Source organism: Furipterus horrens, unplaced genomic scaffold (assembly GCF_987537825.1).
Source record: "Furipterus horrens unplaced genomic scaffold, mFurHor1.1.pri manual_scaffold_6, whole genome shotgun sequence".
NCBI classification, from domain to species: Eukaryota; Metazoa; Chordata; class Mammalia; order Chiroptera; family Furipteridae; genus Furipterus; species Furipterus horrens.
In genome coordinates this window covers 65,844,874-66,421,589 of record NW_028327176.1, presented here as the reverse complement: position 1 = coordinate 66,421,589, position 576,716 = coordinate 65,844,874, and the positions used below count along the sequence as shown (strand labels likewise).

The 576,716-nt window shown below is 40.5% G+C and overlaps 4 protein-coding genes, 1 long non-coding RNA gene, 1 other non-coding gene and 5 pseudogenes across 9 annotated transcripts in view; 3 read left to right on the top strand and 8 right to left on the bottom strand.

Annotated features, from left to right (window-relative positions):
* KCMF1 (potassium channel modulatory factor 1) overlaps positions 1 to 22,480 on the bottom strand; it is a 32,150-nt gene extending 9,670 nt beyond the window's left edge. Inside the window, exons 1-3 of the mRNA XM_090281618.1 lie at positions 22,255 to 22,480; positions 18,750 to 18,889; positions 1 to 32 (exon numbers count right to left, since the gene is read on the bottom strand). The exon at positions 1 to 32 is cut by the window's left edge and continues 70 nt beyond it. Coding sequence (XP_090137744.1) covers positions 1 to 32; positions 18,750 to 18,889; positions 22,255 to 22,480 — 398 coding nt within the window. The remainder of the gene's footprint in view (positions 33 to 18,749; positions 18,890 to 22,254) is intronic.
* A 77,625-nt stretch (positions 22,481 to 100,105) lies between these two features.
* Positions 100,106 to 100,237, bottom strand: LOC150006349 (small nucleolar RNA SNORA5). Its single transcript, XR_016512134.1, has one exon. It is a non-coding gene; the product is annotated as a small nucleolar RNA SNORA5 (small nucleolar RNA).
* A 10,895-nt stretch (positions 100,238 to 111,132) lies between these two features.
* LOC150006348 (transmembrane emp24 domain-containing protein 2 pseudogene) lies at positions 111,133 to 111,743 on the bottom strand (annotated as a pseudogene).
* A 19,040-nt stretch (positions 111,744 to 130,783) lies between these two features.
* TMSB10 (thymosin beta 10) lies at positions 130,784 to 131,783 on the bottom strand. Of its 2 annotated transcripts, none has more exons than XM_090280315.1 (3): positions 131,726 to 131,783; positions 131,326 to 131,440; positions 130,784 to 131,071 (listed from the first exon to the last, which is right to left on the bottom strand). In XM_090280315.1, the coding sequence occupies exons 2-3, from the start codon at positions 131,423 to 131,425 to the stop codon at positions 131,037 to 131,039; spliced, it is 135 nt and encodes a 44-aa protein (XP_090136441.1). In that variant the 5' UTR covers positions 131,426 to 131,440; positions 131,726 to 131,783; the 3' UTR covers positions 130,784 to 131,036. The 2 variants fall into 2 exon arrangements, with proteins under 2 accessions (XP_090136441.1, XP_090136442.1); XM_090280316.1 differs by having other exon boundaries at positions 131,326 to 131,453; positions 131,726 to 131,771.
* A 10,254-nt stretch (positions 131,784 to 142,037) lies between these two features.
* On the bottom strand, positions 142,038 to 142,659 carry LOC150006346 (ubiquitin-conjugating enzyme E2 E3 pseudogene; annotated as a pseudogene).
* A 15,692-nt stretch (positions 142,660 to 158,351) lies between these two features.
* On the bottom strand, positions 158,352 to 164,762 carry LOC150006345 (uncharacterized). Its single transcript, XR_016511934.1, has 3 exons — positions 164,624 to 164,762; positions 161,453 to 161,493; positions 158,352 to 159,513 (listed from the first exon to the last, which is right to left on the bottom strand). It is a non-coding gene; the product is annotated as an uncharacterized LOC150006345 (long non-coding RNA).
* On the top strand, positions 163,679 to 216,272 carry TRABD2A (TraB domain containing 2A). Of its 3 annotated transcripts, none has more exons than XM_090281617.1 (7): positions 163,679 to 164,122; positions 171,375 to 171,935; positions 200,753 to 200,899; positions 203,405 to 203,543; positions 208,437 to 208,527; positions 213,659 to 213,913; positions 215,816 to 216,072. In XM_090281617.1, the coding sequence occupies exons 1-7, from the start codon at positions 164,015 to 164,017 to the stop codon at positions 215,997 to 215,999; spliced, it is 1,485 nt and encodes a 494-aa protein (XP_090137743.1). In that variant the 5' UTR covers positions 163,679 to 164,014; the 3' UTR covers positions 216,000 to 216,072. The 3 variants fall into 3 exon arrangements, with proteins under 3 accessions (XP_090137743.1, XP_090137741.1, XP_090137742.1); XM_090281615.1 differs by having other exon boundaries at positions 203,369 to 203,543; XM_090281616.1 differs by lacking the exon at positions 208,437 to 208,527 and having other exon boundaries at positions 163,680 to 164,122; positions 203,369 to 203,543; positions 215,816 to 216,272.
* Positions 216,273 to 218,328: 2,056 nt separating this feature from the next.
* On the bottom strand, positions 218,329 to 547,067 carry DNAH6 (dynein axonemal heavy chain 6). Its single transcript, XM_090281614.1, has 77 exons — positions 546,906 to 547,067; positions 545,500 to 545,732; positions 539,349 to 539,486; positions 535,513 to 535,775; positions 497,858 to 498,125; positions 491,241 to 491,375; positions 491,044 to 491,155; positions 489,896 to 490,013; positions 488,453 to 488,618; positions 486,210 to 486,326; positions 475,541 to 475,741; positions 462,868 to 462,988; positions 462,068 to 462,219; positions 460,365 to 460,517; positions 455,871 to 456,122; positions 450,678 to 450,806; positions 446,843 to 446,956; positions 445,947 to 446,090; positions 441,451 to 441,663; positions 440,196 to 440,288; positions 438,677 to 438,796; positions 435,415 to 435,595; positions 433,197 to 433,293; positions 430,085 to 430,304; positions 428,619 to 428,783; positions 428,424 to 428,534; positions 426,999 to 427,124; positions 426,759 to 426,914; positions 426,300 to 426,461; positions 413,285 to 413,422; positions 408,386 to 408,553; positions 407,955 to 408,103; positions 406,538 to 406,645; positions 401,543 to 402,098; positions 400,643 to 400,765; positions 395,831 to 396,013; positions 395,141 to 395,284; positions 392,939 to 393,160; positions 392,021 to 392,168; positions 387,560 to 387,717; positions 385,522 to 385,653; positions 380,899 to 381,070; positions 376,783 to 376,929; positions 376,160 to 376,233; positions 374,400 to 374,554; positions 369,409 to 369,640; positions 363,109 to 363,261; positions 361,344 to 361,484; positions 359,246 to 359,488; positions 357,359 to 357,526; positions 356,711 to 356,946; positions 353,503 to 353,764; positions 352,264 to 352,387; positions 351,657 to 351,853; positions 350,496 to 350,699; positions 349,651 to 349,776; positions 345,813 to 345,977; positions 343,812 to 343,879; positions 341,247 to 341,427; positions 316,565 to 316,744; positions 313,527 to 313,760; positions 303,624 to 303,759; positions 301,493 to 301,662; positions 282,815 to 283,005; positions 273,933 to 274,093; positions 267,214 to 267,302; positions 266,312 to 266,458; positions 264,671 to 264,809; positions 255,518 to 255,637; positions 254,849 to 254,970; positions 247,701 to 247,830; positions 244,340 to 244,467; positions 239,617 to 239,802; positions 239,000 to 239,072; positions 237,961 to 238,112; positions 221,507 to 221,729; positions 218,329 to 218,565 (listed from the first exon to the last, which is right to left on the bottom strand). Exons 2-77 carry the CDS (start codon positions 545,722 to 545,724, stop codon positions 218,462 to 218,464), a joined length of 12,414 nt encoding a protein of 4,137 aa, XP_090137740.1. The 5' UTR covers positions 545,725 to 545,732; positions 546,906 to 547,067; the 3' UTR covers positions 218,329 to 218,461.
* LOC150006343 (dnaJ homolog subfamily A member 3, mitochondrial pseudogene) lies at positions 261,714 to 263,766 on the bottom strand (annotated as a pseudogene).
* On the top strand, positions 293,169 to 293,805 carry LOC150006342 (nascent polypeptide-associated complex subunit alpha pseudogene; annotated as a pseudogene).
* Positions 326,860 to 327,472, top strand: LOC150006341 (RNA-binding protein 7 pseudogene; annotated as a pseudogene).
* Positions 547,068 to 576,716: the final 29,649 nt, after the last annotated feature.

Below are 576,716 nucleotides of genomic sequence, written 5' to 3'. Positions count from 1 at the left end.
CCTCCAGGTAATGCTGCACATATAGGACAAATCTGAAATGAAAAAGAAAGTAGATTTAATAAATGAATATTTCACTGTAAATTTTACTGCCACCAAGTTTTAACCAGGCAAAAACACTGTACATCCTGAACTAGTGAAAGCAGTGGAGTCCTGAACAAGAACTGCAGCACATCGGGAGACAAAGCTAAGATGGTGGTGATACAAGTAAACATGGCTCACCTCCTCACACAACCACATCACAATTACAACTAAACTACAGAACCACCGGTATTCAGCACCACCAGAAATGGAATTGAATGGAAGTCATACAAATACAAAATTAAAGACGAAATCACACTGAGACTGGTAGGATGGGTGGATGCAGAACGGGCTGATCCCACCAACATGTGCGGTCAATCAAAATCGAGACGCATATCTCAGGAGCAAGGCCCCCCAGCCCAGGGTTCCAGTGCCAAGAAGGTAAGTCCCCATAACTCTGGCTGTAAAAACCAGTGGGGAATTGAGGCTGTGGAAGACAGAAACTGCTGGATTCACAGGTAGTTGCTCTTAAAGGGGCCATGCACAGACTACTTAAGACTCACTTCTTCTGAGGTCCAGCACTAGGGCAGCAGCTTGAAAGGCACCAGGGGCATATGGGGAGGAACTGGGGAGGAACTGAAGTGTCTGGCATCAGGGCAAGAGCTGGGGGGCAGCTTTGTCCCAGACAGAAGTGCTAGCAGGGCCACTGTTCCTTTTCTGAACCCTCCCCACAAAGAACCACAGAGCTGACAGGCAGGTGCCATGTCCGAGACTCTGGCAACCTGGCTCATGCTGTTTGCCCCACCTTGGTGATTCCCTCAGGCTCCCCTCCCCTACCTTTCGGGCCCAGCCAAGCTGTTTCCAGTGGCTTTTCCATACAAATGGCTTGTCTTGGCTCATGATTCAGATTTTTCTAAATCCTCTCAAAAAAGCAGCATCTGGCCTCAGCAACCCTTATACTTCTTGCTAAGTGGTCCCAAGGCTGGCACTAGCAACAGCTGGCTTCGGTTCACAGCTTGGGGAACTCCAAGCCCAGGACAAGTAGCAGCCATCTGCAAATCACTTCGTAGCTTATGCTGGGTGGCCCCAGACTGAACATGGCAGGGGGTGTGGGGGGATGATCTTGGCATGCACCACCCAGGAAATCCCAGAGGCAGCACACCTGGTGAACAGCTACAGACCACATTGGAGCACTACCACCCAAATAGCTCCACAAGCGACACAATCAAGGGGCGACTCATTGGCCACCAGAGCCCTGCTGAAGTAAGCCCTATTCTGTGAAGTGGGCCCTGGCACAGCTGATCCTGCATGGTGCTTGGAGGTTGCTGGTCAGTGGTCACAGCCAGTCCTTGCAGCTGATCAGCCTGGGTAAGTCCCTCCCATTGACCTGACAACAGCAATCAAGGCTCAACTATAAGAGGGTGTACTCAGCCCAGAGAGTTGGCACACCTCAAGTACTCAGCTTGGGTGACAGGGAAGGCTGTGCCACTGGACCCTACAGGACACCTACTACACTAGGCCACACTACCAAGACACAGAGTCAAAGCAGTTCTACCCAATACACAGAAACAAATATAGGGGGACTGACAGAATGAGGAGACAAAGAAACACAGCCCAAATGAAATAGCAGATCAAAACTTCAGAGAAAGAACTAAACAAAATGGAGAAAAACTACTAGATGCAGAGCTCAAAACACTGATTATTAAGATGCAGAATGAACTTAGGGGAAGAGCAGATGAACTCAAAGAGAACTTCAACAGCATAAAAAAGGAGATGCATATCATAAAAAAGAACCAGTCAGAAATAAAGGATACATGAATGGAAATGAAGAACAATTTACAGGGAATCAACAGTAGAGTGGATGAAGCTGAGATTTAGAATATAAGGAAGGAAACACCCAATGAGAATAGTAAAAAGAAAAAAGGATAAAAAAAAAAAAGAGAGAGAGAATAGTGTAGGGAGCCTCTGGGACAACTTCAAGCATTCCAACATTTGCATCATGGGACTGCTGGAAGGAGAAGAGACTGAAAACTTATTTGAAAAAATGAGAGAAAATTCCCTTAACTTGGTGAAGGGAATAAGACATGTAAGTCAAGGAAGTATACAGAGTCCTGAACAAGATGAACCCAATGAAACCCACACCAACACACATCATAATTAAAATGGCAAAGGTTAAAGACATAGAGAGAATCTTAAAATCAGCAAAAGAAAAGCAGTTACCTACAAGGAAGATCCCATACGACTATCAACAGGTTTCTCAAAAAAGCTGGAAAGGACTGGCAAGAAATATTCAAAGTGATGGAAAGCAAGGACCTACAACCAGGACTACTCTATCCAGCAAGGCTATCATTTGGAATGGAAGGGCAGATAAAGAGCTTCCCAGACAAGGTAAAGCTAAAGGAGTTCATTATCACCAAACCATTATATGAAACGCTAAAGGGTCTTCTTTGAGAAGATCAAAAATATGAACAATGAAATGACAATATGTATCTATCAATAATTGAATCTAAAAAACAAAATAAATGAACAAGAAGAACAGAAACAGAATCATAGCTACAGATAACATATTGATGGTTGCCAGATAGGAGGGGGCTTTGGTGATGGTCAAAAAAGGTGAAAGGGTTAAGAAGTACAAATTGGTTGTTACAGAATAGTCGTGGGGGTGTAAAGGAAAGCATACGGAATATAGAAGCTAAATAATACATATGCATGACCCATGGATATGGACAACAGTGCGGGGATTATCTGAGAGAGGGGGGTGGTCTAGGTGGAGGGGTACAAAGGGGGGGAAACAGGGATAATTGTAATAGCATAAACAATAAAATGTAATTTTTAAAAAAAGAACATCATGGTGTCACTCATACGAAAACACAATGTCTCAGTCAGACACACCAGTTCCAGACAGTTTAAACTTGACCTCTGGTAAAGCCTGCTAGCAGCTTTCTGATTCATTTACATGGTCCAGCAAAATAGTTTCCATTAAAAAGTTACAATATGCTATTTAGTGCACATCATGCCTAAGTCCAGTCTTGAGTGGTAAAGACTGAGACATAAGCTTTTCCAAAGGAAGCTAGACTTGAGGGCCAATCTCCAAATAAGATAGCAAAGCTCTTACTATGATGCAACTATACAAACTTATATATTTTAAATGTGATATGATTAGACAGACAATGATTACTGATCATATGCAAATGTGCTCTATAACTTCATAAATTGGACTTCCAAGGGAGAATGAGGGTGGGTGGGTGGACGGGACAAAAGCTTGGGATCAGGGCAAGGGATAATGGAAGAAAGTGGGAATAAAATGGTGTTTAGAGGCAGAGGAGGCTTGACAGGTTAGAAATGAGGTTTCTGAAACAGTAGTTTAACAGAAGTGATGAAAGGAGGCAGGAGAGGGTAAGGATAGAAATAATGAGGAACTATTAGAGGAAAGGCCCTTACTCTTCCAGATGTCCAAGTGGACAGATGATAATCTAAGAGTGGTAGCTAAGCCTTGAAGTACGAAGAACTTCAGTCGTAAAGAACATAGGTCTGAAGCAAAGGAGCATGACCAAAGAAAGTCCCAGGGAAATGTACAGTTCAAGTTTTAGGCTTGTGCCTCTCTCTAGGGAAAAAAAGAGTTGAGGATAGAATATGTGATTCACCTTGCCAATACATGGTTCCTGTGCTTAAATGCTTTCACCTGGAGAAAGATTTGGGCAATGGTGATGACCTATTGTCCCTTACAGCAGTGTGGAAGTAAAGAGCAGCAGGAGATGAGGAGGCGGGAAGGTGAGGCTGGGAAGGGCAGCATGGGGGTACAGAGGAAAAAACAAATGGCTTTGGTGTCTAGAAAGCAGAAGTCCCCTGGGAATTTGGCTCTGCTGTGATTTCAGTTCTTCTAATGCCCAAGCAGCCAGTTGTCCTGATTATATGCCACAGGACTGAGAAATAGCCTTAAGAAAACCTAAGTCTTGGCTGGTGTGGCTCAGTGGGTTGGGCACCATCCTGCAACCTGAAAAGTTTCTGGTTCGATTCCCCGTCAGGGCACATGCCTGGGTTGCGGGCCAGGTCCCTTGGTTGGAGGCATGTGAGAGGCAACTGATCAATGTTTCTCTCCCTCTCTTTCTCTTTCCCTTCCTCTCTCTCTAAAAATAAACACAAACAAGTGAAAAAATAAATGAAAGAAAACCTAAGATACTAATGAGAAATAACGTTTAAACGTGACAGTGTGAAAAAACAGTAGGGAGGTCATAATGGGATGTGCCTGTGAGGCAAATAGAGAGTAGACATGTATGTACCTTTCTTGGAAGATACCAGAAAGGTGGTCAGATATTTTTCCTGTCAGAGAAAAGCAACTGTATCTGCTCATAAGTTTACAAAGTACAAAGTATCAACTCTCTCTTTACTAGGAATTTAGGTTTTACTGTCTGTACCATTCCTGCCTGGTGACACTGAGTGATAGTGTCTGACACACTTATTCTATTTTTCACGTATATATGTCTTGCTTAGCTAGATTGTAACCTCTTTGAGAAACGCAAGACAGTGTGATTTGTTTCCTGTTTGGGAACCATGACCAGACTTGTTAAAGCAAGAAGGCCAAGAAGTTTTTGATAAACAACTTCCAGTTGTTTAAAATAAAACAAACAAACCGGCTTAGATATTTTGAGACTGCATTTTGCAACAATTAATAGGTGTTGGGCTATGCAGAGTATTATTATAATATCGTAAGACTGTGTGTGTAAGATTTTTATCCAAAGAGAAAATAACCACCTAAAGGAAAAGGCATCTTCCTTTTAAGTTATTTCCTTTCACATTGGCCTTTGGATAAAATCTATGCACAACTTGAATTGCACACAGATAGCAGCAGAAGTTTCAGAAGTTTCAGTACTTTGAGTATGTGTGTAAACCTTCTTAGATGAGAAAAGTCTCCCAAGGATATGCATTCCTGGAAGGAAGACAGAATGGGAAAGTATAGATACGAAATGCATAATAATACTAAGAATCTGATAAGACTGATAATCTACAAACTAGAAAAGCACCTTTGAGATGGGGACATAAAACAGAAAGACAATCAAGATCTTTAACACTATATATTAATTTCAGTTCTGTAACTCAAGGTCTTTGATTTCATTATAGTAAATGTGCTAAGATGGCAAGATGCAGGTATTCAGAAGTGCTTCATTAAGAGAAAAATAATACAAAAACAAATACTCCAACTTCTGTTAACCAGGGATAAAGAATTAATTACCAACATAAGTAATTACTGGGGCAGGAGAATCACCTGGTTTGGCAGCTTGCATAGAAAAATCACGAGATGAGATTACAACCAAATGGAAGATATTCCCACACTTGGGCCAAATGAAGTTAACAAGATGAGGACTTTTGAAAGGAAAATTAAGCGCCACTGTGGAAGGGACCAGATTCCTAGATCACCTTTTAAGTTTCCTATTATATACTTAGCATGCTAAGTCATGTTTTAGGGTAAGAATTTTGGTAACTTAAGATTGTACTGTTTGAGAGGCAATGGAAGGAGCCAGAATAAAGAAAAATGAGAACAAAACGGGGCAGGAGAAGCAGAGAACGAGGTAGGGGTAGGATGGGAACAGATGGACCACCACCCTGACGTTCAGGAGCACAAACACTGCTTAGTTTTGAGTGTGTCTTTATGTCCCCATGGTTACCTAATCCCTTTTACAGGACAAGAAAATCCCACACAAAGGATAAGCTATTGACCCTAAAATTATGGTTTTGTCAACATTAGTATTTATAATTCTACTGCCACATGATACAGTAATATCTATTACTTGAACAATAAATATCCTTATAACACATAAACTTAAAATTATGACAACTTGTTGACATTAAGGGTTACTGAATTGGCTTAAGTCAGTATTTTCTAAATTTGACTAAAGATTTTAAATATATAGTTCCCCAGGCCTCTACCTGGAAACTGATTCTAAGAATTTAGATTTTGTATTTTTGACAATGGTGCAGTTATCTTGTAACTGAATAAATCAGGCAAGTACAGCTTAAATATACAATGCTACTGAAAAATAACAAGTATTTACCCTGTTGTATAAAACACCAAATGTTACTGTTCCTTACTACTCAATCCCCCTCTCCCATCCTTATTCACCAATGTCCATGTATGCTGTCTTTGCTATTGATAAGTCTTGCCCTTCTGCTTCACCTTGCCACGAAAGGTCAACATCAGTCCTTTTAATCTGCAACCCTTTTGGAATTACCATGCACTGAGATCCCATGCCTAGAACATAATGGAGCTTCCATTTCCCCATGTGGTCCCAGTTAACGATTCATAGCAAGTGACCTGTCAGTGCATATTCTTAACACAGGAGATTACCAATGTCTAGAATAAACCTCTACAGTCCGCATATAAACATTAAGTCACTACTGTATTTACAAAACTTTTCCCCTGTAACAGGCTATGTCCACACACATACACAAATCTAATGTCAGCAGGCTTGGTTTTTGTTTTTAAACAAGAGAACCACACATTTATCTTCATATAATAATTAACCAGTCTAAAGCAAGTTCAGATTTCCCCCAGCCTCTTTCTTGAACTCATATATCCACAGTACTCTGAGTACTGTGTAGAGCTTTAAAAACAACAGAGTTAAGTTCCATGTGATAAGTTCTTTTCCTGTTTTTCTTTTTTTTTTTTTAAATAGGCTTAAAAACAAGTTTCTTGCTCATTTTGTTCACTGCTATAAAATAATGCATTTTAAAAAAGTACCTATCTGCTCTACATAAAACCTGGCTTTAACTGAATTTAAACTGCAGCATTATACAGGGACTGGTTTTTCATCAAAATCATTCAGTAGATGCCGAAAAGCTAGGTTGGTTCTTTATAACGAGGCAGATCCATTTTGATGCATCATCTTTTCAGACCACATGAAAATGCCCTTGAACACTGGTACACCATCCTTCTTTTTTAATAAAAGATTTATTTTTTGAGAGAGGGAAAGAAATATCCATGAGCAAGAGAATCACAAACTTGATAAATTCCTTTCTTTATGTTACCAGTTTGATTTTTTAAAGATTATATTTGTTTTTAGAGAGTGGAGAAAGGAGGGAGAAAGAGAATGAGAGAAATACCAATGTGAGAGAGAAACACCCATCAGTTGCCTCTCACACACCCCCAACTGGGGACCTGGACTGCAACCCAGGCATGTACCCTGACTAGGAATTGAACCAACAGTCTTTCAGCTTGCAGAATGATGCCCAATCAACCGAGCTACACTAGTAAGGGCTACATGATTAGTTTTAGATTCATGAGAAACATCTTCCTTTAGAGATACCTGTTCAAAAGTTGTGATTTCCCTACATCATCTCATATCGTTTTTTTTTAAATTCTTGATTTATCTATTGTTTTTCTATTATAGTTGTCCTTTTCCCTCCATTTCTTCCCCTCATCCAGCCCACCCCTTCTCCCACAGTCAATCCCCACCTCGTTATATATATACATGGGTTATTTATACTAGTTCCTTTAATAAACCCTTCCCCTACCTGCTCCCCTTCTCTCCCTCCTCCACTCTCCCCTGTTCCTTGTTTACAGGCCTCTGGTTCTATTTTGCTCGTTTGTTTGTGTTGTTCATTAGTTTCCTGTATTAGGTGATATCATATGGTATTTTTCTTTCATTGCCTGGCTTATTTCACTAAGCATAATTATCTCTAGTTCCGTCCATGTTATCGCAAATGGCAGGAGTTCCTTCTTTCTCTCTGCTGCATAGTATTCCATTATGTAAATGTACCACTGTTTTTTAATCCACTCATCTACAGATGGGCACTTAGGCTGTTTCTAGCACTTGGCCATTGTAAACAGGGCTGCTATGAACATAGGGGTGCAAAGGTTCTTTTGAATTGGGGTTTCAGGATTCTTTGGGTATAATCCTAGCAGTGGAATTGCTGGTTCAAAAGGCAGTTCCATTTTTAGTTTTTTGAGGAAATTCCATACTATTTTCCATAGTGGCTACACCAGTCTGCATTCCCATCAACAGAGCACTAGGGTTCCCTTTTCTCTGCATCCTCGCCATCATTCTGACTGGTGTAAAGTGGTATCTCATTGTGTTTTTTATTTGCATCTCTCTGATGGCTAGTGATATGGAGCATTCTTCCATATGTTTATGGACCCTCTGAATGACCTCTTTGGAGAAGTGTTTGTTCAGGTCCTTTGCCCATTTTTTAATTGAGTTGTCCATCTTCTTGGTGTTGAGACATATAAGTTCTTTATATATTTTGGAGATCAATTCCTTGTCTTAGGTATCATTGGCAAATATGTTTTCCCATATGGTTGGTCATCATTTTCAAGGGACACTAAAATGTTTGATGCATCATTTCTCTGGCAACCATGATCTTATAAAAGGTAGCACACAGCTTCTTTGTAATGTCTACCCTTTTTGATCCACATAATCATTACAATTAGGTTCATCCTGTTTCAAAAGAACACAGAATCACTCAGAGCCTATTATATCTCCCTTCCCAAATGACAGCTTAGGTGGCATGATGGTGAAGAAAGTAATGTCATTCCTCTGTGCAAGTGCCAAAATGTCTCTTTAATGTCCACCAAACCAAGTGGACAGACATTCTGATTTTGAAGGTTCTCTATTATCTGGCCTTATTCAGCCAGCTCAATTTTATTTCCCACAACAACCAATGCCTTACCATCCCCTCCGCCTACTATGTTCTTTCTCAATACCACATCTTGGTTCATGTTGTCTTTTCCCTCTGAATAATGCCATTCCCTTCAATTCTGTCAACTTTTTGAAATCATACCCATTTTTCAAGGCCTATCAAGTCACAAAGTCCTCTCTGACTCCTTCCTGCATTATTATTCAATCGTGTTCACATTTGAGCTAGTTTGGTCTTTAGATAGGCCATAAAATATGGGGATAGAAGCCATGTTATGTATTTGTTATTCTGAAGGCCATTGTGCCTTACTCCAAGAATTTGATGACTTCAGAAAGCAATACTTCTAAACACTTTACATATTAAATATAATGCTCTTGGTTAATACTTGGAGAGATACATTCAGAAGTTATCAATATTTATCTTATAAAAAGCCAGTGAATGTTTCCCTTTCTAAGACTATTTACTGAGGGAAAAGAAATACAGTAAAGAGAATGCTGTATTCCCCTCACCCTTTTCCTTCTTTACAGCTAATAACTCAGCTAATTTCTGCTGAGACACCCACACTTTTTCTCATATATAACTTCTGTAGCCTCTACATAGTCCTGTGTTTCCTTGCTTTTTGTCCCATCATTATATGAAAGTTTCTTTCTCTATTCCAGCTTGAGTCAAGTTATGAAATCAATCATGGTTGGAAAGAAGAAGAGTGAGAGGACTTCCGGCCAAGATGGAGGCGTAGACAGACACGTGGTGTCTCCCTCCACAACTAAGAAGGAATACAACTACCACAAAACTACAAACAAGCAGAAGTTCCAGAAAATAAAACTGCACGGAAGTCCAGCAAACAAAGGTATAAAGAAATACTCATCCAGGCAGGCAGGAGGGGTGGAGCTGGGGTGGAGAGGATGTGGTGTGGTGGCGGCAGCAGCATCAGGCTGGTGGAGAGAGCAGTCACACATTTTAAAAAGTCAGGAGGGACACCTGGGGAGTGTTCCCAGCTCCTCACCGGACCTCGAAGCTCATGGTCCCAGCACCGCGGAAAATCAAGCCTCATTGCTTCTGACTGTGCAGACCAGTGGGGGTTCGGGCGGAGGAATAAAACTGCCAGTCTCTCAGCAGAGTCCACTTGTTTAAAGGGCCCCCATGGTCCTAGAACGTCCGAATATCCACCCACTTTGGGAACGACAGATAGGGCAGCAGCTAGAGGGGCGCCAGTCTGGTGCAGAAATGAGAGAGGTGCCTGGAAAAGGGTCGAGTGCTGGGCAGGCGGCATTGTTCCCCCTTGGAACACTCCCCCATATATAGTTCCACAACGTGGTGAACAGGTCGCCCTGTACTGACAAATCCCTAAGGCACCACCCCTTACAATATAACAGGAGTGACAGCGTTACCTGGGATGCAGAGGCAAACAAACACAGGACCCTGTCAGAATGAGGAGACAGAGAGGTATGGCCCAAAAGGGGGAACGGATCAAGGTTCCAGTGGGAGAACTAAGCGACGAGGAGATAGCCAACCTCACAGATGAGGAGATAGGCAACCTAACAGATGAGGAGACAGACAACCTAACAGATGCAGAATTCAAAACGCTGGTGATAAAGATGCTCACAGGCTTGACAGATATGCTTGAGTATGGCAGACGCATAAGGGAAGAAGTGAAAGCTATGCTAAGTGAAACAAAGGAAAATCCACACAAAACCAATGGTGAAGGGAAGGAAACCGGGGTTCAAATCAATGATTTGGAACATAAGAAAAAAACAGTCAGCCAGTGCAGAACGAGGAAGCAAGAATTGAAAAAAATGAGGAAAACTTCCCAAATTTTGTCAAGGAGATGGGCATACAGGTCCGGGAAGCATGGAGGGTCCTGAGCGAGCTGGACCCAGAGGGGACCACACCAGGATGCATCATGACTGAGATGCCAAAGGTGAAAGATAAGAGTCCTGGGGGCAGCAAGAGAGGGTCGGAGAGTTGCCTACGGGGGGGTGCCTGTAGGACTATCGGCTGATTTCTCAAGAGGACACTTCGCAGGCAGGAAGGCACTGGCAAGCAGCATTCAATGTGATGAAAGGCAACCTACAACCAAGATTACTCTATCCAGCAAAGCTATCATTTGGAACGGAAGGGCAGATGAAGTGCTTCCCAGACAGGGTGAAGCTAAAGGAGTTCATCATCGCCAAGCCATTATTATATGCAATGTCAAAGGGACTTACTTAAGAAAAAGAAGATCAAAACTCGTCAGCAGCCGTCCGTCTCGAGAGACGATGGTGTAGCTTCTTAAGAGTCTATCTGCACCGCCGAGAATGGCTGTGCAGTCCGACTCGGGAGTGACATGGTAGTATCTGTCTCCTCCCGTGTTGAATCGACATCTTGCGATGACGCTGAAGCTACAGAGCCTGGGCAGGGTAATATGGAGGGTCTGCTGTTGCCCATGCAGCAGACCCCCCCTCTCTTCGCAGCTGAAGGATCCAAGGGAAAGACGGAGTCAATACAGCTTGGCTTCAGGTGCGCCGCAGGAGTTGCCGGTGTTGACTATAACGTCAAACCGCCTTAGGGACTCCGGCTCCGGATTTTCTGTCGGGGTTTACTCCCTTAGCCTTTCCCCTGAAGAGGTATGCCGCAAGGCAGCGGAGGTTTTTTGGAGTCAGAGTTTTCCTTCTCTGATGTACCCTGACTGGAAGATCGAACCAGCGACACTTAGCTCGCAGGCCGACGCTCAATCCACTGAGCCAAACCAGCCAGGGCAGATCAAAACTATGAACACTAAAATGACAACAAACTCATAACTATCAACAACTGAGTCTAAAAAATAAAAACAAAATCCAACTAAGCAAATCAGAATAGGAACAGAATCATAGGTATGAAGATCATTTGAAGGCTTATCAGTTGAGAGGGGAGAGGGGGAGAATTGGGGAAATGGTGCAGGGACTAAGAAGCATAATCGGTTGGTACAAAATAAGACAGGAGGGTGTTAAGAATAATATAGGAAAGGGTGAAGCCAAAGAACTTATATGCACGACCCATGGACATGAACTAAAGGGGGTGGAATTACTGGTGGGAAGAGGGGTACTGGGCAGAGGGGAGCAAAGGGGGAAAAAATCAGAACTACTGTAAAACATAATCAATAAAATATACTTAAAAATAAAAACAGACATGGAAAAAAATAAATAGAAATGTGAAGCCCTTGTATCTGAAGAGTTCTAGGTTCTGAAGCAAAATTAAGATGTAGTGAAGAACCTGCCCATTGTCACAGCTCTACTGTCTTCACAAAAGCTGTGCTTTATTTCTTTATCCTTATTTAAATTTACTTTTTTTATCCAACCATAAGCACAAGAAAGATAAAAACACAATTTCAAGTCAAACAATTCTCATCTTACTTATACAATACTAACTTTCTAATAAAAGGTTAGGTAGGTTTCCCTAAGCTAGCTTTGACATGAAAGTTAACCACATGATGAGCTCTGCCAACCTATGTGCTCACTGTGCTCTGAGTTCCAAACCTGATGCCAACAGATACTGACAAAAATACCCCTTTGTAGTTGGGGTCTTCCTTTAAAAAAAAAAAAAAAGTCTGTCTGTCTGTCTGTCTGTATCTATCTATCTATCTATCTATCTATCTATCTATCTATCTATCTATCTATCTATCCTATATAAGTTTAAATGAAATCATGTAAGTAAAGCCTTGTGAGTGTTGTTTAAGACAGGAGCACCTTCTGGAAATGCAATAAGCACAATGTCTCTTACGCTACTCTTCACAGTTATATCCCGATTTCTAGTTAAAGGACCAATGCTATGAAACTTGTGTAAGCTGGTAAAGTTAAAGTTTCGACTGGTTAAATTTGTTATAATGTATAATTTTGTTACTGTGGATTAACTACTTCATTAAGCACTTGCTGATTACCAAGTCAGTGTTAATATCCTGGGTTATAAAAATTATCAAGAAATGAGCATAGTGACATTATCAAAAAGTGGGTAGAAGTGAACGTACCATCACTAAAATTCATATGAATTTCTCTTTTGAAACACTGGGGTTTATTTTTATTACTTATTCAAACTAGGGGTATAAATTCATGTGTCTCCTTTTAGGGGCTCTTAAACTCAGCTTCAGGTCTAGAAATTCCTCAGACTTGTTCTGTAAGGCAGATAGTCTCATCACTTGCAATACAATGGTGTGCTTTAACAGAATTTCTTCTAGAGAAAAGTGATGACCCAAAAAGAGCCATTAGAATTTAAAGCTAAGAAAGAAACTTTTTAGATGCATTATATTTTTATCTTTATACTAAAAAAGAGTTCATGTTCTACTGAGCTAATGACTGCTAAGGCCAATTGATAACTTTGGATCTCTTGGCCAATATAAAGTAGTTTATTCTATAAAATCTGCTGGTATAATAAATGAGACTGAATACTGAAGTTTTGCTTTGAGGACATATGTACATAACCCACCAGTGGAAAATCTACCCTACATGGTCCATAAACTCCTTCTGGGCCTATTAGAACTGCCTAAGTTTGTAGCTACTTACACTGTAGCATATTCGCTTTGCAGGATGGTTATAGGTCCTTACAAGATGTGAGTAAGCACACTGTTCAACTTGATAATAATCTAATTTTCTGTTATTAGAGGGGAACAATGAAATTAACTTATAATTAAACATGAATGACTTCATCTTGACTTTATTTTTCTCTTCAGCTCCAGTTTCCCCATTATAATGCTTAGGTTGGAAATGTCACCTGCTTCTAGAGAGCAGAATTTAGAACATTTGGTAGTTTTTGTTATATACAAAAGTTTTGATTTTCCTTACATTTTTATACTTGATTTAAAAGTCCTAAATAATTAAGCTTTGTTTTAAAATACGGTTCTTGGACAAAAATTTAAATGATATCTATATGGCTATGCCCTGGGATTCATAAAACTTGAAATAACATAATTTAGCCACAATTAAAAATAACTCAAAGAGTCAGAGCTTTATCTTGTCCACAAATCACTCTAGATATGAGCATCCATGCTTACCTTGAAGAAAACCCTCAATGTAAGTTTTAGTTTTCTATCATCCCGGGGTAAGATAGATAATTTTATCTGTGGGCTTTAAGAAAAGGAAATGGGAACCTCTTATTGCTTAATGGCATCAATAAGAACCTGAGTGCTGCAGGGGAACAGGAATGGAAGCAGGGCCCAAAAGCCAGCAACAATTTTAGTGAAGAAATAGATAAACTCTACCTAAGTTAGTGAGTGGGTTTATATTGTTCATAAGGTTTTTAAAGATTTGAGCTTTGTATGTTCCTCTTCTCAAGGGCATAACAAGTTTGTCAAATAAGGCTGGGCTTGGTAGAGCTTCTTTAAAAAAAAAAACCAAAACTGACCTCAGCTTGAATACAGAGATTAGCATCTTAAAATAATTTTCTTAACCAGTTTTTCTGTTTGTTTTATCATGAGGGGCACAGTGGGAAAAGGAGGGGTGGTAGGAGAAGAGAAGGCTAAAAAGTGCATAAAGAATTTCTGAACTCCCTTATAATTTGCCAACAACTGCCAGAGCTTCCTTCTTTAATTTATACTACCCTCCCTACAAATCTTCCTGCAGGCCCTGCAAAACATTCCTATGCACTGACCTGAAATTAGCTATCTGGACACTGAACTAGACAAACCAGTATTTCATAGGACAAAGAAGAAACCAGACTAGAGGAAAAAGAAAAAAGGAATTCAAAATGAACGTCTCTAACACCTACTTGCTCTTACCTAGTACTTCTTTCACACTGTGTTCTTCCCATTCTGAAAACTGCCTGCTGACCTTACCCTACATGATTTTCATTCAATATGGAGGAAAAGTACAGAATAAATGAAACCCTACCCAGAGATAACAACATATTCTCAACAGTAGACACAGACACCTTACTGAAAAAGTTACTATTACCTTATTTTCATGATAATCTAAATGATTCTCCTTTTGGTTTTCATATCATTTTAAGAAATTCGTTTCTTACAGAAGTATCTTTAAAAATATCATAACACATATACATAAGATTATTCCAAATAAATCTGAACTATCCAAAGTGTCCAAAGTGTCTCCTATCATTGTCTTCCCTGATATCAACTCAAAAATCTGCTGGGATACTAATGGCTGTGTCACCCTTAAAATCAAAAGTACTATCTGATTCTAACTAAGTAAATGTGCTCAAAATAACTAAAGAATATGAGAAGATAGTCAAATACTAAAGATAGAAAAAAGTGACCTATAAAATAGAAAATGTTTTGAGTCAAAAGTAATGAAAAGCACAATATGGTAAAAGTACCAAATCCTGATGATCTATAATCTCTAGCTAAATGCAGTTGAGAAGTTACAATATGATTTTGCTTGTAGCAAATGTATTTTTCAAATCCTGTGTTTCTCCATTATTATTAAATAAAATGCTGTTGTTAGTTCACAGAGAAGCAGACAAGTATCCAATTGTATTCTTTGATAAGAAGAATGCAAGCATTAACAAAGCCTTTTTTAAAAAAACATATATTTGGCTTTTAAATGCTAATCTTTCCTGACTACCTGATTATATGGATAAATAGGTAATTATATTTAAGAAAGTATACAAGATTAAATTTAAAAGATTTGGAAAAATTGTGATTCACTCCACTATTACTGCTCCTAATAAGGAAATATATATATGTTGGGAAATTAAATCAAATGCATCTAATTATTTATACACAAAATGTCATAATGATGATGATAAATTCTATTCCATGCTCTATGGCTCCTTTTAATTAACACTCCAACAACTGTTTAAATATTAACACATTATCTGCTAAAACCGATTATTGTAAATCAGTTTTAAAAGATTTATATATCCTTTTATGCCATCATTTTTCTCCATAAAATTTATTATTCAAAATAATCATTTTTTTCCTTGATTTTTATTTATCAAATTCGTAAAACTGGAACAAACTACTACATGCTATTTCAAAATTAAACTCAATTTGTACAAACACATCTAGGTCGTCATTAAAAAGGGAGGGAATGTATCACTAACATATATGAAGCACCTATAAAAGCTGGAGACTCCCCTCCCTTAACCCCTTTTCTTGAGAGTAACAAAAACAAAGAGCAAAGAAATCAAGTAAAAAATAGAAAGCAAAAGTTCCCAGCAGTGAACTATTGAAGGACTGTTGTAATTATGAACAAAATAATATAGCATAGATTTATAGAAGTGAGAAAATAATGTTGGTTAACTAAAAAGTGCATTTACCACTTACGCATAATGTTTTTCACATAAATTGCAAAAGATTTACTAAACAAAGAATGAAAGATTAATTACACATCATTAATTAAAGGTAAAGGCATGTTTCATTTAAAAACAAAAACAAAAACCCCTTAAGTCTTTCTAATCAGCTGCAGTACAAGTCAGCTCAAATGTAAGATTTAAGAAAATTTTCAGGAGTCACTCTTAATGCCCTTTTATGTTCAAAGAAAAGTTTTTCCAACATGTTTCTTTCACAATCCAAACATATCTTCAATAGCTCCCTCATATTTGCAATACTGTTTGACCTCTACTGTTCTATTTCTATTACCAGGTTGATGGGTTCTAATAATTACATACAGCACTACTTGAAGCCCTCTTAATTCTTAGAATTATTTTACTTATTTTTATTTATTTTTCAGAGAGAGGGAAAGGGAAGGAGAGGGAGAGAAACATCCATCAGTTGCCTCTCACATGCCCCCAACGGGGGACCTGGCCAGTGAATCCAGGCATGTGACCTGAAGGGGAATTGAACCTGGCGACCTTTCATTTTGCAAGATAACACCCAACCCAGTGAGCCACACCAGTCAGGGCCCTCTTAATTCTTTCCACAATCAAAAATCCAGTTAGTTGTCCCAATCTACCATATCAAGGTAGATGCAGTGCTCATGCAGACTAAGAGCTGATAAGGAGGGAGGAAATCCTTGAAAGGGTCCACAAATACCAATATGAAAAACAGTATAGCCATTGCCTTGAGCTATGTTCCAAGAGCATGGGAACTTAATGAAGGCATGTAACTGAACATAACTATAAAAGCCAGACCACAAAACCACTTGTAGATGGTCAGTAATTAATTTTCAAACTGTGTATTAGATATAGAGGAGTGTAAAATTATATTTACTTTTAGTGAAAAATATTAAGGCAAGGCCAGTGGGGATTAACTCTTATTTTTAAAAATGAATAATTAGCTTTTCATTCAAGGATAGGACTTAAATTTCCACTGGATTCTCCAATTTCAGATGTGAAAAACTGAGCCCCAGTAGGGTGATGAAAGTACCCCAGGTCCTGTTGGCTAATAATGATTTAAGAATGCCTCGCTTACAATAAAGGAAACCTCTCCTTTATTATGCCTAGGTAAATAAAGTATCTAAACTTGACAGAAATAAAATCAAAGAGAACTTATTCCAAGTGCTCCACAACAACTAGAATGAAGATGCAATCAAGTCAGCATTCTTCATACTGGTATCTGAAACTGTATCACAAGTAAGCAAAGTTACCTTTACAGAATAAAAAGAACAAATTAAGAACAGTCATGAAATGTGACAAGTGTTCTAAGGCTTCCCAACATGCAAGATAAGAGCACTTCTAAGCGATCAGACAATAAAATTTGGCTTGAGGATTGCATAATATAAATTTACCAGCTGTTTGAATGATAGCTCTTTAACAACTTTAAGCATCAAAATCACAATGTACATGGGAATAAAAGTGAACCTGTGTTATTCACAGCTGTAACAACAGAGCTGTGGTGGACACAAAATAGAACAGTAGTTAGAGACTCTACAACTCAGAGGGACTCTGACTGAGTGAAATACCTGGCTCTGCCCCTTACTTGCTGTATGTCTTTGGACACACTTTTATTTCTCTTTAGTGTCAGTTAATTCGTTTTGTGCACATTTAGGGGCTTATTAGTTGATTCAACGTGCAACTGCTTGTGCCAAAATTCTCCAAATTCCATAGCGACAGTCCCATTTCTCTTTATTTTTTAAATTTTATTTTATCCTCACCCGCGAACATGCTTATTGATTTTAGAGAGAATCATCAATGTGAGAGAGAAACATCAACTGGTTGCTCTCACACGCACTCCAACTAGGGACTGAACCGACAACCTGGGTATGTGCCCTGACCAGAAATCGAACCTGTGACCTTTTGGTTTATGGAACAATTCTCCAATCAAGAGCCACACCAGCCAGGGCTTCACCTCTTACTTTATTATTACGAATGGTAAAGCGGGGAAGGTGACTCTTGGGTGCACTTTATAATCTTTTGAAGTTGGATATATGCTGAATCAGATGTTAAGTAAAATATCCAAAAAACTTCCAAGGCAAGACTTTCTTTGTATATTATTCTGGATCTTTGGCTTTTAGCCACTGAAAAAGATCAGAGTACGGAGAACTTCTAGGGACCTCAGAGTTTTGAACTATGAAGCAACGGATTTGATATTATGAAAACCAAGAAAATCAATGAGATGTGACAATGGATTACTACTTAATATGTGATCAAAGATTTTTTAAAAAATATTTTACTTTTACTTATTTTTTAAAGAGAGGGGAAGGAAAAAGAGAGGAATAGAAACATTGATTGGCTGCCTCTTGCACGCCCCCAACTGGGGACCTGGCCCACAACCCAGACATGTGTCCTGGCTGGGAATCCAACTGTCGACTTTCGGTTTGCAGGCTGGCACTCAACCCACTGAGCGATACCAGCCAGGGCGTGACCGAAGATCTAAAAATTTCCTTTAAAGGTTTCCTTATTAAAAAAAAAAAAAAAAAAAAATTAAGCAGGTAGCAAGAATACTATAAAAAGAGCTGCGCTATAGGCTAAGTTGCTTTTAATCTTTTCACAATGCATTTACTGAAAGCTCCTGAATTTAATCAAGATTCTACACTCTGCTTTTTAGCAGCAGGGCAAGAATGAATAGTGCGGACAAATGAGGGGCATTATCTTGCTCACATGCTGCCTCCTAAGAAGTGTAAAATTTGCTGTTAAAAAGATAATTTTAATATTATGCAAACTTAGGCAATCTCGTACATGATAGTGACCTAGCTTTATTTATATTAGCAGTAATGTACTTTACCCCATCATTTCAGATACAAGGCTGCTTTACTTACCACTTCTGTTGATGTTTCTGCATGTTCAGATGTAACATGTTCTTGAAGAGATGTCTCTGTATAGCCCATTTTTCCACAATAGGGACAAGTAAAAGACTGTGGCTGCTCTACAGAGAAAGCTTCCCCACCATAGTACAAATCTGAAAAATAAAGTGAAATTGAACTGAGAAATAACTATTAGTTTTTTAAATATGTAAAAATGTAATCATATGGTACAAGCTTAAAAAAAAAAGCGTGCCTGAAATCTCCACCAACAACCTCACTCTGTCAATGAGTACTTAGATACCTCCCTGTTTATATTTGCAACATCCTTATTCTCGCAAGGATTCCATGACAGCCCTCCAATTTCCTTCTCCATATAGCTATTACAGCCTTTAGAGAAAAACAAAGCAAAGAGTTTTTTAATCCCTTCATTTAATGTCAAAACATATCTCATTTCACATCCAGTTCTAATTTTATAGAAACTCACTTTTCCTTTGTATGTACTGTGGCAATACCAATGTCAACACAAAGAAATCAGCAGGGTGTATCATATACAAGTGCTCAGAGGGAAAGAACAGACAACCATGATCAATACACCAAATTCTAGATGCAGTGTGTCTGTAGAACATACACCATTCTTTTAGTAGTTAGGACCCTCAGCATTCAGTTCTTGTGCTAATCTCAGAAGAGCACTACCACACCATACCCTGCTCAACTTGGTTAGTGGAGAGCCAACCAATTAGTGAGAGGCTGTGGGAATAACGTTTGCCTCATTAGTACATCTCAAAGAATAAGTCTATTTTCCTCCATTAGTATACACAAAAATTGTAACTGAAAGTATATTTAGTAGGTTATGCTGCTTCATTACAAAGCACTATCTCACTATTAAACATGAAACAAGTGCCTAAATTTAAGAGGATATGATCATTTTTGTGAGAGGAGAAAATGGAAGGAAGTGTTCACTACATGATTTGTTCACATTCATTTTTTTGGAGACTTAGACTAATTTAAAAATATGTACCAGCTCTACATATATAATGTTCCTAAGACTTGCCAGGTGAATTTGGGGTAGGTGAGGATAAATACACATATATAAAAAATAGAACTTCCTCACCTGTTAAAGAGCATCTACAGAAAAGGCACAGATAACATCACACTGGTGAAAGACTGGATTCTTTCCCTCTAAGACCAGAAATAAGAAAGAATGTCCACTCTTGCCATTTCTACTCAGTATTTTCTGAAGTATCTAACCAAAGTAATTAGGCAAGAAAATGAAATGAAAACCACCCACATAGAAAGAAAGAAGTAAAACTACCTCTAATTAGCAGATGGCATGACCTTATATACAGAAAATCCTAAGGAATCCACTTAAAAAATTATTAGAAGTAATAAAAGAGCCCTGTCTGCTGTGGCTCAGTGGATGAGCACTGGCCGGAGAACCAAAGGGTTGCTCATTAGATTTCCAGTCAAGGCATATGCCTGGGTTGTGGGCCATGTTCCCAGTTGGGGGTGAGTAAGAGGCAACCACACACTGATGTTTCTCTCCCTCTCTTTTCCCCTCCCTTTCCCTCTCTCTAAAAATAAATAAATAAAATCTAAAAAAAAAAAAAAATAAGATGAAGAACTCAATGAAGATAATGCTCTTAAAAAAAAACAAAAACAAAAAAAGAAGTAATAAAAGAGATCAGTAAGGTCACAGGATACAAGTCCTATATACAAAAACCAGTTCTTTTTCTATATAGCAGCAAATACAAAAATAAAAAATTATAAATTCCACTGACAATAGCAAAAAGAATAAAATACTTAGTATACTTAATGAAAGTATAAAATTTATTCTCTGATAACTATAAAATTGATAAAAAAAATTAATGACGTAAATAAATGGCAAGATAGCCCATGTTCATGGACTGTCAGACTTTTAATATCATTGCTCTCCAAACTGATCAACGGATTCAAAACAATCCCTATCAAAATCCCAACTGGCTTCTTTGCAGATATTTGACAAACCGATCTTAAAATATACACGGAAACTCAAGTGATCTAGAATACCCAAAATAACCTTGAAAAAGAACAAGGCTGTAAGAGTCACACGTCTCAATTTCAAAACTTACTACAGAGCTATAGTTACCAAGACAGTGTGGTACTGGCATGAAGACAGACGTATAAATCAATGAAGTAGCTTAAGAGTCCAGAAATAAACACTCATATTTATAATCGTCTGACTTTTTTCCCCCCCCAGCATTGAGGTATATTTGACATATAAAAATTTTATATATTAAGTGTACAACTTGGTGTTTTAATATATGTATACACTGTGGAAAGATCACCACAATCACTCATTAACATACATCCACCATGTAGAGTATCGCTAACTATGGTCACCATGCTGTACATAAGAAGTTACTCATCTCTAGAACTTATTCATCTTGCATAAGAAAACTTTGTATCCCCTTTAACCAATATCATCCTAAGTCTTTCTCCCCCCGGCTAACTGATTTTTAACAAGAGTGCCAAGACAATTCATTGGGTGAACTGCTTTTCAGCAAATGATGATGGGACAACTGAATATCCATGTGCAAAAGATTAAAGTTGAACCTCTACCTCATTCCATATACAAAAGTTAAATCAAAATGATCAAAGATCTAAATGTAAAAGCTAAAATTATAAAACTGTTAGAAGAAAACAGTCTTAAATCTTTGCGATCTTGCATAGTCAACAGGTTTCCTAGATGTGATGCCAAAAGCACAACATAAGGAAAACAACAGATGAACTGGACATTATCAAAATTAAAACTTTGTGCTTCAAACACACCATCAAGAAAGTGAAAAAGCAACCCACGGAATGGGAGAAAATTTCTACAAATCACCCATCTCATAAGGAATTTGTATACAGAATATATAATGAACTATTAAAAACTCAGTAACAAAAAATTTATTTCCCAATTTAAAAATTTGCAAAGGACCTGATCAGACATTTTCCCAAAGTAGATAGATATACAAATGGACAATAAGCACAAGATGGTCAACAACATCATTAGTCACCAGAGAAATGCAAATTAAAACTACACGAGATACCACCACTTCACACCCACTAGGATGACTATAGTCAAAAAGACAGGTAAGTACAAGTGCTGACTACGTAAGAAATTATGGCAATGAAACATTTTCTTATGGATTGATAATATCTTCTAATCAATTATAAAAATAATCTGCTTTCTGATAACTAGAGCAAGAATTAGCAAGAATAGTCAGTTTAACTTTATTCCGTTCTTTGCTGAAGCACTCTTCCATTTCATATCTTGTCAGCTATATTTCTAAAATAGCTTGCATAAACAAGTAAACTATGATTAGGAGAATGAATTACTCAGAATTTATAATGGTAAGATTTGTGTTATTTTTAGTAAATTTGGAGCCTCGTGTATGCTATTGGGGATATAGTTTTAAAACATTTTGGCTTTACTTCTTCACACACATGCACATAAAATTTTCATTGATAATTCACTAAAATTTTATTAAATACGTACCAAAATCTACCCTTGTTAATATACACTGCATTGGGTGGTCTGTTGTATGCCTTGTTGTTGTTGCACCACTTTCATAACAAGACGCACAAAGATCGTAATCGTAGCAAATTAAACACTTATATCTGCGACCTCGAAAATTTCCTTTTAAACATGCATCACAGCTGACACCTATAAAAGAAAAAAAAGAAATATTATTAATTAGCAGCTGTAAAAGGCTACTCTCCATTTCACATTTATAAGTTTTTAAAGTGCTCATTTACCCAGTATTTCCCTTCCAAAATGACTAGAAATGACATAGTAAAATGAATAGGTATATCCAACAATATGGTAGATTTGTTACCCTGATTTACACTTAATGAAAATACTTAAAATGTTCGATAAAATTAAAAAACCAAACTCACAGACACAACAACAGATGGGTGGTTACCAAGAGGGGAAGGAGGTGGGAAGGAGATGAAATGGGTAAAGGGGGTCAAATATATGGTGAATGATGAAAACTAGACTTGGGGTGGTGAGCATGCTATAGTGTATACAGATATCAAATTATAATGTTGCACACCTAAACCTTATATAATGTTATAAACCAATGTTACCTCAATTAAAAAAAATACTTTGATGAGCTAGCCAGAAGGTAAAAACCAAGTGAAAAAGGAAATGGTAACTGGAGTCACTACAGCAGATAGGTGGACATATGTTTGCCAAAGCAGGTAAAAAACTAAGTGTATTTTTCCAGAGCATTGTAAGAAAAAGAACAGGAAGCAAAGACCAAGGTCTGCTAAAGGTAGTGTCTAACAGGCAATTCCTCATAATTTATCAGGTCCTCGAATAATGCCATGTCATTATAATACTCATAAGAAAAAACAAAACCGATTCTGGGCAGGGGCCACTGTCTGTGTGGAGTTGGTTGTTGACACCTTCTGCTCAAGTCTACGTGGGTTTTCTGTGGGAATTCCAGTTTCCTCCCACATCCTAAAGATGTGCACGTGAGGTAAAACTGGCCTGTCTACACTGCCAGTCTGTGTGAGTGTGGGTGTGAGTGGCCCTGTGCTGAAAAAGGGTCCTGTCCAGGACTGGTTCCCTCACTGCACCCCAAGGTGCTGGGAGAGATGCCAGCCACCCACCAACCTGAACTGAAATCAACAGGCTGGAAAAGATTATCTTACTTGTTTTTATTCATTTGTCTTAAATGTATGTATTTAAGAAACATTTATTTCAATGTTTAGTATTAGAAGTATTTTGGGTCTTTATTTAGGTTTTGGTGATGTTTTTGTTATTAAAAAATAAGCCGTAGGAGCTTAATTCTTGTTTTGATCAATTAGTCCATGATAAAACTGATTTTGCCACAGCTTCCAAGAACCTACTGATGGCATTAAGTGAGAACTTAATGTATACCCTCAATGTATGAGTGAGCTAGAAATTCTCCCTAGAGGATTACAAAACTTGCCCTAGTAAAATTCCCGTACCCCATAGCACAAAAGAACAACAACAAAAAACGAAACAAAACACTGAAAAGTCATAATCACAAACCAGGCCACCCATCTTGTAAGTGGAGAGCCCAAATTCAGAATACCAAATGATTCCCAAATGGCTCTTGAGTCAAGATTTTAGTTTACACACAAAGAACAAAGCACTACTAAAAAAGATGTAGCAGAAACAGATAGTAGACTCAGACTGCCTAAGGGTTTATATCAGAATTGAATATCAAATAATATTTAATAAAGAAATAAAAGAAGCCTGAAAAGAGGCAACCAACAGACGGGAAGATGAACCAAAAAACATATAAATATAAAAAATAACATTAAAGTTTAAACTCAATGGGCAGATTTATTGTTGAAAAAGCCTTTTTTATTCATATGTGATATGCCTGTTTATGTAGAAAACCCAAATACAGCTAAATTATTACACTAAGCAAAGTTGCTAAAGGTAACAACCAACTTAATGAAACAATTTCACTCAAATAATGTATTATTAAAAAATACACCATTTATGATTGTACTTATATGAGACATTTAGGTTAGTCAAATTTATATTTAAAAAAAAAAAGGAATAGTGACTACCAGGGGCTGGTTGGAAGGCAGTATTGTTTAATGCATACAGGGTTTCAGTTTGGGATGATGGAAAAATTCTGGAGATGGATAGTGGTGATGGTTGCATAACAATGTGAATGTACTTAATGCTACTAAGTTGTCCATACAGCTCTGACCGGTGTGGCACTGTCTCGTATACTGAAAGGTCACCAGTTCAATTTCAGGTCAGGGCACATGCGTAGGTTATCTCAGTCCCCAGATGGGACCCGGAGAGGCAACTATTTCCAACAGTATTGCTAAAAAGTGCCTATGAGGACTTCCAGCCAAGATGGCCTCAACTACCTCAAAACTAGAGACAACCAGAAGTTCCAGAAAATCGAGCTGCATGGAAGTCCAACAACAAAGATATAAAGAAGAAATACTCATCCAGACAGGTAAAAAGAGCAGAGAGGAAGTGGTATGGCAGCAATGGAGGCGATGGTGGTGGTGGGGCAGCGACAGCGACAGCAGTGGCTCTGGCTGGCAGAAAGCACAGTAACACTATAAAAGTCGGGAGGGGCACGTGGGAACCACTACCAGCATCAGATCAGACTGTGCAGCTCAAGGCTGCAGCACCCAGGAAAATAAAGCCTCACTGCTTCTGACTGTCAACCCGTGGGTGTTGGGGCAGAGGAAGAAAACGCCGGTCTCTCACCAGAGTCCGCTTGTTTAAAGGGCCCCCATGGTCCTAGAATGTCCACTGAACCACCCGCTCTGGAAACCATGGCCTGGGCAACAGCTAGAGAGGTGCCAGTCCCATATGGGAAGTGGGAGAAGTGTCTGGAAAAGGGACAGGTGCTGAGCAAGTAGCATTGTTCCCGCTCAGACCCCTCCCACACCCACAGTGCCACAACATGGTGAAACAGGTCACGCTGTACTGACCTAAGGCTTTGCCCCTTACAACGTAACAGCTGCAACAGCTCTACCTAAGACACAGAGGCAAACAAACACAGGAGCCTGTCAAGTTGAGGAGACAGAGAAGTATGGCCCAATGAGGGAGCAGATCAAGATTCCAGTGGGAGAACTAAGCGAGGAGGAGATAGCCAACCTAACAGATGAGGAGATAGCCAACCTAACAGACTCAGAGTTCAAAACACTGGTGATAAAGATGCTCGCAGATTTGACAGATATGCTTGAGTATGGCAAATGCAGAAGGGAAAAAGTGAAGGCTAAGCTAAGTGAAACGAAGGAAAATCCACATGAAACCAATGGTGAAGGGAAGGAAACCGGGTTTCAAATCAATGATTTGGAACATAGGGAAGATACAAACAGTCAACAACTACAGAATGAAGAAACAAAAATTGAAAAAAATGAGGAGGCTTAGGAACCGCTGGGACAATTTTAACACGTTAAGCACCCAGCCTATTTTGTCTTCCTTTCCATTTAGCCCCCATATCCAATTTCACTGATAGTTGGAGGCTGGAGATCTGTGTAAGGTTGCGATAAGACTGAATGTATATCTTCAGATACATTTCTTGTATGTATTTATCGCAATCTGTACTCTATTCTTTTAGAAATGCTTTCTAAATACTTTAGAAAAGTATACTGTCAGTCACCAGTAACTGATGCGGTCTGAACGGAAAGTACAGTGCCAGTCACCGGTGACTGACATGGCGCTTAACGTGTAAACGTGCCAACATCCGAATCATAGGGGTGCCAGAAGAAGAGGAAGAGCAAGAAACTGAAAGCTTATGTGAGAAAATAATGAGGGAAAATTCACCAAGTTTGGCGAAGGAAACAGACATACAAGTCCAGGAAGCACAGAGAGTCCCAAACAAGCTAGACCAAAAAAGGGCCACACCAAGACACATCATAATTAAAATGCCAAAGGTTCAAGAGGAAGAGAGAATCTTAAAAGCAGCAAAAGAGGAATGCAGAGAGTTGCCTATAAGACTATCAGCTGACTTCTCAAAAGAAACTGTGCAGGCAAGAAGGGGCTGGCAAGAAGTATTCAAGGTGATGAAAAGCAAGGACCTACAACCAAGAAAAGCTATCATTTAGAATGGAAGGGCAGATAAACTGTTTCCCAGACAAGGTAAAGCTAAAGGAGTTCATCACCACCATGCCATTATTATACGAAATGTCAAAGGGATTTACTTAAGAAAAAGAAGATCAAAATTATGAACATTAAAATGACAACAAACTCACACCTATCAACAACTGAATCTTAAAAATAAAAACAAAATCTAACTAAGCGAACCAGAATAGGAATGAAATCATAGGTATAGGGATCATTTGCAGGGTTATCAGCTGGGAGGGGGAAGGAGGAGAAATGGGGAAATGTTGCAGGCATTAAGAAGCATAATTGGTTGGTACAAAATAGACAGGGGGAAGTTAAGAATAATATAGGAAAGGGTGAAGCCAAAGAACTTATAAGGAAGACCCGTGGACATGAATTAAGAAGGGTGGGATTGCTGGAGGGAAGTATGGTACTGGGCAGAGAGGAGCAAAGGGGAAAAAAAATAATGGGACTACTGTAACAACATAACCAATAAAATATACTTTAAAAATCATTTTAAAAAATTTAAAAGTGTTAAAGAGAAAAATAAAGAAGAAAAGGATATACCGTGGGAAAAGAAAGCTTCACCAAAAAGAAATTTGAGAAAAAGATAGGACACTTCAAAATTTGCTTATTCAAAATAGCTTCCAAGCATGACACTGAAAATGTTAAAAACGGATAAAAATCTACTTAGATTCAGAAATAAAAATTGAATGTAACTAGGTAGAATAACTTTGCCAAGCAAATGTAGTGTGAACTGTGCTTAAAAAGGTGCCAGAAAAGGTAAGCCCAGCTTTGACCACTAACTTTTTGGTGTGTCCCATCTAGTATTACTCTGTAGGCCTCACTCTTTTTTGTGGTAGAAATGCCTACTGACAAGTATAAATGAACAAAGCTTAAGGTGATTGTGGTTGGGGATATTGCCAAACACTGCACGCTTTTCGGCAGGAAGATGCTGATGGTGCTTTTATCCCTTGCTCTCCCTAAGGGGAGGTAGTATCAGGCTTCATCTGCAACTCAACTGGAAATAGTTTTTTGAAAAAATTGACTATTTTTGATGGAATTGTTTGTAAAAATGTATGTTTTTTAACTTCTTAAACACAAAGACATAAAACACTTTTTATGCCTCAAGGTCATTATTTCAAACACAAATATATATTTCAATCACTCCATTAAACATGTTAGATAAGTAAGTTTTCAGCAGGATTTCTTATAAGAGTCACTTCATAATAACCTATGGTGGCAAGGATGCCATAGAGGATTTTTTGTGATTAATGTATTGTAAATAAGAAATCAGGGAAATAAAAATATTTTGTAGTTTTCCATATAGCCTGCTACCCATTCTCATTGTAATAGCTCTGCCCTTTAATTTAACACCTGTAATCTGTCATGATAAGCTTAAGTCAATATCTAATTTTATAGAAGATTCCATAACCACCTCTGATTTGAAAGTAGCTCTAAGTCTAAATAAAAGCATGGAAACATATATAGGCTTTGCCAGTTTCTCAATAGCAACCCGCTTCCCTCATCTCCACTCAGAATTACTAAAACTCATTTAGGTTTGAAAAGGACCCAGATTTCCCATTCGAAACAGAGTCCCTTCTGAGTATATTGGTCAGAATTCATTTTAAAAGACAGACTAACAAAATTTCCTCCCTAGGTAATCTATAGTTCTCTATTAGAGAAAATAAATTAGCTTTTTGTTGCATAATCCCTTACTTAACAACAGCGGTTCTATCTGGTACCAAGAGGCTCGGGAAAGTCTTAAACAGAACAAACAAGTGGCACATGAAAAATTATAATCTAGCTTTAGCTATACTGTGTCATAAATAAATTCAGACAATCACTAGTTTGTAAAATGGTAACTAGCATTAGCTACACCAGAAAGGTATGGTAGAATATTTGTGATTCCCCATCTGATCAAATTCACCTAACGATGTAAAGAAAATGCAAGGAAATATAGTTTAACCTCAGTTTCGACACTGGCACAGATAAAAAGTAGGTGAAAATAATGATGTATATCTGACAACTTCTACTTGTAAAAGTATATCTGAACAGTCCATATTCTCAACATTTACCACTGTATTTTACAGTTCTGAAAAAAATACATAAACTCTACGAATTAAAAAAAAAAAAAAGGAAATAATGCCCTCTAGTGGGAACAGATGTTTAAAAAGCCACCGAAATAAAGTATTTTAAATTTTTTAATTTTCTAAAATGAAAACAAAAGGGTTTATTTATTTATAGCTTTTAAAAGAGGAAAAACTCAAAGGATACTGTAGCTTTTTCTTTTTATTTGAATGCATTTTAAGGTAGGGAATAGAGTAGTGGGGAGGGAAGGTCAAGAAACAGTAAAAAAGAACACAACAGGAAGTCAAGCCCACCTGGAATCTGAAGGGCTGGGATTGTATGGTATTTGCCACTGCCAATTTATTTTGACTCCTAGATGCCATGTAATTTGGAGAAGGCCTAGTTTTGTGAAATACTCAATTATTCTCTCTTCAGGGGCTATGCATCTCTAGTAAGTGTAATTTTAAAAAAGTATGTGTGTGTGTGTATTATATTACATACTATACAATAATTTTAATATTGAAAACTGTACAGAGAATTATGCCACTGACTTTACAATGATAAAACACAATTACCAAAAAGAGGCTCCTTGCATTTAGTTGGTTGAAAAAATCATGCGATTCTTTGAAAAGGATCTTAGATGAACAGAGAAGCAATTAACAAAATGAATTACTGTATACTATAACTCAGTGAAAAGCAGAAGTAGCCAGAAATATATGGTGGCCAAAGGGTATTTCTAGAAGCAAAATCGCTGGAGGAGGATTCTGAGACAAATTTTATAATATTTCACAAGATGGAAACCTAGATCAAGAGTAGTAGAAAACACAATCATGCCTTGCAAAAGTAAAGTAATTCAAACCGCCCCCGCCCCTTTTTTAAAGAATTAGGAATATAGGACTTCTAGCCAAGAAGGAGGCATAGACAGACACGCTGTGTCTCCCTCCACAACTAAGAAGGAATACAACTACCTCAAAACTAGAAACAACCAGAAGTTCCAGAAAATCAAACTGCATGGAAGTCCAGCAAACAAAGATATAAAGAAGAAATACTCATCCAGACAGGTAGGAGGGGCGGAGCCAGGTCCTACAGGACGCACTGTGGTGGTGGCAGCGGCGGGAGCAGCAGCAGCAGCAGCAACAGGCCGAGAGAAAGTGCAGTCACAAGTTTTAAAAAGTCAGGAGGGACACCTGGGGAGAGTTCCCAGCTCCTCACCAGACCGCACAGCTCACAGTCCCATCACCGGGGAAAATCAAGCCTCATTGCTTCTGATTGTGCAGACCAGTGAGGGTTGGGATGGAGGCAGAAACTGCTGGTATCTCAGCAGAGTCCCCTTGTTTAAAAGGCCCTGACGGTCCTAGAACATCCACAAACCCACCCCCTCTGGGAACTACAGTCAGGGCAACAGCTAGAGGGGTGCCAGTCCCATACGGAAGTGCAATAAGTGCCTGGAAAAGGCGGCACTGTTCCCTTTCAGACCCCTCCCCCACATACAGTACCACGACGTGGTTAAACAGGTCGCTCTGTACTGAAGAATCCCTAAGGCTCTGCCCCTTAAAACATAACAGGAGCGACAGCTCCACTTAAGACACAGAGGCAAACACAGGAGCCTATCAAGATGAGGAGACAGAGAAATATGGCCCAAAAAGGGGAACGGGTCAAGGTACCAGTGGGAGAACTAAGCGACAAGGAGATAGCCAACCTAACAGATGAGGAGATAGCTAACCTAACAGATGCAGAATTCAAAACACTGATGATAAAGATGCTCACAGGCTTGACAGATATGCTTGAGTACGGCAAATGCATAAGAGAGGTGAAGGCTATGCTAAGTGAAAGGAAGGAAAATCCACACAAAACCAATGGTGAAAGGAAGAAAAATGGGGTTCAAATCAATGATTTGGAACATAAGAGAAAAAAAAGTCAACCAGTGCAGAATGAGGAGACAGAATTGAAAAAAATGAGGAGAGGCTTGGGAACCTCTGGGACAACTTTAAATGTGCCAAAATCCGAATCACGGGGGTACCAGAAGGAGAAGAGGAAGAACAAGAAATTGACAACTTATGTGAAAAAATAATGCAGGAAAACTTCCCAAATTTGGCGAAGGAAACAGACAAGTCCAGGAAGCACAGAGAGTCCTAGGCGAACTGTACCCAGAGGGGACCACACCAAGACACATCATGATTAAAATACCAAAGGTGAAAGATAAAGAGAGAATCCTAAAAGCAGCAAGAGAGAATTGGAGAGTTGTCTACCAAGGTGTGCCTATAAGACTATCAGTTGATTTCTCAAAAGAAATTTAGCAGGCAAGAAGTATTCAAGGTGATGAAAAGCAACCTACAACCAAGATTACTCTATCCAGCAAAGCTATCATTTAGAATGGAAGGGCAGATGAAGTGCTTTCCAAACAAGGAAAAACTAAAAGAGTTCACCATCACCAAGCAATTATTATATGAAACGTCAAAGGGACTTACTTAAGAAAAAGATCAAAACTATGAACACTAAAATGACAACAAACTCACAACTATCAATAACTGAATCTAAAAAATAAAAACAAAATCCAACTAAGCAAACCAGAATAGGAACAGAATCACAGGTTTGGGGATCATTTGGAGGGTTATCAGCTGGGAGTGGGGAGGGGGAGAAATGGGGAAATGGTGCAAGGATTAAAAAGCATAATCGTTTGGTACAAAATAGAGGGAAGTTACGAATAATACAGGAAAGGGTGAAGCCAAGAACTTATATGCACAACCAATGGACATAACTAAGAGGGGTGGGATTGCTGGAGGGAAGGAGGGTTCTGGGCAGAGGGTAGCAAAGGGTAAAGAAAATTGGAACTATTGTAACAACATAATAAAATATACCTTAAAAAAAAAGAATTAGGAATACACACACACACACACACACACGGTCTGTCCAGAAGGTATTCAGCTATGTAATATGAAAAAGAGACATTTACTGAAGATACAAGAAACATTGTACATAGCACAATGATGCCTCAGCCTGCTTTAAAGCAGGCACCTTGGGACCTCACACAGTTCTCCCAATTGCCATCAGCTGCCCCACTGTATTTTCCTGAATCTCAATGACAGTCTGAAATTTCCTCCCTTTCAAAGGTGATTTTAGTGTGGGGAAAAACCAGAAGTTGCAAGGCACCAAATCTGGGCTGTAGGGGGGCTGAGTCATCTGGGTGATTTGATGTTTTGCCAAAAAACTCTGCACAAGACATGATGCACGAGTGGGCTCATTGTCATGATGGAGCTGCCAATCACCAATTGCCCATAGCTGTGGCCTTCTGAATCATCCAAATAGTTTCCATTGGAGGAATGTTCAAGCTTAATGCAAAATTTGAAATTTGATGGATTCATTGCTCTACTCTCTCAGACACTTGAATGTGATGGCCACACAGTACACATGCTTACTCAACAATGTCTACCCACACCTCCATTGACTAGTACAGTGGAATCGTTACTGTTCATGCATGCACATTCCAGTTCACTCTCCTTGGCTGCCAGTCTACATCGATGTTGCACAAACCGTTCTCCCTATATTAACAATGGCTGGACTGTTCCCAGAGAGACCTCGTATATTAAATATACATGTAATTCTGTTTTTTTTTTTTTAAATCTATGCTATATAGTTAAGTGAGAGACTCAAGAGGAGAGAAAATTAAATTGGGAAGAGACTCATACAAACATGCTATTCAAGAAAAGACCTTTAGTCAAAGAAATTCAGGGGCAGAGAAAGAGAAATCAGAGAAAGGATATGCAACAGTTTAGGACAGGACAAGATTCAGAAGAAAAAGAACTGGGTGGTGGAGAAGAACATCAGGTAGGGGAAAATATGGAAACATGCGTGTAGAATGTGTGCTCTTTACCTTAGTAGATAGTCTTGTTTGAAACTGTTATAGTCCCTCTCTATATTGCGGTTCACTTATCGCGGCCTCACTGTATAGCCAGATTTTTAAAAATATTATATTTAATTATTTATCGCAGATTTTTCGCTATATTGCGGGATTTTGCAGTACTGTATACATATGCTGTTAAAGTTACGTGGGCTTAAGAGTGTAGAATATGTTTAAGAACATAAGTAATGTTTATAAAAGCGTGGAAAAGGTTAATAAGGGAGTGGGAAAGGTTAACAAGGGACTGGGAATGGTTTGTAAGTGTGTGGGAAGGGTTTATAAAGCCTTAAAATATATATAAACACCAAAATAAATGTAAGGTTCCTACTTCGCGGATTTTCGCCTATCGCGGGGGGTTCTAGAACGTAATACCCGCGATAAGTGAGGGAATACTGTATTCCCCAATCTACAATTATACTCAGCCATGATTAGAGTCCGATTTCTTACTAACACATAAAATAAAGGAAGATGAGGTGTGTAAGAAGTGGCTGGGACAAAGGAGGAATTGAATGAGTATCTGTTGAATGAGTGAAATGAATGAAATGAGAAGGGGGCATTTTCCTAGAGTAATTAGATAAAGGCTCAAAAGGAGAGAAGAGAAAAGGGATTAGGGTGTGGCTATAATAGACTTCTTGATGTAAGAATGACTGAATAATGAAAGTAGGTGGAGGGGACTGACAACAGGTATTTGTTTCCTATAGGATAAAAGAAAATTAAATCCCCTAAGTACCTCTAGAAACCAACTGCAATTTGGCAACATCAGCTCAGGAGAGCTTGGTTACCAGCTGTACCAAACGATGGGGCTGTTGGTGGGAAACAGGTTTCTGTCTGCCACAGTGTTATTAACAATTTTGTATGTAAAGAAATAAAAATCAAACCCCAGTATTTTCATACATCAGCACAGTTCAGTTTAGTTGCTTTAGAAACGCACACTGCACAGAAACTATTGCTCAGTTCTGAATACCCTTTAGGCAGACCTATGGAGCAAGGAAGAAAGCTCTAGCTCTCCCAAAGTCAACTGCCCTTAGTACAGGTGGAAATTTTTATGAAACTAGTGATTAAGATGAAGAATTAACTACTGAAGCATTCTGACAACAGTAAATCTATTTTTTCAGAAGTGGACATCTTTAACACTTTTTGTTTACCATGGCACATATACTTAATGTCACGTATACTGGTTTTCCTTCAATACTTTAATTTCAAAGAGATCCTAATTTTACTGTTTGCATAACTTCTGAAAAATGAAATCCTGAGGTTTGAATTACTTCTGAGGCAGGTACTTATATATATTTATTTCCAGAAGCTGAGAATAAAGTCACTATTTTCTAAGTTCTTACTCTAGAATAGTACTTTCTCAACTTCTTGAAAATTCATGCCTTACATTGGAAAATGTTTAAATACATTACCACTCCTGTATTTAAAACTTCAATAAGCTAGAAACATCTGGCCTCACAGCACATCAACAATCAATATATGACTCAAATATATAATTTTTAAACTTTTATTCTTTTCAAATATATGAGGATATTTGGCATTCACAACATCTTCAGATATGGAATTCAACAACCTATGACACATGACAATCACCTAATGAAATACTGGAACATTGTGCTCCAATGAACTACTAGGCTAACACATATCAACATGTCTAAGTCCCCATAAAAACAAGTTGTACAACAAACAGTACATACTATATTCTTTAAATGTAAATTTTAAAATATACAACACAATACTCTATAATTGCTTATGGATACATGCATATGTGAAAAGCACATTAAAATATGGATTGGAAAGATACACAGCAACTGCAAGAAATGATGACTTCTGGAAGGTAGGGAGAAATGGAAGTGAATAGAATGGAATGAAGAAAGGGTTTAAAGTAGAATTCCCCTACTATCTATAAAGCCTTATTTATTTCTATAAATTTAAGATGTTTCACTGAAAAAAAAAAACCCACCACCACCCAACATGGACAAACTCCCCATCCCATCTCAACCTGTAAAGTAACTTGTAGCATGGAAGATGACTTTTTGAGACAGCATGGGTGGTTTTATGTTGAGGTATAAATGGGTAAAATAGTTGACCTAGTGAAATGATGAAATAAAACTACCTTTTTGTGTCCCCGTAGTTGGATTCTATACCTGCTGAGGTATAAACTAGCCACTGAATTTCAACCTAAGCGTCCCCAGAATGACTTCTCTGAAGCACAATGTATGATCTCAGCATGCTAGATAACACCAGGTAATGTGAAGACCTTACTACTAGGTACTGACAACAGGATCAAGTTGCTATTTAGAATGCCCTCCCATTATATACCTGGCCAAAAAGGTATGAAAAGCAGTAGGAGACTCTTTTTTGGAACGACAAACTACATATATTTTTGAGAATGAAGAATGGCATTACAGGCAACTAAAGGGTGAAAAATACTTCATGGGATTTTCCCCACTTTGCAATTGCCTGCCCTATGGTTTAAATACTTAATTTTTTTTTTTTTTTAAATTTACTTACCTTCAGAGAAAGGGGAAGGGAGGGAGAAAAACATCAATTTGAGAGAGACATCAATCAGTTGCCTCTTGAACATCCCCAACTGGGGACCTGGCCCACAACCCAATATATGCGCTGACTGGGAATCGAACTGACAACCTTTTGGTTCGCAGGCTGCTGCTCAATCCACTGAGCTACACCAGCTGGCCTGTTTAAATACTTTTAAACTGAATTCTGTAACTAGTTGAGGAAAAAGGGAAGGAATCTGGAGATCTTTAATGTACCACAAGATGAATAGGGAGAGAACAGGAAACACATTGTTTAATGGTATTTATTTAACCTAGAAATGTTTACACTTGTATTTATGATAAATTTCCAGTAGAGTAAGGCACACGACAGCTTTCTATTACAGTGTAAAAGATCTGTCGTGACTCAATAGTAGGAGACACTTTTGCATTAGCTGACCTAACAACAATATTTCAATCAACAAAAAATTTTGAGCAACTGCAGTACTCATTTAGTGATTAAAGTTTAATAGGGAAAAAAAAGTAGGTAAATAAGCAATTAAAATACGGTATGAAAAATGAGAGATAGAGAACTATGGAAACACATCCAACATATAAAAACAATACCAGACGACCAGTTCTGGTTGGGAGGATACAGCAGACTGCCATGATTAGCCTCACCCTGACATAACTCTTCATCATGCCAAGCAGTCCCTGAGTTGCCTTCTTTTCAAAACACTGAAATACAAGTTCAGGTCCCTTTGTTCTATGTTCCCTAGACATGAGGCAGTTATTCTAAATCCACTCACAGAAACCCACTATATAGTTTAAGACAAGAATTAAATTGCTTCTTCCTCTTTTCTAGACTAATGAATAAAATTTAACAAGTCCTCAAAAATCCAACCTTCAACTATTACATCATTTTGATGTCTGCTCCAGTTCCTTCACTGATTTTAAACTAAAGGGACCTACAGCATACATAAAACTCTGGAGAGGACTAGGAAAAACAAACACAAAGTACAGAGAATGCTCTAGCACTGGAAGAGAAAAGGCAGTTTACGTCTGGTTTAGGAAGCATACTAGCCTCACTTTAAATGTTAGATTTGAGGTATGAATGACACATGCAAGTTGAAAGGTATTGTAACTAGTTGGTTAGGCTGACTTTTGGAAGGTATCCTTTGAGAGGACATGTCTTTCTATCACTGAGAGTGGCAGTATGGAACAGAAAGAAAAGGACTAAGCATAAAAACAAAATGAGAAAAACTGGCAGTGCTTATACAGTCTGAAGTAACTCTCTAGGAAATCAGGTTAACTGGTATTCAAATTTAAGTACCTAAAACTAATAAAATAAAACAAAACATTGGCTTTAATGTAAATATTATTCATGTTTCTTCTTCCCTCCATTTATGAACATTTCCAGCCATGATTGTAAGCAGTATGACCCTAGTAGAGCACTATCCAGAAAATGCATGTAGGTTGACAATACATCAATAATGGCTTTGAAATGCAACATTCAAAAGAGCAGTTCACCCACTTCAAGAATCTGGCAATAACTCCAACCTAGAAAATTCAAGACCGAACTTTAAGAGTATGTAAACAAATTTATCAGCAAGGATTTGAATCCTGTCTGACTGCAAAAGGACAGTTTAATGGGTCTTTGCTTCCAACAATTAAAGAGAAAAAAATAATCTGGGTAGCAGGCATATAAACAATTTCTCCTCAATTTCTTCACATTTCAACAATATCTGAAGTTAAGTAGGGTACTCGAAGCCTACCCTTCTAGCATATTCTTCAAGTTGGTCTAGGAGGTGGCTCTCAATCAGAGGCCATTTAGCCCCCCACCCCCCACCCCCTGCAGTGTATCTGGTAACTATGGAAACACTGGGGTCAGGGAGATACTGACATCAAGTGAGCAGAGGCCAGGGTTATTACTAAACATCCTACAAAGAACAGGACAACCACCTGGCCCAAACTGTCAATGGTGCTGAGGTTGAGAAACCATGGTCTAGGGTCTGTAAACTCAATTATTCACACTCTATTGGCAGATGGTTTCTAGTTTACATTCTGCCTATGAGATGCCCTAAAGTGAGAAAACAATTTAGGGCATCCAGCGCCAGCCTCTAGCACCAGCCTCTTCTGCATGCCACTCAAAAGGCAAATTATCAACTATATGGAGATAGACCCAGGCTGGGGACGACACACGACTCTGAACTCCTAAATCCTAGTAAATCCACCTTTACTCCTTCTGCAATGATGAAATATCTGTATCTGTACTGTTCAATGCAATAGTCACTAATCATTAAAATGCCTTGGCAGCGGAGAGGGCGTGGAAGCAGTGATGCTCCAGTAGCAATGAGCCTGTTACAGAGCGAAAGAGGGTTCTTTCACATTGTGCGATGGTGTAAAACCCAACAGTTAATGTTGAGGAAAACAGGTCTTCATTTACAATATTCCAACCTGGGTAGGGCAGTGAGCACTTCGGCTCAGAACCCTGTTCTCCCACAGAACCCAGCATTTCCCTTGCTCTCCAAAAGGCTATAAGCCAAAACCGTACCCAGAAGTTCCCCATCTCTTATCTGTCCACTTTCCTTCAGGACCTGGGGTACAATGTGATCAGCCTCCGTATAACAGTCCAGGAAAACATGTGCCATTTTGCACTGGATGACGCATGGTTCTCTCTCTTCTGTTTCAAAACCACAGGGTTGTCTCTTTCTTTCTAAAACCACATGGTGCTCTTTTTCTACCTCCTTGAAAACCATGTGGAGTTCCCTCCTTGCAAACTGTGTGGATCTCTCCCTTACCTCTCAAAGCCACATGGCTCTCTTCCCTCCAAAATGGCTTCTGCCTTATTTTTAAATCCCTCCCCATGGCTGTGCCGCAGTGGGCAGGGTAACCGGTTCTGACCATTCACAGAACCTTACACAGGCCCTGTATGCTCTTTCCTCACCATTCTATGGTCAAAACCCCTCCCATCTCCTTGGGGCCTTGGAAGAACCAAACTATTTGCATAACTAAGACACTAGCTACCAGTCATAGATATGTAAAGGCATCTTGAAAGCTGTCCCCATCCCCCATCCTCCAACCACAGGCTCTGGGGAATTTTGGGGACCCCACTCTGTAACAAGCCCACCGAACACCCAGATCTTGGTTCCCAACAGTATCCTCAACTAAGAAGAACATGAGTTCCTTAGAGAAATGGATGATTCTAGGGGTTGGAACAGGGCAAGTATATGAGCCTATAATATCAGGTTCTAAAATGAATGATCCAGAAAGAACAATGGGTATGTGTCAAAAGGACACAAAAGAAACCTTGGAGGGGTTTCCACTGGCCAAATCTGGGACAATATGAGCATCAAAATAAATAATAAAAAATAATAGATGAGAACTCATTGAATAATACAGGAGTCCATGTGTCCATACTGATATAAATAAATAAATAAAGGAAAAGGAAACTTTCCTTCATGGTAGATACATGAACTAAAATTGACACTCCGACTCCTACTCCACTAGCACTGGAACTACACTATCCAGTATGGTAGCATCAGCCCTGTGTGACTGCTTAATTGTAATTCAGTTCCACATTAACTACATTTCAAGTGCTCACATAGCTAGTGGTTACTGTATTGGACAGCAATGCACTAAACAATGGCATTTGAGATGGAGCCATAATTTTGTTAAGGTCTAAAACAGTTAATTTTGTTCTTTTCTGAACTCTTAAAATTCAGTATTTGTGAAACTCCAGAAGGAATATATCTGCCAAAAAGGACTCCTCATGGTTAACTGGGCACAAATTCATAACCAGAGTTTAGCATCCATTGCTGACGTAGGCCTCTCATGTACACTGCCTTTCAGGTAAATGCTACAGACTAAGCCTTTTCAGCCTCCTGCACTGTGCTCCTGCCTTTTGAGTCAACCCTTATAAAGGAGTTCCTGGTTGAGACCTGCCCTGTCCAATTGGAACTGCAAAGCTATGTCCTCATTTGCATCGTACTGACCAATCACAGCAGCTCCATAAAGACAGTCAAAAACCCTCCAATCTGTTATCAGATGGGAGGGGGAAGGGGAAGAAATGGGGAAATGGTACAGAAATTAAGAAGCATAATTGGTAGGTACAAAATAGACAGTGTGAAGTTAAGAATAATATGGGAAAGGGTGAAGCCAAAGAATTTATATGCATGACCCATGGACATGAACTAAGAAGGGGTGGGACTGCTTGAAGAAAAGGGGGTACTGGGTGGAGGAGGGCAAAGGGAAAAAAATTGGGACAACTGTAACAGCATAAGCAATAAAATATACTTAAAAATAAAGAGAAACATTTGCCAGGTTTCCACATATTTACTGGCCACCTAAAACACCCCTGTGGAAGTCCCAAAAGACTGTCAGTGGATTTCTGAAAAGAAACTTTGCAGGCAAGAAGGGACTGGCAAGAAATATTTAAAGTCATGAAAAGCAGGGACTACACCCAAGATTGCTCACCCAGAAAAGCTATCATTAAGAATGGAAGGGCATCGCCCATTGTCCTTTACAAGATTACAAAGGGTCTTAATATCTGAGAGGGAGGGATAGTTATTTTTTACGAACCATGGGTATGGACTTGGGGGGGGATGCTGGGGGAGGGAGATACTGGGTGGAGGGGAGTAAAGGGGAAAAAATTGGAACTACTGTAACAACATAATCAATAAAATATACTTTAAAAAAAAAAAAAAGAAAAAAGAAGGGAGATCCCAAAAAAATACCCTAGAATTATAATCTGGAGGGCAAGCCCCTTGCAGTACAGGCTTCCCCCGCTAGGTGAGTGTTCTAGGAACCCATCTGTGTCAGTGTACCAGCTGACGTTGTTGTGAGAGGCTGCGTTTGGCCTCAGTGAATTTTGTTTTTGAAGACTCTTTCAACATGTTTGCCCATTTCATGATGGGTGATTTACGAGTGCTCCTGCCCCCACTGCGCTGAATGTTCAGCAGTTTTTGACCAAAACCAGCATGACCCCCATTCCGTACCCTCCCTGTTCACCCGATCTCATCCCGAGCAACTTTTCTTTTTTTGTTTTCCTGGATGAAAGAAAATCCTCAAAGGGAAACACTTTGCCAGTGTGGAAGAGGAGAAACAAAAAATGGCAGAAGCACTAAAAGGCATCAACATTGATAAGTTCAAAAACTGTTCTGACCTGCAGAAAAAATCCTGATAGGTGTACTGCATCAGATGGAGAGGACTTCGAAGGTGACTGAGGTTTAAACATGTAAGAATAAATACACAATTTTTTATAAATAAATTCTGGGTTTTCGGGGTCAAAAAAAAAAAAGAATGGAAGGGCAGATAAAGAGCTTCCTAGACAAGAAAAAAACTAAAGGAGTTCATCATCACCAAACCATTATTATATGAAATGCTAAAGGGATTTATTTAAGAAAAAGAAGATCAAAACTCTGAACAATAAAATGGCAACAAATACATACCTATCAACAAATGAATGTGAAAAACCAAGCAAAGGAGAACAGAGACAGAAGCATGGATACAAGAGCGTTTTGAGGGTCGCCAGACGGGAGATGGTGAGGGGGAATGGGTGAGGACGTGAGGAGATTAAGAACAAATATGAAGCTACAGAATAGCCCTGGGAATGTAAAGTACAGTGTAAGAAATGGAGTAGCTGAAGAACTTCTATGCATGACCCATGGACATGAACGATGGTGTGGGGAATTGCCTGAGGGGGTTAAAGGGGGAAAATTGGACCTGTTAATGGCATAATAAAATATAATTAAAAAAATAAAAATAAATTATTGCTAATAATAAAAATAAACCCTACCTAAATCTGGACAGTGCATTTGTACCAATCAGATTATGAAAATTTAGTCCTTATTTGCATAAAATGGACCAATCAGGAACCATGTGGGTTCTTTCTCTATAAAACTTTGCCTCCCCCTTGTCTCAGTGGAGCACACTTCTGGTTTCCACCACAGGATGCATTTCCCTGTTCCTTAAACTGTTCTCTTCAATCAAGTTTTCGTCTTCCTGCACCCCAGATTAGAGACTTTCGTTTGGTGATAGCAAACTTTTGTTGACATTTTGGAACTGAAAAAAAAAAAAAAGGCAATTTTGTAAGAACAGGGAGACTAAGAATAAATAAACAGTAGCAACAAAATTCTGGAAGCTGGAAAGCAAATGAATGAGTGGTAAATGAGTTAAAGAGACTGGAGAAAGCTGAGTACAGGTAAAGGGGAAAGCTAAGAAACAACCTAATTTACAATGCAGATTCAACAAAATGTCCAGAACTGGCAGCATCAGGTATCACTGGCACTAGGGTTAGGGTGAAGGACTGTTTAAGGATGAAAGATGTAAAAGCGCTACAAGAAACAATTAATTTCTAAATTGCCTTTCTGACGTTATATTACACTATGAGTAAAAAGGGGAAGTTTACTCATTGAAAGATTGTAAAACACAGGGTCCCTATTTAGGGAACTCAAGGCACTGGTGACAATAAAATGCATACTTCACCGAAAAAGGAGTTGGAGTTAAGTAACTAAATTATATCCAGAAGGAGAAGAGGAGGAGGAGCGTGAGAACAGAACATTAAAGAAAATTGGGACACCAATCTATAAGTATCAATACACTGAAAGTGAGAAAATGGAGGGGGGGTGGCTAGTAAATAATCAACAGAATAATTCAAGAAAAGTCCCAGAAGACGATGAGTTGCCAGACTGAAAGGGCAGAAACAGTACCCAATCCAATGGATAAAAGAAAACTCACTAATCCCATTACAGAAGAGTAGGCATAAAGGAGATTCTACCAGCTTCCAGGAGGGTAGGGGGAAGGGAGGAGTAGAGATCACAAGCAAAGATCAAGAGTCTGATGTTTTCAACTGAACACTGAACATTAGTGCTAATGTCATCAAAGTTCTGAAGGGAAGAATTTCCATATTAAAATTCTACACTTTGGAAAGTTACCATTCAAGTATGAGGGTAATATAATAACATTTCAGATGTGTTAAGTTCTTTTAAAAATTATTTCCTATGCACCTTTTCTCCAGAAACTACAGAGGTATATATACAGTACCACAAGAGTGACAGGAGGAAAAAAAAACGAAGATGGAATCTAGGGAAACAGGACATTCAATACAAGAGAGAAGCAATGAAAATCACCAGGGAGATGATGAAGTGGGAACCTCCAGAATGACAGCCAACGAGTAGAGTCTGAAACATTGGAGCAGTGATACTCAGGAGCCACACATGCTGAGTGGTCATCATCCAGATCCTGAGGCCACAGTACTGTTTGTTTTACACTGTCTACTGAAGTATAACACCATTCAGAAAAGTACACAAATCATAAACACACAGCTTGGTTTTCATAAAGTGAACACATCCTGTGTAACACCCAGATCAAGTACGCAATCGAACACTACTAGAATCCAAACGTCTCCTTGTGCCCTCCCAGTAACTACTCCAGGTTAATATCCTGACTTTTAACCTCCTAGATTGATTTTTCATTTTGTTTATATATATAAATACACACACACAATAACAGCACCTGCAGGGCTTTCAGTCATTTGTACACATTTGTGTTGCCTAATGAGCACATTCCCAGCTGAGGTCAAATAAGTCACTACTCTGTCTTCTTGTTTCAGCTCTCACATTGTAAACAAGTGTACTTTTCATGGTCTATTTAGCACCATTTTTTAAAACCTTTTTGTATTGCTTATAGGTGATTTCACTGTTTAAAATGGCCCCTAAGTGTCATGCTGAAGTGCTGTCTAGTGTTACTAAGCACAAGGCTGTGATGTGTCTTCTAAGTAAAATGTATTAAAAGCTTTGTTCAGGCATGAGATATAGTGCTGTTCGCTGTGAATTCTATTTCAAAATAGAATGTTGTTGTTGTAAATATACAACAATATATATTTAAAAAGGTGTCTTTCAACAAAACACATGAAAACAAGGTTATGTATTGATTTGTTGATGAAAATGTGACCAGATGCTTGCAGGAATCTAACCCTAAATGTCCCCTATGTGCAATGGTTCAGTATTCGCTAATTCAGTGTTTGTGGTAACTTTATAGAATATAACTACCAAAAAATAATAAGAAACTCACCCGCGCACACACACAAACACAAAATCATATAGTAGTATTACACTTTTTCTTTTTGACTTGAAGACAGCAGGATGCTCAGGGAATCTGGCTTGGGCTCAGCTGCTCCTCTGGACTTGGCCGGTCATGGCCATGTGCTGAGGAAGTTCCTGTTCTCCCCTCCAGGAGAGGTTCAGCTGAGCACCCTCGTTTCACCCTCCAAGGGTTCTGCTCTGACCTGCTCCTGGGAGCTTGGTTTGGTCACAGCGAGCATCCGTCCTCTGACCACATTTCTGCTGGAAACCCACCCTGGTTCCTACGACAACCCAGTCAAATCCCTTTGTGGTGGCCCTGAGTTCAAGTTTCACTCATGGCCTCACCCGATGACTTTTCCAAAGGGTCTCTCAGAAGCTCTCAGGGAGGCTGAGACAGACTTTGTTCAGCTGCTCCTCTCCTAGGAGCTTCCATCTGATGGTGCAGACGGCCCCCTCCTCACACAGCGATGTGTGAGTTCGCTGCTCCATGTTCATCACAGTATGTCCCTTAGATGGGAACACATACACTGGGTGTTAAAACTACAGAGAAAGGCAAAAAGGATGATCAAGACAAAGGCCCATATAGTGGTATGGACATATCTGTGAGAGAGTCTATTTCTTAATATGGGTGATGGATACAAGATTTGTTTTATTATCTTTTTAATGGATATACACACATTTTGTACACTCTTCTGAATGCATGACTTCTCACACATATATAATTCCATTCTCAAAGAAAATGACTGCCTGATTTGCCATATATCTGAAAAATAGCAAATACTGTTTAGACTTCTTCAAAGCTATATATAAACTTCTTAAAAGAAACTATAAAATGATATTTTATTACCTCTTAGTGGGTGAGGACTTTTTAAACAATACAGAGAACCTGAAACCAGAAATGGAAGGAAGGGAAAGGAACACAGTGTAAATCTGATAATAGGTAAGTATAAATATAAAACTTTAGCCCTGGTCAGTGTGGCTCATTTGGTTAAGAGTGTTGTCCCGTGCACCAAAGCGTTGCAGGTTCAATTCCCAGTCAGGGCACATACCTAGGTTGAGGGTTCGATCCCTGGTCAGGGCACATGTGGGAGGCAACCGATCAACGTTTCTCTCTCACTCTGATGTGTCCGTGTGTGTGCGTGCGTGCGTGTGTCTCCCTTCCTCTCTAAAATCAATAAACATTTTTTAAACACTTTAGTATTGGCAAAGGATTCCATAAACAAAGTCAAATGACAAGAGATGAGAAAAATATCCACAACAGATATAACAAAAATGGGCTCTTAAAAATTAAGAAAAAGATCAACAGAAATAAAAAAGAAAAATGAGAAATAACGTATGAACAGGCATTTACTGAAGAAGTACGTCATTCAAACGCATCCCTGGTAGTAAAAGAAGTATGCCTAAAGTTCTCTAAGATTTTCAAAGTCATTCCTAACTTAAAGTCTCATGAAAATCTTAAGGTAGAAGGTTCCAGTAAAAATGATCAAAGGTAAGCTAATGATATTGTGACTCACAACTGGCTTCGTTCTTGGGTAAGACTGACCTTTTTCACCTACCAGTCCTCCTCCAAAATTTCATTGCTCTCATTCTGTGAGAGTTTTAGCTTAGGCACTAGCCACAGTTAGCATATAAATGAGATTGAATGGAGGCCTTCACCCTGTGCTAAAACTCGTTAGCTTCCTTAAACCATTACATACTTGCTACATCTTCTTTTCACTTGCCCACTTATCTTCCCCAGATGAGCTTCTATACTTGACCCTATTCTATACAATGTTTTATTAGTGACTCAGAATATGACAGAAAACATATTTATAAGCTTTGCATAGAAGAAATAGTTAAACCACTGGAAAACAGAATAGGAATTCAAAGAGGCAAATGAGTGTGTCAAAACAAACAAGATGAATTTTTAAAGGGATTCACATAAAGTCTTGTATTTGGGTTAAATAGCAATTCATGTGACAAAAAATTCTGGAAGAATTCATTAAGAATGTCAGCTTCGTTATTAGCCCAAGATGCAACTGCTTAAGCCAGAAAATAAACAAATAAATTCAGTGTACATTAACAGACACACAAGATACACAACTATAATAATGCCACAACATTTCCCTCCTGTCAGACCATATGTGAAGAACTGCATTCACTTTTGGGTATCTTGTTTTAAAATGAGAAAAAATATCATATATTGACAGAATGGAAAAGGATCTAGAAACTAAGGCAAATGGGCTATTTAGCAGAAGAGATGAAGAATGTGCAATGCAGAGGGGTTGTCACAGCTTCACACAGAGCTAGCCCCAAACAGAGCACTTGTTTGCTCTCTGAGCAACTACTGAGGCCAAAACCAAGAGGCACTAAATGCAATGTGGTATCCTGAAGCGGACCCTGCAACAGAAAAGGGATATCAGTGGAAAAACTGGTAAAATCCAAACAAGTCTACAGTTCAGTGAGTAATGATACACCAATGCTACTTTCTTAGTTTTGACATGTGCTAAGATAATTTGTTGACATTAAGGGGTATACGGGAAGTCTCTATACAATCTCTGCAACTTTTCTGTGAATCTAAAAGAAACAAGGAGGCAGATGGTTTAACAAATGGCTCTCAAACAGTATAGCAGGTGCTCTACCAATGCCTGGGTTGTGTGCAGAGATTGGATTGTGTTCAGAGATTAGACAGACTGAAACGTGCCTTTGAAAGGATTTCTGCATATTTCATGGGACACTGGTGCCATCTAAACTGGAGGACAAATGAATTTGGTAGGGCCACTAATCTTGGGAGTCTGAAAGTCAGAATGTAAAGGACAAAGCTAAGTCAAGCAGATTCATCAACACTAGGGAAGTAACAATCTTGTATTTCAAATGATGTTGCAACTGATTGAGTCTTCTATCAGTTTTGAGGGAAACCCCCAAAATGTTTTCAAACTATAGGTCATGATCCAATTAAATTAATTTAGTCATGATAGTTCTCCTGGGAGGTACCACTCTCAGGGAGTGGTTTTATTGGGAACTCTGTTGGAGGTATTTTTTCTGGTCTTCAGAATGACTTGGGGTGGGTGGGGGAGGAGGCCATCAACTGCCATTGACTGGGGAGAGGTGCCAAAGTTACTAGGCATCTGGAAATGCATTCCAACAAGATATTCCAAATCTCCCACCAGAGAGTCAATACAATTAGGAAATGCAAAAATAAATAAATAAAAAAAATTTTTTAGGCACGCTACCAAACTCTATTTCCCCATAAACATAAAATATATTTTGCAGCTTTAGTGAAGACTTACTTTCCAGGTATACCTGTATCACATAAGCTAAGAAATCTTATGCTTTATCTAGAACTTCATAAAAAAAGACTGTTGAGCATTTCAGTAAATCCTGATGATGAGGTTGCTTATAGTAGCTAAAATTTCAGTACAACATACTCGTATGAGACTGCTTTAAGAGACTCCTCTGAATGAAGTTATTTCCAAACATTATTAAGTTAGTAAGGGCTTATCAAAGAGCGTTCTTTCTAAATTTTGACATCAAAAAAAAATCACATCAAGGTCATCGTATATATATTTTATTGATGGATTTTAGAGGAGAGGAAGGGAAAGTGAAAGGGGTGGGGGGGAGAGGGTGAGAGAGAGAGAGAGAGAGAGAGAAAGAGAGAGACAGAGAGATCAATTTGTTGTTTCACTTATTTATGCATTCATTGGCTGATTCCTGTATGTGCCCTGACCAGGGATCAAGCCAGCAACCCTGGTATATAGAGACAACACTCCAACCAACGGAGCTGCCAGGCCAGGGCCCATCCTATCTAAGTTTAAAATCTGTGCTGTGGGCCTGGCTGGTGTGGCTCAATAGTTTGAGCATCGTCCTGCAAATGGGAAAAGGTTACCAGTTAGATTCCGGGTCAGTTCACATGCCTGAGTGGTGGGCCAGGTTCCCAACTGGGGGCGTGCAAGAGGCAACCAGTCAGTGTGTCTCTCACACACAGATGTTTCTCTCCTTTCTCCATCCCTTCCCCTCTCTAAAAATAAATAAATAAAATCTTTCAAATCCAACTCTCTTACAAAAAATTAAACTTGACACCTTGAGCTGTCCAAAAAGAAACAACATTGAAGGCAACAATGCTTAAGGTATCTGAATCACCAACACTTACGTATCTGTTATAGATTTGCATTTGAAGCTGTCATATTGATAGTTGTTCTGTATATAGGTATAAGTATCTAACTTCTTCATTATTTCCTCTAATATAATAATTATGCCTGAACATCTACATCTAAAGACATATTATTATACATTATTTCATTTGTATGATTTCTTTAAAGTATGTGAATAGGAGCTCTTTACAGAAAAAATTCCAACGAACAAACATAGGAAAAATGATAACAGTTGGAAAATCAAGATCTTGCAAACACTATGAAACAACAGATCTACGCAGCTGACATCAGTGACCACCAATGGAGGGACAAGCTGACATTTGAATCCCCTGAGACAGCCTCTCAATGGGCCTCTCAATGTGATATAGCAAAGATTATAAAAATTCTTACCAAAACAAACAATTATCTGAATCAAGCCTCTAGAACTGAGAACCACTTAAAAGAAATTTGAGGAATGAAAGGATATGTTAAAATGACATCATAAAAATTCAAGCCAGAATGTGCGAAATACTATCAAAGAAATGATCTGTTACTTCAACCATCAAACTGAATTTTAAAAGGGAGAGGGCTGTTACAAATTAATATAGATTTTAAAAGACATACCAACCAAATGTAATATGTGGTCCTTGTTCGGATCCTGATTCTAACAACCTAACTTTAATAAGACATTTCTGAAATGATTAGGAAACTGAACATGAACTAGATATTAGTATAACATTAAAGAATTAATGTTAATTTTGTTAAGTGGGATAATGATATTGTGGCTTTCTAGACAGACACACACGTGCATCCTTATCAGCTAGAGATAAACATTGAAATATTTATGGGTAAAATAATATGCAGGTCTGGGATTTGCTTTAAAATATTCAAACCCCAAAAAGGAAGGGATCATAAAATTGATATAAAAATGGCAAAATGTTGATATGCTGAAAATGGGTAGAAGAATGGGGAGAATATTAATAACTGTGTTAATCTCAATTTTTAAAAAACAGAACAGCTCTGGCTGGTGTGGCTCAGTGGGTTGAGCTTTAGCCTGTGAACCAAAAAGTAGCTGGTTTGATTCCAGGTCAAAGCACACGCCTGGTTGTGGGCCAGGCACCCAACTAGGGATGAGTTAGAGGCAACTGATAGATATTTCTCACGCACATCAATGTTTCTTTCCCTTTCTCCCTTCTTCCCTCAAATAATTTTTTAAATCTTAAATTTTAAAAAATCTTAAGCCTCTTTTTACTCTAGGTTACATCTAACCTGTGGATCAACACTCACTCTCATCACTCCTCCCAATCAGTGACGAGTTTTTCTTACATCATCATTCAATACATTATCCTGTCCACGAGGACATTTACAGTCTTTGTCTGATATACCCTAATGAATGAATGATACTGTTTATAATAACATTTTGGTATACTGATTTAGGAGCTCAATCGAAAAAGTAAGTTTGGTATGCTTGGTTTTGGGATATCCTCCATTGATCCTATTCACTATTATCTTTCATGGGCCTTTTTTCCTTAGTAAAACTGTTCTTTTCACTATTCTCCAAATTTACCTTGTATTTTCCTGGATTGGCCACTTTATTACATATTGATTTCTGCACACTCCACTGGTCTGGAATGTCTATCTACTTCTACTCTATCCAGGCAAGTCCCTTCTCCACAAGCCCCTTCTCCTCAGTGCCACTGTCTTCATCTGAACCTTAGATTCATGAGATATCAGAAAAAAAGAGACTATTCATAGCTTTCAGTGCCCTATCATCTTAAGTAGGTAAGCCTTGTAGTATCTCCCGTATTTTTATACTTCATTTTGCATTAGAATGCAAATTCTTTGAGGGCAAGGACCATATCTTATATAAGGAAATACTCATACATATACCTTGTAATTGTTAGCACTGAAATTATATACAAAGAATTTAGAAGCATGGTAAACAGTTATTCTCTATATCCAAGATGAGAATAATAAAGATGGCTCAAACTATATGCCAGGCATTATTCTAAAGAGTTTATATATAATAATCATCAAATACAGCCAGCCCAAGGTTACTAAGCACTATGCCCATTTCATGAAATGATGCACAGAGAGATAAACAATGTACCAGAGGTTGGTCAGTGAGTGAGCAAGCTGGTGTGTGAATTCAGGTACTCTGGCTCCAAAGTCCCATTCCCTAATTAACTATTCAGGGTCTGAGAAAAAACCTGAGCCTATAGTTTGGGGTCGTCTCATCCCAGTGGCATATAGAGTATAAAACAGACTGCAGTAAAAGTTATGGGATCTGAATTCTAGTCCTGACACTGATCTCGAGTAATATGACTCAGCAGCCCTTCCAGACCATAATTTTTTTTTTTTTTTTTTTTGAAAAAAAGGTTAATTTCCTTCTGGAGGTAAAGATCTATTATTCTATCTTCCTCTGTATTTTACTGGAGAGAAAAGAATTAAAATAAACTAATTCATTATCCAGCTGCCAAAATGGCCTAATTCCCACAGTAAGCCCTCCTGGCCTGAATTCGTTTACTCATCCATATGGCTTACACATCTCCACTTGCACATCTCACAGACATCGACAATCTCTTATGTCTGAAACAGAACTCTTGACCTCCTCTCCAAAATGCTCCACCTCTCCTCCTGACTTTTCCATCTCAGTGAACAGTCCTCTTCTCACCCATTTGCTTTCACTTACGCTATACTGTCAAGTCCTGTTAGTTCTACATTCACGGAATTAAATTAAAATGCCTCACCATGGCCTGTACGGCCCCATTTAATCTGGATGCAGATTTTCCCTACCTTGTCTTCTCTTTCTCCTCTTTGCCTTGTCAGCTCCAACCACCCTGTTCCTCAAACAACCTACTTTATTCTCACCCCAAGCCTTTTATTTTATACTTGAAGTCTGCTTGAAAGGAGTCAGTCACCTCCTCTGCAAGTTCTTCCTGACCACCCTCTTAAAAATAACCATAGAGATCACTCATTCATGTTCTATCATATTCAATCCTTATTCCCTGCTTTATTTTCTTCAGAATATTATCACTAGCCAAAATTATAGTATGTTTCTTTTCTGTGCCCACCCCCATTTAAAATCTAAGCTCTACAATAAGAACTTCTTACTCCTTTTCATTACTCTATCCCCAGTTTCAACGACAGTGCCTGGCACAGTATCTGTTGAATGAATGAATTTTCCCAGTCTCTAATTTCTGCCAAACCCTGCACTACGTGCTAGAGATACCTTAGCTGTGGATATCTCCTTCCCTTCTCAGCTAAATCTTTAGGTAGTATTTCCAACCTCTCAAATTCATTCAGGATTTAACATACTGCAATCTGGGCTCTAGCCCACTCCTTTGAAGATGCTCATTAAGTTCCACAACCTTCCTCACTCCAACAGCCCCAGCCAATGAACACTTCATTCCATATCTTCTTGACCTTTCTGCAACAAAACTGACCATATCCTCCTTCCAGCAAATCACCTTCCTAGGTTTCAATGTCAATATTCTCTCGGGTTCTCCTTCCACTCTCTAGTCTATTCCCATTCAGTCAGTCTCCTACTCCTTAAATGTTAAGGTTCCCAAGGGCTTAATGATCAGTCTCTTTGTAATCCATTTGTTCTCACCATCACTGAGAAATCAACTTTACTACTATAGATTTATCTTAGCCCAGTCCTCTTCCTCCTGAATTCCAGACCAGCATGATCAGCTGTCACTGGACATCTCTACCTGGATGTCCCTCCCACAGGTACCTCAAACCCAACATACTAAAAACAGGAAGTCACATCTCTTCCCTGCTTCCCACTCTCACCCTCAAAGCATGCTTCTCTGCTCTAAACACCTTGATGAATGGCACTGACCAACCAGTCAAACCAAAAACCCAAATTTTCGTAGATATTTTCTCTTTCTCAATCCCTATGCCTAATCAATCACCAAATATGTCTCCTATTTGCACCCACTACAGCAATTATCTTACCTGGTGATCACTTACCTGTCCCCCTCCTCCCTATAAATCCATCCTTCAGAGTATATCTTTCTAGAACACAAAAACCCTATTCCTGGCTTAAAATTTCCCAAAAATTCACTCCCCATTACCATACCATTTTGACAAAGTTTTTCTCCTGGCATTAACGCCTCTCTTTGCTGCTCTTTTTGCTTCATTAATGCCAAATCTCTCATGATTTCCCCTTATAGGACACTCTTTTTGTTCATGTCTCTCCATGGGATACCTTCCCCCATACCACCTACCCAGCAATCTATCAAGTCTTAGCTCAAATGCATGACTTCTTTTGGGATGCCTTCATGAGTTCATCTCTGAAACTGAGAAGACTCCCATATCTATTCTTTCACTGTACCTTGTAAATATAAATTTATTATAGTTCTTACTTCAATTGCCTGCCTCATATTAGAAGATTTTTTGTCCCCAGTCTCCAACTCAAAGTCGCCACATAGAGAAGGTATTCAATACATATTTATTATGTGAATGGATTAAAGCCATGGCCCAACACCTGTTTTTGTACAGCCTGTTAGCTAAGAATACTTTTTATAATTTTAAATGTTTAGAAAATTTTAAAGAGTAATATTCAGTGATTCCTGAAAAGTATATGTAATTCGAATGTCAGTGTCCATAAACAAAGATTTATTGGACCATAGCCATGCTCCCTTGTGTATGTCTGGTCTTACGGTTTGCTTTCATGCAACAACAGCAGAGTGGAGTAGTTGCAATCAAGATCATATGGCCCACAAAGCCATAGTTGCTATCTAGCTCTGAACAGAAAAAGATTGCTGACCTCTGCATGAAATATAAATGAATATGGGCTTTGGTTTCTTTCTTTCTTTCTTCTTTTTTTTTTTTTTTCTTTCTTTCTTGGGGACTTTGGTTTCTGACAGAATTTGACCAAATCCTGGCTTTACCACTTGCAGTATCTTTATGACCAAGGACAAATAACCTAACCTCTGAGACACAATTCTTTAATCTGTAAAATGGGTTAACAAATCTTGCTGGGTTCTGAAATTTTACTAAGCCTTTTAATTGAGGTCTCTGCTGTAGGACCCAGCTTATAAGGTGCCTGGTACAGAATATAGCTTCATGTGGAGAACCCAAGCCTGGGTTTGAATTTCAGCTATATCACAGACGCATGACCCTGGGCAAGGTACTCAAGCTCCCAGTGCATCGAATTCCTCATCTATAGAAGTGGAATAATAATATGTATCTGAAAAGACTGTTGTGAGAATTACATGAATTGGTACATGTGAATGCTGAACACCATGCCCGGCAGACAGTAAGTTCTCACCAAATATTACTAATAATATAGCAAACCCTTGGCTAATATTAGTACTCCTTTCCCCACCTCTTCATCTACTTTCCATCCCTATTCAAAGAAGCCTACACCAAAAAGAATAAGTCAATACTTGCATGATCAGTGCTGTTAGGGTCTTTGTAACTTCCAAGTCCCCTCGCAATCATGGTTCTCTTAGCAACCTGATGATTCTCCCTTCTCTAGATGCTTTTTTCCTTAGAAATCTAGCAAATCCCAGGCTTCAATGTAGGGGACTATAAAATTCTTATCTCTAGCCAAGATCTCTCTCTCCCCCCCTGAACCCCAGTATAGCATTTCATAATTTCTGATTTCTACTTAATGGTCTTCACCTTAAATTCAAAATGTTAAAAGCTGGAAATTACTTTTCCCCATCTCTCCCTTCCTAGCGTCCCTATTTACTAGAAAAGTCTGTTGTCCTAGCACTCTGGCTAGTTCGTCCTGAAATTACACTTTAGTCCTTGCTCTCTTCCATCGAGACCTTCATTCATCTTTTTCTTTTTTGTTCCTACTGCCATTGACTAATTCAGGTCCTTTTAACTTCAAGTTTACTTTACCAAAAAAGCTTCTAACTAGCCTCCCTGACACAGGCACTAATCTCTCCCCCACACACTAAACATGTTCCTAAAACATGACATTTTTCATCATGAACTTTTCTGCTTAAAACTTGTGGTGCACTACTTCTCTCTCCTATCCTAAAATCTACAAGGAAAAAGGAACAAATTGACTTTATTGTGGCAATCAATATCTTTGCTTATCTACTTTGCTTTAATCTTTTCTAATTGTATCTCCCGTGTTCAAAAACACTATCAGCAACTTTCGGCCAAGATGGAGGCATAGGTAGACACACTTTGCCTCCTCGCACAACCCTAAGAAGGATCACAACCAACCTCAAAACAAAAAACAACCAGAACTACCAGAAAATTGAACTGTATGGAAGTACGACAATCAAGGATTTCAAAAAGATATATTCACTCAGATGGGTAGGAGCGGTAAAGATGGGGAGCCAGAGCGGAGAGGACATGGTGTGGTAGCAGCGAGGTGGTGGCAAAATGGGTGATCCCAGCCCAAGACCAGACTGCACAGCCCAGGGTTCCAGCACTGGGAAGATATAGCCCCATAGCTTCTGGCTGTGAAAACCAGTGGGAGTGGGGAGGCGGAAGAAACTGACTATTTCTCAGGAGAGCCACTTAGAGGGCCCCCGCAGTCCTAGAATGCATGTAGACCCACCCACTCTGGGAACCACTACCAGGGCAACAGCTAGAGGGGAATCAGTCGCATATGGGAAGTGTATGAAGTGACAGGAATGAGGCGAGTGCCAAGCAAGTGGCATTGTTCCTTCTCTGATCCCTACCTCACACACAGCACCACAAAGCAGTGAAATGGATAGTCCCACCCTGGTGAATACCTAAAGCTCTGCCCCTTACAACATAACAGGTGCACCAAGACAGGAAATCAATCAGCTCTACCTAAAACACACACACACACACACACACACACACACACACACACACACACACACAAACACAGGGAGGCTGCCAGATAGAGGAGGCAAAGAAAGATGGCCCTAACTTAAAAAAATAGAACAAAACCTCAGAAAAAGAACTAAGCGAGAAGGAGACAGCCAACCTATTAGATGCAGAGTTCAAAAACACTGGTGATAAGGATGCTCAGAGAAATTATTGAATGCGGCAAAAGCATAAAAGAAGACATAAAGGCTATGCCAAATGAAATTTAGAAAATCCACAGGGAATCAATAGTGAAGGCAAGGAAACTGGAGTTCTAATAAAGATTTGGAATATAAGAAAGAAATAAACAGTCAACCAGTACAGAAGAAAGAAACAAGAACTGAAACAAACAAAAAAACGAAGAGAGACAAAGATGATTCTGGAACATCTCCAAAAGTGCCAACATCTGAATCATAGGGATGCCAGAAGGAGAGGAGGAAGAGCAAGAAGTTGAAAACTTATTTGAAAAAATAATGAAAGAAAACTTCCCTAATTTGGCAAAGGAAATAGACATATTAAGTACAAGAAGCACAGAGTCCCAAACAAGTTAGACCCAAAAGGAACACACTAAGACACATCATAATTAAAATGCCAAAGGCTAGAGATAAAGAATCTTAAAAACAGCAAGAGAAAAGCAGAGTTACCTACAAAGGCATTCCCGTAAGACTATCAGCTGATTTCTAAAAAGAAACTTTGCAGGCAGGCAGGGATTTGCAAGAAGTATTCAAGGTGATGAAGAGCAAGGACCTACAACCAAGATTACTCTATCCAGCAAAGCTATCATTTAGAATGGAAGGACAGATAAAAGTGCTTCCCAGACAAGGTAAAGCTAAAGGAGTTCATCATCATCAAGCCATTATTATATGAAATGTCAAAGGGACTTACTTAAGAAAAAGAAGATCAAAACTATGAACACTAAAATGACAACAAACTTTCAACTATTAACAACTGAATCTAAAAAATAAGAACAAAATCCAACTAAGCAAACCAAAATAGGAACAGAATCATAGGTATGGGTATCATTTGGAGGGTTATCAGCTGGGAGGGGTAAGGGGGAAAAATGGGGAAATGGTGCAAGGATTAAGAAGCATAATTGGTAAATACAAAATAGACAGGGGGAAGTTAAGAATAATGTAGGAAAGGGTGAAGCCAAAGAACATATATGCACGACCCATGGATATGAACTAAGGGGGGTGGGATTGCTGGAGGGAAGGGGGTACTGGGCAGAGGGGAGCAAAGGGGAAAAAACTGAAACTATTGTAAAAACATAATCAATAAAATATTCTTAAAAAGAAAAAAGAATCATAACCACCTGGTTTTCTATTGTTAGATGCCAAGAGCCTTTTCTAGATGGATACTAGAGGTCCAATCTCGTTACAGTGAAATATACCTACAACTTTCTCGGCCTTTGCTCCATTTTCTTAGAAACCTCTGGGCCCTGAGAGCCAAGTGGAGGAAGAAATGAATACCAAGCAAAAGAAGAAAGGTGAGGCAGAGGGCCAAGTAAGCTGCTAGCTTGTGCACTGGTAAATGCCACAGGAGCAGAAGTAAGGGAAGCCAGAGGCCAAGGATGCTGGTACCAATTGTTGGACTGTATGCTTGCTGTCCAGAACTTCTCAAGGAATCTAGATCATCCATCGGAATCTTATCACCACCAACAACTACCCTGCTCCTACAAAACAGTCTCTTTTGGTCCTTTGCCCCTGGACCTGTGACTCTGGACTAGTTCTATTCTCAGTTGAGGCTGATGCCACATGTATACAATATATAATTTTTTATATCATACTATATTAGCAGAAAAAGAAGAAAAAATAAAGAAATACACTTACAGTGAATCACCAAACTAATGAAAAGTCTATCACCAGCAGACAGAAACCACAACTATCCTCTAAACTCACCATAATAAAACTTATAGCAACTTTTCTAAGTTCTACATTTGTAAATGCTGGGGACTTTAAAATAACCCCCCAAACTCACATTAAAATTATCCTGGCCCTGGCTGGTATGGCTCAATGGATTGAGCACCAGCCTAAGAACCAAAAGGTCACCGGTTCAGAGGCCAGCTAGGACACAAGCCTGGATTGTGGGCCAGGTCCCTGCTTGGGGTTGTGTGAGAGGCAATTGATCCATGTTTCTCTCACACATTGCATATTGATGTCTCTCTGCCCCCCTTCTCCTCTCTCTAAAAATAAATAAAATCATAAAAAAAATTACCCTGAAGTCATTACTTTACTCCTTTAATCTGAACAGCTCATAAAATGATTACAATTTATATACACTTATAGCTGTTTGTAAAGTGAGTTTCTGTTATGACAGTTATATGTAACTAAAGTAGGTTAAAAAATAATTTTAAGGTGAAAAAGTAAGATAAAATCTAAGTTCTTAGAAGAGAAATTCAAGAAGCAGGACTCTAGAATGTTAATAAATAGACCATTAAGTAGATGGCAATACTGCATCAAAATGTATCCATAAAAGAGACAGCATGTAATCAAGGAATAAGCAGACCCCAAAGGCACAAGTCTAAAGATGATTTCAGCTAAGATCAGTATCTTTGGCCAAAATGATTAAAGATGTGATACATATATACAGTGGAATATTACTCAGCCATAAAAAATAATCTAACCATCTGTGACAACATGGATAGACTTGTAGGGTATTATTATCCTAAGTGAAATAAGTCAGACAGAGAAAGACAAATACTATATGATTTCACTTATATGTGGAATGTAAAAAACAAAATAAACAAGCAAAAGAGAAACAGACTCAGATATAAAAAACAAACTGATGGTTTCTGCGGCGGGGTGATAGTGGTGGTTAGGGGGCTGGGTGAACATGATGAAGGATTAAGAAGTACAAATTGGCAGTTACAAAACAGTCATGGGGATGTAAAGCACAGCGTAAAAAATATAGTAAATAATATTGTAATAACTTTTTATGGTGCCAAGGTGGGTACTAGATTTATCTGGGAATCACTTCGTAAGTTATGTAAATGTCTAACCACTATGCTATAACCTGAAACTAATGTAATATTGAATATGAACTGTAAATTTTAAAGAAAAAGTCTTTTTGGTGAAATTTAGCATCTGAATTAAAATATGCTAAGTGTAAAATGTATATAAAATTTTTACAACTTTGTAAGGAACAAAGAATGTAAAAATATTTCATTAACAAATTTTATGCTGATTACATGTGGAAATGTTATTTTGAATCCGTCGTCGGCAGCCGTCCGTCTCGAGAGACGATGGTGTAGCTTCTTAAGAGTCTATCTGCACCGCCGAGAATGGCTGTGCAGTCCGACTCGGGAGTGACATCGTATCTGTCTCCTCCCGTGTTGAACTGACATCTTGCGATGACGCTGAAGCTACAGAGCCTGGGCAGGGTGATATGGAGGGTCTGCTGTTGCCCATGCAGCAGACCCCCCCCTCTCTTCGCAGCTGAAGGGTCCAAGGGAAAGACGGAGTCAATACAGCTTGGCTTCAGGTGCGCCGCAGGAGTTGCCGGTGTTGACTACAACGTCAAACCGCCTTAGGGACTCCGGCTCCGGATTTTCTGTCGGGGTTTACTCCCTTAGCCTTTCCCCTGAAGAGGTATGCCGCAAGGCAGCGGAGGTTTTTTTGGAGTCAGAGTTTTCCTTCTCTGATGTACCCTGACTGGAAGATCGAACCAGCGACACTTAGCTCGCAGGCCGACGCTCAATCCACTGAGCTAAACCAGCCAGGGCAAGTTATTTTGAATATACTGGGTTAAAGTATTAAATTATTAAAATTAATTGTACCTCCTTAGTTGTTACTGTGGCTACCAGAGAATTAAAATTACATATGGTTTACACTAGATTTCTATTGGAAAGTGATAGTCTATCCCAATTCAGCAAATATATTTACTATCTCCTGCTCCTTTGGATGATTTCTAAAAAGCTTGTAAAAAATGTTATGAAGCAATAAATGAACTTGAAGATGTGTAGAATTTCTGATGGAGTGAAGATCCTTGATCTTGGCCTAATGTAAGAACACCACAGGTCAAGTGCTCAACCACTGACACTTGTTCTAATCACATTTCCTAGGGAAGGGAAGATTAGTTCCACCTCTGCAACCACTAGGTATATACGAAATTACAGCTATACAAACACGTTGCACACTTAACATTCATTTCAAATTGCAATTAAATGTATCAGAAGCCCTAGCAGTGTTCATGACACTGAGCATAACATCCCTGTACCCAACCACCCCCAGCTGCTAGCATGTTATTTCATTTGTACAGAAAAGAAGGGACACATCTGTAACAATTCCTGTAATTCCTGCCTGTTTTACTTCAATGTCCTTAACTCTGAATTTAGAAAGCTTCTCACTCGTTTGTACTGCCTAACCTCTACAACCACAGAGGACACCAAAGGAGAATCCTGATACTGGTTGAAAAAGAATAACAGATGTAGGGTCTAATTACTCCAACAGTTGCTATGTAACCATTAAAACTTTGCAAGAAAACAAAACAAAACAAAAAAATAAACCAACCTATACTGAATAGAAAAATTAAATATTTAATCCCTTGAGTTCTTTTCTCTCCAAGCATCGAAAAGATACAAACCTATGAGGAATAACCTATATGAACATATTTTAACATATCCAGAGATGTGTGCTGAGATTTTCATAGTCTAAGGACAATATTGTCAAGGAAAGAAATGTACTGCTGGGCAAAATTAGAATTGTAAAACTTAAAATGAAAATATGCTTTTAAAAAAGAAGGTGGTTGCAAATATTGCCAAAAGATTACACTACTCACACAATTTAATTATTGTGTCATAAAATATAAAGTTTAAGGACCAATTCCAGCACACCGAAAAGGAGCCCACAGCCCATGCAACAGGAAAGCATTTAATTCCCAAACATGTGTTTCAGAGCCACTGAATGCCATCATCCTGCAGCAGGGTCACAACTTGTGGCAAGTTCGGGAGATGACTCTGAGTGTTACTCAAGTAGGTAGTCCAAAAATACTAAATGAATGACTGAATGAATCAGAAAACTCACACACATAGTGCAATTAATATGCAGAACCCACAGCCAGTTAATCTGAAACCAGAGCCAGGAGTAGACAGAACAAAATAGTACCCCGAGTCTAGTCCTAGGCCATGCCCCCAAGAGCCAGCTCTCTTATTTTCTATTTATTCGTCTCTTACTTTTATAAAACTTCTAAGTCTTCTTTCCCACAATCTCCTTCTCAACCAGTTTCCCCAGATAAAAACATAGGAGCATTTTCTAGTCTCATCATTTTTTTAGAGAAGTATTACCATGTCTAACAATCACCCGCAAATTCAGTGGACCTCCGAAAGGTCAGAACTATGCTAAGTGGTAGGGTATAAAGGTAAGTGTAACACTATACCTACCCCCTTCAGGTAGCAATGTGGAGGAGGCAGACAGAGAAATAAGCAATTACAGCATAAAAAAAAGGCCTAGAGAATAAGGCAGGAATGCCTCTGGATGAGCCCTTCTCTTTGCTTAGGTGGGGGTGGATGGGTGGAGGGTGGGTTGACAGTCTTAAGAGGAACAGTTTTTTTAGGAAGTCAAAATTAAAAAATAAATAATAGTTAAATATGTCTGTGACTGTTGTCATAGTCAACACATCAAGTTAGTACTCTAAAGTGACTCTTCTAATGAAAATTCTCTTACTCTGGAAAAAGTTGAAGTTCATGAAACTGGCACTGAGCTCTATCAAGAGAGGAAAAAAGCGCATACAACTCAGCAGAAGATAATGTGCAAACCGAATTCGTCATGATATCAGGAGGCTTAACCACTACTCCGTCCTTCCTAGCTGAAGGACTAGACTGATCCGCTCCTGTGATTTCATGGGTCTTTTCTAGCAGCAGTGCTGGATTTGCAGGATACAACCATACTTTCTCCCTGACACCCCTTGTGGCCATTGGCTCAAGTCTGCCAGATTGCTAGTTGGAATGTAGAAGAGAGAAATTGACCAAGTACATGAACTGGACGGACCCACACTCTGCTTTGTTACCATTAAAAAAGACAACTAAAAACACTGTTAACAAACACGTTGGGAGAGCATGAGACAGGGAGTAGGGATGGCACCATGGAAGCTGCCTTAAAAGGCAATTCATCTCTTATTAGTTTCACAGGACACTGAGTTTTCGCCTTCTGGTACCCAGCTCCTAGGATGTTTCATGAGGCATGAGAGTCGGTTTGTTTCTGACTCTTTGTGGCTACAGATCATTTCCAAGCTTCATGTCCAACTTGCCTAACTTTCCTCTGCCATCATCCTCCAGGCCTCTTGTCCTTACCATCCTAAGAACACCCTCTTTTCTTCATCACTTCCTTCCTCACCCTAGAATCTAGGTAATAGGTAGTATATTCCCTTAGTAAACTGTCTGCCTTATCCCTTTATCTCCCACATGAATCAGGATATGGCTAATATTTTTTAAACTGCCATATTTTTAAAATGCTCTGATCTATATATATATCTCTTAAGGGGCTCTTTCCTCGATTTTAATGAATAACTTCAGTGAGTGAAAAGAACTATACCTTATCATTTTAAAGAAATGAAAAAACATCATGGCTAACATAACACCAAAATTAATCTTTTATAAACAAAAATTTCAATTATGAACAGCATTTCACTTTTATGAATATGAATGGTGGGAAATATTTCCTTTGAGTCCATATTCATGCCAGTAGCCCAAAAGCAATATTTATCATGTAATAAAAAACACTATTTGTAGGATAATCCAATGATGTCTTAATCTTCACTAAAAACAACTTTGGGAACTTCCAGTTAAAAAACAGAAACAAAAAATAAAAAACAAAAAACACCAAAGTCCAGCAAATGTATACTATTATAATTCATAAGTGCATGAATTTCTTTTTTAAAACATTGCAAGCCTAATATGAAGGAATCTGTTTGGTCATTTCACATCACAAGTTTTGTAAGTTTCTACCGTGAAGTTTTCAATATTTAAACAAGTTTGCTGCTGATACATCTCAAGATTCTAAAACTAAAAGGAATTTCTTCCAAATTAAATCTCCAATTTAAAAAGAGTAAAGTTTACTTTATTACATTAAACATGAATATCAATATAGGGAAAATGGGCTTCAGAATCAACTTTATATGAAATCATGACATCAAGGACCCAGAAATTAAAATGTTTACATTCTTATCTTCTTTTATTGAAAATCACAATATAATTTATTTATTGAAATTGGAATAGTCTAAGTAAGAATGTCATAATCTTTTAATAGATCATAGTTAAAGTAAAATAAACTGCCTGACATTGTAAAGATCTTTTCAGTGGGTGTTAATTTACTTTGCTATAGGAAGGTAAAAGTCACCACATTAAAATCACATGCTAATTACCAATCTTGTTTTTGCAGTCCCCATATCCTGAAAACAAAATTATTTCAATTCACTCTGGGATTGTATGTGTGTTTTTAATGTCAGACAGAATTTTTAGAAAAAATAAAATTTAGATCTATTAACAGAGTGGTACAGTTTTAAAAAATGGTACAACTTTCAAAAACTAGATTAATGGCCTGCCTACTCTTGTACTTCAAATTCTGAAAATAAACAGTATCAGATACTTCTGAGAATAACAAAACAATATGATCACCTATTCATTGATTCACTATTTTTTTTTTTACATATGAAAATCTTCACTTAGCTAGGGAAAACATAAATCAAGTAAAGATAAAGATTCTATTTGAAGTCTCAAATAGTTTTATCCAAAATTAAGAGTAGCTCACAAAAAGTTAAGAAAACCCTCAAGAAAAAAAAAGCGTAAGAAATCACAATAGATTCTCTCTTAACTGGGCAGAATTACTAAGAAAAAAGTTGGTAATTATTGCCATCCATTTGTTTACCCCTTCCTGATGGCATATTTAACACTGTGCTGTAGGAGCTGCAGTTAAGGTAAGAAGCTGTGTCTCATTTATTTATCTTCACATTCGTTAGTATCTAGGAAAGTGCCTAATTCATAGCAGCAACCGAAAAGAGGATGAATGATTAAAGGAAATAAATGTATTCAGAACTCTGGGTAGTCAATTAGGTTCCGACTCATGCAAGAATATTCATAACTTTATTTTAGCTAATAAGCACTGAGTATTTTGACGTTTTATTAAAATCTGTAAATCTATTAAATGCTTTTTGAGCTCTGAATAACATTTTTAAAGTATTTAAAAGAAAGTATGTAGTGAAACATTTAAAAATACTCTTACAATTAATATAGAAGATAATTGGTTTTACTATGTGTTACATGGTATAAGTATGGTGAACATGAAGTGATTGGGCACTAATGTTGTAAAACGTTTATTAACGTAACAAGATTACAAAGTAAATTAAAATAGACCCTGGAAATTCTGGCTGGGAAAGTCATCATGGGCAAGCAGGAGACAATGTAGAGTATTGACATTCCCCCTCAAACAGATTCTGGAAAGATGGGGAGCCTGGTTCCCACCCTTGGGAACAATTTCTTCTATCCCAATCTATATAGTGCTGCTGGAAACTGAGGAACAGAACTGGTTTAGTCATAGACTCTGTCCCTATTATCCCAAAGGAAATGATGGAATGCTACATGAAGTGGGCTCTTTCTGGACTCCCAACAATTCCATCAACTCTCTAAAGCTTAGTCTAGAGCAAAAGAAGGCAAATAAATTATAGCCCTGGGCCAAACAGGGCTAAGTTCAGCCACATTCTGTGTTGGCACACTCTGCAGGATAAGAATGGTTCTTTACATTTCTAAATGGTAAACCTAAGTCATATTTCATGACACATGAAAATTATATGAAATTCAAATGCTGGTGTCTATAAATAAAAGTTTTAATTGAAACATGGTCACCTTATTCATTTACATGTTATCTATAACTGCTTTTACACTATAATGGTAGAGCTGACTCATAGTTCACCAAGCCACAATATTTACTACCTTGCCCCTTTACAGAAGTATGCGGACCCCAGAGTTAAAGCATTCTCTATGCTCATGGCTGCTTCTCCTTTCTCAGAGGCAGTCCACTGCTTCACAAGGTAGAGACTCTAAGCTTGGTAATGTCAGTCTTGGAGCTGTGTTGTCCTAAGTTACATCATTACATATACATAATATAGTGCAACTTATTAGGGTGGGCGCAAAGACAAAGTAACAAATTACATGCACACAGAAGGCACTGAAAAGGAAGCACAATGCAAGTACCACATTGTACTTGCACAGTTCAGATCTTTCACCAGACTACTATCTCCAGTTCTGGGTCACACTCCCAAAAGGAAACAAGAACTACAGAGAATTTCATGGTGGACAGATGAACACCACTAAAGAAATGCTAAAAGAAATGGGATTAGTTGTCCCAAAGAAGAGAAAGGTGAAAAAAGAACTAGAATAGTGAGGGTGTCAAAATATGTATTTGTTGGTAGGTTTAATTTCTGCTAATGAAAATAACGAGAGCCTGAACTAATATCCCACAAAACATCTAATGAAGTAAACGTGATTCTTAATGAGACTGCCATTCCTGCCTTAGGTCCTACACTAGACCCTTTAAAGATAATCACTTGTCAAATATTGTAGTACGAGTCTTCGACCTGTGTATTATAGGAATGTTCCTTTTTCAGAAACAGCTGACATTATGTAAGTTACCAGAAAAGGTGTGCTATTAATGTCTTAAGGTTCAGTAATATTAAAGTAACTAAAAAGTAATGTTAAGTTTCAAAGCCACATGCCTTTCCATAGGACCAAGTATGAGAAAATGGGCTTAGATTACAGAATGTTATATTCAAGAACACTGGCACTGTGGGATTTTAATTATTCTGAAATAACGATTTGAGACCTTTTTCATCTCATGGCACATGTAAACTAATTACTAAAATTCTGCAGCACACCAAAAAATATATTTATTGCCAATCTGACAAAAGAAAAGAGGTATAGTTTTGATCCATTCACACCAGATAGCTATTGTGTTAGCTGTTGCAATTTTTAAATTTGACAGTCTAAGGGAAGAGAGGTCAGGGCCCCTGACTAAATAATCAGGTATTGCTTGTTTTAAAAATTCTTGCTGCACACTGGTGGGAAATTGCTGTTCTAAAAGATTACAGGGATAAAGGAATCTTCCAGGATACCATTCAATTAGAATACAGTCTGGAACTATCTGGATGTTTCCTTGAAGCAAAGGAAATGGGTCTCCAACACCTTTTATTCCATTGCTATGATACTGTAATTTTAACTCTCCTAGTTTTTATAAGACAGCTTGCAGCCATTGCTCACCTTAACTTTGTCTTGAAGGTGGTCAATGTATACACAACTACAGTCTGTGATAAACTTTAATATCCCAAATTAAAATTTGATTAGAACTTTAATTACAATTTCTTTTAAATTAGAGGTAGGGACTATGTTTCCATTAAACAGAGAAAATGTAAAACTAGGTATTGTTTCAAAATATTTCTATGAGCCTAACTACATTATTATTTCAAAATGTCCACAGCTGTACATAGTAAGTGAAGAAGCTACATTATATTTCCTATTTATTTTGTGACTTTCAAAATACTGAATGCTTGAACACAAAATATCCTTTGAGTCAATTTCAACATTGCAATTAGTAATGCAAATTGTGACACTTATTCGAAATACCATTTTAATCAATCTGAGTTTTTCAACCTCAAAATTCTAAATGCCTGTTATTTCCCTAAGAATATCCCCCCAACGGGTGTGAAGCAAAACTAAGCTGACTCACTGAACTTTCTCCCCTCCTACATCACCTATACAAGATTTTAAAATCAAGAGTACACAATACACTCAAGCCACTTCTACAATCTTGCATTAACCTTACCATGATAAAGTTTTCACCAAGTCTCTTAATACTTTTTATTTAAAGACCTGTGGCAGTGAAACAAAGAAAACACAACCCCCTCCCCCTTTTCTAAACCATATGGCAGTACATAAACTTAAGTTAACTTATTTTTACCAGCTCAACGCCAATACATCAGCCCACAACATTTTTCTCTTTGTGCCCTAGGACTGGGCTAGAGCTGTCTACTTTATTTGCAGCTATACCCCAATCATGTTTTTCAATCTCAAAAAAACAAGTCCAAAATGCCCCCTGACCATTAGCAGACTTCGCCACTGTCATTTACGAAAACCTGGTTTAGGTAGGTGGTGCACGCCGGCCGAGGCGCCCGCGGCCGGCCAGGAGCGAGTCCGCTCCGACCAGGTGACCGCGCAGGGAGTTTGCTCGCCTCGGCCCGGCCGGATCCACCCCGGGAACTTGGTTACCCGAGCCCAGGGACGCGCTGAGGCCTAGCCGCGAGGCCGGGCGGGGGGCTTCCCGTTCCCCGGCCGCCGAGTCTTCCCGCCTGCCCCGCAGTCTCCCGCAGGCAGGGCCACTCGCCGTCGGCGCCACTGGACGCGCCCGCCGATCCCGGGCCAGCTCCTCGGTCTCCTGCCTCCGCCTGTGGCCCCGCTTGGCGGCCGCGCCGGGCCCTTCCGGGGTGGCGGGCGCGCTAGGCCGCGTCGGGGCCCACGGCTCCGGGATCGGCCGGGAGGGCCGCGGCGTCCAGTACCGCTCAGTCCCAAGGGCCAGGCTCCCGCCGGTAACGGGCCCCGCCGCCTCCCCTCCCCCTCCCCATGACAGTGCAAACCCTCCGGCCGACCCGGCCGCCCTGCCTCCGGCACCGGGCCCAGTTCAGGGCCGCAGCTGTGGCGGCTGCAGTGGCGGCAGCGCGGCTCTCCGCAGACTCTCGCTCGCTCCCGGGCCCGGCGTTTCGGGGAGGCTCGGGCCCGGCCGAAGTCTCCGCCGCCTCCCGGCCGCCCTCTGCGCCGCCTGGCCCGGGAGAGGTAGGCCGAGGCCCGGGAGTTGGGGGTGGGGGCTGCTCTCACCTTCATGTCGGGACATCCTAGTTCAGACGGTGGCGGCGCGGCCCCTCCCGGGCTCCGACTGCAGTGTCCCCCGCGGGGTCCCGGCGCTGCCCGCGCCGGCCGGCCGACTCCCACTCGACTCCCGGGCTCGGCCGCGGGGGCGGGGTGGGCAAGAGAGCGCTCCCGCGGCGGCGACGGCGGCGGGGAGGCGGCGCGGGGCGGGAAGGGGCCGGGCCAGGCCGGGGCTGAGCTGCTCCAGGAGGCGGGTCCGACGCCACGGCTCCGCCGGCGCCCGCCGTGACTCGGTCACTCTCGGGCCCGCCGGCTCCCGGCTACGGCGCCGCGCTCCTGAAATCCTGCTCCTCCCCTTCCCCCGGCCCACCCCCCGCCCCTCTCCCCCGGCTCCCGGCCGCCACCTCCTCCTCCTCTTCCTCCTCCTCCTCCGCCTTCTTCCGCCGCCCGCACGCCAGCCCCGCCTCTCGCGGCCCGCGCTGGGCCCAGCCTCCCGGAGGCCCCGCGGCCGGAGGGCGCAGCGAGGGTGGCGTGGCGGCGGCGGCGGCGGCTCCGGCTCCGGCTCCGGGCACGGCCCTGGCCCGCGCTCCCCGGCGGGTCGCTCTCGGGCTCTGGAGCTCGGCCTCGGTCTGGCCGCTGGCGCCCGCGTCTCCCGGATCCAGCCAGCCCGCGCGGCCGGGGACGCCCGCCTACCCGGCTGCCCCTAGCCCCCAAGGGGCCTGCCCCCCACCGCTGGGAGTGGTTGACCGTGGATCCGGTGCCTTCCGACTGCAACGTGCGACTTCGAAGGACTCCACCCTCTGGCGCATGGCTGCCGAGCCGACCGCGGGGCGGCGAGCGGCGAGCGGCGAGCGGCGAGCGGCGAGCGGCGGCCGCGGACCCGAGAAGAGGCCGCAGACCGTCTAGGGATATGTGCTTGTTTCTTTTTGAGCCAGCGCCCCAGCGGGGAAAGGCGGCGGCCCTCCGGTCGTCGTCGGGTGTTGCCCCTCCGGGTGACTCGCCATCGCGAGAGGGCGTAGGTGCGGGAGGAAGGCGGAGCGGCCGCCTTGGCCGCTGGGCTCAAGGCCCACTGCTCGGGAACCATCTCCCTGGAAGACTCCGCGCCCGCCAGCCAGGGTGTCCAGTGGGACCCGCGCAAAGTTTGTGTGTGTGTGTGTGCCCTTATTTTTCTTTTACAGTTTTACACTTTTCCCTGTGTGTGTGTGTGTTTTCCCTTATTTTTCTTTTACAGTTTTACACTCTTCCCTGTAAACTTTGTATCCAGGCAAGAATTCAGCAAGTATTTATACTGCCGCCTATCACATGCGAGTTGATAGTGCGGTTTGGGAGATAGAAAATAGATAGTACCTTGGAGTCAAGACAGATCGGCCTTGGGATTCTGGCTCTGATATGCTGTATGTAAGTTGATATCCTCTGTGTAACCTTGCTGAGCCTGTTTCCTTCTAGCTGTTATTTTAATTTACCCTTTATATTTGCAATTGTTCCTTTTTTCTTTTTCCATAAAATAAAACTAGGCTAAGTTTACTGGATTTGGGTCATAAGTTACCGTTTGCTTTTCGGTTGCTCTTCACGTCCACCGGCTAGCTGTGTGAACTGGGGCAAATGACTCAGCCTCCTGTGCCTTGACTTTCCTTTCTCTAAAATGTGCATGATTGCAAATAATAATAATGATAATATTAACAGGGTAGATATTTGGAGGATTAAGTACTAAAATATATATCAACTATCTAGCCCAGGACACAGAAAAAGTTTGTTACCATATTTCATTAAGTCCAGTTTTAAGATACTTACTGATTTCAAAGATATTGAAAAGCTTGTCATAAATAGGTACGAGGTCTTTCAGATCTACCCAAGAGCTAGCTGTATTTGGTAGTAACTAGTGATAAACTAGATAACCCCGAGAGTAAGGTTGAAACAAACTGGGATTTAAATGAGGGTTTTGTTACCAGACATACTTCCATTGCATGCATGATGCTCTTGTCCAAATTTAGTATACCACAGCTGTTGAAGAAAGAGATCTGTTAGAGCCATAATTGGGGTAGGGAGAACCAGGCTTCAAACAAGGCTAGCTAACATTTACTGCATATGTACCCTGTGCCAGCACCTTTGTAAGCATTTTACAGTATTGGTATTACAGTATTACAGTATCTGGGTACCAAACACTGGAGCCTCAACTTCTTGGACTGTAAAGTGAAGACAATACCCTGCAGGCAGTCTTGTGCTGAGTAAATGATGTCTGTAAATATATTAAGTTACTGGCATTATTAATACAGTTAGATAGAATGCTGAAGCAGGTATGAGAGCTGACAAAAATACCGAGCTCCAGGAAGAAATAAAAGTACGTATAGAGGTTTGTTTTGGTTTGGGGAGTTACCTAATCCTGTTAATGAGAGTCAGCAGGTAACTGTCTAAATCTCAAGGGAATATCAGGTGTTTGGCAGTTATTTCATTGTTTCCAATCATGCAAAAGTAAGAAAATAAAAAGATTTTTTTCCTATTTGAATAAGAGTAAGCAGGAATATTGTAGTTATTGGGGGGATTTCATGAGTGGCAGAAACATTTCTTTAATTCAGTCAAAGGTCAGGGTCTTCCATTTTATAACAAGCAGTTTGCTATTCTGCCCTATGGGAGATTTCATTTCCAAAAAAAAGAAAAAGAAAAAAGGATTAATTTAAATACTCATACCAAACTGTCCATCAAATAATGTCAGTTCTACAGAAAGGTTTTCTTCAGTCCTCTTTCTGCACCTCCTTGAATTCTTTCTTCCATGTCCTTGCTTCACCAGCCCATCTTGCATATTGTGGCCCAATTATATTCCTTAAAATGAGCCAATGCATGTGAACATTGGTGGAATCTGAATAAGATCTATAGTCTAATTAATTGTATTGTCAATTTCCTGACTTTGATATTTTTCTATAGTTTTGTAAGATGTTAGCATTGGAAAGAGCTGGGGCAGGTGAACATGGGCCCTCTCTATAACTTCCTGTGAGTGTATAATTATTTCAAAGTAAAAATTAAACTATTGGGACAGAAATCAGATCAATAGTGCTTGCAGCCGAGGGAGTGGAGGTTGGGGATTGACTGCAGTGAGAATTTTTTGCAGTGATGAGAATGTTGTATGTCTTGATTGTGTCAGTATTGACTGTATACCTTTGTTATGACTTATAGCACTGGATACCTAAAAGGGTAAATTTTACTTCTATGTAAATTATACCTCGGTGAACCTGACTTGAAAAGCGAACTCTTGTCACCCCAGCCTCCTGTTGTGTAGAGGGTGAAATTTAACTTATCATATAAGACCCAACGATCTTTTCCAGCATAATGACTTTTCCTTCCCCTGCCAAAACTAGATAGAAAATGAAATGGAATTTGACATATTTGATAATTCTGAATTTAAACAATTATTATGCGTGACAGAAATAGGAATCAGTAAGTATAAAATGGTCTGTGCTTTCTTGTACTATATTGATTCCTGCATCTGGGCCTTTGCATATGCTCTTCTCTCTACTTAAAGGGAGCACAGGAAATACAGCCCCAATTCAAATTCCCTGTACTCTGTGCATGAAAGGCAAGGAAGGTTTCACACCAGCAACTTCCTCCTGTGTTCACTTATGCTGTTCTGTAATTTTTAATTAGTTTTCATCTCTTCTCTCAGCTAAACTCTCCCAGGACAGGCAACATGGTTTGCTTCTGTTGCTGGGATCCAGTGGTACTGAATGAATGAAGGATTTAAAGCAGAAAGAAAGTGGAAAAAAAAAAGTCTTGAAGTGTGGTCCAGGGTCCTCAAAACTCATTTTAGAGAGTCAGTGAGGTGCTTGAATTTTCTTATATACTTGAAATAGCACACCTCAATAGATTGAATGTAGAAGCAGATAAGAGAATCCAGCTGTCTTCAGTTAAGCCAAACAGTAAAGGTATTTGCAAAAATGTAAAACAGTGTCACACTTCAGAATTTTTCTTCTTTTGAAAGTTAACTTTTCTTAAAAATACTTGTTACTAAGAAATAGTTTTGTTTTAAGCGATGAAAAAGTCAATAGGTATAATACACATTTTAAAAAGTTCTTTGGCATCTTCAGTAATTTTTAAGAATGTAAAGGTGTTCTGAAACCAAAGAGTTTGGGAATCTCTGCCTTAAAGACTTAAGTTACAGGCCCCTCACTGTTCAGATGAATGATAATGATGCTGACATTTAAGCAGTGCTGTGGTACATGTTGCAGGCCTTGTTACAAGCACTTGACTTGTGGATGCTATTATATCTTCATTTTACTCATATGCACATCAGGCACAGAGAAATTAATTGACTAGATCACATACCTAGTTACCGGTAGAGCTGGGATTAGAGCCCCTGTGTGTTCAGAGGCCCTGCTGCTAACCAGTTTTCTGCCTAGAGTCCTGGAAAGGGTTGTCTGGTTACCTCTGTACTGTCCACCAAGCTCACAGTCATTGTGCAAGAATCACCTTTACAGTTTACCTTGAACTTGCTTTACAGTTTTTATTTCAAATTCTGCCACCCTGAGTATTTTCAAGCATTGCTTTGCAATAATACCTTGATTTCAAGTCTAACCATGTGCACCTGTATTTAACCCACTCACTCCTCTATCCTGACTATATTCAGTCTCTAATATATGACTTCCTGTTTTATTGTTAACTATTTGTCTTTCCAGTTTTCTTACTTCACCACTAAATTTATTCCTTTACTTCTTTAGGACCCCAGTCTTTCCACTTGGCTTTTCCCCCTTTTTAACCCCATTTTCTTCCTGATCCAATGAGTACTCTATGGTCAATTCAAACTTTCATTTTTTAAGTCAACAGCTTTTATTATTTCTCACATATTTCATAGAAAAGAGAATGTGGCAAATGGTTCAGGGTGGAATGAAAAAATGCAGGTTTGAACACATTGGTTTATTTACATCTGGGAGCAGGCTCTGGATGAGCAAACAAGCCCTTGCAGCCTGTGTTGATTCTAAGTGTCACACAAGTCTCCCCCAAACCCAGCAAGGAGTTCATACTCTAGAATAGCACTGGCTGGTGTGGCTCAGTTGGTTGGGTATCATTCCATAAAGTGAAAGGTCACAGGTTTGATCCCCAATCAGGGCACTTGGCTGGGTTGTGGGTTTGGTCCCTGGTTGGGGCACATACAAAAGGTACCATCAGTATTTCTCACACATCAGTGTGTCTCTGTCTCCCTCTCATTCCCTCTCTATAAAAATAGATAAGTAAAATCTTTTTAAAAGTTAAAAAGTAATTATGAAACAAAGATCTTACCCTGGAAGAGAGCTCTGGGATGATACAATAAGGTGGGTGCTCACAGGTAATGAGTGATAACAGAAGGCTTGGGTGTGGCTTGCTTGGAGAAATTATAGTTTATACATCCCACACTATCTGAAGATGAAGATGCTCTGATGCTATTGGCTAATGCTGTTCATTTAAAGAGAACTAGTGTGAACACTGCCTGTTCATCTTAGCAGAAATGCGTATATCTCCTAAGAGAACAGCTATTCCTTTAATGAAGGTCTTTATTAAGCACCTCCATCAATCAGGGGCTGTACTAGCTGCTAGAGATGTGACAGTAGGCTCAACAGGCACAGACCTGTTGTCCTAAGGAGTGACAGTTGTTCTCACTCATTCACCCAATTCCCAGCCTGTAATTTGGTATGCTTTGTGGATTTGCCTGGCAGAGCATAGCACTCAGTAAATGACTGGAGCCAACTGTTTTGCCAGTTAGGCTTCCTATTCTCACATTAATAACTTCATAGTCTTGAATCACTCATGACTTGGGTGAGTGTAAAACAATTGTTAAAATTCAACCGAGTACATTTTAAAGATCTTGCCAGCTTTATTCAATGATTCATAAATTAGGCAGTATCCAATCTACCAGACAGAATGGAGTTCTGAGGAACTGTACCAAATGAAGTACTTTTATAGGCAGAGGGAGAGGGAACAAGGAAGTTATACTAGACAAAAAAGTGGTTAGTTATTGCTAAGTCACTTTCCTTTAGAGGATGTGGGGGGGGGGGGTCTATCAGGCAGATTACCTACCTAGAGCAGATTAGGTGATTGACTGGTTTAAGGTTGCATTTCTGAGAGAACTCAAACTAATTAAATTTCAGTTTGGTAATATGGGGCTTAGCATAAATGACTCCATTTTGAGCCTATTGTCTTCTTTTTTTTTAAATTTCTTAGAGAAGGGAGGGGGAAAGAGAGGGAGAGAAACATTGGTGTGAGAGAGAAACAGCAGTCAGTTGCCTCTCGAAAATGCCTCAATCCAACCAGATACCAAACGTCAACCCAGGCATGTGCCCTGACCAAGAATGAAGCAGTCGACCTTTTGCTTTCCAGGGCAACACTCAACCAGCTGAGACATACCAATCAGGGCCCTGTTTGTTTTTAACACAGTCAGTTCTGCAGGGTTTGATTTGCTCTGAACAAATGGAAAGCTGGGTCGGCTAATGAGCTCAACAGACCTCCCACACTAGGAAATCCTGCTAACCATGAGTGACTTGCCTTCGCTGCTGTTACAGCACTGCCTCAGTCCTACTTCTAGCCCCATTAGAAGTGCATGTGGCCTTTCCTTCTCTCATGGCCCAGTGAGGTTGAGAGGATTCTGGAGGACTGAATCTCTGGGTATATTAAATTCCAAAGAGCTTGGGGAAACAAATCACAAAGCCTCAGAAGACCCTGTTTCAGGAAACAAGGGACCCTGAAGCTTAAGCTTCAATAGTTTCACTGTAAGTCCAGCTATGCATTCAATGCTAGAAGCTAAAAAGATCCAGTGTCTGTGATCCAAAAGAATCAGAGGACTCTTGATGCTTAGAGGAAAGGAGGTAAGGATAAGAGTAACTTCAGTGTTTTACTTCCTTGATCTTATTAATAAATCATACTTCCTTTTTTTCATCCCCCACATTCAACAATAGGTTTAAATGCTAGACTCTGAGCTACTCAAGGACAGAAATCATATCCCATTCATCTCTGAACCCTTGGTACTTCACACATAGCATAAGCAAAATATTTGTTGAATGAATGAATGGATGAGTGAGTAAAGGATCTGAGGCACCGAGGCTAACAGCCCTGTATATCTGCCTGTCTTCCTTCCTGACTGCCTTCTGGACGTGGCATTGCAATGACAAAAAAACATGAGTTCTAGAATCAGACCTGAGTCTGAATTCTGATTTTGACATATATCATCAGTATGTCCTCAAGCAAGTTTCCCAATATCTCAGCCTCAGTTTTCTTATTTGTAAAACAGAGCCCATAGTATCTCCCCTGCAAGGTTGCAGGAATCAGCAATGCTGTTTGCAGTGCCTGGTACGTAGTAGGTCTCAATAAATTGTATCATCCTTATTATTACATTAGTTGAGGGCTAGGCAAACAGCCCATGGGCCAAGTCTGGCCCCCACTACCTTTTTTGTAAGTAAAGTTTTGCCGGAACACAGCCATATGTATTTGTTACATATGACTGCTTTTGTGCTGCAGTGGCAGGGTCAAGTAGTTGTGACAGAGACTACAGTAAACAAAGCCTAAAATGTTTACCGTCTGCCCCTTTATAGAAAACATGTTGTCTACTGCTGATTTAGGCCTTCATCACTTTACTCCCAGCTTATAGTTGCCTCCTAACTGGTCTGTTCTCTTTCTACCCTGCAGCAGGTTGTTTTTCTAAAATATACAATCTATTAGGGCTTTACTCAAAAAAACCTTTATTGACTCCTCATTTTCTGCAACTCTAGTGTATTTTTAAGATTTTGTCACTATCTTTCTCCAGTCTTCCTCTGCAGCCTCGTCTCTTTCCACGCTCTCTCCTCTCGGAGTCCTGCACACTGGCCACATCAGACCACAGAGTGGGTCTGTGGCTTGGGCACCTCTGTAACTGCACCCCGTCTCCTCTTTAGAATGTCCTTTTCTCTGTTCTCTGCTGTCTAAATGGCTTTATCTTCCAAAGTTTCTCTGTGAAGTCTGGCTTTATCCTCTTCCTCTGTACCCTTATAAATCAGGGTATGTTATGTTACAATAACAGATAACCTCAAAATCTCAGTGACTTACAACTACAAATAAATTGAACAAATAACAACATATATACAAGTGCTCTACTCCTGGAGTGCTCTACAAGCATCTTTGGTGTTTTTCTTCTATCCAAGAATAGGAAAAAAAAAAACAAAGACTACCTAGCCTTTTCTTTTTAACATGCTCACAGTGACTAATTACCTAATTAACAGATAACTTGTCATTTTCCCTGAAACAAATACTCTTGTAGAAGTTATGGTTGATATATAATTATGAAAGGAGAACTTTAAGAAAGAAAAAATGGAAAGTCTGGGTAGATGAACTGTAAATAAAGAATTGTGGGGCACAAAAAACAATTTTTCTCCTAAGTTCTTCTGGCAGGGATAGTAATCAAGTTACAATAAAACAGATTAACAGGAGAAAATGTCCAAAAGTTATTTATTTATTCATTTATTTATTTATTTTCTTATATGTCTAAAATTTATTACGGGTGTACATGCAGGGGTGCCATAAGACTATGAGACCTAAAGCCTCATTGGGCAGTTGAGGTTTATATGCCATTTAAAACAAAGGACAAGGGGAGTGGAGATCTGGGATTTCAAAGTTAAAGCAGGCAATCGTCAGATACGTGAGAATAAGCAAACATGTAGTAAACAAATTCTTGCTGGGCCACCTAGAAACAATAGGACACAGAGTGAAGTCTAACAAATAGGCTTTACTAGATTTCTGGCTGGCTGCCATACTTAGTTTATATAATCACGCTAAGGTGATGCTCTCGTCCTTTAAGCGGGTTTTTTTGGTCAATTCCTTTAGACAGGTAAAGGGGGAGGGTGAAAGGTTCTAAGTCTTCTCTTTCTTAATAACTGGCTTAAAATCAATATCCCAAAAGGCATATTTTGGGATGGTAAACCTTTGGTCCCCCTCAGAGTCATGCTTAGAACTGCTTTTGGCTACAGCAAGCGCTCAAGAAACACTGGCTCCCAGCTGGGCCCACTGCCACTTCCTCTTAACTAGTTCTTTTTTAAAAATTTTTTTGAAAAATTTATTTATTGTTTTTCTGTTACAGTTGTCCCACTTTTCCCCCATTGCTCCCCGCCTACCCATTCTCCCACAGTCAATCACCACCCCATTGTCCATGTCTATGGGTCATTTATACTAGTTCCTTGATCTAACTAGTTATTAAGTCTGTTCTTTCTGACACAAGGAGTGTGGGAGTTGCCTGAGCCCTCGTGCTGCAGTTGAGTGGTGAGAGAAGAAGGACCCAGCCTCTGTCTGAAATAGCTTGGTGCTTTTAACACGACCCTCTTCCCAGGGGCCATGAAGCCACGTTTGACTGTGCTCCAAGTAGCACAGAGAAGTTCAGGACTGTCTTCTGTCTCTGTTCTGAACACACTTGCTCAATCCTGGGCATCTCATCCTAGAGATGTCTACTCCTTGCCCTGCCTCCTGATATTTAGTTTCTGCCCTGCCCCTTAACACTGACATTTTGGACGGAGTCTACTAGGCTTGCCCTTAGCTTTTCCACGGATACTGTGGGCCCCAAGAAGATTCATTTAATATAAAGTCCAGGAAGGAATTTACTGCTGAGATGGACTCCCTATAGTGAACTGAGGGCTTAGAGTTTATAAATAATAAGAATCTAGTGGCCATTTGCTGATAAGGCTCCTCAGGGACTATATGTCCGGAAGAACCTCAGATTGAACTCTGAGCTTCCTGCACAATACCCAGCTTACTTACATCTGAGTCGAAAACTGCTGGGAGAACCTGGTTTCATCTTTTACCAACTGACTGAGATGTTTTCCACCCAATTAGGACTTCACAAACTGTATCCTTGTTTGCATCTATGAAAAAGTCTAGCCATTGTTAATATAATGAGAACAGCTTGCGCCACATCGACATAACCTGGCAGCCAAGGAGAGTGGACTGGAATGCACATGCATGAACAATGATGATGTCACTGTACTAGTCAGTGAGAGTGGTAGATGCCATTGAGGGAGATGTGTACTGTGTGGCCCTCACATTCAACACAACTGAGAGAGTAGAGCAACAAATCCGCATCAAATTTTGCATTAAGCTTGAGCATTCCTCCAATGGAAACTATTCAGATGATTCAGAAGGCCGCAGCTATGGGCAACTGGTGATTGGCAGCATCATCATGGCTCATGCATCATGTCTCATGCGTAGTTTTTTGGCAAAACTTCATGCCACCCAGGCGACTCAGCCCCCCTACAGCCCACATTTGGCACCCTGTGACTTCTGGCTTTTCCCAAAACTAAAATCACCTTTGAAAGGGAAGGGATTTCAGACCATCAGTGAAATTCAGAAAAATATGACAGGGCAGCTGATGGCGACTGGGAGAACTGTGTGAGGTCCCAAGGTGCCTGCTTGAAGGGAACAGAGGCATCATTGTCCTGTGTACAATGTTTCTTGTATCTTCTTCAATAAATGTCTCCTTTTCATATTACATGGCTGTATACCTTCTGGACAGACCTTGTATACTAGCCAATCAGAACTGTATGATTTGGATTTTTCATTTACATAAAAGGGACCTAATTGGGTGGGAACTTCCAATATAAAAAGGTGGCCTGCTCTTTGTCTCAGGGGAACATAATTTAGGTTGCTACCTGAATCTGTTACTCCAGGGCTGTAGCTCCTTTTGCTCAAACAAATGCTTTTTATTCTTTATTACAGTCTAGAATTAACTTTGGTTTACAATGCTGTCCTATTGTCTCCCTTAGCATCCTGTTTGGCAGCCCTACCTTCGTTCCAAGAAGCACATTGGGAACAGACTCCACTCTGTTAGCACTGTGCTGATTCCTGAACAGTGTTTCTGCTTCCCATGCCTTTGTTTTATATGCTGGTCCCTGGAGTCTATGGCCCAGGGACACCCACTGAGCCTACATCTTGTTTCTGAAACCAATGCTTGCCCTCCCCGTGATCCCCATCCCTGGGCTTGGGCCTTTTGTTTGTGGTCCTGTGTTCTGTCTTGCTCTCTTGTCCTCCCTGTGGATTGTATCTTTGACTCTGAACATCACCCAGATCATTGGAGCTTGCCCTTGTTCTCCCAGGTACTGCCCTGACAGAACCCACAGGGAACCCAGGCTTAGAAATCTATACTGGACCAACCCTGCACTCCACGTCCCTTACTTCGCGGGCACCCCCAAGAGCTCTTAATGGAGACCTGAATTAAAGTGACCATGTTTGTTAGGATTAGATGTAGCACCAGCCCCTCCACGGGGTGCTGAGGATTGTCCCCATGGGAACCCACCTCCCACTCTGATTTCTGATCCTAGCCTGCAACCTTGTTCTTGATTTTGAGCTCCACCTTGTTCTTTTGCTGCTGAGCACTGTACCAGCCTATCCTATGGCATTCTGAGTGTCCCTTTGATTCTTTTGAACTCAGTGCCTTGTGTTCTCTCTACACCACTGCTGCATACCATCCCAATGCTGAGTCTACCTCTTCAGAACTCTAATGAGGAGACCTCAGGGACAGCTGGTCCAGAAGTATAAACAGTGGCTACTCCCACTCAATAAAGCTTACTCATGTAAAGCACTTAGTGTAGTGTCTGGCCTAGAGTCAGCCTAGGTGTGTGTTACTTATTGTTACTGTTGTCGCTAACACCTTATAATCAGGCAAAGTATGGCCCCAAAAGAGGAAGGCACACATAGCAGTTAAAAATAATAAGCCATATTTTAAAGGTGGTTGTACATTCCCCTTATCCCTGCTACATTGCCTCAAACTGTGCTCCATGTGTCTGGCACAAATCACTCACCTTGACCTCCCTCTTGGCCTGTTCCTGTGGCTTCACTCTCAGTTTGTGGCCCAATGGTCCCTTTCATCCAGTCCTGTGCCCCTGTGGAGTTATTTCCCCTACTCCTCGCTACAAGTGACCCTCCACTCAAACGAAGACTGAGGCTTGTTAATTGTCCTTCTCCTAAACACCGATGGAAGTGTGAGAGTGTCCAGGACCCACTGTCCTTTCATTGCATAGACTATGGGCAAAAGGCATCTCTTAGTCAAGGAATTGGACTCCAGTGGACACAGGCTTTGAAGTAGGAAGATACAATATTGTCTGTCAGAAGCTGCTGAGGTGTTGCTGACAGGCTCCAGGAACAGAGGACATTTGCCATCAAGGCCACATGGCCACTGAGGAAAGTCAGCCAGGGTGTCAGCTGAAAATAATCAAGGAGGAGGAGGAGCTTCACCAAAGGGCAGAGCAAAACTGAGGCAGAAAACATGTGACTTCTTCAGGGCCTGCTGCTGTGCTGGTACATAAGAATAATGTATGAATGAAAGTATGAAGGATAAGTTACTGTAATTCAAGAAGTGAAGGAAAGAGAAAGAAAAAATAAAGAATAGCAAGCACCTCTTTTCCTTCCTCCTCCTGTCTCTCTAACCCCACCGCCAACCCCTTCTGATGAGTCTGTGTCCCATCCTGAAAGTGCTAACTCTGTCTCCCCCAGGGTGGCAGCCTGGCTCAGCAAGGAGGGCAGGAAGAAAGCCAGGGCTAGCTCTGAAGTGTGGTGTGGGGCCGCCAAGGCCTAGGGAAGAGCCGCACTCTGAAACAGGCCCATTAATAGCAGGGCTCAGCAGAGGACTTGGTTTCAAAAAGGAACTAGCAGGATTAGCTGGAACAGGGCTTAGGTAGGATGCCAAAGTGAATATTCTCTCTTATAAAGGGAGATCTTCGGGATGGAACTTTAAATCACCAATGGATATGGCTCACAGTTATAACAAGGTATAACTGTTAAAAGAATTTGATTCATATGCCTTGACATTCACCATTCTCAAAAATGAATACAAAGGTTTTTAGTATATTCACAGAGTTGTGCAACCATCCCCACTATCTAATTCTGGAACATTTCATCACCTTATATTTACTGAGTCACTCCCCATTTCCCCCTCCTCCTTGTGTCTGGCCACCACTAATCTACTTTCAGTCACTATAAATTTGCCTGTTTTGGACATTTCATATAAATGGAATCACATAATATGTGTGAGGTCTTTTGTGTCTGGTCTTTCATTCAGCATAATGTTTTCAAGGCTTACCCATGTTGCAGCATGTATCAGTATTTCATTCCTTTTTTATGACTGAATAATATTCTACTATACATATACACCGTATCTTGTTTATCCACTCATCAGTTGATGACTATTTGTGTTGTTTCTACTTTTTTGCTGTTATGAATAATGCTGCTATGAACATTTGTGTATAAGTTTTTGTGTGAACATGTTTTCATTTTTCTTGAGTATAAAATATCCCCTACTTTTTGAAAGTTTGCATTAACCACTTAACTTTTACAAAAGACCCATATTAGTACCTGTTTTATTGCTAACTAAAAAATCTGAAGAGGGTTTTCACTTTTACAAGAAAAGGTGAAAAGCAAAAGTATCATTTAGCATTCGTTTTCCATTGAGCCTTCACAGAGGTAGTACACACCCTTAGCAGTGAGAGGGGCACCGTTTTCACTAAATGTTAGTGTCATTTTAGCTTTTATGTATTACTTGCTGTGATTTGGCAGATTATTTTTTGAGTCTGGGAACACTCAAGTTTTTTTCATGTAAATTAATGGTAACTGCCTCTTTGCTTTACATCTTTTTACCTTATTGAAGTTTTCATAGGGACACTACTTTTGGATAGCAGGAGAAGCCTGTATACCTAGGGGTAGAGTTGTTGGGTTATATGATACGTAACTCTACGTTTATCTTTTGGGGAACTACTGAACTGTTTTCCACAGTGGCTGCACTGTTTTACATTCTTGATGTTAGCAAAGAGCAAATTGGGGTCCTGCTGCCCACTGCCTGCCACCCACAGCCCACCGCCCCCACTGCCCACTGCCACCCTCTAGGCAAAATTCCAGAGGCAAATGTTCCATGATAAAGGAAGTCTCTATTCAAATGCAGTTACTTAAGCCTATCAAGTCACAGCTTTAACTAGCCTATCTTTAAGGCTAAAGTCCTCCTTGTCTTGTCTTTTCCTCTGTTAGTTTCTATAGGGTTAGTTTACAAACTAAAACAACATAATACATAAAAGCTATACAATTTTGGAAGAATGTCAGGCTTCTGCCTCAGAGCCTGTTCCCTCTAGAACACCCAAAGAATAGACCTGCCACTCTCTGTCAGGCCGGCCTGATCGTAGGCTGTGCCTGGAGTTCCATCCCATACAAAATACCATCCACTGGTAAATGCAGGCAGTTGCAGCATGATCATCCAGGCATCCTCGAGGAAGAAGACCTGAGAGAGAGCTTGAGAGCCAGCCCAGGAGCCAGAGAGCCAGAGCCAGAGAGAAAGCAAACTCAGGAGCCAGAAAAGCCCATGAGCCAAAGAGCCAGCCCTCTTTTTATTTCCATTGGCTCTGGAAACATTCAGTTTCTCAGCCAATCCCATCCTAGATAGCTTTCCATTGCCTTGGCAAACTCCTCCTACAGCCCCTCCTACTTCTCCCCAGTGATCTTAATAATCAGATCTCTCTGTATCACTACCATCAATGTATGAGGGTTCCAATGTCTACACATACTGGCCAACAGTTGTTACTATTGGCCTTTTTATAGTCATGCTAGTGGGTGTGAAGCTGTACCTCATTGTGGCTTTGAATTATACTTCTCTAATAATGATGTTGAGCATCTTTTCATTCACACATTGGCCATTTGTATGTCTTCTTTGGAGAAATGTCTATAACAATGTACATTAGTCCCTCTCTATATTGCGGTTCACTTATCGCGGCCTCACTGTATCGCTGGATTTTTAAAAGTATTATATTTAATTATTTATCGCTGATTTTTCGCTATATCGTGGGATTTTGTGGTACTGTATATGTATATTGTTAAAGTTACATAGGTTTAAGAGTGTAGAATATGTTTAAGAACATAAGTAGTGTTTTTATAAAAGTGTGGAAAAGCTTAATATAAAGGGACTGGGAACAGTTTATATGACTGTGGGAAGGGTTTATAAAGTCTTAAAATATATATAAATACTAAAATGTAAGGTAAATATCGCAGATTTTCACCTATCATGGGGGGGTCTATCTAGAACGTAATACCTGCGATAAGTGAGGGAATACTGTATCTGTCGGTCGGCAGCCGTCCGTCTCGAGAGACGATGGTGTAGCTTCTTAAGAGTCTATCTGCACCGCCGGGAATGGCTGTGCAGTCCGATTCGGGAGTGACACGGTATCTGTCTCCTCCCGTGTTGAATCGACATCTTGCGATGACGCTGGAGTGTCCTCTCCAGTGAAGCTGAAGCTACAGAGCCTGGGCAGGGTGATATGGAGGGTCTGCTGTTGCCCATGCAGCAGACCCCCCCTCTCTTCGCAGCTGAGGGATCCAAGGGAAAGACGGAGTCAATACAGCTTGGTTTCAGGTGTGCCGCAGGAGTTGCCGGTGTTGACTACAACGTCAAACCGCCTTAGGGACTCCGGCTCCGGATTTTCTGTCGGGGTTTACTCCCTTAGCCTTTCCCCTGAAGAGGTATGCCGCAAGGCAGCGGAGGTTTTTTGGAGTCAGAGTTTTCCTTCTCTGATGTGCCCTGACTGGAAGATCGAACCAGCGACACTTAGCTCGCAGGCCGACGCTCAATCCACTGAGCCAAACCAGCCAGGTTTATACTCATATCCAAATTCCTCAGTACAGCCTGACACTGAGCATGAGTTCTGGTAATTCTTTAGTTACACCATCAGTGATTAGAGTGGAGGGGTAATTTCCTGAGGTTTCCTTGAAAGAAGAGGAATGTGGTGTAGGTTGATGTTTTTCCTCAGTGTTCCTTTCCTTGGCTGTTAGGTGGCATATTACTGTGGGGATTAAATTTAGTATTTAAGTTTGGGCAACATGATATTCCATGGCTCATACAGGTTTAGTGATACCAGTTATTGAAGGTTTGCGTCTGTTCTGATTGGTGGATGCACATGCCATAATAGCTATTTGACATTCCTGCATATAGATGATCTGGCTCACTTACCTGGCATACGGTTGATAATTGTTAATTTTCTCTCCTTTTCTTCTCTTTTGGGGTCTTTTATATCTGCCACCCTCAGGAGTAAGCTATTTATTGCTAATATCTTTTTTAAAGAAATGAACAGTTGAAGATTTTTTAATTTATGAATTAGAGAGAGAGAAAGAGAGAGAATTTGTTTTTCCACTTATTTATGTATTCATTGGTTGAGCTCTGTATGTACACCAAGGATCGAACGCACAACCTTTGTGTATTGGGACAGCGCTCTAACCAACTGAGCCACCCAGCCATGACAGTTGCTAGTATCTTTTTCATTGCTTTACATCCTTGAATTTTCACCTAAGCTGGACTCTGGAGTGTGCTTTGATGTTCTTTTTTCTTAAGTTTTTTCATTTTTAATCCTCACCAGAGGATATGTTTTTTAAAAAATTGATTTAGAGAGAAAGAGGGAGATGGGGAGAGAGAGAGAAAGAGAGAGACATTGATTGCCTCAACTAGGGATGGAACTCACAACCTAGGTATGTACCCTGACCAAGAATCAAATCCTCAAACTTTTGGTGTATGGGACTACACTCCAACCAACTGAGCCATCTGTCTAGGAAGTTCTAATGACGTTTGGTGGGTGCTCTGGCTCTTTATTATGAAAACAAAATTTTTCTATACAGCCCTTTGCCACAATGAGGTTGACAATTGCTCATAATCCCAGAGTTCCCCATTGAGCCTGTTGGTCTGTTAACCTGAAGAAACATTTTAAAGGAAATTATTCTGTGTGTATACACTGGGTTCACATTCAGTTGTGTTCTCACTCACTGACACCCAGAGTGACCACCGACTGGTGTAAATGAAAAAATAAGTGCTAATTGTGAAAACAATTTAAATGGTATCAATAGGGGACTAGTTAAATAAAGTATGGTACAGTCATATGCTGCAGAGGTTGCCACACTTTCTGTAAAGGGCCAGAGAGTAATGTTTTAGGCTTTGGGGGACACGGGGTCAACTGCTGTAACTATTCAACTCAGCTATTGTAATGCACAGGTAGCGACAGACAATATGTAAATGACGTGGGTTTGTATGTGTTCCAGGAAAACTTCGTTTAGGTGCTAGGTCATCTCTGACCTGCAGGTCATAGTTTGCTGACCTGTGATACAATCAACTCTTACCATTTTGCTAATAAAAAGAATAAAATGGAATTATGTGTACTGACAAAGATTTCTATAGAGCTGTTAAATAAATAAATAAATAAATAAATAAATAGGTTTTGGAGAAGGGAGTCAAAATTACACACATATTTGTATAGGCATGAAAAGAGTCTTAAAGAACACACACTTGGTATGACTGTTAACAATAGTCACACCAAGTGATTAGAGTTGGGGAAATGAGAAGTGGGGGCAGATGGTTACTTTTCTTTAACTTATTGTTTCAATGTTGTGCACTGAGAGGGCCTAGCTTTGTAATTAAATAACATTCTATTGGGATTTTTTTTTAATTCAAAAGGGTTTACAAGTCTTTTTTTTTTTTTTTCCAGCTTTTCTTTATTGATTATATTGTTACAATAGTTCCAATTTTCTCCCCTTTAGGGTTTACTAGTCTTAATCATAATTTGCATAAACTTGTATTCTACATAAAATGTAACAACATCACAATCATAATAACCACACAATCACCATTACACAGTGCCTGTAAGCATCCACCTGAACTTATAAATGGGAGTCTAGCTGGATTGATGGACAAAGAGGAGGCAGGTTGGTGAGAAGCCAGCAAAGCTCAGCAAACCTGGAATACCTGTCGCTCTTTCTGGGCCACAATGCCCCTATGCAGTCCTTCGGTTACTAGGAGACGAGTGGTGACAGGTACCAGAAGTTTAGAAAATTTGGCCCCCAATTTATATTCTTGCTACTGCAAGTGTGGTGTGAAACTGGTTAGAAATCCCGAATCTCTGGCCCCACCCCAACCATGCTGAATCAATCTACCTTTTAACGAGATTCCCACCTCCTCTCTGATGCCCAGATGTGCACCCCCCAGGTGATGCCTATGCATATTCAAGTTTGAGAGGTATGACTTTATGCCTGTAAAGCATAAGCAATAGACTTCCTTGAGCCATGGATAAACTAGGCTTCTTGGACCTGCAAAACTGGTCCCATCCAGATAATGCTATCCTGCGAGGCTACCCCTTCCCTCCACCAGAGCTGCCTCCACTCTGGCACCTTTTCCTTCCATCTGCAACAAACAGGATCTCCTTAAATTATCAGAGTGAGCCGCGCAGCAAGACCTGTTTGGTGGAAGGTCAAGGCAGCCCTTACTTGGATTCAACAAAGTATGTAGAGTGAGATTTCTAACACCATTGTAATTATTTGAGCACAAAATAAAATGGCCATGTGGGTTAAAAAAAAAAGTGTGAAGCTGTCCTGGAACCAGGGTTTGAGAGAGAGCTGGGGATAGCCTTCCAGTCAGTAACGCCTCACATCGAGCTCCTTCTAGGTCTAAAGGGAGTCAGGAATGTGTTTTCTACTTTCTGGGTCAGTCCTTGCATTTTCACCTAGCTCAAAGCCCTTGTTTCCTCATTTGCTGAAGGTCTACTACTGGCCGGTCCTGGTGCTGGTGGGTGGAGGAGGTCTGAACCCTCACAGCCAAGGCAGGAGGGAGACTTATACATAAGTCAAGTTCACTGCCCTGCAATACAGGCACCACAGAGGTGAGTGAAAGTGAGAGGAATATTTGTGCAATAAATCACCTCTGAGTCACATCTGAGTCACTCTAAAGTATGAATAGGAGTTCCTCACATCAACCAAGGCAGGGCAGGAAGTTGCAGGCAGACAGAAGAGCAGAAGGTCCAGAGACAGGAAATACTGTCAAAGGCACCCTAAGAAGTTTATGAACAGAGGTGAGGCTGAGAGGCCACGATCAGGAATAGAAACTAGCTGAGGGTTGCAAGCAGGAGAGACAGGAAGTCAAACTTGAACCTTTGAGAGATTTTCTGGTGGTAGTGGAGGGCAACGGGTGTCAAGAGCAGTTCATGATCTCTTGTCCAGGTGAGAAGTGATGTGAGCCTACATTCAGCCAACCAGTGGATTCAGACCACTCTGCCCTCACCTCTGGGCCGTTCTCGAAGCTGCCCACTGTGCTTGCGATGCCTCTCCTTTCCTCTTGGCACGGCCAGGTCTCCTTCAGTCTTTAAGCGTTTAAAACTCAGGTATCACCTCCATGAAGAAAAGTTCATTGACATCCTCACCCTATGCCCCCTCCCCCAACTCCCAGCTGGGTCGGGGACCTCTAATCTGGGCTCTGTGAAGCTCTGTGCATTTCTCTGTACATGAATCCTATTGCTCTATGATTGTATTTTGGTTCCCGAATTAGACTGTTATTCTCTTAGGGCAGAGGCAAGGTCTCATTCTTCTTTGGGTTTCCTATATGGAGCACAAACCTGACCCGGGAAGGTAATTAGTAAATATCTGACTGAATGAGTAAATGGATAAATGAAAAGTAAAAAGGGAAGATGAGAGACATTTACAAGGTTAAATCAGGATAGCTTGTCAAGTGACTAGGCAGGCAGGGGCTGGTGGGAAGGATGGGCAGTGAGGGGGTGGCATCTAAGATGACTCCAGGTTATCTGGTTTGGGACTAGGGAAGGTCGGAATTGTTTTCACTCACAACCTCTCTGACACCTAATGTATTTTTTCCCCTCACACTACCACTTCGCCAACTCTGCACACCAGCTGAGTGTCTACATTTCAATTTGGCCCTGGCCAGGCAACTTAGTTGGTTAGAGTGTTGTCTCTGATATGCCAAGATTTGGGGTTTGATCCCCAGTCAAGGCACATACAGGAATCAGCCAATGAATGCATGAATAAGTGCAACATATCTATGTCTCTCTCTCTCTACCTCCCCCCACCCTCCCTCTCTCCTTCTTCCTTCCTGTCTCTAAAATCAATAAATAAAAACAGAATAAAAAAGATTAAAAAAAAAAAAAACAATTCAATTCAATTCTCACACTCTGTACTTGGAATTAGTGTCAGATTCCACAGGTCAAGGGTTCAGTGCCTCTACTTCAGAGACCAATCCCAAGTCCCAGGATCCCACCTGTACTTCTGACTGAGTGGCTATAAATTGGGGTTTCCACAAACCCCTCTTCAGGTTCAGTGATTTGTTAGAACAGCTCACATGAATCAAGTAAACACTTTACATTTACCACGTCATTATAAAGGATGCAACTCTGGAACAGCCAGTTGGAGGAGACTCATGAGGCAATGTATTGGAGGTGCGGGTGGCACGGAGCGCACTCTCTGGGTACACCAGCCTCCTAGCATCTAGCATGTGTTACCAGCCCAGGAGCTCTTTGAACCCCACTGCATATAGCTGAAAGCAAAGAGGGAATTTATTGGCTCACATAAGTGGAAATTCCAGGGGGTTGGTCTAACTTTAGCCATGACTGGATACAAATCTCAGGACCATGATTTCACTCCCTGATGATGTAGTCTCACTTCCTCTAAGTTTCATCTCAGCACGTTCAGCCTATGTGGTGGGAAAAAATGGCTACAGTAGCTGTAGCTCACTTCTTTCCAGCTCAGTTCCAGTCAGAAAGGGCACGCTTCTTATTTAGATTGAGAAGAACCTGCAACAGCCCTGAGAGTCACTCTCATTAGGCTAGTATGGTTGTTTGCTGGCCCCTGAACCCATCTGAGTTCAAGAGCCAGCAGCAGAGTCTTGTGCCAGATAAGGAGGGATGGGGTCCTTGGCAGGTCGGGGAAGCAGCAAATGTTCACTATAGAGGGGGTGGGCAATGCTCTGAAATCCTACCAAGGTGGAGCTCAGACAGCAGTGGCAGTGCCTGGTACTTTGAAGCTCTTAGGAAATATTTCCATATTGCATGAAAATATGGTGCTACAGAGCCATAACCTGGGACTCTGGGACAGAAGGTATTTCATGGCTTTATGGGCATGTGGGCCCAAAGGGTGAAGATACCTGCTGGCTGAGTCAAGATACTCTAGAAGCCCTGGCCAGGTTGGTCAGAGTGCTGCCCCAGTATCCTAAGCTTATGGGTCTGATCCCTGATCAGGGCACATATAAGAAACAACCAATGAATACATAAATAGGTGTTTCATAAATTTATGTTTCTTTCTCTCTCCACTCCTCTCTCTCTCAAAACAATTTTTCAAAAAAAGATATTCCAGAACTTCCGGCCAAGATGGAGGCTTAGACGGACACGCTAGGTCTCCCTCTACAACTATAGAGGAATACAACTACTTCAAAACAAAGGATAACTAGAAATTCCAGAAAATAAAACTACACGGAAGTCCAACATATGAAGTTATAAACCAGCGGTGCCATTTGGGCAGGTAAGAGTTAAAGTGGGCAGTGCTGTTTGCGGTCGCACCCGGAGCGGCGGGCGGCGAGGAGTCCCGGCGGCCAAGCCCCTGGCGGTGCGCGACTCCGGAGCTGGGGAGAGCGGCCGCCGCATCGCCTTGAACAGTGAGGCCCAGGGGGGCGGGAGGATGGATCCCGGTCTCCTAGCTGAATAACTGTGTGAATCCATCTTGGACCCCCGCCCCCAAAGAAAGCACCACAGGGCTGCGAAATAGGTCGCGGACAGGCGCCGGTCGCTGATTTGTGACGCGTACACAGCCACTGCCCTCGACAGCCAGCCCAAGAAAACAAAAAGCATCTGTCAAAATGAGGCAGGCAACTTTAGAAATACCGGTAACACAACTCACCAGGCAGCAGATAGAGAACCTGACAGATGAACAGATAAGAAACCTGTCAGAGGCTCAGTTCTGGGCCATTGTTATCAGGTGGCTTACAGAATTCACAAAAGAGCAGGAAAAAGATATGAAAGAAGCGAAAAACTTTCATAACGAAAGGAACAAAACAGCATACGAGACAGAAGGAAAGGAAATAAAATCCAGAGTTCATTTCAACAAACTGGAATATGGAGAAGGAACAAGCAGTCAACCAATGCAGCGAGAGGAAATGGGAAGCAACAATGAGAGGATCAGAAACCTCTGGGACAGCTATAAAAGGCCCAACATAAGAATCATTGGTTTGCCAGAGAATGAGGAAGATGAACTAGAACTTGAAAAACTGAGTGAAAATGTAATAAAGGAGAACTTCCCAGACTTGGGGAAGGGAATAGACCTGCAGGTCCAGGAAGCAAGGAGAGTTCCCAAGAGACTGGACCCAGGGAGAACCACTCCAAGACACATTATAATCAAAATGTCAAAAATTAAAGATAAAGAGAGAATCTTAAAAGCAGCAAGAGAGAAGAAAAGAATTATGTACAAAGGGGTCCCAATTAGACTATCAGCTGACTTCTCAAGGGAAACCCTACAGGCAAGAAGAGACTGGCAAGAAATATTCAAAGTAATGAAAATCCAAAACCTACAACCACGAATACTCTATCCAGCGAAATTGTCATTCAGAATAGAAGGACAGAGAAAGTGTTTCCAGGACAAAATAAAACTGAAAGAGTTCATTAGATCCAAAAAAAAAAAAAAAAAAAAAAAGATATTCCAGACGCCTTTAAGGTACAGACCCTTTTAATTTTCAACATTTAAATGCTAATCTCTCTAGGGAAATACAGGCAAGAAGACAAAACCCCCAAACATTGGAAAGTTGCAGAGTCAAGAAATCTCTTAAGGTTATGATAGTCTTAGTCCTTATTCTACAATTCCCAATTCTTTTTCCTAGATGGAACCTAGGAGCCCAATTTATTAATTTGTTCACTCATCTAATAAAAATGTATTGATCACCTACTCTGGACCAGATCCTGGAGGTACAAAAGTGAATAAGGCCCAATCTTAGCTCTTGAGGTATTCAAGAGCTGGAGTGGGGAGAGTGTCTAAACAAATGACCATCTTGAACTTAATAACTGTGAATAATGGCAGTATAATGGAAGAGCTTTGGAAGGAAGGAGCAGCCCTTTCCTCCTGGGGCTGTCTCACCTGTGCTGTCTGTGGGCAGTTTCTGAGCATAGTGGGGTTGAAATCATCTAAATTCACACCTGGAACACTGCCCTATATTGTAAATGTGAGGGTAAAGTTGGCATGAATTTTATGGAGGAAGATTTGCCAATAACTATCTAAATTGTCCAGCATTTTCTTTTCCAGGAAGGTACCTTTATTTGCACGTGTAAGGAGTCACATATGAACAGGGTTTTACTCTGCAGTGCTATTGGTAATAACAAACATTGGTAATAAACTTAATGCTCAATATTAATCAAAAAGATGGTGCAACCACACAAAGAAATGCAGACCTACAGCAAGTCCTCAAATAATGTTTCCATCAACTTTATTTTCTAATAACATGTGCCTAGGTACCTGTTTATATCATTAGTCTATGGTAAAATTGGTTTCATTATACATTGTTTCACTTAAAGTCACAGAAACTATCCATGGCATTAAGTGAGAATTCACTGTATAAAATCAAAGGGAAACTATGTGTTCTTCTGAAACATTCTCTAAGACATAAGAAGTGAAAAAGCAAGTGCCTGAGCTGTATTACAATATGCTGCCTTTTTTAGAAGAAAGGAGAAAAAATATTGCTCGTATATATAAACTATACATATACATGAGCTAGTTTAAGCTAGCTCTGGAAGGTAAAAAAGAAACAGATAGTTCCTTTAGGAGGAGGAACTGGGTGTTCCAGGGATGATGAGAGGGAAACTTCACTGTGTACTTTTTACCATTTGAATTTTTAATGTATTATCTATTTTTTAAAACGTACCCTTCTTAGCTGGGAGGGAGATGTAGTTTGCATCTCTGGGGGTTGTGCCTGGTGGATTTTGTCTCAGTGATCCCTTTATCCTACAGCAGGAAGTCCATTTTGGGGCACTTCTTTCTTCACGTTGACTTGGCATAAACCTTTAGTGTACCCAATAGCTGTCTATTAGCTTTCATTTCTTCTTTCCAGCCCCTACAACAGGATTTGTGCTTTCACAAACATTAGGGTTTGGTTTGTGTAAGGCCCTAGGTCTCCTACTTGATGGTCACCCTGTTGGTTCCAGCTGCTGGCAGCTATGTGGACCCCTCCAGCCTCTAAGCTTTATTGCCTGACAGCTGATTGGTATTCAGGTCAGTTTGTTCCTTGCTCTGGGGCTGCTCCACTTATGGGCTCTTCCTGTTTTGTGGGGAAAGTCCCCTTCAAAGCTGGTGCTTAAAGCTGAAACCAAAGTGTAACTGCCACGGCCACCACAAAGGTGGGGTCTCAAGTCCCTCCTAACTCTTCCCTGGAGTCCTCAGAAAGTCCAAGGCCAAGGTGGCTGGAGGAACCTGTCTCCTAGTAGTTTCTAAATCTACATTTGTTTTCCTTCCATGGAAGGAATTTTGCCCCCTGCCTCTCCCTCCCCACCATGCCTTTTCTTTTATGATTCCCATTTTTAATTTAGCCTAGAATTGCAGACACTTTTTTTTTTTTTTGAGATGAAGCCACAGGGTGATCCCCACTCTCTCTATCAAACCAAAGAGGAGAGTTTAGGAACTGACCCTCCCATTTTCCTTAGAAACCTTCAGCCTGGGTTGGTAGTGGTGGTAGCGGTTGGGGTGAGGTGCGGGGTGGGTGGGTGTTGGCAGCTATTTAGGGTGTGCCTCAGGGGCAGATAAAGCAAATGAGAGTGGCTACTAGGAGGAAGGTGTCAGGGGTAGTAAGGTAAGGTAATGAGAGGACGGTGTACAGGAAGCATCTGCTACTCTGTTCCAGCCCATATTGGCATGCAGGACTTTTTTTTTTTTTTTTTTTTTTTAGCACGGGAGGCACATGAGATTTTGGGGTGAAATAGCATGCATCTTTAAAACACTGTGCGTATCCCGATCCAGGGTAGGCCTCCAGGGTACACACTTTTCCCGAGGAAAAGGCTGCACTTCTGGTAGTTTTCCCAGCTGCTCCTCAATGGGAAGTCTGTCGTCCATTGGAACTGCCTCAGGGTGGTTGCATGATACTTGAACTTTGTCTTAGTTCTTTGGGGCTGCTACAACAAAATACCATAGATTGGGTATCTTATAAACAGTGGAAATTTATCTCCCACCATTCTGGTGCCTGGGAAGTCCAAGTTCATGGAGCTGGCAGATTCAGTGTCTACCGAGGGCCTATTTCCTGGTTCCTTGACAGCAATCTTGTGGCTGTGTCCTCACATGATGGAAAGTGCCAGGGAGCTCTGTGGGCTCTCTCTTATTAGGGCACCAATCCCATTCATGAGAGCTCCACCCTCATGCCCTAAGCACCTCCCAAAAACCCCACTGTCTAATACCATCACCTTTGGGGTTAGTATTTCAAGATGTGATTTTTGAGGACACAAATATTCAGATCATGGCAACTTGTCCAGATAAGTCTCCCAAGCCCTGTGGAACCAAAGGCTGTTTTGTCAATATGACCTTCCAAGGACAGGTTAACCTTGGATTTGAAAGATTTTAGTATTTGTTTTGGTTGTTTTTACTATTTCATCCAGGGGTCCCTAACCCTGGCCGAGGACCAGTACCAGGCTGAGGCCTGTTGGGAACCAGGTGGAGGAAGGTCGCCTGAGCTCCGCCTTCCACCCCCACCCCACCCAGTCTTCTGTGATTCCATGAAAGGGTCCCTGGTGCCATGAAGGTTGGGGACCCCTGATTTATTCTGTATGTCAACCATCCAGCATTTCAAAATCATTTAAAATTGCTTATATCTTTATAGATTACTGAGAGTTTTTTCCTTATGTGTTGGTTTTGGTAACAGCTATATTGAAACAGAAGTCATGTACCATACACTTTGCCCGTTTTGATTGTACAATTCATGGCTTTTAGTATATTCATGGAGTTGTGCAACCACCACCACATGTACTCCACAAGAGAAATGTTCCCCAGCCCCAGGCAATGTCTAATCTATTTTCAATTTCTATGGCTTTGCCTATTCTGGTCAATTCATATTAATGACATTATACACTGTAAGGCCTTTGTATCTGCTTTTTCATTTAGCATAATTTTTTTATGATTCATCTACATTGTAGTATGTATTAGTACTTTATTTCTTTTTGTTGATGAGTAACATTTTATTTTGTGTATTCATCAGTTGTTGGACATTTGGGCTAGTTCTACTTTTTGGCTTTTGTGGATAGTGCTACTGTGAACATTCATGTACAAAAAGTTAATTAATCAATTAATTAATTTGTCCGAGAGAGGGAAAAGAAGGAAGAAAAACAGGAAGAGAAACACCAATGTGAGAGAGAAACAGTGACTGGTAGCCTCTTTCATGAACTGGGTTGGATAGAGGACTGAACCTGCAACCCAGGCATGTCCCCTGATCAGGAATTGAACTGGCAACCTTTCACTTTGCAGGATGACCCTCAACCAACTGAAGTATGTTGGCCAGGACCAAAATTTTTTTATTGTGGTAAAATATACATAACATAAAGTTTGCTATTTTTAGCACTTTTTGTTATTGTGGAATATTTTATTCAATATATAAAATAATTTGATTAAATTTATAGAACTGTATTTGTTTTATTTCCATTTCTTGAAAAATTTTTTGGTAATATTTTTTTAATTGTGGTGAAATATGCATAATATAAACTTTACCATTTTAATAATTTTACCATTAGGTATACAATTTATTGGCATTAAGTACATTCACACTGTTGTTCAACTATCACCACTCCACATCTCCAGAACTTTTTTAATCCTCCCTAACTGAAAATCTACCCATTGAACAATAACTCCTCATTCTTCCCTCCTCTAGCCCCTGGCAACCACCATTTTACTTTCTGTCTTTTTGAATTTTCCTATTTTCAGTAGCTCATTTAAGTAGTATCGTACAATATGTATCTTTTGTGACTGGAGTATTTTACTTAACATAATGTCTTCCAGGTTTATTCATGTTATAGCATGTGTCAGAATTTCATTCTTTTAAAAGGCTGAATAGTTTTCCTTTTATGTATACTACACTTTGTCCGTTCATTATGTACAAGTTTTTACGTGGAAATATGTTCTTACTTCTCTTGGAGACATTCATAAGAGAGGAATTACTGGGTCACAATGGTAACTCTGTTTAACCATTTGAGAAACTGTTAGATGATTTTCCAAAGTGGGTGCACCAGTTTACATTCTCATTAGCAGTGTGAGGGTTTCAATTTCTCTACATCCTTGCCAACCCTTGTTATTTCTCTTTTTTAAATTTTAGCCATCCTAGTGGGTATTCTCTTTATATTTGTAAACATTTGGGATAATTAGAAAGGCACAAATGAGAAAAAAAGTCCCGATAATCCTACCACCCTACCAGAGGTACCCATTTTTAACTTTTGGGTCTTAGCTTCTTCATTACTGTATACAATATACATAACCATACTGTAAACATTGTTTTGTAATTTTTTAAATTTAAATTACTAATAGATGGTATTTTTCTATGTCCTTAAGTATTTTCTGCTATGATTCTACAATGTAATTTCATGAAGTGCTATTTTTAGCTCTGTCCCGTCATATTTAGGGAGCGTCTCTCAATGTATGCACTTTGATAGGAAGTAGGGTAGAAACTAAAAGATGGTTAGACACACTGCCCCTTGCAACCGGGGTGCTGCCATGTCACCATGCTCAGTCAGTGCAGGCTTATCAAATCAGAGTGTCCTTCAGGTAGGAGAATCTGGAAGAATTGACCCCAAAATGGCAGAGAAATAGAGGTTACTCTCGTCAGACATGGCAGTGGAGTGCAGATTGCAGCTTTCAGTAAGTTGGCTGAGATCTGAGCTATTAACTAGCAGACCTATCTGGCTCCAGATATTGAACATTACACCACCACCCAATTTAAGGCTTTTATGGAGATTTCCTCTGCCTTGATCTGTGGTGGGAACTACAGAAGCAAAGCCGAGGTACTACCTGGGCTGTTCCCCATCATTTCCAGCGGTGGTCACTTTTCATTATATTTGTAATGTTATATGTTTTCATAACAGTTGTTAAGAATATGATAAAAGGCATCAGAGAAAGAATGTGAAACCAAGGCTGGCATTTTTATGAGCCGTCTCCCACCCCCAACCCATGGACAAGTTCCCTTCCCCAGCCATGCCCCCCAGAAGTTAGAACCTGGTTCCTGCCTCTGCTCACATAGTAACACCACCAGGACAGTCAGCAGCCAGAGAAACAAAGTGGTTAGGACCTCCAGAGGGCCCATGGGAGCTATATTCTGCCTTCCCTTCTTTTTAAATTTTTTTTAATACCATTATTTTTTTTGCTCACCCAAGGACATGCTTAATGATTTTAAAGAGAGGGGAGGAAGAGAGAGAGAGAGAGAGAGAGAGAGAGAGAGAGAGAGAGAGAGAGAGAGAGAGAGACATCAATGTGAAAGAAATGTTGGTCAGTTGCTGCTTCAACCAGGGATGGAACTTTTGGTTTATTGGAGGACACTCCAACCAACTAAGCCATACTGGCCAGGGTGCAATACAATTTTTAATTAATTTACTCTATGTCACCCTGGTTCGTGTGGCTCAGTAGATTGAGTGCCTGCCTGCAAACCAAAGGGTCGCTCCTTCAATTCCCAGTCAGGGCATGTTCTTGGGTTTCGGGCCAGGTCACCAGTTGGGGGCATGTGAGAGGCAACCACAGATTGATGTTTCTCTCCCCCTCTTTCTCCCTGCCTTCCTCTCTCTCTAAAAATAAAATCTTAAAAAAAAAAAAAATTGAACTGTATGGAAGTCTGACAACTAAAGGTTTAAAGAAGTAATACTCATCCAGATGGGCAGGAGGGGCAGAGCCAGAGAGCTGGGGCAGAGAGGACTCAGTGAGGCAGAAGCAAGAAGGCTGTGGTGGTGGCAAGGCAGCAGCTGCAGCTGGCTGGTGGAACATGCAGTCACTCATTATAAAAGGCAGGAGGGACATGTGGGGAATGATCCCAGTCCCAGGGCAGACCATGCAGCTCACAGTTTTAGCGCTAGGGAAAAGAAAGTCTCATAGCTTCTGGCTGTGAAAACCAGTGGGGTTTGGGGCAGTGGAAAAAACTCCTGGTCTCTCAGGAGAGTTTGTTTAGAGGGCTCCAATGGTCCTAGAATGTACACAAACCCATTCACTCTAGGAATCATCACCAGGGCAACAGAGGGGTGCCAGTTGCATGCAGGAAGCTGATGAAATGACTGGAAAAAGGACCACTGCCAATCAAGCAGCATTGTTTCCTCTATGACCCATCCTCCACATACAGTGGTGAAAAGGGTCACCTCACACTGATGAATAACTAAGGCTCAGCCCCTTACAACATAACAGGTGAGACAGCTCTACCTTAGACACAGAGGCAAACACAGTGAGGGTGTCAAGTTGAGGAGACAGAGAAGTATGACCCAAAAGAGGGAGCAAATTAAGGCTCCAGAAGAAGAACTAACTGAGGAGATAGCCAACCTAATAGATACAGAGTTCAAAACACTGGTGATAACAATGCTCAGAGAAAGTATTGAGTATGGCAAATGCATAAGGGAAGAAGTGAAGGCTACACTTAGTGAAATAAAGAAAAATCTACTTGGAACCAATAGTGCAGGGAGAAAGCCGGGTTCAGATCAATGATTTGGAACATAAGGAAGAAATAAATAGTCAACCATTACAGCAGAAAGAAATAAGAATTCAAAAAGAAAAAATGAGGAGAGGCTTAGGAACCTCTGGGACAATCTTAAACATACCAATATCTGAATTATAGGGGTGCCAGAAGGAAAAGAGGAAGAGCAAGAAATTGAAAACTTATCTGAAAAAATAAAGATAATGTCCCTAATTTGGGGAAGAAAATGGACATACAAGTTCTGGAAGTACAGAGTGCCAAACAAGTTGGACCCAAATGGTACCACACAAAAACACATCATAATTAAATGTCAAAGTTTAAAAATAAAGAGAGAATCTTAAAAGAAGCAAAAGCAGAGAGTTACCTACAGACGAGTTTTCATAAGACTCTCAGCTGATTTTTCAAAAGAAACTTTGCAGGCCAGAAGGGACTGGCAAGAAGTATTCAAAGTGATGAAAAGCAAGGACCTAAAACCTAGATTACTCCTTTCAGCAAAGCTATTATTTAGAATGGAAGGGCAGATAAGGTGTTTCCAAGACAAGGTAAAGCTAAAGGAGTTCATCATAACCGAGCCTCTATTATATGAAATGTTAAAGGGACTTATTTAAGAAAAGGATCAAAACTATGAACAGTAAAATGACAACAAACACAACTGTCAGCAAATGAACCTAAGAAACAAAAACAAACTAAGCAAACAACTAGAACAGGAACAGAACCATAGATATGGAGATCATATAGAGGGTTATAAACAGGAAGGGCAAAGGGGTAGAATGGAATAAAAGGCGCAGGGATTAAGAAGCATAACTGGAAGGTACAAAATAAACAGGGGGATGTTAAGAATAACTTTTTTTTTTAAAAGAGAAGACAAAGAACTTATATGCATGACCCAGGGACATGAACTAAGGGGGGGATTGCTGGAGGGAAGAGGGGTACCAGGTAGAGAAGGGCAAGGGGAAAAATTGGGACAACTGTAATAGCATAACCAATAAAATATACTTACAAAACAAAAAACAAATTCCAGTTGTTCATGGTAGTATATAGGAAGTAATTGACTTTCATATATTAATTTCTATCTTGCAACCTTACTATAATGCTTGCTAGTTCCTGGATATTTTTATTGTTTCTCCAGCCATGTAATATGAGAAATACAGACATTTATTGAAGAAGATACAAGATACATTGTATATAGAACAATGATGCTTCAGTACTTTTCAGAGTAGACACCTTGGGATCTAACACAGTTCTCCCAGACTCTCTTCCACTGTTCAAAACACTCTGAAAAATCCTTTGTTGGAATTGCAAACGGCTGCCCCATTATATTTTCCTGAATCTCATCAATGGTCTGAAATTTCTTCCCTTTCGAAGGTGATTTTAGTTTTGGGAAAAGCCAGAAGTCACAAAACCAAATCTGAGCTGTAGTGGGGCTGAGTCACCTGGGTGATTTGATGTTTTGTGAAAAAACTCTGCACAAGATGAGTTTGCAGCCTAGGTGTACTGAGAAGCTGAATGCCTCCAGAGCATATGGAATTATGGGCAAGAAGATTTGAAATAAAAGGGCTCTCAGGGGCTCTCTTTCTGTCTCTTCCTCAAGAATACCTGGGTGCAGCTGGAGGTCAAAATAATAGGGGAACTGAAGAGTTAAAGATTTTAGCTTTAGTTATAGTTGATGGGCTTAAGTAATTAATGCATGTGGAAAGCTGGTGTTCCAGGAACTGGAATACATGGTCTTTGTGACTCTAGGAGGTTGACAAGCAATTCGACCTTTGTACCTCAGGGAGTCTGCAAGCCTCTGGAGCTGGTATCTGAGTCATTGTGTCCCAGGAAGGGAATGCCCATGATACAGGTAAAGAATTGTTAACAGATAAGACATACTAGAAGAACTGCAGCTGGACTGCAACTCTTATCTGATTAACCTTTTTCCAAATCCCTTACCTACCATTTTCTTCTCCTTGTATAAAGGTCAGCCTGAGACAAGATGTTAAGATGGTTTTTAGGGTACATAACCCATAACCCGCTGGCTTCTCAGATCACTGACATCCGAATAAAGTGTCCATGAAGGTTCAACCCTTGTCTCTACTTGTTGGTTCTAGTACTGACAGGCAGCACAAATGCTGAGTTTTCCAGTTTCAAAAGTTCTCTCTGCACATACTTTGGCTGCATGACATGTTATTTGCATCTCTTGTCTCTGAAAAGCAGCTCAGTATCTTATTAAATAGATGGGACCATTTTGAGCTGGTTCTGCAGTTATAGCATTATACAAATACTTAACCAACGTGTTACAGATGCCTGCAATGTTCAGTACAGTACCATGCTGTACAGTTTTATAGCATAGGCACTGCAGGGGAACAAAATTTGTCATTCTAAAATGTGTCTCTTTGGCAAAAGAATTGTTTTAGGCTGGTTACTTTTAAGAAACAGCAGGCATGGAAGAAGCTCCGAAAACCAAGAAATATGCCTTTGTAAAAGACGCTTATTTGTAATAAGTCTCTATTTGCAAAACTGTTTCCCTTGCTGTGCCAGGAAGAGGGTGATGACCTTATTTCTGGAAATGCTTATGAATGCAGAAAGCAACTTAAATCTGCATAACAACCTTAGCCTTATTGTGTTTTCCTGGTAGCCTCCCATTACTAACTATCCCTACCCGCAACATCTTTTGTCTTTAGCCAAAGTTTAAGGGGTGGGTTCAGCTGTTTTGGTTAGTTTTCTTGGGATCTCCCGTGTATACAGGAGGTATACATGTTATTAAACTTACCAACATATACAATATCCAAACCTGTAGTGAATTTTTATAAGAGTTTATTTGAGCCAAATTGATGACATATGCCAGAGAGCAAGATTTCAAGTGCTCCAGAGAATAATCGTTTTGCAGCTTCTTGTCTGCATTTGAAATTAAGGAGGGAAGTAATGAAAATTACATGAAGATGGAACAAGCAAGAAAGGGATCAGATTACAGGATAGTTAACAAGATTTGTGCTCTCTTGAGGATTACTACTTCTGGTATTTCAAAGGTGTGTTAACTTAGATGCACAAAAACAATGAACAGGGATGTCTTGAGACCTGTCAGTAAAGAAGTTTTGGCCTGGGGCATGATTACCCACCATGACCTGCCTAGTTAGGAATTTATGATCAGATTACCCTGTGAGGTTATTGTCCATAGAACTCCCTTTTTTGGTCCATATTGTGAATATGGCTGGTTTGGCTCAGTGGATTGAGCGTCGGCCTGCGAGCTAAATGTCGCTGGTTTGATCTTCCAGTCAGGGCACATCAGAGAAGGAAAACTCTGACTCCAAAAAACCTCTGCTGCCTTGCGGCATACCTCTTCAGGGGAAAGGCTAAGGGAGTAAACCCCGACAGAAAATCCGGAGCCGAAGTCCCTAAGGCGGTTCGACGTTGTAGTCAACACCGGCAACTCCTGCGGCACACCTGAAACCAAGCTGTATTGACTCCGTCTTTCCCTTGGATCCCTCAGCTGCGAAGAGACGGGGGGTCTGCTGCATGGGCAACAGCAGACCCTCCATATCACCCTGCCCAGGCTCTGTAGCTTCAGCTTCACTGGAGAGGACACTCCAGCGTCATCGCAAGATGTCGATTCAACACGGGAGGAGACAGATAACGTGTCACTCCCGAGTCAGACTGCACAGCCATTCTCGGCGGTGCAGATAGACTCTTAAGAAGCTACACCATCGTCTCTCGAGACGGACGGCTGCCGACGATATGCATATCTCTGTGAACATCATTGCACAAGTACTTGCTTTTTATTTACTGTATCTCACCAGATTTTTCTGCCTTTTCTGGTTTTGAGTATTTTTAAAATTTAATTTTTTTCTCTCTCTGCATATCAATTATATTTCTTAAAAATGTCTTTTGCCTTGACCAGTATGGCCCAGTTGGTTGGGCTTTGGTCCATGAAGCAAAAAGTCACTGGGTTGATTCCCAGTTGGTCAGGCCCAGTCCCTCTACAAAGCATGTATGAAAGGCAACTCATTGATGTTTCTCTCACATATAGATATTTCTCTTGCTCTTGTTCTCTCTCGTTTCCCCTTTCTCTAAGTATAAATAAATAAAATCTTTAAAAAATATCTTTTTAGCGGTTACCCTGGAGTTTGCTATATACATTTACATTTAATGTATTTTAAAATGTTATTTATTTACTTTTAGAGAGGGGAAGGGAGAAAGAGAGAGGAAACATTGATGTGGAGGAGATACATCCATTTGTTACCTCTTGCATGACCCTAGCTGGGGACCTAGAGAATGTGTCCTGGGTCCTTCATCTTGAGGGTTTTATTTATTTATTTTCTTTTTTAATTCTTCTATTACAGTTGTCCCAATTCCCTGCCCCTTGTTCTCCACTGCCCCATCCCCCTCCCCACTCCCACAGTCAATACCCACTCTGTTGTCCAAGCCCATGGGTCATTTGTACTAGTTCCTTGACGTCTTGAGGGTTTTAAAGGCTGGGAGTTTAGGAGATGTCTTAGGGGAGGATCTCGATAGAATATTCATCAGTTTCATGCTGCTGTGCCAAAATAAGGTTTATTTCCCTGACTTCATCCATCTTTGGTTGTGGTTGGCACAAATGTCTCTTACTGGATTTCGGTTATCTGTAACCTGGATTTAAGCTATTTACCTTCTGACTGGGGAGAAGTGTAAACCATTTACTGTTAGGTGTCTTTGGTTATGGACGATAGGATTTTGCGATTTACTAGATGGCTGTAAACTGCTTGGCAGTTTATTATCTGTCTCCCTATTCCATTTGTCCTGGCTTATTAGCCTGTCTCTCTCACATATTGTTTTTGTTTTTTCAATCTTTCACATTTCAGTTTGGGAAGTTCCTACTGATATTTCTTGAAGCTTACTGATTTGGCCATGTCTAATCTATTGCTATGTCTATCAAAGGCATTCTTTATTTCTTTGTTAGTGTTTCTGATTTTTAGCATTTCTTTTTGATTCTTGGTGTTTCCATTTCTCTGCTTAAATTATCCAACGGTTCTTGCCTATTGTCTACTTTTTTCATTAGAACCCTTAACATATTACTGATAGTTATTTTTTATTAGTTTGGTGTCTGTAACCAAATTTACCCCTGAGGCCCAGCAGAGGGAATCAGGGCATGTCAGTCAGTATTTCTATGACAGCCTCCTAGGCTAGTGCCTGCCATAATGAGGCTGGCACCAAATTTGACAGGGCTGTGGATTACTGATCATTATTTTAAATTCCTTATCTGATAATTTCAAACTACATCAGGTCTAAATCTGGTTCTTGCTTTATCTCTTTAGACTATATTTTGAAAAACATTTTTCCCTGGCAGTGTGGCTCAGTTGGTTGTTACTGAACAGCAGTTGGGGTCCCACTGCCTCCCTGCCACCGTCTAGACAAAATTCCAGGGGCAAAGGTTTGGTGATAAAGGAAAGGAGTCTTTATTCAAAAAGCTTCACAGTTTTGGAGTAACAGCTTTCCACATGCATTAGTCACTTAAACCTATCATCAATTAAGGCTAAAATCTCTTTAACTCTTAAAAAAAAAGATTTTATTTATTTATTTTTAGAGGGGAAGTGAGGTAGAGAAACACTGACTAGTTGCCTCTTGCTTGCCCCCAACCGGGGACCCAACTCACAACCCAGGCATGTGGCCTGACTAGGAATTAATCCAGCAACCCCTCAGTTCTCAGGTGCTCAAACCACAGAGCCACACCAGCCAGGGCTAAAGCCTTAGTTATAGCTTTAATCACTTAAGCCTATCAATTAAGGCTAAACCCTTTAACACTTGAATTCTCCTATCATTCCCTCATTAGTTTTAATTATCTCATTTCTACAGGGTTAGTTTACAAACTAAAACATAAGATACAAAAGGTACACAATTTTGAAAGGATGTCAGGCTTCTGCCTCAAAACTCGATCCCTCTAGAACACCCAAAGAAAAATAACCCTGCCACCCTCTGCCAGGCTAGCCTGATCCTAGGCTGTGCCTGGAGTTCCTTCCCATCTAAAATATGTACCATCTGTTGGGAAAAGCAGAAGGAGGCAACTGCACAATCATCCAAACATCCTAGAGGAAGAGAGCGAAAGGGAGAGTCCCAGAGCCCTTCCTTTATTTCAAATCTTCTTGCCCATAATTCCATTGGCTCTGGAGGCAGTCAGCTTCTCAGCCAATCCCGTCCTAGACTGCTCTCCATTGCCTCAGCAAACTCCTCCTACGGCCCCTCTTTCATCTCCCCAGTGATTTGATCCGATGTCTCCATCTCAGTTGGAGCAACTGTTCTGCAACCAAAGTGTTGCTGGTTTTGATTCCTGGTTAGGGCACATACCTAGGTTGAGGGTTTGATCGCTGGTCCCAGAGCATATGGGAGACAGCCAATTAATGTTTCTCTCTCCCATCAATGTTTCTCTCTCTCCCTTCCTCCCTCTTTAGAAGCAATGAAAGAATTACCTTGGATGAGGATAAAAAAATTTTCTTAGCATGCTGTGGATGAAAAAAGGGGCCACACACTAAACAAGCTCAGGGAAGGCCTGCATGGTGAGCCTTAAAATTAAGAGACCTAAAGTAACCACATAGGATGGTCCTAGACCAATATCATCCTTGACAAAGGTCAATCTTCACCTTAACTTATCATGTCTATTGTCTTCCTGCACCTAAAATAACATACCTTTGAAATGTCAGGGTAATTTCCTTTTTCAAGACCCCTCACTGTAATGTAGAGATCTTATCAGATCACTGGGGAGAAGTAGGAGGAGCCATAGGAGGAATTTGCCGAGACCATGCAGCCATCTAGGACAGGATTGGCTGAGAAGCTGAATGCATCCAGAGCCAACGGAAATAAAACGAGGGCTGGCTCCTGGGTGGGCTCTCTGGCTCTCAAGCTCTTCTTCCTAGAGGATGCGTGGATGATTGTGCTGCAGCTGCCTGCATTTGCCAACAGATGGTATTTTGGATGGGAAGGAACTTCAGGCATAGACTAGGATCGGGTGGCCTGGCAGAGGGTTTCAGGTCTATTCTTTGGGTGTTCTAGAGGGAACAGGCTCTGAGGCAGAAGCCTGCCATTCTTCCAAAATTGTGTAGCTTTTATTACATTTTTTTAGTTTGTAAACTAACCCTATAGAAATAAGGTAACTAAAAACTAACGGGCAATGATAACGATAGGAGAACCCAGGTGTTAAAAGTTTAATCTTAACTAATAGCTTTAAGTAATTAAAGCTGTAACTAAAGAGTTAAAGAGTTTAGCCTTAATTGATAGGCCTAAGTGATTCGTCGTCGGCAGCCGTCCGTCTCGAGAGACGATGGCTTAGCTTCTTGAGAGTCTATCTGCACCGCCGAGAATGGCTGTGCAGTCCGACTCGGGAGTGACAATCCCTGCCGCACTTGTTACAGGTGAAGGCAGATGGCTGTTGTTGCTGCTGTTGACGCTGCTTCCGCCTCGATCTTTTCTGGACCGCCTCCTCGTTGCGCGCAGCCTCTGCGCGTGACGTACCTTGCCTGACCGCGAGCCTCCAGGCTAGGCGGTCGTCTGCTTGAACTTCCCATGTGTTGAGATTGATGGAGCATTGTGTCATGTCCTTTTTGCAGATGTCTTTGAACTGCAGTTTTGGGCGCCCTGTCATCCTCTTGCCTTCTGCTAGCTCGCCGTAGAGGAGGTCTTTGGGGATACGGCCTGCATCCATTCTTTTGACATGGCCGAGCCACCTGAGGCATCTCTCGCTAAGAACTGCATGCAAACTGCTCATATTGGCTCGCTTCAGCACCTCGGTGTTGGGGACCTTATCCTGCCAGGCGACATGCAGGACGCGTCGCAGGCACCTCATGTGGAAGCTGTTGAGTTTCCTTTCGTGCCTTGCGTAGGTGGTCCACGTCTCGCTGCCATAGAGGAGAGTGCTGAGTACGCAGGCTTGGTAGATGCGCAGTCTGGTTTTCTCAGTGAGGCTGGAATTGTTCCACGCTCGCCGGTTCAGTCTGGCCATAACTGTGGCTGCCCTGGCGATTCTCCGGTTGATCTCCAAGTCGACTGACAGAGAGCTCGAGATGGTGGACCCGAGGTAAGTGAAGTCGTTGACAACCTCCAGGGTGTACCCGTCGATGGTGATGCATGGGGGAGTCCCCGTGCCTTGAGCCATAACATTCGTCTTCGTCAGGCTGATGGCTAGTCCGAACTCCTTGCATGCGTGGGAAAGGCAAGTGACTAGCTGCTGGAGTCCCTCTTCGGAGTGTGATGTCAAAGCTGCGTCGTCGGCGAAGAGCATCTCACGGATGAGCACCTCTTTGACTTTGTTCTTGGCTCGTAGACGGGCCAGGTTGTAGAGCTTGCCATCGGATCTGGTGTGAATGAAGACACCCTCGCTGCAGTCCTTAAAGGCGTATTGGAGGAGCATGGAGAAGAAGATTCCAAACAGCGTAGGCGCGAGGACGCAGCCCTGCTTTACTCCGCTGCTGACTGGGAAGGCCTCAGAGGTTGCGCCGTTGTAGGACACCGTGCTGTGCATGTTGTCGTGAAAGGACATGACCACAGCAAGCAGATGTGGTGGACAGCCAATCTTCCGTAGCAAGCTGAAGAGACCGCTTCGACTGACCAGATCAAACGCCTTCGTAAGGTCGATAAAGGCGAGGTAGAGTGGTTTATGCTGCTCGTGACACTTCTCCTGCAGCTGGCGTAGGGAGAAGATCATGTCCACTGTTGAACGGCCAGCTCTGAAGCCACACTGGGACTCTGGGTAGACGCGGGAAGCAAGGGTCTGCAGGCGGGCAAGAGCGACCCGGGCGAATACTTTGCCGACGACGCTGAGGAGAGAGATGCCCCGGTAGTTGTTGCAGTCTCTGCGGTCTCCTTTGTTCTTGTACATGGTGATAATGTTGGCATCTCTCATATCCTGGGGGATGTAACCCTCCTTCCAGCAGCGACAGAGTAGATGGTGGAGCGGCTGTAGCAGGACTGGTTTCCCGCTCTTTAGGATTTCTGGAGGGATTCCGTCGCTTCCTGGTGCTTTCCCGCAAGCGAGGTGGTCGATGGCTTTGCCGAGCTCTGCCGCAGTAGGTGGGATGTCTAGCTCCTCCATGACTGGTAGGTCTGGGATGGCGTTAAGAGCAGTGTCTGTTACGGTGTTCTTCGTTGCGTACAGCTCGAGGTAGTGCTCGGTCCACCGCCGCATTTGCTGTTCCTGGTCAGTGATGACCTCACCTGTCTTGGACTTAAGGGGGGCGATCTTGGAGGGGATTGGGCCTGTTGCCTTCTTGATACCCTCATACATTCCTCGTGCGTTGCCTATATCGGCGGCTTCCTGGATGCTTCTGCACAGGTTTAGCCAATAGGTGTTGGCACAGTGGCGGGCGGTCTTCTGGACTTTGTTCCTGGCAGCCCGTAGAGCTTGAAGTGTACTGGGAGTGGGCGTGGCCTTGTAAGCCAGTAGGGCCTTCCTCTTAGCCTCAATCACGGGTTCCATTTCTTCCCAGTGAGCCTCGTACCAGTCAGCGTTCTTCCGCTCTTTCTTCCCGTAAGCAATAATGGCGGAGTTGTATATGGCGTCGCGGAGACGTGGCCAATTGGATTCGATAATGTCATCTGCCGCCACTCCCTCGCCGAGTGCATCTTCCATCTTGTTGATGAATTGCTGGGTCTTAACTGGGTTGCTGGCACAACTGGTGTTGATGCGTGGGCGACCCTTCATCTTGGAGTGGTGCAACCTCTTCGGCATTATGCGCACCTTGCTTACCACGAGGGCATGGTCCGTGTCGCAGTCTGCACTGTGGTAGCTGCGGGTGAGGAGGGTGCTGCCAATATCCGTTCTTCTGGTGATGACGAGGTCAAGCTGGTGCCAATGGCGGGAGCGGGGGTGCCTCCATGACACCTGGTGGATCTCTTTGCACTTGAAGAATGTGTTTGTCACGCACAGGCCGTGGTGACACGAAAGCTCAAGCAGTCGCTGACCATTCTCATTGATCTTTCCTCTCTCAAAGTTTCCAAGGCAGGTGGGCCAGGCCATGTGGTCGGCTCCTACTCTTGCGTTGAAGTCTCCAAGGAGATAGAGAGTGTTACTTCTGGGGATCTTGGATAACGCTTCGTCCAGTGCATGGTAGAACTGTTCTTTCTCTTCGATGGTGGCGCAGAGGGTTGGGGCGTACGCGCTAAGAATGCTGACTGGGCCGAAAGTTGTTGACAATCGGAGGGTAAGTAATCTCTCTGTGCCTCCTGTGGGTGGCTCTATGAAGTTAACAAGCGTGTTCTTCACAGCAAACCCAACACCGTGCTGTCTTGGTTGGTCCGGAGACTTCCCTTGCCAGTAGAAGGTGTAGTTGGTTTCTCTGATAGTTCCGTTGTCGGCCAACCGGGTCTCCTGTAGAGCCGCAATGTCGATGTTTAGTCGTGCCAGTTCCCTATCGATGACAGCGGTTTTCCTGGCACCCTTGATCCACGGAAGGTCTGCAGTAAGTCCGGGGCACATGGTCCTGATGTTCCAGCTAGCGAGGCGAAGAGCCGGAGGCTTCTTTCTTGTTGTTTGCTTGGAATTAACTGGTGCAGGTGTTTTGTGGCCCACTTTTTGAGAGGCGCCTCTCTGATCCCCACGCACCCAGTGGGGCAGGCGAGCCATGGCGAGACGGCACCTAATTGGCTGGGGCTGCCCAGCTTGAGGCGGGCGGTAGCTGTCCAGTGAGGTGCGATGACCTCTCCCACCGTCAGAGGAGACCCTGGCGCTCGTTTCCTTCGCCAATCGGATGAGCTTATAACCGGTATCTGTCTCCTCCCGTGTTGAGTCGACATCTTGCGATGACGCTGGAGTGTCCTCTCCAGTGAAACTGAAGCTACAGAGCCTGGGCAGGGTGATATGGAGGGTCTGCTGTCGCCCATGCAGCAGACGCCCCCTCTCTTCGCAGCTGAAGGGTCCAAGGGAAAGACAAAGTCAATACAGCTTGGCTTCAGGTGCGCCGCAGGAGTTGCCGGTGTTGACTACAATGTCAAACTGCCTTAGGGACTCCGGCTCCGGATTTTCTGTCGGGGTTTACTCCCTTAGCCTTTCCCTGAAGAGGTATGCCGCAAGGCAGCGGAGGTTTTTTGGAGTCAGAGTTTTCCTTCTCTGATTTTAGAGATGTCCTTCCTCTTTCCTCCTTTACAGGAGTAGAGATGGCCCACTTGGTGTCTGAGCCACCTGCCCCCTCCAGGACCTGATTCCCTGATTCTGATCAGAGGGGGATGGGTGGAAGGCTTGGACTTGATCAGCTCTCAGGAGTCAAGGTGGTGGTTGTATGAGGTCATATAGTACTTGTCTTTCTCTGCCTGGCTTACTTCACTTAGCATAATGTTCTCCAGGTCCATCCATGCTGTCGCAAAAGGTAAGGAAGGTCTTCTCCTCCTCCTCCTCCTCCTCCTTCTTTATGGCTGTGTAGTATTCCACTGAGTTAGTTCATTGATATCTATAAGTCCGTTACTGTCGGCATCGAAATATTTAAACATTTGATCCACCAACAACTTCTTCCGAGGTAGGTCATCATCATTTGGGTTTTCATTTTCTTGGGTAATGTATTTTTGATCCCACCATACCTCCCTTTATATATGACAAACTTCAGCACTTATGGCTGCGCACCCAGTTACTGCTAGCCTCCTCACACAGAAATCTGGGGTGCACTAGAAACAGTATGGAGGTAGACGAGACAGCTGTAGCATTACAGTAGAATTACAGTATAGATATGGGGAACATATTGGGGGAGGTCAGCGGAGTGGGGGAAGGGGGAAAAGGGAGGGAGATGGTACAGGAATTAAGAAGCATAGTAGGAGGGAGTGGACAGGAAGATGCTGAGAAGAACTATATGCACAACCAATGGGCATGGACTGAGTGGGGGGGACAAGTGGAGGGAGGAGGGGATCACTGGGTGGAGGATAACAAAGGGAAAAGAAATTGGGACAACTGTAACAGCATAATCAATAAAGCATATTAAAAATAAATAAAAAATAGAATAAAATGAAATAAAATAAAATAAAATAAAACTTAAAAAAAGACCAAAGCAGTTGAGAACTAACTTTCCTCACCTCATTCTCAGGACTGAAGGAGTGAAGTAAGGCTGAAAGAGGTGTCTAAGACCTACCCACAAAGCAGGGCAAGGGAGTCTTTTGTGAGTTGTGTGCATATGCTTTATGGAGCTTAATGGACAACAAGGTTTTCCAGACCTTCTCTGTAACTTTAGAGTTGCTATCTGTAAGAAATAAGTTTGCAACACAGCTCTCATTTTTATAAAGCCCACACATACCAACAGCAAGGCCAGCTAGAAAAGCTGCGCCTCGGCACGACATGTCAAGGTGAACGGGTCTGTCTATATCCTCATTAATCAGGTCTGATGTCATCTGCATTACAAAACTGTTCTTACAAACTCCTCCATCTGCCCTGAAAGCTATTGACTCCAGTATTGCTCGTACAAGATGGTATTTACTAGTGGAAGGCTTCAAACCCATAAAAGAGGCACATGCACAGGGGTCATTTAATGGAACCTATTAAGACTCACTCCCTCTGGGTTCCAGCACCAGGGTAGCAGCTTGAAAGGCACCAGTGGCATACCCCTAAGTGATTCGTCGGCAGCCGTCCGTCTCGAGAGACGATGGTGTAGCTTCTTAAGAGTCTATCTGCACCGCCGAGAATGGTTGTGCAGTCCGACTCGGGAGTGACACGGTATCTGTCTCCTCCCGTGTTGAATCGGCATCTTGTGATGATGCTGGAGTGTCCTCTCCAGTGAAGCTGAAGCTACAGAGCCTGGGCAGGGTGATATGGAGGGTCTGCTGTTGCCCATGCAGCAGACCCCCCCTCTCTTCGCAGCTGAAGGGTCCAAGGGAAAGACGGAGTCAATACAGCTTGGCTTCAGGTGCGCCGCAGGAGTTGCCGGTGTTGACTACAACGTCAAACCGCCTTAGGGACTCCGGCTCCGGATTTTCTGTCGGGGTTTACTCCCTTAGCCTTTCCCCTGAAGAGGTATGCCGCAAGGCAGCGGAGGTTTTTTGGAGTCAGAGTTTTCCTTCTCTGATGTGCCCTGACTGGAAGATCGAACCAGCGACACTTAGCTCGCAGGCCGACGCTCAATCCACTGAGCCAAACCAGCCAAGGTCCCCTAAGTGATTAATGCATATGTAAAGCTATTATTCCAAAATTGTGAAGCTTTTGAATAAAGACTCCTTTCCTTTATCACCAAACCTTTGCCTCTGGAATTTTGCTTAGAGGGTGTCAGTGGGCAGTGGGACCCTAATTGCTGTTTGGTAACAACTGCACCAGAGCAGAGACCACAAAATCCCTCACTGTTACTGTTATTGTGTTCATTGTTAAGTGTTAACTATCCTATACCCACCTATGTAAAGGAAGTATGTGTCTATTCATTTTACTTTTTGTCCAGTCTCAGAGATTTCTGTGCTTTGCTTTCTCTTGCTTCCCTAATCTATCACCAGTGAGTTTCATGTAACTCCCTTACGTGTTTGCCTTTGAGTCTAATGTATAAAGTAAAGTACAAAACTGCCATTCTCTGGAGCATTTTCTCAATCCATTGAGATTTTACTTCCCAGCAATTGTCAGTTTCACTCAACTAAGCTCATAAGAATTCTTAAGAGGTCTGGACATTTCTTACGCTGACAATGTCTTATAATATTTTGTTGAAAGCTGAATGTGATGATAGAAACTTAGGTAATTAAGTTTTTAGTAAAAGGTTTTATGTTAATCTGGCCAGATGTAGCTGGGCTGTGTTTAATGTATACTCTTAACTGTAGGTGCAAGAGGCTTCAATTTTTTCTAGTTTTCTTTTCTTTCTTTCTTTCTTTTTTTTTTTGTTCCCTTTTGTCTTTAGGTTTCTTCAAGTGATGGAGGACTCAAGAGTTGGAAAATTTTAGTTTTAGCTAATAGTCAATAAGCTTAGTAATTAATGAATGTAAAAAGCTATTGTTTCAGGGACTGAAGGTATAACCCACCCTAATTCCAGGAGACCACAAACAGTTCCACCTTTGTGCTCCAGGAGAACCAAAAGCAATCAAAATGGTATCTGAGCCATTGTGCTCAAGAGAGAGAAGTCTACCACCCAGGACAGAGATAAAGAATCACTGGCTAACAGATGAAAGAATGCTGCAGCTTTTTCCCCTGAATTCCAAACCCCTTAGCTAAACTTTTCTTCTTATAAAAAGGGTTGGTTTGAAATGAAATGTCAGATGGCCTGTTAGGGTACAAAACCTGCATCTTCTCAGATCGCTAGCCATCTGAATAAAGCACCCATAAAAATTAAATCCCTGACTGCTTATTGGTTCCAGTAGTGACAGGCAGCATGAACACCAGCTTTTACAGTTTCACGGGGACTTTTTAAAAGAAGATATTGTGGCCAAAACCCACATAATATAAAATTCACCCTCCCAACATTGTATATAGTACAATGTTGTCAACCACATGCACATTGTGCAGCTGACCCCTAGCACCTCCCCGTTCTGAATACTGAAACTATATCTACTGAACAACTAACTCTACCTCCCATTCCCTCTAGTCCCTGGTAACTTTGTGTTTCTATGAATTTGCTTTCTATAGTACATTTAAGTCAAATTATAGGATATTTTTCTTTTGCGATGGGCTTATTTTATTTAACATAATATCTTCAAGGTTTATCCATGTTGTAGCATATAACAGGAATTCCTCTTTTTTTTGGCATTTAAAACAGGCTTTATTAATCAGAAAACATGGACATGTCTCATTTCAAACATGAATAGAAAGTTGATAAATAACAAATGTGAATTAATTATCTATATATAAAATACAGAATACTAAGGTTGTTTTTAAAAAGAATTTTTTATTTACTGAACCTGGGGCAGATTCAATACACAACCAATTTTAAATTTACATATTTTAATTCAATTTTGAAGTGTTTCTCATGCACAAAAATGGCTTGCAAGAGTGGTCCTAAGGTAAAACACAAGTCACCCTAAGCTTCTGCAACCATTTTCACCCAAGGTTGAAAAATTGTATATCCTGAACATGAAAACCTATAACAAATTTAAATTAATTATATAAAACTAGTTACTTGTAGTTTTATCTTTGCAAAAATAAAAAAGAAAGTACAAGTAACTAATATACATCAGTCACAACATAATCCTGGATCATCCCCACACCGAAACCAGATGCTCCTTCAATTTTAAACCCATCATCAGAGGCCAACAGAAAGTCATTTGTTTTATACAAAATTCACATGTGCCAAAAAAAGACCCAAGAAAAAAACCCCAAAACCCTCATCCTGACAGTGCCGTCAGTACCCTCATTAATGAGTGGCCACTGCCACTGATCAAAAACAAAATAGTGGCTGTAAATCACTCACCACAATGAAATCCAAGAGGCTTTATTTAACCCTTTGCCATCAGAAACCCAGATTTTTCCAATTACACAGGTGTATACCTCCTATGAGCTGAGAGTGGAGCAAGCCGGTGCCAGCACAGAGAGAGCGAGCTACCGTTAGCTGAGGCACCAGAGAACTGGCTTTAATAGACCTCTTACAAGGTTAGGCAGAAATAAAAAAATGTTTATTAACTGCTGTCATCAATTTAGCAACCTACGGTAAAAATTTAAGAGGGAAGATGTTGGGTTGTCTTATCTTTTAAGCAAAAACAAGATAAAGTCAAAACGAACCAACCTGGCAGTGTACTCCAAAGTCACAGAGCTCTGTCATTAGGTGAGCAGGAAGTGTCAAGATTCAGACTGTTGTACCTCATAAGGACTAGGCAAAATGAACCTTTAATGACTTGAATTGCAGGATAAGGGGTCAAAAGAACGCAGTCTTTGGTAAAGCTCTATCATGAACAAATTGTATTTTGATTTTGAAAACAAAAGAAGCTCTAATAAGGACTACATGCCTACATTTCATTTACTGTGTTCAAGCTCTGGAATAATGGAGGCAAAATTCAAATAGGAAATTGTGACAATCAAATATCAAATTTTCACTATCACTTTCCTAAAGAGATGTTTTTCTCCAATATCTATTCACATTAAGAAACATGAGCTGTGAGTGTACAATTCAGAAAATAAACACATACAAACTGATGACATTTTTATGATCAAGATGTTTTGGTAAACAGTGAACTATGAGTTTCAGATCTTGAGGAAAAGGCTTCTTAAACAACCCTTTGGACTTCAAAAAATCTCATCAGGTAGTAGATCTGTCCCAATGTTATGGCAACTAGAACAAGAGCTTCAAAGAAGGACCAAAGGACCACTCTGCTGTTTGTGTTGTCGTTTATTACTTGCTCTGTGTATTCTCTCCCGAACTTCCATGTACTCCTGCTCCTGCTTCACAGGCTGTCATCTTCACTATGAGCTCATTAATCTTTTCTTCTAACTTGTTCTGGTTAGCTTCTGTTTCCATGTCTTGTCCCTTTGGGGCCTCTCCAATATCAATGGTGAACATCACTATCTTGGGAGTCATGGTGGACATCCTATTGCTAAAACAAAACTTGTAGGTCCCGTCCATGTGAGTGGCAAATGTGTATTTCCCACTGGACCCCCGGTCTCCTTTGTAAATTCCTTCATTATCAGGCCCTGTAATCTCCATGTCGATATCCAGGATGCCACCCTCGGCCACCTCGAAGATGAAGCCCATCTTGGTGCCTGAGGTGACCTGCTCGAAGAAGTATTCCTCGGCATGTGCATCGACGCTGATGAAGTAGCTTGGGGCTGTGGCCAGGTGGGTGGCCAGGAGCACCAGCAGTTCTGCGAGTGTCACCATAGTGGGGCAGGGACCAAAGCCAGGACCGGGATTGCAGCCTCCAGAGCCCCCCCCCTTTCTTTTTAAAGATTTTGTTTATTTTTAGAGAGAGGGGAAGGGAAAGAAAGAAAAGGAGAGAAGCATCAATATGTGGTTGCCTCTCACATGCACCCAACTGGGGACCTGGCCTGCAACCCAGGCATGTGCCCTAACTGTAAATCAAACCAGCAACCCTTTGGTTTGCAGGTCGGCCCTCAATCCACTGAGCCACACTAGGCAGGACAGAAATTCCTTCTTTTTAAAGAGTAGATAGATAGTATTCCATGTATGTATATACAGCATTTTTCTTTGTCTGTTGATGGACATTTAAGTTGTTTCTATCTCCATGAAGTCCTTCTTTAATAGTCTGTTTATTGCAAACATCTCAGTTGTAATTCACTGTCATTATTCTGGAACGATGTTGAAGTGGTGAAACTAGAAAAGCCGGTGTCCATGCTGCCTGTCAGCAGAGACAGGGATTGAATCTTTATGGGCACTTTATTCAGATGGTCGGTGATTTGAGAAGACAGCAAGTTTGTACCCTAACAGACCATTTTAAATTCCATTATAAATGGACCCTTTTTATAAGAAGAGTGTAGGGAAGGGGTTTGGAATTCAGGGAAAAAGTTAATTGGATAAAAGCTACAGCATTCTTTCATCTGTGTCCTGGGCGGTGGTTACCCTGGAGTACAATGACTGAGATACCATCTTGATTGCTTGCAGTCCTCCTGAGGTGCAAAAGTGGAACTGTGAGAAATGCTCACAACAAAACACCGGGACACAGGACTTGAGCAGCAAAGCGAGACGTTTAGTCAAGAGTCTGCAGAGTTGGGCGTACCACCAGTCAGGAGCATGTGCACGTGAAGTAGACAAAGAAAACTGGTTTTATACTAATGCAGTTAGCTCCCCCTCCTCCACCCCTCCCCTCTCCTTCTCCTCTGTTTCTCCATTACTGGTTAATGTGGGTTCACAATCTAATGCTATTAACTACTTAACTCAGGGTGTGATTAACTAAGGGTAATCTAGTTATAGGTCTATCTCCAACTTATTTGCAAAGTTATCTAGCTATATCTTCCTATTTCTCTGTGTTTGGTGATAACAATCTTCTTCCTTTTGATCCCAGAGATATCACATATATCTCGTTTGAGAGTCACTGGCTTGTTTCTTTATCCCTAACAGAACTGCTTATGGTTTCCTGGAGTCAAGGTGGGGCATTCTTCCAGTTCCTGAAACAGTAGCTTTTTATATACATTGATTAAAAGCATATTAGCTGTTACCTGAAACTAAAATTTTCCAGCATTTGGGTCCCCCAGCAGCTTCCTGTCTTGTGACTGCTTCTTGACATTCTCTTTACACTGAGGTAATGTAGTTTATATTCATGCTGAGGACAGGTGCCTCCTTTGGGACCCCTTAAAACAAGTCTTGGACACAGAGGGGTGTGGTCCTGCTTGCAGACCCACTGCCATCAGTGCTCTCTGTCATGTGAGTAATAAAGGCTGTGTCTGTACCACCCAGTCCCCCTTGTGGATTTTTTGGCTTATCTGAATAAACAATTGAGATCCCGGGACTCGACTTTCTGTGTTAATGAGTGTGAACATTTTCCCATATTTGTTTTGTCAATCTGTACCCTCCTTTTAATTTTTCTACTTTTAGTCTCAGTGAAATTAGTTTAAAGCAAATCCCAGATATCAATTCATTGCTACACACATTGGTGTGCAGTTCTGAAAAACAAAAATCAGTTGATTTTTTTGTTGTTGGCTGGTTTTGGTTACATAACTTTTTAAATTTAGTATTTAGTCCTTCTTGATTCATTTTGCTGACAAATTTGATGGCAGAAGCATATTATTTAAAAAATTGGAATCTGGTTTTTAATATTAAAATATTCTTAAACCAGCCCTGGCTGGTATGGCTTAGTGGTTTGAATGCCGGCCTGTGAATCAAGAGGTCGCCAGTTCAATTCCCTGTCAGGGCACATGCCTCGGTTACAGGCAAGGCCTCTAGTTGGGGGCATGTGAGTGTCAATCAAGTGATGTTTCTCTCCCTCTCTTTCTCCCTTCCTTCCCCTCCCTCTGAAAATAAATAAATAAAATATTTAAAAAATTCCTAAGCCAAATTTTCTACACAAAATAATATTTATAAAGATGTCTATTCAGAAAACACTAGTATTATACTGGCAACTACTTGGGCATTTAGATTTTTTAATATACATCAGTTGAAGAGATGCTTGACCTTGGACTTTGGAAAAGCCTGGCTTCTTTTTTTCCTTCTTCTTTCTCTCTCTTTCTTTCTTTCTTTCTTTCTTTCTTTCTTTCTTTCTTTCTTTCTTTCTTTCTTTCTTTCTTTCTTTCTTCCTTCCTTCCTTCCTTCCTTCCTTCCTTCCTTCCTTCCTTCCTTCCTTTCTTTCTTTCTTTCTTTCCTTCTTTCTTTTATAGCAGTGTGCTGCACCCTTAAGGTTCCGTGTTTTGGCTGACTCAGTATCCCCCTTTCCATGGTGCTTCATCAATACATATCTATGTTGCCATTAGCTCCTGGCTGAAGTGGCCATTGAACACCAACACCTGCTTCAGGTTCTGACTGCTGATTCTGTTTGTCTACCTCAGTGACTTGAACAACACTCTCCTTACTTACCTGCCCTTCTCTCCTGTTCAACCTGGAGATTTTATTCCCTCACTAATCATTCATGAATTACACAGACCTCTTATTTGCCAGCCTCTAAGCACATATATTGGGTTGGCTAAAAAGGCCGTTTGGTTTTTTTTGTAAGGTGGCTCTGGTAGCACTTAGTTGTCTTTAATTTCATTTGAAGTAATTTTTTTTTAGATTGCATTGTGACAGCTATCATATCAGCGTGCTTTTAAAAAAACATCAAAAATGGTGAATTTTTGTGTAGCCATTTTAATATTGAAGATGAAAAAAATAAGCCACATTTTCAGTGTATTATGCTTTATTATTTCAAGAAAGGTAAAAGTACAATTGAAATGCAAAAAAAGATTTGTGCAGTGTGTGGAGAAGGTGCTGTGACTGATGGAACGTGTCAGAAGTGGTTTGTGAAGTTTCACGCTGGAGATTTCTCACTGATGTTGCTCCAGAATCAGGTAGACCAGTTGAAGTTGATAGCAATCAAATTGAGACATTAATTGAGAACAAGCAACGTTATACTACGTGGGTGATAGCCAACATACTCAAGATATCCAAATCAATAAAGTTATTAGAGAAAATGAAAAAGCGTCTATTTTATGGAAAAAAACATATTGACTTTTTCGGCCAACCCAATACATATGTATGTATGTATGTATGTATGTATATACTTCATCTTGCACCATAAGAGATTTAAGGCAACTTAAAAAAAGCAGTAAGATGAAAAAGAAAGAAAAAGAATGTTGGCTGGGAAAGAATTGCAAGAACCAGGAAACACAAATGTTCCAGGCAAGCTTTGTAATCCTTAAAAAATTGATATTGAAGAATGTTTCGTTTAAAAAAAACGATTTTATTTATTTATTTTTAGAGATAAGGGAAGGGAGGAAGAAAGAGAGGCAGAGAAACAGCAATGTGTGGTTGTCCCTTGCACACCTCCAACTGGGGATCTGGCCTGCAACCCAGGCATGGGCACTGAATGGGAATCAAACCGGTGACCCTTTGGTTCACAGGCCAGTGCTCAGTCCACTGAGCCACCCTAGCCAGGGCAAGTTTTATAATCCTTAAATAGGAATCTTTAGTTAAGAAAATGTCTGAGCTCTGTGGCATCTTGTCTCCTTAAAGCAGCATGGGGAATGATCATAGGACCTAGACCTGCTTTCCAAGAGGAAAGTCTTCCTATCCTCCTCCTAGGGGTAGTCAGCAGTAAAGGTGATATAATGGACTTATGAGTCTGTATTTAGGCCATGTAAAAGCCTTGACCTACTCAAATCAGCCATGCATTGAGAGGTGCCCAATATAAGTATGTGAGTGTGGGTGGACAGGTAGTTTGGAAAGGAGAACAACACACCCATAGGAGACCCCGCTGATGCCCTAGGGGCTTCTCTGACACACTCTTTTGAGAGTCTTTTTAACATCTTGTCTAGGAACATTGTATCTGCTTTTGCTTATCCTAACCTCTTCTCAAGCTTAAAGCGCAGTTCTGTAAACAAGTTGTAGAGTGTCCAGCAAGAATTATTAGAACTGAGTGCAGGAATCTGAAAGCCTAAAACTTAACTCTGAAGTTGAGTAAAAGCAGGAGGAAGCTTTGCAAGAACTGTGAACAGATGGTCAAGAACTCATAAAAGACCGTTTGCTACCAGGCCTGTATAATAGTGGATTTGCGGAACTACGGAGCAAGACCAAATCCTAGCATTCTGGGCCATCTCTGCCCCCTAGCGGTTGAATCAAGAAGGGTTCACCAATGAAAACTTGGCACCTCATTCTTCCTATTGTCGTTCATGGCACTTGACCCATAAGGGTCACTCCAATTCCAAAGGAAGGAAGGAAGGAAGGAAGGAAGGAAGGAAGTAATTCCTCAAGCAGCGCACATCTGGTGGAGGAGACAGTAACAGAAACAAAGCCTGCTCCACATAGCCATGACTACAGGACTAATTTGGCCCAGGTTGGGAGAGCACAGGAGGGAGGCATTAGCTATATTGGAACACAGAAGAGGTTGCCTTTTAACCTTGTCTCCAAAGGTGATCATGCTTCTGCTGGGCTGGAGGGAAGGCAATTCAGACAGAGGAGTAAGATTAGAGGGAATGTGCCACCTGTTTGGGGAATGTGGGGATTTAGTTGTGGTCAGAGAAGAGGAAATACGTTGAATTTGTTTCAGGTCTGGCGTGGCCCTTAGGTACTACACTACTCTCCAGAATTTATCTGCTTTGCTCAAGGTCATGGAACAGAGTCAGAGCCAACTGTAAAATGTGTTGCAATTCTCGGCTGCTACTCCAGAGATGGCCACCACGTGACACTTTTCTGCTTCTTGACGTCTGATCTTTAGCAGGGTAGGCATCACCTGCGCCCTGGTGTACCTAGAACCTGCTTATGGATGACTGCAGGCTGGTGGTTTGAATTCCCCTGTGTCCCTGTAACCCTGCATGGGAGAAGTCTACTCTCCCTCTAAAACATCCAGGGCTTTTCTGAGAGAGGACAGACTCACAGAGAATGGAGCCTGGGCTAGGGAGGAGAAGGCAATGCTTGAAATAGGAGCAGCCCAGACAGTGTTGATCAGAAGCAAGAATAGGGCAGTGGACCCTGCAGTACTTGTCCAGGGCTATGCAAGGAGCCTTTCCTTTGGAGCCTGGGCACCTCATGTCGTTATGGAGATGAGGACTATGTGGTGGGGTGGGGGGAATCTCACTCCCAAAACCATCCACTGAGAAAGAATGGAGGCTGATGTCACACATGTCGTGCCATTCGCAGGCACGCCTCTCTTTTCTGCCAGTTCTTAGGTGTGCTGTCTAGAACAGCACCTCATGACCTTGCAGGGTCATAAGCCCACATGCTTCAGAGGCTGGGGAAGTGATGCAGATGGGTGAAGGTGGGGGTAATTACAGACTACAGGGAGTGGTGGTGTCTGGTGTGAGTCAAGCTCCTCTTGAAGGCATTCCAACTTAAAATTTCTTAAAACACTGTGCTTGCCTAACAATGCACATCTGCAAGCTACTTACATTCAAAGATTGTATTTATTCATTTTCAGAGAGAGGGAAAGAGAGGGAGAGAAACGTCGATCAGTTGCCCCTCACATGCCCCTAACATGCCTCTAACTGGAGACCTGGCTTGCAACTCAGCCATGGGCCCTGACAGGGAATTGAACCAGGGATAAAGGCTGGCACTCAATCCACTGAGCCACACCAGCCAGGGCAACCTACTTACATTTAAAATGTTTGGTCCAGGATGAAGCCTGAAATTCCTAGCATGGCTCTGGGGCCCCTTTCACAGCTATTCTGCCCTCCTTTTTCATCCTCATCTCCCACCTCCCTCCAAGCACTTATTCCCTAATAAGACCCAACGTGTCAAGCCCTTCTACAGCCTTTGTCCAGGGCACATGCCCTTTGCCCAAAAAGCCCTTTCTCCCCGCCTCCGCATCATTCAAGGTCCAGCTCAGGTGCGGCCGTCTCTTTCACTGGGTGCGGGTACTTCAAAGGCTGGAACAGTCAGGACCAACACATCGCTTAACTCCAAAGAGCAGCTTGATTTTGGATTATGTGAGAATGGCGTTTTCTGTGGTCCTGGGATTTGTGTAACGTTGTTGCCGGGCACAGAGCAGGCACTCAAGGTGACGTTTGTATGGGTCATTAGTCTCTGTGGACATTCCCACTCTGAGCCACAAGGTGGCGCTCCTCCACACTGCTGGGGCTCCGCACTCATAGGCAAGCTGTTTTGTGGCACTCTTGGATCTCCAGCCGCTCTGTTCCACACGGCCTCTGGATCGCCTGAGCCCAGCAGAGGCTGGCCTTGAGGTGCGTTTGTATCCCATTCTGCTCCACAGCTGGTTCTGAACACCCTCAGCCACAAATCCTTCCTACATAGACCATGTTGGCTCAGGAAATTGCTACCTGAGTCACCAGACCCTTTCATGATGCTTAAGCTATGAAATAACAGTCCTGCACATCCCACTTGCCAAGACCTGTCTTAGGTAGGCCTCCATAAGCAACCTCCAAAAGCAATGACACCTCCAGGGGAGCTCGGCATAAGCCATGGGACTGTCATGGCTAAAGGGCCATTCATTTGCCTTGTTTCTATTGTCAGTGGACCTCTAGAATTCTGAAAAGAAGGGGCTGGGGCAGCAATCTGGTTGGAAGAGGGTGTCCGTGGGGTAGGGATAAGGGAGGCACTTATAGATTTGACTTGAAGCTTTGCATGCCCAGTAAGGACACTGCTTTTGCAGCTTAATAAAAACATCAACATTACCTAGAGATGCATTTATTCACATTTGCATGAGGATATTATTATAGGAGGTTGATGAACATTGTAGTGGGAAAGTATCCCTTGGTGCAAATAATTTCCTCATGACAGGTGTGTTGGTGAGCAGAGCTGGTGGGAAGCAAACTGGTGGGTTTTATCACCCTGTTGGCCCACCTCAGGAAGGGGTGGCTAACATGGGATTGCTAAGGACTAATGAGGAGAGATTCTGTAGATTGACCCCAAAGGAAGAGAATGGGGAGGAAGTGGCAAGACCTGCTTCTTTAGAGAACCTAACTAATTTAGCTCACATTTCCTTCAAATCTTACTAAAAGGATTTATATATTTCTTTTTAGAGAGAGAGCAGGAGTGGGAGAGAGAGAGAAACATCGATCAATTGCCTCTCACATAACCCCAACCAGGGACCTGGCCCAAAACCCAGGCATGTGCCCTGACTGGGAATCCAACTGGCAACCTTTTGGTCTGCAGGATGACATCCAATCCACTGAGCCACACTAGTCAGGGTGTCTGTACATTTCTTGTTAAATTTATGCTTTTTAACAAATGACTCAAAAATGTGGCTTAAAATGCTACTATTCTATCTTGTGTTCTGTGAATCAGGGAATTGTTTTTTATATCGTGGTAAAATGTACACAATATAAAACTTACCATTTTAAGCACTTTAAGTGTGCAATTCATTGGCATTAAATGCATTCAAAACGTGTAACCATTACCGTTATCTATACCTCAAGCTTTTTCACCATCTCCAATAGAAACTCTGTACCTATTAAGCAATAATAACTCCCCACTCTTCCATACTCACAGCCCACACCTTAGCCCCCAGTAACCTCTATTCTACTTTGTATCTCTATGAATTTGCCTGTTCTAGGTACCTCATATAAGTGGAATCATATGATATTTGTGTCTGGTTTATTTCACTAAGCAAAATGTTTTCGTGGTCCATCCATGTTGAACTGTGTATCAAAATTTCATTTCTTTTTATGGCTGAATAATATTCTATACCATTTTGCCCATTCATCTGTTGATGGACACTGTTGTGACTAATGTTGCTGTGATTATGGATATGTAAATATCTGCTCAGGTTCTGCTTTCACATCCTTTGGATATATATTAGGAGTGGAATTACTGGGTCTTATGGTAGTTCTATTTTTAACCTTTTAAAACACAAGCCAACTATTTCCCACCATGGCTGCACTGTTTTGCAGTCTGTGGGTCAGGAATCTGATCAGGTTCAGCTGAGCAGTTCTGCTTCTTGTGGCACCAGTTGAGGTCACTCCATGTTACTCAGCTAGCACATGGGTGGCTTCATCACATACCTGGCCCCTTAGTGGGGAAAGTGGAAGGCTGGGCTCAACTGGACCTCTGAGGGGACTGCAGGCTGGAGTGTTAAGTAAGCCTGGTCCCTCCCATCTGGCAGCCTGAGGGGATTGGTCTTCTTACCTGACACATGGACAGGAGCAACTACCGCAGGGGAAACAGGCAGAAGCTGCATGATCTGGTCTCAGAAGTCTGCCAAATTCTATTGGTTCCAAGCAAGTCATAGGCCATTGATTCCAAGCAACTCACAAGTCCAGCCAGGATTGAATGGGTCGGGGCTTGGGCTTCTTCACCTCTTACAGGGGAGTGGTAAGGACATGCTGAGGAAGAGCATGTGGTGAGATCTACTGTTGTTGAGAATTTTAAAAAGTGCAGTTTGCCAGAGTTTATTGAAAATAAAAGCTGCTAGGCTTTTAAAAAAAATTTATAAATGGCATGCTTTTGTTCTTTATATATTCTAACATTATTGCTGCAATAGATGTATGTTTATTTTGTGGTCTAAATAATCTAACGAAACTCAATAATTTTAATACTTATTTGTTGTATCTTAATTTAGATATATAATTATATTATCTGTAATAATGTCATTTTTCTCTTTTCCTTTCCGATAATAATGCCTTCTTATTGTCTTTTTTTTTGCTTATGGTGATAGGACTTCCAGAATAGTGTTAAACTGAAGTGGAGCTAATTCACAACCTTAACTCTTTCCTGATTTTAATTGGAATTACTCCAGTGTTTTACCATAAAGTATACAGGCAGTTAGTATGAACCAGCTATTTTTATATAATATTAAGAAAGAATCCACCCTGGCTGCTATGACTCAGTGGATTGAACACCAGCCTGAAAATCAAAGGGTCGCTAGTTCGATTCCAAGTCAGGGCACAGGCCTGGGTTGTGGGCCAGGTCCTCAGTTGGGTGCACACAAGAGGTAACCACACATTGATGTTTCTCTCCCTCTCTTTCTCCCTTCCTTCCCCTCTCTATAAAAACAAATAAATAAAATCTTTAAAAAAATAAAGGAAAGAATTCATGTACTATTAATTTACCTGACCTGCCTGACCTGTTCTACAGATTTTGGACTCACCACCTTCCACAATCATGTGGGAGTCAATTCCTTAAAATCTCTCTTTTTACACACACACACACACACTCACACACACACACACACACACTGTGCCTGTCTCTTTATCCTGAATCTCAGGACTCTTGCCCCAGCCATGGTTTTTGGCAGAGACATTGGGAATAGGGCCATGATGACAAAGAAGTTAGGTCTTCTTTATCAGTTCAAACCTGTGTGAATACCCCAAGGTCAAACTCAGAGTAGCCCATGTAGTTCCCAGGAATTAAGAGGTTAGTATGGGACCTTTAAACACCAGTTTAGCACATGACTGTGTGGGACATTGATGAGTTTGGGTGCTTAATATCCATTTACCCTGTTCTAAATTGTAGGGGCACCAAATAGTCCCTGTAAAAAGTTTCAATATGTAAGTATGTAAGGGCTTTAAATGTTCTTTGTAAGAAGTAGCAAGGACTTGCTAAAAGGCCTTGGAAAAAGGAATGTAAGAAGGAGTGTTATAGCAATTAGTGATTTACAAGCTAAAAGCACCTCAGCCTCTATCACCTTCCATTTACTCGTGTCTGGTTTATAACATTTGTGAAGGTTGTGCTTTGCAGAATGTCTAGCCCTTTGAAAATAAATTGCTTTGCAGGGAGTTCGTCCCTGGCTGAAGAGCTATGCTGCCGCCGGAGATAATCTTATAGCCTTGCGAATTTCTGCTTCTGTTACTGCCAAGACATTCCTGCAGTCCTACCCAGCCCCCTCTTCTTAAGGCTGTTTCCCGCCAAAGAGGAAACAAAGAGACTGCACGAGTATAAAAACCCAGCATTTAGACTCCATTGTAGGTTGGAGCATGTTAGAGACCAGCTTAGGGTCTGCCCAACTCCTGGCCATCATTAAAAATCCTTTGCTTACTTTATACACTGCTTCAGAGTGTTTAATCTCGCCTATGCACCTGTAACAAAATAATAGTCCCCGATTTTTATTCAGAAATCTACTCTTTCTCCGTTTCCTGTCATTCTAGTGAGGCTGACCCCTCCTTAACTCTGGGGGAAGCTTATGACCTAGGTTACACCAAGCTCTGTCTTCCCTTGTCCTGGCCAGTGTGACTGGGTCAGGGATGGGCACATGACCTAATTCAGGCCAGTGAAAGTTAGGTCCAGGGTTTTTGTTTGAACTGGATGAGAAGTTCTCTCTTTCTGCTGTTTGTACACCTGGAGGAATGGATTCTTTGAGCTGCACCAGCTGTTATTGTCACCATAAGTGGGGAGGGTCCACCGGAGAATGAAGAAGCAGAGTTGAGAGATTGAGAGAGAGAAACCAGGTACCTGTGATAATGTCTGACTATCTTCATCAGCCACACTTGAAGCAAAACCTATTCTCTGGATTTCTCATTTACATGAGTAAATAAATGTTTTTTGCTTAAGCCAGCTTGGGTAGCATTTTTCTTTTTCTTTTTTGAATCAGAAACTGAAGAATCCTCATGGTACAATTATGTACTCTACTTACTTTTATCTAAGAACAAGCCAGATCAAATCACCTTGCCACTGAGTAGCAGGAAACAAAATGAGGGACAGTGTGGCAGGAGATAATGCTTGGACAAAAAATATTTAAAAAATTTTAAAAAGTGACTCGAATAGGTTTCTTTTTTAGCCCAAGATGCACCAGATGAAGGTCTTTGGGTTGCAGGAGTGAGAGTTTTTCTCAGCAGAGTGGCCTTCTAAGAGATCAGGGTTTTTCCCCAGTGTAGAAAAAAGTCTTAGCTATGGTTTGGATGCTTGATAACCTTCAATAGCATCTATGATGCCAATGGTTTTTTATCTTAAAAAAAGAAGAAGATTTATTTATTTATTTTTAGAAAGAGAGGAAGGGAAGGAGAGAGAGAGAGAAACATCTACCTGCAGTTGCCTCTCATGCACCCTCAGCTGGGGACCTGGCCCGCAACCCAGGCATGTACCCTGACTGGAAATCGAACTCGTTTACCAGCTGGTGCTCAATCCACTGAGCCATACCAGCCAGGGTGGTTTTTTTTATCTTCTAATCAATGGCCAAGTCCTTCTGATCTTGTGGACTTCTGTGAAATACATCAATTTAACATTACAGAAATTCAGAGTAAATGCTGAAAAAAGCCAGGGCTGAGCCAAGAGGACCATATCTCAGTGTTAAGAGCACAGAATTTCCCTGGAGTGTGTAGTATGTGAGAACGTGGGCCCTTCCCAAGCTCCAACTCCCTGTCCCACTCTGGGGGAATATAATGATGGCCATCTGTAAGTGTGCTGGGGACCTTTGGAGCCTGGCAAGCTCCTCCATCAAGGAATGTTGTGAAGGAAACTGTTCTCTGATGTGAGCCCGGACTGTAAACAGCTTGTGTGTGTGTGTGTGTGTGTGTGTTTAAATCCTCATCTGAGGATATGTTTATTGATTCTGGGGGATCCAATCCTAATCTAGGTATGTGCCCTGACCGGGAACGGAACCAGTGACCCCTTGAGTCACAGGCAGATGCTCAATCCACTGAGCCACACCAACCAGGGCAATTTCTTAAATAAATGAAAATGTGTTATTTCACATAATGAAAAGTTTATAGATAAGGCACTTTCAGGAAAATGCAGCAGCTCAAGAGCTCATCAGGTACTTAGGTTTTTTTCATTTTTCAGCTTCACCGACCTCAGCATGTTGGCATTTCCCTTCAGGGCTTCAGGATGACCATTGTGGCTCAAGCATTGCATCATCACAGAATATGTGCCAATTTTCCTTATGTCTTTCATAAAGAGCAAAGACAGTCTTCCCAGAAATCCCCTAGCAGGCTTCTTCTGGGGAAGATTCATAACTCACACCTATTCTTAAATCAATCACTGTAAGGGTAATGGAATTACCATGATTGGATCAGACCACTGGTTCCCAATCCTTCAGAACTAACATCTTCATTTATAACAAACATTCTATTTCCTGAAATGGCAATCAAAGATAATATAACCTACCCACACGATACTTTTAAAACATCAATCAATATGAGCCCTAACTGCAATAGAAAGGTAAAATAAAGAAAATTAAAAAAATTATATGTATATGTATTTCAACATATGTGGTAAATTGTATTAAAAGTCCCCATTATTTCCTGCCCTACCTGTAACAGAATTAGACATCCCAGCCTGGTGGCATGTGACTTGCAGTGCTTCACCCAGTTGATGTCAGGCTTGCTTTATGATTTGCTTTGGCCAGTGTGATGTGATTGGAAGTGCCACATTAGAGAAGAGCTTGAACAACCATTGCATGGCTCTGCTGTTCCTCTTTCCTTCTGCCATCACAACAGCATGTCCCAGACAGAGCTGCTTCTTTAGCATGCTTCTCAGAATGAAAATGACATGTGGAACAGAAGCACAGCATACATAATGTATAATATAAACAAAAATATACATTTGTGTTGTTGTAAGCCATTGGAAATTTGGTTTATTTTTGTTACTGCACCATAACCTATCGAAAACTGACTACCAAAATATAGCACAACATTTTGCACATAAAGAAGCAGTCTGCCCTTTTGTATGTCTGCAGCTGTACATAGAATTACCATGAATCTAGCAGGCACAGATGAACACTGATACAATTGTGTTGTATCAACAATTCAAAAACCAAGAGAAATACTGCTATCAGTGCAATGAATATCTGCAGTGGTGATCAGCTCTTAGTAAAGCTCTAAGTTTAAAAAAAAAAGGCTTCCTTCAATTTACATGGTAGTTGCATTCCTGAAAATTGCAATGTATGATAAAAATTGGGCAAAATTATTTCTTGTTAAAATCACACAATTATAAAGAAATATTTTATCTACGTGAATATCTAGTTGTTTACTCAAAGTCATACATAGGTTCATTTATGTAAAGTTTAAAAACAGGCAAAAATGTATGTATACATGCTGTTAGAAGTTAGGATAGGTTTATGACTGGAAGGAGTCACTAGGGTGTATTCAGTTTTTGATTTATCAAGCTGTACAATTATGATCTATGTAGTTTTCTGTAGGTATGTGGGATTGTCCTATGCATTTCAGGATGCTGGGCATTCGGATCTCTGTCCATGAACTGTCAATAGTGTCCTTAATCATTATGATAAACAAAACACCCTCTCAAATGTCTATAATGCCAAGCCCCTGGGTGCCTTAAGTTTATACCAACCAAGTATCACTCCTGGGGCTGGGCCTCTTGAAACTCATCAACTGCCTTATATCTAAATAATATTGAGTCTCCTTAGCCATGAAGAAGGCAAGATCAAAGAGGACAAGGAATGTGTGGTGGTGAGGGCAGTGAACAGGGAGGTGATGGTGATAGTAGCTGGTAGACAGCAATCATGTCTGCTACAGCATCCTCCACATGCTATCAAATACCATTCAGGTCACTTTGTTTCAGCTTCTAAAATCTGCTGTGGTTCTCAATTGTCTTTAGGATAAAAAACTCAAGTTAACCTTTCTAGGCTAATTTTGAATCTTCTGTTTTCACTGAGCCATTGTCCTTTCCCATTCCCTTTACCAAACATGCTATCATATCACTCTGCACTGCTCTTCCTTCTGTTAAGAAAGCCTTACTCCCTTCTCACTCTTCCAGGTCTTCCATGGAGCAGCCTCCTGCTGTTAACCACTCTTTCATATACCTTTCCATGGTGTTTTGCTTATATCTCTCTTTAGTATTTACTTCACTCTGCCTTTTGTAGAATTAGTTGGCTCATGTCTTTTATAGCTTCTATAGGCCTAGTGCAGTGATAGGCACTCACTGGGTGCTTAAAAAATGCATGCTGAATTAAAAGAACCAGAATACAACCTCTGAATTTCACAGAAATCAGTAATCCAATACCTAAAATCTTTTAACTGATTGCAACTCACAGTTACCAACTGGGTAATATACAGCTTTCCATCAATAGCCTCAATTGTGAATTAACCATACTTCCTCTCATTGTAATAGGATTGCATCCTGGGCTGGACTCCAGGAAGGAAATGAAGATGTTTGGCTTCCTTTAACCATGGTAACTCCCATAGGCCCATCAAGCTTGAGCACTGTTGATGCACAGTAGAATCAACTATAAGACAATGGGGGGCCTGCTAGCAACTTGGCTTTGGCATAGCCAAGATGAAACAGGAGAGGCCAGATGTTACTTCAGTTACAAGTCAGTAAGTGTTTATTGAGTGTCTATTATGTGCTGGTTACTATGGGAGTCACCAATATCAATTAATATGAATCCTTCTTCATTCAGTCTAATCGAGGTGATATATGTGTCCAGGTAATGCAGGGAGGTATAGATAGGTGCTGAGAGGAGAGAGAGAATGTCTTTGGCTGGGAAATACAGGAGGGCTAATTGAAGAAGATGGTGATTGGTAGGGCCTTGTAGGATGGCTAATATTTAACTAATTAGAAAAGAGATGGAGGGTCACTCAAAGTGGGGAAAACATTCAAAGGCAGGGAAGAGGGAAGGAAAAGGCCAGAGAACTTTCGTGGTTCCCCGGTGCTCTTTGGAACCAGATATGGGCTCTGCTTATACAATCTTCAGCTCTTTCCTCTGAGTTAACAGTATGTGGCCCTAAAAGCTTGGAATCCTTAGCTCTTCATAGGGTTAAAAAAAACCTCTCCATTGGAAGTAAAAAGAAATAAAAAAATTAAAAAATATATATATAAATATAAAGTGAAGTGCATGTGAGTTCTAACTGTAAGGGTACCTTACACATATCTACACTCATGTAACTCTCACTCTGATCAAGGTATACAACATTTTCATCACCCTAGAGGTTTTGTTTACTTTTATCATCAAAACTTATTTTTACCTTTTCTATAATTTCATGTAAATTAAATCATACAATTTTAAATATCAGAATTTGGTTTCTTTTTATTGTTGAGTAACTCAATGATTAACTCTGTGAATATATCAAATTAATTTGCCTATCCATTCTCTTGATGGTTGTTTTTCTCTTTGGCTAATATGAATAAAGCTGCCTGGAACATTCTTGAACATGCCCTTTGGTGGACACTTGTACTTATTTCTCTGGGATATACACCTGGGCATGATGTTGCTGGACATCGCACTGCTCATGTTCAGCGTTAGTAGTTGCATACCGTCAAGCTGGACTTGCAATTGGCATCTGAAGTGGGGGGAAAGGGCCATCATGTGGGACTGAGCCCTTAACTTGTGGGAGGAGAAGGATTGGCCTGGGATGCTTCAGTGCTCTCTGCCTCTCCAGCTCCAGGTTCTGGTGCTGTTTCCACTGTGATTCCCATGTGATCCATTGGGATCAGTAACTGATCCCAAGGTGGCCCTCTTGGCCAATGCTTGGCCTTCTGGGCCTATCTTCTGGGGGGTTATCATGCCTAGAAGTGTGCATCTGCATATAACTCCAAGGCTGGGATAGGTTGGGGAAGGCCAGCTTTACCTTCTAAAGCAATGTGGTGTGATAGGATTTCTGAAATGATAATGCACCCCCTTTCTCCAGCTTTTCCTGGTTCCAACCAATTGGCTCAGTGTCCTAGAGTGGAAAAGTGAAAGTGCCCTTAAGTCTCCTCCTGACTTGTGTCTTCTTAAATTCTTAGGAGGAGCAAGGCTCTCATCAGTTAGCACAACCTCAGAATAGAGAATTTCCTGGGGAGGGGCTGAGAAAGTCACGGGCATCTTCTGAGGTTACAGGGGTCCCAGGAGATGGACTCTGGAGCTGCTCTCTGGTGTGAGCCCACTGGGGTTGAGGACTCTGTGGGATCTGAGGAAAGAGGGCCTGGGATTTGCACCCCAGATGGGGCCCTGGAGGGTAGGTTGAGTCCAGAAGTGGCCTTCGGTGTGGTTTGCCCAGGCGGGACACTGTGGGACCATGAGGGACATATAGGGAGTTGGAATGGAGAAAGTTGGGGGACCCCTCAGCAACCAACCTTGCAACAGTTTCAAGGACTTCAAGATTTGCCTTCTCCGACTCCTGCTCTCTCACACCTCATCTTCCTACATCTTGCTAACTCCACTCCAGCTTTTCATTCTTCCTGAGAGGCCTTCAGCACATTCTTACCTTGTAAGCCTTCTCACATTCTTTAGGTCTTTGTTTTAAGCAACCCCCTCCCATCCCACCATCCTTCAAGACAATCCTATTAAAATTTTTAGTGCAATCCCTCTGACTCCAGCATACTTAGCCTGTAATCAGTGAAAGCTCAAACTGCTTGCTGAACAACAGCCACTAAGTCAGACAGCCACTAAGTTGAGTGACAAGAGTTGGGGCAAGGAAAGCGACTATATCTGGAAAGCAAGCAAGCTGGTAGACAGACTAGAGTCCTAAAGAACCGTCATGAGAAAGTACAGAATCAGGCTTCTTTTATGTCAAAGGGGAAACGAGAGAGGTTTGAGATCAGGAGGTGATTGATGACTGCAGACATCTGGAGCACGGGTCCTGGGAAAATGGTTCAACTTTTTTGCTTTTGGTCTATACAAACTCCAGTTGTCATGGTCGCAGCCACTAGGTTCCTGTAAATCTTTTGATGAATAGTCACGATTTTTGTACATAACTTTCTTATCTACTTGGGGAAGTAGTTTTGAGCATGGAGGTTGTTTCAGTAATTCCTAGGCTACAGGTTAGATTCCTTTAATGATTAGAATATCTATGTGCAGGACTAAGCAGAAGTTGCTAACCAACATTTTACCTAAACCGGCAGGCTTGAGTAAGGTGGAGTCAGAAAGGCTGGCTATTTTAACCTGTTACAAGCCCCCTATCCAGCTTTATCTTCCTCCAAAGCTTCTCACCAGCTGTTTCAAGGCAGTAGCGATTTCTTGTTTCCTTTTTTTTTAACTTCCCAACAATAGATCCCAACAAGGTCAATTACAAATATGCCTTTAGTAGTGAATCTTTATGAGATGTTTGACACAACAGATCTCCCAAACATTGGGCTATATGATTCCCGACAGCACACCCTTGGCCCCAAATTCTGGCTTCACTACTGACTGTGTGACTTTAGTAAATCCCGTCTCTTTGAACCTTAATTTCCCCATCTATCGTATCGTATCGGCAGCCGTCCGTCTCGAGAGACGATGGTGTAGCTTCTTAAGAGTCTATCTGCACCGCCGAGAATGGCTGTGCAGTCCGACTCGGGAGTGACACGGTATCTGTCTCCTCCCGTGTTGGATCGACATCTTGCGATGACGCTGGAGTGTCCTCTCCAGCGAAGCTGAAGCTACAGAGCCTGGGCAGGGTGATATGGAGGGTCTGCTGTTGCCCATGCAGCAGACCCCCCCTCTCTTCGCAGCTGAAGGGTCCAAGGGAAAGACGGAGTCAATACAGCTTGGCTTCAGGTGCGCCGCAGGAGTTGCCGGTGTTGACTACAACGTCAAACCGCCTTAGGGACTCCGGCTCCGGATTTTCTGTCGGGGTTTACTCCCTTAGCCTTTCCCCTGAAGAGGTATGCCGCAAGGCAGCGGAGGTTTTTTGGAATCAGAGTTTTCCTTCTCTGATGTGCCCTGACTGGAAGATCGAACCAGCGACACTTAGCTCGCAGGCCGATGCTCAATCCACTGAGCCAAACCAGCCAGGGTTTCCCCATCTATAAAATGGGATAATAGCCATACTGCCTTAATAGTTTCTGAGAATTAAAGCTCCTAGCACAGTGCCTGGCCAATAGCAGATACTCAGGAAATGTTGGTTTCCCCCGCCACCCCATAGCATCCTTGTTTCCCTTCCCTATTTCTCCTCCCCAGACCCACCCACCACTCACCCTCCAAAGCACTGTGGTTGTCTGTCAAGTTACCCCTTTATGCAAAACAGGCAGTGGCTCCTGTAGCCTGTGTCCCCAGGCTCTGTTCTGCCGTGGAGGCCAGCTAGTCTCACCCACTCATCTTAGACTGCACCTCATTTGAATTCCTTTCACCCAGTGTCCAGCCTCTTACAAAAATGTGTGACAAATTACTAAGTCATTTGTCTGTTCTTTCCCCCTTAGAAAGAAAAAAAGGAAAAATAAGTCCACCCCAGGAAGCACAGCCTCATTGTTCTGTTCCACTCTGCCCTGCAGACCCAGGCACTCCCCTCCCCTAAGGATGGTGCCTTTGGGGTGGTCCCCCCTCTTCCCCTTGGGTCCATAGAGTGTGACCCTGTGGGGCTGTGCTGGCAGGATGGAACCCCCCGCCCCATTCCCATCCTTACTGCTGATCACAGCACAGGCCTTGGCTCAGCCAGCACTTCCTCTAATGGCTAACCCTTTCGCTGAAGGAAGGTTCTGAGCTGGGGTTAAAAGCTAGGCTCCCCACCATTGGTTACTCTAGTTTTCAAGGTCTTGTACTTGTTCCCCTGGATCCTGCCTTTTTGCTCAAATGCCTCCATCTTTAAGTTCCAAGAGAAAGCCAGACTCTGGGACTTTGTGACCTTGCCCTCCTCCAACATTCCAGATTTAGGCTTTTCCCACTCTTCTCAAGCTAATGACTGTTCTCTCCGGTGTGAATCAGTTTTGAGGAAGCCAGAGGGAAACAGTGGGGCTGTAAAAGCCTATCAGAAACAAAACCTGCTCTTGTGAAAAGCGTGTTCCAAACAGTTTCCACGAATCATAAAGTGGAGTTAAATTTTACATGGATTGCACGAGGAGCAAAAGCTAAGCAGATACTACACATGAAATCTTATGGAGAAGCAGGTCAAGTAAAAATTGAAAACGGACTGCCAAATCAGTCCATCTTCGATTCCCTCTCTCAAGCAAGAACTTCCGCCCCTGGGGCTTTGCTGCAGGGGCACTGCCCATGCATACCCAAGGAAGACTCAGATCACACTAGCCACGCCAGGAGATGTGTTTTATATTTATTAATCATACAAATAGTTTTCTATAGTATCCCAGGGCAAACCAGTGAATTTGGCAGTTCAATTGGTGGTGGTGGTGTGTGTGGGGTCCCCTCTGAGACCCACAGGCCAGTGGCATGGGCCCAGAGTGTCCGGGTTCACAGTGCAGTTTGTCGCTCGTGTCCATCTTGTTGGTAGTTTTTTCGCCACATCAAATGACTGGGATCCCAGAGATGACGGGGATGGGGAATCCTCCAGGTTCTTAGGAAATTTCACTCTGCTTCTCCTGCTCAATGGCTGTGTAAAGCAGAAAGTGGACATTGGGGGTTGAGGACACCTTGAAAAACACCATCCTTCCAAACCGAGGGGCTTACCAACCTGGTGTGGGCGCAGACCCACGAGGTCTGGGGATTAGGAAAGAGGCTTGGGGGCTGGGGAGACAGACGCTTTGTGTAACAGAAAGGGGACCCGGGCCGCCCAAAGACGAGGCATTCCGGGGTGGGGGCTGGGCTGCGGCCCGCGGACCCGGGGGGCGGGGGGGGAGCACTCACTCTCTTTGGTCGGCAGGGTGTTCTTCTCCTGCGTCTCCGTCTTCTTCAGCTTGGCCTTATCAAAGCTGGCGACTTCTCCCATGTCCGGCTTGTCTGCCATTTTCTTAAAACAATCCTAGTGGGTAACCCTAGGAAGTTGGCGGGAGCCAGGGGCCAGCGTTCCCTTCCGCGCTCCCCGCTCGCACCTCCCGACCGAGCGCTCCCGCCAGGCGTTCCCCGCGGCCCGGAGGCCAAGGATCCTGGTGCCTCCCGTACTTTCCGCTGCCCTAGGGCGTGGTCAGCCGGTCGGGAGTCCCGTCGGGGAAACGCGCCTGGGCGGCCACGGCTCACCGGCCCCGGGACCCGGGACCCGGCTCCGACCCCACCCCGAGGGGACCCCCCTGCTCCCCGCAACGCTCACCTTGGCCTTGGCTCTCAAGACTGGATCCCACGTACCACTCGCGCTGCTGCAGCAAGAGACAAAAGAGCGGGGCCGGCCCCTCGCCTTATATACGCCACGCCGCGCCGCGCCACGCCCCGCCCCTCGGTCGCCGCAGCAGGGGCGTTGCCGGCAGCAGGGGCGGGCGCTGCGTGGGCTGCGTGCTTGCAGGCGCGCTCTTCGCGGGCTGCCTGCCGGGCTGGGCGCGGCTCTTCCGGCGCCCCTGGCGTGTGCGCCCGGAGCCTTCGCAGCCGGTTGGCCGCGGTGCCCCTGGCTTGGAGGCCGCCGGCGCCGCCAGAACGGTCGCTGGACCCACGGTTTTCTTTTGGGGCTGCAGTGCCGTCCCTGGGAATTTACTGCTCACCTGCAGAAAGAACGTGGGGGACAGGTGGGGAAGGGTGTGTGTGTTTGGTGTGGCTGTGCAGCGTGCACAAACTCGTGTGTGTGTGTGTGTGGTTGACTGTGGGTGTGCGGGCATGCACAAGCTCTTTGTAGCAGTTGCTGCTCGCGGGAGACACCCATCCCACTTTTGTGCAGTCCCTTGTCTCTGACCTTTGCCTCACCATAAGCCTCTTCCCTTTTTCTTTCTTCCAGGAGGCTGAGCCCTGGCGTGGTCTCACACGAAAAGAATCCGGGCAGCGGGTGGGGACAAGACAGATAACGCGGCACTGCTCTTTGCTCAGATTGGAGGCCGGTGCTCTTCTCCTCATCGTTTTCCTTCCCTGAGTTGGGCAGCTCCTTCCGAAGTCTCCGCTTGTTGCAAACACTGTCTGAAGGGCAGTCATGGGAGCAGGTTGTCCTAATAGGGCTTGCTCTCCCGTGTTTCTTCTCAGAGGTCCTAGGAACACTATGTCTGAGGATGCTGTTTTCCTCCTTGAAGTTAACCTTGAATATAACTTTGCAACTGTTCTTGTTTTTCTTATTAACCCATTATAGGAATGGTATAATGTAAGGTAATGCAGGAGCTCCAAAGGGAGGAGCTGCTCTTGTATTCGTGATATTACCAAAAAAGCCGCAGAAGGACTGACCATCAGATGTGGACATGCCCATTATTACTCACCGATGGCGTGGATGGGTGTCAGAAAGACTGCCCGCTCCAGCCCCGCCTCCAGTCTTAGTGCTACTTATAGGGTTAGGGAGGGAGTAGTGTGTGAAAATTCTACACTTTTGAGACACAGGGGCCTTGATGGGGCTGGGACATCCAGATACAGACCATTCTCATTCCTTATGGCTGTTGGCCAGTTAGTCAACTGTTTTCTGAGGCTGTGGAGGGCCCATGTCCTGAGTTACCCCACATGTACAATTATTCAAATCTTTCTTAGAAAAGTTGTATTTTCAGCCGGTGCAACATCTTTATATACTGAGGTCCGTAAATTAACAATCCAGGGGCGAAGCTGGTCATTGTTTTAATTGCCGGGAACTTTTCTTCTTCAAGTGTCAAAGAGAATTGCCAAGCTCGTTTAAAATGGCATTTGGTGGAAACATCCTAAATTCTGTCTGGTCCCTTCCTGAATTGTTCTGCTTTCTCATGTTCCCTCAGTGTATTTGGAGAAGGAAATAAATTTAGGCTTATGTGTTTGATACACCAAATTCTTTGTGTGACCTTGGGCAAGTCTTTTCCTGCATCTTAGTTTCCTCCTCTGTAAAATAGCTTTGGCATCAAGCTTAAATAAAATAAAGAATAGGTGTAAGTGGAAGTTTACTATAGCAGCCTTGTTAGAAATCCACACTCACACTCTATTAGTGTATCAGTCTTGTTCATTCATCTGCTGCTGGGTTGGGCTAGGCAGGGCATGGCTGCTAGCTGTGGGTTGGAACCATGTCTGCTCCTCAGGTGTCTCATCCTCTGGACCATGATCTAGCTGGAGCTTGTTCTTCTCAAGGTGATGGCAAAACAGCAAAAGGGCTGTAGCACAAAAGATTGTAGAAGCGCTGAAGTGGATGTAAAAGCATGTCATGTCACCTCATGTCTGTCAACATCCCATTGGCCAAACTCATCATCAATGGAGTGGGAGAGTGAAAAGAATGAATATTCCCTGACAAATAATCCAACCTCACAGTCAGGATAGGGAAATTATTGTAACAAATAGTCCCCAAAGTGGTTTAATTCAATAAAAGAGTATTTCCCATTCATATAGTAGATTATGCAGATCTCCTCCATGTAGTGACTCAGGCATCCAGGCCCTTTCTCTCTTGTCACTCTGCCCTCCTCTAGGTCCTAGAAATTTACTCCATCCAACTAGTGGACTGGAAAAGAGGGCAAGGTAGAGGGCTGCACTTGAGTTTTTATGCTCCAGGCTTGGAAATAGTCTCCATTTCTTCTGCCCTCATCTCTTAGGCCAGGACTAAGTCATATGGTCTCATCTAATCGCAAGGAATGCTGGGAAATGCAATCAAGCTATGCATCCAGGAGTAAAAGCAGCAGGTTGGACAAATTTGGAGCAGTCTCTGTCATATACTATTGAAAAGGATCTGCCAAACTTGAGCATGAAGCTATCCAGACATGCAGAAACATTGACTCTGGAGGGTTTCTCTGGTACTTGATTTCTTTTCAGATGCTATGCCAAACATTATTTAGGTGTTACTCTCCTGGGCGCGATCTTTTGCCTGAGTATGGAAATATTGAATTGTTCTATTTTGGATCCGCGGTGAACTCCAATTCCAGTTTCCTTTTGTTTGGGAAACAGAGGAATCTATTTCTTCTAGATGTAGCTATGGAGACACACATTTCAAACATCAAGCATGCGGGATTTCCAAAGGAGCTTTAAGTAGACTTGCATTTTTTTTCTCACTTAGTGCAGCTCTGTGGCCCATCTCTAAGACTGCAGACAGCCTCTTCAGCATTTGCTTCTTAAGGACAATGGTCATAGAAAAAAGAAATTTTGTAACTATGTATGGCGATGCATGTTAACTAGACTTATTGTAGTGACCATTTCTCAATGTATACAAACACTGAATCATTATGTTGTACACCTGAAACTAACATAATAGTATATGTTAGCTGTAGCTCAATAATAACAGAACAATGGTCAAATTGTTAATCTCATTAAATCCCCTTGGGTAGTGGTTTTAAAACATTCTTGGACACTTCTCCCACTATTTCTTGAGAACAGACTTTCCTTCATGACTTTTTTCTAGTGAACAAAATGTGACAGAAGTTATGCTTTCTGGCTTATGAGGGTAGTCTGTAAGACCACAGGGCTCTGCCTAACTCTCTCCAGCACCTCCATGCTCTGAGGAAACCAAGCACCTACACGGAGAGGCCTCTTGTAGCCATTCCAGCTACAGCCTCAGTTGAGATCTGAGCCTACAGCTAGCATCAACCACTAAACATGCAAGCAAGTGAGCCTTGGAAGCTTCAAACGGTCCCAGCTTATGCTGAGTGGAGCAGACACAAGCTGTCCCTGGCCAAACTGCAGATTCATGAACCAAATAAATGTTGTAGTTGTTTTAAGTCACTAAGCTTTGTGATGTTTTGAAACGTAGCAGCACATAACTGGAACACCATGAAATGGAAAAATCATAACTTAGTGCTGTCACGGTCTCAGGTCCCACTTCAGTATTTTTCCTAAATATCTTCCATGATACTTAAACATATACTTATTCAGTAAATGTTTATTGAGTGCCCACAAAGTATCTGGCAGTGTTCTGAATATGGAAGATAGACAGATGATCAGAATCTTAAGTTACAAGTCTAGGGCCGTAAACGAATGACTATAAGTCAATCAACAAGCACATGCTCATGCCTTGTATTCACTTATGACTTGGGTATCATTTATGTCTAATAACATTTCAGCCTTCTGCTTGGAACAGACTGTATACTGTTCACAGATGGTATAGAGAAAGCTGAACCACTCAACTCCAATTACATTTCCATCTTCTTTGTTGAGAAGAATGCTCTGAAAAATGTAGAGTTAATAAGAGGGACCTAAGAGATTTTTCACTGCCAACCTGGGAGTGGGGGGAACCTTTGGAAATTTTCCATGGGACTTCAATCCTCAAGCCTGTTCAATTTGACATCCCCCACCCCTGCCAAGGGATTTGAATGGATGTATATAGAATGCTGACAATATTAGAAAGCATGCTTAACTCTGTAAATGCCAAAGCAAGCTGGAGTCAGTGGATAAATGGCCAAAATATAATGAAATGGCTTGATCATAAACCCTACAAGGACAGGGAGACAGGACAGGGAGACATGATTACCATGCTTAACTCTCTAGTGGCAGTGAGATTTGTGGCTGTATGATTAGAAAGGATTCTGTCCAGCTTTCATTTGTAAAAAGGAAGTCATTCCCTCCTGCTTCAGGGCCTTTGCCCTAGCTGAGATGCTCATGTGAGATGCCCCGCTTAGTCCAGATATTCACGTTGTGCACCTTCTTATGTCATCTAAAAAGCTGCTTAAGTGTCCTCTCCTCAGAAAGCCCCCCTTGGCCACTCGATACAGAGCAACAACGCTGTCATTCTCTAAACCATTACCCTGTTTCATTTTTTTTCATAGAATGCTCCTCTACCAAACATGTTATATATTTATTTCTTGGTTTATTGTCTATCTCTCACACTAAGGATATGGGAGAACTCATCTGTTTCATTTACCATTGCATTCCCAGCAATGCCTAAAATATAGCAATAAGTGCTCGATCAATATTCTTTGAACAAATACATAAAATTCCTATTCAAAATGAAATGAGCGACTTTGGGGAGGTGATAAGTTCCTTGTCATTGGAGGCATGCAGTGAGAAGTGGATAACCAAGTATGTGGACTGTTATAGAGGTGGTTCAGGCCTTGGGCTTCTCCCTAGGTACCCCTCTGGTCCTGCTCTGGCTGTGATTCCACTTATGAAACAGCTTCCTTCTGTGTGCTGGTTTTGCCAGCCTGAAAATAGCTGTGTGACTCTCACACAGAGGAGGTTCAGGAAGCAAAGAAATCAGGACAGGACCTCTGCATTTTCTATACCATCAAAATGCTATTTCTCTTTGTAGGTCATGGAGTTTAAAGACTCATCCAAGATAACATTGTGAAGAAAGTAAAGCAGGCCTTTGAGGTTCAGCTTTGTAGATGTGTGGATGAATCTCTAAATAAACCTTGGCAGTTGCTTAGGTTGCCCAGGTAGCTAACAGTCGCAGTGTAAGTGAGAATATTATTGTTTCAGTTTCATTTCTGGTGCTAGGACAGTGATAATGATGGCAATTAATGTTACTGGGCAGTTGCTGTGTTCCAGTCCCTGTGCTAAGGACTTTATGCTTATTATCTCAGTTAATTCTCACCAAAATAATGTGAAACAGTGCTAATTTAAAAAAATCATTTCTGCTTTATAACATAGGATCTGAGGCTTGTTCAAGGTCACGCAGCTGGTAGTTGGCATTGCTGGAACTTGAATCCAGGTCTGTCTGATTCTAAACCTTGAACTCATAAACCATTGCACCATATGTGCCTAGACCTTGCATCAGGGAGGGTTTGAGAACTAGCAGCCTGTATTCAACTGGCATATGTATTTTGTTTGGCCACATTAAATTTAACAAAAAACTTCAGCTACAACGCTAGCATCAGAAGAATTCCAAATTGAAGATCTAGCAACAGTGAGTCTTTGTTTTCTCATGGCAGCTCATGATTAGCAACTGCCCCCTTGTAATGGGGTATGTCCTCTTTATGTTACTGGATTCTTCACCACTCCCTAAAGTATTGTCAACATGGGGACCAGTGTCAGTTGCCATTTATCCTATATGTTCTGGCAATTTATTTATACTAGAGAAGTGTTTCTTGTCCCCAGGTCTCTATCTGTGGAGATTGGCCTTCAAGATGGTTCCCAATGATCCCTGCCTCCTGTTCCCACATTTGTGTTGTCACATCCTCTGTTGTACCAGGACTGATCTTTGTGACCATTGGTATATGGCGGAGAAAATAGAACGTCATTTCTGAAATTATTATTAAAAAACTGTAATTTTGGTGCCTGGCTTTATCTCTTTCTCTTGTATTTTTTGTTCTGGGGGAAATCCTACAGAGAGGCCTATGTGATAAAGAGCTCAAGTCTCTGACCAACAGCCATGGAGGAGCTGAGGCTTGTCAGCAGATGAATTTGGCAGTGGATCCTGCAGCCCCAGTGAGTCTTCAAATGGCTGCAACTCTGGCTAACAGTTCCCCTGCAATGTCCTGAGTGATGAGCCAGAACTGCCCAGGGAAGCCATTCCCAGAAACTGTGAGATAATAAATGTTTGTTGTTTTATGTTGCTAAGATTTGGAATAATTTGTTATCAGCAATGGATAAACTAATTCACTATAAAAAATGAGGAAACTGGAAAGATCGGGAGTGCCACGTGATTCCAAAAAAATTAGGAAAGAGCATATTTACTTGTGGAAGTAAAGAATATTTACATCATTATGAAACCTGCCATACTAGAACTGTGACTGGTATGTGTGAAAGATGAGTGATGACAATCTTCATGAACCAGGCCTATTCTACTTCTGCACATAGTCTACCTGGCCCTTCTAAGTCTTTGAGTTTTTCAAGTTTGCTGTAAAGCAGTGGTTTTGAAACTGTTTTTGACCTTGACAACCACCTCTTCCCCTGAAGAAGTATATGAAATACATTTCACACTGTGACCTGGTGCTTACAGGAGCATATACAAATGAAACAAAAATGTCGCCGGGACAATACTCTCTTACTCAGGTGATGCACTCTAACTGTATTTGTTCTATTCTGCTCCTTTCATTTTAAAAAGCTTTATATTTTGAAATAATTGTAGACTCACAAGAACTTGCAAAGAAAGTATACTCACGTCCCCTGTGTACTCAGTGGCTACAGTTTACATAACTATAATGCAGTATTTAAGGCAGGAAACTGACACTGGTGTAATCAATAAACCACTTCCAGATTTCACAGATTAGTATATGCATGTGTGTGTGCATGTATGTGTGGTTCTATGCAAATTTATCACATGCACAAAGTTGTGTAACCACCACAATCTAGATACAGACCTATCCCATCCCCACAAAGGCAGTTCCTCATACTATCCCTTCAGAGTCTCACCTACTACCACCTCACCCCTACCCAGAACCCCTGGCAACCACTATTCTGTTATCCATTTCTAAAATCTTGTCTGCAATTGGCTTTCCCCACTCAGCGTAATATCCTTGAGATCCATTCAAGTTGTTGAGTATAGCATTCATTTTTACTTCTGAGTATTTTATGGTGTGAATGTACCATTCATTGAAGGTCATTTTGATTGGTTTCTGGCTTTTATCTGTTAATATTGCTGCTGTGAATGTTTGTGAACATTTCTTGGGTAGAACACTCCTCTTTGTGTGGCATCAGCCCACACTTTGGACTTCCTCTTGCCCCACCCTGCTGAGGAGGAGGCTGCGTTGGCCAGGGTGTAGACTCAGAGGGTGTCAGTGACTGAGTTGTGTGGCTCTGGGGTTTAGGCTATTCTCCCCACTTTTCTGTGAATCTGACTGGCACTTTTCCCTCACAGAAGATCTACTAGCCCCACCCTCTGGGCTCCTGTGGCCCCACCACCTGAGTCCTAGTACCTCTATCCTGCCGAGGACAGAGCAGAATCCAGGACTGACTGAGTTGTGTGGCTTTGGGGTGGGGACCACACCCTCCACCTTTCCTGAAGCCTGACTGGCATGTCACCCTCACAGGAGATACACTAGCTCCATCCTCCCAATTCTTGGAAGCCACACCCAGCTGAGCTTCATCTCCTCCAGGCAGAATTTGGGATAAATTGAGTTGTGGGGCTCTAGGACAAGGGTCATTTTCCCCTCACACTCCTGACTGGAACTGAACCCTCCTTTTACAAAGCCAAAACTTGGTTTGTTTGGGCTTGATAAACTCTGCTGGCCTCACCCTGAGAAACTCCCTGAGATCCAGCCCCAACACAAAGCTGTGTGAGCATTCAGTGGGTTGCAGCTAGACTTGGTATACTTGGGGACATTTGCTGAGTGGCCTCATACCCAGCTCTGGTGTCAAGTTTGAACCTGTATCAATCTGGTAAACACTACTCACCCCTACTTCGTGACTCACTGAGAATCTACTTCATGCAACTCTTCCAGCGACTGAGCCTAAAAGGTAGCCAGCAGGCAAAGGCAGGTGGAGGCAGATCTCAGGGTGCCTTGGGACTTTTGCTGACCTGTCCCCGTGCCCAGGGCTGGTAAAAGCCAGCCTTGGTGCACAGCCTGGTCTTTCCTGCACACACCAGGCCCAGTAAAGGCAGCCAAAAACTGTAGATCATTTGTAGCTCCAAACACATTGCCCAGAGCCAGTCACAGGCAGTATTTGACATTGGTCTGAACAAGAGTCCCTTCCAAGAGGACCCCAGAACCAACACACCCAGTGGCCAGCTTCAGACAACATCAGAGCAGGATCCAATAAAATTAATATATGCGAAGGGAGATCTTGGCAGTCACCAGGCCCTGCTGAGGCAAGTTCTACTTTTTGTGGTCAGCACCCGCACAGCAGCTCTCATGCTGTATTCAAGGTTGAGCGTCACAGTCAGCCAGCTTGAGGGTCAGTCCCATGTACAAATGGGGCAATAGCAATGAAGACTTAATTACAACATGTGGGCTGACATAACTCACACAAAGGACATTCCTGAAGCACCCAGCTCAGGGGAGCAAAAAGACTGCACCACTGAACCCCACGGGACAACTATTAGGCCACCCCACCAAGATCGGGAGTCATAACAGATCTATAAAATATATAGAAACCAACACAGAGGCAGTCAAAATGGGGAGACAAACATGCCCCAAAGAAAGAACAAGAGAACTCTTCAGAAAGAGCTAAATGAAATGGAAGCAAGCAATTGATCAGATATAGAGTCAAAATAATGGTTATAAGGTTGCTCAACAGTATGAAAAAGGACCAGTCAGAAATGACAAGTACAAAATCTGAAATGAAGAATACACTGGAAGGAATAAACAGTAGGTTGGATGAAGCAGAGAACTGAATTAGTGATTTGGAAGACAAGGTAGAAAAAAACACCCAATCAGAACAGAAAAACAAAAAGAATTTTAAAAAAATGAGGACAGTTTAAGAGACCATGGGACAACATGAAGTATAAGAACATCTGTATCATAGGGGTTCCAGGAGGAGAAGAAAGAGCAAGGGATCAAGAAACTATTTAAGTAAACAATGACTAAAAAATTCCCTAACCTGGCAAATGAGAAACACACACAAGTTCAGGAAGTGCATAGAGTTCAAAACAAAATGAACCCAAAGAGGCCCGCACCAAGCCACATCATAATTAAAATGACAAAGATTAAAGACAGAAGCTTAAAAGTGGCAAGAGAAAGACATTAGTTATCTACAAGGGAGGATCCATAAGACTGTCAGCTGATTTCTGAATAGAAACATTTTAGGTCAGAAGGAATTGGCGTGAAATATTCAAAGTGATGAAAAGCAAGGACCTACAACCAAGGCTACTTAACCCAGCAAGTCTATCATTTAAAATTGAGGGAGAAATGAAGAGCTTCCCAAACCAAAAAAACCAAACAAACAAACAAACAACCAAACAAACAAACCCAAAAGAAAACAACAACAACAACGAAACAAAAGAAAACCTAAAGGAATCTGCTACTACCAAACCAGTATTACAAGAAATGTTAAAGGGTTTTATTTGAAAAGAAGAAGGAGGAGGAGGAGGAGGAGGGGGAAGAAGAGGGGGAGGAGGAGGGGGAGAAGTAAAAGAAGAACCAAGGAACATAGTTAAAAGAATAAAAAGGCAATAAACATATACTTATTAATAATTACTTTTTTTCTATGCCTTCAAGATCATGTTTATTGTGTTTGAAATGATACATCAGGTGCTCTCACAGCTACAAAGGTAAAAGGAAACCCTCTTATTACAAACTGACAAAGGTAAAATGTAAAACATTTTCACGACAGCATTAACCACATACTCAGAAATAGATCTGGGTTTGATACAAATGGCATAATTCCTAATTATTTATGACTACTTTTATAACTTCATACAGATAACGAATTAGGCTAAAACGCACTATAGTATTTGATAGACTTCAGGACCAGTATCCTTAGTACATCACAAAATACGTTTTGATATCCCAAAGAAGCAAGACTTGCAAGTAAGCATTTTAAACTTAACTAATCTACAGCTACAAAGTTCTACTCTTGACAGCACTTACCTTTTTGAGGAGTCTCCCAGTCTCCAAAGGATAAAAGCAGAGAGTAGAATCACTATAACATATACACAGAAGTCTGTATTGTAAACGCTATAAAGATTGCAGCACAGGGAGAAGATGTCTCTGCTTCTTTACACTGCATACAAATTATGTGAATCATGTTGTGTATCTCTTGGTCCTCTCTCTGGTTATTCTGCCATGTTCTGCTTTGTTGGTCAAATACTGAGTGGCTATGCTTCCAAGCAGAGGATCCGCGGGGTTGCAGTCTGTCAGAAGACAACAAATCGACAGCAAAACTTTTGAAATAGTCAAAGCAGGACTCCAGTTGTCTTTTAGGATGTCCAGACAGATGATTCCCTGGCTGTTGATGTTGCAATGATAGATTCTGGTGTGGAAAGTAACCTTTGATGGCTTAAATGGATAATCAGATGAAAATGTGATATCCAGAAAAAAAACACAACCTTCATATACAGAACCTGGTGGACCAAATATAATCCATCTCCATTCATAAATGTTATCTCCTTTAGGCCCAGCACTGCAGTTAGGAGGAGGATCAAGGGTTATTTCAGCTAGCTCCTTCTGAAGTCTTTCAATGCCAGGGTAACTTGGCAGCGATTTTGCTAGAGAGTTTGCTGTTTTTCTTTTGCTGGGTGGCAGAAGGTTTTCTTTCTTCTTGTTCTTCAGCCTCTGGAGTGGCTGAGTCTCGCTGGTCCGCACTGGAACTACCTCTGCTGGTGCTGGGGCTCTCATCATTGGATCTTTGCCTATCACTGGACATCTTGATGAAGTTATTGCTTGGAAAACTCGGCCACCTGCCCAGCCCACTCGTGTGTCACTACGGTGTCCAATAATCACTTTAAATGTAAATGGCTTAAATGCTCCAATCTAAAGACATAGGGTAGCTGAATGGATAAGGAAACAAGACCCATATATATGCTGTCTACAAGAGACCTGCCTCAGAACAAAAGATACACACAGACTAAATGTAAAGGGATGGAAAAAGAGATTTCACACAAATGGAAAGGGCTAAAAAGCTAAGGTAGCAATACTTATACCTGACAAAATAGACCTTAAAACCAAGACTAAAGTATGAGACAAAGAAGGACACTATGTAATGATAAAGGGAGCAATCCAACAAGAGGATATAACCTTGTAAACATTTATGCACCCAACATAGGAGTGCCTAAATATGTAAAACAAATCTTGATGGACATAAAGTGAGAGATTGACTGTAACACAGTCATAGTAGGAGATTTTAACACCCCATTGATATAAATGGATAGATCCTCCAGACAGAATATCTACAAGGAAATGGCAGCCTTAAATGACACACTAGATCAGATGGAGTTAATTGATATCATCAGAGCATTTCACTCCAAAGCAGCAAAATATACATTCTTTCCAAGTGCACATGAAACATTTTCTAGGATGGACCACATGTTAGGACACAAAACAAGTCTTAATAAAGATTGAAATTACATCAAGCATCTTTTTGGACCATAATTGTATGAAACTAGAAATCAATCATAAGAAGAAAAAAAAAAAAACCTTGAGAAACACACAAAGACATGGAGGCTAAATAACATGTTACTTAACAATGAATGGGTTAACAATAAGATCAAGGAGGAACTCAAAAGATACCCTGAAAGAAATGAAAATGAGAACACAGCAACCCAAAAATCTATGGGACACAATGAATTCAGTCCTAAAAAGGAAATTCATAGCATTCAGGCCTATCTCAAGAAAAAAGAAAAATTTCAAACAATCTAACTTTACACTTAAAGAACTAGAAAAAGAACAACAAATAAAGGCCAAAGTGAGTAGAAGAAAGAAAATAATAAAGATCAAAGCAGAAAAGGAAAACAAAACAAAACAAAATAGAGTCTAAAAAAAGTACAAAAGATCAATGAAATCAAGAGCTGGTTCTTTGAAAAGATAAACAAGATTGACAAACTTTTAACCAGGCTCATCAAGAAAAAAAGAGAGAGGACCCAAATAAATAAAATCAGAAATGAAAGACGAGAAATCACAACCAATTCCACAGAAAAACAAAAGATTGTAAGAAATTACTATGAACAACTATATGCCAAGAAATTTGACAACCTGGATGAAATGGACAAATTTCTGGAAACATAAAATCTTCCCAAACTGAATCAGGAAGAATCAGAGCATCTGGACAGACAGATCACAATGAGTGAAACTGAAGCAGTAATAAAAAAAATTCCCTACAAACAAAAGTCCTAGACTGGACAGCTTCACAGGTGAATTTTACCAAATATCCAAAGAAGAACTAACATGTATCCTTCTCAAATTATTCTAAAAAATTCAAGAGGAGGGATGCTAATTTAATGAGGCCAGCATTATCATAAATCCAAAAATCAGAAAAAGACATTACAAAAAAATAAAATTATAGGCCAATGTCCCTGATGAACATAGATGCTAAAATTCTAAACAAAATATTGGCAAAAATGGATCTAGCAATATGTTAAAAAGGTCATACACCATGATCAAGTGGGATTTATGTATTTATTTATTTATTTTCCTTAGTTCCTTGGAGCTTGCCAGTATTTCTGGCAGGCAGAATGGTGTAGTTCCAGTTTACTATTTAGGAAATGGGTATAGAGGATTTGTGATTGGTCTTCTGTGGTCTGTGCCTTGAAGACTATTCCTGGGTTTCAAGTAGTTTGTCTTGCACCTTCCTGTGGAGTCAGCTGGTACTCTGGAAAGTGGGTGAATGAGGATGCTGGAGAAATCCCCTCTCACTCCTCCAGGATCTGGTCTCCATAGTGCTCCAGTAGAGTGTGTGCCTCATAGACCCTGGAACTGTGGCCAAGTATGTTCCCCTACTGCCCTGTCCTTTTGCAGGGCCTGGCACCTTGGGGTGGGGGTGGGACTTGGACTTGTCCTCGCTTGGCTGAATCAGGTGTTCAAAGCACTGGCAGCACAGTCGCTGGTGGCTCTGGCAGTCGGCACTTCCTGATTCTTGGTTGATGCCTTGTCCAAAGCCTTGCTGGCATTCTCATAGTTGGCCAGGGCCCACAGACATCAGTGTAGCAGGGTGTGGGCCCAGCAGGGATACAGGGTCACCGTTGCCCACTGCCCCATCTGCCTTCCCTCCTTGGTTGTCCCAGTCCCACTGGCCTTGAGCCTGAGGTCTGCTCTAGGGTCTCCTCTCACCTTGGCTGCCTGTGAGTTTTGCAAGTAGTATCTTGGCATGTCTGACAGTTTCAGGTCCTTGTCTGAGGCCATTTGGCCCTCCAGCTTGTTTTTAGCTGGTTGACTTCCTGTGTTCACAGACTGCTCAGTGCATCCAAGCTAGGGCTGTAATTGTTGGCCAGGCCTATCTGGATGAGTATTTCTTCTTTATATCTTTGTTTGTGGACTTCCATACAGCTTGATTTTCTGGAACTTCTGGTTGTCTCTAGTTCTGAGGTAGTTGTATTCCTTCTTAGTTGTGGAGGGAGATGCAGCATATCTGTCTAGGCCTCCATCTTGGTCAGAAGTGGGATTTATTCTGAGGTGGCAAGATTGATACAATATCCACAAACCAATAAATGTGACACACCATGTAAACAAAATGAGAAGAATAAAAACCACATGATTATATCAATAAATGCAGAAAAATAATTTGATAAAATCCAATGCTCATCTATGATAAAAACTCTCAGCAAAGAGGGAATACAGGAAACATACCTGAACATGATAAAGACTGTATATGACAAACCTATAGTCAACATCATACTCAGTGAGCAAAAATTGCAAGCAGTTTCCTTAAGATTGAGAATAAGACAGGGATGTGTGCTTTCACCACTCTTACTCAACTTAATACTGGATATCCTGTTTACAGTAATCAGACAAGAAGGAAAAATAAAAGGCATCCAACTTGGAAAGGAAGTAAAACTGTCATTGCAGAAGACATCATACTGTTATAGAGAACCCTAAAGTTTCTATCTAAGAACTACTAGAACTGATATATGAATTCAGTCAAGTAGCAGGATACAAAATAAATATCCAGAAATCATTTGTGTTTTTATACACCAATAACAAACTATGTGAAAAGGAAACCAAGAAAACAACTCTATTCACAATTACTTTAAAAATAATAAAATACCTCGGAATAAATTTAACCAAGGATGTGAAAGCTCTGTTCTCAGAAAACTATGAGACAATGAAGAAAGAAATAGATGAAGATACAAGTAAGTGGAAGCACATACCATGTTCATGGATAGGAAGAATTCACATCATTAAAATGTTCAGTTATAGACTCGACACAATCCCTACCATGATTCCAATGACATATTTCACAGAACTAGAACAAGTATTTCAAAAAATTTATATGGAACCACAAAAGACCCTGCATAACAACAGAGATTCTGAGAAAGAGGGACCACACCATTTGATATCAAACTATACCATAAGGCCATAGTAATCAAAAACAGCATGGTACTGGTATAAAAACAAACATATAGATGAATGGAACAGAACAGAGAGCTCAGAAATAAACCCATGCCATTATGATCAATTAATATTTGACAAAGGAGGCAAAAACATACAGTGGGGTAAAGATAGTCTATTCAATATATGGTGTTGGAAAATTGGACAGATATGTGCAAAAAAAATGAAACTAGAACACTTTCTTAAACCATACACAAGAATAAACTCAAAATGGGTTAAAGACTTACATGTTAGACTTGAAACCATAAAAATCCTAAAACATAGGCAGTAAAATTTTGAACATTCCTCATAGCAATATTTTTTCTGATATATTACCTTAGGCAAGGGAAACAAAAGAAAAAATAAATAAATGGAATTATATCAAACTAAAATGTTTTTGCACAGTAAAGGAAACCATCAACAAAATGCAAAGACAGCCTACTGAATAGAACATATTAAAAAATAATAAATCTGCTAAAGGGTTAATATCCAAAATTTATATAGAAGGTATAAACCTAAACATCCAAAAAATAAACAATGCAATTAAAAATGGGCAAAGAACCTGAACAGATACTTTTCCAAAGAGGACACGCCGATGGCCAATAGACATATGAAAAGATGCTCAATATCACTATTTGTCAGAGATTTACAAATTAAAACTACAATGAGATATTACCTCACACTTGTCAGAATGGCTATCATCAATAAATCATCAATGACAAGTGTTGGCAAGCATGTGGAGAAAAGAGAACCCTTGTGCACTGTTTGTAGAAATGCAAATTGATGTAGCTACTGTGGAAAACAATATGGAGGTACCTCAAAAAATTAAAAATAATACTGCCTTATGACCCAGTGATTCCACTTCTGGGAATAAGTCCAAAGAAATCCAAGACACCAAACTGAAAGATTATATGCACCCCTATGTTCATTGCAGAGTTATTTACAATAACCAAGATTTGGGAGCAGCCCAAGTGCCCATCAGTAGATGAATGGATAAAAAAAGCTGTGGTACATTTGCACAATGGAATACTACTCAGCCATAAAAATGAAGGAAATCTTACCTTTTGCAACAGCATGAATGGACCTGGAGAGCATTTTGCTAAGTAAAATAAGCCAGTCAGAGAAAGACAAGTACTATATGATTTCACTCATATGTGGAATCAAATGAATAAAATAAGCTAATAAGCAAAATAGAAACAGACTCATAGATAGAGAACAGACTGACAGCTGTCAGAGAGGAAGGGTGTTGCTGGACTGGGTTAAAAAAGGTGAAGGGATTAAGCAAAAAAAATCCTCAAAAAACTTATAGGCACAGACAACAGTATGGTGATTACCAGAGAGACAGGATGTTGGGTGGGGAGGTAGAAGAGGGTATAAGAGAGATAAATGGTGATGAAAAGAGACCTGATTTGGGGTGGTGAACACACAATACCATATACAGATGCTGTGTTATAGAACCGTACACCTGAAACCTGTATAATTTTCTTAACTAATATCACCCCAATAAATTCAAAAATTTATTAAAAAATAATTACAATATATTTTAAAAATATTAATATTATTGGCCCTGTCTAGGTAGCTCAGTTGGTAGCTCTCATCATCTCGATATGCCTAGGTTTCAAGTTTGACTTCCGGTCAGGGCACATACAAGAATTAACTAATGAACATATAAATAAGTGAAACAACAAGTCAATATTTCTCTCCCTTTCTCTCTCTCTGTAAAAATCAATAACTAAAAAACATTAACATTATCTAGTATTCTAAAGAAAAATATAAAGTTATTAGCAAATCTCAAAATTGTAAGCCAACATTATATAAAAACAAAACATTTAATTAAACTTTTTGTAGCTGTAATTAAATTCAATGAATTATTTTATAAAAGTTGAACTATTTGCAGTTCCTGCATTCAATGTCTACCTCATGGCCAATGTAAAAAAATCTGTGTTTTGCTTCATATGTGTTAATTTTAGACCCTCGTGTGAACAAATTAAAGAATAATATGAGCTGTTTATAAAGCTGTCTCAGGCAGCTGTTAGCAATACTGTGCTAATTTGTGAGTAATTCCTGTAGCTACAGGAATTCCTGTGCTAATTTTTGGAGGCTCAGACTGGAACAGGAATGAGAACAAGAACATGGGCACATGAGAGAAAAGGTTTGAGTGACAAACACACTTACGTAAGTGCTATATCCCTCCAACCATTCCTAAACCCAGAAGCATAATTTTGTTTTCGTTGGCAGTGGCACAGCCTACAGACCTCTGGTGTTGAGGTGCAATCATGCTTTGCTTCCAAGGCACAGAACAGAAAAAACCTGTGCCCATGGGCCTGCATGGAGCTTGTGTGTGGAAGGAGGTCCTCTGAAGTGCCAGCCTCTCTCACTTGGGTCTACAGAAGGGACCACTACAAACAATGCTGCAAATGAATGAAAACAAACAAAACCTGTGTGTGTCTGTGTAGAGAATGTTTCCAACTGTTTTTATATTTGCTTTTGGAATTCTCACCAATTTTCATTTATTTCTGACTTTTATTTTGTTTGTATAAAATTAAAAGGCTCTTTCTGCATACTACATATTTTTAAGCCTCTTACTTAAAGAGCACATCAAATTGCCATGTTCCTTTTAGTTGATTTGCCATATTCTTTTTCTGTCTCTTTTATGCAATATGTTGCTCTTTGGGTTGGAGCCAAATTTCTAGGCTTCCCTCCAATTAAGCCTTATAAAAAGACAATCATCAGCTCACTGGGAGGGAGAATTAATTTACAACAGACAAGTATAAAAAGGGTTTTATTTATATCACTGCATCTCCAGGAAGGTGATAACCATGTGCTCTCAGGAAACCCCTGTTTTGTAATTGTAATGAAAGTGTAGACATATTTATGAAGCACCTTAGATGGCGCATGGGGTCAGAGGACCTGGGCCCACGTGCTGGCACCATTACTTACCAGCCCTGGGCCCTGAGTTGGCACTTAACTTCTTTGAACTTCAATGTCCTCATCTAAGAAATGGGGATAATAATTGAGCTGTCAAGAGGATCAGTGAGAGAAGCAACTGAAAGCATTTTGTAGGTGAACTGTATTCAGTTCAACTATTTGGGTTTATTTTTGTAATTTCCCTGCACTAAGCTAACATTCCACTGTAGTGTTTTCTGAGCTAGTCTCAGTATCGTTCTATTATTATCATCCTATGCTGCCCAACAAGTGCTCCCGAGCTTAATGTTAATGTTTCAAAAGAGGTTTCTTAAAAATGTTAAGGACAGGGTTGATTTGAAGAAAGTAGTTATGATGCATGAGAAAAATGTTAAAGTCCTGAAATTATGATCAGGTGATATTTGGAATTGATGGGCAAAGGTTTGCCAGGAAGTTGAGGGAGCCTTGTAGACATGGAAGTAACAGGCACTGGGCCTTGCGCATAGTACTTATTATTCAGTTCAGGCTGCATAATAAAATACCACAGACTAGTTGGCTTAAACAACAGCAATTAATTTTCTTCCAATGTGGATGCTAGAAGCCCAAAATCAAGGTGTTGGCATGTCTGTTTTCTTCAGATGCCTCTCCCTTTCTCCTTGGCTTGTAGATGGCTGTCTTCTTACTATGTCCTCACATGGTTGACCCACTCTGCATGCATGTACACATCCCTGAGGTCTCTTTGTGTATCCAAATTTCCTCTTCTCACAAGGACAGCAGTCAGACTGGAGTGTGGTCTCACTCAAACAGCTTCATTTTAACTTTTTCACCTCTTTAAAGGAATTATCTCCAAGTACAGTTACATTTTGAGGTACTAGGGTTGGGCTTGAACATATAAATTTTTGGGGCACACAATTCAGCCTGTAATACCCATCAACATTTAATCAGATGACAATGCAGTTACTGACTTTGGTCCAGAACAAGAACTCTGACTCCTAGCTCTTTGCGAATTGGTGCAAATGCATGAATTTTTGCCCCCCACCCCCACCCCAAGCACAGAACAGTTAATGTTGTAACCAGTTGAGTAAACCAGGGAGCTCTCACCTGGGAGCCTGAGTTTCATCTAACTTGGTTCATTCTTTCATTTACTCATGTACTTATTCACCAAGCATTTCCTGGGTGCCTGTCAGGTGCAGGCAATTCTAAGGCATCTTGGCCTATGACCTTGAGATACTCATGATTTGTAATGGAAAACAGACAAATAAATAGATGTGATGATATGTGATGGGTATAAGAGGACAAGTCTACACCAGATTCAGTGGTGGTGTGGGCTGATCCATGTGGCTGTGGACATTGAGCTGTGTCTTTAGGAATGTGTAATGCCACTAATAACAGTAACTGACTATAGGATCTTCACTATGTGGCAGGCTTGGTCTTACATGCTTTACTTGTGCTATCTCAATAACCACAACTGCTATGAGGTTATTGAGCTCTAATGACAACCCTGGGAGGGAGTATTTTTAGTTCCATTTACTGCTGTGGAAACAAGGGCCTAGGGAGCTTTATACAAACTGAATGTTTATATCTCTGAAAAACACATGTTGAAGCCCTACCCCCCAATGTGATGCTATTAGATGGTGGGGCCTTCGAGAGGTAATTAAGTTTAGATGAGGGTGGAGCTCTCATGATGGGATTAGTGCCCTTATAAGAAGACAAAGACTTATGAGAGCTCTCCCTTTCTCTACACACACAAAGAAGAAAGGCCATGTGAGCACAGTGAGAAGGCCTCTGTCTACAAGCCAGGAACAGGGCCCTTCCCGAGAGCTGAAACTGCTGGCCCTTGACCTTGGATTTCCCAGACTCCAGAACTGTGAGAGATAAATGTCTGTTGTTTAAGCCCCCAGTTTATGGTGTTTTGCTATGGCAGTCCAAACTGATCAAGACAGAACTGAAGGAATTTACCCAAGATCTCATGGCCCTAAGTGACAGAGTTGGGATTTGAAACTCTGCTGGTGTAAATCTTAACAGAAATGAGGCATGGAGGAAAAGGAAGGAGGCAAAGAGGGACTATAGAGGCTGGCTTATACTTAGCCCCTCTGTGCCTCAATGTCCTCATCTGTAAAATGGCAACGACAACAGTAGCATGCACTTCCTATGGTTGCAAAGTGCTTAGAAGAGCATCTGACAGCTAGTGAAGGCTACTTAGGTGCTTGCTGTTATCACGTTATCAATGGATTTGATGGCTGCAGGGAGGTTAGTTAGGAGATTGTTGCTGTGATCCAGGTAAGCGAGAATAAGGCTCAGACTTACAGAGGGCAGTGGAGATAAAAAGCTGAAGAATTTGAGAGTTAATTACCATAGAAAATAAGTAGTGGTGGATGGGATAAGTAGTGAGTGACAGAGAGAGGTCTCCAGCTGGCTTGAGTGACATAGTGACATTAACAGAAATAACTAACACAATGTGCTAGGCACTGTGCTAAATGTTTCTCTCCCTATGTATATCTAGAGACTCACCCAGCTTGATTATTCTTTCATGACATTTATCATACCATCTCATATATATATATATATTAGCCCTGGTTGGTTTGGCTCAGTGGATTGAGCGTCGGCCTGCGAGCTAAGTGTCGCTGGTTCGATCTTCCAGTCAGGGCACATCAGAGAAGGAAAACTCTGATTCCAAAAAAAAAAAAACCTCTGCTGCCTTGCGGCATACCTCTTCAGGGGAAAGGCTAAGGGAGTAAACCCCGACAGAAAATCCGGAGCCGGAGTCCCTAAGGCAGTTTGACGTTGTAGTCAACACCGGCAACTCCTGCGGCGCACCTGAAGCCAAGCTGTATTGACTCCGTCTTTCCCTTGGATCCTTCGGCTGCGAAGAGAGGGGGGGTCTGCTGCATGGGCAACAGCAGACCCTCCATATCACCCTGCCCAGGCTCTGTAGCTTCAGCTTCACTGGAGAGGACACTCCAGCGTCATCGCAAGATGTCGATTCAACACGGGAGGAGACAGATACCGTGTCACTCCCGAGTCGGACTGCACAACCATTCTCGGCGGTGCAGATAGACTCTTAAGAAGCTACACCATCGTCTCTCGAGACGGACGGCTGCCGACCGATATATATATATATAATAAATAGCTGGGGAGTATAGCTTAGTCAATATGACACATTAAAAATGCCATCACAGTGATCAGGCACCCTAGGTTTAGAGAGCATCCAGTTCCTCATGACCTGTTCAGGATGTACAGGAATCCCTCTGGGGGCCTTAGGGGGAGATAAGGAAGTTGCCTGAGGGGTTGGATGACAAATCTGCAGGGCTGAGTGTGTCACCACTGTAAGGGCCAATTGGCCCTGTGAAGAGGACTTAGGGATTTAAGGTAAGCTGCAAATTCAGGAGGTTAGCTGAGAAAACAAACCCCAAGATACAGCAGCAGATGCTTCAGAGGTGGGTGCAGCATGAATGAAGGCAAGTTAGGCCCTGGGCCTTGTACCTCCTTGGGAAGGAGCAAAAGAGGAAGAACCTCAAAAGACTGAGTATTTCTTCCAGGAGGCTGAACGGAGCCTGCTAAGGAGACTGCTTTACACAGGAAGGGACCGAGTTACCTTTAATTGTCTCACCCACTTCCCATCTGCTGGGGTGGGCTCCCAAGCACTCCCAGTGTGCTAAAGAGAGCTGCATTTCCTCCCAAATATGAGTCACATATTCCCTGAACACATATAGTGTAACAGTGTCCCCCATTTGTGTTGTCTTTCTCCTATCCTAATGTCTGTATGTTTTCTGCAAATGGGGTCCAGTTGTCATCCAAGCCCTACTATGGTGATCCACAGGGTGACCATGTTACTTATGCTCTTTGGATTGCAAGGAACAGAGGATCACTGGGAATTCCTTAAGGGAAAGGGGTTGCTGCAGGTTAGATTTCCAGGGAAGCAGACTCTGAGAGAGTTTAATGTGCAGGATGGTTATTAAGGTGTGCCCTTGGATTAACTCTTGTTAAAGGGGAGGAAGGAAGTGACATTGTGCAGAGGGAGAAGCCAAGCTGTGACAGCCTCAGGCCCCAGGACTACCCAGGGGAACTCTGGAGCTAGAGTTGTGCCAAGATGAGCTGAGATGGCCATCAGAAGGTGAGGTGGCTCTCTGCTGCTGAGGCAATACTGAAGGACCTGACACTATCTGCTGCCAGTGGCCTCCCAGACACTCAGTTTCTCCCCCCACTTCCCCTGGCCTTCATGACTCCCATGCTCACCTCTTATATACTGTCTGCTTTCTCTGTGGGTGTGGTGTGCTCTCTCCTGGGCATCACCTGGGTGGTCCTTGCCATGTTCTCCTAACCAGGTTCTGGAGGAGCTATTCATGTTGACCTGGGTCTGAGATTCCCAAACTGTTCCATGGAACACTGGTTCTGTTGATGTTACATGTCTTTCAAAAGCTGGGTAACATGTACACACAGGTTCATTGTACTTCTTTGCCCTTATTTTGTGAATATTTTAAAAATCTTCATAATATACAATGCAAATAAATATATCTCCTTCTCAAGAAAATGTTAGCTGATAATGAGAGAAAGTGGTATAGGGAAATGGGTGAAAGTTTGAATTCTGAGATTAGAGTGTGTGAGGTTTTTTTTTTTTTTTTTTTTTTTTAATAGTCTTTAATTCAAGTCCCAGCCGGCATGGTTCAGTGGGTTGCGTGTCATCCTGCAAAGCTAAAGGTCATGGGTTCGATTCCCTGTCAGGACATGTGCCTGGGTTGTGGGCCTCATCCCCTGTTGGGGCACATGTGAGAGGCAACTGATTGATGTTTCTCTCTCTTTTTCTTTCTCCCTACCTTCCCTCTCTAAAATAAAAATACATAAGCTCTTTAAAAAATAAAAGTCTCTAATTTAATACTATTCCTATGAATTTGTCTTAAGGATATAATAAAATATGGTACAAAGTTTCACATTAGAGAATGTTTATTAATGTTATTTATAACAAAAATGAGGTACATCCAGTTTTGGTGTAACTTTTTCTTTATATCCTTAGTTATAGAACTTCTGTTGGGCTAGATTTCAGGTGCTTCTCTAGGCTGACTGTTCTATAATTTAGTTGTAATTTTCATGTGGTCACTGAAGGACATGAGTGCAGCGTTCACCTACTCTGCCACCTTGACCGGATCCTAGAGTGTGTGAGTTTGAATCCAGCTACTACTAGTTGGGCAAGTGACTTACCTTCGCTATGCCAGCTCTACTCCCCAGAACAGGGGCAGGGTGACTCCTCAGAGACAGGGACACTGAGTGACTGACATGTTCATGCCAGTTATTTTATGGAAAAATATCAAGTGTGAAGCTCAAAATGTATTTTAAAAAGTTGTACATGTATGCATACAAGAACCAACTGGAACAAATAATTTTACTGATGCCTCATTTCTGGGAGACTATAAAACACATTTTTCTTTGTAGACACAGATGTGTCCTTGGAGTAGGCATGTCCATGCACACTTGGAGGGAAGCTTCTGCTTGGGCTGGCATTCTGGGCACACAGGGAAGTTCCATAGCTTCTTTAGGAAAAAGGAAAGCAGATCTCAGACCCTCTGGTGGGGATGGCTTATAGCCTGTGGGTTGGAGGGGATCTGGGCAGGGATTCTCACTCACTAAGGCTACTAATATTAGTTTGTGAGGCCATACACGGGGCAAAAAGCACCTGCTATCCTGAGAAACAACAGACCTCTGGCAAAGAATGAAAGAAGAAGGAACAGAGAGGCCCCCTGCTCTGTCATAAAAGTATCAGTTGCTAGATGCCAGGGTGGCATTCCAAAGGCTGGTGGGGCCTCAGGGGCCACATAGGGTCTCAGCGTACAGACAGCGGAAATGGCGGCTAGGGATGCTGGCCGCACGTTGCATTCCTGGGAATGAACCAGCCAGGCCTGTAGCCGCAGGGCTCAGGCCACTGCTCCTGATTAACAAGTTGGAAAAATAATAATAATAATCCTGATGTTTCTTCAGCTCTGATTTTTTTCATTGTACAATTCCCGGCAGCATTATCTGTGGTCATGAAAAATGGCAAGTAGGCCACGTTGTGGAGAACCTTGTCCACTGGTAGGAAGAATGAGTAGATTGGTAGGTTTTAAAGTGTAAGGCACACTCCCAACTAGACAAGCCACAGAATAGTGCTTACGAGGCATTCAGTTTAAAAATATCATTACATTTAAAGACTTTATAAAAGTTGTGCTGTTGTTTAAAAAACAAACAAACAGCAACAGGAGCATAGAATAAAAACTAAAACAGTCTCTTGCTTTCGGTCCTTCATGTCACATTGATCCTGTTTTCACCCCAGAGGGAAGACATGAGTTTGATGTGTGTCCTTCCAGTTCAGGATGTGAAGATTTGTCTCACTCATTCAAATGGCCACATAATTTTTCTTTATATAAATTGTTGAGGTTTTTCATTGCTATAATGTTGCAGCAAACCCCGCTTGGTGATTTCCAAACTGTGGTCTGTGTGTGTGTGTTTGCACATATGTGTCAATATTTCCTTAGGACAGAACTCTAAACTGGAATTTCTAGGTCAAATGTTGCCAAGTTACCTTAGACAAAGCCTTTACATTCCTACTGAATAAGCAGATGAAGATAAGTTATGTGACTTCCTAAGTTCACAGGAAGTCACAGAGCTAGTAAGTGGCAGAAACAAGGTGGGACTCCAGCTGAGTTTGGCCTTTTCATAATCTCAGGCCAAAGGCAAAGTGCTTGAGGCAGTTAGGACTCTGTTAAGGGCGGGCGGGCAAGATTAGCAAGGGTGTTTGAAAAGAGGGGCAGTTCAAGAGACTGGGGGGGGGGTGCTGGGGGTTGGGTAAATCAATTTGGGGGGGATCTAGCAGGAGTTGGTGTTCCTAAGCACGGAGCAAACTAGAGATGGACTTCCCCTTTCTCCCACTGCTCTTGTGGCATGAAGAACCATTGAAGCACTTAAGAAATTGGGGGCTTGTGGATGTTCACTCCCACCCCCTTTCACTAGCTACAAAGGGGAGGCCAGAGGGTGTGGTCTGGAGACCATTTCTGGGCGCTAATCCCGAAAGTTTCTTGTTCATCCTTTCTTCTACATCCAACCAGCTAGCAAGTGTGGTAGACTTTACTTTCCTAATGTCACTTCACTTCTGTTTTTGTCCACTGCCAGGGCCTGACCCAGGTCCCCATTGTCTCCTAACTGATCTTACCACATCCACTTTTACTCCCTCCAATTTTCCCTCCACGTGATCTTTCTAAAAGGCACATTTGATTGTGCAACTCCTCTGCTTAACACACTTTGATAGCTCTACAATGCCTTTTAGATAGGGGCACATTCCTCAGCCCTTGTCCTCCACCTTCTGGCCCCCACCTTCCTCCCCTTGTCATGGTTACCTGCTTTGGTCTGTATGTCACCAGACTGAATTCTGTGACCATAGCTCACTCTATCTCATGCCTCAAGATGTTTGTCTATCCTGTTTCTTCTCCCCAAAATGCTGTTCTTTTGCTAACTCCTATTCAAGTTTGGGTCTCTTTTTAGACAATAGTCTAATGGAAAACTCCCCCTGCAAGGATGAGCGTGGTTACAGGCTGTCATGGATCCTTGTTGCACATATTCTACGTTATTATAATTTTCTTTTTTTCTGTCTCTTGACCCTGGCCTGCATTTTAGCTTTACCAGGGCAGCTTCTAAAAGGCTGATGCTGCTCCCCACCTGGCCTCGGGATTCTGAGTTAACTGACCAGGTGTGGACCGTGGGCTCCAGGGATGTCAGAGTTCCCCAGGTGAGTCTAATGTGTGGCCAGGGCTAAGACGAGCACAGCACTCACTCCACGCAAAGCTCCTGGGCCCACGGGGCCCATCTGTCACAGTCATCATTTTAAACCCCTCACTCGGCGCTGAATTGCCCAGGTATTTAATAAGCATGTTGACTAAATGGATGAAGCAGTTTCTAGAAGGGATGAAGGAATCATTAATGACAAAAAATTATGTAAACCAAATATATATTGGGGTAGCAAGTTAAAGCTTTTGAAAGATTCTAGAAAACAATCACTAACCCGTCCTGTAAAAACTTACCAATCACTCGGGTCATTTTGAAAAAAAAAATCCTAGGTTTGTTTACTTTAGATTCACAGTAAAATCACATATTTAGGTGGCTGGTTCCCCTTTGGAAGCCTCCTTCTCTCCACTACCCCAGGCCCATCTTGAAGCCAAATATTACAACATCAGAGGCCCCAAAACCCATCTTGGAAAGACTAGTGTGTGATTTAAATTTTACTATAAATTTCCTAAAGTTTTTATTACTTATGAATAGTAAAATGTAATTAAAAATTCCCTGGGCAACTTCTCTGCTCTCTTTCTCCTCCAATAGCCTTCTTCAGTTTCCTTGTCTCTGCTCTGCCTATCCTCCCTTCTCTGAAAAAAAAAAAAAAATCTAATGTCTACTAATATGTAACAGTTCAGCTCTTTCCCTCTGCTTGCATAGTCTATATAGGAAGCCACAAGCCAGAAACTAGCCAAAGAGTGAGCATTCATGGTTTCTTCAGTGCTCTCCTGGGAGGCCTCAGTTCATCTTCATTCACTAGAAAGCCCTTTCTGTCAGGAATCAGTCATGTAGGCACCACCATTATGTTAGGCTTCCAAGAGCAAGTACCATTCACCCCAGTGCTGCGTCATCCATGGGTATGTGGTGGTGGTGGGGGCAGGAGGCAGGGAGGAAATGTGCCAGCTCCTCTCCACGCAAGGCCTGGTGTAAGACCAGTGGAAGCAAAGGGAGGGATGGCTGGGGGGTGCTGGTCATAGGCACCGCATGTAGACACAATTATTAATGTCCTTTAGCCAAAGATCACCAGGGACATATCTGAAGTTGAATTAGTTAGATTTATTGGTCTTTGCAATGAAGAAGAACTCATGCCTTGGGGAACTGTGGAGGGTCTCAGTAAGGGTGTTCTGAGGACTTGCTGCAGTATTTTGCTTATGTTCTTAGGTGATTTCAGAGAAGGTTAAAGGAAGCAGGGTTTTGCTCTGGATTGCGTGTTGTCATAATGTATGTGTAATGCTGATTGAGAATCTGTATTAGTTTGCTTGGGCTGCCATAACAAAATACCACAGACAGGGTAGCTTAAACAATAGACATTTATTTTCTCACAGTTCTGGAGGCCGAAAGTCCAAGATCAAGGTGTAGTCAGGTTTGGTTTCTCCTGAAGCCTCTCTCCTTGGTTTGCAGAGGGTTGCTTTCTTGCTGTGTCCTCACGTGGTTGTCCCACCATGCCTGAGTAGCCCTGATGTCTTTTTTGTGTTCAAATTTCATCTTACAAGGACAGCAGCCAGATTGGATTAGTGCCCACCCTAATGGCCTCACTTCAATGTAATCACCTCTCTAAAGACCCCATTAAAAAAAAAGTCACATTTCGAGGTACAATGTATGGGCTTCAACACATGAATTTTGAGGGGACACAGTTTAGCTCATAACAGTATCTTACTACATCTTGTCTACATGGTGGCGGAAATGATCGAGGCTAAAGCTGAGCTGGGTAAAGCAGCAGCAGCCACTCATTAGCCATGATGGGGATATTTGGTCCTTTGTGTGGTCCGGACAGTGTTATTGTTTTGTCCATGCTGAGATGTGATTATGGAGTCATCTTGTTTTTGTCTTCATCCATCACAGTTACAGAGTGGTCTTGTCAGATGTTGATGTTCTGTGAAGTTATTTATGTTCAACAGGAGAACTCCACAACCTAGCTGTGGATGTTGCCAACTTGTAGCAACACCAACTCTTCACTGACAGAGCCAGGCCAGCTTCCGGCTATCAGGAGACGTCTTCTCTTTCTCATAATCTAGGTACAAACTGTGCTTGTAAGCAAATGCAGCTTTGGGATAATCACCACACTTTCTAACTTATAAACTTCCGGTGCCAACAAGGGAGTGTGGCAATACTCCAGCCCTGGAAGCACAGGAAAAAAGTCTTTAGCTGTTCACTTTAGCACATGGCCTAATGATGGAACACCATGTTGAAGCATGTGGGAATTCCTTGGCACCCCATTTTACCCAGTGTATTAGTTTTATGGTGCTGTGTAACAAGTTACCACAAACTCAGTGGCTTAAAATATCACACATTTATTATCTCATAGATTCTCTGGGTCTGGAGTTCAGGCATCACTTAACTGGTCCTCTGCTTGGGGTAACATGAGGCTGCAATCAAGGTGTCTCCCAGGACTGGTTTCTCATTTGAGGCTTAACTGGGAAAGAATCTTCTGAGTTCACTCAGATTGTGGGCAGACTTCATTTTCTCATGGTTGTAGGACTCATGGCAACTTGCTTTTCAAAAACTGCAATAGAGAGAGAGACTCCATCAAGAATAGGTGATACACTCTTATATAGCCATCTGTAAGCAATCACATACACCCATCACCTTTGCCACCTCCACATGTTATAAGCAAGTCAAGTCCTGCTCACACTCAAGGGGATGACAGAAGTGTGAATACCGGGAGGCAGGATCAAGGGGACCTGCCCATCATACCTGGGCTGTTCAACCATTTAGGGAAACCTGAGTGTGTTAAGTGACTCAGGACTTGGAAGATTGCAGGTCAGCCACACTGGGCAGGGCAAGGCAGAGTGAAGGCACAGAGTTAGGGTAGAAGTCATGGCCAATCCTCTGCAGACCCTGAAACCTTTTTTTGGAAGGAATATCTGATTCTTGGGAAAGAGCAAAAAGGCCTCCAGGGTATACTTTCCTCAGGTGACTGCTATGAAGCGAACAGGCATTACAGGTTTGTGTAAATTCAGGAAGCCATCGGTAGGGACACAGGAAGAATTTAAGAGCAGGTGGACATAGAAAGGTTGCCAGGTGTATCAATTATACATGAAGGAGAAACAGAAAGAAGCAGGAAAAGGTTTACCAACATCCAGGTCTCTGGCAGTGGGAGGTAAGAGGTATAGACCAAGAACAATACTCATGTAAGGTAGTTGAACTAGATAAAGAAACTCTACATAGACACAGAGGAGGCTACTGGTACATTTAGCATTTCCCACCTACCAGAAAGGAGAAGCCAGGAAGCCCTCCGGCCTAGATGTCTTTAAATAATTTATTTATTTATTTTTTAGAGAGAGGGGAAAGGAGAGAGAAATAGAAGGGAGAGAAACATCGATGTGCGAGAGAAACAGGGATCGGTTGCTTCTTGCACTACCCCAACTGGGGACATAGCCTAGATATTTTTAGAAAAGAAGCTTTGCAGGCAAGAAGGGACTTGCAAGAAGTATTCAAAGTGATGAAAAGCAGGGACCTACACCCAAGATTACTCTATCCTGAAAAGTTATCATTTAGAATGGAAGGGAAGATAAAGTGCTTCCCAGACAAGGTAAAGCTAAAGAGTTCATCATCACCAAGCCCTTATTACATGAAATGTTAAAGGGACCCATTAAAAAAAAAAAGATCAAAACTATAAACAGTAAAATGACAACAAACTCATAACTATCAATGAGTGTATATTAAAAAGACAAAAACAAACTAAGCAAAGAACTAGAACAGAAAGAGAACCATAGATATGGAGATCATATGGAGGGTTGTCAGTGGGGAGGAGAAAGGGCAAGAACTGGGGGAAAGGTGCAGGGGTCAAGAAGTATAACTAGTAGGTACAAAATAGATGGGGACATTAAGAAGAGTATAAGAAATGGAGAAGCCAAAGAGCTTATATGCATCACTCATGGACATGAACTGGGTGGGTGGGGGTAGGGAGGGGGTCATTGCTGGAAGGAAAGGAGGTACCGGGCAGAGGAGGGCAAAGGGGTTAAAATTGGAACTGTAATAGCATAATCAAGAAAATATACTTAAAAAAGAAGAAGGTAAGGAAGGACCAAGCCAAGTCAGTCTGTGTGTCACCAGGTCTGTGGCAGTACTATGGAGTGATAGGGGACTCAAAGATCTCTGAGGAGACATGTATGGAGAGTAGATGTGATTCTACTGAGTGTTTGGACACCGAGTGTCTTACAGGATAAATCTGGTGAAGGCAGGAAGCCCCACTTAAAAAATGTCAGTAACAAACCAAGTTATCTATACACCAGACATTTCAAACTCAGTGTCTGACCATATCCTGGGCCATAAATAAAGTCCCAATAAATTCAAAATGATTGAAATTATATGGAGGATGTTCTTTGATTACAATGGAATTAGATTAGAAATCAATAATAATAAGGTATCTAGGAAAAAACCATAATTTGGAAATTAAGCAACATACTTTTAAACTATTCATGGTCTAAGAAAAAAATCACCTTGCCCTGGCTGGTGTGGCTCAGTTGGTTGACGCATCACCCTGTAAAACAAAAGGTCACAGTTTGATTCCCAGTCAGAGCACATGCCTAGGTTGTAGGTTTGGTTCTTGGTCGGGGTTCATGTAAGGCGCAACTGAAGGATGTTTCTCTCCCTCTCTCTCTCTCCCTACCTTCCCCTCTCTTTAAAATCAATAATCATGTCCTCAAGTGAAGATAAGAAAAAATCACCAAGGAAGTTAGAAAGTATTCCCAACTGAATAATGAAAACACACTTCAAATCACAGCTAACACGGTGCTTGAAGGGAAATGTATAGCTTTAGATGCTTATAGTGGAAAAGAAGATTCAAAGTCAATGACATAAGATTCCACCTTAACAATCTAAAAAAAAGAAGAGGGAAGTACATCCAGAGAAACTAAAAGAAAGGAAATACAGGTAAGAGCAGAAATCAATGTACTAGAAATGAGAAAATTAACAAACTCCATCATATTTTTGTGACACATTATTTCTCCCCCCTTCTCTCTAGCCACAGCTGATTGGTTGATAATTCATTTGTAGTGAGGGAAAGAGTATGAAGTAATAGTTAATTATCGTATTGGGTTGGCCAAAAAGGTCATTTGCTTTTTTCCGTAAGATGGCTTTAGAAGCTCTCAGCTGTCTTTAATTTCATTTGAAACAATTTTATTAGATTGTATCGTGACAGCTGTTCTATCAGCGTGCATTTAAAAAAACTTACCAAGATTGGTGATTTTTATATAGTCTTTTTAATATTGAAGATGGAAGAAAATAAGCAACATTTTTGGCATATTATGCTTTATTATTTCAAGAAAGATAAAAATGCAACTGAAACGCAAAAAAAAAAAAAAAAAAGATTTGTGCAATATGGAGAAGGTGCTGTGACTGATTGAAGGTGTCAAAAGTGGTTTGTGCTGGAGCTTTCTCTTGGTGATGCTCCATGGTCGGGTAGACCAGCTGAAGTTGATAGTGATCAAATGGAGACATCAATTGAGAACAATCAACGTTATACCACACAGGAGATAGCTGACACACTCAAAATATCCAAATCAATAAAGTTATTGGTGAAAATGAAAAAATGTCTTTTATTTTACTGAAAAAAACAAAACAAAACAAAACACCACCACACACACACACAGGAAGTTTTTGGCCACCCCAATACTTCCCTTTTGGATTCTTAATCCTGTCATCTCTCCACAAGAGAGCGTTTTCGCCAGTAGATGGCAGCGCTGGCACCTTGAAAACCTGGACAGGCTGCGTTGTCCTTGAGATTGGAACCAAAGATTGCTGCGGGGCTCAAAGGGAGAGTTCGTTGAAGAGGAGAGAGAGGAAAGGAGGCAGGGACAACCCCAGAAAGTAAATACTTGCACTTAGGACAGAAAAAAGTTAGCGATTTCATAAAAATACCTGAAGCCTAACGCCCGTGGAATCAAAGCTTGGAAATTTTTTCTCTTAAAGCTAGGGTTTTTTAAACTGGAGTACTGAGGATGCGTTTCCGCGTCTCAGAAAACTACTCCTCCCATTGAGTGCAAATCTGGACACACCCCGCCCCACCCTTATATGGTCCACAGTTTGTTAGAGTCTCAAAATAAACAGGGACTTTAAAACGATTAAGATCCCTTGCTACAAAGGCTCCATTAAACACCACTCAAAAAGTAATCATGCCTAAGTCTGAGCAGTAAAGGGAGGTGGTAAAGTGCACTCAAGCTTTGCGTGGGAGGTGGGAGAGGCCGTGTACACCTAGGCGCTTTTATACTTTTTTTCTTCCTGAAGGGTCAGTGCTGTGAAAAGCCCCTTGGGGAATTTAGAGCGGCAAGGGATGGGCCACATTTTGCAGGATTACTATGTGCGCCAAACGAGGTGCTTTTCGTAAATGTCCTCATTTAATCTTTGCAGTAATCATTCGAGTTTGGTGTTCACATCCTTATATTATTCCCTCAAATCCGTTAGGAGGGCACTTAACGGAGTGCCAGCTTTTGTGGTTCCGGACTTTAAGGGGATGCACAGATTGACTATTTCCCATTTTTACAGACAAAACTGCCATACGATTTTCTTTGTTTAAGTGAACTCGCCTTCAAAATAGCCTTTCGTTTGTTTCATTGGTCTATCTGTTTCAGTCAAGAGCCAACCTCAGAATTGGCAGCAGAAACACAGACGGAAGGGCGGCAGCCAATACGATTTTAGGTTGAACTTAGAAGACAGCGCTGGAATCTCACTTTTCCCTTCTCGCCGGCTCCGGAGGTGGCCGCTGTCCCCGGCAGCGTTTGGGCGGGAGAACCAGGGGCCCGGGCCCTGTCGCCTCCGAGTGGCGCGGGGTTGGGAGGGGTCGAACCGGGCCCCACGTGGCCGTCGCGGACCTGCTCGCCGGGCCCCGCCCGGAGGCGGCCGCGCGAACTGCAGGGGGGAGCAGGCGAGAGGTGCGGGGCAGTCGACGAGCCCCGGCCCCCGAGCCCTGCGAGCCATGGCGGCCGCCGGCTAGCCGAACCGGACGGCCTCTGCCGCCTCACTCCTTGCCTCCGCGCGCAGGCCTTGGAGCCGCCGTGAGGAGGATGAGTCCCTGGAGCTGGTTGCTGCTGCCCACCCTCTGCCTCCTGCCCGCGGGCGCAGCTCAGCGGCGCGGCGCTCCCGCCTCCGCCCACTGCGAGCTCAAGCCCCAGGTAAGGCACGTCGGCGCGGGCAGGCGGCCTCCTGGCAGCTCCAAGGTGATTACTTTCCGAACCCCGTGAAGCACCACGCCCGTGGACACCAAGCAATCTCTGCAGGCCAGCTCCACCTCCCGCCGCGGCGCCGCCTTGCTTGCGCGTCCCGCTGCGACCCCGGTGCGCTTTTCCCGCGGGGGCGCAGCCCTGCGACCGCAGGAGACCCTGCTCCCCAGCCCGCGCCATTATCAGCCCAAGGGAGCCCCGGCCGCGGCTCCTGGGTCTCGCTAGTCTGCGTCGCAGATTCAGGGCATGAATGCGCGAGGACCGTGTGGGTCAGGACTTGGGCACATTTACCTTGGAACTTTGTTCCGCCCTCTATTTCCTCGCGTTTAATTTCTCCTGTGTACACTGGAATGGTTAAAGCACCCTGCAGCTGCTTGATTTAACCTTCGTAGTATTCAATCCTGAGTTAGAAGGGATTGGGGGGAGCCGAAGCCATTTCCTTATTTTACCGACCTGGGAAACTGAGGCTCAGATGGGACCTGTACTCCAGGTCATAGAGCGTATTCGCGGAGCGTCCACGTCCGACGGCCTCGCGTTCATACGCACAGGGCGCTCGCTACTGTAGCTGGTAGCATCGGCGTGAGGGTGACGGGAACCGAGGTCAGGGAGGTCCATGACTAGCTGGGGTCCACCAGCCCCATCGGAGCAGAGAAGCTGGGAGGAAACGGGGCAGATCTCGCGTCTCCGAGGCTGGACCTCTCTTGTAAGATGAACGTTTCCTTCTCCTGATCAATTTTCTTAACGCTTGGAATTTGTTGTCGTTCTCAACTCGCTCTCGTTGGAGCTCCGTGGAGGTTACATTTTGCGAGTTTGTATCGGCGGGTCCAGTTTCTATGGATCCCTGGAGCTGTGGAAGGCTTCGGGTGGCCTGTGCACCCTCGGACGTAAGGTGCTGGAGTTCAGGGTCAGCCCATCTTCCGTGACACCCGCGTAGTATCCGGGGCCAAGTCCACCACTGGCTATTCTTAATTTTATTCATTGACCTAACTACAGCAAAGGAGGGGGTGGCTAATCGAGGATTTCCTGGCGCAAGGGGCTGGCTGGGAAGCCCTGCTGTGTTCCTCAGGCGCCTGGGCTTCCAACTCTCCCTCTAGTCGGGAGGCCGGGGCTGGGGTGGGGGTGTGGCAGAGAGAGTGGGTCCGCACCAGCTAGTTTCACACTCTGCTGCGGTGTGGCCGCTGCGTGCTTGTTATACCAAGAACAGGTCCATTCTTTCCTATGAAAGCAGAATGTCTTTCACTTCTGCAAAATCACTTCTTGTAATTATATTATGACCAGTGAGTCTTAATAAGGTCTGCTTCTCTCGAATCTGCCTTCATTGGTCTTTTATTCTATCAGTTCTCAAATTCTTTGGTCTCAGGACACCTCTACAGTATAAGAAAATATTTACGTCTCCAAAGAGCTTTTTATTGATGTGGGTTAATGGAAATAGTCGTCGTCGTCGTCGGCAGCCGTCCGTCTCGAGAGACGATGGTGTAGCTTCTTAAGTGTCTATCTGCACCGCCAAGAATGGCTGTGCAGTCCGACTCGGGAGTGACACGGCATCTGTCTCCTCCCGTGTTGAATCGACATCTTGCGATGACGCTGGAGTGTCCTCTCCAGTGGAGCTGAAGCTACAGAGCCTGGGCAGGGTGATATGGAGGGTCTGCTGTTGCCCATGCAGCAAACCCCCCCTCTCTTCGCAGCTGAAGGGTCCAAGGGAAAGACGGAGTCGATACAGCTTGGCTTCAGGTGCGCCGCAGGAGTTGCCGGTGTTGACTACAACGTCAAACCGCCTTAGGGACTCCGGCTCCGGATTTTCTGTCGGGGTTTACTCCCTTAGCCTTTCCCCAGAAGAGGTATGCCGCAAGGCAGCGGAGGTTTTTTGGAGTCAGAGTTTTCCTTCTATGATGTACCCTGACTGGAAGATCGAACCAGCGACACTTAGCTCGCAGGCCGACGCTCAATCCACTGAGCTAAACCAGCCAGGGCCATTAACCATCAGAGCAGTGCAGTTATCACATGCCTGTTAGCCTCTGGAAAATTCTGTTTGTACAGTTGTGAAAGAATAAGAGTGAAAGAGAAAACATCTTAGTGTTTTGAAAATAGTTCTGACTTTTCAGACTGCTTGAAAGGTCATGGGAACACCCACAGGTCCCTGGATTACCTTTCAAGAATCTCTGTTCTATTCAGTGGGCAAACTGTTTTATCCCCTGTAGAGATCAGAAGGTCAGTCCATGGCAGAGCTCTAGTTTGACCTGCATGCTCTAGAGGACACTATGGGTGGGTCCTCCAGGGGGTTGAGATCTTGAGGTTGTGGAGTCAAGCTCTGGAATCCTGCCTCCAGTTTAATGCAGTGGTTTGCTATAGCTTTCTGGGACTGGCTTGAGGGTTGATTTAGTTTCCAACTTTTGTTAATCATTAGAGAGGTCTCCTGAGCTGAAGTCCATCCACAGACACCGCAGGCTTTACCGTGAGCTTTTCCTTATCAATACTCATACAGAACTCTTGAGTTCTTTACTATTCCTGCCTGTGTTCTTTCACATGCTTGCTCCCATACTTCTATGTAGTGTCTGCCCAAATGTCTCATGAGACTCTTCCTGATTACCTATTAAAAATTATGTCAACTGCCCCATCCCCCCAGCCCCAGCCTGCCTGCCCTCCTAGCTGCCTTCCCTGATTTTTGTTTTTCTGTAGCACTTAAGCATCATCTGATAAAATTTTTGTTCATTGTAACAAAATTACAATCTTCATTAGGGTAGGGATTTTTGTCTGTTTTGTTTGCTACTGCATCCCCAGTGCCTAGAAGAGTGCTGGGCCATAGGAGATGCTCCGTAAATATTTGTTGCGTGAAAAGGGTTAATAATGCCAACTTACTTCAGTATCATTCTAAGTGGCCTGAAGAAGAGTACTCTTGGACAAGTGCAGTTGTCACAGGTCCCAGAAAGCTGGGATGGGAGGAGCCAAAGGGTGCAGTGGCTCAGGGACTTAGCTCACATTACACAGGTTGTCATTGTGTTCCTTTGTTTCATTTCATGGATTAGACACATGTGTGTTAAAATCACCATTAATTCAGTTGCCAGAACTTAAAGTTCTTGTGTCTCCATTATCCATGGCACTTTTTCTTTTAGGATGGTTGCAGCAAGGTTTTAAAAGGACATTTTAATAGTGTTAGATTTTTTTCTTTTAAATCATCATAATGTTAAAATTGATGGCTTCTAGTAGTATGTGGTAGCCACAATGATAGTGAAACGGGTAGTAGAGCAACTGTGTCTGGGCATGTGTGTGTGTGTGTGTGTGTGTGTGTGTGTGTGTGTGTAGACAAACAGCTCTACCCCCAGGATGTCAGTGTGAGGAAGGCAGGGGCAGTTGTACCGGTAAGATCAGTGCAGCAGCCTGGAAGCTCATTCAGGGGCAAAGGCAAGGTCAGAGCTCCCTGGTCAGAAGAAGCCTTTAAGACTCTTCTTTTAGCTTGTGCCCTGCCCAAGCCATGCCCTGTGGGGCAGTGCCTGTGGCCAGCAGGGCCAGTTGCTGCTACAGAGCGCTCAGGGGAACAGGGTGCCCTACTCCATCAGAACAGAACTCCATTTACTGAGGAAGCTCTATGAGGATTGTTTCTTTAAAAACACTTTGAAACACCTGCTTAAAAAAAGTGGAAGACCCCCCAAATTGTGTTATCTTGTAAAGAGAGAATGGGAAAAGGTGGCAGCCTGAGGATTAAAAGGTGTCAGTATGGATTTATCTGGGCAGGTAATCAGGGCTCAGGAAGGGGAGCTGGACAGACATTTCTAGATTTGGAGTGAGGGAGCACTCCTGAGCAGCAGTGTACCTCCTAGAGTATTCATTGAAAAAGAGGACTTTGAATTTTGAGTAAAGTCTTTTGCATATTAAGGCCACATCATGTGTTTAAAACCCAGGGCTGGGGGGCCAGCCTACATGACTTCAAATCCTGGATCCACCACTTAGCAGCCACGAGACCTTGGGTAACGTCATAAACCTCTCAAGACCTCAGTTTCTTCATCTGGATGGAAATGACCAGTGTCCTCCCATTTCCTTTCCTGTTTTCTCCTGAATGGGCACTGGGCAGGCTTTGACCCCATGCCACCAAAACTGTTCTTGTCCAGGTCCCCAGTGACCTTGGTGTTGCTCCATCCAGCGGTCAGTTCTCAAATCCTCAACTTCTTTGGTCCATCAGTCACACTGAGCCCACCTGCTTCCTTTTTCCTTCCTGAAGCACTTGCCTTTGATTGATTTTTTACTTATCTGATTTTCCCAGTAACCTCACTGACCACTTCTCTTCTTTTGCTGGCTTCTCTTCTTTCCCTTCACTTAAAAAAATTAGACCATTTCTAGACCTTTTCTCTTCCGTTTTCTCTGAGTTCCTTGGAGAGCTCACCCAGTCCTATGGCTTTAAATAACATCTAAATGTTGACAATATCCTCATTTTTATCTGTGGCCCAGGCCTCTCCCAACTCCAGACTCATGCATCCACCTACCATCTTGTCCTACCCACTTGGACGTCTGCTGGACTGTGCAACTCAACACGGCCAAACAATCCATTTTCTCTTTATTTTTTTTCCTCCCCGGTCTCCTTCTTCTCAGTTGATGGCAACTTTGTTCTTTTAATCAGCCTTCATCTGCAAATCCTGTTGGCTCTAGCTTCCAGAATACATCCAGAAATATCACATTTTATCAGTTCTGCCACAACCACTCTGTTCTCTCAGCAACTTCCTAATTGACCTTGCATCTGCCCTTATCCCTCCATAATCTATTTACTGCAACCACTAGGATGACCCTGTTAACACACTAAGTCAGCTCATGTCACTCCTCTCACAAAAACCTGCACTGGCTCCCATTCTGCTCAGCATAAAAGCCTGAGCCCTACTGGTAGCCCATGGTCCTGTGTGGCCTGGCCTCCTGCCCTCTCTGACCTTTACTCCTGTTTTCCTCTTCAGTCATCCTTCCTCAGGGCCTTTGCATTGCTGGTCCCTCCTCCTAGAGAGAATGCTCTTCTCTCATATAAGCTCCCTGGTTTGCCCTCTCACTTCCTTCATGGCAAGGCTTGCATGCCCTAGCAGACATTCTGTGACTTTCCTGATCACTCAATTTAGGACCTCATGCCTCCTCCACTATTGCTTTCTGCTCCCTTTCCCGCTTCCATGTTCTCCATAGCAGTTATCACTACCATACCTGACACTAGGACCTGCATTTCATTCACTGATGTATTCCTACTGCCCCAATGCCTTAGAATGGTGCTTGGCACATGGTAGGCACAGCATAAATTATTGTGGCATGAATGCGATTGGGTGATGCTTGGCACACAGTGAACATTCAATAACAGCCCACTGCTGTTAGCATCATTATTGTTATCACATGGCTGGATGCCAGAACATGAGTTTTGTGGGTCTTTTTTTAAAAATCTGAGCATTTTTCAGGAAAAGAGCATATAAGGACCCTATTTCTAGACTAACAGTTATCGAAAAACAACAATAAAATAAATAATTAAATGAAAATGGGTACATATAATTGAACAGACATTGTTTAAACAGAAGCATAGGTATTTTGAGGTAGAATGGGACTTTAGGGAGATTACGTGAATTGCAAACCAAAATGCACAACCTTCCCCCTGACGTCCTGTCCCCCCAACCCTCACCATGCCCCCATATACACCATGATCCTGCAGTATGGGTTTAGTTTTCCTGAAAATACATTTGTTTACTATTATAGTTGCTTGATAGATGACAGTGAATTAGGTGCCCATGGGTTTAAGTAGTATCATTTTGGCCCTTTTGTGTGTACCAGTTGGAAAGTATGTAGAAGTCCTTTGGTAGATTGCTTGGGGCTTGTGTGACCAGGTTTCTTATATATAAGTCACTGCTGCCCAGTTGTATCACCATCCAGGACCCTTTGATTATCAACTCTTCCCCCTAAAATGAACAAATAACCAAACTAGACCTATGCTTGGAGGGCCACCTCTTGCAAACCACTTGTATTTATAGGTAATTATTTTGTTACCTGTTTGAAATGAACCAAAGCCATGACTGTCAGTCTCAGCTTAAACAAACAACAAACAAACAAAATCCTCACCTGAGGATTTTTTTTTTATTGCTTTTAGAGAGAGAAGAGGGGAGAGAGAGAAGCATCAGTTGATTGTCTCCTGTATATACCCAGACTGGGGAATGAACCCACAGTCCAAGTATGTGCCCTGACTGGGAATCAAACCTACAACCTTTCGGTTTGAGATGATGCTCCAATCAACTGAGCCACACCAGCCAGGGCAGGCTCAGCTTTTGAATAGCATCTAGTTAGTGTTTTTCTACCAGCTTGATCTAATTCTAACCAACAGTGATACATCTGATTGCTTAATTAGCCTGGGTAGCCATGAGAGGATGTCTGAAGACTGGCAAGAGACACCATACATAATTCATCTCCTAATATTTATTTAACTATTAATAGGTTTTAAAAATATATTCTTTTATTTGTTCATTTACTTAACAATTACCTGTCTAATTTGTTTATTAATATAACCCATGGCAGGGTTGTTATCTAACTTTTATGGATGAGGAAACTGAGGTACAGAGAAATGAAATGGCTTTAAAAAATCTCAGTGGGGTAGCTGAGATAGAAGCATAATTTAGGCTCCCCTGCCCCCAAATAGTCCACTTTTGAAAAAGTGTGTGTATGAGCAGAACTGTAATTTAAATACTTTAAAAAATAAGGTCACAGGTTGGGTGCTAGTGAGATATGTTCTCCTTGGCTTGCAGGGCATTAAAGAAAATTGAAGCAACATTTTCCAACTGGAAGATTTTATTTAAAATGAGGATTTCTAGTTTCTTTTGAAGAGTCCATTCAGGAGCACCAGACCTGTTCCTCTGTGGCCAGCACTGGTTCGGGGAGGTAACAGTGGGCTCCTCAGGTGTCCTTCACCTGTACCAGGTGCATCATTGGAGTCCCTTGAGAATCCTCTATTTAACTGCTGCCCAGGTCATGCTAGGCAGGCATGGGGGCAAACTAATCTTTAATCAACATTTTGATTGAAAAGGGGAAAAGGATGCTGAAATGGAGGCTGCATTGAGGACTTCTGCTCCTGGCAGGTGAATCTACCTGGACTTAAAAGTCTGAATTGCATTTTGATATTTTTTCTCCTGCTCTGTGACTTGTCTCACTAATTTATTTTCTCCTTTTAAGTTCCTGATCCTCCATATCATGCCTCCTTTTCTTTTAGCAAAGTGAATTGAATTCCTTCTTGTGGACCATAAAGAGAGACCCACCATCTTACTTCTTTGGCACAATCCATGTCCCATACACACGGGTTTGGGACTTCATCCCGGACAATTCCAAGGAGGCTTTTCAGCAGAGCAGCATTGTGTACTTCGAGCTGGACCTCACGGACCCCTATACTATCTCAGCCCTCACTAGCTGTCAAATGCTGCCACAGGGCAAGAACCTTCAGGATGTGCTCCCCAGGGACATCTACTGCCGCCTCAAGCACCATCTAGAGTATGTCAAGCTCATGATGCCCTCGTGGATGACCCCAGACCAGCGGGGTAAGGGTCTCTATGCGGACTACCTCTTCAATGCCATTGCAGGGAACTGGGAGCGCAAGAGGCCCATCTGGGTCATGCTCATGGTCAACTCCCTAACCGAAGTGGACATAAAGTCCCGTGGGGTGCCTGTGTTAGACTTGTACCTTGCCCAGGAGGCTGAGCGGCTGAGGAAACAAACTGGGGTGGTGGAAAAGGTAGAAGAGCAGTGCCATCCATTGAATGGGCTGAACTTTTCACAGGTAAGAACCTTTTTGCAACGAAGGCCTTGACATATGATTGTGTGAGTGAATTCACTAAACTACAATATAGGAGACGGACCAGAAGCACAGTTTACCTAAAAATTGTCTTTGGTCAAGAATATTATAATGGGGATTAAAAATAAGCCTAACAGTCAGTTACATAACTTATTTGTGTATTACCAAGAGAGAAAACTTGTTTTTTTCTTGTAATCCCCACAAGTATTTCATACTTTTATTGCTCATTTTTAATTCAGGCCATTCATTAAGAAGCTGCTTTGAGAGGGTGTGGACAGTGTGAGAGCCAGTCTGGCTGTCATGGGGTATGGCTTGATTTGAGAATGATACTGGCCATGGCTGTTTTAGGTAACATCAGTCTCTTTGAGATCATTGCTGTACCTCTTACGACACTCCTCCCAGGACTTTCCTTTCCAAGGCAGGGGTATGCTCCTTGTACTAATCATTTATAGATCCTACCTCAAGATATTAGGACTTAGGTTGATATTCAAGAAGTTCTTCACTTCTCATGAGACAGGCAATACTTTAGTAAAGTGCCATTGTTTAATTGTTCTGGTGAAATTTGTTGTTGATGTTTTAAGGTACACTAGATACCCCTGGGGGACAATGTGAATTTTGCGGTATGAAATAAGTATTCTTGTTTTGCAAATATTCTCAGTGCTTGGCCTCGGGAATAAAACCCAACTATCTAGGCCTTTAGCAGATCTTAAAGTGCTGAGCTCAGATTGTTATTTAAAGAATTTAAGGACATTCAACAGACTAAAAATAGTGTTCCTGAATTAATAGTGAAATTTTTAGGGAATTTACCTTGCTAAAATCCTGTTATATTAATAAATACTTAGATGCTAAAATTTAGTATTTGTTTGACACAATGAGATTTATAGGCAAAGTAAGGGACTGCTAATTGCATCTATCTCCTGGGGGAGTTTTCTTGCATTATTTTGGAAACCTAAAGAGCCACTGTTCTAACTTTTTCATTGTCCACATTTAATACAGTGTTTTGTAAAAGAAAGGTGCTTTGATTCAAAGGCTCATCGATTTTGACTTGACAACTTTGAAATTTGTGAGCATTTTTACCTGAGTCAAACCTTTCTTTTTCATTTAACAAATATTTATTTTATTTTTGAAAAAGAACTTAAAAATTTATTTCTCAATTACAGTTTACATTCACTATTATTTTGTAGTAGTTTCAGGTGTATAGCATTGGTCCCCTGATATTTCCAGTACCCACCTGGCACCATACATAGTTATCAGCATATTATTGACTATATTTCCTATATTGTATTTTACATCCATGTGTGACTGTTTTGTAACTATTAATTTGTACTTCTTAATCCCTTCTTTTTTACCCAGTTCCCCTAACCCTCTTCTACTTTGGCAACCATCAGTCTGTTCTCTGTGTCTATAAGTCTATTTCAGTTTTGTTTGTTTATTTTGTTCTTTAGATTCCACATATAAGTGAAATCACATGGTATTTGTCTTTTTGTGATTGACTGATTTCACTTAGCATAATACCCTCTAGGTCCATCCAAATTGTAAGATTTTATTCTCTTTTATGGCCACTTAATGTTCCATTATATACCACAACATTTTAATCCACTTATTTATTGATGGGTACTTGGGTTGCTTCCATATCAGAGCCAAACTTTCTTTTATACTTCCAATTGGAAGGGAAAAAGGCTTGGAAGTAAATTATTATCTTAAGCAAGACATCTTTGGAGGAAAGTGTGTGGCACTGTCTCTTAAGATAATACATTTAAGAGACATTTTAGAGCACTACAGTTATACACTATAGTATCACTGATTTCATGACACATTCTTAATGTTCATATGCAGGCATTTATTATTTATAAACTAAAAGTTTTTAGAGGACCTTGAGGTTAAGCTGGTGAGGTTAGAGTTACTTAAATTTAGGAGGAAAAGATTTTATGACATATTCCTGAGACTTTCTTTTTTAGCATAACTCCCCTATGTTTTATTTATAAACAGTAAAATACAACCTTAGTGTACAGCTCAGTGATGTTTAACATACACATGTACCCATATAACCACCATTTGGATTAATTTGTTGAACATTTTCATCACCTCAGGAAGTTAGCATAAAGTTTTTATTGGAGCATAACTATACAGAAAAGTGTACTTGATAAATTTTCACTAACATGGCCACATCCCCAGCACCCAGGACAGGAAACAGAACAGCACCAACTCCCCAGAAGCCCCTTGTTCCCCACCCTGCCAAGGAGAATCACTGTCCTGAACATCTTTGAGCAAAGTGCATAGCTGCTTGGTCCTGCCAGCTGCATTGCCATTACTTCTGTGAATGAAGCACGTGAGCTCAGGGCTGGAGGCTCAAGCAATGCAGATCTCACCTCTGAGTCACCTTACTTCCTTCCCATCCACACAGGTGGATTCCCATTGAAGATTTAGGGTTTCCTAGAGAAATGATTTCCAACAGGCATCTGTGCACAAGGCTCCAAGCACATCTGCTTCTGCCGAGAGGCTAATGGGGAGGATTCTAGCTAACCACAGGATTTTCCTGCCCACTTCAAAGTCTGGGTAGAGTGGGATGGGAATTTGAGACAGCCTCAGTCTGGCCTTTGGGACGCAGCCACACATAGGTTTGGGGTCTGAGTCATGGGATCTGAAAACCAATATGATTTTAGCCAGATCTATCTGAAAACCAATATGATTTTAGCCAGATCTGGGGCTGCCCTCTGTTTTCCACGTGCAACACCTTTACCTTGGACGTTCAGTATCCCAAGAGGCAGTTAGTTGGATTTAAAAGTTTTTTGTAAGCCTCAAGTGTTATTTATTTATTTAGGGAAACATTGACTTGTTCCACTTATTTATGCATTCATTGGTTGATCTTGAATGTGCCCTGACCAGGGATTGAACCTGCAACCTTGGCATATTGGTATGACACTCTAACCAACTGAGCTACCCAGCCAGGCCCCCAGAGTGCTCTTTAGCTGATGCATAAGTGTTCTTACCTGATTTGCTGTTGGCAAAGAATCGTTTCTTTGTTATTGTTTACTCTTGCCAATAGATGGCACTCACATATTTCATATTTGCCTTTCGGCTCTTAACTCTTCTGTACTTTCCAGGTGCAGGTTTCACTCCCACTTCTTGCCCTCTTAACTCCTAGGACACTAATAACTCACTGTCTCTGCTGAAAAGCCATTTTTCCCCCCAAAAGTGAAAACTTAAGGCAGCGATTTTTAACCTTTTTCATCTTATGGCACACATAAACTAATTACTAAGATTCTGTGACACGCCAAAAAAAAAAATATTTTTAAGCTGCTTTGACCAAAAATAGGTATAATTTTGATTCATTCATACTGGACAACGACTGTGTTGGCTGTTGTCATTTTTAATTTGACAATCTAAGGGAAAAGAGGTCTGTGCCTCTGACTAGTCAGATACTGCATGTTTTCAAAATTCTTGTGGCACACCGGTTGAAAACCACTGCCTTGCAGTGGACATACTCCTGGGTCTTATAAACAAGTACATTTCTTGAGTCGTAGTTTTAGGGTCTTGGGGAAGATGGATCTTGCTTCTCTGGAGCAAGTTCTCCTTAGTTGGGTCAGTCACTTAATAGAAGAAATACCTGGCTTTAAGATATTGAACAGTCCAGAGCGGGATGGAATGGTGAAAGCAACCTTGTCCCCAGGGACTTGGGGTCTGAATGATGAGGAAGGACAAATCCTAGAAAGAGGCCCTGTCTTTCAATCCCCAGCTGTTGTTGATGAATGTGAGAAGAGTCGGGGCTAGGAGGGGCTGGCTGGCCTGAGAAAACTTCCTGAAGACAGAGGGTCAGATTCTTTGAGGAAGGGGTGGATCTTCCAGTCCCAGGGGAGACTGACCCCAGGAATACCACACAGTGCCTTGTTTTATATAGCTTACAGGTCTTTCCATGCATTCTCCCATTAGTGTGTTGGATCTTAAGAACAACCCCATGAGGCTGGCAAGTCCGTTCTCAGATACCATGGTTAGAGTGTGATTGTGGGTGGTTCAGGGAGCAGAGGCCTCTTGGGACAGTTAACGGAGTAACCCTGGCAGATAGCCTGGGGTTACAGAGACTGGGCAGGGCTGGTCTGGGCTCCCCAGTCTCCTGTTTTCTCATCTAGTTCTGCTTCTGAGTACTGCCACCAGCCAGATTCACCAGTCACATGTGCTGAGGAAGTTCCTGCTCTCTCATCAGAAATCTCACTAAAAGTGTGTGGTCTCGTCTTTGACTGCAGTGCTGGTGGGTGACTGTTCCATTTTCCGTATTTGAAATGGAATGTGCTTGAAGATGGAGATCTTGACATTTTATTCTTCCTTGGTAGGTTTGGTTTAAAATAAAGGCATAGAAAAAAAGATGTGAACTCTCTGAAAGGGAACTGGGTCCTGAAGTATGGGCAGACTTGTTTATGAATGTACACATCCTTAATCTTTGTGGCGTTTGAGCTTTATGGGCACACACTGTCTCTCTGCTGGGAACCCTTTCCAATGCTATCCCTCTGGCTGGTGGCTGATTTAGTTTACACGTTATTTCCTGTCTGAAGACTTCCCAAGCCCAGAGTGACCCTCCACTGTCCTCTCAGCATCTGTGGGGAAGCTTCTTCTGGAGCCCTGATGATGCCTTCCCCCAAAGGTGCTGGTTCCTCAAAAGCTGGGCTCCGCTCTCTTGGTCCTTGTACCCCACCCAGCTCTTAGCATGGTGTCTGGTATGTGGGAGGGGCTCTTGAGTGGCTGTTGGATAATGAGTGGGTCTCTGCTGAGTGTCAGTCAGGCAAGATGTGTGGAAGTTGCCCTGGCTGGTGTGGCTCAGTGGATTGAATGCCAGCTTGCAAACCTAAAGGTCACCAGTTTGATTCTCAATCAGGGCACATACCTGGGTTGTGGGCCAGGTCCCCAGTTGGGGTTGTGCAAGAGGCAATGTGTCTCTCACATGTTGATGTTTCTCTCCCTTGCTTTCTCCCTCCCTTCTCTTTACTCTAAAAAAATAAACAAATGAAATCTTAAAAAAATAAATAAATAAATGTGTGGAAGTTGGATTTCAATGGGCAGAGCTTAGAAAGACTCACGTGAGGCCAGCGAATTTGTAGATACCTCGGCTAAAATGGTATACAACATGAGTGTGTGCTAATTATCTTAAAAAGTTGGATACAGGCTAATAGCTGTGTTAAGACTGGCATCTTAAAAGTCACACAAAGTCCAATTTTTTTGCTTTTATCTCATTCTTTTGCCTTTTTACATTTTCCCAACATTGTTATATAATATTTTGTGTTCTTATGCATAGCTGGGTGAAGTGCTGAAGTTACTGTAAATACCCTAGGCCTGTGACATTTATTCCTTGAATTGACCTTGTCCCTGCTCCCACATGGAGCTGTCACCATAGACATGAATGGGCACTGTCTTCATATACTGGAAGTCCAGGCTGAACCATCAACTCTCGCAGGGGGCCTTCCACAGCATTTGTTCACCTTGGCCACCTCTTTAACTTCTTATTTTTTTACCAGAAATGGAAAATGAGATTAACTGTATCCCTTATGGCTGGGTGTGATATCCGTGAGCTGGAAATAGGCCTGTTCACGGCTTGAGTCTTCTTTGGTAGTCCTTATTTGGGACACATTTCTTAAGCACTCAGCATGGGCTCAGCACTCTGTTTCTTGTTTTAGGGACTTAAAGGTAAAGGAGGCAGCAGTCCTGCTGTCCCCGGCTCTGGGCTGTCCCTCTAAAATCCAAAGTGACTTAAAAATACTTAGGTATTTTTGTCCACTTACATGGCTACCACACGTGCTGTTGGGGTTCTGACCTCAGCTGGATCTGAGCCTGCTTGGCAGCCTTTGGGGTCATAAGCGAAGAACTTCAAGGGACACTGCAGCCTTGTGTCTGACCCATGTCCTTGTCACCTGCTGTGGTGAACTAGGCTGGGAGTGGAGAGCTCCTTTGAATCGTCACAGCCAGATCTTCCTTGGTGGATCAGCCCCAGGACACCCCTGGATTCTAGAAGTGACTCCCCAGTATGTCTCCTTAGGGGGAGGGAGAACTCTCCATCCCTCTACTGAGTCGGCCTCCCTAGCAGGGGTGGATGAGGCAGAGTGTACTACTAGGAGGAGGGGGGTAAGGGAAGGGCAAGAAGACAAGTGGGACTGGTGCCAGCTGTTACTTGGGACCTCCTAGGAACCAGTGAAAGTCTCAGAAGAACTAGGTGTTCCATGGCTCAGGAATGGAGTGAGGCCTCCCCGGACTCTAGAGGTGGCTTTTGGTGCCGTTGTAGAATGTCACCCACAGCATTATGGCTCCTCTTCTCTGTCATCTTTTCCTCTATCCTTTCTGACATATTTGTGCTGTCTTCCCTCCCACACTTCCATGAGGCCCTTCCCTTTCTATTTGCAGTCATTCAGACCTTAAAGGTGCCAGCTCGGCAAGGGCTGTGGAATCATAAAATGTGGACAACTAACGTAAGAGATCCCATCCCTGCCAACCCACATTCTCCCCAGGTGAGGACCAGGCTCACACTTAGCCTCTGCTCTTGGCAGGTATGTTGCTGTCACTGAGCAGGACATCAACAGGTGGGGTGCTGTCAACTGACCACTCAGGGGGAGGATGCTCTGGGAGTGTTCCCTGCTGTCTGGGGCTTCAGCAGGGCCCCCAGTTTGCAGCGGTCATAGCCTGGATGCTGTCTATTGAGACTGCTGATGTTGTTGACCCAACCCAGGCCCAGAGGTGATTTTAAAATGCTTCTGGGTAAAAACCCCTGATGGGTGGCCCTGTAAATCTAGTGTTGAGCAGAGAGAAAATGTTGAGATAATTTGTGACTGAACCCAAGCTCAGGGTCCTGATACCTGACTGTGGTCCCCCCGACCTCCGCTGTGGCTCCTGCCTGCTGGATTTGAAACTTCCAAGAACCTCGCCAGCCCCTCCTTGGGCACCTGCTCTGCAGTCCTTCTCATTGCAGACCTTTTCCACTTCTGCCAAGCCACCTCCTCCCCCTTTCCCTGCTCTTGCTGTGCACTATGACAGTTCACAATATAGGTGCCATTACCTGGAGGACAGAAGAGAGAAACAGTGGGCAATGAGAGAGAGAAAATAAGTGGAAGGAGGGGGATCAGTGAAGGGATTCTGACAGGACAAGACTGGAGTTTTATTCTTGCTTTGCTGGTGTATCACTTAGGAGATGAAGTAGAAATCATTGTTAAATAACTTCAGGGAATGTAAGGGACTATATTAGTTTTCCAGGGCTGCCATAACAAAGTACCACAGACTGGGTGACTGAAACAACAGGAATTAATTTTCTCACAATTTTAGAGGAAAAGAAAATCTGTGAAATTTTTTCGAACTTTGAGGTCAAGGTTTCTTTAGACTTGGTTTCATCTGAGGCTTCTCTCATTGGCTTGTAGAGGGCTGTCTTTATCCTGTGTCATCACATGGTCTTCCTGTTGTACACATCTGTGTCCTAATTGCCTCTTTTTTGTAAGAACACCAGTCAGATTGACTAGGGCCTACCTTACTGACCTCATTTAAATTAATCACCTCTTTATAGGCCCTGTCTCCAAATACAGCCACAGTCTGAGGTATTGGGGGTTAGGATTTCAAAATGAATTTTTGAGGGACACAGTTCAGCCTATAACAGGTACCCAGGGCAAAGTTGCAAAAGTTGGGCAAGGGGGTAGATCTTGGCATCATTTCAAAGGTGCCTCATTGTAGGTATCCAATTCAAGCTGCAAATCTGTGTATACATTGTGTGTGTGTGTGTGTATGTGTGTTTGTGTATGTGTGAAAGAGGGAGTGGTATCCAGCAATGCTGAGAATATAGTAGGCACTTGCATTGTGGCTAATTCTCTTGTAGCACAGTATTGTAGTTTTTGAGGATGCCCTTAAAGGATGTGGACACAGAACTTTGGGTGCCAGAAGTTAGGGAAGAAAATGGTAAGTTTAGCTGGCTGCTTATTTAAGATATTAGAGGACTTAGAGTGGAGCCAAAAGGGAAAGTAATGTGAGAACTGCTATTGGTTAATTTAAAATGTCCAACCTAAAAAGAGTATCATCGAGCTAACTGACTTATCCCATTTTGTGTTATTATGAGTTGAAAATGGTATCTGTATCCTTTTTGCAGTGTGTACTACCTGTCATATTGACCCACTAATCCAGCTTCTTTGGATTTGTCCCACAAAACGACTGGGCAAGTGACAAAGATCATAAACTTAAATATCCATAGGGGCTGGGGAGGTAACATGAATGAATGAAGCTGGCCTGTGTTGGGAGTAGGGAGTAACAGGAACCGTGGCATTCGCGGGGGCGAAAACATGAAGAGGGCCGTGGCTACTTGGTTCCAGTCAATTGCTGGCTCTATGGAAATCTGTCCCTAGTGTAGCTAGACCTTCCTATTTTTTAATTAATAATTTGGAAGTGCATTATATAATTTATTCTTTTCTTCAGTTTTATTGATATAACTGATATACAATACTGCATACATTTAAGGGGTACAGCATAATTATTTGAATTTCATATATTGTGAAGTTATTACCACATAAGTTTAGTTAACATCCATTATCTTGTATAGATATAAAAAAAAGAAAAAGAAAAAAGTATGTTTGTTTCCTTGTGATGAGAGCTCTTAGGATTTACTCTCTTAACAACTTTCCTATATATCTTTATCTTATAACTGGAAGTTTATACTTCTGACCACCTTCGTGCAATTCCCAGACCTTTGTATTTTTTTGAGAGAAGTCAGAAGTCTGCAGTTTTCTGGCAAGACTCCTGGTTTTTAAGTGTTGGTAACTACCTGAAAAATTTAACACATTGTATAGTAAAACTAAGACTTAGCCATAAGCTGGATAGGGCCACCATTTCCTACCTATGATGTTTAGGCCAAACCAGTGGTTCTCAAAGTGTGTCCTGGACTGGCAGCATCAGTGTCATCTGGGAACTTGGCTGTAACCAGCCCTCCAGGTGATTCCGACGCACATGCTGGCTGAATGGTGGCAGCTGGGTGACTATGCGAGTGTTTGTGTAGGGGTGAGTTGGGAGATGTGGCAGGGAAATCTCAGTGTGCTCTGTGTTCAGGCGGAAGTGACAGCTGAGTGTCAGCTGTGGGGGCTGAGACACTGGCCACTACTTTAGGGGTGCTGGAGTTAGTCAAGGACCCTGGGCCATCAGGAGGGAGACCCCTGGAGTCTGGGAACTGAGGCAGCTGGGGAGGAAGATGTTTGATTCCCTTGTGCTCTATGTGGGCTTGGTTGTGATCATCCTGTATTTGTTGTACAAGGGACAGGCTGACATGGATGCTGATCTTGTATATTGGAGGAAATCCAAAATAAGAGAAAGGCAGGTTGGACTCTTAAGAGTAATACAGTGTGTAGCCATTTAGATGAACTGCTTACCACTTAGGCCTAATTAGCCCCAGTAACAGGTCAAAATGCAGTTAAGTGTGTGCAATTAGCTTTATTTTGCTTTTCATGGGGTTCTTCATACGAGCTTTGTAGTTTGTGGTTCCTGAAGCTTGTTTATCTTGTCAGAACTTTAAACAATTTAAGGGAGAATTACCTTGCAGGGCAGAAATTAAAAGAATGGAGTTTTCTAGGGAGGGGCTGAGACAGTCCAGAATGCTTAGCAGAGGTTGTAACTTTCAAGGCCTTGGCCTTGGACAGATTGGGATTTATTCTTGTTACCCCAGCATTGTGTGAGATTTGAGGGAAGAGAAGTATTAGTCATATCGGGCTGCCATCACAGAATATCACAGACTGAGCACCTTAAACAACAGAACTGATGCTCTCACAGATCTGGAGGCTCAAAGTACAAAATCAAGGTGCTGGCAGGGTTAGTTTCCGATGAGGCCTCTCTCCTCATCTTGCAGATGGGTGCCTTTTTGCTGTGTCTTTACATGGCCTTTTTTCTGTGCATGCATGGAGAGAAAACTGGCATCTCTTCCTCTCCTGATAAGGAATGCAGTCCTATGGGATCAGGGCCCCACCCTTATTGACCTTATTTAACCTTAATTACCTCCTTAGAAGTCCTGTCCCTAAATACAGTCACACTGGGGCTAGGTCTTCAACATATAATTTTGGGTGGTGGGGTCACAGTTCAATTTGTAACAGATGTATGTGCTCAGTCAGCCATCTGAAGTCAGTGCAGTATGTGGACTGGGTAGAAAAGAGAGAGAGTGGTCAGGAGACCTGACCAAGGGGAGTAGGAGAGGAGAAAGCTTGAAGGGTGTTCAGGTGGTGGAAGGAGAGAAGAGAGGGAAGACCCAGTCTGCCTGGTGCACTCTTCCAGGTTTTCTCCATGTGTTCTGGTGTTCAGGAACCTCATCATTTACAAAATGGCACTTCGGTTTGGAATGTCACTGAAGATCAGAATCACTAGTCCTCATGCTTCAGTCTTTTGCTGAGAAGAGCTCAGGTCCAAGTTTTAAGAAGTACTTTTTCTCCCCCTAAAAAGCAGACCTAATATCCAAAAAGTGTATGGCAGCATCTATTCACACAACAAAAAATGGAGTAGGTCTTTCATCATCATCTTACTTTTTTTCTAAAGGAATAACCCCCTTTTAGATTAAGAAGGAGGAGGGATTTTAAAGAGTAGCTGGGATGAGAGAAAATAAATGAACTTGAGGACATTCCCATTGCCTGGATACTTAGTGAGGTTGGGGAGGCAAAGGCCAAGAATCCTTAAGGTGTCTTAAATATTTGCTGTGCTGAATGGTCTGAGGATACAGGAAGACCTTTCTCTTCCCAATCGATGGTCAGTGGTTGTTGGCATCAATTCAACACCAATAGAAATCCCCAATTTGGGTTGCCATGAGGGAGGAAACTTTATTCAATACAAACAACTCAATTATGAAACAACTCTGGCTGTTAGGAGGCCCTAGGATAGTTCACCCTGGTGCCAGGTCCCTCTCTGACTAGGTAGCTCTCTGCTCTACTCTGGTGAGATGTCTTTGATATTTCACCTTTTTGATGTTTCAGCAGGGAACCAGGGAAATGCAGTCTTCAGACTTCAATGAAAAGGGGAAGTACAGTATTCCCTCACTTATCGCGGGTATTACGTTCTAGACCCCCCCTGATAGGTGAAAATCCGTAAAGTAGGAACTTCACATTTATTTTAGTATTTATATATATTTTAAGGCGTTATAAACCCTTCCCACACACTTATAAACCATTCCCAGTCCCTTATTAACCTTTCCCATTCCCTTATTAACCTTTTCCACACTTTTATAGACACTATTTATGTTCTTAAACATATTCTACACTCTTAAACCTATGTAACTTTAACAACATACATATACAGTACCGCAAAATCCTGTGATATAGTGAAAAATCCATGATAAATAATTAAATATAATATTTTTTAAAAATCCCGTGATACAGTGAGGCCGCGATAAGTCAACTGCGATATAGAGAGGGACTACTATACACTCTTGGAGCCAGAGGGGAGCTGACTTATATAGACAGAACTCCCTAGGTCCCTGATTGTCCTCATGCAAATGAGGGGTCCAAAGTCTCTTAGTTTGATTGGTCCAAAAAGCACTGTGCTGATTGGTCACAATGGCAGCTCTTTGATTAGTTGGTGAAGATGCTGATGGGCTGTAGCTATGTAGCTCCAATTGGATGGAGAAAACTTCAGTCCTATTCGCTAAAATACTATTTCAGGAACTCCTTTATAAGGGCTGGTCCAGATGGCAGGAACACAGTGCATGTAGGCTGTTCAGTGTGGTAGGCAGGGGGCTTAGTGCAGGCTTCTCCCTCCTGTGTGGTTTGCAGGTGAGGCCTCTGTTTTAAAAATTCTGCTAGGCTTTGCTTTTCAGTTTGAACTTAGTTAGCTACCAGGAGTCCTTCTTTGGTAGGTCTTCTTTCTCTGGGTCCTTACCCGCCTGCCCTGTAACCATACCACAAGGGCCTGAATGGCTCTCAAAAGTGAACTAAGAAAAGCAACAACCCAACGCCCCAGAAGGTGAGGCTTGGGCCTGAACAGATGTGAGGCCCTTTGTTTGGAAAGCTGGGAGGCTGGTGGGGTGGTGCAGGGCGAATGTGCACCACATAATGGGTGGCGCCTTTCATATGCAGAGCAACCCTTTGATCTGAGGGGGATGAAAGTGCTGGAAAGTGGAGAGGCTTGATGGGGGCCTTTGTCTTTGACAAAAAAAGGCATCTGCTGGACTGGAACCCCCTCACCCGCCCCTTCAGCCCATGGGCTCTGCAACAATGCCCAACTGGGACCTGTGTCTCCCCACAGCTGAAGAAGTCTCAGTAAAGAGAAAGAAGCCTGCTGCAAATGTTGGACAGAGAGCTTAATCGATTCTTTCCACAGTCCAAAAAGAAAGGGAGAGAGAAGGGCTGTGGGAAGGGGAGAGTGGAAAGGAAGACTTGGGAGCGCAGTGGGGGCAAGGACGGAAGGGTGAAATCTGAACCCTAAAGTAATAAGCTTGTTGCTTTTCCCAGTGAACACAAGTTTTCAGAAGACAGTGCAGATGGGGTGACAATGTGTCATTATAAGGAAGGAGAATAGTAGTCAGCTAATAAGAGGTGAGTTTGGGTAGACTGATAATTTTTTTAAAGAAATACGTCTATCTTGCTGTGTTTTGGAAGGAAAGAAGTAAGTCCTTTTAAGTCTTTGCACTGTTAGAAACTCCATGAAAATTGGAGTTTTTTTCATAATTGTAATAAATGCTAATTGTTCTTCATTTCTTGGTGACTTTTACCTTTCTTGAAATCTCAACCAAATGAAAATTAAGAGACTAGAAACAAAGCAACTGGAATTTGTCCTAGAGATGAGAATTTTCTGCTTGCAGGTGATTTTTGAGTCTATTCTGTGGGGTAGAAGTGTTCTTTCGATGTAAATCTGATGGTTCAGTAAGTGTTACATCATTGAGTCAGATGTCCACCCACATGTAATTGGCACAGCTTGTGGAGAGAGGGGACAGGCAGAATCATGTCTTATGTAGGGCTGTCCCTTCAGGGGCTGTGGTTTGGGTAGGGGGTTGGGAGAGGAGAGGGCACATTGATTGGAAACTCTGGTTCACCCAGTATGACAAAAAGATCTGAAATAAGAGAATAGTTTTGTGGGTTTTTTCTGCAGAGGTAGAAATTGACCAGATAGTAATCTCTGGGTGAGGGGTGTTGCTGAAAGAACATCCAGCCTAAGAAAAGTCTTATTTGATCCAAACTGATGATTGCCAGGAAGCAAAATCTCAACAGATTGAGACAGTGCTCTGAAGAATGGCAGTTTTGCAACTTACTTTATACATTAGACTCAAAGGAGGAGACATAGGGGAGGTTACATGAAATTCGTTGGTGGTAGATTAAGAAGATGGGAGAAGCAAAGAGGGGAAGATCTCTGAGATGGGATGAAAAACCAAATGGAGAAACACTTCTTTTTACATTGGTGGGTCCAGGATAATCAACATTTGCAGCACATACAGAGGGTATGTGGGCAACAAGATAACAACATGGTCTCATGCTCTGGTGCCAGCGGTTGTGCCTTCGAGGGGTCTGGAAGAGAAGATTACTCTCACATTTACTAGGTATGTTAGATGCACAGAGACAACAGATAATTTCAAGGTTAAAGACTGATCTTTGTCAATCTTTGTCAAGGAATCTACAGGCCTAAGATGTGACTACTCACCATGACCCGCTTTTAGTTAGGAATTTTTATGTTGAGACCACCGTATGTGATTACTTTGGTCTCTGGCTTTGTAAACCCCCCCATCCAAGCCTCCCCTGGGCTTGCCAGGTTTAGTATGTGGTTCCTTTATTGTCCACAGGGGCATTAGTTAAAAGACATGGAGGGTGGATTTGAGGCTGTCTCCAAATCCTCTTAAGTAGTGCTGTGATAACCAGGCTAGCGCATTCAGGAGCAGTGGGTTTACTGCCACTCCTCGTCCTAGAGGTGCATGGGCCTGAGCAGCGAGGCGTCGCCTTAGAAGCAACTGGCTTAGACACCTTGGTGAGATCAAGGACAGCCTTGCTGCCCATCCTGCTATTCTTCTATCCAGCCTCTCAGTGGAAAGAGCATGAACTTTGGAGATTGTGCCTCTGATTTGAATGCTGGCTCCCCCATTTCCTAGCTTTGTGACCTTGGACAAGATAGTGAATCTTTCTGAGTCTGTTTCCTCTTCTGTAAAGTGGGTATGATGAAACAAACATAGGATTGTATTGAGGAATACATGGGAGGACCTTTGTAGAGTGTCCAGTGCATGACAGACATTTGATAAAAATTTGCCATTACCTTTGTTCTGATCGTGTGGATGCGCTTCCTTGTGCTTAGCCATGTATTCTTATATCCCATCCTGCTGACACATTGTACACCCTCGGTTCCTCTTGCCTCATTCTGGTTCTTTATTCCTAGGCATTCTTTTCATACTAGCAGGAGAAACCAGGACAGGGTTGGGGCTGCATTCTCTTTCTACCCCAGTAGTTTGCCACCTTACTTGCTTTTACTACATGTGTTCATGTTGGAGGGATTGGTCCAGAAGCCAGGGGTAAGCCAACCAGCACACAGCATTCCTCTGGCTGCTTGTGGGGGTGGGGCTGTGAACACGTGTCCTAAATTGTCTCAGTCATGTGGGCAAGAGGAGAGGTTAGGAGAGGGGTTTTCTTCTGCCTTGGCTGGGCTGGACTTGTTCTGTTGTGAAGGCAACTCAAAGAGTAAAGCAGTCTCCTGGACCAGGGGAACCCTGCTCTTCCTAAGCTCCTTGGCTTTTGTTCTTCTGCTGTGTGAGACTGTTTCTTTGTAGGTTAAACCAATTTAAACCTCTGTTCATTCTGATTCCCTCTGTTTCTGTAACTGCTTCATATAAACTTCCTATTCCTTACCAGAATCACTGTTTTTCTTCACAGTTTTATTAAATATATATTCTAAACAGTATGTTGTTTGGTCTTGTTTTTAGATGAAACTATATGATATATTGAATACATTCTTCTCTGTGTTGCTGGTTTACTCAACATTGTGCGATGTTCATTCACGCTAATGTGTATGGCCACTATTCATTTTCACTGTTCTATGGCATTGTGCTGATGCATTTACAACAGTTGATCAGTTTTCTTTTAGATGGACATTTGAGCTGTTTCCAGTGTTTTGCTGTCTCAAATTATTTTGCTATACACATTCTCATAGTTCTCTCCTGAAACACACATGTAAGTGTTTGATTCTCAGATGCTGTGGTTTTCCTCTCTATTTAATTAAAATGCAGTGAGGAAAGCTGGAACGATTCTCTTAGGGACAATTCTCTGAGTCCCAGTCTTCCTGCTTTGAGGTGTTGGCAAAGCCAAGCTTCCCCTGAAGGATCTAGAAGGAAATCTTCCCTTGCCTCTTTGAGCTACTGATGGTTGCCAGCAGTCCTTGGCAGTGCTTGGCTTGTAGATGCATCACCTCAATCTCTGCCTTTGTCCTTACATAGCTGTCTTTTCCCTGTGTATCTCTACACTTTCTTCCCTCTGTGTGTGTTGGTCTGTGTCCCGATTTCCCCTTCTTATAAGAAACCCTTCCTTAATGGATTGGGGCCCATTCTAATAACCTCATCTTACCTTGATTACATTTGCAAAGACCCTATTTCCAAATAAGGTCACATTCACAGGTGCTTGGAGTTAGGGCAAAATCCAACCCATAGCACCCTCTCTGCTGATTCTTTGGCTGGTTAAGGAGATAACTTTTGGATTGACTTGCCTTACCTGGCCTCCTTATTCCTTCTGGGCTTTGCCATTGTCCTGGGAGGCTGTGACTTCTACCCCATTCACTCGCAGAGCCTTCGTTTTGTGTGGTTGAGGTGAGGAGTCCCATCTCCAGACCTTTAGCTGTTCCTACACTAGGCTCACTGGTCTTAGTGGTTGCCACACTCCTGCTGCCCTCTGGGGAGACTGGCTCCTGGCAAACAACACCCTCCTAGGACAAGCTCACAGCACCTTCCTCCATCCAGTTCACACACTGTGAGGTTAGGTGGCAGCATCCCCCCTCCTGCCATGGTCTTGCTGGCTGTGCTCCTTTCTGGACCCTTGCTGGATGCTCCTGTCATTGCTGCGTTCATCTGTTCTGGGCCTGCAGACTTGGCTGCTGTCACATGCAAAGCACTTGCTGTAGTCCCTGTGGCTACTCCTGTTGTTGCCCCTTTGTCAGGCCCTCTAAGTCTCATGACTGCAGAAGAGTATGTGCCTGGGAAGGATGCATTGGACCCTCCATGAACAGAGTTTTTTTCTGGAGGGGGACCTTGGATTCCCTTCCTCAGCATAACGAGAGGAGGTGGTTCAGACACCTTAGGGACACCTGATCCTAGTCTCCTCTCCATCCATGAAACCCCATGACTTGTGAGGAGAAACAAGTGAGACAGAGAGGACAGGAAGCGAGAGCAGAGAGCCTGCTTCCCTCACTACCTGAGATGGAGTAAATCAAGGACTTCTGAGTGGAAGAGTATTTGAGGACATCTCATCCATTCTCCTGCTTAATGCAGTTATTTCCTCTATGTGGTCGTTTCAGTTTTGATTGAAGAGTCCCAGTACCAGGGCGAGCACTATTATAGTTCCCCTATACACCTTCATATTACACACTAGTGCTAGTGTTTCTATAGGAGAGATTTTCCATTTTGATGCCTGCTAACAAATTGTGCATTTGTGGAAACTCACATGGTATTAATATCTACAAAAATGAGTACAAGACAATCATGGGGAGAGATGGAGTTCAGAGAGAAGGAAGGAATTTCTAATTGTTAAAAATGTCCCAGAATAGACTAGATCACCTGACTTGGGATAGCAAGTGTTCAAAATGAAGAGCTTGCTCTATTCTGGAGAAACACTGGGAACCTCTCCAAGGTGGCAAGTCCCCCAGGGGGTGGCTTATTGGGCCCTGAGCCCTTCCAGATGCAATGTATCTTGTGGGTGAGCCTCAGTGGACAATAAAAGTACTGTAGGACATGCCCCAAAGCACATCTAAGCCTGTCTCCTCCTGTGTTTGCAGAGATTTCCACTGTATTCTGCTTGTCCTCTGCCATAGACACAATCATGTCCACTGTATCCCCAGTTGGGAGGACCTAGGTTTTGCCAAGACCCTCCACTGGTAGCCTTAAGAGACAAATGTGTTTTTCCAAAAAGTAAGAAATCTTCCTATGCCTCTAATGGGACATGATGAAGATAGGAATGGTCAGTGGTGAGCTTCAGACACAGCTGCTATTTCACATGGCCGAGGACAGAGATTTTTATAGGGTTCAAGGGTAGTAGCTTGGTTAGCTCTACGGTCCTAGAGGTGAAAGTGTTCAGAATGGGCCTCTCGAAGATGTGTTGCTTTGGCATGTGAATTATTTTGAACTGAAGGCAATTGAGACCCTGCAGCATCATGAGAAACTTTCACCTTAAAGAATTTAAACCCTGGCTGGTGTGGCTCAGTGGATTGAGTGCTGGCTGCGAACCTAAGGGTCACAGGTTCAATTCCCAGTCAGGGTACATGCCTGGGTTGCAGGCCAGGTCCCCAGTTGGGGGCGCACGAGAGGCAACCACACATTGATGTTTATCTCCCTCTCTTTCTCTCTCCTTTCTAAAAATAAATAAAATCTTAAAAAAAAAAGAATTTAAATTAGGAGAATTGCCTATAATAAGAGTTTACTAGAAATAACTTTTTAAGACTAATCTACAGAGAAAGACAAACTTCTAATTACCAAAAATCTGATCTGTTCTTATCACCCTGTGAATGACCTTCTTCCCTTCTGAAACCTCAGGTAACTTACCTCATCCTTAGCTCAGGATGTCATATATACCTAATTTCCCCTTGTGTCTGTGACACTCATGTATGTGGAGCTCCCGTACATACATATGTAATTAAATTTGGTCATCTTCTCTTGTTAATCTGTCTCGTGTCTCTCTGATTATTAGATAAGCCAAAAGAACCTAGAAGGGTAAAGGACAGTGTTTTCCTCCCCTACAGAGGCCTGTGACCTCTTCCCCTGATGGCCTGGCCATGTGTAGCATGCTCTTCACAGTCTGTGGCTGATCAGGCCAGCAACCTGGCATTAGGTGATGGAGGATGGGCTGGTGGGTGCGATGCCCATGGTCTCCATTTGCATATGGTTGTGTACATCAGTGACTTGTCCTTTGCTAATCAGAATAGCGTTGCTCTCAAACATTGATGCATCCTTGAAAATATACTGTCCTCCCTTGTACCCTGATGCTGCAAGTCCCCCATGTGTTATTGTTCATGCCCACTGTGTGGCTGCTGTGGACCAGGTAATGCTGTCATTGCTCTTGGTGCCATCTCTTTTTTGATAGGGGCATAGGTGTGGAATAAATTGTAGGGAGTGACTGTGATGACTCATCTGTCTCTGCGGACTTCACATCCACCTAAACTATCCCTGTGTTTATCCTCCAGTGCCCTCTGTGACCTGTTGTCATCACACACCATTTTGTCCTGTCCTCTCTCAACAGCCACTCCTGAGGACAGGACCCCATCATCCTCTGTAAATGCAGAAATGCAACTCCACCTTCCAGAGGACATACTGACTCCTCTAGGGTGGGGGTGGGGAAGGGGCAGTGGCTGCTATTATTATTAGAATAATTATTATGATTGTAAATACATCATGCTACCAACTTTGCTTTCCCCCTTCCAGGTTGCTCAGAGTTCTGATATTCCACCACTTCCACCTTTGGTTCTCTCTTCTCTAATACATCTTGCTTTGCCCTCAGATGCTGTTAAAAGATTGACAGTGAGCAAGAGGGACCTATATGAAGACACCTGTCAGGTGGCAATTTTTCTTTAAGAGAATTTGTTGTTGCTATAAGCTTGGCAAGATAGTAACCACAGGGGAGGCATAATTCTTGAAGTTTTCCAGTACATCCCAAAAGCTGCACTTTGGAACTTGGGATGTGGATTTCTTTTGAAAGCATCATTTAGATGGTGGTTTCTAGGTTAGTCCACAGGAAGGTTTATGTCTGTGTGAAAACACTGTACAAGCAGAAGTGTTTCGGAAGCATGCTGGTTCCATCTGCCAGCATTCTGACAGCCCACAGCCTTCCGGTGAGGGTACGAGTCAGACTCTGAAAACTATGGTGCTGAGAATTGTCATTCATGGTTGGAGACTTGAGATGAGAATTGACTGCAAGCTAGAACATACCAGCTGCTCTCTGGAGACATTTCATATTTGAAAGAGTTCGATGCATTAGGTATTCATTTCTTCAGGTGCTTGGAGCTCTAACCCTGACTTAATTCAATCAGTGTTTGCTAGCCCTGTCTGGGTAGTGGGGGAGGTGAATGTAAGATGCGATTCATAGTAGCATAGCTGTAACTACAGAACATGCTCATCAGAAGAGGCTGTTGCTCATGCTCATCATGGTTTATAATGCATGGAGCAGTTCTGGATACACTGTGTGGACTGATAGCCGAGATTAAAGGAAATAAGCCAGTTACAGAGCAGTGGGTAGAGTGTGCCAAGGTTTCTGTCAACAGGGAGGTGGTGGATAATGAATTGCAATCTGTGGTTTGGGAAACACTGGCTTAGAAGGTTTCTGGGAAAACCAAGCCATCTGGGGGTCTGGCAGAGGAGGCTTATCTGAGATCTTGGAGAAATGAACCTGAATCCTTGGAGGATTGTCTGAAATCTTCAGCTGTAGAATTTTGCCTGGATTTCTTCTGCGTCAGCCTGAGCCCAGAGCAGAGGTCCCCCGGACAGCCTTGGATTGGAGGCAGTGGGAGATATCTCTGGGGTGCCTCCAAGGGGCTTCTGTACCCCACCTGCCTTCTTTCCAGGAAGGTTGTAAGAAACCTTAATTTTGCCCCGTCTTAAAGTTAGAAATCTCCCTTTTCCTTTTCCATGATTTGCCTTGGTCACTGATGTTATCTTGTGGATAAGGAGGTCTCAGGGTACATTGACTTCACAAAGCAGTGGAAGATATCCCTGTTTGCCAAAACTTGGCTTTCATTCCCTGATTGTTTAACCATATATTATAATGTGTAGCTTCAGCATTTATTCATGGAAAGGCTTTTATTTGACTGGTTAAAGGCCAAGGGAGCAAAAATTTAAAAAGTGGAGGATTATCTATCTGTCAATCTATTTATCCATTCATCCTCTATCTATTTATCTACCTGCTTTTACATGTAGAGACTGTCCATTGAAAGAAATAAAGATACTGGCAGTAATGACTATTTTTAGGAATGACAATTGAAAAACAAGAATGAGAAGGAGTTCTATTTATTTATACTGTTTAAAATTTCTACCATATGCATTAACTATTAAAAAAACAGTAGAGCTGAGATTAACATTTTTTTTTATTTAAAGATTTTATTTATTTATTTTATGAGAGAGGGCAAGGAAGAGAGAAAGAGAGGGAGAAAAATATCAATGTGTGGTTGCTTCTCATGCTCCCCCATCTGGGGACCTGGCCTGCAACCCAGACATGTGCCCTGACGGGTAATTGAACCAGCAACCCATTAGTTCGCAGGCTAGCACTCAATACACTGAACCACACCAGCCAGAGCGCTGAGATTAACATGTTTTATGGGTTGACTTGTGTCCCCAAATTCCTACATTGAAGTTCTAACCCCCCAAGCCCTGAGAGTATGACCTTGTCTGGAAACAGAGTCATTACAGATGATCAAGTTAAGATGAGGTCATCAGAGTGAGGTTAATCCAATGTGGACACATACAGGTTAGAGTAGCCAAGAAGCTACCAGAAGCTGGGAGAGGGGCCTGGAACAGATCCTCCCCTAATGCCTTTGGAGGGAGCATGACTCTGCCCACAGCTTGATTTCAGAGTTGAAATCTCCAGAACTGTCAGACAATACATTTCTGTTGTTTAAACCCTTCAGTTTGTGGTACTTTGTTATACATCATGTGAGAAAATGTTAGCACGGACTCCAAAGACAGGAATAGAATGGAGATAAGGAGGCAGTCAGTGTCTGGGAGTTGGTTGGGAAGGAGGTGAGAGGGCAGTGAACTTTGCCAGGGACACTCAGCCAGGACCTGGCACCTGCTCCTTTGACTCGGCTTCCCTTCCTGGCCACCTACCCTGGCTCCTGGTTGGCCATGCTGCCTGCTGCACCTGGGCTTTTTGACTGTCCAAGAATAGTCCTTGTGCCCCAGCCTATGATTGGTCACCTGTCACTGATCCTGCCACACTAGGAAGCTAGGTCAGTGACAAGACTCCATCAGGATGCACTGCCTGGAAGAGGACTCTGGGATCAACTTAATGGAACAGAGTTGTTGCTGAGGAATTTGCTAATGTGAGTCACATCCTGAAACCCCAAATTTATCGGACTGGTTGGGCTTTGCCAAGCACAGGAAGAAAAGTAAATTACATGAGAATGACTACAGTCATTAATCCTATCACAGTGTGGGACCTTAAGGGATGCCACAGTAGGTTCTGAGGAAGGTGGGTCTGGACCTCAGTGGCTTTTGTTGGGGCAACTCAGGGACTGTTTGTTGTTTTTGTGGGGTCTTCATATGCTTCCTGCTCCTGCTCCAGGGCTGCAGGGAGCACCAGGGCTAGTTTCCTCCTCTAGCTGACCAGATGGACATGGCTGGCCACCCCTGGTTTGATCCAGAGGTTTGCCCCAAGGAAGGCACCTCTAACAGTGCCTCTAGAGCCCTGCCCTTGGTTGGATGGGGCTCTGGTGCCCCTGGATGGACATTTATCTGAAATCTGAGCAGCATAGGTGATAAAGAGCTGCTGCCTGGAGGAGAGAGAGCCAGATGGCAGTGGCTGACCTTGGTTGTGTGGCAGGCTTACAAGGGCTCAGAATCATCAGGAGTGTTATAGCTTGAGGAAACCCCGGAAGTGCCCTTTGGCTCTCAGAGACTTTTCTCAGGAACCCATCTTATGGTCTTTCTCCAAGTAGTGTTATTTGTTTCAGTGAGAGCTTTCTACCCATAAAGATACACAGTGTGCATCAGAGGGTTCCCCAGATCCCTACTAAGCCAGAGGGAGGAGTTTGGTGTGTCTTCCCCCTTGGATAACCCTGGGTCAAGCCGGCCCTTGAGGTGCTTCTCTAAGCCTTCCTCTGGCTTTCATTGAATGTGTTTCATTTTGTAGATAGCGAGCACGGTATTTGGTGCTTGGGGTCTGCCACTGAGCACAGTGGGCCAGGATCCTTTCTCTCCTCCAGCGAAGAAAAGCCACCTCCTTCCCCCCTTCCCCCTTAGGTGGGCCCTGGAGGCACAGTGGTCAATGTCTGGTCTGTGCTGGCTTTTAATCTGCAAGATGCTTAAGGCCTTTCAGAATTAGTTAGGATTCAAATAAGAACCACATTAGAGCCCCCAGGGTCATTGGTTAGAGAGGTTGCAGTAGCTCTGGAAGGAAAGACATGGTGATTATAGGAAGTTGTGTTAAGAGATTTAAAAAGTTCATTTCTGTTTTTTTTTTTTTTTTTTTTAATCAACAAAAGAATGATTTAGCACCATGTCTAATGCACAGTTTACGGTACAAACTTCCTTAACAGATATGTGATTATTGTATGTCCTCTTCTGAGTTGCTGGGTGACATAAGGTGACCTTCCCCCTAAGGCAAAGCAGCAGAGGGACACTCCTGGGAAGGCTTTGATTTGCTTGGCAGTCTGGCAAGCCTGAAATTATAGAGTGAAACTCTGGGCCTCTATATCCTTCTGTGCTATACTGGACCTCTCCCAACTCCTCTTTCCCAGATTCTTCTTGACCTCACCTCCTACTGCAGGTAAAATGAAAACCCACAAGGGCAAGGGTCTTGTCTTTCTTGTTCACTACTGCATCTTCAGGTCTTGGATCAGTAACTATACAATAACTATTTAGTTGGATAAATGAATGGAAGAAAGAATGAATAAATGAATGAACTTCAGGAACATTTATCATCATACTCGCTTTGATTCTATCCTTTATTAGTTGACATACGAATGAACTCTCGTGACACCTTTCATCATCTCTCATTCTTGATGATGCTTGGTTGCTTAACCACTCAGTTTCTAGAACTCTAGGGTAACCCAGGATCACGATTGGCATTTTGCTCCCCTTCCTGCCTTCCCTCCCCTTGTGTCCCTCACTCCCAACTCCCACTGTCTCCAGGTCTTCTGGTACTTGAAGACCACCGGCCTAAAGTCTGTCATCGATGATCACCAATGGCCAGATCACTATCCTGATGTCTGTTTTCTCCCAGGGACCATATGTGCTTCTGCACTGGGAATTCTGCATACCTTGAATCATTGTAGTGTACTAAACTCCCCCAAACCATTTTAATGTCTCCAGGAATGGAATAGCACCAGTGTACAAGGGAAGGAAGACTGGCAGGTGGGTTTCCCAATGGCATGACAAATTTAGGGTTGGATGGTGTTTTGAAGAAGATAATTTCAGCCAGTGATAAGTGCTATGGAGAATCAGAGAGAAAGTGACCAGCATGAGGCAAGGGTACCCTTAGATAGAGGCCAAGGAAAGTTGCTCTGAATGCTAATGAAGAACAAAGGTCTGACAGGCACTGCATGGGCCAAGTGTACTGAGTGGAGGGAACAGCAAATGCAAAGCTCCTGAGGCAGAAAGATGGCTGGGACTGCCCACAATTAGGTAGAAAATTTCAGATGGTCAGTGAGACATTAACCAAAGCTTTTAGGTTTATAATTTCATAGGAAAGATATGAGAAAGGACATATTTATACCACTTAATCTTTCGTGGCTATGGTGATAAGGAAGAATTGAGGGGTCTTTCATTTTTCTAGGGTTTATTTTAAGGAATGGATGTTTCCTCAAGGTTAGAGTGTTGTGGACAAAACTTAGCGCTCACCTCTTTTAGGCTCTCCACTCCTTCCCAGGCGAATAGGAAGACTACATCTTTCAGCCTCCTTGAGGATTAGGCAAGGCCATGTGACTACTTCTAGCCAAAGAGTTGTGGGAATTCCAGGCTGAGGCATTTGAGAGCTGGCATGTGACCTCCATGTTTACCCATTTCCCTTGCTATGGAATCCCTGGAAACTAGATATTAGGATGTTAGTGTCACAAGGTAAAAAGCCCTGGATTCCTAAGGGACTGGAAGAGCCACTGACCCGCTGAGAGTTTGTGTGGGCAAGCTGCACGTATTTTGCAGAGTAATTGAATTGCAGGTTTAATTTGTTTTGTGACATAGCTTATCCTATCCTGAATAATACTAGGGGAGAATATGGGAGCTTGGTCAGAGAATGAAGGCTTGGTCAGGATGAACACTTAAGGCATAAGCCCTAATGCAGACACCCCAAAGTTGTTTGAGGGATAAGCTCAAATAAAATGTGAGTCTGTGGGGTAGGATTCAACTCCCCTCGTAGGTAGTTCTGTTAATTTCCCAGGTTCGGGTGCTCCCAGCCCCCCATTTTTACTTTCCTGTAAAGTTTGTTGCTTCTGGCTTTACTGGAAATGCTTCCTTATTTGACTTGGCCTGTGAGATTTTGCCGGGTTTCTCTTATGAGTATCCATCTTGCTTCAGACTTTAGGCTTTCACAGAGTCATTTCTAAAATTTATTAATTCAGTCAGAATTGATCAGATGTGTAGGGTGTGCCAGGTCCTTTGTACCAAACAGTAAAAACTAGAGGTGAGGAGGACACAACTGCTGCTTCTGAGGTCACACAACAGGGCGCTGCCTTTGTGGTGTGTTAGAGCAGTCACGAGATGCCCTGGGCTGCAGGAGACGAGACTTGCCGTGCCTGGGAGTTTGTGATGGATGCCTGGTTACTGAAGGTAGCTAGAACGGAGTGGCTGGAGGGAAAGTAAAGCAGGGCCCCTGCCGTTGCAATCTCACAAAGAAAACATGAGGCTGGAAACAAAAGCAAGTCATGTCTCATTCATTACCCAGCAGTCCTGAGCCTGGTCTGATAACATCGTCAGGCGTTCTGAACATCATAAGCAGGGATAGCGCAGGAGGCAGGGAACCCTGAGACTCTGTGCTGGCAGAGGGAGCCTCTGTAGCAGTTTCTTTAACTAAGACAAAGAGCCTTTACTAATTGAAAAAGAAAGTCTTTTAGCTGTACATTATTCCCAATGATTAGAAGGGAAAGAAGGAGGTGAAACCTAGGAGCTGCCTAAAGTATATAACCCCTGAACCCCAATAGTCAGCACACTCAGATTAGCTCAGTGCCCACTTGTAGCCTCCGCTAAAATGTAGAGAACAAACTTACAAACAACTTTATTTCCTCTATGCGCAGGACACTCAGACTAGCCAGGTGCCTGCTTGCAGCTTCATGCTCATATGTGTTTCATAAATAAACTTGCTATCTCATTTCCACTATACAGTTTATGTTGTGAATTCGTCCCTTGTGTGCAAGGCAGGAACTGAGGAACAAGACAGGGCAGGGAGTCTCCTGACTCAGGTCTCGCCCCAGTAACAGCTTTACCGAGGAGGAGACTCTTCTGCTGGGATTTGAAAGGACAAGTGTGTGTATGGCCTGTGGAGAAGTGCAAGAGGAGCCTTCCAGGCAGAGGGCGTAGGGTGCAGTCTCAGCTGCGCACGCACGTCACGGGCCTCCTGCTGGGGCTGCACCTGTGGGGAGGTACCGACTGTACCAGAGGTGGGGCTTCTTTATAACATTGGTTCTGGGAGATGGCCTTTGTTACTACTTCATTCTTATTGAGTTTGTGTCTTAATGGAGAATTAAATTTTTCTTATAAAAAAACCACAAAAGTAAGAAAGTGTTTCTAAAAACTTTTGAATGATTTATGCCCATTGACTCAGTAATGCTGGTCTTAGGACTCTAAGGAAATAATTTGAAAACAGAAAAAACTTTCTGCTTGCAGATGCTCTTGATGATGTGTTATTTATGATGTTTTTTTAAATGAAGACCTTAATATTTGACAATATGAAGTTTAGCTAAATTATGGCATATCACGTAATACATGAAGCTAAGTGGGACTTTAGTCATATGAAGAAATGCCAACACTGTCAACTAAAAACTGCAGGATGCTGAATTTTATGTATAATACAATCAACTGTATAAAATGTATGGAATAAACTAAATATATTCATAATATACTCACAAGTTTTCAAAGTTAGTTAAAACCCAAGTATTAAAATTATGGGCAATTTACAATTTCCTTTTTATACTTTTTTGTTTTCTAGATTATCTGTAATGTGTGTGGGGTGAGTTAAAAAAAGAAGCTTTAGCATGCCTTTTCTTCTGATTTCCTTTCCTTCCTTCCCCTTTCCCTCTTTTCTCCCACTTTCCCTCTTTTCTATCTTCCCTCCCTTTTTCCTTCCCAAGTTCAGATTCCTAATGTTTTAACTTAAGCCTCATAATTAAATCTGACCATGTGACAAAAGCTAATTTTGCTACTTGATAGCAGCTTACCTCATGTACAGTACAGTGGTGAAGATCTTCAGCTCTGGTGCTGGGTTGTTTGGGTTCAAACCCCTATCTTGGCTTACTATGCTGTGTGACCTTACACAAGTTATTTAACTACTATTTTCCTAATTTAAAAAAATAGATTTAACAGTAGCTACTCTCTTAGAATTTAGAGGATTAAATGAGAACATAAGCAAAGCCCTTAGCAGGGGGCCTGGTATATGGTAAACATTCAAAAATCATGAATACTATTGGCTTAGTTTTGGTATGCAAAATTATTTAAAGCTTAATTATCAAAAGTAAAGATACAAAGCAAAGACAACCATCCTAGCAAGGCTTTGTAAGCTTAAGAACAGATGAACTGTCTTTAAGGTCAATGGCATTTGAATATGTTGAGAAAGGACTGAATAAATAAAGTTCTTTAGCCATATGGTGTTTACTTGTTTGCAGGCTAGCATGTTGATTAAAATGAATGGCTTGATCTTCTCTAATATCAAGAATGCATTAAGAAAAACATTTTTGTTTAATGTAAATTTTTGGAGGAAGGTCTCTTAGCAACATGTACACTGAGCTTGTCCTGAATGCCTTTAAAACGGGATACTCCAATCAGCAGGCGTTTGTGAGTCAATCAGACTTTGAGAACTTGGTTTGGATGAGTTTGACTGAGACCGAACATGTGAGCCCTTGGTCTGGGCCTGGCATAGCTGGGAGGTGACTCATAAGGCCCTTCCCCATCTCTGGTAAATGTTTGTTCCTCCATCGAACCTGAGGTCATTTAGCAATACCCACTGGTGGATGGGTGGGGGGCAGAGGTCCTAAGGGTATGGCTTTAGAATCCAGGCTGTTTCCTCACTTAGATCCTAATGTGTGGTCCTGTGTGTGGGTGTATCTGCCTCTCTGTCAGCTCATGTCACTAGCAGAGGGGTGGGGTGGATGGGAACATGGTCCAGAGGTCCTGTCCCCAGACAGGAGAGGCTCGTCTGCAGATATTTAGGGAGATGACCTCCAGAAGAGGCTGGAGGTGCCTCTGAGAGGAGGGGGACATGTCAAGAGAAGAGAGGAGAGGATTTTACAAAGAGGGACCTGTCCCCTCCCCCTTTGGTTAAAACCTTATGAGATAGTAACCAAGGGAGGCGGGGGCATGAAAGGAAGGTGGCAGCAGGCAGGTCCATGCAGCAGTGGCCTGTGGGAACCAAATCATCAAGTCTCCTGGCCTCTTTGCCACTCATATGGAGGAGGAGAAAGTGTGAAAGGAGAGAGAAAGAGGGGTGGGGCTGTGCAGGGTCATTTGCTGACTTGAGGCATGTAATTCGTTGTCTCTGGAGAATTGAAAACTTCCTGCTAAAGACTTCATGAAGACATGGTCAGTGTGCTTAGATGGACCGCCTGTCTGCATTTGAGCAAAGAGGGAGGGACTATTCCAGCAAAGGCAGTACCCTGTACACTGATTACTGGGGAGAACATGTGGAAGGGCGGCTGCCAAAGGTGGTATGTCTGCATTGTACCTGGGAGAATGGGAGAGACAATGCTGCAGGGTCTCTAGTGCTGTCAGAGTCTTGTAGAGGTGGGGCAGCCTCAATTCCCACCTGGAGTCAGAGTCCCCACCTTCCCCACTCTGACCAAGCTCTCCAGTGCCACAGAGAATTCACTGCTTTGTAAAATTCTGTGAATTTGAATTTTCCCAGGAGATGTTCCAGCGAACCCAGCACATCTCTCCTCCTTGGGGAGAAACATACCACATGTTAGTGTAGCAAAGACTCTGAGAAGTCATGTACAGATAAAATCTATTTGATTTTTGTTTAGCCCTCATATACCCCCCTCCCTGTTTTTTTTGCAATAACTTCCATTAACATTCCATGGATGCAATGAATCCATTAGCTGGCAAATGCCCCACTGATGGTTAGAAAAGATCTGTGTATACATTCTTTGTTTTTACTCCTCACCCAAGGACATGTTTATTCATTTAGAGAGGAAGAGGGAGAGGGGAGAGAGGGGGAGAGAGAGAGAGAGACAGACAGACAGACAGAAACAGACAGACATGGAGAGAGAGACATGGATCGGTTGGCTCCAGTATTTGCTCCAATCGGGGATTGAACTTGCAACTTAGGTATGTGTCCTCACTGGGGGGTCAGACCTGCAACCTTTTGGTGTATAGGACAACACTGCAACCAACCAAGCCACCAGCCAGGGTATTGTGTACAGATTGTCCAGTCCTTCATGTAAGGGAAACCCATTGGTATGTATGTCTATCTGTGTGTGCTCCAGCCCCTCCCCAGCTTCTTCAGCCATTCCACAAGCTAGCTCTTTGGGTCTCCTCACCTCTCGGTCACTCTTGTGGGAGAGTTCCAGGTGGTGTCTGTTTCTCTTGAGGCCCTTCCCCAGGTGTGATCCTATAGGAGCTGACCAGGGCAGGACTGTCCTACTTTTCTTTGAACACCGACCAGGAATCTGTGTTCCTTTTTCAAATAGCAGCCTCACAGAGGCAGGGGCTATTGTCAAACACAGACAAAAGAAACAAGACGGCAGCTAATGACAACTGGGTCAGTGAACTTAAAGGGACCTGTGTTTTCTCCACTCTCTTTCAGGTCATCTTTGCTTTGAACCAGACTCTCCTGCAGCAGGAGAGCCTGCGAGCAGGCAGCCTTCAGATCCCCTACACGACGGAGGATCTCATCAAACAATATAACTGCGGGGATCTCAGCTCTGTCATCTTCAGCCATGACAGCTCCCAGGTGAGGGCCCTGGTCCTCTGCTCAGTGCATTTAAAAACAAGAATAAAGACATCACCTATGGATACCTGGACACCCAGTGTACAAAGGATTAGGGTCACAAAGGACTCTAAAAATAAAATTGGTCAGAGTTAGGTTTTGAATGAGATGCTGCAACTAACAAAAGCATTCTTTGTGAAACTTAAGAACTGAGAGGGGCATTGGTTCAAGTTAATTCTAGGATCGCAGTCAAAGGATGAAGCTCAAAGGGATTCAGCAGCAGGCTTCGTGGCATAGGCAGCAGGCAGCATGGACCAGGCTTCAGAGGCAAGGGAACTGAGTCTGAAAGCCTCCTGGCTGACCTTAGTTCACACTTTTGAGAAATGATAGAGCAAAACTTTTGTGGCTTCTAGGAACATGTGAGCATGGTGCAACTGAAGTGTCCGTGGTATTCTTACAGCGGTGGCACATCCGAGGCTGGGAAGGCCACCAGCATTTCCAGACATGGGTTCCATCCTGCAGCGTTGCAGGGTACAGCTGAGCTGTGCAGTGAGTATTCACGCAGGACAGGGGAAGGAAGCAGTTGTTCAGGGTTCAGAGGATTGCAGCCTCCCTGCAGGATGAAGGTGGATGGATTCTTGTTATGTTTTTATGAAAAACTTCCCATGGGATGAACCATGGCTGCTCCCCACCCCCTACCACAACGAAGGTCATGTGAAAGTGGCGAGTGCCAGCTAAGCTTCTGAAGTAGGGGAGTGTGTTGCCTTCACCCGCCGGGACCAGTGTCCTCATGCAGGAGGACACTGGAGAAAGAAAAAGGAGCTAGTGGGTGTGAGTGATGCTGTCCAGGTCTGGGGACCCTGTCATAAGGAAAAGTGAGTGAATGTAGGAAGTGAAAAAGGAATGGCAACACTGAAGAGAGGGACAGCAGAGGCTGAATCCAGCATCACCTCACAGGTGTGAAAAGGCAGAGTGAGCTTTCCAGAGAGTCTAGAGTGGGAGGAAGTAAAACAAAGGCAAAGCAAGCAAGGGGAAAGGGAAAACAAGAAATAACTTAAGAAGGAATAGCAGGGTTTGTGATGGTGATAATTCTTATGTGCGCTCTTGGTGGGGGTGGGGAAGTGGGAGAAAGGTCAAGACCAAGTGGGAAATTAAAATTTGAAGCAGTAGAGAAAAGTGAACATGGCCAGGGGATTTGGGGGTTATGTGGGCAAATTGTGAGGCTGATGGAGCTGTTAGGGGACAGATATCTTAACATTTCTTTCCTGTGGCTCTTCCATTCCTACCCTGCCCAGGGCCCTGCAGGTGGTGTGAGGTCAGGGGAACGTGCTGGCCGCTGGGGAATGACCAGGCTGGTGCAGTCTGAGTGGGGCAGGTTGCAGGCCTTGTCTGGTGTTTGGAAGGTGGAGTGGAATGTCTTCCTGCATGTTTCGGTGCCTGTGTGGGTGGCTGGTACGAGGGGAGTGCTCTTCTGGAGAGAAGAGATTTTGGGAAATGGACAGGAGGATCTTACATAAATGATGTAACTAAAAAGAAGATAATAAAGGAGAAAATGAGATTTTTTATTTGAAAACAAAAGAATATCATTTTAAGGGAATAGCAAACGGAGATCTGTTATCCACAAAATGGAAACTCATGGCTCTGTCAGTGTGAGAACCTGCGGGAGGTCTTTGAGAGGCTACTGGAAACAGGAGCAGCAGGCAGGGTAGATATCCTATTCAATATTTGACTAAGGTAATGGTTAACCATGTGAGATCCCTGGGTAGCAGAGAGCATGTGCCCAGGAGAAGGGGTGGGGAGGCTGAGGACTGGGAAGCCAGATTGCCAGTGGAGTGAGGAGAGAACGCAATGTGTTAGCCTCACCTACAGCCACTATGTTGCAAGAACTACTCCGACTGTAAAAATTTTGGTGTGATAACACTCTGTTAGCCAAAGTACTGAAACTTGCTAACATGTGTACCAGAGTCAGATGAAATATTTGCCAGGAAGGCAAAGAACATTGGAGAAAGCAAGAAGGAGAAATAGGAATTGGAGAGATAATGAAAATTTAAATGTATGGAATTTATAAAACAGTTGAACGCTTATGGAAATTCCATGTATTTGGTAGTAGAATCATAATTACTTATTCTAAAATAGTAACTGTGTAAAATTATTTTTACTAAAAAAGCATGTGTGAACTAAAATTAAAACAATGTGCTATGCAAAGGTATGGTTTCCTTATATAAATACATGGCATTGAACAGAATCATTTAAATGGAACAGAAATACTGTTTTAAATAGCCAAAGAGTTCTTCATCTAATATGTTTTACTTGGGTTCCAGAAAATGAAATTACAGTTTGAAAGTGGCAGGTGGGGGATGTCAAGAGTGGTGTGCACTCTCTCTTCCTCTTCGACAGCATCTGGACCCTGTAGGCTCGGTGATTTGATGTTCAAATGAAGCCACTGTGTTCATAACTGTTTCCCTTAATTATTTTTTCTTTATTTTGGTGGAGGTTCCAAATTTTATTAATGCCACGATACCACCTCAGGAACGCCTCACAGCTCAGGAGATCGACAGCTACTTCCGCCAGGAGCTTATCTACAAGCGGAACGAGAGGATGGGGAGGCGGGTGAAGGCCCTTTTGGAGGAGTTACCTGACAAAGGCTTTTTCTTTGCCTTTGGAGCTGGTGAGTTGCAGCTTACCCCTGATTAGATACTGCCTCTGATGCTTCTCCCAGGAAGGGGATGCTGAGTTGGGTCCCTGGGAGGAGGTGAGATGAACACCACCTTTGACTTTTTGCAGGTCCAAAGTGGCTCCAGCTGGACCCCAAGTATCCAGCATGTGGAAATGTTGCTGGGTGGGCTGGTGCATGTGACACCATGAGGACTCCTGATACACTTTCCAGCTGGGAAGGCCTTTCTCTCTCTTCCTTCCAGCTGGGAAGGAACTCAGCTCTGAATCCCAGCTTCTTCCAGGCACCTTTCACTTTTTCAAACTTCCACAGAAATTTGTCTTCTTCTCTATCCTACCTATGAGCCTCCCAAGTGTAAGGCCTGTGGCTGATACTTCAACTATTACCAACTATTAACTATTACTAACTATGTACATGCAGACATACTGGGAAAATTATTGCCTTTTGTAGGCTTTTTGAAATAATTCTCTCCTATTCACATGTGATTCTATCACAATTTTTTAGCCTCTGGGATTCAGGACAGAAATGCCAGAGGCTGGGCTTGTGCAGCAGGACAGCAGGAACATTTGCTGACCTAGGCTTTCTCTTTGCAATTTTTTAATAGCCTCATGAATATGAGCAAGTCACCTCCCTCAGTTTATTTTTTTCTTTTTACCAGTAAATGAGTTAGAGAGAAGCACTGTAGCATGGCAGAGTGAGTGATCCATCATAATCTCCCAATCTCAAGATTTTTAGCTTAATGACACTTGCTAAGTCCTTCTTTTTGGGGGGGTGGGCACAGAAGATAACATTCGCAGGTTCCAGGGATCAGGATGCAGATATATTTTGGGGGATCATCGATCAGCCTACCATAACATTTGACTTCAAATGCAATGCAATACAGTATAAGCAATGTAATACAGGGTAAGCAATGCAATACCCCATATTAATAGACTAAAGGACAAGAACGACATGATCATCTCTGTACATGCAGAAAAAAACATTTGAGAACCTGCAACACTCAGCAAAGCAGGAATAGAGAGGGACTTCGTTAACCTGTTAAAGAGTCAGTATGAAATAACCACATTAACATCATACTTAATGATGAAAGACTGAGCGTTCTCCCCCTAGGATAAGGAACAAGACAAGGATGACTGCTGTCACCACCTCTCTTCAACATTGTACTGAAGGTTCTAGCCAGAGAAATTAGACAAGGAAAAGAAGTAAAGGTCATTCAAATTGGAAAGGAGGAAGAAAAAGATCTCTTTTCTTAATTGACATGATCTTGTGTATAGATAATCCTAAATAATCCACCAAAAAACTATTGGAACTAATAACTGAGTTCAGGTTATGATAATGCAAGATACAAGATCAATATACAAAAGTCAGCGGCTGCATTGGGGCTGTGTGGATGGAACACGCCCTGCACTGGAGCGTGTGAGAACTGGGCACGCAAGGCCGCCCCATCACCTTCTACTCCTGCCAAACTCAACTGATCTCTCAAGAGCCTTCCTTGGGTCTAGCACTGAATAATGGGGCTGTGGCACAGGGGAAAGGTGGGCACTCTGTGATGACAGCAGCCTGCCCTATGGGTTGTTGTGCCAGGTGCATTCTGGACAGAGTGAAGCTGGCAGTTGGTTGGCTGGAGACCGGTGGGTGGGGGTTGGATCTGAGCAGTTCAGAAGGTTGGTCCTCTGGATGTGGTCATGTCAGATGGATGGCACAGGTGACGCTGCCATGCCTGGGCCTGCCTGATTTGCAGGGCACAGTTCTTCATACTGCTGCAGCCCTGTATGGGGGGCTCCCAGTCCCTGGGCATTTTGGCATCAGGGGGGATCTGGGTAGCCAGTTGCAGGGCCAAGTTTCCTCCTGGGGCTGCTTTCTCCACAGGGTGAGTTGAGTCCATTTCTCCTCCTGCCTCTGACGGCTGAGTGGACCAGAAGGAGCCACAGAGATTCAGATTGCTCCCAAACTTAGCCTTGGCAGCATAACATTATTATTTTCTTTAAATATTTTATTTATTTATTTTTAGAGAGAGGGGAAGGGAGGGAGAAAGAGAGGGAGAGAAACATCCATGTGCGGTTGCCTCTTGCACGCCTCCAACTAGGGACCGGGCCTGCAACCCAGGCATGTGCCTTCACTGGGAATTGAACTGGCAACGCTTTGGTTTGCAGGTTGGTGCTCAGTCCAGTGAGCCACACCGGCCAGGGCAGCATAAAATTATTTTTTAAATTAATTTTAGACAGAAAGAGAGGAAGGGACATGGGGCACGGAGAGAGAGAGAGAGACATTGATTTGTTGTTCCATATATTTATGCATTCATTGGTTGATTCTTGTATGTGCCCTAACCAGAGATTGAACCTGCAACCTTGGCATATTGGGGTGACATTCTAACCATCTGAGCTACCTGGCCAGGGCCGGCATCGTAACATTTTGAAATATGTGTATTTAGCAAACTTTTAATTGTAAAGTGAGGATAACCAAAAACTATAAAGTTCTGGAGCTTTAAAATCAAACAGCAACTTTTGTCATGGGAATCTGGAGATAAAATTTAAAAATGAGAAACAGAGCTCAGCTTTGGAGTAGGAGGAACATTGCAGTCAAACAGAATAGTTTGGTTTCCCAATGATAAAGCATTACTAACAGGGGCTGTTTACTCATGTGATAATTTTTTTTTTCATTCCTGATTGGTTGAGAGTGTGGACTCTGGAGCCAGACTGCCTGGGTTCAAGTTGCAGTTTGCTTAATTTCTCTGTGCCTCTTCCTCATCTATAAATTGGGGGTAATAATATACCTACTATATATAGAGTTCTTGGTGGGTTGTTGAATGATGTGTAAAGCATCAAGAATAGTGCCCCACACCTTGAAATACTCAGTAAATGTTAGAAGTTCAAAATCAAGGTGTCATCAGGTTTAGTTTCTCCAAAGGCCTTTCTCCTTGGCTTGCAGGTGGCTGTCCTCTCACTGCCCTCACATTGCCTCTCCTCCACGTGCACACATTCTTGTGTCTCTGTCCAAATCTCTCCTTCTTACAAGGACACCCATCAGAGTGAATCAGGGCCCACCCTCACAGCCTCATTTTAACTTAATCATCCCCTTAAGGCTCTATCTACAAATACAGTCACATCTGAAGAACTGGGTGTTAGGGCTTCAACATATGAGGGGGGACCCCCCAAAACTGGAATTTATAAAAAATTGTGTATTTACTCCTATATGTGTAAACTTCAGTCACCTTCAAAGTACTCTCCATTTGATGCAATATACCTACCAAGACATTTTTTCACTGCTCAAAACAGTTTTTCAACTTGTTGATTTTGATGCCTTTTAGTCCTTCTGCCATTTTTGTTTGTTTGTTTGTTTTTACTCTTCCACATTGGCAAAATGTTTCTCCTCTGAGGACTTTTTTCATCTGGGTGAAAAAAAGTTGGCTGGAATGAGACTGGGTGAATAGGGAGGGTGGGGCATGGGGGTCATGCCATTTTTGGTCAAAAACTGCTGAACACTCAATGCGGTGTGGGCAGGTACGCTCATAAATTACCCATCATGAAATGGACAAATGCATTGAGAGTCTTCAACAAAAATCCCCTGAAGCTGAATGCAGCTTCTCACAACAACGCCAGCTGGTACATTGATACAGATGGGTTCCTAGTACACTCACCTAGTGGAGGAGGCCTATAATACAAAAGGTCAACCCTCCAAAAGATAAGTCTGTTTTTTTGGGTCCCCCTTGTATGAATTTTGGGGGACCCAGTTCAGCCCATAACACATTTTCTGTTCCTCTCAATCCCACTCCCTTTTATCTAAGCTAGTTGTCTTTTGTTGATCTTGGGGTCATAGACTCTACAGACAGACCTAAGAATGTAGTAGAGCCTAGAACCTTCTGCCACAACACCACCCTTGGTTCCCCAGGCTCCCAAAGGCTGGTCCAAAGTTCACTCTGCTTCTTAGAGCTGTGGAGTTAGGACAGGGGAGAGTCCCGCATTTGGATGTACCTGCATTTCCTTTTCCAATTTTCAGCTGTTGAGTATTCAGTTGTTAAAATTGCGTGGACTCTGGAGCCAAAGTGCCTGGATTTAGATTCTGCTCTGCTGCTTCTTAGCATGTGAAGTCCTAAACCTATTTTACCCCAGTTTTAAATTTTAAAGTGGAGGTAATAATGATACCTCTAAAGTTCTACTGGATCAGAGGTGCTGCTAGTAATTAGCAATTTAGGATATTAATGTGCCATAAATTTTCTCCTAAAGGGACATTATCACCTAGGTGATGTCAATTCTGAGCATCAAAATCTGAAATGAAAGATGAATCCAGGACCTACCCTAGGCCTTTAAAATATTTAGGATGTGGGGAGTGCCCTTCTGACAGGATGCTGCCTGATCCACTGATCTTTAATGAAGCCAATTAAATCTTTACATGTAAAAAAAAAAAAAAAAGAGGATGCTAGTGTAAGCTTGTCTGGTGATTTTTGCTGCTTTTTCTGAAAAAGGAAAGAAGTGAAATAAAATTCAGGTTGAGGCTTCCAGCTGTGATGGCCTCTAAGTGGAGGTTTTTATTGTGTATTTATAAATACATGTAGGACAAGCGTCTCAGGTCTCAGTTGATTTATCTAATTAGTTAGCAATGAATTTGAAGGTGGGAGGTCTGTCCAAGGGTCTCCCCTTAGCTGTGTGACTGCGGGCAGCTCACGGGCCCATTCTGGTACTCAGTGTCCTCATCTCTGAAACACTGCTGCCTGGCTGCCTGCCTAGCAGGGCTGTCAGGAGGCCCAGCTGCAAAATCTTTCTGCAACTGTACTGGATGGGACACAGGGAAGAGGGTTGGCAGGATTATTTCTTTGTTCCAGGTGTGTGTTCGGCATCTGTTTGGAGGTCATGACAGCTGCCACATTTCTGACCCTTTTTCTCACTGCAGGTCATTTCATGGGCAACAACACAGTGCTCGATGTTTTGCGGCGCGAAGGCTATGAGGTAGAACATGTCCCTGCTGGACGACCCATCAACAAGTAACCTTCCTGTGCTTCTGTCCTGGTTGGGGAGCAGCTAGGGAGGGCTGAGACCCCACAGGGTTGCCTGGGAGCCAGGGTGGGCTGTAGTGCCTCAGCAGCACCGCAAGACCCCCGCCCCCGCCTGGGAGAAATGGCTCAGCTGGGGTCCCTTTGTGGCTGGGGCTGTGTCTGACATGGGCCCTGGCAGGGCATTGTGGGCTGCTTAAACAACAGAAATTTATTTTCTCACAGCTCTGGAGGCCAGAAGTTCAAAATCAAGGTGTCGTCAGGTTTGGTTTCTCCTGAGGCTTTTCTCCTTGGCTTGCAGATGGCTGCCCTCACATTGCCTCTCCTCTACGTGCACACAATCCTTGGGTCTCTGTTCAAATCTCTTCTTACAAGGGCACCCATCAGATTGGATCAGGGGCCACCCTCATGGCCTCATTTTAATTTAATCACCCCATTAAAGCCTGTGTCTACAAATATAGTCACATCTGAGGAACTGGGTATTAGAGTTTTGACATGAATTTTGGGGGACACAGTTCAGCCCCACAACACACCCTCCATTTCTCTCACCACCGCTCCCTCCAAATCTTGGTCACCAGCACCCCCTCTTTGCAGAGATCTCAGCTGAAGTGAGAATACTCCAGGAGGAAGTTCCTGTCCCCTCTGCTGGGGGACAGAGAAGGGTCCAGCTATCGTGACTGCCTGATTGCTGCCCTTCTCCAGGTGCCCTCTTTCTCTTGGGGAGATCCACCTTCAGCCCATGTCATCTGAAGCCCAGTCCTCACCCTGTCCTCTCCCTCCAGAGGGGTCTCCCTGGCAGTCCAGCCCCAGTTTCCTTCTCAGTTTGGTCTTCTCACCCCTGCCTCTCTGCATAGCCTACATTCAGTGTATCACATGGCACCTTATAGTTTGCGAAAGCCCTCCCCTGAGACTTTCCACCTTTCACCTTGTCCAGGCCTCTGGCTTCCTCCACTGAAGCCTCTCTGGGATTTGCCCTTCTTCCCAACTTTTGTGGCCATCACTCTCTGGGCCATTCTTGACCTTTCATGGGACTAATCTTTGAGTGGCACTTACTAGAAACCTTTAGTTGTTTCTCATTGTTCTTTTTTCCAAGTCTAGTTTACTCATGCTGATGTCTTGGCACCCAGACTCTACCTTTTCCCAGCAGTGTATGCTTCTGACCTCAGAAAACTTCTGTCCTGGTCACTCCTTACTTCAGCTCTGCTGGCTGCTCAGGTCTCCACCCATCTCTCCCTCCTGCTCTCCTTCAGCTCTGGAGAGCCCAGCCCTTAGCAGTTCTCTGCTTTTTTTGATTTTGAGGGGACTGTGGTTGTTTCTTTGTCCATTGGACTGTTTGCTCCAGAAAGCAGGGTGGGCTGAGTCCCCTGCTCACTTCCCAGCCTGCAGACCCAGGCTGACTGACTGGGCTGGGGTTTGACACACTATCCTTGGTGGTGCTGAAGAAGGCCTTGCGTGCGTGCGTGTGTGTGTGCGTGTGTGTGTTTTGCTGGTTTTTCCGGGCTCCCTAATTCTGCCTGTAAGCCCTGACACCTGTCTCTGAAGGAAGCGAGGTCAGGAATTAATATTTAAAAATATCTCCATGAGTGGCTCAGTGGATTGAGTGTTGGCCTGCAAAACAAAGGGTCATTGGTTTGATTCCCAGTCAGGACACATACTTGGGTTGTGGGCCAGGTCCCTAGTTGGGGGCGCTCGAGGCAACCCCACATTGATGTTTCTCTTCCTCTCTTTCTCCCTCCTTCCCCTCTCTCTAAAAATAAATAAATGCATACAAATCTTATAAAAAAAGATCTCCATGAGATTCTGATGCATGGTGAGGACCAAGAACAGGTGCTGCCATCAAACTGGGCCGCTCATACTTTGCAGGGGGAGGAAAAGAACGTTTATTGATTGATTTCCAGGTGGTAGCCAAGTTTACACAGACTCTCAGTTAATCCTCAAAACCAGCCTGTGAGGTGGGTGTTTCTTCTCCTTTACTGATGAAGAAACTGTGAAAGGTCACATAGCTAATCAGAGCCAGGATACAGTTGAGACCCCTCCACCTGCACAACCCTTCTTTTTCTCCCCTTCTCCCACTTTTTACTCTCCAGCCCCTTTGCCTTTGTTCATGCAGTTTCCTCTGCCAGGGGTTCATTCACTGCCCCTGACTAATTCTATCAGAACCTTGGAGATCCAGCACATATGCCACCTCTTGCCTGCTCTTCCAGGGTGGGCTCACCCTCTCGCATGATCTCAAGGAACTTAGCATGTGCTTCTGCAGTAGCTACACTGAATCCTGGCACACAGTGTGTGCTCCATTAGGGGAGAGTCTAAGACTCTTTGGTAGTGAACCTGCCTGCAGTGCCCCTGGGTGAGGCCCTGCAGGAGCATGAAGTCTCCACAGGAGCCCCTGTTCATAGAGGAGAAGGGGTGAAGGGATAAGGGCCTAGAGCAGAGGAAGTTCCATAGGGGAAGGGTGCTGAGGAGGGCAGGGCAGGGGCTCTTGGCTGGGAAGCTGCTGCCCTTTCCTGGGCATAGAAGTCTAAGGAAGGGGGTCCTGCTGGGTGCAGGGTTTAGCTAGTAGTACCCCTTCCTTCCTGGGATAATAGATACTGTAGTAGTGCTTTTTTTTTTTTTTTTTCTGCCATAACAAATTACTATAAACTTAGTGACTTCCAACAACACACATTTATTGTCTTTACATTTATGTAGCTCAGAAGGCAGACACAGTTTTCATTGGTAGGAAATCAGGGTGTTAGAAGGGCAGCCTTCCCTCTGAAAGCTCTAGGGGAGAATCTGTTTACTTGCTTTTTGCAGGTTATAGAAGCTGTTCACATTCCTTGGCTCATCCCCTCCCCCATCTTCAAATCCACAAACATTTCATCTCTCTGACTATTCTTCTGTAGTTACATCTCCCACAGACTACAGAAAAGGTGTCTGGTTTTAACTGCCCATGTGATTAGATTGGGCCCACCTAGATTGTCTGGGATAATCTCTCATGTCAAAGTCCTCCACCTTATCTGCAAAAATCCTTTTCCCCATGTAAGGCAACATATCCACAAGTTCCAAGAATTAGGATGTGGACATTTTGGGGGGCCATTATTCTGTCTACTGCAGATGGGGGCCATTATTCTGCCTACTGCAGATACCAATGAGGATCTGGCAAATTTCCCTTTGGGTACATAGTGGGGTTCTCTGAGGTTCTGGTCTGCTCTGCTGGGGTACATACATACCAGACAGAGGGATTGGGAGAGATGGTAATGCACATGAAGTGTATATTGTGTGCTCAGCTCTGTGTGAAACATGGTGCATGGGCCATTTTAATCCTCACAGTAACCAGATGAGCTACATCCACTTTACAGAAGCAGCAGAGGCTCAGCTAATTGTCTAGCCCAAGGTGCCAGGTCTGACTCTTTCCTGGATACTACATGTCCTCTTGTGGGTGTGTGCCCAGGAGAGAGGCCATATCAACCAGGGTGTTTCTTTCTTGGGGATATTTGTGTATGGAGTAGACTGTGTGAAATGTAGGCAGAGGACAAGTAGTCTGTCAGCACAATAGTCCTGTATGGTTGCTGAAATGACTATGGGTCAAGACTTCATGAGTAACTAGAAGTTTAGCTAAACTTTGGGAATTCAGATGGATGAAAACATGGGGACCTAGAACCTGAACCTGTGTTTGGATGCTCAGTTCAGCCTGGAGCCTGGGAAGGATTGGGGTGTGTTGAACAGCTGGAATTTTCTGTCCCTGGCAGAGAAGCAGCCACCCCTACTACCCTAGGGATCCTTAAACCTGTGTCTGAGCCGTGTGAGCATTTGTCTCTAGGATCTCTCCCTGGAGGTTATAGTGACACTAATGTTCACTCTTCATATTTTCCACAGTGAGAATGGATTAGCTTTATAACCTGAAAAAAAATCTCAGTGATGAATGTTATTTGAAAATGGCACTGAATCCTTGTTGGGACATAGGGCAAGTCAGTTTATTTTCCTAGTCCTCAGTTTCCTCAACTGTAAAGTGGGTGTTATGATTCCCCAGGATATCAAATCTGAGAAAGATAAAAAGCAGGAGCTATACAGCTAATTTTTATTGGGTGGTTCAAAGTTGGGGTTGTTTTTCTCTCTTTACCATTTGAGGAATTCCTTTCTTCTACTTTTTTTTTCTCTTTCTTTTTTTGGCCTAGCCTGGGTCTTTCCCTTTTTTTTTTTTTTTTTTTTCTCATCTTACACCTCCTCCCTTCCTCACACAGGGCAAAGAAGACCAACTGACTCGGGTTCTGTCAGGTGTGGGTAATAACAGGCCTGATCTGGCAGGTGGGCAGTTCATCAGGCTGACTCAGAGCAAAGTGACCGAGTTCTCACCTATGCTGGTCTCCTGCCCCAACACTGCTGGAGGAGGCAGGTGGCACATGGGCACATCCTCGGGTTCCTCACTGTGTACATTAGGAGACAATGGGATTGACCTCTAGTGACTGGGATTCTTTTCTTACTGCCTCTACCCCTGACCCTTGACAAAAGTCATGCTATAGGAAGAAATCCGGTTCTTCTACTGGCTATTTCCTCACTGGAAGAGTTTGGGGGGCACCATAGTCACATTTATGGGAAAACTAGAAGCCAGTTTGAGTTTTTCATCAGTTGTGAAAAACACATGTTTGCTTTAGAAAAGATGGTTTATAGTCAGACCTGGTAAGGTGGTTAGAAGCCAGCCCTGTGAATACTCTCCGGGGGATGGAGTGGCTACCAGCAGCCAAAGAGCTGAGAAGAGCCCTTGAAAGGGTACATGAGGGATTAACAGGGTTAAGGGCTACTTCAATTGTTCTAAGTAAATGTTATTTAAAGACGTTTACCTCTCTTTAAATGCTGTAATTTTCGGGGACTTTCTAGACCATGGTGACCCATTTAGGGAAGGGCAATAATTATATGCAGCTGAAAAGAAATCTTCTATTTCCTGTTCAGGGCTGGGAGAGTTGGAGAGAGTACGGTGAGGGTACGTGAACAATTCCCGGGGTGGTTTCGAGAACCATGCCCTCCCCAGCGGGCCTGAACTTTCCCATCACCTGTGAGGTCCTGAGCCTTTAGGTGGGGAGGTGGGCGGCGTGCCAGGCTCTGTGACCCTTCTTCAAACCCCTCTTCCTTGCATCCCTATTTCCAGAGAGAAGAGTAAAGGCCTCTCACGGCAGCCCACCTCCTCTCCCATCTTTGCTCCGGAAGTACCCACCCTGGAAGCATGGGCACCGGATGCTGGGCCTGCGGTGCGCTCCCTGTTGCCGCCGCCCCACGTGTCCCTGTCCGGAAGTGCTGGCCTGCTGGGAGAGGCAAAGAGGAAGTTCCGGAAGAAGCGGAGGCGGCCACGGCGGAGGCACCAGCTCCGGCAGTTCAGCGACCTGTGGGTCCGACTGGAGGAGAGGTAAGGCCTCGGGGCAGGGCCCGGCCAGGAGCCCATGCCCTGTGCCCGCCCCCCCAGCAGTATGGGTGGGGAGCAGCCCAGGAATAACCCTCACCCTGCTTGAGGGATGGAGGGTCAGTGCTCTGGTAAGAATAAGTGCCCCCCTCTTGGAGCTGCCCTTCCCCTTCCCCACGGCCCTGCGCAATGGTCTTCTGTCCACTGTGACAGAGATGAATCTGGATTAAAGGTAGTTGCTTAAAGCCAGGATAAGGGTAACGTGTTTATCTTTGTTAACAAATGGTGTTGGTGGCAGGGGCATGGTTGGATCTGTTGAAAGTTAATGGGCAAAAGTAGTAGGAGGCTGGGATAAAGGTTGTGAAGTATAATACTTGATTTTCCAGCCCTTTCTCCGTCACAGATCAAAGAGAATTTCATAGTTTGAGAGCTGGAAGCAGCTCTGTAGGAATGGGCTTGTTCAGCCCCCACACAGGAGCGTGATGACCACTGAATGTATCTCTGACCACGCCCAGGGGGTGGATCGGGGTGGATATAGGAGGTGGATCGGGGTGGATATAGGAGGTGGTGACCCAGGCTGGTCTACAGGGCATAGGAAAGAACTACACCTGAGAGGCTTGGGATCTGGGATCAAATTCAGTTCAACCCAAACTTACTGAACTCCTCCTGTGTTCCTGCTGTTGTGGCTTTTGGAGTGAACCAGGCAGACATTGGCCCCTCTGCCTTCATGGAGCTCACAGTCTGGGGGGAAAGCCGAATTTTGAGTTGATGATCTGCAAGCCAACTGTAGGTTGCTGTGGGAATGTCTGTGTGTGTGTTCGAGGTTACTACTTAACTTGAGGATGGGGAGTTAGGAAAGGCCTCCTGGAGGATGCTGAGTAGAGGAAGCCTGACAAAGTGGACCCCAATGAATAGAGCTTCTGAGTCTGGATCAGGAGATTCAGGGACCCAGTACCTGCACAGGTACACAATAATAGATGTTGAATGAATGAAGAACTGAACAAGGAGGGAAAGAGTTCCAAGTAAAGGAAAGTGTGTGAAAGCCTGGTGTGGAGAGAGGGAGCATGTTAAAGAAATCCAGGTAAAGTAATTCTGGTTGAAGTCTGGGAAGTCAAGGGGGAGCAATGAAATGGGTCCAGAGAAGTAAACAGGTGCAGTGACTGTGAGAGTCTTATGCCTGAGGGAAGGAGGGAGACATCGAAAGGTTTGAAGCAGGCATCCAATGTGTTGTGGGATTTGGACAGAAGCTGGCAGCCAAATGGGACCTGGAGGACAGGGACAGAGCCTTTTGGTGTATGTGTTGCCTATAGTGCTTGACTCCTCAACCATCCTTCATTGAAGGAGGAATAAATTGATCTGTTTAGGACTTTTTTCAGTCTGGGCCATTTTCTATCAGGGTGGCCATGGAGTTGGGCCCTTTACAAGCTGAGTTGAAAAGGACCAGGTCATGGACCCTTCAGCTCATATTCTCTTGAGCAGGGGTGTCTTGTGAGGTGTTCACACCAGACCTGAGCTGGGGGAGGGGAAAGAGCCAGAGACCCAGAGAGGAGGACTCCGGGCTTGGCTGTGCCTCTGTATGGTCAGTACGGAGGGTCCCTGCTTGAGAATGCCTGGAAGCTAATGATAAGAAAATCTGAGTTGGGCCTTCTTACACCTTGAGTTTTAATAATTCTTGAACCAAGAACCAAATAGCCAGGGGAGAATCTCCCAATCTGTTAGTCTTAGTGCTTGCTTTTGGTTTTGTGGCAGCAGTAGTAACAAGTGCCAAAGACACAAGAAACTTAATAACATAAAGACCATTCTGGTCTTTCAAGAAGGGAGAGGAAACAAAGCTGTGCTGTCACTGGGGCCCTTGGAGTATACAGTGGCTCCTGCTGTGTGCTGAGACTCTTTTCCTTTGCCTCCTAGTGCTATGGTGCCACAACTCCAGGTCCCTGTTCTGGACAGGCACATCTCTGCTGAGCTGCGGCTCCCTCGCCCTGGACATGCCCACCACCGCCAGATGGTGGCCAGCAGTGCCTCCCTGTCTCTCTGGACTTCTGTGTTTTGGGTGCTGGTTCTGGCTTTCCAAACAGAGACACCCCTCCTGTAATGATTGGAGGGGCCAGGCTAAGAACCTGACCCCTTGGACTCGAAGGATGACCATTTCTGTCCTTCACGCTCTGGTCTGGCCTTGATAGTCCTAACCCAGGAGAAGACATTCAGAATCAAAGCCAGTGTTGATTCTTCTCTTTCCAAGGAGTGACTTTGGGTTATCCAACAGTGCTTGGGGTAGTGTACAGTTTTGTAACATAATGAGCTGTATGAAAATAATTAATTGTAAATGAATTATGAGAAAATAATTAAATACCAGTTTTTGTGTGTAGACTTCTTCCCATAATGTGTATATGGCAGAGAAACAACTCTTTTGCTCACACCCCCTGACCACTATCACTGCTTCACTCCTGAGCCCTACTCCTGGGCCTGCCTGCAACTCTGGATCCTGACCCTTCTTTCTGTCCTTCCTGCTGCTCCTTCTCCATATTCACTCCTGGTTCTGGATGCAGGGAGTCAGCAGGCCATGGGGCCTTTGTCCTCCTGCTCCTCTATTCATGGTCTGGTGAGTAGGGTGCTTCCTGCACTCTGCCAAGTGCTTTCATTGTGTGTAATATGTGAGTGTGTCACTGATGTGCTTGTTAGGTGTGATGCAAGAAGGTGGCTTTCAAATGCTCCCCCTTCCTGCCTTGTTATATATTTACTTATTATATGTCTGTGTCTTTTCCAAATAAAATCTTATGGGAAAATTTTATATTAAATGAGTAATAGTAGAACTGCCCCAGTTCAGTCTGAAATGGGAACTTTTAGCCCTGCCAAGTTGATCTAGGTCTCCCTTTTCCCACCCTCACCCTGCTCCTACCATATTTCCAGACCAGGGTCTCCCACCTGTGGCAAGGTTCCCTTATGGTCCTCCTGGGCCCGTTAGTAGTTCACAACCCAGAGGATCTTCCCAGGACTTGGGTGGGACCAAAAGGAAGTAAGTGTCTGTTCCTAACCTGGTTTGGGGTTAGCTTGGTTGCCTGGGCTTGCAGCTCTGTGGTCTTTCCTTCCCAGAGACTTTCTTGTGTGTTCATTCTCAATCATTCCCTGGGCCCAGAAGATCTTTGAGGGTCTCATGGAAAGAGTGGTGTGATGGCCCTCAGGATCCATTGCATCCCCTGTGCTGCAGGGGTAGGAGGGCTAAACTTCCCCAGATTCTCTTGCTGTTATAACTAATATTCTCGGAAGGAGATACACTTATGTGAAACTGGAAGGCAGAGGGGGCAGATGACCTCTTTTTCCAGTGGTGGTGGCAGTTCTGTGCAGGTTCCAGCAGACACAAGTGTGTGCAGGTGCTGAGCTCGACAACCCGCTGCTCAGTCACCTGCTTCATGAGCTAGGTGTAACTCTGAGGTGTATGGTTTCCTGCAGCTTTCTGACCTTGGATTACAGCTGCTGTGGTGCCTAACTAATGTCAGCCCTCTGACCTCTGCAGCTGTAGCCACCCCCAAAGCTTAATGCAGCTGTTCCTGCTTGAAACACAGTAGTTGCTGGTATCTGCACTGAACTCTGAGGCATAGAAGTGCTGCTCCCTGCTGCGCTGGGATTTGAGTCTGTTCTTCACTTTGACAGGTATAGGGATGAAGGAGGGGAGGCAGAGGTAAAATGGAGGGTTGGATTACTGTGATTGACCCAGTTCTTCCAACTTTCTGTAAGGGGGTGGTTGGCTTTCTGCAGAGGCACACATCCTAGAAGGGCATTCCCAGTTTCCTGGCTCACATTATGGTGAAGGTCAAGCAAATAGACCCTTGTTAGCAGGGTTGACACAAAATGATTTACCACACTCCTTCTTTGCATTGGCCCAACTCACCATGCTTTTGAGGTGGCGGGGTCAAATGGACCTGGGTGGCACTTGGCCAGTGTTCACACGGGTTCATCCTAAAGTGGAAGGGGAGAATGCCTCAGCACTGGGCAGGACCCACCTGCACTTTGCTGAAAGCACCGGCTCTTCTAAGGATTGTAATACAGCCACGTGGAGTTGGGGAACTGGTGCCATGGGCCAGGGTCTTGTTATCCGGCTCATTTGCTACCAGTTGTCGGGGTTGCTGCATCACTTTCCCATGATGAAGGCTCTGAGTCTTCCTCTTCATCTGGGGCGGTATGAGTGAAGCACATACCAAGCCTTTCATGTTTGTGTGAAGAGGAAGGAAGCCTGTGTGGGTAAGAAAGTACTGAGTTCTGGCTGCCCACGGGACCTCTCAGGGGACTAAGGGGAAGCTTCCTGGATCTCATTTTGGGGTAGGGCAGCAGCTTTAAGAGGTGGGTGCTGAACCCATTGCTTTCACATCAGAGCTTCAATAACCAACAGAAAGAAAAACTCAAACACTTTATTTTAGGTTATAAGAGAAATGAAAGCCACACTTACTACCCTTAAATCAGATCAGAAGTAATGCTGTTTTGATCACAGATAAGTTACGCAAATTCTGTTCTCTTTCAAAGATCTCTGGCTGCTGCTTTTTCAGCATGGAGGTGCCCCTTTCACTCGTTCAGCTGGCAGAGCAAAGCCGACCCCTTGGCAATCCAGTAATCTTTGGGCCTCTTGGAGGGTAAAAGGACGGTCACCACAAAGTTGGTTGAATGACCTAGTTAAGGATAAAGGGGGGCGGGGAAGGGTCATTACTTAAAGAATTACCCCTTAATACTAAGAGTACAGTACTTGGAGTCAAGAGCCTGCCTCCCAGAGATGATGGGCAAATAGTCCTCTATGGATTTCACTTTTATGTTCTATAAAATGAAAATGTTAGAAGAAATGATCCTTTAGGACCTGTCTAGCTTAGACTTTGTATAACATTATGAGCTATCTTTCAAGTTCTCTGCATTCTGGGAGCAGTGGACTAGAATCAGGCCTGAGCTTTCAGTGGGATGCAGTTGATAGGTTGGCCATCCATTCATCCACCCATCCTGTGTTCCACTCCTTAGTTAGGCACTGGGGCTCCTGAGATATTTTGTCCTCAGCTCTGTGACATCTGAAGTGAGGGGTCAGTTTTGCAGTTTCTTCATTCTGTATGAGGGCCCAGGTGAGAAGAGGGTCCTGTCCTCCACACAGGAGTTGCTGTTTCTGGCACCATGTTCACAGCAAACCCTACTGTGCAGAAGTTAGGGGACAGGGTGTCCCCTGGAGAAGACTCACGAATCTCCCCTCTCTTTACCTTTGTGTCTATTCCCTGCATGGTGCCTTGGCAGGTGCTTGAGTGATGTTTTGTAAGTACATACAATCTCCATATATTTAACCATGAGTTTGATTCAGGATTCAAATAAGGTTCATACCTTGCGACATTGATGTATATCTCAAATCGCTGTCAATTGGTCGGTTACTCCTCTCTTCCTTTTGCCACCCCCTTGTAATATATTATTGGAAACAAGCAGGCTGTTTGGCCTGTAAAGTTTTCCAAAGTTTGGGTTTTGCTGACAGCATCCCTGTGGTGATTTTAAACACATTTCTCTATCCTTGTAAAGGGGTGGTTAGATCTAGAGACGTGATCACATTAAGGTTTTAGCTTTTTGGCAAGAATACTTTATAGGTGGTGTGTACTTCCACCAGAAGCACTTTATGTCTGATTGCATTTCTTTTTTGGGATATAGCAGCTGTTGATGATTATTACTTAAGACCATGATTTCATTTGGGTTGATAATTTTAAAATTTAGTGATGATTAAGTATATACAATCAACCTGTGACTTAATTTTTATTTGTAGTATGAAATATGATCTAAGTTTGGTCTAACCATGGTCCCAGAACCATTTCTGGAGTAATTTCTCTGTTCCTGACCAATTTTAAATGCTGCTGCTATTCTATGTTAAGTTCCCAAATATGCACAGTGTATTGCTGTACTTTCTGTCTAGTGCGCTTGAGTATCTATTTGTTGAGTCTTGTGCCATTGCTACATCAGTTTAATTACCACCTTCTCTCATTTCCTCTTGCCAAAAAGACAGAAGTCCTGTAGAAATTGTAGCCGATAATAAGACAAATGACTCAATTAAAAAAAAAATGGCCAAAAGATTTAAACAGACACTTTATCAATGAAGATATAAATGAGCACCAGAAAAGATGGTTAATGTCATAGATCTGTCTATTCCCCTCTCTTTCTCCCTGTCTTCCCTCTAGTGGGGATGTTACATGGTGTGGCCACTTTGGAAAACATTTCCTTGAAAACTTAAATGTATACTTACCATATAATCCAGTCATTTCATCCTAGATATTTATCCAAGATAAATAAAAGTTGTGACCACACCAAAACTTGTACATACTATTATTAATTTTAAAATATATCTTTTAATACTTTTTAGATTTCTAATAGGAGTGGGTGATCAGGCATGTGATAGGAGTGTCTATTTTAGTTCTACTCTGTAGGTCACCCTTAGAGAAGATACTTTGAAGCTTTTATTAGAAAAATAAATATCACCAGTATCTATATTCTCTATTTCAAAAGGGAAACTTTTTGAAGGTCTTTCTGTCCTCCCCCATCTCCCATATTTCTATAATTATTATTAAAATCACTTTTATGGTCAAACTTTTAAAGCTTTAACTCTGTGTGTGTGTGAAATAGTGTGTCAGTGGTGATTGAGAGCCTTGTATGTCCGAGACAATCTTTATCACACTTTCCCTTTTGAATGATGATAATTTGGTTGCATTTTCAATTTTGGTTCAAAGTTGTTTTGCCTTTGGCCTTTGAAGATATTTCTCTATCATCTTTTCAAATGCATTGTGGATAATGAGAGATGTCTGGTATCAGTCTAATACTCTGGAATTTTAATTTCAGCATGTTAATATTTTAACTTTGTTTTGAGGATTTTATCTCTGGTAGTCTTAATTGTTTATGTTTTTAAACATTATGCCTAACAGGACTGAAGACCCAAGTGCTTCTTCTTTACTGGGAAATTATTAGCTGTTATTTTGAAAAATATTATTATTCTTCCATTTTATCTACTTTCTCCTAGATTGCCTGCTAACTAAATGTTGGAAATTTTGATTTTTACCAGACTCCCTTTTTAAAAAAATTGCATGGTGAAGTATTTTGCGGGATTTCCTTAGCTTATTCTCCTTCAGCTGTCTACATTCAGTTCTTCAGCTTATCTGTTCCTGTGGCTTTCCATCTGCCTGGTTGCTTTTTTTCAGGGCTATCTCTCAGTTTCAGGTCTACTCAGATTTCCCCTTTTTGCAGCATGGCATTCCACTTAATAATTTATTTTTAAATCTCTTTGATGAGTCTCAATGGATTTGGTGAGAGATAGATTTTAGTGTCTACTCAGTCCCTTACATTAAAATTATATTTTAAAGTAATTCCATTTTCTACTCATTAGACTAATAGCAACAAGTATTAATCTTAAAACATCATTCTTTACTCCATAATAAAATAAACAGAATTTAAAGCTTTTATATGTTTATATAAGTGACCTCATTTTAATCTATGCTAATTGGCCCAAGATCTCCATTGGGCCAATTAGCTACGCTTAAGGCTTAGCATTTGGGCTTTGATTGTAGTTTGCATTTGGCCAGTATTTGTACCAATTTAGAACATGCTCACCTGTGGTTGAGAGAGTTCCTGCCCGGGCCCCTGTTTTATAAAGTGGGGAGTGGTAAAGTGTTGGGCTTGGCTTATAATTCTGTTGAGGTTCAAAGTGCACCACAGGCAGCACTGGATTCATCTGTCCAGGCAATGCGTCTTCTATCACCATCTCATTATTGTCCCATCGAGAAGCATCCATGAACATTCCATGAACGAGAATGCCATCCTCAGGAGAGGGCAACTGAAACAGACCCAGAAGTTTACAGCTGAGAAGAGGGGAAGGCAGTCAGCAGCTGTGGGCCATCTCCTCTGTCCCACCCCCTCCTTAGTTCACTCTAAGAACCACTCTATAGATTGCCGTTATTACTGACATTCTAGAGAGGAGAATACTCAGACTTCAAAAGGTAAAATAACTTGCTTCTCAGTTTGACACCAAATTTCACACACTTCCAACATGTCTAATAGGGGATACCCCTGGGAACCCCATTCATGGGCTTCAGACTACCTAATATCATAGTTTTATGACTTTCTTCTTCTCGTGGGAAGCAGATGGGGTAAGAAGGCTGTGATTATCACCAATTACTTTTTAGCAAGGTCTTTCAAGGTTATGGGAACAGGTCTGCGTAGAGTGGATACTGACTGAATTACCCAGGAGCAATTCCTTACTAATACCATTAGTTTTTGTTTGTTTGCTTTTAAGATTTTATTTATTTATTTTTAGAAAGAGGGGACGAGAAACATTGATGTGGGAGAGATACTTCGATTGGTTGCCTCTCACATGCCCCCAAGTGGGGACCTAACCCTCAATCCAGGCATGTGCCCTGGTTGAGAATTGAACCGGAGATCTTTTGGTTTGCAGGCCAGTGCTCAAGCCATTGAGCCACACCAGTCAGGGCTACTGTAATGTTTTAAGGCAGGTTTACTTAGTTAAAGCCACTCCCCTCAACTCCACTGATTGGTTAGAGAATACTTTATTGGCAAGAGCACTCTGGAGCAAATCTTCAATTCTATGGCACATATAAAAAATTATAAGGCCCACTGGGGTGGACAGGTGCTTTGAGGCAAAAACTCCCTTCCCCCATGAATATCTCAGAGCATCTAAGTTGGGCGGCTCAGATTGGCAGCAGTGGCTCACATCCCTGGCTGTATACTGGCATCACCAGGGGAGTTTTGATGCCTGATGGGTTGGGGTGATCTAACTGGGATGTGGCCTGGGCATCAGAATTTTTAAAAAGCGCTATGGGTGATTTTAACCAACAGTTAAAGTTTTGAGAATCACTAATATTCTAGAGCAGTGGTTCTCAGACTTCAGTGGGCTAAGAACCCCATGTAGGACTTAAAAAAAAAAGTTTATTGATTATGTTGTTACAGTATCACAATTTTCCCCCCTTTGTTCCCTCTGTCCAGTACCCCCCTTCCCTCCAGCAATCCCACCCCTTTTAGTTCATGTCCATGGGTAGTGCATATAAGTTCTTTGGCTTCTTCCTTTCCTGTATTATTTATAATTTTCCTTTGTCTGTTTGGTACCAAATAATTATGCTTCTTAGTCCCTGCACCATATCCCCATTTCTCCCCCTTACCCCTCCCAGTTGATAGCCCTCCAGATGATCCCCATACCTATGATTCTGTTTCTATTCTGGTTTGCTTAGTTAGATTTTGTTCTTATTTATTAAGATTCAGTTGTTGATAGTTGTGATTTGTTGTCATTTTAATGTTCATAATTTTGATCTTTTTCTTAAGTAAGTCCCTTTGACATTTCATATAATAAAAGTTTGGTGATGATGAGTTCCTTAAGCTTTACCTTGTCTGGGAAGCACTTTATCTGCCCTCCCATTCTAAATGATAGCTTTGCTGGATAGAGTAATCTTGGTTGTAAGTCCTTGCTTTTCATCACCTTGAATACTTCTTGCCAGTTCGTTCTTGCCTGCAAAGTTTCTTTTGAGAAATCAGTTGAAAGTCTTATAGGCACCCCTTTGTTGGTAACTCTCTGCTTTTCTCTTGCTGCTTTTAAGATTCTCTCTTTATCTTTAACGTTTGGCATTTTAATTATGATGTGTCTTGGTGTGGTCCTTTTTGGATCTAGCTTGTTTGGGACTCTGTGCTTCCTCGACTTGTATGTCTATTTCCTTTGCCAAATTTGTAGAGTTTTCCTTTATTATTTTCTCACATAAGTTTTCAATTTCTTGCTCTTCCACTTCTCCTTCTGGCATCCTTGTGGTCGAATGTTTGCACGTTTAAAGTTTTCCCAGAGGTTCCTAAGCCTCTCCTCATTTTTTAAAATTCTTGTTTCCTCATTCTGTACTGGTTGACTGTTTTTTTCTTCCTTATGTTCCAAATCATTGATTTGATTCCCAGTTTCCTTCCCTTCACCATTGGTTTTGTATAGATTTTCCTTTGTTTCATTTAGCATAGCCTTCACTTCTTCCCTTATGCATTTGCCGTATTTAAGGATATCTGTCAAGCCTGTGAGCATCTTTATCACCAGTGTTTTTAACTCTGCATCTTCTAGGTTTGCTATCTCCTCGTCATTTAGTTCTCCCCTGGAACCTTGATCTGTTCCCCCTTTTGGGCCATACTTTTCTGTCTCCTCAATTTGACAGGCTTCTGTGTTTGTGTGCCTCTGTGTCTTAGGTAAAGCTGTGGCCCCTGTTACATTGTAAGAGGTGGAGCCTTAGGTATTCTCAGTACAGGGCGACCCATTTCACCATGTTGTGGCACTGTATGTTGGGGAGGGGTCTGAAAGGGAACAATGCCGCTTGCTCAGCACTCGCTCCTTTTCCAGGCACTTCTCCCACTCCCATACGGGACTGATGCCTCTCTAGCTGTTGCCCTGGCCATCGTTCCCAGAGTGGGTGAGACTGTGGATGTCCTAGGACCACGGGGGCCCTTTAAACAAGTGGACTCCACTGACAAACTGGCAGTTTCTTCCTCTGCCCCAGCCCCCACTGGTTTGCACAGTCAGAAGCAATGAGACTTTATTTTCCCCAGTGCTGGGACCGTGAGCTGTATGGTTTGGTCTGGTGCTGGAAGTACTCCCCAGGTGTCCCTCCTGACTTTTTTAAATGTGTGACTCCACTTTCCGCCAGCCTGCTGCTGCCACCCCTGCTGCCACCACCACACTGCATCCTCTCCGCTCTGGTTCCATCCCTCCTACCTGTCTGGATGAGTATTTATTCTTTATCTTTGTTTGTTGGACTTCCATGAAGCTCAGTTTTCTGGAACTTCTGGTTGGCTCTAGTTTTGAGGTAGTTGTATTCCTTCTTAGTTGTGAAGGGAGACGAAGTGTGTTTGTCTAGGCCTCCATCTTGGCTGGAAGTCAGGACTTTTTAAAATATCCAGATTTCTGGGTCCCAGCCCAGAGTTTCTGATTAAGTCCTTGGAATTTGCATTTCTGATAAGTTCCCCTGTGATGCTGATGCTGCTGTTGTGGGGATGCCACTTTGAGAGCTTCTGCTCCAGAGGGAGTAAACTTATGTGAGAAAAGAGTTTAAACTGCATCCTTAGTGCATTATTAGTTCTTTTTAAAAAAGTATATTTTATTGATTATGCTATTACAGTTGTCCCAATTTTTTTCTTTTGTCACCCTCCACCCAGTAACACACCCACCCCCCCCCACGCCCCAGTTCATGTCCATGGGTCACACATATAAGTTCTTTGGCTTCTCCATTTCGTTTACTGTTCTTATCACCCCCCATCTTTTTTGCACCTACCAATTATGCTTCTTAATCCCTATACCTTTCCCCATTCTCCCCCCTCCTCTCCACTGATAACCCTCCATATGGTCTCCATATCTATGACTCTGTTACTGTTCTAGTTGTTTGCTTTGTTTTTGTTTTTTAGATTCGGTTGTTGATAATTGTGAGTTTGTTGTCATTTTACTATTCATAGTTTTAATCTTCTTTTTCTTAAATAAAACCCTTTAACATTTCATATAATAATGGCTTGGTGATGAAGAACTCCTTTAGGAAGAGGAAGATGGCAGCGGAGTAGGTAGCAGTGTTATCTGCTCGCTCCCACCATGGAAGGACTTCGGTTGCAAACACAGGAGAGAGCGAGTGAGTGCGGATTTCAGACAGTGCAAACAGGGAAGGGAATGCGGGAGCAGTGTGAAGGAGGGAGGAAAGTTCAGCTGCGCACTCCAGGCTGAGTCTCTGGGCCTCCGGGACTGGCGGGACTGGCGCGTCTGCCGTACGGAACCCGAGAGGGGCAGCCGCTGACCAGTTCACTAGCCAGGAGCTGCTTGGAGGCTTCCCCCTGCCAGGGGTGCACCGACCAGCAAAGTCTCGCAAGGAATCAGCGAGAGGGTTTGGCTGAAAAGGCCGGAGGCGTGGGGGAACAGTGAACAACCCAGACTGGGAGAAACTGTATGAACTGAGTCTAGGTGGGGACCTCTTCGGCTCCAACTTGGGACTGAAAGCTCTGTGCTCTGGGCGTGCGCAGCGCTAGTGCCAGGGCCCTACCAAAAAAAGAGGAAGTTTTGAGGCAAGGAGAGGGGCCCACACAGGAAAGCTGCGGTGGAACTGCAGACTTGGTGGGTGGCGCGAACCCCCTAGGCCGGCAGGTGGCACATGCCCCGGTGCTTTGAGTGATTGTGCCAGGGCCCTACCGAACAAAGGGACAGTTTTGAGGCAAGGAAAGGGACCCATACGGGAAAGCTGTGGTGGATCTGCACTCTTTGGGGACCCCAGGCCAGCAGGTGGCGTGTGCAGGCATACAGGCAGGGACGTGAGCGGATGCTGTAGCTTGGGAATAGAGACATGACTGGAGGCAGAGCAGAGATTACTGGCATGCGCGCGCTGGCCCAACAGCACAACAACATTGCTAGACAAGCCTGAGGAGGGCTGAGGGTGCTGCAGAGCAGTGATAGGCCCATGAGTAAGAGACTAGCAACCCCAGAATCAAGCTGGATCTCCCCACAGCCAGCCAGCCAACCAGAAAAGATTTGAAACCCATGGAATTTTGACCAGGGGCAGATCCAGAAAAAAAGCATACTGCACCTAAAAGTTGAACTGAGTAAAAACCCTTTGTTTCTTTTTTTCCTCTCTCTTTTCCTTTTCCTTCCTTCCTTTCTTTTCCTTTTCTATCTCTTTCTTCCCTTCCCCTTTTCTCTCTCTCATTTCTCTTTCCTTCTTTCTATTTTTTATTTTAATTTCCCCCCTCTCTCTTTTCCTTCCCCTTCCTTTTTTTCCCTTCTTCCCTTCCCCTTCTGTTTGCTATCTCTTTCTTTTCTCTCTTTCTTTCTTTCTATTTTTTTAAATTCTTTTTTCTTTTTTCTCCCCTCTCTCTTTTTCTTCCCCTTCCCTTCTTTCCCTTCTTCCCTTCCCCTTATTTTTCTCTCTCTTTATTTTCTCTTTCTTCCTTTCTTTTTTCCTTTTAATAATTTCTTAAACTATTTCTTTAACCTGTTTCCTACCTTCCATCCCTCAGATCCTTCTGCTATAATTTTTGTTTGTCTGTTTTATCCTCTCTCTCACACTAAACATATAGCATATAACTGCTATATAAACCTAATACTATACACTTCCACTTTCTCACTTCATTCTGCATTCTTCCCCTCCTTTTGAAACATATAGTGTAAATATACTTGCTGTCTCGCATAGCCTTGACCCTATGTGCTAATATTATTATTCTATCACCTTCCCTCTAAAAAATCTCCTTTCTTTCATTTAAAACAACTCCTGTTTCTCCTATATTATAAAAGTCTTAATCTCTCTACATTTATATTAATACTGGCTCGTTTGCTGCCAATAGTGGGATTGTAGTTGGGGGATATTTTGGAGGGTGTGGGTTTCTTGCCTAGGTTGTGTGCTTATGTTTTAACAGCACCTCCACAAAAGAACTCAAGACAAGGTGGGCAGAGTGACTCTCAATCAACGAGCCAGAGGGAAATGTTAACTAAAGAGTAACTGAAATACAACCAGACGGCATAAACAAACGGCATAAAGGGTGACATAGGAGCAGTAGGCTCAGAAGATCAAAAAGACTACACTACTGAATCCCCAAGGTCTCCTATAAAGAATCTTATCATGAAAGCGGGAAATCAAAGCAGACAAATATAATAAGCAAAAACAAACAAGGAGAATTCAACAAGGGGAGACACAGAAACAACTTCCCAATGAAAGGAAAAGAGGAATCTCCAGAAAGACAGATAGATGGAATAGACATAAGCCAACGATCAGACATGGAATTAAAAAAAAATGGTTATATAGAAGGTCAATGACCTTGGCAACGTCAAAGAAAACTACGACAAACTCCAGGAAAATTACCAACAACTCCAAGGAAACTACAAAGAATTGCAGGGGAGCTACAAGGAACTTACAGAAAACTACACCAGGATAAAAAAGGACATAGAGACTATTAATAAGAACCAGGAAGAAATGAAGAATACAATTTCTGAATTGAAGAACACAGTAGAATCAATCAAAAGCAGGCTAAATGAAGCAGAAGATTGGATCAGTGAGTTAGAGGACAATGTAGAAAAAAATTCCCAGACAATACAACAAAATGAAAAAAGACTTAAGAAGAATGAAGAGTTTAAGAGAACTGCAGTACAATATGAGACTAAACAACATTAGAATCATAAGTATACAAGAAGGAGAAGAGGAGGAAAAAGGGATAGAAAACCTGATTGAAAAAGTAATGACAGAAAATTTACCTGACCTGGTGAAAGAAAAAGTCATGCAAATCCAGGAAGCACAGAGGGTCCCGAGGAAGATGAACCCAAATAGGCCCACCCCAAGACACGTCATAATTAAAATGGCAACATTCAAAGACAAAGCGAGAATCTTAAAAGCAGCAAGAGAAAAACAGCAAATAACATAAAGGGAGCTCCGATAAGGCTAGCAACTGACTTCTCAACAGAAACACTACAAGCCAGACAGGATTGGCAAAAATATTTCAAGCAATGAAAAACAAAGGCCTACAACCAAGAATACTCTACCCAGCAAGGCTCTCATTGAAAATGGAAGGTGAAATAAGGAGTTTCTCAGACAAACGAAGACTAAAAGAATACATCTCCACCAAACCAGCATTGCAAGAGATGCTAAAGGGAATGCTGTAAGAAAAAGAAGAAAACAAAAGAAGGAGAAGAACACAGGTACAAAGGGAAATGAATAAATACCTGTCAATAATAACCTTAAGTGTAAATGGATTAAATGCTCCAATTAAAAGACATAGGGTAGCAGAATGGATATGAAAACAGGACCCACATATCTGTTGTCTACAGGAGACACACCTTAAAACAAAAGATTTACATACACAGACTGAAAGTGAAGGGATGGAAAAAGTATATCAAGCAAATGGACATGAAAAAAAAGCTGGGGTAGCAATACGTATATCAGACAAAACAGACTTCAAAGGAAAGGCCGTAAAAAGAGACAAAGAAGGACATTACATAATACTTAAAGGAAAAATCAATCAACACGATATAACCCTTATAAACATATATGCACCCAACGTAGGAGCACCCAAATATGTAAAGACAATTTTAAAAGACTTCAGGAAGGATATAGATAACAACACATTCATAGTAGGGGACTTTAACACACCATTGTCAACAATGGACAGATATTAGAAGCAAAGAAACACCAAAGATATTGAGGCATTAAACAACACCCTAGACCAAATGGACTTAGTTGATATATATAGAACGTTTCACCCCAAGGAAGCAAAATATACATTCTTTTCAAGGCACATGGAACATTTTCAAAGACAGACCACATGGTAGGACACAAAACAAGCCTCAACAAATTCAAGAAAATTGAAATTATGTCAAGCATCTTCTCAGATCACAATGGCTTAAAATTGGAAATCAACCTCAAGGAAAAAACTCAAAAACATTCAAACTCATGGAGAATGAATAACATGCTATTAAATAATGAATGGGTTAACAATGACATCAAGGAAGAAATCAAAAAGTTTCTGGAAACTAATGATAACGAACACACAACAACCCAAAACCTATGGGATACAGTGAAAGCAGTCCTAAGAGGAAAGTTTATAGCAATAGAGGCCTACCTAAAAAGGATAGAAGGATTTCTAGTAAAAATCTAACCCTAAAGCTACAAAAACTAGAGGAAGAACAAAAATCAAGCCCAGAGTGAGTAGAAGGAAGGAAATCATCAAGATCAGAGCAGAATTAAATGACATAGAGACCAAACAAACAATTCAAAAGATCAACAAAAGTAGAAGCTGGTTCTTTGAAAAGGTAAACAAAATTGACAAGCCATTAACCAGGCTCATCAAGAAAAAAAGAGAGAGGACCCAAATAAATAAAATCAGAAAACGAAAGAGGAGAAATCACAACCGATACCACAGAAATACAAAGGATTGTAAGAAATTACTACAAACAACTGTATGGCAAGAAATTTGACAACCTAGAGGAAATGGACAAATTCCTGGAAACATATAGTCTTCCAAAACTGAATCAAGAAGAAGCAGAAGGCCTGAATAGACCAATAACAACTAGTGAAATTGAAACAGTAATCAAAAAACTCCTGGCACACAAAAGCCCTGGACTGGATGGCTTCACAGGTGAATTTTACAAGACATTTAGGAAAGAAATAACTCCTATCCTTCTCAGCCTATTTCAAAAGATCCAAGAAGAGGGAAAACTCCCAAACTTGTTCTATGAAGCCAGTATTACCCTAATTCCAAAACCAGGGCAAGACACAATAAAGAAAAAGCTGCAGGCCAATATCACTGATGAACATAGATGCGAAAATCCTCAACAAAATACTGGCAAACTGGATCCAACAACACATTAGAAAGATTTTTTTTTTTTATTCTTATCTAATTAAGATTGTAAAAATCTGTCAGGTTTAGTAGCATGGTGGATATGTTTTCAGAGTGGGCTTAACTGTAACACTATTGAAAAAAGAAAACTTGTGAATTTAAAGTAGTAAGAGTTTCGGGTATTTTTCTTTTATTGATGCATAATAGCAACAACAACAAAAAGATTCCCCAGACATATCCTTAATATACAGTTATAGATAATTTTATTAATTTTATTTCTAGTGTGTTGCTAAAGGAGGATAAAAAGTGCTTACTATCTGAAGCCATTCTCTATACACTGAGGGTTCAAAAAGTGTTGTCTCTTGTGCTGGAACATAGAAAGGGGAGGGGAGGGTCTACATAATTAAAAAGCCAGTTAGTCACTTTTGTATCAGACCAGAAAATAATTATGACCTTAAATTGGAGAATCCATCAATGCCATTGTTGTTAAAGAGCTGATAATAATTCTAAAATAATGACATTTTCATAGAGATAAGGTTGCTCTGTTAATCAGTTTTCAAATATATACTCTTCTATCCAACATTAGAAAGATTATACACCACGACCAAGTGGGATTCATCCCAGGGATGCAAGGATGGTTTAATATTTGCAAATCAATAAACGTAATACACCGCATAAAATGAAAGACAAAAACCACATGATCATATCAATAGATGCAGAAAAAGCATTTGATAAAGTACAACACCCATTTATAATGAAAACAGCAAAATGGGAATAGAGGGAGCATACCTCAACATAATAAAGGCCATATATGAGAAACCTGAAGCCAACATCATACTCAATGGGCAAAAACTGAAAGCATTCCCCCTGAGGTCAGGAACAAGACAAGGATGTCAACTCTCTCCACTCCTATTCAACAAAGTCTTGGAAGTTCTAGTCACAGCAATCAGACAAGAAAGAGAAATAAAAGGCATCCAAATTGGACAAGAAGTAAAACTGCCATTATTTGCAGATGACATGATAGTGTACATAGAAAACCCTATAGACTCCACGAAAAAACTACTTGACCTAAAAATTGAATTCGGCAAAATAGGGTACCACGTCAATATTCAGAAATCGAAGGCATTTCTCTACACCAACAATAAAATTTCAGAGATAGAAACAGAAAGGAAAGTCCCATTTACCATAGCAACAAGAAAAATAAAGTACCTAAGAATAAACTTAACCAAGGAGGTAAAAGACCTGTACTCAGAAAACTACATAACACTGTAGAAAGAAATTAAGGAAGATACAAATAAATGGAAACATATACTATGTTAAGGATGGGAAGAATAAACATTATTAAAATGTCCATACCACCCAAAGGAATTTATAGATTCAATGCAATCTCTATTAAATGACCAACAACATATTTAACAGACCTAGAACAAATACTTTAAAAATTTATATGGAACCAAAAAAGACCCCGAATAGCCACAGCAATCTTTATGGAGAAGAACACAGTAGGAGAAATCACAATACCCGATATCAAACTATACTACAAGGCCATGGTAATCAAAATAGTCTGGTACTGACATAAGAAAGGACATATAGACCAATGGAACAGAATAGAGAGCCCAGAAGTAAACCCAGGTTTATATGGTCAACTAGTATTTGACAAAGGGGGAAGGAACATCAAATGGAGTGAAAAGAGCCTCTTCGACAAATGGTGCTGGGAGAACTGGACAGGGACATGCAAAAAAATGAAACTAGACCACCAACTTACACTGTATACCAGAATAAACTCAAGATGAATCAAAGACCTAAATGTAAGCCATGGTGCCATAAAATTTCTAGATGAAAACATAGGCAGGAAAATTTCGGATATCCCGCGTAGCAACATTTTCACTGATATATCTCCTAAGGCAAGGGAAATAAAGGAAAGAATAAACAAATGGGACTACATCAAACTAAAGAGTTTCTCCTCAGCTAAAGAAAACATCAGCAAGATGAAAAGGAAACCAACCATATGGGAAAATATATTTGCCAATGATACCTCAGACAAGGGATTGATCTCCAAAATATACAAAGAACTTATACAACTTAATATCAAGAAGACAGACAACCCAATTAAACAATGGGTAAAGGACCTGAACAAATACTTCTCCAAAGAGGACATATAGAGGATCCACAGACATATGAAAGAATGCCATCAGAGAGATGCAAATAAAAACCACAATGAGATACCAACTCACACCAGTGAGAATGGCCATCATCAACAAATCAACAAACAACATGTGCTGGCGAGGATACAGAGAAAAGGGACCCCTGGTGCACTGCTGGTGGGAATGCTGACTGGTGCAGCCACTATGGAAAACAGTTGGAATTTCCTCAGAAAACTAAAAATGGAACTGCCTTTCGAACCAACAATTCCATTGCTTGGACTATATTCAAAGGATTCTGAAACACCAATCCAAAAGAACCTATGCACCCCTATGTTCATAGCAGCACTATTTACAATAGCCAAGTGCTGGAAACAACCTAAGTGCCCATCTGTAGATGAGTGGATCAAGAAACTGCAGTAAATTTACACAATGGAGTACTATGTAGCAGAAAGAAAGAAGGAACTTCTATCACTTGCAACAACATGGATGGAACTAGAGAGAATTATGCTTAGTGAAATAAGCCAGGCAACGAAAGAAAAATATCTTATGCTATCACCTATTACAGGAAACTAATGAACAACACAAACAAAAAAGCAAAATAGATCCAGAGCTATGTAAACAAGGTGTAGACTAACAATGACAAAGGGATAGGGGGGATGGAGAGAAGGGGGAAAGAAGGGGAAGGGTCTAGTCAAAGAACATGTATAAATGATCCTTGGACATTGAAAACTGAGTGGGGACTGACTGTGGGAGATAGGGTGGGCAAGGTGCGGGGAAGCAATCAAAAAAAAAAAAAAGACAAATATAATAGAAAAACAAACAAATTTTCAGTGGGGAAAAATATATATAAAAAATGGAAATTCAATGTTAGTGAATATTAGAAGGACAAGGATTTTCTTTCACACTATATTTTTCTCCCTACCTGATTTCTCCAGAATTTGGCATCCTGAAGAAGTAAGTAATGACATAAGGTTCTTTGCATGGAAATAATAAGACCAGTTGATAATAGAGGTTTTGTTGACCAAGACTTAGACTGGAATGTCATGCCTAAAGGAGACATGCTTGGGCTCTGGTTGTCACCGAAAAGCACTGAGGAACTAAGGTTGACCTTAGAAGGTAATAAAAGTTCATGAGAAAAAAGAGCTGGTACCTAGGTTGGATGTGCGGTCCATGGCAATCTTTCCAGGAAAGGAATGAAGGTTGCTTTCCTGAAAGATGGCTAGAAGGGACCTTAAGGCACAATGGAAAACCAGAAGGACTTGGAAAAGACAGATGTTTACAGGCAAGGCTGAATGGCAGGTATGTGGCTCAGCTCCTGTGCCCTGAAGGGCAGATTGAAGGACACCCTACATGTTCCTTGTGTAAGTTCCAGCAAAGCAGACCTAAAGATCATAAGTGATCACTTACTGCTCTTGTAGTGTTTATGCAAATGAACAAGATAAATTAAAAATGGACCTAATGCAGTCCCTTTAATGACAAGGAGGGTAATCTTAGGGAGAAAAATCGTGATTTAAAAAAAAAAAAAAAGATCACAGTGCTCAGGGGTAGGCTATAAAGTAGTGCAGCTAACTGTCTTTAAAGTTTATTTTCATTTAAAGTTTCATTTGTAAGTTAAACTAGGTCTGTGGCATCATCAAAGATGCTTAATTTACAGGCAAGAATGTTAAATGCCTTGCAACTGGATGTCTTTCCAATAAGACAATCTTACAGATTTAGAGACTGGTTTGTGGGTTATGTTGCATAAATTAACATGTGTTTTCTGTTTTCAAAAGGTATAAGCCGAGGATCTTATTAGCTGAGTGATTGTCCGTACGTATAGGCCTTACTTAATCCTGTCTGCATGACTGCCTTCTGAGACTCAATAGTTTGGCTGGGTTGGTGAAGCATGGGGTGGTCTGTGGGCTTCACCTTAAAATGGGTTTCTCTTTTCTATTCTAATGGCTTGGACAGAAAGGACCCAGAGGTCTGAGAGGGGGGAAACCTAAAATATTTCCCTCAGCCCAAGTTAAGTGTAGTGGGCAAAAGGGTTTTGAACTGGTGTGACATGCCTGGCACACCTTCCTCCAAAGAAGCCCTTCTTTTTTCCCTAATGGGGGACGTTGAAAAATTAATCCCTGCCTTTTGTCATCTAGTGGTTATGGATTGAATGATGTCTTTTAACCCTGTTGCCAAATCTGTTGCCCCCAGAATACAACAAGGATGCCAGCCTGTTAAACCAAGCACGCCGTCGTCCAGGGACAGCCAAGTGACCTGGAGTCTGCAAGATCCATCCCCATGTGGGAAGGCCACCCTCCCTTCCACATCCCCACTCTTATTAGGGAATTCTGGGCCCATCGGTAGGTAGGACGACGACCATGTCCAGCTTGAAGCAGCTAGAGGAGCATGAGACCATCGCCCATTGTCCTCTATGATTATAAAGGGTCTCAAGGCTGAGAGGGGGGATTGTTATTTTTTTTATTGTTATAAATAATAAATTAATTAAAATAATAATATAGGAAAGGGAGAAACCGGAGAGCTTGTATGTGTGACCCGTGGGCATGGACTGGGTGGGTGGGGGGAATTGCTGGGGGAGGGGGATGCTAGGCAGAGGGGAGCAAAGGGGGAAAAATGAAAACTATTGTGACAATAAAATCAATAAAATATACCTAAAAAAACAAAACAAAACAAAAACAACTCCTGTAGCTTTACCTTGTCTGGGAAGCACTTTATCTGCTCTTTTATTCAAAATGATAGCTTTGCTGGATAGAGTAATCTATGTTGTAGGTCCTTACTTTTCATCACTTTGAATACTTCTTGCCAGTCCCTTCTTGCCTGCACAGTTTCTTCTGAGAAATCAGCTAACAAGTCTTATGGGAACTCTTCTGTAGGTAACTGCTTTTCTCTTGCTGCTTTTAAGGTTCTCTATTTTTAACGTTTGGCTTTTTAATTATGATGTGTCTTGGTGTGGTTCTTTGTGGGTCCAACTTGTTTGGGGGACTCAGTGCTTCCTGGACTTGTGCGTCTATTTCCTTCACCAAATTAGAGAAGTTTTCTTTCATTATTTTTTCAAATAAGTTTTCAATTTCTTGCTCTTCCTTTTCTCTGGCATCCCTATGATTTGGATGTTGGCACTTTTGGAGATGTCCCAGAGTCTTCTTATTCTTCATTTTTTTGAATTCTTGTTTCTTCATTCTGTACTGGTTGACTATTTTTTATTTATGTTCCAATTCATTGACTTGAAACCCAGCTTCCTTCCCTTCGCTATTGGTTCCTTGTGGATTTTTCTTTATGTCACTTAGTGTATCTTTCATTTCATCCCTTATGTGTTTGCCGTACTCGGTGAGATCTCCGAGCATCCTTATCACCAGTGTTTTTAACTCTGCATCTGACAGGTTGGCTATCTCTGTTTCACTTAGTTATTTTTTTGGAATTTTTATCTGTTTCTTCATTTGGTCCATATTTCTTAGTCTCCTGAATTTGGCAGCTACCTTGTGTTTGTTTCTGTGTGTTAGGTAGAGCTCCTTTGACTCCTTGTCTGGATACATCTGTTAATGTAAGGGGTGAACCTTCAGTATTCGTCAGTTTGGAGTGTCTTTTTACCACTTTGTGGCACTGTATGTGCGGGAGGGGATAGAGAGGGAACAATGCCGCTTTCTTGGCACTCACCTTTTCAGTCACTTCTCCCATTGCCGTATGCAGTTGGAACCCCTCTAGCTGCTGCCCTGGTGGTGGTTCCCAGAGTGGGTGGGTTTGTATGTGTTCTAGGACTATGGTGGCCCTCTAAACAGACTCTCCTGAGTCACTGGCAGTTTCTTTCTCCGCCCCAACCCCCACTGGTTTTTACAGCCAGAAGCTATGAAGCTTTATTTCCCTGGTGCTGGAACCCTGGGCTGGTGGTGTGGCCTGGGGCAGGGATTGCTCCCTAGGTGTCCCTCTTGGCTTTTATCCACCACATAGGAACGTGAGACCGCCTGTTCTATTAGCTGCTGCTGCGCCTTGCTGCTGCCACACTGTGTCCTCTCTGCCCCAGCTCCCCATCTTTGCCCCTCCTACCTATCTGGATGAATATTTCTTCTTTAAGTCCTTGGTTGTTGGGCTTCCATACAATTCAATTTTCTGGCAGTTCTCGTTGTTTTTATGTTTTGAGATTAGTTGTGATCCTTCTTATGGTTGTGCAGGGAGGCAAAGCATGTCTACCTACGCCTCCATCTTGGCAGGAAGTTCTGTTTATCTTTAATATACTTACATAATGTATAAAGCTAGCATACCAATTATTCTAGGAGACAGCTGAATGAATGATGCAGATAAGTCATCTTACACAAATATTTATTGTGTGTGCACTGTGTGCAGGTCACATGACATCTGCAGTTTTGTTTACGTGCACTACAACTCTGAAGGTGGTGGCATCAGCCCCACTTTACAGATGAGAGCGCTGAGGTGCAGACATGATGGTAATTGCTGTAGCACACAGAGCTGGAGAGGTGGAGAGTCAGAATTTGAATTTAGGCCTGCCTGATCCTGAAACTCTTGCTTTTAACCTCTTGCTATGTTGTATCCACAAAGAGAAGCTTACTGTAGGTATGTGTGAGAATATAATTTATAAGAAAAGTATACATTTGGTCATTCAGATAAGCAAAATATTTTTCTCATATATATTCAGTCTTCCTCTGTGGTTCTGACTCACAGCTCCCAAAATACTTGGAATTTCCTAAATGTTGAGAGTGATAAAGGTCAGTGTCTTTCGTTATGTTAATGAGGCGGCTTTTGGACAGCACCTAAGGATGGGGATGGGTTGCCAGTGAAGCCAATCATATGATTAGAGGGTTGGAACTTTGAGTGAATCGCCGTACCCCACCTCTGGGGAGGGGAGAAGAGTTGGAGGTTGAGTGACTCAATCAGCCATGACTATATAATAAAGCCTTCATAAAACCCCCAAAGGACTGGGTTTGGAGAGCTTCAGGTTGGTGAACAGGAGATTTGGGGAGAGTGGCACACTTGGTGAGCATGGAAGCTCTGAGCCCTCCCCCATACCTTACCCTACGCATCTCTTCCATTTGACTGTTTTTGAGTTACATTGTTTTACAATAAACAGGTACTTAGTTAAGTAAAAAGTTTTTCTGAGTTCTTTGAGCCATGCTAGCAAATTAATTGAACCCCAATGTGGGGTTGTGAAACCTCTGACTTAGAACCCGTGATTCAGAAGCACAGGTAAGAATGTGGGCTTGAAGCTGGCACTTGAAATGGGGGGGGGGTGGTCTTGTAGGGCTGAACCCTAACCTGTAGGATCTGATGCTATCTCTGGGTAGATAGGGTCAGAACTGAGTCAAATTGTAGAATGCCTAGTTGGTGTTTGAGAATTGCTTGTTGGGGTTCAGAACCAAATTAATTTCTGAAGCAATAAAACTGTTGTTTTAAAAAAGATTTCTACAAATTAGACTAGGTAGTTCCTATCCTGTCATTGCTAATTGGGGAGCTCATCTTGTGGGGTGTGAGCCCCATCTTGCCTGTCTTCCTCCCACATGTGGGAGGCAGGAGGGGCAGGGGTGGTTGGACAAGATATTGAATGACAGTGGGACAGACGCTGCTTTCCTGTAACAACAGTCAGAGAGACAATACCTCCAGGTCCATGGGCAGTTCTTGTCCAAAGTTCACTTTCTTGGCAGCTTCTATAACTGCAGCTTGATCCCGATAAGCAGGAATCATGTTGTACTTGAAACTCAGCTCATCTATAGGCAAACTGTATTTCCGAGCATGATTTTGAAGAGTTCCTGTAAATATAAAAATTTAGAAAAATGGATCCTCCAAACAAGACCACTTCTGCCCAAACACAGCCCACACTTGCCCCAACTGGGCTGCTCTACCATTAGAGATCTTTCTTTCCGTGGAGGAGACCATTAACAACTTATTTTGAGTTCATTTATTGGGACAGGAAGCCTGTTGCTGATGTTGGGAGGGGTGGGGCCAACACATGCATTGTGGTCTTGTTTGGTAAGTGAGGGAAAAAGACTAAGTTTGAAGTGCTCTGCCTGTGAGGGAGACAAACCAGTGAGGGAGTTTCAGAGTCCCAGTCTCTCCAACATGACAGTCTTGCTCAGCTCTTGTGTGGGCTGTTTATTAGGGATTCAGAATGAGAGAGATTAAGGGCTCAGCTAATTAGCATCTAGTAGTCCAGAGGCCCTGGCCCATTTGGGGGTCCCTAGCAGGAATCCCTGGAATACCTTCCTCCATCCCCCTGGGGTTAATGAAGGGATATCAAGAGTATTTTTTAGTTAAAAATTAAAAATTTTTTAAAGTATTTTTTAGAGGGGAGGAAGCTACTTAGAGCTGGGGCCAGAGCAGGTGGAGAGCATGCGGTGCCTTTGATCACAGGTCACATGGGGAACTGGGACACATTGTGTGTGTTCAGAGGGGCAGCGGCATTTGCACCTGCATAACCTGAGAGGGGCAGAGATTAGGTTGTGGGGGACATCTGCTGTTGCTGTCATCCTTTTCCCTGGCAAGTGATGAAGAGTAGGGTCTTACTGGACTTCCCTATGTTCAGTGGCCTCATGGTTAGGCCATTAGCAGCCATGCTGTTTTGCCAGTTCCTATAGACCCAGTGTATGACAAATCATGATCTTCCCTGTGGGATTTTTTGTTGGGAAAGCACTCGTACCTGTTAGAAATCCTCGAGGAAAGAAGAAACCAGAGATCCAGAAGGACTTAGGCTGTCCTCTTTTGAGCCACAGCTAAAGGAGAAACATTACGCCAAATAAAATGTATTGTTTCCTGAGATGGAGTTTGTCATTTAAATCAAAGTCATATTCTGGAGGGACTCTCAGGTGTCAGAGTCTACACACCAGTCTTGAATTAGTCATCAGCCCCATTCTTATCACTGTCCTGCTTCCTTACCCACCAGCCTGACCACCAACTCAGAACCTGGTTATTACTTCAGAGGGTATAGGAGAGGGAGATGACAGTGAGGTCACACTTGGCAGTTTGGACCCATTTCAGATTAGTTCCATACCCCATGGTGGGGTCCCATGAACTAGATCTGAAACTCCAAGGATGGCATGGAATTAAAATTGGATGTAGGGATAAGGGCCTAGGACAAACTACATTATAATTAGTGTGAGATGTTTAAACTGCTGCCATTCCACAAATTTCTATTTCTTTGGGCTCAGATGATTCCTCAAGGATTGTTGATATTTTAATTAGCTAGGGCTTCTTAAGGACTTTAGGGCTAACTGCATCACTAGATTCATCAAACCTCAGAGAAGAGCATTTTCTTACATCCATAAATGTGGTCCTCAGAATAAGGTCTTTGACCCATGATCCTAGTGGTTTCAGGGATGGGTAGGCTGTGTTGGACCACAGGGAGGGGACCTGGTTGTTGATGAAACTGTTATACACCTTTTCCATTTCTTCAGACATCACCACAAGTCCAGCAATGGCTTTGTTGAGCGTTTCTAGAGAAGTCTAAAAGAACAAGAAAGGGTTGATGTCCTTCACAGATGTAATTAACAAGTAGGAATGATACCCATTCATGATGGCAGGTGTTATCCTGGGCTGAAAGGCCCTTTTGTTGGGTTCCATCCTCTCTGCACACCGCCTGCTGGGTTAGACCCTCCAATCTTCCATGTATTTTTATGACATGTAACCATAGAGTATAAGATCTGGGGTAGGGCAATCCAGGCAGTTAATAGCAGAATGCAATGAAGTGGAAAGAAGAGAAGGATACATATCCCCAGAAACCTAGAGAAATGGTTTTGAATAATGCCACTGTTCAGCTGTCCTCCAGGCTGAAGGGAGAAGGGCCTGATGGTTACTGATTTGGGAACCATGGAGGAAGGGTGAAGATGTGGAAACTACCTCATGCTGTGGGTCAACTTTGCCTAAGGGGGTGTCCACAGAAAAGGAAGATTCTTAGATGAGACCAGTCCTTTAGTTGATACCAGAGAATCTGTCTGTACCGGAAATACTTCCTTATGACATGTCCCATATCTTCCCCTCACTTCACTAAAAAACAGAGGCTGGCAGCAGGCATGAAAGTACAGGGTAATGTTTGCCACTTGAGTGAAGATGAAGGCAGGTCAGGTAGATTGGAATGGCCCACCTGAGGAGTGCTCTGCTCTGATTCCTGCTTGCCTTGCAGGCTGCTTCTTCCTGGGCTCCTCCCCCTTCTACTTCCAAGAGGTAAGTTTCTCTATGATCAGTGGACATTATTGTTTGACCTCAAGAAATGACCACAGGGATACCAGAGAGGCATATTTGTTCACTTGCCCATTCAAATATCCATGGAAGATTTAGTATATGTCAGTCACTAGGGAAACAGTTGACTAATAATACCAGTTCCCCTTTTTCCCAAGAAATTAATTTTCCATCGTTTTGTAATTACAAAACAATGTGGAAAGTACAGTGATAGACACAGAATCAGAAATGATGGAGCTCTGAGGAAGGGCTCCTAAGTCATCTGGGGGTAGAGAGAAAGGCTGGTGTTCTAGGAAGATTTTATAGAGGAAGTGATTTAGACTTATCTGCCTCCAAGTGGGTGATAGGGGAGAGGCAAGAGATGAGCAACATCCATCTCCTCTTCTGCCTTTGAACAACAGTGCCCCCACCCACCTTTAGTTTTAGCTGAGCACAGAGTACTTCACCCTGAGTCTCTTATTTCTTAGCTAGGCTTGCTGTTGGGGTGTGGCCGTGAGGCTGAGTTGCTTTTCCTCTTCCCAGTGATGGGAAAAAATTGGAACAGCCACCTTAGATCCAGAAGTGGAAGCTACCTGATAAGGCTGGAAGGACCAACACTCCAGCTGGGCTCCCTGGATGAACTCAGAAAGCAAGATCAACTACCTTCCCAAGACAGGGCTCCCTCTGGGCAGTGAGCTGAGAGACAAGTGAATTTCCATCTTGTTTTGGTTGCTATATTTGGGGGTATATCACAGCAGGTTAATTGGTGTCCTTATTCACTCAATATAGAAGGTGATAATCCCTGACCTGGCTACCTGGCATGCTGACACTGGTGTATACCTGCCTGGGTGCCATAGTCCTAAGGTGAGGACTTGATACATTTAGCTCTACCTGGGTCCCCTGAACCCACAAGACCAGGTGTTGCTGGCCAACCAGCAACATTCAGAGACTTTGTTTTCCTTTGGCCTTTCTCTTTAAAAGATTTACCCCAACTTCCAGTCAAGATGGAGGTGGAGGTAAACACACCTCACGCAACCACAGAGAGAATTACAACTAGACCTCACAACAAATAACACCCAGAACCACCAGAAAATTGAGCTGTGTAGAAGTCTAACAACCAAGGATTTAAAGAAGCCACATTCATCCAGATGAGTAGGAGGGGTGGAGACATGGACACGGGCGGAGAGGCACAGAGACATGGTGGCATGGAGAGGGGGCCGCAGTGGAATGGATGGACCCACATTCATGTGTGGTAGATAAAAATTGGGAGGGATACTTTGGGAGTGAGCAATCCCAGCCCCAGGCCAGATGGCACAGCCCAGTGTTCCAGCATCAGGAAGATAAATCACCATAATTTATGGCTGTAAAAACCAGTGGGAGTTGGGATGGCAAAAGAAACTGCCGAATTTTCAGGAGACTCCACTTAAAGGGCCTGCATGGACTTAGAATATATGCTGACTCACCCCCTCTGGGATTCAGCACCAGGGCAACAGCTGGAAGGGCACCAGTCACATAGAGGAAGTAAGTGAAGTGACTGGAAACAGGGTGAGTGCTGGGCAAACCTCCAGAAGCCAGGCATCAGCAGTGACTCCTCTCTGAGCCCTGCCCCCACACAGAGCCACAAAGTGGTGAAGTGGGTTGCTCTACCTAAGTGGGTGACTACCTAAGGCTCCACCCCATACAATTCACAGGAGCCTTTTCTACAATAGGCCATGCTACTAATATAGGGGTTCAAAGGAGCTCTACCTAATACACAGAAACAAACACAGGGAGAATGCCAAATTGAGGAGACAAAGAAATATGGCCCAAATGAAAGAACAGAAGAAAACCCCAGAAAAAGAACTAAAGGAAATGAAGATAACCAATCTATCAGTTGCAGAGTTCAAAACGCTGGTGATCAGGATGCTCAAAGAACTCATTGAATATGCAACAACATGAAAAAGACCCATGAAGAAATGAAGGTTACACTAAGTGAAATAAAGAAAAATCTATAGGGAACAAACAATGGAGTGGAGATGAAGCTGGGATTCAAACCAATGATTTGGAGCATAAGAAAGAAATAAGCATTCAGTCAGAACAGCAAGAAGAAAAAAGAATTCCAAAAACCAACCAAACAAACAAACAAACAAGGATAGACTAAGGAGCCTCTGGGACATGTCCAAATGTACCAACATCTGAATCATAGGGATGCCAGAGGAGGAGAGGAAGAGCAAGAAATGAAAACTTATTTGGAAAAAGAATGAAAGAAAACGTCCCTAATTTGGTGAAGGAAATAGACATACAAGTCCAGGAAGCACAGGGAGTCCCAAACAAATTAAATCCAAAGAGGACCATACCAAGACACATCATAATTTAAGTGCCAAATTTAAAGATAAAGAATCTTAAAAGCAGCAAGAAGAAAGCAGAGAGTTATCTATAAAGGAATTTCCATAAGACTTGTCAGCTGATTTCTGAAAAGAAACTTTGCAGGCAAGAAGGTACTGGCAAGAAGTATTCAAAGTGACAAAAAGGAAGGACCTACAACCTATTTTACTCTATCCAACAAAGCTATCATTTAGAATACGGGCAGATAAAGTGCTTTCCAGACAAGGTAAAGCTAAAGGAGTTCTTCACCAAGCTATTATTATATGAAATGTTAAAAGGACTTATTTAAGAAAAGAAGATCATAACTATGAACATTAAAATGGCAAAAAACTCATAATTATGAACAACTGAATCTAAAAAACAAAAGCAAACAACCAGAACAGTAACAGAGTCATAGATATGGAGACCATATGGAGGGTTATCAAGTGGGGAAGGGGGGGCAGTGGGGGAAAAGGTACAGGGATTAAGAAGCATAATTGGTAGGTACAAAATAGATGGGGGGATGTTAAGAATAGTAGAGGAAATGGAGAAGCTGAAGAACTTATATGTATGATCCATGGACATGAGCTAAGGGTGGGGCATTGCTGAAAGGAATGGGGTACCGGGTGGAGAGAGTCAAAGGGGGAAAGTTGGGAAAACTGTAATAGCATAATCAACAAAGTATATTTAAAAAATATTTACCCTAGCTGTCCTCCCTAATTTTACCACTGAGCCTTGACCTTGTGATAGGTATTTGGTTCCCTACTTAGTGGTAAGACTTTTCGTGTTAATGCTCAATATTTGGTCTCTAATAGTTTTGTGTTTCCCTTATCAAAGTTATTTATACGCATAGAAACCAGAAAGGTGTTTAGCCATCATTATACATTCAAGACCATCTAGAGAGAATGTATTCCTGAGCATGAGGCAAAGGACCAAATAGTTGTTCTCCAGTTTTAGTTGCAGTGAAATTATCTGGGGGAGTTTATTTAAAACCCACATTCCCAGGAATTTCCAGTAATTCCCTCTCAGTTCTGGAGTGGGACTGGGAGTCTACCTTTTGAACATGCAGCTAGTGGATTTAAATACAGGTGTTTCATGACCCAGACTTTGAGAAATGCTGGTTTTCACAGTCTTCACAAAGACTCTCTTATTAAATGCAAAGTAGGAATCAGGAACATGAACTGAATCTCATTGATCATATTTCTAGTCTGTCAACGGTAATTCTAAGGGTGTAAAGGATAATGAGGGACCAAAGATTTGTAATGTCCCATATCCAATGAAGCCATTATTAGAGAGAGGGAAAGTAGAATTGTTAGGCGAGGGTAAATTCAATTTTTAACAAGTTGGGTTTGAAGAGTTGTTGGCATATTCAAATGATAATGTTGAGGTGATGGGAATGGAAAACTAAGCTCACTCATGTAATTACATAATGCTCTACATAGCTTTAATACATCCTGGCAATGATGGCAGTGAGTGCTCATACGTGTATTAACTTCAGCAGATTGTTAAACCGATCCACTTCTTGTCCAAGAACGGTGGTCAAGGAATTAAGGCGTCCTTGAGAATCCTTGATGAAAAGGCTTTCAGAAGCACCCTCCATTTCTAGTATTTCTGAAACACAGAGAACCAGTTCCTCAGATCAGTTATCACTGATTTCTGTCCTCATAACATTTCTGTTGTAATTTACTTTTGTTAACCTTTTCAAGCCAACTTCTCCTGCACCTGGGCCTCAGCTGAATGGGAGTCAGGCCATGCAAACGTCAGTGGCAAATGCTAGCAGGACAAGCAGCTACCTGGTAGATAAGGGGCATCCCTGAGACAGGTGCCAGGGACCCTGACTCTTCTCTGCTCTGCAGGTACATAAGCCTTACTCTTCCCCACACACCTGCACTGCATCTTGGAAAGGAGGGATTTGCAGTGGGAGACAGGGAGATAAGAGAGAGTTAGCTTTTATACTGTGACTGAGCATAATTCAAGGGGGCTGACTGAATTTTGAAACAGGCCCATGGTCCAATCTGGATCAAAAATTTTGGTAGGAACATCGAAGGAACCGCTGAGCTAGCACACCTTCTTACAAAGAAGCCCTTTTTTTATTTTTATTTTTTCCTAATATGGAACATTGAAAAATTAATCCCTGCCTTTTGTCATCTAGTAGTTATGGATTGAATGATGTCTTTTAACCCTTTTCGCCAAATCTGTTGCCCCCAGAACACAACAAGGACACCAGCCTGTTAAACCAAGCACGCCGTTGACCAGAGACAGCCAACTGACCTGGAATCTGCACAATCCTTCCCCATGTGGGAAGGCCACCCTCCCCTCCACACCCCCACTCTTATTAGGGTTTTCTGGACCCAAGGGTAGGTAGGACGACGACCATGTCCAGCTTGAAGCAGTTAGAGGAGCACGAGACCTTCGCCCATTGTCCTTTACAAGATTACAAAGGGTCCTAATATTTGCGAGGGTGGGGGGGGATAGTTAATTTTTACGAACCAGGGGTATGGACTTGGGGGGGATTGCTGGGGGAGGGGGGTGCTGGGTGGAGGGGAGCAAGGGGGAAAAAATTGGAACTGTTGTAACAATAATCAATAAAAAACATTAAAAAAAAAACAAAAAAAACCAAACTTTTCAAGCAGAGAAAAAAAAAATTTTGCTCTTCTTTTTCCTTACAATACAGCAAATGGAGGCTCATATCGGCTCTAAAAAAAAAGAAAGAAAGAAAGAAAGAAAGAAATGAACTGCATTTCCTTGCATAACTGAGTAAAGTGTGTGTAAACGAATGCCTCTGAAATACATCTATCAAATTCCTTCATGACCACCCACATTTTGGCTGCTGTAGAAAAATCACACAACAGTGTGGGATAGTCCAGCTTCCTGGGTCCACAATGCTGTGGTTATGTGTCATTGATCTTTTCTATCGTTCCCCACAGGTGCTACTCCAAACCCACGGTTCTCTTGATGAGCCAGTTGCAACACTCCCCTTAGTCTCAGCAGGTGGCACCACTTGTCATTTCGCAGTAAAAGATAAGCTTTATGAAGCTTGGAGGGAAAACCTCCTAATGTCAGTGGAATTCTATTGGACAAGTACAGTTTATCTTCATCCATCCATCTTCATCTGTCTTCACCCAGTCCTCCATCTTATATTTGTTAAAAATTGCTTTCCAAAATAACTGACTCAGTTTGCTTCAACATTAACAGAACTCTACTCAAAGAGATTCGTTTGAGGCTTGTTTCAGGAGGCAGATAACTGGCTTCTGAGGTCACACAGGCGCCCTTTGTCTGGGGACTTAAAGATTATTGGCTCGACTCAGTCTATGATACTGTAATATAATAAGAAATATATATTTTGGTCTTCATCCCTAGCTCTTGGCCAGAGCTCCTCAAGCCCTTGTTATTTCCCAAGTCATAAAAAACCATAGGGTTATCATTTTTTATAATACTTGCTTTTTGACGCTGGCTCCTGACGTATCTCCTGAATGACAAAGGTAAAAGGCACCCCTTTCAACCACATCTAGTTTATGTTAATGAGTTGACTTTGGGAAAGTCCCAGAGCCTGGGGAAGCTAGTTATCAGCAGAACCAGCCATGTGATTAGAGACTTGAAATTTCCAGCTTCATTCTCTGACCTCCTAGGAGAGGAGAAGGGCTGGAGGTTGATGTTTAACCTGCCAACCAAGCCTATGAAATGCAGCCTCCATAAAAACACTATCTGAATGGGTCTGGAGAGCTTCTGGGTTTGGTTGGTGAATGAATCCCTGTGCCAGACAGGTGGTGCCCTGACTCACGGGGACAGAAGCGCCTACACTCAGGAGTCTTCTGGACCTTGCCCTGTTGTACTCTTCATCTGGCTTTTTAAATGCTTTATGATACCCTTTAAACTCGTAAATGTAACTTTCTCTGAGTCCAGTGAGTTGTTCTAGAAAATTACTAAACCCAAGAAGAGGGCTGGGGTTGTGGGAACCTTCGATTTATAGCTGGTTCATCAGAAGTATAGATCACAACTGGGGACTTGCAATTGGCATCTAAAGTGGGGGGCAGTCTTGTTGTAGGACTGAGCCTTTAACCTTGGGGTCTGTACTAACTCCAGATAGTTAGTGTCATGATTAAATTGTAGGGACACCCAGTTGGTGTCCAGAGAATTGGAGAACTGTTTAATGTGAGGGAAAGACCCATACATTTGGTGTCAGAGTTGTGAGTAGAGAGAGAAAACAGTTTATTTTTATAGTCCTTGTTTTATTTTCTGCTTCCATTTTCTTTTCCCTCTAATTATGTCTCTTCTAATTCTAAACAATAGATTAATAAATCCAAATCTACAGTTATTTAAAGAAAAGTGTGAATGTGGGTCTTGGTGATCATTCAGGAAGATTCCTTAACTCATCAGAAAATAAGGTGAAATTAATTTAGCTATTTCTCTTGAATGGAGGAAATGGATTCTACAGCAAGCTGTCCAATAGAATATTTTACAATAATGGAAATGATCTTTATTATCTATTATGGGAGACCTCGAAATGTTGCTAGTGCAACTGAGAAAGTGAATTTTAAATATAATTTAAAGTTTAAGTAGCTACACATGGCTAGCAGCTGGTTTCTTGGACAGCATAGATCTAGAGACATTAGGAAGCTCAGAAAAAAGTCTGGCTAAAGTTACATCAGCTACAAACCAATTTGCTCCTTTTGCATCTGGCAGTTGAGGTGCTGTGGATGTCTAGTCTGTAAAAGGAGAGGGGCATATCAGAAGAACTTTCTCTGTGAAGAGAAGTCAGTATGAAAAGCAGATGCTCATCACTCAGCTCTCCGATTTATTCCTAAAAGTCCCATTCTATACAGATACCAGGAATTATTTATTACCTGGAACTCTGGTCCGGATAGAAGCAACAAGCTCTTGGACAATTTCATCATTGCTTTTTCCCTCTCCACCAGAAGATGACCTTGGCTGAACTTCAAGTATGATGTTGATTAAAGTGTTGGCTTCTTTGTACTGCAGTGGCGGGAAGAGATGGAAGAGTGAAGACAAATTCTCAAATAATTTTGCAGCACATATAGTTCACTTATTGAAATAATGGCAGTTATCAGAAAAAGGTATTTTTATTTTTTACATTGAAGATAGAGTTGGTAAAATGTGCTCATTGGAAATGCACAGTACATAGTTATCAGTGTTATAGTTAAATTTTTTTGATTGAACAACAATATGACAGTTCTTAATGACACCAAATTGTATACTTAAAAATGGCTAAAATGATAAATTTTATGTATAGTTTACCACATAAAAATGATTAACAATTTTTTAGCTAATTATTTAAAAGGCAGTTATGAAAGTGAGGAAAAAATAATGAGAACTGAGTTTTAGAACATAATTTTCTAATTGAGAAAATGTTATTTAAATGAGAGGATGATGGCTTACTAGAGAAAATTTAGAAAACATAAAAGAGTATAGAGAAAAAATTTTCATGATCCTGCTTTCCAGAGATATTTGTAACTTTAGTTTACCACACCCCAGCTGGGACATTTTCTCTCTATATGTGCATATAGTTTAAAAGGAGCCCATAAAATCTACATAGTATTCTTTTTCAATTTCATGAACATTTTCTCATATTACTGAAAAACAGTCACAAATTATGCTTTAAGTGACTTTATGATACTCAGTGGTATGAATGCAACAGTTGTTTATTTACTTTTTGGACATTTTCAGTTTTTAGATTTTATAGAACTGTGTGAATAGAATATCTGTATATGAATTTCATCTATCTTTAAAATTTTTTACATGATATAATACCAAAGAAATATCTTAAACCTGTGTATTACTGCATTGATTCCTATAGAAATTGTATCAATTTACACTCTCAACAATAGTATATCAGAGGACCTATGTTTCTATGTCTTTGCAAGAATTGATATCATTGCTTAAAATATCTTTTCCAATTTAATAGGTAAAAATTTCTTTGATGATTAGCATAATATTTATATTATTCATGTATTTTTCACATTTTTATTTTTAGTATTTTTTTTATTGATTGGGAAGTAATTGTATAATATAATAAGGATAATTAAAAATTTTTTTACTTGTGATAAACTACACATAACATAAAATTTGCTATCTTAACTTTTTAAGTATATAGTTCAATGGTATTAAATACATAAATAATGTTATTCAACCATCACTACAATCTATCTCCAAAACACTTCACCTAGTAAGACTGATGCTATACCTATTAAACAACTCATTACTTCCTCTCTGTACATCCTGGCAACACCATTCTACTTTCTTTATTATTTTTTCCTACTCTACATACTTCATAAAAGTAGAATTATACAGTATTTGTCTTTATATGACTGGCTTATTTCACTTAGCATTATGTCTTCAAGGTTGGTCCATGTTGTAGCATATTGCAGAACTTTCTTCCTTTTTAAGGCTGCAAGATATTTCATTATATGCATACACCATATTTTGCTTATGCATTCATCTGTTGATGAACACTTAAGTTGCTTCCACATTTTAGTTACTGAAAATTGTGCTGCTGTGAACATGGGTGTACAAATATCTGTCTGTGTCCCAGCATTCAGTTCTTTTGGGTAGATACCCAGAAGTGGAATTGCTGGATCATATGCTAATTCTATTTTTAATTTTTTGAGGAATTGCCATTTTTTACAGCAGCTTTAGTATTTTACATTTCTACCAACAGTGCACAAGGGCTCCAGGTTTTCCTCATCCTTGCTGACACTTGCCGATTTGGACATGGTATCTCACTGTAGTTTTGTTATAAGTTTCCCTAATGATTAATAATGTTGAGCATCTTTTCATGTGTTTATTGGCCATTTGTATATATTCTTTGGAGAAATATTTCTACAAGTCCTTTGTCTATTTTTGAATTGGATATTTTTTGTTGTAAACTTAGGAATTCTCTATAGATCCTAGGTATTTGTCCCTTATCAGGTATATAATTTGCACGTGTTTTGTCCGATTCCATGGGTTGCCTTTTTACTCTGTTGATTGTTTTTTGATGCACAAAAAGTTTAAATTTCCACGAAGTATAATTTGTCTGTTTTCTTTTTCTGTTACCTGTGCCTTTCCTGTTGTTTCTAAGAAATCACTGCCAAATCCAATGTTATGAAGCTTTTATCCTACATTTTCTTCTAGGCATTTTAAGTCTTAGATACTGGTATTGACCCATTTAGGGTTAATTTTTGTGTATGGCATTAGGTAAGAGGCTGACCTCATTCTTTTGCATGGGGATATCAAGTTTTTGCAGTACCACTTGTTGAAAAGATCTCCTTTCTCCATTTAATGGTCTTGGCACCTTTGTCAGAAAGCATTTGACCATGTATGTGAGGGTTTATTTCTGGACTCTATTCTATTCCATTGCTCTATATGTCTGTCTTCATGCCACAGTTTTTGATTACTATGGACTTATTGATTTTTAACTTTATCCTATTGTGGTTGAAAAAGATACTTTGTGTAATACCTATCTGTTTTAGATCTATTGATACTTAATTTGTGGACTAACATATGGTCTTTCCTGGAAAATATCCCGTGTTCAGATAGTTAACTTTTTCTCCGTTTTATTTTGTTTCAGAAATGTTTTGCTTTGTCACTTGTCTTTTAATTCTTTGTGACAGTTTTTGATATAGTTACATGTATTGGTTTCTGATGTGGTTTATTTTTCTATTGTTTTTTATGCTTAGAAATTCTTAATCCAAGGTCAGTTAAATATTCTCAATTTTTTGACTTTTTTTTTCCCTATTCAGAAACATAGTATCTTTCTTGTGTCTATTTGTTGGAATCTCTTAGAAGTTTCCTTTTTATAGCTCTCATACAGGTCTTGTGAAGGTAATTCAGATGACGATGTGCAACAATGTATCCAGAATGGGTGGTGGGATATTCCATGGCATTGTCTAAGGCTTTCCAAATGTATCCCTTTCCAATCTTTAGTCCTTGGCTTTGAAACCCTGGTCACAACACACATCATTTACTCACCTGAGAAAGCTCAGACCTGCTGCCTTAGGTCTTGATTATTAAAATTATATTTTACATGATAGACATTTTTTTTCAAACATTACTATTGACATATTCATTAGATTCTAAACACATATATTAAGTCATTAACTTAATGTTATAGTTCAATATTTGATCTTCTTGCTCAGTGCCAGTCATACAATATCATGACTTCTCCCGTTTTAGCACTTGACTTGGTTGGCTGGAAGTCTTGAAACATTTAGTGCAGCCAGCCTGGTATTACTTCCTATGATAGTAACTGAATTAGAGACATCTAGTGAGCTTCCATTCCCAGTTCTATTTACATTTAGGGCATAGCAAAGATTATACTTTCTTGCACCCTTACAGAGAGGTGGTTCACATGACAATTCTGCCTAATGAGATGTGAGTCAAAGTGATGGTGGACTGTGTAGGCTGAGGCAGTGGAAAGCCTACACATAATTCTTTAGTTTCTCTCTTTCCATGCTGTAGTGAATGAAGGGGCCATTTTTTTTTCTAGTTAATGGAGCTATGTCATAATAGTGTCTTTGTCAGACTGAGTCCATGAATGATTATGTGAAGCAGAGCCCCTGGGTCCACCTGCCAACATAGTTGTTGGACTAAGTCATTGGGACATAACTAATTTTCTTACTGTAGCGCAACTGAGTCCCTCCTGACTAATGTAGTAGTCCAGTCACACTTTTTTGGGGGAGGGGGGCAGGGATTGGAGGTGAGTTGAGCTAGATGCTACCATGAACTTTTTCTTATTATTGTAGTTCCTAACTAGTGCTAGAATGTGTCCACACATAGCTTTGGGCATTTTATTTTCCTTTTCAGAAAACAAAAAATCCCCAAATTATTGCTTCTGTTTCTTATTGTTTTGTTAAATCTTCTTGTGCTATAGTCATCTCTCATCATTTTAATCTCTGTTCTGGAAAGCTTATTAAAGTTCATTCCCTACATCACATGTATGATAATCTATATCCCGGTTCTGGTCGTTAAGCCTCTAAAACAATTTTTAATTCCACTATGGTATTTTTAGTTTCCTCAAAGTACAGTATTCCCTCACTTATCGCGGGTATTATGTTCTAGACCTCCCCCGTGAAGTAGGAACCTTACATTTATTCTACACTCTTAAGCCTACATAACTTTAACAACATATGTATACAGTACTGAAAAATCCCATGATATAGTGAAAAATCTGTGATAAATAAGGAAATATAATATTTTTTAAAATCCCGCGATACAGTGAGGCCACAATAAGTGAACTGCGATATATAGAGGGACTACTGTATCTTATTCTCACACATCTCATGACCTCCTTGGTATATATATCAGACTGTTCTCAAGTTCTGGCTTTCTTTCTTTCTTTCTTTTTTTTTTTTTTTGTTGTTGTTGTATGGGCTGGTGCTTCTACCCTACCCCAGATGCCAAAACATAGTCTATTTTCTGGTGTCTGCAGTAGATGATTTGCAGAGAGTGAGTCTGTATCTTCTGGATGGTGTATTCTATCCCTTATCTTTCAGTATGTTTTTTCCCTGTATTTACTCAGCTTCTGTTGGATTTTTTTCTTTCTATTTTTCAGCCTCTAATTAGAAATGAGATAATGGATTTCTGTTTGCTCATAGACAGTTTATGCAGATGGCCCTTGGCTTAATGCTCATTTTTCTCTTGGAGGCTAATTTCTTCCTTGTATCTCCAACTGATGTGCACAGGTCAAGGTTCAATTTTCTTTACTAGTGTCTACTAAGCATCTGTGTAAGTTTGGTTTGTTGGACGAAGGAAGGAATCATTCATATATTTTGTGTTAAAACTCTGTTGATGACAAGAGGCAGAATTACCTATCCTAAATCAGCTAAAGCAAAGAAAAGGAATCTGTTGACTCATATAGCAGGGAAGAAAACAGAAGTCATGTGGGTTTCAGGCATGAATAGATCTAATGCAGTGGTTCTCAATCTTCCTAATGCTGTGACCCTTTAATACAGTTCCTCATGTTGTGGTGACCCCCAACCATAATTAAAGCATAGTGATTAATCACAAAAACAATATGTAATTATATATGTGTTTTCTGATGGTCTTAGGCGACCCCTGTGAAAGGGTCATTCGACCCCCAAAGGGGTTGCGACCCACAGGTTGAGAACCACTGATCTAATTCTTTCACTCCTGTGCACGCTTGGTTGTTTCTTTCATTCTTTCCTTTGGTGGGTGATCTTCTTCCATGTAGTAGGGAAGAGTGGTGGGTTTTTAGGGATAAGGCCATGGAATACTTCAGATATACAGCATCCTAGACAGTGAATCTGAGAGGAAAGAGAGAGCCCTTCCCACATCCCAGCATCTATAAACACTATCTCAGGAAGGGACTTTCATTCACCTAGCATAGGCCATGTGCCTGTCCCTTGGACTGGTTCAATTGGCGAGGTGATGGGGTGCTGTCTTTGGCCAGGCCTAAGTCACATAGTCACCCTTGTGAAGGTAGGGGGTGGCTGGAAGTCATACCAGAATTTTACAGAATGAAGAAGGGGTGTGAGTAGGGCATGCATTATCCCAGAAAAATGGAGGAAGGAAGGCTGGACAGAAACACATACTGGGGGCTTACCACATGCCTGTTGTCTCAGTCTTGGTCATTCTGAACCAACAGAACATACAGAATGCTACACTCCCAGGTACACACCGCCAGCAATGCATCATGTCTCAGGATGCTGCAAGTCTCAACATCCCGCACCCTCCTCTCCCTTCTCTCTCCTCCCCTCCCCTCCCTACCTGCACCAGAGCAAATAGCAGGTATGAGGACATATGGACACTAGGCTTGGCCACCTCTTTTTCCTGCTAGAAGCAGAATAAGGAAAAATGAGATAGATTATTCTAATGCCTCAATGAATAGCATAGCAACTTTAATGGTGGGGAACATGATGAGGTTTCAGAGCATTAATTTGTTGGTGTTCTTTCTGGAAGTTCCACTGCTGTTTGGCATAGATTCCTTGATATCTAAGCAAACCTCACCCTCTAACACTTGTAGGGGCAAAATTTAAGTTAAAAAGAAAGGTGATTAGGAAAAAAAAAAAGAAAGAAAGAAAGATGATCCCTTTTAGCCTTGTGAGGCCAAACCTAGACTTCAACCTGTGGAGCATTCCAGGGCCCTCAGGGACATACCTCATTTCATAGCTTTGCTGTAGCTACAGGCATCTGGCCGTGATAGATGATGAAAGTGGAAAAGTGTGCAGTGGCCAGCTCGTGGCGGAGCCTTGAGCACCATGCTGAGCAGCTTGGACTAACCTTAGGTAATGGTGCAGCATCAGGAGGTCTTAGAGGAGTAAAACTGTCTAGTTTGCTCTTTGGACCCATTGCTGTGGTCTAGTGTGGTGACCTCGATGAGGGTGCTTTTAAAAAACAGTGTTTTAATTTATCTGCCTTAGATGTTTGTTACTGTACTTGAACAATGTAATCACCTGTGGGTCCACAAATCTTTGTGTAATATTCAAATATGCCCAGCATGGAGAGAGAATGACAAAAAAGAAAGGACCGTCTGGATTATCATCTAAATTCCCATGTTATGGCAGACTAGTAGATAGATTAAGGAGTAGGCAGAGGGCCAGGAGGTGGATGGAGTTGGCCATTGACAGGAAAACACATGATGATTTTAGGCTTCTGAGAAGGTTCCAGAAACAACAGGCTAAATTGGAACCAAATGCTGAAGTTAAGATGAAACATTTATTTGTTTATTCAAGAATATTATAATTTACAGAGCTGATGAGGTGATTACTGATGTTTCAAGTTTACATATGTATTTAAAATTTTTTTTCTTTTATTGATTCTAGAGAGAGGGGAAGGGAGAGAAACATTGATGTGAGAGAGAAACATCGATCCATTGCCTCCTGCACACATCCTGACTGGGGATAGAACCCGCAACCCAGGCATGTGCCCTGGCCATGAATTGAACTGTCAACTTTTTGCTTTGTGGTGCAATGCCCAACTTACTGAGCCACACCGGTCAGAGCTATAAATATGTATAAGTTGAAAGGCCACATACCTGGAAAACTAGGTTGGCATTTTCATGCATTCCAAATATTTCTGGGTCATCTATCAAAGGTAGATTTTCAATGTAATCTTTAAACTCTTGTAGGCTGTCAGCCAAAGGTGCAAAATAGATGCCTGTTATTGAAAACACAGAAGGCAGGTGTCTCAGATTAACGAGCTCTGTACTGCTAAGTGTGGTACTTCTCTGCTATGTTCAGATGGTGGCTATAGGCAGCTGTCTCACGTAGAAACAAAGACGTGTTTCTTAAGCCTCCATGCTGTGTCTAGTTTCTTTGCTTTTCTTGAGGCCTTGAGCATCTGATTAGTGTCCTAACCTCTCAGGGTGTCTCCTCCAGAGCATTTCAAGATTCTCGAATTCAGGGATGTGTGGCTGAAAGGTATGCCTTGTTGAGGGCTCCGAATTTATATAACTTTGAAAACATATTTAGGCAGAATACGACTCATTTTAGAAAAGAAATAATTCAAAGTGGTTAATGCACAATAGATATTCTTGTGCTATTACAACCAAACCAGTTTCAAAGGTGGCCAAGTTTGGGGATAGGGTGGACATGGGGACTCGGTTGTGAGGACTGGACACAGAGAACTCCTGTGTGGACAACTGAGAGGTGCTGTCAGCAACTGCTTAGGAGTGTCTTTCCCATAGTGCTAAAAAGCCATTCACCTGATTTTGAATATTTATAATCCTCTTCTAATGTTTCAGGAGAAAAAAATCTTTTCAAGACAGTACGAAGGCATCGTTGATCCCAGCTGTCTGTAACTCTGCCACCATATGTAATTTCACCTGAAAAGGACTTGCATTTTAAAACATAATATCTTTTTTTATTGATATATATATATATATATATATATGACAATTCTAGTAGGGTTATTTATATACACATTTATTTGGTACTGAAAGGGGAAATAGCGCAATAGAATTTCTTTCCACTACCTACCTGAAAGAGAATAAAAGTCAATTTTTAAAAAAGTAGAAAAACACCTCTAGTATATGAACTCTACCTAAATTATTTTGCTTTTCCAAATAACTAATTTAAAGCCACTGAGCTGTACTTACATATTTTTTCATTCTTCCTGTTTTTGTTTTTGTTTTTCATCAAAATACTGATTTTTGCCCTTATCCCATCATTGATTGCAGTATTCTAAAACATACTTTCCATGAGGCCCTGGCTGGTTTGGCTCAGTGGATTGAGCGTCGGCCTGCGAGCTAAGTGTTGCTGGTTCGATCTTCCAGTCAGGGTACATCAGAGAAGGAAAACTCTGACTCCAAAAAACCTCCGCTGCCTTGCGGCATACCTCTTCAGGGGAAAGGCTAAGGGAGTAAACCCCGACAGAAAATCCGGAGCCAGAGTCCCTAAGGCGGTTTGACGTTGTAGTCAACACCGGCAACTCCTGCGGCGCACCTGAAGCCAAGCTGTATTGACTCCGTCTTTCCCTTGGACCCTTCAGCTGCGAAGAGAGGGGGGGTCTGCTGCATGGGCAACAGCAGACCCTCCATATCACCCTGCCCAGGCTCTGTAGCTTCAGTTTCACTGGAGAGGACACTCCAGCGTCATCGCAAGATGTCGATTCAACACGGGAGGAGACAGATACCGTGTCACTCCCGAGTCGGACTGCACAGCCATTCTCGGCGGTGCAGATAGACTCTTAAGAAGCTACACCATCGTCTCTCGAGACGGACGGCTGCCGACAACGACGACTTTCCATGAAACATTGCTTTTGTGGAGACAGGGACAATGAGTAAAATGGAATCAGAAAATTTACAACAAGGCATCCCAACTCTATGTACTTTACAAATTACTGACATTAAGGCAGGGAGGAAAGATAGATTCAAGATAAAAGAGGCAACTTGCCTGACAGAAACTATGTTATGAGGAATTAAAGTTATTTGTATCCTATCTCTCTTTCCACAGAGAAACTACTTTCAGCACACTCCACTGTCATCCCCAAATTACACGAAAGAATGATATGTATTCTGCATTGGAATAATATCTATTGCTGTTATAATTCTTTGGAAAAAATCCAGATCCATTGCTACATTTATTATTCAATACTGTAGTGTTCCTCCAAGGATTTTGATCTGTGATATGGACATTGTCAACTTCTGAATCACTTAACTGTTCATCCATACTCATCTCCATCTCTTCCATTACATCAGGAAGAAAGTTTTTTTCATTCTCTTGAAGCTGAGATGGTTGGTTGAGAGAAATTTATTTTAGTTTTTGTAATTTCAATAATTTATTTCTTCTCAGGTAGCAATGTCCTTACCTGCATCTCCTGTAGGGACACCTATCTTCTTTCTCCTGTTGAAGCACCACTGATCGGTCTTGTTGGATTGGGCACTCAGGGAGAGGGAAGGGGAGTAGGTACCAGATATGATGGTCAAGTAGCTCAGTCCCTGTATTAGAATTCTAAGAGGGAATGAAGAGATGCTGCTGTACTTTCCTGGAAATGTCCTTCAGTCACTCTCTATGAAGGCCTGGAACACAGGTTAAATCTTTCTGGTAAGTCCATTTAGGCTGAGCCTAACTTGAAGCTCCCCTTGGATCCTTGGGGCTGTAAAACTCAGATTTCTCTGATGACATGATGGTGCCTGGGAAAGGAAGATGGCTGGGAACACTCAGACTCCTATAGTCAGTGGTGAGAAGAAAGAGTTGTCTCAATGTATATTATTCTAAAAAAAGTTTCAAACTAAAATACCTGCATTTTGAGAAGCAGCACAAAAACATTTTCCTTATAAATCATCAGATTTGGTGCTTTTCTATCCAGATTTAGCTTTTTCCTTTCATTCTATCAGACTAAGTAAACGGGGAGCTCTGTCATTTTGATGCTGTGTAGATCATGCACTTTTAGACACACTTTTAGGAAGGAGTCTTCTGGGTTGGTCTTTTCAGAAGAGGTTGCCTGGGGTGGAGGGTGTCTACCGCACGTGCCCACCACCAGTCCCAGCACCAGCACCACAGAGCCTGTTGTTGTGGTTTCCCCTTCTCTTCCTTTTCTGTCCCCACAGGCTGGCTTGGGGATGGCCCAGTGCAAACTGGATAGGCTTTGGGTTTGGGTTTGGCTTTGTCCTTGCCCACTTTGAGCCCAGATCTGTCTAGTGGACTTAGGTGTTGCTGTACCCAGTATTATAAAGTTTTAGATCCCCCTTCCAACTCCAAATACCTTCCTGTATTTATAGCCTCCTCAATATTTATCTGTTTATTCTCTCCTATCGCCCTCACCCCTGTATTGCTATATTCTCGTGTTCAATCCTTCATCTCACATTTATTATAGCTTGGTATATTATTGCTTCTCTTCCCAGCTTAAAAGACTATAATTGCCAACCATTGCTTAAAAAAAGAGCCAAAATTTGTTAACAACACACAGGCTTTTCAGAATGTGTTCCCAGCTTATCTTTTTAGTTTTGTTGAAGATAAAGCTCCCCTCCATTACACATCTCTTCATACTGTGCTTCTGCCCTAATGAACTACTCACAATGTCTATAGTCATGCCACAACTCAGCACTAAGGGGCTTTAATCATCCCTCTCTGTGCCCAGTGTGCTCTCCTGCCTCCTCCCTTGGTGAGCCCAAATTCCTGTTCAGCACCTGGCTCAACTGTTGCCTCCTTGGTGTTTTCCCAGATTCCTCCAGACAGTGTTAACTGTGGCTTCTGAATTCCCATAGCATTGTGCATACACTTCTATTTTGGTAATTATCACAGTATATTTTAATTTATTCATTATCTCTACTTTCTACCCCATGAGTTTTTGGTAAGCAGGGACTATGTCGTATTTGTATCATATTTTCAGCATCTGTCATAATAGTACTAATCAATATTTTCTGAATGAATCCATAAGTGACTGCCTAAAATCCTACCATTAGCAAGTATTATCATGCCTATTTACCCCCCTTTAAAATCATATTTAATGAGCTATAATTTAAAAATCAAAGAATTCACATAAAATTATGAGTTAAACTGTGTAATTAATGGATATTAAAACAAAATGTATACTTTAGTCGTCGGCGGCAGCCGTCCGTCTCAAGAGACGATGGTGTAGCTTCTTAAGAGTCTATCTGCACCGCCGAGAATGGCTGTGCAGTCCGACTCGGGAGTGACATGGTAGTATCTGTCTCCTCCCGTGTTGAATTGACATCTTGCGATGACGCTGAAGCTACAGAGCCTGGGCAGGGTGATATGGAGGGTCTGCTGTTGCCCATGCAGCAGACCCCCCCTCTCTTCGCAGCTGAAGGATCCAAGGGAAAGACGGAGTCAATACAGTTTGGCTTCAGGTGCGCCGCAGGAGTTGCCGGTGTTGACTACAACGTCAAACCGCCTTAGGGACTCTGGCTCCGGATTTTCTGTCGGGGTTTACTCCCTTAGCCTTTCCCCTGAAGAGGTATGCCGCAAGGCAGCGGAGGTTTTTTGGAGTCAGAGTTTTCCTTCTCTGATACTTTAGTAGCTTTTAGTAAATTTACAAAATTGTACAACCATTGCAACAATCTAATTATAGAACATTTTTATCATCTCCCAACAGAAATCTTATGCTCACTTGCAATCACTCCCCATTTCTATCCCCTGCCCTGTGTAATACTAATAAACTTTCTGTCTGTAGAGATTTGTTCTTTTCTGGAAATCTCATATAAATGGAATCATATAACATGTGGTGTTTTATATCTGGCTTCTTTTACTTAGCATAAAAAATTTGAGGTTTATCCATGCTGTAGCATGTATCAATAATTAATACCTTTTTGTGGCTGAATAATATCACATCATATAGATATACCACATTTTATTTACCCATTTACCAGTTGATAGATGTTCAGGTTGGTTCTACTTTTGGGCTACTATGAATTATGCTGTTATGAACATTTATTTACAAGCTTTTGTGTGTGCATATGTTTTCATATTTCCTGGGTATATACATAGAAGTGAAATTTCTGGGTCATATGGTAAGTCTATTTAAGAAAATTTCCAAAACAGCAGCACCATTTTACATTGCTACAAGCAATGTATGAGGGTTCCATTTTTCCCCCATATTCTCATCAACACTTGTTTCTTTTTTATTATAGCCATTCTAATGGGTGTAAAGTGCCTTTAATTTTCATTTCCTAATGACTGAGCATTTTTTCATGTGCTTCCTTGGTGAAATATGTATTCAAACCTTTTGCTCATTTTTACCCCATTGGATCATTTTTCTTCTTACTGTTGAGTTGTAGGAATTCTTTATGTATAATACTTTGTATACAACTGCCTTATCAGATATATGACTTGCAAATGTCTTCTCTCAGTCTGTGGCTTTACCTTTCCACTTCATGGTGCTTGTTGAAGTGTAAAAGTTTTAAATGTTGTTGAAGTCCAATTTATTTCTTTTATTGCTTGTACTTTTGTATCATATCTGAGAAGTCATTGCCTAACCCAAGGTTACGAAGGTTTACTTCTATGCTTTTATAGTTTTAGCTCTTATACTTGGGTATATCACTCATTTTGAATTAATGTTTTGTATATGGTGTGAGATAAGGATCCAAATTCACCCTTTTGCAGATGGATATTCAATTGTCCCAGAGTCAGTTGTTAAAAGACTATCCTCCCCCATCGGATTGTCTTGGTACCTTTGTTGAAAGTCAGTTGACCATAAGTATAAAAGGGGTTTATTTCTGGATTCTCAAATCTGTCTAATTGATTCATAATGTGTGTCCTAATGCCAGTACTATACTGTCTTGCTTATTGTAGCTCTGCAGAAGTTTTGAAATTGGGAAACTAGCTCTTCTGATTTTTTTCCCCCAAGATTTTTCTACTTAGAGCCCTTATCATTTTCATATAAATTTTATGATTAGCTTGCCAATTTCTGTGAAAATGTTGGATGGAACGGCAGTAAATCTATAAATGAGTCTTGGGAATGTTGTCATTTTGACAATATTGTGTCAAAATGAATTCATATGCATATCATGTCTCTTCATTTATTAGATCATGTTTAATACTTCCTGGCAATGCTTTTTTTTTTTTTGGTGTACAAGTCAGCACTTCTTTTTTTAACTTTATTTGCAAGTATTACTTTTGTGTGTGTGTGTGTGTGAATGTCTTAGAATTTTCTACATACAAGATCATTTTATCTGCAAATATAGAGAGCTTTACTTCTTCTAATCTGGATGACTTTTGTTTTTTTTTAATTAGATGCTTTATTTTAGTAACTTATGAAGGAAAACAAAAAGGAAACTATTCAGAAGTGTTCTCCATCAGCCTGTCTTACTGATGGGAGGGTCTGGAAACACATGGAATCTACACATCCTAGAAGCTGAGGTTGGGGAAACTCTTTTGCTCTGGCTGGATGGTAGAGAGCCTTCAATTCCTTAGATGCACTTTCCTTTTCTGAACAAACATTTATACAGGAAAATACAATGATTCTTAGCATTAAATAATTGAAACACACTTCTGAAAACAGGTGTCAACAGTGTAAGTGGTGAGAACCAAGGCACGGCAGGCAGGGCGCGTAAGGCTCTAGGATAAGGAGGCAGTCAGCCAGGCTGTGGCCAGGGAGGGCTGTGGTCCAGCAGATGGGTAGAGTCCCACTCAGGCCGGGCTTCAAACACCACAGCTCCACAGCTGTGGACAAGAGGCCACCTGGGTGGGGTGGGAGGGAGGACTGTCTATCCTAAGAACATGGCTCCCACATTTCAGCTGCTTGATACCCTCGGGAATTAAAACTCCAAGAAAAGCAAAGGACACCTCTATGGAGGGGTGGGCGATGCTGGTGGGGCTTATAGGCCCCAAGTTCCTGGAAAAGACAACATGTCAGAAAAGACTCATTCCAGAGCCTCCCGAAAGTTTGATGAGAGGGAAATTAATCACTTCACAACTGGTACAGTTTCAGGCTTCATTCTTTACTAAGATTTCCACCACATTTGATTCCAAATTAGTTTTGGCTCTGCAAGAAGTGTCCAGATGTCTTACTCTGTCTGAGCCAGAAGAGGCTGAGTTACCTACCCGTGGACAAGAAAACTACCAGCCCTTAGGCATGCCACGCCTTACTGCCCAGGAGCTGTCCACCATGACCGTTCTGTGGAGAGGTGGATTGTCACATGATTTTGCTGTTGCCCAGGTAGTCCAGAGGGCCTCTGCAGGCAGGGCTCAAAGCTGCTGTTCTGGAATCCTCCTGTCTCCAAGGTGCCCTGGCCATGAGGAGGGGCTGCTGCTCCTGGCCTAGTTTCCAGTGGACCATCTTCCAGTGCTTGTACTGGTGACGCCATTCACTGTCCCTTCCACATCTGTCTCATCCTCAGTGAAGCTCAGCATCAGGCTGTGTTGCCGACTTGTCAGTCTCTTTGGAACTCTTATCTTGATGTGAATGTAGTGATCTCCATAGCCATAACTGTTAATCCGGGGGATGCCTTTCCCACTCATCCGAATCTTCTGATCTGTCTAGGTCCCAGGGGGGATCGTCACGTTGATTGTCTCATATAGGCCTTGGGCTCTGGCTGTCCCCCCAAGAATAGCCTGAGCTACAGAAATAAAGAGCTCAGAGTGGATGTCTGCGCCATCCCTCCTGAACATGGGGCTTTTCTGCACCCTGAATGTGATGAAAATTTCTCTTTTTCCTACAGGCATCCTCACAGTCTGGCCATCCTCGACTCCTGCAGGCACACGGACAACCACTTTCTTCTTCTGCTTAGCTTGTCCTGCTCCTCTGCATACCACACAGGGAGATGTGATGATGATGCCTCAGCCACCACATCTCCGACACGTGGAACGCATCACAAAAGGGCCTGTATTTATAGTTTCCATGCCGGAGCCGCCACAATAGTGGCAGTGCTGCACCTTGGTGCCAGGCTCGTTCCCCTTTCCATCACACAGGTATCAGTGATGTTCACCATGAACTCCTTGTTGACACCCTTGGCAGCTTGATTGAATGTCAAATCCATGATGTACTCCTGAGGCTGACTGAACACACTCTGGAAATCTCCAAAAGAAGATGATGAGAATTCCTCAAAGATCTTCCTGAAGAGCTCCTCTGGGTCAACAGTGGGGCCTCCTTTCCAGTAGCTCTGCTCAGAGCCACGAGCCCCAGGATCAAAGTCAGTGGAGCCATAGGCATCATATTGCTTCCTCTTCACTTCATCACTCAGCACCTCATAGGCTTCTGCCAGCTGGGAGAACTTCTCCTTGGCTTTAGGATCATCCTTATTCGTGTCCGGGTGATATTTCTTGGCAAGCTGGTAATAGGCTTTCTTGATCTCTTTCTGGCTGGCATTTCGGGGCACTCCTAATATCTGGTAATAATCCTCTTTGGCCAAAGGGGTGCTCGTGTGGAAAGAGGCAGTACAAACAAAAGGGTAACTTTTTACTCCTGTGAGGCTGACACCCGGTTTCAATGTCAGTAGCGCCCCAGGGCCGCGAGCTCCCAGGGAAGGTGTGAAGGCGGTAACCTCAGCGTGCGGCCCAGCGATGCCCCTACCATGCTCCCCCTGAGCAGCCGGCTCCCCCTCCCCGCTGCAGCCGGCGGCCGAGGGGTCCCCACAGCCACCAGCAACCAGAGTGTGGAACACCGTGCCGCCGTCTTGGCCCGGGGACCATGTTTCTTTTTCTTGTCTAATTTCCCTGGCTAGAAGCTCCAATACAATGTTGAATAAAACTAGTAAGAGCAGATAATCTTTGCCTTATTCCTTTCTATCCTTTTAAACAGTTACTTCCACAGCAGTAGAGATTGAGGTAACCTGGAAGGTCAAGTGTTCTGGGAGTGGGAGAAAAAAATAGGAAGTGGAAAATTCAGGGAAAGTAGAGGGTGCCAGAGAATAACTCTGCCCACATCACCATTTTGTTTGGCAATCTTGGCCCACTGGAGTGGCTGGGGGCAGGACTACGGAGTAGCCTCCCAGATTCCATGCCCACCCCTCTCACCCCTTTTGGTCCACCCTGAGGATAGGTCCTCATCCATTTTTACTGTTGTTTTATTACCCTGTTCCAAGGTTTCATTTGACTTTCAAGGCTCTAGATCACCCAATACCTCTCTGCTGTTTCACACACTCCTTACTCACCAGTGAAAACCATCCATTCTCATTCTGTCCTCTTCCAGAGCTTTCTTTCCCCACTTTCCAGTGCAAATCTCTTATTCATTATTTGGATTTAATTTTGTCAGTAAGATCCCATGTGGCCATAATTAATATTTGCTAAAAATTTTAATTCCTAAATTATTTTTTTTCTTTTTCACAAGTACACCTGACTCAAAAGGTCAATCAGCCCTGGCTGCTGTGGCTCAGTGGATTGAGCGTTGGCCTGTGAGCCAAGTGTTGCTGGTTCAATTTCCAGATAGCGCACATTACTAGGTTGCACGTTATGTCCCCAGTTGGGGGCGCGGGTGAGAGGCAACCACACAGAAAAAAAAAAAAGGGTCAATCAGTGTTCAGATTCTTTTGCATTTAAGAGCACAGACTCTGGCGGCTACATTGTCTGGGTTTACATTTTGGCTCCAGCACTTGTAAATGGTGCGCCTCAGTTTTCTTATGTGTAAAATAGGTATATAATAGTCTTCACCTTATAAGGTTGTTATGAGGATTAAATCTGCTAATTAATGGGAATGTGTAAAATAATGCTTGTCGTGTAGCAAGAGCAATATACATTTTTGCTATTATTAATGGAGGTAACATCTGCTCCATTTTTCTATGTGTAAATATTCTAATGATATTCTGATCATGGTCTTATCTTCACAAAGGGAATATCAGAAGTCATTCAGCACCACCGTCCAACAGTGGTGAGGTGACCATCTTTGTATGGGCCAGGTGGGTGTAAACCAGATGTGTGTAGGCCACAGCTAGAAGCCCTGGCCATTTGGGCATACTGACCAGTAATATAAATCAGTGCATCCCAGGGAATCTTTCCTTCTTGACAGTAAAGGTTGAGGTTCAGTAAAGTGCATTCCCTGTCACTGTCATTAAATTCATAGCATATGTTCCAACCAAGAGGGCCAAACTTTTTTCTTTCCTAGAATAGAAAATGAAAACAGTCCTAAATAAAATTTGATAAAATAAATTTTGTGTAAAATATTGAAAACTAAAAGGTTTCCATTGAACTTAGGCATCCTCATTCTGTAAAATCAGTTGCAATCAGGCAGTTTAACTCCAGCTGGGATTTCAGTTTGGCTCCCAACAGACAAGGAGGCACCTCTTCCTCCAGTACTGGCCACTCCCTAAAATTTCTAAAAGAAAATCTGATACCACTGGAGATGTGGTAGGCCTGTCAAAGAATATTTGTTCTTCATGGTAAAGTGAAATATTTCTCCATCAAAATAGGACAAAAAAATCCCACCTAGTCTTTTGGCATAAAGACACTGACACTAATCATCCTTCTGGTGGAGAGAGCTACCCACTACTGTTCTGAGGAGTGTGTCCATCAGCCAGGCTCCTCAGCCATGCTGTGCTGTGCTGACTGCATAATGACTTCTCTGTAGTGACAGTTTTTATTTTTTAACTAGTACACAGAATCATAATTCTTGTTTCATGACTTCTCATAATGAAATCTTTCCCTCTGTTTTCCACCTATCCCACCTTAGCTTCTTAATTCTAAACTGATGATTATACCAGAGGATTGGTCCTATATTCTCTTCTCTTGATTTCAAAATATCTCCAAGTCTTAAACCACTTCCTCATCTCAGCTGCTCTTATTAGAATAAGGGCCTCACACTTGGCACCCTTATAACCAACCTCTTGGATCTCCTGTAGGACCTTGTTTACTTATCCCATATCTTGCATCTTTAACCTTTGTTGTTTTTTTCTATACTGATTATTTCTCTGTAAACTACATGCATTTGAAAAGCAGTCAGCCAATCTAATCAAGACACCATCTAGAGATACATCTTTGAAGAGTCAGAATTCAAGTACAAAGCCACAGGATAGATACCAGACCACAGCAGTGAGGTTTGAACAGAAGGAAGGAGAAAGTAGTGATGATTTGAAGATCACCTTTCAGGGGATGTGGGGCTCTAGTCACAGAGAGGAAGCTGTGAAGGTTGGCACATCCACTCAAATAGGAAGAGGTGAGAGTAAAATTATCGCAAGAAAAATGAGGGTGTAATGACTGACATGATATAGATGTGTAAAGAGGGAAGAACAAAAATAATCCTGAAATTTTGGCTGTAGGTGATTGAAAGAAGGGAGCCACTGATTTGAGAGTAGAGTCTGGACAGGAAGCAGGCTTTTGGGGATGAGGGACAGCTGAGGAGATCAATTTTGTGCTTTGACTTTGACCTGCTGCAGTCATCCAGCTGATGGTGTTCTGGAGTCAGACCAGAAAAGAGCTGGGAGGCAAGACTGTGAGATCCTGAGGCAAGGGACTGAGTTAAAACTACTTGTGTTCAGACACAGAACAGGGCCCTCAGTGTTTCATGATGCCATTTGTAAACTTTCATTTAATTCTTATTTTTTATTTTAACAAAATGCGCCCCCTTTTTTTGGTTTATTTCTATTAAGAAGCAGAACTGAATGTACCTGAATAATTGCATGGAAGAAACAAATGCCAAATATTATTTGTCTCCATTTTCTTCCAAGTATATTTTCTTCAAAATATGAAGGTGTCATTTCAGTAAATGCTCGTCTGATATTTGCACGTAAGCCTTTTGGAGGCTCATTGGTTACCTGGAATTAGATGGAACATATGTGGCAGAGAAGGTGATTTTACAGGTTTGCTTATTTCTGAAAAGCACATGCAGACTGAAGCCACTGAGAAAATGTGGATAACCAATGCCCATGGGGTATCCTGGCACATTAATGTCTGCTCTGTATCTTGCTCAGGCTCTGTCCTGGGAGAATAGAGCCTGGTGGGGTCCTGAAACCTACAGTGGGTAAACCACCTGCACAAGAACCTCAGACACTTCCATTTGGTGGTCATTTTTCTAAACATGGGCCAGGAAGTATGCTTAGGCCTTCTGCATTGGATTTTCCAGTCACTCAAACATGTGGCATCATCCCACTTTGCCTTGATGATGTGGGGCAGGGAGGGAAGAGGCATCCCTCATAATCATCCCAAGGTGAGCACATTGCAAACAGTCAGCACTGAAATCCAGCAGCCTGTAGGTCTTTTTGTCTCTCAAATGCTGAAACGTTCTTTTAACTCTGGGAGAGACCCTGTTCTCATCGCTCTACATCCTTGACATTTTTTTTCAGAGGGAAGAGTTGAATGACAACTGGACCAGAACATGTGAGGATGGGCAGTGGCTTTGGAAACTGTTTCCCTGCTCTCTGTCAGGTGAAGAGATACTGACTCCTACCTCCCGACCTGGTCTGCATTGACTTTGACATGGTCTTGCTTGGGGTCCAAGCTCCCTGGAACCGCTGGGTGAACACTATGAGGCCACTCACTTCACATCGTTCCAACCACGTGCATACATTACCTTGACAGAATTTTGAAGAACTGTAACAGGAAATGTTTTACTAGGCATGGAACTTAAAAAAAGTCGAAAACTGTCCTTGATAACAATATCTGTTTAAAACAAAGACAAAACAATAAAAAGGAAAATGCTTAACTCTTAGTGACACTTTTCTATAAGAAGTAATTATTATATGGTAACAAAAAATGCTGTAAGCTCTGTTTAAAGACTAGTTTGTCTTTAAGTATGTTGTAAAAAGTTATGAAATGGAGGTGAGGGAATCTTTACAGGAGAGCTTGGCAGTCTAGATGTTGGTACATTTGAGTACAGAAATTAGAGAAGTTAATTTTCAATACTTGATGGTGATATCAAAGACCTTCCCTCTGAAATGGAGAAAATTTTTACTTGTAAAAGAGGACAGTTACTGCCAGTGCATTTATGCTCATGAAGTTTTTTTTCCTTAATCATTCAAGTTAAGGCAAATTGCATGAAAATGGTCAGAAAGTCCATGGAAAGGAAAGGAATTTTTTCCCTGCTGCAGAGAAATTTCACGGGGAACCAAGGAAGCAAGGATATGGAGAGACACCAAGCATAACATCAAGAGTTTAAGCCAATACACTTTCTGAGGACTGAGAATCTAAGAAAGAATGAGTTCCATTCTAGGTTAAAAAGACGAAAGCAGTGTTGAGAAAATCAGCATTCCCATTGCAGGAAGACACACTTTCCTGGCATTGATTTTTAAGTATGTATTATGGTGTTCCTCCAACATACCAGTCTTGTTCCCTCCCTAGGCCTCTGCACTATCTGTTCTTTCTGCCTGAAATGTTTTTCCTTTGATTCCCTACTTTCCTCAAGTCTTAATCAAATGTCATCTTCTGAAAGAGATCTTCCCAGACCACACAATTTAAAATTGCTATTCACCTTTCCTCCCTACCCATGTTTTATCCTGACCTTTTTGATTATCCTTACTCTGTTTTAATTTTTTCCAAAGCACTTTCTACATTTGGTCTTACCATATACATTACATATCATGTGGTTTATTTATTATCTGTCTCTCCTCACTAGACTATAAGCATGATGAAGGCAGATATCTGTGGTTGCTTTGTTCACCGACATACCCTAAGCATCCAGAACAGTGCATGGAACACAGTGGGTTCTCAACTTTTATTGAATAAATGATTTCAGATCAAAGTTGAATTTACGCTTCTTAGTTTGAGGTAAATTAATTAAGTAGTTTAAATAGCCAAAGTTAAAAGTTAGTTCTAGTACAACTCTTAGGGCAACACAAAAATTACTTGCTGGTAGAAACTATTAGGCATAGAAGTCAAATATCAACCAAAGTCTTACAGCTAATGGTTTCACTAACTAAAAAACCAAAGAATGACTTCTGGCCAAGATGGAAGCATAGACAGACATATTGCATCTCCCTCCACAACTAAAAAGGAATACAACTACCTCAAAACTAGAAAAAACCAGAAGTTCCAGAAAATAAAACCGAATGGAAGTCCAGCAAACAAAGATATAAAGAAAAAATACTGATCCAGACAGGTAGGAGGGGTGGAGCCAGGGCGGAGAGGACTCAGTTTGGTGGCAGCAGCAGTGGCGGCAGTGGGCAGGCCAGCAGAAAGCGCAGTCACACGTTTTAAAAAGTCAGGAGGGACACCTGGGGAGCATTCCCAGCTCCTCACTGGACCTCGCAGCTCACGGTCTCAGCACCGGGGAAAATCAAGCCTCCTTGCCTCTGACTGTGCAGACCAGTGGGTGTTGGGGTGGAGGCAAAATCTGCTAGCCTCAGCAGAGTCCGCTTATTTAAAGGGCCCCCACCATCCTAGAACATCCACAGACCCACTCACTCTGGGAACAACAGCCAGGGTAGCAGCTAGAGGGGTGCCAGTCCAGTGTGGAAGTGGGAGAGGTGCCTGGAAAAGGGGCGAGTGCTGGGCAGGCAGCATTGTTCTCTCTCGGACATCTCCCCCACACACAGCGCCACAACATGGTGAAACAGGTTGTCCTGTACTGATGAATCCCTAAGGTTCTGCCCCTTATAATGTAACAGGATCGACAGCTCTACCTGGGATGCAGAGGCAAACAAGCACAGGAGCCTGTCAGGATGAGGAGACAGAAAAGTATGACCCAAAAGGGGGAACAGATCAAGGTTCCAGTGGGAGAACTAAGCGATGAGGAGATAGCCAACCTAACAGATGAGACAATAGACAATCTAACAGATGCAGAATTCAAAACACTGGTGATAAAGATGCTCACAGGCTTGACAGATATGCTTGAGTATGGCAGACACATAAGGGAAGAAGTGAAGGCTATGCTAAGTGAAACGAAGGAAAATTCACACAAAACCAATGGTGAAGGGAAGGAAACCAGGGTTCAAATCAATGATTTGGAACATGAGGGGAAAAAAACAGTTAACCAGTGCAGAATGAGGAAGCAAGAATTGAAAAAAATGAGGAAAACTTCCCAAATTTTGTGAAGGAGATGGAGATACAGGCCTGGGAAGCACAAAGGGTCCTGGGCGAGCTGGACCCAGAGGGGACCACACCAGGACACATCATGATTGAGATGCCAAAGGTGAAAGATAAAGAGAGAGTCCTGGGGGCAACAAGAGAGAGGCCGAGAGTTGCCTAGAGGGGTGCCTATAGGACTATCAGCTGATTTCTCAGAGGACACTTTGCAGGCAGGAGGGGACTGGCAAATAGTATTCAATGTTTTGAAAGGCAACCTGCAACCAAGATTACTTTATATAGCAAAGCTATCATTCGGAATGGAAGGGCAGATGAAGTGCTTCCCAGACAAGGTAGAGCTAAAGGCGTTCATCATCACCAAACCATTATTATATGAAATGTCAAAGGGACTTAAGAAAAAGAAGATGAAAACTATGAACACTGAAATGACAACAAACCCACAAGTATCAACAACTGAATCTAAAAAATAAAAACAAAATCTAACTAGAACTTCCAGCCAAGATGGCGGCATAGACCGACATGCTCTATCTCCCTCTACATCTAAGAAGGATTACAGCTAATGCAAAACTAAAAATAATAAGTTCCTGAAAATAAAGCTACATGGAAGTCCAACGTATGAAGTCATATAAAAGCGGTGCTGGTCCGGACGGGTAGGAAGTGGGAGCCCGAAGCTGAGAAAGATTGAACTGTGCTGGAGGCGGCAGCCGCAGCGGCGAACGGCAGGACCTGGTGAACAGACGCCTGTGTTTGGGGGGAGGAGAGAGGCACCTGGGGGCCACCCCAGCTGCAGACCGAATCCTTCAGCTCGCGATTCCAACACCGGAGAGGGTGGACGCCGTTGGGAGGTGGCCTTGTTCCCCAGCGGAGAGTAACAGCAGGAATCCATCTTGGACCCCCCCCCCCCCCCCCACGCAAAGCACCACAGTGTGGTGAGAATGGTCACCAGGTTGTGACGAGCACATGGGGCTCCGCCCAATGCAGCATAGGAGGTGTGACAGCGCCCCACCCAAGAAGGAAAGATAAACAAAACGGTCAGAATGGCAGAATTAATGATTGAAATACCAATCACACAGCTAACAAAAAAAAAAATAGAGGCCTTGACTGAGGAACAAATAGCAAACCTTTCGGCAGCTCAGTTTAGAGCCATAGTTATAAGACAGCTTACAGACTTAACAGCGGGGCTGAATCAAGACAGGGAAGGAATGAAGGCTAGCCCTGCTGAAATGAACAAAAATACATACAAGACAAGTTGTGAGGAAGGGAAAGCCATGGATCAAATCAATAAGTTGGAACATAGGGAGGGAACAAACAGTCAACCAGTGTAGAAAGAGAAAACAAAGAGTGAGGAATATGACGAGAGGCTCAGAAACCTCTGGGACAGCTATAAGAGAACGAACATTCAGGTTATCGGATTGCCAGAGGGTGAAGAAGAAGAATTAGAAATTGAAAAATTATGTGAAAAAATAATGAAGAAGAACTTCCCTAACTTGGGGAAGGAGGTGAACTTACAGGTCCAAGAAGCAGAGAGAGTTCCGGATAGGCTGGACCCAGGGAGAACCACACCAACACACATTATCATCAAAATGTCAAAAATTAAAGATAAAGAGAGAATCTTAAAAACAGCAAAGAGAAGAGAAGAATCATGTACGAAGGGGTCCCAATTAGACTATCAGCGGATTTCTCAAAGGAGACTTTACAGGCAAGAAGGGATTGGCAAGAAATATTCAAAATAATGAAAATCAAAAACCTACAACCACGATTGTTCTATTCAGCGAAGCTCTCATTCAGGATAGAAGGGCAGAGAAAGTGTTTCCAGGACAAAGTAAGACTGAAGGAGTTCATCAGATCCAAACCACTGTTATATGAGATATTAAAGGGACTTGTTTAGAAGGAGGAGGATCAGGACAATGAACATTAAAATGAAAACTGTATCACAACAACCAACAGCAGAAGCTAGGGAACTGAGGCAAGGGCAAACTAAGTAGGCAATGAGAAGGGAAAAAGAATTATAGGTAAGGGGAGCATATTGGGGGGAGGTCAGCGGTGAGGGGGCGTGGGGAGAGGAAGGGAGATAGTGCAGGAATTGGGAAGTATAGTGGGAGGGAGTGGAGTGGACAGGAAGATGATGAAAAGAACTATATGCAGGACCAATGGGCATGGACTAAGGGGGGGACAACTGGAGGGAGAGGGGATCAGGGGGGAAAGAAATTGGGACAACTGTAACAGCATAATCAGTAATAAAAAAAAAAAAGAAAGAATAAAACAAAACAAAATCTAACTAAGCAAACCAGAATAAGAACAGAATCATAGGTATGGGGATCATTTGGAGGGTTATCAGCTGGGAGAGGGGAGGGAAGAAATGGGGAAATGGTGCAGAGATTAAGAAGCATAATTGTTTGGTATAAAATAGACAGGGGGAAGTTAAGAATAATATAGGAAAGGATGAAGCCAAAGAACTTATATGCACAACCCATGGACATGAACTAAGGGGGTGGTGGGATTGCTGGAGGGAAGGGGGATACTGGGCGGAGGGGAGCAAAAGGGAAAAAATTGGAATTACTGTAACAACATAATAAAATATATTTAAAAAATTAAAAATAAAAACAAACCAAAAAACCAAAGAATGAAAAAAGACAGGGTCAATGAAGTGTTTTTGTTTTTTTTAAATATTTTTTCTCTTATAATTGTTAAAGCATCAAGAACCTTAACTCTCATAGACATCAAAGAAGTTCAGAGCTGGAATGGAATCTTAGAAATCATCTTAGTGTGGGACTTCCAGCAGTGATACAATACAATCATTATTTATAGCTGTGGAGACTGAGGCCCAGGATGGAGATGTAATATGCACAGTCAGGAAGTAGTGGGGACAGAATGTTACTTTAGTCTTCAAATTTCAAGTCAGGAATTTTTGTTTGTTTCTGTTGTTCACTTTTCTTTTTAGCTTATTATCTGAATGTATTTTATTTTATACTGGTTCAACTTAAACATCAGAACTTAAATGGTTAAGTTAATAAATGATTGTAACAAGGGCCAGAAGAGGATTTTTCCATTCACTGAAACATTAGTGAGATGCAATCACTTAAAACCCACTAATAACTTCTGCTGGCTTCTTTGAAGAACTGGTGCACGCTCCTGGTAATGGGCAGGCTGAACACTGGCTCCATCTTCTGAAGACTCATGTAGTACCACTGTAGCAATTTGCCCTTTAGATGCCTTTTATAGCATTTTTTTTCCCATAAATTATAATCCTAATCATTGGCATCCATAAACTGTAGTGAAGAACTTCTTGTCATTTTTCTTGAATCATTTAAATGGAAATAAGCCAGAGGGCTAGCAGGAAGCAGGCCACCTCTTATTTGCACTGCAAAAGAGTGGAAGGATGGAGATTCTGGATGGAAGATCTGAATGACTCGGTCCTTGTTAGAAGCAGCCTGCAGAAGGCAGGGCAGAGGGGAACCAGGAAGTAGCCTTTAGGGGAAGGCTGCAAAGCCCTGGCTGTGGCTTGGTAACCAGTGTGGGCTGGTCACTCTAAAGGAGCAGCTCTTCATCTTAATAGGTAGCATTAAGTAAAGTCACTTATAAGACGAGCTGCCTAGCTCTCACCTTCCCAAAAAGCTTTCTGGGTCAAGACTCAAAGGAAGACCCCAGAGAAGGGGCTCTTGGGGGTTCTCTCCCATGGCTTCCTGGCAGAGTGGTGAAGTGGGGGCCCATTCTATTTATTACCAATAATACAATTCTTAAGGTTCCAATTATTTTTATACTAACGTTTTAAAATGAGGAGGTTCTAACTCTGTTTCTTATCTCTTTGCAGCCCATTATACTTTTTTTGAGTGGGGAAGAAAGTGGTGATATTCTAGTTAGGATACAAAGTGGTAAAATGGTACTCCAAAGGAATTGGTGGAAATTTCAACTCTGTTCCTTAACTTCTCTCCTGTAGTGAAAGATTTAATTTCCTTCTTTGTTCTAAATTCATTTTTCTATTTCTTCTTATCATGCCTATATGTAATCTGTTTTGAATTCAAATGGCTTCCCATAGACCGCAACCTGAAACAGAAATGACCCAGTGAATCATACCCTTAACTTGGAGTCTGAAGACCTTTTTTGGAATCTGGGTTGTGTAGCTTAACTAATGCTCTATAGGTCTCAAATTTCTCCCTCTAATCTGGGGAAACACAATACCTACAATAAAGAATTATGATAAGGATTCAATTCAACAAGAAAGGCTATATAAAATGGTATTATTATACAAATGATATATGTTCAACATACTTGGATCTGTGAAGGTTTTAATTAGCTCTTCCATTGCCAACATCCAAGAAACAGCAAGATGGCAGTTTTGCAGAAACACCCAGTTTCCCGATTTCATAGCATCTTTGATCATTCTTTCAGCAATGGGTCCTTGTCCTTGCCCCAGTGAAATCGATTGCACCCTGAGTTGAACAATCGCAACAAAATGCTGTTTTATGTTTTTTAAGCAATGAAATTATTAAAAATTAAATATAGTACACTCTTGCCTAGATTAAGCACACATTTAAAATACTCATTCTGATAGACGTGCAAATCTTTTTCTTATTTATTTTTTCTTGTTTTATAAAAAACATTTTTACTATAACACACATACAGAAAAGTACAAAAAAACATATACAGCTCTATGAATGATCACAAATGAACATCTGTGGGTGAGAAGGGAAATTTGCCAACACCCCAGAGACATCTCTCCTATGTCCCTTTCCACTCCAATCATTTTCCCTCGCTTCTTCCCAAAGGTACTCACTATCCTGACTTGTGCCCTACAGGTCAGTTTTTAAAAACATAAAAAAAATTTAAGTCTTATGTGTGTGTGTGTGTGTGTGTATAACACAAATCATTAATACATGGCTTAATGAATCCTTCCAAGGTGAATATACACATGTGCCACCACTTAGGACAAAAAAAAAATTACTACCACGCTCCCAGTCAGCATTCTTCTTCCTTCTCAAAGGCTTTTTTGAGTTCTAACACCATAGATCAATTTTGCCTGTTTTTGAATTTTATATAAGCAGAAGCATATAGTTCATTTATTTTTGTATTTGGTGTATTTCAATAAACATTATTTTTTTATATTAATTCATATTATTGTGTGTCATTGTGTTCATTCATTTTTATTGCTGTGTATTTGTGATTATACCACAATTTATCCATTCTGCTCTTGGTGGACATTTGGGTCATTTATGGTTCTTGGCTATTATATAGAATGCTTCAATAAACATTCTTGTACATGTCTTTTGGTATTCATGTGAACTCCATTTCTTGTCTATTTCTAGGAGTGGAACTGCTATTGACAGAGTATTTGTATGTTTAATTCTTTTATAATATCAAACTGTTTTCCAAAGTGATGCCACCATTCCACACTTCTACCAGCAGTAGATGAGAGTACTTGTTTCTCCACAGCCTTGCCAACATCTGATATAGTGGTATCTCGTTGAGGTTTTAAATTGTTTCCCCTTTTCGTAGGTTTGTTTATTGGCCATTTGGCTATTCCCTTTAATATCTCCCCTCACTCTCTTTTTTTTTTTCTATTGGGTCACCTGTCTTTTTGTTTTTTATTTCTATGAGTTTTTTTTTATATTGGGTATAAACCCTTTGTTGTCTTTTTACTGTCTCCATACTTTTGCCTTTTTTCAGAATCTCATATAATTGGAATCATACAGTATGAAGCCCTTTTCAGAATGGCTTCTTTCACTTAACTCATATGCATTTAAGGTTCCTCCATGTCTTTTCATGGCTTGATAGCTCCTTTCTTTTTAGTGTTCAATAATATTCCATTATATGGATGTACCACAGTTTATTTACCTATTAACCTACTGAAAGACATCTTAGTTGCTTCTAAGTTTTTGTAATTATAAATAAAGCTGCTGGTTTTTGCATGGACATAGTTTTCAACTACCAAAGATTGTGATTGCTGGATAGAATAGTAAAAGTATGTTCAGTTTTGTAAGAGAACACCAAACTGTCTTCCAAAGCATCTGTACCATCATCTTGCACTCCACCAGCAATGAAGCAGAGTTCCTGTTGCTACACATTAATATAATCTGCTATTATGTACTAAAACTTTTTAAAATAAAAAGTACCTTTATCGGAGTAAAAGAATGTCCTTTTTCTGTTTTTACCTATGTAAGAAATGATCTCGATTCTTACTTTACTAGGATATTCTTTTTTCATGAATGCATGTTGAATTTTAACAAATGCTTTTTCTGCATCTGTTCTGATAGTTTTCTTCTTTACTTAAAAGTTTTCCCCTTTAATCTTTTAATCTAATGAATTACATTAATTTATTTTCAATATTTTAATCATCCTTGCATTGCTAGAATAAACCTAGAATTACGAGGTTTTAAATAATGAATTCAGTTTAAAAATATTAGACTATTTAGATACTATGATTATTGTTAGTTTTTTAGAAGTTTTTTTTTTTGAGAAAATTTTCCATTTCTTTTTTAAAACATATTTATTGATTGTGATGTTACAGTAGTCCCAATTTTTCCCCCTTTGCCCCTCCCACCCAGCAACCCCCACTCCCCTCAGATAATTCCCCCCACCTTTGTTCATGTCTGTGGGTCATGCATGTAAGTTCTTTGACTTCTCTATTACCTACACTGTACTTTATATCCCCATGGCTATTCTGTTACTACCAGCTTATACTTCTTAATCCCTTCACCTCTCTGCCTATCCCCCTAAAAAACCCCTTCTATCTGGTAACCATCAAAATGCTCTCCATATTCATGATTCTGTCTCTGTTCTTGTTTGCTTAGTATGTTTTTTAGATTCAATTGTTGATAGGTATGTGTTTATTGCCATTTTACTATTCATAGTTTTGATCTTTTTCTTAAATAAGTTTCTTTAACATTTTATATAATAATGGTTTGGTGATGAATTCGTTTAGTTTTTTCTTATCTGGGAAGCTCTTTATCTGTCCTTTGATTCTAAATGATAGCTTTGCTGGGTAAAGCCATCTTGGGTGTAGGTGTCTGCTCTTCATGATTTTGAATATTTCTTGGCAGTTGTTTCTAGCCTGCAAAGTTTCTTTTGAGAAATTGGCTGATACCCTTGTGGGAACTTCCTGTAGGTAACTAACTGATTTTCTCTCTATGCTTTTAAGATTTTCTATCTTTAAACTCTGGAATTTCAATTATGATGTGTCTTGATGTGGACCTGTTTACATCCATCTTGTTTGGGCTCTCTGAGCTTCGTGGACTTGCATGTCTATTTCCTTCACAGAATCAGGGGACTTTTCTTTCATTATTTTTTCAAGTAGATTTCCAATATCTTGCTCTTTCTCTTCTCTTTATGGCACATTTATAATGTAAATATTGGTTCACTTGAAGTTGTCCCAGAGGCTTTGTACACTATCCTTGTGTTTTTTTATTTTTTTTCCTTCTTGTTGCTCTGCTTGATTGTTTTTTGTTTCCTTATGTTCCATATCATTGATTTCATTCTTGGCTTCATCCACTTTACTGTTGATTCCCTGTAAATTGTTCATTTCCATTAGTAAACACTTCATTTCTGCCTGGCTCTTTTTTTGCTGTTGAAGTACTCACTGGGTTTCTTGAGCATCCTTATAACCAATGTTTTGAATTCTATATCTGATAGATTGCTTATCTCCATTTTGTTTAGTTCCTTTTCAGGAGTTTTCATTTTTTCTTTCATTTGTGCGATGTTTCCCTGTCTCCTAATTTTGGCAGCCTTCCTGTGTTTGTTTCTGTGTTTTAGGTAGAGCTGCTCTGACTCCCTACCTTGGTAGTGTGGCCTATAGGCTCCAGTTGCACAGCCTTCCCTCTCACCCAAACTGGGTACTCGAGGTACACCCTCCATGTGGGCTGAGTACACCTTCCTCTTGTAGTTGAGCCTAGGATTTATCCAGGCCAATCAGCTGCAAGGACTGGCTGTGACCATTGACCATCAACACCTGCCCTCTGTGGAGGATCAGCTGTGCTGGGACAGGGTGGTGGTTCTCCAATGTGGTCTGTAGTTGTCCACTGGGTGCGCAGGCTCTGGGGTTTCCAGGGTGGTGAAGGTCAGGGTCAGCCACCACCTCTGTTCCACCTGAGGCCACCCAGCATGAGCTACAAAGCAATCTGCAGATGGCTGCTGCTAGTGCCAGGCCTGGAGCAACTTAGCCGGAGGTATGGGGTTGGGGGTGGGCCTGCAGGTGGGGTAGGGTGGAGCCTTAGGTAAATGCCAGGGCGGGGCAAACAGTGTAAGCATGTTGATGGAATCTCAGATATGGCTCCTGTTTGCTGGTTCTGTGGCCCTGCGGGGAGAGGGTTCAGAAAAGGCCTCTGCCCACTTTTATATCTGGGAGAGAGCTGTCCCCCAGCTTTTGCCCTGATGCCAGACACTTCAGTTCCTCCCTGTATGCCACTGATGCCTTTCAAATGGCTCCCCCTGTGGTGCTGGAGCTCAGAGTAAGTTCAACATGAGCCTTTTAAGAGGAACTTCCATGGAGTCCAGTAGTTTTTTTTTCATTGACTCCAATCCAGCTGGTTTTTACAGCCAGAAATTATAGGATTCTCTTCCTGGCACTGGTACCTTGGGTTTGGGAGCCTGGTGTGGGGCTGGGACTCCTTGCTCCCAACATATCCCTCTCAAATTTTTATCTACCACACGTGTGTGTGGGACCCACCCAATTCCACATCTCTGTGTCTCCAACCTTTCTGGATTGGTGTGGTTTCTTTAGTTCTGTAGTTGTCAGATTTCATTCAACTCAATTTCTGACAGTTCTGAGTGATCTTTGGTCTTTAGTTGTAATTTTGCTGTCGTTGTGCAAGGAGGCAAGCTGTATTTAGCTCTGCCTCCATCTGGACTGGAAGTCAAAAATTTTTCATTTTATTAAACTTCTCAAATCTATTGGTGAAGTTTTTTTTTTTTTTTTCAGATTTAATGTGTTTTATTGATTAAAATATTACATTTGTGCCAATTTCCCTTCCCTCTGCTCCCCTCCACCCGGTGGCCCCCCTCCCTCCAGTTGTCCCCCCCTTTTAGATTATGTCCATTAGTTGTGCATACAGTTCCTCCCAACCTCTCTCCGTCTATTCCATTCCCTCCTACCATGATCCCCAATTCCTATATCATCTCCCTCCCTCTCCCCACTCCCCCTCCCTGTTGACCTCCCCCCAATATGCTTCCCGTACCCACAGTTCCTTTTCCACTCTCGTTGCCTGTTTAGTTTGCCTTTGTTTCATCTCCCTAGCTTCTGTTTTTCAAACCAGTCCCTTTAACATCTCATATAACAGTGGTTTGGATCTAATGAACTCTTTCAGTTTTATTTTGTCCTGGAAACACTTTCTCTGTCCTTCTATTCTGAATGACAATTTCGCTGGATAGAGTATTCGTGGTTGTAGGTTTTGGATTTTCATTACTTTGAATATTTCTTGCCAGTCCCTTCTTGCTTGTAGGGTCTCCCTTGAGAAGTCAGCTGATAGTCTAATTGGGACCCCTTTGTACATAATTCTTTTCTTCTCTCTTGCTGCTTTTAAGATTCTCTCTTTATCTTTAATTTTTGACATTTTGATTATAATGTGTCTTGGAGTGGTTCTCCCTGGGTCCAGTCTCTTGGGAACTCTCCTTGCTTCCTGGATCTGCAAGTCTATTCCCTTCCCCAAGTCTGGGAAGTTCTCCTTTATTATATTTTCACTCAATTTTTCAAGTTCTAGTTCATCTTCCTCACTCTCTGGCAAACCAATGATTCTTATGTTGGGCCTTTTATAGCTGTCCCAGAGGTTTCTGATCCTCTCATTGTTGCTTCCCATTTCCTCTCGCTGCATTGGTTGACTGCTTGTTCCTTCTCCATATTCCAGTTTGTTGAAATGAACTCTGGATTTTTTTTCCTCACCATCTGTCTCGTATGTGGTTTTGTTCCTTTCATTATGAATGTTTTTCGCTTCTTTCTTATCTTTTTCCTGCTCTTTTGTGAATTCTGTAAGCCACCTGATAACAATGGCCCAGAACTGAGCCTCTGACAGGTTTCTTATCTGTTCATCTGTCAGGTTCTCTATCTGTTGTCTGGTGAGCTGTGCTACCGGGATTTCTATAGTTGTCTGCCTCATTTTGAAGATGCGTTTTGTTTTCTTGGGCCGGCTGTCCGGGGCAGTGCCTGTGTACGCGTCACAAATCAGCGACCGGCGCCTGCCTGTCCGCGACCTATTTCGCAGCCCTGTGGTGCTTTCTTTGGGGGCGGGGGTCCAAGATGGATTCACACAGTTATTCAGCTAGGAGACCGGGATCCGTCCTCCCGCCCCCCTGGGCCTCACTGTTCAAGGCGATGCGGTGGCTGCTTTCCCCAGCGCCGGAGTCGCGCACCGCCAGGGGCTTGACCGGCCGGGATTCCTCGCCGCCCGCCGCTCCGGGTGCGACCGCAAACAGCACTGCCCTCTTTAACTCTTACCTGCCCAAATGGCACCGCTGGTTTATAACTTCATATGTTGGGCTTCCGTGTAGTTTTATTTTCTGGAATTTCTAGTTATCCTTTGTTTTGAAGTAGTTGTATTCCTCTCTAGTTGTAGAGGGAGACCTAGCGTGTCCGTCTAAGCCTCCATCTTGGCCGGAAGTCCTCTATTGGTGAAGTTTTTAAAAATAATATGCTCCTATGATCATTTAAATATCTCTGATCTGTAGGTATAGTCTCTTATTCATTCATGATAAGTTTTTGTTTTTGGATCTTTTTCTCTCTCTGTCTCATTTTCTTTCTGTCTCTCTTTGTCTCTAAGCAGTTTCATCAGGGATTTATGTTTTATTAAATTAAAAAAAACTTCTGTTTTTTTATCTTGCCTATTGAACTATGTTTTCTATCTTATTAATTTCTGCTCTTAATTATTATTTTCCCTTCTATTAAAGTTAAATCATTAACTTTTAAACTTAGCGTTTTGTTTAATATATGCATTTAAGCCTATTCATTTTCCTCTAATCCTAACTTTAGGTGCATCTCCCAAGTTTTGATATATTTTCATCATTACTCTGTTTAATGTATTTAAAATTTTCTTTTAAAATTTCTTCTTTGTCTAAAAATGGCTTAATCTTAGTTTCATCTTTTTAAAAGAATAATTTAAAAGATAAATAAAATTCTGTGTAGATAGTAATTTGCTTTCAGTACTTTGAAAATACATCTTTTGCTTTCATTGTTTCTGCAGAGAAAGCAGTCAACAGCATATTTGTTGCATCTTTGAAGTTAATCTGTTTTTGATATATTCTCTTTGTTTTTGTTTTTTCTTCAACTTTCAGTGATGGGTCTAGGTAGAATATTTTTGTGTATATTATGGTTGATATTTGGTAAGGTTTATTTAATCTGAGGATTGATGTCTTTTGTCAGTTTTGAAAAATTCTCAGCCATTGTTTATTAAAATAGTACTCCGCACTCTTCTTTCCCCTGGGTCTCAAATGATACTTATTAGAGCTTGTCACTGCATCTCCGTCTCTTGCTCTCTCTTCCACCTTTTCCCTTTATTAGTTTTTGCATGCTTTCCATTCATCAACTCGATCTCCTGAATTCTTAATTTGTTTTATTCTTCAGTTCTAGGATTCTATTTTAAATAATTCCAGTTCTCTACCAGTTGTCACAATTTTTCATTTCTTTGAACATTTAAAATGTTATTTAAAAAGTCAGTTTCATGTATCCATTATCAGGATACTCTGTACTCTGTTCCTATTGTATATTGATTTTCTTATTTTGTAAACTTTTTTTTTTTTTTGGCCTTTTCACATGCCTGGTTTTATTTTATTGTGTGCTTAAGGTTTTGTGTTCCTCCAGATGAGATTTACATCTTTTTCTGGCAGATGGCTAGATACTAGTAATCAGGGGTCACCCTTACCTCTTCAACAAGCAGTGCTATTTCTTACGTGGTCTTATTCCTTTTGAGGAATCTCCTTAGAATGCTAACCCATAGTAATGGGGCTTTTTCAGCTTCTTCCACTATTGAGTAGGCTGGGGGCTCTCATTTTGTCCCTTTAATCATCAAAAATTCTGCTCAGCTTCTCAGCTTCTTTGACTCTCTTTCTCTGAGTCAGGGCTGGTCTGATATTTCTCCTTCTCTTGAATATTCTTCACTACTTCACTACTTTATTTGTTCTCCAAAACTTAAAGCCTTAAAAAAATATATATTTTGTCCAGGGTTTTTAATTGTTCATAGTGGAAAGATTAGTCTGAGTTCTTAGTTTGACATTTCTGGAACCAAAAGTTGCTAAATACACATAAATTTACTGCTAAATGTCTCATTATGGCAACCCACTGGTTTTTGATATGTAATATTGTTTTTGTAATTTATTTCTACTTATTGGAAATTTTACAGCATGATTTCTCTTGAATAGATAAGTTGTTCCGAAAGGCAATATTTTTGTTTTCCAAATAGTAAAAAACCTTTTAAGATTAATTTCTAAGATATATTGTGACCAGAGAATAAGTTTGTGATCTATTTAAAATGTTTTTTTTAGTACATGATTAATTCTTATATTACACATGTACTTGAAGATCTTGCTTGCATTTGTTCTATTAGTTGAGTATAAAGGTTACGGTTGTTAATTTCACTACCGAATTCATTGTCTGAATATTTTGTATCCTTAACCAATTTACAGCTTTTGTGTGCTTCATACTAGTTTCTATTAGAGAGGTGTTAAAGTTTTCTTCATTAATGTTGATTTGCCCATTTCACCTTGTATCGAAATTCCTCGTTTTTGCTTCATATATTTCAAGCTTTGTTAGTTGTGTACAATTTTGCAATTGGTGTATTTTTGTTAATGAGTTTTCTTATATATCAAAATTTCCCTCTTTATCTCTAATATATATATATTTTTGCCTCACACTTTATTTTGTGATATGCATTGGAATTGCTTATAGTTTTCTTTTGATTAGTATTTGTATAGTACATATATATATATAGTATGTATAGTATATATAGTATCTATAGATACACAAAATTGATCCCATTTGAACAACATATTTAGCTAAATATTAACATTTCTTCACTTATTTAGTAAGGGCTATCTTTTTTTTTTTTTTTATCTCCCTCTGTTCAGTAAGGGCTATCTTAATGTAGTAATTTATGCTCCAAAGAGGGAACTGAAAGGGCAAATTTTAACAAGAAGATGTTCATATAAGTTATTAACACTGCACAATGTGACCTTACCGTTCTGAATACCTGCTGTCCCGGGCAAACCTCTGGAATGTGCCCATGGGATCTGAGCCTGTGCTTAAGATAAATACCAGGGGCGTGTTGTATGACATATCTTGATACAGAGTGGGCAGGTCCGTAGGTGGTGTCTCTACAAAGCGTTTTCCAAGATTTTCTATTACAAAGTCTGTAAGAGCAAAAACCACCTGAAAGGTGAAAATAAAAACATTTTAAAAACGTGTTGGTTGAGTATCCTTCATAATTTTATCTATTTCCCCTTCAGCTTCTCAGAGATTGGTGCCCTGTACTTTGAACTCATTCTCTCTTGATCAGTTATATTTCTTCCTATGGATCAATTTGGTGGATTTGTACACCGCATAACTTCTGACAGCCATGGTTCTCATGACTTCATTGACCAAGATGAACTATTGGATGGGAGGAAAGGCCCTCACATTCCATCTAATAAACCTGCCGCTTCCTCATCCTTGCAGCTTTTGTTCCATCCCTCTTGCATTCTAATGGACTTTTCTTTCAGTCTTTCCATCGTCTCATTCTGCATTATTGATCTCTTTCTCTCTCTACAACCTCCCTATCATCATACAATTGGGTTCTACTATTTCCTTGCCTTAAAACCCAAACAAGAGCCTTCTCATGATTGCCTTTCCCTCCCAGCAACTATTTCACTTCTTTGCTCTCCACTTGCAAGCCAGCTTCTCAGAAGAGTTGGTTCCATGTATTATGTCACCACCTCCATCTCTCATTTACTCATCAGCCTCTTCTGATCTCTCTCAGGAACCAGACTCAGCCCTCATGATCTTTCCCCTGCCTGGCCATTTGCTGCACTGACGTGTTCCCTTCATTGATCTCACCCAAGCCAACTTACCCATTTCTGCTCTTGCAGAACTTGCCTCTTTGTAGCCCATATGGAGCCATTGTTTGAGATAGAAAAAAATGTCCCTTTTCAAGATACTTGTGCCAGAAGGCTGTCATGATAGATAAAAAAACCTAACTTACAATATCTACAATGAGCCATGACTAGTGAGGATGTGAAGAAAAGGGAACCCTTTTGCACTGCTGGCAGGGATGTAAACTGGTACAGCCACTATGGGGAAACAGTATGGAGATCTCTTTAAAAATTAAAAATATAACTGCCAATGATACAACAATACCAATTCTGGGTATTTATCTGAATGAAATAAAATCATTACCTCAAAGAGATATCTGCACTCCCATATTCATTGCAGCATTATTCACAATAGCTAAGACATGGAAATAACCTAAAGATCTTTCTACAGATTAATGGATGAAGAAAATGTGGCAAATTGATACAATGAGATGTTATTTGGTCATAAAAATTAAAGAAATCTTGCCATTTGTGGTTACATTGGTGGACCTTGAGGACAGTATACTAAGCTAAATAAGTCAGAGAAACTCAGATACCATGTGGTATATGTCACTTATCTGTGGAATCTAAAAAAGTTGAACTCATAGAAACAGAGTAGAATGCTGGTTGCTAGGTGATGGGGAGTGGGAGAAATGGGGAGATGGTGGTTAAAGGGTAAAACTTCCAGTTATAATATGAATAAGTAGTGGGGATCTAATGTACATCATGGTGACTATAGTTAACAATGTTATATACTTAAAAATTGTTAAGAGAGTATATCTGAAATGTTTTCACCACACACACAAATGGCAATTATATATAAAGTGATGGATGTGGTACTAACCATATTGTAGTAATCATTTTACAATATATGTATATCATATCATCACATTGTATACCTTTTACTTATACAATGTTGTATGTCAACTATCTGAAAAAAATAATATAGCTCAGTCAATGTAAATTTTAAAAATATGTCTCTTTAACAATTATATCTTTCTAGCATGTTTTTATAAAAAGGAAATTATAAAGTGACATTTCTCTCCCAAAAATAAATTTAATTTAAAAATATAAAACAACTTCAGAGAAACACTCAAAATACTTGAAATAGAAGGGAACTTCCTTAACCTGTTAAGAGATATCTATGAAAATCCCAGAGCTAACATCATACTAAGAGGAGCAAGGTAAGATTATCTCTTCTAATAACTTTTATTCAACATTTTACTCAATGTTCTAGCTAGGGCAGTTAGTCAAGAAAATGAAATAAAAGACATCTAGGTTGTAAAGTTTGAAGTAAAACTATCTCTATTTGCCAATGACATGACTTTGTATATACAAAATGCTAAGGAACCCAGTGAAAATCTATTAGAACTAATACAAAAGTTCAGCAGGTTTGTTGGATACAAACATATACAAAAATCAATTGTATTTCTCTACAATAGCAATGAGAAAACAAAAAATAAAATTAAGAAAGTAATTTCATTTACAGAAGTATCAGAAAGAACAAAATACATGGAAATAAATTTGATAAGAAAAGTGAAAACCAGTCTCTGAGAACTCTAAAACATAGTTGAAATAAATTAAAGATGATCCAAATAAATAGAAAAACATCCTATGTTCATGAATTAAAAGATTTAATGTTGTTGACAATATGACCCAAGTTGATCTACAGATGTCTTTCAAAATTCTGGCTGTTCCCCCCCCACCCCAGAAACTGTCAAGCTTACCCTAAAATTCATATGGAAGCTCAAAGAACCCAGAATAACCAACACAGTGTTGATAAAAAACAGTGTTTTAAGGAGGGCGAGAAGATGGCAGAGGAGTGAGGGGAGGCTGCACTTTCAGGCTCCCGAGACCCGTCTGTAGTTTGGGCTAATTGCAGACAGAACATTTCAGTGAGCAGCTGGACACTGGCAGGAGTCAAGCCAAGGCACTGCTGGATTAGAGAAAATCCATCTGGGAACAACCTGTTTAGTGAGGATAGCGGAGGAAAAAGGGACGAGACGGGATTCCTGACTGGGGTGGGTGCCCAAGCTGTGGCTGGAAGTACACAAAGGCTTTTTGGCGACCACAGGCTTCCCCAGAGAGGAGTTGGGAGGAGAGCGAATCTCTGCCTGCTGGCAAAGATGGGACTCAACCAGGTGGCATTGGCGCTGAAGGACAGGAGACAGCGTACTGCTGTGTAAGTGAGAACATAATTTTCCGTTATATTTTTCTCTTGTGGACTGCAGAGAGGGATGGAAAGTTTGGGGGTGGTAGGACATTCTTGAGGAGTGCAGGCGCAGAGGTGTACTCATCCACTCCCCAACCCTCCCCTTGGGTCATGCGGGCGTGCATAGGGAAGTGCCCTTTCACTGGCCCAGGTGCGCGGAGCTGCAAGTCCAGGTGCCCCTCGGACATGCCCCAACAAACATAAGATCAGTGCCCCAACGGGCACAGGGAGGGCCCACTGAATGCGCAGAAGACCGTCTGCAGACACCCCTGGCCAGCTCCAATGGACGCCAGGCTGGAACGCAGACCACTTGCTCAGGCTCTGCTCGTGCCCGCCAAGGCGGGTGTGGGAACAGTGGGTGGCAGCAACTCACAGACGCTCACTTCCACTGTGCACAAGTGTCTGGGGCCCTACTCTAAGAGGCGAGAGACCAACTCCCGAAGCTCAGCTCAGCAGGACTGAGGCTAGCTCCCAGGCCGCGTTGTGTGCACACGGGTGTGCAAGTGCAGAAGTACCTCAGTAGGCTTCAATAGGCGCAAATCGCTCACTTCCACTGTGCTCAAAAGTCTGGGGCCCCGCCCTGGGAGGTGAGAGTCCAGCTCCCGGAGCGCTGCTCAGCAGGCCGGAGGCAAGCTCACGAGCCGTCCTGCACACGCAGGGGTGTGCACCCAAAGGCACCTGGGCTGGTTCCAGCAGGCGCCAAGGGAGCGCGCTGTGCTGGCCACCACAGGCGCACACCGCTGCTTCAAGGAACAAGAACCTCTGACCTGCCACATTAGACCAGCTGGGGACGCAGAAAAAGAAGGCGACACATGAAAGCTGAACTGAGTAAAAACATTCCTTTTTTTTTCTTCTTCCCTTCCTTATAAAAGGGAAAAAAGAATAGAAGAGAGGAAGGGAAAAACAAACAAACAAACAAACAAAAATAACTATATCTCTAATTTGTTTCATATAATCTCTCCTTCTCATCCTTCCTCTTTAATTGTTGTTTATTAGTTTGTATGTCTAGTTTGGCCTCCCTTTCACTCTAAATAAATAGAATATAATTACTATATAAATCCAATACTATACAATCCCACTTTCTTATTATATTCTGCATTTTTCCATCCTTTTCTTCTATTGTTATTAACATACAATGTAAATATTACCTACTGTCTTGCATAGTCTCAACTATTATTAATCTATCACCCCTTCTCTCAAAAATCATATTTTTCATCCCTAAAAACAACTCTTATCTATTCTTCCTATAGTATAAAAGCTCTAATCTCTCTAAATTTATATTAATACTGGCTCGTTGGCTGACGATAGCGGGATAGAGGGTGGGGGATATTTTTGAGGGTGTGGGTCTCCTGCCTGGGCTGTGTGTTTATGTTTTTAACAGCATCTCCACAAAAGAACTCAAGACAAAGTGGATAGAGTGACTCTTGATCAACTAGCTAGAGGGAAGATCCTACCAAAGAGCATCTGAAATATAACCATATAGCATAAACAAACGACATAAAGGATAACCCAAGAACATCAGGCTCAGGAGATCAAAGAGACTGCACCACTGAAAACCCCAGATCTCCTATAAAAAATCTCATACCACAAAGGTGGGAATCAAAGCAGACAAGTCCCCCCAAAATAAAAACAAACAAGAAGAATCCAACATGGTAAGATGCAGAAATAACCTCTCAATGAAAAGAAAAGAGGAATCCCCAGAAAGAGAGGTAGATGAAATAGACATAGCCCAAATGTCAGACACGGAATTCAAAACAATGGTGGTGAAGAAGCTCAATATACTCGACAACCTTAAAAACAACTATGACAACCTCCAAGGAAGTTACCAGCAGCTCCAAGAAAATTACAGGGAACTTGCAGAGAACTACACCAGCATAAAAAGAAAAAAAGAAAAAAAAGACATAGAAACTATTAACAAGAACCAGGAAGAAATGAAGAATTCAATCTCTGAACCGAAAAACACAGTAGAATCAGTCAAAAGCAGAGTAAATGAAGCAGAGGATCAGATTAGTGAGTTAGAAGATAATGTAGAGAAAAATTCCCAGACAATACAGCAAAATGAAAAAAGATTGAAAAAGTATGAAGAAAAAATAAGGGAATTACAGGATAGCATAAGGAAAAACAATATCAGAATAATTGGAATTAAAGAGGGATCAGAAGAACAAGGAATAGAAAAACTGATAGTAGAAATAGTGACAGAAAATTTTCCCAACTTGATGAGAGAAAAAGTTATGCAAGTTCAGGAAGCACAGAGAGTTCCAATGAAGAGGAACCCCAAAAAAGCCACTCCAAGGCACATCATAATTAAAATGGCAACATTCCAAGACAAAGAGAGAATCCTAAAAGCAGCAAGAGAAAAACAGCAAATAACATACAAGGGAGCTCTGAAAAGGCTATCGACTGATTTCTCAACAGAAACACTACAAGCCAGAAGGGAATGGTCAAAAATGTTTCAAGCAATGAAAAACAAAGGTCTACAACCAAGAATACTCTACCCAGCAAGGCTCTCATTCAAAGTGGAAGGTGAAATAAGGAGTTTCTCAGACAAAGGAAGACTAAAAGAATACATCTCCAGCAAACCAGCATTGCAAGAGATGCGAAAGGGAATGTTCTAAGAAAAAAGAAAAAAAAAAAGAGGAGAGGAACAGAGGTACAAAGGGAAATGAATAAATACACGTCAATAATAACCTTAAATGTAAATGGATTAAATGCTCCAATTAAAAGACATAGGGTAACGGAATGGATAAGAAAACAGGACCCAGATATTTGCTGTCTACAAGAAACACACCTCAAAACAAAAGATTTACATAGACTGAAAGAAAAGGGATATAAAAAAATATTCCAAGCAAACGAACCTGAAAAAAAGCGGGGGTAGCAGTCTTCATATCAGACAAAACGGATTTCAAAGCAAGGGCAATAAAAAGAGACAAAGAAGGACATTTCATAATACTTAAAGGAACCATCCATCAAGAAAATATAACACTGATAAACATATATGCACCCAACATAGGAGCACCCAAATACATAAAGCAAATACTAGAAGACCACAAAAAGGATATCAACAACAACACACTCACAGTAGGGGACTTCAACACTCCATTATCAACAATAGACAGATCATCAAAGCAAAGAAACACCAAGGATATACAGGCATTGAACAACACACTAAACCACATGGACCTAACTGATATATATAGAACTTTCCACCCCAAAGAAGCAAAATATACATTTTTTTCAAATGCATATGGGACATTTTCAAAGATAGACTACATGATAGGACACAAAACAAGCTTTAACAAATTCAAGAAAATTGAAATCATATCAAGCATCTTTTCAGACCACAATGCCTTGAGACTAAAAATCAACCTCAGGGAAAAAAATCAAAGACACCCAAACTCATGGAGAATGAATAACATGCTATTAAATAATGAATGGGTTAACAATGACATCCAAGAAGAAATCAAGAAATTTCTAGAAACTAACGATAATGAACACATAATAGCCCCAAACCTATGGGACACAGCAAAAGCAGTCCTAAGAAGGAAGTTCATAGTAATACAGGCATATCTGAAAAGGATAGAAGAATCTCAAATAAAAAATCTAACCCTGATTGCGGGAGAGGGGGTGGGTTGGGTGGGGGAGAGAAATTAGGGGAAAAGGGGACAACTGTAATTGAAAAAATAAATCTAACCCTAAAGCTACAAGAACTGGAACAACAACAACAAACAAAGCCAGGACAAAAAGAAGGAAGGAAATCATCAAGATCAGAGCAGAATTAAATGACATAGAGACTAAACAAACAATCCAAAAGATTAACGAAACTAGGAGCTGGTTCTTCGAAAAAATAAACAAAATCGACAAGCCTCTAGCCAGGCTCATCAAGAAAAAAAAGAGAGAAGACCCAAATAAACAAAATCAGAAATGAAAGAGGAGAAATCACGACTGATACCACAGAAATACAAACGATTGTAAGAAATTACTACAGGCAACTGTATGGCAAGAAATTTGACAACCTAGAAGAAATGGACAAATTTCTAGAAACATATAACCTTCCAAAACTGAATCAAGAAGAAGTAGAACGTCTCAACAGACCAATAACAAAGAAGGAAATTGAAACAGTAATAAAAAATCTTCCTGCACACAAAAACCCTGGACCGGATGGCTTCCCAGGTGAACTTTCCAAAACATTTAGAGAAGAACTAACTCCTACCCTCCTCAAACTATTCCAAAAAATTCAAGAAGAGGGAAAAATCCAAACTCTTTCTATGAAGCCAGTATTACCCTAATTCCAAAACCATGTCAAGACACAACAAAGAAAGAAAACTACAGGCCAATATCACTGATCAACATAGATGCTAAAATCCTCAACAAAATACACGATCAAGTGGGATTCATCCCAGGGATGCAAGGATGGTTTAATATTCACAAACCAATAAATATAATACATCACCTAAACAAAATGAAAGACAAAAATCACATGATATCAATAGATGCAGAAAAAGCATTTGATAAAGTACAACACCCATTTATGATGAAAACACTCAGCAAAATGGTAATAGAGGGAGCATACCTTAACATAATTAAGGTTATATATGAGAAGCCTGAAGCCAACATCATACTCAATGGACAAAAACTGAAAGCATTCCCGCTGAAATCAGGAACTAGACAAGGCTGTCCACTCTCTCCACTCCTATTCAACATAGTGTTGGAAGTCCTAGCCACAGCAATCAGACAAGAAAAGGAAATAAAAGGCATCCAAGTTGGGTAAGAAGAAGTAAAACTATCATTATATGCAGATGACATGATAGTATACCCAGAAAACCCTATAAAATCCACTAAAAGACTACTCGATATAATAAGTGAATTTGGCAAAATAGCAGGGTACAAAATAAATATACAGAAATTTAAGGCATGTCTATACACCAACAATAAAATATCAGAGACAGAGATAGAAAAGAAAATACCATTTACTATAGCAACAAGAAAAATAAAGTACCTAGGAGTAAACTTAACCAAAGAGATAGAAGACCTGTACTCTGAAAATTACATAACATTGAGGAAAGACATTAAGGAAGATACAAATAAATGGAAGCAAATACCATGTTCTTGGATGGGAAGAATCAACATCATCAAAATGGCCATACTACCCAGAGCAATTTACAGATTCAATGCAATCCCTATTAAAATACCAACGACATATTTCACAGACCTAGAACAGATACTCCAAAAATTCATATGGAACCAAAAAAAAGACCCTGAATAGCAAAAGCAATCTTGCGACAGAAGAACACAGTAGGAGGAATCACAACACCAGATATCAAACAATACTACAAAGCCACTGTAATCAAAACAGTCTGGTACTGGCATAAGAACAGACATATAGATCAATGGAACAGAATAGAGTGTCCAGAAATAAACCCAGGCCTCTATGGTAAACTAATATTTGATAAAGGAGGAAGGAACATAAAATGGAGTGAGAAGAGCCTCTTTAACAAATGGTGCTGGGAGAATTGGATAGGAACTTACAAAAAATGGAACTAGACCACCAACTTACACCACACATGAGAATAAACTCAAGATGGATCAAAGACTTAAAAGTAAGCCATGACACCATAAAAGTCCTAGAGGAGAAGATAGGCAGGAAAATTTCAGATATCTCGCGTAACAATATCGTCATGGATACATCTCCTAAGGCAAGAGAAATAAAGAAAAAAATAAACAAATGGGACTACATCAAACTAAAGAGTTTGTGCTCAGCAAAAGAAAACATCAGCAAGATGAAAAGGAAACAAGACATATGGGAAAACATATTTGCCAATGACATCACAGACGGGACTGATTCCCAAAATATATAAAGAGCTTATATGACTCAACATCAAGAAAACGAACAACCCAATTAAAAAATGGGCAAAGGACATGAACAAACACTTCTCCGAAGAGGACATACAGAAGGTCCATAGACACATGAAAAAATGCTCAACATCATTAACCATCAGAGAGATGCAAATAAAAACCACAGTGAGATACCACCTTACACCTGTCAGAATGGCCATCATCAACACATCAACAAACAACAAATGCTGGCGAGGATGTGGAGAAACAGGAACCCTACTGCACTGTTGGTGGGAATGCAGACTGGTGCAGCCACTGTGGAAAACAGTATGGAATTACCTCAAAAAACTAAAAATGGAACTGCCTTTTGAACCAGTGATTCCACTGCTAGGATTATACCCAAAAAATCCTAAAACACTAATTCAAAAGAACTTATTCACCCCTATGTTCATAGCAGCACTGTTTACAATAGCTAAGTGCTGGAAAAAGTCTAAGTGCCCATCTGTAGATGAGTGGATAAAAAAACTGTGGTACATTTACACAATGGAATACTATGTAGCAGAAAGAAAGAAGGAACTCCTGCCATTTGCAACAACATGGATGGAACTAGAGAGAATTATGCTTAGTGAAATAAGCCAGGCAAAGAAAGAAAAATACCATATGATATCACCTAATACAGGAAACTAAAGAACAACACAAAGAAAAGAACTAAATAGAACAAAGAGCAGAATAGCAGTCAATAGGGGGGCGGGGGAGGGAGAGAAGGGGGATAAGGAAGGGAAGGGTTTAGTCAAGGAACCTGTATAAATGACTCATGGACATGGACAATGGGGAGGGATATGATTGTGGGAGAAAGGGTGGGCTGGGTGGGGGAGATAAATGGAGGAAAAATGGGACAACTGTAGTTGAAAACCCCCCCCCAAAAAAGAAGAAATTATTATACCACAAGTATCATAATAAGAAATGAAGTATTCCCTATAAAACTATAGTTTATGATTACAGAATTATTATCTTAATAGAAGAATTTTCTGTTTTTAATACTGGATAACAAATTGTGTAGAAAATTTTGCACAAAAAATAAAAAATAAAATAAAATCTAAAAGAATGTTAAGCTTAAAAAAAATGAACAAACTTTTAACACTTGCTACAAAGCTATAGTAAATCAAGATAGTGAAATACTGGCATAAGGGCAGACATACACATCAACGGAATAGACTTGATATTTCAGAAATAAACTCTCACAGTATGTTAATTGATTTTTGGCAAGTGTACCAAGAGCATTCAATGAGGGAAGTAATAGTCTTTTCAACAAATGGTGCTGGGAATATCCACATGCAAAAGAATCCATTGGCTTACTTACCAGACATTATATAAAAAAATTAATTCAAAATGGATCAAAGAGCTCTTTCTGCCACCATCTTCACTTTCATACCCCACACAAAATGCCCAGTGAAGCCACAGAAACTGTCTCTGTTACAGAGCAGGAGTTGCCACAGCTCCAGGCAGAGAGAAGGTCTAGAATAGAATCTGAAAGTGATGAATCAGTATCAGAGCTCCAGCAACAAATCCACACAGACAACCGCACAAGGAGGCCAGCTGGCAGCAGCAGCTGAAATTGATGAAGAACTAAAGCCAAAGAGAGCTGAGTGAAAAGAAGGCACAGAATACTTTGTGAAAACTGGGTCTTTGACAGGTTACAGGGGTTGCTAGGGTCACTAGGTGGAGATCTAAGAATATCCTCTTTGTCATCATAAACCAGATGTCTACAAGAATCCAGCTTCAGATACCTACATAGTTTTGGGGGAAGCCAAGATTGAGGATTTATCTCAGCAAGCGCAACTAGCAGCTGCTGAGAAATTCAAAGTTCAAGGTGAAGGTATCTCAAATACTCAAGAAAACACATACTCCAACTGTACAAGAGGTGATTGAAGAGGAAGAAATTGATGAAACAGGTGTGGAAATCATGGACATACAATTAATTGGTCACATCCAGCAAGTATGTCAAGAGCAAAGGCAGTCCGAACCCTGAAGAACAACAGTAATAATATTGTAAATGCTATTAGGGAATTAACAATGTAACCATCTAAAAATGAGGAACTTTTTTGGTGTTTAAAAAGAGTAACTGCAGCTTGGTTTGAAATTTGTACTTTTTCTATTACTAGTAAAGTTATGGCTTCTTTTGGGATGAATAAAAATATAAGAGATGAAACTTTATAACTCTGAGGAGAAAACATACAAGTAAATTTTCATGATTTTGGATGAGACAATAGCTTCTTAGATGTGACACCAAAATCATGAGCAAAACAAAAGAAAAAATAGACTGGGCATCATAAAAACAACAACAACAAACTTTTGTGCTTCAAAAGACACCATCAAGAAAGTGAAAAGACAACAATAAATGGGAGAACATTTTTTCAAATCATATCTGATAAAGGACTTTCAAAGAACTTTCAATTCTGTGATAAGAAGACAAATAATTCCATTAAAAATATAAAAGAGCTGAATAGACAGTCCTTCAGATAGCCTGTAAGTATGAAAGATGCTCACCATAATTAGCCATTAGGGAAATACAAATCAAAACCACAATGAAATACCACCTTACACTCACTAGGATGGCTATTATAAAAAAGAAAAATAATAGAAATTGTTTGTGAAGGTGTGGAGAAATTGGAACCTTCATATACTTCTGGAGGGAATGTAAAATGTTGACCCAGCAATTCTTCTAGGCATATACAAAAGAGAAATACAAACATATGTCCACACAAATGAGGTTGTACATCAATGTTTGTGGTGGTATATTTATAATAGCCAAAAAGATGGAAACAATCAAAATGTCCATTAACTGATGAATAAACAAAATGTGGCATATTCTACAGCAGTAGAATATTATAAAGCAATAGAATATTATGCAGCAATAACAATAGAATATTATACAGCAATAAAAAGAAATGAAGTGTAAGTTGGTGGTCTAGTTTCATTTTCTTTGCATGTACCTGTCCATATTTCCCAACACCATTTATTGAAGGACCTATTTTTACTCCATTTTATGCTCCTGCCCCCTTTGTTAAGTATTAATTGACCATAGATCTCACCTATAAGTGGAACCTAATGAACAAAACAAATGAGCAAAATAGAACCAGAGACATGGAAATAAGGAACAAACTGAGAGCAACCAGAGCTGGGTCAGTGGGGAGAGGGATAACAGGGGAAATAAGGAAAAGGTCTAGTCAAGGAACAAGTATAAAGGAACCATGGGCATGGACAACAGGGTGGGGATTGACTGTGGGAAAGGGGGTATAGGCAGGGCAGGGGAGAGTAACAGGGAAAAATTGGGACAACTGTAATTGAACAACAGTAAAATAAAATAAATGAAAAAAATACAGGGAAGGGGACAAATATTTATTAACATTTTGTAAATCAATGGCAGATCAAATATCATTTTTCATAATTATTATTCTTCTTAACCGAAAAAAAGGAGTGAAGTACTGATACTTAATACAACATGGATGAACCTTGAAATCAGTCTGCTAAACAAAAGAGCAAACCCAAAGACCACATAGTGTATGATTCCATTTATATGAAATGACTAGAATAGGCAAATCCATAGAGACAGAGGGTACATTAGTGGTGACCTGAGCCTGGTGCTGAGAGGAGCATTGTGGGGTGATGGCTCTGGGTGTGGAGGTTTTTTTTTTGGGTAATGAAAATGTTCTAAAATTGCACAGGTCTGTGAAAGTACTAAAATCCATTGAAATGAACACCTTAAATGGGTGAATTGTATGATGTATGAATTATACCTCAATATATACATCAATAAAGCTGTTTAAATAAAAGCTCTTGAGAGTCTTTTCTATACATGATCAGGAAATATTTTGGTGACAGCTGAAGTGACACGTTTAACATTTCCAAGTAACTCTTGCTTAGTCTCTGTGCAAACAAGGATCTTTCTTAGCAAGCAGTTGTGCCAAGCATCCTATGAAAATATTGTGGGGAAATTTCTTCCATGGGAAATCTCGCTTGAATAAATAATCATCCCAATGTGGAATTCAAAACAGGGGTTTAAAATTGCATCCCTGTAACTGGTGTTTCCCAGATTTGGAAAGGCTTGCTATTATTGCTTTGAGTGAGATTTCATCCAGGGTAACACTAGTTACACAGTGTGGTTTTTCAGCAGACAGAAAACATGGCTCTCGAAGAGATTGTTGCCTTCCTGAAATAGAGAAAACTTAGATTGAAACACCAGAACGGTCAAGGTTAGGGCTCCCAATGGACTGCTTTGAGAGTAACTGTTTCTCTTTATATATGTTTAATCATATCAAAGCAGTGGATCAAAAAGTATATTCTCAGGATCAGTAGCAGCAGCAGCATCTGGAAAGTTGGTAGAAATGCAGATTTTTAGTCCCTAACCCACACCTATTGAATAAGAAATTCTGGGGGGTGTGCCCCAAGAATCCGTGTTTTAACAGGCCCTCCAGATTATTTTGATGGACAACAAAACTTGAGAACACTGGTATACAGGACTTTTCTTAGCTTTGTTCTGTGGCGACAAATTATTCTCCATCAGACAATCTTTATCCTTTTCTAAACTAGATGATAATTTTTCACCCTCTTTTAACCCCTTTTTCCCCTCTAATAACCTTATCCTGAGAGGTGTTGATAATACCGATGCCAATGAAAGAATTGTTGGAATGAAAGGGGAAGTTCTAATGAGTCTACAACTTTATTTATTTAGGTTTTTCTTTTGTTTGTTTTTTACAATGACAGAGAAATAAAGTTTATTGGGAAGTAAATGAATAGCCTTCTGGCATTCCAGAGTATACCAAAGAAGCGAAAGCAGGAAACTCTATGTGTATAGGAAACACCCAAAAGCAAAAACTGGGCTCAGATTACAGGAACTGGACCTCTTCAGATACAGAGACTCAGCCTTCAATGGGAGGGAGTTTTCCAGACATTGGAACTTGATGATGTATCTTTGCTGTTGGATCTGAAAAGCATTTCCATATCTAGAAGTATCACAGCTGGCTCAACAAGGTCTCTAAAGGCAACTGAGCTCCAGCAAAGGCAGGTCTAAATGGTTTCATTGTCTTTAAAGAGGATGCCAGTATTTAAGTTAACAACATGTTTAAGAGCTGCTACAGGACTCTCAGGAGTCTCCACAAGTGTTGGTGGCAGCGCACGGTTTGCAGGGGAGGTTGCAATCCTCCCTCTCCAGAAGGTTTGGGTACCTGTTGATCTCACAATCCAGGCAGGCCTGACGTCCAGCAGCACTTTGGACTCCTGGTTCTGCCCCTCCAGCTCGCTCCTGATCTTGGTCAGCTGGGATGCCACATTGGTGATGATGCACTGCACCTGGGGCAGCTGGCGCTGTAGCAGGTCTCAGTCTCTGTCAGCATATTCTTCAGTGAGTCTCTCAGGTTATGCTGGGCTTGCAACTTGGCATATAACATAGTTTCCTTTCCTAATGCTTCAAGGATTTTTTTTTGCGAGTTAGTTGCCTCCACAGAGTCCCATTAAATTATTTCATTCATCTTGGGTTACACTGGTGCTAGTGGTCGGTGAAATCAGAGTTTCATCAGATGACTTCAAAGGAGGCAGAATCATCACAGCTCCAAATGGTTCTCCTCATTATTCAGAGGGGAGGACAGCCAGGGACATGGGATGGAGTTGTTTGGGACTTATTGTCACCCATGAGGTTCTGCTACTGGACTCCCCAGAAAGTTTGGCATTAACAGCCTTCTGGTGGCCTTCTTCTCCCAAGTGTACCCATGTTTCAGCATTCAGTCCAACTTGTCTTTATAGCAGAAATTCATTCTGTATCAACTTCAAGGATCCTGAGCCTTACTGAGAAAATTAGTTGGGTTTAGGGAATTTGTCAATAATGGAGAGATTGAAAATAACTGAATGTTCATGGTTGGGAAGTGAAGCCAGTGAGATAGGTAGGAATAGTGCTAAAGCAGAGATCTGTAAACTACATCCCACAGGCCAAGTTTGGCCTACTGTCCCTTTTTGTAAATAAAGTTTTATTGGCACACAATCATGTTTATTCATTTAGGCATTGCCTGTGGCTGCTTTTGTTCCACAGTGGCAGAGTTGAGTGGTTGCAGCAGAGACCATATGGCCTGCAAAGCCTAAAATATTTACTATCTGGCCCTTTTCAGAAAAAGTTTATCCGCCTTCACTGAAGCAACAGTCTCCCTAAAGATGACGAAGAGAAGAAGTATATAGAAGGAAATTTATGCTGGGAATAGTCCACAGAGAGTTCAAGTGGCAGTGTTGACGCATAAATATGAAGCATGATACTTCAGACTTAACAAGAAAGGAAAACTGGAATGAGGAGCTCAGAGCTGACTTTGTATCCATGGTGATCTTATCTCAAAGTCTCGGAAATTTATCCTGCTTTATTCCTAGATTTAATCCTCTTTTAAAAATGTATTTATTGAATTTATTGGGGTGGCACTAGTTAATATAACATATTGGTTTCAGGTGTACAATTCTATAATACATATTTAGAGTTTTTTTAAATGGAGTTTCACTTTAAAGGTCTAAACATGCTATTTCTGAAGTAGGGCAAATTTTCATGCAAGATTGCAGTATCTCACACAAGCCACTGTGCTGGAAGTTCCTATTTCTCTCAAAGGAGCAGTTGCCTCTACCATGTAGAATCATTGGACACCCAATGGGCTCTGCTTTTGTCCTGAGAACAACAGGCTGGTTATCTTGAACTCTCTCATCAGAGATCTTGTCTCTTGTCTGGTTTTTGTTCTAAAGCTTTCTCAGGTTCTTTTTTTCTCTGGGCAGGGAATCTAGGTCTTCAGAACTTGGATTCTTTACTCTGGAACCCCAATTTCCTTAGCAAGTCACTTTCTGGAATCAATACTAGGATAAGGGTTGTTCCTAAGTGCCTTAATGAGTGTATCTAATTGGGAGCAGGTATAGCTTTGCTCTCTTCAGGATGATTTGTAAGTGGTTTTGACTGATTCATGTCCTTATCTTCTCTGGAATGTATATCTAGCTCTTCATTTTTGAAACCTAATCTAATTGCTAGACTCCTCTGTGTTGATTTGCACAGCAAATTTTGTTTGGTAGTATAACACAGGGAAGTTTTTGGTTGAATACATTTACAAGAATTTAAAATTAATCCTCTTTGAATTTCCTAGCTGCACCTATCATTTGTAGCTTTGATCACATTTGGAGGACTGTCCTGGAACATGCTGTTGAAGGATGTGACAGGTATAAAAACATTATTATGAAAACTTCAAGCAGTTATAAAATTAGAGAATAATAAACCCAATGTTTCACCTAGTTTCAACATTTATCAAGACAAGGCTAAACTTATTTTATCGATACACCCACCTACTCCCCAACTCCTTAGGATTATTTTGAAGCAAAGCTCATTTGCCATATCATCTCATCCTTAAGTAATTCAGTATATGTCTCCACAAGATAAGGCCTCTTTAGAAAACAATAACTATGGTACGATAATGACATTTAAAAATTAACAATTGTTCCTTAATATCATCAAATAACTAGTCAGTGTTCACTTTTCCTTAATTAAATTATAAATGTCTCTATGTGTATGTTTATATACAGTATGTTTAAGTCAATATCTATATAAAGCCTATAAATAGAGGTTGATTGATTTGTCTAAGTCTAATCTATAAGTTTTGTCCTTCATCTCCTCTTCCTCTTTGCAAAACAAACAAAATATACTGTTGATGAAACCAGATTGTATGTTTCACAAAATTTCTCATAGTCTACAATTTTCTAGCCTCAATACTTTAATAATCTTTAAAACTCCTTTTTGTTTGGGGGTCTTGTTACTTTCTGTCAGTATCCAACCTGGTAGTCACTGTACCATATTCACTGAGGACTTTCCACCAGGCTCAAAGCCTTCCTCTCCCTACACATCTGTTCCAGTGATTTATCAGCTGTGTCCCAGGCATTGTCTTGCCACCATCTGAGGGGACACAACCCAGGTTCAGGGGCCATGTGTCCATCCAGCATTCTAACCTCACAGTTCTTTGACCTTTAACTCCAGTGCACATCAGGTGATCTCTTCCTCAGTCACCCACACTCATAGCTAGCCTCAGGACATTTTTATTGCTTGAAACTGTTCATTAAAAATCTTAACTTTTATCACAACATCTCTCCCATCCTCTAACAGTGCTGTACCTCTAGTCCAATCACATGTGCTTCCAAAGAAACTCAAGTTTTTTCCTTTTCTCTCAGTCTATAAGCCCTTTCTTAGATCTCTCCCTCCTTCCAAAATGACTTTCCCAACAGTCTGAATGGCCTTGCCTCCTCTATTCTATTGCAATCCTCCGTCACTCAAGTCAGCTCTACAACTTATTTTGTGTTCCTACAGAGATGGCAGAAAGTCCTACAACATAACATCAATATCTCCCAACTATATATGGCTTTTTCCACTTAGTACTCTCTCTCATTTCTCAAAGGAACAACCTCCATTTTTCTCTAGTGCCTCCTGACACTCATTACTTGAGTTCTCAGCAGGTGACATAACTCCTTTATTATCAGTGAAATTGGGGGTTATATCTGTATACATATAAAAACTAGAACTTTCTGCACTGCTTCATTCATTCTGTTGCTAACTTCTGCTTTATTAAAATTCCAAAACCCTGGCTGCTGTGGCTCAGTGGATTGAGTGTCGGCCTGCTACCCAAGTGTCGCTGGTTTGATTTCCAGTCAGGGCACATAACTAGGTTGCATGTCAGGTCCCCAGTTGGGGGCGCAAGTGAGAGGCAATCACACAGTGATGTTTCTCTCCCTCTCTTTCTTTTTCCCCCTCTCTCTAGAAAAAAACAAACAAACAAACAAATAAATTATTTTTTTAAAAATTCCATACCTCCTTGGTTTCCATGTCACTTTTTTCTCCTATTATTCTTCTTGCCCCTGGCTATTCCTTCTCATGGGCTCCTCATCTTTTTCCTGCCCTTTAAACATTGGTGCTCCTCAGGGTTTCATCTGTTGCCTGCCTGTTTTCTCCTATTCTATTATTTGTTAATCCTCTTCAATTTCAACAACTTCCTTGGTTATACTTTCTAACTCAATGCTGATGATTCCCAAATCTCTATTTCTAACCTATATTTCTCTCTCTAGTTTTCTACCCACATATTTGGTCTCCAGATGGCTATCCACTTTGATAGCTGGCAGGCGCTGCAACCTCAGTGGTATCTTTCTCTGACATGTTTCTTCTTTCACTCTTGGTTAGTTGTTGATACAGCTGTCCCTGCTGGCATCCAAGCAGAAGCTGGGAGCCACAGAGGTTGGCTCATCTCCATGTGGCCCTGCAACTCTTCAACCTATTACCTCTATTCTGATCAGGCTTCCGTCATTTTCTACATAAACTACTTCAATAGCCTTCTACCTAGTCTTGGTGACTACGGTTATTTTTTCTTCAAATATCTTATTCCTAGTACTGCCAAGATCTGAAAGGTCCATCAATTCCTTGCTAATGCCCTCCAGCAGACCCATGCTCTCCAGTAGAGAGCACAGGTTCCCTAACAATGCATACTCGGGTGGCCGGGTTTTGGGATGGTTCTCCAGGCTTTTCTCTCATCTTTTTCTGTATAGCATATTATGTTGTGTTAATAATATAGAGTCTCTGTTTCTTAGGCTCACCTCCCAAACTTGGCTATTGTTATTCCCCAAACAAATAAGTCTAATCAGTTCATAGATCATAGCTAGCTGGTAAGCTTTGGTAGAAATACTTATAACACAGTCCTTCAGTTAAAAAACAATAACTCACCTTTTCTTCTTTACAACATTTAATAAGAATTAGCTTTTGGAAAGAACTTAATTCTGAAAACCAAAAACCATGGATTATGGCCTCATTTTCCTGGGTCATGAATTGCTTTTCTTCCTCCATTTTGAGATATCCTTCCCATTCTTGTGGGTTAATATAAGTCTCAAAAGATCCTGGATACATAATTTTAAAAGATGCTTTAATTAAAGTAAAATTAAATTAAATTAATATATTTGGTAATTTAAAAATCTGTATATTTACTATAAATGTAAATTTCTGTAAATGTAAATATATTAATTTCCCCATACCCAACCTAATTAAAGAGTAAAACATTTTAAATTGGATTAAAAGAATTCAACAAATCACTTATAAAAAAAGCAAAGCTAAAATAGAGGCTAAAAAAAAAAGGGTGCAGAGAAATACATTAATCAAATGTGAACAAAAAATTGAAGTGATAAGAATAACATTGCATAAATTAGAATTCAAGGCAAATATAATTAAATAAGGTCAGTTATATTAAAATACAAACCTCATAGTAAGAACACAATAAAATGAACCTATATGTTCCAGAAAATAGCATATGAATAGGTCAATCACTGCTGGAGGTAGAGGAAGAAGCAGAGAATGATTGTGGTAGGAAATCACACCATTATCAGTCTGTGATGAAGCAAATTGAAAATTCTGGCATCCATAATTTGAACAATATAGATAATATATGACCGAATTGACATATATACAACTTTATGCCCCGATAAACATAATACATTGCTCTCCCTACCCTATGGAATAGTTATAAGAAATAGGCTTGCATTTCACGTTAAGGGTTAGGATTCTACCTAAATCTTACAATGATTTTAACAGTAAGAATTAGCATTGAGATTCCTGAAGATACAGGGTGCACAGTGTGTTGTGAGCCTCCCAGCAAGCCAACATAGCCAATGATGAACAGGGTCAAACATTAGGCAAAAGAGTTGGCTTACATTTCAGGCTGTAAAACCACTTTCTCCAGTTGGTCTGCTGGGGCTTTCCTCTGAGGGCCTAATAATAGCAATCAAAGAGTTGGTGACAGAAATTTATTGACACTTGAGACCATGGCCCTACAGTGGTGTGCACCTCTGCAAGACTTCTAATTTCTAGTGGGTATAGACAGTTCAATGGCATGGGACCACAGAGAACAGATAGGTAGTTGCCAGAGGAGGGAGTGGAAGAGTGGGCAAAATGGGTGAAGGAAGACAAAAGATACAAACTTCAAGTTATAAAAAAATAAGTCCTGGGGATGTAATGCACAGCATGATGACTATAGTTAATCATATTGTATTGTATATTTGAAAGTTGCTAAAAGAGTAAATCTTAAAAGTTCTCATCACACACACATATACACAAATTCTATATGCTTAGTGATGGATGCTAACTAAACTTATGGAGTCTTGAATCCAAGAAATGTCACATGCAGAACATCTTACATAAACTAAAGTATAAATAAATTACAAAGAATCAATTTTATGCATACTATGAATATAATTTCTAGAACATAATTAAATTATTAATATAAAGATAGTTCCAAAATATCCTAAATGATTTTAAACTAAAAAGTGTAATTTTAGATTTGGAAGGGCTATATATTATAAGTTGTGGGGGGAAAATGAATATAGAATGTTATAATTCAGAGCAGTCATTACCTCTGAAGAAAAGGGTAACAGTCCTGTGAAGGAGTATGAGAAGATTCTGGGAGGCTGAGACTGTCCTACTTCATGATTTGGAGAGTGACTCATGAGTATAGTCAGTTTTGGATGATCAAGTGATATAATTCTGATTTTGTGAACTTTTCTGTATGCATGTTATCCTTTAATAAAAAGGTTAATAAAACTATGGGATGCAGCTAAAGAAACACTCAGAGGTAAATGTATATGTCTTTAAAATTGGTGTGATATAGTAAACATGAAATACTGAAAATTTATGGGCTAAGCATTCATCTCAAGAAATTGGGAAAACAAGTCTTTCATGATTTCTTATCTATGAAGAAATTTCCTAGTGAAAAGTACTGATATTGTAGAAAAGGTTAAAGGAGGCATTAAAGTTAGAATTGATGAGCCTGTTTACAACCCCGTATAGCAGATCCTTTTTGCCATATTACCTAAGCGTATGAGAATAGGTTGTAACAATATATGTTGTGTAAGTCCTGCGAAAACTGGAAATGATTCCTCTAAGTCACAGCATGCAAACCACATGGGAGTAAGCAGCCAGGGAGCTTCAGGCTTAGGTTGGCGTTCCTATTATAAGACAGAAAGAAAACGAATAATGATTCACAAAGAAAACCACAAAATATGTTTTCTCCTGTCTAAGTGGAAAGTCAAGCTCTAATGGCATGTTAAAAATAACAATTTACCTAGGACAAGTTATAAGATATGGTGAAATGAAATGGTGTGGAATCAATTCTACCTGTAGACCTTTGCAGACAAGTGCAGCCAATGAAAACTTTCAGGTGGAAATTGCAGAAATCAGTTGATCTGGTGAGGGGTTAACATTAAATCTATTAAGTCTACTTTCAGCCTGTTCTTCAATGCACCACACTAGTCTCTCCCCACCCCCAAGGATTCTTATGGTTAATGTTTTGTTTTGTTTTTCTTTCTGGAGATTTAGTCTCCAAATCAGATTTCCAGGTGTTCTCACTTCTAGGAGATAGGAAAAGGGGGAATGCTGAGTAGAAGACCAATATCAATAGCAGGACAAGTGGACATCTTTTTCCAGTTAGATTTGAGTGTATGTCTAAGCATTTCATAAGTTTCTAGAAATTTTTGGGAAAAGTATTATGCCATCTGGCAGTAGTCCATGAAGCACTTTCATGTGAGCAAACACTTTTAAAAGAGACAGAAACAGCTGTGATTGTAGACTGAAATTAGTATTTGAAAATTTCATGAATGTTTGCCCGATATAATATACATTTTAAAACAGCTTTAATGAGGCACAATTCACACACCATTGCCATTCACCCATTTACAGCATACATCTAATGTATTTTAGTAAATTCATAGATGTGTACAATCATCACCACAGTCAATTTTAGAACATTTTATCTCTTCAGTCCCCCCCATGTACCTTTTAGCTGTTACCCTCCTATCTGCCCATGCCCCCCAGCCCTAAACAACTGCTAAACTGCTCTCTGTCTCTATAGATTTGTGTATTCTGTACACTGCATATAAATCAAGTTTTATAGTATGTGATATTTTGTGACTGACTTCTTTGGCTGAGCTTAATCTTTTCAAGGTTTATTCATTTTTTAAGGTTGTGGTATGTACTAGTACTTCATTCTTTATATTTAAATGATAATTCCACATGTGATATAGCACATTTCATTTATCTGCTCATCAGTTGATGAACATTTGGGTTGTTTCTATCTTTTGGCTATTATGAATAATGTTGCTATGAATATTCATGTCCAAGTTCTTGTGTGGACATATATTTTCTTTTTGGTATATACCTAGGAGTGGGATTGCTGAATCATATGGTACTTTAATGTTTGTTTGAGGAGCTGCCATATTGTTTTCCAAAGAAGCTGCATCATTTTTGCTCTCAACAGCAGTTTATGAAGTTCTAATTTCTCCATATCCTTGCCAACACTTATTATCTGTCTTTGATTATAACCATCGTAGTTGGTGTGAAGTAGTATCTCCTTGTGCTTTTGGTTTACATTTCCCTGATGAATAATAATGTCTAGCATCTTTTCCTGTGCTTAAGCATATCTTCCCTGGAGAAATACCTCCTCAGGTCCTTTGTCTCTTTTAAAATCAGGTCGTCTGTCTTTTATTATGGAATTGTAAGAGTTCTTTATATATTCTAGATACAAATCCCTTATGATATAGGATTTACAAATATTTTCTCTCATTCTGTGGGTTGTTTTTTCATTTTCTTGATAGTGTTATTTGAAGCAAAACATGTTAATGTAAACAAATTGTTATTTTTTTATTTTTATTTTTTGGTTTTTCAATTAGTTGTCCCATTTTTCCCCCAATGCTCTCCCCCACCCAGCCCACCCCTTCTCCCACAATCATATCCCTCCCCATTGTCCACATCCATGAGTCATTTATACACGTTCCTTGACTAAACCCTTCCCTTACTTATCCCCCTTCTCTCCTCCCCCCTCCCCCCTATTGACTGCTATTCTGTTCCTTGTCCTATTTAGTTCATTTGTTTATGTTGTTCTTTAATTTCCTGTATTAGGTGATATCATATGGTATTTTTCTTTCTTTGCCTGGCTTATTTCACTAAGCATAACTCTCTCTAGTTCCATCCATGTTGTTGCAAATGGCAGGAGTTCCTTCTTTCTTTCTGCTACATAGTATTCCATTGTGTAAATGTACCACAGTTTTTTTATCCACTCATCTACAGACGGGCACTTAGACTGTTTCCAGCACTTAGCTATTGTAAACAGTGCTGCAATGAACATAAGGGTGCATAAGTTCTTTTGAATTAGTGTTTTAGGTGGAATCGCTTGTTCAAAAGGCAGTTTCATTTTTAGTTTTTTGAGGTAATTCCATACTGTTTTCCACAGTGGCTGCACCAGTCTGCATTCCCACCAACAGTGCAGTAGGGTTCCCGTTTCTCCACATCCTCGCCAGCACTTGTTGTTTGTTGATTTGTTGATGATGGCCATTCTGACTGGTATAAAGTGGTATCTCATTGTGGTTTTTATTTGCATCTCTCTGATGGCTAATGATATTGAACATTTTTTCATGTGTCTATGGACCTTCTGTATGTCCTCTTCGGAGAAGTGTTTGTTCATGTCCTTTGCCCATTTTTTAATTGGGTTGTTTGTTTTCTTGATGTCGAGTCGTATCAGCTCTTTATATATTTTGGAAATCAGTTCCCTGTCTGTGATATCATTGGCAAATATGTTTTCCCATATGGTTGGTTTCCTTTTCATCCTGCTGATGTTTTCTTTTGCTGAGCAGAAACTCTCTAGTTTGATGTAGTCCCATTTGTTTATTTTTTTCTTTATTTCTCTTGCCTTAGGAGATGTATCCGTGAAAATATTGTTACGCGGGATATCTGAAATTTTCCTGCCTATGTTTTCCTCTAGGACTTCTATGGTGTCATGGCTTACATTTAAGTCTTTGATCCATCTTGAGTTTATTCTCGTGTGTGGTGTAAGTTGGTGGCCTAGTTTCATTTTTTTGCACGTAATCCTCAATCAAGGACATGTTTATTAATTTTAGAGGGAGAGGAAGATGGAGAGAGGAGAGAGAGTGAGAAAGAAACATTGATATGAGAGAGAAACATTGATCAGTTGCTCCTGTAGATGCCGACCCAGGTAGATGCCCTGACTGGGGATCGAATCCGCAACCTTTTTGGTGTATGGGACAATGCTCCAACCAGCTGAGCCACCCAGTCAGGGTGAAAACATGTTTATTTTTGAAGTCCAATTTATTTTTTCTTTTGTTGCTTATGCTTTTGGTATCACATATAGGGGTCCATTGTAAAATCTGTGGTTATACCCTGGCTGCTGTGGCTCAGTGGATTGAGCATCGGCCTGTGAGCCAAGTGTCGCTGGTTCAATTCCCAGTCAGGGCACATGACTAGGTTGCATGTCAGGTCTCCAGTTGAGGGTGCAAGTGAGAGGCAACCACACAGTGATGTTTCTCTCCCTCTCTTTCTTCTTTCCCCTCTCTCTAAAAATAAACAAACAAACAAACATAAATTATTTTTAAAAATCTGTGGTTATGAAAATTTACTCTTATGTTTTCTCTTAAAAGTTTTGGGTCATGTGTTTAGATTTTTGGTTCACTTTAAGTTAAATATGGTATGATGTAAGGATCTGACTTCACTCTTTTGCATGTGACTCTCCAGTTTGTCCTAGTGCTATTTGTTGAGAAGACTTCTTTTTTTTTAATAAATTGTCTTGGCACCCTTTAAAAAATCAGTTGACCACAATCATATGTTTTTATTTCTGGATTTTCAAATTTGATTTCATTAATCTATCTTTATGCTAGCTATGCTGTCTTGATTGCTGCTGCTTTGAAGTAAGCTTTGGGATCTGGGTCCTTCACAATTTCATATGAATTTTAGAACAGGCTGTCAATTTCTACAAAGAAGTCAGCTGGGGTTCTGATAGGGATTGTACTGACTTTGTGGATCAGTTTGGAGGGTATTGCCATCGTAACAATATTAAGTATCCAATCCATGAATGTGAGATGTTTCTCCATTTATTTAGGTCCTCTAATGTCTTTCAACATGCTAAGAGTATGAGGGGGATTCACCCCCAAAACAGAATTTATTTATAAAAAATTGTGTATTTATTCTTTTTTTTTTTTTTTCAGATTTAATGTGTTTTATTGATTAAAATATTACATTTGTGCCAATTTCCCTTCCCTCTGCTCCCCTCCACCCGGTGGCCCCCCTCCCTCCAGTTGTCCCCCCCTTTTAGATTATGTCCATTAGTTGTGCATACAGTTCCTCCCAACCTCTCTCCGTCTATTCCATTCCCTCCTACCTTGATCCCCAATTCCTATATCATCTCCCTCCCTTTCCCCATTCCCCCTCCCTGTTGACCTCCCCCCAATATGCTTCCCGTACCCACAGTTCCTTTTCCACTCTCGTTGCCTGTTTAGTTTGCCTTTGTTTCATCTCCCTAGCTTCTGTTTTTTAAACCAGTCCCTTTAACATCTCATATAACAGTGGTTTGGATCTAATGAACTCTTTCAGTTTTATTTTGTCCTGGAAACACTTTCTCTGTCCTTCTATTCTGAATGACAATTTCGCTGGATAGAGTATTCGTGGTTGTAGGTTTTGGATTTTCATTACTTTGAATATTTCTTGCCAGTCCCTTCTTGCCTGTAGGGTCTCCCTTGAGAAGTCTGCTGATAGTCTAATTGGGACCCCTTTGTACATAATTCTTTTCTTCTCTCTTGCTGCTTTTAAGATTCTCTCTTTATCTTTAATTTTTGACATTTTGATTATAATGTGTCTTGGAGTGGTTCTCCCTGGGTCCAGTCTCTTGGGAACTCTCCTTGCTTCCTGGACCTGCAAGTCTATTCCCTTCCCCAATTCTGGGAAGTTCTCCTTTATTATATTTTCACTCAATTTTTCAAGTTCTAGTTCATCTTCCTCATTCTCTGGCAAACCAATGATTCTTATGTTGGGCCTTTTATAGCTGTCCCAGAGGTTTCTGATCCTCTCATTGTTGCTTCCCATTTCCTCTCGCTGCATTGGTTGACTGCTTGTTCCTTCTCCATATTCCAGTTTGTTGAAATGAACTCTGGATTTTTTTTCCTCACCATCTGTCTCGTATGCTGTTTTGTTCCTTTTGTTATGAAAGTTTTTCGCTTCTTTCTTATCTTTTTCCTGCTCTTTTGTGAATTCTGTAAGCCACCTGATAACAATGGCCCAGAACTGAGCCTCTGACAGGTTTCTTATCTGTTCATCTGTCAGGTTCTCTATCTGCTGCCTGGTGAGCTGTGTCACCGGTATTTCTATAGTTGTCTGCCTCATTTTGACAGATGCGTTTTGTTTTCTTGGGCCGGCTGTCGGGGGCAGTGCCTGTGTACTCGTAATGACCCAGCGACCGGCGTCGTTTGGCGTCACAAGTCAGCGACCGGCGCCTGTCTGCGACCTATTTTGCAGCCCTGTGGTGCTTTCTTTCTTTGGGGGCGGGGGTCCAAAATGGATTCACACAGTTATTCAACTAGGAGATCGGGATCCGTCCTCCCGCCCCCCTGGGCCTCACTGTTCAAGGCGATGCGGTGGCCGCTCTCCCCAGCGCTGGGGTCGCGCACTGCCAGGGGCTTGACTGCCGCCGGGATTTTTCGCCACCCCCGCCGCTCCGCAAACAGCTTTGCCCTCTTTAACTCTTACCTGCCCGAATGGCACCGCTGGTTTATAACTTCATATGTTGGGCTTCCGTGTAGTTTTATTTTCTGGAATTTCTAGTTATCCTTTGTTTTGAAGTAGTTGTATTCCTCTCTAGTTGTAGAGGGAGACTTAGCGTGTCTGTCTAAGCCTCCGTCTTGGCCAGAAATCTTGTGTATTTATTCTTACATGTTTTAATCTCAGTCACCTTCAAGGTACTCTGCATTTGAGGCAATAACAGCTATCGAGACATTTTTTCCATGGCTCAAAACAGTTTTTGCACTCATCAATTTTGATGCCTTTTAGTGTTTCTGCTGCTTTTTGTTTCACCTTTTCCACTTCAGCAAAATGTTTCCCTTTGATAACTTTTCTCATCCAGGGAAACAAAAATATTGCTCAGGTCAAGACTGGGTGAACAGGGAAAGTGGGGCATGGAGGCCACGCCACGTTTTGGTCTAAAACTGCTGAATACTTAGCCCGGTGTGGACAGGTGCATTCATAAATCATGAAATGGCCAAAACGCATTGAAAGAGTCCTCAAAAAAAATTTACTGAAGCCAAATGCAGCCTCTCACAACAACACCAGGTGGTACACTGATACAGATAGATTCCTAGAATACTCACCTAGAGAGGGATGGCTGTACTACTAGGGGCCCACCCTCCAGAAGATAATTCCATTTTTGGGGGGGTCCCCCTCAAATAAGTTTGAACTTCCTTTGTTAAATTTATTTCTAAGTATTTTAATTCTTTCTCATGCCATTGTAAGTGGAATTGTTTTCTTAATTTCACTTTCGTGTTGTTCATTGCAAGTATATAGAAGAAATACAAATTAATTTTGTATATTGATTTTGTACAGGAATGGACATTGGCTTTGTAAGTTTAGACACAGATTTGAATCAGACTCTGTCATGCACTAGTTTTGAAAAGTTCTTTAAGCTCTCCAAACCTTGGGACTCTAAACAAGCTATTAACAAGAGTGCTATGAGGAAAGAAGGGCCTGGCTGAGTCACCAACTAGTAGTCAGCAACAGAGTGAGGCAGTGTGAGGACAATGAGATCTAGTCAAACTCCCTCACCCTGGATGCCCGGCCGTGGGCTGCCAGAGATAAGAATTAGATTTGCATGTGCCGTGTACTCGCAGTTATATAAGCATTGATGTCATATTTTGGCTAGTGGCTGGCTTTGTTTATACATAATATAAAAAGCAGCAGGAACCCCCATGGGAGTGTTCATGTTTGTGTTCGTGTTCGGATAGCAGCCAGGGAGCAAACGGAGGAGTGGTGCCCGGCACTGGTGGGTGCCAAGCAGCTGTATCACCCAGCATTGAGTGAGTGAATGGCAGTGATGCACTGTGAATGCTGTAACGGCTTCAATAAAGGAATTATCAGAGATTCCAACCTTGCCTTACATATTTTATCTGATTGCTGGATGAAAGGGAATCTGTATTCATTGGCACAACAGGTGGGTAAAAGGACAAGCTCTACACACTTCGAGGGTTCAAATCCTAATTCCAAACTCTATTAAGTATAGGTATGCGATCATGATAAATTATTTAATCTCTCTGTGCCTAATTATCTTATCTGCAGACTAGTGATAAAATTAGGAACTCACATAAGAGGAATACTGAGGGGAAGAAATAAGATGATATACTTCCATAGCAAGCCCTTTGTATATATTAACTATGATTATAAAGTTAAGATAACATTGGACTTCCGGCCAAGATGGAGGCTTAGACGGACACGCTAGGTCTCCCTCTACAACTAGAGAGGAATACAACTACTTCAAAACAAAGGATAACTAGAAATTCCAGAAAATAAAACTACATGGAAGCCCAACATATGAAGTTATAAACCAGCGGTGCCATTTGGGCAGGTAAGAGTTAAAGAGGGCAGCGCTGTTTGCGGTCGCACCTGAGACAGCGGCGGGGCGGCGAAAAATCCCGGCTGCAGTCAAGCCCCTGGCAGTGCGCGACCCCAGCGCTGGGGAAAGCAGCCACTGCATCGCCTTGAACAGTGAGGCCCAGGGGGGCGGGAGGACGGATCCCGGTCTCCTAGCTGAATAACTGTGTGAATCCATCTTGGACCCCCGCCCCCACAGAAAGCACCACAGGGCTGCGAAATAGGTCGCGGACAGGCGCTGGTTGCTGAATTGTGACGCCTACACAGGCACTGCCCCCTACAGCCGGCCCAAGAAAACAAAACGCATCTGTCAAAATGAGGCAGACAACTATAGAAATCCCGGTGGCACAGCTCACCAGGCAACAGATAGAGAACCTGACAGATGAACAGATAAGAAACCTGTCAGAGGCTCAGTTCTGGGCCATTGTTATCAGGTGGCTTACAGAATTCACAAAAGAGCAGGAAAAAGATAAGAAAGAAGCGAAAAACATTCATAATGAAAGGAACAAAACCACATACGAGACAGATGGTGAGGAAAAAAAATCCAGAGTTCATTTCAACAAACTGGAATATGGAGAAGGAACAAGCAGTCAACCAATGCAGAGAGAGGAAATGGGAAGCAACAATGAGAGGATCAGAAACCTCTGGGACAGCTATAAAAGGCCCAACATAAGAATCATTGGTTTGCCAGAGAGTGAGGAAGATGAACTAGAACTTGAAAAATTGAGTGAAAATATAATAAAGGAGAACTTCCCAGACTTGGGGAAGGGAATAGACTTGCAGGTCCAGGAAGCAAGGAGAGTTCCCAAGAGACTGGACCCAGGGAGAACCACTCCAAGACACATTATAATCAAAATGTCAAAAATTAAAGATAAAGAGAGAATCTTAAAAGCAGCAAGAGAGAAGAAAAGAATTATGTACAAAGGGGTCCCAATTAGACTATCAGCTGACTTCTCAAGGGAGACCCTACAGGCAAGAAGGGACTGGCAAGAAATATTCAAAGTAATGAAAATCCAAAACCTACAACCACGAATACTCTATCCAGCGAAATTGTCATTCAGAATAGAAGGACAGAGAAAGTGTTTCCAGGACAAAATAAAACTGAAAGAGTTCATTAGATCCAAACCACTGTTATATGAGATGTTAAAGGGACTGGTTTAAAAAACAGAAGCTAGGGAGATGAAACAAAGGCAAACTAAACAGGCAACGAGAGTGGAAAAGGAACTGTGGGTACGGGAAGCATATTGGGGGGAGGTCAACAGGGAGGGGGAGTGGGGAGAGGGAGGGAGATGATATAGGAATTGGGGATCAAGGTAGGAGGGAATGGAATAGACGGAGAGAGGTTGGGAGGAACTGTATGCACAACTAATGGACATAATCTAAAAGGGGGGGACAACTGGAGAGAGGGGGGCCACCGGGTGGAGGGGAGCAGAGGGAAGGGAAATTGGCACAAATGTAATATTTTAATCAATAAAACACATTAAATCTGAAAAAAAAAAGTTAAGATAACATTAAGCCAGGATTAAGAGAAAATGTATGCATGGTTCTGGGGAGACAGAACCATCTGGTGGAAAGGTCTTGCCTGGGCTTGTCTTAGGAGCATAGGGCACTGGGAAACAAATAAAAGCATAAAGTCCAACCTCCCAGTGATACACTGAGGCTCTAATACTGGCAAACAGGTGCAGTGTCATGTCTGCAGGGGCCAAGGGCAGGGCTCATAATGGCAGAACAGAGCCAAGAGTTTAGAATGGGGCTAGATGGGGATTGCAAGCAGTAGTTGGGGGGACTATGGCTTAATTCAAGGGCCACCAAGTTTATGAGCCTGGAGCTAGTTAGATAAAAGGATGAACATGCAGAAGGAAACTGTAGCAGAACTCACAGTACAGTATTACAGAAGGCAGCAGTCAAGTTATATTACTCCCACACTGTATAATGAAAGATGCATCCAGGAAATAGAGGGTCATGATTTCACAAACAGTATTGCCAAATCTGTGAATTGTAACTTTTATTACATTCTAACTCTTCGTATTTGTAAGATGGTCAACTTTTAAAAACATGTTATATCCTCTAGCTCACTGGTAATCCCAACATCGCTTTTTGTACAGGGGAGGCCATTGCTGCATAAAGAGGATACCTGTCACCAACATTATTCAGCACCCAGAGTCAGAGCTAAGCTATAGCCTGGGCCTCTGGACCCCTGCACCTCTGCACTGGGCCACTGAGCCAAATGTATAACCCTGGTAGGGGCTTGTGGGCTCTATCTAGAATAACATTTATAATCTAAACTTGAAGCAGGTACCTTTTCTAACCCTGCAGAACCACGGAGAAAGAAATTCCATTCAGCATCAGTTAAGTTTCCTTGCTGACGCATGATCTCAACACAGAGCATAAAGCTATAGATAAGTTTATGTTGTTCAAAAAGTCCTCTTGCAACATTGACATAGGCAGTTAGGAGGGTTTGTTCCAGTAGAATTTTGATGCGCTGCTGTAGATCATCCGTTCTCACAGAAGTTTCAATTGTTGTGTTGAACAGCTGTGGGAAAGATAGCTCTGTCAATGGCTTGATTTAATTCCATTTCTGTAGAAGAAAAAGAAAAAAAATCTCTGCTCCTCACATTCCTCCCCCCATATTCAGTGAACAAATAGGAGCCCAGGAGATGGATACTGTACTTTGAAAAAGCCCAGATTCATCTCAAATTGATATGTGGTACTTATTTTCTTCATTTCCCTGTCTCTCCCCATATTTCACAAATGGGCCAATGCCAAATTCCTGACATCTATAAGGCATCATTCTGATGAAAGAGAGAATGCTGAAGATGAAAGTGAGCTGGTAAGACCAGTGTTTTTCTGTCTTCAACTCAGGTTTGATAATCACTTCGGGGTGAGTGATGTAGGGCAAGGTAAGGTCATACATTCTTCTTGGCCCTCCCCCAAAATAATGTTTAAGGTGTAAAAAGAATGTGCTAGAATTTTCTTTGAAATTTAAGAGGAACCAGTTTTAAAGGAGACTTTCTTCCTTCCTATTTCCTACCTGGAAATTTGAGAGCAGGCTTCCTGCTCTGGAGGTACCTCACATGACAAGGACACCAAGAAGGCAGCAGAGATGGTGGCATTGAGGACTTAGGCACAAGAGAGCCACTTCCTGCAACCTACAAGTAGCGTGTGAGGAAGATCTAAAGGTTTCTAAGGGCCCCAAGCTGTGTCGGGAAGCTTGAGCAGAGCCTGAACTCCTAGCTTGTCTGGAAGTCATGGGGAAAGGGAACTTTGCAGCAGAGACTGGGAGGACCTCACGAGGGACTGGAGGGTTCTGTGGCTTCATACAAGGTGTGAGATGGAGCAGGGTACTTACATCACATTACTTTGGGTGGTGGGCTTCTCTCTCCTGCCAGAGTCTGATCTCCCAGAAGGCAAGACTGAAGCCTCACCCATCCCTGTCTTCCCCCATGATGCTGAGGACCATATAATACTTCATTAGTGTTTCATGAACAAAGAGTCTATTTTTAACCCTCCATAAAAAAGCTTTTGAAATATTTAAACAATTTTTATGACTCTAGACCAAGCTTAGTTTTTCCTATAGACATCTTGTTTAGCACCCATATGAGGCACAGCAAATATGTTGGTTACAAGACTGACACAAATTGTTTGCTGCTTCTCCCTCTGAGGAGCAGAGTCTAAATTCCTTCCTCTTGAATCTGGGCTAGCCTTGACTCTGACCGAGAGATTGCAGCAGAAGTGATGATGCATGGCTTCCAAGGCTAGGTTAGAAGGGACCTTGAAGCTTTCATCTTGGCTTCTTAGAATGTTTCATTTGGGGAGGTGCCCTCTTGGAACTCAGTTGTGGAGTTGTGAGAAGCCACATGGAGAGACCAGTGTAGGCCACTGTTGACAGCCCAGCCATGTGAGTGAGCCAATTTGGATGTCCAGCCTATTTGGGCCTCCAGATGACTGCAGCCCCAGAAACAGAGTTCGCTAGAGAAGGTGGCATTTAAGCTGGGAGGGAGGCATTCTAAACAGAGGGAGGGCCATAAACATAAAGACCTAGAGAGTCTGGGGACTGTAAATGATCAATCTGGCTACTGCAGAGGAGTAATGGGAAGTGTGGCTTGAAAGATAGAACAATCACAAGTTGAACATGGTTTTGGAATGTGAACTGTGTTTAAAGGGTAGTATCTGTGAAAATCCATTTAGGGTCCCTAGTGTGTGGAGCAGTGTTTTGAAAACTCGATGTGTAGACTGGCCTGGCTTCCAGAGTGAGAGCCAGCACCAACTAAAGGTATCAGGGTCTATAACGGGAAGCAAAGATGTGCTGCAGGGAAACACAATATACCTACAATCTCCACTGTTTTCTACTGTGAATGGCATATATGTTGAGTTGTGCTGTGGGTATGAGCCCAGATGATTAGAGAAATGAAAGAAAGCTAAACTGCTCTACATAGAAAAGGCAACAATATAGACAAGAAGGGAGCAGGAGCTGATAGATGGGAAAACTGACCCAGTGAGGCTGGGTGTGGGTAGGCTGAGAGGGAGAGGTCACGGGTAGTGGAGAGAAACCCTGGAAGTAAACAGAGGGACCACTGGGGGTGCTTGTTATATTTTGCTGTGTAATGAGTGATGTGAACTCTCTTTCTTCCCTGAAATCTTCAGGTGAACTGACGTTGCTGGCCCAAGATTTGTGACACTGAATTTGCTTTTGGGAGATACACAGTGCTGCCACAAAGAGGATGATGGAGATATCCTACTGATGACACATCAGAGGAAACTTGCCTGTGAGTATGAGATCAAGCCGAGAGACCATAATAAAGCAAGAAAGTCTTACAGTAATATGATGAAAGTGGGAAGGGAACAAAGGAGAGCTCCTCTAAATAAAAGCCAGGGGTGGGAGGACAGCCAGTTGTATGAAAAGTTCTTGAAAAATGACACAGACCCATTAATGTGCTTAAGTATCAATGCTGTCTGACTTGAGACATGACATGAAAACTCTAACCATGGAAAGGAAGCTGGGTTACTGTAGAGAAAGTATACAGAAATAGCATGGAGCTGTGACTCTTGAAAGAAAAAAGAAAAGAAAGGCAAGAAGGAAAACAAGCAATCTAGTTAGTCAAGGAAACCAAGAGAAAATCTTTCTTCTTCTTCAGAACGTTCTGAGCATACTGGGCACTTGAGTCTTTAGGAGACATGGCAGGTGGAGCCGCTCTTGAACTGGACATCTGAACCCAAACCTGGAGGATTTAATCTGATAACTAGACTCATGATTGTCTGAGGCAATACAAAACTCAATGGGGTTTAAAGGGAAACCAAAGAGATAAATTTCACTAACAACAACAACAACACACTTACCTGTTTAAAATATTTTAATGAATATTGATACATAGGATCTATTTCTGAGAGGCTTGCAATAACGAAGTACATAACAGAGCCTTGGGTGGCTATTGCACGATACTTCTCACGAGCAATGTTTATCATCACTTCAGTGGACTCTGCTTCTTTCAGCCTGCTTTTAATGGCACCAGAAGTGATCTGAATAAACATAGGAAAATAAGTTCTTAAGGGTCTGTTAAAAAATGATGGGATTCTGGGAACATATTCAGTTAGGTCTGGGAAAGATATAAGGATACAAAGACTTAGTAATTACAATAAAGGGGTCTCCGGATAGAATGACTGAATCTGAAGGTTCAGTGGCCCAATACTAACTGATCTGACCTCCTTTCCTTACAGAGTTAGGAATGGGAAGATGGGAACAGGCAATTCAAATAGCCTTGAAAAAACAGGAGCAGTACCTCTCTGAGACTCGAATTTGAATTACTTCTGAAATGGAAACACTAACACAGTACTCCCAATTGCTCCCTGATTGCCTCCTGAGCAGTCCTAATATGATCCAGGGTTCACATAATGAACGGGTGAACCTGCCCAAAAGAGGTGATAAGAGAGAGGCTGGAAAGAAGTGGTACCTCAGCCCACTCTGGAATACGAAGGAAGATTATTATTTTCCTCTCTTTCCCTAGCATTGCCAGGTATAGGTATAAGGAAACCCGGGGAAGCTGTTGTTTGTGAAGGGTTATAAATTGAAGTAAGTTGGAGATGTTTGCAATGTCTTAGCTATCTCTTGGTTTTCTGTATTTTGAATCTGTGGCCCAGGGGGAACCTCTTGGCAAGTGGGCTTTCCAAGATTCCCTCTCTGTCTCCTTCAGTTTCTCTATGTTGCTGGGTGTCCCTGTCCTCCCCACACCTGAACTTTTTTTCAGCTGGTGGATATCCCTGGATTGGGAGATCCTCTGTCTCTAGAAAGTCAAAGGGTCTAGGTCAGAGACCATGAAAACATCGCTGTGGGGATGGCTGTTCAGTATTTGCTGTACTACAGGGAGACCTAAAGGGTACTCTCAGGTTTCTGTCTAGACTCTTACTACCTATTGAAATATAATGAGAGCCACATATATAATTCTAGCTTTCTGGACTTTTGTCCAAGATGGAGGCATAGGTAGACATGCTGTGCCTTGTCACACAACCATAAGAAAGACCACAACTAATATCGAAACAGAAAACAACCGGAATTGACAGAAAATCTAACTATATGAAAGTCTAACAACCAAGGTTTTAAAGAAGAAGTATTCATCTAAACATGGAGGAGGGGTGGAGATGGGGTGGAGAGGATGTGGTGTGGCAGAGGCCAGGCAGCGGTGGCAAGGCAGTGGTGGTGGCTGGCATATCAGTATGTCCCACATTCACGTGTGCCAGATAAAAGCTTGGAGGGACACCTGGGGAGTGAACTTAGCCCCAGGCTAGCCCATACAGCTCTTGGTTCTAGCGCCAGGAAAATAAAGCCTCATAGCTTCTAGCTGTGAAAACCAATGGGAGTTGGGGCAGTGAAAGAAACTGCCTGTCTCTCAGGAGAGTCAGTTTATAGGGCCCTGACAGCCCTAGAACATACACAAGCCCACCCACTCTGCAAACCATCACCAGGGCAACAGCTAGAGGGGCACCATTTACATGCAGGATCTGGGCCAAGTGACTGGAGAAGAGGCAAGTGCTGAGCAAGAGGCATTGTTCCCTCTCTAACCCCTACCCCACAAACAGCACCACAAAGCAGTGAAACAGGTTGCCCCACACTGATGGATATCTAAGGCTCTGCCCCTTATAATATCACAGGTGTGCCAAGGCAGGAAGTCAAAGCAGCTCTACCTGATACACAGAAACAAGCACAGGGAGTCTGCCAAATATAGGAGACAAAGAAATATGGCCCAAATGAAAGAAAAGATCAAAATTTGAGAAAAAGAACTAAATGAGATAGAGTTAGACAATCTATCAGACACAGAGTTCAAAACACTGGTGATAAAAATGCTCAGAGAACTCATTAAGTATGGTAAATGCATAAGGGAAGAAATGAAGGTTACACTAAGTGAAATAAAGAAAAATCCACAGGGAACCGAGAATGAAGGGAAGGAAGCTGGGATCCAAATCAATGAATTGGAAGAAATAAATAGTCAACAGGTACAGAATGAAGAAACAAAAATTCAATAAAATAAGGAGAGAATAAGAAGACTCTGGGACATCTCCAAAAGTACCAACATTTGAATAATAAGGATGCCAGAAGGAGAAGAGGAAGAGCAAGAAATTGAAAATTTATTTGAAAAAATAATGAAAAGAAAATTCCCTAATTTGTTGAAGGAAATAGACATACAAATCCAGGAAGTGTAGTGAGTCCCAAACAAGATGAACCCAAAGAGAACCACACCAAGGCACATCATAATCACCACACTGTTGTCCATATCCACAAGTTCTTTTTCCTCAATCCCTCCACTGTCTAACCTCCCCCCCTCCACTAGCTGTCATCTGCTCTCCATCTATGAGTCTGTCTCTGTTTTGCTTGTTAGTTAAGTTTGTTCATTAAATTCTACATATGAGTGAAGTCATATGGTATTTGTTTTTCTCTGACTGGCTTATTTCACTTAGTATATGTTCTCCAGGTCCATCCATACTGTTGCAAAGGATAAGATTTTCCTCTTTTTTATGGCTGAGTAGAATTACATTGTGTAAATGTCCCCTAGTTGTTTTATCCATTCATCTATTGATGGATACTTGGGCTGCTTCCCTATCTTGGTGATTGTAAATAATGCCCTGCAGCCAGATCTTCACACTTCCAGGCAATGTGAACATTGTTTAGCTACTATCAGGATATAACTACAGTGGGAAGCTGGGGAATGGGATATGTGTGTGTGTCAGAGGTATAGGTAACAGTTAATGTATAAAAGGAAAAACTTGACTTCCAGTCAAGATGGTGGCATAGGTAAACATGGCTTGCTTCCTTTCACAACCACATCAAAACTAGAACTAAACTATAGAACAACCATCATTTGGAACCATCATATATCAAGCTGAATGGAAGTCCTACAACTATGGAATTAAAGAAGATAACACATTGAGACTGATAGGAGGGGCAGAGACATGGAACCAGCTGGTCCCATGCCCATGTGTGACAGAAAAAAATTGGGGGGGGTGGATATCTCAGGAGTGAGGGGTCCCAGCCCCACACCCGGGCCCCCAGCCCAGACTTTCAGTGCCAGGAAGCTAAGTATCCATAACTTCTGGCTGTAAAAACCAGCGGGGATTGAGGCTGTGGAATATAGAAACTTCTGGAGTCCCAGGCAATTCCTCTTAAAGGGTCTGCATGCAGACTTACTTAGACTCACCCCCTCTGAGCTCCAGCATGGGGGCAGCAGTCTGAAAGGCATCAGAGATGTACGGGATGAACAAAAGTGTCTGGAATCAGGGAGACAGCTGGGGGTCAGCTTTCTCCCAGACAGAAGTGGTAGCAGAGGGCATTGTTCCTTTCTCCAACCCCGCCCCCCCGGCCCCATAGAGCCTCAGAACTGACAGGTGGGCACCATATCTGAGACTCAATCAACCTGGTTCAAACTGTTTGCCCCATCCTAGTGATTCCCTGAGGCCTCGCCCCACCCAACTTTTTGGCCCAAGTAAGATGTTTCCAGTGGCTTTTCCACATAAATGGCTTGTCTTGGCCCATCCTTCAGGTTTTCCTAAATTCTCTCAAAGAAGCAGTGTCTAGCTTCAGAAAACCCCATATCCCTCACAAAGTTTCCCCAGGCCTGGCACTAGCAGCAGCCAGCCTTGATTCACAGCTTGGCTTCTTCAGGGCACCTACAAGACCAGTACAAGTAGCAGCCATCTTCAGATCACTTTGTAGCTTATGCTGAGTGACTCTGAAAAGAACACAGATAGTGGCTGACCTTGTAAATGCCAATAGCAATCAAGGCTCAACTACAACAAGAGGGTATACACAACCCACATGGGAGCTCACCTTGAGTACCCGGGTTGGGTAATAGGGGAGGCTGTGCTACTGGACCCTACAGGACATTTACTACATTAGGCCATTCTACCAAGCATGGGTGATGTAGCAGCTCTATCTAATATATAGAAACAAACACAGGGAGGCTGCCAAATGAGGTGACAAAGAAACATGGCCCAAATAAAAGAACAGAACAAAACTCCAGAAAAAGAACTAAAGAAAATGGAGACAAGCAGAGTTCAAAACACTGATTAAAGGGATGCTAAATGAACTTAGTAAGAATTTTAAGAGCATAAAAGATACCCAATCAGAAAAGAAGGACACACTAATTGAAATAAATAACAATTTACAGGGAATCAGTAGTTGAGTGGATAAAGCCAAGAATCAAATCAGCGATTTGTAATGTAAATAAGCAAGAAGAAAAAAGATCCAAAAATATGAGAATAGTGTAAGCAGCTTCTGAAACAACCTCAAGCGTTCCAACATTTGCATCATGGTGGTGCCAAAAGAAGAGGGAGAGCAAGAAACTGGAAACCTATTTGAAAAAATAATGACAAAAAATTTTCCTAACTTGTTGAAGGAAATAGACATACAAGTACAGGAAGCACAGAGAGTCCCAAACAAGATCAACCCAAGGAGGCCACACCAAGATACATCATAATTGGAATGCCAAAGGTTAAAGACAGAGAGAATCTTAAATGCAGCATTCAAAAATCAGTTAGTCGACTTCCGGCCAAGATGGAGGCATAGACAGGCACGCTGTATCTCCCTCCACAACTAAGAAGGAATACAAATACCTCAAAACTAGAAACAACCAGAAATTCCAGAAAATCAAACTGCATGGAAGTCTAACAAACAAAGACATAAAGAAGAAATACTCAATCAAACAGGAATGAGAGCTCTACCTAAGACACAGAGGCAAACACACACAGGAGACTTCAGCCAAGATGGAGGCCTAGATTGACATGCTGCATCTCCCTCTATAACTAAGAAGGAATATGACTACTGTAAAACCAGAAGTAACCAGAAGTTCCAGAAAATAAATGGAAGTCCAACGTTATGAAATTATAAAGAAGTGGTGTTCATCCGGATGGGTAGAAGGGACGAAGCCGGGGTGGAGAGCTCAAGCTGTGCTGGCAGTGGCAGCTGTGGCAATGGTGGCAGGATGATGGTAAGCACAGACACCCGTATTTAAGGGGAGGTGAGAAGCACCTGGGGAGCACCCCTGGCTGCAGACCAGACCCGTCAGCTTGCGATTCCAATGCCGGGGAAGGCGGACCCTCATTGCCTTGGATTGTGAGGTCCAGAAAGGGTGGGGATGGAGGAGGAGGTTCCTGGTCTCTCAGCGGAGAGTGAATGGCAAGAATCCATCTTGGACCCCCACCCCCACAGAAAATGCCACAGCATGGTTAGAAGGGTCATCCAGTTGTGATGAGTGCATGGGGCTCTGCTCCCTATAGCGTAGGAGGTGTGACAGCCCTGCCCAGGAAGCAAAAATAAACACAAAACTGTCAGGATGGCACAATCATGATAGAGATCCCAGTGACGCAGCTGACCAGACAGCAAATATCTAATCTAATGAAGCAGCAGATAAGAAATCTTTCTGAGTGGGAGAAGATGGCGGAGGAGTGAGGGGAGGCTGCACTTTCAGGCTCCCGAGACCCGTCTGTAGTTTGGGCTAATTGCAGACAGAACATCTCACTGAGCAGCTGGACACTGGCAGGAGTTGAGCCTTGGCACTGCTGGATTAGAGAAAAACCATCTGGGAACAACCTGTTTAGTGAGGATAGTGGAGGAAAAGGGACGAAATGGGATTCCTGACTGGGGTGGCTGCCTGAGTGGTTGGAAGTACACAAAGGCTTTTTGGCGACCATAGGCTTCCCCAGAGAGGAGTCGGGAGGAGAGCGGATCTCTGCCCGCTGGCAGAGATGGGACTCGACCAGGTGGCATTGGCGCTGAAAGACAAGAAACAGCGTACTGCTATGCAAGTGAGAATGTAATTTTCCTTTATATTTTTCTCTTGTGAACTGCGGAGAGGTATGGAAAGTTTGAGGGTGGTAGGACATTCTTGAGGAGCGCAGGCGCAGAAGTGCACTCGTCCACTCCCCAGCCCTCCTCTTGGGTCGCGCAGGTGCGCATAGAGAAGTGCCCTCATTCACTGGCCGAGCTGTGAGGCCGTGAGTCCAGGTGCCCCTCGGACATGCCCCAACAATCATAAGATCAGTGCCCCAATGGCCACAGAGAAGGTCCACTGAACACGCAGAAGACTAAAAGGCTATTAGATATAATAAGTGACTTTGGCAAAATAGCAGGGTACAAAATAAATATACAGAAATCTAAGCTATTTCTGTATACCAACAATAAAGTATCAGAGACAGAGATAGAAAAGAAAATACCATTTACTATAGCAAGAAGAAAATAAAGTACTTAGGAGTAAACTTAACCAAAGAGATAGAAGACCTGTACTCTGAAAATTACATAACATTGAAGAAAGAAATTAAGGAAGATACAAATAAATGGAAGCAAATACCATGTTCTTGGATGGGAAGAATCAACATCATCAAAATGGCCATACTACCCAGAGCAATTTGCAGATTCAATGCAATCCCTATTAAAATACCAATGACATATTTCACAGACCTAGAACAAATACTCCATAAATTCATATGGAACCAAAAAAAGACCCCGAATAGCAAAAGCAATCTTGAGACAGAAGAACACAGTAGGAGGAATCACAACACCAGATATCAAACAATACTACAAAGCCACTGTGATCAAAACAGTCTGGTACTGGCATAAGAACAGACATATAGATCAGTGGAACAGAATAGAGAGTCCAGAAATAAACCCAGGCCTCTATGGTCAACTAATATTTGATAAAGGAGGAAGGAACATAAAATGGAGTGAGAAGAGCCTCTTTAACAAATGGAGCTGGGAGAACTGGATAGGAACTTGCAAAAAAATGAAACTAGACCACCAACTTACACCACACACGAGAATAAACTCAAGATGCATCAAAAACTTAAATGTAAGCCATGACATCATAAAAGTCCTAGAGAAAAACATAGGCAGGAAAATTTCAGATATCTCGCGTAACAATATCTTCATGGATCATCTCCTAAGGCAAGAGAAATAAAGGAAAAAATAAACAAATGGGACTACATCAAACTAAAGAGTTTGTGCTCAGCAAAAGAAAACATCAGCAAGATGAAAAGGAAACCAACCATATGGGAAAACATATTTGACAATGACATCACAGACAGGGGACTGATTTCCAAAATATATAAAGAGCTGATATGACTCAACATCAAGAAAACAAACAACCCAATTAAAAAATGGGCAAAGGACATGAACAAACACTTCTCCGAAGAGGACATACAGAAGGTCCATAGACACATGAAAAAATGTTCAACATCATTAGCCATCAGAGAGATGCAAATAAAAACCATAATGAGATACCACTTTATACCAGTCAGAATGGCCATCATCAACAAATCAACAAACTGCAAGTGCTGGCAAGGATGTGGAGAAACGGGAACCCTACTGCACTGTTGGTGGGAATGCAGACTGGTGCAGCCACTGTGGAAAACAGTATGGAATTACCTCAAAAAACTAAAAATGGAACTGCCTTTTGAAGCAGTGATTTCACTGCTAGGATTATACCTGAAAAATCCTAAAAAACTAATTCAAAAGCTCATGCACCCCTATGTTCATAGCAGCCCTGTTTACAATAGCTAAGTGCTGGAAAAAGTCTAAGTGCCCATCTTTAGATGAATGGATAAAAAAACTGTGGTACATTTACACAACGGAATACTATGTAGCAGAGAGAAAGAAGGAACTCCTGCCATTTGCAACAACATGGATGGAACTAGAGAGAATTATGCTTAGTGAAATAAGCTAGGCAAAGAAAGAAAAATACCATATGATATCACCTAATACAGGAAACTAAAGAACAACACAAACAAAAGAACTAAATAGAACAAAGAGCAGAATAGCAGTCAATAGGGGGGAGGAGAGAAGGGGGATAAGTAAGGGAAGGGTTTAGTCAAAGAACGTGTATAAATAACTCATGGACATGGACAACGGGGAGGGATATGATCGTGGGAGAAGGGGTGGGCTGGGTGGGGGAGAGCAATGGGGGAAAAATGGGACAACTATAATTAAAAAACCAAAAAAAGAAAAAAAAGAAAAATAAAGAAATCTTTCTGAGGCACAGTTCAGAGCTTTGGTTATAGGAATGCTTACAGACCTAATAGCAGATCTTAAACAAGATGGGGAAGGAATGAAAACTAGTCCTGCTGAAATGAACAAAAACACATACAAGTGGTGAGGGAAAGAAAACCAGGGATCAAATCAACAAATTGTATCATAGAGAAGGAACAAACAGTCAACCAGTGCAGAAAGAGGAAACAAAAAGTGAGGACAATGAGGAGAGCCTCAGAAACCTCTGGGACAGCTATAAGCAGGCCAACATGTGAATCACAGGGTTGCCAGAAGGTGAAGAAGAAGAACTAGAAATTGAAAAATTATGTGAAAAAATAGTCAGGCAGAACTTGGGGAAGGAAATAGAGAGTCCCAAAGAAACGACCCAGGGAGAACCACACTAATACATATTATAATCAAAATGTCAAAAATTAAGGATAAAGAGAGAATCTTAAAAGCAGCAAGAGAGAAGTGAATTACATACAAAGTGGTCCCAATACGAATATCAGCTGATTTCTTAAAAGAAACTGTGCAGGCAAGAAGGGACTGGCAAGAAATATTCAAAGTAATGAAAAGCAAAAACCTACAACCACGATTACTCTATCCAGCGAAATTGTCATTCAGAATAGAAGGGCAGAGAAAGTGCTTCCAGGACAAAGTGAAACTGAAGGAGTTCATCAGATCCAAACCACTGTTATATGAAATGTTAAAGGGACTTGTTTAGGAGAAAGAAGATCAAAACTATGACTATTATAATGAAAACTGTATCACAACAACCAACAACAGAAGCTCGGAAACCGAAACAAAGGCAAACTAAGTAGGCAACAAGAGCAGGAAAAGAATTATAGGTATGGGGGACTTTTTCAGGGAAGATCAGCGGGGAGGGGGAAGAATGGAAAGGGAGGGAGATGGTACAGGAATTAGGAAGTATAGTAGGAGGATGCATGGAACTAGAGAGAATTATGCTTAGTGAAATAAGCCAGGCAACGGAAGAAAAATATCTTACGCTATCATGTATTATAGGAGACTAATGAGCAACACAAACAAATGAGCAAAATAAAACCAGAGGTATGTAAACAAGGAGTAAACTAACAGTGACTAGGGGGGAGGGGGGAGGGAGAGAAGGGAGTAAGAAGGGGAAGGGTCTAGTCAAAGAATATGTATAAATGACCCATGAACATGGAGAACTGGGTGGGGACTGACTGTGGGAGAAAGGGTGGGCAGGGTACGGGAAAGCAATAGGGAAAAAATAGAAAAACAAACAAAAATTTTTAGTGGAGGGAAAAAAATGAAAGCAAAAAATTTAATAAATTAATAAATGAGCCAGCAATTCCCCCCCTACCAAAAAAAACCTCACATGTAGGACAGTGAACAAAAGAAAATGTAAAGTATGGAAATGCAATTTTAGTAAATATTAGAAGGACAAGGATTTTCCTTCATATATGGTATATTTTTCTCTCTACCTGATCCCTCCCAAATTTGGCACTCTGAAGAAGCAAGCAATGACATAAAGTTCTTTGCACAGAACTAATAAGACCAGTTGTTAATAGAGGTTTTGTTGACCAAGACTTAGACTGGAATGTCATGTATAAAGTATACATGCTTGGGCTCTGGTTGTTACCAGAGCTGGGGAACTGGGATTGACTTTCAAAGGTAGTAAAAGCCCATGAGAAAAAAGATCTGGTCCTTTGGTTGGTTGTGCGGTCCATGGCAATCTTTCCAGGGAAGGAACGAAGGTTGCTTTTCTGAAAGATGGCTAGAAGGGATGTTAAAGCACAACTGAAAACCCGAAGGACTTGGAAAAGACAGGCGTTTACAGGCATGGTTAAATGGCAGGTATGTGACTCAGCTCCTGTGCCCTGAAGGGCAGACTGAAGGTCACCCTAAAGGTTCCTTGTGTAAGTTCCAGCAAAGCTGAAGTAAAGATCATATGTGATCATTTCTTGTACTTGTGTTCATGCAAATGAACAGGGTAAATTAAAACTGGACTTCGACAGAGGAGTTCCTTTTTGAGCTTTTCCACCAGGCTGGGCCAGTAATAAAAGTGAAAATTCCAAAAGATAAGGATGGTAAACCAAAGCAGTTTGCATTTGTGAATTTCAAACATGAAGTATCTGTGCCTTATGCAATGAATCTACTTAATGGAATCAAACTTTTTGGAAGGCCCATCAAAATTCAGTTTAGGTCAGGTACAAAAGGATGGTGGATAACATGACTCCATCATCACAGACAATTCAGAGAGCCTTCTCTTCTCTAGAAAAATTTCAGAGACAAGCAGTGATGAACAGTGTTTTGAGACAGATGTCATATGGTGGGAAATTTGGTTCTCTACATCTTGATCAATCAGGATTTTCACCATCAGTTCAGACACCTAATTATACTTTTAACAAGTCTTCAAGCTCCCAGTGGTGTCAGGATACACCATCATCACAGCGTAAAGTCAGACAGACTTCTCATACCTATATAGCAGATAGACATTATAGCCATGAGCAGTGTTACACTGATCATGGGTCTGACTATCATTACAGAGGGAAACAGAGATGATTTCTTCTGTGAAGATAGGAATCACGATGGCTGGAAACATGACCATAATAACAGAAGGGACAGTAGTAGAGCTGGAAAATGGCACTCATCTCGAAACTAACGTGTTCAAAGGACATTGTTTTTATAGGGCCATCGTAGGCCCTTTGGCTAAATGGTCTGGGAGTGTTTTGTTAAAACTGCACAGAGCAGTTTTACAAGTTGCCACATTTCTTTATAAAATTTTAAAACCTATAGCTACAATCTAATACAGAAACGAGGAGAATTGTGGTTCAGTTATTACATTAATAACCTTTCACCTCAGGGTTTTATGCAGAGGAAAGGGATTTATATGAAGAAAATGCCACAGTTCTTAATCATTTTAGACAATTGAGGAAAGGGTGTATTATATATCTTGGTTGTATTATAAAGAAAATATTTTAATTATCTGTTATCTATCATAAGAATCTGCTTATTAGTGAATCACATTTTAGGTATATAATAGAAAACTTTCAAATTAATAGTCTAAAATACAGTAGTATTTTGTTAATCATAGAGAATGTAATTTCAGTGATTCATTTTTACTAACATTTAATTTGAGAAAGTTTATTGGTAGAGTTTAGGGATAAATCATATTGTTTAACTTCATAGAGAATGTAAATATAAGTTCTGTGAAATGCTCTTTTGAGTTTTATCCAATTGGACATACAAGTGGGAATTTGCACATGCTATTTCATTCTAAAATTTTAGAATTTTCTCATTAAATCATGTTTGACTGAATGGCTGAAGCCACTCAGGAAGTTAAATGTCTCTAAATGTACTTTTTTATATTAAAAATACATTGTTAGTATAAATTCCCCTCTGCAGGAAGGACAAAAATGCAAATGCACAGTCGGATACAATGGCAGATTGGTTTACTGAAAGTATACTTGTTTGGGAAAGGGTTCACAAAGCCTTTAAGTGCTGCCTCTATTACTCAGACTTTAAAAAATTATATTTTTCAAAGCGCCCAGGGCATCTGTACAAGGATACATTTTATTACGGGGATTGCACATGTTTTTTGTTTGAACATTTGAAAGAATTTAGTTTTAAATACTTCTTGATGTAAAAAAAGGTTAAATCTTATTTAACAAAACTGTTATGTATCAAGATAATGTTTCTCTTTCATTGTAGAACTTGTTTATAAAAATTCATTTTTTGAAATATTTGGATTCTTTTTAATAACTACAGCATTTATACTGTTACTTTTTAATATATTGAAAACATAAAAGGAATGGTGTGTCTTCTTTTTCTTTTCTTTCTTTCTTTTTTTTATGTCACTGTAGAGACACTGAACACAAAAGTTACCAACATGCTTTTATTCATTGATTGCCTGGTGTGAAAAATGCCAGTTCTTTAGAGAATCTTGAAATATGCCTTTTTAACATATCAAACTTAATATTTTAGAGTCAGATTTTCAGTGACACATGGATTATCGTTCCAAGGACTATAAACTAATCTCCCTGGTATCTAGGAGTTTATTTACATTCAAGATTTCTGTTTTTAAATGCATGTCATTTTTTTGTGTCTAGGTGGTGCTACAGTCCACCTAGGTATTGAGAACTACAGGAGTTAAAAGGAGGAGAATGTGGCAGAGCAATTTCTCCCAGACTGTGTTCCATGAAGTACTACATGATGTTCTGCAAAATAAAGGTTCTGTAATCAAATGGTAAATATGCACTAACACTGTGACCTTCTCTTAGAGAATGATAACAGCACCATAAAGCTGCTGACAAGTACTACAGTAAAGAAATCTGTTTATACTTAACCTTGTATTTTCCAAACTTACTTGACCCTTATTTTACCCTTTTATACATAACACATTAAGACCCCTCAGAGAATCTAACTACCCTTCCTCCAATCAACCATAAACATTTTATATCACTTTCTAATGATGTAGAGGCCCATATTCCCTTTATCAACTACCGTCATCCTAGGAAGGGCAATCATTGCAACAGGATTATTCCAACAGCACCCTAATGTTTCAGTACCAATGTATGTATTTCTATAATATCCTATATTTCTCTGGTCATAGCCTTTGTACTGTATTTTAATCTTTTTATTTGCATCTCTGGACAGCTCCACGAAAGCAGAGACTATCTTATTCACACATGAATTTGCAGTATCCAGTGTCTGGCATATATAGAATACTTGATAAATTTTTGATGAATGAATGAAGGAATATTTATCAAATAATTGAATTTAAAAAGAAGACTATTGTAGAAAACTTTCTTAAAATAGATTTGGTAACCCTGAACCATTGTTGTATTCTGTTATTAAAATTGTGTATCACAATATACTGTGCTTTTAATACGCTCTAGAATTTCATCTGGTTTTCAAGTTTTTAAGTTTGAATCTGTATTTATGGGGTTTTCTTTTTAAAATTGTTTATTTTTATTTTGGTTTTGTAACTGTGTTTCTGCTAGTTTTATATTGGGTTGGCCAAAAATTTCATTTGGGTTTTTTCTGTAAGATGGCTGTAGTGCTTAGTTGTTTTTAACTTTATTCCAAACAATTTTATTTGATTGTATTGTGACAGCTGTCAGATTAGTGTGCATTAAAAAAAGAAAAAAAACTGGACTTAATGCGGTCCCTTTAATGACAAGGAGGATAATCTTAAGGAGAAAAATCATGATTCAAGGAACCACAATGCTCTGTGGTAGATTATAAAGTAGTGCAGCTAACTGTCTTTAAAATTTATTTTTATTTAAAGTTTGTTTTCATTTGAAAGTTAAGCTAGGTCTGTGACATCATCAAAGATGCTTAATTTACACGCAAGAAGAATGTCAAATGCCTTGCAATTGGATGTCTTTCCAATAAGAGAATCTTGCAGATATAGAGACTGGTTTGTGGGGTATGGTGCATAAATTAACATGTGTGTTCTGTTTTCATAGGGCATAAGCCTATGACCTCAATACCTAAGTGTTTGTCTGTACTTAAAGGCTTCACTTAATCCTGTCTGCATTGCTGCCTCCTGAGACTCAATGGTTTGGCTGAACTAAGTGGCTGGGTTGGTGAAGCATGGGGTAGTCTGTGGGTTTCATTTTAAAACTGGTTTCTCTTTTCTATCCTAAAGGCTTGGACAGAAAGGGCCCAGAGGTCTGAGAGCGGGGAAAACCTAAAATATTCCCCTCAGCCCAAACTAAGTATAATGGACAAAAAGGTTTTGGACAGGTGTCACGTGTCTTGCACACCTTCCTCCAAAGAGCCTTCTTTTCCCCCCTAATATAGGATATTGAAAAATTAATCCCTGACTTTTGTCTTCTAGTGGTTATGGATTGAATGATGCCTTTTAACCCTGTTGCCAAATCTGTTGCCCCCAGAACACAACAAGGATGCCAGCCTGTTAAACCAAGCATGCCATTGTCCGGGGACAGCCAACTGACCTGGAGTCTGCAAGATCCTTCCCCATGTGGGAAGGCCACCCTCCCCGCCACACCACCACTCTTATTAGGGATTTCTGGACCCAAGGGTAGGTAGGACGATGACCATGTCCAGCTTGAAGCAGCTAGAGGAGCATGAGACCTTTATAAGATTATCCTTTATAAGATTATAAAGAGTCTTAAGTCTGAAAGAGGGGAATTGTAATTTTTTTATTGTTATAAAAAATTAATTAATTAATTTAAAAAAAAGAAGAACATAGGAGAGGGTGAAGCCAAAGAACTTGTATGCATGACCCATGGACACAAACTTGGGGCGGTGGCATTGCTGGGGAAAGGGAGGTACTGGGCAGAGGGGAGCAAAGGGGGTGAAAATGGGAACTATTGTAACAACATAATCAATACAATATACAAAAAGAAAAAGAAAGAAAAAGAAGCATAGTAGGAGGGAGTGGAGTAGACAGGAAGATGTTGAGAAGAACTATATGCACAACCAACTGGCATGGACTAAGGGGTGGGCAACTGGAGGAAGGGGTATCACTGGGTGGAGGGGGGCAAGGGGAAAAGAAATTGGAACAACTGTAACAGCATAATCAATAAAGCATATTAAAAAAAAATCAGTTAGTCGCCTAAAAGGGAGCTTCTATAAGACTGTCAGCCCATTTCTCAAAAGGAACTTTGCAGGCAAGAAGAAACTGGCAAGAAGTATTCCAAGTAATGAAAAGCAGAAGCTTATAGCCAAGGTTGCTCTACCCAGCAAAGCTATCATTTAGAATGGAAGGGCAGATAAAGAGCTTTCTAGACAAGAAAAAGCTAAAGAAGTTCATCATCACCAAATCAGTATTATATGAAATGTTAAAGGGTCTTCTTTAAAAAGAAGAAGAAAAAGACCAAAACCATGAACAATAAAATGGCAAAAAAAATACATATCTATCAACAATTGAATCTAAAAAACAAACAACAACAACAACAACAACAAAACAGAACAGAAACAATCATAGATACAGAGAATGTTTTGATGGTTGCCAGATGGGAGGTGCTTTGGAGGACTGAGCAAAAAAGGTGAAGGGATTAAGAAATAGAAATTAGTAGCTATAGAATAGGCATGGGGATGTAAATTACAACAAAGAGAATAGAGACACCAAAGAACATGTGTGCATGACCCATGGACATGGACAATAGTGTGGGGATTGCCTGATAGGGTGGGTTGGGGCCTAGGTGGAGGGGGTGGAGGGTGAAAAATTGGAGCAATTGTAATAGCATAAAAAATAAAGTATAACTTAAAAAGAAATGTGCTATGCAGTCGTCGTCGGCAGCCGTCCGTCTCGAGAGACGATGGTGTAGCTTCTTCAGAGTCTATCTGCACCGCCAAGAATGGCTGTGCAGTCCGACTCGGGAGTGACATGGTATCTGTCTCCTCCCGTGTTGAATCGACATCTTGCGATGACGCTGAAGCTACAGAGCCTGGGCAGGGTAATATGGAGGGTCTGCTGTTGCCCATGCAGCAGACCCCCCTCTCTTCGCAGCTGAAGGGTCCAAGGGAAAGACGGAGTCGATACAGCTTGGGTTCAGGTGCGCCGCAGGAGTTGCCGGTGTTGACTACAACGTCAAACCGCCTTAGGGACTCCGGCTCCGGATTTTCTGTCGGGGTTTACTCCCTTAGCCTTTCCCCTGAAGAGGTATGCCGCAAGGCAGCGGAGGTTTTTTGGAGTCAGAGTTTTCCTTCTCTGATGTACCCTGACTGGAAGATCGAACCAGCGACACTTAGCTCGCAGGCCGACGCTCAATCCACTGAGCTAAACCAGCCAGGGCAAGCTATGCAGTACAATAACAAAAAAGCTAGTTTTTTTTTTACTTATTTAAAAAATATAGGAAAAACTCATGAAACAGCAATATGAGACTATTATTTAGAAAAAAGATATAAAAACCCAAGTAACCAAAGTAAAAAAGACATGAAAGTAGTTGTCTCTGTGAAGGGAGTCCTGGGTGCATGGGGTAGTGGGCACAGAGAAGGCAGTAAATGCTACTTTTTTATAACAAAGTTTGTAGACATGTTTTATTCTTTAAATAATTTGCATGTAAAACTTTGATTAAAAAATAATTGGGTTAACAATCAACTTTCAGAAATGAAAAACCCAAGGAAGAATGAATGAAAAGAGGATAAAGAGCCTGATGACCAAACAAGCAAAGAGAGGTAAGAATTGGAAGACTCAAAATTACTTTTTTGCTATTACTGAGGTTCACAAGAGACTGTAGAATATAATGCATAATATGAGGTAAGATGGCGGAGGAGTGAGGAGAGGTTGCGGTTTTAGGCTCCGGAGACCCGTCTGCAGTTTGGGCTAATTGCAGACAGAACATCTCAGTGAGCAGCTGGACATTGGTGGGAGTTGAGCCAAGGCACTGCTGGATTAGAGAAAATCCATCTGGGAACAACCTGTTTAGTGAGGATAGCGGAGAAAAAGGGGACGAAACGGGATTCCTGACTGGGGCGGCTGCCCGAGCTGCGGCGGGAAGCACACAAAGGATTTTTGGCGACCACAGGCTGCCCCGGAGAGGAGTCGGGAGGAGAGCGGATCTCTGCCCGCTGGCAGAGACGGGACTCGACCAAGTGGCATTGGCGCTGAAGGACAGGAGACAGCGTGCTGCCGGGCAAGTGAGAACATAATTCTCCTTTATATTTTTCTCTAGTGGACGGTGGAGAGGGGAGGAAAGTTGGGGGTGGTAGGCCGTTCTGGAGGAGCCCAGGCGCAGAGGCGTGCTCATCCACTCCCCAACCCTACCCTTGGGTCGCGGGGGCGCACATAGGGAAGTGCTCTCACTCACTGGCCCAGGTGCGCGGTGCCGTGAGTGCAGGCGTCCCTTGGACACTCCCCAACAGACATAAGATCAGTGCCCCTATGGGCACAGGGAGGGCCCACTGAACAGGCAGAGAACCGTGCACAGACACCCCTAGGCAGCTCCCGTGGGCGCAGGGCCCCAGGCCGGAAAGCAGACCACTAGCGCAGGCTCTGTTTGTGCCCGCCCAGACGGGTGAGGGAAGGCAGGCGGCTGCAGCACGGGAACAGCGGGAGGCGGCGACCCACGCTCGCTTCCACTGAGCACAAGTGTCCCCGGCCCTGCCCTAAGAGGCGAGAGACCAACTCCCGGAGCTTGGCTCAGCGGGGACTGAGGGCACGGGGTGGCGCGCCAGCGCGAAAGCACCTCAGCCCGGGGTCAGTGGGCGCCAATCCCGGGGAAAGCTCTCGGGCCGCCCGCGAGTGCAGGGACATGCGCAGGGGCACCTCAGCGCGAATGCGGAACCGCCGCAGCCCAGCGACAGCAGGAGCCAATCCCGGGGAAAGTGCTCGGGCCGCCCGCGCGGGCAGTGACGCGCACAGGGACACCTCGGTGCGAACGGGGAACCATCGTGGCCCGGCAGCAGTGAGCTCCAACCGCGGGGCAAACTCTTGGGCCGCTCGAGCGCGCAGGGGCTCGCACGCAAGGGCTCAAGCGCAAGGGCACCTCAACTGGCTCCAGCGGGCAGCAAGGGAGCGCGCCGTGCCGGCAACCACGGGCGCGCACCATAGCGGCAACCGGGGGCGCACACCAGTCCTGCAAAAAACAAGAACCTCTGACCTGCCACACTAGACCAGCTGCGGACCCAGAAAAAGAAGGCAACACACCAAGGCTAAAACGGAGTAAAAACATCGCTTTTTTTTTTTTTCTCCAAATTTTTTCTCCCTTGTTCTTTCTTTCTTCTTAATTATTTCTTTTCTTTCCTTCTTTCTTTATTCTTTTCCTGGGGTTTTTTTGGGGGGTTTTGGGGGGGTATATATATATACTTTTTTTTTCAATTTTTTTTTCTCTCTTTTTCCTTTCTTTCTTTCTTCTTTATACTTTCTTTTCTATCTTTCTTTGTTCCTTTCTTTCTTACCTTTTGGGGTTTTTTTGGGGGGGTTTTGTGGTAAATTTTTAATTTTCTTCTCTTTCTCTCTTTCTTCTTTTCTTTCTTCTATTTTCTTGGGGATTTTTTTGGGGGGTGTTTTTCCTTCACCTCTTCCAATAATAACAAACTTTATCTCTAACGTGTTGCATATAACCTCTCCTTCTCATCCTTTCTCTTTAATCGTTGTTTATTCCTTTGTGTGTCTAGCTTAGCCCCCCATCACTCTAAATAATATAATATAATTACTATATAAACCCAAATACAATCCCACTTTCTTACTATATTATGTATTTTTTTATCCTTTTCTTCTATTTTTATTAACATACAATGTAAATATTACTAACTGGCTTGCACTGTCTCAAATATTATTAATCTATCACCCCCTCTATCAAAAATTATATTTTTCCTCCCCAAAAACAACTCTTATCTATTCTTCTTATAGTATAAAAGCTCAAATCTCTTTACATTTATATTAATACGGGCTAGTTGGCTAACGATAGCAGGATAGAGTGGGGGATACTTTTTGAGGGTGTGGGTCTCCTGCCTGGGCTGTGTGTTTATGTCTTTAACAGCATATCCACAAAAGAACTCAAGACAAAGCGGATAGAGTGATTCTCAACCAACTAGCCAGAAGGAAGATCCTATCAAAGAACATCTGAAATATAACCGAACCGCATAAACAAACGACATAAAGGGTAACTCAAGAACATCAGGCTCAGGATATCAAAGAGACTGCACCACTGAAACTCCCAGACCTTCGATAAAGAATATTACACCACAAAGGAGGGAAGTCAAAGCAGACTACCCCCCCCCCAAAAAAACCAAATAAATAAATAAATAAATAAAAACAAAAAGAATCCAACATGGTAAGACGCAAAAATAACCCCTCAATGAAAAGAAAAGAGGAATCCTCAGAAAGAGAGATAGATGAAATAGACATAGCCCAAATGTCAGACATGGAATTAAAAACAATGGTGGTAAAGAAGCTCAATATACTCGACATCCTTAAAATCAACTATGACAATCTTCAAGGAAGTTACCAACAGCTCCAAGAAAATTACAGGGAACTTGCAGAGAACTACACCAGCATAAAAAAAGACATAGAAATTGTTAACAAGAACCAGGAAGAACTTAAGAATACAATCTCTGAACTGAAAAACACAGTAGAATCAGTCAAAAGCAGACTAAACGAAGCAGAGGATCGGATTAGTGAGTTAGAAGATAATGTAGAGAAAAACTCCCAGACAATACAGCAAAATGAAAAACGATTGAAAAAATATGAACAAGATGTAAGGGAATTACAGGATAGCATTAGAAAAAATAATTTAAGGATCATCGGAATACGAGAGGAAGAAGAAAAGGAACATGGAATTGAAAATCTGATAGGAGAAATAGTGACAGAAAATTTTCCGAACCTGATGAGAGAAAAAGCTATGCAAGTCCAAGAAGCACTGAGAGTTCCAATCAAGAGGAACCCCCAAAAACCCACTCCAAGGCACATCATAGTTAAAATGGCAACATTCCAAGACAAAGAGAGAATCCTAAAAGCAGCAAGAGAAAAGCAGCAAATAACATACAAGGGAGCTCCGATAAGGCTATCAACTGATTTCTCAACAGAAACATTACAAGCCAGAAGGGAATGGTCAAAAATATTTCAAGCAATGAAAAACAAAGGCCTGCAACCAAGAATACTCTACCCAGCAAGGCTCTCATTCAAAATAGAAGGTGAAATAAGGAGTTTCTCAGACAAAGGAAGACTGAAAGAATACATCTCCACCAAACCAGCATTCCAAGAGATGCTAAAGGGAGTGTTCTAAGAAAAAAGAAGGAAAAAACAAGAGAGGAGAGGAACAGAGGTACAAAGGGAAATGAATAAATACACGTCAATAATAACCTTAAATGTAAATGGATTAAATGCTCCAATTAAAAGACATAGGGTAACGGAATGGATAAGAAAACAGGATCCACATATTTGCTGTCTACAAGAAACACACCTGAAAACAAAAGATTTACACAGACTGAAAGTAAAGGGATATAAAAAAATATTCCAAGCAAACGGACCGGAAAAAAAAGCCGGGGTAGCAGTTCTCATATCAGACAAAATGGATTTCAAAGCAAGGACAATAAAAAGAGACAAAGAAAGACATTTCATAATACTTAAAGGAACAATCCATCAAGAAGATATGACTTTGATAAACATATTTGCACCCAACATAGGAGCACCCAAATACATAAAGCAAATACTAGAAGACCACAAAAAGGATATCAACAACAACACACTCATAGTAGGGGACTTCAACACTCCATTATCAACAATAGACAGATCATCAAAGCAAAGAAACACCAAGGATATACAGGCATTGAACAACACACTAAACCACATGGATCTAACTGATATATATAGAACTTTTCACCCCAAAGAAGCAAAATATACATTCTTTTCAAGTGCACATGGGACATTTTCAAAGATAGACCACATGATAGGTCACAAAACAAGCCTCAACAAATTCAAGAAAATTGAAATCATATCAAGCATCTTTTGAGATCACAATGCCTTGAAACTAGAAATCAACCTCAGAAAAAAAAATCAAAGACACCCAAACTCATGGAGATTGAATAACATGCTATTAAATAATGAATGGGCTAACAATGACATCAAAGAAGAAATCAAGAAATTTCTAGAAACTAATGATAATGAGCACACAACAACCCAAAACCTGTGGGACACAGCAAAAGCAGTCCTGAGAGGGAAGTTTATAGCAATACAGGCATATCTGAAAAGGCTAGAAGAATCTCAAATAAAAAACCTAACCACAATGCTACAAGAACTAGAACAACAACAACAAACAAAGCCTAGGGCAAGAAGAAGGAATGAAATCATCAAGATCAGAGCAGAACTAAATGACATAGAGACTAAACAAACAATCCAAAAGATCAACAAAACTAGGAGCTGGTTCTTCAAAAAAATCAACAAAATCGACAAGCCTCTAGCCAGTCTAATCAAGAAAAAAAGAGAGAAGACGCAAATAAACAAAATCAGAAATGAAAGAGGAGAAATCACGACTGATACCTCAGAAATACAAATGATAGTTAGAAATTACTTCAGACAACTGTATGACAAGAAATTTGACAATCTAGAAGAAATGGACAAATTTCTAGAAACATACAACCTTCAAAAACTGAATCAAGAAGAAGTGGAAAGTCTCAACAAACCAATAACAGAAAAGGAAATTGAAACAGTAATCCAAAATCTCCTGGCACACAAAAGCCCTGGACCGGATAGCTTCACAGGCGAATTCTACAAAACATTCAGGGAAGAACTAACTCCTATCCTCCTCAAACTGTTCCAAAAAATCCAAGAAGAGGGGAAAATCCCAAACTCTTTCTATGAAGCCAGTATTATCCTAATCCTCAAACCAGGTCAAGACACAACAAAGAAAGAAAACTACAGGCCAATATCACTGATGAACATCGATGCTAAAATCCTCGATAAAATATTGGCAAACAGGATCCAGCAATAGATCAAAAAGATCATACATCATGATCAAGTGGGCTTCATTCCAGGGATGCAAGGATGGTTTAATATTCGCAAATCAATAAATATAATACATCACCTAAACAGAATGAAAGACAAAAATCACATGATCATTTCAATAGATGCAGAAAAAGCATTTGATAAAGTACAACACCCATTTATGATGAAAACACTCAACAAAATGGGAATAAAGGGAGCATATCTTAACATAATTAAGGCTATATATGAGAAGCCTGAGGCCAACATCATACTCAATGGACAAAAACTGAAAGCATTCCCCCTGAACTCAGGAACTAGACAAGGTTGTCCACTCTTTCCACTCCTTTTCAACATAGTGTTGGAAGTCCTAGCCATAGCAATCAGACAAGAAAAAGAAATAAAAGGCATCCAAATTGGGAAAGAGGAAGTAAAACTTTCATTATATGCAGATGACATGATAGTATACCTAGAAAATCCTATAAACTCCACTAAAAGACTACTCGATATAATAAGTGAATTCGGCAAAATCGCAGGGTACAAAATAAATATACAGAAATCTAAGGCATTTCTGTACACCAACAATAAAATAGCAGAGACAGAGACAAAAAAGAAAATACCATTTACTATAGCAACAAGAAAAATAAAGTACCTAGGAGTAAACTTAACCAAAGAGATAAAAGACCTGTACTCTGAAAATTACATAACATTGAAGAAAGAAATTAAGGAAGAAACAAATAAATGGAAGCAAATACCATGTTCTTGGATGGGAAGAATCAACATCATCAAAATGGCCATACTACCCAAAGCAATTTACAGATTCAATGCAATCCCTATTAAAATACCAATGACATATTTCACAGACCTAGAACAAATACTCCATAAATTCATATGGAACCAAAAAATACCCCGAATAGCAAAAGCAATCTTGAGACAGAAGAACACAGCAGGAGGAATCACAACACCAGATATCAAACAATACTACAAAGCCACTGTAATCAAAACAGTATGGTACTGGCATAAGAATAGACATATAGATCAGTGGAACAGAATAGAGAGTCCAGAAATAAACCCAGGCCTCTATGGTCAACTAATATTTGATAAAGGAGGAAGGAACATAAAATGGAGTGAGAAGAGCCTCTTTAACAAATGGTGCTGGGAGAACTGGATAGGAACCTGCAAAAAAATGAAACTAGACCACCAACTTACACCACACACAAGAATAAACTCAAGATGGATCAAAGACTTAAATGTAAGCCGTGACACCATAAAAGTCCTAGAGGAAAACATAGGCAAGAAAATATCAGATATCTCATGTAACAATCTCTTCACGGATACATCTCCTAAAGCAAGAGAAATAAAGGAAAAAATAAATAAATGGGATTACCTCAAACTGAAGAGTTTCTGCTCAGCAAAAGAAAACATCAGCAAGATGAAAAGGAAACCAACCATATGGGAAAACATATTTGCCAATGATATCACAGACAGGGGACTGATTTCCAAAATATATAAAGAGCTGATACGACTCAACATCAAGAAAACAAACAACCCAATTAAAAAATGGGCAACGGACCTGAACAAACACTTCTCCGAAGAGGACATACAGAAGGTCCATAGACACATGAAAAAATGCTCAACATCATTAGCCATCAGGGAGATGCAAATAAAAACCACAATGAGATACCATTTTACACCAGTCAGAATGGCCATCATCAACAAATCAACAAGCAACAAGTGCTGGCGAGGATGTGGAGAAACGGGAACCCTACTGCACTGTTGGTGGGAATGCAGACTGGTGCAGCCACTATGGAGAACAGTATGGAATTACCTCAAAAGATTAAAAATGGAACTGCCTTTTGAACCAGCGACTCCACTACTAGGATTATACCCGAAGAATCTTGAAACACCAATTCAAAAGAACTTATGCACTCCTATGTTCATTGCAGCACTGTTTACAATAGCTAAGTGCTGGAAACAGCCTAAGTGCCCATCTGTAGATGAGTGGATCAAAAAACTGTGGTACATTTACACAATGGAATACTATGCAGCAGAAAGAAAGAAGGAACTCCTGCCATTTGCAACAACATGGATGGAACTAGAGAGAATTATGCTTAGTGAAATAAGCTAGGCAAAGAAAGAAAAATACCATATGATATCACCTAATACAGGAAACTAAAGAACAACACAAACAAAGGAACTAAATAGAACAAAGAGCAGAATAGCAGTCAATAGCGGGAGGGGAGAGGGAGAGAAGGGGGATAAGTAAGGGAAGGGATTAGTCAAAGAACCCGTATAAAAGACTCATGGACATGGACAACGGGGAGGGATATGATTGCGGGAGAGGGGGTGGGTTGGGTGGGGGAGAGGAATTAGGGGAAAAGGGGATAACTGTAATTGAAAAACCAAAATTAAAAAAAAAAAAGGAATATAATGCATAAACCATTTCTGACATCAGTAAAAGGCAAAGACCATAAGTGTTTGTAATCCTCATCAAGGGATTTTTTAGGAAATTATTTTATGTTTCTCATGAATGGATAAATATCATTTTATAGGTTGCACTCCCAGTACACTTTAAAAATTATGATTTGAATTTTAGAAATAATTCAGTGCAGGATATATATTTCATGTAAAACTTCATTTTGCTATCAATGCATTTTTACTGAGCACCATTTATATGCAAGGCATTATGCTTAGTCCTTGGAAAAAGAGTATGAAGATGAACTATTCACAAATTCCTACTACATAAAAATTGACAACCTAACTGTTTACTGTAAGGTAAACAGCGACAGGTGGTACAATAAAGGTTCAGATAAGTTGCTATAGGTGTTCCAGGGAGGATGAGATTTATTGAGGCTTCCTGGAGGGGGTGACAGTAATAAAAATATATAACTATTTTGTTCCTTTCAACTTATATGTTGTTCTAATTCTTTACATTCCATGTTTTATTTTTAAAATGCAGACAAGAAAAGCCATTTTATACAATTTATCTACTCTTCCTTTGGTTTGTGCCAGCTAAGAACACTTTTACAGGTGTGGCTGCCATTCTTGCTTTAAAAGACTTTGTAGGAACTCAAAGGCTGTAGTTTCAAATTTTGAAGTAATGCACATTTTATAAATACTAAAAATATTTTACTTGCCTTTGAATCCTGGAGTGTTTCAATAAGATCTTCATTGTCCAGAATATTTCCTTCAGATGTAAAGAGCATTCTCAAGATTTTCTCTTCAATAGCTTTCAGCTGGTTTTTATCAGTGTTGATTCTCACAATGAGCTTGATTCTTTGTTCTTCCAACTCAGGTTTCTCCAGTCGCACCACATCACTAGAATCAAAAATTGAATTCTTATATCATGGCTTTCTCAGTGCCCTAAAGTTGCAGATATATATATAAAATATATATATACCTAGCTGAGGACTAATTCTACTAGCCAAGTCCTAATGCACAAGGCCCCGCTTTTCCTGGGTTTATATAGTGAACTACATATTAGTTCTCATTCCTTATATTGTATTTCAAAACCTACACCCTACCAGTTTTTGCTCATCTTCTCTAAGGAAAACCTGCTCAATGCTGGATTTCTCCACTCATTCAGTTTCTGTCTCTAATGCTTGCTTGTGCTAGGCTGAAAATGTTGCCTGGAACATTCTTTTCACACCAACATGGGAGATTCTGAAATCCATCACCTCTCTGAAATGATTCTTGATTGCAGCTAATCAAAGGGCCTTACTGCTAGCTGCCCTCCCCTCCCTCCGCCTGCCACCCACCTCTTCCTGCCAAGCATGTGAACTTTTCTCTCCCTTTACTTGTCATCTCATAATTTGCTCCCAGCACTGTTTGCAGGAGCTAATGGTTATTAAGCATCGTGTTGTGTGAGGCACCCTGCTAGGAGTTTTATGTGGATTCTTTCTTTTAATCCTTTGCCCCTGTGAGATGGGCATGGTGGTTATCACTCTAGCTTGCAGGTGGGTGAAAAGATGCTGGGGTCATTTCCCAAGGCTGGGTGGCTTTGAAAGGCAGAGCTGGGCTTGTAACTGGGTGGGCTGCTCTGGGGCACATGCTATTACCCACTCTGATGAACTGCCTCACATAATAACCCCTTGTTTATTATGTACATGCTGAATTCAGAAACTAAAAATTCTTATATGACAATCATAAGGAATAATCACTGCAAATTAATTTGTTTAAAGAATTTTTTCAGAAGAGTGGTACAAAATACAGCATGGGAATTCCACACCCATGACTGAGTCTCACCGTCTCCCTTGTTCTGTTCAGGGCACTTCCACTTCTCGGCCTGGGCAGTCTAACACTATCTGCACAGTGCCCAGCCAGCAGGAAGCACTATTGCTATGATTTTTATTACACTGACTGGAGAAAGATAATGGAGTGTGTTTTAAAAATGGTGCTATAAACAGGAATATGATCATGCAATGACTGAATGCATATACCACCGGTCCTGGAAGATGATAATGGAGCTGAAAAAGTCCTATCCCCTAGTGACATCATAGCTCTTCTAACATTGTAGCTGAATGCGTTATGTGTTCCTGGTGTTGCTGGTGTAAACGAATCTGTGCTGCCAGTCACGTGAAAGTGTGGCACATAATTTATGTACAGTACATAGTCCTTGATAATTAGCAACTGTTACTATTTATGTATTTACTATTTGCCATTATTTTACAGTGTACTCTTTTCTACTCATAAAAAAAAAGTGCTATAAAACAGTATTTCATGTTACGTGGGCAGCAGCCTTATATATCTTGTGTGTACCACAAAAAAAAAAAAAAAAAGAGCCGGCTCTTCAAGGGAATAAACTGGTTTGCAAAGTGTTCCTTTATGTCCTTATAACATGTCCATAAAATGTGGTGAAATACTCTTTGTCTGGAAAGGAGTTAGCCTAGCAGAATTCAAGCAAGTTAGCAGCTGGCAGAATAGATTCTGAAAATAAACAAGGAAAATGAGACTTAAACTCATTAGTGAAAACAGGAGAAAATCAGGATAACTGACTTGAACATAAAGGATTATATTTATTTTGAATATGGGTCTAAATTATATTTTCCTTTAAAGTTAATGAATACACACACATATGTAATTAATTTTTAACCAATATCAAGTTGTTATTTTAATAAATATTAAAAATGTTCTCCCTCATAAATCTCTTGGCTAATTCTGGTGATTAATATAAATAATCCATAATCTCATTTTTGGGAAATGGAGATTTAGTCATATACTGAGTATATTGAGGGAGGTTATTTATTTATTTATTTATTTTTGAGGTAGACAAATGAAGGTAAAATTAAATATACTAAGAAAATACCTAGAGACAAGTGAAACAGAAAAAATATATTTAGGAGTAGCAGGGTTTTTTTGTCCCCCCCCCACCCCCCCAATATGGAGCAATGAGTCTCTAAACCATAGAACTGACTTCATTTAATTGCTCAGCATTGGAAACCCCAGGGAAGGCAAAGAGGCAAGGACGGGGCTGTGGGCCTGGCCCAAACAGTGGCTGAGAATTAAGAACATATCCTTGATCTCATGGAGGAGATGGTGGACAAGATAGCAGCTGTGAAAAGTAATGAAAAAGAAAAAACACGGCCATTTACCATCATCTTTATGACTGAGGGTTCATGAGTGATGCTTTCTTTTCATACATTAAGTTTTTTTTAATTAAAATTTCTTAATAAAATATTAGAAACCCCTGCCTCCTTTTTTACCTTAACAGCTGATCCTCCAGACCTGATTTGGTTACAGTGAAGTTGATGATGGTAACTTTAATGCACACCTAGAAAAGAATCATAGGGTACATTAAAATGTTTACATTCAGACTAATAAAATAGGAAGGGCATGCTTTATTAGAACATGGCTCATTATGACCCAGCTGGATGTATCTCAAGTTTAATTGCGAGCATACCCACCCACTCCCAAACACACCATGCATAATATGTTTTACAAGATCTTAGTACAATTTTCCCTGCCAGCATGGTGACAGTCTGTTCCTCAAATGCCACAGTTATAGGTGAGTCAGCAAAGGGTTAGAAAGGAGCAGGCCTGTAGAATCAATTGCTTAGGTTCAAATTCCAGGTGCACATTTTAGTACATTTTTTGTGTTGCACAGGCCATTCACTCAGATGAGCTTTAGTTCTTGATGTTTGAGAACTCTGATAAGAACTCTAGGTATTTGTGAGGACCAATTGAGGTAATAAAATCACTTAGTTACAATAACTTGTACATAGTATGTCCTAGTTAAAAAGATATTGATAATAGAGTTTTACATATTTTGTCTCAGCATAATATTTTTGTGAACAATTATTGCTATAATATTCTGGCATTATTTGAATAACACAAAAGCAAAAAAAAAATAAATATAATAAGAGTCGGTGTTTGAATGTCATATATTTACCATGTCATTCTTATTTAATCTGCACAACATCCTTGAAGTAATAGAATGATTACCCAGAGTCACAGAACTAGGGTTGGGTAAGGTGTAAGATGCTCCCTCTTAAAAGTTGACAAAGTGATAACAAAGATTGTAAGCTGGTGCATTGGTCACTTTTCTAAACTCAAAAATGGAACCTTGGAGATGCCCTCTAGCTGCGGCAGCGCAACTAACGCCCTTGAGGCTGACTCGGAAAACCCTGACCTTATTCAGTAAGTGTGTTGATTTCACTCAACCTGAACACCTCTGAAGACAGGCTATGGGAAAGTCAGTAACTAAATTGAAAATAACACTATTTGAAAGGATCTATTTAAAGATATTTTTAAAAGTGTGCGGGGCGGGGACGGGGGCTGGGGGTGGTGGAGAGCCTTCGAGAGGAATAAAATTCTGGTTTGGAAATCCCTTCCCTAATTGCCTGAGCTCTGTTAGAGAAGGGGATCCCTGCTGGGCTGGGAACACCCTGTGCAACTGTGCCTGGAGCTGTGGGGGGAGGGGTGGAGGAGGGGACCCCCTCAGAGCCCCTTCTGGGAAGGGAGAAAGGAGTCCCAGATACCTTCATTGCTGGTGCAACTGCCCTGGGGCAGAGGTTCTTCTGGGGTCTGTCATGGTGCAGGGACGTGTGCATGGAAGTGGGATTCACACAGCTCCCTCAAACAGTCTGAGAGCATGAGGAAGGGGACAAGATGACTCCTCCCCCAGAAGTTCAAACACAGACACACTGCGCATTTGAATTGTGATTCTCTGGTGCTGCCAGTCACCAGTTTTCAGCAGACAGCTTCTTGGTTTGGGGCTGTTTGCCGTGGGTGTTTGCACAGTTAAATATTGACAGGCCACCCCCACCCCCACCCCCACCCCCACCCCCCACAGGCTCTCAATTAAACTCTGATTCATGTATCAGCCACAATGAGAGAACACAAAGGGCCTTGTGCTGCAGGAGGGAGATAAGTGATGAGAAGGAGTGGTGCCCTGTGCTGTGAGGAGCAGTGGGGGACCAGAGGGAGATGGTGAGAGGTTTCAAGCGGTGCACACGGTAGTGAGGCAGTGGCCTGGGGACTGAACGGGAGGATTTGAGTCCCAGTGGTCGGCTGGCGGGAGGTGGATTGGAATCAGGACTCAGAGGATAAGCAAGAGCCGAGGGTGATGGAAGGAAAGGGGATTTGGAGGGGGGAGGGAGCTGGGAGAGAGTTGCTTTCTTCGGCTGGGAATCCACCACACTTCAGAGATATGTCCCACCATAATGATCCATTCAGGCTGGGAATTTCAGACCCACAGCTCATACCTCAGGCAGGTAGTGCGGATTTGGCAATTTCGTTGTCATATAGAACCTAAAGTTTTTATCATAATCAATGTCTGAGTCTCCAAGGCGAATGAGCAGTCGTCCACCACTTATGAAGATCTGTTTCAAAAGAATAGGTTCTAGAGCTGGATCCAAGGTTTCTTTAAGCTTAAAAATTGAAACATCAGAATAGCAGTCAATAGGGGGGAGGGGGGAGGGAGAGAAGGGGGATAAGTAAGGGAAGGGTTTAGTCAAAGAACATGTATAAATGACTCATGGATACGGGCAATGGGGAGGGATATGATTGCGGGAGAGGGGGTGGGCTGGGTGGGGGAGAGAAATGGGGGAAAAATGGGATAACTGTAATTGAAAAAAAAAATAGAAAAAAATGCTAACAATATTCTGATAAAAAAAAACTGAAACAAAAGTACAAAGAACAAAGTATTGAAATGGATGACATCATGGTCTTTGCTGAAAGCTACAGCAGTTTCTTGCTTCAACAGTGCTTGGATGAACCTGGTGCTTGTCCCTCATCCCAGCCAGAGGTTCAGATCCAGCCCTTTGTCACCTCCTCACAGCACCCTCAGACACCCCAAGGCCCTCACCACTGCTCCAGTGCCACACAGCCAGAACTATTGCCAGGAGTTGGAGGCCACCATCAACTGCCAGATCAACTGGGAGCCCTACGCTTCCTATGTCTACCTGTCTGTCTTACTACTTTGACCTCTGTGATGTGGCTATGAAGAACTTTGCCAAATATTTTCACCAGTCTCATGAGGAGAGAGAACATGCTGAGAAACTGATGAAGCTGCATAACCAACAAGGTGGCCGAACCTTCCTTCAGGATACCAAGGAATCAGACCGTGATGACTGGGAGAATGGGCTGAATGCAATGGAGTGTGCATTACACTTGGAAAAAAGTGTGAATCAGTCACTACTGGACTTGCACAAACTGGCCACTGACAAAAATGACCCCCGTTTGTGTGACTTCATTGAGACTCATGACCCGAACGCGCAGATGAAATCCATCAAAGAACTGGGTGACCTTGTAACCAACCTGCCCAAGGAGGGCCCTGAATCTGGTGTGACAGAGTGTCCCTTTGACAAGCACACCCTGGAGAGGGTGATGAGAGCTCAGTCTTATGCTGGATTCCCACAGCCATAGGGGTGACTTCCTGTTCACCAAAGCAGTGAGTGAGTGTTAGATTCCTTTAGCTTTTCTATAACTTGTACCAAATTACCTACTTATGTTCTTTCATTTGTACCCTTCTTTCAAATGAAGTAATTTGGTACTCCTGCTCCTGCCCCCAAATGGATGACATCAACTTCTCCAAATTCCTTACGCCTCAATTTACTTTGAATAAGCAGTTTTTTAGTGATCATACAGATATTTCATAATGTCCACTCACTGCCTCTAACAGTGTATATTTTCCAGTGACTTATCAATAGTCTAAGGAAATAAGGACATGTGAAGGCAACACATTGTTCATCCCCCATGAGGAAGAAGCTAAGAAAGGAGAGTCACTGCAGGGTGATCTTTCAACAGGCTCCAAACTAAAAAGATCTGTTCACTTTCATAGTTGTTCCATGTCACGAGTGGGCTGTCTACAGCTTGCTGTCTGAATCGCCCTCTGTGGCCTGTTTTTGTACAGCTCTTGAGCTAAGAATGGTTTTTACCTTTTTAAAGGGCAGTAAAAAGAAACAAACTCCAAAACAAAACAAAATGAGGAAGAAAATTTTTTCAGAGGATGTGTGTTCAGAGACTGTATGTGGCCTGAAAAAACTAAAATTTCTGGCTCTTTATAGAAAAAAAAAATTTGTGGACCTCTATTATATAAGACAGCTATTTGTTTTCCCCTCAAAACAAATCTGATTATTGGTAAGAACTTCAACACGCTGACATTGCCAACAGACCCCCTGACAAACATCTTTCTGTCAGCATGCATGCGATGGGGGCCTGTGGCCCAGGAGCTGTCAAAATTTTATTGTAATTGATAGTTAACAAATTTATTCCACACTGTGACATGGTACCCAAGTATGTAAACTCTTCAAAGTTTATGAGATAAAATTTCCCTCACTACTTTTGATATAATTCTGTACTTTTAAAATTCTGTTCTTTTTCATTAAAAAATGCTGATTGAGATCGACTAACTTGATTTCACACCCATGAATGGGTGGAGACAAAGTTTAAAATACCACCCTACAAATGTAGAAAGCAGCTGGGTGTATAATGCTAATGACTCCAAGTCACAGAAAGCAGGAGAGGCCAGTCAGAATGTCCTTTTTCTGGCTGGGGTCCTGAGCACTCAGCTATAGTTAAAAGCCTCTGCTGCCCAGGGACAGATCATCGCAGAAAGTATTTCATCCACTGCCATGAGAGAAGAAATTCCCTCCAGACCTCCTGTGCTATGAAGTAAACTGGGGTTTAAGAATTCAGTATGGGGCTAACATAACTATGCCTGAGATTTTGAGATACCTTACCCTCTCCTGTAACTTCAGGGTTTGAATGAGACCTAGGACCCATTACAGAACCTCACTTCTATGGTCAAGGCCAGAAGCCACACATGGAAGCTTCTTGTGATCTTTGTAGGTTGACTGGGAGTATGGGAATTTGCTGTGGATTTTGTAGACAGTCAAGGCTGCTCAGACAGTTTATTTAACCTTTCTGTACCACTGTTACCTCACAGGTAAGCTGGGATAATAGTAGTAACTACCTTACAACGTTTCAGTGAGGATTAAAGATTTCATATACATGAAATATCAAGAACCGAGTCTGGCATGTAGTGAGCACACAATAAGTGGTAGCTAATGCTAACAGTGATTATTACTCCAGGCAGCATGTGGGTGCCTTAGCTCAGTTTCCCCAGTCAGTGGTCTCCTCTGAGCTTCTCACCAACCTGCTGCAGCAGAGATACTTCTAGGCATGGTTAAACAGAGGCTCAGCTCACAGCCCATGCTCTCACTTATTCTTTTCTAATACAAATAGAATGGTAAACTAGGCTAATAGACCACTACCACTACCCAGTCTCTTTGGTGTCCAAGGCCTTTGCACATGCTGTCCACTCTCAGCTCTTCACATGGCTCAGCTTATCACAGAGGTTACAGTTCACATGTAAACACTTGTAACCATGCATCCAAATCACACTCGCCCCCCAACTCAATGGCAGTGTTAGCACTGGGTTTGCCCCTTTACAGCCCTTACCACAGGTTTTCTTCCTCCCCTTCTCTCTTATTTCCTCCCTCTTTTCTCTGTTTACTGCCTTTGTCCCCAACTAGACTGTAAGCTATTGAAGCAAGAACCACATATGTATAGTTTGCCTTTCATTCTCAAATATGTGTTGAATGAGTGAACAATTTCAAAAACATCCATTCTCAGAGAGATTCTGAAGAAATGGAGCAATTAGACTCAACAAACATTCTTTTTTAAAAAAAACATCAAAAGTTCATTGTTATCCCATCACTTAAACCAATTCTGACCTTATATCTAAGCAGAAAACAATGTTTCTACCTCTGGAACTGTTTTGCTGGCTTCACATCACCAGTGTGGGTGGACAGTTCCTGATGGCACTACTGCTTTGACTTTTCAGGGAAGCTAACTATCCAGAGCCATGATGAGGCCCAAGACTCAGAGGTATCAGAAAACAGAGCCCATCCCAATCTGTTTAATCAACAGATTGCTCCCAATGGGTGAGGATATTGTTCAAGAAGCAAATCAATTGGTCTAATTTGAACATGGACCTGATTGGTGTCTTTTGCATGATGCAGATATGGCAGGTATAGGATTCCAGATGTGGTCTGAAAGTTGGGAACTAGCATGAGAAAAGAAAAGTGAAAATCAAACCTCTTCCAGTAAGACAGGTAAACCAAGTCGGATTGAATTTTCAAGTGTGCGTAAGAAATTGCTATCTGTAAGCTTAATGATCTTTAAACCTCGTTTGCTCTCCTTGTTCCTTATCCAACGGTTTGCCTGTATAAGAAAGCACAGAGCAGGCCATTTGCTTTAGAGTATTACAAATTGCTAGAAGGTGAAAGTTTTTAGAGTAAAGTTTAGAAATTCTGTTTAATCTAGAAACAGATTTGAAAGGTAAAAAAAAAAAAAGATAGAATAAAATAAAAATACCACTCCCCTACAAATAAAAACACGTTTTAGATCTGTTTGGGTTTTTTTCCTTTATTGAAATTTGGAACAAATGAAGAAAAGACCCACCCAGGAAAAAAGCTCGTACTTCTGCTATTCAAGCTTGTCTTGCTGTTTTTACAAAAGCTCTTTTCCCATGACCCATTCAATATAATCTGAACAATGGGATTAGGAGTCAGATAATGAGATCCTATAAATTCTAGGCAGGCTGGTCCCTAAAATTCATCAGACCTTTACTTCATTTTGATTTTAGACCTTTTAGGAACAAGGACTATACAGGAATAAATTTCTGCTTTCATAGAAAACAGAAAAGTAATGGTCAATCCCCTAAAGAAAACCAATCAAAATTAAGTATGCAGAGCACTTGGACACTTCCCTTTTCTATATTCATAAGATGAGGGACTTGGGCAAGAAGACTATAAACTCCCCTAGGTCTACATCTCCAAGATTTCACAAGTCTGTTAAAGTCCCTTGTAGAATTTGTAATAGAATACTATCAGGCAGGGTTAAGAGGCTGCTCTTTATCTGAAGAAGCGTTTATTACATACCTGATCTTGGGGATCAATCATCAAAGGCCATCGTCTCCCTTGAGTAACCAAAATGCCATTTTCTGTTGATATCATGTCACGGGGCAGCCCGTCCGTGTTCCATTGCCGTATTTCATAAGGATCACCAAGAATGTTGATGAGACTAAAGGAAGGATTGATTGGGATCCCCAGAGACTGGCAGTCCTGGATCCAACACTCTATCAGCTGCAGAGGAGGAACACTTACTTGTATAGAACAGGAACATTCAGTAAATGAGGACACACACAAAATGTTGGGTCAGGAGTAAGTCCTGCTGGCCTCCACAGTCATCCTGGCTTCAGAGCATGGGGCACAAGAAGTGGACTAAGATCAGGAGACATAGGTCCTAGAACTGTACTATTAATGAGCTGGTGCTTTGGACATATCACCACACTGTCTGGACCTCAGTTTTTTAATATGTAAATGATAAGGACTGTCACAATAGTCTTCAACGAGGGGTGTATTGCATGTGGAGAAGTGGGGTTATCACAATGACTGTGGGAGCTACTAGCAATTAGTAGATGGGGAGAGGATGTTAGCATGTTACTTCCTTCGATGAGTGGTACAGTCGCGCACAACAGAGGACAGTCTGTCCCCAATTGACATCACTGGCACCACTGCCTACATGGCATCAGATGATCCCCGAGCTCCTGTAGAGTCTGTGAGTCTTATACCAACTAGGTTTTGTAACACAAAGAAATGAGTGAAACATTTTTAGGAAGGTGTTTCTTAAATAGCTTGAAAATCACTCCAGATAAGTTAGATCCCTGCTCCTTCCCATTGCCTAGCCCTTTGAAGCCGTCCAACCAATTCAGAACTCTTCATCCTAGCAGACTTTAGATGCCATGTCTGAACATAATAGTAGGGGACTCACTGGCCCTTTTTCTTCCCCCACATTCTTATGCTGTGTAAGTAATGAATAACTTCTAAGTTGGGAAAGGGAAGGGGAGAATGTGTTAAGGAAAGGCTAGAGGTAGACCATCACTAGTTGACAGGAGTGGTAAAGGGCTGTGGATGTATAAATACGTTCTTGTGATGGGGAACCTCCATGGTGAAGAGTCTCCATCTAAACTCAGAAAAAGGACTTCTCTTCTCCTTCCCCCACCAGCACAGTTTCTCCTTAGAGAAAGTAAGTTTACTCACCAACTGCCTGTACTGTGCTGTGAAAGCTCCATAATAGGCTACACAGGCTGCAGCTATGAACACATTCCCGGTGATATTCGATATCTCCTTATTGAATTTCTGGATGGTTTCTTCCCATCGGACTTGCTCATCTCCTAAAGCAGCCGTCAGCTTCCCAGCACGTACCAGACGTGCTTTTGTCAGGACCATGGTCTTTGCTAGAAGATTTTAAGAAAATCAAGTTATGTTATTTAATATTTTCCTAAAATATAAGATGTTTATTCACCTGCTTCTGCTTATAGCAGAATTAGCATTATTTAATTACTCTGGCTGAAGATAGCACTCTCTCTGTGCCCCTGTGGTATTTATTTTCTGAATCAAATTCATGCATTGCTTTGTGTTACAATGTAACATGCCCCAACAAGCCATTTTCATACATAGAAGTTGAATACGTACAATATTCCAGTTCTTCTATTTTTATACTGGAAGGCATTTCATGCAACAGTCTTAACAGAAATACGTTCTACATCTTGAATGAAAGCTGAGATATGACTGACTGCCTTAAAACCCTTTCCACTTTTGAAAATCGGGCATTTCCTGACCAAACTACATTTTATGAGTTACTTACCCAGACTTTCTTTCTCATTCACACTTTTGTCATATTCATCTTGTAAGGCCTGTATTTGATCTTCCACTTGTTTTAGTAATGCTCGCTTCTCTTTTAGAGTAGCCATAGTAACATCAAGTTCAGCCTAATAAAATAAAGTAAATATTTATTAATAGGCCCCCAAAGAAAGTCAAATTTGCCCATTTATAATACATTTTTTTAAATAGTAGGATTTATGTTTCCTTTTTTTATGTCCTCAAAGATTTTTATATAACATGCAAAGTTAAAACAAATATAAAATAGAATAAAATAAGAGCAGAAACAAATCAATTAAAACAAAACAAAAACAAAGGCAAACAAAATAAATTACAGAAGGAATGGAGACACGATTTACCAAGCATTTGGGGTGAATTAGTTACTATATTGGGTTATCAACTTAAAATGATGGAACAAATAAAATATTCATGCAATAGTGAAAACTGATCTTTCCTAGCTGGTTCCCTGGAGCAGGGGTATGCAGATTATGGCCTGCAGGCCAGGTCCGGTCCATTGCTTGGTTTTGCGTAGTTTGTGAGCTAGTGGTTGGGAAAAACAAACAAACAAAAAAACCCAATATTTCATTACACATATAATTGCATGAAATTCAAGGTCCAGTGTCCATAAATAAAGTTATACTGGAACACAGTCATGCTTATTCATGTATGAATTGCTGATGGCTGTTTTTATGCTGCAAGGGAAGACTTGAGTTATTGCAACAGAGACATCACAGCCAGTAAAGCTGAAAATACTTGATATCTGAATCTTTATAGAAAAAGTTTGCCAATCCCTGCACTACAGCCACAGTTCTTTCAGTACTCTGCTCCACTAAATGGCCATTCTTTGTTCTCCTTGGGAGCTCACTTTTGATTGCAGATTAAGCTGGTTTTTATAACCTCAGATGGCACCATCAAGGGTGGGAGTATTTAGAAAATGGAAACAAAGAGCATCAGATCCTTGAACTAAAAGGGACCTCAAAGATACTATAGGCAACATGGATAGGCTAAGAACTTGTTTTCCTCTTATGCTGGATGAGGGTGATTTTAGAGGTCATTTCTGAAAAAATAATCCTTACCAGCTATTAAAAAAACAACAACAACTTATTTCCAAGGGCATTGCTACTATCTACATTGCATAGGGGCACAGTGGCATAATAAAGGGAGCTTGAATTATGGATGATCGTGGCCTTTAATTCTATAAAATATTACAACACAGACAACATACCTGCGCAGCACGGAGTTTTTGTCTCTTTGGTTCAACTTCTTTGAGTACCCGAGAGTACAAATCCATTGCTCTTACCCACATACACATGGATTTACATGCTTTGGACACTTTCTCTACTTTTTCAGGCACAAAGTCAGGATTATTAATATACTTTTGAAGCTTTGCCAATATTTGAGGCTTTACATTTTCCTTATCATATTCTAAAAGTCTTCTTAGAAAGTTAGAGTCACCAAGAAGTTGCTTTGCTGTTGGCCAATCAGGCCTGAAAGACAGACATGGTAAGTTAGTAGCACTGTAATAAAATAATATGAGAACAAAAGAAGTGTATTACTTTGAGAACATTAAGATCTTATCCCAATAAGTGGGTAAGTTTGGCCTCAATACTATAATCCCAGCAATTGGTAGTTATGTATGGGCAGACAGGGAATTGGATGACTAATGTTTCATACTACCGATTTTCATAGAGTAAGGATTATAAAACTATAGTTTTAGAAATGTAAGGCATTATAGAAATAATGTTATTTTTAAAATGATCTGGGCACTTACATTTTAACCTTCTTTTTCTTAGTTTAGATTATTAAAATCTCCTGCCAGGACACTACAATCACCTCCTAAATGGTTTTCTGTCTCTCAGTTAAAACTTGCTTCCTGTGAACTTTTGCCAAATTGGTCTTTCTCACATAAAAATCTGATTATGTTAAAAATGTTCAATGGTCCTCAGTCCCCAGTGGCCAGGGCTCTCCATCTGTGTTTTGCAGAGCTCCCAGACCTCTCAGAGGAGCTGGCCAGAGGGTCCAGTAGGGAAGCTTGTCACTGGGCCCTCTTCCCTTGCATTGATAAGTTTTACATAAAATGCTTTCCTATAAAATAAATTTTATTGGAAAAAAAAGTTTGAAAACTACTTATCTCCAAAACTTCAAGTGTTTAGACTTTTCATGATGTAATCACTGTCCTCCTACCCGTTCCATCCCATGATCATCAAAGGTCCCTGAACTCTCTCCATGGTCCCACTCTCCATCTGAGCATCATCTCTCAAAAAACCCACTCACATCTCCCCAGGGGAACTCTTATCTCTGATTCCTAACATTATGAAACTTTCTTATGTATTGAAATTAATATTTTTAATGTGTGTTACCCCAGTAGACTGTATGTACCTTGGTGAAGAAAAATTTTATACCTTCTATCATCTAGTACAAAACACATATTCAGTAAAATGCTTGTTGATCAATTTGGTGAATGGCTGACCAAATCAATGAGAGGGTAGAAAAAAGAATGAAAGTTGAACACACATGAGACTTCCAGCCAAGATGGAGGCCTAGACTGACACACTCCATCTCCCTCCACAACTAAGAAGGAATACAACTACTGAAAAACCAGAAATAACCAGAAGGTCTAGAAAATAAATTGAAGTCCAATGTATGAAATTATATAGAAGTGGTGCTCGTCCGGATGGGTAGAAGAAGCGAAGCTGGGGCAGAGAGGTCAAGCTGTGTTGGCAGCAGCAGCAGTGGTGACAGTGGTGGGATGGTGGTGGTAAGCACAGACACCCGTATTTAAAAAGAGGCGAGGAGTACCTGGGGAGCACCCCTGGCTACAGACCAGACCCATCAGCTTGCAATTCCAAAACTGAGGAAGGCAGACCCCCATTTGCTTGGACTGTGAGGCCCAAAGAAGGTGGGGATGGAGGAGGAGGCTCCCGATCTCTCAGAGGAGAGTGAACAGTAGGAATCCATCTTGGACCCCCACCCCCACAGAAAATGCCATAGCATGGTTAGAAGGGTTGTCCAGTTGTGATGAGTGCATGGGGCTCTGCCTCCCATAGCATAGGAGGTGTGATAACCCCACCCAGGAAGCAAAGGTAAACACAAACTGTCAGGATGGCACAGATCATGATAGAGATCCCAGTGATGCAACTTACCCGACAGCAAATATCTAATCTTAACGGCTCAGCAGATAGGAAATCTTTCTGAGGCACCGTTCAGAGTTTTGATTATAGGAATGCTTACAGAGATAACAGCAGATCTTAAACAAGATGGGGAAGGAATGAAGGCTAGTCCTGCTGAAATGAATGAAAACACATACAAAACAAGTTCTGAGGGAAGGAAAACCAGGGATCAAATCAACAAATCAAAACATAGGGAAGGAACAAACAGTTAACCTAGTGCAGAAAGAGGAAACAAAAAGTGAGTAAAATGAGGAGAAGCTCAGAAACCTCTTGGACAGCTGTAAGCGGGCCAACATCCGATCACAGGGCTGCCAGAAGGTGAAGAAGAAGAACTAGAAATTGAAAAATTATGTGCAAAAATAATGAAGCAAAACTTCCCTAACTTGGGGAAGGAAATAGACTTACAGGTTCAGGAAACACAGAGAGTACAAAAAAAAAAAAAAAAAAAAAACAAAAAAAAAACTGGACCCAGGGAGAACCACACTAAGACATATTATAATCAAAATGTCAAAAATTAAGGATAAAGAGAGAATCTTAAAAGCAGCAAGAGGGAAGAGAATTATGTACAAAGGGGTCCCAATAAGACTATCAGCTGATTTCTTAAAAGAAACTCTGCAGGCAAGAAGGGACTGGCAAGAAATATTCAAAGTAATGAAAGCAAAAACCTACAGCCATAAATACTCTATCCAGTGAAGCTGTCATTCAGAATAGAAGGGCAGAGAAAGTGCTTCCAGGACAAAGTGAAACTGAAGGAGTTCATCAGATCCAAACCACTGTTATTGAAATGTTAAAGGGACTTGTTTAGGAGAAAGAGGATCAAAACTATGAACATTATAATGAAAACTATATCACAACAACCAACAACAGAAGCTAGCGTACCGAAACAAAGGCAAACTAAGTAGGTGACAAGAGTGGGAAAAGAATTATAGGTATGGGAAACATATTGGGGGGAGGTCAGCTGGGAGGGTGGAGGGGGGAAAGGGAGGGAGATGGTGCAGGAATTAAGAAGCATAGTAGCAGGGAGTGGAGTAGACAGAAAGATGTTGAGAAAAACTATATGCACAACCAATGGGCATGGACTAAGGGGGGGGCAACTGGAGGAATGGGGGTCACTGACTTGAGGGGAACAAAGGCAAAATAAATTGGGACAACTGTAATAGCATAATCAATAAAGCATATTTTTAAAAAAAGAATGAAAACTGAGAAAAACAGCAAAGAAATTCCATGAGGTGTTTTGGCAATACATGATTCTGAATTACTCACTTGGCATTCAAGAGAATGGATATTGCTTCCATAACAGTCATGACCAGATCTGGGGGCTTTGTGAAAACTCTGATTTCAGATATATCTGCTTTATCTAAGGAATCCAGTGCTTTATTGGCAGCATCGAGTGCAGGTAGAGCTTCTTCAAGGTCTCTTTGAGCATCATCAGCTATTGCTTGGGTTTCTTCAGCTTTCACTTTTGCCATTGCTTCATCTTCTTGCACAATGTTACGGACCTAACCATTGAAACATGACTGCTTAAGTGGTCTCAATATTTGAACTTTCAATACTTAAAAACAAAACTAGTAATAATGGATCATATTTGCCCCTTTGAATTAGTCCAATGATGAAAAAGAATTAGCTCTACCGAATCTTACCCTCTCCTATGTCTTTCTCATGCTATGTTGATACAATAATGGAGAAAAAGGTTATTAGAATAAACAGCTCCTTCTAGGAGAAGAACAGGTGCTTTATATTTGTAGGTGGTACTTTTCTCATAACTCTGTGCCACTCTTTGAGGTCACTCACTTCCAGGGAGAGAATCAAGAATGATTTATTGAAGGGAGATTGTTTACAACTAAAATTAAAAAATTCAGTCAGTTGGTGATCAAAGCTTTCTCACACATAATGCCAGGTTACTCAGTGTACCTGATCAGCATTCTCTTGATCCACTGCCAATTTTTCCATCAGGGCTTCAACATCTTGTGATTTTGTTAAAAGGATAGGTTCTAAAGCTGAAAGATCTAATTTCATTTTATCTACTAGCACATTTGTTTCTAGTAGCTTGGTGAGACCATTCTTCACCCGGTCACGTGCCTAGATCACAATGAAAATATTTATTATAATTAGTATTATAAACCATAAGTTTACTGGCATCTATTACTCATGTATTAGAATTTTACATCTGCAGAATTAGTATATTAGTTTTTAATGCTTAAAATTGTGAATGTAAAGAAATCTTCAGGTAACAGAATCCCAGGAAGTGGCCATCACACATTCACCATGGTAGGTCTGGATCCATGCCATCCGGCCACTCACTGAGAACCCACATTGTGTTATTTTTACTTTCTCTGATAGCCTGGTGATATGTTGAATGAATAAGGGACAATTTCAGATAGAAGTTCCTGGAGGTCACAGTTCTGAGAGCTGTGACAAGAGAAAAATGCCAAGATGTCCTAAATTAAATTAAAGCAGACTGGAGAGTGGGAGTAAGGGCAAAGAAAGTGAATCAGTTAGTAGCCATGGATCTAAACTAACAAATAACTGTTCATATTTCTGATTGTCTGTTGAAACTTTTAATCAACATCTATGTGGCTATTTCAGCAATTATCTAGCCAGCCACTAGGCACCAGCATATCTTGCTTATGCATGAACATTCTGGACTGTTGTCCACAACCAATTCGAAAGCATCAACTACTTCTTGATGTACAATTCACCTATCCCAGAACTCTCCCAGTTTTCTTTTCCCCAAACCCCCTTATCTATAGCCAAGATTAATTCTTTCAACATAACTTACATCTTTCTTCCCTAAACTTATTATATGAAAGAGCCTTGTAAGCTCCAGGACAGTGGACATATTTACTGTTTTCTCCATCCAGCCCTGAGGCTGGTGGTTTAGACTGCATATCCCATAACCTGGTCCCTTTCCTGGCTAGCATGTGGCTCAATAAACCCTTTATTTGAAGACAACTTTCAGCATCAAAAGTGTTTTTAAACACTTGTTTCCTCAGGATGGTCAGCAGGGCTGAGAACCCCCAGGGAGGCAGTGTACTTCACTTTGGTTGGTGGATCTAAACCCTACTTCCCAGTGGTTGGGAACTAACTAGGATTAAAGGAGTAGTATCTGGTAGAGAAGTCACCCAGGAGTAACATTTTTGAAGATGAGTCAGAAAGCTTGATTCAAATTGTCAGGTTTCAAAAATATCTGTCATTTTTTTTTTTTACATTTACCACGTAAAAATCCACTGAAAAACTTTAAAAATATCTAAATGGTAAATGCTTTCATTTTTATTGTGTTAAAAATTGTAGGTCATGTTAATAGCCTGATGATGATGATGGTGATGGTGGTGGTGAAGGTGGCAGCCACTGTTCTCTGAGCATCTCATATGCATCAGATCATATACCAAGCACTTCACAGTCTTATTTTAATTCCACAGGAATCCAGGAAGTAGATATAGATATTTTTAACCTGATTTTCTACTAAGACTTAGAGAATTTATAAAATATGCTCAGGTTTTGTAGGAAGAAAAAGGCAGAGCATAGGTTGTACCTAGCCTGCCTGACGCCAAGGCCTTTGCTCTTAATGGGAATAATTGGCTTCTTAGACTACCAAAACCCCATCTCTATTGCTTAACAAAAGTTTTCCTTCTTAGTAAATACAACAGAGATGACTAGTTCTCTGCTTAATCTCAGGATGGAGAGGGCTCCAGCAGGTAAGGCGGCACATAGATCTTCCACTCATTCTGGCAAAAGTTTTGAATTTAAGGAATGAAAAAGTTTTTTTCTTCTTTTTTTTTTTTTTGATATTAAACTTACTGACACCAATTGCTTCCTTTTCTCATTGAGCATGGTCAGGTAGAGATTGATGAGCTCCAAGTAGGAGGTGGGCGTGGTGTAGTACCGTCTCCGGAGCTCCATGTAATAGCGTTCTGCCATATTGGAGACACTTAGGTGAACATTCACGCACATGAGGGAAAGCTTTTCTTTTAGTTCATCATTTCCAGTGTCCACATTTGAGAAAAATGTCTTTGATACAGAGAGCAGGGCTTCTCTGGGCCACTGTAAATAAAGATACAGTTTGGAAAATCTGTTGCTCATTTCCATAATGTACAGTTTCACAAATAAGAAAAATGTATATTTCTAGAGCTTTTCCTTACTTTACCCTCCTTTCACCTCGTTAACTCCTACTCATGTCTATGATTTTTAAGGAACTGAATGGCTGTGTTCATTAGAGGGGCTCTGGGTCTGCATTTTCTGTCCTCAGCACAGTGTCTGGCACATAGATATTGTTCAATAAATTTTTGTTGATTAATGAATAAATAACTAGGTGTGTCTCGCATAATTCCATGAATAAAATCAGCTATATTACAAGGACCTCATGTACTCACTCTATTTATTGTGCAATTTGGACTTCAGGTCTATTATTGTTATAATATAATCATTGTTCTGTTCACCTCAATTCCCTTGCTCCTCTTTTGCTTCTTTGAGCTCACCTGAACCTTAGTGAAATGCAGCTTTCTGTTACCCCATGATCGTGATTGTGCAGCTGAGCATGGCTGGAGAGAAACACAACCATGCTGACTGGCCTCACTTTAAATTCATGGCAACTAGCTCAAGCTGGTTCTCAGTGCAGCTCACAAATGCTTCTACGTGTTCTGATGCATCCATAATGTACTCTACTAAGTGAGCATTTTACACCCGGTTCTACTTTCTCAGACTGTTAACACTTTCTCTTTCATTTTCACTCTCAGCTGATGATCTTGCTTCCCACCTCACTGATGAAAATAGAACTTCAGTGAGCTCCCACCCACAAATCTTCCCATCTACTTGCATCTGTGCTCATATACTCTGCCTTCCTTTCTGTCACTCCAGGGTAAGTTGTGCATGCTCCCTGCCCAAGTCAGCTGCTTCAGTGATGACTCGATTTCAGCTCTTCTTTTCTATTCAAAGACATTGGTCCAACAATGCTTAATTCTGTCTGCTGCACCATCAATATATTTCTTTTTTCTGGATCATTTCCATCAGCACACACATGTGCTCTTGGTGTTTCTCACTTAAAAATACTCTTCACTGCACATACCACCTACTGGTGTTCCTTTGGGGCAAAACTTAAAAGAGTTGGCAGTAGTCCCTCCTTATCTGTGGTAGATACTTTACAAGACCCCCGTGGATGCCTATGACTGTGAATAGTACCGGGCCCTATACATACTATATATTTTTCTTATATTGTCACTTACAGGGAGCAGTTTAATGGCTTCCCTTTGGCATATCCAAACTGCCAACATCACTACTATTGTGCTTTGGGGTCATTATTAAGTAAAACAAGGGTTACTTAAATATAAGTACTGTGCTACCTTGACAGTAGATCAGACAACTGAGATGGCTACTAAGTGACTAATGTGTAGAGAGCATATAGAGCGTGGATATGCTGGACAAAGGAATGATTCATGTCTCAGAAAGGACAGAGCAAGATGGTGGGAAATTTCATCACACCACTTAGAATGGCATGCAGTTTGAAACTTACAAATTATTTACTTCTGTAATTTTTCATTTAATATTTTTGGACTGAGGTAGACCCAGGTAACTGAGACTGTGGAGGACAACAAGCAACACTAAATAAGGGGGCACTACTGTATTCATTGTTTCTGATTCCATTTCTCTCTCCTCTCTTGAACTTTATCTCCCATCATTCCACTGAAACAGCTCTTGGCAAGATCACTGTTAACTTCTACATTGCTAAATTCAATAGTCTCCCCATTCTTCATGAATTCTGTTTTGCCTCTGTTTGATCATTTTCATTGTCACCCCTAGCATATAAGTAAATCCATAGAGGGCTTTAAAGCTAATGTAATTTTATTCCTTTAAAATCAAGCAAGTCCAACTTCTCAAAGAGATATCCTGGGAAGTCACCAACCTGGACAAACCAGTCGATAGTGCAGCAGTTCACAAGGGATGGGAACATCCGGCATCGGGACCGGAAAGCCTCCCCAACAGGGCTCATGCAGAGAACAATGTGCAGCTTCTGACGGATTCTGCTAATAAAGTATTGAAACACCTGACCAAAAAAAAATTTTTTTTATTTGAAATAAGGATGAAGCAACAATAAAAATAAATGTTGGCTAATGCATCTGAGTCTACCAATATCAATTTAAAATGTTAGTGAAGTAAGCGTGTGAATTATTTTGTTTAACATCCATTTCAACCCCTTTCTCTCATGCAGACTAACGATGAAATTTACATACTCCTTTGTACCTAAGGTTCTGGATGTGATGAAGATCCTCCTCACTGGTGTGTTTTTAGGGAGATCCCTTGAATAAGTGAAGAAAAGTAGTCATACAGGGTTTTGCTCTGGGGTAGAGCACCTTGGGGGGCAATAGGGTGTAGGGCAACAGCTTTTGCAGGTGCAGAGCCTGGAAGAAGTGGCATGGACCTGGAGCCACTATCTCCAGCTGTGGCTCCTGTTGGAGGAGGTCATGGAGAGGATGTGACTACCGGTTGACCCATGAGCTGGACTCATTCCCTTGTCCTTAGATTGTATGTTTTTCCCACTGTTACCATGGTGGGAGCTGTTTCAAGGACAAAGCCTTGAAAGAGCAATGTGTTTTTGAGACCATCTGTACAATATATGTGACTGAACCCAGTTAGGACTTCTATATAAACTTTTAAGATTCTGGTGGGCAGTGTGGAAATCTACTCATCTAGCAGATGCCCAGGACAAAAGCCTTTAATGTAAGCTCCCTTGTTTATTAAACTTGCGACCTACCAATCTGGAGTGGTCTGTCTTTTGCTTCAGTCTCTTCTTGCTCTTGGTATATAGGAGCAAATTTTGGATGTCCCCCAGGGAACTCCAATGTTACAAAACAACAGCTCCTATTTCAGGTGCTTCCTGATGGGGTGAAGGGTGCATGGCTTTGGAGCTGAAGCAGCAGCCCACTGAGTGGTTAAGAGCTTCCTGGCTCAGTAGGAACGGTGTGGCAGAAGTAGCAGCTTCCTTCACTGTGGACTTCTACAGTGTGCATGTCATATTCGTTCCAAGGAATTCAGCCTGGAATCCCTTTCTTTGGCCCTCCCAATGATTGTATGTCTTGAATAAAGCCATTTCTGCTTACATTAGCTGCAGTCAACCCTGCTGTTTGTACCTATTAGCGCTGACACAGCAGTAGAGGAAATTCTCTTGAAATGACACAGAAAACATGAGAAAAAATGGCCATGAAGTTAGAGAAGGTGTGGAAAGAAAAAAGGTGGGGTAAACAAATAGCAGCATATAGAACCCAGAGCAGTGTTGGAGAAATGGAAGTGGACAACGGTGTGTTAAGGGGGGGGAGGGGGAGAGAGAGAGAGAGAGAGAAAGAAGGAGAAAGAATGCATCTGGAGTCAAAAGGACTGGACTCCTCAAAGCAGGGCACTGAAGGCATGTGAAATAAATTTGTGTTTAAAGAAGGATAAGAGAATCTGTTGAGTTTGGACAAGACTATAACCTCTATGGGGGCAGTAGGGTTTCTGCTTTCCACGTACATCTCTGGGAGTGTGGTGAACCAATGCTTTGAATGCAGAAAATTAAATATCAAAAATTACAAAGGAAATTATTATATTGAAAAAGAAATTCTATCCACAGATTCCTTAAGGCTAAAACAACTTTTTGTTTTACAAAACCTTATAACCATTCTCACATGTCCTACCTCATCCCTATTGCCCTCAGAAATTCCAACTTCTTTTGCTTTTGGTCTCGTGGCTGCTAAAACCTGCTCCAGTTCATCCTTTTCAAATAAATTAGGTACTTCACCTGAGTTCAAGATGTTATTTATATCTTCTAGGAACTCTTCCACTACAATCTGTAGAAGAAAGCAGAGTGATCATTATAGTTCATTCAATCTTTACCCTCTTCTACCTCCCCAACCCTCTTTCCCTCTTGTACCCACTATACTGTTGTGTGTCAATGAGTTTTTTCCTTTGCTTAATCCCTTCACCTTTTTCATCCAGCTTTCTACTCCCTTCCCTTCTGACAGCTGTCAGTCTGTTCTCTATCTATGAGTCTGTTTCTATGTTGTTGTTAGTTTATTTTGCTTATTAGATTCCACATATAAGCGAAATCATATGGTAACTGTCTGCCTGGCTTTTTTCACTTAGCATAAGACTCTCCAGGTCCATCCATGCTGTCACAAAGGTAAGATTTCCTTCTTTTATACATAGCATTCCATTGTGTAAATGTACCACAGCTTTTGGTCCACTTACCTACTAATGAGCACTTGGGTTGCTTCCAAGTCTTGACTGTTGTAAACAGTGCTGCAATGAACACAGGGGTGTGTACATTCTTTTGAATTACTGTTTTGGGTTTCTTTTGATATATTGCCAGAAGTGGAATTGCTGAGTCATAAGGTGGTTACATTTTTTATTTTTTTGAGGAAACTCCATACTGTTTTCCACAGTGGTTGCACCAGTCTGCATTCCCACCACAGTGCATTAGTGTTTCCTTTTCTCCACATCCTCACCAACACTTGTTTGTTAATTTATTGATCATAGTCATTCTGACAGGTGTGAGGTGATATCTTATTGTGGTTTTAATTTGTAGTTCGCTGATGATTGGTGTTCTTTATAAATGTTCAGTAAAATTCACCAGTGAAGCCATCTGGTCCAGGGCTTTTCTTCATTGGGAGATTTTTGATCACTGTTTTCCTTTCTTTACTAGTAATTTTTCTGTTGAGATTTTCCATTTCTTCCTGATTCAGTTTTGTCAGGTTGCGTGCTTTGAAGAATTTTTCATTGCTATAGGTTTTCCAGTTTGTTGGTTTATAGTTGTTCATAGTAGCTACTTATGAATCTTTGTATTTCTGTATTATCCGTTGTAATGTCTCTTTCATTTATAATTTTCTTTTAGAACTTATGTATTTATGTATGTATTTATTTATTTTAGGGAGAAGGGAAGGGAGAGACAAAGAGTGGGAGAGAAACATTGGTGTGAGGGAGAAACATTGATTGGTTGCCTCTTGTAAGCACCCTGACCAGGGACAAAACCTGCAACCTAGGCATGTGTTCTGATTGGGAAATGAACCGGCAACCTTTTGCTTTGTGGGATGATGCCCAACCAATTGAGCCACACTGGTCAGGGCTCATTTATAATTTTCTTTGTTTGAGTCCTCTTTTTTTTTCTTTTTCTTGGTTAGTATACCTAAAAAGTTGTTAATCTTTTCAAAGAATGAACTCTGAGTTTGGTTAATCTCCTCTATTGTTTTCCTGCTCTCTATTTTGTTTATTTCTACTCTAACCTTTATTATTTTCTTTCTTCTTCTAACTTTAGGCTCAGTTTGTTCTTTTTCTAGTTTCTTGACGTATAGAATTAAATTGCTTATTTGAGATATTTCTTTTTTTTAAATATATTTTCTTGATTATGTTGTTACAGTAGTTTCAATTATTTTCCCCTTTGCTCTCCTCTGCCCAGTACCCCTCTTCCCTCCAGCAATCCCAGCCCACTTAGTTCATGTCCATGGGTTGTGCATATAAGTTCTTTGGCTTCACCCTTTCCTATATTATTCTTAACATCCCCCTGTCTATTTTGTAACAACCAATTATGCTTCTTAGTCCCTGCACCACTTCCCCATTTCTCCCCCTCCCCCCTCCCAGCTGATAACCCTCCAAATGATACCCATACCTATGATTCTGTTCCTATTCTGGTTTGCTTAGTTGGATTTTGTTTTTATTTTTTAGATTCAGTTGTTGATAGTTGTGAGTTTGTTGTCATTTTAATGTTCATAATTTTGATCTTTTTCTTAAGTAAGTCCCTTTGACATTTTATATAATAATAGCTTGGTGATGATGAGCTCCTTTAGCTTTACCTTGTCTGGAAAGCACTTTCTCTGGCCTTCCATTCTAAATAATAGCTTTGCTGGATAGAGTTATCTTGGTTGTAAGTCCTTGCTTTTCATCACCTTGAATACTTCTTGCCAGTCACTCTTGCCTGCAAAGTTTCTTTTGAGAAATCAGCTTATAGTCTTATCGGCACCCCTTTGTAGGAAACTGTCTGCTTTTCTCTTGCTGTTTTTCAGGTTCTTTCTTGATCTTTAACCTTTGGCATTTTAATTATGATGTGTTTCGGTGTGGTCTTTTTTGGGTCTAGCTTGTTTGGGATTCTCTGTGCTTCCTGAACTTGTATGTCTATTTCCTTTGCCAGATTTGGAGAGTTTTCCTTCATTATTTTCTCACATAAGTTTTCAATTTCTTGCTCTTCCTCTTCTCCTTCTTGCACCCATATGGTTTGGATGTTGGCATGTTTAAAGTTGTCCCAGAGGTTCCTAAGCCTCTCCTCATTTTTTTTTTTCAATTCTTGTTTCCTCATTCTGTACCAGTTGACTGTTTTTTATTTCTTATGTTCCAAATCATTGATTTAATTTCCAGTTTCCTTCCCTTCACCATTGGTTTTGTGTAGATTTTCCTTCATTTCATTTAGCATAGCCTTCACTTCTCCCTTATGTGTTTGCCATACTTAAGCATATCTGTAAAGCCTGTGAGCATCTTTATCACCAGTGTTTTGAACTCTGCATCTGTTAGGTTGGCTATCTTCTCATTGCTGTTTTTCCACTGGAACCTTGATCCATTCCCCGTTTTGGGCCATACTTCTCTGTCTCCTAATCTTGACAGGCTACCGTGTTTGTTTGCCTCTGTGTCTTAGGTAGAGCTGTTGCTCCTGTTACATTGTTAGAGGCGGAGCCTTAGGTATTCATCAGTATAGGGTGACCTGCTTCACCACGTTGTGGCCCTGTCTGTGGGGGAGGGGTCTGAGAGAGAACAATGCTGCTTGCTCAGCATTCGCCCCTTTTCCAGGTACTTCTCCCACTTTCTATGGGACTGGTGCTTCTCTAGCTGTTGCCCTGGCTGTTGTTCCCATAGTGGGATCTGTGGACATTCTAGGACCATGGGGGCCCTTTAAACAAGCAGACTCTGCTGAAAGACTGGCAGTTTCTTCCTCCATCCTAACCCCCACTGGTTTGCACAGTCAAAAGCAATAAGGCTCTATTTTCCCTGACACTGGGACCATGACCTGCGCGGTCTGGTCTGGTGCTGGGAGCACTCCCCAGGTATCCCTCCTGACTTTAAAAAATATGTGACTGCTTTCTGCCAGCCTGCCACTGGCTGCCGCTGCTGCTGCCACACCATGTCCTCTCTGCCCTGGCTCCACCCCTCCTACCTGTCTGGATGAGTATTTCTTCTTTATATCTTTGTTTGCTGGACTTCCATGCAGCTTGATTTTCTGGAACTTCTGGTTGTCTCTAATGTTGAGATAGCTGTATTCCTTCTTAGTTGTGGAGAGAGACACAGCATGTCTGTCTAGTTCTTCATCTTGTTTTTTAACTTTTAAATTAGTGTTGTAAATGAAATGTGCACCACCTTTATCAGATTACAGATTCTAACTTTGACCATATATTTACCATTACCAGTGAGTTTTGGATACCTTTTTATGTTTTTAGAATGTTAATTAGCCTCCTTTTACTTCCACTCAAACAACTTCCTTTAGCATCGTGTGTGCTAGTCAAGTGGTGATGAACTTCCTCAACTTCTGTTTGTTTGAGAAAGTATTTATCTCTACTCTTCATTTCAGAAAGATGGCTTTGTGGGGTATAGAATTAATGGTTGACAGGTTTTTTCTTCAATATTTTGAATATATCATTCCATTCTCTCCTGGCCTAAAAAATCTCTGTTGAGAATTCTCTGATCATCTCTTGGGGATTCCCTTATATGTAACTTGTCTGTTTTCTATTGCTGTTTTAATAAATTTGTCTTTGCCAATATAATAGTCCCTCTCTATATTGTGGTTCATTTATCGTGGCCTCACTGTATCGTGGGATTTAAAAAAATATTATATTTAATTATTTGTTATGGGTTTTTCACTATATCATGGGATCTTGTGGTACTGTATATGTATGTTGTTAAATTTACATAGGTTTAAGACTGTAGAATATGTTTAAGAACATAAGTAGTTTTTATAAAAGTGTGGAGAATGTTAATAAGGGGGTAGAAAAGGTTAATAAAGGACTGGGAATGGTTTATAAGTGTGTGGGAAAGGTTTATAAAACCTTAAAATATATATAAATACTAAAATAAATGTAAGGTTCCTACTTAGTGGATTTTCACCTATCGTGGGGTGGGTGTCTAGAACATAATACCCACAATAAGTGAGGCAATACTGTATATTATAATGTGTTTTAGTGTAACCCTATTTGGGTTCATTTGTTTGGAATCTTTTGGGCCTCATGAATCTAAATGCCCATTTTTCTCCTCAGGTTGGAAAGCTTTCAGCCATTATTGCTGTAAATAAAATTTCTCTTTCCTCCTCTTTATCTTCTTCTTCTGGAATTCCCATAATGTGGATATTTTTCTTTTCATTGTGTCTCAGAAGTCCTGTAGGTTTTCTTCACTCTTTCTTCTTGTTGCCTTCGCTGACTGGATAATTTCAAGTGTCCTGTTTTATGAGTCACTGATTGTTTCTTCTACATGGTTGAGTTTGCTTTTGAAGCTCTCTGTTGAATTCTTCAGTTAATTTACTGTGTTCTTCAGCTCTAGCATTTCTGTTTTACCCTTCTAGTGCAGTCTGTTCTCATCTCTGTGGTACAGAGATAGTGATTTGGCTTCTCCCCCTTGTTCTAAGATTCTCTGAGAGGCGTCTTATTCGTGAATAGTTGTTAGTTGTTTTGTGAGGGGGAGTAAAATTGGGAACAACCTATATCGCCACCTTGGGCTCTCTATAATTTTGTTATAGTATTATTTTCCTGATATTTTAAAATCATTTATATGTATTCTCCTGTAGCTCTCTTAGCATCTTTAGAACAGATATTCTGAATTATTTGTGGGGCAGTTTATGGATCTCAATTTCTTTAGGGCCAGTCATTGGAAGTTTACTGTATTCCTTTGATGGAGTCATGTTTCCTGATTCTTCATGATCTCTGTAGCCTTACATTAAGTGTCTGTGTATTTGAGGAAGCAGTCACCTCTTCCAAACTTTGTGTACTGACTTTAGTAAGGGAAGACTTTCACCTACAGTCTGGGACATGCTGGGGTATGCTGTGACCACTGGTCTAGTAGTACAGTACAGGATGGCAAGTGTAGAGGTGTGTGGTAATACTGGGTCTGGGGTGATAGTGTTATGTCCCTTTGGCTCAGGCCGCTGGGGTCCACTATGTGTATCTTGCACTGCAGGGGGTCTGCAGTGCCTGAAAGGGTTATTGGGGTCCTGAGAGACACCCCTAAGTCCTTTGGCTAGGGACCAGGGCAGGCATTGGTGGTGGTCAGAACCAGTTATGGGCACATATTTTACTATGGTTTGTTTCTCATTTGTAGAAATATTTACATATTCAGATATAAACTCATTGCATGTGAGAGATGTTAAAAATTTTTTGCATTTTATGATTGTACTTAATCTCATATATGGTGCTTTAAGAAGTAAAATGAATTTTAAAATATTAATGCATCAGATCTGTTGCTTTTTTTTATTCCCTGACTAATTTCTATAAAGGGTTTTCCCTAATGTTAAAATATGCAAGCATAGTGAAGATATAAAATCTAGTATCAGTGAAAATGATTGTTGTTGATATATATATGTGTGTGTGTGTATATATATATATATATATCCTATATTAATTTAAAAATTAATTTAACCCTAAAACATAGCTGTTATTTTTTCTTTTTCTTGAGTAAAGCCTATTTCCCTAATTGATTTCACTAAGGAAATTACTTTCTTATATTTACCTGTACAGAAATAGTTTGTTAGCCTCTGTTATCTACGTCCTTCTTTAAATTACTTAGAATTTAAAGGGGGAAACAATAATTCATGAAATAAATAAAAATGTTTTATAAAAGTCTTACAAGATCTAGGAAATTTGTTATCAGAGGTAACAAGTCCCTAACTTGCATCATACAAACTATTCAAGCACATATGTGATTGTAACACTCATACTCTCCTGTTCTTACACTTTGGTTACTGAAATATGTACCTGTGTGTCCGTGAAGAGGAAAACCATATTTCTGTCATCGATACCAGCCTGTTTGTATAACTTCCTCAGGTCTTCATGAAAACTATCATAATTATATCCCCGACTCAGTTCAATCTGCAAACATTTGTAACCACATATGTGAGCTGCAAGTCTCGTGAGAGACTGCTTTCCTGTGCCTCCTACTCCAACCAGCAGGGCGTTGCCTCTTTCCTGACGAATCATGCGGGCAATTCTGCAGGAAGCAAAGCAGAGAAAGATTTATTTCAAGTATACAGACGTGGCTTCTTCTCAGAGGGCTTGCCCTAGTGTGGAAGACTGGTGACCAGCCAAGTGTCCCTGAGCAAAAGGCCACAAGAAAGAACAGGACATTTCTGAGGTTTACAGTTGGCTTTTCCTTATATCCATCTCTCCTCCATTTCCTATATGCTGTTAAACTTGGTCATGCAAATTTAGAGTAAAGTAAATCTTTTCACCCTTCAAGATGTGAAAGAATTTATCAGGAGCTGTGGCTGATCTAGGACATTGCTTATGTTAACTGTTATATTGGCAAGCCCAGATATCCATTTATAAGGATGAACAAGAATAAGAGTCATTGGATCTAGGAAAAGACACTGCAGTTCAGAAGGAGAGATCAACAGGAAAAATCTAAAATGAACTTACTCTAAGATATCAACAAAATTTTAGAAATTTTCTGATTCATGTTAACAATACGAATTTTTTTATTAATTAATTTTCAACAAGGTTACTTTATTTTATTTATCTGTTTTTAGAAAGGGGAAAGGAGAAAGAGAGGGAGAGAAACATCAATGTGCGGTTGCCTCTCACACACCCCCAACTGGGGATCTGGCGTGCAACCTAGTCATGTGCCCTGACTGGGAATCAAAGTAGTGACACTTGATTTGCAGGCTGATGCTCAATTCACTGAACCACAGCAGCCAGAGCTGAACAACAAGAATTTAAACAGAATCGAAACCATGATATTAAAGTGAGCACTCAGAAAGGGGAACAAAATCTGAATTTAGAAAAAAACATTGTTTGGAGATGAAAAAAATCTGACCACCAAGTCTAAAATCATAATAGAAGATGTGCCTTGCAATTAGGATACTATGGGCAACCAAATAGGTAAAGCAGAAAACAAACTCAAGAAACTTACCCAGAACTCAGAAGAAAAGGTTAATGATAGCAAGATGATAAGAGAAAACAGAAGATAAGGAGGACATATCCGGGAGAAACAAATGGGATTCCAGCAGCCAGACAATAGGAATTACAGAGGGAGAGACAAGAGGGGATAGAATTGGATACAACAGTGACTGAAATAAAAGAAAAAACCATCAAAGCTGAGCCTACAGATCTAAAGATGCCATTGAGGGTCAGGAAAAAAAACAACAAAGAGGAGAGGGAAACACTAAATATTTTCTAGGAGATATATAAATATAAAATATGTGTATAGATGTATGTATGTGTGCATACATGTATCTATTTCATATGTATAGACATATAGGAAGTAGGAATCTATGTTTTAGACATGACTGAAAAGTTTGTGAACATCTAAAAGCAGATATTATAGAATACTCCGAAAGGGATAAATAATTTTAGGCTGGCCTCAAGCATCTATTTTATAAGATGTCATTCCACAACACAATAGTTAGAGGAGGAAGACTATTATATTACTGCTCAGAGAGTAAGCTATGTGCCAACCCTTCTTAAAAGATTCCTTGAAAATATAAAGAGAAGTATGAATAAAATTTAAAAAACTCAAGAAAGGGGGAAGGATGTCAGTATAAAAATGAGCATTATATATGAGAGTCAAGTCCATATACTATTGTTAAGATAATAAAAAAGGTAACAGTAATTTCAATAAACTTTTCTTAAAAAAGATACAAATGTAAAACCAATGTCTTTTTTAAAAAATGTTATTGCTATTATCTAAAATCTCAGATGGAGTAATCAGAAAGTAAGAATCATGAGAGAAATACAAACTAGGTTTAATTTCTCTGTCTTTTATAGGAAGTTATTTATCATCTCTCTCTCTCTCTCTCTCATTTTATTCATGATGCTGCTAATTGGAGAAAACAAGTTTCAATTATTTGAAAAGGATAATGGCTCATTACATTCTTAAATTATGAAAGTAAAACACGATCGTTGTAACTGATGAGATAAAACCATTGCTGCTGCATCAACCATTCATAAGCTCTATCATGAGGGCCTGAATACTGTCCTACTCTGGGTGGGAACAGTGTATAGTACATAGTAGGGGCTTCGTACATCTTTGTTAAATGATTTTATGTCTGCTGACTTGTGTGTGTTTACAAAATGGAATTAAACCTCTCTAAAAATAAATAGGACTTCCGGCCAAGATGGAGGCCTAGACTGACACACTCTGTCTCCTTCCACAACTAAGAAGGAATACAACTACTGCAAAACCAGAAATAACCAGAAGTTCCAGAAAATAAACCTACATGGAAGTCCAATGTATGAAGTTATAAAGGAGTGGTGCTCATCCAGATGGGTAGGAGGGGTGAAGATGGGGCAGAGATGTTAAGCTGTGTTGGCGGTGGCAGCAGCTGCAGCGATGGCGGTGGGGTGGTGGTAAGCACAGACACATGTATTTAAGGGGAGGCGAGAAGTGCCTGGGGATCACCCCCACCTGCAGACCAGACCTGTCAGCTCACAATTCCAATGCCGGGGAAGGGAGACCCATATTACCTCAGATTGTGAGAATCAGAGAACATGATGATGGAGGAGGCGGCTCCTGGTCTCTCAGCGGAGAATGAATGGCAGGAATCCATCTTGGACCCCTGCCCCTACACAAAGCACCACAATGTGGTGAGAAGGGTCGCCCAGTAGTGCTGAGTGCATGGGGCTCTGCCCCTTATAACATAGGAGGTGTGACAGCCCCGCCCAGGAAGCAAAGGTAAACACAAACTGTCAGGATGGCACAGATCATGATAGAGATCCCAGTGATGCAACTGACCCGACAGCAAATATCTAATCTTAACGGCTCAGCAGATAGGAAATCTTTCTAAGGCACAGTTCAGAGCTTTGGTTATAGGAATGCTTACAGACCTAACAGCAGACCTTAAACAAGATGGGGAAGGAATGAAGGCTAGTCCTGCTGAAATGAACAAAAACACATATGAAACAAGTGCTGAGGGAAGGAAAACCAGGGATCAAATCAACAAATCAGAACATAGGAAAGGAACAGTCAACCAATGCAGAAAGAAGAAACAAAAAGTGAGGAAAATGAGGAGAGGCTCAGAAACCTATGGGACCATCCGAATCATAGGGTTGCCAGAAGGTAAAGAAGAAGAACTAGAAATTGAAAAATTATGTGCAAAAATAATGAAGCAGAACTTCCCTAACTTGGGGAAGGAAATAGAGAATTAAAAAAAAGAAAAACAAAAAAGTGAACCCAGGGAGAACCACACCAAGATACATTATAATCAAAATGTCAGAAATTAAGGATAAAGAAAGAATTTTAATATCAGCAAGAGAGAAGAAAAAATTTACATAAAAAGGCATCCCAATAAGACTGTCAGGTGATTTCTCAAAAGAAACTCTGCAGGCAAGAAGGGACTGGCAAGAAATATTCAAAGTAATGAAAAGCAAAAACCTACAACCATGATTACTCTATCCAGTGAAGCTGTCGTTCAGAATAGAAGGGCAGAGACAGTGCTTCCAGGACAAAGTGAAACTGAACGAGTTCATCAGATCCAAACCACTGTTATATGAAATGTTAAAGGGACTTGTTTAGAATCAAAACTATGAACATTAAAATGAAAACTGTATCACAAAAACCAACAACAGAAACTAGGGAATTGAAACAAAGGCAAACTAAGTAGGCAATGAGAGTGGGAAAAGAATTATAGATATGGGGAACATATTTGGGGGAGGTCAGCTGGGAGGGGGAAGGGAGGGAGATGGTACAGTATTAAGAAGTACAGTAGAAGGGAGTGGAGTAGACAGGACGATGTTGAGAATAACTATATGCACAACCAATGCACATGGACTTGGTGGGGAGGCAACTGGAGGGAGGGGAGTCACTGGGTGGAGGGGAACAATGGGAAAAGAAATTGGGACAACTGTAACAGCATAATCAATAAAGCATATTTTTTAAAAAGTGTGTTTCAGACAACTTCAAATCTCCATACATTCTGGATCAAAGTCAAGGCAGAATATCCTGAGATTGCCACAACAGCACTGACAAGTCTGCTTCCATTTCCAACATCCTATCTTTGTGATGCAGGGTTTTCTGCAGTGACAGCAACTGAAATGAGATTACAGAGTAGACTGGATATAAGCAACACACTTTGGGTGTCACTGTCTCCCATCACCCCCAGATGGGACCATTTGGTTGCAGGAAAACAAGCTCAGGGCTCCCACTGAGTCTTCATAATGGTGAGCTGTAAAATTATTTCATTATATATTATAATGTAATAATAATAGAAATAAAGTGCACAATAAGTGTAATTTGCTTGAATCATCTCAAGACCAACCCCCATCCCAGTCCATGAAAAAATTGTCTTCCATGAAACCAGTCCCTGGTGCCAGATAGGTTGGGGACTGCTGCCTCAAAGGATACTTGCAATGTATGAGTCAGACTGATAAGCAGATGGAATCTATGTTCCTGCATTCAACTTGTTTTTCTATAATCTTGAACTCCTTCTTTAGGCATGCATATAATTAGCCTTGTTACACTGTACATGTATCTCTGTAAACATCTTAGACCCTTTTTTTGTGATGATCCAGGACATTTAAAACAGGCAGAAAACAATCTGTTTAGGTTTAGCAAAAATAGTAACCCTGGGGGGATTCCACAGCAAGTTCATGCATATATTATTTTAAATATATCAAAAATAAATTGTAGCAAGATTTGTTATAGACCTTTCTCCACCTAGCAATCTATATAAAGGGTTTTGCACATCTTAATCTTACCTTTTAATATAAAACAAATTAGACCAATACACTATTGGATGTATTAAGCACTATACCTTGAAACGTGTTCTATAGCATCCTGGAAGAACACCAAGTTTACTTCTTTGGGATTTATAAGGTTGTAATCATCAAGATAGTCCCGTAGAACATTTGCAATTTTCTCCATATCAGGCATGTCATCATAGATCCGATCAACCTTATCTGCTCCAAACTGTAAGATATTTTATGGGAGAAAAAATAAGTTGAATCAATTCTGATAAAGGAATATATATATATAACATACATGACCTTAGGAGGGAACATGATTTTATCTATGTTGCTATTTAATCATTTGCTTATATATATGCTAGGAGGACTTTCAAAACAAGGGAACTGGAACTAATGAAGTGCAGATTTTGTGGATAAGTGGAAGTCCATTTCATTTAATTTCTTCAAGTGGTACACTTTAATTTCAATTTTGTTTGCAATAAAATTTACACAGGAGCTCAGAAGTAGATTTTATATTATTCTTATTTACCATACTCTGGTTTCATACTTTTGCTCTTAGGCTGCTGACATCAGAAAAACTAAATGGGTTGAAATTCATACAGGGCAGACTACTATGGTTATAAAAAATCATGCCAGAATTATATGTAGGTTTTACACAGCAATCATCTAATTAAACAAAACATTGAGAATGAAATGTGGTATAAACTACATAGAATTGAGGTCTTGTTTGGACCTATTGATGATGCCTTTTCTTTGTTATAACGACCTCTCTGGGGGCACTTTTATTTGGAAATTTTATGCAGCAGAAATGGCAAGAAGAGCCCATCTTTTCCTTTGCTTTATTCCCCCATTTGATAATAACGTCACTGGAAACACTTAGGAAATATAATAACCACTTGAAAGTAGATTTTGGGCTTTGTGTTTAATAAAACAAATTGTTTGTTTTTTATCTGTCAGGGGTTACCAGAGTGGTGAGGCATCGCATATGTATAACAAAGACAAATTCGTTCATGTGTTTTATCAGTATTGATTGAGAGCCTGTTTCATACCAAGCTCTCTGCAGGGATTTAGGGTGAACAAAGCAGACATGGCTCTTCCCTCTCACAGACACTAGGAATGTAGAACCCAAACAAGCGTCAGCTTGTAAAACAAGACATCTGTCTGTCAACAAGGGTAGGTGGTGAGATAGAAGGCTTATTCTAGGCAGATTGAGGGGGTAAATTTAGAACCCATGTGTGGATGTTATTGGGGAGACAGATGAGGAGCTTAATACAAGGAAAATTAGAACTACTCTGAAACAAAGAGGGCAGCACTGCTAACTAATGAGCTTCCCATCACTGGAAGCATCTGAGTGAAGGCTGCACAGGTACATGCAATATAGTAAGGGGGAGTCCAGTCCTGAGTTCAGAGACTAAACCTCCTTACAAGTTGAATACCTGATGGGTCTCTGATGCAAACTGTCAACAAAACAAATGTAACTGGATCAGGAGTCAGCAATATTTTTCTCCAAAGGGCCAGATAGTAAATATTTTAGGCTTACAGGCCTTACAGTTTTTACTCTGCCTCATAATGTGAAAGTAACCACATAAATAGTACCTAGTCTAATGGAATTGCATGGCTGTATTCCTTATGAAAATTTATTTACAAAAACGGAAAGAGGGCAGATTTGGCCTATAGGCCATAGTTTGCTGCTCCCTGGTCTAGATCTTTAATCTTCACAGGTGCAAAGTTCCTGTAGAATGTGAACCTGAACTTTATAATTTTCAAATTATAATTGTAATATTCATATAATTTTAATCTTCACATCTAGTCATTAGAACATACTTGCCTTAATGAAATCTCCAAATATGATGGGCCTAGTCAAAAAATATTCTAGGCCAATTGCAATTCCAAAATGCTTGTCTGTTCAAAAACCAAAATCAATTTTAATATAATGATAAGATTGAATCCAGCATTTTAATAATAAATGAACAGAATAATATTAGCTATTACTTTACTTAAAAGTCTTTGGTATTATAAATAAAACTGAGAGAAAGTCATGTTCATACTCTACCACTTTAGTTTGGCTGATAGTCTCCCAGATTTAAAATTAAGTATATTTAATATTAATAAGCATTTTATTACATAATAGATATTGAATACATTTTAATAAGAAATACTTTAGAAATATCCTGGCTTCTTATCAGATAAAATTCTGTTTCTCCTACATTCTTTCCTCTACTTAAAATTCTATATTGAATTTAAAATATTAACCCTTCTTGAATTTCAATACAATGAACTTTATAATATTTCATATATTTATATATTTGAGTCATTGAATAAAAGAACTTTTACTTAGGAGTAACTAAAATTCACTCTTCTTTACCCTATATAAGCTCATTTTAATTTTCCTTCATAGAAACCAAATTGCTTTCCTACTAAAAGAAAGAGCTAAATAAGATTGATATTTACTGGCCATTTCTGTCAAAATAGCATGGAAATAGTGCTTATCTTCATTATTAATCAAGCGGTCATGGAAGACTCTTTGGCATTCATGGCAAAAGAGTCTAAATATCTGTATTTCTTCTCTTATTGTCCTTGGATCACACTGGAGGATACCTGTTTTGGAAAAAAAGGGAAAAAAAAAAAAAAAGGAAAATTCTACATTTGTGGAATATATGGTATTACTTTTATGAACTAGAAGATCCTTAAAGTCCAACTTTCTCCCCACACTACCAGAAATGGGTGGTTCCCCAGTGGATATGCACATTTAATAACAATGGCATCATTTTTTGAAACAAAACTGATTATCTGACAACCTTTTTTTCTTGCTTTTTGATGTTTCTTTACTTGAACATGTGACTGTCAGACATCACAGTGTAAGCAATGTTCATGTCATTATTACATTCAGTTGTAGTATGTAAAGTGAGGAGTGTTATCTTTAATATACATATTTTCATCTAGCAACTTCCCCTTTCCTTTAAACTGTTTTTAAAATATCAGTTTCCTTTCATCATCTTCTTCAGTGTTCAGTCCTCATCAAATGTCCTGGTCCTTCTAGCTTCTGCTCAATTTTTTCTGAGTACTCTTGGTATTAATATAAATTGCAATTGCAAACACAGTTCTAATTATTTCAAGTTACAATGAAAGCAGTGATGTATAGAAGTTCAGGATGTGTTCATTCTCCACAGGGACCCTTCACATGGGGCTCCCCACAGTGTGTAGAGGAGGATGGGTGACCTCTACCATGTGCTCTGATACACACAGCTGACAGGAGGTGCCATACAACATAGTTGGTACTATTCATGCTGCTTTGGGATCATAGGGGGTTTCTATAGATGTAGGGAAGAGAGAAGATCACTGGACAACTAAGAGTTGATGTCTTTATGCACAAAATAAGATGAGGACTTGGTCTAGGTATTGTAAGAGTTCTTTCAGTTCTAATGTGCTATGACATTCATTTACTCATTCATTCATTCATTCATTCACTCACTCATTGCCAGTCATAATTTTAGGCACTGGGTAAACCAAACTAACAGCCTTCACAGAGCTGACATTCTATTGGGAAGACTGAGACACAACCATGTTGCAGAGAAATATCTAGGATATGATTTCAGGTAGTAAGTGCTATAAACGGATGTAGAGGGGAAAGAGGAGGAGGTGACATCTGAACAGGGAAAGTGAGTTGTGTGGATATCTGAGGTAAGAGCATTCCAAGGGAAGTACAGAGGCCCCTGGGCAGGCCCTACTTCAGGAGCAGCAAGGAGGTGGTGGCAGCCAGGAGGAAAGTAGTAGGCAATGGAGGCTGCTGGTTCCAGATCTAACAGAGCCTCAGTCCCAAGGCAGGTGATAAGGAAGCAGCCTTGAAAGTCTGACTGCCATGTGCAGGGCCGAACTTGGTTTAAGGTGGGATGAGTGGGAAGCCTGGAAGCAGGATACCAGAGTCAGACAGGAGGCTTTCTCTGTTAGATATCCTGGTGAGACACCACAGTAGTTTAGTCTGGAATGGTAGTAGATAGAGTGGGAATGATTAGATTGGGAATATATTGGGAAGGTAAAGCCATTGGGGATGTTGATGGATTGAATGGGAATCATCAAGGAATGAGAACAAACAAGAATGCTCCAAAGCTGATAATCAGAGCAACTAATGGTGGTTCCCTTATCTGGGTCAGGATACACATGGTTGGGAAGGAGGCAACAAGTAAGAATTCAGATGGGCCAAGTTTGAGAACTCCCACTGGATATCTAAGTGAGGTCGTTGAGAAGGGAGTTGAATAAACAAACCAGACACTTAGAGGAGAGGGGAAGCTGGAGGCACAGTCAAGCATCATCTCTGAATAGATGCTTTTGACACTATGGAATTGACTGAGATTACCTAGGCAATATGCACATACAAAAAGAAGATGAAGTAAGAGCTCTGGGGCATCCAGACATTTTTAGAGCGGGAAGAAGATGGACAGCTATTAAAAGAGACTAAGCAGCAGTAACCAGTGAGTGGAGGGAGCTCAGGAGAGTGTGTTCCCTAGTAGGTTAGAGAAAGAAGGGTTTCAAGGGGTGGGGGTTGGGGGACATTGTGCCTAACGCTGTGGAGAAGTTAAGGTTCAAACTGAGAACTGACTGATGAATTTGGCAAGATAGAGAGATGGGGAAGAGTAGTTCAGTGCAGTGTCATGAACAAAAGCTTAATTGGAATATACTAAAGAGTGGAACTGGAGGAAGTAAAGAGAGAGTGAGGCAAGACCACTCTTTAGGGGGTCTTTTCAGGAAGGGCAGAGAAAATGCAGAGGGAGCAGCAAGGGATACGGCACCTGAAGAGAATTAGTTATTAAGATGGGAGGTGTTGTGGTGGGTTTTTGTGTTGTTAGGGATGATCCAGTAGAAGAGGAGACATCGATGATGCAGAAGAGAAACAGGAATGATAAAAGCAAAATCCTTGACTAGGCAGGAGGGGCTGGAATTCAGTGTCGGGGGTTACTGAGAGAAGCAGGGACATCTCAGCCACTGCAGGAGGGAAGGCAGATGCAGGTTGTTTGAGAAATTTGGAAGATGAGGCAGTTCTGGTGTGATTGCTTCTATTTATTTATTTATTTTTCAGTGAAATAAGGAGGGTCTATGGGCCATCTGTATGCCCTCCTCAGAGAAGTGTCTATTCAGGTTCTTTGCCCATTTTTTAATTGGGTTGTTTGTCTTCCTGTTGTTGAGTTGTATGGGTTTATATTTTGGAGATTAAACCCTTGTCTGATGTATCATTGGCAAATATGGTTTCTTTAGCTGTGCAGAAGCTTTTTCGTTTGATGTAGTCCCATTTGTTTATCTTTTCCTTTGTTTCCCTTGCCCTAGAAGATATATTGGCAAAAATACTTCTATGCGAGACATCTAAAATTTTACTGTCTATGATTTCCTCTAGGATTTTTATGGTATCACAGCTTATATTTAAGTCTTTTGTCTATTTTGTGTTTATTCTGGTGTATGGTGTAAGTTGGTGGTCTAGTTTCATTTTTTTTTGCAAGTACTAGTCCAGTTCTCCCAGCACCATTTATTGAAGAGACTTTCATGCTCAACATCACTAGCCATCAGAGAGATGCAAATTAAAACTATGAGATATTACCTCACACCTGCCAAAATAGCTATCGTTTAATAAATCAACAAATAACAAGTGCAGGCGAGGATATGGAGAAAAGTGAACCCTAGTGAACTGTTGGTGGGGATGCAGACTGGGTGCAATTACTCTGGAAAAGTGTGGATTTTCCTCAAAAAGTTAAACATGGAACTGCCTTTTGACCCAGTGATTCCACTTCTAGGAATATATTTAAAGAATCTTGAAATGCCAATTGAAAAGAATATATGAACCTCTATGTTCATAGCAGCATTATTTACAATAGCCAAAATTTGGAAACAACCTAAGTGCCCATCAGTAGATGAGTGGATAAAAAAGCTGTGGTACACTTACATAATGGAATACTATGCAGAAGTAAAAAGGAAGGAATTCTTACTTTTTGCAATAGCATGGATGGAATGGAAGACTATTATGCTAAGTGAAATTGGCCAGTCAATGAAAGACAAATAACATATGATCTCACTTATAACTGGAATCTAATGAACAAAATAAACTAACAAGCAAAATAGAACCAGAGGCACAAGAACATGGGACAGACTGATGGCTGTAAGAGGGGAAGGGGGACTGGCTGAAAGAAGGTGAAGGGATTAGACAAAGAACATAGATGCATGACCCATGGACATGAATAATGGTGTGGGGATTGACTGTGGGAAGGGGGTAGGCTGGGGGAAGGGAGGCAAAAGAGGAAAAATTGGTTCAACTTTAATAGCATGAACAATAAAAAAAGTGTTTAACTTAAAAATAATAAGAAAGGTCATTGACTAGGAGTGAGAAATGGGAAGGGATGTTGGGAGTTTGAGGGAAACTGTGAAGCTGCCAGCCTGAGGTGGGGGGCAGAGGTTACTTGAACAGGGACAAGTATTGAGATTTCCAGCATGTCATTGAATGTACATAAAATTCTACCAAGAGATTCGTGGTGACTAGAAATGAAGGGAGGGTGAAGGTCAGAGAACGAGGAGTCCACACACTACCTTGAACACATTTAGATAAATCCCTCAAGTTAAAGACATAGTGGGACTTGGCTGGTGTTGGCAGAAGATCAACACTCATTCTGCTATAAATCTCCACTGAGGCTTCGACTATATTGGATGTGGTTTGCTTGACAGCTGGTGGGAAGTCACTCAGGAAGCCATTCAGGATGGCCTAGAACCAGAAACATATATAAGAGGTTAGAATTTTTTTCCACCAAAAATTTACCTTTCAAATGTTGCAGGTCTGATGATAAGTTTTCCAACAATTAGAAAGCCAAATTCCAATGCAAGGACATCTAGGGGTTAAACTCTTCCCTTCATTTCAGAATATGTTCTCAAGAATGAGCTCCCTACTGTCTTCTGTAATTGTCTGGTGATGCCTGGGCAGCCAGCATTCATAACTAATCAGTGAATTTACCATTAACTTACACTCAAGTAACAGCCAGCTGCTTGCTGTGGATCCAGAGGGTCTTCATGGAGTGCCCAGACCCATCTGGAAATAGACTGAAGTCCTCCCTGATTTTTATCTGTGAATGACCAACAATTCCATAGACTTTTTCCTTCATGTATATTTAAAGTGCAACTTACTTGTAACTATGGAGTCCCCGCCTTTCAGTTTCCCCATTTCCGTTTGTGGCCTCACTCTCTGCTCAGATCAGGAATTTGGAAGCCTCTCTTGATATCTCTCATCCTCTGTCTCATAATAAATTTTGAATACATTTGTTGAATCTGTCTCCTTCCTTTGAGATTATCCCATTCCAGCCCCAACTCTTTTTTTTTTTATCTCAGCTTCTTCACTCCCCTCCTTTATTCACTGTTCTCTGTTTCCATCCTTGTCTCCCTTCTCTTACCTTTAATTATGCAAATAAGGCACTGCACCCCTTTCAGTCTATGCTCTGCCCCTGTCCAGCCTCCTCACCTTACCCTCTCTTTCCATGTTGATCAGAGTCCCAGCTGCACTGGCCTTACCACCCATGCTCTCTCCTCCCTCAGGGTTTCTGCACATGGTCTCCCCTCCCTTCTCCTGATGTCTGTCTGCTTGGGTGGGACTTACTCATCCTTTGTGTTTTAGGATACATGACTACCCCATTTAAAATAAGTCCTCCATCAGTCTCTTCTGGTTCTGTGATCTTCTCATATATAACTTGCCACAATCTGAAAGTACATTTATTAGCTAGCCTCTTGCCCCCGGTTGCTTGGGAAAATCATTACAAATTTGTATAGATAAATTTTCATCACCATTAACCTTGGAGTTCCTTATGGGAAAAGCCACCAGAATGCATATCAGTGCTTGCAAGTCAGTCCTTGTGATTTTAGATTTGGGGCTCATATATGAGATTTACTGAAATAAACAGAAGTTTTTGTTTTCAGTGAATTTCCTGTGGGACTATATTTCTAGCAGCTTATGAAGACTATGTTTCTGAGGTACTTGCCCTCCTGGGCCCCTAATGTGATTTTAACATTATTCATATGACCCACATTTTGAGTAAGACCATTCTAATACATATAAAATAAAAAAAATTACTATATATATTATGTGTACATTATAAATAAAACGTCCAATTTGTTCTCCATCACACAAATACAACATATATGTTATACAGTAGTTATATATATACAAATACAGTTTTATATACACATAACTATTATCTGTTATATATTTATTTGCTTATTATCGATCTCCGTGTTGGAAACACCACAAGTATAAGGATGAAATTTGTTTTGTTTAAAATGATATAACAACCCAGTAAATATTTCTTTAATGAATGAAGAGCTATTAAACTGATATTTACAAATTAAAGTAAGCATGTCATGATAGAGTTTAGTGAGGATTACAGCTTCGTATTCCATTTAAAGGTCTGGCTTACATGATGTATCTGGCACTTTTGAAAAGCTTCTCCTAAGAATATACACAGAGGCAGATCCAGAATTCTCACAGTTTAGGGGAAGGATGCTTTGGCACAAGGACATACTTAGTATTTTCTGGAATTGATCATAGTTTTTAATTATCGTTGTTACAGCTTTATAATTAAAAATTACCTCTAATTTAGTGACATTATCAATTTAATTTGTTTGTGGTTTAGTTTACCCTTACAGTGATACATATTTTTGGCATATAAAATTTTAATAAACACTAAGATGTGTATTAATTATGGTTTAAGTATGAGTCACTCATAACCATACATAATCCAAATCTGTGCAAACTGTAGACTGTATTTAGTGGTGTACTTCCTACATATCTCTGTTATTTAACTAACTTGCAACAGACTATCAAAGAAAGTACTGTGGTATTACTGATGGTTTAGAATTAATATTTATGACATAATATATAATGTAATATATAAAACATTATATATACACTATAAATACATTATATATTATATACTATTTAGAGTCCCAGGCTTCTTTATACAGTAAAATTAAATCAATCTATATATGTTGTTAACAAATTTACTTTAACTTACTGATTTTGCTTTTCTTCCATTCTTGGTTACATTTCGATTATTTCACCCCCATACCATGACAAAGGACAGGGAAGATGGGCTATGAATGCTTGGGCCCAGCTTAGAGAGTTTTGATTAAAAGTGAAGTTTGGGATGCATGGATCTAGAGCAAGTTTTTTCTTCTACAAGTCACATACACTGTTCTGATAATGAGGAAAATATGCTTCCCCACCTGAATCCAGTGCAACCCAGTGCCCCTTTTACCCCCAATCTCAGCTTTGCTGCATTTCATTTCCATTGTCACCCAGAGCTAGTGAGTGTTTTAAATGCAAGCCTCTAGGTTGCAGTAGGAAGAAGCAGTTCCTGCTTGTTTTCAATGTGGCAGCTGAGACATACTTGCTTGATAATGTTCATGTGAGGGCACATTTCCATGCACATGACACTCTCACAGGCAGAGGGAGAAGGTTCAGGGTTGGAGGCAATTTCTTTTCCAGGACCCAGATTCCACCTTTTCCTTCTACCTAGGAAAGCATTTTAGAATGATTAAAAATGATGCACCCTGACTGGTGGCTCAGTGGATTGGGTATCATCCTGAAAGCTGAAAGGTCACCGGTTCAATTCCGGGTCATGGCACAAGCCTGGGTTGTGGTCATGTGAGAAGCAACCAACCAATCAATGTTTGTCTCCCTCTCTCTACCTTCCTTCCCCCCTTTCTAAAAATAAATAAAATCTTTAAAAAATGATGCTTTTGTTGGAATAAACTTGGATTTGCTTTAATTTATTAATATATGAAATAATTTGCAAACTTAGCACTTCATCATCTGGCATAAGTTACTTGGCACACCTCTCATCACTGATCACATCACAAAGTGTGTCAGGATAGCATGGCTGGGAATCATTTCAAACTTCTAAACAGACACATAAAGGTTCTCAACAAATCAGGAAGGAACTTAATGAAAATCTTCTAATACATGTGTTGTTCCCCCCCCGCCCCATTACCTACTTCATGCCTATTCTACAATTGGTGCTTATTATAGCCCCCATACTTTCATATTCTAAAGTACTTTCCAAAACTTTTTCAAAATGTGGCAGTTCTTATATTTATTTTGGCATTAGCTTCTAAACAACTTACTGGAACTCCTTCAAACTGATTAAAAATAACGTCCCATGTACGTAAGCTATTTCATATGAAAACCAGTTTGCACATACACACAGTTATGTTTGTGCTGGCTCTGCCCCTCTCTCTCCTCTAAGGGAGCCTACTGGCAGGAGAGGCCGATGCTGCAAATGCAGAGGCTCACTCAAGCCTGTATCCCTGGCCCTCTTTGGCTCCTAGGTGATTACTCCCAAAGTCAGCTTCTCCAGACCAGGCCCTAACTGTCTCATTCCACCTGTAAACCCACTTCACCATTTCCTGCTTCTGCAAATGCACTCACCCATGAACCTCGTTCCCAGGATCTGTTCCTTCCTGTTTATTCCCATCACCCAGGACTCAGCTCACAGTCTGTCTTCTCTGAGCAGCATTTTCTAGTTGGTCATGGTGTGCTTGCTCTAGCCATGCTGTTTCATGTTTTTTGTTTTTTTTCTTCATCTACCATTCTATTTAAAACAATGCCTCCCATTTATGGCACACTTCTGCTGAGCACTCATAGGGCAAGCACAGTTATTTGCCCCATTTAAAGGAGGAGAAAGTGGCTCTAAGGAAGGCTGTACAGGTGGGAGAAATATGGGCGGAGTTTCTACTGGAGGCAGTGGTGGCCCTGGATGTGATGAATTCTGAGTTGTGTTGGGCTTGGGCTTGTAGGAGAAGCATCTGGTGGACACATGGACACATTGACCTGGTGGTCATGCAGGAAATGAGCACAGAGGCAGGGGCTGGGCAGTGCATGAGAACTGTGTGCAGAGTACTAAATGCAAGGCCCAGGGTACAGCCTTCTTTAAAGGTAGGGGCTACATTTTGACAACCCTTCTGCATTTCTAAAACCATCTCCCAGACCACAAACACAGAAGGCGGTGATGCAAAGGCCTATCAGATGCTGCCCAGAGGCTCTAGGTTTGCCGACTTCTGTTCGGGAAAGGGACAGATGGGCTCACTAGAGACACACAGACTATTTTGATTGGGTTTGGGAACCAATATGTTTTCTTTTATCCTCTTGCCTAAGCTGAAATCCACACTCACCTGAAAAATCTGTTTCAGACTGTGCTCTGAGGGCATGGGGAGACAGAGTATGCTGAAGTGTCGGATGAAGCGGGGGGTCACAGGGTTGCGGCCACCGCCTGGAGGGGCACATGCTGATACAATCGTTACATCCTGTCATGGGAAAAAGCCACAAGCCACATGGGTCACTCAGCAAAGGCAGAAGTGGGTTCTCTCCATCCCAATGGCAGGATTCAGAACCAACATTTTTGAGGACCTGTCCCTTCACCAGCATTGCATTACATTCCTACATGTTATCTGACTTGATCTTTCACAACCACTCCAGGAGATCACTACTGTCACCTCCATTTTTTAGATAAATAAAAAAAAAGCCCTGGATAGTTAAGTTGCTCAAGGTCACTCAGCTAACTCATCTTCCTTATATAAATACTCTGTAAAAATTTAATCTTAAAAAGTTGTAAGAATTTTTATCTTAAGTTAACCTATATTCATTCAACAAATACTAAGCATAGTTAATTCTCATTATCTGTGGTGGTTGTGTTCTATAAAGCTGCCAGGAACACTGAATTAACACACATTGAATAATTGCTCCTTAGGGGAAATATATGATTAGGTTCCTTGAAGCCTCTGGTCACATTTTCATCAACAGAGCAACACATAATATTGCTGTTGTCTCTGGTTATGCCTCCTCTCTAGTCCACTCCTCCCCTGTAGCCAAGGAGATCTTCCCATAGCATTCCTTCAGTGGCTCCCCATCACTTGGAGGATTAGCTCATATTTCTCATTGTTGGAACCATGGCTGCATATGCAGCTCTTTCCACTTTGGTGCTCACATTCCACACCACCATGGTGTCCCACATTCCCTGCCTCTGACCTGCAAGATGCTCCTTTTTCCGGTTCTGCCATTCTCTGCCTGCAAAAATTCCTGTTCTGACCTCACCTCCTCTGGGAAGGAAGGCTTCTCTCATCCTCAACCCAGCCCCCATCCCTGCGTCTCTCCTGTCTTTCTCTGTTTATCTCACTGCCTTATAAATACATGTCCATCTACCCTCCAAAGCTGGGCCCTCTGGGAGGTGAGGGCTGTCTCAACTGTCCATGAACTTCTTGAATCAAGTGTGACAAGACCTCAACGTGCACTGATTAATTGAATTACACACACAAAACACTGAACCTATAGGTTATGGGCTAAATTGTGTCTTTCTTTCTCTCCCCCTGGCCAATTATATGTTGAAGCCCTAATATGACTGAATTGGGAGATAGGGTCTTTAAAGAGGTAATTAATTTATAATGAGGCCATGAAGGCAGGCCCTAACCCAATATAATTGGTGTCCTTATAAGAAGAGGAGATTTGAACACAGATGGGAACAGAGGGAAGATTACGAGAAGACATAAGGAGAAGACAGCCATCTATAAGCCAAAGAGAGGCCTCAGAATAAACCACCCCTAATGACATCTTGGTCTCAAACTTCCAATCTCCAGAATTGTGAGAAAATACATTTTGTTGTTTGAGTTACTTTGTGATGGCAACCCAAGGAAACTAACATACCAGTGATTTTCAGCCAGTGTGCCACAAGAATTTTTAAACATGCAATACCTGACTGTTTAGTCAGGGGCACTGACCTCTTTTCCCTTAGATTGTTAATAAAAAAAATGGCAACAACCAACACAACAATAGCCATATGGTATGAATGCCCTTTCTTGAATCATAAATATATAAGTCATATAACAGAGCTGCATCACATTGGTCACACCGCATAATAAATTTGCATTTGATTGGTTAATTCTTGGTACCAGAAATCCTTATATACAAATATAGGCACCACATTTAAAAAAAGTCACTTGGTGGCAAAAGGGTAGGCAATTACTATTATTATTATTTATAAATCAATCAAAATTATACCTATTTTTTTCATATTAAAAGAAATTTTATTTTTTGGTGTGCTGCAGAATTTTTGTAATTAGTTTATGTGTGCCATGAGATGAAAAAGGTTCAAAATAGGTGCAATATGCCACATTTCCTTGCTGTTTAAATGTAAATAAAGTTAAACACTAAAGTAACCTGTATGTCTTTCCAAAAGAGTTTGTTTCTGTCATAAAATCCACCAAAATCTTGATACTGCCGAAGTAATTCAATTGGGGGTTGAGAGCCATAACGATCCAGTCTGGGCATATTTAAATCATCAACAAAAATCACAACATGCTTGTTTCCTGGTGCTCCTGGGAATTAAAATGAATTTAATTTAAGAATCACGGTTTGCATTTGGGAAATGTAGAACTAATTTTAGGTAAGTCTTTGGACTCAATGAACACCCTGTAGATCATAATAAGCTCAGTTCTCTCAGGAGTGAGGAGAGCCCCAGCAGAGTCCTGCCTGAGGAGGAGAGACCTCCCTCTGGCCCTGCCCAGGCCCCTGCAGGGAGGTGTGGACCTGGCCAGGATGTCCGCATTGTTCCAGGGTCCCTCACCCTCATTTTCAGAGGTGCCCAATGATGCCCACTCTCTAGGTAGGTCTTGAACTTCCTCATTCCCAGCCACTTCCACTGAGCATGGGGTTAGGATGGTCATTTTCTTTTCGCAGTAGGAAGCAGAAGAGCTCCAAAGCTTCTTCATATAAATGCTATCTCACCAACCTCTACAGAGAAAATAGGGCTAGATATTTAAAAAGCATTCTGATCACATCAAAGTGAAACCCAGTACAGTGGAGCTGGACCATGCCATATTTTACTTAAAGAAAATCAATAAAACTTCTGGCCAAGATGGAGGCGTAGACAGACATGCTGCGTCTCCCTCCACATTAAAAAGGAATACGACTACCTCAAAATTAGAAACAACCAGAAGTTCCAGAAAATCAAACTGCATGAAAGTCCAGCAAACTAAGATATAAAGAAGAAATACTCATCCACACAGGTAGGAGGGGCAGAGCCAGGGCGGAGAGTACATAGTGTGGTGGTGGCAGCAGTGGCAAAAGCAGCAGGCCAGCGGAAAATACAATATCACGTTTTAAACAGTCAGGAGGGACACCTGGGGAGCATTCCTAGCTCCTCACAAGACCACACAGCTCAGTATCCAGCACTGGGGAAAATCAAGACTCATTGCTTTTGACTGTGCAAACCAGTGGGGGTTGGGATGGAGGCAGAAACTGCTGGTCTCTCAGCAGCATCTGCTTGTTTAAAGGGTGCCCATTAACCTAGAACATCTGCAGACCTACCCACTCTGGGAACAATGTACAGGGCAGCAGCTAGAGGGGTGCCACTCTGGTGCGGAGGTGGGAGAAGTGCCTGGAAAAGGAGCGAGTGCTGGGCAAGCGGCATTGTTCCTTCTCAGACCCCTCCCCCGCATCCAGCACCTCAAAGTTACTGACGAATACCTAAGGCTCTGCCCCTTACAATGAAATAGGAGCGACAGCTCTGCCTGTGACACAGAAGCAAACAACACAGGGGACTTCTAGCCAAGATGGAGGCCTAGACTGACACGCTCTGTCTGCCCCCACAACTAAGAAGGAATACAATTACTACAAAACCGGAAATAATCAGAAGTTCCAGAAAATAAATAAAAGTCCAACATATGAAGTTATAAAGAAGTGGTGCTCGTCCGGACAGGTAGGAGGGATGAAGCCGGGAAGGAGAGGTCAAGCTGTGCTGTCCGTGGTGGCAGCAGCGACGGTGGCAGGACAGCGATAAGCACAGAAACCCGTATATAAGGGGAGGTGAGAAGCACCTGGGGAGCACCCCCAGCTGCAGACCAGACTCATCAGCTTGCGATTCCAAAGCTGGAGAAGGCAAACCTCCATTGCCTATGACTCTGATGCCTGGAGAGGGTGGGACAGAGGAGGAGGCTCCCGGTCTCTCAGCAGAGAGTGAACAGCTGGAATCCATCTTGAACGCCCACCCCCACAGAAAACGCCACAGCGTGGTGAGATGGGACGCCTGGTTGTGACGAGTGCAAAGGGCTCTGCCCCATATAGCATAGGAGGGTGACAGCCCTGCTCAAGAAGCAAATGTAAACACAAAACTGTCAGGATGGCACAGATCATGATAGAGATCCCGGTGACGCAGCTGACCAGACAGCAAATATCTAATCTAACGAAGCAGCAGATAGGAACTCTTTCTGAGGCACAGTTCAGAGCTTTGTTTATAAAAATGCTTACAGACCTAACAGCAGATCTTAAACAGGATGGGGAAGGAATGAAGGCTAGTCCTACTGAAATGAACAAAAATACATCTGAAACTAGTGGTGAGGAAAAGAAAACCAGGGATCAAATCAACAAATCAGAACATAGGGAAGGAACAAACAGTCAACCAGTGCAGAAAGAGGAAATGAGAAGTGAGGAAAATGAGGAGAGGCTTAGAAACTTGTCGGATAGCTATAAGTGGGCCAACATCCAAATCATAGGGCTGCCAGAAGGTGAAGAAGAACTAGAAATTGAAAAAAATTGTGAAAAAAGAATGAAGCAGAACTTCCCTGACTTGGGGAAGGAAATAGACTTACAGGTCCAGGAAACACAGAGTACCCAAAAAACTGGACCCAGAGACAACCACACCAAGACACATTATAATCAAAATGTCAAAAATTAAGGATAAAGAAAGAATCTTAAAAGCAGCAGGAAAGAAGAAGAGAATTACATACAAAAAGGTCCCAATAAGACTATCAGCTGATTTCTCAAAAGAAACTCTGCAGGCAAGAAGGGACTGGCAAGAAATATTCAAAGTAATGAAAAGCAAAAACCTACAACCACGATTACTCTATCCAGTGAAGCTGTCATTCAGAATAGAAGGGCAGAGAAAGTGCTTCCAGGACAATGTAAAACTGAAGGAGTTCATCAGACCCAAACCACTGTTGTATGAAATGTTAAAGGGACTTGTTTAGGAGAAAGAGGATCAAAACTATGAAAATTAAAATGAAAACTATCACAACAACCAACAACAGAAGCTCGGGAACTGAAACAAAGGCAAACTATGTAGGCAATGAGAGTGGGAAAAGAATTATAGGTATGGGGAACATTATGGGGGGAGGTCAGCAGGGAGGGGGAAGCAGAGAAAGGGAGGGAGATGGTGTAGGAATTAAGAAGCATAGTAGGAGAGAGTGGAGTAGACAGAAAGATGTTGAGAAGAACTATATGCACAACCAATGGGCATGGACTAAGGGGCAGGGGACAACTGGAGGGAGGGATGTCACTGGGTAGAGGGGAGCAGAGGGAAAAGAAAATGGGACAACTGTAACAGCATAATCAATAAAGCATATTTAAAAAAAGAAAATCAATATATACACTTTTCAGGAAAAAAAAAAGTCATAATAGAGAAAAGAGAGCAATGTAAGCAGAGGTGTCTCAACCCATGCTGGCAGCAAGTGCTTGACAATTCCAGGGTAATTAAGCCAAACCTGGTGTCCCACTCTATCCTCCAGTCCCTGAAAACCAAGAAGCAGGACACAAGGTAGGGGGATTCTAAGAAAGACTGACATCCATTGCCCTGTGCCTACCTGAGCAGGAAAAATGGAACCGAGAGGGGGCAGTGAAGCAGCTGGTATCCCCACAGCTTGGCTTAGCAGGGCCTACTAGATGATGGACAATATGGAATGCAGCTGAGCTTGAGCTCTGGCTCATCTCCTCCCAGGAGGGCTTGAGTGAGCGAGTGGAATCCAGAAGCAAGAGGCTGTGGAATGTATTGCTGGAGGGTGGGACTGGGGGAGTTGAGACCCTGATTCCCAGCATTAGGAAATCTTCCAATGCGAGAGGTCTTTCAGAAGTCCCTCAGAGAGCCAGCTACTGGGAGTCCACCACACAGACAGTCCTTTAGCACCAACCAGAGAATCAGGGACCTTCCACACAGAGGCCTACCTAAACACCTGGTATGGAGAAGACACTTGTTCTTCCTCCTCCTCCTCTTCCCATCCTAACCCACCAGAGCCTCCTGGGGGGTGGGGAGCAGGCCAGGTGAGAGAGCAGCCAGGCCCCTCCCCACCTCCAGCATCTGGAGCCATAAGCCTGGCTTGTGACACAGGATGGGAAGAGCTTTCATTTGGGTTTGGGGTCAAAGCTTTATATTGAACCCGCCTCAAAATAACAGAAACCTGACCAGAAAGTTGTGCTATTTATCTAAGCAGTTAATTAAGAGAGGTGAGGGAGATGCCACTAAGCCTGGCTGAAAAGTCTGGCTGAAGAAAAAAGAACAGTTTCATGCTTATTCTCTACTGAGTTAAGAGAACTCAATGCACCAGGTATAAAGAAGTCATTTTGTTTGTTTTAAGTAAAGGGTATTAATACAGGTTTGAAAGCAGAGCATGAGGAGAGAAGGGGAGAGCCACAGAGAGGCAGAGACTGAAGATGTGAGTTGAAGATAATGGTCAAACTATTTGCTTGCTAACAGGAAGATATCTACATATATAGCAAAGGGAAGAATGCTGTTAACAAAACCACCATTACAATTAAATTAAGGGAAGAAAATATCCAATTGTAATTTTATTACATGCACTCTTTTTGTGATTTAATTTGTGTGAGACAAATGGAAATGATCGTTCTTACCTAGAATATTCTTTCTTTTCCTTTCCAATTTTGACTCAATGATTTCTTGTGTTCTTGCAGATGAAGTTTGAGCAGAAAAATTTAGATAAACAGGAATATAGCCAGCTGATTCTTGAATTTTACTTAGCAATCCTTTTGCAATAACAGACTTGAAATTTAAACAAATGTTAATGATTTCACATTCAATAAATATCTTTCAATAGTCTTTATCAATAATAATTCAGTATAATGAATAAGAAATAGGATAAAAGGAGAGGGGTTAAAATCAGATTTAAATGTCTGTCTTTCTCTTCCAGGAGATTCCATTTAATTATATGAGCCAAAAAACTGTTCTAATCAGCTATCTCAGCAAAATGTTTTTATTTTAGTTTCAAACCAAAATTTGTCTTGGTTACTATCCAAGTCAATTTAATAGCAAGAATCACAGAAGGACCAAACTTCTTTTAGAACAAATTTAGAAAGTAAATAGTGAATCTGTGTTTATGTGGACTCCCCTTAAAACCAAGATGACCTTAAAACCAATCAGCATTATCCCCTATATGCTACTTTATCTAAACAACATTGCCATGTTAGGTAGAAGCAAATGGGCAGGAGGGGCATAGACTGACCTTCATCAATAGTCTATTGGGGACAAAACTGCTTTGGCCAGTTCTTACCAGGGATGCAACATAAAAGCCCCCAAACACCAAATATTGGTCCCCAGGATCCTTTGGTTTATATAGTATTGACACCAATAATTTATTCAGAAACTAACAAACTTTGGAGTAATTCCCAAGATCACTATAGAGTCAGCATAGTGACATTCTTCTTGAAAAAATAATCAAATTTCAAAATGTGTTATTTATAGGGCTTACAATTTTAAGTCCATCATACCCTTATTTTGGGAGAGTACCTTCTTGTTTGAGGAAGGTTTCCTACCTTGCCAACTCCAGTTGTTCCAGTAAATAATACCGAATGCCTGACTGCCAGTAGTTTTTCCATTAGATACCCGAAGCGCACTGTGTCAACTGTAGGGACAAGCATTTCAAAAAACGGAACATCTCGGTGGTACTTGAAGGTGGGCATGATTCTTTCCCAGGGGTCCAGCCGTTTGGTGTCAAAGTCCATGTGAATGCTCCACAGATCGCCAGAACTGGGGAGCTAAAGTATGAAGGTAAGCACCACTTTCAAAAGGATTGACACACGGCAATAGAAATATTCATGCAGAAACAAAGGCAGTCACAGAAGATGAATTAATTTGCATTTATTTTTCCTTTGTAGAGAAGTAGTTGTTTCAGGATGAGAATTTAATCCTTTCAACACAATCATGCAACATAATGCATGAAAAAAATCTGATATACTGATTATATTAAAACCCCATAGTAGAACTGTAAGGTATTTTCAATTCAATTCAATAGGAAACTAATTACTGATATGTTATTTACTTTATATTCCATATTCAAATACTGCCAATAGTTTTTAAAATTAAAAATAATTTAATTGATTTTTAGAGAGAAGGGAAGGGAGGGAAAGAGGGAGAGAAACATCAATGTGATGCCTTTACCAGGGACAAAACCTGCAACCTAGGCATGTGCCCTGACCAGGAATCAAACCTGTGACTTTTGTTTTATGGGATGAGACTCCAACCAACTGAGCCACATCAGCCAGGGCTGCTAATAGTTTTAATAATGTCAGTTATAACTAGGTGTTTCCAAGTCTAGGATCCAATCCAGGATAATGTGTTGCACTTATATTTCTTTAGTCTTTTCATCTGGAAAATTTCCCCAGCTTTCTTTGTCCCCTATATCAGACATTTTTGAAGAATATAGTCTGGTTTATTTTATAGAATGTTCATCTGTTTGGGTGTCCCAGGTATATCCTCATCAATAGATTCAGGTTATGCATTTCTGAAAGGAATACCTCAGAAGCAAGATTGTAGCCTTCTCTGTGCGCCAAGTCAGAAGGCATAGGTTTGTCCTAAAACTGATAATATTAAATGGGTCACTTAGGTGGAATCTACAAGGAATTCTCTTTGGAATTAAGCAATGATATGTAGGAGATACTTGGAAACTATATATATTTTTAATCAAAACTTCACCCACTAGTTTTAATATATATTGACAGCTCTTGCCTAAACCAGTTATTACCATAATAGTTGCAAAGTAATGACTTTCTGACTCCGTATTTTCTCCTCTACAGATTAGTTAGTATTCTACTGTAAGGAAGGTCTCCTCCTTCTCCCCCTTTTTAAAATTTCTTCATGTACATTTTTATTATCAATATGGACTCACAGATTTTTATTTCATTCAACAGCTTGTAATCCCATATCATTGTTTATTTTTATGCTCAAATCTGCCTGTATCATTGTCTATTTTGATGCTTGAATCTGTCCAGATTTGGCCAATGGGAGCCCCTCAAACTGGCTCCTGTGTTCTTTTGACATGTGACATCATTCTTTGAACACTTATTTAGTGTCGGAAATAAGAAAATGTTCTAGCCTCACTTTGCACTTTCCCTGCCCCAGTCCTGGAATAAGCCCTTTCATGGAGAACAGAATTTAGAAGTTAGCATACTAGGTTTGCTCATTGCTTTCGAGGTGTCATTACTTCTAGTTCCTCTCAGCAAACAGAACTATAAAAGTTATGTATGTATAAATAAATATAAGTGGAATCCATGAGTACCAATATCTCTGATTCTAGTTCACTAACAGAGTTCATTATAATCTTTCTCTTTCTGTATTTGTAAATCTCTTCTCTAACAGTGAGAAACCTGTTTGCCATTATCTTCAATATATTTATTTGTTTGCTCAGTCTTAGAATGTACAGAAAGTAGTTTCAGAATTGCTAAACCACAATACAGAAGAATAAATTTACTAACTGGAATTAAATATTGATTTCTAGTATGGAATTTTTTATCGTTTTATACCTTAATTTCTTCATATGGCCAGGAGAGGATTCCTAAAAAATTTAATACAATAAATGTTATCTATAGTAAAAAAGAACAAAGTGAATGATTTTAGAAATCCTTTTAGTGAAGAATTTGTATTTGCAGTAGAACTAAGGCTTTTAAAGTTTTAGTCTTGCAATTTAGTTTTAATTATTTAGAGCTAATATGTTAAAATTAAATTTACTGGACTCTTACCCTGGCATCAGGATTGTCATCGAATTGTGTTCTAATAAATGTATCAAAAGAATCCAAGTAGTTTTCAGTTAAATTTCCACCCAAAGACCATAAATAACAGAATACAAAAGTCTGACATAGTAGCGTGTTCAATTTTGTTTGTTCCTAAAAGAAAAAAGAGAAAGAACTTTAATATTTTAGGCTAACACAAAAAGAATCCTAAAAAGTCAAAAGGCTGTTTTCTTTTGTGTAGACTCATGTATTTTTAAAACGACAGAGCATATGTTTCTTATATTTCTTTTGATGGTTCACAAAGTGATGTTTTATAGTAGTACAAATTTAAATACTCTGATGAGAAAGTGAATGGCAAGGAGTGTCCAAAAAAAAAAAATCTCAACGTTGTTTTTCAACTGGCCATTATAACTCTGTTTGTGCCTGCATAAAGGCATTTAAGCAGTTGTCGACAGACCATATTGAAATATGTTGTAGACTGTAAGGGAATTTAAACATTGAATATAAAAGTAAACTATAGGCTCTCTAACATTCTTTCCAATTTTTAGATTCCATTAATCTATTCACAGTTATTAGTCCCCTGAAAAATTAACTTGAAAATCAAATGATCATATTGCAGAAAATTTGGAGTTATTTGCAAAGGAGCTATAAAATAATCTCATTTTTCTAGCTTTATAGAAGTAATAAAGCCCTCCATACCATTGTCAAATAAATTCCATCTTTCTCAAATAACAAAGACTCCAATAAACAGCACAGTGTAGTAACCTTGCTAATGTCCACTTGTGGGATTGCTTGGCTACATTTTTTATTGATAAAATTTAAACCATCATCAACATAACATTGGAAAAGGTTCAATATATATTCTTGGGTTTCCTCATTCAGCTGAAAAGAAAACAAATAAATAATATTTTAGCAAGACCAGATGAAATATGTAATTAAGTTTAGAAATGGGTTGGTTCACAATTTTATATTGCAATATATTTTGTGACTTTTAGACTAAAGGGTATAAATATAATAGGACAAAAGAAATAAAATTTTAAAAACTTCCTATGACTTGGGACACATGAGGAGATTTTGGCTGCTGATAATGTCTTACATCTTGATCTGATAATAGATACACAGGTGTTTATTTTAAAATCATTTCTTAGACTGTCAATATGTATTTCATCCAGTCTTCTATATTGATATCTCTCACAATTAGAACCAATGAAAAAGAGCCATAAAAGAAGACATTAAAAGTATCTATATAAGGTAGTAGAAATAACTTCCAAAGATTTTAAAAAGAATGTAGCCCCTCTCACCAGTCCTATCAACATAATACTGAAAGTCTAAGTTAATGCAAGAGGAAAATAAAAGGAAATAAATGGTATACAGAAGAAATAAAATTGTCTTTGTTCACAAATGACATGATTGTCTATGCCAATCCCAAAGAATTGACAAAAATATTTTCCTGGAACTAATAAACAGGTATAGCAAGGTTGCAGTATACACAGTTAATATTCAGAAGTCAATTAGTTTCCTATATACTAGCAGTGAGCAATTGGAATTTTAAATGAAAAATAAAACATGATTTATATTACCTCCAAAAATAAAATGCTTAGTATAATTCTAACAAAATACATACAATATCTGTATGAGGAAAACTATAAGACTCCGATAAAAGAAACCTAAGAAGATCTCAATAAACGGAGAGATATTCCATGTGCCTGTGTAGGAGGTCCCAATATTAAGATGCCAGTTTTCTCTAAATTGATCTAGATAAATTCAATGCGATCTGTATTAAAATCCCAGAAAATTACTTTGTGGATATTAAACTTATTCCAAAGTTTATATGAAGAGGCAAAGGCCCAAGATAGTCAACATAATATTTAGTGACAAAATTGGAGAACTGACACTACCCAACTTAAAGACTTACTGTAGAGCTACAGGAATCAGCACAGTATGGCATTGGCAAAAGAATAGATAAATGGATCAATGGAGCAGAATAGATACTTCAGAAATAAACCCATACAAATATGTCAATTAATCTTTGACACAGGAACAAAGGCAGTCAAAAAGAGAAAGAATAGTGTTTTCGACAAATGGTGCTGGAACAGCTGGACATCCACATGCAAAAAACCTGAATCTAGAAAATGATCTTACACTTTTCACAAAAATTAAAATAGATCATAGACCTAAATGTAAAACTATATAGCAAAACTATCAAACTTATAGAAAATAACAGAATAGAAAATTTATGACACCTTAGGTTTAGAAACGGCTTTTTAGATACTACAGTATTCCCTCACTTATCACAGGTATTATGTTCTAGACCCCCCGCGATAGGTGAAAATCCGCTAAGTAGGAACCTTACATTTATTTTAGTATTTATATATATTTTAAGGTTTTATAAACTCTTCTCACGCACTTATAAACCATTCCCAGTCCCTTATTAACCTTTTCCACACTTTTTATAAACACTACTTATGTTCTTAAACATATCCTACACTCTTAAACCTACATACCTTTAACAACATATGTATACAGTACGGCAAAATCCCACAATATAGTGAAAAATCCGTGATAAATAACTAAATATAATATTTTTAAAAATCCCACAATACAGTGAGGCTGCAATAAGTGAACTGCGATAGAGAGGGGCTACTGTACACCAAAAGCATAGTCCATGAAAGAAAGAAAAATTGATAAGCTGGACTTCATTAAAACTAAGAACTTGTGCCCTGTGAAAGATATTGATTGTTAAGAGAATGAAATGACAAGCCAGACTGGGAGCAAAATCTTTGCAAAACTCATATCTGATAAAGGACTTATATCCTAAATATATTTTTTTAAAAACTCTTAAAACTCAGCAATAAGAAAACAAACAACCCAATAAGAAGTGGGCAAAAGATTTGAACAGGAAGATATACAAATGGCAAATGAGCATTTGAAAATATGTTCAACATCATATATTAGAGAATTGCACATTAAAATAGTGAGATATTAGTACACACCTATTAAACACCTACTAAAACACCAGTACCCCCACACACTGGTGAGGATGTGGAGCAACAAGAACACTCATTCATTGCTGGTAGGAGTACAAAAATTGTTCAGACTTTGGAAGATAGCCTGGTAGTTTCTTACAAAGCTAAACATAGTTTTCTCATATGATCTGGAAATCACACTTCTATGCATTTACCCAAATGAGTTGAAAACTTAAGTCCACACAAAAGCCTGAACATGGATTTTTATAGGAACTTTCTTTTTGTTTTAATTTTTTCCAGTTTATTGAAAAATAATTGATGTGTATCACTGTATTAGTTTAAGGTGTATAACATGATGGTTTGATTTACATATACAGTTGATCATTGAACAACACATGGGTTGGGGTGCCAATACCCACTCAGTTGAAGATTCACGTATACTTTTGACTGTACAATTGACCCTTTGAACCCACAAATTCAACCAACTGTGGGTCAACACTAGTAATTTCAATGGTGGTTGGGAATCTACGGTTAGGAATGGGAAAATACTGTTAGTGATCTGCACTTGGCTGAATCCCCCAGATGCAAACCCCATGAATATGAAGGGTCAACTGTATATATTGAAAAAAAATCCATGTACAGTATTCCCTCACTTATCGTGGGTATTACATTCTAGACTCCTCCACGAAATAGGAACCTTACATTTATTCTACACTCTTAAACCTATGTAACTTTAACAACATATGTATACAGTACCACAAAATCCCCCAATATAGCAAAAAATCCACGATAAATAATTGAATATAATATTTTTTAAAATCCTGCGATACAGTGAGGCCACTATTGAGAACCGTGAAATAGAGGGGGACTACCGTATATCATATAAGTGGATCTGCACAGTTCAAACCTGTGTTGTTCAAGGGTCAACTGTATCATGACATGATCATCACAATAGGTTTATTTAACATCTGTCATTTCATATAGATACAATAAAAAAAAAATAACTCTTAGGACTGACTCTCCTAACAACTTTCCTTTATGTCATACAGCAGTTTATACTATAGTCATTCATAATTGCCAAAATTTGGAAGCAATTGAGATATTCTTCAATAGGTGAATGAATAAACTTGGTAAATCTATACAACATAAAAGTATTCCATGATAAAAAAGAAATGAGCTATCAAGCCACAGAAAGACATAGAGGAAACTTAAATACACGTTGCTAAATGAAAAAGCTACATATTATATGATTTTAACTACATGATATTCTGGAAAAGGCAAAACTATGGAGATAGTAAGAGATCAATAGTTTTTGGGGATTGAGGGAGGTGAATGGATGAAGTGGAGCACAGATTATTAAAGCAGTGAAACTACTCTGTATAATACTACAGTGGTTGATACATAACATTAAGTATTTGTAAAACCCATAGACTTATACAACATAAAGAGTAAATCCTAATGCAAACTATAAATGTTAATTAACGTATCAATTCATAATTATTGATAGTGTATCAACGATGCATCAATATCAATGATGTAATGATGATATTGATTGGTCAGTTTTAACAAAAGTACAATGGCAATGTAAGACATTAATAATAGAAGAAACTCTGTTTGGAGAAGAGGGAGAATATAAGAACCCTCTGTACTTTGTTAAAATTTTCTGTAAACCTAAAACTGTTCTAAGTAATAAAGTCAGTACAATTTTAGAAAGTGAATTTGGGAAGGTTTAAAATCTTATGGCAGTAGCCATGATAAATTCTCAATTCTGTAAGCTACTTTCTTTAATAAGGTACTCTGATACTAGACTACATTGTTACAATGTTGATGCCTGAGAATAAAGAAAGCAATCATTTTCTAATTCATTTTTGGACAGGGAGAGGCAAAAAGAAGATGGCTTTTTGGAGAATAGGCTGAGATTGGGCAAAATACTTCAAAGATGGCTTATTAAATGAAGATAAAGAGAAGTCCTATTTTAGAATGGGGAGGATACAGAAGTTAATATGGACTGAACTGTTGTGAATAATAATGTAAAAGCTTTCCTTCACTGGGAAATGGTACTTCTGAGGTTAGAATGTGTCTGGGGTCATGAACCTACAACTGAGTGGGAGGTAAACTGTTTTTCTCTTCTCTCTGGCTCTCAAAGGTTTTAAGGGTTCCTAAAATCTAAAAATTATGACAGCACCTAGATTGAAATATCTTTTTTTTTTCATTGTCATCCATCTTATTATATGCCAAGCCTTCTGTACTCTTTTTAAATGCCCCAGACTGTTCTAGCTGTGTTTTGAAGGAGTTAAGGAAGTGGTTTTCCTTAAGAGGAACCAGCCTGGGGAGAAGCTAGGCAGAGCAGGCAGAAACCAGAGAGACCATAGACTTGCAGGCTGAGATAATAAAAAATTAGGGCAGATTTGGGGAGTATATAAACATTTCTGGAGAATTCCCTCAATCAAACATGATGAAGCCTTATCTGATTTCCATGTGGGCACACACGGGAAGTGTGAATCCTGACAAATTGAGACATTGGGGAGCACCTGGTTGCACGAACATTTTTAGAAATACCCTTCATCCAGGTTTTAACATAAGGCATCCACTTCAGTTCCTCGGAATCCACAAACACCATTCCACAGCGACTGACAGTTGCAGGAGAGGCAACCTTTAGGTCTTGCACCTAAAATGGAAGAAAATTGAACATTGAAGTTGCAGTGATAAGGACATATCATATTACTTTCCCTTCAATGTTTATGCATGTTCAAAGTTTAAGTTCACACTGAAAGGCTTTACATGGAAAACAGTGGGAGAGCTATAAGTAATCAGAAGTGGAGATGGAAAGTGAAGTGAAGTATAAGGTGAAACAACCCCATTACTGTAGGAGGATACTGCCAATTCCCTATGGGAGGGGTTAGGTATTTCTTTTTCCTTCTTTTTTCTCTTCTATTTTATTTTTGTACCAACACTTAGTCTAATACCTAACATATAGTAGGCATTCAATCAATGTTTGATGAATGGATATAATAGAGATATTATCTTCCATAATATTTTGTCACTGTATCTGGTCCACATTACTTTTTCAATCCCTCCATCAGATATTTGTACCACACTGGGATAATTATTTACTTTAAGTACAATAATATTTTTAACATAATAAAGCATTTCAAATTATGTGAATTCATCTATATACACTAAATGCCTCCAAAGGAAGAGGAACAAGCGCTAGCAAAGCCAGAATGTATTGTAGTTCCTGTTTATAGAGAGACAGGAATGTTTGAGAGATTTTGGTTGTCAGGATGGACAGTATATTACAATTTAGTAAGTACTTAGTACTTAAACAAAACACATTGGTAGGCCTTACAGATAGTAATAATACATCATGTGAGAAAAAAAATGATGATGGTATGTCAATCTAACAAATGATTTCTTCACTCCACAGTATAGTACATATATTTACCTCAAAAAGCATGTGTATTTGGGGTGTTAGTTTAATCCTCTCACTGTTAGCCAGGCAAAGCATCTTGTTATCATCCAACACTGTATTCATATTTTCAATCCAAAGAGCATCCACTGGCCCATCACTGACAATCCACTTATGATCTTCTGAAGGATCGTTTGCAGCTGCTCGGACACTCAGTGCCATCAAACCATCTTTCCACTCCAAGGTTACGTTATTTACTTCACCATATAACTCACCCATTGTGATTGATTTAGGATTAAGAACGTATGTTTTAACTGGTTGGTAAAAGGGATTGTCTACACCCAGTTTTTGCAAATTCCCTAAAGTTTCTGCTAGTATTCGGTAGACTGTGGTCTTGCCACCTCCAGTTGGACCAACTAACATAACACCATGCCTTACTAGCATAGTTTCATAGAATTGTATCACTTTTTTAATCATGCATGTCTCTGGCTGAAGATTCTGTTTATTCATGACATCTATAATTGTTGACTGCAATATACCATAATCATGTTCTGGAATTTGGACTCCAGGAAAAAGGTCAGATATGATTCCACTGAAATAACAAAAATAAAATAAATTAAGAACCACTGGTCATTGAGTTTTCTCCATATTTGTTACAATTAATTGTTCAAACATTAAAATGACTCTTATTTTTCTCATTGACTCCATCTTCTAAACATGCACGGTACTACTATATTCAACGTATTATAGCAGAATTCATCATTTCTCTGATGGTGTTTGATTTTGTTTGCTTCTTGTACTGTAGACAAATGTTCTAAGTGTACTGGGAGCTTTCTGAGGTAAGAAACATATCCCTCATGTTTTTGTATTGTCTACAGTACATAGCATGGTGTCAAAGTGATGAAGCTATCAGTTTACTTTTTAATATTATATTTTAACTCAACTTTTTCCAAATGAACTTGTGTGTGCTTATAACTATATCTACTCAGAAAAATAAGATGAAAATAAAAATAAAAAACTAGTAAGAGGTAAAAAAGTGATAAGGGACAAATTGACTTCCTGTGGAAAACAGTTAATATGAGTTATTTCAATGGGTAAAAATTAAGCTTAATCTCTACTTCACACTATACCTACAAATGCATTTGAGATACAGTTAAGATCTTAATGTAACAGACTTCTGGCCGAGATGGAGGCATAGACAGACATGCTGTGTCTTCCTCCACAACTAAGAAGGAATACAACTACCTCAAAACTAGAAACAACCAGAACTTCCAGAAAACCAAACTGCATGGAAGTCCAGCAAACAAAGATATAAAGAAGAAATACTCGTCCAGACAGGTAGGAGGGGTGGAGCCAGGGTGGAGAGGATGCGGTGTGGTGGCGGCAGCAGCAGGCTAGCGGAAAGCACAGTTACATGTTTTAAAAAGTCAGGAGGGACACCTGGGGAACATTCCCAGCTCCTCACCAGACCACCCAGCTCACGGTCCCAGCACCAGAGAAAACCAAGCCTCATTGCTTCTGACTGTGCAGACCAGTGGAGGTTAAGGTGGAGATAGAAACTGCCAGTCTCAGCAGAGTCCGCTTGTTTAAAAGGCCCCATGGTCCTAGGACATCTATAGACCCACCCACTCTGGGAACAATGACCAGGGCAGCCGCTAGAGGGGTGCCAGTACCATACAGAAATGGGAGAAGAGCCTGGAAAAGGGGCAAGTGCTGAGCAGGTGGCATTGTTCCCTTTCAGACCCCTCCCCCACATACAGCGCCACAACATGGTGAAACAGGTCACCCAGTATTGATGAATCCTTAAGGCTCCACCCCTTACAACATAGTAGGAGCGACAGCTCTCCCTGGGACATGGAGGCAAACAAACAGAGGAGACTTCCGGCCAAGATGGAGGCCTAGACTGACACGCTCCGTCTTCCTCCATAATTAAGAAGAAATACAACTACTGCAAAGCCAGCAATAACCAGAAGTTCCAGAAAATAAATGGAAGCCCAACATATGAAGTTATAAAGACGTGATGCTTGTCTGGACAGAAATAGCCACAGCGTGATGAGAGGGGTCACCTCGCTGTGACGAGTGCAAAGGGCTCTGCCCCATATAGCGTAGGAGGTGTGACAGCCCCACCCGGGAAACAAAGTAAACACAAAATGGTCAGGATGTCACAGATCATGATAGAGATCCCGATGATGCAGCTGGCCACACAACTAATATCTAACCTAACGAAGCAGCAGATAGAAAATTTTTCTGAGACTCAATTCAGAGCTTTGGTCATAAAAATGCTTACAGATGTAACAGCAGATCTTAAACAGGGCGGGGAAGGAATGAAGGCTAGTCCTGGTGAAATGAACAAAAACACATACAAAACTAGCGATGAGGGCAAGAAAACCAGGGATCAAATCAACAAATCGGAACATAGGGAAGGAACAGTCAACCAGTGCAGAAAGAGGAAATGAGAAGTGAGGAAAATGAGGAGAGGCTCAGAAACGTATCAGACAGCTATAAGTGGGCCAACATCCGAATCATAGGGCTGCCAGAAAGTGAAGAAGAAGAACTAGAAATTGAAAATTTATGTGAAAAAATAATGAAGCAGAACTTCCCTAACTTGGGGAAGGACATAGACTTACAGGTCCAGGAAACACAGAGAGTTCCAAGAAAACTGGACCCAGGGACAACCACACCAAGACACATTATAATCAAAATGTCAAAACTTAAGGATAAAGAGAGAATCTTAAAAGCAGCAGGAGAGAAGAAGAGAATTACATACAAAAAGGTCCCAATAAGACTATCAGCTGATTTCTCAAAAGAAACTCTGCAGGCAAGAAGGGACTGGCAAGAAATATTCAAAGTAATGAAAAGCAAAAACCTACAACCACGATTACTCTATCCAGTGAAGCTGTCATTCAGAATAGAAGGGCAGAGAAAGTGCTTCCAGGACAAAGTAAAACTGAAAGAGTTCATCAGATCCAAACCACTATTATATGAAATGTTAAAAGGACTTGTTTAGGAGAAGGAGTATCAAAACTATGAACATTAAAATGAAAACTGTATCACAACAACCAACAACAGAAGCTAGGGAATTGAAACAATGGCAAACAAAGTAGGTAACGAGAGTGGGAAAAGAATTATAAGTATGGGGAACATATTGGGGGGAGGTCAGTGGGGAGGGGGAAGGGGAAAAGGGAGGGAGATGGTGCAGGAATTAAGAAGCATAGTAGGAGGGAGTGGAGTAGACAGGAAGATGTTGAGAAGAACTATATGTACAACCAATGGGCATGGACTAAGAGGGCGGGACTACTGGAGGGAGGGGTGTCACTGGGTGGAGGGGAACAAAGGCAAAAGAAATTTTGATAACTGTAATAGCACAAACAATAAAGCATATTAAAAAAATCTTACTGTAAAATGACAGCAAAGGTAATAGATGAAAATATAAGAGATGAATTTTGCACCACGGTGGTAAAAGTCATTTTAAGAAAGGCAAGAAATCTATAGCTGTAAAAGAAATGTTGATAAGGTGAAAAATAAAAGCAAATAGAAAACAAACTTGATATACAAACTTAAAGAATGAATGATGGAGAAATATTTTTAATTTTTATACCAGATAGAGTTTGAGTTCCTACAAATTATTAAGTAAAAGAGCAAAATAGAAAAATGCTCTTAGAATAATAATATACATGACTCATGAACACAAGAAGTGACTCTGATAATTAAAGAAACACAGGCATTAAAGACTTTTGGTTCCTTTTTAAAACATTTAAAGGGAAATGGGCAATTTTACAAATCTATTTACATAAATATAAAATATTTTCTTGATAGAATATCTAAATTAAAAATGCCCACTACCCTATGACCTAGCAAATTTACTTCCTAGGATGTCAATTATAGGAATATCATAAGTGTGCAAAGATAAATGTACAGGGATTTTCATCACTGTGTCTTCTCAAAAGGGAATAGATGTATATTCTGGGGAACACGGGCACTGATAGAAGGCAAAGGCAAAGGGGATCCCTGGTTTCATCATAAATGGAAATCCCTGTTGACAGATGTGTGCCAGGAGTCATGGGTGCCCAGTCCAGATAAGAGCAGAACACAGAACTCCAAGGAGACAAATTCAATAGAATGCTTTGTTTAATTGAAGGGTTTGTTTGTTTTTAGGAGACTTACACTCTGGGTGAATTTGGAGACAAATTAATGTTAGGCTTATAGGAAAATAGGTAAAGTGTTAAAAATGAGAACTGAAATAATTAATAAATGTAGGGAAAATAAGAAGCTAGATAATTTAATAACAAGAGGAATATCACTCAGCTATGGGTAACATTTATATAGTTATGATAAGTTACTGAAATCATAGGTATTTAGCTCGTTATATTGCAATATAACTATATACAGAGAGCGTGGGTCAAGGAGAAGAGCTGCATGTGCATATACTCATTCCCCTGTTAATAACATAATAGATAATACCTAAAACTGAAAAAATCAAGAAATGGCAAAATTATGGGAATTAAAATTATGGAGGGAAATAGCAAAATGAATAAAAAAATGAACAAACCAAGAAAAAATGATTTGCCTTTAAGAAGTTGGTGAAGGGCAAGGAACTGCTGTTTTTCATAAGACTAATTTATGATACTTTTATATTTAAAACTATTACACATATGTCTTAGATAAACATAAAACTAAATAATAAAACTAGAAATAAATAGATAAAAGCCATCACATTTACATTAAGCCCAAATCTGATTCTTAGGGGGGAGGGAAATTTCTTAGATCAGGAACTTAAAACGAAAGGCTAATCTGTATAGCACACAACCTGATGATTAATGTTTTGAGGGGGGGGGAACCCCAAATAATTGGATGGGTGCTAAAATTTGAGTGCCTTTATTTTAAACTCGTGTATTTTAGAAGTGCAGTAAGTATCTCTAGAAAAGATGAGAAAGTTATTACCTGTGTTAGAGACAGGCATGTTTGCAGATAAATCTATCCTTTACCTCTACGCAGTAGCTATGCTTTATTCTGTAACACCTAGAAACTTACCTGAACAGAAGAGCATCATCTGTTAGGAACTTTGGCAAGTTGGAGTCTTGTAAAGCTCTTATCAACACTACTTCTTCATTTAGGTCTGGGTTCTCTCTTTTTAAAGACCTAAATTTAAAAGAGTAATTCAGATGACATTGTGAGAATGTAGTATTGAATGTGATTTTCCAAACCTATGGGTCAGGGATTCCATGCGCAGAAAGCTGTCTGGGGGGCACCCACTGCTGCTCCTGCTGGAAGGGGAGGACCTTGCTCCATTCTTCCTGAGTGTCCATCTCCATCAGAACACACACAGAAGTCAGGGACTGGCTATATAGACTTGAGGAGAATGACAAGGACATTTTCTTAACCTCCCGCATCAATCCTCCCTGAATTGACAGGCATCCCTGAATGTATCATGATGATTTAGATCCCTGTGACTTTCTTTTATCTCAGCCCAGAACACCCTGCTTTTCTCCTTTGCTCATTCTTATTCCTCATCCAGAACCCAACCCAATTACTCCCTCCCCCAGAAAGCTCCTCTATCCCTCATGGCAAACCTTGGGCATAGCCCCATGGTTGCCCTCACTACATAGTACCCTTGGTGATTGCTCATTTGTCTGCCCCACCCACTGGGCTGTAGTTGTGTTCTTGGAGTGCAAGTGTATCTGGAGTTTAAAAGAAAGGATGGAGGGTAGAGAAAAGCAGAGATATTTGTGCAAAATCCAGGGATGGAGGGGCCAGGCTGAAGGGGTTCTGGATGTGCAGAGCCCAGCCCAGCCCAGCAAGTCATGGCCTGAGGCAAAGGACTAGAGGGGAGACACATTCCCTCAGATTCTAGACAAGCCCGGGATTCCAGAGGCAAGAGCTTCAAGAAGATATGAAGGGAGAAGTTGGGGCCTGAAAAGAGAAAAGGCTCATGTTTTCTAAAAACGAGAAAGCAGCTTTCAGTCTTGGATGCAGTAAAGACAGAGGTAAAGGCTTGGACAAAGGCCTGGACTGAAGACAGAATGACAAAACTGAAGTTTTCCAAATGCTTCTGGCTTTGTCAGGTGGCACACATGACCTAATTGTTGTAGTATATGCACAACAAACTGTATGCCTTTTAAGTCTAGTCATCGATTGTATGTTGGTAAAGGCTTTTGTACACCAGAACCCAATGTATGTGACAAGTTCAGGGGAAATGAAAGTTAGCCAAAGACTTGTCTAGATTCAGGTTCAGCCCGGGTTGGGTCTCACAGCGGAGGACTGTCCTGGGATGAGGAGAGGTGCCCCATTTCACTATGGAATAGAGTGGAAAGATGAGAATGATGACAACAGCAGCAGCTAACATGTATTATCACTTAGTATATTACTTTAAGAGCTGCTTGTGAGTTACCCATTTAATGTACTTGGTTACATGTTTTGAAAATTCACTTTGACCATCTTGGTTTCTTACCCAGCCATGACCAGTACAGACTTCACAGCTCTCATGCCAAAGTCATAGTGATCTTGCTGAGAGAGCTGTTCACTGCAAAGCTTGTACATCTGAGTCATTTTTCTTGCTAATGTTTTACTGGATTCAAATCCTTCAGAATATAGAATTACCTAGAGGAAGTATAATGCATACTTATTATATTGACAAGAATATATTAGCATAATTCCAATGTATTCGAAATCTACTTTAGCCATTACAGCTCTCCAAGTTGTTATATCATTTAACAAAGCTTTATAAGCAATAACAATTGCATCTACTCTTAATGAGCAAATGATATACATGTAACCTTTGCCAGGGTGTATTCATAAAGGAAACTTTCTACTTTAATAGACTCAAATGGCAAATAAAAGAAAGAAGCTTAAATTTTCCCTGCTCTAGAATGTGAAGCTCACCTCTGCAATCAAGGCATAATTTGGAACCATCATTGCAAAAGGTCTAAACAGGGCTTTCAAATTGTCTGGCAATTCGGTTCTGCCTGCATATCCAGGATTCATGGTGATGAAGGCTGCGCAAGTCATAACCAACTTTATTTCCCGCCCCTCAAACATGAATCTAGAGAGCTGTTTAAAAGGAAAGAGAAAGTGTAAGTTAACTGTTCTCCAGACATTTGTAAATTCTTTCATGTGATTAGTATTGCAGACTTCCAGCCAAGATGGAGGCTTAGACGGACACACTCGGTCTCCCTCTACAACTAGAAAAGAATACAACTACTTCAAAACAAAAGATAACTAGAAATTCCAGAAAATAAAACTACATGGAAGCCCAATGTACAAAGTTATAAACCAGCGGTGCTTGTCAGACAGGTAGGAAGAGCGAAAGTGTGCGGTGCTGTTTGCAGTAGCACCATGGACAGTGGCAGGGAGAGTAATCCCCTCTGCAGTCGAGCCCCAGCAGCTCGGGACCCCAATGCTGGGAAAGGCAGCCTCTGCATTGCCTTGGACGGCGAGGCCCAGGGTGTGGGAGAATGGATCCCGGTCTCCCAGCAGAGAATAATGGCAGGAATCCATCTTGGACCCCCGCCCCCACACAAAGCGCCACAGTGTGGCGAAAAAGGTTGCGGATCGCCCCCAGTCACCGGGTAGTGATGACGAAGCACCACAGCGCGGCAAAAAAAACCAAACAGCGGATCACGGCTGGTTGCCAGGTTGTGTCGAGTATATGGGCTCCATCCCCTATAGCCTGCCCAAAAAGCAAAGCAAAACACAAATCTGTCAAAATGAGGCAGACAACTATAGAAATCCTGGTGACGAAGCTCACCAGGCAGCAGATGAAGAATCTGACAGACGAACAAATAAGAAACCTTTCAGAGGCTCAATTCAGAGCTATAGTCATTAGGTGGCTTACAGAATTAACAAAAGATTTGGAACAAGACGAGAAAGGATTGAAAGCCACTCATACTGAAAAGAACAAAAACACATATGAGACAAGTGGTGAGGAGATAAAATCCAGAGATCAAATCAACAAACCGGAACATAAGGAGGGAACAAACAGTCAACCAGTGTGGAAAGAGGAAACAGAAAGCAAGGTAAGAGAGGAGAGGATCAGAAACCTCTGGGACAGCTATAAGAGATTGAACATAGAAATTATAGGATTGCCAGAGGGCAAAGAAGAAGAACTAGAAATTGAAAAATTATGTGAAAAAGTAATGAAGCAGAACTTCCTGAACTTGGGGAAGGAAATAGAGTTACAGGTCCAGGAAACACAGAGAGTTCCAGAAAAACTGGACCCAGGGAGAACCACTCTAAGACACCTTATAATCAAATTGTCAAAAATTAAAGATAAAGAGAGAATCTTAAAAGCAGCAAGAGAGAAGAAGAGAATCATATACAAAGGGGTCCCAATTAGACTATCAGCTGACTTCTCAAGGGAGACCCTACAGGCAAGAAGGGACTGGCAAGAAATATTCAAAGTAAAGCCACAAATACTCTATCCAGCGAAATTGTCATTCAGAATAGAAGGGCAGAGAAAGTGTTTCCAGGAAAAAATAAAACTGAAAGAGTTCATTAGATCCAAACTACTATCATATGAGATATTAAAGGGATTGGTTTAGAAAAAGGAGGATCAAAACTATGAACATTAAAATGAAAATTGCATTACAAGAACCATCAACAGAAGCTAGGGAATCAAAACAAAGGCAAACTAAATAGACAACGACAGTGGAAAAAGAACTATAGGTATGGGGAACATAGTGGGGGGAGGTCAGCAAGGAGGGTGAAAGGGGAGAGGGAGGGAGATGGTGCAGGAATTAAGAGGCATAGTAGCAGGGAATGGAATAGACAGGAAAAGGTTGAGAAGAACTATATGCACTACCAATGGACATAGACTAAAAGGGGGGGACAACTGGAGGGAGGGGGGCCACTGGGTGGAGGGGAGCAGAAGGATGGGAAATTGGGACAACTGTAACAGTATAATCAATAAAACATATTTAAAAAAAAAAAGAAAACACATATTCAAAGAATTTATATGCACGACCCATGGACATGAACTAAGGAGGGTGGGATTGCTGGAGGGAAGGGGGCTACTGGGCAGAAGGGAGCAAAGGGTAAAAGAATTGGAACTACTGTAACAATCAATAAAACATACTTAAAAAAATGATTACTATTAGAGTCAAAATTTGTGAAGTGGAGCATTCAAGCAAAGACATCTGAACCTTGCTATTGGACAACAGGGAACATATCTCTCCTGATCCTGTCCTACCCACTCCCAGTCTCTTCTGGGCTGTGTTTCCTGCTCTCTGCATCTTGCTGCCTGGCCCAGTTCTACAATCTTCTAGGTCTCAGCACCTTTTGCTGAGCCTCCTCAACTTAACTTAAACTTAACAGCCACTAAACCTGTCCATCTCCCACTTTCTGGTTTCCCCTGAGAAATTCTAACCTGATCTTAGTCCTTGGGTGATTGAGGCCCAGCTGTGTCACTGGCATTATCCCCTTAGTTTTAATCAACAGCAAACACCTGGGAGTATCTGTTGCAGGTGAGGCAGTGGGTTATGCATGGATGTAGAGAGCTGAAGAAGACTCATTCTGAGCCCTCGAGAAGCCCTAGGCTTGCTGAGTAAAACCTGGAAACCATGACCATGCTGTGCAATAGATGCTGGAGTGGAGGTGTGTGCAAAGCCAATGGGGAGCAAGGCCCATAGGAGGAGTAGGGAAGCCTGCTGGAGAACTGAGAAATGAGGAGGGCCATTTCACGTAGACAAGCGGGGCAGCTTGTCAAAAAAAGCAGAGGAAGCAGACACAAGAAACCACACTACATGTTCAGGGAATGATCAGCTATTTATTTTGCTCAAGGATACATTTCTTGGAGGAACGTGTAAGTAGGTCAGGGCCTGAGCATCAAGAATCTTGCGTGCTAGACTAAGGAATTTAGATTTTGTCCTGTGGGGGGCAGGAGGGAGTTGTGGGAGAAGAGAACAATTTTGAGCAGAGTGATAGGGTCAAAGATGGCAGTGCAGAAGTTGGACAGGGGGTCCAGTGGATTGTTATTGGGGGATGATGACAGCCAGAATCAGGGGGTTATCACTGGGGACAAGAGGCGTCTAGCAGATAAAATTAAATGGACTTGGTGGTTTAGATTCTGGGGTTGACAGTAAAGGGGAAAATGCAAGATGAACTCCAGGCCTAGCAGGGCCACTGCATGAAGGCACTATTCAGAACATGAAGAGTACAGGGGTGATGGGGACAGAGCTGGGAGATGTGCCATATCCTGGAGGAGAACATGCTGGATGGCACCACTGGAGATCAGTCCTCCTGCCACTGTTTGTGTTACTCAAACCTGTACATTTCTGTGCTTTAGTTTTTTTCATCTCATTCCAACAATCTTATCTGGCCGCTGGCAAAACTGAGGATGAGATCTGGTTAGTCTCAATTGTCCTCCTACTTTCTTTGACCCCACATGGTTGCCCCCCAGTTGGCAAGGCTTCAATTCCTCCTCCATTCTCTTTGGTCCACCCTCCCCCCCGCAACCTTTGCTCTCAGCTAATTGCTCAGCAGGTGATAATGACTTATGAATTATGCTACATCTCGGAGGCCCCTGCATTTAATACAGGCCTCCCCAGAACATCTGGGAGGCAGGAGAGTGTGTAGTTAAGGAATGTAGACTTCAGGGTCACATAGATTAAGGTCCATAGTGTCCCAAGAACTATTTTTAAATTTCTTTGAATCTGTTTCACCTGTAAGTAACTTCGGGAAAACGCCATCTATTTCACATAGGTTTGGTGTGAATGTAAAATAAGTGTAAAGTACAGCAACTTGTACAGTTTAGCAGCTCATTAAATTCCAGTTCCTGTTTTCTTTTTACTTGTTCTATAAATTGTTTTGCAGAGGTGATAATTAAAATATTTAACAGCTCTTGAGCAGAGCACCTCCCAATGAGAATGGCCCTTGTCCCTGGAGCCAGAACTGGATCGGGAGGCCCTTTTGCTATGTCATCATGAACCCTGTGACTGGATCCTGGGGAGATCAGGGGCTCTTTGGGAGGGAGCAAAGTTAGTGGTGGGGGACCCTTCAGGGACTTGGGGCAGTGGATATTTAAATATTAAACAACTGGCAAGGCTGTTGTGACTTATACAGTCTGAACATCAGTCTGCCCTTTGGTGATCATATGACCATATCTCAGGTCCACGCAGAGTGCTCGGGACTTGGTCCATCCTTCACTGAACTCAGCTTCCCAAAATAAACCCCTTATCCAGGATCATGCTCATATGGGCTAAAACATTTTTTAAGTAGTGGGTCCACATTTGTGTCTTCATCTGATCCTTCACTTCTTGGCTTCTCCTGTCCAGTGGATTCTGGATTCCCCAGGACTCCGCTCCCATTTCTCCAGCAGTACTAGGCTCAGCTGGGGGCCATGATGAAGGCAGTGGAACCCAGAAGAAGCAGCAACATTAAGAGAAACATAGAGAAGTAAATGTCAAAGGCAAAAACAAGAAAGGGGAAGGAGAAAGTGAGAGATGTGTGCGTGTGTGTGTGTCTGTCTCTGTGTGTGTGTGTGTGTGTGTGTGTGTGTGCGTGTTGGGGGTGGGAAGAACAGAGTTCCACGGGAGCAGGAACTGAGTTTTACCAACTCTGTCGCCAGGTCCCAGCACAGTGTCAGATATACAGTTGTTTCTGTGTTGCATGGATGAGGAATTAATTCTTCCATCTAAGTTGTGCAGCTATAGTACTCATCCATTACATTAGAAACGTGTAATAGACAGGCTAAAGTTAGCACTCTCCTTCCTGAAGTGCAACATGCTGTAAGTTAATTACACACTGAAGAAATACCACCTGTGTAGACAGCTGGCCATGCCTTACCTTGGCAGCTTTGGCATTCCTGATGGTAATGAGTTGCTGTGCAATGACTGACAAAACTTCTATGTCAATCCGATTAAATTCATCAAAGCAGCACCAGGCCCCTGACTGTGCCAGACCACTAAAGAAGCGCCCCATCATCTGAAATCAAAGCAATGCCATTCAACTTTGTATGACATAGTTGAACTCCTTCAAAAGTTAAATTTTGAATTGAAATGTTCAACAGAAAAGAGGCATTATGTACGAATAAGCAATAGGTTTACATGAACACTGGGCTATGTCAGAAGTTAACATCTTTCTATCTGAGGAAACCTCTTTTGTCTCTTTCTAAACAATTTCAAGCTACTTTTTTTTATTTTGAAATACAGTGATAATCATACCAATTTTCTTGCTTTTTCATAACGTCCACTCACCTATGTAAATACTTCACAGGTTCTAAAAGAAACATATGGAATAGACACACTTAAGGACTTAACAAAACTTTGAAGAGTTTTACTGATGGACTCTTTCATGGTCTTTACAAGTGATGGCAGATGGCAGACCACACAGGAACCACTGAGCAGAAGCAGAGTGGTGCAGGTGAAGGTGGTGATTCGAATGACAGCAGAATCCTATGGTGGAGGAGCATGAATATGTACATATGGTCATCTAAATTATGATTTTCTTTGGAGACTTAAGGTTTGGGTTCAGCATTTGTACAAAAAATAGCCAATCAAATAATTTCCTTCCTTAGTTTCTGTATTTTCTCTATAAAAGCCTTCCCACCAGCTCCTGTTGGTGGCCCAATCCTCACTGCACCCATCTGGTGTTGCCTAATTCAAGTTTATTTTTGCTCAACTAAAATCTTAAAAAATTTAATATGTTTAATATGTTTTAGTTTAGCTGCTTTTTGAGTTGTGTTCTGGAAGTTTATTCATTAGTCTGACTTTGGGAATTCAAAATGTATTTCTAAAATTTATTTTTCAGTTAACAGTTTACATTCAATATTATTTTGAATTAGTTTTAGGGAAACAGCAAAGTGGTTAGAAAATAATGTACTTTACAAAGTGATCTGCCCCCTCCCCCACAGCTTCAAGCACCACCTGGCCCTGTACCTATTTATCTCGATACTATTGACTATATTCCCTACATTTCTGTGGTTATTCTGCAGCTGCCGATTTGTACTGCTTAATCCCTTCTCCTTTTTTACATAGCCCCCAACAGCTGTCAGTCTGTTCTCTGTATGTATGAGTCTGCTTCTATTTTGTTTATGTGTTCATTAAATTCTACATATAAGTGAAATCACATGGCATTTGTCTTTTAACACAGCCCATGGGTCTAGGGGTGGTCACCTGAACCCAGCTTGCCAATTAGAATCCCAGGTCTGAAACTTGAAATATGAACCTGCTATTTTCTTAGTGAAGTTATAGAGAGATGACCCTAAAGCTCCTACAATCAAGGATGTCCTTGATGTTGCCCTAGTCCCTGCCCCGCTTAACTCTTTTTTGGATTCTGTGAGATCGACCCACATCCTAATATCTTTTAAATATGTTTATTTTGGGGATTTTTGTTTAAAAGAAAAATAAGAATATTATGTGCAAAACAGTCTAAACAAAAAAAAAATTAAACAAGCAAAATAAAATATGAGAATATTTAAGAGAAGTGGAGAACAGATGTAGGAGGTCCAGAGCAGAGAACAGAGCTATGATAAATAAAGAAGGAATAAAAGAATGTTTTACTAAGCTGGAGAAAGTAATATATTCTCTGATAAAAAAGTAGAGCAAATGTCAAACAAAATGAAAGACTAAAACTGTCTCATCTAGTCCAGCCTTGGAAAATTTCAGAACACCAAGGATCAAGAGAAAACCCTTTGAGCCTCCACAGACAGAGAGAAAGCGAAATATAACTCACCCAAGCATATTAAGCTATTATCATTCTTATCAGAAGCAAAACTGATGCTAGAAGACAATGAAGTAAAGCTTTCAAAGTCATGAGGAAAAATTATTTTAAAACTATGATTCTATCTTCTACCAAATTATCAATAAAGCAGATGACCAGATAAAGACAGTCCAGAATATCCATAAACTTAAATGAAAAAAAAAAAAATGCTCAAGGAAGTATTCCAGCAAAATAAAAAGGGATATAAGAAGCAAAACATGGTACAAAGAACAGTGACAGTTGAGTATGTCCTACAACAGTGATTCTCAAACTTGAATGTGCATAATAGTTACCTAGAGGGCTTGTTAAAAAAAACTCAGATTGCTAAGGCTTCAGAGCCAGTTCCTCAGTCAGAAGGTCTGGGCTGGGTCCTGATAATTTGAATCTCTAACAAGTTGCCAGGTGATGCTAATGCTGTTGGTCTGGAATTCACACTTTGAGGTGCATAGCTTCTTAAGAACTTTGGTTCTCAAAGTAGACCAGTATCAATTTGCATCATCTGGGAGGATGTTAGAAATGCAAAATTTCAGTGCCCCCCATCACTATGGATTCTACAGAATTAGAATACGCATTTTAATAAGATCCCGAGGTGATTCTCAAGCACACTGAAGTTTAAAAAACACCATTCTGGAAGAAGTAAAGAAAGTTGAAAATAAAATAAAAAACAACCTATTAATTCTGATGCTTGTAACGTTTTCCTCTGAATGTGAAAGCGTCATGATGTATGTATTGACCCTTCTTTATACCATTAAATTCCTATATATTATAAGTTATGAATAATGGGTTTACATTTCTATACTCAACATCCCTAGGCAAAGCAAAGAGAGCATAATTATAGAATAATGCAATTTCATAAATCTTGATGTAGTAAAACGATGCTATATATAACTAATGAAAACCAGGACGTGAAATTGGAACAGAAAGCTGGAAGTTCATATCTAATAAAATCTTGACTTATCAGTTGGCAGACAATGTTCAAAGTTGATATATGTAAATATAGTAATAAATGCATGCTTTTATAGCAATCACCAGAACTAAAAACAAACAGGCACAATCAGAAAACTTGTCTCTGAAGAGTGGATCTGGGTGATGTGAAAAGAGAGGAAAATTTTTACTTTTAATTTTGGATCTTTCTGTACAGTTTGAATTTTTAAATTTTATTTCTCAATTACAGTTCATATTAAATATTCCTTTATATTAGTTTCAGGTATACAGCAATAGTGATTAGACAACCATATACTTTACAAAGTGATCCCCTGATATTTCAAATACCTTACTGTCTCCATGCATAGTTTTTACAAAGTTATTGCCTTTACATCCCTGTGACTATTCTGTAACTACCAATTTGTAGCTCTTAATCACTTCACTCTTTTCACCAGTCTCCCAAATCCCTCTCATCTGGCAATAATTAGTCTCTTCTCTGTAACTATGAATCTGTTTCTATTTTGTTTGTTCATTTACTTTGTTCTTTAGATTCCACATATACATAAGACCATATGGTATTTGTTCTTCTCTAAATGCATCCATGTTGTCACAAATGGTGAAATTTCATTCATTTTTATGGCTGAAGCTGAATAATATTCCATTGTAGATATGTACCACTTCCTTATCATCTATTCATGGGCACCTGAGTTGCTTCCTTCTTTTCTTTTTTTAATATGCTCTGTTGATTATGCTGTTACAGTTGTCCCAATTTCTTTTCCCTTTGTTCCCCTCCAGCCAGTTACCCACCTCCATCCAATTGTCCCTGACCTTTAGTCCATGCCCATTGGTTGTACATATAGTTCTCAACATCTTCCTATCTACTCCACTCCCTCCTACTATGCTTCTTAACTCCTGTACCATCTCCCTCCCTTTCCCCTCTTCCCCTCCCCACTGACCTTCCCCCAAAATGTTCCCCATACTTACAATTCTTTCCCCACTCTCATTGCCTACTTAGTTTGCCTTTGTTTCAGTTCCCTAGCTTCTGTTTTTGGTTGTTGTGATACAGTTTTCATTTTAATGTTCATAGTTTTGATCCTCTTTCTCCTAAACAAGTCCCTTTAACATTTCATACAACAGTGGTTTGGCTCTGATAAACTCCTTCAGTTTTACTTTGTCCTGGAAGCACTTTCTCTGCCCTTCTATTCTGATTGACAGCTTCACTGGATAAAGTAATCGTGGTTGTAGGTTTTTGCTTTTTATTTGAATATTTATTGCCAGTCCCTTCTTGCCTGCAGAGTTTCTTTTGAGAAATCAGCTGATAGTCTAATAGGGACCCCTTTGTACATAATTCCTTCTTCTCTTTTGCTGCTTTTAAGATTCTCTTTATCCTTAAGTTTTGACATTTTGATTATAATGTGTCTTGGTGTGGTTCTCTCTGGGTCTAGTTTTTTTGAACTCTCTGTATTCCTAGACCTGTAAGTCTATTTCCTTCCCCAAGTTAGGGAAGTTCTGCTTCAGTAATTTTTCACATAAATTTTCAATTTCTAGTTCTCCTTCTTCACCTTCTGGCAGCCCTATGATTCGGATGTTGGCCCACTTATAGCTGTCCAAGAGGTTTCTGAGCCTCTCTTCATTTTTCTCACATTTCATTTCCTCTTTCTGCACTGGTTGATTGCTTGTTCCTTCCCTATGTTCCGATTTTTTAATTTGATTTCTGATTTTCTTTCCCTCACCACTAGTTTCATATGTGTTTTCATTTATTTCAGCAAGACTGGCCTTCATTCCTTCCTCATCTTGTTTAAGATCTGCTGTTATGTCTGTAAGCATTCCTATAACCAAAGCTCTGAACTGTGCCTCAGAAAGATTTCCTATCCACTGAGCCATTAGATTAGATATTTGCTGTCTGGTCAGTTGTGTCACCAGGATCTCTATAATTATCTGTGCTATCCTGACAGTTTTGTGTTTACCTTTGCTCCCTGGGTGGGGCTGTCACACCTCCTATGCTATAGGGGGCAGAGCCCCATGCAGTCGTCATAACCAGATGACCCTTCTCACCATACTGTGGTGCTTTGTGTGAGGATGGGGGTCCAAGATGGCTTCCTGCCATTCACTCTCTGCTGAGAAACTGGGAGCCTCCTCCTCCATCCCTACATCCTCCAGCCCTCACAGTCTGAGGCAATGGGGGTCTGCCTTCCCTAACATTGGAATCACGAGCTGACAGGTTTGTTCTGCAGCTGGGGTGCTCCCCAGGTGCTTCTTGTACCCCTTAAATATGGGTGTCTGTGCTTACTACTGTCTCACCTTCATCCCCACAGCTGCTGCCACCAGCACAGCCTGACCTTTCCGCCCTGGCTTCGCCCCACCTACCCGTCTGGACGAGCACCACTTCTTTATAACTTCATACGTTGGACTTCCATGTAGCTTTATTTTCTGGAACTTCTGGTTATTTCTGGTTTGTGGTAGATGTATTCCTTCTTAGTTGTGGAAGCAGTTGGAGCACGTCAGTCTAGGTCTCCATCTTGATTGCTTCCTTATCTTGGCTATGGGAGGCAGCCTTTCTAGTATTCAGAAGGTGGGTGTTCCCTGGTTCCCATGGGAGGATGTTATAAGCTTGTTTGAATAGTTCTGCAGATTGGCAAGGAACTAAAATCTGCCAGGGATAAGCAGGAACTGTGCCCCATTCTTTTGTTAAGAAGAGTTATTTGACTAGGGGACATTATCAATAGGTACAGTGTTGGGATGGGAACTTGCTTTAGCCATTTGAGGCCCTCTCAACTTTATCAGATCTTAAAGCAGCATATAATATTGAACCTTAATTTTAGGCCTAGTACCACATATGGATATACCATATTTTGTTTAGACCTTCATTGGTTGATAAACATTTGGGGTGTCTCTACTTTTTGACTATTATGAATAATACTGCTATGAACATTTGTGTTTTATGTGGACACATATTTTCATTTCTCTTGACAATGACTATACCAAGGAGTGGAATTCCTAGGTACTACAGTGACTCTGTTTCACATTCAAAAAACCACTGACCTGTTTTCCATGGCACCTGTACCTTTTCACATTCCCAACAGCAGTATATGAGGGTTTCAATCTCTCCACATCTTAGTTAACACTTGTTTTTGTCTGTCTTTTTGATTATAGCTGTCCTAATGGGTATGAAGTGGCATCTCATTGTAGTATTAATTTGCATTTCCCCAATGGCTGATGATGTTGATAATCTTTCCTTGTATTTACTGGCTATTTCTACAGCTTCTTTAGAGAGCTATCTATTCAATTCCTTGCCCATTTTGAAACTAGGTTGTCTGTCTTTTCATAAAGGAGTTGCAATAGTTCTTTTATAATATATACTAGATTCAAGTTCCTTATCAGACATATGATTTGCAAAAATTTTCTCCCATTTTGTGGGTTATATTTTCACATTCTTTTTTTTTAAAATAATTTATTTATTTGTTTGATTTTTTTAATTTTATTTTTAGAGAGAGGAGAAAGAGAGGGAGAGAAACGTCACTGTGTGGTTGCCTCTCACTTGCACTCCCAACTGGGGACCTGACATGCAACCTAGTCATGTGCCCTGACTGGGAATTGAACCAGTGACACTTGGCTCTTAGGCCGACGCTCAATCCACTGAGCCACAGCAGCCAGGGCTTATTTTTACATTCTTTTTTTTTTTTAATGTGTTTTATTGATTATAATATTACATTTGTGCCAATTTCCCCTCCCTCTGCTCCCCTCCACCCGGTGGCCCCCCTCCCTCCAGTTGTCCCCCCCTTTTAGATCATGTCCATTAGTTGTGCATACAGTTCTTCTCAACCTCTCTCTGTCTATTCCATTCCCTCCTACCATGATCCTTAATTCCTATATCATCTCCCTCCCTCTCCCCGTTCCCCCTCCCTGCTGACCTCCCCCCAATATGTTCCCCACACCTATAGTTCTTTTTCCACTCTCGTTGCCTGTTTAGTTTGCCTTTGTTTCAATTCCCTAGCTTCTGTTGTTTCTTGTGATGCAGTTTTCATTTTAGATTTCATTGTCTTGATCCTCCTTTTTCTAAACCAGTCCCTTTAACATCTCATATAACAGTGGTTTGGATCTAATGAACTCTTTCAGTTTTATTTTGTCCTGGAAACACTTTCTCTGTCCTTCTATTCTGAATGACAATTTCGCTGGATAGAGTATTCGTGGTTGTAGGTTTTGGATTTTCATTACTTTGAATATTTCTTGCCAGTCCCTTCTTGCCTGCAGGGTCTCCCTTGAGAAGTCAGCTGATAGTCTAATTGGGACCCCTTTGTACATAATTCTTTTCTTCTCTCTTGCTGCTTTTAAGATTCTCTCTTTATCTTTAATTTTTGACATTTTGATTATAATGTGTCTTGGAGTGGTTCTCCCTGGGTCCAGTTTTTTTGGAACTCTCTGTGCTTCCTGGACCTGTAAGTCTATTTCCTTCCCCAAGTCTGGGAAGTTTTCCTTTATTATATTTTCACTCAATTTTTCAAGTTCTAGTTCATCTTCCTCGCTCTCTGGCAAACCAATGATTCTTATGTTGGGCCTTTTATAGCTGTCCCAGAGGTTTCTGATCCTCTCATCGTTGCTTCCCATTTCCTCTCTCTGCATTGGTTGACTGCTTGTTCCTTCTCCATATTCCGGTTTGTTGAAATGAACTCTGGATTTTATTTCCTCACCATCTGTCTCGTATGTGGTTTTGTTCCTTTCGTTATGAGTGTTTTTCGCTTCTTTCTCATCTTTTTCCAGATCTTTTGTGAATTCTGTAAGCCACCTGATAACAATGGCCCAGAACTGAGCATCTGACAGGTTTCTTATCTGTTCATCTGTCAGGTTCTCCATCTGTTGCCTGGTGAGCTGTGCCACCGGGATTTCTATAGTTGTCTGCCTCATTTTGACAGATGCGTTTTGTTTTCTTGGGCCGGCTGTAGGGGACAGTGTCTGTGTACTCGTAATGACCCGTTCGGCAGCCTTTCTTGCTGTGCCGTGGTGCTTTGTCGTCACAATCCAGCGACCGGTGCCTGTCCGCGACCTATTTCGCAGCCCTGTGGCGCTTTCTTTGGGGGCGGGGGTCCAAGATGGATTCACACAGTTATTCAGCTAGGAGACCGGGATCCGTCCTCCCGCCCCCCTGGGCCTCACTGTTCAAGGCGATGTGGTGGCTGCTTTCCCCAGCGTTGGGGTCGCGAGCTGCCGGGGGTTCGACTGCAGCCGGGACTGTTCTCCCTGCTGCTGGGATTGTTCTCCCTGCCACTGTCCCAGGTGCGACCGCAAACAGCACCGCCCCCTTTTGCTCCCCTTACCTGCCCAAAGGGCGCCGCTGGTTTATAACTTCATATGTTGGGCTTCCGTGTAGTTTTATTTTCTGGAATTTCTAGTTATCCTTTGTTTTGAAGTAGTTGTATTCCTCTCTAGTTGTAGAGGGAGACCTAGCGCGTCCGTCTAAGCCTCCATCTTGGCCGGAAGTCCTATTTTTACATTCTTGATCCTATACTTTGAAACATAAATGTTTTTAATTTTGATAATGTCTGGTCTATCCAGTTTTTCTTTTAGTTATGTTTTTGGTGTCACAACTAAGAAGCCATTTCGTCCAAGATCATGAAGATTTACACCTATTTTACTTTTTAAGAGTTTTACTGTTTTAGCTGCTACACACTTAGTCTTTGATCCATTTTGCGTTAATTTTGTATGTAGGGTGAGAAAGGGGTTAAACTTCATTTTTTTGCACGTGGCTATCCAGTTGCCCCAGCACTATTTGCTGAAAAGACTATTGAGCATTGAATTATCAATGCACTCTTATCAAAAATCAATTTACTGTAAAATATTTATTTATAAACTCTTAATTCTATTCTGCTGATCTATTTGTATATCCTTTGCCAGCCAACCATACTGTCCTAAGTACTTTGGCTTTGTAGTAAGTTTTGGTATTGGGAAGTGCAAGTTCACCAACTTTGCTTCTTTTCCCCCTCTGAGATTATTCTGGCTATTTTGGGTCCCTTGAAATTTTATATAGATTTTAGGATAAGCTTGTCAATTTACACAAAAAGTAAGCCGAAATTTTGATAGAGATTGCATTGAATCTGTAGCTCTGTTTAGGGAGAATTGTCATGTTAATGGTAAGTTTTCTGATCCATTAAAATGGGATATCTTTCCATTTATTTAGGTTCTCTTTAGTTTCTTTCAACTTTTAGAAAAATGAGAATATTAAAGGCCTCAATAGTTGAATATTGGGTTGGCCAAAAAGTCCATTATGTTTTTTCCAAAAAATAAAAGACACACTTTTCATTTTTACCAATAACTTTATTGATTTGGATATTTTGAGTATGTCAGCTATCTCCTGCTATTGACTTCTAGTGGTTAGAGGCCAGGGGTGCTGCTAAACATCTTCCAATGCATAAGAAGCCCCACAGCAAAGAATTATTTGATTAAAATGTCAACAGTGCCAAGAAACTTCACAGACCACTTTTGACATGTTCAATCAGTCACAGCACCTTCTCCATATGTTGCACAAATCTTTTTTTTTTTTTGCGTTTCAGTTGTGTTTTTACCTTTCTTGAAATAATAAAGCATAATACACAAAAAATGTTGTGTATTTTCTTCCACTGTCAATATTAAAATGGCTGCACAAAATTCACCTATTTTGATAAGTTATTTTAATGCATGCTGATATGACAGCTGTCACAATATAATCTAAAAAAATTGTTTCAAATAAAGACAACTGAGCACTACTAGAGCCATCGTACAGAAAAAATGTAATGAACTTTTTGGCCAACCCAATACATTTAGGATTTGCTGAATTAAATAAAGCTAAACAGCTTTCCTAACTGTGGGACTTCATAAAGTATTTAATTTGCTACTCTGTGATGTGAAAACCTAGAAGGGAAATGATGCAGAGCACAGACTTTTTTGTTTTTCTGCATATGTTGTAGTAGCATTCCAAGAAACATACTTTGGGGAAGTGCTGCTTTACATACTAATATTTTATTGATGTCTTTCCTGTAACTGAGGAGCTCTGCATCCTTGTACTTTTCAGAGAATAAGTTGGAATTTCTTTTGTTAAATCTAATTCAAAGTATTTCATTTTTTAAAATGCTATTGTAAATGGAATTGTTTTCTTAATTTTCTTTTTGGATTGTTTGTTATTATTATAAAGCAATACAACTGATTTCTTTATATCGATCTTATATCCTGCAGTCTTGCTGAAATTTGTTAACTAGTAGTTCTAACTGTGTATATGTGGGGTGTACTCCTTGGGGTTTGTTAAACACATGATCATGCTATTTATAAATAGAGATAGTTTTACTTCTTCCATCCCAATCTAGATACCTTTCATTTCATTTTCTGGAATAACTGCTCTGGCTAGGACCACTAGCATGATGCTGAGTAAAAGAGCAGAGCAGACATCCTTGTCTTGTTCCTAATCTTAGGTGGAAATCATTCAGTCTTTCATCAATAATTATATGCTCTTTTATCAGAATGAAGTTCTCTTCTATTTCTAGTATGTTGAGTGTTTTTATCAAGAAGCTTTTTAATTTGTTTGGTTTTTGGTGTTGGAGCTCACAATGACACTGGTGATCAGAATTGGGAAGTGGCCACAACTGACTCAGTGGTGTACAAGCACAGCCTGGCCCGGATCATCGTTTCACAAATGTGACGCCAAGTGTCAGCGGCACCGACAGAAAACAGAAAATAAAAAATAAATTACAAAGAAAGAAAGAAAAAAAGAGGAACTTTTCTCCATCAGAATGATTTCATCATGTGCTAATGCATCACCCCTGTTGACGACCTTGAAGCTGTTACTTGCTGAACTGAGCATAGGACTCCGGGAAGGTAAAAAAGACAATTTTTTGAACAAGGTGGGCTCTAGGGGCTTAGAATCACTTACTTTTAATATATAAAAAAGGGATTTTACTTTGTTTTCCATGTTAATCATGACATATAAGTTCCCCTAATTTTAAGACTCATTGTTCAAGAGTAGATCTTAAAAGTTTTCATCACAAGAAAAAAAAATTCCGTAACTATGTGTGGTGATGAATACTAACTAGACTTACTTTGGTAGTAATTTTGCAATATATCAAATTATTATTGTAGGGGCACCAAATATTCCCTGTAAAAAGTTTAAAAGGTCTGCTAAATATGTAAATATGTAGTGGCTTCAGATGTTCTTTGTAAGGAGTAGCAAAGACTCGCTAAAAAGCCTTGGAAAAAGGTATTTGGGGAAAAGTGTTGTAGCAATTGGTGTTTATACAAGCTAAAAGCACCTCAGCCTCTATCACCTTCCATTTGTTTGTGTCTTGTTTGTAACATTTGTGAAAGTTATACTTTACAGAATATCTAGCCCTTTGAAGATAAATTGCTTTGCAAAGAATTCATCCCTGGCTGGAGAGCTATGCTGCCGCTGGAGATAACCTTATAACCTTGTGAATTTCTGTTCCTGTTACTGCCAAGACATTCCTACAGTCCTGCCCAGCCCCCTTCTTCCTAAGGCTGTTCCCACCAAAGAAGAAACAAAGGGGCATTACCAGTATATAAGCCCTTGCCTAAAAATCCCAGGAGGTTGGAGTGTGTTAGAGACCAGCTCAGGGTCTGCCCAAATGGCTGGCAATCATTAAAATCCTTTGCTTACTTTATACACACTTCAGAGTGTTCAGTCTCACCTATGTAGCCGTAACATTATGTTATACACCTGAAACTATCATAATGTTGTATGTCAATTATATCTCAATAAAAAATAAAATAAAATAAAGAATTACAAAAAAAAGAGTCAGTGTTAACATATTGGAGGCATACTGGAAGCTTCTTTCTTTCCTTTCATCTGTGCTTCCTAAAAGTCCACTCGGAAGTCAAGTCTAACTGCCAGTAATCTCTGCATGGATATTGGTGGCAGATTGGTAGTTTTCTTTTGTATGTGCTTCTAGAGAAGGCTCCTGCCGAACCCCTTCCCAATGGTATATTCATTGGGGGGAGGGTGGCAGAATAAGAAGTCTTCTTCTTGCCACAAGTTTGACTGGAATATTGATAAAGATGGTCTTTGTCCTTTTCTGAAGATCCTTTAGACCCTTCAAGAGATGTGATTTTCCAAATTAAGAATTAACATGCTAATATAGCAGTTCCCAAAATGTCATGTGGAAACCCATGCAAATCCCAGAGTTTCTTTCAGGGGGTCTGCAAGGTACAAGTGTTTTCATAATAATATTAAACTGTCATTTGCCCTTTTTACTCTTATTCTCTCATGAGACTATAGAATATAAAAAATTATTAATATGGTTTCAATTTCCACATTGCAAATAATCTTTAAGAAACTGCCACTTGTCAAGTGTTGGTATGGTTTCAAAGAAGAATATCAACCATTATCTGACAGTTATTAAAACATCCTTCTCTTTTTGGGGTACATATCTGTGTGAGGCTAGGTTTTCTTCAAATACTCCAACCAAAATAACAGCTTGAATGCAGAAGCAGATGTGAGATTCTGGCTGTCTTCTATTATGTCAACATAAAGACTTTCAAAAATATAAAACAATGGAAGTCTTCTCACTAAACTTTCTGTTTGGGAAAATAGTTGTTTTTCACAGATAATATATTTATGCTAACATGTAATGCATTTATAATAATCATTTCAAAACAATATTTTAAATGTGTCAGTTTTAATTCTAACATGGTAAATATCAACAGACATAACCCACATATATAAGCAAAAGCTTACGAGGTCTCAATAATTTTTAAGAGTGTAAAGGAGGCTTCTGATCACAAAATCTGAGGACTGCTGTATTAAAAAATCTTACCATGGCTTCTCACCTCCTACATATTTCATTTTCAATACACAACCCTCTGAATCGCTTATCTCTTCTTGCAAGCTTATTCCTAGTTTTTAGATTTCCCTGATTTATCTTGTACCTCATCTCTTTTCTTTCTACTTACTGACATGAATAGATTTTTAATTTTACCACCAACTGACAAATCCTCTGGTGGCCTTGATTTCTGCCTGGACTACCCAGACTGCCTTATGTTGACTCTTTTCCTTTGCTCTATTTATTCCACTTTCATTACCCCTTGCCAATAGTTTTCTCTTGCTTGCCATCTCCCCATTCTCTCCTTTAGTTATGTCATGTCATACATAGAGAAAGCCCGTAAAGCACTAAATGTGAATGTTCAGATTCTGGAACTGTACCTTGTAGTCCAAACCATCAGAACAGTTAAAGACTACACACTGGATGGCAAGAGCTTTTGCCAGGTCTTTGGTAGTCTCGGTTTTCCCAGTGCCAGCAGGGCCAGCTGGTGCACCTCCCAGGTCGAGCTGCAAAGCCCCCATGAGGCACAGGTAGCAGCGATCCTGAAGAAATTGATAAACCGTCATTATTGAAGGGAATTGACTCTAGCCATAAAATCATCAGTCCTTCCCTTTCTATAGGAGAAGAGTCATTATTTTCCATAAAGGGTTTTGTAGTAATTGAAATATACTCAAAGATCCAGACACAGACACATAATTAATGCAAACCTCTGCTTCACAAAGACGTCTCATAGTAAATCCTTTCAAGAGTTAATGTTAGATAAAACTATTCCAGACTATTTTGATTTTAAAAGAAAAACACTCTTGTTTCAACATTAAGCTGAGTGATCAGTAACTTACCGTAAGAGGAGTAATAACTAATCTTGGGCATGCACCCAAATATTCATAGCCGTATGTGTACTGAGAGAGTGCCATTCTAGCCACGCAATTATCTAGGTCTATATCCCAATAATAGCGCAGTTGTCTCTGCCAGTCAAAGGATTCGACTTCCTCTACCTACATAAGTGATACAATGATATGCATATTAGATGCACTAATTTTAGAAAGTAATATATGATTTTACTTAAATGAAACAGGTACCTTGGCTTGAACTAGTTCAGTGACAATGTCTCTTGCATGTACATCAATGGTAATTAAGGCAGTTATGATGTTTCTCTGCAATTTAGGAAGACTGCCTCGAACTACTGCAGCCAGGGCATTTAATCTCTACAAATTAAAAGAGAAATTATCATAATGAATTTTCAAAAATCAGTTTACATATATATATAATCTTTTTACTATTAAATTTGGAGTAGACATTTGCCCAAACTATCTAATTTTAAGAATCCATAATTCTGTGACCCAACAGGACAACAGTTTAGCTTATTTAATTTTTATAACACATCTATGAAGTATAAACTATCTTTACCCCCATTTCCTACTAGGGGAAACTGAGAGTCAGAGAAGGTAAGTAACTTGATGGCAGTTATGAAGTGGCAAAAATGAGACCTGAGTAGACATTTGCCTCAGAAAAGTCCATGCTCTTAATGACCATGTGTTGCTGTTGCTAGAGAAGATAGCTGTCCCTAAAAATTAAATGAGATTAAGGAATGTAGTGCGCCTCATTTCGGGGGTAGTATTTCCTTTGATAATAAGAAAATGAGAGCATTTTAAGCAAGGCAAAGGCTGATTAAATAAAAGCACTTTTGATAGATTGAGCTACCAATTCTCACCTAAATGGTTAAATCTTTTCCAAAGAAGAGCAATTGACACTTTTCAGTCCTGAAGGTCTTGAACAGCTGTGTTGAGTTTTCACTTGCCAACCATAATCAGGGACCCACCTCCACAAGGAGGTCAAGGTGACTCCTTAGGGAGTCTTTTCTCTGCGCTCTTTGACATGAAGTGCTATTAAAAACCTTCAGTTCTATTGGGGATTCCCTCATCTTTCTATTATAAAAGTTATTCTTTAAAAAATGAAACATTGCTTGGAAGTAGAATTGAATTTGGAGTTAAATATTAGGCCTAGCTGTAAAATAGCAGTTCCCAACTATAGCTTAAAAATTCTTATAGAATGACACTTCAATTCATTCCATTGTTTATTGTTTTATTGATAGTTACCTGAGGGTTCTATAAAATAGTAGAAAAGCACATCTTGAGCCTAAAAATAGAAACGGCAGAAGTCCTGGGGTTTTCTTGGATTGAATAAACTTCTGTGAGAGATATCAAGGACCTAGTAAATACAATCTCTCCTTAAATGTTGCAATAAATTATAAACCTGGCATTTTTCTCTTGATTTTTTTTTGTTTTTTATTAGTATTCATATAAATATTACACAAGCACCAAGGTAGTCGACCTAAGAAAACTTGAACATAAGCAGTTTTAGTGAGAACCCCGAAACTTTGTAAGTCATGTCAGAACATTAAATTTGTAAAAGAAAGTGAATTTGTTTTAACCATGCCAGTAAAAACCACTGAGACTATCTTGCACAGCAATATGTTCAATGTCATTCTGTTAAAAAAATCTCACCTCAAAGTTGACTTTTTCAAAAGCTTTCAGGGCCTCTAAATGATTAATATCTTGTTCCAAACACTCGGTCAAATCACGACACCAAATAATTTGAGAAATGGTCAGGATCACCTGCATGGAAACATCTTCCTTGAGTATGTGATGCATCTCACCAAAAAGCGAATCAGAGATGGAAGTATAAGGAGTGTAATTTACTTGTGAAGGGTGGCCAGCTATCACCCAGGCTGTCCTTGGTTTCCCCTGATAGTCAGCGATGGCAGCTTTGCACAGGCGACGCAAAGATGTGAACATGGCTTCTTCCACTTTACCGAGCCATTCCTCCACATTGCCTCGGGCCTTGAGGCCTTTTCCCAAGCTAACCTAGAAGATAAGCAGAGGAGCAAGAATACAGCTCACGTGGGACTTGTAGGCTGTCAGTCCTCTGTACTACCATAATAGAACCCTGAGTCATGGAAACACTGAAGCCTGACCATAAATACTGAAACTTTCTATTGCTATCCCACTCTATACCTCTCTTTACCCCCTTTACTTATTGCTTTATTTTACTGCTCCCCTTTGGAGCCAAGTTCCTTTAAGAGGAGTCTGTGTACACTAGATAAATTCTTCCACTTTCTTTTCCTACTTGCTGCCATTGAATTTTTGGCCCCAACCACTCCTTTAAACCTGGGGAGGTCAGAAAGGTTAGCAACATTTTCCCAACTGTCAACCCCAACTGACGCTTTTAAGCCCATTTCATATTTATTTATTGAATTTCCAATGATTTGACTGCTGCTCTGGGTTTCTTGCATCTGTCCCTCTTATCCTACCTTCCCTTTAAATTTCATGTTCTTCCTGGATACTAGCCATGGTGCGCCCTTCTCTCTTCTTTTGCACAAGAGACAAGCAAATTTTTTTGCAAGAAGATCAGTTCAGGGCAAATGAAACGTTATGGGCTCCTTCACTCTTGTAGAGTCACCACTGTGCTCTAACTGGACGAAACCCCTGGCGTTCCCTGCACAGTCCCTCTGTGTGGAATGCTCTCCCTCTCATGGTTCCCCTCCATCTTCCGTGGCTGTCTCTGTGAGCATGTGCCATGTGTGTGAAGTCACCTGGTTGCCCAGCATCTGCTAATACATTCACTTGCTTGGTGCTTACCATATGCCAGGTACTGTGCAGTGTGCCCTGGAGACAACACTGCCAAAAATGACACTTTTAGAACACACACTGGGTACTATTCTAAGTAATTACATATAACACTTGAAAATCTTCAGCATATCATTAATTAGGCACTATTACTAACTCCCCTTTTATAGATGAGGTTCAAGGTTGGGACTTGAATCCAGGTCGCATGGCAGTAGAACTGGTGCTCGTAACCTGTCCATTCTTCTGCTTCTTGTGAAGTTGAATATGACATGGCTCTGTGTTCTTCACTCCGCTTCCAAGAACAGAGTTGCATGCCTCTGTTACTGCACTTACTATGGTGCTTTTCCATGTTTGTTTGACTATGTCTCCACTAGAACTCTCTGAGGGCAGGGGTTTCATCTTGGTTATCCCTGAAACTGCCGAGCTAGCAGCATGACCACGTGAAGGATGTGTAGAGTGATGGTGAATAAACCTCCACCATCGACCCTGGAAGGCTAACAATTTTTACCTGTAAAGAATTTAAAACAAAAGCACCTCACCCTTTCTCCCTCTGGGGACAGCATCGCCAAAATGTCATTAGTATAAACTTTTTCTGGCTCTCCATCCATACCAGGAATTCTTCCTTCAGCAGGAGGCATGAGAGCAAATTCAAGCCTTGAAATGGAGTCGAAGCATTTCCTTAAGTGTGGCTGCACAGCTTGGGGATTTCGTGTCTGGGCCAAAATCTCCAGAAGTTCATCATTTGACAAGAAGTAAAATCTGGATTAAAGAAAACACTTAAAATATAACTTGAAATTGAAGCAAAGCCTTATATAGACTACAAGATAAACCCCTTTGCCTCATCTCTTCACCATTTACTGATTTCCTGCACCTCCAAGCCTATTGGTCTTGGGTTTCTAGGGACACCACCTGTCCCTAAATATAGTTGCTGTGAATATTGGTACAGATGCATCTCAAACATCTAGAATTAGCACTTGGTCAATAAAAGATATTTTTCATAAAATTTGTTTTAAAAATGCCGGTTCTTGCTATAACACTGATTTGGTCACATGCCTGTGCCACTTGGCTTTGAGCTTCTACAGTGAAGAAATATTGTTTGCTTTCCCTAGAATCTAGCCTAGTACCTCACACATTATTCGTTGGATAGATGGATGGGAGGTTACAGGAACTTTGTTTGGTTCTGTAAATATAGGAATGTGGGCCATGCTGGTGTGCTACTACATGGGACTTCCTTAGGTTCTGCCCAACAGGGCCATTTAGAGGCATGAAGAGACCTTAGGGAAAGAACTATAGAAGGTGCATACCTGGATACCCAGGGATGTTGGTGAGGGAGGAAGGCCTGGACAGAGAAAATGTTTCAATACTTAATTCCTGGTAGGCAGCTGCCGCCCATGAGTGATCTCTCAGGGTTGGAGAGAATCCTGTGAATCCCAGACAGGCCCCATTGGGAGAAAGGGGGTCAGGTGGGTACCAGCCACATCAGGCGTCTCCTGTCACCTGCCTCTCCCCCTTTCCATGCCCCAAACTGGAGCCCTCAGAAAATGAACAGGAAGTGAGAAGGGTTGATTATAGTACATCCTCATCATCACTAATACCTTCAGCCCGGCAACAGGGTTGGGGCAGGGAAGGGAGAAGTTTTGACTTTGAAGCAAGTTTAGAGTTTTGATTATTACAACTCATTTATTGGGTTAAAGTGACAGGAGGTTGTTCTGTTTTGTTTTTTTGTATTATTAACTGGGAAGGACCATAAAATTCATGAGGCTTGATCAATATTTTATCTATAGGGTCAGGAGAAACTAGCCCCCCCCCCCCCAACCTCCACAGGAAATGCAGAGGATGTTATTATTTACAAATAAAGATGTTTTGGTTGCACTTATTAGTCCCACTTCTTTAACTTAACACATACACTCATAATTAATTTGTCCCCAAACTTTGTTTTCAGCTAAACAAACAGATAACTATAAAGATTGGACTGTGAGCCCTGTGAGAGCAGGAATGGTATTGTGTTCATCTTGTATCTCCAGGATCTAACTTGGCCCATTGTACATAACAAATTTCCATAAGGTTTTTAGAGTCAAATCAATGCCTCACAGAGCCTCCTGACATACAAACATTGCAGACCCAGTTGATATAATTCCAAACAAAAGGGAAAGAAAAAGAACTGATACTTTTTGGTGTTCAATATTTTCACAGGTAAATTTGTGCCAGGGTTTCTTTACATATAAAAAGCAGTTCTTTAAGTATCAAAAATGTCTTTGGCCTTGGGAGATCTAGCTTGTGAACTGATTTAAGAGTTAAATAGACAAAAGGCAAGTTCCAAACCTCAAACTCATCCATCTTGGTCAATTTTGCTGTATTTGTATAAGATTTTGGTAAGCTTTAGAAAGATTTGTTAAAGCCCAACTACTTCTGTTAAAACTCAGCCAGACCTTCTGGATCCTGTATTTCCTGTGCACACAAAGCCTGTCCTGGTTACTCAGCTCTGACCCCTCTCAAGCAGGTAACCCAGATAAGCACCTAACCTCGGCTGCCTAGGTGGTTGTTCTAAGGTGGAACTTAACACCCATTACTTAACAGCTAACAGGAAAAATCCATAAGAGATGAACCATGTTGTTAATGTTCTCTGTGTTATGTTGCAGTGTGCCTCAGTGACTACAGCTGCGAGCCTTTGCTACCAACAAGTAGTCTTATATAACTGTACCCTAGAGCTTTACTGCCATGATTCTCCAGCTGTTGTCAGTGAGCTTCATTAGGGCAGGCATCCACCCTTTTCTTCTTTGTACCTTCAGCACTGAGCATAACATTTGGTATGTTTTTTTTTATTTATTTTTTAAATCCTCACCCAAGGATATGTTTATTGATTTTAGAGAGGGGGAAAAGGAGAGAGAGAGAGAGAGAGAGAGAGAGAGAGAGAGAGAGAGAGAGAGAGAGAGAGAGAGAGAGAAACAGAGAGAGAGAGAGAAACAGAGAGAAACATCGATGTGAGAAACAAATGTCAGTCAGTTGCCTCCTGTATGTGCTCTGACCAGGGATCAAACTCGCAGCCTAGGTATGTGCCCTGACTGGGAATCAAACCCATGACCTTTTGGTGTATGGGATGATGCTCCATCTAACTGAGCCACCTGCCCAGGGCCATTTGATATGTTTTTAGAATGCATAGGTTAGTAAAAAATTTCATTTGGAATTCATGGAATAATCTCTTAGACAACTTCTATAGGACATTCTTAGACTCTCAATTAACTTATAGAAACCTGCTCAGGCAACACTGATCTCCAACTTTTTACACACACATCTGTGGACACATGGACATATGTGGGCACGTACCTGACATGCCCATCAATGGAACAATGCTGTGAACAAGAATCCTTCCAAAAACAAAAACAAAAACAAAAAACAAACAAACAAAAAAAGAATCCTTCCAGCACCTTGGGTACTCACCCACTTAAGTCTTTACCAAATATTGTACTTCACCTTGACATTTACACTCCCTAATCAAGATATTAGGTGGACTGCCATTATCAAACATCTTTCTTGTTTCTGTCTTTGATTCCCTGATGTTTTGAGGTTGTGGTTTGCTTTTAAGTATATCCTTTTAAATTAATGGATAGTCTTAACTACTAAAAAATATCATAGGTTGCTTTATAAACTTACCTTGGGAAGATAACTCTTTTTGATTCTAAATATGATTCTAGACACTTCTGAATTTGGTCAAGTAATGCATTATTGTTTTGAAAAGTCTCCAGAAGTCCTGTGCATTGAAAAAAGGGACTGGTAAAATTGTGTTAAGATAAAGAGAATATAATTTTAAGTGGAAATAAAATATGTTGATATTTTTAAAGTTTTGGTTTTATTTAGTAAAAACAATCTAATACATTAAAACTTGTGAGGTTGGCTAAGAATGTTAAGTACTAATGGAACAAATATTAATTTTAATATTTACCATAGTTGAACAAGAATTTAATTTGAAACATTGTTAGCTGGCATCCCTCTCTTTTGGGGGGCTGAGCGTGCACAAACCAAAGCCAAACAGTTGTCTTCTTGACCCTCTGGACAAAGCCATTCTCTGAACTTTCTCATTCATGTTTTCTGTTTCCTCTGCCATCTTTAGATGCTGAAATTGTGGTAATGGGATCCTACTTCTTTAGGATCTTAAGGAGCAACATTCATGTCTTACTTAACTTTGAAGTTTTGGTGCCTATCACAATGCTTAGCTTACTCGCCCATCCAAGAATCAAACTAGATGTTTTCCATGGTGCCAAAGGATGTGATCAATGACCCAATCCAGTCCCAAGCTCACCTCTCTGGCCTCACTGCCTAAGCCCTTCACCTGTGCACAGGACTCCAACCCACACTGGCTTCCTTTCTAACAATTGTGCACGCTAAGTGCACTCTTGCCTCGGGGTTTTTGCCTTTGTTCTTCTCTCTGTCTTTAACAATACCACCTCCCTGAAATGCAGTGGCATCTCCTCTCCTCATTCCTATAGATTTCTGCTCAAAAACCACTTTAACAAAAAGGCCTTCCTTCTCTCTCTCTCTCTCTCTCTCTCTCAGACACACACACACACACACACACACACACACACACACACACACACACACGGCTACTCTCTAGCCCCTTTACCTTGCATAATTTTTCTTCATAACTTTACCATCACCTGAAATGATACATACAGGTTCACACTTCTTTTTCTGAAATCCCTAGGACTAGGTGTATTTTGGAATCAAATTTTTTTTTTAATCTCAAACGTTATATAATAAGTCTAGTAGAAACTAGGGCAGCAGTCTGTAATCAAACACATGAATATTTTTGCAGCAAAAGGTTTGAATACCCACAGTAAGTGGATGTGGTAGGCAGAACAGAAGTCTTTCAGAGATGTCCATGTCCTAATCCCCAGAAACTGAGAATGTGCTAGTTGATATGCAAAAAGGAATTAGGCAGATGTGATTAAATTAAGGATCATGGAAGGGGGAGATTATCATGGATCATCCTGTGGATCCAATGTAATCACAGGGGTCCTTATAAGAGGGAAGGCAGAAGGATCAGAGGCAGAGAAGGAGCCGCAATGACAAAAGCAGTTTGGAGTTATGCAATTTCTGACTTGCAGGAGACCAGAAGCCAAGGAATGTGGGCAGCCTTTAGAAGCCCCAAAGTTTTAAAGTTTTCTATTTGATCATACCATATAGTTTCTTCCTTTCTGTTTTTGTTTTATGTAAGAGTCTTTGGGCAAAATTATATATAGCCCAGCAGACTTCCATTGCTTGGCAGGGAAGCTGTCTGGGGGTATTTACTATAATAGGTTATGTGCTGCCATTTGCAGAATCAACAAGCTTGCTGAGGCTTTGATACAAATCATGAAGTTCAATAACCATGAATGTGCCTCAATCTCTAGAAATTGAACTTATTAAAATGCATTTCAACATTGAGATTAGAATTAAAACTTGTGGTAATATTTTAAATTGGTTTTAATGAGTTAATTTTTAAAAAGTTATGGAAATTTTTATGGTTTTAAGTTTGTGAGAGCTTTAGCAGAATGGGTCAGTGGGAGGTTACTGTTATGTATTGTGGTCAAAATTGTGAAATGGAAACATGACTGACATTCTACGGCAGCACTCCAAAATTATAAAGATAGCAGAAAAAGTATGTTCTTCTTGACAAAAGTATAAACTCAGTTGAGAGATTATAATAATAATAATAATAATGTTTGATTCACATTTCAAGAGTGTCAAATGTACTACAAATATATTTAGTCATCAATACTGATTAGAATTAAGGGTTGAGCACATCACATATTATTAGACTCTTAAAGGTGATAATCATTTAAAATGATTGTAAAGTCTTTTTGTTTGTCTTTAAACTTTTGTTTTGTACCTGGTTGAGTAGCTGCTCGAAGAGCATTTGGCAGGCGGTTCACCTTTCTCATGATTTCTTTCCATGACTTATCTACCTGAAGGAACATCTTGGCCTCTGCAGGCAACTGCCTCTGAATATCTGGAGCATTAAAAATACTTTCTAGGTAAAGCCAGTTTCTCTGGCAGTTCAGCCACTCTTCCTAGGAGAAAAACATGGTCATTATCAAATTTTAACCCCCAAATTAAAACATTCAGTTACATTAAAAATAAGTATGTGGAAATTTACTGTATCTTTTTCCCATTGGGGTCTTACATGTGAAATGAAATAAAACGTCCTTAAAGGGTCCAAGACTCACCTCTGCCTTATTTCAACCCATTTTATACTGACTAGAGTTATAATGAGTGCACTGTGTGGTAAGCAGAATGGACCTAGAGAAAGAGAATTAACATGCCCACAGGAAACATTTGAGAGTGGAAGGCAGCGGCAAGGTGCTTATCTAAAGAAATGAAGGGTTGAAAAATTGAGTGAAAATATAATAAAGGAGAACTTCCCAGACTTGGGGAAGGGAATAGACTTGCAGGTCCAGGAAGCAAGGAGAGTTCCCAAGAGACTGGACCCAGGGAGAACCACTCCAAGACACATTATAATCAAAATGTCAAAAATTAAAGATAAAGAGAGAATCTTAAAAGCAGCAAGAGAGAAGAAAAGAATTATGTACAAAGGGGTCCCAATTAGACTATCAGCTGACTTCTCAAGGGAGACCCTACAGGCAAGAAGGGACTGGCAAGAAATATTCAAAGTAATGAAAATCCAAAACCTACAACCACGAATACTCTATCCAGCGAAATTGTCATTCAGAATAGAAGGACAGAGAAAGTGTTTCCAGGACAAAATAAAACTGAAAGAGTTCATTAGATCCAAACCACTGTTATATGAGATGTTAAAGGGACTGGTTTAAAAAAACAGAAGCTAGGGAGATGAAACAAAGGCAAACTAAATAGGCAACGAGAGTGGAAAAGGAACTGTGGGTACGGGAAGCATATTGGGGGGAGGTCAACAGGGAGGGGGAGTGAGGAGAGGGAGGGAGATGATATAGGAATTGGGGATCAAAGTAGGAGGGAATGGAATAGACGGAGAGAGGTTGGGAGGAACTGTATGCACAACTAATGGACTTAATCTAAAAGCGGGGGACAACTGGAGGGAGGGGGGCCACCGGGTGGAGGGGAGCAGAGGGAAGGGAAATTGGCACAAATGTAATATTTTAATCAATAAAACACATTAAATCTGAAAAAAAAAAAAAAAAAAAGAATGAAGGGTTGGATGCCCTGGCTGCTGTGGTTCAGCGGATTGAGCGTCGGTCTGCGAGTCAAGTGTTGCTGGTTCGATTCCCAGTCAGGGCACATAACTAGGTTGCACGTCAGGTCCCCAGTTGGGGGCACGAGTGAGAGGCAACCACACAGTGATATTTCTCTCCCTCTCTTTCTATTTTCCCCTCTCTCTAAAAATAAAGTAAACAAACAAACTTAAAAAAGATAAAGAAATGAAGGGTTGGGAAGTGGTAAGTTGATTGACAGGGTTCAGCAAAAGTATGTTTACAGTGGTGAGTACACAGAATACAGTCTATTATTGTATTTTTATTAATTATTGTATTATTTTCCACATAAACTGTAAACCTACTTTTGCCTCACCCTGTATAGAAAGTTACCAAAAACAATTTTTTTCAGTTATATGTATATTCTTCCCTCCCTCCTTTAAAAAAAAAGAAATACAATTCGTTTTCTTCAATCACTAAAGTAAAACTTGCTTGTGACAGAACATGTGGCAAATACAGAAAAATGGGAGAAAAAAGAACATCACTCATTGTTTCTCCTCTTAGAGACAATCACTGTTACCAAAGAAACCAGAGGTGCAGTGTCAGAACTAAAGTCTGGAGACCTCACCCTTCTCTGTGCCTCCTGCCCAGGAGCCATGAAAAAGTTTCTCACTTCTTGCTCTAGATTTGGGGGTTACACATTAAGTCTTAATGTCACAACTACTCCCTGGTTTATCACAGATCTCACACTTTCTATTCTCTGGGAAGTCCCTACTGCTCAGCACTAGATTCTTTTAAGGATCCCCTATGAAAAAAATGCCCTTTCCTTTGATTTATAGTCTCTCCCTTCATGGGGCTCAGCCATCAGTAGAGAAGGCTGGACAGAGTCAGATTATAAAGTGTTTGTTGAAGAGGACAGACTCCTGAGAAAGATCTCTATGAAACAAAGTCAGAACAAATGGTCTTTTCCTAGTAGTGTATTTACTTTTTCACAGATAAATCTTTCTATTAGAATGTATAGAAACTTAAATTAATTAAATCAATCTAAAAATCTGAAGTCTAAAAAAGAGATTGAATGGGAACAAAGTGAGGTCAGTGTGAGTTCTATGTTTTGCTATAGGATAATCTGAGGTAGAATAAAATAAAAAGGAGGGGTGTGCCATAAGGAAAGGTACCAAGAATACTTCAAGCAACAGTGAGTGATTTTTCAGTAACTATGAAGTTGTTGGGGCCAGATTCTTAAGGTGGCCCCCAAGATCTGGTGTTCACACCCTTACATGATCCTCTCCCTTCAAGTGTGGGGTGCTTGCGTCCAGTCATGTAGTCTGTGGCAAAAGCAACAGGGTGTATACAATTATGTGTACATTCATCTTGCTAAAGGCTTTCTCTTCCTTGCTAGATTGATGAAGCAAGTCATCATGATGGGAAAAGACCACATGAAAAGAAAGAAAAGCAACTGTGTACAACCAGTAGGAGCTGAGGATGGCCTTCAGATGACAGACAGCAAGAAACTGAAGCCCCTAGTCCAGAGTCACAAGGAAATAATTTCTGCCAACAACTGAGTAAGCTTAAAAGTGGATCCCTCCTAGTTGAATCTCTGATGAGAATCCAGTCCTGGACTACCTCTTCATGGAACCCTTGTGAGACCCTAAGTAGGAGACGCAGTTAAGTCACACCTGAACTACTGACCCACAGAAACTGGGGGATAATAAATGTATATTGTTCTATGCCACTAAGTTTGTGTTATTTTATTTCACAGCAATAATGACTAATACAAGGTGATAGGATAATCAGGTAAAGAAGAGCTTGGTATATTTGCATTTTCCTTATATTTTGAACATAGTAAGACATCATCAATTAAATATTACAGCTGAATGACACAATATTTAAATGACTGAACAAATGATTTCTAAGGTCCAGTGACTCTCCAGTTCTCTGAGTCCCTTAACTGAAGTTATCCTTACTCACCAGTGTTTGATTAAATAAAGCAAGTTGTTTCTGCCAGTCATCCACTCGAGTTTTCAGTGGACCAACATAACGTGACGAGGCAATGGTTGCAACGTTGATGGTACTGTCATCAAGAAGGATCTTTAAAGAAAAAAAACATGTTTGTGCTAGCAAAGATAATTACAGCTATTTAGTCCCAAGAATCCATTTAAAATCCAGCCTCTTGAATGAATAGCTTAGCCCCACCTACTAGTTCCTTCCCATACATTTGCCCCCCATATCCCATTTACTACGGCTTCTATGGCTTACAACCCAGTGTCATGTTCTCTCCAATGCCATAAACGGATGTATGATTGCCAAATCTTGGTTGTTTCTCTAATTATTAATGGTACAAATTTTTGTTTTGTTCAATACTATTCTCTCTCTCCCCCTCCTTTAAAATATCTGGTATCTTCTTTACACTATTTGATCATCCAGGCTTTGTTTCTCAAAAGTATTCAAAACTAGAAAAACACAGCAAAATTAGCTGTCTTTTATATCCAATGAAATATCACTTTCCCTTAATTATCTTCAGGAAGAGGGAAATTGAATTAATTCCTATCAAGCTCTGAATAATTAGACAATTTTCCCTCTACCTCCCGTCCCCTCCTCCCTCTTACACTATAGTAACCCTCACAGAATATATGCCTTAAAATGTGTCTGTTAATCTAAAGGATTTCAATTGCTCTATTTAAATTATAAACTTGTTAAGAGCAGGAGCCTCATCACCTAGCATCACTTGGCCTTATAACTGATTGACTTTCTTCTTGGATCTGCTCTCCATCCACTGCCCAGAGTGACATCTGGTCTTACTCTGCAAACCTCCATCTGGCAAAGCCATTTCATCTCTGCTTCTGGCCTGGGTACATCCTAATAGACCAGGGGTTTGCTTTTTAAATTAAACTATAAGAACCAGGTTCCTTTGCTAAATAAATGTGCCTTTGGATTTTAAGTCACTAAGAATATTCCAACACACAGGTTAGATTTACCCTCTTTGGTTGTTCATAGAGTATGGACATATATTCCTAATCTAAAAAAAAAAAAAAAAAAAAAAATCAAGTGAATTTAGCTTCTTAATGTGCTATAAACCTGATATACTCATTCATGTTTCTTTGCCTCATTTAAATGGTTTGAAATGCCCTTCATTCTCATCTATGTCTAGCAAATCCCATTCATCCTTGAAGGTCCAGCATGTCTTAGCTGGTCAAGGAAGGATTCTTTGATCACTTCAGCCATTAATAATCTCTTTGCTTTTCTAAATCCCCCAACAGTTATCAACTATGGATTATAACTCCTGCCTATATTTGCCATTTTTATTGCTTTACTAAATATTTCATGTACAAGTATTCATGTCAATTATTCATATTTTGCCTTCCCAATTAAAATTTTTCTTACTTAGTAACTCTCATATTTAATTTATTCACCACAATCTCCCATAAAGTATTTGGGACTAGGTCTGGCCAGAACCTTCACCGTAAGTTTTCAATAAGCAGTTACCTACCTGTATGTCATCTGTGCCGCCTAAGATAAATACATCTTTGGTGTCACGGTGAGGGAGGATGACAAATTCAGTTGTTTTCCAAGAATCTTCCACCTTAGAAATAATTCAAGTCTTGGAATATTAAATTCATTTGTGTTTAGGTATTTAATAAATGCATATGTAATGAAATAAATAAAGAGCTTCCCAGAAAGAGAAAGCTAGAATTCATCACCACCAAACCAGTATTATATGAAATGTTAAAGGGTCTTCTTTAAGAAGAAGACAAAAAGAGATACAAAATATGAACTACAAAATGGTAATAAATACATATCTATGAACAACTGAATCTAGAAAAACATAATGAACAAGCAGAATAGGAACAGACTCATAGACACAGAGAACATTTTGATGGTTGCCAGATGGAAAGGGGTGGGGAATGGGTGAAAAAGGTGAAGGGATTAAGAAGTACAAACTGGTTGTTACGGAATAGTCACGGGGATGTGAAGTACAGCATAGGGAGTATAGTCAATAATATTCTAATAACATTGTTTGGTGTCAGATGGGTGTGAGACTTATTGGGAAGATTAATTAGTAAGTTATGTAATGTCTAATCTCTGGGGCGTACACCTGAAACTAATATAATAATGTATGTTAACTGTACTTGAAAAATAAAAAATTATTTAAAAAACACTCCATAATAATCCCCTTCTTCTCCTTTACTGCTTCAAAAAAATTTTAATTCCTTTTCTCAATGACATTGATTTGCTTAATTTTATTTTCTAACATTGATACATATGACTTGTGATACTTTAATGTCTATTTCCTATCACTTTATGCTTTAATTAAAAGGAAAAAATTCTTTTTACACAGGTGATTGTTAGGTATGTGTAAATTTTTATGGTAAGAAGACAACTATCCTAAGTACAGATGCCTTCTCAATGTCTTTTGAATCATTTCACACAGTTCTCTGGTAGTTTGAAAGATAATACATTTTGATATAAAAGGTATTCTTTGATATGTGGTTCTTTTATAAGCATACAAATTTCAGACTTTGTTACCATCAGGTTTATGTTGGGCTATAAGCTAAGTAGAAAGAAGATATTTATAATGGCAATAATAATAATAATGATAATAAATATAAGTAAACAACAGAAGGATGACTGATAATGAGAGGGTGAAAGCAGCAATGTTGAAAAATCTATCCAGATAAGCCAAAAGTTGGTGATATGAAAACCTTCACATTACCTGATCTTAAGAATGTGTTTTTTAGGTTTACCTTTTTAAGAATTGTTTCTAAGGCAGCTTCTCCAGATGCCTGCCCAGAAATGTCCTGGATTTCCTGGCCAAAGTCAAAAACATGCAACTCAGAGAGCCTCTGTAAGGTTAATGGAGTTTCAAGGTCCACCAGGGTGGCATCAACTGTTTGTTCAATAGCTGTCCAATGTCTAGGCTTCAAAGATGGGTTCCGCAAGTCAATAATAACAGGAAGCTGGAAAAAAAACATTCTCAGAGCACCGTGATTTTAATCTTAAAAGCATAGATTTTAATTCAAGAATGTAGAGATCTGGAAAGAACACAACTTATACTCTTATAACAGCAATAACAACAAACTGAACAAACTGCAAATGAATGACTTGTGTTGAACCTATAGGAAACCTAAGTTGCAAGGCAATCAACTAGCTCAAAATCTGTTGACAGACTGGTACCCACAGTTTTCTCCACAGCAAGAAACAGAACATGAGAATTTGATTACCTAGGACAGATGTCTTGAGCTGCCATTTAAATGAGTAGGAAGACTCAACTAAATTTTTTAAAAAATGTTTCTAAAGACTGAGTGTAGGGTAGCATGAGATTGTGAAGTACCTGGGGGCTACAAAAATAGAAATATTCATAGAAAAGGTTGAGGATACACTTAAGAAAGCCAAACTTACGGTGCTGGCAGGGGGAGGAAATAGCAGCCACTATTGTTACTAACCAGCCAATCTGTCCTAATTTCAAAAGATTTGATGTCAGAGAAGGGAGCAACAAAAACTCAACACACATACTGGTGGTAACTCATTGCAGGTATCTGCATATATCTCGAGAAACAGAGGAGGGGAAAAAAGCTGTAACCCACTAGAAAGATACAGAAGAAAATACATTTTAGGCTCATGACTAGATTTGGAGGAGGGGAAGGAATGCCTGTGATGGTAACAATTCTGAGAACAAGGGACACAATGCCTTGGTAATATACAGACTTAATCAGAATATGAGGAAATGCCCCTCCTCATTTCTGCTGCCAAGTTAACAAGTACTGAGTGAGAAAAAAACAACATTGGAATACAGAGTGGAAAGCTGCAAGAACCAGATTCTCTCCGGGCACAACACCAGGGGGAAACAGAAATTGAAACAATGATCTTTGGCAAATCAGACCAAACCCTAAACACAAGATATCACAAGAACAATTTAAAGCTGTGATATACTGAGGGTAGCTTTAGGAACATCAAACCTCAAATCTATGCCAGTTCCTAACTAGATTTAACATAACATGCCATACAAAAAGTGAAGTGGAAGGAAAGACATTTTTACTATATTAAATAAAACATAAAATATTTGGTTTGTAACCAAAATTTAAGAAGTGTATTAAAGGGCAAGACAAACACACACCCAAGAGACCAAAAATAATCAGAACTAGACTCATATATGATACATGTGTTAGAATTAACAGACAGGAAATATAAAGTAATTGTGATTAATATGTTCATGGTTTTAATAGAAAAGATAGAAAGAATGCAAGATTGGATTGGAGATGTTAATAAGAAGATGGAAACTATAATTAAAAATTAAACAGATGTTAGAAATAAAAGAGACAGTAAGAAAGAAAAAGAATGCTTTTGACAAACTTGACACAGCCAAGGAATCAGTTAACTTGAAGATAATTGAGTAGAAACTTCCGAAAATGATGTACAAAATTAGTGTACCCTCCCCCTCCAAAAACAGAACACGCAAGAGCAATGACAAAATATTAAATGGTCTAAAATACATGTAATAGAAATCCTAGAAGGATAAGAGAGATAGGAAAGAGAGCACAAAAGATATTTGAAGAAATAATGGATGCCTTTTTTTTTTTTCCAAAATTAAAGACAGAAACCAAATCAGAGATCCAATAAATTCAGAGAACACTAAGCAGGATAAATACAAATCATAAATAACAATAATGACAAAAAACAAACAAACAAAAAACCCAACACACATCTAGGCATATCACATCACAAACTGACAAAAAACAAGAAAAAGATAAAATCTTGAAGGCAGCCAGAACCCCTGCCCACCCTGCCCCCCACCAAAAAGACATGTTATCTGCAGAAGAACAAGAAAAAGAACTACAATAGACTTCTTGTTAGAAACTGTACAAGCAAGAAAATAATGAAAGGCTACTTTTAAATTTCTGAAAACAAACAAGACCTGTCAACTCAGAATTATATATACAGTGAAAATATCACTCAAAATAAAAAATAGCTTTCTCAAAACAAAAATTCAGGAAGTTCATTGTTAGCATACCTACTCAATAAAAAATATTAATGCAAGTTCTTCAGGCAGAATGAATATGCTGTGAGTCAGAATCTTAGATACATACAAAGAAATAAAGAGCATCAGAAATGGAATAAAAATAAAATAAAATTTATTTTATTTACTTTTGTATTGTCTTAAAAGATAATTATATAGAACAAGAATAATTATAATATGTTATGTTTATAATATATATAAAGATAAAATACATGACAATGTTAACACAAACATAAACTATGGTAATCTACATAATGGAATACTACTCAGCAATACAAATTAATAAAATATTGCTTCATATAACAACACAAAGAAATAAAAATAATTCTAACTCACAGAGTTGTGAAACTATCACCACTATCTAATTTACATTACCCCCAAAGGAAACCCACACTCATTAACTGTCACTATCCATTTCTCCTTCTCCACGGTGGCTAGTAACCACTAGTCTATTTTCTGTCTCTACAGACTTCTCTTTCCTAAACATTTCATATCAATGACATCATATGCTATGTAGTTTTTTTGTGTGTGTGTGTGTGACTTGTTTCTTTCATTTAGTAAAATGTTTTCAAGTTTCATCTATACCTTAGCATATATTAGTACTTTATTCATTTTTATTGCTGAATCATATTCCATTATATAGATATATTACATTTTGTTCATTCATTCATTAGTTGATGAACATTTTTCCCTCCACTTTTCGCTACTATAAATAATGCTGCTATAAACATTCATATATAAGTTTTTGTGTGAGTATATGTTTTCAATTTTCTTAGGTATATACGTAGGAGTGGAATGACTTGGTAATATGGTAACTTTATGTTTAACATTTGAGAAACTGCCAAACTCTTTTCCAAAGAGGCAGTACCACCTTATAATTTCAACAGAAGCAATTTCTCCAGATCCTTGCCTCTAATCTGAACACAGCCATCCTGGTGGGTGCAAAGTGGTACCTTATTGTGGCTCTGATTTATATTCCCTGATGACTAATGATGTTCAGCATCTTTTCATGTATCTTCTTTGGGGAGATGTCTATTTACTCCTTTGCTCATTTTAAAGGGTTTTTTGTTTTTATTTTTGAGGTATAAGAGTAGGCTATGTATTCTGGGTATGCGTATGCAGATATATCTTAGATGCATTTTTCTAAGTGAACGATGCCAGACTCAAAGGTCCGTGTTGTATCATTTCATTTATATCATTCTGCAAAAGGGAAACTATAGAGACAAAACAGATCAGTGGTTGCCTGGAGTTGGGATGGGAGGTAGAGCTGACTACAAGGGACAACAAGGGAATTTGGGGCAGGGGTGTGATGGATTATTCTGAACAGTACTGTTGTGTTGGATACATGACTCTTCCCATTTGTAAAATCCCATAAAACTCTATACCACAAAAATGACTTTTACTGTATGCAAGTCAAAAAAAAAAAAAAAAAAAAAATCAACCAGGATTTCCAAGGAAGGAAAGCTGGGATGCAGATTGTGACAAGGGAATTTGTTTACAATCGTATGTTATAAGCACCCTAAAGGCAATGAGGGAGAAAGAAGCTGCCATAAGTAACTTCTGAAAACCATTTTGACTAGATAGCATAAGGCTAAAGGAGAAAAAACGGCAAAAATCCTCTTTTCAGTGGGGAACATTTGCTTCTCATTATGCCCGAAGTTTTGCTTACTCTTTCTACCCATAACTTCTTTTAGTCCTTTATCTCTTCTTTAAAAATATAGAACTGCTTTAAAAGGATAAAAATCATTTCCCCTTTCCTTCCCATTTCAAGTGCTGGTTTAGAGGTGATTTGTTGCAAAGAGCCAGCCCTGCACACCTTCCGCTGGGCTTCCCAACCTTTCTCACATCATGGCACGTCTTGAAAAACGGCCTGTTTGGTGCAGAGGTGTGAATGGACAAGGCTGCCCTAGCCTCATCCAGCCATCTACAGGCTCAGTGGATCGGTATCTTGGCATATCTACAACCTACTCTGCACTAGTTCCCCTACCACTTGGGAAAGTCTCACTTTGAATGCCTCTTCTAACCAAGGTATTCAACTGCATGATTCAGCTGGTTGAAGACAGGGATGCTGTCTGTGCCTCAGCAAAAACTGAATTCGTCTCTTCTTTCCTCTCTCTCTGCAAAGTCGACTCATTTAAACAGCAAACAGTTCTCAACTTTGGTATCACTAGCATCAAGCAGTAACTTATTGACAGGAGTTTGAGAAATAATTTCTAACAAACTTACCTTTTCTTTCATTTTTTCCACCTTATATTTTAGCTGGGGCACTACACTGTTGGGTGGCAAGCCTTTTTCCAACTGAGTCACAAATTTGGCGTATTTAGAAACTTGGCTGTTTAGAGCATCTGGGTCCAGGCAGTCAAATTTGGACTATGAAAATTAGGGGAAAAGAGGAAATTAAGACATATGACAAAAGGCAGGCTTGAAACAGTGAAATTTTTTTCCAGTAGTAAAATAGTTAATCCAAGTCACTCTCTACTTTTGCAAGTGGCTTCCTTTATTAAGATTGCCAATAGCCTATCAGACATCACTTGTTTTTTCCTTTCTGTCCTTGTCTCCATCATCACACTCAGTAGGGCAATCCCTATAAATTATTCCTGAGGACCAAACCTTGTACAGAGATATAAACAGCTAATTTTTACTCTTGCTAATTAGAAATTTCTTACCTAGTATTCTATTATTTGATTATGTACCCCTTTAATATAAATGATTTAAAGATGTCCCCCAAAATGCATGTATCTATAAATATATTTCTCAGTTATATAAACATATGAGTAACATATATTGACATATAAGATGGTCAAATGGACTGAAGGCTCTAGAAAATTTGTAAAACTTTCATTTTTTTCCAGATTCAACATTTTCTTTCTGATCCCTAATGGGTCTTTTTGTGCATTTCCTATGGTGAATTCATCCCATTTTAGAAGCTGCTTTCCTAATCTATGGTGGTTATCAGAAAACTCTTTAAGCTTCTTGTTTATTCCTCATAAAATTATAACACTGCATATTTTACTGAAATTAAAAATATACCGGATGGTTAAAAATGATGATTCATATTAGTAGAATTTCAAGTTTAATTAAAACAAAAATGATTTAAGAATTGAGACCTTTTTATTTTTTACCTTTAACCATTCTTGTTGGAGTTGATCCCATTCAGATAGAGAATCCCAGAGCAATTGTTTGAGCTTCACTTCCGCACTAACTTCTTCCAAGTCTTCAAACTTAGAAACATCTACCTTTAAAATGTAATTTTAAAATGCACTATTTAATTTTAAGATATAAATACCTTACATTATCCTCCTGTTAGTAATTCCTGATACAGTGACTAAGCAGAATATGGGGCGATACTAAATGAGGAAAGAAAAGTAGAGATAGAAACAAAGAAAAATAATCACAAAACCCCATGTAAATTCAAATATCCTTTGAACTTAAATATCCTCCAAAGATATAAATATCACAAGAGTTCCATTGGCATTTTTCCTCAAGTTGGGTGATACATGCACATACATTCCTGGCCTTTTTTTGAAAACAGATGGGTCTTCAGAGTCTGAAGACTGATTTCCTTTAGGGCTTATGTACTTAGATGATAGAAGAGGAAGAAGATGGTTATGCAGTAGCTGGTGGAGTGGATGAGGAGATTTAAGAGGAGAAGACAGCCTATTTTCTTACCTCTTTTTAACCCTATGTGCTGTATATAAAACCTATAGAGAGAAACGTTGCAGGAAAATCTGAAGTAGCTGTCTTGGTGAGGTGTTTTAAGGCTGCCTTGGCTTGGAGGCGGGGAAATCTCCTGGGGGTTGTTTGTACAGAAATTGTGAGCCCCGTGATAGGCTAAGGCTTTGAACTTGGCCTCCAATAGCAGCAGCATACACATTCTTTTCAAGTGTACTGTGGATCATTCCCAAAGATACACAATATGAAAGGCCATAAAACAAGTCTTAGAAAATTTTAGAGACTTGAAGTCATACCATGTATCTTTTCCAACCACAATGGTATGAAGCTAGAAATCAACAACAAGAGGAAGGCTGGAAAATTTGCAGGCATGTGGAAACTAAACAACAAATTCCTGAACAACCAATGGGTCAAAGAGGAAATCGAAGAGGAATTTTAAAATGTCTTGAAACATATTAACATGAAAACATCACACACAAAAACCTATGGAATGCTGCAAAAGCAGTTCTGGGAGGGAAGTTTATAGCAATAAATGCATATATGAAGGAACAGAAAGATTGCAAATAAACAATTTATACATCAAGGAGCTAGAAAAGGAACAAGTTAACAAAGTTAGCAGAAGAAAGGGATTAACAAAGATCATCATGGAGACAAGTAAAATAAAGACTAGAAAAAGAAAAGATCATCCAACAGCAGCAACATACACTTTCTTTTCAAGTTCACATGAAACATTCCCAAGGGTAGATTATATGAGAGGCCACAAAACAAGACATAGAAAATTTATGAAGATTGAAATCATACCATGTATCTTTTCCAACCACAATGGTATGAAACTAGAAAGCTACAAAAAACTTCTCTTAGTTTCAAAGAGTTGGTTTTTTGAAAAAATAAACACAATTGACAAACCTTTAGCTAGAGCAAGAAAAAGAAGTATACTCAAATAAATGGAATAAAAGAGGAGACATTACAATTGATACCACAGAAATATATAGAACACTGCTACGAATGTTACAGAAACAGGAGAGTCCAAAAACAAACCCCAGAGTTTGCGGCTGGGAGATAGGCAGCAGGAAGCAGCTTTCAGGATGCCTTGCATGCCTGGGGCTAGTGGCTGGAAACTTTGTTGCACAAAGATCCGCTTTGAAACTTCCAAGGCTCAGGAAGATGGGAGGGGTCTTGGACTGTGGGATCATACGGAAGGAGCCTATGGAGCCTGCAGAGCCTGCGTAGGGTTCCGTGAATGGTCAGAACTGTTTGTAACACCCACTGCGTCAGAGGACGCACGCAGTCAGGGATATATAAGCAGCTGCGGACATTTTAGCTGGTGTGCTCCCTCCATGTGGCTTGGAGGAGGGGGTCTCCAGGCTGCTTTAAGAGGCTCTAGCCAGGCAGTTTTGAGAAGAAGAGGAGATCCATGTGGTTTGCAGGAAGAAGGCAGTTTACAAGGAGGCTGAGAATCCAGGTGGCTCTGCACTGAGAGCTGGAGGGCACCACAGCACAGAAAGGACCTCCCCAATCAGAATTGAGTGATTGGCAGCTACTGGTAAAGCTGAACTGTGCCTAGGAAGTAGGGAAACTGTGTTTCTGACTTTCCTAAGACTGGCCAGGTCTGGGAGGGGGAGGCAGAGCCATGTGCAAATAAACAATTCTTTTTCTTTTCACTAAACTCTGGTATTGAGAGTTATAATTCTGGTGGCAGGCAATCGGGCCCCTAACTAAACAGCCTGTGGGTTCTGTTTCAATTGGAACAGCCCAGGGGTTCTGTTACATGAATACGTCTATGCCAACAAGTTTGTTAACCTATAAGAAAAGGATACATTCCTAGAAACATACAACCAAAAAGACTGAATTAGGAAGAAGTAGAAAATCTAAATAGATCAATAATGAGTAAGGAGATTGAATTAATAACCCAAAACTTCCCAACATACAAGAACCCAGGACCAGATGGCTTCACTGGTGAATTCCACCAAACATTTAAAGAAGAATTAATGAGGTAGAACAGTTTCTAAACTCATTTTACAATGCCAGTATTACCTTGATATTAGGGATCTAGCCCTGTCTTCATGAACCATTAGAAATTATTTCCTAGGCCAGTTAGGCCTTCACTTCTATCCCCCAAATGACTGAGAGCTTCAGAAGCAAGGTTGAATATGAGGTGATCATAAAGGAAGAATTAGTCAAGTATAAATACAGTGTGTGGAATGAGGGGAATACACTTCTATTTTCAGACACTGGCTCAGGCAATGCTTTCTGACCCCACAGAGTGCCCACCTGTTAGTTGTGGCTTTTTATCAAACAGTATTTCTTCCATACCATTCTTCCTACCCTAATAATTTCCTATCTTGTAGGTCAGTTAACTCAGCCTCAGAATAACTTTGAACCTAGTTCTCTCATGCACAAACCTCCTGCCTCAGGTGTTGCACCAGGCACATTGTGCAATACCAAGCTCATTATGTTATGGATTGCTCCACTAATCAACCCCTGGGCTCTGGAGTGGACCGCTTCTAAGGCCACTCTCTGGCCATCCATTTGGGGCTCTGCAAGAGATAGGTGTGCTCCCATGTGAAGTCCAGGCACTCCTCCAAGACCTTGGGAGAGACTAATGACACCCTCATTGTTGGTGGCCCCTGCTTTTGACCCTAGAAATCTTTTCTATTGTCTTTTTGTTTTGGTCTCCCTCATAGCTGTTTAGAGCACTGTACCTCTCACTCGTTTCTCTTCTCCCTTTTTTTTTTTTTTTTTAGCCATATCTTTTAGCCTTTCAAGCCTACCATCTATGCCTCGGCTTAGCCGAATTCTCTTCTGTCATCAGATTCGTACATCAAACCAGGGCGAATAAGGCAATATTCATGGAATCATAACACATGCATGGATGTAAAAGAATCAAATATTATTTAGGAAAGTAATTGACCACATTTAAAAATCCATATACATTTTAATAAAGAAATTACAGTCTGTGGTCTGAGGGTTTATCTACAATTCACAATTATTTTTTAATAAGAAAGGTATTTTGTCTCTAATGTATATTAATCCTTAAACAGATTAACACAGAAACACAGCACACCAAAACCTATGGAATGCTGCAAAAGCAGTTCTGAGAGGATTTTATAGCAATAAATGCATAAGGCAGGGAACACATCATATTTGTTTCAGACTGTTCCAGTGGAGTGACCAGCACATAGGAATCCAAACATTAAATGTTTACAGTCCCATTGTTGAAAGTGCTTGTGCATCAGTGCCATTCCTATGTACGCATTTTAAAAACACATGTAGAATTGCCATTACCTTGAAATTTTTCTGGTAAGATTTGTATTGAAATGCACGTTTCTGAAGATCATCTAGAACTAATTGCAGATCATTCAACATGGACTTTATTTTCTCTTGGTCAGCATTTATATCCAAAATCTGTGGATCCTGTAAAATTAAGATAGGTTTTGATTAGTCATTCCTGCTTTGTGGTGTACACCATTACATTAAATTAACAAACATTTTCAAAAAATGTTTCTAATTCTCTTCTCACTCTGATTTTTATAAAATATGCTAAAATGACAGCTTTTCCTGAATTTTAAAGCAATATACATGTATTGTAAAAGTACAAAAGTGCATAAAGAAGTGCCATGGGAATGACAATGTTTTTTAAAGAGTACCTAATGTACTTTCCCTCACCTGTTTTCATTTCCTACACTTCTTCAACAAACACGATTTCAGGTGAGGACAGGTGAATGCAAAAGAGAAAGAAGGAAGAGGCTATAATATAAAGAAAATTCCCATTTTACCATAAACAAAATAGAAAGCCTTTGCATTCTAAGAGGGAGGAAGAGAGAAAATAAAGAATAAATAGTCAGACATGTCTTCTGGGTGACCTGTAGGGTTGAAACCCAGTGTATGGGAATGGAAAAGTTTAGGAACAATGTAGAAACACCTAACTAGATTTGGGAGAATCTGAGAAAACTGAGAGGATCTGAGAACCATTATAGTCATAGCTTGGTGAAGCCAATTATTCCATCTCTGATACAGCAGGGCCCTGCATTCAAAACGACAATGTGCTCCTGGTTAGAAAACGCTATGTGTCCAGGTGGAAGGGCTTGTGTTGACTCTCTGGTGCTTCATGGTATGTGGGGGATCATTAAGTTCTCACGGGCCTTGATTCTGGCAGTGAGAACTGTTGAAAGAACTAGTGGACCAGAGGGAGCCTGAGGTCAGTATTCGAAAATCACAGATTGAGACTATAGACTATGGCAGAAAAGATGAAAGCAGCAGCAGGGCCTAGCATGAAACCTCAAAAACCAGTAAGAACCCTCAGCTAACAGCTGCTTGGGATGACCAGACCTAGCCAAACTGCTCTGGAAGCCCAACGGTCCAGAGGGTAGCACAAGGACCAGATACACCTACCCTCCATCCACCAGGAAGAAGTGCAGATTTGCCCTTATGGGGCAAGAGGTGGGAGGGGATGGGAGCAAGGGTAAAGAAATGCTCGATAGGGAGTTCAGACTTTGAGCTAAAATCTACCCCAAAGAGACCAAATTAAAATAAAACAGGCATTCCAAACTGAAATAAATTATCATCAATTGTCACATTTAGGTTTTTTCTCCAATTTCATTTATCAACAGGAATGGTGGCCATGACAGCAAGATGATACCATTTACGGAAATGGTGAAGTTGCAGTTCTTTGCTTCAGTGATAATGAGTTCATTCCAAATCAGCTATAGAAGAAGCACTTGCTGGAAAGAACCTCTGCTATCAATTTTGTTTGTGCACCATGCTTTTTAAAATGCACGATTACATGTAAAGCCCTTGCTGTCACTGTTGCTCTCTCTAGCAATCTGTCTGTACACATATGTATTGCTTCTAAACAAAGACTAATCATTCATACATTTTATTGTCTGCTCTGTATGGAAAACAGGATATAGTAGAGCAGCTAATAGCAGACTATTAACCCTTGGAAGCAGACTGCCTAAGCTAAATTCTGGTTCTTCCATTTATTATTTGTGTGACTCTAGGCAGGTTACTTAACCTCCTTGTGTCTTGGTTTCCTTCTCCATAAAATGTGAATAGTAAAACCTTATAGGTGTTCTGAGGATTAAATAAGTTGAGACATGCAAATTTATATAAGAATGTTCCTATAGGCATTATTTATTATTGTCAAAAACTGTAAGCAATCCCAATGTCCATCAACAAAAGAATAATTAAATTGTGGTACATGATGAAATACTACATAGCAATGAATGTGGATAATAAGTTACATCCACACACAGCAACATGGATGAATCTCAGGAATAAAACAAAATCAAATAAAGGGCACATTACTGTATGATTCTATTTAATTGAAGTTCATAAACAGACAAAACTAATTTATAGCATTAGAATTCAGAGTAGTGGATGGCTTTGGAAAGGAAGAAAGGGTTAGTGATAATTAAGGAACTAGGGAACCTATAGTTCTTGACATGAGTAGTGGATACATGGATGTGTTCACTTTCTGATAATTCATTGAGTTGTATAGGTATTACAGTTATGCACAGTTTTCTCTATGTGAAATACAAAAATATTTTAGTACCTGATGCATAGTAAATACACAATAAATATAGTTACTTTTAATGTCTGTATTATATTCTTTTGAGTAGATGTACCATAACACATTTTATTAATATTTTGTTGATGGACATTGACTTTTTCCCAATTATTCTGATTTAATTATAACCTTATATGGTTTTATACCTCTGTGATAAGTTTTAGTCAATGTTAATAAAATAATGGATCATTACAAACTCAGATTTTCATGTATATGCTTCAGTTGAAAATCACGCAGGTTTCTATTTTAAATTATTTACAAAATCCCCCTTGTATCTTTTGTATAGTAAAATTAGTGCAAGTAAACCAAATATTCTTCTCTGTTATTATTATTTTAAACTGCCTCTTTCTAAAGAAAAATTTTTAAATATGTGGCTAAAAAAATCCATTGTGACAACAGCTATAAAATATGCTAAGAAGTTGTAAAACCACTCATTTGAGAATAATAAATACAAGCCAGGAGAAATAAAATGAAATATTACATATATGCTTTACTGGCAATGGTCTGGAATTTACTCAGTACTGTGAAAAGAGTTCAGAAGCACTTTTGAATTTGAATAGAAATTCAAAGACCTTGTTAATTGGTCAGAATAAAGCCATATAAAGCAAAAGTTAAACCAGATTAAAATGAAATTGTCAGAACAAGGTGGCAGCAGGACTGCTTACCTGGACTTTTGACATATGCAAAGAAACAATATGCAAATTAATCTGCTGAAAGTGTTGGTGGATAAACTCACCCTAACCAAAACATATGTTTGGAAAGGTGTGGCGATGGCGCCTGCAGATGCAAAGGCAAGCAATTTCTATGGGCCCACCTGGGTGACTGGGAGTCTCCACTTCCCCCTTCCTTTTCTCTTTCTCTCTTCCCCTTTCCCCCTTGTTCCGACGGGCCCATGACATGGACCAAGAGTTACCTTTTCCCTGCTTCCCTTGCTTCTATAGGTCCTTGGGCCCTAGAGTTGGTCTGGGAGTTTTTTCTTTACTCCATCCCCCTTTCTTTCTTTTTCCTCAAATAAACCTATCGTTTAAACCTAGAGTGGTCTCTGGGAAATTTGTCAGAGCAAGACTATATGACAGAAATATGCTCCTTAAATGGTTCAATGAAAATGTAGTAGTCAGGACTTCTGGCCAAGACGGAGGCATAGACAGACACGCTGCATCTTCCTCCACAACTAAGAGGGAATACAACTACCTCAAAACTAGAAACAACCAGAAGTTCCAGAAAATCAAACTGCATGGAAGTCCAGCAAACAAAAATATAAAGAAAAAATACTCATCCGGACAGGTAGGAGGGGCGTTGCCAGGGCAGAGAGGATGTGGTGTGGTGGTGGCAGCAGCGATGGCAGCGGCAGGCTGGCAGAAAGTGCAGTCACACATTTTAAAAAGTCAGGAGAGATACCTGGGGAGCACTCCCAGCTCCTCACTGGATCTAGCAGCTCACGTTTCCAGCACTGGGGGAAATCAAGCCTCATTGTTTCTGATTGTGCAGACCAGTGGGGGTTGGGGTGGAGGCAGAAACTGCTGGTCGCTCAGCCGAGTCTGCTTGTTTAAAAGGCCCCCATGGTCCTAGAACATCCGCAGACCCATTCACTCTGGGAACGATGGCCAGGACAACAGCTAGAGGGGCGCCAGTTCAGTGCAGAAGTGGGAGAGGTGCCTGGAAAAGGGGGGAGTGCTGGGCAGGCAGCATTGTTCCCTCTCAGATCCCTCCCCCACATACAGCGCCACAACGTGGTGAAACAGGTCGCTCTGTACTGACGAACACTCAAGGCTCCGCCCCTTATAATGTAACAAGAGCAACAGCTCTACCTCGGACATGGAGGCAAACAAACACAGGAGCTTGTCAAAATGAGGAGACAGAGAAGTATGGCCCCAAAGGGGGAACAGATCAAGATTACAGCGGGTGAACTAAGGGACAAGGATATAGCCAACCTACAAATGAGGAGATAGACAACCTAACAGATGCAGTATTCAGAACACTGGTGATAAAGATGCTCACAGGCTTGACAGATATGCTTGAGTATGACAAACACATAAGAGAAGAAGTGAAGGCTATGCTAAGTGAAATGAAGGAAAATCTGCACAAAACCAATGGTGAAGGGAAGGAAACTGGGGTTCAAATCAATGATTTGGAACTTAAGGAAGAAAAAGACAGTCAACCAGTGCAGAATGAGGAAGCAAGAATTGAAAAAAATGAGGAAAATTTCCCAAATTTTGCGAAGGAGATGGACATATAGGACTATCAGCTGATTTCTCAGAGGACACTTTGCAGGCAGGAAGGGACTTGCAAGCAGTATTTAATGTGATGAAAAGCAACCTGCAACCAGGACTACTGTATCTAGCAAGGCTATCATTTGGAATGGAAGGACAGATGAAGTGCTTCCCAGACAAGGTAAAGCTAAAGGTGTTCATTATCACCAAGCCATTATTATATAAAATGTCAAAGGGACTTACTTAAGAAAAAGATCAAAACTATGAACCTAAAATGACAACAAACACAACTATCAACAACTGAATCTAAAAAATAAAAACAAAATCAAACTAAGCAAACCAGAATAGGAACAGAATCATAGGTATGGGGATCATTTGGAGGGTTATCATCTGGGAGGGGGGAGGGGGAGAAATGGGGATATGGTGCAGGGATTAAGAAACATAATCAATTGGTACAAAATAGACAGGGGGAAGTTAAGAATAATATAGGAAAGGGTGAAGCCAAAGAAGTTATATGTATGACCGATGGACATGAACTAAGGGGGGGTGGGACTGCTGGAAGGAAGGAGGGTACTAGGCAGAGGGGTGCAAAGGGGAAAAAATTGGAACTACAGTAACAACATAATCAATAAAATATACTTTAAAAAATGTAGTAGTCAAACTTAACGTGTTATTTTAAAAAATTCTTCCTTTACTTACCTGTGCTTGCAGCTTTACTTCGTTCACTTCATTGGTGAGATCTTCAAGATCTCTACCCAAGTGCAGACAAAATTGCTTAATGCTTGTTTCTCTATCCCCTACGGATTTATCGATGGCATTCCGAACAGCAACAATAGATGGCTTCATTGTAGCAAAAACAGCAAAGTCTTCAGGTGGTGTGGGAACCTGATACTGTTCAATGAGCTTGTACATTTGAATCACCACATTCCCTTCATCTTCAAGGTTTTCCATCTAAATAGAAACATTGGTTGCTTGTTAAATATATCTGAGTCTTATTTATTATACTCTGTAGGTTTTGTCTCATAGGACATAGCCTCTGTGCAGCATGAACATCACACTGTGAAGAGCCAGCACATGAGGAGTGCATTAACCTGGTGAAAGCCAGCCCTAGCCAGGTAGCTCAGTTGGTTAGAGCTTAGTCCCAGTACTCTAAGGTTGTGGGTTCAATCCCCAGTCAGAGCACATTCAAAAATCAATCAATGAATATCTAAATAAGTAGAACAACAAATAGATGTTTCTGTCTGTCTATCTGTTTCTCTCTCTCTCCTCCATCCCTTCTTCTCTCTCTAAAGTCAGTAATCATAATAATAATTTTAAAAACTGGCTGAAGGCTGTTGGGTGATCAATACTATCATTGTTATAATACTGGTAATCAGACCCATGAGGTAGGTTGTTCAGAGCTGAGTAGCATTATTCTTATAAATGTTTCTTTTTCTCCTTTCTCTTTTGTTCTCTAGTAGCAATAAACAGTGTCAATATTGAAGGTTTTCAGAGCTTACAGGCATGTGTGCTAGGCTGTGATGTGGGCAGGCCAAGTTCCTGCCTGCATGGATTCAGAACTCTGATCTGTGTTGAGCCTACCACTATCATGTTATAAATACCTTTACTACCTCCAACTGATTACCAAACATCTTCACTTTGCTGTCCTGCCTTCAGTGGACAGGCAAGGAACTCTCCAATTTTGGGGAAACCTCCTCCCCCAACTCTGCCACATGGTTATAGGTGAAGCAGCCACATTCATACAACTTGACCTAACCTCCTGGCCACAGGCTGAACCAAGTAGCATCAAACTGGGAACTAGCAAACCCAGAGCAGTTCTCTTCAACTGAAGAGTTAGACTGTAGCTGTTGGCAGAGGTCATTTGCAGGTCCTTAAAATGAGAGAAGAAAGGCTGAGAGACTTTCAGAGAAATGGTTCTCACCCTTTACTTTGCATTACAATCACCTTGGGAAGTTTGCTAAGCCCCTCCCTCAAGTTTCTGATTCAGAGGTCTAAGGCGGTGCTAAGAAAGATGCATTTCTGACAAGTTTCCCATTCTTGCTGCAGCGGCTGGCTTGGTGACTGCCCTTTGAAAAACACCATTCTAGAGCGGATGAGCGAGGAGATGGAAAGAGAGAAAACTTTTGGCTTCCCTCAGCTGTCTAGGCCCTCATTTCAGTCCTTTTAAAAGGCTCTATCAATGCCCTTAAATTCCAGAAGATACCCCTGCCAACATAGAATAAATCTTCTCTTTTTCTAAGCTAACTATGTGAGTTTTTGTTACTTTTCAACCAAGTGTCTAACATCTTAAACAAGTTATAAATAGAACTGAGTCTCTGTACATCAAAATTTATTCCTCTTCCTGTGCTTCCTGTACTTAGGGTAAGTGCATGTCCAGGTTTCTCTGAGAGTGTCTTGGTTTTCTCTCGTCCTGGAATAGTTATTAATAGTGCCTCTTTTACTCGAAAAAAATGGCCTGGCAATGCAATAATTATGTGGCCTTCCCCTACCTATAATGGTTAATAATACCATTATCTACCCAATCACTGTAGAAAGATACCCCAGAGTTATCTTGGACTTCTCTTGCTGTTCCCTCATTTAGTTGTCCACTAAGTCCTTTCAATTCTACTTACTTAACATCTCCAGACTCCCTTTCTTCTCTCCTATGCCTGAAAATACTGCTTTAGTTATATAATACCTAACACCCTTTCTCGGTAGTCACAGCCTGTTGTTGTCATGCTAGCTCAGGTCTTTGCAACAGTTTTCCCACATCCTGGAATGCCTCCTGAATAGATAGGTGTACTTTAGGACATAGACCCTGGCTGGTTTGGCTCAGTGGATTGAGCGTCGGCCTGCGAGCTAAGTGTCGCTGGTTCGATCTTCCAGTCAGGGCACATCAGAGAAGGAAAACTCTGACTCCAAAAAACCTCCGCTGCCTTGCGGCATACCTCTTCAGGGGAAAGGCTAAGGGCAGTAAACCCCGACAGAAAATCCGGAGCCGGAGTCCCTAAGGCAACGGTTTGATGTTGTAGTCAACACCGGCAACTCCTGCGGCGCACCTGAAGCCAAGCTGTATTGACTCCGTCTTTCCCTTGGACCCTTCAGCTGCGAAGAGAGGGGGGGTCTGCTGCATGGGCAACAGCAGACCCTCCATATCACCCTGCCCAGGTTCTGTAGCTTCAGCTTCACTGGAGAGGACACTCCAGCGTCATCGTAAGATGTCGATTCAACACGGGAGGAGACAGATACCGTGTCACTCCCGAGTCGGACTGCACAACCATTCTCGGCGGTGCAGATAGAATCTTAAGAAGCTACACCATCGTCTCTCGAGACGGACGGCTGCCGCCGACGACTTTAGGACATAGCATAAATACCCCACCCTCCATAGAGCCTTGGGCAAGAATCATCACAAATCCCCTCCACCCCCCACCCCTGCCCTAAAACAATATCTTGTACCTATATCTATTGCACAATAATTGTCTGCTTTCATTCTGAAATCTGATCTTCCTGAATGCAGATTTACTCATTGTTGTAATCCTTGCAACCCATTAAATGCAACTCACTGCATTTTCTGAACAAATGAGCAAGGTTCTGGAAGAAGCTGTTTGTGTGTGCATCCTAAGTGAGGCTGCTTCCCCTACACACTACCCAGCAATGCAGAAACAACCTCATGAAAATGGGACACAGTCTGAGTTTTCTGGATGGCACATCAACTCTCCTGTTCTGGAACCTCAGAGTGAGAGCAGTCTAACCTTTGCAATGTGATCCTACCTTCCTGCCATAGTTTATACAACAGGATGGGGGTACCTAAAAGAGAGAGCTTTTCTTTCTGGCTCGGTGTCTAGCAAGACTTGCAACATGAAACTTGGGAGCAGCTGGTGGTCATGTTTGTTGCCATGGGATGAAGAAGAAGAAGCAACCTATTTGCAGAAGGAGATAAGCAAAGTAGACCCCCGAGAGATGCAGAGAGGCGAGGTGGAGAGAGAGAACTAGCTGGGTTTCCTACAACTTTCTCATTTCTGCTTGTGCTAAGTTCTTCAGCCTACTTACATTCTGGATGCATTCGGAGGTAAGGGGAGGGCCATGGGTCCATGAAATACTTTTGAGTCCTAACATAGGATCCCTGTTTTGGACTAAGCTAGCTAAACTGGGTTTTGATTATTTGTGCACAGAGGCTTAATGACTAAAAATAATAATAAGTGCTTGGCACCTTTAGATTCTTGGGATGAGGTATAAATAGACCCGAGGGAAAACCATAATCATCTGCTATTTGAAAAGGTGCTATTTCTTGAAATGAGAAACAAAATTGTTACTTTCATTGGCACATGAAATAGCCTTTACTAATTCTGTTAACAATATATAACAGGCCATTCAGTTGTTAATGAAATTTTATTCAGTTTGTTTTTTAACATTTAAACATATCTTCAATTTTCAGAAAATAATTTATCTTTCTTTCAAATGTCAATTGATATGAATGAAAGTTTATGAAAAACTTACTAATGAAATTAATGCTAGATTGCCTGCCACGGGGAAGGAAGAGCCTGAGAGGAGGAAACCATGTTTCTGGAGAGAGAAAAAATATGAGAGACAAAGAACTGTGTGTGTGTGTGTGAAAGAGAGGGGGGGGGGGGACTCCAACATTTGTGTTACTTGAGTCCTTATATCTACTGTTGTCTCCCCACCCCACCTCTCTAAGGGCTTTTTTTATTTCTAACAGTAAGGTTCCTGACTATTATGCAGGTATAGTTTAAGGATCAAGCCTTCCATTATGACTAGTATTTAGATCACAATTCTATTATCATTTGTAGCAAATAAGAATTGCAATAAACTCATTGAGAGCATTGGCTTTTCAGTCAGAGACCCAAACTTGATTTCCAGCTCTACCATATACAAGTGCTTTGATCTTGGACAATATAACTTATTTCAGTCCTTGCTTCCTCATCTGCAGAGTAAAACTTATCTATATGACTTAAGTTTTTGTGAGAATTTAAAATGTGATGTATATAAAAATGTGGTACAATGCCTGACTGATTGTGAAGATTGGTCAACATTAGCTGTCATTACTGCTGTGAGGTAAGGACACCCACTTACTTTGTCTGAAAGTGTTTTGATATTTTCACAGCTGTTCCTTGACATTCAGTACCTCCACTTCTTTTATCTGTCTTCATTATCTATTACAAGATCTGGAATATTGAGTTATATGAATCAACTCACCCTTTCCTGAATTTCATCAAGAAATACTAAGCTGTTAACATATTCTGTGGTGGATGTTGGAACAAATTCAAGTTTATACTCTGCATCTTGTGCCTCAGAAATAATGGCGTCCACTTTTTTCTTGCTTTGACGAGGAAGCATATAATTTAGCACCTAGGAAAGAAGAATAAATGTAAATCCTAACTACTTGAATATATTGTCATTTTATTATATATTTGAGATAAATCCTAATTGAATATCTGTTAAATCATCAAGTATTGGATGCAGCAGTGTATATAAAGGGACATTTTTTTCCACATGAAATCCTTGGTAGTTAAATGAGACAACAGGAAGAACAGTTTGTGAAGATCATTCCCAGAACAAACTAGATTGCACAGCTTATTTAAAATTTGCCTAAATTCTACGGTCTCTTGTAGACACCCTTTCTGTTACTTTGCCCTGTGAAGTAGACATTTTGGTGTCCTCCCCAGCATCAGTTCTACTCCTTTCATGTTGGGTGGTAGCCATGTACTTTGGGAGAAACTGACTGATCTCTCCTTCAGAAACAAAGATGTAGCCTGATTGATCATGAGGCAAATATGAGGCTGGCTTCCTTTGGCCAATGTGATTGGACAAGGGTGCACATCTGACCTTAGTTGATTCAGTTAGATAGAGGTCCAGTCCTACTGTATGCTCAGAATCTCAATCTCTCTTTCTTTCTGTACATAAACAAGGAAATAATTAGCTTATGGAGCTTTCCACAACCATTTCACAAATATAGGGAATACTAGCATTATGATGAAGCTGGCACTTCAGGAGAATCAGTAAAGAGAATGAAAAGAAATGTGTTCTTAGTAACACCACTGAGTCCCTAGGTCAAATCTTCCCAATGTCCATTCACCCTGTTTTTTTAGATGTATAGCCTACAAATTTTCTAATTGCTTAAGCCAGTTCGAGATCAATTTTCTTTGGTTTGGTATATAATTGTGCTCAGACTGGTGAAATGGAATTGATTTTGCTCCAGTTATATATTTTGTCCTTTTTAACAGACGAAGAAGCAAAGCTTTAGAAAAAAGCCCAATGTCATACCACTAATTATAATGACAGAACAGGTACTAGAGCACAGGTCTGCAGTCTTTAATACAGGGCTCAGAAGTTTTCCATAAGCGTGAGATAGTAGATATTTTAGATTTGTAGGCCATACAGTCTCTGTCACAACTACTCGACTTTGTAGTTGTAGTGAGAAAGCAACCACAAGCTATAGTACACATATGTGAATTGTCATGGCTGTGTTCTAATAAACTGTTTGTACAAAACAGCTGGTAGGCTGTGAGTTACAGCTTGCAAATTACCAAAATATAATCAGATCTTTAGGGACAGTTTCAGATCAGGAAATGATCTCCAAAATTTGATCTGAGTGTCCTTGAATGAAGTAGTATTCCCACTATGACACTAAAAAGCCTTGAAATACTCAAATGAAAAAGCAGTGAGAGTAAGAGACTAGTCTGAGGCTTGCAGTTCCCTCTCTTTCCTCGTCTGAAAGGCGACTGTGCTTGGAACAGAAAGGAGAATAGGGGACTTGTCCTAAAAATTAAGAATGTCCAGTAGACTTCTGTTAATTTTAAATATTTGTAATACTAGAAAATAAATATAGTTTATTTACAGTAGAAAAGTCATAAAACAACTGTAGAGCCCATAATGAAAACTTCCAAGTTCATAGTTACCTCCAAGCATCGCAAAGGTGACGGAATTAGTTTTTCTTTTAGCATCTTAGTGTCAATGAGCAGCAATCCTACATTTCGGGTGGGTCTTAGAGCCAAAGCATCCTTGTGCTGTCTGTGATATTTTTCCAGTTGTTCATTAAAGAACTTAACATCTACATAAAATAATTAATATAAAGCATAAAATACATTATATTAGATTTTAAAAGATCATTATGAAATATATTAACAATTACTGCGTTACATTGATGTTGTTTTCTCTCTCTCCCTCTCCACACTCCCCTTCATTTCTGTCTAAAATCAATAAACATATCTTTGGGTGAGGATTAAAACTTTTTCTTTTAAAAATATAAGTCTAATAAAATCATTTCCTCTTGGGCCTAATTTCACAACTAAGTTTCTGATTCACACCCACCAGGTTGCCATATGACTACAGAAATAAATAGTAACTTGAGTTCCTGAGATACAAAAACATTTATATAAACATTACTTAAATGACTTTGTAGAGGTAAACATTCCTTTCAAATCCTTCCCATATGCAGGCTATATAGCCTTAGCACTGATAAAGTCATTAGGGAGAAATTGCTTCTCATAATATTCTGAAATTAAACATTAACACTGAGTGAGGCTAAAGAAAAGAGTAAGTCTACAGAAAATAACATAGAAATGAATAAACTCTTGCCTTTTATCAGACAAACTCTTTTGGGCTACCATTTCCATCACCATTCACCATCAAGCAAACCTAGAAGACTATAAATATTAATGTCCCTGTCAAAAATAAGAAGGAAAATATGAAAAGTTACCAGGTTCCTGAAGTTTAAGAGCTTGTAAATCAAGACTTTCATTTTCCTTGAAGAACAGCTGGAACTTTTCAAATGTTGCTGCATACAATTGGGCAGATTCAAATGCTGCTTTTATGGTTTCCTAAATGTTACAAATTAACAGACAAATAAAATATTTTTTCTGAGTAGAATTCAATTCAATATAACTAAACAAACAAACAAACAAACACAAATGCCTTCTCTGTGGCCAAAAATTTGCTTTGAGAGAGAGGAAGATGGTGGAGGAGTGAGGGGAGGCTGCGCTTTCAGGCTCCCGAGACCCGTCTGTAGTTTGGACTAATTGCAGACAGAACATCTCACTGAGCAGCTGGACACTGGCAGGAGTCGAGCCTTGGCACTGCTGGATTAGAGAAAAACCATCTGGGAACAACCTGTTTGGTGAGGATAGCGGAGGAAAAAGGGACGAGACAGGATTCCTGACTGGGGTGGCTACCCGAGCTGTGGCTGGAAGTACACAAAGGCTTTTTGGCGACCACAGGCTTCACCAGAAGGGAATCGGGAGGAGAGCAGATCTCTGCCCACAGGCAGAGACAGGACTGGACCAGGTGGCATTGGCACTGAAAGACAAGAAACAGCGTACTGCTGTGCATGTGAGAATGTAATTTATGTTTATATTTTTCTCTTGTGAACTGCAGAAAGGGGTGGAAAGTTTGGGGGTGATGGGACATTCTTGAGGAGCGCAGGCGCAGAAGTGCGGTCGCCCACTCCCCAACCCTCCCCTTGGGTCACGCAAGTGCGCATAGGGAAGTGCCCTCATTCACTGGCCCCGGCGTGCAAGGCCACGCGCCCAGGTGCCCCTCGGACACACCCCAACAGACACAAGATCAGTGCCCCAACGGGCACAGGCAGGGCCCACTGGACACGCAGAAGACCGTGCACAGACACCCCTGGCCAGCTCCAATGAATGCCAGGCCAGAGCGCAGACCACTTGCTCAGGCTCTGCTCGTGTTTGCCCAGGTGGGTGAGGGAAGGCGGGCGGCTGTGGTGTGGGAACAGCGGGTGCCAGCGACTCACAAATCCTCACTTCCACTGTGCACAAGTGTCTGGAGCCCCGCCCCAAGAGGCGAGAGACCAAATCCTGGAGCGCAGCCCTGCAGGCCTGAGGCTAGTTCTCAGGCTGCCTTGCACATGCAGGGGCATGCGCACAAAAGCACCTCGGCCGGCTCCAACAGGCGCCAAAGGAACGCGCCGTGCTGGCCACTGTGGGCGCACACCGCTGCTGCAAGAAACAGGAAACTCTGGCCCGCCTCATTAGACCAGCTGTGGACGCAGAAAAAGAAGATGACACACAAAGGCTGAACATTCCTTTTATATACTTTTTAAAATTTCTATTTCTATCTCAGTTTTTTTATTTGTATTTTATTTTACTTTAATATTTTTTAATTTCTTATTTTTATTTCTAAATTTAATTTTAATTATAATTCTTACTTTTTTTCTTTTCTTAAATAAAACTATATCTCTAATTTGTTTGATACAATCTCTTCCTCTCATCCTTCTTCTTTAATTTTTGTTTATTTGTTTGTGTGTCTAGTTTAGCCTCCCTTTCACTCTAAGTAAATAGAATATAACTACTATATAAATCCAATACTATACAATCCCACTTTCTTACTATATTCTGAATTATTTCCTCCTTTTCTTCTATCGTTATTAACATACAATGTAAATATTACCTACTGTCTTGCATAGTCTCAACTATTATTAATCTATCATCCCCTCTCTCAAAAATTATATTTTCCTCCCTAAAAATAACTCTTATCTATTCTTCCTATAGTATAAAAGCATTAATCTCTCTAAATTTATATTAATACTGACTCGTTGGCTGACTATAGCGGGATAGAGGGTGGAGGATATTTTTGAGGGCGTGGGTCTCCTGTCTGGGCTGTGTGCTTATGTTTTTAACAGCATCTCCACAAAAGAACTCAAGACAAACCGGATAGAGTGACTCTCAATCAACTAGCCAGAGGGAAGATCCTACCAAAGAGCATCTGAAATATACCCAGACAGCATAAACAAATGACATAAAGGGTACCACAAGAACATCAGGCTCAGGAGATCAAAGAGACTGCACCACTGAACACCCCAGATCTCCTATAAAGAACCTCATACCACAAAGGTGGGAAGTCAAAGCAGACAAGTCCAAAAAACAAAAACAAACAAGAAGAATCCAACATATGAGATGCAGAAACAACCTCTCAATGAAAAGAAAAAAGGAATTCCCAGAAAGAGAGGTAGATGGAATAGACATAGCCCAAATGTCAGATACAAAATTCAAAACAATGGTGGTGAAGAAGCTCAATATACTCGACAACCTCAAACACAACTATGACAACCTCCAAGGAAGTTACCAGCAGCTCCATGAAAATTATAGGGAACTTGCAGAGAACTACAACAGCATAAAAAAAAAAAAAAGACATAGAAACTATTAACAAGAACCAGGAAGAAATGAAGAATTTAATCTCTGAACTGAAAAACACAGTAGAATCAGTCAAAAGCAGACTAAACGAAGCAGAGGATTGAATTAGTGAGCTAGAAGATAACGTAGAAAAATATTCCCAGACAATACAGCAAAATAAAAAAAGATTGAAAAAGCACGAAGAAGATGTAAGGTAATTACAGGATAGCATAAGGAAAAACAACATCAGAATGATTGGAATTAAAGAGGGAGAAGAGGAACAAGGAATAGAAAAACTGATAGGAGAAATAGTGACAGAAAATTTCCCAACCTGATGAGAGAAAAAGTTATGCAAGTTCAGGAAGCACAGAGAGTTCCAATGAAGAGGAACCCCCAAAAACCCACTCCAAGGCACATCATAATTAAAATGGCAATATTCAAAGACAAAGAGAGAACCCTGAAAGCAGCAAGAGAAAAACAGCAAATAACATACAAGGGAGCTCTGAAAACTCTATCGACCGATTTCTCAACAGAAACACTACAAGCCAGAAGGGAATGGTCAAAAATGTTTCAAGCAATGAAAAACAAAGGCCTACAACCAAGAATACTCTACCCAGCAAGGATCTCATTCAAAGTGGAAGGTGAAATAAGGAGTTTCTCAGTCAAAGGAAGACTAAAAGAATACATCTCCATCAAACCAGCATTACAAGAGATGGTAAAGGGAATGTTTTAAGAAAAGGAAGAAAAAAACGGAAGAGGAACAAAGGTACAAAGGGAAATGAATAAATACGCATCAATAATTACCTTAAATGTAAATGGATTAAATGCTCCAATTAAAAGACATAGGGTAAAAGAATGGATAAGAAAACAGGACCCACATATTTGCTGTCTGCAAGAAACACACCTCAAAACAAAAGATTTACACAGAATGAAGATAAAGGAATATAAAAAAATATTCCAAGCAAATGGACCGGAAAAAAAAAGCTGCGTAGCAGTTCTCATATCAGACAAAATGGATTGCAAAGCAAGGGCAACAGAAAGAGACAAAGAAGGACATTTCATAATACTTAAAGGAACAATCCATCAAGAAGACATAACACTGATAAACATATATGCACCAGACATAGGAGCACCCAAATACATAAAGGAAATACTAGAAGACCACAAGAAGGATATTAACAACAACACACTCATAGTAGGGGACTTCAACACACCATTATCAACAATAGACAGATCATCGAAGCAAAGAAACACCAAGGATACACAGGCATTGAACAACTCACTAAACCACATGGACTTAACTGATATATATAGAACTTTTCACCCCAAAGAAGCAAAATATACATTCTTTTCAAATGCACATGGGACATCTTCAAAGACAGACCACATACATGATAGGACACAAAACAAGCCTCAACAAATTCAAGAAAATTGAGATCATATCAAGCATTTTTTCAGACCACAATGCCTTGAAACTAAAAATCAACCTCAGAGAAAAATATCAAAGACACCCAAACTCATGGAGAATGAATAACATGTTATTAAATAATGAATGGGTTTACAATGACATCAAAGAAGAAATCAAGAAATTTCTAGAAACTAATGATAATGCACACATAACAGCCCCAAACCTATGGGACACAGCAAAAGCAGTCCTAAGAGGGAAGTTCATAGCAATACAGGGATATATGCAAAGGATAGAAGAATCTCAAATAAAAAATCTAACCCTAAAACTACAAGAACTAGAAAAACAACAACAAACAAAGCCTAGGGCAAGAAGAAGGAACGAAATCATCAAGATCAGAGCAGAATTAAGTGACATAGAGACTAAAGAAACAATCCAAAAAGTCAATGAAACTAGGAGCTGATTCTTTGAAGAAATAAACAAAATTGACAAGCCTCTAGCCAGGCTCATCAAGAAAAAAAAAGAGAGAAGACCCAAATAAACAAAATCAGAGATGAAAGAGGAGAAATCACGACTGATACCACAGAAATATAAACGATAGTAAGAAATTACTATAGGCAACTGTATGGCAAGAAATTTGACAACCTGCAAGAAATTTGACAACCTAGAAGAAATGGACAAATTTCTAGAAACATATAACCTTCAAAAACTGAATCAAGAAGAAGTGGAAAGTCTCAGCAGACCAATAACAAAGAAGGAAATTGAAACAGTAATTAAAAATCTCCCTACACACAAAAGCCCTGGCCGGATGGCTTCACAGGCGAATTTTACAAAACATTTAGGGAAGAACTAACTCCTACCCTCCTCAAACTATTCCAAAAAATCCAAGAAGAGGGAAAAATCCCAAACTCTTTCTATGAAGCCAGTATTACCCTAATCCCAAAACCAGGTCAAGACACAACAAAGAAAGAAAATTACAGGCCAATATCACTGATGAACATAGATGCTAAAATCCTCAATAAAATATTGGCAAACTGGATCCAGCAATACATCAAAAAGATCATACACCACGATCAACAGGGATTCATCCCAGGGATGCAAGGATGGTTTAATATTCACAAATTAATAAATATAATACATCACCTAAACAAAATGAAAGACAAAAATCACATGATCATATCAATAGATGCAGAAAAAGCACTTGATAAAGTACAACACCCATTTATGATGAAAACACTCAGCAAAATGGGAATAGAGGGAGCATACCTTAACATAATTAAGGCTATATATGAGAAGCCTGAAGCCAACATCATACTCAATGGACAAAAACTGAAAGCATTCCCCGTGAATTCAGGAACTAGACAAGGTTGTCCACTCTCTCCACTCCTATTCAACTTAGTGTTGGAAGTCCTAGCCACAGCAATCAGACAAGAAAAGGAAATAAAAGGCATCCAAATTGGGAAGGAAGAAGTAAAACTATCATTATATGCAGATGACATGATAGTATACCTAGAAAACCCTATAAACTCCACTAAAAGACTACTCGATATAATAAGTGAATTTGGCAAAATAGCAGGGTACAAAGTAAATATACAGAAATCTAAGGCATTTCTGTACACCAACAATAAAATATCAGAGACAGACACAAAAAAGAAAATACCATTTACTATAGCAACAAGAAAAATAAAGTACCTAGGAGTAAACTTAAACAAAGAGGTAAAAGACCTGTACTCTGAAAATTATGTAACATTGAAGAAAGAAATTAAGGAAGATACAAATAAATGGAAGTAAATACCATATTCTTGGATGGGAAGAATCAACATCAAAATGGCCATACTACCCAGAGCAATTTACAGATTCAATGCAATCCCTATTAAAATACCAATGATATATTTCACAGACCTAGAACAAATACTCCATAAATTCATATGGAACCAAAAAATATCCCGACTAGCAAAAGCAATCTTGAGACAGAAGAACACAGCAGGAGGAATCACATCACCAGACATCAAACAATACACAAAGCCACTGTGATCAAAACAGTCTGGTACTGGCATAAGAACAGACATATAGATCAGTGGAACAGAATAGAGTCCAGAAATAAACCCAGGCCTCTACGGTCAACTAATATTTGACAAAGGAGGTAGGAACATAAAATGGAGTGAGAAGAGCCTCTTTAACAAATGGTGCTGGCAGAACTGGACAGGGACTTGCAAAAAAAAAAAAAAAAAAAAGAAACTAGACCACCAACTTACACCACACAGCAGAATAAACTCAAGATGGATCAAAGATTTAAATGTAAGCCATGACACCATAACAGTCCTAGAGGAAAACATAGGCAGGAAAATTTCAGATATCCCACGTAACAATATGTTCATAGATACATCTCCTAAGGCAAGAGAAATAAAGGAGAAAATAAACAAATGGGAGAACATCAAACTAAAGTTTCTGCTCAGCAGCCCTGGCTGCTGTGGCTCAGTGGATTGAGCGTTGGCCTGCGAGCCAAGTGTCGCTGGTTCGATTTCCAGTCAGGGCACATGACTAGGTTGCACATCAGGTCCCGTGATGGGGGCACAAGTGGGAAGCAACCACACAGTGATGTTTCTCTCCCTCTCTTCCTCCTTTCCCCTCTCTCTAAAAAAATAAAAATAAATAAATAAATAAATTATTAAAAAAAAAAAAGTTTCTGCTCAGCAAAAGAAAACATCAGCAAGATGAAAAGGAAACCAACCATATGGGAAAACATATTTGCCAATGACATCACAGACAGGTGACTGATTTCCAAAATACATAAAGAGCTGATACGACTCAACATCAAGAAAACAAACAACGCAATTAAAAAATGGGCAAAGGACATGAACAAACACTTCTCCGAAGAGGACATACAGAAGGTCCATAGACACATGAAAAAATGCTCAACATCATTAGACATCAGAGAGATGCAAATAAAAACCACAATGAGATACCACTTTACACCAGTCAAAATGGCCATCATCGACAAATCAACAAACAACAAGTGCTGGCGAGGATGTGGAGAAACGGGAACCCTACTGCACTGTTGCTGGGAATGCAGACTGGTGCAGCCACTATGGAAAACAGTATGGAGTTACCTCAAAAAACTAAAAATGGAACTGCCTTTTGAATCAGAGATTCCACTGCTAGGATTATACCCGAAAAATCCTAAAACACTAATTCAAAAGAACTTATGCACCCCTATGTTCATAGCAGCACTGTTTATAATAGCTAAGTACTGGAAATGGCCTAAGTGCCCATCTGTAGATGAGTGGATCAAAAAACTGTGGTACATTTACACAATGGAATACTACGTAGTAGAAAGAAAGAAGGAACTCCTGCCATTTGCAACAACATGGATGGAACTTGAGAGAATTATGCTTATTGAAATAAGCCAGGCAAAGAAAGAAAAATACCATATGATATCACCTAATACAGGAAGCTAAAGAAAAACACAAACAAATGAACTAAGTAGGACAAAGAGCTGAATAGCAATCAATAGGGGGGAGAGGGGAGGGAGAGAATGGGGATAAGGGAAGGGTTTAGTCAAGGCATGTGTATAAATGACTCATGGACATGGACAACGGGGAGGGATATGATTGTGGGAGAAGGGGTGGGCTGGGTGGGGGAGAGCAATGGGGGGAAAATGGAACAACTGTAGTTGAAAAACCAAAAAAAAAAAAAAAATTTGTTTTGACCTGGGCATAAATATGTGAGGGAAGATACCATTTTTGATGTCAATGAGCAGTTAATTAGTTCTCTTATGAAATTAAAATTTTTTAAAAACCTTCAAATATGACTTTTGAAGATTTGTTCCTTATGTTTGAAAGAAAACAATCTTGTAATATTTTTAGCTTCATGCTGAATTTACACATCACTAATAATCATTGGCAAAAGACTATGTATCTTTCTCAAATTGCAAGTTTTGTACCTTAGTTGAAGTGTTTTCAAGAAAATGCAGAAGTGTTTAGCATATCTACAGAGCAAATTGCTTAACTTTACTATCAAATACTCTATAGTGGCAAGTTTCTTGTTCTAAAATGTCTTTCATAATTTGCTTTAATAAAACCCTTTAGTTAACCTCTATTAAACTTGGCTACAACCACCCCTTCCCCACAACATGTTTCCAAATCACAACAATAATTTTCAATCCTTTCAGCCCCTTACTACCTGTGTCAATACATATCATCATAATTCAATGCCTATGAAAGGCAACTAGGATGTGTTTGTTAACCTTGGTCCATGGTGCCTTGGCTGCACTCCATAGCCCTTCCTTATTTTTCCTACCAAGATTTTTTGCAAATGACTGCAATTTGTTTCAGGGAAAACTAGAGATAATCAATGGATTTGCTCTTTCCCAGCACACACATGCTGTCATGCTTTATGGAGAGTGCCCAATAGTAGAAAGTTACACAAAAGAGCACACACCCTCTATGGTTACATTTAGTTATTTGTTTATTAATTTCCTTTTAATAGACTCTTATCTATTCTTTCAGACTCTTTCTACTGTTTATTTCTTTACATTAAAAATTGAAAGGAAGAGACTTCCAGCCAAGATAGAGGCCTAGACTGACACGCTCCGTCTCCCTCCACTACTAAGAAGGAATACAACTACCGCAAAACCAGAAATAATCAGAAGTTCCAGAAAATAAATGGAAGTCCAACATATGAAGTTATAAAGAAGCGCTCGTCTGAACAGGTAGGAGGGGTGAAGCCGGGGAGGAGAGTTCAAGTTGTGCTGTCTGCGGCAGCAGCACAGATGGAGGCAGGACAGTGGTAAGCACAGACACCCGTATATAGGGGGAGGTGAGAGGAGCCTGGGGAGCACCCCTGGCTGCAGACCAGACCCATAAACTTGTGATTCCAAAGCCGGGGAAGGCAGACCTCCATTGCCTTGGACTATGAGGGGTGGAGAGGGTGGGGACAGAGAAGGAGGATCCCGGTCTCTCAGCGGAGAGTGAATGGCAGGAGTCCATCTTGGACCCCCACCCCCACAGAAAATGACACAGCATGGTAAGACGGGTTGCCCGGTTGTGACGAGTGCATGGGGCTTCGCCCCCTACAGCATAGGTGTGACAGCCCTGACCAGGAAGCAAAGGTAAACACAAAATGATCAGGATGGCACAGATCAGGATAGAGATCCCAGTGATGCAGCTGACCAGAAAGCAAATATCTAATCTAACGAAGCAGCAGATAGAAAATCTTTCTGAGGCTCAGTTCAGAGCTTTGGTTATAAAAATGCTTGCAGACCTAACAGCAGATCTTAAACAAGATGGGGAAGGAATAGAAGCTAGTACTGAAATGAACAAAAACACATATGAAACTAGTGGTGAGGGCAAGAAAACCAGAGATCAAATAAACAAATTGGAACATAGGTAAGGAACAAACTGTCAACCAGTGCAGAAAGAGGAAACGAGAAGTGAGGAATATGAGGAGAGGCTCAGAAACTTATCGAATAACTATAAGCAGGCCAATGTCCAAATCATAGGGTTGCCAGAAGGTGAAGAAGAAGAACTAGAAATTGAAAAATTATGTGAAAAAATAATGAAGCAGAACTTCCTTAACTTGGGGAAGGAAATAGCCTTACAGGTCCAGGAAGCGCAGAGAGTTCCAAAACAACTGGACTCAGGGAGAATCACATCAAGACACATTATAATCAAATTGTCAAAAATTAAGGCTAAAGAGAGAATCTTAAAAGCAGCAAGAGAGAAGAAGAGAAGTAGGTACAAAGGAGTCCCAATAAGACTATCAACTGATTTCTCAAAAGAAACTCTGAAGGCAAGAAGGGACTGGCAAGAAATATTCAAAGTAATGAAAAGCAAAAACTTACAGCCACAAATACTCTATCCAGTGAAGCTGTCATTCAGAATAGAAGGGAAGAGAAATTGCTTCCAGGACAAAGTAAAACTGAAAGAGTTCAACCGATCCAGCCACTGTTATATGAGATGTTAAAGGGACTGGTTTAGAAGAAGGAGGATCAAAACTATGAACATTAAAATGAAAACAGTATCACAACAACCAACAACAGAAGCTAGAGAATCAAAACAAAGGCAAATTAAGTAGGCAATGAGAGTGGGAAAAGAATTATAGGTATGGGGAGCATATTGAGGGGAGGTCAGTGGGGAGGAGGAAGGGGGAAAAGGGAGGGAGATGATGCAGAAATTAAGAAACATAGTAGGAGGGAATGGAGCAGACAGGAAGAGGTCGAGAAGAACTATATGCACAACCAATGAACATGGACTAAAAGGGGGGCATCTGGAGGGAGGAGGGGTCACTGGATGGAGGGGAGCAGAGGGATAAGAAATTAGGACAACTATAACAGCATAATCAATAAAGCATATTAAAGCAAAACCTACAATCACAATTACTCTATCCAGAGAAGCTGTCATTCAGAATAGAAGGGCAGAGAAACTGTTTCCAGGACAAAGTAAAACTGAAGGATTTCATCAGAGCCAAACCACTGTTATGTGAAATGTTAAAGGGACTTGTTTAGGAGAAAGAGGATTAAAACTATGAACATTAAAATGAAAACTGCATCACAACAACCAATAACAGAAGCTAGGAAATTGAAACAAAGGAAGATTAAGTAGGCAACGAGAGTGAGAAAAGAATTATAGGTATGGGGAACATTTTGGGGGAAGGTCAGTGGGGAGGGGGACAGGGGTAAGGGAGTGGGATGGTACAGTAATTAAGAAGCATAGTAGGAGGGAATAGGGTAGACAGGAAGATGGTGAGAAGAACATATGCACAACCAGTGGGCATGGACTAAGGGGGGGGGACAACTGAAGGGAGGGTGTCACTGGGTGGAGGGGAACAAAGGGAAAAGAAATTGGGACAACTGTAATAGCATAAACAATAAAGCATATTTAAAAAATTGAAAGGAAGAGACTATGTTAAACTTATACCTTTTTTGAGCTAACTTAGTGTCTCTGATCTGAGACCATACAGGTGATAGAAACACAATGGGAGGTTCAATAATTAAAAGCTCCATCAACATGTTAAAATATGACTTGAAACCTTTTTATTTTTAAATAACTTCTGGTTCATTAAAGCTAAAATAGTACAAGGAATTCCATATATCTGTCATCAAAATTTCCTAAATTTTAATGACTTATATTTGCTTTATTATTCTCTCTATATGTATATTATTTTCCTATGAACCATTTGGGAGAAAGTTGAAGACATAAGAGATTGTTACCCTTAAATATGTCAGGCTGTATTTACTAAACATAAGGATGTTTTCTTACATAATCACAGCACAATAATCTAAATCAGGAAATTAACATTAATGTGAATACTATTATCTAATTATAGACCTTATACAAATTTTGCCATTTGTTCTGAAAATATTTTTCATAGAAAAATTTTTTTTTCTGGTTCACTATCCTATCCAGGATCATGTATATATCATCTTGTCATATTTCTTTGGTTTCCTTTAATCTGGAACAATTCCTCAATCTTTGTCTTTAATTTTTGAAAGATATATCTCATTTGTGTGCTTTATAATTCCTGATGCTTAGATTCAGTTACACATCTTGGCAGTCATACCACAAGGGTGATGTGTGTTCTCAGTGCATCATGTCAGAATGCACATAATGTCAACTCATTCCATTACTGGTGATGTTAACATGTTGGTTAAGGTGGTGTCTTTCAGTCTTTATCACTGCAAACTTGCTATATATATTCCCCCTTGAAATCAATAAATACCTTATGCAGAGACAGTATCCTGTTTCTCATCCCATTTTCACTTACTCATTTTATTATGCATTGGAAATTCCTGCCTATTTCTATGATTGCTTTCATGGTGTTTCTATTTAAAATTCCATTTACGTTTTCTTGTCTTTATTCTATACTCAGTATTTCTCCTATCATTCTTCTATACTTATTCAATTTCCATTTGAGTTTATTCTCCCTCAGCCACCATGTAAGTTAGCCTTCATTTCTGAGGTGGTTGTGTCTACCGCTTTCCCCCCGTGTCTATTTTTAATTTTGAATTAAATGTAATTTTACACATATTCAAATGTTTCAGGATATTTATTTGTAGGTTTTTAAAAGATTTTATTTACTTATTTGTAGAGAGAAGGGAAGGGAGAGAGAAAGAAAAACATCAATGTGAGAGAGAATCATTGATCAGTTGCCTCTCATACACTCCCCAACTTGGGGCCAAGCCCACAACCCAAACATGTGCCCTGACTGAGAATAGAACTGACAACTTTGTGTTTTACAGGATGACACCCAACTAGCAGAGCCACACAAGTAAGGTCATTTTATATGGTAACTTTTCTTTCATAATTTTTAGGATGGAAAGGAAGGAATATTCATCAGATGTTTTATTCTTCAATTTCTGTTTTTACCTTATAGTAACTTTATATGAATTCAATATATTTTACTTTCATCAGCTCATGGGTTTAAAGTGATTTACAAAATTTATAGTTCAAAGGTATTATGTTCTGTCAATGAATCAACGTGAATATTTTATTTTATTATTATTATTTTCTTTTATGGTGGGAACAGTTGGTTCTTCTTTGTCTTGCCAGACCTTACATTTTCACCAGTTGCTTCACTGCCCCTGCATCACCTAATGTTCACGTAACGCTTCTTCTTCCTTTTCAATCTTATTTTCTACCCCAGAAATGATGCCATCTCAAATATCTTGCACTTTTAATTCCCTTTCCTGTTTTCAGTGTTCTGATTTACCAGGAATTTAAAAAAATAAAAAAACACTTTACCATTTAGACATTAAGTAGCATTCAATTAAAGATAAGAAAGGAAGAAAATACACTAATGAATTTCTTAAATATTAGTTTCAGTAAAAGTGAATATACCTTTATTTGAAAGATGATTGTGTGAAAATGTTTATCATCATCAAATACTGCCAATAAGCTTGGACCAAATCCACAAGTTTTTTCTTCAAGTTTGTTGTTAATGTAAGGGCTGGTGAAAGCATCAAAATATGTATCAGGCACGAGAGTAGGAACTGATAATACAGTGTTTTGAAACTGATTAATGGCACCTGAAATACCATCCTGTTAAAAAAGAATAAATATGAAGTTAAACACACATATGGTTATACTTATTAATTTTTTGAATGTTTTGGAATGCTGAAATAAATTAGAATAACTCATTTCACTATGTCATAAGTTGTGCTGATCCTAAGTATATGAGCAATCAGAAGACACAGCCCCTGTCTTTAGGAAATATATTTTCTAATTGAGAGAGAAGAGAATAAAAAGCATCAAAGATGCTTGGCTTCATGCACATTTAAAATGCTGGCCACTGCCATTTTGTGAAATTTACAAAATCCTCCTTGGGAAGAAGCTGCCAGAGTGGCCACACCTCAGTGCCCAGCCTCACTGCTGCACACTCTGTGCCATGCCTGGTTGCATGCCTTGCTGCTAGGAGCTGGGGTTTAGGGACTATCGTATTTGCCAGGGAGGGGGCTATCACCTCCCTGGCCCTGGGCACCACTGGAACTGTGAGCTGGACAGAGTCTGACTGAGGAGGCTGTGGAACGACCGAGGAGCCAGGAGCAATGAGGGAGAAGAGAGGCAGCTGGGGCAGCACTGGCTGTGGAGGCCATGGCAGGAGCCCAGCAGCAGGAATCTGAGGCTGAGACTCACTGGAGGGAGAAGTGCAAGTGCCCTGTCATCATCCCATGTTATAGTTTTGCTGCTGGACTTCTCCTTCCCTTCTTGAACCCTATCAGGATGATATGAGACTTGAAAGAAGATGATGTATACAGGATATATTCTATTGATTTGAGAGAGTGAGAGAGAAGTGTTGGTGTCAGAGAGAAGCATCGATCAGTTGCCTCCTATATGTGCTCCAACTGGGGGTTCAACCCACCACTAGAAGCCCTCTCAAGGCAGAAGTGGATCCTTCAGAAACTTAGGATACTTACTGACACATCACTGGACCCAGTGCTGATAAAAGCCAGCTTTGCAGAACAGCTTGACCTACCCTAGGAGTAGCCAAGCCTGGAGAAACCAGCCACAAACTGAATTGCTTGTAGCATCAAAAAGGCTGCTGAGGGCCAGATGTGGACATCACCAAACAATAAGGACCCAAATACAACAGGAGAGTTCATAAAACCCACACAAAGGACATTTCTAGAGCATCCAGATCAAGAGATCAAGGAGTCTGCACCACTGGGTCCTACAGGACTCTTAACACATAAGGTCACACCAGAAGACAGAGAGTCAAAGCAGATCAATCTAATACATAGAAACAAACACAAAGACAGAACTAAAATGGGGAGACAACCTCCAAATAAAATAAAAAGAGAAATATCCAGAAAAAGAGTTAAATGAAATTGAGGCAAGCAATTTATTAGACATAGAGTTCAAAATACTGGTTATAAGGATGATCGAGGAACTTAGTGAGAACTACAAGGAACTTAGTAGAAACAACATCAGCATGAAAAAGGACATAGAAACCTTGAATAAGAACCAGTTGGAAATGAAGAAGCAATATCTGAAATGAAGAGCTCATTAGAAGAAATTAAAAGCAAGCTAGACAAAACAGAGGATCAAATCAGTGAATTGGAAGACAAGGTAGAAAAAACACCCAGTCAGAGCAGAAAACAAAACAGATTGAAAAAGAACAAGGACAGTTTAAGGGGGCATTGGGACAACATGAAATATAACAATATTAGCATCATAGGGACACCAGAAGAAGAAAAAGAGCAAGGGATAGGAAATCTGTTTGAAAAATAATAACAGAAAACTTCCCTAACTCGGTGAGGGAGAAAAGCATGCAAGTTCAGGAAGCACAGAGGGTCCCAATCAAGACAAACCCAAAGAAGTCCACTCCAGGACACATCACTATTAAAATAGCAAAATACAAAGACCAAGTTAGGACCTTAAAGGCAGCAAAGGAGAAAAAGCTAGTAACATACGAGGGAACTCTGATAAGGTTATCAGCTGATTTCTCAACAGAAATACTAAAAGCCAGAAGGGACTGGTACCAAATATTCCAAGTAATGAAAAGCAAGGACCTGCAACAAGACTACTCTATCCAGCAAGGCTTTTATTTAAAATGGAGGGTGAAATAAAAAGCTTCCCAGACCAAAAAAAAAAAAAAAAATGACTAGAAGAGTACATCTTCATCAAACTAGCATTGCAAGAGATGCTAAAGGGACTGCTTTAAGAAGAAGAAAAAGGAGGAGGAAGAAGAAGAGGAGGAAAAGGATGAAGAGGAGCTGGAGGAGATAAAGAAAAGGATGAAAAAGAAAAAGAGAGAGAGAGAGAAAGGGAGAGAGAGGAACACAGGTACAAAGGGAAAAATGCAATGAATAAGTACTTACCTATAATAACCTTAAATGTAAATGGATTACATGCTCCAATCAAAAGACATAGGATAGCTGAATGGATAAGAAAATATGACCTTCATATATGTTGTCTGCAGGAGACCTACCTCAGAACAAAAGATATACACAGACTGAAAGTGAAGAGATTGAAAAAATACTCTATGCAAATGGACATGAAAAAAAAATGCTGAGGTAGCAATACTTATATCAAAGACTTCAAAACAAAGGCCATAACAAGAGACAAAGAAGAGGATATAACTCTTATAAACACATATACACCCAATATAGAAGCACCTAAATATATAAAGAAAATTTTGGAGGACTATATGTGAGATAGACAGCAATACAGTTATTTTAACACCACACTGCCAACAATAGATAGACCTTTGAAACAAAAAATCTAAAAGGATATTGCAGCATTGAAAGACACCCTAGATCAAATGGATTTAATTGATATTTATAGAACATTTCACCCCAAAGAAGCAAAATATACATTCTTCTCAAATGCACATGAATCATTTTCAAAGACAGACCACATGATAGTACACACACAAAAAAAGCCTTAACAAATTCAAGAAAATTGAAATCATATCAAGCATCTTCTTGGATCACAATGGCTTGAAACTAGAAACCAACTTCAAGGGATAAAAACCTCAAAAACATTCAAATACATGGAGACTGAATAGCATGTTATTAAATAATGAATGGGTTAACAATGAGATCAAGGAAGAAATCAAAGAGTAACTGGAAACAAATGAAAATGAACACACAACAATCTAAAACAGTGAAGGCAGTCCTGAGAGGGAAATTCATAGAACTACAAGCCTACCTAAAGAAGACAGAAAAATCTCAGATAAACAACCTAATCTTACATCTAAAAGAACTAGAGGAATAACAGCAAACAAAGCCCAGCCAGAGTAAGTAGAAGAAAGGAAATAATCAGAGTAGAATTAAATGACATAGTGACTAAAAAGATCAATTCAAAAGATCAATAAATCCAGGTCCTTTGAAAAGATAAACAAAATTGATAAACATTTAACTAGACTCACCAAGAAAAAGAGAGAGGACCCAAATAAATAAAATCAGAAATGAAAGAAGAGAAGTAACAAATGATACCACAGAAATACAAAGGATTGTAAGAAATTACTATGAACAACTATATGCCAAGACAACCGGGCAAAATAGATAAATTTCTAGAAACATACAATCTTTCAGAACTGAATCAAGAAGGAGCATAAAACCTGAATACACTGATAACAACTAGCAAAATTGAAGTAGAATCAAAAAACTCTTGGCACACAGAAGCCTTGTACCAGATGGCTTCACAGACAAGTTTTACCAAACATTCAAAGAAGAACCAATACCTATCCTTCTCAAACTATTCAAAAAAGTTCATGAAGAGGGAAGACTCCCAAACTCTTTTTACAAGGCCAGTATTATCCCAATCCCAAAACCAGGTAAAGACACAACAAAGAAAGAAAATTACAGGCCAATATCGCTGATGAACACAGATGCTAAAATCCTCAACAAAATACTAGCAAACCAGATCCAGCAATGCATTGAAAAGATCATACACCATCATCAAGTGAGATTTATTCTAGGGATACAAGGATGGTACAATATTCTCAAATCAGTAAATGTGATACCTCACATAAACAAAATGAAAGACAAATATCAGAGGATCATATTAACAGATGCAGTAAAAGCATATGATAAAATCCAGCACCTATGTATGATAAAAACATTCAGTAAAGTGGAAGTAGAGGCGGCATACCTCAACATGATAAAGGCCATATACGAAAAACCTACTGCCAACATCATAGTGATTGTGCAAAAACTAAAAGTGATTCCCTTAAGATAACAAACCAGACAAGGAGGTAGGCTTTTACCACCCTTATTTAACATAGTACTGGAAGTCCTAGCCACAGTGATCAGACAAAAATAAAAGGCATCCAGATTGGAAAGGAGGAAGTAAAACTGTCGTTATCTGCAGATGACATGATAGTGTACATAAAAAACCCTATAGGCTCCACCAAAAAAACTTATCCACATAGTAAGTGAATTACACAAAGTAGTGAGATACAAGGTCAGTATTCAGAAATCAATAACATTTTTATACACCAACAGTGAACAATCAGGAAGAGAAACTAGAAAAAATTTCATTTACTATAGCAATAACAAAAAAATATAAAGTACCTAGGAATAAATTTAACCAGGGAGGTAAAAGACCTGTACTATATCAGAAAACTAGAAAACACTGAAGAAGGATATTGAGGAAGATACAAATAAATGGAAGCATATACCTTGTTAATGGATTGGAAGAATTAACATAATTAAAATATCCATACTACCCAAAGCAATCTATAGATGCAATGCAATTCCCAGTAAAATATCAATGGCATACTTCACAGATCTAGAACAAATATTCCAAAATGTTATACGAAACCAAAAAAGACCCTGAATAGCCTCAGTAATCTTGAGAAAGAAGAATAAAATTGGAGGAATCACACACAATACCTAGTATCAAACTATACTACCAGTCCTCTATAATCAAAACAGTCTGGTCGTCGTCGTCGGCAGCCGTCCGTCTCGAGAGACGATGGTGTAGCTTCTTAAGAGTCTATCTGCACCGCCGAGAATGGCTGTGCAGTCCAACTCGGGAGTGACATGGTATCTGTCTCCTCCCGTGTTGAATCGACATCTTGCGATGACGCTGAAGCTACAGAGCCTGGGCAGGGTGATATGGAGGGTCTGCTGTTGCCCATGCAGCAGACCCCCCCTCTCTTCGCAGCTGAAGGGTCCAAGGGAAAGACGGAGTCGATACAGCTTGGGTTCAGGTGCGCCGCAGGAGTTGTCAGTGTTGACTACAACGTCAAACCGCCTTAGGGACTCCGGCTCCGGATTTTCTGTCGGGGTTTACTCCCTTAGCCTTTCCCCTGAAGAGGATGCCGCAAGGCAGCGGAGGTTTTTTGGAGTCAGAGTTTTCCTTCTCTGATGTGCCCTGACTGGAAGATCGAACCAGCGACACTTAGCTCGCAGGCCGACGCTCAATCCACTGAGCTATACCAGCCAGGGCAAAAAACAGTCTGGTACTGATATACAAAGAGACACATAGATCAATGGAACAGAATAGAAAGCCCAGAAATATACCCATGTCTTTACGGTCAATTAATATTTGACAAGGGTCATGAACACACAATGGAATAAAGACAGTTTCTTCAATAAATGGTGTTGAAAGAACTGGATTGGTACATGTAAAAAAAAAAAATGAAACTAGACTACCAACTTACACTACACACAAGAATAAAGTCAAAATGTTAAAAGACTTAAATATAAGTCAAGATACCATTAAAATCCTAGTGGAAAACATAGGCAGTAGAATTTCAGATATCTCATGTAGCAATATTTTTGCCAATCTATCTACTAAGGCAAGGGATATAAAGGAAAAAATAAACAAATTGGACTACATCAAATTAAAAAGCTTCTGTACAGCTAAAGAAAACACCAGCAAAATGAAAAGGGAACCAATTGTAAAAGAGAACATATTTTCCAGCTATGCATCAGACAAGAGCTTAATCTCTAAAATATATAAAGAACAGATACAACTCAACACCAAGAAGACAAAGAGTCCAGTTAAAAAATGGGCAAAGGACCTGAATAGGCACTTCACCAAGAAAGACATACAGATGGCCCATAGACATATGGAAAGATGCCCAACATCACTAGCCATGAGAGATATGCAAATTAAAACCACAATGAAATATCAGCTCATACTTGCCAAAATGGCCATCATCAACAAATCGACAAACGACAAATGCTTGGCGAGGATGCAGAGAAAAGGGAACCCTAGTGCACTGTTGGTGGGAATGCAAACCGCCACTGTGGAAAACGGTATGGAGTTTCCTCAAAAAATTAAAAATGGAACTGCCTTTTGACCTAGCAATTCTACTGCTGGGAATATACCTTATGATCCCCGAAACACCAATTCCAAAGAATTTATGTAACCCTATGTTCATAGCAGCACTATTTATAATAGTCAAGATTTAGAAACAGCCTAAGTGCCCATCAGTAAATGAGTGGATCAAAAAACTGTGGCATGTTTACACATGGAATACTACATAGCCTTAAAAAGAAGGGATTTCTGCCTTTTGCTACAGCATGGATGGAATTGGAGACTATTGTGCTAAGTGAAATAAGTTAGTTGGTAAAATACAAATATCATATAACCTCCCTTATAAGAGGAATCTAATGAACAAAGTAAACTAATGAGCAAAATAGAACCAGAGGCATGGAATTATGGAACAGACTGACAGCTATAAGAGGGTATGGGGATTGACTATGAAAGTGGGAGGTGGGGCTGGGTACAGGGTAGCAAGGGGGAAAATGGGACATCTGTAATAGCATAATAAATTTAGAAATAAAATAAAATAACATGAAAAAATGAGAGAGAGAAGTGGAAGAAAATTATATCACTTTATGATGAGTTCTGTATCTGAAGTATGAACAGAACATAGAAAGTTCATAAGGGAAGGCAGGTCAAACTATGCTTAATATAATCAGAGAAAGTTTAAACAGTGGGTTAAAAGTTTATATTCCTTGAGCAGTAATTTTCATTCTAGAAATCTATTCTAAGAGAAAAATATAGATATGTAAATAAAGATTCATGTGCAATGACACTTACTGCAGCATTACTTATATTAAAGACCTACTAGAGAAATAACCTAAGTGTTCAAAAATTGGAGTATGGTTAAGTTGTAATAACTTTATACAATGAAAAAGTAGGCAGTGCTTCAACATGGTGTCTCCAAAGATTAATTAATGACATGGGAAAAACTTATGATAAATGTTAAGAGAGGGAGAGAGAGAGAGAGAGAGAGAGAGAGAGAGAGAGAGAGAGAGAGAGCGAGCACAGGATAAAACTGATATGTAATATCCCACTTTTAAAAGGTATATATACAATCTTATGGTAAGGTACATGTGTTGGTATATCAGTTAAACAAAATTGGAAAAAATATAAAAATGTTACCTTTCTGGCACATGGAATTGTAGATGATTTTAATAATCTTTTTTTGTGTTTGTCAAATTCACTTCAATAGCATTAATTTATAATGAATACAAAATTGAATTAGAGAAAATGAGTTAAAGAAAAGGTACTTCTTGGAATAAATCCAAATGAGCTGGGGCTTGTCAAATGTGTAAGACAGGAGTACAATCCTCATACGTCACTGCGTGTGAGAGGTGCGATGGGGCTGGCAGGTTTGGGTGCCTTAAGTCATTTAGGTGCTGAAGTAAAAGTGCCAAGTGTGGAGAAACAGGACACGATGCAGCTGGTTCCCTCTGGCCAGCACTCCCCAGATTGTGATGAAGGACAACTTGAAGGATAAAAGGATTGTGATATCAAATAAATTTGGGAAGAAAAACCTTGGGTTAAACGAAGTTAAACAGAATTTTCTCTGAATCTGCTAAACAAGACTTTTCATTTTTAAATATGCAATGCATATCACAACTTGCTTTCTCCTAGAATGCCTATCAACGTCTCACAGAGCATCCTTTGAAAAATACTACCATAAGCAATGGAGAAATTTTAATTTGAGGTGACATGATCAAATTTGCCTATGAAATAATCTTGCTGTCTGCAATGTAGAAAATGCAAAGGAGAAGAGGCAGGTAGCTCAGACAGACTATGATGGCAGGCCAGGTGAAAGATGATGAGGTTCCACCGAGAGGAGGTGCAAGTAAGGATCAACACACAGGACTCACTGAGCTGATTTTCAGAGGTAAGAGAGAAACTAGGATGACTCCTAATTGCTGCCTTGAGCATCTGGGTAATGCCTTTCATTAAGAGGAAGACATGGGCCCTGGCTGCTCAGTGGGTTGAGTGCTGTCCTGTGAACCAAAAGGATGCTGGTTTGATTCCCAGTCAGGGCACATGCCTGGGTTGTGGACCAGGTTCCCAGTTGGGAGTGTACAAGAGGCAACCCATTGATGCTTCTCTCTTTCTCCCTCCTTTCCCCTTTCTCTAAAAATAAATAAATAAAATATATATTACAAAAGAAGGAGACATGAAAGGAGGAGCATATTTTGAAAGAAGTTGTAAGTTAATTCATTTTGGTGCATTGGAGTTAATTGTGGAGATTTCCATACCTGACTCTGGAAGAAAAGTACGGCTGGATATATATTTATATATCTCCGTTCTAGAAGTGGTAGTTAGAACAATGGGCACAGACAAGCACCCACATGAAGAGTATGCAGCATGTGAGGAGGAGGGAGCCCTTCAGCACAGGACAGTCAAAAGTCAGACAAAAAAGAGGCTCCAAGAAAGAGTACCAAAAGGGAAAAAAAGTTGGTACATGAGTAAAACCAAGAGAAATTACACCAAGCTGGGAGTCTTATTTCCAGAGGTGGAAGCAATAAATAGTCAAACACAATAAGAAAGAGAAGAATTGAAAAATATTGGAAAATAGGAAGAATTGAACAATAGGAAGCCCTAGGTAATTCAAGCAAGAACAATGTAAGATGTCAAGACTTAGGAATATAATTTTCCTTTAGACTAAGCTCTATATGTGTATGTTTGTTTGGAAAATTAGATGGGAATGCATGTTATGACTAATGATCAAAATAACAGTAAAAAATATTAGAAAATTCATGTGTGCTAGTCCTGTTTACATTGTTATTGACTAATTTTGGGTTACATGAAGTAAAGTCATATGTGTGGTGTGAACATTGGGAACGTGGTGATTATGTCCAGAGCATGACCCACAACTTCATGTGTGGGAATTAAAAATGCCCATGTGGGCCAAAGAGAAATAAAGAGTATATTTCTTAAATTAAAAAAAAAAAGGAAATAGGGAGTATTATGATTTTTCAAGGCCTGTCACCTGAGGCTAAAGGAGAAGAGCCAGCTGTGGTTGGAGAGAGCCTTCTTGTGTCATCTGCTGCACAAGGGCATCTGCTTCCCATGAGAACATGAATCTTTTAGCCAGAGAGTAACATGAGAGCCCAGTGCCTCTCTGTGTGGCAGTTCCTGAGCAAGGGTCCAACCACAGGGACCATTAGCAGTCCATTTGTTCTTGTAAATATTCTAAAATGGCCCATTTGATAAATTACAGAATCATAGGCTGCTGGTGTTGGAAGAAACCTTAAAACCCATCTGCCTTCTCATCTTACAGATGCATAAACAGAGAAGTAAGTGATTCCCAAAGTCAAAGAGCTTATTAATTGTAAAGTGAAGATTAGAATCTAGAGAGCCTGATTACTAGTGTTTTTGTACAACAGTATACCAGCTAATATCAGAAACTATAGACTCTGATTGGCTTAGCAATCTGTGCATGTACAAATGTGGAAGAAGGAGTTCTAAATTGGCTCGCATGGTTCCCTCTCTCTGGTGTATATGCCCTGTGTGGGCTGCCACTCCCATGATTAGGTTACATTATATGGAAACTTAAAGGGATTTTGCAGATATAATTAAGATCCCAATTCATTTTACCATGAGTTCATCAAAGCATGATTATGCTGGGTAGATCCGAATGAATGAAGTGAAAGGCCATAAAAGAGGGACTGGGCCCTTCCTGAAGGAGATTCTCCAGCTGGTCTTGAAGAAACAAAGATGCATGCTGTAAACTGCTTACAGAGTTTGACACATGGCAAGGAACTATATAGGTCATTTCTAGGATCTAAGGTGGTCCCCAGTGGACATCCCTCAAGAAAAGAGGGACTTCAGTCCTACAGCTGTATAGAGATGAATTTTTCTAGCCACTTGAGGGAATGTGGAAGTGGGCCTTTTTCCAGTGAAGCCTCTGAGGAGACCTCATTGCAGTCAATGCCAGAATGGCAGCCTGGAGAGGTCCTGAGGCAGAGGGTGAGCTAGGCAGTGCCCATACTCTTGAGCACAGAAACTATGAGATAATAAATGCTTGTTTTTTTAAGATGCTATATTTGCGGTAACTTATTACACAGCAATAGATAACTAAACATTTTCTCAGATGCAGCATACTTAAAAAGATTTCAAAAATGGTACTTACAAAAGAGTGATTTCTTGAACTTTTATTGAGAGATGCTTATAATGAATTCTAAATTGTGTATAGAATATGTTATCCAGATGGTATTCCTACTAATCCTCTAATCTGTCTCAAGTTAAAAAAAAAAAAGCTAAACTTTTAGATGATGTTGTATGAAGAAATACACACCAGAAAGTCTTCCAAAGAAGGCTCAAAGAGTAGTGACTGCACTGTCAAAATCAGTTCTGTGAGAAACATGGGGATGAGAGATTCATCTTCTTCCTGCTTTTCCATCACAGGGCCCCCCTGAAATGAATACATTTCCAGTGTTGTAAAGATATGAGTACCAAGGCATAAAATAGAAAACTTCTCTATTATGAGAGGCATGCAAACTTAAGTTTATACAGTCAGCTGATTATATAATGTTGCCATTTATTTAAAAGAATATTACCACAAAAATTAGAAAATAAAAGCAGATATTGAAAACTACACAACAATGTAAAACTCTCTCCTTGAAAATATACTGTCAACAAAATGGAAAGGCAAACAAGAAACTGAAAAAAAATATGCCAGTAATGTATATAGCAGCTAGAAGGTGAGTAATATTTAAATAGAAATATACTTGATATACTCAATAGAAATATATACTAATATTATAATAATTAATACATAAATAGTGATGTACTTAAATAGAAAAATGGGCACAGGGCATAACATGACATTTCTTAAAAGGAATATACAAATGATCAATAAATTTCATCCTTCTCCTCTTCCTGAAGATAGTTTATTCAGTAACAACATTTACTGAGTATTTACTATGTGTCAGGGAGTGCTAAGTATTCATGTAAATCCTGCACCAACAACATGCAGCAGGTATCATTGGTACTCCCATGAAAAAACAGAATCTGGAGGAGGTCACGTTGCTTAGTAAGTGGAAGATCCAGGTCTTTCTGATCATCACACATAGGCTCTGATCCTTGCACTGGGGCAGCAATGAAAGAAATATAACATTTAAAAGCAGTGATATATACTACTTTACATCCATCAAATTAACAAAAATGAAAAAAAAAAAAAACAAAAAACCCACGATGTTGTCTAGTGTGCATGTGGATAAATGCTCATTTCCAAACATTGCTAGGAAGGTTGTAAACTGACACAAAACATAACAAGTGAGCATATTTTTGAGCCAACAATTACACAGCTAGGAATTTCTTCTAAGGGGCAAAATCAGAGATGTGTGAAACATGAATAGAAAAGGATGTTCTTAGCAGCATTATTTGTAGTGAGAAAGTGATCAATAATAGAAGATTATTTACTAATACTTATAAGACATATATAGTACATTTCTAGGTGAGGATATCATATGAAAAATACATATTGACTTGGGAAATTTTTCACACAACATTGTTAAGTGGAAAAAGCGGGTAATACAGCAGTAAGTAAAGCATGATACCTCTTTTCCCCTCGGAAATAGTTATCTTTGAATAGCAAAGGATTTTTTTGTGTGTGTATATTTCTGTGCTTTTCAAATTTTCTGAACTAAAGAATATTACTTTTAAAATGTAATAGTATTTAGAAAAAGGAGGAGTTGCAAATAGGGGTGCAGAAGAAGTAATGAAAAGGAGTATGCAACTAACATTCAACTTTTGGAGAGAAAGGGAAACTATAGCCAAGAGCATCAGTCCTTGAAACTGCACTGTTGGGTCTCCTGGGGAGGAAGCTGAGAACTGGAAGTAAGAAGCTTGATGAAACCAGGTCAGCATGTTTTGTGATGTTTTTAGGTATCTGGCAGCGGGATGGAGTTGGGGAAAGCTTATTGGGAAACATGGACATGGGATAATATGATTTCTCTCTTAACTATGCCAGAATTCACAGTCAAATTTGTACTACTTCATCTTGAACATCTCAAATTACTCTGTCTCTAAGATCAACTTCCTCCTAAGAGGTTATCCACTAAGCACACAGGTATGCTTCCATGATGTGTTTCTCACTTCTAAACCATTGCTTATTTCTTTCCTTTATACCACCTTGCCTCCTTCTGTGCCAGCTCATGCCCATGATGATGCCCAAACTATAAGTTTCCTGGGGGCAAGGATTCTGTCTAAGTTTTTCATCACTGTATACCCAACACTCAGTCCAGGGACTGGTACACAGTAGGTACTTAAGAAATATTTGTTGAATGAGCACATGAATAACTTTTAGTAAATGCTTATGAAACAGCAACATTTAGCACAGCAGATGCTCTCTATTAGACATTTGCTGATATGCTGATTTTCATCCTGCCATTTCATATGTATATGGTAGGTTTTGATTATACTATGAAATCCTCAAAGCATTTCTACCATTTTCGTAGTATACAGGAAAATACCATAATCCATAGTGCATAGTAAGCACTCAGTAAATGCTGACCAATTAATTTTGTCTGGGTATACCTTCTTATCAATGACTTCAGGCTTCTCAGTAATCCATTTCTGAATGACATCTGCTGAAGGTGTTCGTTTTAGCTTGTCGGTGAGATAATTCAAAAGAGACTTAATGGAATTTACTGTTAGGACGTGCATTGTGCTCTCAATTAGATAATCATTTAGTCGAATAAAGCTTGAAAAGAAAAAAACAGCGTCAGTTTTCTATATTAACTACATATTTTTAAAGTAACTCTAAAGCAAGTATTTAAATTTAAAAATATAATTTTTCTTTTAATTTACACTTATATTACAATATGAGAGATTTATTATCCAGAAGAGTTGTTCTTGGGCAGTCTTCATTTTAAAACACAAATATATTCTTCTATGAAGCACCAATTGAGGTAGGTGTTCTAACTATTCAATGGGATATGAAGAGCAATACAATTTTTATGGAAAAAGCACCTAGTTCATCTAGCCAAAAAGAGCCATAAGATTTTTTTTTAATGCTTTAGAGGAGAAATCAGTAAATCTACAACACCTATAACTTAAATTCTAAAAGTGAATGTGTGAAATCTTTGCTATTGGATAAATGTCATTTGATGACAATTGCTAACCCAAAGATGCAAATTTTGTTTCCTTACTTGAGTGCTTAGAATGTAGACTGAGTCAGTAAGGTATTTAGAGTAACTTTTTATTCTGCTTAAATGGAGCTCAAGGGGTCTCTAGTGCCTGGGAGCCTATGATGGTGGCCTCAGAACTGCTTCACTGACTTCTGTTGTGACACAGATAACATTGTCATATCATCTCATATAGAAACTATTTAAGATTTATTAAATAGACAGCTGTAAAAGTTGGACTAAATTAGTGAGCGCTGAGTAACAATAATCAGTGTTTTATAGTGCCACATACAGTTCAGAAAATGCTTGGTGCCTGTCTGCAAGAGTTATTCATAGTAATCAAGTTTTAGTATGATGTGAAATCCAAACTCTGGAACAATGTTGAGATCTGGGTAGGTAAGTAATGGCAGAGCTAACCCTAATGAGAGTCCCCTGGTGAGGCCCTGGAAGGGAAACTTTCCTCCCTGGTCTCCTTGTTGCAAAACCTTCCTTATGAAAAGGGTGAAACTTTAGGTGGCAAAGCAGCTATGTACAAATCTCTCTGTGCCTGAGTTATTACCGTAGCTAGCTCCACACTCCATGCTGGGCTAGTGAGAAACAAAGCCTTGGAGATCAAAGAGGAGCTCTTGGCCTTGGACATGCCCTCTACTCTCTCTACCAGCTTAGCGTTCCCAGGGTCTGCTTTGCTGGAGGGTAGTTGAGTGGCAGGTTTCTGGGGCATGCGTTCAAGTTACCATATCCTCTAAATCCCTCAGCACTTCTACTGAATCCTGTAATAAAGGCTTTAACTTTTAAGGAAACTTGAGAATGACAGATGTTGTATTTTTTCTTGAAAGAAAGAATGATCATTTACCATGTCAGCCTCATGCAATGATGCCTTTTGCTGGCCTGTTCTGTGTATGTCATTTTCTCAGAGTCTGCGTAAGTAGGCAACTCAGTGAGACCTCCACTGTCTGGCACTTTATAATGATCTAAGAACAGCAGAAGATACAACAATAAGAATTCTTGTCCAGGCAGCAAAAGACAAATACCATATGATATCACCTAATACAGGAAATTAATGAACAAAACAAACAAATGAGCAAAATAGAACCAGAGGCATGTAAACAAGGAGCAGACTGACAGTGAACGGGGGGAGCAGGGAGGGGGGAGGAGGAGAAGCCAGTAAAGAAGGGAAAGGGTCTAGTCAAGGAACTAGTATATATGACCCATGGACATGGACAACGGGGTGGGGATTGACTGTGGGTGAAGGGGTGAGCAGGGTGTGTGTGGGGAGTTTGGGGAAAAAGGGGAACAACTGTAATAAAAAAAATAAAAACAAAAATTTTAAAGAATTCTTGTGTAAAAATTACATATAACCACTATGAATTAAAAGGCAAGCAAAATTAAAAAACAAACAAACAAAAAAAAACCCACCAAAATGCTTTGGTACATGAGATAATTCAAACTCCAGAAAATAGTCTAGTTATCCAAAAGAATTTCACATCAAAGAATTTCAACTCAATAAAAGATGTAGACAGTTTATCAACATTCTCTTTAACAGGATTTGATCTGTGTACCATGCCATCTCTTTTCCAGGAACACCTTTACCCTCTTTTTCCAACTGCATTTTAGTTATTCTTTAGAGTACATGCCAGCTGGGGCCAATCCTGAGATCATTCAGTTCCTTAATTTTAACAAACCTATTGTCTGTACTAGTAGGTTAGACATACCTTTAAGAACATAGGTTCTGAGTTGACTATGAAATTCTTGTGAAACAAAGGTTCTGTACCCAGTTTAGAAATACTATACACAAGCAGGGGTAATGCAAGGAAAGTGCACTATTTACTGTTTTTCCCCCTCTACAATATACCATACATTGAATTTATAATCTATTGAGCAAGTCTAGATGAATTGAAAAAATAGGATCATTATTTAAACTCAAGAAAAATAGAATAAAAAAGAATTAATATTTTAGAAAGTCAGCACTTCTTATCTGTTCAAGCTCTTCCCCCTTCCTACCATCTTGTGCACAGTCATCAGAAACAAATCCTGCAGCTCTCAGAGCAATGCGACAAGCCTTCCTGATCACATCTTTTGCCTCATTTCGAAATTCTTCTAGGCACTCTGTCACCTAGATATTGATATGTATAATTAGTGTTAACAAAGAGGCAATCATAGAAAAAAAAGTCTTGAAACTTATAAACAAAATTCCTTACCTCTTTCAGTCGTATGACTTGCGTGGCCTTAAATTCTTGCAGGGTGTAGGTGTGACCTTTTTCAATATAACAAAGCCTCATAAAACTCAATTGATAACACAGTTCATTTATTTTAAGAAGAGCTGGCCGCAAATACTGAATGAAAATAAACATACATCATTATTTTATTTTTTTAAAAACTTGTCTTTTAAAAGTATAAAAATATTTAGAAAGCAAGAATGGTGGTTAAGGAAAATAAACAGCTCTAGATGTTAACTTCAGCTACAACTACATGTGCATACATTAAAAGGAACTCTTCTGAAATTTTCTTCCAAAAATATTCTTTGAATTAGCAGATTTAATTTGTTTGCATTTCTTTCTTTTTATTTTGAATACATGTGTTTTTAGCTATGAAATTGAGGGCAAGTTACAGAGTACTCAGTAAATATTAAATTCCACTAGGTCTGGCCAATGTCTACTAAAAGATTCTTTGTGTTACCTTTAAGACTTTACAATGTTTAGCCCCCATGATATTGATCTAAGACAGTGATTTTCACCTCATGGCACATTTAAACTACTTTCTAAACTTCTGCAGCACACCAAACAATATATTTTTGCCAATCTGACAGGAAAAAAAAAGGTGTAATTTTGATTCATTCACAGTGGACAGCTATTGTTGTGTTGGCTGTTGTCATTTTTTATTTGACCATATAAGGGAGAAGAGGCCAATGACTCTAAGTACAGTATTCCCTCACTTATCACGGGTATTACGCTCTAGACACCCCTGCAATAGGTGAAAATCTGTGAAGTAGGAACCTTACATTTATTTCAGTATTTATATATATTCTTAGGCTTTATAAACCCTTCCCATACACTTATAAACTGTTCCCAGTCCCTTATTAACCTTTCCCACTCCCTTAACCTTTTCCACATTTTTATAAACCCTAATTATGTTCTTAAACATATTCTACACTCTTAAACCTACATAACTTTAACAACATATGTATACAGTACCGCAAACTCCTGTGATATAGCGAAAAATCCGCGATAAATAATTAAATATAATATTTTTTAAAATCCCGCGATACAGGGAGGCCATGATAAGTGAACACCTATATAGAAAGGGACTACTATAGTCAGGTATTGCATGCTTTAAAAATTCTTGAGTCACACCAGCTGAAAATTGCTGACCTAAGAGGCTGTGACAGAGAATAAAAACAAATTTAACTTTAACTTTTCAGTGGAAAAAGTTGCTGAAAAGAAAATTCAGTCACTACTTAAAACCTATCTTGTAATGTGAGCTGGGGGATTGAGTGGAAATTTTTGTGAAATTCTGCTACATGATCTTAGCTTAATCTTTCTCTATGCCAACATCATAAATCTGAGTTCTAGGCTGTTGGCTTCGAAGGCCCGTATTTTAAGAATATTCCAAGGACATTCACTCTGACTTCCCCTAATCTAATCAAAGGAAGAGCAGTTACATTATATAAAGTTAACATTAATTTATTTGTATGTGACACTGGTTTATGTGTTATACACTTTTTGGGAACTTTTCAAAATAGAACAAACAACAGTTATTCAGACCAACATTTAGTGCTTTATTTATTCTAAGTGTAAAGGGAAGTTATAATTAATAGAGTCCTAAACAAAGAGAGTTTTGTGAGAAAAATATTTGGAAGCTCTAAAGGTTCATCTAATGGGGGAATATGGATAATAAAAAAGAAGTAAAGGTTTAGAGGGTAAGTCTATGAATTGAAATAAGACACTAGATAAACTGAGTTCAGGAGTAGGGATGAGAATGTAATCAAAATGGAGCAGTGAAAGCAAGGGAGTCCAGAGTACTCTGGAGAAAGTCTTAAAGCACAATTAGAAATTCTATTCCATAAAGACACTTCAGTAAGGATCCAGGTGGAGAGTACAACTGACATTGATGATCTGCCAAAAAGTGAGAGTTTAGACCATGGAGAATTTTTTGGAAGAAAAAATATATAATATAAGAAATTACTTTAGCTTAACCTAAATATTTGGCTCTCAGCATAAAGGACAGATGTGAAAACTCTTGTGGATATAAGAGAGATTGGAGGTGTCCATCCCCCACCTCACCTGCCTTGTTTTTTCTGCTGTTAGTAAATTTTAGATGGATCTGGGTTAGGTGGTTCATTCTTGGGCTGTTATATCAATAGTGCCCACTGAAGATGATAAGGACTCAGCATTATTTTAATTTATTAGCAGGATTGCAAGAGTTGGAAGAATCTGTCACCTTGATGGTAGGTTTCAATATGTAAAAGAGTGAGGTAGTTATAATTTTTGCTGCCCAGATCGCTTTTCTTGACTTACCCACAATCCCTCTGGTGATAGAATCCCTCTTTCTTATGGTAAACTCATTACCATGTGGTTTTGATAAGGCTGACTCCTCACTTTCTTCATCACATAAAAGAGGAATTGGCATATATCCAGACCTGGCTTATCAGAGTACTCCTAGTTGTGCAGTGATTGGTTCAAGACTGGGCATGTGGACAAGCTGAGACAATCAGAGTTCTCTCCAGTATCTCCAGCAAGAGATATTCTCTTTTCACTAAAAGAGCCAGCTGCAACTAGAGCTGTAGGTGGTGCTCATTCTAAGAGCCCAACTGATAATGAAACACAGAGAGAAATATAGAACTGAAAGATGAAAAGAGGAAAAATAAAGATGACAATACTTCCAAATTCAGCCATGCATAAGGGTATTCACCCCTTGAACTTTCTTATATGAACTTTTGTTTGTTATTGTTGTTGAAGTTCATTTAAATTGAGTTTTTGCTAGTTGCATTGAAAGAAGTGTCAATACTTCAGAGAGGGGAAATCAGTGTTATTCATCTGGAGGTTGATGACTGGGTCAGAAAGACAGGGAAACATTAGAGACTTTGGAGGATAAATGCAAAAGAGCTGCATTTGCTATAAAAAATTCTATAAAAATCAAGGTCATGCTTGAGACACTGAGTTTTCCATTGGAATGCAGAAACCCTTAGGATGTGCTAGTCTTGCATTCACCATGGCACCAAACCGTTAACTTGCCCCAACCTGAGTCATTAAAACATCTGGGTAATCTGTACAATTTGGCACTTCGAGAACCCATTGGAGTTGTAGGTCTTGGTCCAGCCAGAGATGCTAGGCTCATGTTCTCATGTACATTTCTGACCTAGTGTAGAAAATGCTGCAGCAAAAGTGACAAAGAATATCCCTTCATAAGTGGAGGAACAGTTATATAAATCTATAAAATTAAGAGTGGTTTGTCTGCAAAGCAATGAGAAATAAAAATAAAAGTGGAAGGATTTTAATTACAAAGGGACATTCAAATTAGAGTACATGAATGACAATGTTTGAGTGAATGTAAAAATAAAATAATAGAAAACTGTATGAAGGTATCATGTACAACAAAATAATACATTATTAGAAAACCATCAAAATCATCAAGTACCTAGCAGGTTAAAATCATGTGCAGCATTAAATAACACTGAATAATTAATACTAAATATGCATCTAAATCTGGAGAAAAGTGAAACCTGGAAATGTAGGAAACTAGAAGACACTTACAAAAAGGAGGCATAGTCCCAGGTGGCTTCATTGGTAAATTCTACCAAACTTAAAAAAAAAATTAATGCCCACTCTCCATAAACTCTTACAAAAAGCAGAAGAGGGACCATTTCCCAACTCATTCTATAAAGCCAGTACTACCCTAATACTAGAACCCGATAGACAAACACATCTCAAGGAAACAAAAAAGTGTGGATCAATCTCCTTATGAATATATAAATATGCAAATATCCTCAACAAAATACTAGCAAACCAAATCTAGCAATATATAAAAAGGATTATAAGTAATGACCAAAAATCATTTATCCCAGGGAGGTTGGTGTAATATCTGAAAATTAATTGTTATAATAAATTATACCAATAAATGAAAAATTAAATGATAATCTCAATATTTGCAGAAAAGCATTTGACAGAATCATAATGGCTTCATGATAAAAACATTCAACAACTAGGAGCAGAAAGCAACTTTATAACTTCATACTTAATGGTAAAAGATTAAAAGCTTTCCCTCTAAGATCAGGAACAAGATAAGTATTTCTGCTCTTGCCACTTCTATTCAACAGAAAGTTTTAGCCAGGGAACTGAGGCAAGAAAATTAAATAAAAGTCATCCACATTGGAAAGGAGGAGTAAAACTATTTGCAGGTGACATATTCTTGTTCATTGAATATCCTAAGGAACACACACAGAAACACACATATGAACCAAACAAAATATTAGAGTCAATCAAAAATTCTGCATGATTCAGGAAATAGGCTCAATATACAAAAATATAGTGTTATATTTCAATTACAAGGAATATTGAAATTAATTACACATAGTATATATATGTACTATTGATATATATTTTACATGTACTGTATGTGTGAAAAATCTAAAATGAAATTTAAGAAAGCAATTCAATTTACAACAGTATCTAATATAATAAAATATTTAGAAATAAAGTTAAAGAGATGCAAAATATATACTTGAAAACTACAAAACATTATTGAAAGAAATTCAAGAATATCTAAATAAATTGGAAGACTTTATATGTTCATGAACCAGAAAATAAAAATTGTTACAATGACAATCCCTATCAAGATCACAACTGACTTTTTCACAGATATTGACAAGCTGATGTTAAAATTCATGTGGAAGTTCAAGGGGACCAGGGAACTCACACTTCTGAATTTCAAAACTTACTACAAAGCTACAGTATTCAAGACAGTGTGTTACTGGCATAAGAATAGACATAGATAAATAGAATAGAATTGAGAGTTCAAAAACCCTAACGTTTATTGTCAGAAGACCTCTGGCTAGGGTGCAAGACAATTCAATGGGGGAAAGAATAGGTTTTGCAAAATGGTGCTGGAACAACTGGATAGCCACATGCAAAGGAATAAAATTGGACCCTTACCTCTTATACCATGTGTAAACATTAACACAAGACAAATCAGAGCCCTAAATGTAAGAGCTAAAAGTCTGCAACAATTAGAAGAAAATTTAGGAGTAGATCTTGGTGACCTTGGACTAGGCAAGTTTTTTAAGATATAACACCAAAAGCACAAGCGGCAAAAGAAAAAATGGATAAAATAGACATCATCAAAATTCAAAACTTTTGTGCTAAAATCATTAAATGGTATACCTTAAAAGGGGGAATTGTATAGTACATGAATTATATTTCAATAAAGTTATTATAAGGAAATGTAGGCACAAGTGCCAATAATATTGATTATTGGAAAAAAAATAATAAAATTTTCAAGGACAGCTCTACATTTTCCTTCAACCCAGTTTGAGGGAATTAGCCCCATTCCCTCCAATTAACTAATTGCAAATATAAGACTAGTGGTAAGTGTGTGAGTAATTATAACATCTAACAGATACTCAAGCCAACATAAATGGGTCTGTTATTTAGGTCAATCTAAGATTAAAAGGATGAGAACTTTCTAGTCTACTAGGGCTACATTTAAGAGATTTTATTCAGCCAAAACGTTATTGGTATGAATGGTGGACAGAGAGAATGACAACTCAGCACATATAATAAGAGAACAAGCCTTAAGGATTGATAGGTTAATTTTAGAGAAAAAAAAAAAACAGGAAGAACTCTTTTACATACCTAGTAACAAATTTATGAAATGTATAGTGTCTGAGATATAGTAAAAGATGAAAGGTGGTAAAAAGGTAGTAAAATGGGTTCAAATGACTAATGGACTCTAATTCATGGAATTAGAGATCTAGGGTTTGAATTTGATACTGAGAAGGATTAGAATATTTTCCACAACTCAGAATGCTTGCGGAATGGATGACCTGAGATGGTACATCTTATGCATTTGCTTTACTCTGATATCTGTGTTAGTCATATTCTTTCAGTGTTCCTTTATTGTATGACTGATATCTCGGTAACAATCTTTCAGATTACCATATGCAAAATGAAGGAAATGATCAATAAAAAGCAAACTTGAGCCTTTTGATCTGAGAGGGGTGACTAATGGCAATGCCAGTTAATCCCAGAAGCCAAGTAGAAAACTTCTAGTGCAAGTTGAAATCAGTGAGTGGGTAGAGATTTTAAATATGGCCACATACCCTTGCGCAGTAACTTTTTTCATGATTACCTACCCTGTCCTCCCAAGTAAATTTTAAAATTTTCCCTACTTCTGAATCCATGGGAGGTATTGACCCATGAAAACAAACCCCTAAATTATTTTGGACCATAAAGTCCAGAGTTCCTCAAAGATGGGAGGAGGTAAAAGGGGTTCCCAGCCTACTCTGCTCAAAAAGGATATACAAATTTCCTGATTAACAACAAAGGGGTCACGAATCCAAACCTGAGGCTGCTTCTTATAAAAGCAGACCTGTGTAACTCTCATGCTTTCACAGTTTACAACCCTAGTTAAATGTAGAAGCACCACTAGACTGCCAGACTCTTAAATGATGACAAGATGAAAACTGTCATCATTTAATTAATATTAAATAGCATATTGGATGAAATGTTCTATTTCAGGGATAGTTTATATCAACACCAGTAATAGATTCACACTTTGTTTTTCTGTAATTCTTTTAAAAAAATGATTAACACATACATACATGATTAACAATGAACAAATTTTTTTGCAGAGATTTTCGAGATCCACTGATCTTCTTGGAGCGTACATTCTTCTTCCACACATTAAAAGCCTTCCATTTCCGGAAAAGTGAAAATAATGGAATCTTAGTAAGTTCTCTGTGATATAGGTATTCCTGTTCCCATCGTCCAATTTCGATAAATTCAATGTCGTTGTTATAAATGTGTGTTACTGCCCTTTTGCTAATAGTATAGTAATCATTTTTATTAATGTTCTCATAACTTACAACCCTATAAAAAATAAAAATTGGGGCAAGAGAGTAAAACATTCAGTACAAAATTAAGCAATTACATTACTTTTTGTTTTAAAGAGATAAACAATTTCTAGAAAACAAATATTATTTAAAATTTTTAAAAACTCTGACAAACTAATTTTATATTAAATAAATTACTCGAGAAAAGGAGGAGGAGCTGTTTTTTAACAACAGTTACACTTCTACCTCTTAAAGGTTTCACAACCTTGGCAATATACATAGTTCATAATTTCAGTTACATAATGATTAAAAACACAAATCAATTACAAATTTTTACATAATAGCTGCATATGAAATCTACATGGGAATAAGTTTTTATGTATAATGAACTCTTTATAAACTGTTCAATAATAATAGTGTAAAAAAGTTTTACACTACTCAGAATTTGAGAAAGAACAAAGCAAGAGAATATAATTTAGATAAAATTAGAATCAAGACCCAGATTAAGCTAAAAATATGTCCTATTTATCACACACCAAAATGAATATTATTGAGAAATTGTTTTTTCCAGATATGTCTCTTTCAATTGTCATCAAGAGCATAGTTCAACTTCATATATTACAGGAAATAGATTAAGTAAAGAGAAAAAGCAAGACTTCCAGCCAAGATGGAGGCCTAGACAGACATGCTGGGTCTCCCTCCACAACTAAGAAGAAATACAACTACCTCAAAGCAAGAAACAACCAGAAGTTCCAGAAAATCAAGCTGCAAGAAAGTCCGACAAACAAAGATATAAAGAAGAAATACTCATCCATATAGGTAGGAGGGGTGGAGCTGGGGCAGAAAGGATGCAGTGTGGTGGTGGTGGCAGTGGCAGCAGCGGCAGTGGTGGCAGCAGGCCAGTGAAAAGCACAGTCACACATTTTAAAAAGTGGGGAGGGACTCCTGGGAAGTGTTCACAGCTTCTGACCAGACCGAGCAGCTCATGGTCCCAGCCTAAGGAAAAATCAAGCCTCATTGCTTCTGATTGTGAAAACCAGTGGGAGTTGGAGCAGAGGCAGAAACTGCTGGTCTCTAAGCAGAGTCTGCTTGTTTAAAGGACCACCACGGTCCTAGAATGTTCACAGATCCACCCACTCTGGGAACGACTGCCAGGATAACAGCTAGAGAGGCTCCAGTCCCATACGAAAGTGGGAGTAGTGCCTGGAAAAGGGACAAGTGCTTAGCAAGCATCATTGTTCCCTCTCTGACCCCTCCCCCACATACAGCACCACAACATAATGAAATGGGTCGCCCTGAACTGATGAATACCTAAGGCTCCGCCCTTACAATGTAAGATGAGTGAGAGCTCTACCTAAGACACAGAGGCAAACAAACACAGGAGCCTGTCATGATGAGGAGACAGAGAAGTATGGACCAAAAGGGGGAATGGATCAAGGTTCCAGCCAGAGAACTAAGTGATGAGGAGATAGCCAACCTAACATATGAAGAATTCAAAACACTAGTGATAAAGATGCTCACTGGCTTGACAGATATGCTTGAGTATGGTAAATGCATAAGGGAAGAAGTGAAGGCTATGCTAAGTGAAACAAAGGAAAATCCACACAAAACCAATGGTGAAGGGAAGGAGACCGGGGTTCAAATCAATAATTTGGAATATAAGGAAGAAAAAAAACATTCAACCAGTACAGAATAAGGAAACAAGAATTGAAAAAAATGAGGAGAGGCTTAGGAACCTCTGGGACAACTTTAAATGTGCCAACATCTGAACCATAGGAGTGCCAGAAGAAGAGGAAGAGCAAGAAATTGAATGCTTATGTAAAAAAATAATGAAGGAAAAGTTCCCAAATTTGGTGAAGGAAATAAACATACAAATCCAGGAAGCACAGAGTCCCAAACAAGCTAGACCCAAAGAGGACCACACCAAGACATCATAATTAAAATGTGGAAGATTAAAGATAAAGAGACAATCTTAAAAGCAGGAAGAGAAAAGCAAAGAGTTTCCTACAAAGTGGTGCCGATAAGACTATAAGCTGATTTCTCAAAAGAAACTTTGCAGGACTGATCTCAAAAATATATAAAGAGCTTATACGACTCAACATCAAGAAAATAACCCAATTAAAAAATGGGCAAGGGACCTGAACAAACACATCTCTGAAGAGGACATACAGAAGGTCCATAGACACGTGAAAAAATGCTCAACATCATTGGCCATCAGAGAGATGCAAATAAAAACCACAATGAGATACCACTTTACACCTGTCAGAATGGCCATCATCAACAAATCAACAAACAACAAGTGCTGGCGAGGATGTGGAGAAACGGGAACCCTACTGCACTGTTGGTGGGAATGCAGACTAGTGCAGCCACTATGGAAAACAGTATGGAATTACCTCAGAAAACTAAAAATGAAACTGCCTTTTGAACCAGCGATTCCACTGCTAGGATTATATCCGAAAAATCCTAAACCCTAATTCAAAAGAACTTATGCACCCTTATGTTCATAGCAGCCCTGTTTACAATAGCTAAGTGCTGGAAACAACCTAAGTGCCCATCTGTAGATGAGTGGATCAAAAAACTGTGGTACATTTACACAATGGAATTCTATGTAGCAGAAAGAAAGAACTCCTGCCATTTGCAACAACATGGATGGAACTTGAGAGAATTATGCTTAGTGAAATAAGCTAGGCAAAGAAAGAAAAATACTATATGATATCACCTAATACAAGAAACTATAGAACAACACAAACAAACAAACTAAATAGGACAAAGAGTAGAATAGTAGTCAATAGGGGGGAGAGGGGAGGGAGAGAAGGGGGATAAGTAAGGGAAGGGTTTAGTCAAGGAACGTGTATAAATGACTCATGGACATAGACAATGGGGAGGGATATGATTGCAGGAGAAGGGGTGGGTTGGGTGGGGGGAGCAATGGGGGAAAAAATGGGACAACTGTAATTGAAAAACCAAAAAAAAAAAAAAAGAAAAGAAAAAAAAAAGAAATACTTATGCTGGTCTAAAAAAAAAAAAAAAAAAGAAGAGACTGGCAAGAAGTATTTAATGTGATGAAAAGCAAGGACCTAAAACCAGGATTACTCTATCCAGCAAAGCTATCATTTAGAATGTAAGGGTAGATGAAGTGCTTCTCAGACAAGGTAAAGCTAAAAGAGTTCATTATCACCAAGCCATTATTGTATGAAATGTTAAAGGGTTTTATTTAAGAAAAAGAGGTTCAAAACTATGAACACTAAAATGACAACAAATACACAACTATCAACAACTGAATCTAAAAAATAAAAACAAAATCCAACTAAGCAAACCAGAATAAGAATAGCATCATGGGTATAGGGGTCATTTGGAGGGATATTATCTGTGATGCGGGAGGGGGAATAATGTGGAAATGATACAGGGATTAAGAAGCATAATTGGTTGGTACAAAATAGACAGGGGAAATTTAACACATTGCGTACAGGTGGCGAGAATTCTCGTCATCTCTAAAAGGCATTTAAATACCCCGGTACACAACGTGGTAAGAATAATATAGGAAAGGGTGAAGCCAAAGAACTTATATGCATGACTCATAGACATGAACTAAGGTGGGTGGGATTGCTGGGGGGAGGGGGTACTGGGCAGAGGGGAACAAAGGGGATAAAATTAGGACTACTGTAACAACATATTCAATAAAATATACTTTAAAAAAAGAAGAAAAGCAAGAATGGCATAAAAAAGAAGTAGAGATCAGTGAAGGAAACAATGAGAACACAAAGGAACAATTCTCTAAAACATCTTAAAATAAGAACTTGCCTACAGGCACCAATATATTTTCTGTAATTTTAGTTTTAACATTGAAATGTTGAATACAACTTAAATATTCAAAAGTGCAATAAGTGTGAAATATCTTATGATAGAACAAGTTATTAAAATATGTTTAGGAACGTAGGAAACTAAAATTTATGAAGGTTCTGTGGTAGATTAGAACAATAAGATAAAGGTTAAGTGCAAAACAAAACCTCAACTGGGTCTATGTTAAAACTATGCAAAAATTATATATACTAACAAGGAATACTCCTTTGAAAATCAACCGTTCTCCATGTTTATGTTCTCTTCTGTCCTTAGTTCTGCATTCGGTCATCTGTGAAATTCCTGAAATTGTTGTATGTAAACAAATCTATGTACATATGTAAGTTTTTAAGGAATTAGAACAAAATTCTTATATGCTTTGGGTCTGTCAATGAAAAAACTAAGAACCACTGGCATAAATAATTTTAAATTTTAAATTTTTATTTTAATAATATTAAAGAAATTTTTAAAAAAATAATTAGAACTGAACCAGAATGAAAGCAAACTCAAACCAAGCACTCAAGGGAAGCTGAAGGCGAGAGCCGACGTTTGCTCTGCTACAGTAGAGGTAGTACATGTTGCTGGTCAGGTATATGGGAAACAGAAAATGTTCTTCCTTTTTTCTTTGTCAACAGCTGAAGCTATAATTAGGACATTCCTGAGGTGATCCCTCCAAAATGTGAAATTTCAACTCGTCTCTTAAACTGTAATCAACTTCAGATGTTTCATTAACATTAGGTCATCAAACTAACCTAAAATTACGAACAAACAGTTCATCACAGCCCTGGTTCATGTCCAGAAAACTCACTTTGTATGGGTTGATTTACTACTAAAGGCCCTTCTAGAAAGTGTCAGGTGAGGACCATGATGTTGAATTTTAATTTTTTGGTGCTCAGTGTCACTTAGAAATTCTTTTTATTTATATTTTCCTACCTACTCAAGATCCTCATTCTCAAACCCCTAAGCCTTTTCCTCCTCTACACATCTCTACTCCGCATAGAGCAAAAGAACACATGTGAGTCTTGTTCAAAGATGTATTACCAACATCAAAAATATTTGGGGTGCTTATTAAGAATCTAGATTTCTGGGTCCAACAGAATCAGAATCTTTGTGGTTGGGACTCAAGACTCTAGTTTGATGAGCTCTCTGGGTGATTGTGAACCCCGGACCTTTATTTGAAAACAAAAAATAACAACAAAATATGTTTACAAGATGGGCTCTCTCTTGTACCTTCACTTGAAAATCACCATACTGTTTTTTTCCCTCTTGCATGTATCTCTCATGCTTTCTTCCAAATGGAGATGGAAAAGTGTCACCTTACTTTTTTCCAACTCTCTTGGCTTTTGGCTACTTTTCCTCCATATCTGGAAATGTGCAGAACTTCTCTTTAACTTGTAGAAAGCTTCCCTTTAGCTTGTAGAAAGTTTTTTCTTGACCCTGCTGCCTATTTAACATAAAATCCCATGTCTTCTTTCTCTTAAACTTCCTTTGTAATGGTGTGTATCACTTGGCCATATCCTCCCCATCTACTCCTTAAAGTTCCCAGAAACCTGTGTTCTTCCTCACTACTTTAATGAACTTATTTTCTCAAACATAAGCAGGGACTTCCTTTAAGCTCAATACAGTTGCTAGATGGAAGGGTCAGCAGGGTCAAGAAAAAGCTTTGCAAGAATTAATAGGGCCTATGCACAATTCTCTCTAATCCTATACTCCTCAGACTTTTCAGTTCATTACTGAGGGGTTACTCCCCAAATATATTCCTTGGATGTCTGTGCTTCGCGCCACACACTCCATCTGAAGCGCTCACCTATTTTAGGAATTGATCCACTCCCATGCTTTTGTCCATCTTATTCAGACTTTCTTGGCATCAGGATTCAGCTTCAAACTTCAGCTGCCTCCTGAATAATTCCTCTGGATATCTGTTCCATCCAGGCCTTTCTTTGAGGAAATATTCAGAAAAAAATAGGCTACCTTTAAGATCTAAAAAGAGAACTTGATTTGCTCAAGTTCTGTGCTACGAAGTTCTTACTTTACTGATAAAGATGACTTTATGATCCAATCAATTAAACAGACCCTTGGATAGTTAACTAATCAGACTGAGATGAATGTCTTCAATAAAATTACATTTAACTATGCTTTACTGGAAAAATGACTATACTGTTTTCTTGCTGTTCAATGTGGAATCAAGGAGTCCCTTTATAAAATTATTTTACTCTAGAACCTGCCTCAGTCCATCTGAAATGAAACTTATGCTCCAATGAATTTTCTATTCATTTTAAAAAGCATGTATGTCTTATTTGAGAGAATTGTATGAAGAGAGAGAATTGCATGGCCCTTGAGGTAGGTCATAAATTGTCCTGTTTCTGTTAATTTTAGATATAGCTCAAAGAACAATTACTAGGGTTCTAAAAAATTATTTCTCCACCTGGAATTAATTCCTTAATTTTCCAAAGTAATAAGATCTCAATGTGATTTGTTATTTGAAATAGCAACGGTGTCTGTTACACCTTGCAGTGACTGAAAATGCTTCTGTTGCTCTTTAAACCTGTCTACCAAGACTAATACTGCAGAAACATGGTTTCTGTCATGAGACCTTTCTGCTCAAGAACTTTGAATAGTCTCCTGTTGTTTATATCATTAAATCCAAATTAATCCACCAGGTGTTTGTGGCACTCCCCTCCTGTCTCGTTAGTTTCTTCTCTGTCTACACAAGTCGTCCTGTTTATTCAGGTTGGTTTCTTTATCTTATTGATCTTAGGCTGTGTTTGAATGCACATATGTGCCTTCGTTTACCCTGTTCTTTCTTCCCATCTTTCAAGTTTCTGATTTCTACAGTGGGAGAGTAATTTCTTTCCTGTTTTAAGGTAGTGGGATAAATTAGATGAGCTCATGTGGCTCGGTGCAAATCTAAGTTCTCTTATTTTCATTATTATACAATTTTGTTATGCTTTCAACATATTTATTGGGTGAGGGTAAGCAAGAAAGTGCCTGCAAAGAAATTAGCCATTTCCTCAGTTCTGTACTTATAAACTAAATCTGATGATGGTCAATATCATGATTCAAGTGAGTTTAGATTTAACCTAAACTAGAGAAATGGCTAGCTTTGCTTCTGGTATGAGTAATCAGAAATGGTAACATATCTAAGAAGAAACGACTTTTTACCTAGAAAATTAGACAAAGGCATAGATAGCTAAGAGGAAACTTCCAAGTTTCTTTAATAAGAGAGTGCCCACAGTCCTCATTGTATTGTCCTTGAAATAGCACATGGGAATTGCAAATTCCTAGGCTGTACTCGAGATTGACTGCTGCTGTAAGTCCATGGTGTGCAAGGCTCATTGAATACTGGAATCACTGGGTGAGTTTTAAAGAAGTACTGTTGGTTAGGCTCCACCACAAACCAATTAAATCTCTTGGAGTAGGGCCTAGATAATTCTAATTAGCAGCCAAAGCTGAGAACCATAGCTTTAGGGTCTTCAAATATTTGTATGAAATTAAGTCATAACCTGTTAAATTTTCATAGCCCCAGACATAACAGGTTTAGAAACTACCTGAGAATCAACTTGATCACTTAAAAAGTAACATGGCCCAAGCCTAGTGTAGATGTTTATATGGTCCCACCAGCCAAAGTCACATAATTGTTTTTCACAGAATCCTAATCATAGCAGATATCTCACAGCAAAGGGTTCCTTGGTTATACAGGACAGACATGCGTAATTAGCATTATTTAAATCATGGTTTCTTAATCTCAGCACTATTGAAATTTTGGGCCAGGTAATTGTGAATAAATGTTTTCAAATTTTAGGGGTTAGATACTCAGAACAAGGATTGCTGGGTATATGGTAGCTCTATTCTTAATTTGTTGAGGAACATCCATGCTGTTTTCCATAGTGGCTGCACCAGTTTACATTTCCACCAGCAATGTATGAGGGTTCCTTTGTTGTATGGGGCTGCTGTGTGTACTGTTGGCTGTTCAGCAGGTATCTTCCCACTTGATGACAGTAGTATCATCCCTCTCCAGTTATAATCAAAAGTGTCTCCAGGCATTTCCCATGTCTCCTGAGGGACAAAATCTTTCAGGTTGGGAACCAGTGATTTAATTTAATGTTTTTCAAATTTACATGATCACAGATTTTTTTTAACACCTATTAATATCACTTAGATCTAATATTCCTGGAAATATACATTGGGAAACATGGAGTCAGAGGAGACGTTGTGTCCTCTTTCTTTGCTTTCTGTGGACCATAAAGATGCTTTGGGTTTTTTGCAGGGGGAGGGGGTTGTACTCTGACATACATCCTAACTGATCCATTAAATTCTAATATCTTTAAAATTGACATTGTACAGAAGATTAAATCATAGAATTAAAGATGGGAATATCACATATTATTCTGAATTTCGTGTCTGCGAATCACAAAACAGTATCCAATAGCAAAGTTCTTCATATATCTGTACCTCAATTTCCTTATCCTTCAAGTATAGAGAATGCCTTTCCTTTTTAGTTAAATTTATTGGTGTGGCATGGGTTAAGATTATATACACATCAAGTATATAATTCTATAATACATCATCTGTACACTGCATTGTGTGCAGCCCTGAAAGTCTAGTCTCCTTCAGTTACCACATATCTGACCCCCTCCTATCCTCTTAAGCCTCCCCCAACCCCCTCCCCCTCTGATAACCATCATACTTTTGTCTATGTCTATGTTTTTGTTTGTTTGTTGTTTTTTTGTTTTATGTTTTATATCCTACTTATGAGTGAAATCATATGGTCTTATCTTTTCCTGTTTGACTTAATTCACTTAGCATCATATTCTCAAGATCCATCCATGTTGTCACAGGTGGCAATAATCCATCTTTTCTTATGGCTGAGTAGTATTCCATTGTGTATATGTACCAAATATTCTTTATTCAATTATCCATTGGAGTACACGTAGGTTGTTTGCAGTCTTGGCCACCAAAAAAAAAATGCTGTAATAAGAATAGGGGTACAGGGAGAGAGAAGATGGCGGAGGAGTGAGGGGAGACTGCGTTTTCAGGCTCCCGAGACCCATCTTAAGTTTGGGCTAATTGCAGACAAAACATCTCAGTGAGAAGCTGGACACTGGCAGGAGTCAAGCCATGGCACTGCTGGATTAGAGAAAATCCATCTGGGAACAACCTGTTTAGTGAGGATAGCAGAGGAAAAGGGGACAAAACAGGATTCCTGACTGGGATGGCTGCCCGAGCTGTGGCTAGAAGTACACAAAGGCTTTTTGGTGACCACAGGCTGCCCCGGAGAGGAGTCGGGAGGAAAGCAGATCTCTGCCCGCTGGCAGAGACGGGACTTGACCAAGTAGCATTGGTGCTGAAGGACAGGAGACAGCGTGCTCCCAGGCAAGTGAGAACATAACTCTCCTTTATATTTTTCTATAGTGGACACTGGAGAGGGGAGGAAAGTTTGGGGGTGGCAGGCCATTCTTGAGGAGCGCAGGCGCAGAGGCGCACTCACCCACTCCCCAACCCTACTCTTGGGTCCCGGGGGCGTGCATAGGGAAGTGCTCTCATTCACTGGCCCAGGGTTGTGGGGCAGTGAGTCTAGACGTCCCTCGGACACTCCCCAACGGACATAAGATCAGTGCCCCAACGGGCACAGGGAGGGCCCACTGAACACACAGAGGACAGTGCACAGACACCCCTAGCCAGCTCCTGTGGGCGCTGGGCCCCACGCCAGAAAGCAGACCACTAGCGCAGGCTCTGTCCGTGCCTGCCCAGACGGGTGAGGGAAGGTGGGCGGCAGCAGCACGGGAAGAGTGGGCGGCAGGGACTCACAGACGCTCACTTCCACTGAGCACAAGTGTCCGGGGCCCCGCCCTAAGAGGCGAAAGACCAACTCCTGGAGCTCGGCTCAGCGGGACTAAGGGCATGGGCGCGAGAGCTCAAAAACACCTCAGCCCGAGGACAATAGGCGCCAATCTCAGGGCAAGTTATCAGGACGCCTGTGCATGCAGGGACGAGCGCGCGGGGACACCTCGGATCGAACGCGAAAACACCCTGGTCCGGCAACAATAGGCACCAATCGCGGGGCAAGCTCTCGGGCCTCCCTGCCCATGCAGGGGCACACACAAGGACACCTCACCTGGCTCCAGCGGGAAGCAAGGGAATGCGCCATGCCGGCAACCGCGGGCGCACACCATTGCGGCAACTGCGGGTGCACACCAGTGCTGCAAGAAACAAGAACCTCTGAACCACCACACTAGACCAGATGTGGACGCAGAAAAAGAAGGCGACACACCAAGGCTAAAACGGAGTAAAAACATCCCTTTTTTTTTTTTCACTTTTTTTTCCCTCTCTTTCTTTTTTCTTTCTTTCTTCTTTATTCTTTCTTTTCTTTCTTTCTTCTTTTTTCTTGGGATTTCTTTTTTAATTTTTTTCTTCTTTTTTCTTTCTTTCTTCTTTCTTTTCTCTCTTTCTTTCTTCTTTTCTTTCTTTTTCTGTTGTTTTTTTTTTCCCTTACAATAGAAAAACAAACTTTATCTCAAACATGTTGCATATAACCTCTCCTTCTCATCCTTTCTCTTCAATCGTTGTTTATTTGTTTGTGGGTCTAGTTTAGCCCCCCTATCACTCTAAATAATAGAATGTAATTACTATATAAATCCAATACAATACAATCCCACTTTCTTACTATATTATGCATTATTCTATCCTTTTCTTCTATTTTTATTAACATACAATGTAAATATTACCTACTGGTTTGCATAGTCTCAACTATCATTAATCTATCACCCCCTCTATCAAAAATTATATTTTTCCTCCCTAAAAATAAGTCTTATCTATTCTTCCTATAGTATAAAAGCTCTAATCTCTTTACATTTATATTAACATGGGCTCCTTGGCAGACAATAGTGGGATAGAGGGTGGGGGATATTTTTTGAGGGTGTGGGTCTCCTGCCTGGGCTGTGTGTTTATGTTTTTAAAAGCATCTCCACAAAAGAACTCAAGACAAAGTGGATATAGTGACTCCCAACCAACTAGCCAGAAGGAAGATCCTACCAAAGAACATCTGAAATATAACCAGACAGCATAAACAAACGACATAAAGGGTAACTCAAGAACATCAGGCTCAGGATATCAAAGAGACTGCACCACTGAAACCCCCAGATCTCCCATAAAGAATCTCATACCACAAAGGAGGGAAGTCAAAGCAGACACCCCCCCCCCCAAATAAATAAATAAATAAATAAAACAAAAAGAATCCAACATGGTAAGATGCAAAAATAACCCCTCAATGAAAAGAAAAGAGGAATCCTCAGAAAGAGAGATAGATGAAATAGACATAGCCCAAATGTCAGACATGGAATTCAAAACAATGGTGGTAAAGAAGCTCAATATACTCGACATCCTTAAAAACAACTATGACAACCTCCAAGGAAGTTACCAGCAGCTCCAAAAAAATTACAGGGAACTTGCAGAGAACTACACCAGCATAAAAAAAGACATAGAAACTGTTAACAAGAACCAGGAAGAATTGAAAAATTCAATCTCTGAACTGAAAAACACAGTAGAATCAGTCAAAAGCAGACTAAACGAAGCAGAGGATCAGATTAGTGAGTTAGAAGATAATGTAGAGAAAAACTCCCAGACGATACAGCAAAATGAAAAAAGATTAAAAAAATATGAACAAGATGTAAGGGAATTACAGGATAGCATGATAAGAGGTAATATCAGGATCATCGGAATTAGAGAGGGAGAAGAAAAGGAGCATGGAATTGAAAAACTGATAGGAGAAATAGTGACAGAAAATTTTCCAAACCTGACGAGAGAAAAAGTGATACAAGTTCAGGAAGCACAGAGAGTTCCAATGAAGAGGAACCCCCAAAAACCCACTCCAAGGCATATCATAATTAAAATGGCAACATTTCAAGACAAAGAGAGAATCCTAAAAGCAGCAAGAGAAAAACAGCAAATAACATACAAGGGAGCTCCGATAAGGCTATCAACTGATTTCTCAACAGAAACATTACAAGCCAGAAGGGAATGGTCAAAAATATTTCAAGCAATGAAAAACAAAGGCATACAACCAAGAATACTCTACCCAGCAAGGCTCTCATTCAAAATAGAAGGTGAAATAAGGAGTTTCTCAGACAAAGGAAGACGGAAAGAATACATCTCCACCAAACCAGCATTGCAAGAGATGCTAAAGGGTGTGTTCTAAGAAAAAAGAAGAAAAGAACAAGAACAAGAGAGGAGAGGAACAGACGTACAAAGGGCAATGAATAAATACACGTCAATAATAACGTTAAATGTAAATGGCTTAAGTGCTCCAATTAAAAGATATAGGGTAACAGAATGGATAAGAAAACAGGACCCACATATTTGCTGTCTACAAGAAACACACCTCAAAACAAAAGATTTACACAGACTGAAAGAAAAGGGATATAAAAAAATCTTCCAAGCAAACAGACCAGAAAAAAAGAAAAGCCAGGGTAGCAGTCCTCATATCAGACAAAACGGATTGCAAAGCAAGGGCAATAAAGAGACAAAGAAGGGCATTTCATAATACTTAAAGGAACAATCCATCAAGAAGATATGACATTGATAAACATATAAGCACCTAACATAGGAGCACCCAAATACATAAAGCAAATACTAGAAGACCACAAAAAGGATATTAACAACAACACACTCATAGTAGGGGACTTCAACACACCATTATCAACAATAGACAGATCATTGAAGCAGAAAAACACCAAGGATATACAGGCATTGAACAACACACTAAACCACATGGACCTAACTGATATATATATAGAACTTTCCACCCCAAAGAAGCAAAATATACATTGTTTTCAAATGTACATGGGACATCTTCAAAGACAGACCACATGATAGGACACAAAACAAGCCTCAACAAATTCAAGAAAATTGAAATCATATCAAGCATCTTTTCAGATCACAATGCCTTGAAAGTAGAAATCAACCTCAGAGAAAAAAATCAAAGACACCCAAACTCATGGAGATTGAATAACATGCTATTAAATAATGAATGGATTAACAATGACATCAAAAAAGAAATCAAGAAATTTCTAAAAACTAATGATAATGAGCACACAACAGCCCAAAACCTGTGGGACACAGCAAAAGCAGTCCTGAGAGGGAGGTTCATAGCAATACAGGCATATCTGAAAAGGATAGAAGATTCTCAAATAAAAAACCTAACCATAAAGCTACAAGAACTAGAACAACAACAACAAACAAAGCCTAGGGCAAGAAGAAGGAATGAAATCATCAAGATCAGGGCAGAACTAAATGACATAGAGACCAAACAAACAATCCAAAACATCAACAAAACTAGGAGCTGGTTCTTCGAAAAAATAAACAAAATTGACAAGCCTCTAGCCAGTCTAATCAAGAAAAAAAGAGAGAACACCCAAATAAACAAAATCAGAAATGAAAGAGGAGAAATCACGACTGATACCACAGAAATACAAATGATAGTTAGAAATTACTACAGACAACTGTATGGCAAGAAATTTGATAATCTAGAACAAATGGACAAATTTCTAGAAACATACAACCTTCCAAAACTGAATCAAGAAGAAGTGGAAAGTCTCAACAAACCAATAACAAAGAAGGAAATTGAAACAGTAATCAAAAATCTCCCTGCACACAAAAGCCCTGGCCGGATGGCTTCACAGGCGAATTCTACAAAACATTCAAGGAAGAACTAACTCCTATCCTACTCAAACTATTCCAAAAATGCAAGAAGAGGGGAATATCCCAAACTCTTTCTATGAAGCCAGTATTATTCTAATCCCCAAACCACATCAAGACACAACAAAGAAAGAAAACTACAGGCCAATATCACTCATGAACATAGATGCTAAAATCCTCAATAAAATATTGGCAAACCGGATCCAGCAATACATCAAAAAGATCATACATCACGATCAAGTGGGCTTCATTCCAGGGATGCAAGGATGGTTTAATATTCGCAAATCAATAAATATAATACATCACCTAAACAAAATGAAAGACAAAATCACATGATCATATCAATAGATGCAGAAAAAGCACTTGATAAAGTACAACACCCATTTATGATGAAAACACTCAGGAAAATGGGAATAGAGAGAGCATACCTTAACATAATTAAGGCTATATATGAGAAGCCTGACGCCAACATCATACTCAATGGACAAAAACTAAAAGCATTCCCCCTGAATTCAGGAACTAGACAAGGTTGTCCACTCTCTCCACTCCTATTCAACATAGTGTTGGAAGTCCTAGCCACAGCAATCAGACAAGGAAAAGAAATAAAAGGCATGCAAATTGGGAAAGAGAAAGTAAAACTTTCATTATATGCAGATGACATGATAGTATACCTAGAAAACCCTATAAACTCCACTAAAAGACTACTCGATATAATAAGTGAATTTGGCAAAATAGCATGGTACAAAATAAATATACAGAAATCTAAGGCATTTCTGTACACCAACAATAAAATATCAGAGACAGAGACAGAAAAGAAAATACCATTTACTATAGCAACAAGAAAAATAAAGTATCTAGGAGTAAACTTAACCAAAGAGATAAAGACCTGTACTCTGAAAATTACATAACATTGAAGAAAGAAATTAAGGAAGATACAAATAAATGGAAGCAAATACCATGTTCTTGGATGGGAAGAATCAACATCATCAAAATGGCCATACAACCCAGAGCAATTTACAGATTCAATGCAATCCCTATTAAAATACCAATGACATATTTCACAGACCTAGAACAAATACTCCATAAATTCATATGGAACCAAAAAATACCCCGAATAGCAAAAGCAATCTTGAGACAGAAGAACACAGCAGGAGGAATCACAACACCAGATATCAAATAATACTACAAAGCCACTGTAATCAAAACAGTCTGGTACTGGCATAAGAACAGAAATATAGATCAGTGGAACAGAATAGAGTCCAGATATAAACCCAGGCCTCTATGGTCAACTAATCTTTGATAAAGGAGGAAGGAACATAAAATGGAGTGAGAAGAGCCTCTTTAACAAATGGTGCTGGGAGAACTGGACCTGCAAAAAAATGAAACTAGACCACCAACTTACACCACACACGAAAGTAAACTCAAGATGGATCAAAGACTTAAATGTAAGCCGTGACACCATAAAAGTCCTAGAGGAAAACATAGGCAAGAAAATATCAGATATCTCATGTAACAATTTCTTCACGGATACATCTCCTAAAGCAAGAGAAATAAAGGAAAAAATAAATAAATGGGATTACATCAAACTAAAGAGTTTCTGCTCAGCAAAAGAAAACATCAGCAAGATGAAAAGGAAACCAACCATACGGGAAAACATATTTGCCAATGACATCACAGACAGGGGACTGATTTCCAAAATATATAAAGAGCTTATACGACTCAACATCAAGAAAATAAACAACCCAATTAAAAAATGGGCAAAGGACCTGAACACTTCTCCGAAGAGGACATACAGAAGGTCCATAGACACATGAAAAAATGCTCAACATCATTAGCCATCAGAGAGATGCAAATAAAAACCACAATGAGATACCATTTTACACCAGTCAGAATGGCCATCATCAACAAATCAACAAACAACAAGTGCTGGCGAGGATGTGGAGAAATGGGAACCCTACTGTACTGTTGGTGGGAATGCAGACTGGTGCAGCCACTATGGAAAACAGTATGGAATTACCTCAAAAGATTAAAAATGGAACTGCCTTTTGAACCAGCGACTCCACTATTAGGATTATACCCGAAGAATCTTGAAACCCCAATTCAAAAGAACTTATGCACCCCTATGTTCATTGCAGCACTGTTTACAATAGCTAAGTGCTGGAAACAACCTAAGTGCCCATCTGTAGATGAGTGGATCAAAAAACTGTGGTACATTTACACAATGGAATACTATGTAGCAGAAAGAAAGAAGGAACTCCTGCCATTTGCAACAACATGGATGGAACTAGAAAGAATTTTGCTTAGTGAAAGAAGCCAGGTAAAGAAAGAAAAATACCATATGATATCACCTAATACAGGAAACTAAAGAACAACACAAACAAAAGAACTAAATAGAACGAAGAGCAGAATAGCAGTCAATAGGGGGATGGGGGGAGGGAGAGAACGGGGATAAGTAAGGGAAGGGTTTAGTCAAAGAACATATATAAATGACTCATGGAGATGGACAACAGAGAGGGATATGATTGCAGGAGAGGGGGTGGGTTGGGTGGGGGAGAGAAATTGGGAGAAAAGGGGACAACTGTAATTAAAAAACCAAAAATAAAAATAAAAATAAAAAAAAGAATAGGGGTACATACATCTTCATGAATAAATGTTTTCAAATTTTAGAGGTTAGATACTCAAAACAAGGATTGCTAGGTACCTGGTAGCTCTCTTCTTAATTTTTTGAGGAACCTCCGTGCTGTTTTCCATAGTGGTTGTACCATTTTACATTCCTACCAGCAATATATGAGGGTTCCTTTTTCTTCACAATCTCTCCAACACTTGTTTCTTGTTTTGCTGATAATAGCCATGTTAACAGGTATGGGGTGGTATCTCATCGTGGTTTTGATTTGTATTTCCCTTATAGCTAGTGAAATTAAGCATCTTTTTATTTATTTGTTGGCTATTTGTATGTCTTCTTGGGAGAAATGTCTGTTCAGGTACTCTGCCCATTTATTAATTGAATTGTTTTCTGTTGTTGAGTTGTATGCATTCTTTATGTATTTTGAATATTACCCCCTTATCAAAGGTACTGTTTACAAATATCTTCTCCCATTCTGTTATCTTTTTATTTTGTTGATAGCTTTCCTTTTCTTTTCTTTCTCTCATCCAGTCCTCCCCTCCCTGACAGCTGTCAGTTCCATGTTTCCATGCCTCTGTTTCTATTTTGTTCATTAGATTCCACATACAGGTGAGATCGTATGGTATTTATCTTTTTCTGACTGGCTTATTTCACTTAGCATAATAGTCTCCCATTCCATCCATGCTGTCACAAAGGTAAGATTTCCTTTTTTATGGCTGTGTAGTATTCCATCATGTAAATATACCTCAGCTTTTTTATCCACTCATCTACTGATGAGCACTTGGGCTGTTTCCAGCTCTTGGCTATTGTAAATAATGCTGCTGTGAGCATAGGGGTGCATATATTCTTTTGAATTTATGTTTCAGGATTCTTAGGATATATTCCCAGAAGTGAAATCACTGTGTCAAAAGGCAGTTCCATTTTTAATTTTTTGAGGAAACTCCATACTGTTTTCCACAGTGGCTGCACAAGTCTGCATTCCCACCAACAGTGCCCTAGGGTTCCCTTTTCTCCACATCCTTGCCAGTACATGTTGTTGGTTGATTTATTGATAGTAAGCCATTTGGGCAGGTGTAAGGTGATATCTCATTGTGGTTTTAATTTGTATCTCTCTGATGATTAATAACATTGAGCATTTTTTTCATATGACTAATGGCCATGTTGTAGGTTTGTTTTGCTGTGTAGAAGGTTTTTAAATTTGATATAGCCTCATTCATTTATTTTTGCTTTAACTTTCCTTAACTTTTATGTCAAATTCACAAAATCCTAAGACCAGATCCATAAGTTTAGTACCTATGCTTTCTACTATGTATTTTGTTGTTTCAGGTCTTATATTTAGGTGTTTAATCAATTTTGAATAATTTTTGTATTGTATATGCTGACAAATAGAAGTCTAGATTCATTCCTTTGCATGTGGCTTTCCAATTTCCCCAGCACCCTTTATTAAAGAGGCTTTCTTTTCTCCATTGTATGTTTTTGACTTCTTTGTTGAAATTCATTTGCCCACATATATGTGGGTTTATTTCTGGGCTGTCAATTCTATTCCACTGTCTGTGCATCTGTTTTTCTGTCAATACCATGCTGTTTTGATTATTGTAGCTTTGTAATATAATTTGAAGACAGTGAGTGATACCTCTGGCTTTGTTCTTTTTTTCTTTTTCTTTTTTTCTTTTTCTTTTTTTAAGATTGCTTTGGTTATTCAGGGTCTTTTGTCGTTTCATACATATTTGATGATTTTTTTGTTCTATTTTATTGAAATATGTCACTGGGATTCTAAAGGGAATTGCATTAAATCTGTATATTGCTTTTGGTAATATGGCCATTTTAATTATCTTGATTCTTCCAATCCATGAACACAGAATGTCTTTCCATTTACTTGTGATTTATTTAATTTTTAAAAATAATGTCTTGTTTTAGACATCGTTTTTTAAGTTTGTTCCTAGGTATTTTATTATATTTGTCAAAATTGCAAATGAAGTTTTTAATTTTGTTCCTTTTTCTAAAATTTCATTGTTAGTATATAGAAACACAATGGATTTTTGTACATTGACTTTGTATCCTGCAACTTTATTGTATTTATTGTTTCTAATAGTTCTATGGTGAAATCTTTATAGAGTTTTCTACATAAAGAATCATGTCATCCACAAAATCGACAATTTTACTTCTTCATTCCCAACTTTGATACCTTTTATTTCTTTCTCTTATTTGATGGTTTTGACTAGAACTTCTAGTACTGTGTGGAATAACAGTGGTGAGAACTGGACATCCTTGTCTTGTTCCTGACCTTAGAAAAAAAGCTTTCAGTTTTTCATCATTGAGTATGATATTAGCCGAGGGGTCTGGCATATATAGCCTTTACTAGGTTGAAGTACTTTTCTTCTCGTCGTCGTTGGCAGCCGTCAGCCTCGAGAGACGATGACGTAGCTTCTTGAGAGTCTATCTGCACCGCCGAGAATGGCTGTGCAGTCCGACTCGGGAGTGACAATCCCTGCCGCACTTGTTACAGGTGAAGGCAGATGGCTGTTGTTGCTGCTGTTGACGCTGCTTCCGCCTCGATCTTTTCTGGACCGCCTCCTCGTTGCGCGCAGCCTCTGCGCGTGACGTACCTTGCCTGACCGCGAGCCTCCAGGCTAGGCGGTCGTCTGCTTGAACTTCCCATGTGTTGAGATTGATGGAGCATTGTGTCATGTCCTTTTTGCAGATGTCTTTGAACTGCAGTTTTGGGCGCCCTGTCATCCTCTGGCCTTCTGCTAGCTCGCCGTAGAGGAGGTCTTTGGGGATACGGCCTGCATCCATTCTTTTGACATGGCCGAGCCACCTGAGGCGTCTCTCGCTAAGAACTGCATGCAAACTGCTCATATTGGCTCGCTTCAGCACCTCGGTGTTGGGGACCTTATCCTGCCAGGCGACATGCAGGACGCGTCGCAGGCACCTCATGTGGAAGCTGTTGAGTTTCCTTTCGTGCCTTGCGTAGGTGGTCCACGTCTCGCTGCCATAGAGGAGAGTGCTGAGTACGCAGGCTTGGTAGATGCGCAGTCTGGTTTTCTCAGTGAGGCTGGAATTGTTCCACGCTCGCCGGTTCAGTCAGGCCATAACTGTGGCTGCCCTGGCGATTCTCCGATTGACCTCCAAGTCGACTGACAGAGAGCTCGAGATGGTGGACCCGAGGTAAGTGAAATCGTTGACAACCTCCAGGGTGTATCCATCGATGGTGATGCATGGGGGAGTCCCCGTGCCTTGAGCCATAACGTTCGTCTTCGTCAGGCTGATGGCTAGTCCGAACTCCTTTTCTTCTATACCCATTTTATTGAGAGTTTTAATTATAAATGGATGTATCTTGTCAAGTGCTTTTCTGAAACTTGTGATATGATATTATTTTTATCCTTTATTTTGTTAGTGTGGTGTACCACATTGATCCATTTGTTTATTTTGAACCATCCTTGTACCCCTGGAATGAACCCCACTTGGCTATGATGTATTATTTTTTAAATGTATTATTGTATTAGGTTTGTTAGTATTTTTGTTTAGGATTTTTGCATCTATGTTAATCAGAGATTATTGGTCTGTAATTTTCTTTTCTTTCTTTCTTTTTTTTAATGTTGTCCCTTCCATATTTTGGTATCATGGTAAAGTTGGCTCATAAAATGACTTAGGAAGTGTTGCCTCCTCTAATTTTTTTGGAAGAGCTTGAGAATAGGTATTAAATCTTTGAATGTTTGGGAGAATTCACTAGTAAAGCTATTTACTCCTGGACTTTAACTTTTTGGGAGCTTTATGATGATTGTTTCTATTTTCTTATTGTTGATTCAGTCTAGGGAAGTCATATATTTCTAAGAACTTGTCTATTTCTTCTAGGTTAGTGAATATGGTGGTGTATAGTCTTTCATCATATTCTTGTACAGTCCTTTGTATTTCTTTTGTCTTTTGTCACATCTCTTTCATTTCTTATTTAGTTTGAACCTCTTCTGTTTTCCCCTTAGTGAGTCTAACCAGAGGTGGGTAAATTTTATTAATGTTTTCAAAGAACCAGTTCTTTGTTGCATCAATTTTTTGTTGTCTTTTTGTTCTTTATTTCATTTAATTATGCTCTAATTTTTATTTTATTCCTTCTACTTACTTTGTACTTCATTTGTTCTCCTTTTTCTAGTTCTTTAAGGTGAACTGTTAGGTTGTTTATTTGAGATTTTTCTTGTTTCTTGAGGTAGACCATAATGATATATACTTACCTCTTATTACCACTTTTGCTGTGTCCTCCAAGTTTTGATGTCGTACTGTCATTGTCATTTCTCTCTATGTATCCTTTGGTATCTTTTAGCTCTTCTTTGACCCAGTCCTTGTTTAGTGGTTTTTCCCACTTCCTTTTTGCAGCTGATGTATTTCCAATGTCAAAGCATTGTGGTTGGAGAATATGCTTGGTATGATTTCTGTCTTCTTAAATAGGCTGAAGCTAGTTTTGTATCCCAACATCCTTGAGAATGTTCCATGTGTACTAGAGAATAATGTATATTCTTGTGCTCTGTAATAAACAGCTCTGTAAATATTGGTTATGTCCATTTGGCTAAATGTATGATTTAAGACCAATATTTTCTTATTGATTTTGTGTTTGGATGATCTATCTATTACTGTCAATGGGGTAATTTGGTCCCTTATTATAGTTGTGTTTCTGTCAGTTTCTCTCTAGTTCTGTTAGTAGTTGCTTTATATATTCTGGTGTTCCTAAGTTGACTGCATATATATTAATAGGTGTTATGTCATCTTGATGTATTATCTCCTTTATTATAAAATGACCATCTTTGTCTCTTGTTAACTTCTTTATTTTGAAATCTATTTTGTCAGATATAAGTACAGCTACCCCTGCTTTTCCCTGGATGCCATTTGTTGGAGTATAATTTTCCACCTCTTCACCTTGAAATTTTATTTGTCCTCAAAGCTGAGATATGTCTCCTCAGGGCAGCATATTCTTGGGTTTTATTTTTTCTCCATCCCACTACTCTGTGTCTTTTATTGGTGAATTCAGTCCATTTACAGTTAAGTGATTATGGATATATGAGGATTTCCTATAGCCATTTTATCTTTTATTTTCTGGTTCCTCTGTGTCTGCATAGTTTCTTTTCCCTTGTGTTTCTTCTCTGTTTGGAGGTATTTTATAATTTTTTATAAAATTATTAAAATTATAAATTTTATAATTTCTTCTTTGTGTGTGTATGTTATGTGTCTTAGTCTTAGACTATTCTATGCATACAATTAATTTATGCAAAAGAAAGTTTCATATATACAGCAGGCCTTTTTGTTACCATAACATCTTATCTCCATTCCAATGTGCAAATTCAGACCTTCATCCCCAACTCTTTATGTTTTTGTTGTAACAAATTATCCCTTTTTATGCTGTGAGTTCATTTCCAAATTGAAGTAGCTATTGTCTTCTCTCATTTTAAAAATGTTTTTGTGACTTTTGACCTTTATGGCATATTAAATTGTTTAATACCATATTCAAAACAAGGGTTGTAATTTTCTGTTTTTGTCTGTTAGTCATTCTACTCATAGTTTTACATCCTTTTATCATTTTGTTTCAGGTAGAATAACACCCTTTAGTATTTCCTGTAGTGCAGGTCTTGTGGTGGTAAGTTCCCTCAGCTTCTTTATGTCTGGAAAATTCTTTATTCCTCCTTTATATCTAAAGGATAACTTTACTGGATATATTATTCTTGGCTGATGATTTATCTCTTTCAGTTACTTGAATATTTGATTACACTCTCCTAGCTTATAGGGTTTCTGCTGAAAAATCTGATGATAATCTAATGGGGTTTCCTTAATATTCACAACCTCTCTTCCCTTGGCTACCTTGAGAATTCTTTCTTTCTTGTTAATATAATGTGCCTTGAAGAAGGGCTATTTGGATTGAGGATTTAGTTCTTCCAATAGGTTGGGGAAGTTTTCATTGATTACCTTGTATTTGTTTGAATAGGCTTCCCATTCCTTTCTTCCTCTCGTCTTCTCATATATACACTATTCTTATATTGCTCTTTCTAATGGAATCAGATAATTCTCAAAGAGTTCTTTCATATTTTTCTTACTCTCAATTTTCTCTATTCTTCCACCTGAGATATTTCTAGATTTCTATCTTCTATGTCACTAATTCTTTCCTCCATCTGGTCTGCTCTGTTTCCTAAGCTTTGTAGTTCATTCTTAATCTTATTTATTGAATTCTTCAGCTCCAGGATTCCAGTTTGGTTTTTATTCATAGTTTCATTCTCTGGTGAATTACTCCATTTGTTTGCTGATTTCTGAGTTTGTTGAATTACTTTTCTGAGTTTTTGTATCTCATTGAGTTTTTGTCAGAACTGCAAACATGAATTCTGTCATTTAAATCACATTCTTCCATGTCTTTACATTTATTTTCTAGAGATTTTTCATTTTCTTTCTAAATTACCTTATTACCTTGGTTATTCATTGTATTTGATGGGTTATTTCTCTGCTTGGGCATTTGTGGTAGTGAAATCTATTTTTTTAAAGCATTCAACACTTCCCTGTTTAGAAAGGTAAGTAGAAAATTCTCTCTTGTTTTCCAGTAGGTGAACTGAAGTACAAGTTTTTATTTTCTCTTGCCTGCCCTTTTGAGCCTTCCAGGATCTCTGTGGGGTGGTGTTGCCTTGGCTGTGGAAAACACCCTGTATTTCCTGAAAAGGTGGACATATGTTTCACTACTTGGTCACTTCAGCCTTGGTTTACCACTCTCGTGGATTGGAAGTGGTAGGCTATGGGTCTTCTGGCCTGTATGTTCCTGGTGACAGCTTTCTGTAGCCAGAAGCCATGGGTGCTACTGCTCTGTTTGAGTTGACTCAGCTGTCTCTAGCAGGCTGTGCCATGATGGGTGGGGGTATGGATGGGCAGAGAAGGTTCACATGCCCATGGTTGTGCTCTTCCTCCTGGATTTAGCTACACTGAGTATGTTTGAGTATAATTTCAAGAAGCTCTTGTAATTTTTTTAAGTTCATTAAGATGCTTAAATGTCAGTTAAGTAACTCAGTTGGTAAAGCCAAGGACTATCCTTCACTATATCTGCAAAGTTGAACCATTTGCAAAATATTTTCCAATTCTTGACATAATTCTTTGTCACCAGTGCACTGAGTTAAGTCTGGAACAACAAAAACATGTTGTTCTGATCGCATTTCTTTGTAGAAAGCTAAACACAGAAAGGTACGTGGTGGTTTGGATTTTACTAGAGTCAATTTTGATAATATTCCTTATTGCAAAATTCATAACTGCAGAGAAATATTTACATATTAAGAGTTTCTTTCTGAATGAAATAATGTATTATTTGAACCTCTGGATTATCTTAATAAACTCTAGATGGAATATACACTTTTAAGACGTATTCCCATAATATCTCTTTTGCCTTGAATATCTCATCCTCTGTAGTATTTTTAGGTTCCTCCTCAGAACAAAATTCTTCCAAACATTTCACTTCAGGGATTCTAAATAGTGCTGTTATATAGCAGACATTAACATGTAGCTTCATCAATATGTGATAAGGCTTCATTTGTGTAATAAGTTTTTAATAATGTCTTGGATTGTGGTAATACTTGTCATCTAACATGCTGATCTAGCAGTATTACTAATTGGTTTCCTTTGCTTTTCTGGTTCCAAATAGAATAAAGAATTCTACACAGGCTAGTAAAATTGCATTTCTGCAATAGTACCTCATTTGACATTAGATATTAATTATGTTTTTTCACTCAAAACTTTTTGATTAAATAATAATATAAAAACATAATTTGGTTTCATATTTGTTTCTTGGACATGCCTTAAAAAGTTCAAGTTCTGGAGATCAAAGATGGCAGAGGGGTAAGTGGACGCTACACTAACCTCCTCCCAGGACCAGTCTGGATTTACAACTTAATTTTGGAGAAATCATCTGGAATAACCAACCGAACACTAGCTGGAGAGAAGTCTTATAACCACAGAGAGACAGAAAAGGCCACTACATCACAGCGTGACTGGTAGGGAATGCGGAGACGCAGAAGAGCCGACTGGGCTCCCATGGGTGGCAGCTGAAGGGACTGAGAAACAGCTCAGCAGCCAGGGGTTCCCCCTGAGAAGGGCAGGGTCTAAACCCCCAGATGGGATTCCCAGTCGGGCTTCCCAGCCTACAACAACAGAGTGGAAAGTAAAATACTATCCAGCTGTGAAAAGTGAAAAGTCACAGGGTTTCTTACTAGCTGGAGAGAAACAGCTGGAGAAAAAGAGCTCTTAAGTGGATCACATATGAAAATATTTTGGCCCCCACTTACCCTGGGCTCAAGCAGAGGGAAGGCAGAGAAACTGGAGGTGCTTGGGGAGGGTTTGGTGTGGTGGCTTTGAGGGGAGAACTGGGGTAGAAGCCGACCGGGTCTCAGTGCTGACTCATCCCCAGTACTGCAGGCAGACCATTCCCCTCCAAGTGGCATCAGCCTGAGAGGAAGCAAAAGCCCTGCCTACAGGAATTAAGCTGCCAAACCCACGGTCCTTAAGCCTGACAGCTAATCACAGATTGAGTAGATTAACAACTAAAGAAGACAGACAAAGGCAGTAGATACCTGGAAGTCTCCAACAGGCTGCCTAGGTCCAGACCGGTACATGATCTGACACCACCAGGGGCAGATCCAGGAAGTGCAGATCATTCTAAGAAGTACCAACAAACAATAGGAGTCACAAAAATGGGGAGACAGAGAAACAACCCCCCATCGAAAGGAAAAGTAGAATCCCCAGAAAGAGTGCTAAATGAAATAGAGGGGAGCAAACTATCAGATATGGAATTCAAAACATGGATTATGGAGAAGCTCAATGAGCTCAGCAGAAACTACAAAGAACTCCAGAAAAACAAGGAACTTACTGAGAATTACACCAGCATGAAAAAGGACATGGAAGCTATCAATAAGAGCCAGGAGGAAATGAAGAATACGATCTCTGAATTGAAGAACACAGTAGACGGAATGAAAAGCAGGCTAGAGGAAGCAGAAGATCAGATCAGCGAGCTGGAGGACAATGTAAACAAAAACTCCCAGACAGTGCAACAAAATGAAAAAAGACTGAACAAGACTGAAGAGGTTCTAAGACAGCTGCAGGACAACATGAAACATAATAATATCTGTATCATAGGAATTCCAGAAGGAGAAGAGCAGCAAGGGATAGAAAACCTGTTTGAAAACCTAATGACAGAAAACTTCCCTAACATGAGGAGAGAAAGAGTCATGCAAGTCCACGAGGCACAGAGGGTCCCAATGAAGATGAACCCCAACAGGCCCACTTCAAGACACATCATAATTAAAATGGCAACACTGAAAGACAAAGAGATGTCATTGGCAAATATGTTTTCCCATATGGTTGGTTTCCTTTTCATCTTGCTGATGTTTTCTTTTGCTGAGCAGAAATTCTTTAGTTTGATGTAGTCTCATTTGTTTATTTTTTTTATTTCTCTTGCCTTAGGAGATGTATCCATGAAGATATTGTTACGTGGGATATCTGAAATTTTCCTGCCTATGTTTTCCTCTAGGACTGTTATGGTGTCATGGCTTAAATTCAAGTCTTTGATCCATCTTGAGTTTACTCTCATATGTGGTGTAAGTTGGTGGTCTAGTTTCATTTTTTTGGAAGTTCCTGTCCAGTTCTACCAGCACCATTTGTTAAAGAGGCTCTTCTCACTCCATTTTATGTTACTTCCTTCTTTGTCAAATATTAGTTGACCATAGAGGCCTGGGTTTATTTCTGGGCTCTCTATTCTGTTCCACTGATCTATATGTCTGTTCCTATGCCAGTACCAGACTGTTTTGATCACAGTGGCTTTGTAGTATTGTTTGATGTCTGGTATTGTGATTCCTACTGGTGTGTTCTTCTGTCTCAAGATTGCTTTTGCTATTCGGGGTCTTTTTTGGTTCCATATGAGTTTTTGGAGTATTTGTTCTAGGTCAGTGAAATATGTCATTGGTATTTTAATAGGGATTGCATTGAATCTGTAAATTGCTTTGGGTAGTATGGCCATTTTGATGATGATGATTCTTCCCATCCAAGACCACGGTATTTGCTTCCATTAATTTGTATCTTCCTTAATGTCTTTCTTCAATGTTACATAATTTTCAGAGTACAGGTCTTTATCTCTTTGGTTAAGTTTACTCCTAGATATTTTATTTTTCTTGTTGCTATAGTAAATGGTATTTTCTTTTTTGTCTCTGTCTCTGATATTTTATTGTTGGTGTACAGAAATGCCTTAGATTTCTGTATATTTATTTTGTACCCTACTATTTTACCAAAGTCACTTATTATATCGAGTAGTCTTTTAGTGGAGTTTATAGGGTTTTCTAGGTATACTATCATGTCATCTGCATAAAATGATAGTTTTACTTTTTCTTTCCCAAATTGGATGTCTTTTATTTCTTTTTCTTGTCTGATTGCTGTGGCTAGGACTTCCAACACTATGTTGAATAGGAGTGGAGAGATGGAAAGCCTTGTCTAAGTCCTGATTTCAGGGGGAATGCTTTCAGTTTTGTCCATTGAGTATGATGTTGGCGTCAGGCTTCTCATATATAGCCTTAATTATGTTAAGGTATGCTCTCTCTATCCCCATTTTCCTGAGTGTTTTCTTCATAAATGGATGTTGTATTTTATCAAATGCTTTTTCTGCATCTATTGATATGATCGTGTGATTTTTGTCTTTCATTTTGTTTAGATGATGTATTATATTTATTGATTTGTGAACATTAAACCACCCTTGCATCCCTGGGATGAGTCCCAGTTGATCGTGGTGTATGATCTTTTTGATGTATTGCTGGATCCTGGTTGCCAATATTTTATTGAGGATTTTAGCATCTATGTTCATGAATGATATTGGCCTGTAGTTTTCTTTCTTTGTTGTGTCTTGACCTGGTTTAGGGATTAGGGTAATACTGGCTTCATAGAAAGAGTTTGGGATTTTTCCCTCTTCTTGGATTTTTTGGAATAGTTTGAGGAGGGTAAGAGTCAACATCAAGAAAACAGACAACCCAGTTAAAAAATGGGCAAAGGACCTGAACAAACATTTCTCCAAAGAGGACATACAGAAGGTCCGTAGACACATGAAAAAATGGTCAACATCATTAGACATCAGAGAGATGCAAATAAAAACCACAATGAGATACCACTTTACACCAGTCAAAATGGCCATCATCAACAAATCAACAAACAACAAGTGCTGGCGAGGATGTGGAGAAACGGGAACCCTACTGCACTGTTGGTGGGAATGCAGACTGGTGCAGCCACTATGGAAAACAGTATGGAGTTACCTCAAAAAACTAAAAATGAAACTGCCTTTTGAATCAGAGGTTCCACTGCTAGGATTATACCCGAAAAATCCTAAAACACTAATTCAAAAGAACTTATGCACCCCTATGTTCATAGCAGCACTATTTACAATAGTTAAGTGCTGGAAACAGCCTAAGTGCCTATCTCTAAATAAGTGGATCAAAAAACTGTGGTACATTTACACAATGGAATTCTATGTAGTAGAAAGAAAGAAGGAACTCCTGCCATTTGCAACAACATGGATGGAACTAGAGAGAGTTATGCTTAGTGAAATAAGCCAGGCAAAGAAAGAAAAATACTGTATGATATTACCTAATACAGGAAACTAAAGAACAACATAAACAAACAAACTAAATAGGACAAAGAGCAGAATAGCAGTCAATATGGGGGAGGGGAGAGGGGGGAGGGAGAGAAGGGGTATAAGTAAGGGAAGGGTTTAGTCAAGGAACGTGTATAAATGACTCATGGACATGGACAACAGGGAGGGATATGATTGTGGGAGAAGGGGTGGCCTGGGTGGGGGATAGAAATGGGGGGAAAATGGGACTACTGTAATTGAAAAACAAAAAAATAAAAGAAAAAAAATCGAACCGTTTAAAAATAAAAAAGGAAATATATCTCATCTCACAGGTCAAAAAAGAAAGACGAAGAGAGAATCCTAAAAGCAGCAAGAGAGAAATAACTAATAACATACAAGGGAGCTCCAATAAGGCTATCATCAAATTTCTCAGCAGAAACACTACAAGCCAGAAGGGAATGGCAAAAAATATTCCAAGCAATGAAAAACAAAGGCCTACAACCAAGAATACTCTACCCAGCAAGGCTCTCATTCAAAATGGAAAGTGAAATAAGGAGTTTCCAAGACAAAAAAAGGCTAAAAGAATACATCTCCACCAAACCAGCATTGCAAAAGATGCTAAAGGGTCTGCTTTAAGAAGATGAAGAAACAGAGAGAGACAGAGAGCAACACGAGTACAAAGGGGGAAAATGACAATGAATTAGTACTTATTGGTAATAACCTTAAATGTAAATGGATTAAATGCTCCAATCAAAAGACATAGGGTAGTTGAATGGATTAGAAAGCATGACCCACATATATGCTGTCTACAAGAGACCCACCTTAGAACAAAAGATCTACACAGACTGAAAGTGAAGGGATGGAAAAAAGTATTTCAAGCAAATGGACATGAAAAAAAAGCTGGGCTAGCAATATTTATATCAGACAAAACAGATTTCACAGCAAAGGCATTAAAAAGACACAAAGAAGGACATTTCATAATACTTAAGGGAAAAATCCATCAAGAAGATATAACCCTTATAAATATATTTGCTCCCAACTTAGGAGCACCCAAATATGTAAGGAAAATTTTGAAAGACTCCAAGAAAGATATAGACAGCAACACACTCATAGTAGGGGACTTTAACACACCATTGTCAACAATGGACAGATCTTTGAAGAAAAGAAACACCAAAGATATTGAGGCACTGAACAACACTCTAGATCAAATGGACTTAGTCAATATATATAGAACTTTTCACCCCAAAGAAGCAAAATATACATTCTTTTCAAGTGCACATGGAACATTTTCAAAGAGAGACCACATTGTGGGACACAAAACAAGCCTCAACAAATTCAAGAAAATTGAAATTATATCAAGCATCTTCTCAGATCATAATGGCTTAAAAATGGAAATCAACCTCAAGGAAAAAACTCAAAAACATTCAAACTCATGGAGAATGAATAACTGCTATTAAATAATTAATGGGTTAACAATGACATCAAGGAAGAAATCAAAAAGTTTCTGGAAACTAATGATAATGAACACACAACAACCCAAAACATATGCGAAAGTAATCCTGAGAGGGAAGGTCATTGCAATACAGGCCTACCTAAAAAAGCTAGAAGAATCTCTAATAAAAAATTTAACCATACAGCTACAAGAACTAGAGGAAGAACAACAAACAAAGCCCAGATTAAGTAGAAGAAAGGAAATCATCAAGATCAGAGCAGAATTAAATGACATAGAGACTAAACTAACAATTCAAAAGATCAACATAAGTAGGAGCTGGTTCTTTGAAACGATAAACAAAATTGACAACCCTTTAACCAGGCTCATCAAGAAAAAAAGAGAGAGGACCCAAACAAATAAAATCAGAAACAAAAGAGGAGAAATCACAACTGATACCATAGAAATACAAAGGATTGTAAGAAATTACTACAAACAACTGTATGGCAAGAAATTTGACAACCTATATGAAATGAACAAATTCCTGGAAACATATAATCTTTGAAAACTGAATCAAGAAGAAGCAGAAAGCCTGAACAGACCAATAACAACTAGTGAAATTGAAGCAGTAATCAAAAAACTCCTGTCACACAAAAGCCCTGGACCGGATGGCTTCACAGGTGAATCCTACAAAACATTTAGGAAAAAACTAACTTCTATCCTCCTCAGACGATTCCAAAAGATTCAAGAAGAGGGAAGACTCCCAAACTCGTTCTATGAAGCAGTATTACCCTAATTTCAAAACCAGGTCAAGACACAACAAAGCAAGAAAACTACAGGTCAATATCACTGATGAACATAGATGCTAAAATCCTAAACAGAATATTGGCAAACCGGATCCAGGAACACATTAAAAGATTATACACCACGATCAAGTGGGATTCATCCCAGGGACACAAGGATGGTTTAATATTCGCAAATCAATAAACGTAATATACCACCTAAACAAAATGAAAGACAAAAATCACATGATCATATCAATAGATGCAGAAAAAGCATTTGATAAAGCACGACACCCATTTATCATGAAAACTCTCAGCAATATGGGAATAGAGGGAGCATACCTCAACATAATAAAGGCCATATATGAGAAACCTGAAGCCAACATGGAAAAACTCAATGGAAAAAACTTAGAGCGTTCCCCTTAGGTTAGGAAAAAGACAAGGATGTCCACTTTCTCCACTCCTATTCAACATAGTCTTTGAAATTCTAGCCACAGCAATCAGACAAGAAAGAGAAATGAAAGGCATCCAATTTGGAAAAGAGGAAGTAAAACTGTCATTATTTGCAGATGACATGATAGTGTACATAGAAAACTCTATAGACTCCACAAATAGACTACTTGACCTAATAAGTGAATTTGGCAAAATAGCAGGATACAAAGTCAATATTTAGAAATCTAAGGCATTTCTGTACACCAACAATAAAACATCAGAGATAGAAGCTAAAAGAAAAATCCTATTTACCATAGCAACAAGAATAATAAAGTACCTAGGAATAAACTTAACCAAGGAGGTAAGAGACCTGTGCTCAGAAAACTACATAACACTGAAGAAAGAAATTAAGGAAGATACAAATAAATGGGAGCATATACCATGCTCATGGATGGGAAGAATCAACATCATTAAAATGTCCATACTACCCAAAGCAATTTACAGATTCAATGCAATCCCTTTCAAAATACCAGCAATGTATTTTGCAGACCTAGAACAAGTACTTCAAAAATTTATATGGAACCAAAAAAGAGCCTGAATAGCCACAGCAATTTTGAGGAAGAAGAACACAGTAGGAGGAATCACAATACCTGATATCAAACTATACTACAAGGCCATGGTAATCAAAACAGTCTGGTACTGGCATAAGAACACACATATAGATCAATGGAACAGAATAGAGAGCCCAGAAATAAACCCAGGTCTATATGGTCAACTAATATTTGACAAAGGGGGAAGAAACATAAAATGGAATGAAAAGAGCCTCTTCAACAAATGGTGTTGGGAGAACTGGACAGGGACATGCAAAAAAATGAAACTAGACCACCAACTTACACCATACACCAGAATAAACTCAAAATGGATCAAAGACTTAAATGTAATCTGTGACACCATAAAAGTCCTAGAGGAAAAAATAGGCAAAAAAATTTTTGATATCCCACATAGCAACATTTTCACTGATATATCTCCTAAGGCAAGGGAAATAAAGGAAAGAATAAACAAATGGGAGTACATCAAACTAAAGAGTTTCTGCTCAGAAAAAGAAAACATCAGCAAGATGAAAAGAAAACCAACCATATGGGAAAATATATTTGCCAATGATATCTCAGACAAGGGACTGATCTCCAAAATATATAAAGAACCCAACACGACTCAACACCAAGAAAACAGACAACCCAATTAAAAAATGGGCAAAGGACATGAACAAACACTTCTCCAAAGAGGACATACAGAGGGTCCATAGACATATGAAAGAATGCTCAACATCGCTAGCCATCAGAGAAATGGAAATAAAAACCACAATGAGATACCACTTTACACCTGTCAGAATGGCCATCATCAAGAAATCAACAAACAACTTGTGCTGGAGAGGATGTGAAGAAATGGGAACCCTGGTGCACTGCTGGTGGGAATGCAGACTGGTGCAGCCACTATTGAAAACAGTTTGGAATTTCCTCAAAAAACTAAAAATGGAACTGCCTTTTGAACCAGCAATTCCATTGCTACGATTATATCCAAAAAATCCTGAAACACCAACTCAAAAGAACCTATGCACCCCTATGTTCATAGCAGCACTATTTACAATAGCCAAGTGCTGGAAGTAACCTAAGTGCCCATCTGTAGATGAGTGGATCAAAAAACTGTGGTACATTTACACAATGGAATACTGTGTAGCAGAAAGAAAGAAGAAACTTCTACCATTTGCAACAACATGGATGGAACTAAAGAGAATTATGCTTAGCAAAATAAGCCAGGCAACAAAAGAAAAATACCTTATGCTGTCACCTATTACAGGAAACTAATAAACAACACAAACAAATGACCAAAAGTGAAGCAGAGGGCATAGCCTATGATCTCATTACCTAAGTGACTGTACACATAGGCCTCACTTAATCCTGTCTGCAGCGTTGCCTCCTGAGACTCAACCCTTTGTCTGAACTAAGTGGCTGGAATACAACAAGGATGCCAGCCTGTTAAACGAAGCATGCCACTGTCCGGCAACAGCCAGCTGACCTGGAGTCTGCACGATCCTTCCCCATGTGGGAAGGCCACCTTCCCCTACACACCCCCACTCTTATCAGGGATTTCTGGACCCAAGGGTAGGTAGGACGATGACCATGTCCAGCTTGAAGCAACTAGAGGAGCTCGAGACCTTTGCCCATTGTCCTTTATAAGATTATAAAGGGTCTTAAGTCTGAGAGGGAGGGATTGTTATTTTTTATTGTTAAAATAATTAATCATTTATTAAAAAAAGAAGAGGAAGTATATATGAAAGGGTAAAGTGGGAGAGCTTGTATGTACGACCCATGGGCATGGACTTGGGGGGGGATTGCTGGGGGCGAGGGGTACTGGGTGGAGGGGAGCAAAGGGAAAAGAATTGGAACTATTGTAACAGTATAAGCAATAAAATATACTTAAAAAAAAAGTTCAAGCCCCTTTCTGGGTATCGTAGATATCTTTAGGTAAGATGTTGATATAGCTTGCTTGGTACTACTCATTCATTTTTGATAACATTTCCATAGAAATAGGATATTTAGGCAAAAGAACAAGAATATTACTGTGGTTCACAAATCCAAATTTGAGATAACTCTAATTATATTGCCTAATTTCTAATCCTTTTCATCACTGTGTTTATCTTATAACTTATTTTCTCTCTGAGCATATTTTTCCATAGGTGCCTCAGTAGTAGTATGACATAGCTTTTTTTTTTTTTTAATCAGAAAGACAGATTATAATGCTAGGTTTGGAAACTATGAAAAATGCTTCCATGGCTTCTTCACTTCAGGTGGGTAGTAAAGACAGTTTTTGATAGCAAACTCTCAGTTTCATGGGACTCTCAAAAGCCAGACTGTTATTTACTTATTGTATTTATTGTACAATCTGGGGCAAGTTACTTAACCATTTTGCACCTCATCTGCAAAGTAGATATAATAATTTTATCTCTCTTATAGTAGTAGTGTGAGGATTAAATGGTTTATAATACTATATATAAATTATTTGCCTAGAATGTAGACACCAATAAATTATAATCCTTTATGATGTAAAATGTTATGATTTCCTTTGGTGTCCTCTCACAAAGTGGATATATAGCCCAACTGTCTAGCCTACAGCCGTCTCCTATACTACATGGCTGGCCCTCAGTTACTATTACTCTTGTTCAAGGTCTAAGACCCTAAACAAAGAAAATTATTTTGTCTTGACCAGTCTTATTCTCTGTTCTCAATGCTATTCATGATCTCTCTAGTTCCTGATCCTTTGCTTAGGTTCTCCTTACTTGCCCCAGACCTGACTAGAGTCACCATTATGCTCCCTTGCTGGGCAAGATAATCTTCAGCATATAGTTGTATATTTACCAGGCTGACATGCTAACATACTTAGTTATCTCCTTGAAACTTATTCTTCACAAGATTGTTATGCCTAACACATACCATTAAATTAATTCTTTTGAATTAACTTGATAAATAAAACTATTTTCTTACTTGGACTGTAGTAGATATAAATATTGTAAAACTCATATATAATGTATTTTACTATACTTAAAAAGTATGTGAAGACATATTTTATCATAACTTTAAAAAGTTTTGTATAACATGTCCTCATCTTGTTGACCCAGTAATTACCACTTTTAACTTCCAATTCCAGCTATGTAGCATCCAAATTGTTGTATTTATTTATAAGATTTATAATATTTGGAGTTCAGGCTAGGCAGAAAAATTTAACATCAACTCTGAAATGTAATAAATTGTGATTTCAACAGTAACTTTTTAAATGAAGCCTGGGATATTGGGTTGGCCAAAAAGTTCATTTAGATTTTTTCCATAAGATGGCTCTATTTGCACTTAGTTGTCTTTAACTTCATTTGAAACAATTTTGTTAGATTGTATTGTGACAGCTGTCATGTCAATGTACGTTTTTTAAAAAAATCAAAATTGGTGAATTTTTGTGTAGCCATTTTAATATTGAAGATGGAAGAAAATAAGCCACATTTTCAGCATATTATGTTTTATTATTTCAAGAAAGGCAAAAATGCAACTAAACACACACACAAAAAGGATTTGCACAGTGTGTGGAGAAGGTGCTGTGACTGACCAAACATGTCACAAGTGGTTTGAGAAGTTTCATGCTGGAGATTTCTTGCTGGATGATGCTCCACGGTCGAGTAAACCAGTTGAAGCTGATAGCAATCAAATTGAGACACTAATTGAGAACAATCAACATTATACCACACAGGAGACAGCCAACATACTCAAAATATCCAAATTGATAAAATTATTTTACAGAAAAAACTAAAAGGACTTTTTGGCCAACCCAATATTACTATCAAGCATCATTACTGTCAGTCCAAATATAAAACATCAACTCAATTCCCCTAGTAGAAATGCTCATTAGCCTAGAAATACAATTAATTTTTTAATTAGATAAAAGCATAGTTTCTAGTCTCATCTTCAACACGGGCATAACTCAGAGATATTGCAGGCTTGGCTTCAGACCAATGCAATAAAATAATATTGCAATAAAGGGAGTCATACAAATTTTTTGATTTCTCACTGCATGGAAGTCATGTTTACACTATACTGTAGTCTACTAAGTGTGCAACAGCATTTTTTACGTCAAAGGGCTTTCAATTCCATTATATATTAATTCTCCCATTAAAAAACAACAAGCTATTTCTCTCATCTTAAAAAAAAGTCACTCGGACCCTAATTTTCCTTTCACCTACCACCTCATTTCTTTTCTATCTTTGGCATCTGAAAATGAATATATCCAAACCCAAACTCTCTTCTTCCCTGATGAATTGATCTCATCCAGTCTTCTGTGACCCAGTCAATAGCAACTCTACCTTTCTCTTGCTCAGGGAAATGGATCATTAAAGTGATCCTGGACTGGACTCCTCTCTGATTGTTCACCTTGAACATAATTCATAAAAAATCCCATTGGCTTGACCTTTGAATTATTTCCAGAATTTGACCTACTTTTCACCACTTCTAGCACCACCACCTGGTCCATCTCCCACCTGAATAATTACAGCCCTTCTAATTGGTCTTCCTGTTTTAACTCTTGCTCCTTATAATTCTATATTCTCCACATAGCAGCGAGAGGGTCCTTTTCAAAGCGTCAGATCTTAATACTTCTCTGCTTGAAATCTTTCCATGATTCTCCATTTTTCTCAGAGTAAAAGCTAATGTCCTTACAATGACTGGCAAGGCCCTGCATGATCCATTCCCTAGCTCTCGTTCACTCAACTGTAGTCACACCGGCTTCTCTTCACCTCTTGAACATGCTAGGTATGCTCTGCCTTGGGATATTTGTATTCACTTTCCTGCTGTCTGGAATGCCCATCTTTCCTCTCCCAACCACCACATAATTCACTCCCCTCCTTCAAGTTCTTGTTCAAATGCCAGCTTCTCAATGAGGCCCATCCTGACCACCTGGTTAATCTACAACTTCTTCCCCAAAACTCCCAATCTCCTTTGCTCTACTCCGTTTTTTCTATAATACTTATCACCTCCTAGCATTCCATATAATTTACTCATGTATCATATTTATTGTCTCCCTCTGCTAAAATGTAAGCTCCATGAGGGCAGCAATTTTAATCTGCATGGTTCACTAATATACCTTAGCACCTAGAATAGTTCATGCTATAACATGCAATACAAGTTCCTGAATAATTGGATTTTCACCTCCGTTCTCTCTACAAATTATTCCTCACTCCTGTCAAACTCTTTTGGACTTTCAATAAATCTATCATTTTAATTAAAATGTTTTTTCTTCTCCCCATTTGTTGCCAGTAGGAGGCTGTCCTCAGTGTTATCTGACTCAATAAAACTAGTGAAAGGGAGAACAAGAGAATTCATAGAAGGTCCTTTTAGCTTTCCACACACCAGAGAATGGGAAGGTAATTCAAAGAATTTGGTAGCAAAGTTAAACTATTATCACCTTCAAGGAAGGACTACTTCAACAAGTGCTGTCAGTTAAAATGACATGCAAAACAAATAATGCATCATCTACTTTTTATACATTGCCATCTTCTTTTCTCAGTAATCCCAAAATAACAAAAATGTTTGTAATATTGATTAAAAATAGATGGCAGTTCTAAGAATAAAGTTTATAGCCATAAACCACCTTTTAGAAAGTATAAAGGTCACAATGTACATCCTAACTTCACATCTCAAGGAACTAGGAAAAAAAAAAAAAAAAAACTAACCCCAAAGTTAGCCAAAGAAAGGCAATAACAATTATCAAAGCAGAAATAAATAAAATAAAGACTAGAAAAACAATAGGAGATATCAACAAAACTAATAGCTGTTTTTTTTAAAATATAAAATTGACAAACTCCTAGCTAGATTAAGAAAAAAAAAGAGAAGACCCAAATAACATCATAAATGAACGAGAAGATATCAGAACTGACACAAGAGAAATACAAGGTCCATTAGAGACTACTATGAATAATTATACACCGATAGATTGGATAACCTGGAAGAAATGGATAAATTCATAGAAAGATGCAATTGCACAAAACTGAATTCTGAAGGGTTAGAACATTTGAACAGACCAATAACAAGTGACATGATTAAAAGTTATCAGAAACCTCTCAGCATAGGAAAGCCCAGAACAAGATAGTTTTCTGGTGACTTCTACCACATGTTCAAAGAGGAGTTAACACTAATCTTCTCAAGCTTTTCCAAAAAAATTAAAGAGAGAATGCTTCCAAACTCATAAAAAAAAAAAGATGGCATTACATAATATAAACAGAGAAACACACAAGTGCTTCAAAGATAGATGTCTATAAATAAAGAAAAAATAAAATAGTTGTGATTGAGATTCATTTATCATTAGATGATAACCCAAATTATATTTTATCATATTCATCATTAATACTCAATCAGTTATGGGTAACATTTGCAATCTTATGTATAATTTTTAATGTTAATAAATCATTCATAAAAGAGAACTTACTTCAGATTATATGTGTCATATTCAGTGGAAGACCTGGGCACTGCAGGAATCATATAAAGAAATCCAATATGTTCATTTTCACATATTATTTTAATAATTTGCAAGGGATTACGAATGTTGGCTTTAATAACTTCTTCCCGGTCATGGAAAATATACTTAGGGTAAGTTGAGGAACTAGTCCTACGGAGACCTCTTCTTCCAGTACTGGTACGTGGCAGTTTAGGAGGAGAGAGAGAGAATACCTCAGCAGAGGGTCGATGGATCTAAATAAAGCCAAAAAAATGAAGGGATTAAGCAAAAAATAAACTTACAGACACAGAAAAAAATAAGAATCTTGCAAAAAAAAAAAAAGTTATAAACAGCTCACGAAATATTAACCTCAAGGACCAATTATTACACTGCCTGAAAAGTCCAGGGCTCAACAGCAAGCATTTTGGGCCTGAAAAGTTTCAAACAACTGTCATGCAGTGAATAGCACTCCTCAGTACGCCCTATCCAGACACCCATTCCCTTTCAACAGAACAGCCCAGCATCAGCTCCTCTTGCCTTTTCCTCTCCTGTAACTCAATGTTTATTATATCAAAATACTACTGGCTCTCTGGTGTTCATGGGAGCCCACCACTCTCCCTGCTCCGATGCTCTGCATTTATCCTCACTGCAGCCTCTCCCTTCGACTTTCTCACCTTGTCTGACAACCTGATGGTTTCAAGTGACTGAAATCTTATACAGCTCTAACCATACCTCATAATAAACTACAGTTTTTTTGTGAATGTGAGTGGTAGTGACATTGAGCATTGGGGATCATTATGTAATAACCTCATAATTACCAGTTCTGGAGACCAGTGCTTCTCACATTTCAATGTGTATGTGAAGTACCCAGGTGTCATGTTAAAATGTAGTTTTTGTCAGTCTGGGGTGAAGCCTAAGATTCTGCATCTCTAACCTGCTCCTAAGAGATGCGGATGCTGTTGTCTCATGAACTACACTAGGAGCATCAAGGCTAAGTGCACACTAGGTTCACACACTTGAGCTTTGCTCTTTCCCCGGGTTCCAGAGTCTGCACTCAGTGCCACTAACACTCCTTTGCTCCTCTGCAACCCACTTAGTGGCAGCCTCACTCACATTCTTTCCTCCTATGGAGGACATCGATAAGCATATTTGAGGAAATTTGACACTCAATTCCAATAGTCACCACCTTGTCTTTCTGACAGTACAAAGGTAACTGGCTTTTAGATAAAAGAATCACTATTGCAGACCTGCTTTGTTGAATAATTGATGTAAATACATATGATTTTTTTATTGCCTGTTAGCATAGCTAATAGAGGCTGCCATTTCTATAAGAGATTTATTATCATAAGCTCTGTGGAACAACTTCCCCAGAAAGTTTATATTTACAGGGATCATTATTCTCTGTCTTTAATTAAATATACCATGTTGAATAGAAGTTTGAGAGGGGAATTCTGGAAAGCTCAGAGCTGAAGGAAACACATCTTTGAAGGCAAAAGATAAAAAGTTTTTTCACTTATTGGCCGGGGATAGCAACAGCGGCACTGTTTTATTATGTAAAAGAATAAACAAAACCAGATACCCCAAACCAGAGAAAATATACATTGCTTGTTCCACTGTTTCAAAAGGGCTATAGTCAACTTTAACAGTTTCATGAGACTATAGTATTAATATTATAACAAAAAGTGCTTTTATTTTTGTCATTATTTCCTTTAAAAAGTTTTGTGGCATTCTAAATGAAAGATTTCTTCAATAATAGGCCTACAGTTTTTTGTCTGAGTATAATTTCTAATTACAGGCATACCCCAGAGATATTGTGGGTTCAGTTCCAGACTACCATAATAAAGTATTTTACAATAAACCAAACTGTAATCTTTTGGCTGGTGAAGGATCTTGCCTTACATTTGTAAAAAATGCAACACTCAGCCCTGGGCAGCATGGCTGAGTTGGTTGGGCATCATTGCACAAAGCAAATGGTTGCTGGTTTGATTCCTAGTCAGGGCACATGCCTAGGTTGCAGGCCTGGTCCCCAGTTGGGGCAAGTGCAAGAAGCAACTGATTGATATTTGTCTTGCACATCAATATTTCTCTGGATCTCTTTCTCTCTCCCTTCTCCTCTCTCTAAAATAAATAAATAAATATAATCTTGTTTAAAAAATGCAATACCTGTGAAGCTCAATAAAGCAAAGGGCAATAAAATGAGGTATGTATATAACTCAGTAGGAAGATGTGATTCAATTTAAGCAGTCACATAAATTCAGGATTTTTCAGGGGTGGGAGGATGGAATAAAGGAAGTATTTATTCATAAAAGTGAAGAACATCCTCTGTGATGGATGCTCAATCCAATTTGATAAGTCTATCTTCCTTAATCACCAGAAGCAAAGCCTCCAACTTTTCCTTCCTTCCTTCCTTCCTTCTTTCCTTCCTTCCCTCTCCCCTTCCTTCCTCCCATCTCTCAGGAAATCCTCGTTGCTGCATTTCCATTCTAAACTCATTCTGAGAAATCAATACCCCCCCGCCAAGTGACCCTCTTCTCAGAATACTCTTCTTTTATATGGCATATCCACTTTCTTCCACAATTCCCTTCAGCTTTTAACTCTATACTTAATTCTTCACTTAGTTACAGCTACAATCAAGTATAGCTCACACCTAACATTCCTTTCCATCTTCCTCCCATCATTCCACTTGCCCACACAATTTTCTCTTCTTTAAATGCAAGCTCTTGAAGCCCATTTTATACTGAATTAATTTATAGGCAAACATATCCTTCCTGGCCCTATTTAAGATAGCTGTTCTCTCTTTCTACTTCACAGAAACCAAATTAACTGAAGCTATACAATTTTATTCAACCATATGATATCATTCTCTCAGTATAATCTCACCCAACCCCCCAGTGAGCCTCCTTCCAGCTGGCTTCTCAAGCCCCCAACTCTCCCACCTTATCTGCCTCATTAACTTTCCACTCATTCCTCAAAGCTTAGTGCATTTCCCTAGGGTAGCTATTCCTCCACTGACCATACCCATGGACACTAGATGTAAGCATTCCTTCTATTAGTTCTCAATCATTTTATACACAAAATGACCAATGAGAGCTCTTATCACACTTTGAGTGTTCACCTGTCCATCTGCTCACCCCAAGACTTTGAAATCCTTGAGGACAGAGCTTGTGCCAACTCTTTATTTCTAGCACTCTAGCCCAATGCCTAAAAGACAATTAGCACTGAAATGTTCAACAAATGTCAAAGGATCTTCTCAACAAAAAGCTCAGAGAAATCTTGGCCCTACTGGTACTTTTATTGTGTGTATCCTCTATACTTTCTCCCACCCATTTCTGTTTCTTTCTTTAATTATGCCCACATATTTATATAAAGCAATATTCTGGTGATTTCTCTCCAGAGCTTATTATTCACTTATTACTTGTAATGGAACTTCACCATCCTACAACTCTCACCAGTTACAAAAGTTATCTATCTAGCTCAGTTTCTATTTTCTTGCCTTTTACCAAGGTCTTCTAAGATTGTCCTTTTTGGGAATAATGACAAAAATTTCATAAAAGTTAAAACACTAGTATGTGTTCTTTTAACATGCAAGAGAAAATCAGAAGACACTGTGCAGATGCTGATAGTTTCCTTTATGATTTTCCTCTATTGCTCACATTTTCCTTAAATAGGAAGAACTAAGAAATGTTATATTTCCTAAATCCTTTATGCAACCTGATAGAAAAAGATATTGCCACTATTCTTATGCGTTAAAAGCATGTTAGCAATGCTATGTAAAACCTAAATTAAATAAAAATGACCAGTTAAGTACTTTAAATACTATACAGTACCTGTTTTATTTTCAAAGAATCTTTATGCTGAAGAAGCCGAATAGGTGGTTTTATGATTCCGGAAGTGATCAATTGATATTGATTCTGTTCATGTATGTGTTCTGGTCTCTTACGCTCTTGGTAGACTTTTAGCACTGGCTTTGGGAATAAACAGACATGTTAGTCTCTTTAATATCAATGTGAACTTGTCTTATTCTTCACTACTTTTGAACAGGGATAGCCCTGTTGGAAATTGATTTCCTCCAGGGACCAATTTCCTAGCCACACTACAGTCATTGTAGCAGCTACCACCCTTGTCTGTCAATGGACTACTGCTTGACTAGACTTTTCTAGCTGGTTTCCATTAATTCTGTATTTTAAATACCAACAAATTATTCTAGTTATAACAGAAATGGCTCAGGAGCATGAAGTCACAGACCCACTAATTATCCATTACAAACCCCCACCATTCACTATAACAGCTACTGTGGGAAGAAGCATACAATCCTCCAACCCTATCCAAAAGTCATTAATCACTTCCCTTAGCCATAAGTGATTGGAAAAAAAAAAAAAAAAAAAAAAAGCCTACCATGGTGGCATTATCTTAGGTCAATCTAATTTCAAATAAGGCAATAAAGATTCATCATTTAACATTAAAGCTAAGTTTAAAAATTCACTATAATGTCTTTAAGCTTCTAAGCATTATGATTTTAGCATGATAGCTAATTTCATATATGGGAGTGAGAAAAAAAGCTTGAGACTAAGTATAGTAATAACTGTTAAGTTTACATTTAGTTTTAGATAAAAATTCTTCTTGAGTCACTCACCAAAGAAAAGACAAGACTAGCTGGTGCTACAGTTATGAGATTGGGAGGAAAGCTCTCAGCTATATAACAATGTGGAAAAAGAATACAGACCAGAGTCACAAGTTAAGAATGGGGAATTGGGGTCCAAGATGGAGTATAAGGAGACCCTGAACTCACCTCCCACAGACGCACTGAATAATATATACCTACATATATAGCAACTCTTTCTGAAAAACAACCGATGGTGATTGAACAGCTTCTGCTCATCAAATGAGAGACAGGCCACACAGAGAAGGGGAGGAGAGAGATGCAGTAACCATGGGAACCTACCCCAGTGGGGGCAACCTGCCATAGGGAGGGATATCACTGATGAACCCATGTGCAGACTCACTTGCCCTGGGGCACAAAGATAAAACAATGTTTTAAAATGTATCTAGATTATACATGAAAAAATGAAAACTATTTACTAACCCCAAGATGCCTCCCAAATAACTGGGGAACTTAAGAAACTCTCCAGAACTGGAGGAGCCAGCAAGTGCCATTGCTTATGTTCCCCCGCCACCTACATAGCATGGGTGGGAGCTTAGTCCAAGTGCTTGGTACAGCTTGCAAGGCTGCTACCGCATGCTCTGCATCACCTCATCTAGCAACCATTCCAGACCCAGCTAGCTGGCCTGACAGGGTGCCCTGGAAACCATGGGGCCTGGGCAAACTTTCCCGATGCTTGTTTCAAAGGTGGCCAGCTCATCTACCTGAAGGCCGCCAGAGCTGCAGGGCCTGGCCAATTCAGTCATGCCTGCCACAGCTTTGGCTAGCCAGCCTGCCAGGACTCCCCTAGCAATGCATGTGCCCTAGGCTCCAGCAGGCCTTCCAAAGCTACCTAGCACATGCAGTCTACACAGAGGTCACTCTTACACAAGGTCACTTCTTCAAGATGGAGGTATCTGTTTTGTTTCATTCATAAAAGCAAACCCAGGAAGTCAAACAAAATGAGGGAACAAAGGAATATGTTCCAAATGAAAGAACAAGAAAAGATCCCAAAAAGAACCCTAATGATATAAATGTAAGTAATTTTTCTGATGAAGAATTCAAAATTTAAATGGCTGAGTATTTTGTCATTGGATATATTGATTCATATTGTGACATTTTCTTTATCTAGTCATTCACTGGCTTAGGTTGTTTCTATGTCTTGGATATTTAAATAATACTCAATGAGCATAGAAGTACGTGTATCTTTACAAATTATAGTGTTTTTATATTTTTCAGTTAAATTCTCAGAAGAGGAATTGTAGATCATATGGCTGTATTGGTTATGCAGTTTTCTATTTATTTAAGATGTTATTTGGTTTATTAAATTTTGAATTAATTCCTAGGTTAATGTTTTTACATAAAGTAACATTATAATAAAAATAACAAATCAGCACTAAAGGTCTTCAAGAATATTTTTCTTCAAAAGGAATCAGTACTCAAGTTTGAGAAACAATAAAATAAGGATTAATATCCATAATATATATTTTTTAAAACCTCAAAAACTGATAGGAAAAGGCAAACAATCTAAAGTGGACAAAGGTTATTTATGAACAGAATCCACAAAATAAGTAATAAATATGTCAATGAAAAAGTACTTTATTAATAAGATGAAAATTACAACAATATGATGCCATTTTAACCTATCAATCTAGTAAAAATTTAAAAAACTGATAGTATAAGGTTTGGCAAAGATGTGGGTAAACAGGCCCTCTCATACAGTGTAGGTGGGAAGGTAAACTGGTTAAACCTTAGAGTGAAATTGGGAAATATTTTTCAAAACTAAAAATGTACATATTTTGGATAGACAGGCTGCATCTCCCTCCACAACTAAGAAGGAATACAACTACTTCAAAACTAGAGACAACCAAAAGTTCCATAAAATCGAGCTGCATGGAAGTCCAATACACAGAGATATAAAGAAGAAATACTCATCCAGATAGGTTGGAGGGGCGGAGCTGGGGCAGAGAGGAAGCACTGAGGTGGTAGCAGCAGCAGTGGCAGGACAGTGGCAGGCCAGCAGAAAGTGCGGTCACACATTTAAAAAAAGTCAGGAGGGGTGACTTCTAGTCAAGATGGAGGCCTAGACAGACATGCTGAGTCTCTCTCCACAACTAAGAAGCACTACAACTACCTCAAAACTAGAGACAACCAGAAGTTCCAGAAAATCGAGCTGCACGGAAGTCCAACACACAAAGATATAAAGAAGAAATACTTATCCAGACAGGTTGGAAGGGCAGAGCTGGGGCAAAGAGGAAGCAGTTTGGTGGTGGCAGCAGCAGCAGCAGCAGCAGGTCAGCATAAAGTGCAGTCATACATTTTAAAAAGTCAGGAGGGACACCTCCCAGCACCAGATCAGACCGCATAGCTCACAGTTCCAACGCTGGGGAAAATAAAGCCTCATTACTTCTGACTGTGCAAACCAGTGGGGGTTGGGGCAGAGGAAGAAACTGCCAGTCTCTCAGCAGAGTCCACTTGTTTAAAGGGCCTCCACAGTCCTAAAATGTCTGCAGACCCATCCACTCTGGGAACGATGACCAGGGCAACAGCTAGAGAGATGCCAAACCCAAATAGGAAGTGAGAGAAGTGCCTGGAAAGGGGTGAGTGCTGAGCAAGCAGCATTGTTCCCTCTCTGATCCCTTCCCCATATACAGCACCACAATGTGGTGAAACAGGTCGCCCTGTACTGATGAATACCTAAGGCTCCGCCCGTTTCAATGTAACAGGTGCAGTAGCTCTACCTAAGACACAGAGGTAAACACAGGAGCCTGTCAAGATGAGGAGACAGAGAAGTATGGTCCAAAAGAGGGAATGGATCAAGGTTTCAGTGGGAGAACTAAGCGATGAAGAGATATCCAACCTAACAGACAAGGAGATAGCCAACCTAACAGAAGTAGAGTTCAAAACACTGGTTATAAAGATGCTCACAGACTTGAAAAATATGCTTAAGTATGGCAAATGCATAAGGGAAGAAGTGAAGGCTATGCTAAATGAAACGAAGGAAAATCCACACAAAACCAATGGTGAAGAAAAGGAGACCGGGGTTCAAATCAATAATTTGGGATATAAGGAAGAAAAAAACAGTCAGCCAGTACAGAATGAGGAAACAAGAATTGAAAAAAATGAGGAGAGGCTTAGGAACTTCTGGGACAGTTTAAATGTGCCAATATCCAAATCATAGGGGTGTCAGAAGGAGAAGAGGAAGAGCAAGAAATTGAAAACTTATGTGAGAAAATAATGAAGGAAAACTTCCCAAACTTGGCAAAGGCAATAGTCATATAAGTCCAGGAAGCACAGAGAGTCCCAAACAAGCTAGACTCAAAGAGGACCACACCAAGATACATCATAATTAAAATGCCAAAGGTTCAAGATAAAGAGAGAATCTTAAAAGCAGCAAGAGAAAGCAGAGAGTTACCTACAAAGGGCTGCCTATTAAGACTCTCAGTTGATTTCTCAAAAGAAACTTTGCAGGCAAGAAGGGACTGGCAAGAAGTATTCAATGTGATGAAAAGCAAGGACCTAAAACCAAGATTACTCTATCCAGCAAAGCTATCATTTAGAATGGAAGGGCAGATGAAGTGCTTCCCAGACAAGGTAAAGCTAAGAGTTCATCATCACCAAGCCATTATTATAAGAAGTATTAAAGGGACTTATTTAAGAAAAAGAAGATCAAAACTATGAACAGTAAAATGACAACAAATGGACAACTATCAACAACTGAATCTAAAAAATAAGAACAAAATCCAACTAAGCAAACCAGAATAGGAACAGAGACACATGTATGGGGATCATTAGGAGGGCTGTCAGTCGGGAGCGGTAGGGGAAGAAATGGGGAAATGGTGCAGGGATTAAGAAACATAATTGGTTGGTACAAAATAGATAGGGGCAAGTTAAGAATAGTATAGGAAAGGGTGAAGCCAAAGAACTCATATGAACAACACATGGACATGAACTAAGGTGGTTGGGATTGCTGGAGGGAAGGGGGTACTGGGCAGAGGGGAGCAAAGGGAAAAGAAACAGGGACAACTGTAACAATGTAATCAATAAAATATACTTTTAAAAGGTACATACTTTGTTTATGACTTATAAAAATGCCACTTCTAAGAATCCATTTTTATATGTACAAAGGAAAGACCATTTGTTGCAGATTGAGAGCAAAAAACAACAACAAAACAAACAGGAAATAACTAACCTGAACCCCCATCAATAGGAGACAAGTTGATGGGTACCATATTATGGCACATCCATGCAACAAAATACAGAGCAGCTGTTAGAAGAGATACCTCTGGATGCATGCATTGGGAAGATTTCTATATATTTAAGTGAAAAGGGCACTTTGAAGATCAGTATGTACTGTATAATATTACTTTAAAGCTACAAATGTTTGTATACATCCTCACATATATACATATATATTCAAATAAACTATATAAAGCTGCCTGAAGGGCAACTTCCAACAATAGTAGTTAATGTCTGAGGGTGGAAGTGAGAATTTTCACTTTTTACTTTATGCAGTTACGATTCTCTTTTATATGGATTTATAATTATCCAAAGGCATAAATGGGTTCTTAAAATTAAGTATTTTCAGACATGCACAAAATTATTTAGGACACCAGGCATTTAAAAATAATTAAACTATATTACTACTACAGGCATACCTCATTTTATTGTGCTTTGCAGATAATGCCTTTTCTGGATATTAAAGGTTTGTGGCAACCTTGCATTGAACAAGTCTGTTGGCAGTATTTTTCCAACAGGCTTAGATGATAGTATTTTTTTTATCAATAGAGTATTTTTTAATTAAGGTATGTACATTGTTTTTAGACCTAATGCTGTTGCACACTTAATAGGCAAAAGTATAGTATAAACATAACTTTTATATGCACTGGGAAGGTAAAAAATTGGTGTGACTCACTTTATTGCAATATTCAGTTTATAGCAGTGGTCTCGAAATGAAGCCACAATATCTCTGAGGTATGCTTGATATATATATATTTCTCTTACTAAAGTTCCCAGTATTAAATGGTTTCCTAATATCCAAAAGAGCCTTACAACCTACATAATTAAGTATTGTATTGTACATAATCCTAGAGATTTGTCCACTAGCAAATTTTGTTCACCACCATATCCCTCCTACCTCAAACTGCTCAGAGCTCAATTTTTTCAATAACTAATAATGTTTATAACTTCATAGACAAGTTTTAACTTTTAGGTTTTCATTTCTTTTTGTTAAGAGCCTAGAAATACTCCATTTCCTCCCACACCCACCCCTACCCCAAAGCAGTTTTGCAACTTCCTCTGTAGCCAAAAGTGGCTAAGACATTGGTTTTTGAACTTACCAGAGGCTCTAGTTTAATAGGCTGCTGTCGTTTTCGTGTCTTTTCTTGGGCTTTTGTGGGGTGCTTAAATATCAGGAATTGTGTATCATCTGCATTTTCTGTTGGTGCTATAAAACTTAGTCTTCCCATTGCTTTTATACTACTCAGTCTTGCAAGCATAGGATTTTCCACCCGCTCTTCAATACTTTTTAGGTCCAAGTCAGTTTCTGAGGTGTGAAAAGCCATCCTCACTCCTGAAAGTGTAGGATTAGGAAAGACAAATGAAAGGTAGAATGACAGGATGGGGGAGATGAGTCTAGTGGAGGGGACTTAATAACTAGGGAGAACTGAATTTGCTCACCCCCCCCCCCCAAAAAAAAACCCACCAAAGTTACCCCAATCTTCCCAAACTGAGGACTTGAACTAGAGGAGTAAAAATTAGGAACTGTATCTGGCCTTTAAGAAGCCCTGTAGCAGGGGGTGAAATGCAGGATTTTGCATTTCTAACAAGTTCTTGGGTGATGCTGATGAAGAGAAATGTAATTAGCATTGAGATAAGTGTTTCTCACATTTGAGTATGCAAAATATCTCCTGGGAAGCTTGTTCAAAATGCTGGTAATTCTAATACAAGCAATCTGAGAAATATAGCCTAGATACTTGCTCATGAAGAAGCCAAACAAAGGAAAAACAGAATTGAGGGCTAAACCCTAAAACAATGATTCTGGAACTTCTACGTGCATGAGTCACTTAGGGACCTTGTTAAAACGAAGGTTCTGATTCATAGACATTAAATAGCGAGGTCCTAGAACACTATGGTATTATAGCACTTGAGGTCTTCAACTAGGAGTCAGCTGGACTAGCTTTTAGTCTAGATCTGTAATGGCTAATCAAAATATGATGCAAAAAGCAAGCAGATGGGCATCACTGAATAAAGCCAAGATGGAGAGGCCAGCTCCAGTGAAGACAAGATGCAGCTCCTGAATGAAGACATCATGGTAGAATCCAGTAATGACTTATGCGACTTGATCACGTGTTACTACTGCTCAAAGCCCTTTGCCGGGCGGCCCATAATTGAGTGCAGCCTCTGTGGAACGTGATTCCACCTCTCCTGTGCTAAGATGAAGAACTTGACTGCCCTCTTTTACTGACTTCCTTTACTGGCAGAAGTACAAGGAACTCTGGCTAGAGGTGTGCACACCTCAACTGACTAGCCACGTGCTGAAAACACAAGTTTAGATCTGACCACTCAGTGTGAAATCTCGGCCAAGTCTTTGCTATCTCTGTTCCTCACTTTCCACCCCCTCTAAAATGACAGGTACATAGTAGGGAATCAGTGAAATGCCTTGCCATTGACTTTCTCTGCCCGTCTGAGTCTTTCCTTGCGTGTTCCAAGAGCCAGCTCCACAGTTTGATTCCTCAAGACTTACCAAGTCAGACTAGAGCAGCCGCCGCAGCCGCCTAGGGTCTCCACAGACAGAGCAAAGCCAGGGCTGGGGGTAGAAAAGTGGCGGTAGCTGGGAATGTTTCCCGTTGCCTAGCAGCCAGAGGGCCTCTACCGATGCGCACTGCGCCTGTGCACGACTTATAGCCACTACGCTGCAGGAGACCTTGTCTCTTAGGTTTAGGGGCGCGCTGGCAGTCGAGCCAATCAATGTCTCTGAAACATTTCCTACGTCGCTGGTTGGTGGAGAGGCCGCATTCCACCCACCCGTTTCATCCTCCGCACTGGGAAGTAAACGCTGTCCGGGTCGGGAGGCGGGGTCGCGGAAAGAGGTGGGCTGTCCTGTACCTTCGCTCATCAACCCCCGATGTTCTTTGTCCTAACTTCTCACAAGAATCTTTTCTCTGTATCCTCCTCCAGAGACTAAAGACTGACGAAGTTCACTTTAATGTAACTTTCTCTGGTTAGAAGAATCGAGACTCTCTGGAGAGGTCCGTTGTGTAGACAGTTAGGGTCCCATTCTCAAAGGGGTCGCCTGTCTTGCTTCTCGACCCACCAACCCTTCCCCCTGGGAGTGTCCTGAGGCGGAAGGGACGCGGGCTCTTCTTTCCCGCAAACTCCACCCTGTTTTTTCAACTATCTTTCTTTTCCACTCGGAAGGTGTCAGACGTAGCACGAGCCCATTTTACTGAGTCCCCGAGTCCTATTTACCAAAGCAGACCGGATCTTGTTCTGCCATTTAAGTCCCTGAATAACTGCTGCTAATGCTATGTGGAGGCGAATTCCACCAAAGCCCAACGGGAATCCGGTTGCTTACCTTAGCACAGTTAGTGGTCAGCAGAAGAGCCCTTTCATCTGCCCTGAGGAAATGCTACACCTGAGGGCAGAGCCCTGGTTTTTCAGCACCCGCCAAGATAACATAATCACAGCTGGAACTCATTACCTTCTCTTTGAGAGCTCCTCCCCCACTTTTAACCTTGATATTTTATTCTTGCCTTGAATGCCAAGCCCTATATGAATTGCTTAATTTATCATATATACAACCTGTGATGGTGGACTCAAATGCTGGAAAATTTTAGTTTCAGGTAATAGCTAATAAGTTTAGTAATCAATGTATATAAAAAGCTATTCTTTCAGAAACTGGAGGTATGACCCACCTTGACTCCAGGAAACAATAACCAGTTCCACCTTTGTGCCTCTGGAGGACTGTAAGCAGTCAAGATGGTATCTGAGCCATTGTAATCCAGGGTGAAGTGACCACAGCTCAGGACACAAAGACCACAACCCAGGACACAAAGACCACCACCCAGGGTACAAGAACCATCTCCCAGTGTTAGAAACAAGGTCATAGTGACTCCCAAACCAGTAGCAAAGTCATTGGTAACAAAAGGCAAATGTAATTAAAGGGTCTTAAGGGCAAATGTAATTAAAGGATCTCTGAGAAGGGAGTGGATAACATTAGCATATTCACAAATCACAATAGGGGCATTTAGATGAACGCGTTAGATTGTACCTCAGGAGTATCCAGTCATGGAGAAACGGGGAAGGAGGAGAGGGGAGGGGAAACTAGTTGCGCTAGGGTGGGGAAGCTAAGACTATAAAACCAGGTTCCTTTGTCTACTTGGGGCGCACATTCTCCTGGCTATGAGGGTGCGCCCGGCTCTGCAGACTCGTGAATAAAGGCCTCGTTTTACTGCTCAAGTCCTGTGTCCCAGTTTTTATTGTGAGCGTTTCTCACACCAGGACACAGATGAAAATGCTGCAGCTTTTACCCAATCAACTTTTCCCTGAATTCCAAACCCATAACCTACACTTTGCTTCTTATAAAAATGGCCCATTTATAATGGAATTTAAGACAGTCTATTAGGGTACAAACCTGCTGTCTTCTCAGATCACTGACCATCTGAATAAAGCGCCCATAAAGATTCAATCCCTGTCTCTGCGTATTCGGTCTGGTAGATGACAGGTAGCATGAACACCAGCTTCTCCGGTTTCACCGGCATTTTCTCAATCTTAACATGTTCAGGTATCGATTTTATATGATAGTTATGGCACCGCCTACAAGATAGGGAGTCATATAACGATAGAGCTGGGATGGAGATCACAGATTACTAATCCACCCCCACTTCACCATCAGGGAAATTGAGGCTTTACTCAAGGGCCCTACGGAGGAGGTAATTGGCAGAGTTGAGATACAAACCCAGGTCCGTTAACTTAAATAGTTAAATTTCTACATGATTTTGAGAGCAAAAACATTGAATCATGGAATTCTACCACTGGATGTATGGTGGAATATATTCTGAAAAATTCCTGAAGGGAAGTACCTATGTATTTGGACAAACTTCAAGGCACATTAGTTTAACTAGACAATTTTCATCCAGTTTATTGCAAGAATTTTTAAAACCTGCAATGCCTGCCTATTTAGTCAGGGCCACTGACCTCTTTTCCCTTAGACTGTCGAGTTAAAAAATGACAACAGCCACACAACAATAACCATTCAGTGTGAATGAATAAAAATTATACCTATATTTTTGTCAGATCATCAAAAACATTTTGGTGTGCCACAGAATTCCAGTAATTAGTGTATGTGCGCGATGAGATGAAAAAGGTTGAAAATTGCTGGTTTACCTGCATTGCTGAGCTCACAGGAATAAGGGGATCCTCAAGGGTCAAAACAACAATGAAATGAAACCAGAGTGATAAGTAACATGGAAATTGTGGCCACCTTGCTGGCAAATGCCCATACAAGGAAACATATAACTTTGGGGATTAATAATGAAGTCGAGGAAGGAGGGGGAATAGAAGACTAGGCCTTTCTTGAATCCACATAAAATGAAGGAGATAAACTTTTAAGTCCCCACACACATCTTGGACTCTTGGAAAAACCAACCATTCCTTCAGCAATATGTTGAGCTAGAACAAAAATTATCAGTTGAAGAAAGCTTACGAAAAAAACTATTATGTCTCTACCTGCATCTCCAGATGTAAAAAGATATGTTAAAAATATAATATTCTCCTCTAAGAATTTGCAAGCATAGCTAGCTAGCTCTCACCAATTCTGAATTTCGAGTTTACACTACCTATGTGGTCTGGGGGGAAAAATGCGAACTACTGAGAATATTCATCAAGTGAAAGGAATTATCAGTTCTGACCTCTTGGCATTTTCACAAGTTAGTTTCAGCCAAAAATAAATTCACAATAAAAAGTTACTAACTATAAAAGAAAACAAGCCACTCCTAATAAGTCAGCAGAACAAACAAGATTTAGAAGGAAAATAAATATTAGAACTATTAGATATAGAATACACCATAAATATTTATGAAGTACTCAAAGACAATACAAGATGAAGTTAAAAAGTATTATGAGAAGACATCAGCAAAAATGGTAGAGTAGGTAATTAAAAAGCCTATCCCTCCACAAAAGCAGTGATCAGAATTTAGTGACTTCAAACACTTCAGTGGCCACACTTGACAAAAAATACAGTCTTTTAAAATTATTTAGAAAAATCAGTAAACAAGTACAACCCACAGCAAGTAGTAACAACAAATCCTGAGGAAAGAGAATCTGGTTTTCAGAGTTACCACACTATAATATACCCAAAATGTCCAGTTTTCAACAAAAAATACGAGACATGCAAAAAAATATGACCCACTTACAAGGAAAAAATAATTAACAGAATTATGAATTAAGAGGTTAATTATATCCACAGGACAATCATTAAAAAAATAACTAAGAGACTTCCGGCCAAGATGGAGGCCTAGACTGATAAGCTCCATCTCCCTCCACAACCAAAAAGGAATACAACTACTGCAAAACTAGAAATAATCATAAGTTACAGAAAATAAATGAAAGTCCAACATATGAAGTTATAAAGAAGTGGTGCTGGTCCGGACAGGTAGGAGGGGTGAAGCCAGGGTGGAGAGGTCAATCTTTGCTGGCAGCAGCAGCAGTGGTGATGACGATGGTAAGCACAGACACCTGTATTTAACAGGAGGCGAGAAGCGCCTGGGGAGCACCCCCGGCTGCAGACCAGACCTGTTAGCTTGCGATTCCAACACTAGGGAAGGCAGACGCCCATTGCCTTGGACTGTGAGGGGTGGAGGAGGTGGGGACAGAGGAGGAGGCTCCCAGTCTCAGCAGAGAGTGAACGGCAGGAATCCATCTTGGACCCCTGTCCCCACACAGAGCACCACAGTGTGGTGAGAAGGGTCACCAGTAGTGAAAAGTGCATGGGGCTCTGCCCCCTATAGCATAGGAGGTGTGACAGCCCTGCCCAGGAAGCAAAGGTAAACACAAAATGGTCAGGATGGCACAGATCATGATAGAGATCCTGGTGACGCAGCTGACCAAACAGCAAATATCCAATCTAACGAAGAAGCAGATAGGAAATCTTTCTGAGGCACAGTTCAGAGCTTTGTTTATAAAAATGCTTACAGACCTAACAGCAGATCTTAAACAAAACAGGGAAGGAACAAAGGCTAGTCCTGCTGAAATGAACAAAAACACATACGAAACTAGTGGTGAGGGCAAGAAAACCAGGGATCAAATCAACAAATCGGAACATAGGGAAAGAGGAAATTAAAAGTGAGGAAAATGAGGAGAGGCTCAGAAACCTATGAGACAGCTATAAGCAGGCCAACATCCAAATCATAGGGTTGCCAGAAGATGAAGAAGAGGAACTAGAAATTGAAAAATTATGTGAAAAGAAAGAAGCATAATTTCCCTAACTTAAGGAAGGAAATAGACTTACAGGTCCAGGAAGCACAAAGAGTTCCAAAAAAACTGGACCCAGGGAGAACCACACCAAGACACATTATAATCAAAATGTCAAAAATTAAGGCTAAAGAGAGAATCTTAAAAGCAGCAAGAGAGAAGAAGAGAAGTAGGTACAAAGGAGTCCCAATAAGGCTATCAGCTGATTTCTCAAAAGAAACTCTGAAGGTAAGAAGGGATTGGCAAGAAATATTCAAAGTAATGAAAAGCAAAAACTTACGACCACGATTAGTCTATCCAGCGAAGCTGTCATTCAGAATAGAAGGGCAGAGAAAGTGTATTCAGGACAAAATAAAACTGAAAGAGTTCATTAGATCCAAACCACTGTTATATGAAATGTTAAAGGGACCTGTTTAGGAGAAAGAGGATCAAAACTATGAACATTAAAATGAAAACTGTATCACAAAAACCAACAACAGAAGCTAGGGAACTGAAACAAAGGCAAACTAAGTAGGCAAGAAGAGTGGGGAATAAATTATAGGTATGGGGAACATTATGGGGGTCAGCAGGGAGGGGTAAGGGGGGAAAGGGAGGGAGATAGTACATAAATTAAGAAGCATAGTAGGAGGCAGTGGAGTAGACAGGAAGATGTTGAGAAGAACTATATGCACAACCAATTGGGATAAACTAAGGTGGGGACAACTGGAGGGAGGGAGGTCACTGGGTGGAGGAAAACAACGGGAGAAGAAATCAGGACAACTATAACAGCATAACCAATAAAGCATATTGAAAAACAAAACAAAACAAAACTAAAAGCTATCGTACAAAAAACAAAAAACAAACAAGAAGTGAACCAAAATGCCACACTAGGAAGACATCTACCCACCCTAAAAGAAGGCTGTAATGGATGAACAACAACAATAAAAAATGACATAAAGGAAACAAATAGGAAATGGCAAGAATAGGTCCTTCTTTGTCAATGATTACATTATATGGAAATGCGCTAAGCTCTCCAGTTAAAAGGAAAAATTTGGGAGAATAGATAAAATCTTTTAAATTAAAAAATCTGCATATCAGTGGACTATGCAGGATTATGTGTATGTGGAGGGGCCACTAGTTGTTATATATGGATTTTCGACTACACATAGGTTGGCATTCCTAAACTCCACGTAGTTCAAGGGTTAATTGTATAAGAAAACATAAAGTGGAGGAACCATGAACTTGGTGAAGGCCAGGGTGAATCAATCAGGAGCACTGGTGGAGGGTTTAGCCTTCAATAAAAAGAAAAGTCACCCCATTCCACTTAAATGGAAGAAAGGTAGGAGTGAATTAGGTAAATTGGTAGATTTGGGACCTGATTTCTTCTACTTTCTCTGTGAAGCTCCAGGAGGTAAGATCTGCTACTGAGAAGGGTAAGGGTGGGAGTGGTAGAAGCTCCATATAATTTAGAGGTGGGGGGCAGGTAACTCATACTTAGCTTTGGCTGTCCATAGTTTAATTTCAGGATCTGTGAACTGGGTAAAACTGTATTCACGTGTGTGGATGTACATTTATCTATAGCTGTTATTCTGAAAGGAGCTGATGACCAATCCCCCTTCAGAGTCAGGAAATAATACAGACCCAGCAGGTGTGCCACACTTAAGTATTGCTCATAGTTGCTTCAAATTTTTGAGGGGTTTGTAGTATCATATTTTGTTGCTTCATTGCCACCTTGTGGTCACATGAATGTACTGTCAAAGGAAGTTTTGAATCAGATTTCGAATCAAGGCAATAGTTTATTTTAGATTTGGAAGGGAAGTGAGACATTCTATGGTCCAATGTTCCCCAAATTATAAGAATTAATAATTATTACAAAGTTTTCCTCCAAAATGTTGAATCAATGTTAACTTCACGTGAGTGAGAAGCCCTGGCTAAGGCCAAGTACATATCTCAGAGTCCATGTTGATTTGGAAAGACCATAGAGCAGTGGTCCTTAAACTTAGGAGAGCTTTGAAAAATCCTGTTGTCCAGGCCACATTCCATGCTAATTAAGAGTGAGAGATCCAGGGGGTTGGTATTTTTTTCTTGTGTTCCCTGCTCTAAATGATTCCAATGTACAGCCGAAACTGAGAGCATTGGCCCCAGGGCCTTGCTATTCAAGGTGTGATCCACAGATCAGTAAGCTTTGGTATCACCTGGGAGCTTGTGAGATATGCAGAATCTTAGATCTTACCCCCAGCTGCTGAATTAGTCTACATTTTAATAATTTCCAGGTGGTTCATTGTATATTGAATTTGAGAAGTGCTATTATAGATGACAGAATGAATATTCAGTAGTTTTGCTGGCTACACTAAAGCAGGAATGGTGCCCAAAAGGTGGTCTTCTCATCTCACTTCCAGTTGTAGGAAATGTAAGACTTCTATGCCGCTGTTGGATGCTTATAGTCATCAGAAATGGTCTACTTGGTAGATGTCAAAATCTACTTTCTTGCCAGTTCCACAAGCTGCCCCCATGATCTCTTCTAAAATATCTGAAGGTAGAAATGTTCTCCCCTTAATCTTCTTCTTTGGCTCCCTCCCTCCCTCCGAACCTTACAGTTTCTTGAGTTTATGTACGATATTGTTGCAGAACGCCTAGTAATTCTACATTAAAAATAACTCTCAGAGCTGAAAGTGAGATTCTAGAAGTGGGGTGACATAATGAGTATAGTAATAAAAAGACTTTTTCTGTATCTAGAAGTTCTGTTAATGAACTTCCTTTCCTTTCTGAATATTGGGTATCTGTTAGTATCTTTGTCAAATGCTGTATTGTGGAGAACCTGTATCAGTAAACAAATCAGTGCTGATAGTCCCAGGGCCTCAGGTCACTCACAGGTGACCACTGACGTGTCCTGAGCTCGAAGAGACCAACATGGAAGTCCTAGCTGGGGGCTTTAGGGGTTGTGCCCCCCAATGGAGTCAGACTACTGTCCTTCCCAACTCCTCCTAGGACCATGTTCTTTAGCAAAGCCAGTTCTTCCCTCAGTGTGGCTGTCAGGGGAAACCACAAAACCCCACCTGCTGCCTCTGATCTCAGCCTATCTACTCTGTCCTTCTGCCTTTGGCTCCAAGATCATCCTAATGACAATTATTCCTATTCTTTTCAGTTTGACCTCTTGCTTGACCACATGACACATGCCTGTGTGCTGTGGTGGTGAGTGCTTGACTATTTTCCTGGCCCCTTAGAACTAATAAGCAGTCCATCCTAGCCCAATCCAAGATCAGTTCTCCTCTGAATATTCAATCTCAATATCTCATGTCTTGTCATGGAATGAATGTTTGTGACTCCTCTCTTACTTTCTCTCTTTCTGCCATGTGAGGACACAGTGAGAAGATGGCTGTCTACAAGCCAGAAAGGGTGTCCTCACCAGAAACTAAATTGACCAGCACCTTGATCTTGGACTTCCCGCCTTCAGAATGGTGAGAAATAAATGTCTATTGTTTATAGACCTGAAGATGTCATGTCTACCAAGGCCATACCATCCCAGCTTCTGCTTGGGCTGTGTGTTTACTTGCATAGCCTTTAGATCTTCCAGCACCTGTTCCATTTGTAGTGTTTTAAATTCTTTTAAAAAATTTTTTTTTAATTTTATTTTTATTGTTTTCTGTTACAATTGTCCCACTTTTTCCCTCATTGCTATCCCCTACCCAGCCCACCCCTTCTCCCATGGTCCATCCTGACCCCGTTGTCCATGTTCAAGGGTTATTTATATTAGTTCCTTTGCTAAACCCTTCCCCTACTTAGCCCCTTCCTCCCTGCTTCCTCCCCCCTGATAACTGTTACTCTGTTTCTTGTTCAATTTTGTTCATTTATTTGTGTTGTTCATTAGTCTCCTGTATTGAGTGTTAGCATATGGTATTTTTCTTTTATTGCCTGGCTTGTTTCATTAAGCATAATTCTCTCTAGTTCCATCCATGTTGTTGCAAATGGCAGGAGTTCCTTCTTTCTTTCTTCTGCATAGTATTCCATTGTGTAAATGTACCACAGTTTTTTAATCCACTCATCTACAGATGGGCACTTACGTTGTTTCCAGCACTTGGCTATTGTAAACAGCGCTTCTATGAACATAGGAGTGCACAGGTTCTTTTGAATTGGGGTTTCAGGATTCTTCAGGTATAATCCTAGTAGTGGAATCGCTGGTTCAAAAGGCAGTTCCATTTTTAGTTTTTTGAGGAAATTCCATATTGTTTTCATAGTGGCTGCACCAGTCTGCATTCCACCAACAGTGCAGTAGGGTTCCCGTTTCTTCACATCCTCGCCAGCACTTGTTGTTTGTTGATTTGTTGATGATGGCCATTCTGACTGGTGTAAAGTGGTATCTCATTGTGGTTTTTATTTGCATCTCTCTGATGGCTAGTGATGTTGAGCATTTTTTCATATACCTCTGGAACCTCTGTATATCCTTCTTGGAGAAGTGTTTGTTTAGGTCCTTTGCCCATTTTTTAATTGGGCTGTCTGTCTTCTTTGTGTTGAGATGTGTACGTTCTTTATGTATTTTGGAGATCTATCCCTTATCAGATGTATCACTGGCAAATATGTTTTCCCATATGGTTGGTTCTCTTTTCATCTTGCTGATGTTTTCTTTTGCTGAGCAGAAACTCTTTAGTTTGATGTACTCCCATTTGTTAATTTTTTCCTTTATTTCTCTTGCCTTAGGAGATGTGTCAGTGAAAATATTGTTACATGGGATATCTGAAATTTTCTTGCCTATGTTTTCCTCTAAGATTTTCATGGTGTCACATCTTACATTTAAGTCTTTGATCCATCTTGAGTTTATTCTGGTGTACGGTGTAAGTTGGTGGTCTAGTTTCATTTTTTTGCACATCCCTGTCCAGTTCTCCCAGCACCATTTGTTGAAGAGGCTCTTCTCACTCCATTTTATGTTGCTTCCCTCTTTGTCAAATATTAGTTGACCATAGAGGCCTGGGTTTATTTCTGGGCTCTCTATTCTGTTCCATTGATCTATATGTCTGTTCTTATGCCAGTATCAGGCTGTTTTGATTACAGTGGCCTTGTAGTATAGTTTGATATCAGGTATTGTGAGTCCTCCTATTGCGTTCTTCTGTCTCAAGATTGCTGTGGCTATTTGGGCTTTTTTGGTTCCATATAAATTTTTGAAGTATTTGTTCTAGGTCTGTGAAATATGTCATTGGTATTTTAATAGAGATTGCATTGAATTTTTAAATTGCTTTGGGTAGTATGGACATTTTAATGATGTTGATTCTTCCCATCCATCAGCATGGTATATTCTTCCATTTATTTGTATCTTCCTTGATTTCTTTCTTCAGGGTTATGTAGTTTTCTGAGTACAGGTCTTTTACCTCTTTGGTTAAGTTTATTCCTAGGTACTTTATTTTTCTTGTTGCTATAGTAAATGGGATTTTTTTCCTAGTTTCTAGCTCTGATATTTTATTGTTGGTTTATAGAAATGCCTTTGATTTCTGGATATTGATTTTGTATCCTGCTATTTTGCCAAATTCACTTATTAGGTTGAACAGTCTTTTTGTGGAGTCTATACGGTTTTCTAGGTATACTATCATGTCACCTGCAGAAAGTGACAGTTTTACTTCTTCTTTTCCAATTTGGATGCCTTTTATTTCTTTTTCTTGTCCGATTGCTGTGGCTAGAACTTCCAAGACTATGTTGAATAGGAGTGGAGAGAGTGGACATCCTTGTCTTGTTCCTGATCTCAGGAATACTTTTAGTTTTTGTCCATTGAGTATGATGTTGGCTTCAGGTTTCTCATATATGGTCTTTATTATGTTGAGGTATGCTCCCTCTATTCTCAGTTTGCTGAGTGTTTTTGTCATAAATGGGTGTTGTACTTTATCAAATGTCTTTTCAGCATATATTGATATGATCATGTGATTTTTGTCTTTCATTTTGTTTGTGTGGTGTATTAAATTGATTGATTTGCAAATATTAAACCATCCTTGCATCCCTGGGATGAATCTCACTTGATCATAATGTATGATCTTTTTAATGTGTTGCTGGACTCTGTTTGCCAATATTCTGTTTAGGATTTTAGCATCTATGTTCATGAGTGATATTGGCCTGTAGTTTTCTTTCTTCGTTGTGTCTTGACCTGGTTTTGAAATTAGGGTAATACTGGTTTCATAGAACGAGTTTGGGAGTCTTTCCTCTTCTTGGATTTTTTGGAATAGTTTGAGAAGAGTAGGTGTTAGTTCTTCCCTAAATTTAAATTCTTATTTATTGGTTTTTTTTTTTTTTTTTTTTTTAAGAAAGAGAGAGGAAGGAAAAGAGACAGACATCAATTTGTTGTTCCCTTTTCTTATGCATTCATTGGTTGATCCTTGTATGTGCCCTGACCAGGAACTGAACTGCAACCTTGGTGTATTAAGACGACGCTCCAACCAACTGAGTTACTTGACCAGGGTTCATTTGAAGTGCTTTAAAGACATTCAGATGATAACTATTTTTATATAACTTTAACTCCAGGATTTAAATTTAAGTCACCTGGACTTGTCCAAGCTTCTTGTGTAACAGTGTAGACATTTTATTTATTTAATATGATCTTTTCTCCTTTCTTTCCTTTTGATTCAAACTGGCCTCATCCAGCACCCTGACTCACCTGCCTCCTTCTCCCTTGCATGACAACTTCCTTAATTATTAAGCCTTGGGACAATGAGGTTCTGATCATTATCAAATAATCTTAGGAACAAAACCTTGGATCTCTTGACCACAGAGGCAGTTTGGTCAAACTACAGATAACATCTAGGCCTTAGTTGAGTTTCAGCTCCAGGTGCAGAAAAGCAGTGAAATCAGAACTTGAAGCCATGTCATGGCTGACTTCAGGACCATAGTGCCGACCAATCAGTGAAGACCAAGACCTTAACTCCCTCAGTCACCATGATTAATAATTTTTCACCTCTAGAACCCATCCACTACAAGCCATGGGGAGCTAGGTCTTTGAGCACTAGCTCACTTGTCTCAGGGTGTGGGCTACTTCCTAACTGTCTTTGCTGAAAACTTCTGTTTGTGTCTGGAAGTTGAATCAATTTTGAATGGCCAATGAGTTAATCAATCATACCTAAGTAATGAAGCCTCCACAACATCCAAAAAGGACATGGTTCAGCAAGCACATGGAGATTTAGGGGGGAGGGTGGCATGCTAAAGAGAAGGAGAGAGCATGGAGTCTCTGAGCCCTTTCCGCATACCTTGCTCTATCCATCTCTTTCATCTGGCTGTTCCTGAGTTATATCCTTCTATAATAAACTGGTGATCTAGCAAGTTAAGTAAATGTTTCTCTGAGTTCTGTGAGCCACTCTAGTAAATTAATTGAATTGAAGGACAGGTTGGAATCTCCAATCTAAACCTGAGTTTGCAACTAGCTTCTCAAATAGGGTGGGTTGGTGGGGGCAGTCTTGCAGGACTGAGTCCTTAGCTTGTGGGGTCTGATACTATTTCCAGGTGAATAGTGTCAGAATTAAGTTGAATTGTAGGACACTCAGAAGCTGTCTGAGAATTGCACGTTGATGTGAGAACACTGCTGTACGCACATACAAGAATTGGGATCAGAATCTTGGGATCAGAATCTTAACAGTAGAGAGCAGGGGTGAGCAAACACTGTCCTATGGTCAAATCCAGATTGCTGCCTGTTTTGTAAGTAAAATTTTATTGGAATATAGCCACACCCATTTATTTATATACTTTTTGGCTGCTATTGTACTATAACAACAAAGTTGATGAGTAGTAGTTGTTACAGAAACAGGGGTGTTCCAAAAATCCCCAGAGTTTGCTGCTGGGGGATGGGGAGAAGTAAGCAGCTTTTCAAATGCTTCCACATGCCTGAGGCTGGTGGCTACTGTCTTTCTTATGCAAATGGCTGTAATGCATCCAAAGCCTCAGACAGATGGGAGGAGTCTTGAACCAGGGGATGGTATGGAGAAAGCACACAGAACCTGCGTAAGGTTCTGTGAATGGTCAGAACTGTTTGCAACGCCCACTGCATCAGATGACGCAGTCAGGGATATATAAGCAGCTGCAGACATTTTAGCTCAGACTCTCTCAGACTCGCTCTGAGACTCTCTCTGGCTCTCGCTCGTCCTCTCACTCTGACACTCTCGCTCTCTGACTCGGGTTCTCACTCGCGCTCTGGCTCTGGTGCTCTGACTCTCTCTGGCGCGCCCGCGCGCTCGCTCTCGCTCTCTCGCTCTCTCGTGTGCTCCCTCCACGTGGCTTGGTGAAGGGGCCTTCTCCATGTGGCTTGGAGAAGGGGTCTCCAGGCTGCTTTAAGAGGCTCTCGCCATACGGTTTTGAGAAGGAGAGAAGATCCACGTGGTTTGCAGGAAGAAGGCAGTTTGCAAGGAGGCTGAGAATCCAGGTGGTTCTGCATTGAGAGCTGGAGGGCACCACAGCACAGAAAGGACCTCCCCAATCAGATTGAATGATTGGCAGCTGCTGGTAAAGCTGAACTGTGTTGGGAAAGTAGGGAAACGGTTTCTCTGACTTCCCTAAAACTAGCCTGGTTTGGAAGGGGGGGAGGCAAGGATATGTGTTTGTGGGTATTTTAAAGAGCATAAGACTTAACAACAGAAATCCGCAAATAACTAAATCTATATAACTGTTAAATAAACAATTCTTTTTCTTTTCACCAAACTCTGGTATTGAGAGTTATAATTTTGGCGGCGGGCAATCGGGCCCCTAACTAAAGAGCCCGTGGGTTTGTTTTCAACTGGAGCAGCCCAGGGGTTCTGTAACATAGTGATAGAGACTATATAACCCACATAGTTGAAAATATTTACTCTCTGGTCCTTTAAAGAAAAGGTTTGCTGGATCTTGATATGCTATATATGGAGAGAGAGAGAGAGAGAGAGAGAGAGAAAGAGAGAGAGAGAGAGAGAGAAGGAGAGAGAGAGAGAGAGAAATAATACAAAAAATAGTCACACCAACTCAAGATAAATTACCACTCTAATTTTCTAATTTTAGTGGATTAAGTATTCTAGAAAACTTCTCCTTGCTGTCATCTTTGGCCAGTGTCATGATTTTGTAGTATGTGTCATTTTTTATTGTTTTCATACATGTTAAAAGTCAGTAAGCTAACACCAGAAAAATTCTACAAATTGTGCTTTCAAATGGTAACAAGATAGCGACACACAGTGGACAACAGCAGAAGTATTGAGACTTACATTCACCAAGGCAGAGAGATATTTGGATAACAAGTGTTTGAAAAGATTATTCTTGTAGACTCCAGGGCAAATGTGGCATGTTGAATACACCCAACTACATTAGGCACCCCTCCATAAAAACCTATTAAAAGGATTTTTTTTTGAAGTTATAAGCTCAGAGAAATTAGGAGAATGAGATAAAAGACAACAGCTATAAAAATTTGAACTCTCAAAAGTGGAAATATGAGTGGTAAGTGATTAAATAGACACAGAAAAGATAGATTCTAAGCAATAGTGGGGAAAGATAGTAACCAATCACATACACACTAGAGAACCTCCAAAGACTCTGGAATTGGTAGTACCAGACATCTCTGGGAATAGGGGCTTAAATAAAGAGGTTGGTCAAAAGTCTTCTCAGGAAGTGATCAGGTCCTCAGACCTGTTCCACCCTCCCAATCCCTACAAAAGAGTGCAAATTTGTTCTCTGGAGGAGATGAAGCAGATGGTCTCTAGACTGTGGGACAGTAGGCATGTTTGAGAGTGGGTACCATACTGAAAACAGTGGGATTACCCAAATGTGGGCATTCAAGATGCTGGGATCACCCAAGCATCTCTCCCTACTTAGCACCCAGAATAGTGGCATAGAGTGTCCAACTGTGTCAATTTTCCTGGGACTGTAGATGTTCCCAGGATAGGGACTTAGTTTTAAAATTGAGAAAATCCTGAGCAAACCAGGATGAGTTAGTCTCCCTATCCTCAAACACTGGCAGTCAGATCTTTTGTAGCAGGAGACCAGGAGCATCTCCTTTGAGGAATCTGACTGGCTCATGATCTGAATGTATGAGGGTTCCACGACTAAGTGGTCCAGTCAGATCAAACTCATAGTGAAGCTCACAGCAAATGAGCTCTCTCTGGGTGTGTGGAGGTGGCAATCACATTTTTAGACCCTCCCTTTCAAAAATAAGCAGACCACTAGGGATTATTATTAGGCAATTCAAGGAAGGTCTCTCTCACACGAAAGACAGAAACCAAAACATTCAAACAGAAAAAAAACAACTTGAGAGGTAAGCCTATGATTCAAGTTGGAATGATCAGAGTCTTTCTCTTGGATTTAAAAAAGTGGGTCTGAGAGAAGAAAATTCTTTCTTCCTCTCTAGCTATGATGTTCGAACCTGAGCTTGCAGCTCCCAGAAGCCCCATTCCCTGCTGTCAAGGAAAGGTCACAACTGGCCACACAGAGATGCATTAATGGGAAATGGACTCAGTCTAGAGTCTTGATGACTTTTCATGCCAAAATCCATTATCTCTATGGCCATCTTTGCATTTTCCAATGATTGTTTGTATAAGTCAATAAATCCCAACACTTTTGAAAACGTACATACATTTTGATTAGATTTTCTGTCATTTGCAACCAACTTGTCCTGGCTCACCTCATGAACGGCACTGCCTCTTCTACATGTCTGCTTTTATATCCATAACTATGTCCAGATGGTTGCCAAGTCAGCTGTTTTGCTGTTTAAAATGTGGATCACACAACTCAAGAAGGTAAAAATAGATGAGATTTCATTTAACGTGTGCTTTCAGCAGACCCAGAACACACTAACTTTTTATGATCTCTTACTACGGGGTTCTCCCCATAATAAATTCTAGAAGAATGTGTTTGAAAGACAAATACTTGAGCCACAAAAGCAGAGACAAAGGAAAGTCCTGTACATTAACTAACAGTGTTTGCCTTCTTCACAGTAGTGAAGAACAGAGGCTATATCAGTAGTGACTGTGTTCAGTAGCAAGTAACAGTACACCCACTAACAGTTGCTTAATTAAACAGTGTTGTTGGGGGTCATTGACATCAGGTATTTCTATGACTCTCTTGGCATTTTCAATATGGTGGCAATACAGTTGCCACAGTCCCAGCCATAATGTCCCCATTAAAGAGAGAAAGAAGGGAGTAAGGTCATATGATATATTTGCCTCTTGATAGCAGAAAAACCAAAGCTTTCCCAGAAGCTGCTACATGAGATTAATTTTTTTCTTTATGGCTCATTGGCTAGAACTGGATCCAAATGTTTTATCCAGGTGAAAGGGAGGCTGAGAAGGTGGGGAGCAGAATTGTAATAAATGACTTGGAAATATTAGGGTCCATTACGTAGGGCTAGACACACCTCCCATTAAAAAAATAATTAAAGTAAGGTTCTCCTGGTAAAGAAGAATAGGCAAAAAGTGTGGAGAAGTATATCTGCCACAAGAACCGAAGTAAGAAGGTAAATATGTTAGAAGCACAGCCCAAACTGGAATTCTCACACATCGCTGGGGGGACTCCAGAAAGCTAGGGTCACTTCGAAAACCACTTTGGCAGCTTTCTATATGCCTAAATGGAGTTTGCAGGTGTGACCAAGAATCTTGAGGTAGGGGAAATTATCTTACAGTGTCCAGGTGGGCCCAATGTAATCATGTGTTCTTTAAAAGGGGAGCAGAAGGATCAAAGTTGAAAAAAAAAGTGATAAAGGAAGCAGAGGTTGGAGTGAGGCACCTTGAAGATGAAGGCAGGGGCACGAGCCAAGGTATGTGGGTGGCCACTAGAAACCAGGAAAGGATTCTCTTCTAGGGCCTCCAGAAGGCTACAGCACTGCCAACATGCTGATTTTAGACTTCTGACCTCTGGAACAGTAAGAGAATAAATCTGTGTTGTTTCAAGTCACTAGGTTTGTGATAAATTGCTACTATCACAATAGGGAACTAACATACCTTCCTAACATTCCTTTCTTTGGGCATCTGATCTGGTTCTTATTTTCTTCTGCACATCTTTGTAAAGATGTCTAAGTTTTCTCTTCCCCTCTCTCCTCTTTCTTCTTCACTAATAATACCTTTATTGATCTATAATTCACATGCCATATAATTCTCTCATGTGAAGTGTATAATTCAATGGTTTTTGCTATATGCACAGAGCCATGCAACCATCACCACAGTCAATTCTAGAATATTTTCATCACCTCAAAAAGAAACCTTGCACCCCTTAACTATCATCCCTCTTCTTCCCATTTCCCCTAGCCCTAGACAACTACCAACCTACTTTCAGTTCCTAGAGATAGGCCTATTCTGGATATTCATGTATAAGTATATGATCTTTTGTGACTGGCTTCTTTTTCTCAGCATAATATTTTCAAGGTTCATCCATGTGGTAGCATGTATCAGTACTTCATTTTTTTAAACTAATTCATAATATTCCATTGCATGAATATACCACCTTTTTCTTTACTGTAAAAAAATGCTGTCTATAAATATCCCTGTACTAGATTTTGAGTAAAAAAATGCTGTCTATAAATATCCCTGTACTAGATTTTGAGTAAAAGAGTATGGTTTTCAGTTAGTCACTACCAGTATTTATTAACTGCCTAAAGTATAGATATCATGGGAATAGCAGTGAAGGTTGGGAGTAGATGTAGGAAAGCAGACATCCAAAAGAAGTATAAATATAAAATGTAACTCCTGTACTCCTCTAGCTTTTAAGAAATATTTAAATAAGTGACGATAGCCATCTAAATTATTTTCTTAGGACAATTCTCTTTTCATGTCTAAGAACAGAATACCCAGTTTATATTCCCAAAACTGAGTATGAAAGTGAGCTGGATTCTTTAGAACATGCCAGTTAATGAAGAAGAGATAGAACCCCCTCTTCCATTTAAAAAGACAGCTTTGACCTGTACAAATATGTGATAGGGTCATGATGCCTTAGAGTGGGGTGTTTGTCCTCAGAGATGTACTTTCCTCTCTTGGCAGCTCTCCTCATGGATGGACAGGGACTTGGTACCAGGCCCAGAGTGTTGTTAGAAGCTAGGTAACAGGCTGTTGGTGCTGTCCTCTGCTCTCCTGTTGACCTGGGAAAGGGCCTGACCTTGTTCTCTGGCTGTTCTTTTGGTTGTCTCAAATCATAATTGTGAAGTCTAGCAGAATTTTTTCAAGAACAGGCTCAGGCCCTAATTCATAGCTTGCATCATTAGCACCGCTTGGTGAGTGTCTACAAGTGCTTGGGATTTAACAACAAGCCTTTCCTATGTCATCTATGGCTTTAGTGCAGGAAATAAATTTGGGTTCTGTCTCCTTCATGCATGGATCAGAGGTCATGGCTCATTGACTTAGAAAGAATTACTTTTTTGTCATCCAGAGATACAGGATGAGCCAGATTCTGTGTAGCTATGGAGGCATGAATAACTTTGTAGTTTCTCAAGCTGTCAGGGATAAGATGGGTTTTCTCATTCATTCATTTTCCAGGCCAGGGGATGTCTCTTATAACTGGCATACCTGAATTTGAGGCATTCAGATAATATGATAATATCCTACCTTTACACAACACCTTCTATTATTGTCCACATTTGTTCTTCAAAAGAGTTCTGGACAATAGGAGGGGGGCAGAAATGCATGTTGCCATGAGACAAATGGGGAAAGTTAATGCATAAAGAAATTGTACCTTTAAAAGTCAGTACCAGGACCAAAATCCCAGGTTTTCTGACACTCAGACCATATTTACCACTTCTGTCCCTGATGAATGAGTAATAAAGAGAAATAAAAACCTTTGTGAAGCTCGAGTAAATGTCATACTTGTGCCTGGCTGTTATGGGCTCCTTTGTTGCCCCCAGCTGGAGCCTACACCTCTTCAGGTTCCAGGGAACCTCCTTTGCTCACCACTGTAACCGATCACTGAGTGCTGATCCAGACACTGAGGCATGGCTGAATAAATATTTGTTGAATGAACAAGTGATTGATTGGTTCTAATTATTAAATTCTTTCTCAATCAGTGAGTCCAGGGAATACTGCAGATAGTTTCATAAAACAGGTTTCCTTTGGCTTCTTTGTCTCGTGTCCACTGAGTGTTTGGTTCTTCTGCTGCATTGCAATGGAAGGAAACTCCTTTCTTGCCATGGGAAAAGCAAACAGCCACGCAAACCTGAACGATAGCCAAGTTTGTATGGGCAATAAAGGAGGCAAGCCAGTTAGTTATTAACCAGCAGGCAGGATAATTCAGCTACTTATAGAGCTCTGGGCACCTCCCTTTAGTGGCCCTTTCCTGACTTTTTCTACCGCAAAGTGGTGAGACAGAGTAAGGTCTTGGGAAGTCACAATGAGCATTTTCCCTCCCTCACTTCCCTTACTACTCATGTGGTAGTGAGTACAAGAAGCAGCAGGTAGCTTGACTGAAGTGAAGGAAGTCACAGAGAGACAGGCAGTCTGCAGGTTAAAGTGTGAGTGGAGCTGGGAAGGGGCAGCTCAGGAACTGATGATAGTGATGGGGACAGACTTAAATGGTTTCTCACATTTTCCTGAAACTTCAAATGTACTTTCGGCACCATTTAAGGCTTATTCTCCATTGGTGGCCTCTGAAGGCATTAGGTTCTTCCATTTTATAATTAAAACAGAGGTACAGAATTGTGAAATTTATAAGATATGTTTGAGAAAGGTTGAATAGTGTAAAGATGTGGGAGGTGGGTAAGCTAGTGTGTCTGTAATGGGAAACGAGGCAGAAAAGAGTTTGGGGTGAAATTGCAGATTTCAGGTGTAAGTGCGAGCAGCTGAGATAAAATATTTTCCACTGTATCTCAGATAATTGATATCATTGTGTAAAATCACAGTTCTCACCTCTTTTTTAAAAGTTTAGTACCTCACATAGTGATTGTGGGGGAGAGGGGTGGAGGTGAAAGATGGTATAGGAGAGATAAATGGTGATGGAAACAAATAAAATAAAATCAATAATGAAAAACCTTAATATTTCACAAGGTTTATTCTGTGGTGAATAAAATTTTTGAACATATAGGCAGGAAGCAGGCTCTCATCAAACACTAATTTACCAGTGCCTTGGTCTTGGACTTCCCAGCTTCCAGAACTTGAGAGGTAAATTTCTTTTATTTATAAGAAGCCCGGACACTCTACCTCAGCCAGACACTATGGAGAAGAACATGGACCCATCCTTGCCCCTGTCCACAAAGGCCAAGTGGGTGGCCTAAACTTGCATCCTTGCTCAAGGTGCCCCCTGTCTCCTAAAGAAGACCTAGTGGAGAGCTGGTACTTTTCATCCCTACTGAGTAATAATGAAGCCCTCCCTCAAGGGTGTCAGTGGTGGCCACGCAGGGTGCTGGATTTTCACCCCCACCCAGCAGTAATAGTTCCCTTTCCCAACCCTTCCTGGGTTTTTGGCGAAGTTTTGTTATAGAGTGGGGGGGTCTCCAAAAACCCCCAGAGCCTCTGGGTTGGGGGATGGGGAAAAGCGAACAGCTTTTAAGATGCCTTTGCATAACTATGGCTAGTAGCTAGTGTCTTAGTTATGCAAATGGTTTTTGTTCTTCCAAGGCCCCAAGAAGATGGGAGGGGCTTTGACCATGGAATGGTGCAGAAAGAGCATACAGAGCCTCTGCAAAGTTCTGTGAATGGTCAGTACTGGTTACCACGCCCACTGCATCACAGGATGCAGTCAAGGATTTAAAAATAAGGTGGCAACCATTTTAGAGAAGAGGAGAGGAGATCCACATGGTTTGCAAGGAAGGTAGAGGAGAACTCCATGTGGTCTGGAGAGGAAAAGGAGTACTCCATGCAGCTTTGAAAGGGAGAATACCATATGGCTTTGAAAGGGCAAAGCACATGTTTTCCTGGACTGTTATACAGAGGCTGATGACATCATACCCCAAATCCTGAAGGAGACAACTGACAGATAAGGAATGGGGAGCTTCTGGGAATGTTTTTGGCCTCTAGCCTTTTGGGGAGCAAGGGAGGTGCTGGGTCCTGTGGGAGAACAGGGCGAAGAGCTGAACTGCTCACTGCCCTCCCCAGGTTGGAATATTGTAAATAAAGACCTGTTTTCCTCAACACTAGTTGTTGGGTTTTACACCAAGGTGCCACGTGAAAGAACCCCCTTTCTCTCTGTAAGTTTTGGTGACCCCAGATGGGACTAATGGAACCTATAGCCAGGTTCCCTCTGTAACAGTTTCTCACCCATTCAGTGGTAACAAGACGTTCTCCACCTCCCGAACTATTATTGCACTTCCTTTGAATCTATAATTCTTTCAGAATAAATTATTTAAAAAAAAAAAAAAAAACTAAAAACTTGGCTCTCTTCTTTCTCATCCTCTCATGGTTATGCTTGGTGACTGTATATCCTGGGGGGCAAGGGATAGACAGAGACAAAGAGAGACCAACCCAACATGACTGAGCATGCAGGGATATAAAGGCTGTTTCATTTTGCCCAATTTGGGCCACGACTGGCACTGGGCATGCATTGAAGATTGATCTCTCCCTCTTTGCCTATCTTGCTCTCTTTCCTTCCTTTCAAGAAAAGTTAGTCTTGCGCAGGTATTCAGCGCCTTCTTTTTAAGGGACCAATTCTGCAACAGGGCTGGATTATGCGGAAAAGAAGTTGTATTTGGGAACCATTACTTCTAAAGGCGAGGTCAAAGCTCTTGACATTCCTGTAAGGGTGCAATGCAGATGAAACCTTCCCTTCACAGGTGTTGAGTGGATCAATCACTCAAAGAACTACAATACACTTGGAGGTATGCCCTGCAAGACTTTGCAGAAAGTTCTTTGCCCTCATTCTTTAGGGAAGGCGGCTGACCGAGAAGTGTCAGTCCCTGTAAGGAAAAGAGCCCATCTCTGTTCATATCAGCTAGTGGGGTTAGCTGGTTCCTTTTTAGAATTGTGCTGTGTCCTTCTGTCTCTCCTTGAAGCTGCACTTCAAAATAATCCCCAGCTTTTCTGACCCATCTCTTCTAGTAGTTTTCCAAATGCTGAGTCTTTGCCTGAGGTTAAGGGTTTCTGATTTGTGTTGTGCCATCTTCCATAAACAAGGCCAAGGAAACAAGCTCCCTATTCTCTGCATTTGCTCTATGAAGGGATCAGTGATACCTGTGGTGTGGCCTGAGGGCTTAGGCTGACTGGTCAGCCCCAGAGGCCCTAGACTCTCTTGGATGCAATACATTTCTCTTCAAGGGTACTCGTATCACTGGGGATGAAGCAGTTATTTTCCCCTTTAGAATGCAGTGTTTTTGTTTTTGTTTTCCCCAGAAAGAAGTTAGCAGACCTGGGTCTACAGACAATGAACTGAATGATTGTGTCTCCCCAAAATTCATATGTTGAAATATTGAACTCCAGTATGATGGCATTAGGAGGCAGGGCCTTTGAAAGATAATTAGGTTAAGAAGTGATATCGTTATGAATGGGATCAGTGCCCTCATAGAGCAGACTCCAGAGAGCTCTCTCATCCTCTTTCTGCTGTATGAGGATATAAGAAGACAGCAGTCTGCAACTCAGAAGAGGGCTCTCACCTGGCCAGGCTGTGAGAAACACTCACAATAAAAACTGGGACACAGGACTTGAGCAGTAAAGCGAGGCCTTTATTCACGAGTCTGCAGAGCCGGGCGCACCCTCACAGCCAGGAGAATGTGCGCACCAAGTAGACAAAGGAAACTGGTTTTATAGTCTTAGCTTCCCCACCCTAAAATTGCCACCCTAAAGTGATTATCTTCTCCACCCTAAAATTGCCACCCTAAAGTGATTATCTTCCTTGCCCTAAAGTGAGAGCGATTAGCTTCCCCGCCCTAACGCAATTAGCTCCCCCTCCCCTCTCCTTCTTCCCGTTTCTCCATTACTGGTTACTCCAGAGTTACAATCTAACACGGTTATCTAAATGCCCCTTCTGTGGTTTGTAGATATGCCAGTGCTGTCAGCTCCCTTCTCAGAGATCCTCTAATTACATTTGCCCTTAAGACCCTTTAATTACATTTGCCCTTTGTTACTAATGACTTTTTAATGGTTTGGGAGTCACTATGTCCTTGTTTCTAACAGTTCCCCCCTGTCTCTTTTGGAAAATTGACTACTCAAACCATTCTATTTATCCCTTCAAATTTAAGGAGGATTTCTCGACTTTCTTCCCCATGGTTAGAATTCCCTTTGGCTTTCAGGAAGAGATTATGAAAAGTTGCTGGAATCTGTTTAGTTAGTGCAGTCTCAATTAGTCTCTGAACTAAACCTCTGATGCATGGAATAATACAACAGCCTAAAGCTGTGAGGACGCCTGCTACCACTACGAGGGATACGAGAGCTGATGAGATCATTCCTTTCCAGTTGCCAAACCAATTTTCTAACCATCCTGTTATGGGATTGTCAATACCTGAGTTTTCCGCTAGCTCATTTGCTAAGGTAGTTAGTCCTTGCAGGGCCTTAGTGATAGATCCATCAGGGGCTGTATTATTAGGGATAAAGGTGCAACACTGCCCCCCGAGCATTGCACATACACTTCCCTTTTCTGCCAACTTTATATCCAGTGCCATCCTGTTCTCCCAAGCCACTCAACTGGTGGCATCTAATTGTTGAGCGATTTCTTCTATAGTATTCCTAGTATAATTGATAAACCTCTGTTGGTTATAATAAATATAGTTTATCTAATCAACAGAAGAGCACTGACTCAAACCCTGCTGCTATCTGATTTCTAGCTTTAAACTCATCTGAAACTCCTCTGGGGACTCCAATGGCATCACTAGAGATATGAGGATTATAGGATTCACCAGGCGCCACTGACCTTTTTTCCTAACAGGGGCAGTCTGGATTGGTTTTGGAAATGCTAGGGTAAATGGGATAGCCCATTGAACCAGGGCACAGGTTCCACTACATCTGTCAGGTAGGATTTTCCAGAGACTCCTCTGCCCACAATACCACCAGACATCTGTTCTGGGGATTCGGAGGGGAATATAGTTGCCGGCCCCACTATGAAGGTGGCTTGCTTTTCTGGTATGAGTGCATGTTAGGAGTTCTTCCGCAGGGGTACCCGAATTCTCTTCCCACCTAGAGAAGCAAGAAGAGTAATTCATGGGCCCTACTGAGTATGAAGGGAGGGATTGAGTCCCATTACTCCTTATAGAGGGAAAGAGGAGAGACAAGCTTCTGCAAGTCTCATTTCCCCATGCATTCTCATCCTGGTAGCGAGCATACAGGCCATTCCCGAGGGGTCAGAGTCCCAGCCTAGTGGAAATGGTACGAACTGTGCCTGGGGTCTCCCTGAGGTACAAGCATAACAGTTGCTTTTATTCAGGGATTTAACGGTAAATTTGACCCATTCTACCCAAGCATTTGCGTCTCCGTACCCAGTCTCTATCTCTAAGGTTTGTCTGAGATTTAATACCTTAAAAACTTTTACCTTGGCTGGATTATTCTGGGGTCTTTTCTGAGGTGTTTCTGAGGTCTAGCTGAGAGAAGTTAGATTTTCTAGGGAAGGAGTAGTTGTCACTAAGTAAAGACCTAGCCACCTTACTGGATCTATGCCAGATACATCAGCTCCTAGGCCATAAACTCTGGTAGCCACATGGGGTTCCTGACTTAAGGCCTGTGGCTGGTTCAGTGTCAGAAGAAGAGGGTTGCACTGGAGAGGCTGGCAGTTTGGGGGAGGAGCTCCTTTGCTTAAAGTTATTTTAGGCAAAAGAGACCAGTTTTAAAGTGAAGCCCACTGACCAACCCATACTTTGCCAACCCAACCACTTAGTTCAGTCAAACTGTTGAGCCTCAGGAGGCAGCATTGCAGATGGGCTTCTTAAGTGAGGCTTGTATGTACAGACAATCACTTGGGTAATGAGATCATAGGCTTATGCCCTATGAAAACAGAAAGACACACACATGTTAATTCACACAACACAATTCACAAACCAGTCTTTAAATTTGCAAGACTGTCTTATTGGGAAGACATCCAGTTGCAAGGCACTTGACATTCTTCTTGCCTGTAAATTAAGCATTGTTGATGTCACAGACTTGGTTTAACTTTTGAATGAAAACAAACTTTTAATTAAAATAAACTTTATAGACACAGTTAGCTGCACTGGTTTATAGTCTACCACTGAGCATTGTGATTTTCCTCAAATCACGATTTTTCTCCTTAAGATTACCCTCCTTGTTATTAAAGGGACCGCATTAAGTCCAGTTTTAATTTAGCCTGTTCATTTGCATAAATACAACAAGAGCAGCCATTGATAGCATAAATCTTTTAAGTCTGCTTTGCTGGGACTCACACAAGGAACCTTCAGGATTACCTTTAGTCTGCCCTTTGGGCACAGAAGCTGAGCCACACACCTGCCATCTGGCCTTGCCTGTAAAACCCATGCTTTTTACAAGTTCTTCAAGCTTTCCATTGTGCCTTAAGTTTCCTCCTAGCCATTTATCAGGGAAGTAGCCTTCGTTTCTTCCCTAGAAAGATTGCCATGGACCGCACAACCAACCAAGGTGTTAGGCCTTTCCCTCACGGGCTTTCATTAGCCTAGGCATGCCTCCTTCAGGTATGACATTCCAGTCAAAGCCTCGGCTGACATAACCACCATTAGCAACTGATCTTATTAGTTTTATGCAAAGGAACCTTATGTCACTTCTTACTTCTTTACAATGCCAAATACTGGAGGGTTCCGGTAGGGAGAAAAATACAAAGGCGTGAAGGAAAATCCTTGTCCTTCAAAACTGCATTTCCATGCATTATACCTTCTATTACTAAAACCATACAATTTCTTCTCAAAACCTTTATAAATTTCTAACAAACCTTTTCGTTTACATGCCTTACACCTTTCCTGGTTCCCTTTCTTTTATGTGAAGTTTTAAAATTTCCCTGGGAAACCTCAATTTTTCCTTTCAGAGCATAAACAGAACACAAGCAGCTGAGGTTTCCTTTTCCCAAGTTTAAAGCTTCCATAACTTTCCCTTTTATTATTACAACTTTTCTTAGACCTTCGACAGCATTCACAAACTTTCTAAATACCCTTTACTGCTTTAGATTTAACCATAACATGCTTCCAATCCTTGTTCTTTTCCACACAGTGAAGGACTGTACTCAAACTCAGTATTTGGCAGCTAAAAGTTCTTAGATTTGCAGAGATATCCTGCAGCTTTTTGAAGTTCCTGCTTCTCCTCCTCTCTTCTAACATACACTTTCTGAGCTTTCCTGAGGAGTTTTTCAGTTGCTTTATTTGGCCCATTCATTTACTTTTTGCAATTTCTTACAAATATTTGGCCAGTTTCTGTTACAATGGTGACCTTTAAGAGTCCCTGTCCTATAGCATTCTCTGGATTTAGGCCAGAATACTTCCTCATTTTGTCCCTGAGCTTCTTCAGGGATCTGATGGAGCTGTATTTCGAATGCCTTGGAGACATTCTGTGCATGGGGAATGGACTCCTTGATTCCCCTGATGACGAGGCTCCTAAGGTCTCTCATCTGAGCCTTATCCTCTGGCCTGTTATCCCATTCAGGGTCTATACTGGGAAACTTGTTAGGCCGGGACAATTTCCTGACCGGGAGGATGTTCCCTTTCCCATATCCTCATAGCAGCCCGTCTGATCACTTCCTTTTCTTACATTAATTCTGTCCACATGTATATGCTGGGTCTGGGGAACTGATCTTATTATTCTGCCAATTCAAAGGGGTCCTTTACCAAGAGCTTCATATTGTGCTTGAAGTTTCTAACTTCAGTGCTTGTTGAAGGAGCATTTGACATATCTAATATGTCCTGGATCCATGGAGACTTCCCTAAGGGGAAACTGGCTGCTCTGAGGGAATGGGGAAGTTCTTTAGGTCTTGCTTACATTGTTTCAATTCCTTTCTTAATTTAGATAAGTTTCCACCAGCGCCGTAGGTGTCATGGGGGTGGATACTGGTGGGGTATCTGCTAGGTGTTCCTGGCCTCTTCCGTCTGTACTGTCCATCTGCGGTGCCTCTGCCCAGTTGGCCACGGGCTGGCTAGGGCCATAAGGCAGTGGGAGACAGGACAGAAGGTCCCAGGCCTTATCTTTTTCTTTTTTACAGGGAAGAGACCTGTGGATCTGCTGGTAGGTGGTGATCAGCAGAGAGCATATTCCCTCTCTTCCTTAAAGGCTGATGTCTGGCCCTGGCTGTTGTGGCCCAGCGGACTGAGTGCCAGCCCGCGAACCAAGTGTCGCTGGTTCAACTCCCAGTCAGGACACATGACCAGGCCACACGCCAGGTCCCCAACTGGGGGCACGAGTGAGAGGCAACCACACAGCGATGCCCCTCTTTTCTCTCTCCAAAAACAAACAAACAAACAATCCAAAAAAGCTGAACACACATATAAGACCAGGGCTTGACAAACACAACATTCATCAGACCCAAATCGGGGCTAGAAGACAGATTTCCCCTAAGTGGGTTCCTTTGGCCAAAGGAAACAATAATAATTCACCATTGTCTGTTTTTCCTTACTTTTGGTCCCCACCCCTAGGCCTAGAATTTCCATTTCCCATCCTCAGCTGATTCCCGTGGCTGAATCCGGCTGTGTTCTCAACCTCCTTCACCAGAGATCTGTTGAACACAGACCCCGTGAGCTCAATCCCCCTATACCAGAGAATTCTACCCACGCCCTGTATACTCAACCCCCCCTTACTGGAAGTTTCTTGTATACAGTCCTGTGTGCTCAAGCCCAAGATGCTTCGTCCATCTCCGACCGCTTCCCTCACGGGAGAAAGGACCCAGCGGAGGGGCACTCCGGCCGTTTCCTCACGGGACAACGGACCCAGCGGAGGGGCACTCCGGCTGTTTCCTTCACGGGACAACGGACCCAGCGGAGAGGCACTCCTCACTCGTACCAGCCACACACGCAGTCATCTTCCCGAGGATGATACCCAACCACCAAGGCAGTACAATTTTCTTACCTTCGCCCGTGCACGAGGTTGCCTGATTGCCATGGTGTTTGCTTTTGTTGCCCCCCTGTGTCGATCCACTGCTGTCCCAACAAGAAGTCTCGGGTCGTTTCCGGACACTGAGGCAGGTGGGCCCTGGGTCAAGCGAGTCACCCAAAAGCGGGTAGGATGCGTCTCTCCGCCTTGGCTCAGAGCCCCTTCCTGCACACAGGCGGAGGATCCCAGACGAGCCCCCAGATTGTGAGAAACACTCACAATAAAAACTGGGACACAGGACTTGAGCAGTAAAGCGAGGCCTTTATTCACCAGTCTGCAGAGCCGGGCGCACCCTCATAGTCAGGAGAATGTGCGCGCCAAGTAGACAAAGGAAACTGGTTTTATAGTCTTAGCTTCCCCACCCTGAAATTGCCACCCTAAAGTGATTATCTTCCTTGCCCTAAAGTGAGAGCGATTAGCTTCCCCGCCCTAACGCAATTAGCTCCCCCTCCCCTCTCCTTCTTCCCCTTTACCCCATTACTGGTTACTCCGGAGTTACAATCTAACACGGTTATCTAAATGCCCCTTCTGTGGTTTGTAGATATGCCAGTGCTGTCAGCTCCCTTCTCAGAGATCCTCTAATTACATTTGCCCTTTGTTACTAATGACTTTTTACTGGTTTGGGAGTCACTATGTCCTTGTTTCTAACAATGCTGACACCCTATCTTGCACTTCCAGTTTTCAAACTGTGAGAAATAATTTCTATTGTTTATAAGCCACCCAACAGTCTATGATACTTGTTATAGCAGCCCAAGCTAACTAAGATGCTAGAGAGGGTTTTTTAAATTCCATTTTCACATGGCAGAATCAGACTGCCTAGGTGAATACACACAAAGCTTTGGCACATGCAGATAGTAGCGGAAAGATATTTTGTAATCTTAACTGATGCTTTTCCTTCCAATATTTACTTCCATTCTTTGACCTGCAACTCACCAATATTTATACCTCCTCCCTTTACTAAGTTCTGCTTGGCATTCTCAGTCCATTGTCCCAGGAAAGAAATGTGTACCCACCTCAAAGACCCTGAAAACAGCCAAAATAACTTAGATTTAGGACAAAACTGTGAGCTAATGTCTCCAACAATGAAAAAAGATCCCCAGGCTAAGGAATAAGAGGGGAAGCCAGGGGAATTTCAGCATTATTCTCCTACTTCCCCAGCTTGGAGGTGGAGGATGATGAGTGACTCAAAAGAATCACTAGAAAGATTTGAGGAATATACAAAGCAGGGTAAGCTTTTGGTGGTTTGTTATGCAGCAATAGAGAACGGATACAAAGGTACCAGGAAGTTTCTCAGTAAATATAAAGATTAGGGGTGCATTGTACCCCTAAGATTCTCTATAATAATTGTGACTCTTTGCCTCTGATGTCCATTGATGGTGCTGACCAATGTTGTAGATGGTCACAGTTAATTCCACACTTTGCTGCCTGTGTTAGTCTACTTGGTCTTCCATAACAAGGTTGACATAACAGACTGAGTGCTTAAACAACAATTTATTTTCTCACAATCCTGGAGTCCGGGAAGTCTATTATCCAGGCGCCAGCCAGTTTGGTTTCTGGTGAGCACTCTCTTCTTGGCTAGTAGACAGAGGGTCACCTGCCTTCTTGCTTTGTCTGGCAGGGTCGGGGGATGGAAAGGGAAGAGAGTGAGCCAACCAACGGCAAGGTCCAGCTAAATATGTCTAGGGAAGCAAGGATGTTTCCTGTGGCCCAACATAGCACAGGAGGGGCTGAGTGGTTCTCTTGTACCTGAGGAGAGCCCAGGAATATCTGACAGAGCCAGACTAAAGGGGACCTAGTAAGGGATGACTCAGGAAGGCCCTGGGCCTGCAGCTGCACACTAGATGAAAGGGAGTACATATCAGGCATGCCAGGAAGGCCAAATGCTCTTTCCACCTTACCCACTTTACCTCACTATTGTCCCAGGGATTTAGACAAAACTCTGGTGAAAAAGATGGCAGAAACCCCACCAAAGTCTTGGTCAGACACTTCTTCTTTCTCAGTTCATTGGCTTACACACATCAATGACTATAGCTGGATGATTTATTTCCTAAAAAAGAGAAAAGACTTTGCTCCAACAAATTGAACTTCATGACTTAACTCAGACCTATCATTATTCTTAGTTGCAAAGAGTAGAGATCACTGTAAGTTAAGTTAGAAAAAGACACTGCTTTGGGGCCACCACCGTGAACACTAGTCACCCTCACTGCTAGTCTCCTGACTCCCTGACCTGTCCTGATCATAAA

Bases quoted from the DNA above. Each gene is read 5' to 3' on its own strand.
- DNAH6 (XM_090281614.1), bottom strand. From the start codon at position 545,724: ATGGCTTTTCACACCTCAGAAACTGACTTGGACCTAAAAAGTATTGAA. The intron at 475,742-486,209 runs GTGTGTATTTCT...CTTTTTTAACAG, and splicing joins CTTCTTTGGAAGACTTTCTG to GATGGTATTTCAGGTGCCAT. The intron at 462,220-462,867 runs GTAACTTTTCAT...TATTTTATGTAG, and splicing joins TCTTAAACTTCAGGAACCTG to ATGTTAAGTTCTTTAATGAA.
- TRABD2A (XM_090281615.1), top strand. From the start codon at position 164,015: ATGAGTCCCTGGAGCTGGTTGCTGCTGCCCACCCTCTGCCTCCTGCCC. The intron at 200,900-203,368 runs GTGAGGGCCCTG...ATTTTGGTGGAG, and splicing joins TCAGCCATGACAGCTCCCAG to GTTCCAAATTTTATTAATGC. The intron at 208,528-213,658 runs GTAACCTTCCTG...CCCTATTTCCAG, and splicing joins GCTGGACGACCCATCAACAA to AGAGAAGAGTAAAGGCCTCT.
- TMSB10 (XM_090280315.1), bottom strand. From the start codon at position 131,425: ATGGCAGACAAGCCGGACATGGGAGAAGTCGCCAGCTTTGATAAGGCC. The intron at 131,072-131,325 runs GTGAGTGCTCCC...TGCTTTACACAG, and splicing joins CACCCTGCCGACCAAAGAGA to CCATTGAGCAGGAGAAGCAG.